This window comes from Bos grunniens, chromosome 28 (assembly GCF_055505025.1).
Source record: "Bos grunniens cultivar Pamir isolate PY7600 chromosome 28, Bosgru_T2T1.0, whole genome shotgun sequence".
Lineage (NCBI taxonomy): Eukaryota > Metazoa > Chordata > Mammalia > Artiodactyla > Bovidae > Bos > Bos grunniens.
Genome location: NC_141192.1, coordinates 11,807,871 through 12,252,518, shown reverse-complemented (window position 1 = coordinate 12,252,518; position 444,648 = coordinate 11,807,871). Strand labels below are relative to the sequence as shown.

Sequence of the window (444,648 nt, the reverse complement as noted above, 5' to 3'; positions counted from 1 at the left end):
GGTTAGAATCCTGGTACTCTCGTGTTAGAGCTGTGTGACCCCAGGCAAGTCATGCAACCTCTCTGTGCTGCAGTGTCCTCGCCTGTAAGCTGAGGATAAGAATAGGACATCCTGTTCAGGGCCCGGTGAGAACTCTATGCAGTAACACAGGTAAAGTGTCCCCCAAGTGCTTTAAGGGTCATTTAGGGTCAGGCAGGGCAGCTGACTCTGCCTGTGGGGGAGTGGCCTGGCATTTAGGGGAGGCTTCACGGAGGAGGTGATATTTGAGTGTGGGGCCTTGCAGCTTGGAAGAAAAGAGGGAGCACACAGCCCGGGCACAGAAGACAACACGGGAAGAGGTTTGGAGGTATGGTGGGGCACGTATGTCCCTTGGATGCTGCACGTTTGGTGTGACTGGAGGGCAGCGTGAAGCTTGGGTGGGAGAATATTCTGGAAAGGTAGGTCCTGATGGTGACAGACTCTGTGTTTCATTCTCAAGGGGTGGGTTTCCCTGTAGAAGCTGACGCTGCAGCTGAGTCATGTTGTCAGAACAGATGAAGGCCGGGGACAAGCAGGATGCAGGTGGGCCTGCCAGGGTGGGCTTGAGGGTAGGGGCACCAGAGAGGAGGCTGTGACAGAGCTAACAATTCAGCCTCCCACCACACACACATGCACTTCCACACACTCACACGCAAACCCTCACTCATATATGGTCACACGTGAACACACCTGCTCACATGCTTAGTTACACACACACATACACAATCTTTTATTCGTCTCTCAAATCAAATCAAATCATGTTAGGTCCAATTCCAAATCTCTGCAGTGGCTCTTGACTCCTTAATTACCTGGCAGTGCACTGGCAGAGGTGTGACTACGGCAGAAACTGCCAAATAGACCTCCAAGGGCCCTGCTCTGTGATGTGTGCTCCTGTGTGGTCTGCAGGGGGCACCTTTGGGGCAGAGGGATGGGCTGGTCATGGCCCTGGGGGGTGGGGTCGGGTGACCTGGCATCTGGTTTGGCCTTAGTCTCTGCAGCTATAAAATGGGAGAGTTGAACATCTTCTCCAAGGACCCATCTGGTGATATTATCCTGGCATCTTCTTGAGGGTAAACCAACACTTTGGAGCACTAGAGAGGTGCACACGAGGAGCAGCAGACTCATTTCAAGAAAAAAAGAGGGAACATTTCTGAAGGAAAGCCTAGTGAGTGTTAAGCCCAATGCCAGGAGCCTTGGGGGATTTAAACCTGAGTCAGAGAGAAACAAGGGCTTCCCAGGTGGCCCTGGTGGTGAAGAACCTGCCGCCAGTGCTGGAGACTTAATAGACACGGGTTTGATTCCTGGGTTGGGAAGACCCTCTGGAGAAGGTAATGGTAACCCACTCTGGTATTCTTGCCTGGAGAATCCCATGGACAGAGGAGCCTGGCGGGCTACAGTCCATAGGGTCACACAGAATCAGACACGGCTAAGCCACAGAGCATGCACACACAGAGACAGACCAGGAAGCTGGCATCCTGCTTGCTCCTGACCCCGGCTCCCCTGGGAGAGTAGGGGGCCCTGGAGGACAGACATTGTCTCAGAAGAGATGCTGGCATCTCCAGGCACCGGGCAGGGAGGAGGCGGCCTTCTGTTTGGGGAGGTGGCAGTGAGGACTGGCCAGTCTTTTGGTGGGGAAGGGACATAGCCCGAACCCAAAGGGAGGCTTAGGATGGGCAGAGGGTGGGTCTCACAGTCACAGAGAAACAAAGGCCTTGGAGTGGATATTTGGAAGCCTCTATCTTGGTTTTCTTCCCACTCCAGTACTCTTGCCTGGAAAATCCCATGGACGGAGGAGCCTGGTAGGCTGCAGTCCATGGGGTCACTAAGAGTCGGACACGACTGAACGACTTCACTTTCACGCATTGGAGAAAGAAATGGCAACCCACTCCAGTGTTCTTGCCTGGATAGGGATAGGGGAGCCTGGTGGGCTGCCGTCTATGGGGTCGCACAGAGTCAGACACACGACTGAAGTGACTTAGCAGCAGCAGTAGCAGCAGCAGTATCTTGGTTTTCTTGAGCTTCTAGAAACAGAGACTCATCCCAAGTGGCCTCAGTGGAAGTAGGGAGGTCCAGGAAGTCTCACGGTTGTCTCCAGGGCCCAGGGAGGTACAGGCAGTGGGCCATCAGGAGCAGCTAGACCAACACTGGCCGCTCTCAAGCCAAGGCTCACCTCTGGATGGTTCTAGAGGAGTCCCATCTGTCACCTCTGGTTTTCTCTTCACAACTCTTTGCTCTCCTTCTTTCCCAATGCTGGAAGTGGTGCCCACCTCAACTTGCTACGTCCTAGACTGAGTGGGGCTCAGAAGAGGGGGTACCCTTGTTTCTCTCCAGCAGCCACCTCTCCCTCACTCTGGCCTTGAGGGCTGGCAGAAGGCAGCACTCCCATCGGGAGGCCACGGGGGCCAGGACAGGTGGAATCCATGGTGTTTTAGGAAGGCTGGTCTGCTCTAGAACCATAAGCAGGCTGGCCAGGAGTGGGAATGCAAGGAGGATTTCCCAGACCTGTGAGAAGGAGAACAGACCCTGTTCCCTGGGGCCTGATGTGGTCCCTGGGGAAGTCCTGTTGTGAAGAGCTCCTCACCTCTGAGGAGCAGCAGGGGTGCTTCCTGGCACTTGTGGGGCAGGTCTTGGCTCACAGAGACAGGTGGTGGCCAAAGATGGTGACTTTCCACGCCCGGAGGGTGGGAGCCTGGGACTGGAAGGCTGGGGGCTAGATTAGGAGGTGACCCTGTTGGCATGAGGAGGGGGCTGAGCAGGCATGTGGAAACCCATCATCTCTGTCTTCCTGCATGCCCAGGAACCAGGACTTGGTCTCGCTGGGGGTGTTTTGGAAGCATGAAGCCCAGAACTATAGGAGCCAGAGGGGAGAAGTGCCTGTCTAATGACAGAGGTGACTTGAATTCTGCTGGTTCTCAAACATCCCTAAGCAGCGGGTGCCTTCAGTCCAGTGAGCTGTAAGTGGAGCTTTGACATACAGAGCAGAAAGCCCTAGGGCTGCTCAGGATGGGGTCCTGGAGGCCTGCTCAGGGCCACTGCAGAGGCTGGGAAAGGCGCCCCCAGGAGTTGTGCAGGGCACAATTTTCATTGCCACGCATTCTGGCCCGGGTCCCACTGCTGGTCCCCCACCTTGTCACCAGGCCACCTCCTGGCAGTCACCTCATGGAAACTCCTCTCCAGGAGGAAGCCAAGAGAAGGACACCAGCTTGGCCATGGGCACCCCATATTAGTAGGCAAATAGAGGTTCCACACAAGACTGAGTTAGACTGAAGTGACTGACTGTGAAGTCCAGACAGAGACATGGGCTTTGCTTGTGTTGTACTGACGTATAGAGGAGGTACAGTGTGGCTCCGATGGGTCTGGGACAAAGCATCACAGCGAGGGGCTCCCCCAGCCCTCTCTGGACCCCTGGACATTCCCAGTGTGGACAGCGCCGCACCCCCCCCACCCCCGCCCCCTGCACAGGGTGCTGATCCTAGGGTTTAAGAGTCGTCAAAGCCCTGAGTCTCCTGGATGCTCTAGCCATCATCTTTCTCCTGCCCTAGCTAAGCCCCCTCCTTCTCAGGGCCCTGTGCAGGAGGGAGATGGGGCTCTCCATCCCTCACCCCCCGCCCCGCCCCGTAGTGAACCCTGCCAGGCCTGAGGGGGAGCACCGGCCCTGGATCCAATCTCAGCCAGGTCTGAGCGCCCGTCAGCCTCCCCTCCCTCCCTCTAGTCATTAGTCTCCCCCGCTGCAGGTAGAGTGACAGGCCAGCTTGGAGCTCCTGAAAAGGCCTTTGTTTTATCGCCTTCAGTTCAGATGCTTCAGAGCACTAGCAGGCCATATTTTAATCTCAGGTCTTTGCAAACAAAATCGTTAAAAGCAGATGGCTGTGAAGACTGCCATGAATATTAATAGATATTGAAAAAAAAGGCCCCTTAATCTTTCCATAAATCTTCTCAGAGGAGGTGGGGGAAGACACGGAAAAGATGAGGGCTGCAGCGTAGCTGTAGGTACCCTGGCCCTTCCTATAAAGCAGAAAGCCCCAGCTTGATCCTAATGGCTGAGCAATTAGCATCGGGGCTGGTGAGCCCAGCCCAGCACTAGGCACCAAGATGGGCCTGGAGCAGCCGCTCTGGGCTCCCCATCTCCTCTCTTCCCCATCCCTTCCCTGTGGGGCTGGGGGGTGAGGGCCAGCTCCATCCAGCACCCTGATTCCTGTGGAGGCCAACTGTGTCGGGCCCCACTCCTCTGATGCTGCATGTAAGGCTGCTAATCTTTGCAGATCTCCCACTATGTGCCAACTTCTCTGCATGCCAGTCTCATGTCACCTTTTTGAGGTGGATTATCATCCCCACTTCACAGATGAGGAAAGAGACTCTGAAAATGGAAACCACTGGCACCAGACCACTGAGTTAGTGGATGGAATGGAAGAGATTTGAACCCAGATCTGTTTGATCCTGATAGCTGGTATGTCAAGAGTCTTCTAGGACCACCTCTTCCCTCTGGCCCCAGTGCCAGTCTTTCCTGTACACATGCTTTTGTATGGGACGTTTTGCTACTCGCAATTCATTCATTTGGATTATGCATTTTCTTCTCTTTTTAATTCCCTTTTAAAATACAAACACCCTTGGGAAAGGCAACCTATTAAGCTTCTGAGAAACATTAAAAGCTGCTCAACCACATAACCCAGGACCTGAGTTGAAGTCTTCTTAGCTCAGCCATTTCCTGGCTCTGTGACCTTGAGCCAGCATTGAATTCCACGGAGACCATTCTCTCTGGAAAAAAAAAAGGGGGGGGGGGTAATAATGAAACTGCCTTGTGGACAGGACTGGCAAGAATTTGAGATCAAAGATAGGAAGACACTTTGAAAACCACATACCATGGTACACCTGCAGAAGAGTATTGTTTTCATTGCTGTCCAAACACCTTATTCATTTCCGGGACCACTTTCGTGAGAGGAGGGAATAAATAATCGTGGGGAGCAAGGCTGATGAGACCTGGAGCAAGGTGCCTGAGGCCTTCCAGGGAGGGGTGGTGGGTGGCAGGAAGAGAAACAGCGGCTCACACAGCCCATGGCATTGATCTCAACATGTCTTGTCTTTGGCCAGTGGCTTACTTTGCTTTATGCTTCTAATCTAATTCAATTAGTCTTTCTCCCTTCCTCCCTCCTTCCTTCCTTCCTCTTCTACTCTCTTCTTTTCTGCCCCCACCCCCCGGCTCCCTGCCCCTCACCAAGAAATATTTTCTGATAACTTGTTAACGTTCTAGGGGTGGGGAGTCAATGGTGAACTCAGCGGCATGGTCCCTGTTCTAAACAAATAAACAGATAAATAATATACTTACAAATTGGATAAGCACTCTGTGGAAACAGACATGAGACTAAGCTAAGGAATTATCAAGAGTACCCATTTAAAATAGGACGGGGCCTCTCTGGTCTCCTAAACTGGCTTCAACAAAGCTTAAGGAGGTATGCAGGCATACCCTTATGGCAGGCCTTATGACCAACGCCGCAAAGTTCTAGAGGAAGTACATGAGAGCCAGTCAGCTCTGACCTGAGGCCTTTGCCAAAACGGGCAATAGCCCAGACTCCACTCCACCAGACCACGCCCCTCTCATTGCCCCGCCCCTGGCCTGGCACTGCCTCTAGCTGGGTTCTGCCCTCAGATGCTCTGTTTTTATGGGATAATCTGGCTGGGTATCTGTTCCAAGGGAGGGGGTATTAAGCAAATTCTACAGGCTGAGGTGAGGACAGTGGGACTGTGGGGGCTCTGAAGGGCTCACTGCCTTCTCTGGCTCCAACTTTTCATGTACAAGTTTTTTTTTTTTTTTTTTTTTAGGGCGGAAGCCCAGAGTCTAGTATTGAGAAAAACCTCGGATATGGAAGAAGAGACCCATCACTCCAGTTCTGTGAAACTGTTGCTATTCCAAATGCAACGGATTCTTGGAGCCTGAGTACAAAGAGGCAGAAGCCTGTCAGGTTTCAACAAACATACTTTATTATACTGTATAATTTAAGGTATCATTTTATTCAAGTGACATTCAAACGTGTGAAAAAACGGTTGCATATGCCATAGCCGTTAATGAAATCATTACGTACAAATGGTTACGCTTTACCAAGTCATTCATTAAAAGTAAATTAATGAGGGGGACAGCATTAAAAATTTTTGCAATCATTACCAGGTCCAGCCTAACCCACTTTTATAAATATTCATCAACAAAAACGTGCCTCAAGAACTCACCCAGTAAATTAAATTCTCGGTCTTGAAGTGTTTTGCTTCTATTAATGGCATCGGCCGTGGTACTTTCTTTGATTTGTTTTCCGGAACTTTGGGATATATTGTAGGGAAATAATGACAAATTCTGAGTAATCGCTGATAATTAGGCCAAATCTATTATTCCCATGGTATTTACATTTTGATTACTATTTTCCCCCCAAAGGCAACATCTTGAATCTATTCTAATACAAGACAAAATAGTATCTGAGATTGTCAGGGCTGGAAGAAAATTCAGAAATTAAATAGTCCGGCTCTTACCTGATTTTGAATCTCCAGTCAGCATTTCTGCCAGATGGCCCTTTGGCTTCTGCTTAAATACCTCCAGTGCTGGGAAACTCATTACCACTTTAGTGTCCCATTCCATTCTTGGACATCTTTGCTTGTCATCTTTATTTCTAAACTGTATTGATCACTTTCTAATTTCCACATGTGTCCTAAGTCCTGCACTCTGGGGTGGAAATTAAAGACTTCACAAACACGGGAAGATTGTCTGGCAGATGTTATTACATTCTTGCCTACCCCCAAGTCTTCCCTCTTTAGGCTAAATATCTTCAAAGTACTTGAACCTTCTTCCAAGGAAGTGAACTCCGGACTCTTCACTTTCTTTCCATTTCCTGCAGAGAAGGACTTTTTTTCTCAGGTCCTGCTCAATCTTCCCCACCACCCACAATTTTCTCTGTACTTTAATATGGGTAACCCTGAACCATGTATGGTGTCCGTGTACAGACTGTTCACTAATTCTGAGCCTTTTCAGAGTCGTTTCCTCTGTCTGAAATGCTCTTCACCCCTTTAAATGCTTGACAAACTCCTATTCATCCTGCAGAACCCCTGCTCCGTGGTCATCTCCTCTGAGAAGCCATCCTTGATTGGTTCCCAATCCCTCTCCTTGAGAGAATTGATTACACCTTCTCCTTACATGGCTTCTATTCCTTGTAGTTACTTCATCATACCTTCCAAGGGAATGGGAGAGAAGGGGTAGGAGGATCTCAGGTTCATGAAGTGTCTACTGATTAGCCTCTTCCCCCACCCTTTAAAATAACACATTCATTGTCTGACAGTTCTGTAGAGCAGAAATCCATTCCTTCACTCATGGCCTCTTTCCTCCATCTTCAAAGCTAGCAAAATTGGGCTGATTCTTCTCAGATTAGACTTATAATGTTTTTCCTTAAAGTCATCAGACTAGTAGCCTCAAAGCAATACTCAAGGGAAAGTGGTCATTCAAAACTTACATCTTCTGCCCCATGACCAGCCCACATTGCTTGTACTGCACTATCAAATCACATTATTTTGTAAATAATGTGACTATTTTGAAAAGAGTCTAATTTGTATCAGATTGTACTTTGCGGGCTAAAAGTGTTAATTTGTGAAATGTAAACGTTTAAAACTATCCACAGTTTTGGTCACCCTGCTTTGACATTTTAAGAAATTGTATTCAGTTTCAGCTTTAGCATCAGTCCTTCCAATGAACACCCAGGACTGATCTCCTTTTGGATGGACTGGTTGGATCTTCTTGCAGTCCAAGGGACTCTCAAGTCTTCCCCAACACCACAGTTCAAAAGCATCAATTCTTCGGTGCTCAGCTTTCTTCACAGTCCAACTCTCACATCCATACATGACCACTGGAAAAACCATAGCCTTGACTAGATGGACCTTTGTTGGCAAAGTAATGTCTCTGCTTTTGAATATGCTATTTAGGTTGGTCATAACTTTCCTTCCAAGGAGTAAGCGTCTTTTAATTTCATGGCTGCAATCACCATCTGCAGTGATTTTGGAGCCCCCCAAAATAAAGTCTGACACTGTTTCCACTGTTTCCCCATCTATTTCCCATGAAGTGATGGGACCGGATGCCATGATCTTCGTCTTCTGAATGTTGAGCTTTAAGCCAACTTTTTCACTCTCCTCTTTCACTTTCATCAAGAGGCATTTTAGTTCCTCTTCACTTTCTGCCATAAGGGTGGTATCATCTGCATATCTGAGGTTATTGATATTTCTCCCAGCAATCTTGATTTCAGCTTGTGCTTCTTCCAGCCCAGCGTTTCTCATGATATACTCGGCATATAAGTTAAATAAGCAGGGTGACAATATACAGCCTTGACGTACTTCTTTTCCTATTTGGAACCAGTCTGTTGTTCCATGACCAGTTCTAACTGTTGCTTCCTGACCTGCATATAGGTTTCTCAAGAGGCAGGTCAGGTGGTCTGGTATTCCCATCTCTTTCAGAATTTCCCACAGTTTATTGTGATCCACACAGTCAAAGGCTTTGGCATAGTCAATAAAGCAGAAATAGATGTTTTTCTGGACCTCTCTTGCTTTTTCGATGATCCAGCGGATGTTGGCAATTTGATCTCTGGTTCCTCTGCCTTTTCTAAAACCAGCTTGAACATCTGGAAGTTCATGGTTCATGTATTGTTGAAGCCTGGCTTGGAGAATTTTGAGCATTACTTTACTAGCGTGTGAGATGAGTGCAATTGTGCGGTAGTTTAAGCATTCTTTGGCATTGTCTTTCTTTGGGATTAGAATGAAAACTGATGTTTTCCAGTCCTGTGGCCACTGCTGAGTTTTCCACATTTGCTGGCATATTGAGTGCAGCACTTTCACAGCATCATCTTTCAGGATTTGAAATAGCTCAACTGGAATTCCTTCACCTCCACTAGCTTTGTTCATAGTGATGCTTTCTAAGGCCCACTTGACTTCACATTCTAGGATGTCTGGCTCTAGGTGAGTGATCACACCATCGTGATTATCTGGGTCGTGAAGATCTTTTTTGTACAGTTCTCCTGTGTATTCTTGCCACTTCTTAATATCTTCTGCTTCTGTTAGGTCCATACCATTTCTGTCCTTTATAGTGTCCATCTTTGCATGAAATGTTCCCTTGGTATCTCTAATTTTCTTGAGGAGATCTCTAGTCTTTCCCATTCTGTTGTTTTCTTCTATTTCTTTGCATTGATTGCTGAGGAAGGCTTTCTTATCTCTCCTTGCTATTCTTTGGAACTCTGCATTCAGATGCTTATATCTTTCCTTTTCTCCTTTGCTTTTCGCTTCTCTTCTTTTCACAGCTATTTGTAAGCCCTCCCCAGACAGCCATTTTGCTTTTTTGCATTTCTTTTCCATGAGGATGGTCTTGATCCCTGTCTCCTGTACAATGTCACGAACCTCTGTCCATAGTTCATTGGGCACCCTGTCTATCAGATCTAGTCCCTTAAATTTATTAATTGTAGATTAATAATCAAGAAATTGTATTGCTGCTACTGCTAAGTCGCTTCAGTCGTGTCTGACTCTGTGAGACCCCATAGATGGCAGCCTACCAGGCTCCGCCATCCCTGGGATTCTCCAGGCAAGAACACTGGAGTGGGTTGCCATTTCCTTAGAACCAAAATGTGAGGATAGCTGGGTCCTTCCTTTATCCCCTGACAGGTGCATGCACCCCACTCAGTGAATTTCCTGGCTCACTTTTCCGTCGTACCTTCCAGTCTAAATACACTACGCAGTAGGCGAGAGCACAGACTTGGAACTAGGCTGCCTGGGTTCAAGTCCAGCTGGTTGACTGGGTGGCTCTGGGCCAGTTTCTTACCCTTGCTGTGCCTCCCTTTCCCCATCTGTAAAATAGGGGCTAATACAAGCACTCACTCATCAGAGGTGTGAGCACTAATTAAGTATCATGTCAAGTGCCTGGTACCAGGCTGTGCTCTAAAGTAGGGGTACCCAACCTCCAGAATCTAATGCCTGATAATCTGAGGTAGAGCTGATGCAATCACACTAGAAATAAAGTGCAAAACAAATGTAACATGCTTGAATTATCCCCAAACAATCCCTCCCTTCCCAGTCCATGGAAAAATTGTCTTTCACAAAACTAGTCCCTCCCTGGTACCAAAAAGATTGGGTGTTCTAAAGCTTTCCCTGCCATAGGTGGGGGCAGGGTGTCTGTCTGTGGCTTCAGTGCAGCCCCCGGTCCAGAGCATGGAGTCTGCAAAGGCTCGCTGCATCTCTGCTGACTGAGTAGCCCAGGCTCCCTCGTGCAGAAAGCCTGCCCACGCAGACCACGTGCATCACCGCCCACAGCCTCTTCAGTGGGGATGCCTGTAAACAAGCAGAGGTCTATTACCAACTGGCTTGTTCTCCTTCTGCAGACGCAAACCATCAGATAAGGCCGCTCCCATTTTGCTCCTGCCCTCGGAAAGGCATGGCATCGGGGTGATCAAATAAGATTTCCCCACTGTCAGTGTGCTATCTGTGGCTGCCTTTAGTCTTATTTTTCATGGAGCAGCAGCCTCTTAAAGAACAAGGCTCTTTCTCTCTTGTTTAGCAAAGAGCTAAAGACAGCCCGGCTCTTCTCCAGGTAAAGTGGTTGATCCCACTCCTGATACAGAGGGCGTGGCTGCTGTCCCAGTGCAGAGATTCCTCTTGGAGGCGGGGAGGAGATCGCACACTGGCAAATTTAGGTTTTCTTCCTTTCATGAGGAAGTCTTCCAAGGGTAATTCTTAATTATCCTCTACAGGAAAGGTCAGTTGGGAGGCAGCATGATGCTGTGTAGGGAACCTCTGGGGGGTATGACACAGAGAGGTTAAGTAACTCACCCGAGGTCACACAGCTGAGTTGTACAGGAGTAGCATCTGAGGGCTGGTTGCGAGCAGTAGGATTAGCATGTTGACTATGAGAAGTGTGGAGTGGGGAGACTTGCCTAGCAGAGTCAGGGTCTCCCAGGCATTTTGCTGGTACAAACCTTAGGGAAACAAGTCTGTCTAGGTGGGTGCCAGTAGGGGTTGGAGGGCCAGGTGGGCAGGTAAGGAAGTGACTTTTACAGTCTGATTGGTTCATTCCAAAGACAGCCCTTGACTTCAAGGCAGGTGCTTTGAGGCCCAGAGAGAGGCACCTCCCACTCCCCTGCCCCAGGTGGGTGACAGAGAGACTCACTCAGCCACACAAAGAAAGAGATAAACAGAGAGACAAGAAAGCATGAAAAAGAAAGCTGAGGTCAATCCAAGATGCAATGAGAGGCAGTATGGACAGCTGAGAGCAATGTTCTGCAACATCCACAGAGATGCAAGCCAGAGGCAGAGACAAACATCCTGAGACAGCCAGAGTCTCAGAGATCTGCCCAGACTTAGAGAGACAGGCCAGAGGCCAAGGAAGCACAGACCAGAAGGGACATTAACTCATGGATATGGAAGAGTGAAGACAGTGGTGTTGGGAACGAGAACCAGCTATACACACTTGAAAGTCTCTCCCTCGGTCCCAGGCAGTGGGCCAAAGAGTGGAGGAAGTTGGATGCAGACCTGGCAGGCTCTCAGACAGAGACCCCTGATGGGCAGCGGCCATATGGCTCAGAAATTAGGGCCAGTGTGTCTTGGCTACAGAGAGGGTGCTGTGGTGAGGACGTTCCTTCTCTCTGCATGCCTGGCAGGTGCTCAGAGCCCAGCCCAAGGTGGCAAGTACAGACCTGTACCCACCTGCCTAGACCTATTTAGTGGAGGTATAAGGGGAGATGGTGATGCTCACGAGCAAGGAGTTCCCGGCCACCTCCCCATCTGCTTGCTTGAGTTTGGCTTGCAGGGAACAGACAGCCTGGCTGGTTGTGCGAGCTCCTGGCTGTGCAGCCCGCGGTTGCTCTGGCCTGTCCATAAGTCTGCCCCTCTGAGGGAGAGGGGATGAGAGGGGAGCGGTATATTTAAGAGATGCCACCATAGATGTACCAGATAGACCAGGATGGGCAAAAGTCCTGCGGAGTGAACTGGGCACAGCTAATAGCTGCCAGATAAATGTTTGTCCGAAGGTATAACCTGTTTATAAATGAGCCTTCACAGACCTGGGCCTTAGTTTGCTCACCTGTTAGTGAGAGAGCGTGACCAGGTAAACCTGGCCCCTCAGTCACAGGTTCAAAATCGGTTTCAACTCTGATAAATGTCATGGTTCTAGAAATTCCTCTTGGACCAGGAGTTCCCACAGGGCACAGGCTGCATGATTTTATCCCCTACTATGTGCCCTCTGCCTGACACTGAGTGGGGACTGAGTACATACGGATGAATAAGTTCAAGCTTTTCTTTTCATATTTAGAAGTGACTTAGTTCTTGCTACAGGTCAGGCATTTGGGGCTATACACCACTATGGAGAAGGCAGTGGCAACCCACTCCAGTATCCTTGCCTGGAAAATCTCAAGGACAGAGGAGCCTGGCGGGCTATAGTCTATGGGGTCGCACAGACACGACTGAAGTGATTAACGTAACACACACACACTCACCGTTATATCCACACTTGGCAGTGGCTCTAGCTGGCAGGGACTCTTAAGATCCATTTTACAGTTAGTAAACTGAGACCTACGGGGCACAGTATTCCCCCAAGATGGTATAACTAGAAAGTGATGCAACAGGCATCTGTACCCAGGTTGCCTGGATCTAGATTTGGAGGTCTTGCTGTTTCATTGTGCAAATTTTCATAGAACATTAAACAAATATGCATTTTTGGTTGTGCTGGGTCTTCATTGCTGGGTGGGCTTTTCTTTAGCTGCAGCAAGCAGGGGCTGCTCTCTAGTTGCGGTGGAAGGATTTCTCACTGTGGTCGCTTCTCTTATCGTGGAGCATGGGCTTCGGGCACAGGCTCAGTAGTTGTGCACGGGCTCAGTTGCCCCGAGGCAGGTGGAATCTTCCCGGAACAGGGATTGAACTGGTGTTCCTGCATTGCAAGGTGGATTCTTAACCACTACACCACCAGGGAAGCCCCATAGAACATGTCTGTAAATGGCTCAAAAATTTTCATACTTAACCTATCTGCTTTGGAAAACTGTCAAATGCAAGCCACACCATCTCTCACTTGGCTATTAGCAGCCTCCTCTGTGGTTCCCCTGCCTCCACTCCTGCCCCTTCCAATTGACTCCCATGAAGCACCCAGGTAGAGCTTTCCAAAATGCAAGTCTCATTAGACTGCCCTGAAAAAGAGAACTGGGGCTTCCCATTGCTTGTGGGGTAAAGATACAGCCCCTGAACACAGCCCCCAAGGCCCTCTGCAGAACAGTGTCTCTTAACCTGTAGCCGTGGCCCATTAGGGAGCTGGGAAATCCATGCAGTGGTTGGTGACCTGCATTTTCTTAAGTCAAAGAAGTAGAATAGGAGAATAGAAATAGAACAGAAACTCTCAGAGTGGATCACATTTATTGTGGTAAAAGAAACTTTGTTTCACCAATTAAAAAAAAATGATGTATGCACATAACATACATGTGTGCACACGTGCGTGTTCTGTGGTCCCTCACAATGCAAAATGTTTTCCTAATGGCGTTGTCAACCTCTAGGGAAGCCCCTGGTTAGGAGCTCCTGGTCTACCCTCATCTTGTCCACAACACTCACCCTCTTCCTCTAGCCACAGCGGTCAGCTGTAAGTGCGTTCAGCTTTCAGTCAAAGACACAGGGCTTTTTCCTGGAATGTTCCTCCTACCTCTCCATTGAGATCACCCTACTTCATCCTTCATTTCTCAAGTGCTGCTTCCTCAGCGAGTGCCCCCTGTGCCCCTCTGCGCCGCACCCCCTCCCCACGCTTATCTGCCTCCAAGGCACCACAGACCTCCTCTTCCAGCATTTATCCTACTGTGGCAAGTTGACATTGGTTCATGTGATATTTGATCAACATCAGTTGCCCCCACTAGTCTATGTGCTCCACGGCGGGAGTCACCTGGAGGAAGTCTGCCTGCCTGGAGCACCCCACAAGGGCCGGAACAGGTTCATTTTGGCTTGTCCTCCTTCCTTACACCCAGCACGTGCCTGGGATATGGAGGTTTCCACAAGAACCTAGCGAATGAACAAATCGTGAAGGGCAGAGCTTTGCTGTGATCTGTACAGAAGAGGAAACTGAGGTTCAGAGTGGCTTTCCTGAGGCTTTGGTTGATGACTCACTAGGAGCCCCTCCACTCTGCACTCCCATCGTGGCCACTGTGGGTGCTGTGCGGTCCATGAGGTCTGGCTCGGGGTGTCTGTCCTGACCCTCCCCACTACCCCAACCTTCTCACCTTCCCATGTGCCAGCTCCCTTCCATGGGCCTCCTGGCTGTTTTCTCCGTGTTTCCTCTGCCTCTCCAGCTGGCTGAGCACGATGCATGGGGTGGCTGGAGGAGGCACAGCTCAGAAAGTGACAGCGACAATATTAGGAGTGAAAAAGATCAATTAAGCCCATCGAGCTGATTTGTGAAGCTGATTAAATTAGGAGCCTCCCTGGGGGCAGATTCTCGCTCAGGTTGACAGGCCAGCTGCCAGCAGTGCTGTGGGGGTACTTGCTAGCCCCCAGGGTGGAGTGGGGCAGCTTTGAAGGGCTCTGTGCATGGAGAGGGGGACAAGGAAACTTAGGAGAGCCCCTGGTCTCCTTTCCCTGTGGTTTCTCCAGGAATCACCCCAGCAAACCTGGGTCATCAGACAGGTTAGCCTGACTTTAGAATAAGACACTAGGCCTTAGCGAGGTTAGGTGAACTGGATGCGGTCACCCAGTTGGCAGGTGGAGGTAAGTGGTGGAGCTGGGGCTGGAACCTAGGACTGTTTATTCCTCTGCGTTTTGTTCTATCCTCTTGTTTATCTGCTCCTACTTCTGACTTCAGCATCCTGGTTGTCTCTTTCTCCAATTTTCTAGGCTCAAGGCTCTCCCCCCACCCCCATCCCCCTCCTCCCTTGACTAGATATAATCAGATTATCTCTCCAGTAACCTGACCCCTCTGCCTTGGCCTCAGGACTCTCTTTCATGGCCTGTCCCCAGGGCAGCTCTGGCCAGAATATCCTGTATTTCAGAATCCACCCCATTCTCCTGGTCCCTGGATGGGGGCTGGGGGGAGCACAGTTTGGACAAAGGCTCTTGTGTGTGCAGGGAAAATGGAGCCCGGGGAAGTTACCAAAATGAGGTCAGCATTTGCAGAGTGCAGGAGTAGAGAGGGCCTTGAATGCCAGCCTGAAGAATTTGGTCTTCCTCAAACACCACTTTTAATGGCAACAGTGAAGGGAGAACCCCCAAGGACCAAGTAACCATGGTCCGTGTTTCCAGGTGGAAAGGAGGGCCATGCAGGAGGCAACACTTGGAGCTGCAGAGGCCCAGGATAGAGACCTACACATAGGTGAAAGGGGTGGGATAGGAGGGCTTCTTAGCAGATGGGGCCTTTGTGCTGGGTCAGGAAAGGGTCAGAGAAGCCTGGAGGGAGAGAGTATTTCCCTTAGCTCCGGGCCAGAGATGGGGTGCAGAGATGGGGAGAGGGACTGACCTTCAGACAGTGCCTGGTATCTTATATTCAAGCCTGCTTCTTCCTTAGAGCAAATCTGTGCCAAATCTATAATCAATTTAAAAACACACACAAGCAAAACAGGCTCAGAGTCATGCAGCCACCAGTGGTATTTAGAATTCACACCCCAAGTCTGTGGGACTTCAGGGTCTGGGATCCTTTTATGGGCTAATTGCAAAAATGGGAGTTTTGGAAGTCTGGGGCAGAGTCAAAGAGACTTGCAAGCCTTGAATGACAGGATGCCAGGGTGATCAGGGGCCTAGTCAACTTAAAAAAACAGTCAAAACGTAAAGTCAAAATGTAAAAGTTGAGAGTTATGTTTTATTTGGTGGAAATTTTTAGGACTTAAGCCTGGGAGACAGCACCTCAACTAACCCTGACAGAAATGCTCAAAGGAGATGGAGAGGGGAGGAGCCAGGTTATATAGAAGTTTTGCAACGAAGGGCAGGTAGTCTGAATATCAAAAGATTATAGAAAACCAGATATCTTAAATTAAAGAATTTAGCGCTTGTCTATGTATGGGAAGATGCAAGTGTCTGGGCCCACAAATCAGTCCTTTCATAGTATCTCAGCTATCTGGGGACAGGATCCTGCATTTTTCATGAGCTGGGTTCCTCAGTGCTCACAGTGGGGAGTGGCTGCAGTCCTGATGGCTGCCAGATCTTCTCCTTCCTGAGTGCCCTTACGGCTCAGGAGTTCACTTTTGAAGGGCCAGAATTGCTGATGACTGTGAAACCCTTGTTTACTGATACAGCAGGGAATAAATACCCCATTTCTCACCTGGTTTGAAATCAGACTGGGTCCACTGTCCTGGCTCTGCAGCAGGCTTGCTCTTTGGCCTTGGCCAAAGTTGGTCTTGCAATCAGTGACTTGCAACCAGTTGGTCTCTTTGTGCTTTACCTCTATAAAATGGAGATAATAATAGTACCCACCTCTCAGGGTTGTTATGGGATTAAATGAATGGACACAGATAGAAAATTCAGAACAGTACCCATCGCTCAATAAGAGTTGGCCTCTGTTACTTGGGATGGAGGTAGGATGCAGGAGTCAGGCCAGGCTGGGGAAGGCCCAGTGATGTGTAGATCTCTAAGCTGGTGCTCTCAGCTCTCTCTGCACCTCTTCACCATCCAGCTCTGTGAGACTGAACTGGTGGGCCCAGCATCTCACAGGGAGGAGAAATGACTCATCCAGCTCCAGAGTTGAGTTCTGCAGCTTCTTTCTACTTAATTGACTGAGAAACTGAGGCTTAGACATGTTGTGGCAAGTCTGCCCTGTGACATGGGGTGAGTCGACCCTAGAGCCTTATCTAGGCCCAGATTCCTGAATTCTGGTCCAGGGTCTCCACTTGGCCCCTATAGTGAGTTTAATTTTTTCCAGGAAAACACCACCCTCATGACAGAAACACTTTCCCTGTAATCTTATTTGTAATTGCTAATGAGAAGCAGGGCTGTTCTCCATTGCTGAACCTCGTGTTCATCTCTAATTTGTTTCACCAGAGGCTGAGACTGAGGCTTCTGCCATCTCTGTGAAATATTAGCAATTATTTCTCAATTACTTCCTAACTGGAAAACAACTCTTGGAGATGGGGCTCTGGAAGCTGGAAGAAGCCATAAGCGTGATTTTTTTTTTTTGATCTGACATGAACCTTGAAAGGCACACATGCCCTGTCATCCCCACTCCAACCTGAGGGTTACAGTGGATGGTATATGACTCTCTTCTCTTCTCCTTTCACACGTGGCCTCCAGCCCAGCTCAGCTTCTGAGAACATTCTGAGCTCTCAGATACTGCAGAGGAGTGGAAAAGGGGCAGGAGAAGAAGCTTTGTTGTAACTGCAGTAAATGGCAACTCCATCCCTATAGTTTGGATGGCAGGCCTTAGGGTCACCCTTGGCTCTTTCTCCCACACTACAAAACCAATCCATTAACAAATTTTGGCTCTGCCTTCAGAACACAGTCAGAACACAATCTTGACATTTCCCACCATCTCCAGTGCATCCATCCTAGTCCAAGCCAACATTAGCTCTCTCTTGGATTATATCAGTCACATCCTAACTAGTCTTCCTGACCTCACCCTTCTTCCCTGCAGTCCACCCAGGAGGCAGAGTGATTGTTTCAAAATTCCATTTTAAAACAATCATTTGACCTTCTAGCTATAGTGCTTTGCATTTTTATTTTTAGTTATTAAAAGATTTGATGGAATGTCATTTAACTATTGCCATTTTATTTTAAACTGAAGTATAGTTGATTTACATGTTATGTAGTTTCTGGTGCACAGAAAAGTGATTCAAATACACACACACATACACACACGTTCAGTCACTAAGTCGTGTCTGACTCCTTGCGATCCCATGGACTGTAGCCCGTCAGGCTCCTCTGCTCATGGAATTTTCCAGGTAAGAATACTGGAGTGGGTTACCATTTCCTCCTCCAGGGTATCTTCCCAACCCAGGGATAGAACCTATGTCTCTTGTGTCTCCTGCATTGGCAGGCAGGTTCTTTACCACAGGCTATTCTTGTTCAGACTCATTTCCAGTATAGGTTATCACAAGGCATTGAATATCGTTCCCTGTGCTATACAATAGAACCTCGTTGGTTATCTGTCTTATGTATAGCAGTGTGCATCTGTTAATCCCAAACTCCTAATTTATCCCTCCCCTCGTTCCTCTTCGGTAACCATAAGTTTGTTTTATATGTTTGGGAGTCTGTTTCTGTTTTGTAAATAAGCTTATTGGTATCATCTTTTTAGACCCACATATGTGATATCATGTAATATTTGTCTTTCTCTGAGTTACCTTATTTAGTATGATTATCTCTAGATCCATCCAGGTTGTTGCAAATGGCATTATTTCATTCTTTGTATGGCTGGGAAATTTTCCATTATCGATATCAATATATATCTCACATATTCTTTATCTATTCATCTACTGATGGGCGTAGGTGACTTCCATGTCCTGGCTGTTGTAAATAGTGCTGCTATAAACACTGGGGTATGTGTATCTTTTCAAATTACAGTTTTCGTCTTTTCTGGATATATGCACAGGAGTGGGATTGCTGGATTGTATGGTACTTCCACTTTTAGTTTTATAAGGAGCCTCCGCGCTGATCTCCATAGTGTGGTTTCATCACTTTACATTCCTACCAACAGTGTAGGAGGGTTTCCTTTTCTCCACACCCTGTCCAGCGTTTAGTATTTGTAGACTTTTTGATGATCGTCATTCTGACCAATGCGAGGTAGTACCTCATTAGTTTTGCTTTGCATTTCTCTAATAATTAGTGATGTTGAGCATCTTTTTATGTGCCTGTTGGCCATCTGAATGTCTTTTTTAGAAAAATGTGTATTTAGATCTTTGAATTTCTTGATTGAATTGTTTGTTTGTTTTGATATTGAGCTATGTAAGCTGCATATATATTTGGAAAATTGAGCCATTGTCAGTCACATCACTTGCAAATATTTTCTCCCATTCCATAGGTTGTCTTTTCATTTTGTTTATGGTTTCCTTTGCTGGGCAAAAGCTTTTAAGTTTAATTAGGTCACAGTTGTTTATTTTTCCTTTTGTTTTCATTACTCTAAGAGATGGATCCAAAATGATCTTGCTGCGATTTATTTCAAAGACTGTTCTGCCTATGTTTTCCTCTAGGAATTTTATAGTATCTGGTCTTATATTTTAGGGTTTTAATCCATTCTGGGTTTATTTTTGCATATGGTGTTAGAGAGTATTCTAGTTTCGTTCTTTTATATAATGCTGTTCAGTTTTCCCAAAACCGCTTACTGAAGAGATTGTCTTTCTTCCACTGTATATTCTTGCCTCCTTTGTTATAGATTAATTGACCGTAAGCATGTGCCTTTACCTCTGGGCTACCTGTCTGGTTCCGTTGATTTCGTGTCTGTTTCTGTGCCAGTATCATACTATTTTGATTATTGTGGCTTTCTAGCATAGTCTGAATTCAGAGACTGTGATTCCTCCAGCTCTGTCCTCCTTTCTTAGGATTGTTTTGGCTATTTGGGGTCTTTTGTGTTTCCATATAAATTTTAATTTTTTTGTTTCCATTCTGAAATGAAAAATGCTATTGGTAATTTGATAGGGATTGCATTGAATTTGTAGATTGCCTTGGGTGGTATGATCATTTTAACAATACTGATTCTTCCCATCCAAGAACATGGTATATCTTTCCATCTATTTGCGTGGTCTTCAATTTCTTTTACCAGTGTCTTATAGTTTTCAGAGTACGTGTCCTTTGCCTCCTTACGTAGGTTTATTCCTAGGTATTTTATTCTTTCTAATGAGATGATAAATGAGATTGCTTCCTTAACGTCTCTTTTTGATATTTCATTGTTAGGGTATCTCCACAGATCATGGGTTGGCTTCTTCTTGCTAGTGGGCTGTGTATGTGTGTTCAAGCTTGCACACCAGTGCACACTAGGTGAATGCAGTAAGGGAGGGGAAGGGCAGCAGTTAGCAGGTGCCCATGTGACAGACACCATGCTAGAACCCATACCGTCCTCTAGTGTACCTGCCTGGTTGGTTCTAATGATATCCTCATTTAGCCCTAAGGCTTGGCCAGTCTAGGGATTCACTCAAGGAGCAAAAACTGGGATTCTAGTGTGCATTGCTCTGGCCGTGATCCTGACCCCAGTGTTCTGCCAGGTCACTCCACTCCCATGGCTACTGCAGGACAGCTGTGGTAAAGTATTGCAAACCAGGGCCAACTGCAGCCTGTGGCCTGCTTTGGTAGAGCCTTGGAACACAGAATGATTTTTACGATTCTAATATGTTGTAAAAATGAGCAATACGTGACAGAGAAAGAATGACTGGCAAAGTCTACCATGCTTACCTTCTGGCCTTTTACAGAAGAAGTCTGAGGATCCCTAGCTTAGGATCCTGAGGACCAAGGAGGATTCTTTGGGCCTGCATCCTCATCCTCCCGGCTTGGCTGTCCCAGTGTCTCCTGTGAGCAGGAGCTGTGTACCAAAATCCCTGGCTGTGGCAGTTGACAGACATTTAAAAACGATCCTCCCAAATCTGCCACTGCTGCAAAGGAGGCAGCCAGAATTAAGCACCACCACTTTAATTTGGGGGTATCTGTGCCCAGGAACAAGCTCAGGGATTCCCTGGTTGGTTTTCTAGGGCAAAGGGCTTTTTCTTCTGAGTGGGGTCTAGTGCACCATTGTGTGGAAGACAATGATTTTCAACATCTTGGATGATTCCCCTGCAAACTAGAAGGCACCAAATGTCACTCCAGCCACTCAGCCCCATGTGCCAGGCGCTGTGCCAGGCACGGTGGAAGAAAGGGTAGTCTGTGCTGACCTACAGAGCTAGTGTGGGAGGACAGGGCTGGCCGCAAGACAGGTATCCACGTTGGAGGTGGGGGAGACAGTGCTGTGAGAACTAGAGAGGGGCAGGCCAGGAAATGCTTCCTGGAGGAGGTGACACCTGTCCTGCCATCGTGAAAAACGAGGCGTAAAGCCGACAACGGGAGGGGAATGGAGAAGGTGGTGGCGGTAAGGCAAAGTGCCAAGCAGATCGCAGCGGCAGCATGGCGTCTCGGAGCGCAGAGGGGCCGGCCGAGGGTGGGCTCGGGACTGTAGGTGTCAGCAGAGGCGCGGCTTTGGGGTCGGGGCGGCCCGGCCCGCCCCGCGGTCTGCGAGGCCATTGTCTGCGCCCGGCGCCGCCTTGGCAGCAGAACGTGACATCTGGTGACTAATGGTCGCGGCCGCGCGCCGCGCTCCTCCCTCCTGCAGCGCCCCGGGCGCAGCTGCGGTGCTGCCCCTCCCTTCCGCTCGGCGGGCGGCGGCCCTAGGAAGCCCAGGACACATGCCGGGCTCTCCACCGGCCACGGCCGCCGCCCCACCGCGGGAGCGCGCCCGCGCGTCCCCGAGCGGTGTGCACGCAGCTCCCCTCTGGGGCAGTGGGCCATTTCTGCGTGCAAACATGGGCCGCCCTGGAGCCCACGTGCACATGCATTAACACACATGTGCGCACTCACACACGAGCTCATGGTCACACACGTGCTGTCACACATTTTAAGCCTGTCGCTCGTTCATGCGATTCACAGATGCGCATGTGAGAACTGAGCACACGGTGCTCACTCCCAGGCTTACCTACAGCACATCACTGCTTGGGCTCAAAGAGGGACAGGCATCACTGTGGATCTGCGGCCGTGCCCTGCTCACACGCTCATGTGTAGGAACATATATGAACACACACACGGTCGTGTCCGTGCACACTCAGAGGTAGAGCCAGGTGCCATCCTTGTCCTTACCAAAGGCTTAGGTGACATGAGACCTAATTCAAATCCTAGATAAGATCTAAACAAGATTAGCCACCCCAATGTTTACACTATTTATAAGTTAGCTGTCTGTGTTTAAAAACCTAGGGATTTCACATAAAGATTTGAATGTGTTTTTCTTGCGAAACCAGAAGATCTGGCAATTTGAGGTCTGTGGCCTGTTTCAGGCGACCATGGGGCTTCCCTGGTGACTCGGTTGGTAAAGAATCCTGCAATGCAGGAGACCCAGGTTCAATCCCTGGGTCAGGAAGATCCCCTGGAGAAGGGAATGGCAGCCCACCCCAGTATTCTTTCCTGGAGAATTCCATGGACAGAGGAGGCTGGCAGGCTGATGTTCATAGATAGGGGCGCAAAGAGTTCAGACACGACCGAGTGACTAACACATCTGGTGACCATAATGGTTTGGGGCTGAACCACAGGGGTCCTCTCAGGCTGTACTCCTCCGCCTCAGGTTTCCCTCCACCCCCAGTGGGTACTTAAGGTTGCCAGCCCAGGTGAGAGTCTGGGGAGCCCTGGGAGCCCTTGTCAGCTAATCAGCAGTTCCAACCTGGACACCCAGCCCTGCCTTTGGGGCCTGAGCTAGAAGCAGGCGGTCCTTGGTTCTCCTGACCAGCTTTGACCCTGATACCCACAGTGAAGGGCCCCTCCCCACTGTGGGGTATTGGGGGCACTGCCAGTGATGTGGAAAGTCCCTGCAGTATGTGTAGTGCCTTCTTTGTGGAAGGACTATTTGGTTCTACTGCGAGGAGGGGCTCAGTGCCTTTGTCTTACAGTTAAAAAGGTGACCTGAGGGTGGTACTGCTACCTGGTCCGAAAGGACAGAACGGGTGTGCTGTCCACAGAGCTCGAGTGGGGTGGGTGGGGGCGCCACTGTTGAGGAATCCCTGGGGTCGGGGGGAGGGCCTGTGAAGTAGGATGTCTGCTTTCTGAATCCTGAAGCCCATCTCCTGCCTGGCTCTGGTTTGTCTGTCTCCCTCCTTCAGTAAGGATCTCCCCTTTTCTCTAGCTTCTGCCCTGGGTCCCAGAAGAAGAGGCCAGTTCCTGTTTCATGGCTTATCTGCTTAATATTGAGCTCTAGTTAAACCAGCAAATGCAGCCCAAGGGGCACTGGGAAGCCATGTGATTGTGGAGCCCCACGCACTGCCACCAACCCTAGCAAACCCCATCCACCTCCTGCATCATCTCATCCATCCACCCAAGGGTGCTTGCAACCTCTGTGGGTTCATACCCCACCTGATGGCTCACCTGAGCCCCAGTCCCTCTCGTCCTTCTCCCACTGGAAGTCTGCATGCCCTTAACTCCCAGCATGTCAGCAGCCCATCCATCAAGTGGGGTGACAAAGTGGTGATGGCCCAAGCTTAGACCCCAGTTCATCTACTTCTTGCTGTGTGATTCAGGATGAGTTATTTAACTTCTCTGTGCCTGTTTCCTCCCTAGTAAACTGAAGACCATAATAGTTTCTTCTGAGAAGATTGCCAGATGTGGATTAATGGAGGAAATCGATTTTGGTGCCCAACACAGAATGAGTAAACACAGCACTTATGAACTCTGCTCCTATGCTGGCTCTTTCTCTTATCGCCCCCTGCCTTGGTAGGTTTTTACTTTCACGGGCACAAACCTGGTCTTCCCAGGTGGCTCAGTGGCAAAGAATCTGCCTGCCAATGCAGAAGATAGAGGAGGTGCAGGAGACAGAGGAGACTCAGCAGAGGTGGGTTCAATCCCTGGGTCAGGAAGATCCCCTGGAATAGGAAATGGCAACCTGCTCCAGTATTCTTGCCTGGAAAATTCCATAGACAGAGGAGCCTGGTGGGCTGCAGTCCATGGGGTCACAAAGAGTCAGACACGACTGAGCACACTCGCAGAACAAACCTGAGGTGCACAAACCTGCATCCTGAGGATTGTACCTGCTTCTTTCTTGGCATCATTCCCACATCCATCCCTACCGCTCGACCTCCAAACTTTTCTGGAATCTGTGCTCTCCCCTCCACCCAAGTTGCCTCTGCTCTAGTTTGGTTTAATGTCACCCCTGGCCTGCACAATTGTGATCCCTAATCAGGTTCTGCTGCTGAAGGCACCTCACATGTGATTCCAGCAAACTGTGCCTTTGAAATGCAGACTGCATTACTTGGCAGGGACTTAACAGCTCCTTGACTTAGCCTGGCAGTTGAGTAAGTGGTTACCCATGCCCCGGCACCCCCTTCCACCTCGCCCCTGGCCCCACCATGGGTGGTTGAAGGCATGAGATATGAGTCTAGGGTGGAGTGTTAGGAAGTGAAGCTGGAATGTGCTTTTTCTCTCAGAAGTCTGTGTTAGGACCTTGCCCTCAGCAGCCAGTGGTTCCCACATCCCCAGGACAGCAGACACACTTTTCCCACTCCATGCTTTTGCTCAAGCTATGACTTCTGCCTGAAAGACCCCTCTCCTCAACTCCAACTTGCTTTTCCATCCTGAGACCACCTCTCCAGCCCCTCCCTTGGTCCCTCCCTCCCTATTTAGTTAGTTATCTCTCCCCATGTTCTCAGAACACTCTCTGCATTGCTCTAAGGTTACACTTACCTCGTTTATTGTGTTTATTCTATTTCTCTGTTTACATGTCACCTGGGTCAGTGCTTCTCAACTTTTTGTGCACAAGAATCACACAGGATCTTGTCCAAATGCAGATTGCATTCAGTAGATCTAGGATGGAGTCCGAGTCTCTGTGTTTCTAACAAGCTCCCTGGTATGCTGATGATGCTGGTCCCAGACCATATTTGGAATGACAATAACTGAGAGAGTGAGTCCTCAGAGGGCAGTGACTTGTTCTCAGTTTATCTTGTTATCTGTGGTATGAAGCTGGCAAGTACAGAAACAAATACATGCTTGATGAAATGAGGAAGTGAGCGAGTGAATGAATGAAAGCATCTCACACAGTTGTGAGTGTCAGGAAGTTTTCAGGAGGCGCTGATGTCTGAATTGGATCCTTAGGGAGGGGTAGGCGGTATCCAGGTAAAGAGGGCCATGGTGGGTTGAGATCTTCCAGGATTGGGTCAGGGCCAGGGCACAGAGATGTGAAAGGCATGAGTGCCAGATAGAGTGGGAATGAAGACTTGAAGTTCAAGACGTTGGGAGGGGCCAGGTCACTAATGGCCAGGGGATACCAAGCTGGCAGGGAGGGATGGCGGTCTTTATATTATCCTGGAACCTCTGGGAGATGGTGTGGTTGAAACTGTGGGGCACTCCTGCGGCAGGATAGAAGTTGGTAACAGAGAGGAGCCCAGGTAGCTCAGTGGTAAAGAGGCCACCTGCCAGTGTAGGAGATGCAGGAGACTCTGGTCTGATCCCTGGGTTGGGAAGATCCCCTGGAGAAGGGAATGGCAACTCACTCCAGTATTCTTGCCTGGGGAATCCCATGGACGGAGGACACAGAAGGAGATGCAAGACCAAGCAGTCACTTAGAGGGCTCTCCATTCACTGGCCAAGAGCTCAGGTCGTGGCAGTGAGGATGAAGATAAGGGCACAGATTCAAGTGGAACTGAAGAGGAAGAACAGAAAAGACTGGGCTACCGATTGGAAAATAGGGTGAAGGAAAGCCTCCCCCCTTTGCTGGGAGGAACCTGGGTGAACGCTGGTGCCATTGACTGAGGCTGGAGTAAAGGAGGAGGAGGTGGTTTGGGGAGAAGGATGAGGAGTTTAATTTCACTGTTGGCTGGGTGTGAAGTACCCAGGGGCGTCCACAGCATATGTGTCAGGAGCTCCTGAGAGCGACCAGGGCTGGAGATGACAGGACGAGAGGCATTGGCTGACAGATGCTCACTGAAGTTTTGGGAGAGAATGAGACTATCGGGGGAAATCTTCTGGTAGGAAGAGAAGAAGTTCGAGAGGGACCCTGGAGGAAAACCATTCATTTAAAGAGCAGGAATTAATGACAACCTGTTAGAGATAAAATGAGAACTGAAAACATTTACAATAGCAGCAAAAAAAGGTTTAAAAATCCTAGGAATAAACGTAAGAAGAAATGTGCAAAATCTAAGTGGAGAAAGCATTAAAATGCTTCCAAGGGACAGAAAAGCCTTTGAATACAGGTTTTAGATAGGAAAATTCACATCATAAAATTGTCCATTCTCCCTCAGATAATTTAGAATTTAATAGGATTCTCCATAAAAACAAAGACTTTGTTGTTTTTTAGACTGATTCTCAAGTTCATATGGAAGAATAAACAAATGTTGAAAAGACAGTTCTCCATGGGCTTCTCATGTTTTGGGTGAGCAGAAGCAGTAACTACCTTTTCCCCAGACTCCCTTTAGGGATGTTCGTGTAGTGAACTCCCTTGGAAAATAGAGGTAATGACTCCCTCTGGAGAACTTTGTTTATTGGTCAGTATAATAAACATGAAGTCTTCTTCTGGAGCAAAACCCAGGCAGGCTTACTGTCCATTATAAAAATTTAGGTTCCCTAAACTCAAGATGGAATTCCAGCTGAGCTATTTAAAATCCCCAAATATGATGCTGTTAAAGTGCTGCACTCAATATGTTAGCAAATTTGGAAAACTCAGCAGTGGCCTCGGGACTGGAAAAAGTCAGTTTGCATCCCAATCCCAAAGAAGGGCAATGCTGGAGAATGTTCGAATTACTATACAATTGTGCTCATCTCACATGCTAGCAAAGTAATGCTCAAAATCCTTCAAGCTAGGCTTCAGCAATACATGAACTGAGACCTTCCAGGTGTACAAGCTGGATTTCAAAAAGGCAGAGGAACCAGAGATCAAATTGCCAACATTTGTTGTATCATGGAGAAAAAGTAAATTGCAGAAAAATATCTACTTCTGCTTCCTTGACTGTGCTAAAACCTTTGACTATGTGGATCACAACAAACTGTGGAAAATTCTTAAAGAGATGGGAATACCAGACCACCTTGCCTGTCTCCTAAGAGATCTGGATGTGGGTTAAGAAGCAATAGTTACAGTCTTATGGACTCTGTGGGAGAGGGTGGGAAGATTTGGGAGAATGTCATTGAAACATGTGAAATGTCATGTATGAAACGAGATGCCAGTCCAGGTTCAGTGCACGATGCTGGATGCTTGGGGCTGGTGTGCTGGGAAGGCCCAGGGGGATGGTATGGGGAGGTTGGGAGGGAGGAGGGTTCAGGATGGGGAGCATGTGATTTTTTTTTAAAAGTAATAAAGAGAATTAAAAAAAAAAAAATAAAATAAAATAAAATTGGAATGGTGAAAAAAAAAAAAAAAAAAAAGAAGCAATAGTTAGAACCAGATATGGAACAAAAGACTGGCTCAAAATTGGGAAAGAAGTACATCAAGGCCGTATATTGTCACCCTGCTTATTTAACTTATATGCAGAGTACATCATGCAAAATACCAGTCTGGATGAATCACAAGGAGGAATCAAGATTGTTGGGCAAAATATCAACAACCTCAGATATGCACATGATGCCACTCTAATGGCAGAAAGTGAAGAGGAACTAAAGAGCCTCTTGATGAAAGTGAAGGAGGAAAGTGAAAAAGCTGGCTTAAAACTCAATATTCAAAAAACTAAAATCATGGCATTCACTTCCATTCAGTTCAGTTGCTCAGTCATGTCCGACTCTTTGCTACCCCATGAATCACAGCACACCAGGCCTCCCTGTCCATCACCAACTCCTGGACTTCACTCAGACTCATGTCCGAAGAGTCAGTGATGCCATCCAGCCATCTCATCCTCTGTTGTCCCCTTCTCCTCCTGCCCCCAATCCCTTCCAGCATTAGGGTCTTTTCCAATGAGTCAACTCTTCCCATGAGGTGGCCAAAGTATTGGAGTTTCAGCTTCAGCATCAGTCCTTCCAAAGAAATCCCAGGGCTGATCTCCTTTAGAATGGACTGGTTAGATCTCCTTGCAGTCCAAAGGACTCTCAAGAGTCTTCTCCAGCACCACAGTTCAAAAGCATCAATTCTTCGGTGCTCAGCTTTCTTCACAGTCCATCTCTCACATCCATACAGGACCACTGGAAAAACCATACCTTGACTAGATGGACCTTTGTTGACAAAGTAATGTCTCTGCTTTTGAATATGCTATCTAGGTTGGTCATAACTTTTCTTCCAAGGAGTAAGCGTCTTTTAATTTCATGGCTTCAATCACCATCTGCAGTGATTTTGGAGCCCCCAAAAATAAAGTCTGACACTGTTTCCACTGTTTCCCCATCTATGTCCCATGAAGTGATGGGACCAGATGCCGTGATCTTAATTTTCTTAATGTTGAGCTTTAAGCCAACTTTTTTACTCTCCACTTTCACTTTCATCAAGAGGCTTTTGAGTTCCTCTTCACTTTCTGCCATAAGCGTGGTGTCATCTGCATATCTGAAGTTATTGATATTTCTCCCGGCAGTCTTGATTCCAGCTTGTGCTTCTTCCAGCCCAGCATTTCTCATGATGTACTCTGCATATAAGTTAAATAAGCAGGGTGACAATATACAGCCTTGACATACTCCTTTTCCTATTTGGAACCAGTCTGTTGTTCCATGTCCAGTTCTAATGTTGCTTCCTGACTTGCATATAGGTTTCTCAAGAGGCAGGTCAGGTGGTCTGGTATTCCCATGTCTTTCAGAATTTTCCAGTTTATTGTGATCCACACAGTCAAAGGCTTTGGCATAGTCAATAAAGCAGAAATAGATGTTTTTCTGGACCTCTCTTGCTTTTTCTATGATCCAGTGGATGTTGGCAACTTGATCTCTGGTTCCTCTGCCTTTTCTAAAACCAGCTTGAACATCAGGAAGTTCACAGTTCACATATTGCTGAAGCCTGGCTTGGAGAATTTTGAGCATTACTTTACTAGTGTGTGAGATGAGTGCCATTGTGCGGTAGTTTGAGCATTTTTGGCATTGCCTTTCTTTGGGATTGGAATGAAAACTGATGTTTTCCAGTCCTGTGGCCACTGCTGAGTTTTCCAAATGTGCTGGCATATTGAGTGCAGCACTTTCACAGTATCATCTTTCAGGATTGGAAATAGCTCAACAGGAATTCCATTACTTCCACTAGCTTTGTTCATAGTGATGCTTTCTAAGGCCCGCTTGACTTCACATTCCAGGATGTCTGGCTCTAGGTGAGTGATCACACCATCATGATTATCTGGGTTGTGAAGCTCTTTTTTGTACAGTTCTTCTGTGTATTCTTGCCACCTCTTCTTAATATCTTCTGCTTCTGTTAGGTCCATACCATTTCTGTCCTTTATTGAGCCCATCTTTGCATGAAATTATCCCTTGGTATCTCTAATTTTCTTGAAGAGATCTCTAGTCTTTCCCATTTCTGTTGTTTTCCTCTATTTCTTTGCATTGATCGCTGAGGAAGGCTTTCTTATCTCTCCTTGCTATTCTTTGGAACTCTGCATTCAGATGCTTATATCTTTCCTTTCCTCCTTTGCTTTTTGCTTCTCTTCTTTTCACAGCTATTTGTAAGGCCTCCTCAGACAGCCATTTTTCTTTTTTGCATTTCTTTTCCATGAGGATGGTCTTGATCCCTGTCTCCTGTGCAATGTCGCTAACCTCTGTCCATAGTTCATCAGGCACTCTGTCTATCAGATCTAGTCCCTTAAATCTATTTCTCACTTCCACTGTATAATCATAAGGGATTTGATTTAGGTCATACCTGAATGGTCTAGTGGCTTTCCCCACTTTCTTCAATTTAAATCTGAATTTGGCAATAAGGAGTTCATGATCTGAGCCACAGTCAGCTCCAGGTCTTGTTTTTGCTGATTGTATAGAGCTTCTCCATCTTTGGCTGCAAAAAATATAATCAGTCTGATTTCGGTGTTGACCATCTGGTGATGTCCATGTGTAGAGCCTTCTCTTGTGTTGTTGGAAGAGTGTTTGCTATGACCAGTGCATTCTCTTGGCAAAACTCTATCAGCCTTTGCCCTGCTTCATTCTGTACTCCAAGGCCAAAATTGCCTGTTACCCCAGGTGTTTCTTGACTTCCTACTTTCACTCCCATTACTTCATGGCAAATAGAAGGGGAAAAAGTGGAAGCAGTGACAGATTTTCTTTTCTTAAGCTCCAAAATCACCGTGGACAGTGACTGCAGACATAAATTAAAGATGCTTGCTCCTTTGAAGGAAAGCTATAACAAACCTAGACAGTGTATTAAAAAGCAAAGGCATCACTTTGCTGACAAAGGTCCGTATAGTCAAAGCTATGGTTTTTTCCAGTAGTCATGTACAGATGTGAGAGTTGGACCATAAAAAAGCTGAGCGCTTTTGAATTGTGGTACTGAAGAAGACTCTTGAGAGTCCCTTGGACAGAAAAGAGATCAAACCAGTCAATCCTAAAGGAAACCAACCATGAATATTCATTGGAAGATCTGATGCTGAAGCTCCAATACTTTGGCCACATGATGTAAAGAGCCAACTCACTGAAAAGACCCTGATGCTGGGAAGGACTGAGGGCAGATGGAGAAGTGGGTGACAGAGGATGAGATGGTTGGATGGCATCACCAACTCAATGGACATGAATTTGAGCAAGATCTGGGAACAGTTAAGGGCAGGGAAGCCTGATGTGCTGCAGTCCAAGGGATCACAAAGAGTTGGACACGACTGAGCAACTTTGGCCACCTCATTCAAAGAGTTGACTCATTGGAAAGGTCTCTGATGCTGGGAGGGATTGGGGGCAGGAGGAAAAGGGGACGACAGAGGATGAGATGGCTGGATGGCATCACCAACTCAATGGATGAGTCTGAGTGAACTCTGGGGGTTGATGATGGACAAGGAGGCATGGTGTGCTGCAATTCATGGGTTCACAAAGAGTCGGACACGACTGAGTGACTGAACTGAACTCAACTGAACTGAGCAACTGAAAATCTACAATGAGACTCAAGATGCTTCTCCTGTAACACAACCCACTGCATGTGCAGGCATCACCTGGACTTCGTCTTGTCACCCTGTGAGAACTGGGGCTCATGGGACTGTCACAGATGCTGATGTTCTGGCCATTGCTATTGTTGTGAGTAATAAAGTCCTTTGTCTTTAACCCAGAAGTCTCATGTCTTCTGCCAGCACCCAGGAAACAGGGCAGGCTAACTGATTGGCCTGCAAGCAGAGTAAAAGCTCCCTTAGATTGTTCATATTTCTTGATGGCGTTAGTTAGTTAGTTAGTTCACTTACTCAATCATGTCCGACTCTTTGCGACCCCAGGAATCGCAGCACGCCAGGCCTCCCTGTCCATCACCAACTCCCGGAGTTCACTCAGACTCACGTCCATCGAGTCGGTGATGCCATCCAGCCATCTCATCCTCTGTCATCCCCTTCTCCTCCTGCCCCCAATCCCTCCCAGCATCAGAGTCTTTTCCAATGAGTCAACTCTTCGCAGGAGGTGGCCAAAGTACTGGAGTTTCAGCTTTAGCATCATTCCTTCCAAAGAAATCCCAGGGCTGATCTCCTTCAGAATGGACTGGTTGGATCTCCTTGCATGACATTAATACAAAATATCTGGGAAAAAAAAATGGATATCTAGCCCCATCAGAAATTAAATCATATTATAAAGCTATATTGCATAAACCATACTAGACAACTCAGTGGGACAAAATGTAGTTCCAGAAATTGTACATGAGAATATTGTCTAAGGTAAATATGGCATTCCAAATTGGGTGGGAAAATGCGTTATTTAATAAACGAAGTTGAGGCAACTGGAGGACCATCTGGAAAAAAAATGTTGGATCCATACCTCATACTTTATAGTAGAATAAATTCCATATGAGACAAAGATGTAAATGTAACAAAATGAAACCTTAAATGTACCAGAAACATGAGAGCATTTAAAAACTTTCTAAGCGCAACACAACTCAGAAGCCATAAAAGAAAAGACTGGCAATTGACTGGCAATTTTAACTATTAACACGAAACTTCTGTACAGCAAAACCCAGCATACATAAAGTCAAAAGAAAAACTTGGGAAAGTATTTGTAGCTCTACTTACAGAGTTTACTTCCCTATTATATAAAGAATTTCCACACATCAATATAAAGCAGATCAACAACACAGAAGAAAGATGGACAAGGTGTACAGAGTTACCAACACCTAAGACAAGATGCCCCATTATTCATAATGGGAGAAATATAATTAAAGTTTCACTATTTCATCTCTCAGTTTGGCCAAGATCAAAACGTTTGATAACACGCTGTGTGGGGAAACAGACGCTCATGCATTGCTGATGCAAGTTGAAATGGTGCAACTCAAAGGAGGGAAATTGGCAATATCTTCTGGCATTAAAAATGCTTTTGACCTAACCACTTCTAAGAATTTAAAGGATGGAAAGATTCCCCCATCTGAAAAATGATGCATTGATGCATATGAGATTAGTTATTACAACATTGTTTGCCATAGCAAAAGATGGAAGCAACCCAAACAGACACAAGAGAGAGATGATGAGATAAATCAGGTACTCGCATACAAGAGTATACTATGTAGGTATAACGGACAGGATGAAGGCATTTGTGATGTTCTGATTTGGAAAGACCTCTAAGATACACTGTTGTGAAGACAGTAAGGTATATCTTATTGATATAGACTGCCAATCTTGTGGGAAAAAATGTATATGTGTGTGGAGAGGCAGAATCTATAGATATATGCCTGTTTATACCTATTATGTCTGTCGAGAAATGCATTAAAAAGTGGTAACATTGATGGCCTCTTGGGAAAAGAATCTTGTGGTTGAGAGAGAGGGGTGAGAAAGAAAAATTTCACTGTACACATTTTTACATCTTTTGAGTGTTCAAAACATATTACATTTATATACTCCCCCACACAAATAACAAAGAGAGTGGCAGAAAACAAGGAGATCATGATGGAGACAAGAACAAGCAGCCAGATTCTTAGAAAGCTAGAAGGAAATGGCACTAGAGGAGCCAAGCAAGGAGAACATTTCAAGAAAGAAAGAGTGGCTCACAGCATGGAATGCTACAAATAGATGAAGGGCTTAGATGAAGGCTTGGAGGTGTGCAGTTGGAGTTGGGTGGGACTGTGTGGGACCTCAGCCCTCTATGTGTAAGACAGCACCTTCACTCACATGCTGGCATCTCGGCTAGGGTGGCTGGAACAGCTGGGAATCTGGCCAGCATCATTCATTATCCGTGTGGCCTCTTCAAGTAGCTAACTTGGGCTGCCTAACAGCATGGTGGTCTCAGTGTAATAGAATTCTTATAAAGTAGCTCAGGGTTCCCAAGATCAAGTGTTCCAAGAGCTCAGGGCTGAGGTCACAAGGTTCTTATGACGCAGCCTTGGAAGTCATGCAGAGTTACTTTCTTTGCATTCTCCTAGTTCTATGCGGACAGGACAAATTTAGTGTGACAGAGGGTGCATGAGGGTCTGAATACCAAAAGGACTAGTTGACTGAGAGTGGGAGGCATTTTGAAGTCTGGCTCCTACAGGGATTATCAAGAAAGTGGGATTTTTTGGTGAAAGCCAACTAGGTTGGAATCCAGGGAGTTCATGGGAGAGGGAATAGTTTTGGGTAGGAAGGGACACCCTCTTATTGGAAGAAGAAAGAAAGTAAGGGTGAGTTTAGGTGGGGATGAAGAGGGCCTGAAAGGGAATGTCTGATGGTTCTGATTTAAAGAGTAAAAAGGCAACACACAGAATGGGAGAACATGTTTGCAAATCATATATCCAGTAAGGGATTAATATCCAGAATATATAGAGAACTCCTAAAACCCAATAGCAACCCCAAAGCCAAACAACCTTATTCACAAATGGGCCAAGGACTTGAATAGACATTTCTTCAAAGGAGATCTGCAAATGCATAATAAACAAATGAAATCATATGCAATATTATTAATCATTAGGGAAATGCAAATCAAAACCACAATAAGATACCACCCATATCCATATGATGACTATTATCTTAAAAAAAGAACCAAAAAAACCCCCAGAAAATAGCAAGTGTTACTGATAATATATTCACCATAAGTGTGTATGTGTGTATATATATATATATAATAACCACTGAGCTATATATTTAAAAATCATTAAGGTGATATATTTTATGTTATGTGTATTTTAGGACAAAAAACAGAAAGAATAATCTGGGCTGAATTTATGATTTCAGAGTAGTAGAAATAGGCCAGTTCGAGGTGATGACAAAGCCTAGAGTGTGGCAAAATGCGTGGGTGACTGGCTGGAGTGGAGAGAGGGAGAAGGTCTTCATGGAGGAGGTTAAGGGACTGAGCACCCAAGGTATTGGATGGGGCATTCATGTGGAAACTGAAGTCACCAGGGTAAGGTCTGAGTGGAGATGAGGGCTGCATCTTAATGCCAAAGTCGTCAATGATCTTGGGACAGGACTGGAAGGATGGTAGGTGACTCAGGATGTGTTGCGGGTGGTACTGTAGCCAGGTGGCATGAGCCTCAAGGAACAGGGGTCTTTCACATGTGGTGGTGAGTCATGGCATGGAGTAAGAGGCAAGAGGGACCCAATCCCAGCCTGCAATTTGGGGAGCATGAGAATGAGTGGTCTTTGCTGCCCAGGGCTCTGGGGAACAGCATCCTTGTCCGTGGGGTGACCAGGTCTGGCTCTATCTCCAAGCCACTCTCTTGTCCCCTAGCATGGCTGTGCAGTATGGCTCAGGCAGTGTGGATGGACTGCAGTGGAACCTAGTTCAATCCTGTCCACCCCTGCTGCCATTTTGGTGGCAACCAATCACTACGAACAAAGCTAGTGAGGTGATGGAATTCCAGTTGAGCTATTTCAAATCCAGAATATGATGGTGTGAAAGTGCTGCACTCAATATGCCAGCAAATTTGGAAAACTCAGCAGTGGCCACACGACTGGAAAAGGTCAGTTTTCATTCTAATCCCAAAGAAAGGCAATGCCAAAAATGCTCAAACTACCACACAATTGCACTCATCTCACACGCTAGTAAAGTAATGCTCAAAATTCTCCAAGCCAGGTTTCAGCAACATGTGAACCGTGAACTTCCTGATGTTCAAGCTGGTTTTAGAAAAGGCAGAGATCAAATTGCCAACATCCGCTGGATCATGGAAAAAGCAAGAGAATTCCAGAAAAACACCTATTTCTGCTTTATTGACTATGCCAAAGCCTTTGACTGTGTGGATCACAATAAACTGTGGACAATTCTGAAAGACATGGGAATACCAGACCACCTGACCTGCCTCTTGAGAAACCTATATGCAGGTCAGGAAGCAACAGTTAGAACTGGTCATGGAACAACAGACTGGTTCCAAATAGGAAAAGAAGTACATCAAGACTGTATATTGTCACCCTGCTTATTTAACTTCTATGCAGAGTACATCATGAGAAATGCTGGGCTGGAAGAAGCACAAGCTGGAATCAAGATTGCCGGGAGAAATATCAATAACCTCAGATATGCAGATGACACCACCCTTATGGCAGAAAGTGAAGAGGAACTCAAAAGCCTCTTGATGAAAGTGAAAGTGGAGAGTAAAAAAGTTGGCTTAAAGCTCAACATTCAGAAAACGAAGATCATGGCATCTGGTCCCATCACTTCATGGGGAATAGATGGGGAAACAGTGGAAACAGTGTCAGACTTTATTTTTTGGGGCTCCAAAATCACTGCAGATGGTGATTGAAGCCATGAAATTAAAAGACGCTTACTCCTTGGAAGGAAAATTATGACCAACCTAGATAGCATATTCAAAAGCAGAGACATTACTTTGTCAACAAATGTCTGTCTAGTCAAGGCTACAGTTTTTCCAGTAGTCATGTTATGGATGTGAGAGTTGGACTGTGAAGAAAGCTGAGTGCTGAAGAATTGATGCTTTTGAACTGTGGTGCTGGAGAAGACTCTTGAGAGTCCCTTGGACTGCAAGGAGATCTAACCAGTCCATTCTAAAGGAGATCAGTCCTGGGTGTTCTTTGGAAGGAATGATGCTAAAGCTGAAACTCCAGTACTTTGGCCACCTCATGTGAAGAGTTGACTCGTTGGAAGAGATTTTGATGCTGAGAGGGATTGGGGGCAGGAGAAGAAGGGGACGACAGAGGATGAGATGGATGGATGGCATCACCGACTCGATGGAGCTGAGTTTGAGTCAACTCTGGGAGTTGGTGATGGACAGAGAGGCCTGGCATGCTGCAATTCATGGGGTCACAAAGAGTGAGACATGACTGAGCGACTGAACTGAACTGAACCAACCTCCACTCATTTTAAACAGGCTCTGTCAGCTAAGAGAATAGAACTTCAGCTCGCCTAGGGTGTGGCCATGATAAGAAAGGGGATATTCTGCAAGTCAAGGCTTCTGTCTCTCCTAGAAACCAATATGGAGCATGTGCTCATCAAGAATGGGCATTACATCTACCCATAAACCCTTCCTCAACCCAGATTGTAGACTTGGGAGAAACTAAACAGAAGTAGGGTGTTTGTGTGTGTATGTGTCAGAGTTGGGATGAATGGAGATGGGAAGAGACTTGTGACCCCCTCCTTCAACATTCTGGAGGAAGGGAAACTTCTGTAACACCCAGAAACATGATAGAAATATCAAAAGGACATAAACTCAGCCACAGGAATCCAAAAGCATAAGCCACAGTTCTCTTTATCTAAACATGGTAAATTTCTCATCAGGAAGGGAAACTGAAAACAAAAAAGATCCAGGAGTCCTTTAGCATGCATTTCTGAGCATGACCCCTCAGTGGTGGGTATCAGTTGCAGCCTGCCATGACCACGTCTGACTGCTTGGGTCTCCCCAGATCCTTCTCTCATGTTCCACCTCTGGGTGTAAATCCCAGAAGTTGCCAAAGATATGGCCTTTCTGAGGGCAAGTGAGGGTGTGTCTCAGTCAAGATCTGTTGTTGCGACTGACGGAAACTGACCTGAGTTAACTCCAGCAGGGAAGAAAATTTAATGGAAAGAATCTGGTGTATCTCATGAAGACCAGGTGTAGCCAGGCCTCTGGAGGGATGTGCCCCAGGAATTAATATTTGCCAAACTGTGTTCCATGGGTCCCTAGTCCTGGCAGATGTCTGAGGAAATGAAGCGTACTGTGGTCTAACGAGTGCAGGAAATGCTACATATCTTTTGTTCAAAACAACACTGGCATATTAAAGGCTCTGATAATTGCTGCAGCAAGAAAGCTTATTTAATTATCTAAGCACTTTTGGATATTTGTGGAGTAAGGTATAAGATTGACCCTCCATATCCACATATTCCTCAGACTGTTATTTGGCCTGCCATTGGTTGAATTGGCAGATGTGAAACCCATGGATATGGAGGCTGACTGTACTTGTTAGCAATCTGACCAAGGAAGATGGGACTCCATGTCACCCCATCCCTCACCATACCACCCCATCCCTCATCATGTGGTGGTGGAGTTGACTGTATTATGAAGGGGAAACACTAGAGAGGCCATATGTCTAGTGGTCAAGTGTGTGGACCACCTGACTTCCAATCCTTTTCAGCCATTCCATCCTTCACTGCTGTGAGCAGGAGACTAGCCTGGAATGGGAGGGTGTTACATAGAATCAAGATAACACATCCAGGTCCTCTGTCCCTTCATTTTATTCTTAAGCCTGAAGTGCAGGCATGTAGGTGAAATCTTCTTATCTCTATAGGGATCACCCAGGGTTGGAGCCCACAGATGGGTGTAAATGAGGATTAAATAAGTTAGTAATGCCTGTGTGATCTCAAAGGGAGGACAAGTGTCTGATTTCACTGCACACTAGCTGAATGATTTGGGCAAGTTATTTAACCTCTTTAAATCTCATATTTATCTACAAATCAGGATAATAACAGTAATATCTCTTGAGGTTGCAAGGAGGATTAAGTGAGCTAATAATGCCTATAAACCTTCTGGTCCAAAGTAAGCATTAAAAATATTTAGCTATTACTGTTATTATATTATGATGGATTGAACACACTCTCTACCATGAACTTCACAGCATCTGGGGAAGCTCATGATTTGGTTTAACAGTCATTTACTGCTGTCCATTCCCAATGGGGACTGATATATAAAGAGGAACCTGGGGGCATGGCCTCAGCTTTCATGGAGCTTCCAAACTTGTAGGGTAGATAGAGTTTAAAGGTAATTACAGTGGTACCGTGACAGCCCACAGGAAGAGCACTGAGCTGGACAAGAGGGGCTCATGCGCGTGCTAAGTCAATTCAGTGGTGTCTGACTCTTTGCAACCCCTATGGACTGTAGCCCATCAGGCTCCCCTGTCCATGGGATTCTCCAGGCAAGAATACTGGAGTGCGTTGCCACTTCCTTCTGCAGGGGATCTTCCCGACCCAGGGATCGAACCTGTGTCTCTTGCGTCTCCTGCATTGGCAGGCAGGTTATTTACCACTAGTGTCAGCTGGGAAGCCCCCAGATGTAGGTAGATGGGTGCTGACTAAAGGCATAAGGGTTTTGACAGCTTTGGGCGTCCCAGGCAGTTCAGTGTGGCTGAGGGACAATGTGAAATTGGATAGTGTTGAAGATGTTGGCAGGAACCAGCAGAGAAGCCCTTGAATGCCAGACCGAGGAGTTGAGATGTTCTCCTATAGGTCACAGATTGATGATAAAGTGCTTCAATCTAGGAAGTGTCATGGCAGGTATGTGATTGGGGAGCTTCCTCTGGCAGCTCTGGGAATCATTGATTGGAGGCACAAGACTGGAGGCCAAGAAACCAGACAGGGAGCTGGTTATGGAAATAAACCTGGGAGATGGGGAAATTCTTGGCTTGGATGACCTGGTGACGCCACCAGGTGAACTGGTGGTGGTTGGTGCTGGTTTAGAGGGAAGGGCCTCCGCAGGGTGGGAGACCCTGTGGGCAATCCCAGTAGCAATATTAAACAGTTAGTTGTATGTATGGGCTTGGATACCTGCGAGCCATCAGTATTTCAATGGAAATTGAAACCATAGGAGTGAATGAGCTTGTTCCAAGAGGGTCAAGTCCAAGGCAACCTGGGGAGCTTGACCCGAGGGGAGACATGGAAGAGAATCCTTCTGCCAGAGCAGAGATTCTGCAGGCACTTAGAATTTCAAATTGTCATAAATTCAGATTCTCAGAGGAACTTGTTTCTCTGGAGAAAACCCTCAAATCTCTATCTGTCTCAAACATGGGCTATTATAATTAGATCCCAGCAGAACTTAACGATTTAGTGATAGAGAGAGAAGACTCAGGGTCCCAAGCTCCTTGCTCTTAGCTCATCATCTCTATGCTTTGTCAGTGCTCCCAGGCCAGTTTTCCCGTCTTGACAATGCAGAGAACTGGATTTTGCTACCTCCTTCCTTCCCAAACTTGATGTAGACACTAGAAGAATGGAGTCATCAGAGTGGTAGCTGGGGAAGTTGTATAGATCATCCTTACTTCTGGGGACTTGTCCCTATGAAATTTCAGGTACCTGAACATTCAGCCGTTGCTTGATTGCAGATCTTAAATGAGAATGAAATAAGCTAATGAGGCCCATGTGAATCCAAAAGGAGAACTAGTGCGAATGGGGAGCAGTGGAAACAAGTCCTTCCTGGTATTTTAAGTATCTTTAGAAGGTATGTGTGAGGCAGAGTAGACCCGGTGCCTTTGGCAGCCCAGCCTCACTTTTCTGCTTCTGTGCTCTCTCTTCTGTACCAGGGGCTGGAAGCCTGAGAACCACATTTCTGAGAACACTTGCCATCCAGGTTCCAGGTTGGATTCTTTCCTGGAGTGGTAACTACATGAGATTCAGAAGGAAAGTAGCCAAAGCCATCTCATTGTCTTCTAACTGGTAGGTAGACTGGTGGGCTTGGAAAGAAGCCAAAGCCATCTCATTGTTCTCTAACTGTGGTGGGTAGACTGGTGGGCAATGGCAGATGTGAGGTTTTAAAACAACCTCAGAATTTTCCTGTTTGAGTCAACAATGTTGGGAGCATCTGTGAGCCCTGTAGTACTTCCTGCAGATCCTGCAATTTCTTTATTTCTGAAAGTTTGCAGAGAAACTTCACTCTTTTTTTTGTTTGCTTTTAATATTTCATTTAAAAATTTTTATTTTACATTGGAGCATAGTCAATTAACACTATTGTGATAGTTTCAAGTGGACAGCAAAGGGACTCAGCTATACATATACATGTATGCATTCTCCCTCAAACTCCCTCCCATCCAGGCTGCCATATAACACTGAGCAGAGTTCCCTGTGCTTTACATACAGTAGGACCTTGTTGGTTATCCATTTTAAATATAGCAGTATGTAAATATCGATCCCAAACTCCCTAACTATCCTTCCCCTCCTTTTTACAAATGAATTTCTTTTAAAAAAATTATTTATTGGTTTGTTGATTGATTTGGCTGTGCTGGGTCTTAGTTTTGGCATGCAGGATCTAGTTCCCTGACCAGGGATTGAACCTGGGGCCCCTGCATTGGGAGCAGAGTCTTAGCCACTGTGCTACCAGGGAAGTCCCAAAACTTCACTCCTTAAATTTATACAGTAATCTTTAGTTTTTAGCTGTTCTAAAAGTTTTGTAGGTACTGTGTCAGTTATCTTTTGCTGAATAATAAGTAGCTCACAGTTACTCATTTAAAGCAAAAATGATATATTTAGCTCACAACATTGTGGATCAGGATTTAGGCTGGGCTCAGCTGGGCGGTCCTTCTGTTCTTATTTGGGATCACGCATGCATCTGAACTCAGGTGCAAGGTGGTCTGCAGGCTGATTGGTCCAGAGTGGCCTTGACTGGGATGAGTAGCCTGTACTCCACACGGTCTCTCCTTCTTGTATGCATGTTGACTGTGCAGGGTTCTAAGAAAGCACCTAGAACAATGCAAGGTGTCTTGAGGGTTAGGCTTGAAAGTGGAGCAGCATCACTTTGGTCATATTCTATGGACCAAACTAAGCTACAAGACCAGCCCAAATTCAAAGTCACATCACTTGGATATAGGGAGGAAAATAATCATGGCCAATTTTGCAAATAATCTATATCTACCATGACATCTATTTCTTGTTAAATTATTAAATCTTCTGTTTGAAAGATCTGGAGAGTTTCTATTTCCCCAAGTAAACCCTGACAGTTGTACCATCATTCTGCATTTCAGAAGGCAGTCAGAATGAAGAGGCAGGTGTTGAGATTTGGGTTAGTGTGGATGTGGAGTTAAGGATTTGACCTTAAGTCCTGGACAATATCATTTATTATAGTCGGTCTTGGGCCAGACTCTCCACCTTTCAGAGCTTTGAACCCCTTTCTTTCAAATGGAGATGGATAAATTTATGTACAGTGATCAAATAAAATACTGGTTGTAACAGAAGTTTGAATAAGTTAATGGTCATCGCTTGCATTTGAATAACACTAGAGTATTGATATAAAATCGTCCACTCTAGTGGCTGGTGGAGCAGCAGCATTCCTGCTGGGATAGAAGTCAGAAACATGTTGGTTGCTGCTTCTCTACTCTCTCAAGTGCCCTGGTACCTTTGGGGACTTAGAAGTTATGGATGACTGCAAGCCAGATCTTCCATCTGGGGCCTCTGTGTTGGAATTAAGCCAGAGTTTGGAAAAGCCCTACAATTGCTAGAGCCAGACCAAACCCCAGGGCTGGCACGAGCCATCTCCCATGCCCTGCTCCCATCTGCCCTCTTGGCTCTTGGTGCAGTGAGGCCCTACTTGTCCTGGCCCATCCCCTCCCCAAGCTTCATGGGCACAGCTGTTTGAAGGACCTCCCCTCAGCTCTGTGTTAAGCCCCAACTCAAGCTGGACATGATTCACAGGGATAATGAACTTGTAAATAAATTCCTGCTGCATCAGCTCATGGAGCTGAAGGTTGGGCTGCGGATATGGACAAGGGCAGGCAGAGGGAGCCTGGCAGAGGGAGATTTAAATGTCCCCTCTGCTCTCTCTAGGGGATGTGGGAGGAGCACAATGCAAACATAACAGATTGTGTGAGCCCCTCCTGGCATATCCTTCTCTCCTGCTGGGCTGATCATACTCTCAGTGCAGAGATCCTGGATCCCTAAGCCTATACCCTAACCCTGCTTTCAGCATCCAGCTCTGCTGGAGACAGATTTTGGGAGGCCAGTGTTCAGAGGCTGTGTGTTCAGCAGAGCATGAACATGGCAGAAAGTTCTGTGTGGGGCCTCTGAGGAATGGCAAGTGTGTTCAGACTTGCTGGGGTTTACCAGTAGAGAGAGGCTATAGGAAAATGAAAAAGCTCAGAGAAATCCCTCAGTAAAATGAGGAGTACTAGAAAGAAGTGCGTTTCCTGTCAATGAAAACATGCAAGAAGAGGCCAGGTAACTCCTTAAGAGCTTCCAAGTGGGACATATGTGACAGCAGCAGAGGGTTGGTTAGACGTCTTTTGAGACCCCACCCACACCACACACACCCCCACACCGACACACACGTGTCTCAAGCTCCTCATTCCTATAAGCTGTGGGAAAGGCATTCTGCTTCAGTGTTTGGCTATATCTGTTTCTGTCTAAAACCTTCTGGGGCCTTTTAATCACAGAATAAAATAAACCAAACCCTGTTATTAATAACTTCAGTGTTATTTCAGACCATTCTCCCCATCTTTTCTCCTCTTTTCAAGTATTCATCAGGCTTCATGCCACCTGCCTTTTAAAAAAATCTGATCCTGAAACTTTCTGTAATAGTTAGGATGGACCAGGCAGTGCTGCGGTGACAGATAAACCCTGCAGTCTCAGTGGCACAGATGCTATGTGCTGGTTTCTTCTTTATGCAATAACATTCAGAAAACGAAGATCATGGCATCCGGTCCCATCACTTCATGGGAAATAGATTGGAAACAGTGGAAACAGTGGCTGACTTTAGTTTTGGGGGCTCCATAATCACTGCAGATGGTGATTGCAGCTGTGAAATTAAAAGACGCTTATTCCTTGGAAGGAAAGTTATGACCAACCTAGATAGCATAATAAAAAGCAGAGACATTACTTTGCCAACAAAGGTCCATCTAGTCAAGGCTATGGTTTTTCTGGTGGTCATGTATGGATGTGAGAGTTGGACTGTGAAGAAAGCTGAGCGTCGAAGAATTGATGCTTTTGAACTGTGGTGTTGGAGAAGACTCTGGAGAGTCCCTTGGACTGCAAGGAGATCCAACCAGTCCATCCAAAAGGAGATTAGTCCTGGGATTTCTTTGGAAGGAATGATGCTAAAGCTGAAACTCCAGTACTTTGGCCACCTCATGCAAAGAGTTGACTCATTGGAAAAGACTCTGATGCTGGGAGGGATTGGGGGCAGGAGGAGAAGGGGACGACAGAGGATGAGATGGCTGGATGGCATCACCAACTCGATGGATGTGAGTTTGAGTGAACTCCGGGAGATGGTGATGGACAGGGAGGCCTGGCGTGCTGCGATTCATGGGATCGCAAAGAGTTGGACACGACTGAGCGACTGAACTGAACTGAACTGTCTCTGCCATACTTGCCTGTATTGGTCAGCGTTCTGGGTAGCATGCAGCAGAAAGTGACTTTCAGTGTTGTAAGCGGAAAAGCAATGTAATGAAACAATCTTGTGGAGCTCAGTGAATTTCCTGGAGGGCAAGAAAACTAAAATCAGAAGTTATGCAACTAGAAACCACACCCCAAATCATGCTTCAGAGCACCTCTTAGATGCTGCTCCTGGGTGCAGACACCATGGCCATCCAACCAAGTGGTAGCCCTCAATATGGACTCTGCTGCTAGATCCGCGGCCACGGCCACCTCCCTAGAGAGAGTATGACTACTGCACGGAGACACCCTTGCCCACCTGTGGTCTTCCCAGCCCTCACTTCTTTGTTTCTTTCCTTTTTTTAAAAATATTTATTTATTTGGCTGTGCTGGGTCTTAGTTGCAGCATGCAGGATCTTCGATCTTCACTGCAGCATGCAGGATCTTCAGTTGCCGCATGTGAACACTTAGCTGCCTCATGTGGGATCTAGTTCTCTGACCAGGGAGCAAACCCTTGTCCCCTGCATTGGGAGCAGGGAGTCTTAGCCACTGGATCACCAGGAAAGTTCCCAGCCTCCATTTTTTTGTGTCAGTCACATCTGACTCAAAATTTTGGGATCAGTACATCTGACTGAGAAGCCTATATGAGCCACGTGGTGGCTACAAGGGAGGCTGATGAGTGAACTTCTGATACTTTATGTCCTGCGGAAAGAAGTGGGCCCTGGCTTGTAAGGGGAGTCCCAGATAGAGTGAAGAGTATTCATCACATCATCTCAGGGCCTTTGCACCCTCCGTCTGCAGGTGTTTCTCCAGATATGCTCAAAGCTGGCTCCTTCTCTGCTCACAGGCCATCTCTGATGATCAAATTGAATGTTGCCCCTGCCGTGCAAGCACGTCCACCTGTCTTGTTTCCCTGCCAGAATTCATCCCTTCCTGGGAACTGCCTTGCCCATTCATGAGTCTGTTTCTTTGATTTCTGTCTACTCTGTAGGTGCTAAAGCACAAGATTTTGTCTGGGGGGATGCTGCCAGCGCTGTTCATGGTTTCATGCACCAGCCCCCTTCCCACTCTGGGCTGATGTGTTTTGGGGTGTAGGGATCTGTTTCTTTACTGAATGAGGTTATAAAGTAAACCCCCCTCTGGGGTATTCCTGATATAATGGGCTGGGAAGCCCTTGCTAACCTCTTTGTCTCTCCGGCTGCAGTTCTTTCCCTGAGAGAATGCGTGTGACATGTGGGACTAAGGCCGAGTGTGCAGGGAGACAGTTGAGTTATCAGGTGTGGGCGGACCTTGTGACTTAAGGCACGAAGGAAGGACAAGGCCTTGCAGCAGGAGGGCAGGCGTCTGGGTTCCGGGGCCACATTTTGGAGCAAGACGGTAACCCCCACTGCCTCCCTGGCTATGGTGCCACCGGGTCCCCACATCCACAGAGGAAGCCTGAAGGCCATGTGGAGGTGGCCACCGAAGACTTAGAAGGAGCTGTGTTTTCTTTGAAGATGTAGATCTTGTTAACATTTCTCGATGCCTAATGCTTCAATGTGAAAGCTTTAATGGGGGTTTAAAACAGGAGAGCAGGAGATTGGCACATGGGAGTGGAGGTTGTGGTAGGCCAAACTGGCCGATGCTCAGCATAACCCGGGGCTCGGCTTTAGGACTGGACTTTGTCTCCTGGGGCCCCAGCAGCGCAGCACATGGGCAGCTAGGCCTCTCGAAGGAGGAGCATTGAGACCTGAGGGTTCCTGGGGAGGAGGAGTCACTAAGCCAGCTTGGCTCACTGGGAGAGGCAGTGGCCCCATGCTCCAGGCCTGTCTGGGCATGTGAGCCCCTCCCCCAGGCTGGCACCTTCGGTCCTCTGGGATGCTCTGGGAGGAGGCAGGGTTGGATGAACCATACAACACCAGACCAGAGCAGGGTCAGCAGACTTTTTCTATAAAGAAAATGATTTTGGCTTTGTGGGCCATACTCTTTCTCTTGCAAGTCCTCGGTTTTGCTGTGGCAGCGAGGCAGGCGGCCGCATACGATAGGTAAATGAATGAGCGTGGCTGTGGGCCAATAAAGCTTTATTTATGGGCACCGGAATTTGAATTTCATAGAATTTTCATGTGTCATGAAACATTCCTCTTTTCCCTCAACCATTTAAAAATGTGAAAACCATATTTAGCTCCCAGTCTGTACAAAAACAGATGGAGGGCTAGATTTAGCTAGAGGACTATATTTTGCTGACCCTTGAATTAGATCATCTCTAAAGACTGTTCCAGCCCTAATTCTTCACCTTGGTGGAAGAAGAGACCAAAGGTCTGAGAGGTTAGATGGGATTCAGGTCAGCAAACATGCCTGGAAGGGAGTAGCGATAGACTTAACTCATTTCTTTTTTTAAAAAATTTCAAGTGTTTTTAAATTAAAAAAAATTTTTATTATTGGAATATAATTGCTTTACAATGTTGTGTTAGTTTCTGCTGTACAACAAAGTGAATCAGCCACACATATACATATATCTCCTCTCTCTTAAGTCTCCCTCCCCACGCCCCATCCCGTCCCTCTAGGTCATCACAGAGCACCGAGCAGAGCTCCCTGTGCTACACAGCCGCTTCCCACTAGTTATCTGTTTTACATATGGTAGAGAAGGCGATGGCACCCCACTCCAGTACTCTTGCCTCGAAAATCCCATGGGCGGAGGAGCCTGGTAGGCTGCAGTCCATGGGGTCGCTAGGAGTCGGGCATGACTGAGCAATTTCACTTTCGCTTTTCACTTTCATGCACTGGAGAAGGGAATGGCAACCCACTCCTGTGTTCTTGCCTGGAGAATCCCAGGGACAGGGGAGCCTGGTGGGCTGCCATCCATGGGGTCGCATAGAGTTGGACACGACTGAAGCAACTTAGCAGTAGCAGTAGCAGAGTATATGTGACCTCTTAGGTAGAGGCCCTAGAGCCTGGCACAGAGCAGATGCTCACAGAGCCTATGTTGAATGAGCAAATGAATGCATGCATGCATAAGTCGATGGCTGAATGATGACTCTAGGACTCAAATGACCCAAAGATGGCAGAGATTATGTACTTTGGTTCCTTGATGAGGTGTCAGAAAACCTGTCAGAACAGCAGAGTTTGACTGTGAGGGGCGACAGGAAACTCAGCACCCTGGGGTTGTTCAGTGTAGGGTGAACAGTAATTACCTGCCTTAAAGGACATTCCTGTCTTCATGAGAGACACAGAAAAGGGTGATAACATGGGAGCTCAGAAGGAGATGCAAGGATGTGGAGTATAGCAGATTTAAGATGAATTACCTATGTCCTGCATGCTGAAGCTTACTTCTCAAAGCACGATTTTTATTTTAAAATGTGGGTATCATTAACGTTGTGGGGCAATTCACACCCCTTCGGGCATTGTTCTCATAACTGAGGCTAGCTCCAAGAAGTATCCAATCTGATGGAGGTGGTGTGTGCCTTCCTCCTCGTGCTGTTTCCAGACAGGAAAAGAATGGCTGCTCCCAGTGTCTTGTACCCATCAGGTACTGAGTCAAAGTCTGACAAATGAATGGTTTCCTCCCTCCACCTAGTGTATCATCCTGAATGATTGTAGGGTATTCCAGGAACACATGACTCCCATTTGCCTCCTGGTTGCTGTGAAATTTTTTTTTGAGCATAACATTAAATGGTGAGAAGTGAAGCTTCAAGAGTGGGTCTAGGTGGTGGACATGGACTCCTGGTGGCTGGGTGCACAGTGTGTGTGTGTGTGTGTGTGTGTGTGTGTGTGTGTGTGTGTGACTATCGTGCTGTGGTTTTCAGAATTGAGCCGGGAAGACAGAGCAGGGCTGCGGGCCAGAGGGGAGCAGTGCTATGTCCCAAGAAGTGACTGCAGAGTGGAAAGCAAGTTTCTCTACTTTACAGTTTCTCACAAAGAACATCTCAGGGGTACTCGATTTGCTCCTCTAACCCCGAAAGGGCCAGTGGCAGAATCAACCTGATGTTCTAACAAACCTGTACTGGCCATGACTAATGCAGCCAGAAACCGAGGGCAGAAGTAGGTCATTGCGATGGACCAAGACTGTCCTCTCATGGAGGTCATTGGAGGGCTCTTGAGTGAAGACGTAACCCCTCCAGCAGCCTGATGGTGCAGAAGGCAGCCCATGTGCATGCTCTATTGACTTGGGGGGCTCCTTACTTCCTGCCGCTGCTGCCTGGACCCTGAAATGTGAGCCTAGTTGTGACCTGAGTAGGTCTGCTTTTAGGCAGCCGCCCTGCAACCAGCTGGTGGTGGAGGGAACCAGACCTGTTGAGATGGTCTTAGAGGTGGGGACAACTGTTAGAAGGTGGGAGCAAGTCAAGAGAAGTGATAAAGCCTGAATCTGGGCAGTGGTGGGAGATAGTGGGGGCAGGATGGGGTGGATGTGTGTGGTCGCAGTGGGAGGAGTCTCTGAATGTACCAGGCTCACAAGGAGAGGTGCCTGCTGCCTGATACCTGGGGTCCAGGGGAGAATTAATGGGTGCATGTGGGCGAGTTAATTGGGCCTCTAGCTAGGCTGACTCATGCAGGCATCTGATCCAGTTATTACTAATGCTGGAGAGAGAGAAAGAAAAAATTAAGCAACACTGAAGCAGTGGGAATTCTCTCTGATTGAGAAGTTCCAGGGCTGGTCTCCCATTGCAGACAGGCGGCACTGGGAAGAAGGGACCTGCCACGCGGGGGTGAGCGGGAGGGGCACAGCTGGTGGGAGGGGTGTTTCCATGACGCCTGCTGTGACTGGCTCACACTTGCCCTGTGGGGTGCAGCTGGGGAGGGCTGGGTCTTTTCCAAAACAGCCCGGGTTTTCCAGTGCCACCCATGGCACACTCAGGGCAAGCAAGCTGAGGTGGAGAGGCCGCCACCAGGGAGGAGGGAAGCAGGGCAGGCCAGGATGCAAGGTCTGGTTCTGTTTCTTTACACCAAAGTTTGGATCTCTTTGTTGTTTCCTTGGATCTTTAGAGTCTTAACATGCAGAGATCACCTTTGTTGGCTAGGAGAGAGACGCACGTGGGCCAGCCTTCAGAGCCTAGGAAAGTGGGGCTGTTGGGTTAGAGGAGATGGGGACACTTCCCAGAGGGGGCAGCACAGGTGTGACCAAGGTCTTACCCACTGCTCCACCTCCTCGCTGCTCTGGGATCACTGTGCCTTTTCCTGCAGGAGTGGTGGAATCCAGCAGTCCAGGGCTTCCAAGACCTGGTTCTCAGCCTGACTTGCTGGGAAACCTGGCCAAGAAGATTCCCCAGTTGGGGTGTCAGGAGTCTCAGGAGGGCTCCTCACTTACCTGCAGGGAGGTGGCTCCATCTGATGTTGCCGTCACTGTTTTCCAGCTCATAGTTCCTAGCCGGCATTTTCATGTCTTGAGTCTGGGCGATCACGCCCCTAGGTTCTTCTTGGTGACCAGAGTGCAGGCCTTACCCCCAGGAATGTAGATCTCAGCCCAGGCCAGGCCCTGCTGGTCTAATCTGGATCATAAAGGGCAGAGTCTGTTCTCAGAGATAGGTGCTTCCTTGCCCTTTGTCTTTCTCTTTGGGGTTCTAGCCGGCAGTTCCCATGAGCCCTTATGCTATATGGTGGCCAAATCAGCTGTATCAACAGGGTGTGACACTGGGTGTGGGGGAGGTGAGGCTGTCCGATGCTGGGTGTAGGCATCGTGGGTCCCATCGCGACGCAGCCCCTACAACTTGGCTGCATGGGCCAAGGGGACCTCTTACTTGTCTTTATGCTGAGGGCCAACCCTGTGGCTAACCTCATGTTTTGGGTCCAGGGCTTTTAGTCACAAATCTAATCTGTCAGTAATGGGAGGCCAACTTGAGATGAGGGCTGGGACAGCCAGGAGTGATGGCACAGATTAAGGCATCCCCTCATCCTTGATGGGCTGGAATGCTTCCCCTTGAGGTCTTGGACCTGGAGGTAGGACCTGAGAAGGGGCTTGGATGAGATGAGGCAGAGGAGAGAGAGTGCTGAGGCCTGAACCCTGATGTATGGGGCCATCCTGCTGTGGAAAGGAGACCCACGTGGAAGATGATGAGAACCATCATAGGAAGGAAAGGAGGAGATGGGCAGGCTTCATGTGATGCAGAGTGGTGTGGAGGCCACAGGGAGATGGAGCTTTCTAACAAGGGAGTGTCAGTGTTCTTCGGATGGAGGATTTATCTTGTCAAGAGGAGAAGCAGCCTCTCTCTCTCTTTTTTTTTTTTTTTTAAGTTTTTTCTTATTTAATTATTGGCTGCACTGGGTCTTCTTTGCTGCTTTCAGGCTTTCTCTGTGGCAGACCGAGGCTACTCTTCACTGCGGTGCACAGGCTTCTCACTGCAGTGGTTTCTCCTGTTGCAGAGCACAGGCTCTAGGTGCACGGGCTTCAGAAGTTGTGGCTCACAGGCTTAGATGTCTGGTGGCATATGGAATCTTCTCGGACCAGGGATTAAACCCGTGTCCTCTGCATTGGCAGGCAGAGTCTTAGCCAATGGACCATCAGGAAAGTCCAACTCTCTGTCTTTGATGTGAACTCTGTCCTTGCACAACTGGTGCAAGGGTGGTTCTGAAGAGGTAAACTCATCATCGATTGTCAACACTGTTTATTGAGTGCCTGCTATTTGTAACCATTGTGCCGAATTCTGGGGATGCAGAGGCAGATTAGACACATCTGCTCAGTGTCCGAGTGGGACTTGCAGCGGGAAGCAAGTCAGCACACAATAACCAAACAATGAAATAAGTATCTGTTGCTCTCAGTACTTTGGAGGGAAAGAGCAAGGCGCTGCATGAGAAAACTAGCACAGGGGGTCAGGAAGGCTTCAGGATGGGGGGCTGATGGTGAAACTGAGACCAAAGGGTGATTGATATTACCCAGGCAAGGGGTCGCAGAGACAGAGAGGATGAATGAGGGTGCAGAAGCAGACAGCCTTGGTACATTCAGGTATCGGTCACTGACTGAGGAAGGTTGAAGGTGGGTGGCAGGGAGCAAAAGAGCAGGTTAGGGAGCAGGCTGACAGGGCCAAGAAACAGCATTTTGTTCTGGGTGCAGCAGGAAGCAAGCGGCAGGTGGACATCCTTTGGAATGGGTTTCCTTCTTCAAAGTGCCAGGGCTCAGTGCTTGCTGAGTGACTAGGAAGGATGGTAGGTGTAGGGCAAATGGTATCAGGAAGAATCTTCTTTCCTTCCCCAGAAGTGGGCTTCTTCAGCCTCAAATGAGCAGCAGGGAAGTCCCCGGACCTCCCCTGGGCAGCCTCACCCAGCCCTGAGCAGCAGGTAGCAGCGCCATGGTCTTGAGCTGAATTGTGTCCCTGCCACCCTCACTCAGGGCCACCCAGAAACTGTGGATGTGACCTTACTTGCACATGCAGTCTTCACTGATGTGCTCAAGTTAAGATGAGTTCACACTGGAGTAGGGTGGATCCTAATCCAATAACCAGTATCCTTAAAAAAAAAGAGAAATCTGAATACAGGCACACACACACACACACACACACACACACACACACAGGGGAAGGCCATGTGAAGAGGGACACAGAGACCAAGATGTTGCTGCTACAAGTCAAGGAATGCCAAGGGTTGCCAGCAACCACCAGAGGATAAGGGAGAGGCTTGTAATAAATTTTTCTCTGTAGCCTTCAGTGAGAGTATGATCCTGACAATACCTCAGTTTTGGACTTCTAGCCTCTAAATCACAACAGAATAAATTTCCCTTGTTTAAAGGCATCCGGTTTGTGGTACTTTGTTATGGCACTCTTAGGAAACCAGTACCTTGGGCCAAGGAAGGGGAACCCAGTGTATTGAACCCATCCCCTGGGCCATCAGCAGTCATTACATCACTTAGACAGCAAGTTAGTGATGTTTCACTTACAATCTCCTTTTTACAGGAGAATTGGATGGTCAGAGAGTTCCACAGAGACACAGTGACCAGTCTTAGGGTTCAAACCCAGGTCGGACTCGCCCCTGCCCTGTCTCCTCTGCCTTTTAACAAAGAGCCCAGCCTTTTGGATTGTTCATGGTCCTTGATGAAGTATTGTTAAACTGGTCAAGTGATGATGAGGAATGAGGGCTCTACAGATGTTCATTCAACAATTTATTGATGAAATCCCATGCCTGGTATTTGTTTTAAAATTCTCCAAAGGAAAAAAATGTTGTAGAGATAGGGACAGATAAAAATAGCAGGATGTTGGTAATTGTTGAAACTGTATCACGGGTGATGGGGCTTCATTGTGTTACTTTCTTCATTTTTGTGTATCTTTGAAAATTTCCATAGTTAAAAATTAAAAAGTAAAGCCATGGAGATCCAAAATTAAAAAAAAAATAAATGAAAAAATAAATCATGAGAATTCTAGGATCAGAGAGTCCAGGGTTTGAATCTCAACTTTATTCTTTTTAGCTGTGTGACTTTGGAGAAGTTACTTAACCACACTGAGCCTTGGTTTCCTCTGCCCGATGGAGGTATCACTATGTCAAATCTCATAGGATGGCAGAAGGTTTACATGGGAGAATCAGAGTGCTTAGTCCAGGGCTGGGCACGTGGGAGGTGTCTGGAAATGTCTACATTCTTATGTTTATTGCACACGCACCATACACCAGCTTCAGAGTCAAGAATTCCTTCCTTATCATTGATACGCAGACGAGGCTAATGCTTGGAAGTGGAGGACTTTGCTCTGGGCCCCGTAACTGATGGTGACAGAGACCTGCCTGACCCAGAAATCTCTTCCCAAAGAGACTGTTTCTTTCACTCTCAGAGTTGCTCAGAGCCCTGGTCTCCTGGCAGTGTTTCTTGGCCTTTCTCACAAGGAGGCCTTGGTTGAGGGATCAGTCATGGAGGGGGAGGAAGATGAAGCCACCCTTGGCTGACCCTGGCCAGTTCTGGTCGCTCTATGTTTGCTCAGCTGCAGGGTGCAGGTGGAAGGGGTGGATTCTGCTGGCCTGGTGGTTTTCAAAGGTGACAGGCCTGTGGTAACTGATGGTCACTGGGGGCCACTGCTCCGTGAAGATTGCTGGTCTAAGGATGACAAAGATCCGACACACTTGCCACAGCAGAAACCGGAGCGAAACTAAGGAAGCCCAAACTGAGAAGGGCTGGGCCCCCAGCGGGGGCTTGCTCGTCTCTGAGTGTTCCCAGAAAGCTGACATGGGTCCTATTCAGCCTGCTACCGCTGGACAGGGATCCTAGCACCCTGGAGGAGCACCCAGGTCAGCCTGGGGGTGGAGCGGGGGAGCGCCCCACAGCCCCTCACCAGAGCAGGTGTGGGCCAGGGAAGGAGCCAGAAGGAACAGTGAGCAGGGGTTCATGGAGCTGAAGCTGCTGAGGGGCCTCCCCCGTCCCCAGCTGACATGCCTGGGTTGCAGGGTGCAGCTGAGGGGCCTCCAGACTGTCACATGCAGAAGTGGGGTGCAGGGAGGTGTCAGTAAGAAGGGGAGGCACAGGGGCTCTAAGAGGTGAGATGGGGTCAGAGGAGAGTCAGGGCCTGCCGTCAGAGGCCTCAGTGTGAATTCAGGACTCTGGGAAGAAACAGAATTCACCCCAGATGGTTCCAGGGATGAGACAACTGCCCTGGGGCAGTGTTAGGGGAACACAGTAGAGACAATGGTTTCAGAGGTAGTGACAGTGGGTGTCCTGACTGTTCCCAAGGCTGAAGGGACCAGGGGCTGTGGGACAGTGCCCCCAGATCCCCTGTGAGGGCTGGGATCCCAGAGGAGGGGGCCTTGGAGTCCCTGCCAGGAGGCGACCTGAACAAGAGGAAGTGCCCTAACCCTCCAGACTCCTGCCAGTGGGCAAGGGACAGTGGTGCAGTCAGTAGGGGCTGCCTCTCAGGCTGGAGCAGGGCAGCGGGGATGGCGAGTGGATGGGGCAGGCGGGGCAGACCATCCCGAGTGCACGTCTCTACTTGTCCTGCGGTAGGACAAGCACATGCTCGGAAGGAGGGTCATTGACGAGGAGCTCGAGAGTCCCAGCACAGGCTTTGACATGGGATAGGCTGACAGTAGCTTCAACTCTGAGTCACTCTCTCTCTCTCTATCTGTGTCTCGGTCTGTCTCTCTGTCTCTCTCTCAGACACAAATACACCCCGCATTTCTCAGTTCAATGAATGGCTGTCATAAGGAGACAGCTAGCAGGTTTTGAGAGGGCCGAGGGGAAGCCTGAGGACAAATTGTGTAGCTGTCAGAGTTCCGCAGATCCTGGAGTCGGCATGCTCTGGAGGCACTGAGTCCTGTCATGGGATACATTGGGCTCTTTTAACACACACCATCGTGCGCGACGGCCTGCTACATGCATCTCTGTGCTCCCCCTCCTCTAATCCTCCCCAGTGTTCCAGGGCGATTGGTGGTTACTTCCCAGTTTTGCAGGTGAGGATGCTGGCCTCAGAGCAGAGAGGCCACTTGTCCAGGGTTGCCTGGAGCCAAAATCTAGCCAGGATAGGCTAGGTTTTGCTGCTGTAACACCCCCAGTGGCTCCAGACAACAAAGGGTTAGCTCATGCTCATGTTACAAAGCCACCAGGGCTGACTGGGGCTCTGCTTCTCATCATCCTCGCTCTGGGACTCAGACTGTCAAAGCAGCCACCATCTGACACATCACTGGTTCCCATGGCAGAAGGGAGGGAGACCTTCCAAGGGGGCTCATGCAGGAGAAGAAGGGCTTGGTCTGGAAATTGCACATCTCATTTCTGCTCAAAACTCATTGGCTCGATTGGTCTCATGACCCCAGCCAAGCACAGGGTGTGTCTGGAAGGTGGAGAGCTGGAAGTGTTTGATGAACAGCATCTGGCTACTACGTGAACTATGGGTTTATTTCAGGTCTAGGAAACTCCAGATGTAGAGTTTTTCCCACTGCTCCTGGGCACCCTGTTCCTGCAGAGGCCAGAGGAGCATCAGGGCAGAGTGGGAGGAGCCTGGAGAAGCAGCTGTCTCCGATTTTTTGAAGGTCTTCAGAGACCTAAGCAGGATGCCAGGAAAGCCAGTGGTTCTCGAGAAATGCCCCTGGGTGGTGGGAGCCAGTTTAGAAAGTTGAGGCAGAGAGTGCTGAGGGCAGGAGAGAGGGGTTTGTGCCCCACTGGGCTTTAGAACCCTGGGTTTCTGTCCTTTACTTTCCCCGGTCCGCTTCCCACACATGGAAAACCCTCCACTGTTCAGAAGGAGGGATCTTTCCGAGGCTGTTTTCCCAGCTGTGAGGGCTCCTGGACAGACTGGGCAGCATGTGCTGAAGGGCCAGATGAGTCACTTACTCAGGTTGCTGGAAACTGGCAGCACGGCCCCTTTTCCTTCCATGACCTCTGATTGCATCCCAGTGGAGTTGCGGTCCCATCATCCCGACTCATTGGCACAATTTCAGGAAACAGCAGTGTGCTCTTGGGTGGGAACTCAGCCGAGGGAGAAAGCTGGTCCCTCTTCGTGGAGCTCAGTTCTGTGCCTGGCCCCCGGAGGTGCACAGCCCTTGCTGGTTGCTTCCACTTGCGTGATCTCCTGTTACCCACACCTGCCTGAGCTCCCCTCCTCAGACAGTTTGCGTCTTCTTCAGAGTTGTCTTCCCCTCCCACGGGCTCCACTTCCTCCCCAAGCCACCGGTGGCTTCCTCTTATGTGACCTTGCAGAAGCATCAACGCCCTGTTTCTAGAATGATCTTTCCCTGGGGCCTCCATGCTGCCGCCTTCTCCGCTGGCCTCTCTGAATCCTCCTTCTTGGAATCCTCTCCCTCTTCATCCAGCTGGCCCTTCTGTGCCTGTGATTTCCAGGGCTCTGAACACAGCTCACTTGTCTCTTTTCTTGGGCCGTATCATCCCTCACGTTTACAGCAACCAATCTTTGGATGAATCCCAAAGCTAGACTTTTCTTGAATTTCAGATACTTTCATCCATTAGGCTAGTTGGCGCATCCACTTGGATATTTCATGAGCTCCTACAACTGAAAATGGGCCCTTTCCTCAAATTTGCATTTCCTCCAGCAAGTCCTGTGCTGGGGTGAATAGCCTATTCACTAGGCTTCGAGGCCAGAAGCCTGGCGGTCATCTGAGCATCATCCCCGCTCTGCCTCCTCAACACAGTGGGTCCTGAAGTCCGACCTCTCTATCGCCACTGCTACTGTTTCCAACCTGGACTACTATACCAGGCTCTTTGGTGCCTGTTTCCTCCAATCCATCTTCCTGCTGTCACGGGGATTTCTAAAAACCTGGCTATATGAATTCCTTCATTCTTAAAACCATTAGGGCTCCCTTCACCCGAGTTTAAAATCTAAGCTCCTAAGCGCAGTACCTTTATGATCAGCCCCTGTCTCTTCTCCCCTGTCTCAGCACCCCGCGCTCACCTCTATTTTGTATGCACTTTTTCTTTGACCCGGAAGGGCTTTTGCTGTTTCCTTATCTGAATGGCTAATTCCTACTCATTTTTTATGACTCAGCTCAAGTATCATTTCTTTGGGGAAATCGTCTGTCTAGTCTTTAAAGTAGGTGTCCCTCCTCTGTGCTTGTATAGTACCCTGTGAATAAGGCCAGTGTAGTAAGGTACAGGTGAGTGATACTTACTTATACTTGTTTGCCTCTCATCTGGATGTTCATAGAGAACAGTGTCAGGACCACAGCCCAGAACAAGGCTTGGCATCCATCTCGCAGGCATCAGTTCTTGTGAAGAAATAGGAGAATTGCCATGTCCCTAAAGTCCCTTGACTGTGGTCTCAAATTGTAGAGGGACCTTAGAAATGATGTAGTTCGACCACTCATTACATAGATAAGGACTGTAAGGTTCAGGGAGTGAAAGCCCTCACTGGTCCACACAGAGTCATCAAAAGAGTGAAGATGGGGATACAAATGGGTGAACCTCCAAAGGTCAGTGTTTTTTACATCATACCGTGTCATATGGAGTTTATTGCTTTTATTGATTTTGTATAGAGGCACTGAATGTCCATCTAAAATAGTTTTCAAGCTATAGACAAGCAAATAGAAAAAGATGGAATTCATTAGCAATTATACCACCCACCCAGAGATAGCCATTGCCGATGATATGGCCTATCACCTTCCCACCTTTTCCCTGAGCAGATTATGTCCTTTTTAAGAAACATTATGATTATATTATAAATATATTTCATCCATGCTTTTTAAAGCTGCTTTTTAATGCCTATTCATATTTGTCAAAGACTGCATTTTTGTGATGTTCTTAGGTACACCATTCAGTTCAGTTCAGTCACTCAGTCGTGTCCAACTCTTCGCGACCCCATGAATCGCAGCACGCCAGGCCTCCCTGTCCATCACCAACTCCCGGAGTTCACTCAGACTCACGTCCATCGAGTCGGTGACGCCATCCAGCCATCTCATCCTCTGTCGTCCCCTTCTCTGTAATTCAATAATCATATATGAGTGTTGGACCTTAAGGTTGGTCCCTTTTCTTTTTTAGCAACAACATTTCCATTATAAAGAGTATTATGAAGAACACGATTATAGTTGAATTTTTGGCCAATTCTTTTTTCTTAAATTGATGTATAGTTGATTTATAATGTTGTGTTAGTTTCTAGTATACAGCAAAGTGGTTCAGTTATACATATATATATATTATTTTTCATATTTTTTCCATTATAGTTTATGACAAGATATTGAATAGAATTCCCTGTGCTATTCAGTAGGACCTTGTTGTTTGACCAACTCTTTTTTAAAAAAAATATTATTTGTTTATTTATTTCTGGTTGCACTGAGCCTTTGTCGCTATGTGTGGGGCTTCTCTAGTTCCGGTGAGCAGGGACTACTCCTTATACAGGTACACAGCTTCTCACTGTGGTGGCTTCTCTTGTTGCAGAGCACAGGCTCCAGCAGTTGCGGCACACACTCGTTAGCTGTGGCTCGAGGGCCCTAGAATGTGCAGGCTCCCGTAGCTGTGACTGAAGGCTCCAGAGCACTGACTCAGAAGTTGTGGCCCAGGGCATGCGGGGTCTTCCCGGACCAGGGATTGAACCCCTGTCCCCTGCGCTGGCAGTCAGATTCCTATCAGCTGTACCTCCGGGGAAGTCCTGACCAGTTCTTAATTATTTCTTTAGGATGAATTCTTACAAGTAGAACTGGTAGGTTGAAGGATTTACTCTTTTTCACATCTTGCCAAATTGCCCTCCCCAAAGCCTAACTAATATTCCCTATTTACATTTCACCATCTGGGAATCCCTGGTGACTCAGCAGTAAAGAATCTGCCTGCAATGCAGGAGATGCAGGAGACAGAGGTGTGATCCTTGGGCTGGGAAGATCTATTGGAGGAGGAAATGGCAAACCCACTCTAGTATTCTTGCCTGGGAAATCTCATGGACAGAGGAGCCTGGTGGGCCACGGTCCATGGGGTTTCAAAGAGTCAAACACGACTGAGCATACATGCACCAGAGCTGCTCATCATCCAGACAAGGTGAGAGCCACCTGTTTCCACTGTAATCGAAGGAGTTGGGTTTGGTGGCAGCTTTCCCTCAAGCCACCTGTCTCAGTCTGGAGGTGGCAATCTGGCAGCCCTTAGGTCACCTTCTTTTGAATCTATGATGTTTAAAAATATTTGAATTGGGAACCAACTTTATATAGCAGTATGTCTCACATAAAAACCTGAACTTGCAGCTTCTGTTTCTGGAGGACAGTTGTGGCTCTTCCCCAAGATGGGGTCTGGGTTCTCACAGTCTGCTGCACTCCCCACCTCTCCCTACTCCGCCTAGCTAGCCTCATTCACCTGCCTGCCAGGCCCCTGTAGGCACTAGGATTTGCAACCTTTATCTCAGTTCCTTTTCCCCATTAAAACAGGCCCACCCGCAAAGAACTCCATGCTTTTCATCCTGATTAACTACAGAATTAATTTTTTAAAAAACAAATCCTATTTGTAATAATAATATTCAGGTTAATCATTTAGGAAGCTGCTTTAGAGAAACCTTGAACGTCTTTAACCAATATAAAATACCATGAATCACTTTGGACTCCACAGTGCATTATGTATTTAAAAACAGAAAATTAGACACAGGAGAATTCATCTTAACTTCATTATATATGAAATATTAATTCTCTTCTGGCTTTCATATTATTTACATATTTAATAACATGTTAGCTACAGTCTTTGACTGAGAGCAATTAGAGGCCAGGAGTTGTCTCCTGCCTTAATCTTGAAGATGCCAAAATGTTTTGATGTTGTGGGGAGAAAGGATTGCTAAGGAGAGTTGGATGCTGTTGTTTCCATTCCCTTTCTCACATGTCATAATTTGTTAACTGTATTTCCCTCTTAAACAGGATATTGATGACTTTGGCTACCCCGGTGAGAATTCCATTCTTCCATTTCCACCCCTTTCCCTACACAAGTGGAGAAGAGGAGATTCTGATCACTTTGTTTTTCCAAAAAAAAATAGAGGCAGATTTTGATCCAAACCACAATCCCCTTTGCTTTTCATTAGGTCTTCTTAGGATCTCGGTCTTCTCATGAGTAAAATGTGAGTCATGGGACAGATGTTGTTGGATTGTGGTGAACGAAAAGGGGGCTCATGTTGATGATCACACAGACCTGAGTCTCCCTTGGGGAAGCTGCCTGATGGCAGTCTGGTGCCTCTTTGCCTTCCAGTGATGGGCAGCAATACCATCTTGGTGCATGCCCCAGCATATCATCCCTGCTGGCACATTTCTGGCAGTCCACACACATGCTTCAGAAGGCTTCAGTGATGAACTTGCTCCTGGAGGGCACACCTGCAAGGGCACAGCTATGCAGAACAGATGAAGGGAAGGACACTGTGGCCTTGGGAGGTCAGTGGGACAAGGTCTGCCTTGACCAGGGACTGGAGGGATGGGAGGATTTGGGGAAAGATACTAGAGAGAAGGGGTGTGGACAACGTGTGCAAAGCACAAAGTTGGTAGCAAGCACGGCACCGAGGGGTGCCATGAACAAGTCAGCCTGTGGCAAGGGAGTGAGGGAGGGAGAGGGAGGGAGGTGGGGGACTTTGGGAAAAGTCTAGAGTATGGGGTCAACAACTAGCTGGTGGTCCCAGGCCAGGTAATATACACTGCAGATATCTTGTTTGATCCATTGAGTGTTAATCATTATTATTTTGTTAATTGGCCACCTCATGAGAAGAACTGACTCATTTGAAAGGACCCCAATGCTGGGAAAGATTGAAGGCAGGAGGAGAAGGGGACGACAGAAAATGAGATGGTTGGATGGTATCACCGACTCAATGGACATGAGTTTGAGTAAACTCCGGCAGTTGGTGATGGACAGGGAGGCCTGGTGTGCTGTAGTCCATGGGGTTGCAAAGAGTTGGACACGACTGAACGACTGAACTGAACTGAATTTTCAAAATCTTGGATACAGCCTGCATTTTTCCAGTTTCCCCAGTCCTTTCTAATTCACTCATTAACATTGCTTATCTGGTCCTTGCTCTTAATCAAGCCTCTATTTCAATTTTAAGAATAAGGGAACTGAGGTCCCGAGAGTGGAAATCATTTGCTCCAACTGCACACGAGGTTAGAGAAGCAGCATGATTCCATCCTGAACTGCTGTCACCTGTCTGGGGCTCTTGGAGCGGTTTGGACAGGGCTGTGTGGATCATGGGGAGCCCCTGCAAACCCCAAAGCAAGGCAAGGAGGTCTTGGGGACCTAGGCATCATAGAGCAGGAAGTTGTGGGCCATGCAGCTGGCACTGTGGCTAAAGTGCCAGGTCACCAGAGCCCTGCAGCACAGTAGGCACAGGCTTCCCAGGCTGTGACTGGCTCACTGTAGCCAACGTCGGCCTCCTACCTGCATCTAAGTCTCCTAAGCCTTTCTCCTGCCCGCTGTCCCTAGTGGGACATTGAGACACTAGCATCTTTCCACTCACATCCCCACCCCCTGACAAAGAGTTCTGGGAGACTTTAGAACAGGGTATCTCAGGTAGTCTGGAAAGAGACTGAACAGCCTGAGATGTGCAGGGGAGCTGGGCATGCACGGTGCTGTCACCTCATACCCCAGACAAGTCCATAGGGATTAGTGTCACACTAATGAACACTAGAGGAATTAAGCGTGATTTGTCGCTGGTTGTAAAATGCTTCCGGTCATCATCAATTCATCACAGCCATTCACCAGAAGCAGCAACGTAGAGAGCCTGTGAGATGCTGCTGGAAAGAGCCAGGCTCCCTACTAGCTAGATCTAGGCTTTCATCCCAGGGGGCAGCAGAGTTGGGACAGAGGCCCAAGGCTGATGGGGGCCATCAGACTCTTCAGAGAAAAGAATGACATCCCAAAGCACGCTGCAGAGAGCAATGTTCCTCGTCCCCTGGAACTCCTGAATCTTTATACACACCCTCTCTGCTTTATGGAGAAGTAAATGGCAACCCACTCCAGTATTCTCACCTAGAGAATCCTATGAACAGAGGACCCTGGCGGGCAATAGCCCATAGCGTCTCAGAGAGTTAGACACGACAAAGCAACTTAATGTTGCATTTCTCCCCTTTAAGCAGTAGGGTTGGGGTTTGGGGAATAAGGGCTGAAGAGGAGCCATCAAGTTGAGAATGGAAAAATTGAGTCAGAGGCTCAATGCAGCCTCAACTCTGGCAGTTGGAGCACTGTTCTAGTTCTGGCTCTCTTACTTACGTGCTGTGTGACCTGGGTACGGTTAACACCCCTTTCTGGGCCAGAGTGTCTGCATTTGTAAAATGAGGGAGTTAGGATAGAGAATGTTTTTTCTTTCTTTCTTTTTTGTTTTACTTTGTTTAAAAAAGTTTCATTTTGCACTATACTTGATTTACAATGTTGGGTAAGTTTCAGGCGTATGGCAGAGCGATTCATTATACACATACATATATGTATACTTTTTCAAATTCTTTTCCTGTTTGGGTTATTACAGGTTATTGAGCAGAATTCCCTGTGGTATACAGTAGGTCCTTGTTGGTTATCTATTTTAAATACCATAGTGTGTACACGTCAATCCCAAACTCCCAGCTTATTTCTCCCCCCTTTCCCCTTTGGTAACCATAAGCTTGTTTTCTATGTCTGTGAGCCTGTTTCTGTTTTGTGAATAAGTTCATTTGCATCACTTTTTTTTTTTAGATTCCACATATAAGCACCATCATATGATATTTGTCTTTCTCTGTCTGGCTTATTTCACTGAGCATGATACTCTCCAGGTCCTAGAGGATATTCTTTCTAAAATTCTAACCAATCCAACGTTTAAGAGGACGTATAGGGTTTTTCTTAAGATTTTTTTTTAAAGATTTATTTTTATTTATTTGTGTTTATTTTTGGTTGTGCTGGGTCTTCATCGCTGGGCAGGCTTTTCTCTAGTTGTGGTGGGCAGGGGCTGCTCTCTGGTTGCAGTGCACAGGCTCTAGGGTGCCTGGGCGTCAGTAATCGCAGCTGCGTTGTGACGCTCTGCTTTGGTTGCTCCACAGCTTGTGGTATCTTCCTGGATCAGGGATGGAACCCACGTCTCCTGAATTGGCAGACAGATTCTTTACCACTGAGCCACCATGGAAGTCCTTGGTAAGATTTCCTAAAAACCTACTTTGAGATATAACTCACATACGAAAGAGTTTATCCATTTAGAGTGCAGACTTCAATGGTTTTGGTGTATTCAACCACATATGCTTATGCTTAGTTGCTCAGATGTGTCCGACTCTTTGTGACCCCATGGACTGCATCCTCCCAGGCTTGTTGGTCTGTGGGGATTCTCCAGGCAAGAATACTGTAATGGGTTGCTATGCCTTCCTCCAGGGAATCTTCCCAACCCAGGGATTGAACCCAGGTCTTCTGCATTGCAGGCGGATTTTTTACCAGTTGAACTACCAAGGAGCCCCATGTACAATCATCATGGTCAATTTTAGTAAATCTTCATCACATCCAAAAGAACCCCCCTACTCTTTAGCTATCATCCCGCTAGCCACCCACCCTTAACCTCCAGCCCTAAGAAACCACTCATCTACTTTCTCACTGTATAGATCTGCCTATTCTGGACTTGCATATGAATAAAATCATACAGGATGTGGTCTTCTGTGACTATCTTCTTTCACTTAGCATAATGATTCCAAGGTTCAACCATGTTACAGCTTGTGTCAGTACATCTTCATTCCATTTTATGGCTGAACAGCATTCCACTGTATATATATACCACATTTTGTTTAGTTATTGGGCTGTTGATGGACATTTGAATTGTTTCCACCTTTTGGCTATTATGAATAATGCTGTTTTATACATATCTATTCATGTTCTGTGTGCATTTATGTTTTCATTTCTCTTGCGTATATACCCAGAATTGGAACTTCTGGGTCATATAGTAACTCTATATGTAACTTTAAGCTTTTGAGGAAAGGCCAGTCTGTTTCCCAAAGTGGCTGTACCATTTTTTACTCCTACCAGCAGAGTACAAAGCCTTCTATTATGCTACATCCTTGTCAAATTTGTTATCTGACTTTGATCTTAGCCATCCTGGTGGGTATGAAGTTGTATCTCATTGTGGTTTTCATTTGCATTTCCCTGATGACTAATAATATTGTGCATCTTTTCACGTGCCAGCAGACCAATAGGCCATGTGTATATCTCTTTGGAGATATGTCTATTCAGATCCTTCACCCATTTTTCAACTGAGCTATTTGGTTTTTTAAAATTATTATTATTATTATTGTTGAGTTGCAAGACTTCTTTGAATGTTCCAGATAAAAACCATTGTCATATGTATGATTTGCAAATATTTCCTCCCATTGTATGGGATGTGCTTTCACTTTCTTAATGGTGCACTTTGAAGTAAAAGTTTTTAATTTTGATAAAGTCTAATTTTTCTATATTGCTTTTGTTGCTGTGTTTTTGATGTCATATCTAAGAATTCTTTGCTAAATCCAATGTTATGAAGATTTATCCTTAAGTTTTCTTCTAAGAGTTTTCTAGTTTTTGCTCTTACATTTAGGTATTTGGTTAATTTTGAGTTAGTTTTTGTATATTATTTGAGGTAGGGGTACAACTGCATTCTTTGGCATATAGTTAACCACTTGTCTGCACATAATTTTTGAAAAAGACTATTCTTTTTCCCATTGGATGGTTTTGGCATCTTTGTTTAAAATCAGTGACCATAGACATATGAGTTTCTTTCTGGATTCTCCATTTCATTGATCTATCAGTTCAGTTCAGTCACTCAGTCATGTCCAACTCTTTGTGACCTCATGGATTGCAGCACGCCAGGCCTCCCTGTCCATCACCAACTGCCAGAGTCTACCCAAACCCATGTCCATTGAGTCGGTGATGCCATCCAACCATCTCATCCTCTGTCATCCCCTTCTCCTCCTGCCTTCAATCTTTCCCAGGATCAGGGTCTTTTCCCAGGAGTCAGTTCTTTGCATCAGGTGGCCAAAGTACTGGAGCTTCAGCTTCAACATCAGTCCTTCCAATGAACACCCAGGACTGATCTCCTTTAGGATGGACTGGTTGGATCTCCTTGCAGTCCAAGGGACTCTCAAGAGTCTTCTCCAACACCACAGTTTAAAAGCATCAATTCTTTGGTGCTCAGCTTTCTTCACAGTCCAACTCTCACATCCATACGTGACTACTGGAAAAACCATAGCCTTGACTAGACAGACCTTTGTTGACAAAGTAATGTCTCTGCTTTTGAATATGCTATCTAGGTTGGTCATAACTTTCCTTCCAGGGAGTAAGTGTCTTTTAATTTCATGGCTGCAGTCACCATCTGCAGTGATTTTGGAGCCCCCCAAAATAAAGTCTGACACTGTTTCCACTGTTTCCCCATCTATTTCCCATGAAGTGATGGGACCGGATGCCATGAGCTTCGTTTTCTGAATGTTGAGCTTTAAGCCAACTTTTTCACTCTCCTCTTTCACTTTCATCAAGAGGCTTTTTAGTTCCTCTTCACTTTCTGCCATAAGGGTGGTGTCATCTGCGTATCTGAGGTTATTAATATTTCTCTGGGCAATCTTGATTCCAGCTTGTGCTTCTTCCAGCCCAGCGTTTCTCATGATGTACTCTGCATAGAAGTTAAATACGCAGGGTGACGATATACAGCCTTGACATACTCCTTTTCCTATTTTATCGCTGTCCTTGTGTCAATACCATACTACCTTGATTACTTTCCATTTGTAGTAAGCTTTGAAATTGAGAAATATGAGTCCTCCAGCTTAGTTTTTCTTTTTCAAGATTATTCTAACTGTTCTCTGTGTGTGTGTGCTCACTTGTATACAACTGTTTGTGACTTCATGGACTGTAGCCCACCAGGCTCTCCTGTCCATAGGATTTCCTCAGGCAAGAATACTGGAGTGGGTTGCCATTTCCTACTCTATGGGATCTTCCCTACTGAGACTGCATCTACATCTCCTGCATTGCAGGTGAATTCTTTACCACTCCACAACATGGGAAGCTGAAAAATCTCCTGCAATTCTACTACATGAATTTGGAATTGTCAACCTCTACAAAGAAGCCATCTGCAACTCTGCTTGGGATTACACAGTATCTGTAGATCAGTTTGAAGGAAATTGCCATCTTAACAAAATTAAGAACATAGAATTTTCCCACCATTTATCTTAATTTCTTTCAACAATATTTTATAGCTTTTATAGTGTAAGTTTTGTTCTTCTTCTGTTAAATTTATTTCAAAGTATTTTATGCTTTTTGATACTACTGCAAGTGGAATTATTTTCTTAATTTCGTTTTTGGATTGTTCATTGTTAAGGATAGGCAGAATTGACTTTTGTATATTGATCTGGTATCCTGCAACCTTGCAGAACTTGTTTATTAGTTTTAATAGCTTTTTAGTAAATTCTTTAGGGTTTTTTAAGACACAAGACTATTTCATCTGCAAATATAAATAGTTTTACTCTTTTCTTTCCAATCCAGATGGTGAGAGTGGAAATCTTGTCTTATTCCTGAGATTATGCAGAAGGCATCCAGTCTTTCACTATTAAGAATGACGTTAGCTGTAGGCTTTTCATGGGTTGAGCCCTTTATCAGGTTGAGGAAGTTTCCTTTTATTTCTAGTTTGTTGACTGTTTTAATCATGAAAAGCTGCTGGATTTTATCAAATGCTTTCTCTGCATCTACTGAGATAATCATGTGATTTTCGTTTTTATTTTATTGATATGATGATCAATTGATTTTGAATGTTAACCAACCTTGCCTCTCTGGGATAAAACTTACTTGGTCAAAACTTACTTTTTATATGTCTCAGGATATATGTTTTTATATGCTTCTGGATTCACTTTGCTAGTATTTTGTTGAGGATTATTGTGTCTATATTCATAAGAGATGTTAACCTGTAATTTTCTTTTCTTGTAATACATTTGCCTGGTATCAGGGTAATACCAGCTTTAAAAAATGAGTTGTGAAGTATTCTCTTTTCTTTTATATTTTGGGAAGAATTTACGAAGAGTTGGTATTAATTATTTGAATGTTTGCTAGAATACAGCAGTGAAAGTATCAGAGCCTGAGGTTTTCTTTGTAAAATAGCCTCAGATTACTGATTCAAACTCTTCATGTGTTATAGATCTATTCAGATTGTTCATAGAGGGAATATAGTTTTGGGTGTGGGCCCTTCTGCAGCTAAAGACATCTCAGGGACTCACTTCTCCATGGGTCATTGTAGTAACTGATGAGTCCCCAGTGCCATAGCAGGGGACTTCTGGTTGGATATACACGTGGTTAGGCTAAGGGCAACCTGTGATGGGAGCAGGTCAGTCCACCAGAGGCTGGAGAAGACAGCAGGTGGGTCTCCATGGTGAGCATAACCGGCAAGGTTAGAAGAAGTTCAGGGCTTTTAGGGAACCTAAGTGAGAGAGATGAGCATATATAACAATTCTGTGCATAAGGATGGTTACTAAATAGCCAGGTTGATACCTTTCTGGCCCTTCTTCTATCCATCCTCTCTCCCAAATAGTGCCTGTATTCCTAGGGCTCTGGGTTTTCCATAAGAGAAAGAAATCCCTCTGTCTTATTATCATTGATCCTCAGTGCTCTGTAGAGCATGGATATTTATGGCCAGGTCTGAGGTGGCCTGGAAGTTCTCAGGATTATTTGTTGAATGGATGAATGGTCAGAGCTGCCTCTTGGTTCTTGTCTTTCCGCAACCCACATGCAGACCTGGTCTAAAGCCAGAGAACTAAATGGGCCAAACTGTTTTATTTGAAAGCCCACTTTTCTACGTCAATGTACATCAGGTGTCTTAACCAATTTCTATTGCACTCTGCACCATATGCAAGGCATTGTGGAGGACAGTGGAACCAAAGGCACTTGTTCCTGCCCTTGAAACACTAACAATGTAGTCAGTGGGAAAAACCCAGCAGATTCAGTTGAATGAGTCCTCAAATGTCCTTTCATGCCTCAGCCCCATGATGATGACCATTATTGTCCTTATATTCTTGGTCCAGTAAAAATGCCCAGCAAGCTGATGCCAGTTGGTACAGGGACTGTGTATGAAAGCCCCTTAGCCTTCTAGACTTCCCTTGTTCTCCACTTTTCTTGGTGTGTGGTCCAATTTCCAAAATGTGCCCACTTTATTCTACCTGTATATCTGCAGATGTCTGTCTTAGCCAAGTCATAGTTTTCCCGCACCCACCTCCTGCTAAGACTCAAGGGCCATTGTCCTGGCTGTCTCACCAGCCTCTGGTCTCAATCCTCTAAGGTAGGTGGGACACAAACACACACAATCACAATTCTCCCACTAATGACAGGTCTCCAGGTCATGTCCTTGCCACCCACCGTGGCACAGGCATATGAGAAGCCTGTTCAGGAGGTTTTACTTTTTTTTTTGTCTCAGAAGGATGCCATTGGGGAAAAAGGCCAAGAAATTTGGCCTGGTTTAACTGAGCTCATCCAGGAACTGGGATGTATCTCCAGCACTGTTGCATAAACAGGCTCCATGGAGAGGTCACAAGGGATAATTCATTCTTTATTTAGGAGCTGGAACCCAGTTTCTGTTAGGCCCATTGGTGCTGAGCAGTTGGGGCAGGAAGTGACATCTGTAACATCCCAGGCCCGGGGTGGGAGGATGTCAAAGACGGCTCTTCCCTGCAGGGAGAAAGCAGCAAGCCCGGAGTGTACAGCCTATCCTGTTGCAGTGCTGCCCACTGATCCTGCAGGTCGGGGACTGGAGTCCTGTCCTCACACTCTTCACGCATTCCAGCCCTGACCCTGGAGCCAGGGCCCCACGGATGGCAGTCCCCTGGGCAAGCCAGAGGTAGCTGTAAGGCTGAGAAAGGCCAGCTAGTCAGACAACAGTACTAGTTAGTGCTGACTCTGTGCTGAGCATCCTTCTAGGCCCGTGGTTCTCAACTGGCGGCTCCTTTGCCACCCAGGGGGCATTTTGATTGTCACAACTTGGACGTCAGGCCTGCTATTGGCATCTAGTGTGTAGAGGCCAGAGATGCTGCTACCTATTCTACAGGGCACAGGATGGCCCCTGCAACAAAGAACTGTCTGCCCCCAGCGGCAGTAGTGCTGAGGTCGAGAAATCTCGCTCTGGACTCTGGGCTCCCAGTGGTGTGCAAACCAGACCAAGTCCCTACCCTCCAGGAGGTTGGATCCCAGTGGGGTAGACAGACAGTCAGTGAGGCAGGTCCCATCCTCCAAGTTGTGTCTAAAAGACTGCCCATTTGTTAGCTGATTTATTCAGTTGATTCATTCACTCATTCAGCATTCACGTGTTGAGATTTTACTGTATACATATACACATACACGGGCTTCCCTTGTGGCTCAGCTGGCAAAGAATCCGTCTGCAATGTGGGAGACCCGGGTTCGGTCCCTGGGTTGGGAAGATCCCTTGGAGAAGGGAACAGCTACCCACTCCAGTATTCTGGCCTGGAGAATTCCATGGACTGTATAGTCCATGGGGTTGCAAAGAGTCAGACACGACTGAGTGAATTTAACTTTCAGTATACACATACACACAAACATATACACACCAACACAGACTCAACATATACACACACACAAACACTTGCATATGTTGACACATACACACGTGTAGAAACATACCACACACACACACACACACGCACACATACAGCACAATCCTGGTACCAAACCGTAAGTGCTGAGATAGAGGGATTATATGGGATGATAGATAGAAGTGGTTTATAGCTTAGTCACAAGGGAGCTCGGGGTTTTCCTGGTAGCTCAGACAGGAAAGAATCTGCCTGCAATGCAGGAGACCCAGGTTTGATCCCTGGGTTGGGAAGATCTCCTGGAGAAGGAAGTGGCAACACACTCCAGTATTCTTGCCTGGAGAAGCCCATGGACAGAGGAGCCAGGCTGGTTATGTCTACGGGGTTTCAGAGTTGGACATGACCGAGTGACTAACACGCATAAGGGAGGTCAAGAAGGCTTCCTGGGGGAGGTGAACTGAGTCTTACAGGGCAAGGAAACTTAGATGGGGAAAAGCTGGTCTTCTAAGAAGGAACTCTGTCTAGAAACCAATAGAGAGTGCTCACATTCCCCCGGGCCCCTGGGTCCCCACGCTTGGCTGTGGAAGCCTGCCAGCAGCCCTCAACAGCTCTCCACACAAACCCCTCCCTCCTCCTGCAGCCATGAAGTGTCCTCTTCTCTCTTCCCCGTGTCCCCTCCCCCATCGCATCTTCAACTCCTCCGTGAAACTGCATTTCTAACCTCAGCTGCCTCCAGCCCTTCCATCACTGCCAGGAGAGGCCATCGATTCCCTGACCCAGCCTCAGCCCCTCAGCTGGGAGTCAGATGGTGGCCTCGATTATTTCCCTAACAATCAGAGGAGTTTGGTGGAGAGATAGAGAGGGGAGAGAAGGGCACTGTGGCCCCAGGGCTTTCAATTTGACTGGGTGTCCTTTCCTACCTTCTGACCGCCTGTGTCTTGTCTCTCTCTCATATGCAAACAGCGTTAAAAATAATGAAAGGCCAGGTCCTGGAAGGCCTTGCCATAGAGTCCACGGGGGGAGAGAATCAAAAGATGTTCACAGCTGGCTGCCCTGAGAAGTGTCTAGTGGAAGATGCCAGGGGTCTGGGGTCAGCAAAAAATGGATCCTTCTTATGGCTATTTCATTATCTTGCTGGGTGACCTCAGGTAAATTGTTTCACCTTTCTGGGCCATGTGAGCCTCATCTGTGAAATTCAGAGAAAGCCCCATCCTTAGGAAATCTCATCATGTAGTAATAACATCTGGCGACATCATTGGCCTTTAATTGATAGGAACAAAGCAGGAAATTTGAAAGGAAATATGTCTGTGTTTCCTCCCTCTCCCCACCACCCAATTCCCCCAGAGGTATTAGTGGCCATGCTGATAGTTGATGAGACCGTCTAAGGTCAATGAGAAATATCAGCATCCTCCAAACGAGCGAGGTGCATTCATGATCCTGTGCCCTTACCTTCTGCCATTTCTGTTACCTGGAATGACCTTCCCATCTTCTCCTCACCCTTGCTCCAAGCGGAAGTGAAGTGAAGTCTCTCAGTCGTGTCCAACTCTTTGCGACCCTGTGGACTGCAGCTTACCAGGCTCCTCTGTCCATGGGATTTTCCAGGCAAGAGTACTGGAGTGGATTGCCATTTCCTTTTCCAGGGGCTCTTCCCAACCCAGGGATCGAACCCAGGTATCCTGCATTGCAGGCAGACGCTTTACCATCTGAGCCACGAGGGAAGAGGACATCCCATCAGATTCCAGCCCCGAGGCATCCCCTCTGGGAAGCCACCTTGACTCCCCTACCTGGGCACCTCTTCTGGCCCCCAGTGAACTCTGCTTGCCCCTCTGTTCCACCTTCAGCATTGTTTGCCTTCGCATCCCTGGCCTGTGACAAAAATTCAGTAGCACACAGTATGTCTACCATCACGCAACAGGTAGCATCTCACCATCAGGGGAATTTTTGTTCGCTTTTTTTTAAGTAGGAGTTCCTTTTTTTTTTTTTTTTTTTCAGAAATGTGGCCCATTCTTAAAGTCTTTATTGAATTCACTACAATATCGCTTCTGTTTTATGTTTTTTTGGCCATGAGACATGTGCGACCTTAGCTCCCCAACCAGGATTGAACCCACACTCCTTGCCTTGAAGGTGAACTCTTCAGCACTGGATCACCAGAGAAGTCCCCTTAGGGAGGTTTGACTGGAGTTAGTTGTTACTGTCAAAACAGCATTGCAGCAGAGGACTTTCGGACTGGGTCTGGACATAGGCCTGGAGGACAGGGCTATCCGCTGGAGGGTTGATGCTCCTGTGCATCTGGGCAGAAGACAGGATGAAAGTTGTGCCTTGACCAGGGCTGGCTGGGGAGATGGTCACTGATCGATGCCATCAGATGGGCCCACTGAATTGCCAAGAAGAGAGGACTGCTTGAGCAACTCTTGAAAAGGGTGTATTGAAGGATCCAGGCTTTTATGGGGCTCCAGAAGCAGGATGTGTGCCCCAGTGGGGCCTCATGGGAACTGAGCCCAGAGGGTAATTGTATCTAATATGGTGCCACAGACAGCAGCGTCTTTCTGTGAAGATGTTTCTCTTTCTCCCCGGACAGTGGCTCTGCCCTTCTCTTTCTTTCTTTCCTGATACTGTCTTTCATCCATATCCTCACCTCTTCCTTTTACTAAATCTTAGGTACTAAAATGATGTAATCAAACCATATGTTTCCCCTTGAATGTTTACTTATGGTCATGAAATCTCTAAGACACGACTTCCAGATGTGGCCGCATGACTTCTCTCCTTCGGAGCTGGGTGCATATTGCAGCTCAGTGGAGCCTGGTGGAGGACGGGGCTGCTCCTGGGGTGTGTGCCCAAGTGACAGATTGGAGTCTGAATATCTGGTTCTACACTGACCGCTCAGGACCCAGAGTCCCGGGCTTCACCTCTGCTGGCTTCTATTTGCTCTGACACAGGATGGTAATTGTGTCCTGCTGACTCCACTGAACAGGCGCTGTGCTTGAATCATTCCATTTAGCCTCAAAAATCATCTAATCCCAAATTGGTTAATTCTAAGCTCTTTCCTTCTTCAGCCTCTGGGGCCCACAGTTCCCTCCTCGGTAAGAGAGGTTTCTTTCTGCTCATTGGGTCTGTGGGCTCTGGGAACTGGGGTTGGGTGTGGATTACCTGGGCTTTTCTTCCAATAAGTGCCTTTACAAAGTTATCTCGGTCTCTCAGTGGCACCGTCTTGGCCGTGACCTCTGGATAAGAAACATTTAACTTATCCAGATGTGCTGTTCTGGTGCCAAACACCTGGAGGTTTGGGAACATCTTTGTGAGAGCTTGCCCAAACTGCAGTCACCATCACCCCACCCTCAAACCAGAGATTTCTGTTCATCTACCAAGATCTAATGAAATCGTCACCCAATGACTAGTTCACTATCAGCCAGGGTCAGCCTAAGGTTTTCAGAGGAACATTTGGCAGTAATTTTGGAAACATCCACTCCTTTCTCTTTGCTTTGCAAGTGGTAAAACCAGAGGGGAGAAGCCTGAGAACCATCCTTCCCACATGGCTATGATGGTAAAGCAGGACCCCATCAACCCCAGCTTTCTCCTGGCAGAATTTTATAGTCTGCCGCTTGCAAATGAGTGGAGGGAATACAGAAATGTGGGTAATAATGGGGGAGAACATTTCTTGCACTGACTTGGGTTTCCCTGCTCCAGAAAACCAAAGATTGGGTAATTGAAGCTCATGCTCTGAACAACTATAGCAGAAGTAATCTCCATGATGGTATTTGAAATATCCCCATTGTGATGTTACACTCCAGGGGTTCAGAAGCCAGACACAGATGAAGGTCAGAACCAGGGACTCCTTGACTTGAACTCATACAAGGCCCTTTGGTCTCAAGGAACTCAGAACTAAGTCAGGGCTTTCCCCCAAGGGGTCCTTTCCCACATAGCAGAGTACTGGCTGGGTGGGTAGGAGTTGGGTGCAAGCAAGTCTGAAAACTCCTTGAGAGTAGTGGCCCTGTCTTTTCACCACCATATCCTTAGCTCCAAGTATGGGCCCTCATGCTTAGGAGATACTTAAAACTTTCTGGTCTATGACTGAATGCACACATGCAGGAATGAATGGGAGTGAATACATGAATGGTTCTGGAGTAAGTGTCGTGACAGCTCCACTCTATTACACTCCTATTCACCTAATGGCTTGTGCCTTGGTTTGCTCAAAAGACAGCTACCAGAATAGTGAGATCATGTACAATTCTGTCATGTAAGAAAGAGTAGAAAGAATGAGTGGTCTCTAGCTGTGAGTGTAAAATACCCTTTCAGGTTTCCGAAAGTAGGAAAGGGAAAAGGCTGTTCTCCCTGGCTCTGGAGGGTTAGAAGGAGAGTGATATATTAAGACCCTTATTATATCCAGGAAGACCTTTAATCCAAATAAGGTTACATTCACATTTCCTGGGTGGACATACCATTTGAGGGGCATTATGGACCAAATGGCCTAGTGGTCAAGAACCTGGCTGCCGATGTAGGAGACATAAGAGACTCGGGTTCAATCCCTGGGTCGGGAAGACCCCGTGGAGGAGGGCATGGCAACCCACTCCAGTATTCTTGCCTGGAGAATCCCATGGACAGAGGAGCCTGGTGGGCTACAGTCCCTGGGGTTGTAAAGAGTCAGACATGACCTTATTGACTTAGCATGCACACACTTGTGGACCCCGATATTTGTGTTTCCCCAAATCCCGATGCTAAAGTCTTAACCCCTAAAGTGATGATATTTGGAGATGGAGCCTTTGGAGGGGGATTAGGGCCAAATGAGGTCTGAGAGTGGGGTTCTCATAATGGAATTTGTGCCCTTATAAGAAGACACACCAGCATTTCCTCCCTCTCTTACCTAGACAAAGAAGAGGTCATGTGCACAGACAGTGAGACAGTTGATATCTACAGGCCATAGGATGAAACCTATCAGAATGAAACCTATCTTCTTGGCACCTTGATCCTGGACTTCCCAGCCTCCTATCTGTGAGGGATCAACTTCTGTTGTTTAAGTCACCTAGTCTGTGTTATTTTGTGACTGCAGCCTGAGCTGATTGATACAGGAGCCACCATTCAACCCATTACTAGGAGGATTTGCGATTGTAGAGGTCACTGGAAGCTTCTGCTTTTTGCCATTTCCCTAGGAGAGCCTTTGAAAGGCTTTGTCACTATTAGCATGGAAGGTACTTCCCTCAGAGGTAGTGAGTTCTTCCTGCAAAGGTTGAACTGGCTCTGTTGATCTCAGGTAACATCCTTTGAGTCCTGAGGTTTCCCTGATGGTGCCTGCACTGTGCTCCTTGCCATCTGTCCACTGGCAGTGATCTCAGGAGTATCAGGCAAAGTCACCACTGTGATTGGAACTTAAAATGTTTGTCCAATATTTACAGAGGACAGTACCATCAACAGGAGCCTATCTCATGACCTTCGGGGATGGGCAGATATTTCCACCTGGAGAAAGGGCCAGTCTGCCATGCACTCAGGTTATATCCTTCCAGAATTAGAGGGTCAAGACAGAGGTGGTTATAATCACCCACTGGCTAACTCACACCTAGGATAGGCTGCTGAGGAGTCACAGGGAATTCCAGATAGATCTCTCTGGATCTTTTGCAAGACTGAGCCCTGGGGAAGATCTATTTCATGCTGGGGGTGGGTGGTGAGGCTTCATAAAGCCTCAGGCCTAGCCAAAAGTGAAATCAGCAGCCCCCTTCCACCTTCCCTGCATGCAGCCTCCCCATCACCCTACCCCACCTCCCCCAACATCTGTAATTCCGTTTGTTGTGCTCGCAAACACCGTGTTGGAAGATTTCATGCTAATGAAAGGGTTTCTTGATTAGGTTACGCTGTTACTGTAAATGTTCCCTCATTATCTATGTTATGGTAGGAATTTGAAAAAGTATAAATTGAGCGTCTTGCATAATTTATAAAACCTGAATGTTTCCTAATTAGTTCGGTTAGGTTAATGATGGTGCCGCGTCCCTTCTTCCTGGTCCCTGCTAATGACCTTTCCCCTCTTGCTTTTGAGCACTTTCTGTTATTTACAAAAAATCTCCACCAAATCCAACTACCAGCTTCTAGAGGGGCCCCTGTAGCCCCAGATAGGAGGACGAAGGGCTTCTTGCAAAATGTGAATAGCTCCTTTTTCCTAAACGTGTCCCTCACCCTCCTTGGAGGCCAAGAAGCAGTCTGCTTCAGGTTGGCCAGCACCAAATTTGGCTCTGATGGATCCCCTGAAGAATGCCGGTGAAGTGCATTCCTCCGGCGTTTGCAGAGAGACTGGTCCTGACCTCCATTAGCAGCCAGAGAAGTGAAAATTCTGGAGAAGGTGGGGGAGGGAGAAAAGCCCTCTCAAAAGGATTCTAAAATAACATTTTGCATCCTCAAGTAATTCCCAGTTCTCCCTGGCAACCATTCATTTCTTCCGAACAGCAGAAATTTGCAATATGAAAGTGGATTGGCTTCTCCCTCCCTCGGGGCCCCTGTATCTCTTCATCCAGCGCCTTGGGTAAAAAGCAATGCATACGTTTACAATATAAATGTGATTTAATCGACCTCCCTGTCAGGGAGAAATGGCAAGCATATCAAACAAGACCAAGATGTTAGAAAGAAAAATCATAAATTATTCCAGTGACGAGTTTCCGAGCCGCCTCCCAGACTACTAGATGATGCTATATAAGGCTGTTCCTTGAAACAATAATTAAGATAATTCTGTATGACAAGGAGAAAAATGTCCAGCTTTGTATGAAATGTGCTTCATGTTAGCAAGCTGAATGCTTGGTATTGATTACACTCCCCTTCGACCCCCCCTCCCATCCCCACCCAGCCACTGCAATTCAAGGCTGAAATTAATTGAATGATGCAACATTTCTTTTCTTGAATCCTTATTTACTGTACATGCCTCCTAGAAGCCATGCAAAATGAGCTGGCCTCTAATTCTCTAAATTGATCTCTTCCTTTGACAGTGTCTGGGAGAATGCTCACATATACACACACACACACCCGCAGCTGGGTGTCCATTGTTCTCTGCTCTGGAAGGCATGATGTCTCCCCCAGGGGCAGACTTGATGGACATATCAGCACAGCAGAGCCCTAACTTTTCCATTACGAGGCCACCATGGGGCTCTCCTACAGAAGTACGGCCAGTGTCATGGGGAAAATACAGTCCCCATGCAGGCGGGACTACGCCCCCCCACCCGCCCCAGTAGAACAGCACCTGGCCTCTGTCTAGCAGAACGTCCTTTTTCCCTTTCGGGCTAGGCCTCCAACCTCCCAGGGTGCCTGCTGTGTGGACCTAGAAATGACCCCTCACCCTCCCCTCTTCCACTCTAGCTGCCATATCCAGAGATCATTGTCTCCCCTCCTTTGAGAGGCACCGGGCTGTTCCTGGCAGAGAGAGATGGTTTATGGCTGCGGCTCTGCTGGCTTTTCTGTGGCTCTATTTCATCCTGACTGCAGCTGCCGCAGTGGTAGAGAGCGAGGCATAGCCTCAGGTAGTTAATCCACCTAGAGGTCCCTGGGGGGGGGGGGGAAGGTTTCAGGGCTGATGCCTTTCCCTGCCTGGAGGAGCTGGGAGCAGCAGCAGAGGCAGCTTGTGGCAGGCAGGGTGCCCAGGACCCTGGACCTGGAGCGAGGAAGCTGGATTCCAGCATGTCCCAACTTGCTGGGCGCCCTGAACAGGTCCTTCCCTTATCTGAGCCCGGTTTCCTTCCCGTAGAGGGTAGCAGTGGGGGATCTGAGGCAGAAGTGAGGGGTTGGCATGTTGCACACAATTGATGATGAAAAAAAAAAAAAAAAAAACAGAGGCACTTAGGAGATTGTGGGAAGAATAAATGGCTCTCGGTTTGACAATCCTGTTTGTGACAACCCAGATCCTTGCCCCCAGGGGGCCATTCTTTCCAGAAAGATGACAAAGAAGGGCTCTTCTCTTCTGTGCTGAACTCCAGAGAGACGTTGTGATGCCACTGAGCCCCTCAGAACTGTCTTTTGGGGACTAGCATCACAGGCGCCTATGGGCCCCCAGCTTCAGTTGTTCCCAGGAGATGTGGGAACATCAGTCGGCCGTAGCTATAGCTCATGAAGCCAGAAGGTGACAGCCAAATGCAGAAAAGATGGGAGAAAAGGCATCTCTGGCACCCAGAGTAGAGAACTGTGGGCAGAGGGCCCCTTGGGTGGGCTCACAGGGAGGATAGGTCAGAAGCCTACACAGGGAGGTGTCAGAGAGACCCTGTCGCTGGGGCAGGGCAGGAATGAGAGTCAGGATGGGTTCTCTGGCTACAACTAGAGGATAGAGTCTACCTGGTCAAGGACCATGTGCATCATATCCAGTCTTCCCACGCAGAGCATGCACCCAGCACACAATACATTCTCAGAATCCCTGCCTATGGGAGTGGTGCCCAGGCTTCAGTCTGGAGCACTCCCAGGGCTTGCTGTCTTGAGATCAGGTAGTGGAAAAGCAGCAAGGGGAGGCTGTTTGCAGCCGGGTGTCTCCCCCTGCTCTTCCTCTCCAGGGAGCTGGTGGAGCTCGCGGATGACTCGCCTCTCCCTTTTGTTGGAGCCCGAACATCTGGCGTGAGGCCCAGCCCAGGCAGCTGTCCTCCTCTGACCCCGGATGATCCATCAAATCCTCAGCCGTCTCTGGTCTCTGAATCCCCTGCACGGCCTGGTACCCCGCAGGAGCTCGACAAGGACTCGCTGAGTGGTTGGCTGCTTGACGAAGAAGCAGTCCTTCTCCGTTGATGAAAGAGCAATTAAGACTTTTGGAGTCTGCCGTCTAGACAGGGAGCTGTCAAGTCTCACATAAGTGGGTCTGGGAGCTGGTAATAGGAGATTAGGGGGCTTCTAGAGAGGAGAAGGGCTTGAGACAGGGCAGGAGGGAGCTGGGGGCGGCCCAGATGGGGAGGGCTGGGCCTGTTTACTGCTGGCGGGAGAGAGCCTGTGGAAAGAGCCAGCCCCTCAGTCTGCCTGTGCTCCATGACTTACAGGCTTGTTTTTACACTGTTTTCTTTAATGACTTTTCACCACAGTCAAAACAGCTCTCCTGTCAACTTATTACCTTAAAAATAGTTGGAAAGATGACATTTGGGAAGAAAGTGCTTAGAAAGATCAGCTGCTTTTCCTGCCCGCTTCTCTGGCTCTGCTGTTGGAGGAAATGGCAACCCACTCCAGTATTCTTCCCTAGAGAATTCCACGCACAGAGGAGCCTGCTACAGTCCATAGGGTTGCAAAGAGTCGGACACAACTGAATGACCATCACATTCTCTGCATCTGGGAAGAGCCTTGTGTTTGCAAACCTGGGCTTTAATAGTTTTACTGTGTGACCTTGACCGAGTCATAGCACCTCTCTGAGCCCCAGATTCCTCATCTGTAAAATAGAGTTCAGGCTCACTGGTCACGGGAACAGATTATTTCCAATGTGTAGCTCCACACCTGCGTGCTCGACCCATCTCCTCACACAGAAACCTGGGAAGGCTTCTTGGAGGGGACGGTACAGAAGGGGATTGCTTGATAAAAGATGAAGCTGGGACTTCAACCGCTACAGCCAGAGCTTCTGTGTGACTCCCAGCAGCAGCAGCAAGGCGGGATGAAGCCGGATGACGTAGGGGAAGGTTTGAGGGGTGTGGGTGAGTCCATTCCCAGCCTTGGTTCCCTGGGTTCTCTTGTCACTGCCCTCTTCCCACCTCCCAGGCTGCACCCTTCCCTGTACACTTCCCTCTGCTCTGCGTCCTGGGTCCTTCGCACAAAGCCCCTGCCACCTGCACCTTCCTCCTGCAGCCCGTCTAGCTGGGGAGGGACATAGCCTCAGTTCCTGTAACTGGGGAGACTTTTAACCACTCTCTTTTGTCCACGGGCGATTAGAGTGACTCCAGCTTGGAGACAATTAGTAAATTATGATTATTAGTTTCCATTTGCATGACACTGCCCTTTGAGGAGTCCAGCTGATTTAATCAGGGCTGGTTAATGGGAGCACAAACAGCTCCCCTCACTCCCCACATGCCTGGGGAACCAAGAGTGAGTGAATAGATTGTGCTCTGGGGAGCACAGCATTTTGTGCTATAGTGAGTCCTTCGGGGGTGCACAGTGCCTCGTGGGAGCTGAAGGCCTGGGAGGAGGGCCATGGCCTAGAGGGGATGTCAGGGTCCTGGGTGCTGGCTGGAGAGGGTCTTACTGCTTCCATCCCCGTGTTCTTCTTGCCCCTTAGCCCCTCCACCACCTCCTCCTCCCTCCCCGCCTCTCTCTCCACATATACTCTACTACAGTGGATCTCAACATTGACCTGCTCAGAATCACTTGGAGTGCTTGTCAGCACATCACTGGGTCCTCTTTCTGGGGTGTTTGATTCCATGGGAAAGGGGCAGGGCCTGAAAATCTGCATTCCTATCAATTTCCAGATGATGCTACTAAAGGTCCAAAGATCACTTTTTGAGAACTGCCTTGTTCACTGGTTCCCATTCCTGGCTGCACATGAAAATCACCTGGGGAGCTTTAAAAACCATCAGTTTTCAGTCCACTCCCCAAGCCAGGGGTGGCTGGTCTGGAGAGGGTTTCAGGGGTAGATATTTTAAACATACTCTCCTGATGATTCTCATGTGGAGCTAGTGGGTGAGGACACCAGCCTGGCCCTTTCCTGGCACATAAGGACCCCCTTTCTAGGGATCAGAGGAGCCCTTGTCCAGTCTCTGAGAAGTTTAGCTTCAGCAGGGATAAGAAGGCTGGCAGGATGGAGATGCCCAGATACCAGCTTCCTGGTCTTGGCTTCCAATGTCAAATCCGCCTTTCCTTCTTCCCTTCTGTTTCTGTGATTCCCCTCTCCCCTCCCTCCCTTTCTGCCTCCTACAACCAGTTCAGTGAAGGACCCCGGCTCTCTGGAGTGGAGTCATTCCATGGCTTTCTTTTTCTCCCACCCCCTCCTCTGCTATATCTCTCTTTCTGTGCCTTATGGTGTCATGGGGAGTAACGCGACCTCTGGCCACTTCCAGGTGTTAGAACCTCCTCTGGCCTGGTCTGAAACATCAGTCTCAGAGCTGTGTCAAAGCTCTCTCCTTGAGTGGAAGGGAGGAACGATCTTTTCATCTGCAACCCTTCCTGCTCCCGTGTTTCCCATCTCTTGGGAGGGAGGTCTGAGACCTCCCTGCTTCGTTCATCTCCTATCAGTGAGATGGACAGGTTTGCTTCAGATCCATAAACTCCGCATCCTTGCTGTATGTCAGCACCTCCCATGGTGGTCTCCTGTTCCAGAGGTGGTCTCAGTGTAGGTGGTCTGAATTCCTCAGGAGCCGTGTCCAGATTACCCTAGCCCCCTCCATCCCTGATATGCTCCCAGGAAAGGCCAGCAGAGCCTCCTTCTCCAGCCACAAGAGGTCCACTCTTCTATCTCCTTGCCTGGGCAGGTGTGGCCTCATCTGGGTGGCAGCCATCCAGGCAGCCCATGACCCTGTCTTTAAACCTCTGTGCTCATGTGTGTGGTGCCCTGAGGCCCTCTACTGTACTCTTCAGTATTTGGGAAACCCAGGATGGGGTCAGCAATCTCCCATCTTCCTCCTAGTCTTCTAAGCCCTGGTCCCTTGGCAAGCACAGGCATCTGCTGTCAATGCCGGAAAAATAAGTCATCACTTTCCATGTTCATGCTGGCCTTGGATTCCACAGGGCATATTTGAAGCCCTTTAAGGACTGCCCCCAATCCCATGATTCTTACTTCTGCATTCTGCCAGCATCTAGCAGAGGGTAGGATGGCAGTCTCCTCTTCTGGCAGGCATTCCTGTCCCCAAGAATGAAATCCTGGAGGTCTTTCTCCCCCTGGGTTTGGAGGAGAAGTTTCTGTTCCTTCACATATAAGGGCCTCAGCAGTTCCCACCCCCCTCTCTGAGGCTCCTGGATGTAGGACAGGGTGGGAAGAAGGGGAGGCTGACTGGTGGTGGTCCTGTGGGGAGCTGGCTAGCTCTGCCTGTCAGTAGCTTTCTCTGTGTGGTGTTGTTGGTGCTCCTTTATTGTCTTTTGGGCCCAAGCAGTCAACCCCAGACCCATGGGCAAGTCCCAGTCAGCATCCTATTATTAACTTGCCCATTATCCTTCCTTACTTTATGTCCTCTCTCCCTTCCTGCCCTGGACATTCAGGGAGCCTGACTCTCCCAGTCTCAATCCTGGATACTGGGAGGTATGGATCTGTCTTTAAGGACCTGGGGCTGGAGAGCTTCCTGTGCCCACTGAGAGGCGGCAGAACTGTCTAACTGCCACCAACACCATTCCACGCCCTCCAGGTGCTCCTGCCCTGACAAGTGACCAGGCTGTGACCATGAGATGCAGGCAAGCAGGAGAGTGAGGGGACACAGGACAGGGCCACCTCTCCAACTTTGAGGCTTATGGGAAGCTTCCTGGCTTGGAAGAGATGATGCCTGAATGGGATCTTAGAAGATGAACAGGAGAAGAACCCTTTCTGCTGAGGGAATAAACACGAAAAGGAAGCTGATTGTTTGGGACCTTGTCCAGATGTCTGGTGACTGGAGCACCAAGGAGATGACAGGAAGCAGGGAGGGACAGGCAGGGACCAGGTCACGAAGGGCCGTGTGTGTTGACCATGCTGGGGGCCAGGACCACTTCTAAGAAGCATCTTCAGGGGATCTGGTTACGCAACCCAAGGCTTCTGTTTTGAAGGATCTGATTGGCCACTTTCTTCACACAGTGGCAGCTCTAAAGCCCCAATCCTGAGAGCTTGGGCCACCTTGAATGGCCACCATTCCCGAGAGGAGGAGTCTTCTGTCTTGACTGCAGCAGGGCCGAGGGATGGTCATCAGTGGAGACCAGGCAGGGCTGAGGAAGAAGGAGCCTTCTTTCCGTCCTAATTCACATGGGCTCACGCGGGAGGGCGCATGAGCGTCAGGACGGCCCCTGGCTCAGTTTGGGGAGTCTTTGGCTGAAATCTGAGCGGCAGAAAACTTGACTGGGAGGTGAGGAATTCATAAGACTCAAACGATTTACCTAAAAGAAAAAGCAGAACAGCAATTATTTTTTTCGGAGGTGGGACTTAGGCGTGACATTTTAAAAATGCGTTTCCATTTCTCATGTGTTCTATGAGCATATGCTGCTTTTCAGTGGGGGAGAAAGCCACATTCATTCCACAGCTACTTATTCAGTGCCAGGTCTTTCAAGATGCAGCGGATCCAGTGGTACATGCGACAAATCGGCCTTTACCCCCCAGAGGGTGATACTGTCTCCCCGTTAGTGGGCATGTTTGTTGTCTGGCTGCACTTTGCACACAGTCTCATTAGTCTTGACAATGACTCTTGGAGACGGGCACAATGAACACCAATTTATGGATGAAGAACTGGAGGCTCAGAGCAGTTAAGTCACTCAGCTAAGGTCACGCAGTTAAGAAAGCAGTCACACTGGATTCGAGCCCATGTGTGTTTGGCTCCAAAGACTGGATCATCCGATGCTGATTCTTTGAGTCTGTTGGGCAGCTCTGCTAATGATGTGCCAAGCCTGAACCCTTCCTCCTTGGGTGACCCTGGAGAAGTCACACTGTTTGTCAGAGCCTCGGTATCCCTGTCTGTAAAAAGGGGGTAATTACATATCCCTTGCGGGCTTATAGTGAGGAGTGGAGAGGATGAACATAGATTACTCAGGCCTGGCACTAGTGGGTACTTGACCAGTAAGAGCTTCTGATCGTAGTAGGTGGTGATGTGAGTTGGTGCTAGGTTTCTGCTTCCTGTACATACAAAGAATCCATCTCTCTTACCTGCTTCTAATGACTAGCTTTAGAAGGTATGGGTCGTGGCTTATGCTTTGGTACTCAGACCCAGGGATGGAATCCATGTGGGAAACACAGCACCAGCCTGGTCCTCACTTCCCTGCCTCGTCCCCCAGCTCCCCATGGCCTTTCCCCCTGGGGTTCAGCTCAGCTCAATCCTGGGCTGACCCAGACACGGGCTCGCAGCAGAGCAGAGCCTCCACCCCGTTCATGGTGGTCTTAGTTCTGGGTGAGCCATGGGCAGCCAGGCTTGTGGATACCTCTGCTGTTAATAACAGTCACTGTTCTGACCCCCTCTTATGAGTCAGGTGCTTTGTACGGGTGATTCACACTCTGCTTGGGGATGTCAGAGGGTGGGGCTCCATCCTTCACTGGCACACAGGATATTCGCATATTGTCGCCTCTCAGAGATGACAGTTATCAACCATCTGCAGTCTGGAGAAGATGCTGTTTCTGAAGGGTTGTGGAGGGTTGTGCTGTCCACTCATCCCCAGGGGTGTCTGCGTTCCACCTGTGTTGCAGCCTGTTCCCTACCCTGCTGCCCATTTCGTCCCCAGTAGAACGGCCTGGTTGAGTTCCACCTTGGTGTTCAGCCATTGGCTTATACTGATGGCAGGGTGTTAAGAGAATCATCCCTAAGAAGCTAGTTATTGTGCTTCATTGGGAGGCATTTCTCTCACTCTTAGAACCTGGAAAAGGAGTTTCTTTTTATCTAGTGGAATTAACCCTGGACTTTAGTGTTTCTTCCTCCTTTCTTTGTCTGCAGGGAAGCAGAGCCATGCAGCCCTCTCTAGGAGGTGACCAGGACTACAGCATCAACCCTGGTTGTGTCGACCTCACCCTTACCCAGGGCTTGACTTGAGCGTGCTAGTTCCTTCAGGTGACTCTTTGGGGGCCTGCCGCTGCATCTGGCTTCATTCTCCCCATCCCCACCAAGCAAGCTTGGGAGCAGGTCTTCCTTGGGCCCCGGCTGCCTCTCCTCCCTGCAGACCTGTGCCTTCCTGGTGTCCCAACAGACGTAGCTGACATTTCATGTATCCATGGGAACAGAGTCTGACTGTAGCCAGACAACTAACTGGAGAGGTTGGAGTGAGAGTGAGTGTGTGTAAGTGTGAGTGTGTGATGCTCAAAAGCCCAGGGTTCCTATGCAGGTTCCTGCTGTCTCACACTAGTGGTGGCAGCCTCCTCTCAGAGGAATTGTGCCCCATTTGCAGTGCCTACATCTCCACCGCTGGCGTAATATTGCAGCAGGGTCCATCTATCTGCATAATCATCTTAACCTGCTCCCACAAGAGAGTTTAAAAGGGCCGGGCTGTTGGAAAATGACCATAAAGCCTGCATGCAGATACCTTTAGCAGCAACACCAACATCTATCACAGGGTAATTACAAGCAAGGGGTGAGAGCACCCGCCTGCATCTGGGAACTGTTTGGGGCTGCTCCTGGGGTCTATCAACTGCCTGGACCAACAGGGGAGCCTGACTGCAGCCTCTCCACTGCTGACCTCTTGCTCTTGGCACTTGAATACTCTTGGCCATTTGTCTTTCTCTGATACTGCTGCTGTCTCCATGCCTTCCTCTGGAGTGGAGTTGGGACTCAGGCTCTCATGATAAGATGCACCATCTCTTCCACCAAACTGCTGGGCAAGGGAGCCAGCTCTGAGGATGAGGCAGAGTCCCACCTAATCTTGTTGGCCACCTGGCTGCCACAGGCCTGAAGTGACAGAGAGGAAGAAACTCAGCTCCTATTCTCAGAGAGTGTCCAGAAACTTCCATGAGCCAGATACTACTGCACAATGATGAGCGAAATAAACAAAGTGTCTTCACAGGTAGTTGGGGGAGAAGATAAAAATTAACCAACATATATTTACCAGGTAGTGAAACAGGCTCAGAAGAAAAATTCAGCAGGGTAAGGAGACTGAGAGTGAGCTGGCACGCTCACCAAACTAGGCCCTCTCTGAGGACACCATGGTTTGGATCTTTGCCCACCCCCTGGCTGGCTTAGCGGATAATCTGTCCCTGTGCCCTACAGCTCACAGCTGCCTCCATGGCTCATCCTGTGGGCCTGGCAGAAACACTTCACCTTGGCTCTTCCAGATTTTCTTCTGCCTCTCATGTGTGGGCACAGTCCAGAGTGCCCAGACATCAGGCGGAAGACCCTCTGGTGATCACCCCCCAGCCCCCCAGGAACTTCCCTGTCTACGTGGTCCCTTCAAACTGCTTTCTGCCACCTTCCAACAGAAGTCATGTCAAGGCTTTTTTTCTGGGGCTGCCAATGGTCCTGAGCCCCATGGAGCCAGTGCTCTGGGCTCTTTCTGGTTCCCTGGGGGCAGCACCAGGAAGCAACAGACAGGGCCCCTCTGCTGGAGCAGCAATTCTCATCGCCCTCCTCCCTCCAAGAGATTGGGGAAATCCTTGGGTTTGGGAAGAAATCCTTTCCCAGTCATGAATCTTCTGAGATCTCTTGCTTCTTGCTGAGAATGTGGTTCTTCCTCTTTCTCTGCAAACTCCCCACATTCTTCTCATGGATTTATGCTTTGGGAAGCAAAGGCCTGGATGTCCCAGAGGCAGCTTCTGCTTTCTGCTGTGCAGCAATCCTCTTGTGAAGCAAGGATGTACAGAGACCAGGGACAGGGAAGGGAAAGCAGAAAATTCAGGAAGGAAAGGACTCCATGAGCTGGTGTTTTAAAATAGCAGCCAGCCACACCATTTGGTGGAAACATATGTGAACATGAGTGCCTGTGACTGGGCTTGTGACTAAGGTCCCCGTGAAACAAGAGGAGCTCAGACATGGGCTGGATTCTGCTGCACTGGCCCAGACCCTGGAGTGGGGACAGGACAGCACAGGTCCTTGCTTGCAAACTGGGAGCCGTATATGACAGCAAAGCAACGTGAAGCCACACTCGAACCAAGTGGAATGTCCACCACAAGCCTCAGTCTCAAGATGCCCTGCAGAGAGGGGGCAGCAAAGTCCTGGGCAGTAGCCTGAGATTCAGAGAAGGGAGGAGGTGGGGCTTGGGAAGTGGTCCCATGGTGGGACGTGGCTTTGCAGTACAGATGGAGGAGTTCACACCTGGTCTGAGGTCATAAGGAGCCATGAAAGGTTTCTGAGCAGAGGAGTGAGTGCTGAGAGAACTGGAAAGATCCTGAGTCCTCTTGAATAATAGAGAGGAATAGATAATCACTGAGCTGGAAGGTTATCTAGAAAGCTTCTTGAAGGACTCATTCATTCATTCATTCACTCAACAAATACCTATCTCAAACCTTTCATGAGCCAGACGCTACTGCACAATGATGAACAAAATAAACAACGTGTCTTCACAGGTGTTGGGGGAGAGTATAAAAATTAACCAACATATAAGCATATCTACCAGGCTCACCAACGGGCTCAGAAGAAAAATTGAGCAGAGTAAGGAGACTGAGAGCGAGAGATGCTCTTTCTGTTTGGGGGTCTAGCGTTAAAGAAACATTTATTCACGATACCAGTTAAAGAAGGTGACTTTATTCAGAGATGTGGCTGCTAAAAGGGATTTTGTAGTAGGGGAGAGAGATCGGGCTCAATGCCAAATGAAACAAGGAAAAGTGGGGATTTATGAGGAGGGTGAGGGTCAGTGGATGGAAAATGGCTGAGAGGAAATGTCAGGGGTGAGGGGGATCTGGCTAAACTAACCTACTGGGGGATTCTTGCTGCAGGCAGGCCAGGGTGGTCAGACATCACTGTGGGGTGGGGTGGGGGATGATGGAAGATGAGGAATCCGATCAGAAAAGAAGGGTGATCAGATATCGAGCATGGGGGGTTCTGGTTAAACTGCCTTTGTGGGATTCTGGCTAAAACTGGATAATGCGGAGATGAATACGGAAATCCAGAAGTTGAGGTCTAATGGGGAGGATAATGCAGAAAAGCCTGAGTAGAATCTGGTTAAAGAGAGAATCTTGGTCTGTTCCCCCTCTTGCTCAAGTATGGCTGGTCCTGGAGTAAAGAATGAAGAGAATGTGGGGTTGTGTTATGTGGAAGAAAGCATGGGCTTCGGACAGCTAAAATGGATAAGGGGCTCATTCCAGGCTGGAGAAATGGCTTGAGCCAAGCTTCTGGGGCGGAGGTGGGGGGTGGGGGTTCACAAGAGCTGCAATCTGCCAGTCTGGCTGACACTGTGGGTCTGTGGGGGTGAGTTTTGAGTACTGAGGCTGGGAGGGAGGTGGTGTCATTTGGGACAAGATAGTTAAAGGCCAGGCTGGGGGCTTCAGTTTTGCATTCTGAGCCACAGAGGTTACTGAGCAAGAGGAAAGGGATGGAATGAAAGGTCCTTGGGTCCCTGCAGAATGCTATCTTTCAAAACTATGGTGGGAGTGGTCAGGGCGGGAGCCTGGAGCCCACTGATCACACTCAGAGGCCCCCTCCTCTGCAATTACAAGCCCAGTCTCAGGGCAGGGCCAGATCAGAAGAGGATCTTCTCCATATCAAAGGGGAGATTAGCCCAGAGCCCTAACAATGTTACACGTGCTGCCCTTGCTCAGTGGTGACGCCTCTGAGACTGTCAGCTTTATATCTGCTTCTTTTTATCAATACGGGCAAATAATTCTCTAGACATTTATCATTTTAAACTGTCACAGTCCAGTGCCTTTCCCGAGGACCGAAATCAATACTGATCTTGGTTTGAATACTTTTCTGACAAGGCTCCTATTTGTAGATTCACAAGTAGAACTAATGTGTGTTAAAGCTATTCAGTTTGGCATTTTGCAGCTCCATTGACACATTAAATATAGGCGTTCACCACGACGATTAACCTTACAACTATTAAGTAATAAAAATCCTGCATACATATTTATTAGCTGAACATCCTACTCCCTGTGTGATGCCTTCCCCAATGAGAGGGAAACCAGAGGAGGTGGAGGCAGTTGCCAAGAGGTGAGATTCCGCTTTGGGAAGGCTGTCAGGAGGGACTCCGGGATCTCCAGGCTTTGGTGAAAGAAGAGGAGCTGCTTTGCCAATGAAGGCTGGATGGATCTGGATCGGACAAGGAGCTGGGATTGGCAGGAGCGGAGTTGAGGTGCTCTGGGAGAGTGGATCCAGTGGTGGCCCTGGGATAAGAACGCAGACTTCCTAATTTCTGATGCCTCTGAGGAAATGCCATTTCTCTTCCTGGGCCTTAGTTTTCTCATCTGTATACTGGGGTTGGACTAGAATTGATGCCTCCTGATCTTCTGGTAATTAATGTCATTGTGCACATAGAGAAGAACAAACTTTGTACAGCATACTAGCGTCAATAGGCAAGGCTGTTTACAGCCAGGAAAGGTCAGTGTGGGGGCTAAGGATGCCCCAGGGGTGCTCTGGCCATCAAGAGGGTAAGGAGGTAGGCGTTCTAAGCCAGCTGGTAACCTGCTCACCCTTGGAACCAGCAGGGACTGTCAAGCAGATAAGCCAGGTGTTCCTGTTAGTGTGATGCCTGGTTACTCTGCCTCTCAGCTCATGGATGGGCATGCCAGCTTCCCGGATGCTGTCTCCTGAGCCGGCATTAAGAAAGGTCCTCAGTACCTGCCTGCAACCTGACACATTAGTGCGTGGACCCCAGCATCCTGGATTTGGGTTCAGGTACAGGGAGGGTGGATATCTATGATATCTATTGCCGTGCTGGCTGTTGGTACTTTCGTTCTTCCTGGTACTAGGAATTTGCTTATCCCCCTGAGCAAGGGGCTTCACTCCTGGGGCAGGCAGGAGTTCCAGAATTGGCGCTTACAAATTCAAATACCCTTGCTAGCTCCTGGGTCACTTATGTGTCCTCACCATTCAGCAATATTCACAAGTTTTGGCCCAGGGGGAAGGGGCAGAGATCCAAGGAGGCTGCCTTAAAGAAGGGACCTCTGCTGTGAGACTCACTTGGCAAGCTGAGATTGGTCAGCCCATGAGGAAAGGCCAGCAGAAAGAGCATCTCTTTCTGACCTCCACAGCTGTGTCTGTGGCTGAGTAGAGCAGGAACGCCCCAGGAGGCAACCTTCTCAGCTAGCGTGGTGCCCTCCTTCTAGTCTTGGCTCACAGTCAAACCTTCTCAGTGATCTGAGGTCTGGCTCAGCTTTCCTGGCTCCTTCTGCATTTTTCTCTCACGAGGAGAGGGTCTCCCTGATAAATCCCCGGGCATGTTGAACCCCACCGCCCACTGCCGTTCGCGTTCCATTCTGCAAGATCCGGGTGAATACAAGCAGGAAGTAAGCCGGAAATGGTTCGGTAATGGAGGGTTCTTTTCGGTTTCAGGGAAAAGTGTGAGCGTGGAGCTGCCATCTCCATTTTACAGAAGAGGGACAAATGCTCAGTGAAGTTCTTTTCCAACTGCAAGTTGGAGTGTGGACACGGAGCACGTTGGCTGCTGTTGAAGGGGTCAGGCGGGGAGCAAGCCCTTGCTGGGAACCCGAGCGCGCATCGGTTTCCTCGAAAACCCTCTGCGTGGATCCAAGGATAAGTGCTCTCCTCTCCGTGAACGTTCCAGGAGATCCGGCTGGGAGATAAGTGTTTCGGCCGAAGGCACTGAGGCTCAGGGCCCGAGATTCGAACCCAGGTGTCTCTGACCACAAAGGGTATCAGAGTTTCCTCTGAGCTATGTCTACCGAGTCCACGTGCTGATGGACCACCAACCTCTCTCACCTCCTGCGGTCTCTGGGGAGGATGCTTCCACCCAGACTCTGGTTGCAATCCCAGTAGACGCCGGCGTGGGATGTGAAGGTTTTTAGAAGAGAGGATCCCAAAGACTCCGCATTAGGACGCAGCTAGGAGGCTGAGGGACCTGCGGGCATTTCATAGCACCATGGTTTCCCTCTAGACCCTTCCTCACTGTCCTCCCTGCTCTCGGGGGTCCACTGGCTTTCTCTGGACCCCCAAAGGGAAAAGTACGGAGGCCTCAGTTCGTGGCGTGCTTTTACCACTGCCGGCAGCCAGGCTGATGTGTGACCCGGACACTGTCTGGGAGTCTCCGAATCTGAGAGACCTGTCATTGGAGGAAGGCCCCTAGCTGGAGGTGGGGCCACGGAGAAGGGCGGGCAGGACCGCAGGAGGAACCGGTTCTACTTTCTCAGAAGGAGGGGACGGGGAACAGAAAGAAGGCTGTGTGGCTTTTCCCAGGGGAGGGGGCTGGGGGAGCTGGGATTACTCCTTTCTGCGCTTGAGGGTCTCTGGCCACGAAGGATGGGTCGTACTTGCTGCTGTCAGTTGGTGTATGCTAAAGTGTTCTTGGTTTTTCTCTGTTTCTATTTTCTATCTTGACAGAAAAATTGTGATTTTCACACTGTCATGAAACCAATAGGTCCCTGACATATGTTTTTGTAATCTGTGTAGCTGATTTCCCCGTGCTTCTGACAGTTCTATTACATCTCTGACAGTTTTATAAAATTTTTCCTCTGGGAAGTTGAAGGGGGTTTGTGCCTCCCCCCACCTTCAATTCCCCGATCCCCCATGCTAACTTGTATTTGGAGATGAAAGAACAGGAAGGAAGCTTTTCTTGTTCCTGCCCCACCATGTGAGCTGCCAGCTGGGTGGGAGGAGGGTGGTGTACACAATCTACAGACACAGTGAGGGAGCCCTGAATGCTGGAGAGTGGAGAGAACCACGGGGTTAGACCCTGGACACTCAGGAATCTGCTGGGGTCAAGGTGCTTCATCCATGGGCTCCAGATTGGGCTGCTTCCCTCTGAGCATCCATCTTCACCCTTTGTGAGCCTCAGAGAAGCATACTCAGGGAGGGACAAGGGCTACACTGCTTTATGTTGATACCTGTTGAAATACAGGCATGACAGTGATGGGCATGGGCAGCAGCACGTTTGCGTGTGTGTAAGTTCAAGGTTTCACACCCATGCACATCCACCCCTTCTAAGACACTGCACCAGGCCCCAGGGTGATGGAGCCACGGCCTCTGAGCTTAAGATCTTCCCAGGGTGTATTTGGGCACATATGACCTGCACTGTGGCCCCATCCCTGCGTTGGGTGAGCTCCCACTGGAAACTCATGTGCTGGGGCATGCAGGAGTGAAATGCTGGGGGCATGTTTTCATTGAACTCAGCTGGTGTCCAGGGGCACTGACTGTCTTCAGGACAATGGAGGAGAGTCCTGCTGAGCCATGGAATAAGGGGACACTGGTGGGAAGGAGAATGGGGGCCAGTGTCACCTTGCTGTGAGCATTGCTTGCCCAAGGAGGTTGTGGCCTGGTCATTCTGGCCCTGTCATCGTCTTGTCTGGTGGCCTTAGGCAAATTGTCTGTAATCTCAAGACCCAGACAAAAGAGGAGGCACTCAACATTGTCCTGGGGATTCTCCATGAAGCATATATAAGGTGGCCCTGAGACCTCCAAATAGCACCCCAAGCGCTGTGAAAGCCTTCACTACATCTCAGCCTGTTCTCAAGGCATTATTTGTGGCCTCTCAATCGACTTAGCCACTCTGATTTTCCTGTCTATGGGAAACGAGGTGTTGCCATGGCAACTGCCACATTACACGGTTCTGTACTGGCGATGCCTCTGAGATACAGAGCAGCTTCTCAAAGAGATACACTTTTCAACATGTCATGTAGAATTCTGTACTTGTTAGGGAAAATCGCATTTCCAGCAAAATGACATGCTTCTCCTGGGCTTGCAGACGTGCGGCTCACGCCTTTCTTAAACAAAGACTTTCATTCATTGCCTCTCTCCTGCCTCTCTGGCCTGCCACTGGCTACCCACCCCTCCCAAGTCCCAATCTCCTTTACATAAAATGTGAAGCTGGAGACCAGGAGCTGCGTGGAGAGGAGGGCTCAGCTGGCCAGGGTGGAAGTGCACAGAACTGGCTTTTCTGTACAGCAGAGGGGCTGGGAGGGAGGTCAGGGGTGGGTACCTTGGCCTCTGACTGAGGAGTCAGCCAGCTGGGAGGGTGGCTGGTCTGTCCTCTGATGTCCCTTGGCTTGTTGCCCAGTCACTGACCTGATTTCTCAGGGTGGAGTTAGAAGTAAGGATCATGGATGTTCCAGCCCTCCTCCTTGGTTAGTGCTACCAAAGGCCTCAGCGAGGGGTTGGTGTCCCCTTTGGGTCTGACATGCACCCCATGTGTTCAGCAGAACTGTTCCGGCTTCTTCCTGTATAGCACTGCTCTGGGCATTGCGGGGGAGCCAGTGCATGAAGACGGGCAGTTCGTTGCAGACCATACCTGGCCTCCGCCCTGGCATCCTTGGAGTCACCTTGGGTCCTACTTGTCACCTTGCGCTACCTGCCTCTCTTTGCGTCAGATTTGCCATCTGTCCCACTGAGCAGGTCAGGCTGGATTGTCTTGGAAGATCCTGCTCTGAAAGTCTGTCCCTTACACCCTGGTGGGATTTCCAGACACCACCTCTCCTTGGAATCACTCTTAGAGGTTCCAGAGCCCCTCTCCCAGATACCTTGACTTATACAATGGTTGCCTGGATATTGCAGGTAAGTCCGTGCTGACATGAGGATGAACCTCTACAAGGACCTGCTGTGGGTTGGCATTGGACCCCAGAGCAATTAAGAATTAGCAGGGTTTGCGTCTGACACAGAGAAACCAGTCTTTTCCCTGGTCGAGGAGAGCAACCTTACATGAGGAATCTAGGATCCTCTTGCCTTTAAACCAATGATGTTTGAAGTATGGTCTGGTTACAGAGATCCGCACTGCTCCGCACAGCGTTGATGGTTCACAGAGGAAGGAGCTTGCACCAGTATGTAAACAAACAAACACAACAGAAAGCACACGTGTATAAAATACTTGTGGCAGGACTTTCTCAACGAGGGAAGCAGTGCATTAACTTAGGTTCTAGTGCAAGGTGGGAATCTTGCTGCAGACAAGCCCTCTGAGTAGCACTGCCTGACAGCATCCCTCAGCTGCCTCCCAGCCTGAGATGGGACCTGCCCCTGTGCTGCTTCAAGCCAATATCACCTGATTCTTGGCCTCCAGGAGCCTCCCAGTGAGTCTCCTGCCTCCAGATTTACCCTCCTCCAACCCAGTGCATTCTCCACCCTGGAACTAGAAAGAGTTTTCCAAAATGCAATCTTGGTCATGTCACTTTCCTGTCAAATACTTCCCAGTAGGCCTCCATCATCCTTAGAGTCAAGCCCAAGTTCCTCCACATAGGAAAAGACTCCCATGCAGCTTGGTCCCTGGCTGCCTCTCCACCTTGCTTTTATCATTGAGTGATGGGATTGCTTTCAGCTCTCCAAATGTACCAAGGTTCTCTTGCTTCTTGGCCCTTGCCCCAGCTGTTGCTCCTGTCTGGAGCCTTCTTCTCCCTTCCTTTGGCCAAGTCCTCTTCCTTCTTCATCAGAGAAGGATCTCTGAGCTCCTTCTCATCCGTGTCAGCCAATCACCTGGATTAATTAGTTGGCATCAGCTGGATGGAAGGGACTGCTTATTGTTCTCAGATATCCTTCTTCTTCATCAGTGGAATCTCTCATTTAGGTTAGGCTGGTAGTAAGCAGAATAAACATGGTCCCCAACCTCAGATGCAAGCATGTTGCTAAATTCCAGCCCACGGGATATAAACAGCAGAGCTTCTGGAAAGTGTTTTTAAAGGATAGGTGCATCCTCCTTCCACCTCTCCTCTACTTTACTGCTAGCTGGAATGCAAATGTGATGCCCAGAGCTTGGGCAGCTATCTTTGATCCACATGAGTGGTAGTCACAGGCTAAGGATGTCAGGGGGAACAAGAGAAAAGATGCTTGGCTCTTTAATGACTTACATGCTTCCCTGTCACTCTGGACTGCTTACCTTCAGATTTCTTTTATATGAAAGAGAAGTAAGCTTCTGTCTTGTGTAAGTCACTGTTATTGTGGGGCTTTCTGTTACTCACAGTCAGAGCTCATTCTAAGTGATGCAGGTGCAAGTAACTGAATACCTGAAAGCAAGAAGACGTTTTAATTATCTCCTTTAACCAATCTGAAAAGAGAAGGTTCCGCAGGTTCCTCCATTGTTGATGGTTGCGTCTGCAGCCTGGATCACTGTCTCTGCGGTTCTCCCGGTCACAGGGTGGGCTCAGCAGCTCCAAACATGTCCTCACACAGCAGCAATATTCCAGGCAGAAGGATGAAGATGGGCTGATAGGCGATAGGAATGCTCCTCACACAGCTGTCCTGATACCTTGGGAAAAACCCTTCCCAGAAGCAGCCAAACTGATTTCCCTTGGTATCTCATTGGCTAGACCCTAGCTGTAAGGGATGCTGGGATGAGGAGCCTGGATTTCCCGCCTCTGTAGTGAGAGGCAGGTGAAGGTGAGTTGGAAATGGCTGGTGGCTGGACAACCCACGGTGTCTTTCGCATTGCCCCTCCAGGTACTGCTCTTCAGATACTGGGCTCCATCATCTGTTGGCTTCTCTCTGAAGCAGGAGCTTTGTGAAGACAGTGAGTGGTTCCGGGAGACAGAGCAGCAAGAGCTGTTAGGATGGCAGTGTCTGGAACCCAACCCCTGGGTTAAAATTTTGTCTCTTCTCTTCTGCTGTGGCTTAATTAGCATCTCTGCGCTCCATTGTTAGAGAGGGGATAAGAATTCTTACCTGCCTCAGAAGGTTGTTTGTGGATTGAATGAGTTCCTGTGCGGAATGCTAGAATGCTAGCTCTCAAACGTGGCTGTGCATGGGAATCATGCAGTCAGTTTAAAAAATTTAATGATTCCTGGGCACCTGTAGAGACTCAACTCTGACTGGTCTGGGGTTTGGCTTGGGCACTGGGATTTTAAAAAGCCCTCTAGTTGATTTGTAAAAATTATTTATTTAATATCTGGCTGTGCTGGGTCTTTGTTGCTGCTTGGGCTTTTCTCTAGTTGCGACAGGCAGGAGTTACTCTCCAGTTGCCATGCGTGGGCTTCTCGTTGCAGTGGCTTGTCCTGTTTCAGAGCACGGGCTGCAGGGTGCCGGAGCTTCAGTGGTGTTGGCCCCCTGGGTTCAGGAGCACAGGCTCAATAGTTGTGACACATGGGCTTAGTTGCTCTGAGGCATCTGGAATCTTCCCAAACTCTTCTGCACAGGGACTGAACCGTGCATTGGCAGGTGGGTTCTTTACCTCTGAGCCACCAGGGAAGCCCCCTCTAGTTGATTTTAATGTACAGCCAAGAACAGTGCCTGACACAGGGTGTCAAGTCACTTCAGTGCTAAGTCGCTTCAGTGGTGTCTGCCTCTTTGTGACTCCATGGACTGTAGCCCACCAGGCTCCTCTGTCCATGGGATTCTCCAGGCGAGAATACTGGAGTGGGTTGCCATGCCCTCCTCCAGGGGCTCTTCCTGACCCAGGGATTGAACCTGCATCTTATGTCTCCTGCACTGGCAGTCAGGTTTTTTACCACTAGCGCCATCTGGGAAGCCACTGACACAGGGTAACTTCTAATAAATATTACCTCTGCTTGCTTTGTTTATCATTGTGACTCTAGTCCCTAGTCTGAGGCCCGGCACATAGCAGGCCCTCACTAATTGTTTGTTAAATGAATGAATGAAAGTTTGGGGGCAAGAAGAGGTGGTTTAGGTCATTCGGTCCAGCCCTCTGGCACTGCGATGTTTACTCTTTCATTTGGCCTGGCCTCACTTGAAACATCTCCTGAGGGTCCAGGGTCCCTTTCCTCCTTCTCTTACTTAGGCCCCTAAGACTCCTCTCTCATCCACAGTCCATAAAGGAAGTTGCAGAGCCCATACAGCAGCTTTGTGCCTGGGATGCCTGGTCCTCCCACCCCTCATCTGGCCACCACCTTTGGTCACAGCTGTGGTGCCCCTGGGGAAGTGCCATGGGCCTTAACAGAGGAGCTGCCCTTTTCGGGGGTGCCATTCTGGCTGGGTGGGATGGATTTCTGCTGTAAACATAGCTCATCTGGGAGAAGCCCAGGTGCCATGTTTTGAACAGCTCTGAAACTTAAAGCTCAGAAGGCTTTGAAATGCAAATATTTTGAAGGAAACATAAGGTAAACATGAGTGCTTATTTCCCCCTGATGAAAACAATATGCTGTTTGCTCCGAAATGTAAATAGGGCCTCGATCGCTTTTAAAGAAAGCCATGTCTCCTATTTTTAGGCCCAAGGTAGTATCATTCCTAAAAATACATGCATCCGGCAGCCTTCCCAGCCCACCTGAATCCACACTTGCCTTTTGGTCATGGATGCCCTTCATTCCAGGCATCGCTGTCTTTTCCCATAACTCTTCTAAATCACCTCCCCTCCCCCGCATCTGGAATGCCACACTCCCCCTCCTCAACCCTCATCTAATTTTTCCAGTACTCTCTGAGTGCTTGGGAGTTCCTTTTGGATAGAATTCGGTGGGGTGGGGGTAGGGGCGGGTAGAAATCTGTAGCCAAAGGCATTTTACTGACTTGAAAGAGATTTTATGGTGCATTGAGTTCTAATCAACTTTAATAAGTATTTAATGCAGGAAGAAGACTTTGCCCCCAGCTCCGAGGCTGCTGTGCACGCTCACAGCCCCCTGTTGGCCACGAGAGAAAGGACCTTCACTGGGGCACCAGGGTTTGGGTGGGCGCGGCCAGTGACAGCTGCAGAGAAACGAATAATTAGCGATTTCAAGCCCTGATAATGAGCAGCTCCATGATCCTTCTTGGAGCCATTAGGAACATCTATCTTATTAATGATCCCTCCAGACAGCCGCAGGCCCGGGCACCCGGCTCCTCTCCAGTGGGGCTCTTGCATCTCATCTGTCTACTGAAGAGCAGAGATGGGAGGTGGCCGTTTTTCATCCCTCTTAGTAGGGGGATGGGGGCCTTCTGGGCTGGCAGCACCCCAGGGGCTGGTCTGGAGAACCCCCACCCGTGCTCTGGATCCATTCGTACCGAGCACTCCTGCTCCGCCCAGCAGAGGAGAACAGCGAGCACACCCTTTGTTGGGCGCCCTCCCTGTGCCGTGTGCCAGGAGTTGCCTTTACCTGCAGTGTTCTCTGTTCTTCCCTCCCTCCCACTCGCCTGGGAAGTGCTATCATCATCACGTTTGTGCAGACACCTGCTAAAGTTCCAGGATCTTATCCAAATTCATACAGCCAGTAAGGGCCAGTGCCAGGACTGGAATTTCTGTCTTTTTAATGGGTCTTTCTGCTGCCCCATACTGCCCTGAGAATGAATTCAAGGAAATAGCAACTCTTCCTGGCTGGCTTTTCTCAAAGACAATGCCCAAGCCAAGAGTTGCAGTCTTACTGTCCATTGGCCTCATGTGATTCACAGCTAGAAATCTGTTTTGACCCTTAATAATTATGAAATACCCATATAAATTTTCAGATTTACTGATAAATGGAAGAAACTGGACACAATAAGTTTGTCATCCTGGCTAGTTCTCAAGGACACCTGCTTTTCTTAGACGATTTGCCACAGGCCTTACCCCTCTGTATTGCCCCAGGATTTGCCTAATACGCTAACTTACATTATCTGTCTGTCACCATAAATGTTCGAGTTTGAGTGAGTCACTTAGATTTGTGGTTTTCAAACTTTATTTTATCAGCAGATTCTTTCTTTCCAACTATAAAGCAGGAAATAGGAAATCTCAGAGTTAAGGTTGGTGTGGACCTCAAATTCCACCCTCTTGGGCTCTACCTCCCATCCCAGTTGTCCCTTAAAATTTGTGGAAACCTCATAAATGGAGGTTTCCATGGAGAAATGGTTTGCAAATGGTTTTCATAAAGAACAAATTAGTGGCAACATCCTATGGATCCAAGAAATTCAACAGAAGATGCCCTGCCTGGAAGCCACACCTTGAAGGTCAAAATCAGCAGAGTTTGTGAAGGCTTTAGAGGCTACAGAGTAAGCCTAGAGGGGCCAACGGACTTTGAGCATGTGCGCATAGAAAACCAGTATCTGAGGCAGGGCTTAAGCCTGCGATTGGCATCTTCTCATCACTCCTACATTCTTTTTTTTTCCCAGAAGAACCCAAAATGTGAAGCTTCTGATCTGTGTCCACATCTCTAGCACCCTGAGCCCAGCCTTACTCCAACCTTCTATCTCCCATCCCGAAATCACACACTTTTTGGAAGTTGGAGACTGACTGACCAAGCAAACCGAGCCTGTTGCTGTGGGTGGTGCCTCCTAAGCTGTGGTTTGGCCCATGTTTGGAGCATCTTTAAAATGTGGAGCATCTTCTGTGCATGTTTATATGCCTGGGGGTAATTGAAAAATTACTTTCATGTGAAATGTGTACACATAGGCATATAAAACAGAAAATGTAGCATTAACCAGTCTTCACAATAAAAGATGAGGCTCGAACCCTTTTAATTTGGGGGTTATAATGTTGACTTGGATAACATCTCCTGGTGTTCTAGGTCAGGGGTCATCAAACTTTTTCTATAAAGAAAGAGGTAACTATTTTAGGCTCAGAAGACTGTATAGTCTTTGTTGTAAGTGCTTAACTCTGCTGTTGTAACTCAAAAGCATCTGTAGACAACGTGGAAGGGAATGGGCTTGGCTGTATTCCAATAAAACTTATGATTTCAGCTTGTACTAATTGCTGGAGGAGAAGGTAGGAGAGAAGGATCCAGTAGAAATTTGTTTATTTTCCTGGCCAGATTTTAAGTTTCAGGAGAGCAGGTATTCTGGTCACCATGTGCAGGAACTCAAAGTCAAGGCCTGTCAAGAGCATGTCCCAGTTTAGCCTTTCCTTATGTACAGGGTTCAGGAAGAAAGAAGGTGAGGAGTCAGAGGTCAGGGTGGACATGTGGTGAGCAGCTTCCTCAGGTGGGGAGGACCCATCAGGTGCCTGAGGGCTGGGAAGGATGGGCCAGGTGAGGGCAGAGGGGAGGGCATATCAGGAAGCAGTGTCGAGTGGAACATCAGCGGGTGATCCATGAGAGTCAGGAGGTGGGGCTGAGTGCTGAGTCTGGTACCTGATCCTGGAGCACGTGGGGATCTGGATAGAGCTGGTGGCAGTGGGAGCCATGGTTATCCCTGAGCAGGAGAGTGATGGGACATGGGGAAATTTAGTCAGCCAAGTTGAGCAGGGCAAAGAAGGCAGTGTTGCTGTTTGTGGCAGCTGTTTACTGCAGGAAAGGGAACCCTCTCTGGGTGCACACCCTGGCTGTGGCGGGTAGAGAAGCCAATCACTTACCTTCCCACTCCCACTTACCAAGCAGTCCTTCAAGGCCAGAGAAATGGCCTACTTGAAAAACCTTGCAGCATCTGCAGGAGTCTAGTGGTGGGAGCAAGGAGAACAGAGACTTCTAGAGGCTGGAGGATGCTTGGGAGAAGGAGGATGCTTGGGAGAAGGTGGATGGATGTCCCAGAGGCGGTGAGAAGAGGCTTTCTAGATTTCCTTGTTGGGACTCCCACATGTGACTCCATGGAGCTAAACTGCACTAGGAGCTTTGCAGTCCATGTGGCTGACCCAGGATTTATGTTCCACTTCGAGTCTTCTGGTTGCAGTTAATGAGGGAGGCAGCTGCTTGTAACATTCTTGCGTGTGACCCATGAGAACCTGTTCTTGTCTAACAGATGAGGACATCAGGGTGGAGAGAAGTTAAGTGACCTGCCCTAGCTAGTAAGTGGCAGAGTTCTGTTTGAAACTTAGTTCTTTGACTCCAGGTTCCACATATATTTTTTTTCCCTGTAATCAGCTAAAGCTGTTATCAGATACTGGGAGATGGCAAGGGAAGGGAATGGCTTTTACAAGTGACTCCCTAGAAATCTTTCCTCTGATTCAGCTTCTGGACTACAGTGGGCAACTACTGAGTCCTTCATCAGCATCTGCTCCCTTTATTAGGGACCCTTCTCTTCTTGTGAACATTCTCCATCTTCTGGAAGTTTCTATCCTCTTTGCTCCCACCACTAGGGTCCTGTAGATGCTCCTATGTTTGTAGAGGACTCACTTTCTCTGGTGTTGGCATTGCACCCCAGGGCCTGTTGGAGTCCCTGCCTGAAATTTTTTAGGATGGAACTGGAAAGAAGTCTCCAGGGCAGGCGCTTGGATGGTAATAGCCAGAAACACTCAGCCTTGGGGTTTCGAGTCATGTTTAGGAGAGAGAATGAAGCCTTGTGCAGAGAGAGGTCGAGGTGAGAGATGGAGAAAGAAGGTTCTGGTCCAGCTTGGGTTCCTGTTGTTCTGAGGTCCAGCTGGGTCAGTTGAGTCATCTGGCCTTCTTCTGAATTCTGTAAGAGTCAGTTCCAGTTCTGGCCTCAGCTGTCAGGTTGGTCTCTGTCTTCTTGCAGCATGAGTCCTGAGTGACAGACAGCTTATGAAGGAGTATTTGCTATCATACAGGCATGAAATATTTACAGGGCTCACCCTGCATGCCTGGCATTCCTCACGGCTGAAAGGGCATGGGGCCGGGGGCAGTGAAGTTCTGTTCAGAGGTTTGGGATGCAGGCATGAGCCTTCTAGAGAGGATCAGTTAGCGTGAACTTATCATAGACTCTCAGAGGTGTGAAGAGACCCCAGATGTCACCTAGCTCTATGTCTGGGGTTAGGCCCATGACCCTAAAAGCTGATTCTGATGCTAACATCTCTGTCTTTACCTTGGAGGGAGAAGATGAATATCTCCAGATCTCAGGGAAGGGACTTCCCGACCCCCTGAGCCAGAGCAGGGTCAACTGACTCAGTGTTCATGGATAATCCCAAGTGCTGAGCACAGTGCCTGACACACAGCAGACCCTGGCACGCGCGCTGGATGCGTGAACACGCGAGTCCTCTGAGCCTGCCCTTGGCTCAGCGGGGAGAACGCCGCTTCTCACAGGCCCTAGTGCTCTTGGCTGCAGCGCTTTGTGACTTCCAAAGCTTTCTCAGCTCCCTTTTACCAAAGCCCTCATCTGCACTTGCACACAGACGCACACACACAGACACACACTCAGGAGGAGACACTCAGGAGGAAGAGCAAGACCCCAGGTTCCAAGGGCAGCTTCTCCCCACTACTGAGCAAGTTTATGGTACAAGTGAAGTCTCTGTTGGTATCTTAATCCTGTCCTTTAGTTTGTCTGTCTGTTTCTGTCTCCAGCAGTGAATGTACTCCATCCATCTCCAAACCCTGCTGCCGCCACTGCTGCTGCTAAGTCGCTTCCGTCTTGTCTGTCTCTGTATGACCCCATAGACAGCAGCCCACCAGGCTCGCCTGTCCCTGGGATTCTCCAGGCAAGAACACTGGAGTGGGTTGCCATTTCCTTCTCCAATGCATGAAAGTGAAAAGTGAAAAGTGAAAGTGAAGTCGGTCAGTCGTGTCCGACTCTTAGCGACCCCATGGACCGCAGCATACCAGGATCCTCCGCCCATGGGATTTTCCAGGCACACACACGAAAAACCGATACTGTCTTCCAGGCTCTTGGCAAATGTTTGCTGAGTGAATGTGGAGTGAATGAGATTAAACGGATGCACTTATCTTGCTCTAGTCTCAGTGAGATGATTCGCTTTTAAAGAGCTCAGCAGCTCATAGGGGAGCCGGTAGCTCAGGAACCGGAATGAAGGACGGATCAAAGTGCTGAAATAGACGGAGAATTAGGGCACTGTGGGCGCTCCAGGGAGGGACTCTACTCAGAGGCGGGGAGAGATTTCCCAGAAGGAAAAGTACATTTGTCCTGGGCTTGCAGGGGAGGAATGCATCTGGTCCAGAAGTGGGTGTCTCTGTCAGGATGCTTTTAGAATTACAAGCGACAGACAAAGATTTATTATGTCTTTGTTCGGGCAGTTCGGGCTTCAGGGCTGGTTGTTTCAGCATCTCCGTGGTGTCACGGGGGACTCAGGTTATCTGTCTCTCTCCACTCAGTCATCCACTGTCTTGGTTTCAGTTCATAGTCCAGAGATGGTTGTAAGCAACATTGGAGGCTGTGTGTGTTCTTGTTCTGGCCTATGGGGGAGGGTGAAATCACTCTCCCGGGCATGGATTATAACTTAATTGGGGGCAGCTTCCGAGATAACACTGCCCTGGACCAGTGAGGTACCGTGGCAATCCGCTGTGCTGATTGGCTTAGACTACTAGGACCCACGCCTGGGGAGAATGAGCTCTGCCTCCCTTGAGCCACCGTAGTTTGTGGAAAGGACAGCATACCAGGACCGAATTGAGGCTAGGAGGAATGGGGGATGGGTAGGCAAAGAAGGAAGCCCAGAAGAGAGGTGGGGGAGGGGAATATCCTGGGTTGGGGGTTCTTTCTGGATGCCAAGTTGTGATCTTGAGAACAGGCATTGTGTGTCTGGGGTGGCAGGAGCCAGGTGGGCAGGGGCAGCTGGAGAGGGGGCTGAGTGGTAGCTGCTCGAAGATGGCAGAGTCTGACCTCCCTGGCCCCATGAACAGTGGGCTCTCTCCAGGAGGGTGGGCTTCTGTTAGCAGGAGAAGGAGAAATGGGAAGCATGCGGGGCAAGCCCACACCACCCCCGCCCCCATTCACTCCACGATGCTATTCCTGGAACCACCATCTGTGCGGGGTTGGGTTCTGCCAGCTTGGCCAGGGAGGGGACCTGCATTTCCCAGAATCCCCTTCTCTGTGGGGTTCTGAGTTAGGGTTGGCCAAAAGTAGAATCATGTGAGAAGTGGAAGATGGAAGCGAAGAAGAATTCATCCTTCTCAGCAGGTTGTGGTACAGACACAATGACAGACAGACCCAGTTGTGTCTAATAGGTGCCAGCTTTCAGTTCATCTGTCTGGCTCCCAGCCTGGCCGGTGGGACTAGGTGGCCCCAAGTCCTTACCAAGTGCTGGACAGAAGATCTCCCAGAGTGGGCAGCCTCTCTGTGAACTCCCCAATTGGTGGTGAGATGCGCTGGGCTTTCTCCCTGATACCCACTTGTGCCAGTGCTTTCGGCTACAGGAGCCTCCCTCGGTTCTTCTCCTGAATTTCTAGCTGTCCAGTCCCATCCATGACTGGGTAAGCTTTGTGAATGGGGCTAAAATAGGACTTGTGGCTGAATGTTAGAGGAGCAGATGTGTTAACAAGGCAGTGCAGTGAGGAGCACGCCCGGCACAGAGCGAGAGCCACAAATTGTGAGCGGTTGCTGGGAGCACCTACTTGCCCTGGTCCAGGCACCAGCCAGGTGTCTGCACAGGTGTTAATTCATTCCATCCCTCCATCAATCCTCTGAGAGTGGTACTGCAATTAACCCCACTTACAGAGTCACAAAGAGGCTATTAGGTTGGAACACATGAAATTGCTGCTTTTGTAGGTCAAACATTGTTCTGTATCAGCAAATGCATGTGGCTCCCAGCTAGTACGACTGCGGACCTCACAGCTGGGCAACTGCCTGAGCTGTGTGGCCTGCACGCTTACCGAGTGCCTACTGTGTTCTAGAAAGACTGAACCTCTGTTACAGCATTTTACAGCATCACGGTGGGGCTGTTCATGTTATACATGCCGTGTGCCATGGAAGAGGGAGCCATGGGCTATTTTTAACCTTTCCCCCCAAACCTTAGCTCACTCCTTTGGTGTCCAGCTTAGATACCTGCCTCCTCTATGAAGCCCTCCCTGACTTCCCCACCAGAGGAGTTCATCTGTGTAAGGGTGCAGAGGCAGGAAAGGGCCCTGCTTATCCAGAGACAGTGGGAGTTTTGCGTGGCTGGAGTATAGAATGCACTATGGGACAGGCTGGAGAGGGACCTGAGTGGTGGGAGATGGGCCTCAGAGGTGAGGCCGAGCGGTGAGGATGAGGTGCCGGGCCAGCTCAGCTTACCCCTGAAATAGCCCTGAATCTGCTGTCTTTATCCACATCTCCTCATGGGCTTGAGGGTATCCTGCTGCTTGCAGAGGGCACATCACAGGAGCCTGAAATGGCCCAGGAGATGGGAGAGTTTCTGAGCCTGGTTGGCATCATGGCAGGTACCTCCTGCCCATGTCCACAGGCCCTGGAAGAGTTACTGAGGCCCTAGGCCTCTGCTGTGGGAGTCTCAGGCAGCCAGACTCACTCTGCTTTCCTGACCCTGCACCTACAGCTTTGTCCCATCAGGTGCTATCTCAGCCCTGACCTGATTCAGTTGCCCTTTTTCCTGTGGCCCTTTCAGGACACCCTTGCTGCCCTTGGCATATCCTGCTCAGTCCTGTGTCTGTCCTATGCTCCTTGTCTGGGGTGGGGGAATCAGACAGTATGGATCAGAAGTGGGCTCTCCCTGGGGACTTGCCTACCACAGTCTGGGATTCCCCTTCCTCTGCTGTGTGCTTGAGAGCTCAGCCTCCAAGAGTAGGGTGCCTGGTAGGAATCCTGCTCTGCACCCCACCCCGACCACTTTCCCCTCTGTAAGGTGGGCTTACAGAGAGCACCTGCCTTAGAGGCAGTGTGTGTTTGTAAACGTTTAACAGCCGGCTCCCCAAACATAGTTCCAGTCAAACTTGGTGGGCACTTTTGTTTACAGCAATGAATAAGGTGAAAGTGAAACAGTGAAGTTCAGTCGCTCAGTCGTGTCCGACTCTTTGTGACCCCATGGACTGCAGCACACCAGGCCTCCCTGTCCATCACCAACTCCTGGGGTTTATCCAAACTCATGTCCATTGAGTCGGTGATGCCATCCAACCATCTCATCCTCTGAAATCCCCTTCTCCTCCCGCCTTCAGTCTTTCCCAGCATCAGGGTCTTTTCAGGGTCTTTTCAAATGAGTCAGTTCTTCACATCAGGTGGCCAAAGTATTGGAGTTTCAGCTTCAGCATCAGTCCTTCCAATGAATATTCAGGACTGATTTCCTTTAGGATGGACTGGTTGGATCTCCTTGCAGTCCAAGGGACTCTCAAAAGTCTTCTCCAACACCACACTTCAAAAGCATCAATTCTTTGGCACTCAGCTTTCTTTATAGTCCAACTTTCACATCCATACATGATTACTGGAAAAACCATAGCTTTGACTAGATGGACCTTTGTTGGCAAAGTAATGTCTCTGCTTTTTAATATGCTGTCTGGGTTGGTCATACGTTTTCTTCCAAGGAGCAACAAGCGTCTTTTAATTTCATGGCTGCAGTCACTATCCACAGTGATTTTGGAGCCCCCCAAAATCAAGTCTGTCACTGTTTCCATTATTTCCCCATCTATTTGCCATGAAATGATGGGACCAGATGCCATGATCTTAGTTTTCTGAATGTTGAGTTTTAAGCCAACTTTTTCACTCTCCTCTTTCACTTTCATCAAGAGGCTCTTTAGTTCTTCTTCACTTTCTGCCATAATGGTGGTGTCATCTGCATATCTGAGGATATTGATATTTCTCCCGGCAGTCTTATTTCCAGCTTGTGCTTCTTGCAGCCCAGCATTTCTCATGATGTACTCTGCATAGAAGTTAAATAAGCACGGTGACAATATAAAGCCTTGATGTATTCCTTTCCCAATTTGGAACCAGTCTGTTGTTCCATGTTCAGTTCTAACTGTTGCTTCCTGACCTGCACACAGATTTCTCAGGAGGCAGGTCAGGTAGTCTGGTATTCCCATCTCTTTCAGAATTTTCCACAGTTTGTTTTGATCCACTCAGTCAAGGCTTTAGAGTAGTCAATAGAGGAGAAATAGATGTTTTTCTGGAACTCTTTTGTTTTATCGATGATCCAACAGATGTTGGCAATTTGATCTCTGGTTCCTCTGCCTTTTCTAAAACCAGCTTGAACATCTGGAAGTTCACAGTTCAAATGGCACCCCACTCCAGTACTCTTGCCTGGAAAATCCCATGGACGGAGGAGCCTGATTAGTCCCTGGGGTCGCTAAGAGTCGGACACGACTGAGCGACTTCACTTTCACTTTTCACTTTCATGCATTGGAGAAGGAAATGGCAACCCACTCCAGTGTTCTTGCCTGGAGAATCCCAGGGATGGGGGAGCCTGGTGGGCTGCTGTCTATGGGGTCGCACAGAGTCAGACATGACTGAAGTGACTTAGCAGCAGCAAATAACAGGGAGGGAACACAGCCCCACCCATCAACAGAAAATTGGATTAAAGATTTACTGAGCATGCCCCAATGGCAACCCACTCCAGTACTCTTGCCTGGAAAATACCATGGACGAAGGAGCCTGGTGGGCTGCAGTCCATGGGGTTGCTGAGTCGGACACGACTTAGCAACTTCACTTTCAGTTTTCACTTTCATGCATTGGAGAAGGAAATGGCAACCCACTCCAGTGTTCTTGCCTGGAGAATCCCAGGGATGGGGGAGCCTCGTGGACTGACGTCTATGGGGTCACACAGAGTCGGACACGACTGAAGTGACTTAGCAGCAGCAGCAGCAGAGCATGCCCCACCCCACCCTATCAGAATGAGACCCAGTTTCCCCCTCAGTCAGTCTCTCCCATCAGGAAGCTTCCATAAGCCTCCATAAAAAGGCAGACAGACTGAAAGCCACAGTCACAGAAAACTAACCACACTGATTACATGGACCACAGCCTTGTCTAACTCAGTGAAACTATGAGCCATGCCATGTAGGGCCACCCAAGATGGACAGGTCATGGTGGAGAGATCTGACAGAATGTGGTCCACTGGAGAAGGGAATGGCAAACCACTTCAGTATTCTTGCCTTGAGAACCCCATGAACAGTATGAAAAGGCAAAAAGATAGGACACTGAAAGATGAACTCCCCAGGTTGGTAGGTGTCCAATATGCTACTGGAGATCAGTGGAGAAATAACACCAGAAAGAATGAAGAGATGGAGCCAAAGCAAAAACAACACCCAGTTGTGGATGTGACTGGTGATAGAAGCAAAGTTCAAATCTATAAAGAGCAATATTGCATAGGAATCTGGAATGTTAGGTCCATGAATCAAGGCAAATTGGAAATGGTCAAACAGGAGATGGCAAGAGTTGACATTCTAGCAATCAGCGAACTAAAATGGACTGGAATGGGTGAATTTAACTCAGATGACCATTATATCTACTACTGTGGGCAAGAATCCCTTAGAAGAAATGGAGTAGCCATCATAGTCAACGAAAGAGTCTGAAATGCAGTACTTGGATGCAATCTCAAAAATGACAGAATGATCTCTGTTTCCAAGGCAAACCATTCAATATCACAGTAATCTAAGTCTATGCCTCAACCAATAATGCTGAAGAAGCTGAAGTTGAACGATCCTATCTAGAACTAACACCCAAAAAAGATGTCCTTTTCATTATAGGGGACTGGAATGCAAAATTAGGAAGTCAAGAAATACCTGGAGTAACAGGCAAATTTGGCCTTGGAGTACAGAATGAAGCAGGGCAAAGGCTAATAGAGTATTGCCAAGAGAACACACTGGTCATAGCAAACGCCCTCTTCCAACAACACAAGAGAAGACTTTACACATGGACATCACCAGATGGTCGACACCAAAATCAGATTGATTATATTCTTTGCAGCCAAAGATGGAGAAGCTCAGCAAAAACAAGACTGGGAACTGACTGTGGCTCAGATCATGAACTCCTTATTGCAAATTCAGACTGAAATTGAAGAAAGTAGGGAAAACCACTAGACCATTCAGGTATGACCTAAATCAAATCCCTTATGATTATACAGTGGAAGTGAGAAATAGATTCAAGGGTTTGATAGACAGAGTGACAGATCTCATTGATAGATCTGATAGCCTGAAGAACTATGGACAGAGGTTCGTGACATTGTACAGGAGGCAGGGATCAAGACCATCCCCAAGAAAAAGAAATGCAAAAAGGCAAAATGGTTGTCTGAGGAGGCCTTACAAATAGCTGTGAAACTGTGAAAGATATATACAAGCTTCACTCATTCCTCAGATACCTGAGGGACCTCTTTGCTGAATCGGATGACCCTTTTTGAATACAGAAAAGTATTTTCTCTTTTTGTTGGGTGCTGCAACGGCTGCAGACTCAGGCACACCTCTTAAGTTTCATTTGCATGATTAATATTTTCTCTATCACTTTCTTAAGTCTAGGAAATAAACAAGAACAAAAAAACAATCAAGTCCTGATTTGCAGCCTTCGATGATTTCTGTGTTACATCATTAAAAGCAGAATTAGGAAGATGGACTTGATAGCTACCATCATATACTATCTCCAACCCACAGATGTAATAGATGTGAATAACCTCAAAGAGCATAGATAACAATAAAATTTAGTAAGATAATTGGGAAGTGATGGGTTTTGAATTTATATAACTTACTTTTAAAGTAATAGCTACACTTAATATTCTTCCTGTAGAATCCCTGGACATGTAACAGGTGGCTCTTAGGTTGAGTTAGCCCTGGTATGCCATCCTGGGGTTATTGTAGGAAATAAATAATAATATATTGAAAATGCTCAGAATACCCTGGGACACTCCTGTCCTTAGACCTGGACAGGCCTGGCTCCTGCCCAGGCCCCCTGCTCCACAGGGCCTTCCTTACAATTTTCAGAAAGTGTACAGTGACCTTGGTTCCAAGTGCTCTACTCGGGACTCTCTTCACATTTCAGGTGGGTCAGGTCAGCTGCAGGACTCAGGCCTATGAGGCTGACCAGGACCCAGTTCAGGGAGGGCCATCTGTCAAGTGGATTATCTACTTTGACCAGCATGGTAATTCTTTTCTATTTTAATTTTTAATAGCCATGTTATTAAAATGTAGTTCATATACCATACAGTCACCCATTTAAAATATTTAATTCAGTGGTTTTCAGTATGAATTTCAGAGTTGTTCAACCATCACTAGAATACATTTTGGGACATATTCATCATCCCAAATGAACTCCTGTACCCTCCAGCTATCACTCTCCAATCTCCCCTACCTCCCCCAGCCCTAAGCAACCACTCGCCTACATTCTGTGTCTATATGTTCCCGTGCTGGACATTTCATATGAATGAATCATATAACATGGGGTCTTTTGTAGCTGACTTACCACTTAGCTTAGGGTTTGCAAGGTTCATCCATGTGACAGCATGTATCAGTACTCTATTTTTTGATGACTAAATAATATTCCACTGGGGGGAAACGCCACAGTCTTTGTTTATCCATTCTTCCATAGATGGACCTTTGGACTGTTTTCACCTTTCTGTGAACATTGGTATACACGTTTTTGTACATATATTTTTATTTCTCTTGTGTATATACCTAAGAGTGGAATTGTTGGGTCATATGATAACTCTGTTTAATTGTTTGAGAAACTGTCAGACTCTTTTCCTAAGTGGCTATTTGGAAAATGTCACATTTTCCTTTCCTGCCTATAGTGTATTAGAGTTCTAATTTTCTTTTTTTTTAATTTATTTTTTTTATTGAAGGATAATTGCTTTACAGAATTTTGTTGTTTTCTGTCAAACCTCAACATGAATCAGCCATAGGTATACATATATCCCCTCCCTTAAGAACCTCCCTCCCGTCTCGCACCCCATCCCACCCCTCAAGATTGAAACAGAGTCCCTATTTGAGTTTCCTGAGCCAAACAGCAAATTCCCATTGGCTATCTATTTTACACATGGTCAGTCAGTCAGTCAGTTCAGTCACTCATTCGTGTCCGACTCTTTGCGACCCCATGAATCGCAGCACACCAGGCCTCCCTGTCCATCACCAACTCCCGGAGTTCACTCAAACTCACGTCCATTGAGTCGGTGATGCCATCCAGCCATCTCATCCTCTGTCGTCCCCTTCTCCTCCTGCCCCCAATCCCTCCCAGCATCAGAGTCTATTGTAGTGTAATTTTCTGCATACTCACCAACACTTGTTATTTTCTGACTTTTTTAATCCAGCCAGCCTGGTGGGTATGAAGATCTGTCTCCTTGTGGTTTTGATCTACATTTCTCTAATGGCTAATGTTATTGACTATCTCTTCATACGTTTGTTGGCCATTTTATGTTGTCTTTGGAGGAATGTCTTTTCAGATCCTTTACCCATTTTTAATTATTTTTCATTTATTATTGAGTTATAAGAGTTCTTTATGTTTTCTACATACAAGTCAGACATTATCAGATATGTAATTTGCAAATATTTTCTCCTATTGCATGGGTTGTCATTTCCATTTCTTAATGGTGTCATTTAAAGCAGAAAAGTTTTCTATTTTGTTGAAGTCTGATTTTTATTTTTCTCTATTGTTGCTTGTGCTTTTGGGGTCACATTGAAGAAACCATTGTCCAATCCAAGATCACAAAAATTTATCCCTATGTTTTCTTCTAAGAGTTTTATAGTATTAGCTCTTTCATGTGGGTTTTTGGTCCACTTTAGTTAATTTTTGTTTGTGGTGTGAGGTGGGGATCCAGTTTTATTCTTCTGTATGTTGTCCTCTCACCATGTGGTTGAAAAGACTGTTCTTTTGCCTGTGAGTTATTTTGGCATGCTTGTTAGAATAAGTTAACTATAAATGTGAGAGTTTATTTCTGGATTCTTAATTCTAATCAATTAATTTATGTAATTATCCTATACCAGTACCACACTGTCTTAATTGTTATAATTTTGAAGTAAGTTTTGAAATTGGGAAGAATGGTTCCTTCAACTTTCTTCTTTTTCAAGATTGTTTTGACTATGCTGGGTCCCTTGAATTTCCATATGAATTTGAGGATCAGCTTACCCTCATCCCTGGGTTGGGGAGATCCCCTGGAGAAAGGAAAGGCTACCCTCTCCTGTATTCTGGCCTGGAGAGTCAGACACAACTGGGGGGCAAAATGTTTGGGCTTCCCTGGTAGCTCAGAGAATAAAGCATCTATCTGTCTGCCTGCAATGCGGGAGACCTGGGTTCGATCTCTGGGTCGGGAAGATCCCCTGGAGAAGGAAATGGCAACCCACCCCAGTACTCTCTTGCCTGAAAAATGCCGCAGATGGAGGAGACTGCTAGGCTACAGTCCATGGGATCACCAAGAGTTGCACACAACTGACCAACTTCACTTCTTACCTTCATAGCTCAGTTGGTAAAGAATCTGCCTGCAATACAGGAGACCCTGGTTTGATTTCTGGGTTGGGAAGATCCCCTGGAGAAGGGATAGGCTACCCACTCCAGTATTCTGGCCTGGAGAATTCCATGGACTGTATTGTTCATGCAGTCGCAAAGAGTTGGACACAACTGAGTGACTTTCATTTATCCATTTCTGCAAGGAAACCAGTTTGGATTCTGATAGGTAGCTCATTGAATCTATGGATCAACTTGAGGAGTGTTTCCATGTTAACAGTATTAAGTGTTCTAATCTTTGAACATGTGATGCCTTTCCATTTTTTTAGAGCTTTAACTTCCTCCAACAATGTTTTGTAGTTTTGAGAGTATAAGTTTTGTCATTCTTTTGTTAAATGTATTCCTAAGTACTCATTTTGACACTATTGTAAAATGGAATTGTTTTCTTTTAAAGATTGTTCATTATATGCTATTTCTTTTGTGGGGTTACATGTGATCGGGTCATCAGCATGGTGCTGACATACGGGTTTTGAATGATTCCACTTATTTATGTGGACAAGGAACAAGATTTACCTTGGGCATACCAGGGGCATCCTAGCTCATTCTAATTCTGAATTGTAATTTTATTTCAACGGTTCATTTATTCATTCATTGATTTATTAGTTGAGAGCCCCATGGCCAAACATTGTGCTAGGAATATGAAGTAAAGCAGTGGATAAAGTGTCTGCCCTTAAGGAGCTTGCATTCTAATGGAGAAGACAGATAATAAACCAACTAGCTAACTAAATACTTAGTATAATCTCAGGCAATCATAAGCTCTTTGAAAGAAAATGAATGAGTCTTAGGATAGAGAGTTGAGGGGCACAAAAGCAGAGTGAATGGGTGGTGGAGAAGGCCTCTCTAAGGAGGCGGCTTGGGGACAGAATGAAGTGTGCATCAGCTGAGTACATTGGCCAGAGGAGGAGGACCACAGGTGTAAGGCCCTGGGTGGGAAGTGGCTCCATGGTTTGGGGAACTGCAGGGAGCCCAGTGTGTCTGGAGCAGGAGAAGGATGCAGAGAGGGTTGGGGAAGCTGCAGAGCTGGGAAGAGCCATGGGGTTTGGTGGCCATGGGCTCTTATTCTGAGCATGATGCAAGTCAATAAAAACAGTATTGAGAGCTGGGAGAGTCAGGGAAGATGTCTTGAAAGTCCAGGAGGAGAATCCTGCAGGGAGAGTCTGCATAAACAGAGGCTTCAGAGGAAAGCAAGCCAGGTGGGAGCAGCAGCAAGAAAAAAGGCATCAGTGTCTGGGGTGGCTCTGCAGAGCAAATGGGCGTGTTGTGGAGCAACACAGAGAGAAGAAGGAGAGGACTCCAGGGATGGGCTGGCTTCAGTTCAGTTCAGTCGCTCAGTTGTCTCCGACTCTTTGTGACCCCATGGACTGCAGCACGCCAGGCCTCCCTGTCCATCACCAACTCCTGCAGTTTACCCAAACTCATGTCCATTGAGTCTATGATGCCATCCAATCATCTCATCCTCTGTCGTCCCCTTCTCTTGCCTTAAATCTTTCCCAGCATTAGGGTCTTTTCAAATGATTCAGTTTTTCGCTTCAGGTGGCCAGAAAGTATTGGAGTTTCAGCTTCAACATCAGTCCTTCTAATGAACACCCAGGACTGATCTCCTTTAGGATGGACTGGTTGGATCTCCTTGCAGTCCAAGTGACTCTCAAAAGTCTTCTCCAACACCACAGTTCAAAAGCATCAATTCTTCAGCACTCAGCTTTCTTCACAGTCCAACTCTCACATCCATACATGACCACTGGAAAAACCATAGCCTTGACTAGATGGACCTTTGTTGGCAAAGTAATGTCTCTGCTTTTGAATATGCTGTCTAGGTTGGTCATAACTTTCCTTCCGGTTATATCACAGCCCATCTAAAAGGCAGCCTTGGTTTTAACCTAGAATGGAAATCAAGGCTTGAAACCCTGGATTAAGCGTTGATGTGCTGTGTGGTTTTGGGCATGTCACTTTCCTTGAGGCTCACTGTTGTCCTTGTACAATGGATATCTCAGCAAAAACAGCTCCACGTGTGTACACGGTGTGATGCGTATTGAAGTACCAAACCCTAAGAGAGGACCCTTGATGGACAAGAGGTACCCCTTTCTGGTAACCAGCTTGGTGTACAGCTACCCTGAACTGAGATGCTTCCTGTCCAGAAGTCTGGTACGGATGAACTAGAGTGTTGCTATATCTCTCCCTTCCACCCTGCCTTGCTTATTTCATTGCTTGTTGCTGTCCTGTCAGTGGCCCAGCTTGTAAGGGGCTAATTGGCTGGAATTAAGTGTGGCTGAGTTGACATGTAGGGATGAAGTGAGATGCAGAGGGGTTAAAAATGGCAGTGCCACACCCAGCTATGCCACGTTCTTCCAAAAAGAGCTAGAAGGGCCTCTGACCCTGAGTGGTCAACCTCCATTGGTTTGCAGAGGAGGTAGGCAGGGCCCAGAAGGGTGTGACTCCTGCCTTAGGTTACACAGTAAATGGGAGGCAGAATGGAAACAAGGCTCCTGGCTCCTACACCCATAGTCTTTCCACCATACCCCACTGCCTCTGATGAGTTGGGACCAATGAGGACCAGGAGAAAGAACATGAAGCGGAGAGGAGTTTGTCTGGATGTTGAGTAGGCTGCAGGAGAAACAAGATTTGAGTATGCTAGAGGCGTCACATTTCTACCTGATGAGGACCATCAGCACAGAGGTGCAGACCCATGGCAGGGCTGGGATCCAGCTCTGCCTGCCGGGGTCCAGCAACAGAGGATGCTGAACCATCCTGGGGCCATCTGAGCATGCCTGTCATGTCCTGCCTCTGTACCTGCCTTTTCCATGGCCTGTGCAATCCTCACAGTGTCCTTGTCTGCTAGAAACCTTTCTCTTGCTCCTTTGCAGGGCTGAAGACAGCCTCTCTCCTGGGCGCCTCTATTCAGAACCTGGGCAACCTTGTGGATGCTGAAATTGGGAAAATAAGTTATTTGGTCACCTCTTTGGGAATAGGATACTGGGGGCATTTGAGTGAGGAGGCAAATTGCACCCTATCATGGACTGGCCCAGCACCCAGAAGACGGTGGCTCCCTTCAGGCCAAGTGTGGCATCTGAACAGCACTTCCCACTTTTCAAAATATTTCCTCCTTCCTTACCCTCTTTAGCCTCCTTTTCTGAGTGGGGTATGATGGCTACTGCCTTTACTCTTACCCCTAAACCTGCCTTCTCCTGGTCACTGCCTGTCTACCCCTCCTAGGCTCTGTGGTGGCTGCACGCTCCAAGCTAACCAGCCAGAGCCCTTCCCCAGGATTTCTGCTATTTGAGATGGCCCAGAAAAGTGTTTCATCATTTTTTGGTACCAGTTTACTTAGATATAAGCCAGAGATCCCTGTGACCAGTGTTTGATCCTCCTGAAAACCTGAAAATGGGAGAATAAAGTGAATGCTCAGAGAAGCACAGATGGAGGATGGGGAGAGAGAGAGTATCCTGGGGCTTTGAATGCCTGGATCCCACTTTCCTGAGGCCAGACCTTTCCTCTTTCTGAGAAGGTTGGTTTGCTTGAGTTTTGGGGGCAGTTGAAGGGGTTCTGACTAAGCAATGGGACTTATCATCCTTGCTTGGCCTCCTCCTGGGTTGGGAGAATCCAGTGACCTGCTGTGGTCCACAGTCTGCCAGGGCTAAAACTTTGAAAAGGCTTCCCCCAACTCAGACTCCTGTCTGGTAGCTTTGCTATCCATCTTGTGGGAAAATAACAGAGAGAGGACAGGAAGGATAGGAACATGTAACCGGTGGGGCTTGATATACACCGTGACTCTGTTTTATGATAAAACAAAGAAATAAAACTCTGTTTTACAGATTAGAAAACCAAGGCCATACTCACTTGGTTCCTTCAGGTTTTTGTGAGGTGGGTAGGGCGGGTGGGTGGTAGTCAGGCAATGTCTAAGCCTGAGTGGCCAGCTGGATGAGATAGGTCTCATCTGGCCAGCTCCTGGACCAGCCTCCAGCACTTGAACCCCTTTCTTGGTCAGGGTCAAAATACCCCATCTTGATCTCTGGGCCGAACTGATGCCCTGAGGTCCAGCCAGTGGATTCTCTTTCTGGACATCTCTCAGGGGATTTAGAGTTGACCAGGGCTGAAAGATAAGAATCATTGAATGTTAGTGTCTCGAGGAATCTCTGAGACCCAGAGGAGTGGAGACGAGTGTGTGAGATGAAGACACCTGGCCGTGCTCTCACAGCCGTGCAGGTGCTGTGTCCTGGCCACAGCAAAACTCAAGAAATTCAGGCTCAGGGGCTTCCACTGCTGCTCTTAGTGATCACACTGCTGCTCTTAGTGATCACACTGCTGCTCTTAGTGATCACACTGCTGCTCTTAGTGATCACACTGCTTCCTGCTGGTCCATCAATGTCCCAGGAGCCAAATGGTGAGACCAATCTGGTGGGGGTATCCATAGGTCTGATGGATATGCTCCGTGGCATCTTATCCAAGTGTATTTAAAAATAAAAAAAGGTTGTATTTGGTGACATGCATCTTTTCAGGAGATTCTGTAACTTGTTTCTTGCATTTTTGAATATTTATACTCTGTGTCATGAGCTCAGCTATAAAAACTGAGGTCTGTCTTCTCTCCTAGACCTCCTTTTTTGTAGATACAGAACTTGCTTCAAGGAAAAATATATGAATGGTCCATGCAGTAAATTTCCCCCAGGGCTGATGGAATAAACCACTGGCTTCTTAATAGACTCTCTGCTGGGCTGTGCTTTGTGGGGTTCTGGTCACTGGTTCAGGTAACTGGTCAAGAATGAAAAGGTCCTCCCTCTCCCTCCCTCCATCACTCCTCCATGCTTTTGACCTCAGAACGAAAGGATGCTCTGACCTGCCCAGTCATTCACTGCTCACCAAGCCCTGTGTCTGTACTCCCGTCCCCTTTTAGGTCTTTCCCCACTGGCACGTCTTGCAAGAAGGAAGACAGGAGAGCTGGAGCCAGAGAGCTGGGCTCTTGCCGGAGCCCTGATGGACAGCACAGTTACTGAGGATTTCATGAGACAAGTCAGGCGCCTCTAATTCCTGGCTCCAGGGAGAGCCTGTCTCTGTACCTGGATGGCGCTAACTATTTATGAAGTGCATCTTGTCCCTCCTGAGCATCCGTTTTGCTTCTCTCGGCACCAGCCCCTCAGGAAATTCCCAGCAGACCCTCAGCGTGTGCTGCAGAGTGATGCCTCCTCAGCTCGACTGCAGACATCCTTCCAGCAGGGGACTCTTTCTAAGCCCTAAACGGGCTTCATTTCAGTGCTTTTGTTAGCACTCTCTGCAGGGGATGGGAGGGGACAGAGGTGGGTGCAGCGGTGGAGGAGGGGGCTGGGGCTCCCTGTGGAGGAGGTGCCACTTAATTCTGGGTCCCTGGAGTCCCCGGACACTGCGGCAGACAGTGCAAAACGAGCCTGCATCTGTCTGCCCAAGTCTCTGAGGGGTCTTGCCTGTCAGTCTGCGGGCCAGCTCCGCACCTTATTTCTCAATCAGCATCTCCAGTGCCTGGTGGGCTGGGCTGGTGGGGGATATGATGGTCAGGATGCCCTGTGAAAGAAGGCCTGTAATCCTTGCGATGTGGAGATTCAGCATGGGCTGTGGGGTTCCTTCCTTTTGCTCGTGCTCTGCCCACATGTGGTCACTGAGCACCTATTTCCTACCAGGCTCTGGGTCAGCCCTTGGGGACTCGGTGGTGGACAGGAAACACCTGCCCTGCCCCTCCCATTCCCTTGCTGAGGCACTGCCGTGTCTCTCAGCTGGATTATGGCAAAGCAGAGCAAGCCTGTGGCGAAACAGACAGACTATAGAGCCAGACACCCAGGTTGGCTCTCAGCTCTGCCTCGTCTCTGCCTGGTAACTTTGGGCAAATAACTTTCCCTCTCTGTGCCTCAGTGTTCTCATCTGTAAGATGGGGATAATCATATTACCTAGATTATACAGTTGTCATAAAGTTTAATAGATTGGTGATTGTAAAAGAGCCTGGAGCAGGGCCTGGAACCTGGTAATTAAATACAGTAATCGAATAATAAATAACATGATCCTGCTGCTTTTTGTGTCACTCTCTTCTAAGCCATTCTATGCATTCTATACCCATTTGAACTACCTAGAGGATAGGTTTGATCATGATAAAATCAGTCAAGGACTTCTCCTTTGTTTGAAGTCCAAACTTTTGCATGACCTTCAGATCCCTGCTTTTCTATCCTCCTGCCCATTGCATTTCCTCACTGTATCCCCACGCCCACTCCTCATCCCTGTCAGCCTTGCAGCCATCCACGTGGTCTGCCATGTGCTAAACCTGCTGTACTTTCTCATACCCTGCTTCACCTGGGGACCTTTCCTCTTCCCTCTTTACCTCCTTGGAGACCTGCATGGGTCCTTCAAGGAGAGGTTCAAGTAGAGGTTTGTGTTTGAAGGTAGAAGCCTTCCATCATTTCCCCCATGTGTTTGTTGGTAGAAGCCTTTCCCCAGTTTTCCTTCCCTAACCGAAGCCAACCCCCCTCTTGCCTGCGCCCCATCGACTGTCTACCTGGGTCTGCTGCGTTGGGCAGTGTTTTGTAGTCCTCTGAGCAAGCACCTGTCTTCCATCAAACCCTGGCCGTACTGACTTCCTCTCTGAGTGGTCTTAGCAAATGGTGGTTGAATGAATGAATAAACCAGGTGCTTGATGAACAGCTGTTAGACTAGAATGAAGAAGCAGGTGACCTCATTTCATCTTTACAACTACCCCTGATGCAAGAGGGGAAACACTCAGAGCTAGTTGGGAAAGACCTGCTGCTTGGCACTGTCGGTGACTACTGGCTGGCCCCTGGATGGGCTGCCAGTAAGGCCCAGATCTGTCTGACCCCTGGGACAGGGCTCATTCCCCCTATCCCTTTAGCACAAGTTCTTTGCCTGGGAAGAATAGATTGATGGGTGCAAAATGTTGTCTTTTCCAAAGATGCCTGCCATAGTATCTCCATGCAGTATGCTCTTCTGTGACTTTACCCACTTCCCATCTGGAGGTGGACTCCTATCCTGCTTGCTTTGGATCTGGGCTGAGCTTGGGCCTGCTTGACCAACAGAATGCAATGAAAGTGATGTACCAAGACTTCCAAGAGGAGGCCGTAAGAAGCCTTGCAGGTTCTGCCTGGCTTCCTTGGATGTGGTGTGCCCTCTAGGAAGCCAGTGGCCAGGCTATGAGATGGCCAGACCACTTGGAGAGGCCACGTGTGGGTGCTCTCATGGATGACAGCCCAGGCACGTGAGAGAGCCATCTGGGCTGTCCAAGCAGTCAGACCTTCAAATGACTTCAGCCCCAGAGGACATATGACTAAAGTCCCATCTGGGACCTGGAGTGGGTACTGCCCAGCTGGGCCCAGTGCATCCACAGGAACATGAGAGGTGATGATATACACAGGCTTGTTTTCAGTCACCAAGCTTTGGGGTGGCAGTTAGATTAACAAACCATTGGACTCAGTGCTAGCTGGAGGAGGATGAAGACATGATGCTGAGCCCTGTCTCCGGGGACAACTCTGGGGGGCCTCTGGCCTAGAGTTCTCAGGATGTGAAGGGACTATAGGTGGGACTCATTTGATCCTCAGAGCCACCTTAGACTCTGCAGACTGCCCTGAGGCAAAAGTAAAGGGAGGGTTGGCTGTAAGAAATCTTAGGCTGTAAGAAATAACCAGAGTATAATGCATTCTGCCCCAGCCCTTTCTCTGTCCACTCCTCCAGGAAAATGGCCTAGGTGCTTGGGATGTGGCAGGGGGAAGGAAAATGGTGACAAAGCACCCACTCTGCGCTAGGCGGTTGACCTCATTACGTCCTTGCCCTTCATCCATTTGGTAAAAGTGGGAGCATCACTCCCAGTGTACAGATGAGGAAACCAGGTCAGAAATGTTCAGCAGTGGGTCCACACAGCTAGCGAATGGTGAACCTGGCCAAGCCCAGGCCTGCGTCTGTCATGTTGACGATGTTGGAATGGTCTCAACCGTCCTGGGAGGGTTCCTGGGTCCTCTCTTCAGCCCCCATCTGCTGGCCAGCACCGGAAATCCCCTCATCATTGCTTTGCTGCTTTGGCTTAAATCCTGGATCCTGCTGATGCTAATTCATCTGGAAGGATGATGCATTAAGATCTTAGTAACCGCTCACCCTGGTTGCATTGAGGTCCCGTAGCTCCCCTGGGAGACTGTCTCAGTGGGAGGCAGTGTGGGGTGATGGGCTGTCTGCAGGTGGGGAAGAGACGAGGTGGTGCCAGAGGATTGCAACGTGGCTCCCTCTCCATTTTTTTCAGGTGGAGCCAGTGGTGAATTTGGAAACAGACAAAATACATCCTTAGCACTAGCACAAGACCAGCCCCATCCCCTGCCTTAGGTCAAGCTTCCCCTCACCCAATGGCAGCTCTTGAGAACTTCTAAATCACCAGGTGATGGCGTCCACCCCTGGCACAAATGTGAGGTGTTCTCTCTCCTCGTCAGCTTCCCCACGTTTGGCCAGCTTCCCTTCAGGGCCCCTCCAAAAGCTATGTTTAGTTCTGGGCTCTAAACTCAAGGAGCGGCATTAACCATCTGGCATGAGGCCAGAGCAGGCAGCCAGGGCAGGTGGGGAGGGGCGCTGATTTATGGCAGAGCAGTGGCCAAGGTCTGTGGAGCAAGGGGATCTGGGGACCTGGACAGCTGACTTCTACTGTGAGGGTGCTGGTCAGCTTAAGCATGTCACTGAATAACCCTCTTTGGGATTGTCCAAGTCCTGGGAGTCAGAGGATACTCAACATGGGTGGTGCTGATGGGTTGTGAGCTGTCCCTAGAGGTGTCTGAGTGAAGACTTGACTGCTCACGCGGGCTCTGCAGAGTGGCTTGTCACAGAGGGAGAAGGGACCAGGAAGCTGCAGGGCCCCTTATAATGCTCGTTTCACAGACTCTAGGAAAGAACAAGCCCAGCTTGGTGCCCAGCAGGCTTGCCACCTGGGTTAAAATGAGGGGAGTGAAATGTTCTGGCTGACCTGGCATTTGTGCCTACCTCCCGGATTCCCTCTTTCGTGTCTGACTTCCCTTGGGCAAAAGGCCTTGCTGCTCTTCCCTCCCTCCCTTTCCTCCTTCCTTTCATTCAGTTAACAAATGTTTATTGAGTGCCTACTGTGCTGGGCAATGTGCTAAGCGTTGGAGGACCCAGAAGTCAGCAGAGGAGATGCAGTGGGGAGCCCCTGTCACGTGGAAAAGGGGAGGGATGGATGGATTGTAGGGGGTGGAGAGAAAATGCAGGGAGACCAGTAGGGAAGCTGGGGCAGTGTCCAGGTAGGAGACGATGTGGGGTGGGCAGAGGAGATGGAAGTGGGGTCAAGAGAAGTGGGCAGATCCAGAGCACAGGGAGTAGGCAAGCTCAGCGGGGTTTGATGGAGGGCTGGCTGTGGCAGGTAGGCCACCTTTCCTCTCCCACAAAGGTGGACTCTAGGTGGCGGACTCTAGCACTAGGCAAGGGTACCTGTCACAGGGCACCTCACAGCAGGGCTGGCTCTGGGGATCCCTGGCTGGCACAGCTGCCCCCATACTTGAGCGAAGACTTCTGCACCCATGTTTCTTTCCGTGCAGACCTTTGGAACTGGGTGCAGCTGCTCTTCTGCTCCTCCTGACAGCTCCCTTTTTCCTGCATAGCCTCCCAGGTGTTGGCCCTCCTTCCTGTGGCTCCTCTTCACCTCCTAGCAGAGCAGTGGTGACTGGCATACCCACAGGCCATTGCACACCTTGCTCTACCTCCGGGCTTCCCAGGTGGCCCTAAGGGTAGAGAACCCTCCTGCCAATGCAGGAAACACAGGAGACGAGGGTTCGATCCCTGGGTCAGGAGAATCCCTTGGAAAAGGGTATGGCAACACACTCTAGTATTCTTACCTGGAGGATCCCATGGACAGAAGAGCCTGGCAGGCTATAGTCCATGGGGTCACCAAGAGTCAGACATGGGTAAAGCAACTGAGCACACACACAGCTCCACCTGCACCCTAGGGTCTCCGCATTCCTACCCAGTTCTCGGCGGCTACCCTTCCCCCAAGACCTCTCCTAGGATCAAAATACCAGAGCCGACCCGGGGCAATAGCAGGCCTGATCTCCACCTCGGGAACAGAGGGAAGTCTCGGGCCCAGCTGGGTCTTCTCACTGCATCCTGCAGCCCTGGATCCACCCCACCTGGCCACCGGATGCCTTGAGGAAGCAGAGGAGTTTCAGGCTTCCGGGCCAAGGCCTGCAGCCTATAAACACTCCTGCCCTATTTAAAGGGTTGCCAGATGGGCTTGAGCCACAGGCGGTGGGGGGAGGGGGCTTCAGTTGGGCCTGCCTGTGCCACGTGGAGGATTTGGTGGTTCTTGGTCTCCAACTTAGCTCTTTGTGAAGCTGCTCTGAAAAGTTCCTCTGCTCTGTAACCAGTCTGCGTGAAGCCAGTGCACTCTGGGGTCCCCTTTCTGGTGTGCATGGGGCCAGCGCACCCCATTTCTCCCTCCCTGTCTGTCTGGAGTCAGTGCACCCCTGGGTCTACTCTCAGCTTAGACATGGGAATCCTAGTCTCACTTAGTCATCCCTCAAAGTTTGGGCCTCAGTCTTCAGTTTTGCAAACAGAAAACTGAAAGTGGTCGGGTTTATCTCCCTGCCTCACGGGGTGGGAGTGGGGTGGCCTTGGCCTAGGACAACCTTTTATGTATTAAACTCAGTGTCAAAAGATGTTTGTTATTTTCACAGCCTGAAGAAGTCAGGTGGGGCTACTTGGCTGTCTCCAATCAGATCAGATCAGATCAGTTGCTCAGTCGTGTCCAACTCTTTGCGACCCCATGAATTGCAGCACGCCAGGCCTCCCTGTCCCTCACCAACTCCCGGAGTTCACTCAGACTCATGTCCATCGAGTCAGTGATGCCATCCAGCCATCTCATCCTCTGTCGTCCCCTTCTCCTCCTGCCCCCAATCCTTCCCAGCATCAGAGTCTTTTCCAATGAGTCAACTCTTCGCATGAGGTGGCCAAAGTACTGGAGTTTCAGCTTTAGCATCATTCCTTCCAAAGAAATCCCAGGGCTGATCTCCAATAGGGTAATATTTATGCTAATAGTTACCCTTCTTGAGGGTGTTTTATACTTGCTCTTTAATCATAACAGCAACCTTCTGAGTGTTATTGTATCTGTTTACAAAACTGATACCCAGAAAGGTGAGTGGCTGGGCTCATGATCTCCTGCTGAGAAAATGAAGAGCTTGTCTTTGTTCTCATGGCTTCGGCCCCAGCTGGCTTAGGCTGGACCCAGGTCCTGCCTCTGTTTAGCCTCACAAAGCATGAGAGTGACTGTGGCCAGCACTGTGCTATGCCTGAGCTCCTTCACTGTCTACCATGGCCTTGTCTGTGTGATGGATCCCAGGTATCAATCTCCTATATTGGATGAAGAGACAGATCGGAGAGGGAAGTAAACTTGCCCGGGGTCATGCAGCAGCTGGGCGGTAGGACCGGATCGGAAGCCAGGTTGTCTGTCCGTTTCAGGCGCTCATCCCGCCCTGTGCCGCTTAGAGCTAATTGCATGAAGCTCTCAGTGTGGCCTTACTACCCGGCCTGGAGAGCTAGTGTGGACAGACTGAGAGAGAAGGCAGGCAGTGAGGCAGGAGGGCGGGCTGTGAGTCCTGGCCTGTTGCTGTGATCTCGGACAGTTCGCCTCCACTTGCTTGGAGGTCAGTTGGGGACAGGGGCCTGTGACCAGCTCTCCTTGAGGACAAAGGCATGGTGTGGGACCAGCTCTGCAAGTGGACAGGGGCAGCTTTTCTTTCCTGCTGTGAAATCCCTGTGCCTGGGTCAGCCTTGGCTGACGCCCCAGGCCAGAGCCCTGCCTGGCTGCCAGCTCTTGGGACTTGGGGGTTGGGCAGGGAGCCGGGAAGCAGAAGTGCTTAGCTCTTGGGGACTTTGGGATGGCCTTTCTCAGACCTGGATGTGCCACTCACAGTGCCCTGTCTCCCTGCCCACATGCTCCTCCCAGGCCTGCAGCTTGGGGGAGAGCAGTCTGGTCCTCGCTGCCGAAGACCCCGGGCTCCAGTTTCTGGGAATTGGCTGCTCTCTGCAGCTTTTTTTCCCAGGAGCTGGTGCCAAGCAGGCTCCGCCTCCACCTCTGGCGGGCCTCCAGGCGATCTGTGTAGGGCCCTTCTCAGCAGCAGCAGGAAGGCGGACTTCATGCGGGCTGGAAGACACCCAGCAACTGGCCTATGTCTCCTTCACTCCGGCTGTAAACAAGGGCATGGTGGTTGCTTCCAGACCCACACATAGGACTAGCTGCTCCATGTCCTGTGGGAGGGCTGGAACTCCTCTCCACCAATGCCCAGCTAGCTGCCCCATGGACCCTTTAACTTTATCTCTGTTCATGCTATGCAGAGATGGGAGGGAACACCCAGGAGCCTACAAGCCTTGAGGAGGAATCCTCAAGTGACTGGGGATTCCTGGCACTGCGGCAGATCCGTGGCTGGAGCACTGTCTAACCTGCCTCCCTCCCGTCCTATCACAGAGGCTGGGACGAGCCCTGGGCAGCTCCCAGGTGGGCAGAAGCATCTGCTCTCTGGTGGCTGGTTCCAATGAATTCCTCCCTAGGTTACCGCTCAACTGTGCCCGTTTAGGAAGGCATGCCCTTCTCCTTTGCCCTGTATCATGGGGTGGTGACATTTTAAAATCCTGTTGATAGGTGATATTTATCCAGTGGCATATGCAGGCAGTGTGCTGCACACTTAGGCGAATTATCTAATCTTGTCTGCACAGCAGCTCTGTGAGAGGCATGGTAGTCACCCTCCCTGTCTTACCAGGGGAAATCTCATTCGTCTCCCTCCCCAGGGGCTGGATTTGCCTGTGCAGGCAGGGACCATGCCTGGTTCTGCTCGGTACCATGGCGCCTGGCATGCCCCTGGTGGATGCTCCATGCTGGCCAGCCAAACAAGGGGAGGATAAAGGCATCTCTGGGACTCTGATCCTTCCCAATGGCCTAATTTGAGAACAATTGTTCCAGTGCTATAATCTTAAAGTGAAAAAGTAGGACTCAAAATGTGTCTGTGCTTATGCAGAGGAGTCATGGACACGTGACATGTTGGTCATGAGTGTGAGCTCAGGGTCCTGCTATTTTAGCGGGGAATCTTAGTTTTGCATTTTTCCAGCTGTGTGGTTTGGGATGAGATGCCTAAATTCCTGAGGGCTCAGTTTCCTTTTCTATAACAGCAGGGATGATAACAATAATCTGTCTGACAGGGTGGTTGTGGGGATGCAATGAGTTATTATGCATAAAGTTACTTAGTACAGTGCCTGCCCTAGTGAGCACTAGGTTGGCATTTGTTGTTTTAATTAGTAAACAGGGACAGGGTGAGCTGGGTACATGGACAGGCATGATGTTAATGGCACATGGCAAACTGGCCTTGTAAAGCAGGAAGCAGTTCACTTCCTTCTTTCTGGGCGCCTTGGCTCCTTGGCCTCTCCCACAGGCTGCTGTGCCCTGTGGGAGCCGCCCTTCAACCCATGGGCAGCTAAATTTCCCTGCTCCTTTGAGCAAGGTGTGTGTTTGTTGAGAGACACAGGAGGCGGCAGCACCATGAAGGGACCTCATGAATGGGCTGAGGGACCAAGTGGCCTGGGTCAGCGGGGACACGTGGATGGTCTCGTGGGTGTCCACAGCCGAGCATGTCCATGGAGTTCTCCGGGCAAGGATACTGGGTAGATTGCCATGCCCTCCTGCAGGAGATCCTCCTGGCCCAGTGCAGGACAGCTGACCAGGTGCCTTCTCTGGACTCCTATTCGTAGCTCCTGTCCCAGCCTCATGGGCATCCTAGACCAGCCTTTCAGGAACAGTGAGGTAGAGAGAGAAAAGTTCTCAGCCGATTGCGTTGAAATCTCCATCTACTGAGGAGAAAGCTTGAAGTGACTGAGTTTACTTGGGACTTCTGCCATCAGGGAGAATGGCACTCAAGAAAGAAATGAACTCCACATATAGAAAAATAATGAAAGTGATATTTTTTGCAAAGATACCAATGTGACTTATGAAATTCTTACCACAGCAGGCATCTATATGTTTTCCTTCCTGTCTATAATATCAAAATATGTGTACTTGTGTTTATATATATATGAGAAAAATGTATGTAAGACAACAATTTATATTTATATAAAGAAAGAAAAATCAGGTTATTGGTTATCTTTGAGTGAAGGGAGTATAAGTTGTTTTAAAATTTGTCCTTAATTTTTCGTAATACACTTTACTGTATCTTTCTAATTTTCTCAAGTAAAGATGACCCAAAAGATAAAATAATTTATATATATGTATTCTTAGCTATGAGCATTGTTCTTCGTATCAGGCAAATTGAGCTAAGTAGGGTGATGTGTGGAGAAGGCAATGGCATCCCGCTCCAGTACTCTTGCCTGGGAAATCCCGTGGACGGAGGAGCCTGGTGGGCTACAGTCCATGGGGTCACAAAGAGTCGGAAATGACTGAGCGACTTCACTTTCACTTTCATGCACTGGAGAAGAAGATGGCAACCCACTCCAGTACTGTTGCCTGGAGAGTCCCAGGGATGGGAGCCTGGTGGGCTGCCGTCTATGGGGTCACACAGAGTCAGACACGACTGAAGTGACTTAGCAGCAGCAGCAGCAGGGTGATGTGTGAGGATGACAGCAAGGCTTTAGGCCAGGGTATCTGTCCCCAGATCCCACCCTCCCTCCCCCGAGCATGCTTGATTGGGGTCATCTCATTGCCACATAAGTTCCCTTGAAGCATTTGTGTCAAATGTGAAAGTCACCCCAGGGGAGCAGAGAGTCCTAACACCTGGCTCACGATGCCAGCCATGCAGGATCCTTCCGTCCACTTTACAGGTTAGAAACCAGACCCTTGGGGAGCCTGGGCACTTATGCAGGGCCGCACAGTCAGGAGCAGCAGAACCTGGGCTCCACCTTGGGTGTGCCTCATGCAACACAGCAGCTGGTGGTCAGCAGAAGGGGCTCTGGCCCCAGCCCCTCAGTACCTGATGGGGCTTTATGGCTCAGAGAGAATAAAAGCTTCGAGGCTTTTGTGATTTGCTCAAGGTCACCCAGCAAGGGGCAGGGTTGGAAGGAGAATTCTGGTGCTCCACGCCAGTGTATAGAAAGATGCTCAGAAAAGAGCTGCAATGAGGGAGAAAGGGCGAAAGAAAGCAAAGCAATCACAAGAAAAGAAAGAGACTACAAGTGATTCCCGGAACAAAGAACACAGTCCTGTGTGTGTGTGTGTGTGTGTGTGCACGCGCGCGCGTCTGCGTGCACTAGGGGTGAATGGCAATGGCACTGTCAAGCCTGGAGAGGCAGGAGGTGAGAATGAGAGGTAAGGAGTGGGCAGAGGGAAGGAAAGAAAGAGACAGATGGGAAACAGTCCATGAGAGCCAAAAACCTCCAGTCTGACAAATGTTTATTTTATTTCGTGTTGATAACAGGGGAAAAAAATTGCTGACGGAAACTCACAGCTAGCAAAGGCTAGCGCCAGCTCTCCAGACCCCAGTGAAGAGTGCCTTTCCCCAGAAGGCCGGGCCCCACCTTGGGTGCAGACCCCAGCAGAGCATAAGGCTTACCAGGAGAGCCTACCTGAGGAGCCTATTGCAGCAGAAAGTGCCCTGAAATACAGCCCAGGGCTAAAGTCCATAGTAAGTCAGGGCTGGCAGGCTGATCCGCTTCTCAGAGCCCTGGAGTCCTGGACTGTGAAATGTACATGGTCCTTCTTGCACTGTCCACTTGTGGAAGCTGTTGGGAGGACTTCGCTTCTGGCCACTTGGAATAACAGGCACTGGATCTAGCCTCCTGTCTGAACAAAAAATAGAACGTACGAAACCGTAATTTTCAAGACATTGGGCATCAGTAAGTGAAGTGCTGTGATCCCCGAGGGAAGGGAAACAAGTAAGGTGAGCTCTATGGTGGCACCTGGTTACCTGCCTGGAGCAGACCCGGGCTGCCTCACAGGGAGGGGAGGCCTAAGGAGCTGGTGGACTCCCTGATTGGAGGGGATGGAGCCGAGGGTGCAGGGAAACTTCAGTTGATGGAGTGCCGGATGGGGAGGGACAGAGGGGACCCCAGAAAGCTGCACAGAGTTCCCCTCCAGCACTGACGGGGTTCTCATCAGCGTCTGCATGTGAGGAGGCTGCCTGAGGCCTGGGTAAAACCACTGAAAGGACTTTCAGGGATAGAGCATGGAGCTTACTTGGGAATGACTATAGTTTCTGTTCCCACCAGCCAGCCTGGGAAACTCACAACTCAGAGGGCATTGTGTTTACTGCTCTAATGCCCCCAACCTGCATTCAAATATTTCTGCTCGTTCAGAAAAATGTCCTTATTTCCAGGCACTTTGTTTGACTTTGGTCCAAACTCGATCCTCTCTTTGTATTTGGTTTTCATGGCTCTTAACAGAACAGCTTCTCTGCCCTCTTCTCCCCCTCATGTTGCCTGCCTTTGGCTCAATGAAGACTAGAATGTCCCGCATTCAGGATTTGCTTGCTTTCTTTCTGGTGGTGGTGTTGAAGTAGTTCATCTCTCCTTGATGTCTCTCTTACGCTAAAGGATTGATCTAAAGGCTTCTCCAAATTCAGGTTCATTTCTTTTGCTGAGAACACAGGTGGTGCTTGCCTTCTTTTTTTCGAGGCCATAATGCTCTGTGTTGATTCCCAGTCAGCTCATATCAGGAATTGGTTGTTCACTTCAGCTGGCTGATAAACCAGTGTTCTGGCATGCTAACTACCCACAGCTTTGTTTCTTTTCATCCCACGTGAGAAAGCATGTTAAGATAACATGTAGTTTAGAATGGTGCTGTAACCCTGAATCCACTCACTGAAAAAATCCTTCCAAACTTCGATCCTTTTTTCAGCCTTAGCAATCATAGCAAATGTGGCGACACATGGCATGCCACCACCTACACCGATGAGCAGACTTGTCAAGTAACTGGGATCGTGAACAAGCCCCTAAGTACTTCAGAATAGCCAGGGCATCCAACAGGTCATTCCTGTTTGACCCCTTTTTATAACAGCTGAGAAGTTGGTATTTGGGCTTCCCAGTGTTGGAGACTGCAATCTTTTCCTTGAGGTGGCCCATTTCGTTGGTCAGTTTGTTAGAAAGTTGAGCCTCCTTGTAAATCCAATGAGTCCAATTGTCTGTTGGAATTTTACCCTGAGGAGCCAAGCAGATGATATTGATCACTAAAACCTGACCACCTACCCTCCAAGCAACACCCCCCGCCCCCCACCCAGGTCTTTGCTGGTCATGACTTCACACCCTCTCACCCTTCTTTCCTACCTGTGACCTCGGGACACAGTCCGGGTGCTGGACTGTGTCAGTGGCTCTTGAACAGAAGATGGGCTTGAGGTGTGAGAGATTCCTCTGTAGAGGGGATGGGCTTGCTCCCTGTTGCCTTCTAGAATCCAGGTTCTTAGGCGTGTCCCCTCCCTGACTCTGAGCCCCAGGGCAATCTGACCCCCATGCAGGAGAGAAATGTACCATCCAAAGGGAGACCTCATGTGTCCTCACATCCTTTCAAGTGGCTGGTAGGGGAAGGGAGTGCCCAGCTCCATCCATTAAGGATGAGCCAGCTATTCTAACCCACTTGAGAGGTTTTAAAAGTAGAGCCAAGAATTTAACTTCAATATGTACTTTACCTCCCCAAATCAAATCATCTCATTTTCAGCACAGTTGTTGAGCAGACATTCTTGTGGGGTTAATGCTGCCGTTTTTCCAGAAGCTCTTGTGTGGGATGGAGGTCAGGATTTTGCAGGCTCAGAGCTATTTCCATCACCAGCTGGTTGATTGTCCTGGGGACTCGCCGGCTCCATTTAAGATGTCTCTCCTGTCTGGTCCCTGCCCAGTGCCATCTTCTCTGTCTTCATCTCCTCTCTCCAGGATTCCCAGAAGAGCCTTTTAAATGTCCTTTAATCTTCCCTAGGGAGCCTCTGCTTCCCCTAAATGTCAATTTTATACTAATTGCCCACCCCTTCCCAACCTAGTTCCCTAGACTGTCTTTCAAGGGCTTCATTCTTTATCCCCATAGACCTGAGTCCCTTCTTGCATGGCTTCTACCCTCCTTCTTCTGAAACTTATCAAGCAGACCTTATCTGTTCCTACCTTGCTGTTGAATGAGTACCTCTTTCTAGGTCAACTTCTTACAGGAAGCCTTCCCTAATTATCCTTATCCTCTTCATGGACTTCTCCCTTCTCTGGCCTCCAGTGTCACACAAACCCATGGACCAGTTTATTCTCTCCCTGGCCAATTTGTAAGTCCCTGGAGGAGTGGGGCCAAAATGTCTGTGTCAGAGACAGTGAGTCTCTGAGAGTCCAGAGTCACATCCATGAGTTCAGAGTCACATGAGATGTCCAGAGACATCTCATAAGATGCCATGGTCATCCCTCACATATCCAGCCCTCCTGGCTGGAAAGTGGGGCCAGCTGACTAGTTCTAGACTGTGAGCAGCAGTGACATGTGTCACTACTTGGTTGAGGCAATTAAGAGCTGGTAGGAGTCTTCCATCCCTTCTTTCCCCTCTGCAGCAACCACAGATGCTGTGTGATCCAAGTGGCACAGTTCCATGATGACAGATCCTCTGTCAGCCTTGTTCCCTGCATGACTGTGTGGATCAGAGCTTCCTACTGCCCTGCATTAGACATGTAATATGATCAAGAGACAGAACTTTATCCTGTTAAGTCTCTGGGACTTTTTCCCCTAATGCAGCAGCTAGCATTGTTTAACATTAATACTGCATCTTCTTTGTTGTCCCCCCGCCCCCACAACCATCTTCACTTCACTCTTCCTGGAAGCCCTGAGCACAGATGTCACTTAGTGTAAATAGATTCAGTCAATGAGGCTTTTTAGTCTAAATGATGGATATCATGGGATGGTAACTGAGACATGGAACTCATAAATAGAATGACTTAAGAGGACGTTCTCAGCAGCATCATGGCCAGTAGAAACCGCCCATGAACTTAGCCTCCTGCATAGGCCACTGTCCACTGGCCTCACTGACCAAACCCTGGAACTCTGTAGCAGGCTGACCTAGACGCACAACCAGAGCTGGGATTCCTCTAGCTCTGTGACTCTGGAGTAATCACATGTCCTCTCAGAGCCTTGAGTTCGTCATCCAAAAGTTGACCAAATGATGTCTGTTCTCAGAACCTGGAACACCCCAACTCTGCCCTTCTAGGAAGACCAGTGTGCTTCCCAGAAGATGAGGGCTTCTGGGGCCAACACTACTGTGGCTGTGTGGGTGTGACACTCAGCTTCCCCTCGGTCCTGGATATTTGATGTGAAGAAGGTAAAATTGTGATGTGGCAGGGGGAGGACATTATTGGGGTCACAAAGCTTTAGACTGTGGTCTGCCATATGTCTGGTCATGCTTTTTCTGGGGTGGAGAACGTGCTGGAAAGGCGGGGCAGGACTCCTGACGGGAGAGTGTACAGGCAGTCCCTACCCTCAGCACGATGTTAGTTAGAAATTCACCTATTGAATGCAAGCCCTTTGAAGGTGTGGCTGTGACTTTCTCACAACCTCATGCGAGTGTCCTGTTTGGAGCCTGGTCCAGAGAAAGTGCTAGAAGGGTATTTGGCTTCCCCTTGCGGTGGCGGGGGGCGGGGGGGGGGGCTGGTGCATTACAACAAGCGCTGGACTATCACATCCAGGGAGATCCAGACTGCCGTGCGCTTGCTGCTACCTGGGGAGCTGGCCAAGCACTCCACGTCCAAGGGCACTAAGGCTGTCACCAAGTATACCAGCTCCAAGTAAATGTAATATGCCTAGCCCCTGTTAACAGAGAAGGCAATGGCACCCCACTCCAGTACTCTTGCCTGGAAAATCCCATGGATGGAGGGCCTGGTGGGCTGTAGTCCACGGGGTCGCTAAAAGTCGGACACAACTGAGTGACTTCACTTTCACTGGGGTGGTGAGTGTCCTGTGGGTGGTTGTATATATAAGCTGAGGCTGGATGCTAACTGGGCAGAGATGCAGCAGAGGGTGTCCTGAACTCTGGGAAAGCAGATGAGATGACCAGGCAGATTCATCCCAGGCTGAGATTCGCCGTGGTGAGGCTGCGTGGGACACTGCGGCAACCAGCCCTCCAGGCTGCGGGCTCAGGGGAAGCCCTGAGGAGGTGCGGTTCCCTCTTGCTTCCACCTTGAGGTGGGCTGCCTGCAGCACATATTCTTAACATATGTTAACCTTGGCGCTCTGCTCCTGCCAAGAAGCTGTCACAGAGGTATTTAGCAGAGGAAGCAGTGTAGGAAGCATTCCCGTTGTTCTTTGGGGCACTGAGCAACTAATGGGGATGTGCAATGAGGGCTGCTGGGTGGGGGTGACCCTGCTGAAGCCTGTTTGGTCCAGCACCAGAGAAGTGGGCGTTAATGATGCCTGGCAGCCAAAGCCCAGGTCCCTCAGTGGTCAGAGGGAAGCACAGATGATCTGCCCGAGCACCTACGGTGTGCCAGGTGCTGGCCTTGGGCCTCACAGCAACCCCACCAGGTGGGCACCATCCATGCAGTTTGCAGGTGAGGAAGCTGCCTCTGGATCAGCCTGACTTTAAGGAAATCTGCCTCTCATGGAACTCTAAGGAAACTGCATCATGATTTCCTCGGTGCCCGGAATCCAGTGAACGCATCCGGGAAGGGGGAGCCTGCGTGTGACGCGTTAGCTGATGCGACTTGTCTGATCTGTGAGGTCATGTGGGAAGCAGAGTCAGCCAATGAGGATGATTTTATTTGACAGAGGTTTTGGGAAAAGCCATTGACATTTGTCATTGGGATCAGGCTATATGGTTTTCACCTTAAGAAGGGTGTGCCTCTTCTGGCCTTTTATTTTCCTCAATCCCAAACACAACATACAAAAACACCTACATGGATGTACATCTCCCTACTTGTACATCTGAATGCACAGTCATGATGCTGCTCACACAATGACACGCCCACATATACCTGCTGGTGTACTCACATGCATACACATGTACCCATATACTTTCACTTGATTTCACTCACACAGTTCACATCTAATTGCCTTCACACACACATGTCCCCCCTCGTGTGAACCTGCTCACCCACATACACACCAAGCAGAGACAGAAAACTCACATTTGCATATGCTTTTTCTCTGAGCGGAGGAATCCTATCTTTTAAAGGAGGGGGTGAGGAAAGTGACAGGGGTTCTCAGCTGCTTTCTGCTCTCCCCACAACTCTCAGAGACAATGAGTAGTTTTATGCAGGAGAACAAAAGAAAGAGGGCAGGTGGGAGGGTCCTGGGGTCCTGGTGGGACCTCTCCAGGGACGAGCTGGTCCTACCTTTACCTCCCTGGATTTCAGTTTCCATGTCACTCGAGCAGGAATGAAGCGCTTCCATCCCCCATCACTCCGCCCTCTAAGTGCAGGTGTGTGGAGGCCATTCAGAGAGGTTGAGTTCTTCTAATGGACCACAAAGCTTGTCCCCTGCTGGCCCAGGTGAAGGAATGAAGCAGCCACACCCTGAACGGGCAGTAACTAAAGGTCAGAGTGTCAGGGCTGCATAGGCCCTTAGCCATTTGGATTCCTCTTTATTTCACAGGTGGGGAAACTGAGGCCAGGAAGGGCCCGGCCCTTGGCACCATTGCTGGCATTTCCGGGTTGCTTAGTGGACACTTGACGAAGGACTGGCAGATGCTGCTGTTTTGCTGCTCTCAGATCAGCTCTTGAGGCATCTGAGAACTTGGAACTTGAAGGCCTGGAAGAGGCAATATTACATTTCATGCACATGGTTGTTGAAACTTGGATGCTGACTGCTCCTCTGACCCCAGGTGGTGACAGACCCTTGTATAGATGCCTAACCCAGGAAGCGAGAGTTCCTTTTGGCCCAGCTGGTCCGGATTCTCCTTGTGCGTGTGTGTGTCCCCACCCCAGGCACACATTCCCACATACTCTCTCTCACACCCCCATTCACACTCACACAGGGAACCCTCTCTGGTGGATGAGACCTGCAGGGAAAAGCAGAAACAGGAAGGGACAAGTTCTCCAGGCTGAGTGCCTCTGCGGTCCCGACCAACATGTCCAGTCTGACCAGTATAAACCGAACTTTGATTTCATGATTCTGGCCAAGCACTGGATTCCATCCATTCCAGCATGAGCCTGAGCTCCGTCTGGTGCCTCCTCTGCAGAAATAAATTCCACTGTGGGCTCGCCAAGTGGTCCCCGACCCTGAGGGCCACAGCTTGAGGAGGGTTAGGACAGTCCTATGGTTGCTCCGAGGATGGAACCATAGACTCCCTCGGGGCTCTGGGAAGAGAAAGGGACAGCAAAGGACATCTAAAATTTTGCCAGATAAAGGAGCAGTGGGCTGGAGCCTTGTGCGCCAGACTGAGGTGCAAAATATGCAGCATATTCAGGTGGGCAAGTGGTCCCATGCCACCAGAGGGGGACAGGAGGGGCCAGAGAGGCAGCATGGGGACTGATGGGAAGGAGATTCAGTGTTTGCTGGGATTGGTGCTATTCTGTGGGTGGGGGAGTGGGTCCCATATTGGGTTTCTAGATAGAAGGGATGAGAAGGGTCACCTTGGTGGCCATGAGGAGCCCGACTAAGTCAGGAAAGTAACATCTAACTAAAGGCACCAGAGTCTCAAGTGAGAGATGGCGGGGAGGGTGGGGGGTGGTCCCTGCCTTCTGGACCTTCCAGGCCAGACAGGAGGTTAAGGCAATAGGTGGGGCAGGTATGTTGGGAAGAGGCCGTGCCAGCAGAGGCTATGGGAAATGAGAGGCTTGGCAAAGGGTTTCTAAGTCAGACCCCAGAAGGGGTCATGGAGTGCAAGGTATCAAGAACAAAAGCGCGGGTTTGGCTGGGGAGGGAGGTGGTCCTGCCATTCCAGAGGTGGGGCAGACAGCAATGTAACATCCCTCCCCAGGCTGCCTCGGGCAGGAACCAGACATTGTTTGCCAGCCTGTGCTGTCCTGGGAGCTGCAGCCCAGAATATTAAAATCTCTCCCAGGTTTATCTCCTCCCCATCTCGCTCGTTTGAAATCCTGGCAATTCGGGGGAGAAAGTTACTTTAATCCTCTGGTTCCTATCATCCTAATTATAGTTTCAATAGACAACGGGCAGGGCTCTAAATGAGATCGGAGGACACGGGAACACATTATGTTGGCGCTAATAATGATCTGTCTTTGTTTTATCATTTCATGTTGTTGCTTCTCATTTTGGCTGCCTGAATTCTTAATGCCTTCGAGTGTCTCCCGGAGATTGCTTCCTCTTGCTGCCAGGCCGGGACACAGTTGCAGACTTGCATATGAAAATACCCAGCCTGGTGCCTTCAGCTAACAAGCCAGCCGCCATTTAAATTTCAATCAGCCCTTCTGTTTGTGTGTGAGTTCCTTGGATGGATGAAATTAGCAATTTTGAAAAATTGATTAAAATTGCTGGTTTCACGAAGCCTCAAAACATCAAAATCAATCTGTTTTTTTTTTTTAAATACATCAAAATTTTTGTTAGACTCCCCATGTCTGCAGTATGAGAAATTGCCAAGCCTGCTGGTGGGGTAGTGGGGAACGAGGAGCTGGGTGGGCTGGGGCTTGTCTTGGCTCTAGACCCACGTCTGTGTGACTTTCTCAAGTGTTTGAACCTCTCTGTTTCTTTCTTTCTTTTTTTTTTTTCCCATCTGTGGAATCCAAAGCTTTGACTAGATGAGGGATCTCTAGAAGGTGCTTCCACCCCTGACACTATATAATTATGTGCTCAAAGTCAGGTGAAAAAGCACATGGATCTTTGCAGGTAGAATCTGCATTTAGATGAAATGAGAATATTAACAACAGGTAGCATAACAGCCAAAATTTTTGGCTAAATCTGGGCACTTTATATGGAGAAGGCAATGGCACCCCACTCCAGTACTTTTGCCTGGAAAATCCCATGGACAGAGGAGCCTGGTGGGCTGCAGTCCATGGGGTCGCAAAGAGTTGGACACGACTGAGCGACTTGACTTTCACTTTTCACTTTCATGCACTGGAGAAGGAAATGGCAACCCACTCCAGCGTTCTTGCCTGGAGAATCCCAGGGACGGGGGAGCCTGGTGGGCTGCCGTCTATGGCGTCGCAGAGTCGGACACGACTGAAGCGACTTAGCAGCAGCAGCAGCAGGCACTTTATATGCATTACTTACATCTTGTGATGAATCATCACAAGAAGACTGTGAAACAATACAACTGTCATCCCCATTTTCAGATGTAGAAATGGAAGCTTATACGCTCCCATGATTCCAGTGCCATATTCCCAGTCCAAGACCTCCTCCCACGTCCAGGTGAATAGCTCCGGATAAAGCCTGTCCTGATCTGCACCTGGGCTCTCCCGGAGAGTCACACGCATGCACATGGCTCCCTGGACCGACAGGGGGACCAGGACACTGGATATTGGCAGCAGACATTTGAGGCATTCCTGGGCTCTCTCTTCTCTGAGTTTTGAGCTGAAGGCTCTGTCCATCAACTTTGCAGCAGAGATGATGCCGAGAGAAGTGAAATAGAAGATGCAAATAAATATCTTATTTTCCCAAATAGTGAGAGCTGCTCAACAGCCCCATACCCACAGTCTTGGTAGAATGAAAACTCTCTAAAGTCATCACTTGGTTCAAGGGGGGAAAAAAAGCCAACTCTGTTTGCTGCCATGGGCAGAGTAAAATTCTTTCATTTCTTGTCCCTCCCTCACTTGCTCCCACTCCCCCCCACCTTGTTCAGTAACTAGGCGTTGCTGTTCCCTCTACTTCAATCTGAGTAAGAGTAGTCACAGGCGCTTTCTTTCGCAGCTCCCCATGGCACAGCTGTCAACAGTGCTTAATCACAAGAATCGCCTAGGACCCTTGTTAAAAAAAAAAAAAGCAGGGGTGCTCAGTACCTGCTCCAGACTTACTGAAAAGAAGCCCAGCCAGTTCAGGAAGCCCTTTTTCTCTAAACATGTTCTCTGTATGTGGACAGCATCTGTGTGGCCCCATCACTAGAGGGTCAGTGTGCAGACAATTGGATTTCTGTTCACAGCCCTATTGCATACTTACTGAAACTCTACTAAAGTTCGTGGGAGAAGATAGAGGCATTCGGGGAAATGCATGTTTTCTAGACCTAGAATTGACTCCCGTACCAGCTCCATCACAAGTGTTCTGTGCCCTTGGGGGGTCACTCACCTCTCTGGTCTGGTGTTCTCTTAGTTAACCCATAAGGACAGTGGTCCTTCTCTCCAGATGGTTTTCAGGAGACACACACGGTGTGTGCGGAACACTTGGCAATGTCTGGCACAGAAGGAGGTGCTCAACCAGCAGTTGCTTATTCCTGCCAGAGGACACCCACGGTGGCCCTAAGGGGGCCTGTGGCTTCTGTGAGTCCCCAAGCGACCGGCCATTCCCAGAGCGTGTAATTTCCCTTTCAAGAGAGGTGGCTGGTAGGCGGTAGGCTAGGCTCACTCCCCAGGGAAGTGACTTGCTCCTTTCACCAGCTATTATTGTATTTAAAATAAATTTGGGACGCAGCCTGGTATAAGCTACTGTGTATTATGGGTCTTCGGGGAATTCTCGTAAAGCAGTGATGGGCACACGGGCTACTTTTATAGGCAGTGCAGACAACAGGCTGGAAGGAGGCAAGGGATGATGATGGAGGGAATTTGACCTGGTTTTCTGGTGAGTTCTGGTCCATTCAAGACACTTTTCTTGACCACCTTGAACATCTGGTGTACGACACAGCTGCCACCACTGAGGTGGGAAATCAGGGGTTCCCAGAGAACAAGGAATTCTGACTCCGTAGCAGTCAGCCCTCACTTTTTTGTTGGGAGGGAGAAAACTTCAGCTCTGCCGGGCTTAAGTGGAAAGGGAGGTGATTGACTCACCTCCAGGAGTCAGGCATGACTGGACCCAGGTTCTGTATGGATCTGTTAGTTCCATCTCTCAGTCTTTGTTTCTTTGTGTTGACTTCGGCCTCAGGCTGGCTGTCCCCACAGGTGGCAGAAATGGCCCCAGCAGCTCCAGGCTCACATCCTGCCTGATAGATACTAAACCTCTCTCCCCAGTGGTTTCAACCAGATCCTGGCACCCACTCTCCTTGGCTCACCAGGGCCATTGCCCCTCCCTGAACAAATGCCTGTGGCCTGAGGAAGGGGGACCCTGACTGTCCAGGCCTGGCTCACCTGCCCATCTCAGGGCCAGGAGCGGAGAGTCAGGAAGGAGCAGTTTCTGTAGGACGGGAGCTCAGAAGCTGAGTGGGCAAAACCAAGAGCTGTCCAGTCCCTGTGGTCAAGCAGCCCAGGCCCAATGACAGAACTGAGGATGTCTTCTTACTGTCCCCGACTGCCCACCCCACCTCTTCCACAACCACCCCCCCCCCATTGTATAGGCTCTTGGTTTTGACCTATTGAAAACACATGATGATCAAGACAGTTGGAAAAATTTGAACATTGTCTTAATTTGGAGTCCCCCCAAGTGGATGCTGAGACTGGAATCAGGGTGTGAGAAGCACCGTGAGGGCTGCAGAGTGACACAGCCAGGGAGGAATATCAGTGCTGGCTGAGCTAGGCGTCAGGCTCCTGCTGTGGGCCGTGAGAGTTCAGCTGCATTGGGCCCCGCTTAGTGACTGCACACAGCACACTCAGCAGGGTCCCTTCAAGGGGCAAGGAGGCTTGGGTGCCTAGTGACCAAGTCCTGTCCCTCAGTGGCTGAGGGTTGCTCCTGGGGTTTAACTGCCTGGCACCTTGAGCTCGCCGCCTTACGGGGAAACAGTCTCACAGCAGTAGCCTGCCCTCAAATGGACATGCAGGTGCTTGAGCTGGAAGTGTGCGTGTGTAAAGGTGTGCCCCACTGCAGCTGCAACTGACTCCCAGGGAGGAGGGCCAGGAGAGATGGGACGGATGCCGGCAGCATCTGCTACAAATTGAGACTGGGCATTATTAAGAAATTTTTAAAAATTTTGCTAGGCATCTTAATGACATTGTAATGGACATAGGAATATGTTCTTATTTTCAAAAGAAATGTGAAGAATTTAAGTGTGAAAGATAGTGATATTTGTAATTTAAAATATTTTGGCAAAAAAAAAAAAAAAGAAGCAAATAGTACAAAATGTTAGCAGTTGTTTAGTCTAGATGACAGTTATATATCTGTGGGTATTAATGACACCATCTCTACCTTTTGGTAAGTTTGTAAATGTTCGTAATCAAAAATAAGACCCAAGGTGACACTAGGAAGTCTGTGTTTGGTGATTGGGTGGTGGCTGCTTCTCCCTGTCCCTGGCTAGAGTTCTTGCCTTTCCTCTAAATTGTGTGCAGTGGCACAGATTGTAAAGAATCTGCCTGCAATGCAGGGGACCTGGGTTCAGTCCCTAGGTTGGGAAGATCCCCTGGAGAAGGGAACGGCTATCCACCCCAGTCTTCTTGCCTGGAGAATTCCATGGACAGAGGAGCCTGGCAGGCTACAGTCCATTGGGTTGCAAAGAGTCAGACATGACTAAGTGACTAACACTTCCACTTTTTCACTTGCAGAACTGTCAGGGCCTCAGTTTCTCTGTATGTAAGTGAAGGACAGGTTTGTTCCAGATTCCTGCCATGCTCGGAGGATCTATGGATCAGTGAACAGTTTCTGAAGTGCAGTGAAAATTCTAGAGTATCAACAGAAAGAGCTTTAGAACTCCTAGTCTAGTCACCCCTACCACCCTCCCCGCTGAACCTTGGGTTGGGGGATGCTGGGCCACTTCTGAGTTACTCAAAGACTCAGCCTTTGACTTGGAAAATGAATCCACTTTCAGCTATCCCCTCTTTTTTCCCCAGGCCTGACGCTGGGCTTCTGGGCTTCGGCATGATTGAAGCCTGGTGAGAAGGGCCAGTACAGGGAGGAAAGCAAGGTCCTGGACCTCATGCAACGAAAAGTGTCCCAGAAGTACGTGCATATATTCCTGCTATATGGTAAGTTTTTACCATAAATGATGTTGAATTGTGTCAATTGAGTTAATGTTTTTTGAGATAATCATATGATTTAACAGATGTTGGAATATCAAACTAACTTTTTATTCCTAGATAAATCCCTGAGTCATAGTGTATTGTTCTTTTTGTATGTCATTGAATGTAGTTTGCTCATATTTTAAAAGTGTTTTTGCCCCATGAAGAGTATTGATCTGTAGGTTTCTATTTTAATATTTTTTCCTGGTTTTGGCTTCAAGATAAGTTGGCTTCATGAGTTGTGAAGGGTTTTCTCTTTCTGTTTTCTGAAGGAGTTTGATAGATTTGGTTTTTTTTTATAACTTAAAAATTTCTAATTTTTAAAAATAGAATTTACCAGGAAAACTTTTGGAACAGATACTTTCTTTGTAGGAAAATTATGACTATAAATTCAGTTTGCTTAGGAGATACAGGATCATTCAGTCTTTCCATTTCTTCTTGAATGAGTTTTGGTAGCTTATACCCTTCAAGGAATTTGTGAATTTTCTCTAAGCCCTTGAATTTATGGTGTGAAATTGTTTATACTGTTTATTTTTACCATACGCTTTTGTCTTTAAGTAAAATTCCTTTTTATGAAATCTACTTTACTTGATATCAATGTAGTTAATAGAACTTTCTTTTCCAAAATTAAACAATGATTTTGTTACTTTTTATTGAGCTTTATTGACAATAGAACATTTTTTTACTGCTACCTTTAAAAAATTTAAATATAATCTATATAATCTACCTATGTTAGTTCCAGGTGTACAACATAGTAACCTGGTACTTATATACATTCCGATATATAATGATCATCACAATAAACCCAGTTACCACCTGTCATCATACAAAGTTATTGCAGTATCATTGACTTTATAGCCATGCTGAATAGAACCTTCTTGAAATTGGTGTTTGGGTGGTATATTTTATTCTATCCTTTATTTTTAAACTGTCTATATCTGTGTATTTAAATGTGTATCTTACAGACAGTGTGTATTTTGGTCTTGCTTTTTTTAATCTAGTCTGTCAATCTTGGGCCTTTGAATTGGAATGGTCATTGGTAGATTGGGTTCAAATATATCATCTTGCTATTTGTTTTCTATTTTTTCCATTTTTCCTTGTTTCACTTTTTTCCCTGTTTTGTTTTGTAGTCACTGCTATACTTTTTAGAATTCCATTCTACCTTCTCTGTAAGCTTATTTGCTATACCTCTGTTTTACATTTTTAGTGATTGCTTTAGAATTCATAATATACATGTTTAACTTATCAAAGTCTGCTGCTGCTGCTGCTGCTGCTGCTGCTAAGTCGCTTCAGTCGTGTCCGACTCTGTGCGACCCCATAGATGGCAGCCCACCAGGCTTCCCCGTCCCTGGGATTCTCCAGGCAAGAACACTGGAGTGGGTTGCCATTTCCTTCTCCAATGCATGAAAGTGAAAAGTGAAAGTGAAGTCGCTCAGTTGTATCAAAGTCTACTTTCTAATAATATAATACCACTTTATGTATAATGTAAAAACCTTCCAACAATGTAATTCCTTTTCCCTTCCTGTCCCTTGTGCTAGTGTTGTTATATATTCTATTTACACATATCTTATAAACTCCACAGTATACTGTTATTTTTATATTAGGTAGTCAGCTACATTTAAAAATAGTAAATGAGAAAATGTACATTTTAATCTACCCACATAAGAGCATTCCCAATACTCTTCATTTGCTTGTATAGACCTGATTTCTATCTGATATTTTAGCTGGAAGAACTTTAGTTAATAATTCTTATAATTCATGTCTGCTAGTGATAATCATTTCTCTAAGTTTTTATTTATCTGAAAATTCTTTATTTTGTCTTTACTTTTGAAGGATATTATCACTTGATATAGAATTCTGGGCTGATAGTCATTTCCCCTTCCTCTTTATCCATCAGACATTGTTCCATTGTCTTCTGGCTTGCATAGTTTCTCTTGAGTAGTCTTTGTGATTTTTAGTCAAGTTTCCCTATAAGCAATATAGGGAAACTTTTTTCTCTGACTAAAGATTTTCTCTTTAACATTGGTTTTCATTAACTTGATTGTGATGTGCTTTGAAGTGATTTTCTTTGTATTTATCCTGCCTTGGGGTTTGTTGAATTTTTTGGATATGTCAATTTATATTTTTAATAAAATTAAAAAAAAAACTTTCAGCTGTTACTCCTTCAAATAATTTTTGTGTTCTGTTTCTTTGGGGACTCTAAATTATACACTCGGTACATCACTTAATACTAGAGTGATACCCACTCCAAATATTCTGACTTAAATGGTCAGAGTAGAGGCGTTAGTATTTAAAAAGGTTTTCCTAGTTAGTGCTCATGTGCACCTATGGTTGAAAGCTATGGACCTCATCCAACCTTCCCAAGTTAGAGCAGAGGCCACTGAAGCAAAGAATGGTTAGAAGTAAATGTAGGTGAGGCCTTCCCTGGTGGCTCAGTGGTATAGAATCCATCAGCCAATGCAGGAGACACAGGTTGAATCCCTGGTCTGGGAACATCCCACATGCTGAGGGGCAGCTAAGCTCGTGTGCCGCAACTACTGAGCCTATGCTCTAGAGACTTTGAACCACAGCTATTCAGCCCGTGTGCAGCAACTACTGAAACCCATGCCCTAGAGCCTGTGCTGCACAACAGGAAGAGCCACGGCAGTGAGAAGCCCACGTACGGCAACTCTAGTGCAGCCCCTGCTCTCTGCAACTAGATGAAGCCTGTGCAGCAGGGAAGACCCAGCATAACCATAAATAAATCAATAGATAAAATGCAAAAAAAAGTTACCATTTATTAAGGAAAAAAAGAAGTCAATGTAGGTGGGATCACAGTTTGTTGCAAAGCCCACCTAAAACAAAATATAGGATATGTACCTTAAATTCTCTCATAGACTGTCTCTCAGCATCAAAGTATTTGCAGTTGTAGCTGGAGGTCTGCCAGTGCATTTGAATGCAAGATATGCATCCTCAAAACGCAGCATCTAAGGCCAACCTATTAGCTTTGCAAAACTATGGATTTCTGCAGTCCTAAAATCATTTAAATCAGCCTATTACTACAATAGTGCAAACATATAGACATGATGTGAGTCATTGATGGGTTTGACCAAGTTGATGAGACTTCTGCTGTTTAACAGACTTCAACACTCTGGAGAACCCCAGGGCTTATTCTGTCGATGCGCCTATAATTCTGTCTCTAGGTTTACATCAGCGAGGGTGATTTCAGCTTGGTTTCAGTCATTCTACGCATTAAAAAAATAGTGCTTTCACTGAACCAGCAGGAGGCAAATGTTACCTAGATTTTGATATTGAGTAGCATTCTTAGATTTATTGATTCATGTTCCAAATTTCAGAGATTCTAGGATTCCTTGGTGAGATTCTTAGGTGAGAACTTTTTCCCCTTCTTCTATATCCTTCCTCTCCCTTCCCCTCCCCCTCCTTTTTTTCTCTTTCTCTCTCTCCCTCTCCTTCCCTCTTTTTATTCTCTCGCTTTTAAAAATTAACCCTAGGTTGGTCACACCTGCATTGGTAGGACACCTCTTCCTGGAAACTACATTGCAAGATAACAGGGAATTGGATTACCCCGGGGATCTTTTCCTGCTTTGACTTTTTTCTAATTCCATAACATCCCTAGATGACTCTTGGCCAATACCCAGGTTCAGATTTTAGGCTGATAACGACAGCCAGATGATTCCCTTCTCTGCTCCACTCTCCATAGTGCACTGTTAGCTTTTGCTTGGACCTTGACTTTCTGTTTAACTTAGATGAACCGACTCATCAAGCTGGCATTTTGCAGGTGTTTGAAGACAGATGCAGAAAGTGAAAATAAAAAATGATGGTTAACATTTATGAAGTGTGTATAACTGTTTTAAGTGCTTGATGCTCAGAGCCAAACTATAGACAGGCACTAAACACTACCCTCATTTTATATAGGAGGAGACTTCAGCTCAGAGGGACTAAGTAACTTTGGAAAGAATACAATAGATAAGTAACAGACCTGGAATTTGTATGGATATAGTTCTTAAACTTACAGGCTTGTTCTTAACCACTAGCTGGCTGTCACAGGACAGCCCTGTGTTTGGATTAGGTAGGTGGCATCTAAATGCCATGCTTTGAAGGACCACATGGGATTGCCCTTGGTGCTCACTCATATGCCCACAACCTCCTCTGTGAGCTCCTGCATTTGGGTAAAGGCATCACTTACAGTTTCTGCATTCAGATGGACTCAGACTGAATGCATTCAGGTTGAATCTTGGTGCTTCTACTTTCCAGTTTGTGGCCTTGGACCTCAGCTTTGTTATCTGTAAAGTGGGGCTACTAATACCTCCTTCAGAGAGTCGTTACGAAGATTCAGTGAAATTGTAATTGTGAAACACCTGGCCCAGAGGACCTACCACTTTTTAAGGGATGGATTCATAGGAGGAAACATCGTGATCTACTGACTGGCATCAGTGAAAAGCTCCAGAGAATGGAATATAAGCAGGTATTTTAACTTTTTACTTGAAATACAAATTTTTGCATATGGTATAGAGAGTTTCTGTGTACCCTCCTAGCTTTTCCTAATGCTAGGAGAAGGCAATGGCACCCCACTCCAGTACTCTTGCCTGGAAAATCCCATGGACAGAGGAGCCTGGTAGGCTGCAGTCCATGGGATTGCTAAGAGTCGGACATGACTGAGCAACTTCACTTTCACTTTCACTTTCATGCATTGGAGAAGGATATGGCAACCCACTCCAGTGTTCTTGCCTGGAAAATCCCAGGGACGGGAGAGCCTGGTGGGCTGCCGTCTGTGGGGTCGCATAGAGTTGGAAATGACTGAAGCGACTTAGCAGCAGCAGCAGCAGCAGCAGCAGCAGCATCTTATATAATTTATAATGACTAAAAGCAATAAATTAATATTGGGAAATCCTAGTACTAGACCACAGACTTCTCTCAGATGTCACCAGTTCTTTCATTCATGTCCTTCCTCTGTTCCAGGATTCCATCCAGGATCTCATGTCGTGTTCATTGTCACATCTCCTTGGTCCCTTCCAATCTGTGACTGTGCCTTAGTTTGCCTAGCTGTTCATGATCTTGACCTTTCAGAAGGGTACTGAGCAGTTATTTTGTAGGATGGGCCTCAATTTGCATTTGTCTGATTTTCCCCCTCAAGATTAGGTTGAGGTTATACATTTTCTGGGCAAGAATACCACATATGTGATGCACCTTTCTTAGTGCATCGTATCAGGGACCACCTGATGTCAATATGTCCCTTTATTAGTGATGGTGACCTTGATCACACGGTGATGGTGGGCTTGGCTGGGTTTCCCCACTGCAGATTACTGCGTGTGTTCTGCCCTTTGTATTGATAAACATCTTGGAGGGGGTACTTTGAGGCAATTCAAATGTTCTATTTCTCCTCAAATGTTTACCTGTGAATTTTAGCATCTTGTCTATAATAATTACTACTGTGGTGTTGTAAAGGTGAAAATTTAAATTTCCCTCATCCATTCTACATTTATTAATTGGCATTCTTCCATCAGAAAGAGCTGCCTCTATGTCCTTATTTATTTAGTGATTTATTTATAACCTTGTGGATATTTGCTTGATAAGTGAGTTTTAATTTAATATTCTCATTTTTTACTTTGATTGTTCACAGTGTCCCAGCCTTGGCCCTTGCAAGTTGTTTTCTCTGTCCTTTGGATCTGTGGGCAGGGTTTATGAAACCCCAGAGCTCCCCTTGAGGCAGCCAAGGCCAGGCTCTGGTAAGGAGCACCTTGAAGGGGAGTAGAAGTGAGGGGGGAGATGGTGGTGCTTGACACCCCTTCCCCACACAGAATCTGCTTTCCTAAGACCCATTCAATTCTGGAAATTCAGTGGGCAGTGCTATTTCCCTGCTTCATTCTAGAGCTGAGCAAATGAAGGCTTCGGAGGGGAAGGGGCTGTTGAGTGGCGTGCAAGCTGGGTGGGTAGGGTGGGAGGGGAGACCTGAGGCCCATGTCCCTGGCATCCCAGCCTGGCCCTCAGGCCCGCATGCAGTGCCGGTTACAGGGCAGCCTGTTTCAGGAACTGGGCAACCAGGGGCTGGCGTGGGGGGAAGTGGGCTTCATCAGCAGAAGCTCAGGAAACAGGAGGCTTCTGGTGCACAGCCTCTCCAGGAAGCCCTGGGGCCGTTGGCTCTGCTCCCTCTCCTTTCTGCCCAGCTGAAAGGGAGGGGTTTTGGTGCCAAATCCCCAGCTCCGGGCTCAGTGGGGGCCTCTAATCCCCTCCTGGCTCAGGAACATGGTTCAGCCAGGCCTGCTCACTCGCTGGAGGTGCCCTCATAGAGGATTCATGCAGGCCTGGGAACAGGGCACCTTGCGGCCCCAGGCCCACCCAGGGCAGGGCTGGAGGGCTGGCCACAGAGTGTGGGAAACAGGCATAGGGCTGGAGCTGACAGTACATTCTGTGAGTCAAGGGCTACATTAACAGAGGTCCAGTGGGCAGAGGAGGGAGGTGACAGGCCCGTGTGACACACAAGACCAGCCTCTAGCAACTTTGCTGTCTGAGCTCTTCTGGCCCTTAGTATCTGCACAAGCGCCAGACCCTGGGCTGTATGGAGACAAAGCACATCCAACAAAAACAGAAAAGCCTCCTTTCAGTCCTGGAAGCACATACAGAAAGCAGAGGTTGTGGGTTCTGCTGGTCCTTTCTAGTCTACAAGGAGTTTCTTTTTTAACGAGGTGAGCAGAAAAGGGGTTGGGGGTCTCCATTATACAGATGCTGCAACTGAGGCCTGAGAAGAGGGTTGTGGTTTTTCTGGGGAGCTCAGATGATTCCAGGAGGAATCAGGCTTTCCCATTCTCAGGCTATCCCATGGTACCATCCTGTCTTTGAGGCCTGTTCTCCCATATCTGACTGTCTCCATCCATGGTGAGCAGTGCCTAAGGCTCAGTAGATGCTTAGGAAAGTCTTCTGAGCATTTGCTGTGCTTCTGCAGATGGACTGTGATCTTGGGTGGGTTGGAAAGAGCAGCCACCCTTCCCCCTCAAGGCCCATCAGTTATCAACCAGGGAGATGACTGAGTGGAGCGTGTGCACACGTGCGTGTGCATGTCTGCTGGGCGAGGAAGTAGCATGTGCTTGGGGGAGCCTGCAGAGCGGCACTTGGCTGGATCCCCACCTCGCCTGGCTCTGCTTTCATACTTCCTTCCCCTGCAGGCCTAGGGAGGCCACGCTGCACAGATGGCCATCTGGCTGGCACTTTAGGACACGGCCCAGTGCTCACTCCCAACCGTCTCCTCCCTTCCTTCTCTGCTTCACTGCCTCCATGGACTCTGAAAGGAGAGCTGGACGAGGATGGAGAGGCAGAGGGGGTGACGAGCAGAGGGCTTACATACAGGATTGATCCATGGCAGAGCTCTCCACCCTCACCATGATTAGACTGTCTTTGAAGAGAACCCGTGTCTGTGCTGTCCCAGTCCTGAGGCCTGGGAGGCAGCAGGGTCACAGGATGGGGATATGCTGTGATGCTGGGAAAACTTACTCATGTGAGCATCCTGCATGGTTCCATAAATACTACTGCCAAGAGCCAGTCAGGGGGACTGCAATTCAGCCCATCTATCCATCCATTACCTCATTCATTCCATAAACCTTTCCTGATGCTTACAGCATGCTAGAACCTGTTCTAGTCTCTGGCAGGACCCCTATCACTAATTCAAGATGAATAAAGAGCCATTGGATTTGTTTAGAACCCACGTATGGTTCCAGAGTTTTAAGAACTAACTACTGGGGAGGATGGGGACGCTTACTCTCAGGCATCATTATAGCGACCTGCAGAGCTTTGGGGTCAGAGGATACAGGAAGGGAGGGGGTAAGAAGTGCTAGGAAAGAGGTAAGAGCTGGGGGTGGGGCCTGAGTTCTGGGCCTGGGTCTGGTGCCTTATACACTGTGTCCTGGTATGGTTGTCAGATTTAATAAAAAGAAAAATGGAAAACAAAAACAGGACTCCCAAGTAAATGTATCTGTCAGACAAGCAGCACAGGTTATTTAGGATGAGTTTGCTCCTTACAATATTTGGGGCAGACATATACTAAATTACTATTTGTTCCTTGTCTGAAGTTAAGACTTAACTGGGCACCCCGTGTTTTGTCTGGCAATCCTGTGGTCTGGGCAAGGGAGTGGTAGATCCTCTCTAGGTGTATGTTGCTTCTTCAGCACCATGAAGGTAAAAGGGTGGAGCAGTGAGAGCTGAGGACCCCCCCACCTCCAAGGAGGGCAGACTCTGCCCCGAGTCCAATGCTGCCTAATGGGCAGGATGGATGTCTTCAGAGTCTATGGACAGAAGTCTATGTGTCTGATGAGTCAGACATGCTCTAGCAGAAATCCTGTTTTCATCTCACCCTGATGCAATAGGTGAGCTGAGCAAACCACGGGCTGTCATTACATGAGACAGCCCACATAGTGACAGTCCCTGATCCTCAGAGGTCCTGCTACAAAGAGGCCCTCGACTGTTTGCCTCTCTCAGCATTTTTCCTGATTCTAGTTCAACCCCACACTTAACTGCTGCAGAAGGAGAGGGAAAGAGGATTGTGGCCACACGGCATGCAGTGGGGAGCCAGGGGAAGCCCTGCAGCCACCTGACTCACTGCCCTACGCAGCCTGGGAGAACACGCTCCTGGCCTGGCACAGCCTGAGCATGTTATCTTTGTGCTGCAGGGGTTCTGCCCAAGAAGGCCTAACAGGGTCTGGGGGGCTCTGCCCAAAAGGTGAGTGACACATTTGTCTGAAGCCCGTCTGGCCTGGGGCGTTGCTAACCGCTTTGAGCATGAACAATTCCATATGTCCAACGGCTGATTAGCTGCACAGAGATGAGGAGGTGGAAAGATCATGAATAAAGAATCCACATTAACCAAAGATCCAGCGATAGAGGCCCAGCTGAAAGAAATTAAAAAGACTGTTTTCAAACACTGCCCTCCGATTGGGGAATTTTTCTAGCTGCTAGTGAGTGTGTTACAAATTTCAAACGCTCACGTATTGACAAAAATAAACAAATAAACAAAAGTTGAAATACAGGAAGCCTCCTGGGTCTGATGGAAATCTCCGTGATGTTTGCCCCACCCCAGGCCCCTGCTTTGGCTTTTTATTTATTTTTTTTTAAATGTGACCAACAATAATATCTGACAGCAAATCCTTCCCCGGTCTGGATGGCTTTCACCCACTGCTCCTTTGGAAAAACGTCTCTTCAAGCGTCTGCGTGTTGGTGATCGTTAGGCAGAAGGAGCCTAGCAGAGTTTCCTTTATTTATTTATGTCCCTTTTGCTGAATTCTGATGGAGCACAGGCAGGCAGGCAGCAGATATCTGACTTCTCAGGAAGATGGGGGGCCCTGGCTCCAGATTGGGGAGCGTGTGCAGGCTGTCAGAGCAGATGCAGACTTCCTCTTTACAGCAAGCTAGGCCTGCAGTGGGATCCCCCAGCTCCCCCTGAGATGGTGTCCCTAGTCTTGCTTGGAGTACCCCTGCCCTGTGAGTAGAATGGGGTGGGAGGGGGTTAAGTATGAGAGCCTCACTGACATTGGGGTGCCAGGTGGAGGAGGGAGCATGTGATAGTAAGTCCAAAAGAAGGTGTTCAGGCTGGTGTAGGTCCTAGAACCACATGCTCTGAAGGTGGATGGTGGGATCCAAAGGCATTTAGATCAAGGCAATGGTGGGGGAGTGGCTACAGGGGGAGCCAAGCCCCATCTCATCTTGGCACCTGAACAGGGTCATCTTGGGGCAAAGGGGAAACACTGTCCTTAAGGAGTGCATGTCGTGCCAAAGATGGTAAAGAGGGGCCTCTTTCCATGCTCAGACGATGTCGCTGTCACCAGAATCAGGTGAAAAGTTGGAAGGGCAGCCCTGTAGGTGGAGTGAGACCCTGTCCCTGGACAGGTGACTGGGAGCGTGTGAGAGTCCGCTCATCGTGCGTGTGGCACGTGCTGGGTTCTGGGCGGATCCGTGGTATGGCTGGACCCTCCCCAAGGCCTCTAGTTTATCCAGGTGGGTTTTTGCGCTTTTGTATCTTGAATGGGAGGCTGAGGTGGAGGTCAGGCTGGGTAAACCTTGAATGCCTGGCAGAGCCAGGAGGCAAATCCTTGCTTTCTGTGGGACAAGCTGGTTCCCAGGAAGAGCCTGCTCCATGGAGACGGGGTGTGTATATGTGTGTGGGTGCGTTGAACGTGTATGAGATGGGGCAAGGAATCCCTTTCCAGCCCCAGAGGGGAGACTCAGAGGACCCCTGTAGAGAAAGTCTGGGGGTTACCTGTCCCCAGGCGATGGGCGAAGCGTATGTCCATCTACTCCCTCTCCTCTCCTTGTTCAGCCCACAGTCAGTGGGGCTTTGTCCCTGACACGAGGCGGCCTGGCCAGTGGAAGGCTCTGGAATCTGACAGCCTGGGGCTTGGAGGTGGCTTCTCTATGTATCAGCTGGGGACGTGGAGCGAGGAGACTGTTAGCCTCAGTGCCTACCCCTGCCACACAGCATCAAAGGGTACACTAGGCTGTGTGTGGGCACTGCTGACTCCGACTTCACCTACTTTGCTTCTTTGCCCCTGTGGGATGGAGTCCCCGCCCCACCTGTGACTATCCATGCCCCAAAGCCAGGGAAGCTTCTCTGGACAGGCATAGGGTCCCTCTCACTCCTGACAAAGCCAGGAATCTAGGACCCAAGTGGCAGCACAGACTGGAGTTGCTGAATATCTTCTGAGGCTCTGGGTGGGGCATGTGGCCCGGCAAGGGCTCCTGAGTGGTGGGGGTGGGGGTGTTTAGTTCCAAGCATCTGCGGCTCGCTTGCCTGGACCTGAGTGCTCACTTAGCAGCTGGGGGAGGAGGTGCAGCCCTGTCAGCCCGGACCAGGCACACATGAACCCTCTGGTCTCAGGGAGAAACTTCAGGGTGACTTGTTCTGCTCTGCAGTGTCCTACGGCGGCGTCAGCCTCGACCACAGGACTCTCTGCCACGGCAGCTGCCACGTGTTGGACGATTTGCTGTGAACCTTGTATGTGCTAGCAGGTCCAGCTGCTGCCTGCACACATGAGGGGTGGGGTGGTGTGGGGGCACAAACCCCGAGTTCACTCCACCAGCTCCTCACTGTGCAGGCGGAGAAGGTCTGCCTTCCGTCGAGCAGAGCATCTGTCTCCTTTTAGCTTCGGCACTTTTATCTTGCCTTTGTCCCATGGGCCCCTCTGCTTGGGGACAGGCCACTAGGGGTTTGAAATCAGGCCCAGCGTTCTTCCTGCCCCGGTCCTGCCGCCCTGCTCCCTGATGGCCCTTTTGAAGGGTCCATACATGCCTCTCCCCATCCCCTTACGTGTCTCTAGCTTCTCTTCCAGGACTTGGCACATGACGAAGGGCCCCATTCCTTGGTGGCAGACCCGTGCTGAAGTCCAGCCATGCCCCAGGATTGCCCAATCCAGGAGGAAACTCACAGTCAGTGTCATTTCCCTGAACCCCACTTCCCCATTCCCAGACTACTGTGGAGTGACTCTATTTTTTAGAGTAGGAAGGCACATTTATTTCCTTTCCAGGAAAACCAGGAAGTGATCTTGGAGACACAGAGAGTTCAAGTAACTTGTCGCACAGCACTTGGTAATCAAGCCAGCCTTGGAAACCCAGACTCTGACCTCTGACCCTGGATTTCCTTCCCCAGGAACCTCAGTGGTGACCAGCTGGCTCATCAGGCCAGGAAAGGGCCCATGGCGGACATGATTGATGATTTAGTGCTGTGTCCATTGTGGGCTGTCCTGGTTGAAAACACAGAAGTCGCCCCTTGACCACTGGGCCTTCTCTGGGCCACAGACACACTGGTCCTTTGTCCACCTGGCCGGGGCCTAAAGTGAATATGGAAATCAGCTTACGGCAGCCCCCGAAGGCCCTGCAGCCCAGCAGAGCTTGTCTGAGAAGGAGAGAAAAAGCAGACACAGCTCCGCAATCCCCCCGCCCACAGAGGAAACCTGGATCACTCAGTGCAGCAGATGTGGGAACCGTCTGAATTGTCAGAAATGTTTCCAAAGTTGTATCAATCTGGCCTGGTGGCCTGGGGACTGGCAGAGGCACCTGCGGGAGGGGCCGGCGGTCTTCCCTGGGTTCAAGTGAGGCACGTGGCCCTGTGGGCTCCACGTCTTCTTTCATCATCGCAGCCCCTCGTGGAAGTATTATTTTTTTCTTTCTTTCTTTTTTTTTTTTTAAGGAAACCCTTCAGAGCTCTGCCTTTGCGAGAAGCTCTAGAAATAACTTGCTGGGAAACATTTCCGTCTGATACTTACCACTACAGAGAAAATGGTCCATCCGTCAAGCAGTTTGGCATCCGGAGGAGCTCAGAGGGCAGTGTGGTGTATAGGATGTAGGGTGCCTAGGGCTTGATAGCAGACACAGGCGGCAGTTAGAGCTCCTGGGTGCTGACCACCTACTGCCGAGTGACCTTAGGAGAGCTTGGGCCCCCCTGGGCTTTGAGGTCCTTGCTGGTAAATGAGGCTGGTCACATATGAATTTGTCCTCAAGGAGGTCTAGTTGAGTGGGTAGGGACATAGCATGGCTGGTTCTTGGATCCCAGGCAGAGTGAAGGATCAGCCCTGGGGGGCTTCTGGGAGCAGATTCCTCTTATTTCCTCCTGTTGCCAATCCACGTGTTCTCTTGAACTTGGGGATCTGGTATTAGGAGGGAAAGCCAGTGATGAGCTAAGTCAAGCTAACACCCTTATTGCTAAGCTGGGAAAACCAAGGCCCTCGGTGTTGGAGAGGGGTGGTATGTGTCTATGCCCAAGGCTACAGAAAGGGAAGTGGCCGAGTCGGGCCTGACCAGTGGATTTCCTGGACTCTGCCTGTGAGAGTGCTAGGCCTGGGGATGGCCATAGGAGTCCAGAATGTTTTGCCTCCTTGGTCTGCCCTCTGCATTTCCCTATAAAACTGACCAGAGCACTGGGGTCAGCTGGACATTGGAGAGGGGGCTCCCAGGGGTCTCCTGGACACCTAGGAGAGGAGGAAGGAACCCAGCTCTATCTAGGTTGTGGCATGGCTCAGGTGTCATTACTTCCTGGGCTTTACCTGCCTCATCTGTGAAATGGGGGCATGGCTTTGACCTCCTAGGTCTGTTGTGTTGATCAATCATTCATTGAACAGGTTGGAGAGGTGTCGTCTAGTGCCAGGTGCTGCTCCAGAGAGGGGAGTGGGTGTGATCTGCTTCCTCTGTCCTCAGGAAGCCCCCTCCCTCATGGAGTAGGCAGCAAAAAGACAAGCAAAAAAGGAATAAACAGGACCTGCTCACGTTGAGATCATGGTACAACAGAGCGGTGTCAACACCAGTGGATTGCATGGGGTGGGGTAGGAGCCCTTTGGGGATGTGGGAAGCAGGGGTGTACATCCTTGGAATCTGCAGGCACCAAGGTCCTGAGGCAGGAGTGAGGCCAGCAGCTGGTGTCCTGTGGGAGGAGAGAGGGATGGGGTGTAGAAGTAGTGGAGTGTGAGGGCTGGGCTGGCCCGGCCAGCAGTGTGTGCTCAAAGGTGCTCAGGCCAGATCTGACAGCAAGGACACTAAGGGGGGGCCTTCACATGTGACCCGCACCTGGCAAGCCCAGGTAGGAGTCTGACAGCACAGGCTGGCATGTGGCCTCTCTCAGAGCACAGAGGTCCAGTCTAGGCCTTGAGGGAAGATGGGAGCTGCTGGTTGAGCATGTCTGGGGGCCTGCAAGGTCTCAGTCTGCTTCTGGTGGATGAAGGGAAGGATTAGGGAGGACAGAGCAGAGCTGGTGGGGCTGAAGGATAGGGGAGGAGAATTGTTGCAGTCAGCTTTTCTTGGAGCTCCTTGGACACAACAGGCATTCTGGGGGTAGGGGGACCACCAAGTCCCAGGAGGTGACATTGCAAAGGGAAGAGAGAAACCTACAGAACAGAGCTGCTTGTTTAAATCAGCAGTTCTGAAAGTCTGCTCTGCTGAGCACCCATTCCCTACATGGGGCAAGAGCCATGACCTGGCTGAGCAACCATTGAGATTGCCTTCCTAACACATCCCCCTCCCTCTTTCTTTATCAGGGTTTGCTGCTGCTGCTGGGTAGTCCCTAGGTTGTGTCCAACTTTTTGTAACCCCATGGATTGTAGTCTGCAGGTTCCTCTGTCTGTGGGATTTCCCAGGCAAGAATACAGGAGCAGATTGCCATTTCCTTCCCTAGGGGATCTTCCCAACCCATGGATTGAACCTGTATCTCCTGCTTGGCAGGTGGATTCTTTACCACTGACACACTTGGGAAGGCCTTATCAGGGTTTGCACAAATATAAACCTTTTATGGGTTTCAGATGGGGCAGGTTCAAGCCCCAGCCTCTGTCACAAGGAGTAAGCCATAATACGTCTAAGCTACAAGTTCCCAAACTTTGTTCACATGCCCTCTGTCTCGGTGATTTTCTTTTTCACAGTGTCCCTGCTTAGCTTGGCTCAAACAACTTAATATTATATTTATGCTGGAACAGATTAGCCAAATGCACAGACAATCTGTGTGTGCTTAGTCGCTCAGTTGTGTCCGACTCTTTGCGACCCCATGGACTATAGCCCACCAGGCTCCTCTGTCCATGGGATTTCCCAGGCAAGAATATTGGAGTGGGTTGCCATTTCCTTCTCCAGGAGATCTTCCCAATCCAGAGAGCAAACCCACGTCTCCTGAATTGGCAGGTGGAATTTTTTTTTTTAACCAATTCACCATCTGGGAGACACCAAAACCAATATACATGCATGAAAAGAAAAATTAATCATGTAAATTTATTTTAAAATGACCACAGTTCGTTGCTGAGGGGATAGATGCACCTGTTGGGCACTGCACAACGTCTCAAACTTTGAATCTGGCTTGGATATCACCACCCTCCTTTTCCATGCCACGTCGTTTTTCATTCAGGGCTTGAATGTTATCATAGCAACCACCAAAAACTGCTTCTCAAGGCTGCATCTTCACCAGTGGAATGCAGAGTGTGTTATGTGGAAACTATGAAGTAGTGTGAACTGGTAGCTCATGCGGTGGCCAGTATAACTGTGTTTGCCTTAAAAATTTAAAACATCCTGCAGCACCCCTGCATTTTTTTTTTAAAGGTGTTCTGCGGTGCCCCAGCCCGCAGTTTGGGAACAGTGGCTTCAGAGCAACCAGCCATTGGTTTGGGCAGGAGCACGTGTCACGACTCTGGCCAATGAAAGGAGAAGGACGGTCTTGGCAGGTTTGTGGGAAAGGCTTACCTTGCTCACAAACACACTTGGGAAGGAAACGTCTCCCTCCGCTGCTGGCGGGTATAGTGTCTGCCGCCTGGGAGTTCTGGACTTGCACCTGTCCTCTTGGTCACATGAGGGGAGCTACCCCAAGAAGAACACTCTGAGGATGGTGGAGGGGGAAGATGGAGGGGCTCTGGCTTCGGGACATTGCTTGGCGCCCACTTCTGCGTAGCCTAGCGCATGAGCAATTACCTTCCCAGAGAGTTTAACCTGTTTACAACTGGATTTCCTATCACCTGCAGCCACAAAGCTTCCTTCCTGGTACCCCAGTGGAAGATGCTTGGAAAACACTGTCCTTTCTTCCCTCTGCTTGGGGTCACTTATCCAAGTGTCTGATAAATCCCACGATTCTCTGCTTACTTTTGTTCAGCACAGAGTTTGCCAACTTTACTTGACCAAGGACACTTTCCCCGCGTATAGCTAATGTCCGTCTCGTAGGACACTTGTGTGCCAAGAAACACACTTTTCAAAGGACTGCCTTAGACCCCTCCTCATAGCCTCACAGCCCCGCCCATCCCGGAAGGCCTTACACACAGACTCCCACCTGAGAGGCAGCCAGGACCCACATGTGTTTTCTGTTCAGTGAGGGAGACTAAATGAAGCCAGATGTACCTGGGCAGCCCACAGGCCGAAGAAGCAGTGATTTCACATCCCAGCTATGTGGGGATTAGTTTGCCAGGAAGCTCCCAAGGAGGGGTGGGGACTCGCAGCCAGTCTGCTAATGTATTCAGCAGAAATGCCCCCGTGGGCTGTGCGTGACTGCTGTGTGTATGAGTGCCGTGTCCATGACCGCCATTCGCCGGACCACTGTGCCCCTCACCTCTGTAGGCGTGCCGTCTGTGTCTGTGACTGCTGTGTGCACGAAGACGGTGCCTGTGACCACGGTGTGTGTGACCACTGGGTCCATGATTGCTGTCCCATGACCCCTGTACCCTTGACCATACTGACCATGATCACAGTGGCTGTGACTGCTCTATGTCCTCTGTGCCCATGATTGCTGTGTACAGAGTCAGATCCTCTGCCCCCCCCACCCCCCCCAACAAGGTCCCACTCTCGCTCTCATTCCCCCTGCTCAGCCCTCTGGGGCCCCAGCCCTATTAACTCACCCTGGCCGCCTGTTCCCACTTCTGCTGCAGCCCTAGAGCCCCTGGCCCAGCAGTAGGAGGACTCTGCGGACCACTAGGCATGGGGCTCAGGCCATTCCCTCCCTACTCTGGGGCCCAGAGAAGATCCAGTGCAGTGGTTTTTAAAAAGCATCCCCTGGGACCTTTGGGGTTCTGAGGGAGCCCCCTAGGGAGTGTGCCCCTGATTTAAGCAGAACAGCTCTTTATTTAGCCTTTTGGTCCACTGGGTTCCCATGTAGGAGTTCATTGGGAGAAATGCTTTGTGGCAGGGAAAAAAAAAAAAAGTCTAAAAGTGCTGATGTTTTCCAGCCCTGCATTCTGCAGAGGAGGGGACGGGGGCCTCTCCTCCCAGCGCTGCCCTGGGATCCCTGGAGGGAGAACCAGACCAGAGCGGAAGGGGCTGAGTCACGGCAGGGGAGTGCGGGACAGCCTGCCCAGGGGCTGTGGTTCATTCTCCCTGTTGGCTTTGCCTGCTGTGACCCAGGAGAAAACGTCCTGGAAATAGTCAGCAACGCGGCCAGGAGCCATACAAAGCATGCTTCTCCACCTCTGGGTTGGATCGTTGTTGAGGAACCAGGAGGCAGGCAGCCCGCCTGGAAGGGGCAGTGTGTTCTGTTTGCTCTGCGAAGTGCAGGGCCGCTTCAGCCACCCACCCTGGGCAAGGCACCTTTGCACAAGAGCTCGGCTCTCGCTCCTCCTAGCTGCCCGAGCTGGGTCTCAGCCTGGCTGTTGGTATGGGTTTAGCACTGGGCACTTCAGAGAGGGCTGTGCAGGACCACTGCTCCAACAGGTGTGGTGGGCACAGTGCCTGGGACCCACGGTACTCTCATGCACTCACAAAAATGCTCAAATGTCTTTTAAAATCAGAAGAAAAGAAAAACTTTTAGGTTGAAGAAAATCTTTCAGTATGTCATGTTAATATATGATATCTTTGTATCAATGCATTGTAAAATAATATAATATCAACATCTATTATTAATGTGTTAATACTAATTACATACAAGTATATGTAATTAATGGGCTTCCCTTGTGGCTCAGTGGTAAAGAATCTGCCTGCCATTGCAGGCGACACGGTTTCAATCCCTGGGCTGGTAAGATCCCCTGGAGAAGGGAACAGCTCCATGGGTTTGCCAAAGAGTCAGACATGACTTAGCAACTAAACAACAATAACAACAAATATAATTAAGATTAATACATCTATTATATATATAAATATATAGATATATATTTCCATAGGAAGGGGCCTACAAAGAGAAACAAGTTATCGTGAAATCATGGTATGTCCCTGGATGAGTGAGAGTGGCCTTCAGATCCTTCGCTGGTTGCTAGAATGGCCACAACACGTAGGGCAGATACCGCTGAATGGGTGGCTTAAGTGACGGGGATCTCTTTCCTCCTGCTCTGGGAGGCCAGGAGTCTGAGCTCAGGGTGTCCGCACAGTGGGCTCCTTGCAAAGCCTCTCCCCTTGGCTTGCAGACGGCTGCCTTCTCCTCCCTGCGTCCTCACGTGGCCTTCCCTGTGGCCTCTCTGTCCTAGTCACCTCTTCCTATAAGGACATCAGTTATACTGGTTAGGACTGGGGCCCACCCTGATGACCACATTTTAGCTAATTTACCTCTTTAAAGATCCATCTACAAACCTGGTCCCTTATGAAGTACTGGGGATTAGGATCTCAACTGTAAATGTAGTATATATGTGCTCAGTCGCTCAGTTTTGACCGACTCTTTGTGACCCCAAGGACTGTGGCCCTCCAGGCTCCTCTGTCCATGGGGCTTCTCCAGGCAAGAAAACTAAATGTAAGGGGGAACACAATTCAGTCCTTAACAGTCTTCTCACTTGAGTTCATGCTCTTTTCCTAGCTACTGTCTTCCTTCCTTCCCTGCTGCCTCCCTCCCTCTGTCCCTCCTTTCCTCGCTCTTACTCTCTTTCACAAAGAGAAGGGCTCTCAGAATTTAGAAGGAAACATACAAACCACCCACATGTGACCAAGGGGGTGGTTTCCTTTAATGTGAGTGTGGTGTTGGCTTACATACTGTTTTGTCCTTACATATCGGATTACCTTTAACATTTTCATTATATTTTATTTTTATACATTTGATCTGTGTGATTTATAATTTAAATAAATATATATTTGGTCTTTGTCAAAAAAGAGAAGGGCTCTCAGTGAAACACTCCCTGCCTTTGAGACATCTACTCTCACGTGGAGCCCTTTCTTGTCCCCTGTTCTCTCTGCAGGCTGTGGGTCCCGGTGCTCTCCAGTGCTGGACTCTGGGCAGGTTGAAGCTGCTTGAAGGGGTACAAAGGGCACATAGGTACCATAGGGCGGACTCTGGTGCTTCCTCTACCTTTGGATGCCAGGCTTTGGTCCGGCTACACTCATGGTGTGCAGTGTTAGAATGCTGGACTACTGGGAGATGGTCATAAATGCTTAGTGTCCACTTGTGTGGGCTTTCTCTCCCTCAACAAGACCCTGATATTAGAGAACCCCTCCCCAACAGCTCCAGTGCTCTCCACCCCATCCTAGCCATTGGGGTAGATGGTTGGAGGGGTCTTGATATTAACATGGCTGTTTCCTTAGGGTTGGGAAAGTAAGAGGATCCAAACAAGTCTTAGTCCCCTGAATGCTGGGAATCCTTGATGCTTTAACTAGGATTTTTATCATGAAAGGGGAATTGGAAACACAGGGCCAGGACCCCTAGCCACGCCTGTTTCAAGGTCATGAGAGAGAGCTGCTCTGCTGCCCTTGAAAATTTAGTGTTACTTTCAAGGGCTTCCCTGGTGGCTCAGATGGTAAAGAATCTGCCTATAATACGGAAGACCTGGGTTCTGTTCCTAGGTTGGGAAGATCCCCTGGAAGAGGGAGTAGCAACTCACTCCAGTGTTCTTGCCTGGAGAATTCCATGGACAGTGGAGCCTGGTGGGCTACAGTCCAGGGAATCACAAAGAATCAGACACCGCTGAGTGACTAACACTTTCAAGTGTGGGTGTTTATGTGAACTTTGTGAAACTGGTCTTTATTTTAAAATGGGTCTTCCTGATGTTAATCTAAGAATGAGGAAGAAGAGAAAGAGAAGGAGGAGGAGGAGGAGGGGAAGGGGAGGGAGCAGCGGAGGCAGGACCAGGCAGTGCTGGGTCTCTGAACTGGATTCTTTTGTTCTGCCCTGGGATGTGGTGGCTTTGTCTCCCTTGGAATCTTCAATCCTGATAGGACCCCCAGCATGTCTCAGTGGTTTTGCCCTCCTGGATGTGCTCCAACACGTTGGTGGGTCTTATGGTCTAATGTCAGATTCAGGACATGGGCTGCAGTCATTCTAGAGCCAGTACCAATCTGGGCCAGGACCCAACCGGAGAGCAGGTGGTGTAGGAGGAGAGGAGCTGGTGGGCTTCCATCAGTCACCCCGCTCTGCCTGGTCTCTGTCAGTGGGCGAAGAGCCTGGCTGGGGGAATTAAGGTCTAGGGTTCAGCTCCTCCACAGAGAATCACTTCATGTGGGGCTTTGGGCAGATCTCTTCCCTCGATGGATCTCAGACTCCCCGTCTTCTAAACGAGGGAGCCAGGTCTGACGTGGCCATCGGTGCCCTCTAGGTACTAGCCACTGGGGGAGGTGCTGAGCAGACACAAAGACAGAAGATGAGCCCACGGTCTTCCTGCAGGCAGGTAACCTGCTGCAAACCAGGCACGTTCACTTACTCATTTTCCCTCCCGAAATATATTTCTTTTATATTTTTCTCATTATGAAAGCAGTTCATGCTTATTATTTAAAAGATATATACCGAAACCTCAGCTAAGGAAAACAAAGGCAGAAATGATCCCCATAAATCTCACCTGCCCAGAGACAACCGATGTTCGTGCTGTGGTATATGTTCTTCCAGACCATTTCCTGTGACTGTGGACATGCATACTTAAATGCGGACCAAAACAGGACTCTCTATACTGTTTATCTTGCTCACAACCACTCTGTGAGTTGGTTAGTGTCTTTATTTTCACCTTAGAGATGGAGAAATAGAGACTCAAAGAAGTGGGGTCACTTTCTCAAGGTCATAGGACTGTGATGCAGCAGCTGGCCAGGTTGATAGTGAGTCCACAGCTCTTTCTCAAACATCGATGTCTAGGAGGGAGCCAGGCAGGGAACCACACTCTGGAAAGGGGACAGCTGTATCTGAACATGGTAATGCCCGTCCTAGGATATGAAGAAGAGGGATGGAAAGAAGAGATGGGTCAGTGGCATGATTGAAGGAAGTGACGGGAGAATGAGGAGAGAGGCAATCAAGGAGTGTAAGGAGAAATGAAGGAGTGCGTGAGCCAGTGACTGACTGACTGAATGAATAATACATGAGTGTGGCCTGAAGGATGGAGCCTAAAGTGGGTGAGAGGTGAGTGGATGGGCAGAAGGGAGAATGGAGAAGCAGAGGAGGGAGGGCATTGGGTCTTATTTGCTTTGGAAGGGCAGCAAGCAAAGTTTCTCCCCTTTTCTTCCCCTTAACCACTTCCAGTCCAGCTGCATTTATCCCGAGAATCTCACTGACTGGCCCCTCGGGTGGCTGCTGCAAAAGCATCCTTTGCAGGGCTGGAGCACGGGGCAGAGAGGGATTGCCCTTCCTTCTCTCTGACGGCAGCACATAGTGTCGAACCACCTTGCAAATCGTAGTCTGAGGCTGATGACGTCTGTGCCTGCCCCCTGCAGAGGGGGATGAAGGCTGCTTCCCTGCCGTGGGCCCCCTTGGGTGCCCCAGAAATGCCATTTCCCCACCACTATCTCCGGGATGCTCAGAATCCACCGGGGAGAATTGCCATGTGGCTTAAGCCTTGTCCTCTAAGAAGTCTTCTTTTAAAAGAAGGAAGCCTGTAAATAGTCCTGCTCCCAGCCACTGAAGGGCAATCATGTGGGGGGCATGTGGGGACCTCTGGGGAAAGACCCAGTCTGAGCCCTTGAGGAGGAACCTGGGCATGGCTGCAGGGGAGTTACAGGATGACCTTGGGCAAGCTCCTTCCTCCTTCTTTGGACCTCAGTTTCCCCACCAGTAAAAGGGAAGGAATTTGGACAAGTCGTATTTTATTCAAGAGTGGACATGAGTCGGTGGTGGTGGTGGTATTTAGTCACTCAGTCACATCCAACTCTTTGTGACCCCGTGGACTGTAGCTCAACAGTCTTTCTGAGACTGAGCCACCTCTGAGCCACCTGGGCACAAGATACTGGGAGATTAATATGGTTAATTGGTTTGATGGCTAGAGGGGAGCTGTTTGGAATGACTTTTGTCCTCCTATGCAGGAAGTAGTTCTGCCTTGGAGATTTTGAGGTTGGTCTTTTGGTGGATTAAGCCCAACTGCCGGGTCTGTACAAAAGGATTGGTGAGAATCACTTGGATCCAGTCTGTGGATGCTCTCACCTGGGTTTGCTGCTGAACGGCAGGTAAGCAGTGCCGAGGCTGGACCCAGAGCAGGATTCAGGGGTGAGCATGGGTCCCTGTGCATCCTCACTTTGGAAGTGTGCCCGAAGCACACAACTCAGCATGTCCTGGGGGAATCTGCCAGGCCTGAAGAGCCCAGAGCTGCAGGCTCAGTGCCTTTTCTATAGACTCACTACTCAAGTACAAGGTACTTCCAGAAACGGTCATGAATAGCCAGTGTCGATGGGATCTCAGAGTGAATGCATCCGTGTAACTAGTTCTGAAATCCAGAAACAGAATGCGACCAGCATCCCAGGACCTCGGTGCTCCTTCGTTTCTGGCTTCTGTCTCAGTATGAAACTGGGAGATGTAACTCAGTTGTTGAGTCTGGTTGTACTCGACTCCTTCCCACAGTTGTTGGTGCCCCTTGGGTGTCACTGTCCTTTAGGTCTTAGCCTGATGTCAGTGGTCCACGGTCTGCCTATCACCTGTAAGGCAGTGCCTTGCTGGTCTGCAGATGTATTCTGCATCCTACCTTTGACTGCATCCTCAAGCTCACAGGAGGCCTGAGCATGATCTATCACGGGCAGCAAAACTGTTAGAGGGAGGAGACAAAGGCCGGAACCATGAGCCTGATACACTAAACCAGACTAGTAACACCTGTGACGGGTGGAGAGTGGAGCAGAAGGTTGTAGGAGAACATGGCTGCCCTTAGGTCTGGAATAAGCTGGTCTGGGCTCCAGCACCGCCACAAAGGTGGGTGGCTAGGGGTCCGTGATCGTGCAGGGGAAGACATCACCTGGATGTCAGACTTCCGGCCACCTGGTAAAGACAGGTGTGTGCAGGACAGGATGAGTAGGTGGAGGATGAGATGGGCTCTCACCCACGGGCGCAAGGTACTGTGGCCCGGAGTGTAGATGGCTGCAGGACACTGAGGCAGTCAGATGGTTAGAACCTGTGCCTGGACAGATGGGAAAGCAAAGAGAAGAACTGGAAATGGGGTGGCCGAGGTGCATCAGCTCCAGAAACGGGGGCTCCTGGTGGGGGTCATGCAAGCAGGCCCCCCTCTCCTTACTTTTTAGCCCTTCCATGCCTGGCAGGCTCGTGGGCAGTGTCCATGAAAACAGATGACATCCCTCCAAGGGGAAATTTCATGACCTGCAGACCAGGAGGGGACTGTGTCCCTCCCACCTGCCCACCTGGTGGGGCCTCCTGGGGCCACCAGGTCCTACTGGCTGCCAGGCAGCTGCAGGGTCTGGGCTGTAGCTCTGCAGGGTGTGCAGAAGGAGGCAGCATCGAGCCCATTAGCTCTGTGCTGATCTCTGGAGAGCAGGCAGGGGGATTATCTGGCTGCTTTGCTGCCTCCTGACTTCCCAAGACCACCCCTTTGGGACTGGATCCAAGGAAGTGAGCGATACCATCATTAGACGTGAGGTGTCGGCAGTCCTTCCCACCCCTCCTCCGTGAGCCTGGGTGAGAGGCGGGGGACTGGGCTGGCAGCTCTGGCTTCTAGCCTGGCCTCTGCTTTTGCTCCCAGTGTGGCCAGGGACACGCCCTGCCTTCATATCGGTAGAATTAGTGTGAGTGCCCATCCATCCAGGGTCCTTCTAGGTCCCAACCCTTCAACAGGTAACACTGAGGGACCAGAGGCAGCTGGTTCTGCCCCAAAATGGGCCAACTGGGGCTCACTCCCATGTCCACTCAGGTCCCCTCTCCCTCCTTGCTGTGGATGGTGGCTTTGGTGGCTGTGACTTGTCCTCAGTAGAAAATATCAGCCAGGAGAGGAATGTTAGCAATCACCTGCCAAGCACAAGTTGAACTGACTAGCGGTGGCCCATTCTGGGATGGTGGGGTGAGGTGGGGAGGGGAGCAAAATGCCCAGGAGAGGGAGAGGCACAGGGGCACTTTCTGTGACTGTAAGGACAGTAGGCACCACTCGCCAAGGGTCGCTTTACCTGCACCAGGCACAGCACCAAGGACTTAGCATCACACTGCATCTCGCTTCATCCACAGCACATGGGACCCAACGGGGACAAAGGCCCAGGCTCAGGGAGTTGGGAGGTGGAGTGAGATTGCAGTGCCCTGAAGACACCAGGTGCTGCTCTCGTCTAGGTCCCCAGGAGGTAGACGGTGATGGAGGGAGTGCTCCGGGTTCCCAGCTCATCCCCAGCATGTGCCCTTCTGGATCTGCATGTCTCTGACAGTCGTGGGGGGATGGTTCTGAAACTGGAGTGAGGTTCAGTGGGCTGGGAACCTCAGTCAGATGCTCAGTTGTGCCAGAAATGGAATTTCCCGTAACAAGTGAGTTTCTATTTCTGATTCTCATTCCACCAAGGGGATACACAAAGGGCCCCGAGGAAGGGTCCTTCCCTTCCTCGGATATTTGAGTTGTTACACAGGGGATGGGCTGGGTGGGACATCTGGCTTCCTGGATGTGTCCTTCAGGCCACAGGGCCTCAGGTGTGTTCCCCGTGGGTGGCACTGAGATGTGGCAGGACGGTCTGTAAGCTGCCTGCAGCCTGGCAGTGTCCTCAGCCACCTCCCCACCAGGCTCGGGCACTCACACTACCAATGTGCTGCTTCTGATATCCACTGGGGCGTGAAAACCTGTGAAGCTGCTTGAGGCCCCATCTGCCTAGACATATCTTACAGCCACATTTTCCAGACCTTTCCTCCTCCCCAGTTCTTCCTGGGCCCTGGAGCCCAGGCTTTCATCTTCTTGATCCCATGAATGTCTGTGGGAATTTTGCTGCCCTCCTGGTGGGGGATGCGAGTGTGCCGGGCTCATCTATCTGGGACCCAGTGATGACTCTGTTGATGTCACTCTACAGCCCCTTCCCCTCTGTGTCCAGGGAGACCCAGACAGAGGAGCTAGAAACTCACTGTGTATCCTCCTCCACAGCCTTTATCAGAGACCATCAGCCCTTCTGGCTTCCCAGTGGGATGGCTCTCTGGGTTCCACACTAGAAAGAGCTGTCCGGTCTGTTTCCTCCAGCTCCCTACTCTCCTAGAGGCAGTTAGACAGACCTCCAGGACTTAGGCAAAAAACTTCTAGCTGGAGACCACTGTGTATATAGACAGAGGCAGAGGTTTGAGAAAGGAACCATGCCAGGCCCATGGAGACAGAGCTGCAGAACCAACATCTCCAGATCTCCATCCTAGAACCGTGTCCTGCTCAGCCAGTGCTCCATGTGCTCCCATGGCAACTCTGATCCGTTCCTTTCTAGCAGGCCTGGCAAATAGAAGGAGTACCACAGAAAGTCACCAGGCCCTGCTACAAAGTCACCAAATCTGTTACTGATTTGAGTGAGACTCTAAGGGGAGTGTTGAAGAGCCCCATGTACACCATGGGTGTCAGCAAACGGAAATCTGGCAGCAGACAGGATCCAGAGTCCCAGCATGTTGTGAGCCCCACCCCCAACCTGTGTCAGAGCTGGGGCGTGTGCCCACCTCAGAGTGTCTTGGTAGACCTCACGCCAACCTCGTGCAGCTGGTGTCACAGTGGTTCTTTCACAGATCAGGAAACTGAGGCCCAGAGGGCTGAAGTAATCTGCCCAAGTACAAAGAGCAGGACCTGGTCTGTTTGACCCCAGTGCCCATGTTTTCCCACTGTTGTGGCTCAGTCACTAAGTTGTGTCTGACTCTGCGACCCCGTGGGCTCCAGCTCTGCAGGCTTCTCTGTCCTTCACCATCTCCCAGACTTTGCTCAAACTCATATCCATTGGTCAGTGATGCCATCCAAGCATCTCATCCTCTGTCACCCCCTTCTCCTCCTGCTTTCAATCTTTCCCAGAATCAGGGTCTTTCCCAATGAGATGGTGGCCAAAGTATTGGTGTTTCAGCTCCAGCATCAGTCCTTCCAGTGAACATTTAGGGTTCGTTTCCTTTAGGACTGACTGGTTTGATCTCCTTGCTGTCCAAGGGACTCTCAAGAGTCTTATCCAGCACGACAGTTCGAAGGCATCAATTCTTCGGCGCTTAGCCTTTTTTATTGTCCAGCTCACACAACCATACATGACTAATGGAAAAACCATGGCTTTGACCATTCTACTGGACCTTCGTTGGCAAAGTGATGTCTCTACTTTTTAATATGCTGTCTAGGTTTGTCATAGCTTTTCTTCCAAGGAGCAAGCATCTTTTAATTTCATGGCTGTGGTCACCATCTGCAGCCTCATCATCCGGGAAGTTTTGTGTGGTTACTAAAACTGACCACCTTCTGGCGAAGTTCAGTGTCCTTCTGATTGTGGAGAAGGGATGGGGACATGTGATGAGGTACTGGGGAGTGGGCTTAGAAGGCAGAGGGGGAGCCCAGGCCTGCTTTCCACCTTGCCCCCAAGCTAACATCTCCCTGCATCTGCCTGCCTCATGGGTGCAGGGCACAGTGTCAGGGGAGAGGCCAGTCAAACACAGGTGTGATTCACCCCCGTCCCCTCCTCACAGTCCTGCTAAGGAAGGGTGGGCTATGCTGCCCCACAGACCCTCATGGGTCTGTTCCAAAAGTTGAGTCTCTGACATACCACATGCCATGCCTGGGGGCCGTTAGTAGATGTTATGGGAACAGAGGTTTCCATGGTCAAAGAGCCTGGGGAATACTGACTCAATGGGGTTAAGTGTGTTTCCTATGCAAGGACCTTCAGAGTCTTCAATATGCTTTGTGTTTGGTTACTCTTCCAAGGGGGCTATAGAATCTGGGCTCTCCACATAATTTCCTCCTGACCACCTCCTCCCCTCTGCAGTGCAAAGGGCATTTCGGGTCTGCAGCAGTACCCCTTTTGAGAAACGAGGCTCTGATGACTGATAGAAAAGAACCCCTCCAAAGGACAACAGATAAAGATGCTGGGTTTGAGTGGAAGATGGGGTCTTGGATCCAGGGAGGCAGCTCCTTGGCTGTGTGAATCCTGGGCTTGGGGGAGGCTTATTCTTGGAAGTGGGGACCTGAGTGGGAGAAGGTCTTGCAAAAAGCCTATACCAACTGTGGAGGGCGGGGCCTTCAGGGGCAGTGGGTGTGAACAAGACACAGCCCATCTGGCTGAAGCTGCCTAGCAGACCTAAAATGGAGAACAGATGCACTGGGTTGGAAAAGGGGCTAGATCAGTTCTTCCAGCTTGGGTCTGATCACAGCAGAATTCGGGGACTTAAGTGTGGGGGCATCCATTTAGAGACACCTTGCTACTGATTTCCTGTGACCCACTGGGTTCAGATATGAAGGTTAGCGCCTGGCCAAGAACCTCTCTGCAAAACCTCAGGCTCTGGACCTCCGCTTTGTAGGGCGGCTGCCTCTAAATACTCCTTCTATTCTCTCTGACATTCTCAGACTCCAAAGAGCCTCTGCTTTTGCTCGAAAGCCAGGAGACAAGAGGAAGCAGAAGCACATCTTTTCGATCCGAAAAAACCTGGATGCAGCTGAGAAAGCAAAACTGTTAATTAAAACCAATCTGGGCTCTTGCCAAGTGGGAGAATGAGACTCGGGGCCGGGAGCCTCGGCAATAGGAAGGAATGGGGTGGTAGTGGGTTATTTATAATCCACTTCTGGCACTGTCTGCGCCCTCTTTCAGCTCAAGGAAATGCTCCCATCCTCGAGACAGACATCTGATCATTATAATTTTGTGTTTGAAGACAGTTTTAGCCTCCTGCAGACGCATAAAATCTGCATCCGCCACCCAGTATGGGGGACATAAAAGTTCTTTAAGAGGGCCGTGGACCTCCTGGGATGTCCAGACCATCTCCATCTCTGGCACAGGGGCTGGCTCCTGGGCCTCTGCTCACGCAGGTCCTGCCCTCACCTGTCTCTCTGTCCCATCATTGAAGGACCATCCAGACCTGTCTCTTGCAGAGACCCACACTGAGGCTTTCCTCCATATCTTAGTACTTTCGGTGCATTTTTTTTTAAATCCACACTTGATTTAATTCACTCGATGTGATATTGTGCCGCCTTGGTCCCCAGTTGCCTCTTGTATATATAACCATATATTGAATGGGCTGAACTTGATGGGGTACGAACAGGAAATGGCTTTATTTTTCTCCCTTCAGTGCTTTCCAGCATGCCAGGCTGGATCTCTTTTGCATCCCCTTGACAATATGGCAGGCATATGCGAGAGAATCCCAATCGTTTCAGGCACAGAACACATTTTACTCTCACATATTTAAAAAGGTCCAGCCCAGCCCGTGCACAGCCTCGTTCTCAACCCAGCTCACAGTGTCTTGCTCCCTGCAGCTCAGGCATGACCACATGGACAGACAGAGCCCTGCAGTGGCCCGGGGATGAGTTTTGGGTTCTTTCTCTCCTCTTCCTCGTTTACTGTGGCCTCCTTCCCAGCCCCCCCTCCCCCAGCCAAAGGATAAGTTGAAGCCCTAACACCCACTTCCTCAGAGTGTGACCTTATACGAAGATGGAGTCTTTACAGAGATAATCAAGTTCAAATGAGGTCATTAGGATGGGCCTTAATCCAGTGTGACTGGTTTCCTTATAAAACGGGACAATTTGGACACAGAAACATACACAAAGAGGGAAGACGACCTGAGGGTACACAGGGAGAATACGACTGTGTGACTGGAGGGATGTATTTACAAGACAAGAAATGCCAAGGACTGCAAGTCACCACCAGAAGCTGAAAGAGGGAAGGAAGGAGCCCCCCGCCCCCGCCCCCATACTCTGAGCCATCAGAGGGAGCATAGCCTTGCCTTGATCTTGGCCTTCTAGCCTCCAGAGCTGTGAGACAATAGATTTCTGGCTTTTTGAGCCACCAAGTTTGTGGTATTTTGTTATAGCAGCTCTGAGAAACTAATACTCCTATCTTTCTGCTTCTGGTGTCTCCAGAGCCCAGGGAAAATGAACAGAGAATGAAGAAGATGGGGTTCTAGCTTTTCAGATGGCCTGGGCTGCCTGATTTCTCTCTTAGCTTTCAAGATGTCTATCTAGGGCACCCCAATGCTGGGTATTTTGCGGGGTGCAGGTGGTCCTCTGCTGCATCTAGGGTGGCCCCTCACAGTGCTAGAGCCTGATTGCCTTGTGGCTTCCTCTTGGCTCTGGAGAAACTCACATTTTCTTTCCATAAACCAAGGGGGGCCTGCAGGCTGTAGAGTTGCCCTTGACCTTATTCTCCTCCAAACAAGCTCTTGTCCTGAGCACTGTCTGCAAGAGAGGTTCAGTTCCTACTCAGAGGGCTGCCCTCAATCTCCACCTGGGGGGCTGTGATAAATTCTCCTGGAAGTATCTGTGCCTGCAGGTGGGCTCGAGGTATCCTCAAAGCCATGGGCCTCCAAACTGAGGAATTCACTCATGTTGCCTCATCTCTACAAGAGGTCCTCCAAAGCCCCTGCTAAATGCTATAGAGGTGGGGGGAGCAGTCATGTCATGGTACCATACATGACATAGAATCACACTCACATATGCTCCCTTTCTTTGCTTAAACAGGCCGTATCTGGGCTGAGGATTGTTCCTGTTGTTTAGTTGCTCAATTGTGCATGACTTTTGAGACCCCATGGACTACGGCCCACCAGGCTCCTCTGTCCATGGCATTTTCCAGTCAAGAATACTGGAGTGGGTTGCCATTTCCTTCTTCAGAGGATCTTCCTGACCCAGGGATGGAACTCAGGTCTCTTGCATAGGCAGGCAGATTCTTTACTACTGAGCCACCAGGCAAGCAGTGGGGAGTAGACACTTGTCAACAAACCTGGAGGAGGGATTATATAATTTGGGGGTATTTGCCACCCCCTGTCCTGCCCCTGGCTTTGAGGTTTCAGTTGAAGGACTGCTATTTCCACCCTTTACATAGATGAGCAAGTCCTGTATGTGTGTGACATTAGCTCCTTCCTGAGCACAGGGGCTGCAATCTCTGCTTTCTTCTACTATAACCTACTTTCACCTACAGCCCCTGGGGGAGAGGGAGGTAGTAGAGCCAAGGGGCCAAGAGCCCAGGCTCTGGAGTCATCGAGACACAAGTTCAAGTCCCCATTCACACTTCCTCAGCTGTTGTTGTTCAGTCGCTAAGTCACGTCTGAGTCTTTGTGACCCCATGAGCTGCAGCATGTCAGGCTTCCCTGTCCTTCACTGTCTCCTAGAGTTTGCTCAAATTCATTTCCATTGAGTCAGTGATGCCATCCAACCATCTCATCCTCTGTCGCCCACTTCTCCTCCTGCACTCAATCTTTTCTAGCATCAGGCTCTTTTCCAATGAGTCAGCTCTTCGCTGACTCAGGTGGCCAAAGTATTGGAGTTTCAGCATCAGTTCTTCCAGTGAACATTCAGGGTTGATTTTCTTTAGAATTGACTGAGTTGATCTCCTTGCAGTCCAAGGGACTCTCAAGAATCTTCTCTAGCACCACAATTCAAAAATATCAATTCTTCAGCACTCAGTCTTCTTTATGGTCCAACTCTCACATCTGTACTGGAAAAACCATGGCTTTGACTGTACTCAGTTGTACTATACTCAACCAACCAGGTGTCTGGTCAGCGACCCAGCATTTCCAAACCTCTGTTTCTTCAGCGTTCATGGGGGGATGGAGGATAAAGAAGAAAGCCAGATATGGGGGCACCCAGCCACTGCGCTCTGTGTTTGGGTTGGTCACCATCCCCCAAGGAGGCTGAAGGTGTGGGCCTGACACTGGTGAGTGCTGTGGACCTTCTCCTCCAGCAAAGTGCATGTATGCAAAGTCTGTCATATACGATTCAGGTTATGAATTTCTGGGCACTCTATAGCCTGTCACCAAATTGCGTGGACTTGATCCAAACTGCTTAAGAAAGGAACGGCGATAAAAGACCAAAACGATTTCAGTAGTCTATTATGATCCTTGAGCCATCTGAGATGAGGACTAACTGCCTAGCACTTTGAAAAACTCAAGTCTAAATTCCGGAGGAATCTTTGCCTCACACCCTGTCCCACAATGCATGGGGCCATATCCAACCTCACTCAGGACTTTTTAAATAAAAGCACTCTAGTGCAGGGCTTCCCTGGTGGCTCAGATGGCAAAGAATCTAACTGCAGTGCAATGCAGGAGACCCAGGTTCAATTCCTGGGTTGGGAAGATCCCCTGAAGAAGGGAATGGCAACCCACTACAATATTCTTGCCTGGAGAATTCCATGGGCAGAGGAGCCTGGCTGGCCACAGACCATGGGGTCACAAAGAGTTGGACATGACTGAGTGACTAACACACACACACACACATACACACACAGTGCATTTAGTAGTGTGTGATGGTGCAGGCTCAGTGATTCTTAAAAAAGACTAATAGATGCATTTTAAAGAGAAAAAAAAAATGATCACAGACCCTCTGTTGACTAAAATTATTTTGATCATATTGTTACTTAAATATATACAAACATAAAAGTAAGTATAAATTCCTTATGCTTTTAGCTCTTACCCAGCTATAAAACTGAAACACAATCACAAATTTAATGCAAACAGAACCACAAAACTATTAAAATTCAAATTAATGGCATTAATTTAATGTGACAGATGATGTTTTGCTGAAAGTAAAATAACCAATGTTGGGTTTAATAATAGAAGGATGTGTTCTCATTTTAAGTTCTGCTTGTTATCAACTAGATTGTTTTGATGTTTGAACATGCTGGGCCATCATTAGAGTGGTTGTCAGTATTATTAGTATTTTAATATAGAAATTGTATCAGTCTTATTATTTCTCATACGTTACAAAGCACAGAATTTAATCGCAGACCTAGGATTTTTTGTGGGCCCATTAATGTAATAGAGCACCTAAAAATATAACCACTTAAAAATGTAAACTGTATCCCATTTAGCAAGACAGTTTCAGTTGTGTACCCTTACAGCTAGGGCTGTCTTGCAAGTTGTTAGAAAGCAAGGTGGTGTTCGCTCCAGCACCTACTTGCAGAGCGGTGCCTGCGATCCTGCCCCTTCTGCACGGAGCTGACTGCTCGGGGCCGGCCGGTGTCCCCTCTACTGTTTGCTCACTCAGTCTTCCCTCCACTCGTCTCTGTTTGAACAATCGCTAAACCTTTGTTTGCATAGTGGCCCATGAAGTTATTTGGCCTTCATTTTATAAAAACGTGATCGTAAACCCAAATGTAAACTCGAGCTCTGAATTCCTGAGGCTTTATTTGGTTACATGATTATCCACAGCAACCCCAGTAGGGTCTTACTAATATGGTTCCATTTTCAAAATGAAAATATCAGATTAAAAAGAAAAATTCTCATACCACTGAGGAACCTCTGATGATATATTCATTCCACTTTGAAATCCCTGGTACATTAAAATCCCTGGTCAGAGAATCCAAGGGTAGATTTCAGTTGTAGGTCCTACGTTAACCAACTAATGACAACATCTTCCTCTAGCCTCCATCGGGTCATCACCACTAATTGTCTTGCACTTTGGTTGTTGTCACTAATTTCACCTGATCTTACCCCAAGAGGTCAGTATAACTATTCTCAATGGACAGATGGGGAAACTGAGATCCAGGTACACAGCTAGTGAGTGAGGAGATGGGGTTAGAAGGCAGGTGCCACATGGCAGTGATTCTCAGGACTGAGACTTTTCCTGGAGCTCTTCAGTTCCCTGATGGACGCAGGTCTTGGGATCCACCCCTCCTCTCCCCACCTTCTCCCACATACATACCTGGCAACAGAGTACAGTCCTGGGGAAAGTAGAGCAGCCTTGATTCATCCCCACCATGCCCCTGTGACCCACATCAGCCCTCTGCTCAGCTCTGGACAACACCTCCCCGCAAAATGACAAGCAATATTTTCCCAAGTAAAAATTGAACAAGGATCCTGACAACTGAAGTTCCCCAGTGGGTTAATTCATGTTTACTTATTTGGTGAAAAGACAGATATAAATCTATAACTCGAATCATATTTAATACACACACATGCATATAGGGGCTTCCCTGGTGGCTCAGATGGTTAAGAATCCGCCTCCAATGAGGGCGATCTGGGTTCGATCCCTAGGTTGGGAAGATCCCCTGGAGGAGGGCATGGCAACCCACTCCAGTATCCTTGCCTGGAGAATCCCCATGGATAGAGGAGCCTGGCGGGTTACAGTCCATGGGGGTCGTAAAGGGTCGGACACGACTGAGTGACTAAGCACAGCATGTGATTATATGTCTATATATACAAGTATATGTATATATGCATATTGTATGTATATAGACTTCTCTTGGTGAAAGCGGACGATACACGTGTGTATATATATATATTCAAGTATATACACAGATGTATATACACATGTGTGCATATATGTATACTATATGTATACACGCATGTGTGTGCATCATATATACTTTCATTGAGGAAAGATAATGAAATTTCCTAGAATTGGAACTGTGTTAATGACACAGCATTTGTGGTTGTATTTTTTGTAACTGAAGCACAGATCTTTAGGGAAGGGTCTTCAGAGAGCAGCTGTCTCCCTGGGCCCTTGACTGTTGACCTCTCCAGTTCTTGGTGCCAGGGAGACTGGAGCTGGGCTTCCTCCCTTTAGAAGCCTCCTCATCTTATCTCAGAAGCCCCTGCAGACACCATCACTCTTGAGATCCTCCCTCCCTCTTCCAGGCTTGATATGTGTCTGTTTATGCAGCCTGAGTAAATAGACTGATGTCCAGGGCTCTCTGGGGTTTGGGCTTCAGTTCAGACTTAGGGAACTCTGCCCTTAGATTTGTTCTATTCAAGTGCAAGGAAGCAATCTTTAGGGAGGGCCCCCTTTAATAACCCTCCCTCCTACTCATGGATCTTAAGTTTTTGAAAGATTATTTCTTCGAGAGAGAGTTTAAGTAATAATGAACTCATTCTTTCACTTTTATGAAACAAAGACATTTATACTTGACCATCAGTGATGCTAATTGGCATGTGGCTCATGCTTATGAGACCTGCAGAGTTAATAGAATAGCAGCTAAAACAAAGATATGTGACATTTTAGTTATTCACAGCCTTGCTCAGGGCACATGTATGATGATCATTAAGCTGTTTGAAATAGTGATGTTTCAGCATTTGCACATAGAATATATGAGTACCCGCCACTTCAACATTGTGTCCCAGGAGAACCAACAAGTGAACACAAGTTCAGCTATGCTTGTTCAGCTGCAAGAAAACCCTGCTAGTTGCTGGTCCTTCAAAGGAGGAGACGCTTCTTTGCTCTTGAGGGCTTTCTGGCCCATGAATCAAGTCAATTATTGGATCCTGAAGTCTGCTAGATGCTTTCACTTTTAAATGACTTACTGTGTGTAGAGGATGGATGAGAGGAAAAGACTGAACAGAGGTCCCTAAGGATGCCGCTGTGCTCCTGGGGACTCCATGTCACTCCTCATTTGATATCCAGAGCCCAGAGGGTTTGGCCTGTTTGGGGATACCCAGGGCTTGTGTTCAGTTATCCCTGGTCCTGAGTGACAGGGACCTCATATCGCTGGGCACAGGGCCCCCAGGGACCTGGGCTCTCAGGGACAGCAGCCTGCCTCCCAGCATTGTGACCTACCCCCAGGTCTCTTGCTCTTTGTGTTTTCTAGATTGTGCTCTGGGGACCGGCCTTGGTTTCTGGAACCCCAGCCTCCTGTTTGCTTTTGGCCAAGCTCCCTTGATCTTTGCTGCTTCTAGCACCTTCCCCATGAGTAGCTGTTGGCCCGGGGTAGATGACCAGTGAATACTTGCGAGTTGACTCACCACGGCCTCCCTGGCCAGCTGCCCGTTGCCCCTAGACTGTGGCCCTTTGGTCTTGGTGGAAGTCTTTTCTGTGGACTGCTGGTCTGCTGAAAGTTGCCCTTTGTCCTGTCCAGAAAGAGCCCTAACTTCTGTCTTTAGTTCTTTCTTCAGCACAGACTTATGCTGTCTCCTGAGAAAATCTAGAAGACTGGACAGACTCCCAGACGCAATTACTCACTCAGATTGGTCTTAGCAGACCCTTTTACTGGCAATCCCAGGGTAAGCCTCTCCACCAGCAGTAGAGGAGCACTTATTAGAAATGTAAATTCATCACACAGTCCAGGTCCTGTTTGGCCATGAGGCAGTCTGACCTCCTGCAGTCCTGTGGGTCGGGTGATACCCTTTGTCAAGGCAGATGGCAGCAGCAGCAGTCTATGCTAGGGGAAGGGGGGTCTGCCCTGGGCTTGGGCCAGTTGTTCTTGGGGCAGAGTGACAGGGGAGCTCTTATCTCTGGGCCCTCTGTATCCTTGGCTTTGGGCATCACGGTCCCTGAATTTTAGATAATGACAAAGCCAAGGTGGTAGGTGTTGAGAGTCATTACTGGTAATTGATTCCAAGGCCTTCAGCCCGTGTGGGCCTTTGGTAAGAGGAAGGGGTCAGAGCTGGGAGTCAGCTGTGTGGGTGGCAGGGCCTGGCTGGCCTGTGTGCTAGGGCCAGAAAGAAAGGCCCGATGCCCCTTAGCTTTTTCCAGAAGTGTGTCAGATCAGGTGGAGTTGGGGGTGGGAAATGTAGGCTGAGCTCCCCAAGAAGCCGTCTCTGAGAAAGGGTGTTTACTGTGCAGAATGCATTTCAGAAGATGCTTGTGATCAGCATCCATGGGAGAGAGCAAGGGAAGGGGTCCAGGGTAGGGAGAGGTCGAGCTGTGATGCAGGCTTGGTGACAGTCCTGATTGCGCCATGGAGCATGAACCTCAGGTGTGATGCAGGCTTGGTGATAGTCCTGACTGCACCATGGAGCATGAACCCCAGGTGCCCACCAGAGTCATCTGCAATGGCTCAGCCAGCCAGCCCCATACCTCTTATCAGTCAATGCTACAAGGCATCCAGGGAAAGTTGTGGCCCTGGGCAGGTCAGCTCTCTGAAGCTCAGGAAGCCCCTGAGGAGGCTGACAACTGAGTTCTGCACCCCCAGCAGCCAGGACAGAGCCCTTCCTTGCAGGGGGATGTAGGTGGCACACCTTTTTGTGTGATGCATGACATTGTGAGACTGGAAACTAAGTCCCAATTCTGAAATGAAACTGAGAGGGGCGGGACTTGCCTTAAGTTCAAACAAGATTCCAAACAGCAACTAGAGGGCGGAGGAGGACGTCCGCTCCCCAGGGTAGGGCTAGGCGTAGCAAGGACTAAGTGGGGTTCCGGGCAAGCCAGGTAGGACTGTGGGGAGAGCTGGGGAAGAGCAGGAGAACTAATGCTTATTGTTCCCTCTGTGTGGCTGGTCCAAGGGCTGCAAACCAGGAGCAGGACAAAGACTGGGCAGAAGGCTGAGTGTTCAGGGGCCCACGATGACTCCAGACCCCTCTCTCTGGGGGAGGATGGGACTGGGGAGTGGTTCGGATTCTCATGGCTACTGGCCTAGATCATGATGGAGATTTGTTGTAAGGACTCAGTTAAGTTCAAGCATGGAAAGTACTTAGCCCTCAGTTAGCATGTCAGTGCTGGCAGTTACAATTATCACCATTACACCACATGGTGGAGGGCAGAGATCGACACCTTAAGGGGAGTGGTCATCAGTTATCTTTCTGAAGATGTTGATTGAACTTTCGAGACCTTTGAGGGGAGGGTGCATCCTACAGGTAGAGCAGAGGTAACTGTGATCTTATTTCTAGTGGTAAAAAGGCCTCTGAATCATTCTTTCCTCTTCCTTTGCTATTCCAAGCATTCGCATCTTTATTTATTCAACAAACTTTATCAAGCACATTGTATGTGCTAATGACTTTTTTGGTGTGAGAGAAAATGCCAGTGACAAATCAGACTTGCCTCCACTGGGCTCATGTCTCATTTACTTATTTATTATTATTATTTTGGCAATCATGTTTAATCAGTCGATAATGGGGCCTGTGTCCCAGAAGTTTGAGGAAATCGTGCAGCTGGAAGTTGGCCAACATTTGGGGAAGGGTGAGGCTTAGCAAAGATAAACCAATATCCTCTGATTTTTATTTTCATATCACCCACGCATCAGTCTTTTTTTTAATGGTTAGATTTTTTAAAAGAATTTTATTATTGATGTATAATTGCTTTACAGTGTTGATTTCTGCCGTACAACTACATGAATCAGCTATATGCATACATGTATCCCTTTCCTCTTGAGTCTCCCTCTCACCACCTCCCCCAGTCCCACCCTTCTCGGTCATCACAGAACACAGAGCTCGGCTTGCTGTGTGATACAGCAGCTCCCTACCAGCTGTCTATTTTGCACAAGGTATGGTATATGTCAATTCTACTCTCCCAGTTCATCCCACCCTCCCTTCTTCACTGTGTCCACACGTCCATTCCCTACATCTGTGTCTCTATTCCTGCACTGGGCCTGTGTTTTAAAAGGGATGAGACAACCAACCAGCCTCCAGTATATAAGCTTGTGCTAAATGCCATGAAGGAAAAGAAAGCAGAGAAGGGGAGTAGGGAGTACTGTGTGGGGCTGGGTTTTCAATTTCTATAGTGTCGACAGGGAAGGAAACTGGGAGAAAATGGTATTTGAGCAACGACGTGATGGCGGGGAAGGGAGGAAGCCCTGTGGATGTCTGGAAGGAAAGCATTACAGGCAGATAAAAGGACAGGCGCGATGACCTTGGTTGGGAGTGAGTCTGGCCCATTTAGGTCCAAAGCATGGGGAGGGGCAGGGAAGGGAGTCAGGTAAGGCTTTGATTCTTGGTCTGAGAAGGCTAAGGAGTCACTGGGGGTCTGGGAGGAAGAAGCACAGCATCTGACTTCAGTTTTCAAGTGATTCTCTGGCTCAGGGTGGAGGATGGACCACAGGAGGAGGGAGAAGCTGGCCATGAGGCTGGAGGCTGTCGCAGTAACCCTGAGGATGATGACGGGAGTGAGGACAAAGGAGAGAAGACATCACAGCTTGGATTCTAGGGCTGTTTTTAAGGTGGAGCCCACTGGATTTGGGTGGAAGGTGGGCTTTGAGAGAACCAGAAGAGTTGGGGCAGTTCTGAAGTCTTTTGAAGTGTTCTTTGAGGATCCTTTGTGTTTGAAATGTCATTGAGGCACCCAAGTGAATCCAAGAATCTGGAGTTTGAGGGAGAGGACCAGACTGGTGAAAAGAATCCCTGAGTCCTGGTGGTACTGATGGTGTTTATGCTACAAGGATGGAGCAGACTCCCTAAGGCTACACTGTCCAGTGTGGTGGCTACGAGCCGCATATGGCTGTTGAGCCCATGAAACATAGCTCCTCCTAAAAGAGATGTGCCAAAAAGGTTACATACACACCTGATTGGGAAGACTTAGAACAAAAAATGTGAACCATCCCATTGATAGTTTTAATGCTTACATGTTGAACCAACAGTTTGGCTGTGTTGGATTAGATGAAATCTGTTATTGCGATTAATCTCACGGGTTCTTTGTTACTCCTTTAGGGTAGCTAGTGGGCAGCTTAAAATCGCATCTGTGTCTTGCATTGTATTTCCACTGGCCACTGACCCAGTGAAGTCACAGCTCTGAGCCCTTGTGGCATCTGATATTTAGATGTTTGAGGAGGAGAATGACTCCCTGTGCCAGGTAACTGCTGCAGGTCTGAACGGAGGGGACTCGAATGTGAACTTGGGCTGGGCAAAGGTAAAGATTGCTGGGACGTGAGGAGAACTACTCTTGAGCCGGGTGGGGATGGGAAGCCTGATCAGAGTGGTCTCAAGAGAGAATGAGGGGAGGGCAGCAGAAGCTGTGTAAGCAGCTGCCTCTTTATAAGAGTTTTGCTTCAGAATGGATGGTAGGGAAGTTGGGGTGCTAGCCCGAGGGGGAGGTTGGATAAAGAGTGGTTTTATTTTTGACATAACATGGGCGGTAAGCATTTATGGAATACTTTCTATGGATGAGCATTGCTCTAAGAACCTTGTACATATTAACTCACTTAAGCCAGTGCCAACGCTGCAGTATTTACTATTATTATTTTTTTTTTCCCTCTCATCAATTTGGCTGATGAGGAAGCCAAGATACAGGGAGGTTAAATAACTCGCCTAAGGTCACACGACAGTTCAGTGGCACAGCCAGGATTTGAACCTTGGCGATACAGCTCCAAGGCTGTACTTTAACCACCTTGCTCTGTTCATCTTTCCACTTGAGAGGAATTCAAGGAGAGAGAGGAAAATTGATGACACGGGCTAACGAGGGGAGACTCGCTGGCGTGCTGTCCTTGAGAAACGCAAGGTGGATGGGGCTGGTAGGCAAGTGGAGGAGCCGGGAGCACCAGCCGGCAGGCATAGCGCGGCTGCTCTAGGCTGGTGCGCAAGCTCCCCGCCGTCAGCAGGGCCCTCCCCTGAGTGAGGAGGGGCAGGGAGAGCTGGCGGTTTGCAGGGGAGATGCTCTGTGAGCCAGGAGGGAAGCACTGGGGCACTGCAGGCAGCGCAGAGCCTACTTAAGACTTGAGGCCGTGACTTCAAGTCTAGATTGTTTTTCTCTTGCTTCTCCTTAGTGTCTCCAGGTCTATCCACTGCCCCAGGGCTCACTCATGCTGGCCACGGAGGGCGCCCAGCAGGCTGGATGCTGCCGAGGCAGGGGTGCATCATGGACCACGGGAGTCCATGACGCAGGATGGTCTGCGGTCAGCTGAGGATGCTTGGCTGGGCAAGAGCCCGGGGGCCTGGCCTCCTGACAGACTGAGGGCTGCTGGGGCTGGGCAGTCCGCAGAGGGAGGTGGGGCGGGAGCCAACATCAATGAGGGGGCCTCCCTGGGCTTTGAAGGGGTCCACGGTGGGCCTTTGAATCGCTCCATCTGGGGTCGGTCTCTGAGTGGCTGGGCCCAGTGCTCGCCAATAAACTGGGGGACGGCCTACAATTATAGAAGCGTAGCCAACCAAATCAGCTTTCAGATAAATTATTTATGCCAGGCCTGTGAGGGAGGGAGCCTGGCTGCAGGAACAACGTGTTCATTTTAATAAAATGCCTGCAAAGTTGCAGCGTGCTGGGAGAGGGGAGTATTGGGTGGGAAGCGGGGAGAGGAGAAAGATGATTAGATTAGAGGAGGCCTGCTGTAAACAACACACAGGAAAGGCATTTTGCTTCTTTTTAGACTGTCTTTTGTATCATGTTTTATACAAGGGATGAAAGCACAATACAACATCTGTGAAATGTTAATGAGGGTTATTCACTCTTTACCTAGGTTGGGGGTTTGCAGAAAGGGCGGGTCTGGGAAGGAGGGGGGTGTGGAAGATTGGATTCCATATGCAAATGCAGGTATCAGGGAGTCTGGAAGGCTCTGGAACAAGAGCTAGGCTGGAGGCATGTCCTGTTGTTATGGAGGGGAAAGGAGAGCAGCAGATTTGAGGAGCTGGGATGGGTGTTCTCTGTCTTGCCCTGAAACAATCTGGTAAGCCTGGATGGGAGGGAAGGGTCCCAGGGGGAATGCAGGTTGGGTGACTGGGGGAGTCCCTCCACCCTGAAATATGAGGGAGAATGACAAGCCAGATGTGACATCTCTGTCTCCCCCACCCTACCCATCACAGGTCACCCGGCCTCCCCCAACCATGTGAAAAACAGGCAGAAATGAGAAGAATGCAGCCTGGTGCCCCGGGAACTTGGTCCTCTCTGGGTTGTGAGTTACCAGCACTGTAGCCCAAATCCATGAGTACTGGGGTCTCGGGGTACAGGAGACAGGCCTTCACTGCAGAGGCATAGATGAGAGCACAGCTGTCCTTCCCTAACTCAGGCAGCGCTCTGGGGTATCAGGAGGCACACTGCCAATCACCCCATGAGGGCACTCAGAACTTGTTCCTCCTACCTCCTCTCCCCTGTGAGAAAGCACTAAGAAAAATAGGCTGCGGTAGCTGGGCCCAGATCTCAGGTTCCCAGGCCCTTTCTTCATGGTTGATGTACCTTTCCTCCCCTCCGTTTACCTTAGCTACCACTTTGTGATCAGTGAGGCAATCAGGCAAGGCTTCTTTGAGGAGGTGGTGGTTACGTTGGGCTTTGAAGGGTGGGAAGGATTTCCATAGGCAGTTGTTCAGTTGCCAAGTTGTGTTCCGACTCTTCATGACCCCATGGACTGCAGCACACTAGGTCTCCCTGTCCCTCACCGTCTCCTGGAATGTGCCCAAGTTCATATCCATTGAATCCGCGATGCCTTCCAACCATCTCATCCTCTGTCGCCCCCTTCTCCTGCCTTCACTCTTTCCCAGTATTAGGGTCTTTTTCATTGAGTCAGCTGTTCACATCAGGTGGCCAAAATATTGGAGCTTCAGCTTCAGCATCAGTCCTTCCAAACAGTATTCAGGGTTGATTTCCTTTAAGATTGACTGGTTTGATCTCCTTGCTTTCCAGGGGACTCTCAAGAGTCTTCTCCAGCACCACAGTTCAAAAGCATGATTTCTTCAGCACTCTGCCTTCTTTATTGTCCAACTCTCACATCTGTACATGACTACTGGAAAGACCATAGCCTCAACTATACGGACTTTTGTGGGCAAAGTGATGTCTTTGCTTTTTAACACACCGTCTAGGTTTATCATAGGAGAGAAGGATGACTGTTGTCATTCAGAGAGTGGCAAGGACCATGCGTGTGAGTGAGACATGGACCCTTTTGGGCTGTGGGCTGATTTTTATTTCTTATATCCCCAAGACCCCAGGTTGCAGCACTGTGTCACCCGAGGGTGGTGTCATGTAAGAGGGAGTTGCTCAAGGAAGTGTGTAGTGCATACCCTGAAGGGCTGTACATGGCAACCATACCTGTAGAGGTCACTGTGTGGGATCTGTGCCTGAATGACTAAACGAACAATGCTTGTGAAAAATAATTTGTTCAATAGCAAAAGAATCTGTACAGGTTTAATTCCGTGAATAGCAAGTGACAGAAAGTGAAAATGTTAGTTTCTCAGCTGTGTCGACTCTTTGTGACCCTATGGACTGTGGTCCACCAGGTGGGGGCCCACCAGGCTTTTCTGTTCGTGGGATTTCCCAGGCAAGAATACTGGTGAATGTAGACATTTCCTACTCAGGGATTGAACCCAGATCTCCTGCATTGGCAGGCAGATTCTTTACCATCTGAGCCACGAGGGGATTGGCTTCAGACACAAGATAAATTTTTGTATTGCTAGTAATTAAAAAGTCTATCCCCAGAGCTATAGGCAACTTCAGGTGTGACTGGAGCAGGGACTCATGGGAGCAGGGACTCATAGGATGCTGACTGAAATCTGTCTTACTCCATCTCTAGGCTCTTTTTGCCATTTTCAGACGAGCTCTTCCTATGAGGTGGCAGAGATAGCCTCCAGCAGCTCCTGCTTTAGGAACCAGGCCATTAAGTGAACCTCTTTCCTAAGAATCCTAGCAGAAGTCCTGGCTTGAGTCTCATTGGACCACCGAGTCATCTGCCTACCTGTAAGCCAATCACAGAGGTGAGTGTCGGATGGTGTTAGAGATGTAATCCGTTGACTGGCAGGGCCAGAAGCTTAGGGCTTGGAATGCCCCTGAACCACCTGGGCTGGGAGCAGAAGGGGATGTGTTCCCCAAAGAAAATGGAAGTCCTGTTACCAGAAGCAGGGAGAATGGATGTTGGGCAGAAAAAACAGCAGATGTCCCCTTTTGCTGCAAAACCCTTTGGTCAAATAAAATCTTGGGAAGCCAGACATACAAACCAGATAAAAAATGGGGCTGCTCTGGGAACGCCAGCTTGTAGGAGGATATGTTCGGGGGAATCCTTACTCCCAGAACACGGCCTGTGCATTTTTAATGCCATGTTTTTGCAAACACCGAACCCTCATCTGGTAATATATGACCTCCTCTTAGTCACCTGTCCCAGCATCATCAATTAAGCACAGATTTAAAGGCCGCCTTCCCACATAACTAGTCCTGCTTACTACCTCCTCAGAGGACCACCAACAGCATGGTGTTTTCTAAAGGGAATTCCACATTGTTATTTTGAAATCTTCTGAAAAACTATACATTGAGCAAACATTGCACATTATCCTTATCTGGGAGAAATGTGAGGCATGTTAGTATTTTAAAGGCTCTGAAAAGTCCTGCAATCACCTGTTTAGCTTTATTTATCTCAGGGTTTCCCTAAACCAATTGTCTACTGAATCTGTTATTTCTCTTTATCTAAGGATGAATGACTGGATATTTCCACAGCACACATGCTTGGTGGGGGACATCACACCTGATTTGCTGTCCCATGCTCACTGGTTCAGTGGCTCTTTGACATGCAGGCAGGGCTCTCCTCTGGGCATCCAGACCTTTACTGGGCCCTGGTGAACAGGCTTTCATTTGGGTGTATGATCTTCGAGCATGGTAGCTGACACTGTGCCCCTCAGAGATGAAGGGAGGGCTTCTGATGGGGGTTCATGCCTCTTCTACCCCCACTGGTGTCTTTCCCTGCCTGGCCAGGAGTATTTTCCCGGTTGATAGAAGAGTCAGTTCGTAGGTGACTCTGAGGTCAGGCTCTTTTCCAGACGGCAGCAGGTTGTTACGAAGCCCGGGACATTCTCACCAGAGTAAGGCACAGCAGTTCTGGGGCAGTACCCGATGTCCGGCTCACAGGTGGCTGTCTGTTCCTCCAGTGGGCTATGGGGCTGACCCCAGGGCTTGTGGTGGGAACACCCATCTCTCTTTGGGAAGTCCTACTTCGAAAGGGCAACTCGTATTCCACAGGCTCCTGGGTGGTGGCTGCTGTCAAGGGTAACTGTAGGGTGAGGCAGAAGAAATGAGTTGGCACAGTTCTTCCTGAGAAGGAAGTTGAGAGAGGGCTGTATGATCCAGGGAGGACCCCTAAAGAGGTGGGCAGGGCAACGAATTGAAAGGGGAGGAAGATGTGAATGGGTCTGGAGAAGCCTGGCTTCACTTGTTACTTCCCAGCTGTGCACGTGACTTAACCTCTCTGATCACAGCAGCCTCGTCTGTGAAATGGGGTTATTGCTTCTCCTGTCACCTGGTTCTTTGAGCATTAAATGAGAATGTGTGTGCAAGTGGTTTGGATGTGGGAAAAGTTACCCAGACAGGAGCTAGTTACAGAGTTCTGAGCTCTGTTTTTTGAGAGGCGAGGATGAAGAAGGGGGCAGAGGTGGGGACCCACTTAGAGACTGTCTGCCCCTCAGAAATCGTCTGCCTCTAGGAAGAGGAAGCCTTGGCAAACAGTGCCTGTGGGAGAAGATTCCCCAGGAATGGGCTTGACTGGCCGCCATCTTGGTTCTGCATGGACTGGAGGTACATTTACTGATGCTGCTGTGGGCAGGAGAGGTTGGTGATGCATTGGGGCACACTGTTCAGCCTGTCAGGGCCTCAGTTTTGACTGCCGGCTGCAAAAGTTGTTGTCACCCACTGGGCTTCCCTGGTGGCTCAGACGCTAAAGAATCTGCCGGCAATGCAGGAGACCCGGGTTCGATCCTTGGGTGGGGAAGATCCCCTGGAGAAGGAAATGGCAATCCACTCCAGTATTCTTGCCTGGAGAATTCTGTGGATAGAGGAGCCTGGTGGGCTGCAGTCCATGGGGTCACAAAGAGTCAGACACGACTGAGCGACTAACACTCACTTTCACTCCTCATCTGTGCGATGGTTGGAGACCATTATCAGAGTAAGGAAAGCTCATGGGATTCTTCATGGCAGTATGACCTGTGATGCTCAGATAAAGGAGGCCAATGTCTCCCTTACAAAATGTGGGGATTTCTGTCCAGTGGGCAGAGTGTGGGTTTGCAGTCAGGAAGCCTGGGTTTATATTCTTCCTTATCCAGTAACCAGCTGTGAAGCTGCCAGCAGCTTACTGACCCACTCTGAATTGTATTGGTTCTCATCTTTAAAACTAGGATAATAATGTGTTCCTCCCAGAGTTTTTGTCAGAGTTGAAGGCGAGCCAGTGAGTAACACGTCTAATGGATCCCTGGTCACATGCCAGGCACGGATAGGTATAATCATTGGATTGCATGCCTATTTACTGCTGTTTTCCCACCAGCCTGTCTGCCTTGAGTAAGCCCAGCCCACCTTGGGAAACTGTAATTGGCCACAGGTTCAGTCCAGCTCAGATGCTTCGATAACACACTCAGATGTGAAGCCACCCACGGGCAAAGAGCCTTCCGAGTGAGAACCGCGGCGGCCAGCTTCTAGCCGCATCCTCGGTAAAACGGCTGCAGCCAAACACGGGCACTTCCTTAGTCCGCTGCAGGAAGCCTTGAGATCCCACTCTACAGGACTGCAGAAGGGTGGGCAGGCCATCATGGGGGCCTGGACATGGCTCTCTCCCTGTCTGCAAACCAAGGCACTGGACGTGACGACCTACTGCTTCCCTTTCTCTTCTAGAATCTGACGTTGCTCCTGTGGTTCTAGGAGAGGCTGGGGAGGAGCAGCTTGATGGACACTGGCCATCTGAAGGCCTGAGGCTCTGGCCCTAGCTCTGTGACCTTGGATACACAGTCATTAATTCACTGCTGTGCTAGTTAGTACTGGGGATATGGAGGAGGACAAAGCAGGATCCATAGCTCTGGCATCTCCTAATCCAGGAAGGGGACCAGATGTGCAGATGCCCATCCTGCAGTGGGAAGGCAATGTCAGAAGGCGTGGAAGGGCCACACAGGCACACAAGGCTGAGCCTGGGAGTCAGGGAAGACTTTGTAGAGGGGACCTCACGTGAGCTGAATCCTGGAGGAAGAGACAGAGGGGTGGGAGCCAGAGGAGGGTGCTCCAAGCAGAGGGCCCAACTGTATGGAGTCCCATTGGTGTGAAAGAGCCCAGCATGTATGGTTACTCTTTCTCATAGGACCCTGGGAGCTCCTTCTGGGTCTTTCGTCCTATGGCTGAAATACCAGGGATGAGAATTGGGCAGAGGCAAGAAGCTGCTCCCCAGCCCTGGGCTGGCAGTGGGTGTGGTGCCCTGGTGCAGATGGGGATTCTGGGACCAGGGTGCCTGGGCACAGGCTGGATCCCAGCCCTGTAAGCTACCAGCTGCTAGACCCTGAGCACAGCACTTCACCTTGCTGTGCCTTCGTTTCCTCCCCTGTCTGATAGGGATGACTGGTATCCAGTTTATGAATTTAAATGAGCTGGTACATACAGAGTGTATAGGGCAGCTCTGACTCAGTAAACACCAGTTCCCATTTTAAAGATGAAAAAAAAACCTCAGAGGGAGTAGGTGAGCTGTCTCAAGTCATATATATAGTCCATAAAACTGAAAGTTCAGCCTGTTCCTCCCTTTTCCCCCTCTTTACTCTTTTTCTCCCCCTTCTCTCCCTCCCCTCTGTCTCCCTTTCCTCCTCCTTTCTTCCTGCCCTCCTTTCTTCCCTGTCTCCCAGGGAAGAACTGACTCTGAGACGCCCTCCTTGTTCTGGGCCTGAGTGCGATCTTGTTGCTCTGATCAGACCCAGGACATCGCTGGGGGCCTGGCACCTTGAGTAAACCCGCTGGACTCCAAGCCTCTGGGCCTCTGCTGAGGTCTGCGGCTGAGCCTGTGTCTCCCATTTGTCCCTCTCTCCTTCCATCCCCTTCTCCTTTCCCTCCACACTCAGAGCCACCTCTGGCTCATTCAGGAGGGAAAGCAGAGTCTGGGATCTGTCTTCTCAGACAAGTAACTTCCAGGCCGGCATACAGGGCAGACTGAGGGCTGTCCCCTCCCACTGATGTCTGTCACCAAAACAAATGGCTCTTGAAGAGCCAAGGCTCACCCTAGGACCCCAGCGACCATGACCATGAGCACCCCATTTGCCCATGCATCAGAGGCAACTCAAGGCCAGTTTCTGGGCTTGGTAATGACCAGCTTCCTCTCCCTCCTGCACAGAGAGCAGAGAACAGTAGTTTACTCTGAACCTTGGAGCCAGACTCGGAGGCCTGCGCTAATGAGTGAGCAGGTTTCGAAGCCCTTGGAAACCAGGCACTGGCTTCTGGGCTCACAGCAACAGTGGGATGATTGAAAACCAAGCAGGGCGCCCAGCCCTCCCCCCAGTCCTCATTCCTGTTTTTTGGGGGGCGATGTCTGCATCACTGCCCAGACCAATCTATCTCTTCACGCTGCGTTTTTCTAAAGCCAAACTGGGGAAAATTGAAAGTCACCTGCATGCTATTCCCCCTGGGCTCCAAGTCAGCCTCACAATTAGGGGAACAAAATATGCTATTTTAATTTATAATAATAAGAATAATAAATTTTTTTTTATTAGCCACAACAATACCAATACGAATAATCTTGCACACGGGAGGCTGTTTTCCAGTGGGTGCACAGTGTTTTTCCAGCTGTGATTTTACTTGAGCCCTTGTCTGTAATCTGAGGAGGTCAAAGGCCTGGAGACTCCCAGCTGGGGTTGGGGGGCCAGCCCGGGACCCCCAGGTTCTACTTTTCCCATGTCCCCGAGAAGGGATCACATTAGCAACACATTTTTTCAGCAGATGTGTGGCCAGACACCCGCTGGGGGATGGCTCTGGGCATGTCAGAGGAAGAAGAGGGGCTCCTTCCAGCTCTCCAGTCAGATGGTGGAGACAGACCCTGAGCCAGGTCATCTCAATCCCAGGCAGTGAGGGCTGGTCATGGCCTCTGGGAGGCCCTCAGCTGGAAGGTCCAGGTCAGTTTGGGGAAGGTCTCTACTGCCATTTTGATGTGTATGGATTTCATTGCAAATACCACAGTCCTTTCAACTGCATGTTGAAGTGTGTTGCATATAGCATAAGAATACAGCTCGATGAATTTTCTCAAACTGAACACAGCCACGGAACCAGCCCCCAGATTAAGAAATAAAAGCTACCCTGTACCCACTTCCAGTTACTCCGTCTCTTTAGGGTGACTGCTACCTTGACTTCTAACGACATGGCTTAGTGCTGTCTCTTTTTGTGTTTTATGGAAATGGAATCATACTCACTTTTGTGTTTGGCTCCTTTCACTCAGTGTTATGCATGATATTTATCAAATCGTGCATGCAATTGCTGTTGGTTTTCACAGCGCATGATATTTCATTGCGTGGAGATACTGCAGTGTGTGTATCCATTCATCACAGATGAGCATTTGGGCAGTTTCAAACTGTGGGGTAGCATGAATAAAGCTGCTATGGGTATCTTGTACATGTTGTTTTTTGTGCCCATGTACACATTTCTGATGGCTAGGAACCTCAGAGTGGAAACATCGCATCTGTGTATGCCCTGCTTTAGGAGACAGTTCTCTGAAGTGGTTGCACTAATTTGTATCACTCATTTGGGGGAGACTCCGATCTCTGTAGGAATGCCTTCAATTCCATGAATCTACATGAATCTAAAGTGGCTCTGGGTTTTTCGATATTATTGATCTTTGATAATCTGATAATCTGGAATCTGAAGAATTGTCCCCCAGAAATAAACTCACAATTTTGCATCCGATTATTGTAACTTCATGTATGCGTGTGTGCACACAGTCATGTCCAGCTCTTAGCAGCCCCATGGACTGTAGCCCACCAGGCTCCTCTGTCCATGGGATTCTCCAGGCAAGAATTCTAGAGTGGGTTGCCATTTCCTCCTTCAGGGGATCTTCCCAACCCAGGGACCAAACCCATGTCTCTTGTGTCGCCTGCATTGGCAAGTAGATTCTTTACCACTGAGCCACCTGACAATCCCTCAGTAACTTCAAGACCCTGTGAACCTCACCCAGGCCCAGGAATCCTAACAAGTACTCCTCTTCTGAGTTCTAAATTCTAAGGTATATTGTACATATTTTGATTCTATGTTTTAAACTCTTTGACTGAATAGAAGACTTAGAACTTAACAGGGCCCCCACAAAGCAGGGGCACCCGAACTGAAACACACAAATTTAGAAAAGTATAAAGCTATTTGGAGAAGAATTTGGTGTTTGTTAATTTCAGAAAAAGCATTGAAGTCATCTTTAAATGAAAAATCATAACACTGTCGGGCATCCTTGCATGTACTTCGCAGACCAGAACTAACTTCATGGCACATTATGTGTGGAAGAAGCATAATCTTTTCAGGGCGTGAAAGAAAAAGTGAAAGTGTTAGTTGCTCAGTTGGGTCTGACTCCTTATGACCGCATGGACTGTAGCCTGCCAGGCTCCTCTGTCCATGGGATTCCAGACAAGAATACTGGAGTGGGTTGGCATTCCCTCCTCCAGGCGATCTTCCTGACCCAGGTATAGAACCCAGGTCTCCCGCATTGCAGGTGGATTCTTTAGCATCTGAGCCACCAGGGAAGTTCAGCATCTAGGGCTTTTAAAAGCCTTCAACCTGCCCTATTGGGATCAGTGATACAGCTGTGCCTACCCATCCCTCCCTCTACGTGAGCTGAGCAGTTCTACACTGCACGGGGGCATGCATTTGATCAGGGTTCCCTGGTTGTGAAGATCTTGTGGACTTGTTTATTGGATCCTCACAGACCCCCCACTAGGTGTCCTGGCTGTGTACCATCACTGTCTATTGTGGATGACTGGTCAAGGAAAGTGGTAGATGAGTGTGTCAGTCACCCTGCAAGTGAGGAGTCAGCTCCACCTGTCCTAGAATGGTGACCGCAGAAACTGGGCTCTGGTCTGTGAGCAGATGTATGGTGTGGGTAGAAGCAGGGAGCTGCCTCCACAGTTCTGCAGTGTCACTCTGGTGTAGAAGTAGTGCTGAGATGGATAAAGATGGGTCTCTGTTTGACATAAGAAAGAATGTCCAAGTTACAACTGTGTCATGAAGGAAGCCAGGTGCTTGAGAGGTAGTGAGCTCCTTGTCTCTGGAGGCATGTAAACTGATGCTGGATGACAGCTTGACAGGGATGTCGGTGGACTAAATGATCTAGGTTTCTTTCAACCCTGAGGTTGCTGGCCTCTGAGTCTTGGTCCCCTGACCCCTGCTGAGTGCTCTTGCATCTCACTGGTGACCTGCTCACACTGCACTGACCCGGCTTGTCCAATGAGCTGGATCCTGCATAAAAAAACCTGAGTTGTAGTAGAACTGACAGAGAATCAGAGCAGAAAGTGTCCAAGATCTCCTGGCAGCTGTGATTCATACGAGCAGCTCTCTGTGAAGTCAGGCAAACATTTTCCATTTTGTAATATGGTTTTTCCAGTAGTCATGTATGGATGTGAGAGTTGGACCGTAAAGAAGGCTGAGCACCAAAGAATCAATGCTTCCAAGCTGTGGTGCTGGAGAAGACTCTTGAGAGTCCCTTGGACAGCAAGGAGATTGAACCAGTCAATCCTAAAGGGAACCCATTAGGATATCCTGAATATCCATTGGAAGGACTGATGCTGAAGCTGAAGCTCCAATATGAGGAGCTGACTCACTGGAAAAGACCCTGATGCTGGGAAAGATTGAAGACAGGAGAAGAAGGGGGTGACAGAGGATGAGATGGTTGGATGGTATGACTGACTCCATGGACATGAGTTTGAGCAAACTCCTGGAGATAGTGAAGGACAGGGAAGCACGATGTGCTGCAGTCCATGGGGTCTCAAAGAGTCAGACCTGATTGAGTGACTGAACAAACAACGTGTGGCATGGTATCACCTCTTTTCCTTGAAAAGCCAGCGTGGGGGAGAAGTGTTACCTAGAGAGTCCCAATCTCTGAGCACTGGCAGTTGTAAACGGACAATTTCCGAGCACTGTGCATGGGCCTCCCGCCCTGCTAGGCCCCACTCTTGGAGAGAGCTGGGAAAGCCTTGGTGGCTGGGTGAGGAGCGCAGGAGGCCCTGGGACACCCGAAGAGGGAGCTTCTCAGTGCAGTGTAGGACCTCAACCGGGGTCCCTGGGGCTGAAGAAGTACCCTGTCCAGCTCCTCGGGCAGTCCTTCCCTTACATTCCCATCTTAGTTTGTGTCTTACTGCATCGCCTCTGTGGCTGCCTGCCTCCATCCCCTCCCTCTCCCCTTGTCCTTAGCAAAGGCACTCACCCTTGCTCACCTGGCCTAGTGCAGCAGATACCCTCCCAGCTCGTCTCCTCCAGTCTTTCGTCACTCTGAACCTAGAATGCTCCGTATCAGGCATGGGTCCCACTGCGCCCCCTTTCTAGCCACGACAGCCCTCACCCTCCAATTTGTTCAGTTCATCTCAGGATTCTGCTCAGACAGCCTCTTGTAAATGGAAAGTCCACCCGAGTGGGCAATGACAGGGAAACTGATTTGCCAGTGCACCTCTGCTTCCCACATGGCCCCCTCCCAAAGGTTAGAAAACAGCTCACCTCCCCACCTCCACACCTCCTACTCCACACACGCACACACACACATACACACACACACGTAACTTTGCATGTTTCTCCCAGTGCTTCACAGTGAAGGCCAAACTTGATTGCCCGATGCTCAAAACCTGCCTGAATTTGATCTAGTTTTGAAATTTCCTCTTCCACACAGCCTCACGTGCTTACTCCATTTTCATCTGGGAAGCATGAAGAAAAGTAACACCTGTGTCCCCTGACCCTGTCCAGCTGGTCTACCCCTCAGGTCCCAGGGCATCCTGTGTGTCCCATCTCTCAGTGACTGCCCAGGTGGTCCCCGTGGTCTGAAATATCCCTCCCACATGTTTCAGGGTCCAGGGAGGTCTGGGGTTAGCATAGTGGTGGGAAGATACACAGAATTACTGGGCTTGGAAGGGTCTTAGTGAACCCTGAATGGAGCCCCTTGGTGGCCGCTCAGACCCATCACTCATGGCCTGGGATGGCCTCTCCACTCAGTGAAACTTTGTTTCCCTTGGGCTCCTCACACTATCTTAGTGGCAACTGGTCACCAGGGGGAAGAAACACTGGGCTTGGCATCAGAGGAATCCTGGTTCAAATTGCATATATACACAGACACTTACTGGTTGTAAGACCTTGAACAAAGCGCCAAGCTTTGAATTCTGTCCTCTGTACAATGGGGCTGACACAAGAGGCTCAGTGTGACAATGTGATACCATCAGGCATGTCCCAGAGATCTGACCCAGGCTAGAATCTGGATCTGGACATTTGCATGAGACCTTCCCTGCTACTGGACTGTGACCCCCAAAGGGAGTGGTGGGCTCCCATGAACCTTCATCTAGCTCCTCTCCAGTTCTTGGCTTTTGTGTTTATCTAGCAGTTATTCAATAAATGATTGTTGAGGAAATCAACAGGAATGGATGGAGAGTCTCCTCTCTGGGGGATGGGGCTTTTTGGAGTTTCAGGGATTTGATGATGACACGGGGCTCACACGTTACTGGGGGCAGGCAGCCAACCACGAAGGAGAGGACTAGATATCCACAGTGATTGGGTTCTATATAGACAGAAAAACAGGTAGAGTGGGAGCCAAAGAAGGTCACTGAGCTTGTGGCGGTTGACCTTGGAATTAAATGACTTCTGGGGCCAGATGTTCAAGCGTCCCCAGGGGAGAGTGTTCCGGGGGAGAGGGCAGCCAGGGTGCAGTGGGTGCACAGCTCTCTGCAGGCATGCCCACTGCACCCAGGACCCCTCCCCCGGGCGAGCTTTTGGGTGGAGGTGATGGGCTCCCTGTACCCTTTCCAGCTCTCCACCTTGTTTGCTGCGTGAGCCTTGCTGGTCTTGAAGTAGACATGTGAGCTTCAGGGTTTACAAGGAGTGTCCAGTTCCTGGGCTCTGAAGTCCAGGAGCCCAGGCAGCCTCTTAGAGCACACCCACTCTCTGCCAATCAAAGCTCAGTAGCCAAGCCCTGATACCACTAAGCCCTTACCTGGGATGCCCAGATGATCTGCGTGCACATCACATTGAGAAACACCAGGCTGAACCGCACTTTGCAACGTGCACTATTGCATTCAGTGCCAGCTCTTCCAGAAGAGTCTTCTAAGCCCTACAAAATCCCTGTGTTGCAGTTATCCAGTTAGCCATGAGGCTCTGCACAGAGGCATCTTCTGCAGAGACAGTGCACAGACCAGTTTTTATTTCTTCCAGGTTGTACATATCTAAGGTCAAAGCTAGCAGGATCCTTAGAGCTAATCTGGTCCTATCTGCTTATCTTGTAGATGAAGGACCTGAAGCCCAGAGGAGGAAAGCAGATTATCGAGGATCATACAGAGGAGTCAGAGATAAACCAACATGACGTGGCAGAGTGTTTCAGCCTGTACATCTGCTACTTGGCGTTGAGAAAAGCACAGAGCTAGTGTGGGCGGACCTGGGGCTGATGTCCCACCTTTGCCAAACATGATGAGTCTCTATGATTATCCCAGCCCTGTCTGAGGAACTGATACAGGTCGCCATGGTTACCATTTATTTGGTACTCACTGTGTACCAGGCACTTTTCTAAGTGTTTGATGTGTTATTTCACTGGGTCTTTACAGCAATTCTATGATGTAGGCACTGATGCTACGTCCTCTAAAAAATGACACACTGTGTCCAGTGATGCTAAGGAGCTTGCCCAACATGATGTTGGCACAGTTGGCACAGATGGTAGGTGATGGAGCCAGGACTCAGGCATGGGTTATCTGGCTCCATGCCTTTCCCTTCTCCTGCACACTCTCTATGTAGAGAATCTGCACGTAACGGGATTCTCTGGACATTTGAGGCTGCACAGGCAAGAAGAAAGTGATTGTGGACACTCAGTTACTTGTAAATCAGTTCATATGATGGTTACCTGTGTGTACCGCCACCCCAGACATCTCACCTGGAATGGAAGAAGGAACTGCAGAGTTATTCATTTTAGAGCATACAGGATGATAGTTAATAATGCTGTATCGCGTGTTTAAAAGCTGCTAGGAGAGTAGATCTTAAAAGTCCGCATCACAAGAAAAAAAACTTTGTAACTATGTCTGGTGTCAGACGTTAACTGGACTTCTTGTGTTGATCATTTTGTAATATATGTAAATATCAGATAATTATGTTATAGACCCGAGACTAATATAATGTTGTATGTTAATTATATTTCAATTTAAAAATTAGTGGAAAAAAAGAGCACACAATACCTAAAGTAGCATGTAGACTCATTGACTTTAGAACTGAAGAGGAAGTATGATAGGGTGAGAATGGCTATCATTTTAACAGCTCATGCAGGAATTCATCTCATGAAGACAGCTCTCTTGGTTTAATAAAAAGTAGTAACTTGCTTATAAAGAAGGTAAAACTCTAAGAGTATGAGTTGGAAAGAGAGGAAGAAACAAAGAGAAGCTAAACCACTGCAGGGTGAAAGAGGTTATTAGGAGTTCTGGCTGAGGGGAGAGAGGAAAAGCGAGAGAAAATAAAGGGGAGAGGAGGCCAGCTGACCGATCAGTTCAGTTCAGTCGCTCAGTTGTGTACGACTCTTTGTGACCCCACGAACTGCAGCACACCAGGCCTCCCTGTCCATCACCAACTCCCAGAGTTTACCCAAACTCATGTCCATCAAGTTGGTGATGCCATCCAGCCATCTCATTCTCTGTCATCCCCTTCTCCTCCTGCCCCCAATCTTTCCCAGCATCAGGGTCTTTTCAAATGAGTCAGCTCCCCGCATCAGGTGGCCAAAGTATTGGAGTTTCAGCTTTAACATCAGTCCCTCCAATGAACACCCAGGACTGATCTCCTTTAGGATGGACTGGTTGGATCTCCTTGCAGTCCAAGGGACTCTCAAGAGTCTTCTCCAACACCACAGTTCAAAAGCATCTATTCTTTGGCACTCAGCTTTCTTTATAGTCCAACTCTCACATCCATACACGACCACTGGAAAAACCATAGCCTTGACTAGACGGATCTTTGTTGGCAAAGTAATGTCTCTGTTTTTTAATATGCTATCTAGGTTGGTCATAACTTTCCTTCCAAGGAGCAGGTGTCTTTTAATTTCATGGCTGCAATCATCATCCGCAATGATTTTGGAGGCCAGAAATATAAAATCAGCCACTGTTTCCACTGTTTCCCCATCTATTTGTCATGAAGTGATGGGACCAGATGCCATGATCTTAGTTTTCTGAATGTTGAGCTTTAAGCCAACTTTTTCACTCTCTTCTTTCACTTTCATCAAGAGGCTTTTTAGTTCTTCTCCTCTTTCTGCCATAAGGGTGGTGTCATCTGCATATCTGAGGTTATTGATATTTCTCCCGGCAACCTTGATTCCAGCTTGTGCTTCCTCCAGCCCAGTGTTTCTCATGATGTACTCTGCGTAGAAGTTAAATAAGCAGGGTGACAATATACAGCTGACCGATACATTGCCAGAAATGACCACAAACTCCTTTAAAAAGGAAATCTAATATTAACTTAATTTTTTCCTGTGTTACTGTGATATGTCGTCCCAAACCTTTCTTTCTTAATTTCAGGCTTGTTTGCCTTGTGAATGTGTGGGGTGTGTGTGTGTGTGTGTGTGCGTGTGTGTACATGTATGTGTACCAAGGGGAGGAGATGACTTTCTCTCTAGGTGAAGTTATAAGCATATCCCTACATACAACCTAATTCAAGGAAAGCAAAATCTTCCAGACAGATGTGACTAGCAAAATTTTCAGCCACTCATGGAGGGCATTGATTGTTTTTCCTGCCTCTTCATTGAATCGTTCTTCTAAGAAATAGTGAGCAACTGCTATATAGAAGGTAACAGACGAGGCCAGGGCAGCAACAGAGGTGAGTGTCCCTACATCATTTATTGTGCCTTTTATTAAGACTTTGTTCTGAGTGAATGAAATGAGGAACCACTGCAGGGTTTTGAAAAGAGGAAGAAGCTGCAGTTCTGGATCCATCTGGACACTAGCCTGATGAGAGATTTGAGGCATATAAGGGTGGAAGCCGATAGACCATTTAGAAAGCTGTTGCTTCCTACAACCTGGCTAGGCTACTTGGTAGATGGGTAACATGACCCAGGATTATAGATTATTATTAAGGAATATGAAGGAGGTAGTGGATATGGAAGTCTGGAATTCAGGAGAAGATTCCAGGCTGCAGATATGAATTGGGGAATCATTGACTTATAAACGGAATTTAAAACCCTAAGATGAGGTCTCTGAGATTTCCAACATAGTGAGAATAGACTGAAAACATTAGAGAACCAGAGACAGAACCCGGGGGATTTCTTTTAGCCTTTCGAACCACTTTGTCAAGGTCACCAATGCCCTTGCTAAATCCAAAGGTCTTGTCCTAAGCCTTATAGTGTTTGACCTTTGTTTGAGTTATGTTTCTTTCACATGCAATCCAAAGAGTCATGATTAATACAGCCTTGCTCTGAAATTCTTAGAGATATCAAGAAGAATGTAGGAAACTGTATATGTGAAAAGGAGTTTCAGTCAAATTCATTTGCATCTCAAAGGGTGCAAGACAGCTTTATCTGATTTCTGGGATTACCCCCCCTCAAAAAAAAAATCAAAGATGTAAAATATAGTGTTGGGATATTTAGATTATAGCATTATGGAATATTAAAACTAAAAGATGCAAAGAGACTTTTGAACACTTTGTGTTTTTAAAATTTTAAATCCCAGTCACTCCATACTGGTATACAGTATGGTGTACCAGTATACTGTATACCAGTATACATACTGGTGAACAGGACAGCAGTTCACTTTGTTCACTGACCTCGAGTCCTGTGACTTTGCTTTGTCACTTATTTTTTTTTTTTCCAGAAGTTTTTGGTATATTTGTTGGGGTTTAGACAATCATGTCATCTGTGAATAAAGATAACTTCATTTCTTTCTTTTCATTACATACACTTTCTTTTTTCTTGTCTTATTGAACCAGCAAGAACTCCCAGTACAATGTTGAAAAGAAGGGCTGAGAAAGGACATTCTCTCCTTCTTCCAAATTTAAGGGAGAAAATATCATACCATAAAGTGTGATGTTTGTTATAGATTTTTTTGTAGATGTTCTTTTTTATGGTGTCAATGTTGCTAAGTTTTCTGAGTGGTTTTTTTTTTTTTTAAATCATGAATGGGTATTGAATTTTGCAAAATGTTTTGGCACCAACTGATATGATATGAATCTTTTTCTTTCTTGATGTATGGATTACATGATTATTTTTCAAATGTTGACTCAGCCTAGCACATCTTGAATAAGTCCCACTGGGTAGCGGCGTGTACTTCTTTTTTACATTGTTGGAATCAGTTCGTTAATATTTTGTTGAGGATTTTCCATCTATATTCATACAGTATATTGTAGCTTTCTTGTAATGTTTTAAATCTGGCTTTGATATTAAGGTAATGCTGGTCTATATAATGAATTAGGAAGTGTTCAATTGCTTTTATTTTTGGAAAATGTTGTGGAGAATTAATATTATATTGTCTTTAATGGTTTGGAATTATGCATCAGTGAAACCCTTTGGAGCTGTATTTTTTAGAAATACTGAATTTTTAAAATAGATACAGGATTATTCAGGTAATCTGTTTCTCTTTGTGTGAGTTTTGGTAATTTGTGTCTTTCAAGGAATTGGCTCATTTTATTTGAGTTATCAAATGTTATCAATATCTGAGTTATCGTCAGTAGCATCATTTGCAAATATTTTCCCCTATTGTGTGGGTTATTTTTTCATTTCATTGATAATTTCCTTTGCTGTGCAAAAGGAAAGTTTGATTAGGATTTTTAAGTTTGATTAGGAGAAGGCAATGGCACCCCACTCCAGTACTCCTGCTTGGAAAATCCCAAGTACGGAGGAGCCTGGTAGGCTGCAGTCCATGGGGTCGCTAAGAGTTGGACACGACTGAATGACTTCACTTTCACTTTTCACTTTCATGCATTGGAGAAGGAAATAGCAACCCACTCCAGTGTTCTTGCCTGGAGAATCCCAGGGATGGGGGAGCCTGGTGGGCTGCCGTCTCTGGGGTCGCACAGAGTCGGACACCACTGAAGCGACTTAGCAGCAGCAGCGGGTCCTATTTGTTTATTTTTGCTTTTATATCTTTTGCTTTGGGAGACTGATCAAGAAAATATTTCTACAATTTATGTTTGAGAATGTTTTGCTATGTTCTCCTTTAGAAGTTTTATGGTGTCGTGTATGTCCAGTCCTTTTTAAAAATCATCAAGAGTACTGACATTCCATTAATCATTTCCAAAGAATCAATGACCCATGAGCGCTTTATAACCTCATCTCAATTCATGCTCTCATCCCTCATACCATATACATCACTCAGCACATATGAACTGGAATTCTAGATTCCCCAGTGTGAAACTCTAACAGGTGAGATGGATCAGCAATTCTTAAGTGCGTGTATGGTATAAATTTTATTTAAAAAACCTTATTTCCAACGTGAAGACAATTAGAGAAGAAAAATATGCAAGTAACTCTGGTGGCTGCAAAGATGCAAAAGGTTTGAGAGTAATTCTTGTTTGCATACATTTGCTCATTTGTTTTACCAGATGCAGAAATAGTTGGGAAAAAATGAACTAAGGAGCAGAAGGGGTCACTCAAATTAGAATAAGATGCAGGCTTTTTGAATTCAAGCAAAGGACAGGCAGTAGAGAGTGCTGTGTCTTCATGTAGCTGGTGATGCGTTCTGTACCAAGGGGGAAACTTACGGGGTGTGCAGACTTTTACTCACTCAGGATCTCTTCTCCTTCCCCTCTCAATATAGATATAGATACATCACATGTATATAGAGAAAGAGATAGATACAGTACACATACATTAATTATGCTTACATTTATACACTAATATATTAATAACATATATTCTAAATCTCTCATTGAAAAAGTAATTCAAATTGTCCCAAAGTATATACAGTTAAAAGTAGGTCTCCTGATTCTCAAATCTTCTTCCCCACAGGCGACAATCCTAATAAACTTCTTGGATATACTTTCAGACATAGTCTATACATGTGCTTATGAAAATAAATAGGACAACTAACTCTAATAAATAACATTCTCCTACAGTCACCAGGGGCTTCCCAGATGGAGCAGTGCTAAAGAGTCCACTTACTAGTGCAGCAGACATGGGTTCCAGCCTTGTGTCAGGAAGATCTCCTGGAGAAGGAAATGACAACCTACTCCAGTATTCTTGCCTGGAAAATTTCATGGATAGAGGAGCCTGGCAGGCTACAGTCCATGGGGTGGCAAAGAGTCAGATGTGACTGAACATATACACACACACACACACAATCACCAGATATAAAATATTTTAATTTTCACAGTAGCAACAAAAACTATAAAATATTTAGAATTTGGCTTAAAAATATTTTACAAAGGCTTAATGGGGAAAAATGTAAATTCTACTTGAGGGTGTAAATGAAAGCATGCACAATTATGCATGTGAGCCCCATCCATAGACTGGACAGCTTTATAACTATGTCAGTGTTCTTCAGATAAGTCTGTACGTTCACTGAAATTCCACATACAAAATACTCATCACAAATTTTGAGGAATTGATAACTTTCTTTAAAAATTTATATGTAAGAGTATAGGTGTACTGTGTGGATCACAATAAACTGTGGGAAATTCTGAAAGAGACGGGAATACCAGACCACCTGATCTGCCTCTTGAGAAATTTGTATGCAGGTCAGGAAGCAACAGTTAGAACTAAACATGGAACAACAGACTGGTTCAAAATAGGAAAAGGAATACATCAAGGCTATATATTGTCACCCTGCTTATTTAATTTATATGCAGAGTACATCATGAGAAACGCTGGACTGGAAGAAACACAAGCTGGAATCAAGATTGCCGGGAGAAATCTCAATAACCTCAGAGATGCAGATGACACCACCCTTATGGCAGAAAGTGAAGAGGAACTAAAAAGCCTCTTGATGAAAGTGAAAGTGGAGAGTGAAAAAGTTGGCTTAAAGCTCAACATTCAGAAAACGAAGGTCATAGCATCCAGTCCCATCACTTCATGGGAAATAGATGGGGAAACAGTGGAAATAGTGTCAGACTTTATTTTTCTGGGATCCAAAATCACTGCAGATGGTGGCTGCAGCCATGAAATTAAAAGACGCTTACTCCTTGGAAGGAAAGTTATGACCAACCTAGATAGCATATTCAAAAGCAGAGACATTACTTTGCCAACAAAGGTCCATCTAGTCAAGGCTATGGTTTTTCCTGTGGTCATGTATGGATGTGAGAGTTGGACTGTGAAGAAGGCTGAGCGCTGAAGAATTGATGCTTTTGAACTGTGGTGTTGGAGAAGACTCTTGAGAGTCCCTTGTACAGCAAGGAGATCCAACCAGTCCATTCTGAAGGAGATCAGCCCTGGGATTTCTTTGGAAGGAATGATGCTAAAGCTGAAACTCCAGTACTTTGGCCACCTCCTGCGAAGAGTTGACTCATTGGAAAAGACTCTGATGCTGGGAGGGATTGGGGGCAAGAGGAGAAGGGGACGACAGAGGATGAGATGGCTGGATGGCATCACTGACTCGATGGACATGAGTCTGAGTGAACTCCGGGAGTTGGTGATGGACAGGGAGTCCTGGCGTGCTGTGATTCATGGGGTCGCAAAGAGTTGGACACGACTGAGCGACTGATCTGATCTGATAGGTATACAATGAACTTAGTCAGTTCTGAACACTAAAATCAAAGAGGAGGGATTTACCCTGTCATGGATTAGGCATTTCACAATGCTCTAGTAACAAGTGGGAAGAAGGTATATTAGTGACAATAATAACAAAGCCATGGAAGCAAACCCAGAGCTGAGAAGCAGACCCATGTATGTGGAAATGGTATGATACAGGCGTCTACAAATTAGGGGGAGCTTTCTGTTTATTAGGGGATTGTGGGGAAAATTAGTTATTATGTGGAGAAAAATAAAATTGAATTTCTATCTCACAACATATAAGGGAATTCACAATAAAGACCTTAATGTGAGAGATAAAATATGAATAAACATATAGGCAAATATCTTTATATACTTAGAGATGGGGAAGGATGTCTTCAACAAGACCAGAAATTTACAACCACAAGGGAGAAAAATGCACAGGTATGACAGGATCAAAATTAAGGATTTCTTTTCAATAAAGGTCACCATAGACAAAATTAACAACACTTGACAAGTAATCGATATCAAGGCTATACAAGAAAATACTTATGTATCATGAAGAAAAAGATAGGAAATCCAAGAGGAAAAAATTGGCACAGACTGTGAGAAGGCAAGTCACAGAAGGAGAAATCTAAGAGACAAAGAAGGGTGTATCACTCCTAATGCACATTTGAATGTGATGTGACTTGATCCACATGAGCTCACCAGGAAGTCAAAAGTTGACCATTATCGAGTTTGACGGAAGACTCAGGAGACTGGGACCACTAATCCACTGTTCTGGGAAATGTGACTGGAGAGAGCAGTCCGGGAATAGGGAACTACCTTACTTTACGGTCTAGAATTCTCTGCAGTGCTCCCACTGGCCTGGACGTTGCTCGTTGCTTCATGTTTGTGGGAGTGGGGCAGTGGAGGCTGTTTAAGAATCCACCACCAGGGAAAGGAACAGATCTCACAGGAAAGGCTGTGCAGTTATTAGAACCAATGAACTAAATGTACACAATGACGAAAAATGAAAGAGGAGTGAGGTGTCTAGCTTGAGAACTTCTATGTGCAGTTAAAACACATACAGTCACAAAATTCACTACCGAACAGAGAGTGATACATCAAACATGTTAGAAACACTTTTAAAGAGGAAAAGATGATCGGAAAGAAACCATAGATAGAAAACGAAACAAGAGAAGCTCAGCAGTCAGGCAGACAGGGAAGAGTCTGCCCTGAGCCTGAGTGTGATAAATTCAAACCTCTGCCCCTGAGGAGCAAGGAATCAATCCATAGATAAATAATTCACTTTATTCTTTGATTTAAACATCATTGCATTTATATACAAGCCAAGTTACCCTTGATTTGTGTATTGCCATGTTTCATAAGCAACTGAACCTTTAATTTTGAGTTTTCTTTTCACATTTAAAAAACTCCCCCGCCCCCTGCCCCAGATCTCAGACCTTCTCTTATGCCTTTGGAAGATTTCCATCATTGGATAGCATCACCATGTATACCTCAGTATATATAGTAGCCAGATTTTGGTGTGTATATGGATTGTTCACCATGTTCTCTTTGCTTATAAATAGCAGTGCAGTGGATACTCTTGTATATTCGTCTTTGTACAACATCTATCAGTAGGTTAAATTCCTAGAAGTAGCATTGCTGAAGTGATATGTATTTGTTTAAACAGAAGTTGTCAAATTACTCTTGCATCAGTATATGCTCTCATTCTTGCCAGCATTGTGTATTATTAAAATTAACATTTTTTTCTATGCTGGCAAATGGAAAGTTTTATTCCTGATTTAAATTTTTATTTATTTAATTATGAGTGGTTTAGCCTACTTTTTCTGTGTGATTTTAAACCATTCATATTATTCTCTGTGGTTGGCCTTTTTCTTATTAATTTACAAATGCACTTTATTTATTAAGAATGTTAGTTCTTTTTCCTGTGTTCTATAAGTCTAAAGCTAGCCAGATAGACCTGTATCTCTATCTGTAAAAAGGCTAAACTTTAAGCTTCTTCTTTCTGATTTTTACATCTTATTTTTCTCTAATAAAATTTTAATTCATAGTTACCTCTGGAAGAATCATAGATAATATCATGATCCTGGGGATATTTACATTTTTCACAACTTTATACATTTAGTGCAGTGTTGACTTTTGGCTTATTATATAAAGGAAGTGTTAAATTATTCCTATTTTTTTTGAGTTGTTTTCATGCTTGGATGCTGCCTTTGTAATATCACTATTATTTCACCTGTAATGGATAAATATTTTTTTTCTTCTCTCTTATTATTATGATAAATTTGAACTGTCTTTGCATTTCTGCCATGATTCTTGTTTCACCATGTTGTATTATACTTTTAATGTGCTGTTAAATTTTATTTGAAAATATTACTATTAGTTTCACATCAAAATTCAAAAATAAGTTTGATCTGGTATTTGTTTTCTGTGACTTTAATTATGTATTATTCTAATGGGTGAAGAGGGCTTCCCTGATAGCTCAGTGGTAAAGAATCCACCTGCAGTGCAGGAGCTGCAAGAGATGTGGGTTTGATCCCTGGGTCAGAAAGATCTTCTGGCAAAGGACACGGCAACCCACTCCAGTATTCTTGCCTGGAGAACCCAGAGACAGAGTAGCCTGCTGGGCTACAGTTAAGAGGGTCACAAAGAGTCGGAAATAACTGAAGAGGTTGAGCACAGTGGGTGAAGAATTTTGGAGCAGTTGAAATAGCAATGGGATTATCTTCTAGGAGGGATGAAATAATTTGTGGCAAACCACAGTCTCACCAAGAACATCAATCATGGCTGAAAAATACAGACATAATTTCTTTGAAGGTGTCAGAGGACACTGAGGCAACAAAAACAGAGGAGCTGAAGCTCTGGAAAGGGATGATTTTGGAAAAGTGAGCTAACTCTTTTCATCCTTTTTATAGCAGGGCATTTGCTAATTCTGGGTATGGACAGGAGGGTGGTAATCTAGGTACAGGGAAGCTGCTGAAAGCAAGGACACTTTGGCAGACTTTGGAGGAAGTTCAGGCTAGTAAATACTAGATTTAGAACCTAGGTCAAAAGTCCATACAAAGCAGCAGAGCTTTGTCAGTCTGGCAACACAAAGATGAGAGCCTGAGATTCATCAGGCAGCTCTTAGTTGGGAACCATGGTGTGATGTGATTAAAACACACACACACACACACACACACACACACACACACACACACACACACACATATATATTTGGTTTTTGTCCCCAGTTCCTGGTGCAGAACTACTTATACCCTTAGAACTTCCTGAATGATAATAGTGTCTTTTATATCATAAAGTGATGGCTGGTGGCTGGGAACCCCTAAAAAGCTTCAGAATGGGGACTGGTCCAAAAAGATCAGCAATGGCCACAGGACTGGAAAAGGTCAGTTTTCATTCCAATCCCAAAGAAGAATAATGGCAAAGAATGTTCAATCTACTGCACAATTACACTCTTCACATGCTAGCAAAGTAATGCTTAAAATTCTCCAAGTCAGACTTCAATAGTATGTGAACCGAGACCTTCCATATGTTAAAGCTGGATTTAGAAAAGGCAGAGGAACCAGAGATCAAATTGCCAACATCTGATGGATCCTATACAGTGGACGTGACAAATAGATTCAAGGGATTAGATCCGACAGACAGAGTGCCTGAAGAACTATGGATGGAGGTTCATGACATTGTACAGGAGGCAGGGATCAAGACCATCCCCAAAACAAAGAAATGCAAAAAGGCTATTTCTATTCACAAATAACTGTGAATAGAAGAGAAGCGAAAGGCAAAACAGAAAAGGAAAGATAAACCCATTTGAATGCGAAATTCCAAAGAATAGCAAGGAGAGATAAGAATTCCTTCCTCAGTGATCAATGCAAAGAAATAGAGGAAAACAATAGAATGGGAAAGTCTAGAGATCTCTTCAAGAAAATTAGAGATACAAAGGGAACATTTAATGCAAAGATGGACACTATAAAGGACAGAAACAGTATGGACCTAACAGAAGCAGAAGGTATTAAGAAGAGGTGGCAAGAATACACAGAAGAACTATACAAAAAAGATCTTCATGACCCAGATAATCACAATGGTGTGATCACCAACCTAGAGCCAGACATTCTGGAATGTGAAGTCAAGTGGGCTTAGAAAGCATCACTACAAACAAAGCTAGTGGAGGTGATGGAATTCCAGTGGAGCTATTCTAAATCCTGAAAGATGGATGGTGAAAGTGCTGCACTCAATATGCCAGCAAATTTGGAAAACTCAGCAGTGGCCACAGGACTGGGAAAAAAAGTTTGCATTCCAATCCCTAAGAAGGCATTGCCAAAGAATGCTCAAACTGCCACACAATTGCACTCATCTCACATGCTAGTAAAGTAATGCTCAAAATTCTCCAAGCCAGGCTTCAACAGTATGTGAACCATGAACATCCAGATGTTCAAGCTGGATTTAGAAAAGGCAGAGGAACCAAAGATCAAATTGCCAAATTCTGCTGGATCATCGACCCACTCCATTGTTCTTGCCTGGAGAATCCTGGGGACGGCGGAGTCTGGTGGGCTGCCGTCTATGGGGTCGCACAGAGTTGGACACAACAGAAGCTACTTAGCAGCAGCAGCAGCAGCAGCAGAAGTTGGATCATTGAAAAAGCAAGAGAGTTCCAGAAAAATATCTACTGCTTTACTGACTATGCCAAAGCCTTTGACTGTGTGGACCATAACAAACTGTGGAAAATTCTTAAAGAGATGGGAATACCAGACCACCTGACCTGCCTCCTGAGAAATCTATATGCAGGTCAGGAAGCAACAGTTAGAACTAAACATGGAACAACAGATTGGTTCCAAACAGAGAAAGGAGTACATCAAGGCTGTATATTGTCACCCTGCTTATTTAACTTATATGAAGAGTACATCATGAGAAACACTGGGCTGGATGAAGCACAGGCTGAAATCAACATTGCCAGGAGAAATATCAATAACCTCAGATATGCAGATGACACCACCCTTATGGCAGAAAGTGAAGAGGAACTAAAGAGCCTCTTGATGAAAGTGAAAGAGGAGAGTGAAAAAGTTGGCTTAAAACTCAACATTCAGAAAACTAAGATCATGGCATCTAGTCCCATTACTTCATGGCAAATAGATGGGGAAACACTGGAGACTGTGGCTGAGTTTATTTTTTTAGGCTCCAAAATCACTGCAGATGGTGACTGCAGCCACGAAGTTAAAAGACGCTTACTCTTTGGAAGAAAAGTTATAACCAACCTAGACAGCATATTAAAAAGCAGAGACATTACTTTGTCAACAAAGGTCTGTCTAGTCAAGGCTATGGTTTTTACAGTGGTCGTGTATGGATGTGAGTGTTGGACTATAAAGAAAGCTGAGTGCTGAAGAATAGATGCTTTTGAACTGTGGTGTTGAAGACTTTTGAGAGTCCCTTGTACAGCAAGGAGATCCAACCAATCCATCCTAAAGGAAATCAGTCCTGAATATTAATTGGAAGGACTGATGCTGAAGCTGAAACTCCAATATTTTGGCCACCTGATGTGAAGAGCTGACTCATTTGAAAAGACCCTAATTCTGGGAAAGATTGAGGGCAGGAGGAGAAGGGGACGACAGAGGATTATTAGATGGCTGAATGGCATCACCGACTCGATGGACATGAGTTTGGGTGAACTCCGGGAGTTGGTGATGGGCAGGGAGGCCTGCCTTGCTGCCATCCATGGGGTTGCAAAGAGTCGGACACGAGTGAGTGACTGAACTGAACTAACGGATCCTAGAAAAAGCAAGAGAATTCCAGAAAAACACCTACTTCTCCTTCATTGACTATCATATAGCCTTTGACTGTGTGGATCACAACAAACTGTGGAACATTCTTAAGGAGATGGGAATACCAGACCACCTTACCTGCCTCTGAGAAATCTGAATACAGGTCAAGAAGCAACAGTTAGAAATGGACATGGAGTAATGAACTGGTTCCAAATTGGGAAAGGAGTACCTCAAGGCTGTATATTGTCACCCTGCTTATTTAACTTATATGCAGAGTACACCATGTGAAATGCTGGTCTCGATGAAGTACAAGTTGGAATCAAGATTTCCAGGAGAAATATCAATAACCTCAGATATGCAGATGACACCACCCTTATGGCAGAAAGTGAAGAAGAACTAAAGAGTCTCTTGATGAAGGTGAAAGAGGAGGGTGAAAAAGCTGGCTTAAAGCTCAGCATTCATAAAACAAAGATCATGGCATCCAGCCCCATTACTTCATGGCAAATAGATGGGGAAACAATGAACTTTATTTTCTTGGGCTCCAAAATCACTGCAGAGCAAGGATGCCTGCTCTTTGGAAGAAAATCTATGACAAACCTAGACAGCATATTAAAAAACAGAGACATCACTTTGCCAATAAAGGTCTGTATAGTCAAAACTATGGTTTTTCCACTAGTCATGTATGAATGTGAGAGTTGGACCATAAAGAAGGCTGAATGCTAAAGGATTGATGCTTTTGAGCTGTGGTGTTGGAGAAGACTGCTGAGATTCCCTTCGACTGCAAGGAGATCCAACCAGTCAATCCTAAAGGAAATCTATCCTGAATACTCACTAGAAGGAGTGATGTTGAAGCTGAAGCTCCAATGCTTTGGCCACCTGATACAAAGAGCTGACTCACTGGAAAAGACCGTGATGCTGGGAAAGATTGAAGGCAGGAGGAGAAGGGGACAACAGAGGATGAGATGGTTGACGCAATGGATATGAGTTTGAGCAAGCTCTGGGAGATGGTGAAGGACAGGGTAGCCGGCCATGCTGCGGTCCATGGGATCGCAAGGAGTCAGACGTGACTGAGCTACTGAACAACAACAACAAAATAGATCAAGCCATGATCAGAAGGTGGAAACTTTCAGCTCCACCAACACCCAGACCTCTCTCTGGGCAGTGGCACCCATTGAAGAGCTGAGATGGTGGCATGCCTAGGGGGGGCATGGAAGATCCACCAGTGCCTTTGCTCCCATCCTGTGCCCTAGATATCACTTTCATGAGCCTGTTCCTGAGATGTATCTTTTATAATAAGCAGCAAAATGTAAGTAAAGCCTTTTCATGAATTCAGTGAATCGTTCAAGTGAATACCGAAACTGAGGAGTAGGTTGTGGGATTCCCCAGGTTTATAGGCATTTGGTCAGAGTTCCTGGGACTTGCTACTGGCGTCTGAAGTGAAGGCAGTTTGTGCAAATGAGTCCTTGACCTGGGATCTGCGCTAACTCCCGATAGCTTCAGAATTGAGTCGATTCACTGGATACCCAGTTGGTGTTGGAGAATCAGAGAACTGATGTTGGAAAAGACAGCATGTCTTTGATGTCAGGGAGGAAAGCCTGTTGCACAGACAGCTAACTATTCCCAAGGAGCAAGGGCAGCCTAGAGACAGACTGAGCCACACCAGAGCTGAAATCCAGCCTTCATGATGGACTAAAATAATTAAATAGTAGTGACTCTATTGCTCATTAGAAGAAAGGGAAAAACTAATCTGTTGTGTGAGAAGTTAGCTTTGGGAACAGTTGTGATGAATAGGGGCAGAAAATGAACTCCCGAGGGTACAATCATGCTCTGAGTTTTGAACTGGATGCTGGCTACACAGACGTGTTCAGTGTGTGAAACACCACTAAGCTGGGAGTTATGATTTGTGCTTTCTTTCCACAAGTAGATTATTATTTAAAACAAAGTCCATGATTCAAAAAAAATTCCTGAGTTCCAGTTCTGCCAAAGTAGAGTAGTTCCATTCCTTCCAGGTTCTCCCTCTAAAATATTTTGTCCAACGTAGCCAAGGAGCATAGAAAACATCGGGACGGTGAAAGGAAGATGGGTCCTTGGCATTTGAGGAACAACATGGCAAAGGTTCCTTGGATTTCCTTGTTACCTTCCATATTTCACTGTTAGTGTATCATGGAAGCCTCCAGCCCTGAACCACCATAGACCAAAAAAAAAAAAAAAAAAATCAAGACAAACTGTTACCCCTAGTCAAAGGACTAGGAAAGGGATGACCTAACAACAGAAAACCCTTTTGGCAATACTTGTCTTTTTCCAGCTAAATGCCAATGGAAAAAACCTTTTCTACCCACAAGTGTGGTTTTTGCAGGGCTGAGCCAGGAACTGAGCTTCCGCACATCCCCATGCACCTCCTCCACTGCACTGAAGCAGACAGCACTCAGATCCCTCCTCCTGGTGGTGCCAAGTAGACAGATAATCTTTCATTCCTCCCCAGTAGAACCAGGTGGGGCTCCAACGCTCCTGCTGGGATAGTTGGCCCAGAGGATCATGGGACTGGTCTTCCATTCCCTGCCTGGTGGAAGCAGGGATCCCCTACCAGGGAGTGTCAGTGGGGTGCAGCGAGGAGCTGAGCCTCCACCACCAGCATCATTAGGGAGACTGAGATAGTGGTAGGCAGGACTACCTGGCACTTCCATTGTCTCCCTGCCCCATGGCCCCACGTCATGATGTCAGCAAGACCCAGTGGGTGGCGATAACTAAGCCCCCTCCCCCACCTGCAGCAACCACACCGTATGAGTCCGTCCTCCACTTTCCCACTCCTTGGTGACTTTGGGGCCCAGAAAGAAGCTGAACTAGACACCCACCCATCCCTAGGCTATACCTTAACAGAGGGATTGCCTGCCCAACAATGAAGATTAGTAAGATGGAGAGGCACATAACATAATGTTGAAAATATTCAGGGTACAATAAAAGATCATTCATATTCCAAGAAACAGAAAAACCACACTCTGAATGAGAATAGACAATCAACACCGAGATGATCAGGTGCTGGAATTACCTGATGAGGATTTTGAGGCAGCTGTCATAAAAATGCTTCAACAAGCAATCAAGAATTAAAGCAAATGAAAAAATAGAAAATTGCAGCAAAGAAATAGAATGTGTAAGAATGAATTAAATGGAAATTATAGAAGTGAAAAATACAATAGCAAGTAAAAACTCAGTGGATGGGCTCAGTAGTAAAGCGGAGATGACACAGGATAGAATCAGAGAACTTGAGAACAGATCAGTTGAGTTGACCCAATCTAATCAATGGAGAGAAAATAGACTGGAGAAAAAAGAGTAGCAGTCTCAGGGACTTGGGTGACAATAACAAAAGAACTAATATTTGTTTCATTGGAGTTCCAGAAAAGAGAGAGATAAGACCTAAAAAAAAAAAAAATCAAGAAGTAAAGGGCAAAAACTTCGTAAATTTGGTGAAAAACATAAATGTTTAGCCTCAAGAAGCCAGGGGGATTCCAAGTAGCAGTTGAAAGAAATCTGTAATAAGATATATGATAATTAAACTTCTGAAAACAAAAGACGACAAAGAAAAAAAAACAAAACTCAAAAATATCCAGAAAGAAACAATGTGTAAGAAAATGCCAATTTGAACAACAGAGTTTCTCATCGAATCATGGAGTCCGGAAGGGCACAGCATTTTTCAAGTACTGAAAGAAAAGAATTGTCATCAATAACTTATATCTACAGAAAGTCTCCTTTAGGAATGAAGGGAAATGAAGAGTCTTAGGTGGGAGAAAACTAAGAGAAGCTTTGCTAGCAAGCCTACCCATAAAGAAGGACTAGAGGAATTTTTCTAAACTGAGAAGTGAAAGCAGAAATGTTGGAACTTCAGAAAAGAAGCAAGAACATTAGACAGGTGAAAATAGGCTATCCTACTTTTCATGAATTTCTTAAGTCACATTTGATATTTGAAGCAAAAATTCTGATACCATCTGATGTGGTGATAGATGTCTGAGGAAATACAAAAATATATGTAAAAGTGAGAGGGGTGAATAGACCTAATCGTAAGTAAGTTATCTAAGCTTCATTCCAAGTAGTATGTGATAAGCTATGTGTGTCTTTTGTAACACTTAGAGAAACTACTAAAGTAAATACACAATTATAAATAAATCAAAATGGAATTTTAAAAATGTTTAAATAATTGACAAGAAGGTGATGAATGTAAAGCAGAGGAATAAGAACTAGGGAGCAAACAGAAAACAAATTAATAAAATAGTAGACTTGGACTCTATATTAGAGGTTTTAAGTATATTTATATTTAATAGTTAAATATTAAATATATTAGTAAGTGCTTTAAATGTAAATGGTCTACATATACCAATTAAAGACAGATACTGGCAAGTGGATTAAAATACATGACCTAAAAGAAACGGACAGCAAGTACAAAAACATTGATAGGCTGAAAATAAAGAACGGAAAAGTTATGCCATACAAACATTAATTTTTAAAAAAGCAAAAAAAAAAGAAAAAGGCAGGACAAGCTATATTAGTATCAGATAAAGGAGGCTCTATAGCATTGGAAATTATTACCAACAAAGAGGGACCAGCATTGACTTATGAATCTCTATGGTTTGTTTACTTTTCTTAGTACCTATGATTATGTCTCCATTTTTATTTCTAATTTTGTGTATTTGTGATTTCACTCCTTTTCATTCTTTATTAGTCCGGCTAGCTTTTCTTTCGGAGAAGGCAATGGCACCCCACTCCAGTACTCTTGCCTGGAGAATCCTATGGACAGATGAGCCTGGTGGGCTGCAGTCCATGGGGTTGCGAAGAGTCGGACACGACTGAGCGACTTCACTTTCACTTTTCACTTTCCTGCATTGGAGAAGGAAATGGCAACCCACTCCAGTGTTCTTGCCTGGAGAATCCCAGGGACGGGGGAGCCTGGTAGGTTGCCGTCTATGGGGTCGCACAGAGTTGGACACGACTGAAGTGACTTAGCAGCAGCAGCTTTTCTTTTTTAAAAAACTAGATTTTGCTTTTTTTAAGGGCCTGCTTTTGTACTATTTACTCTGTCTCTTATTTTATAGTTGATTAATTGTGCTTTTATCCTTACTAGTTCCTTCCTTCAGGTTTCCTAATGCCCAATATTTTGTTCTTTGTGTAACTTTTCATTGGTTTATTTTCATTTGTTCTTATTTAGTAAAATAATTAAGGCTCTAAGTTTCTTGTGGGTACTGTTTGAGCTGTACCCATGGGTAATTGTTGGCCATTCATTCGTTATTGCTATTTCCTAGATATCCATTTTAATTTCTTGCTTGGACCACAAGTGTTCAGAAGTGGATCAGTCACATCCTTGGTTTATGACGCACTCCATTACTGGTCCATGCGTAGCTCTCTTCTGTTTTGTATTTATTTGTTGGATATTTGTTTGTTTTCTTTTAGTAATAAAGATCTGTGAATCTACTACAAAATAAAAACTAGAACTTTTATAACTTGTATCCACTTTTGTGGTCCTGTTCATAGACATCCTCCTGCTTCTTTTCACCTCAGTTATGCATCATTATGAATGTTTATGCCTCACTATGAATCCCTTGGACTGCAAGGAGATCAAACCAGTCAATCCTAAAGAAAATCAACCCTGAATATTCATTGGAAGGAATGATGCTGAAGCTGAAGCTCCAATATTTTGGCCACCTGATGCGAAGAGCTGACTCACTGGAAAAGACCCTGATGCTGGGAAAGATTGAGGAAAAGAGAAGGGAGCAACAGGTGATGAGATGGTTGGATGGCATCAGTGACTCAATGGACATGAGTTTGAGCAAGCTCTGGGAGATAGTGAAGGACAGGGAAGCCTGGCATGCTGCAGTTCAAGGGGTCACAAAGAGTCAGACACAATATAGTGACTGAACAACAAGCACCACAAATGAATCTTGGGCTGATGTTTTCTTGCTTCTCTACCTGTTTTTTTGTTTTGTTTTCTTTTAACTTCAGGTATAACTCACGTACCATCAGTCAGTCAGTTAGTTCAGTCACTCAGTCGTGTCCAACTCTTTGCAACCCCATGAATCACAGCACGCCGGGCCTCTCTGTCCATCACCAACTCCTGGAGTCCACCCAAACCCAGGCCCATCGAATTGATGATTCCATCCAACCATCTCAGCCTCTGTCATCCCCTTCTCCTGCCCTCAACCTTTCCCAGCATCAGGGTCTTTTCCAATGAGTCAGCTCTTCATATCAGGTGGCCAAAGCACTGGAGTTTCAGCTTCAACATCAGTCCTTCCAATGAACACCCAGGACTGATCTCCCTTAGGATGGACTGGTTGGGTCTCTTTGAAGTCCAAGGGACTCTCAAGAGTCTTCTCCAACACCACAGTTTAAAAGCATCAATTCTTTGGCACTCAGCTTTCTTTATAGTCCAACTCTCACATCCATACATGACCACTGGAAAAACCATAGCCTTGACTAGAAGGACCTTTGTTGGCAGAGTAATGTCTCTGCTTTTTAATATGCTGTCTAGGTTGGTCATAACTTTCCTTCTAAGGAATAAGTGTCGTTTAATTTATTTACCAATTGAAAATGTACAGACTGATACATTTGTATATTCAGAATTGTGGGACCATACTCAAATCTGATTTTAAATATTTTTGCCAGCCCAGAAAGAACACCTGTGCCCATTATCAGTCACTCCCAGTTTGCTCCTGCTTTCACTAGTTGGCAGCAACTAGTCAACTTTCTGTCTCTAAGGATTTGCCTATTTTGAACATTTCATGTAATTGGAATCACACAAAAAGTGCCCTTTTATAATTGGCTCCTTTCACTTAGCGTAATGCTTTGAAGGTTCAGCCATGTTGTAGCAGGTATCAGAACTTCATTTCTTCTTACGGACGGATAATTCTCCACTGTGTGGATATATAATATTTTATTCATTCATGAGTTGATGGACCCTTGACTTGCTTTAGATAAGGCAGAGGAACCAGAGATCAAATTGCCAACATCTGCTGGATCATGGAAAAAACAAGAGAGTTCCAGAAAAAAACATCTCTTCTGCTTTATTGACTATGCCAAAGCCTTTGACTGTGTGGATTACAATAAACTGTGGAAAATTCTGAAAGAGATGGGAATACCAGACCACCAGATCTGCCTCTTGAGAAATTTGTATGCAGGTCAGGAAGCAACAGTTAGAACTAAACATGGAACAACAGACTGGTTCCAAATAGGAAAAGGAGTACGTCAAGGCTGTGTATTGTCACCCTGCTTATTTAACTTATATGCAGAGTACATTATGAGAAACGCTGGACTCGAGAAAACAGAAGCTGGAATCAAGATTGCCGGGAGAAATATCAATAACCTCAGATATGTAGATGACACCACCCTTATGGCAGAAAGTGAAGAGGAACTAAAAAGCCTCTTGATGAAAGTGAAAGTGGAGAGTGAAAAAGTTGGCTTAAAGCTCAACATTCAGAAAACGAAGATCATGGCATCCGGTCCCACCACTTCATGGGAAATAGATGGGGAAACAGTGGGAACAGTGTCAGACCTTATTTTTTTGGACTCCAAAATCACTGCAGATGGTGACCGCAGCCATGAAATTAAAAGACGCTTCCTCCTTGGAAGGAAAGTTATGGCCAACCTAGATAGCATATTCAAAAGCAGAGACGTTACTTTGCCAACAAAGGTACGTCTAGTCAAGGCTATGGTTTTTCCTGTGGTCATGTATGGATGTGAGAGTTGGACTGTGAAGAAGGCTGAGCGCTGAAGAATTGATGCTTTTGAACCTGGTGTTGGAGAAGACTCTTGAGAGTCCCTTGGACTGCAAGGAGATCCAACCAGTCCATTCTGAAGGAGATCAGCCCTAGGTGTTCTTTGGAAGGAATGATGCTAAAGCTGAAACTCCAGTACTTTGGCCACCTCATGCGAAGAGTTGACTCATTGGAAAAGACTCTGATGCTGGGAGGGATTGGGGGCAGGAGGAGAAGGGGACGACAGAGGATGAGATGGCTGGATGGCATCACTGACTCGATGGACATGAGTCTGGGTGAACTCCAGGAGCTGGTGATGGACAGGGAGGCCTGGCGTGCTGTGATTCATGGGGTCACAAAGAGTCGGACACGACTGAGTGACTGAACTGAACTGACTTGCTTTAGTTTTTGCTTCTTTGAATAATGCTGTCATGGACATTCATATATAAATTTTTGTGGAGAAATGCATTTTCATTTTGCTTGAGTATCCATTAAGAGTGGAATTCCTTGGTCATGTAGTGTTCAACACACCAAACTGTGTCCTCAAGTGGCAGTGCTGTTTCACATTTTCTCTAGCAATGCATAAGCGTCCGTTTGTCCTTGACAACACTTGCCATTTTCTAGCTTTTATATTTTAGCTGACTTAGTGGTTATATTTTAGCTGACTTAATGGTTATATTTTATTGTCCTTTGATTTGCATTTCCCTAATGACTAATGATATTGACTCTCTTTTGATGTGCCTATTTCCTGTGCTTTTCATGTGCTTATTTATGTCTTTTTAGAGAAATGTCTATTAAAAAACCCTTTGCCCAATTTTAACTATGTTCTTCTTATTATTTTTATTGTTAAGTTGTAAGAATTCTTTGTTTTCTGGATACAAGTTGTTTATCAAGTATATGATTCGAAAATATTTTTTCCTAGTCCATGCGTTGTCTTTTTATAATACTTTCTTGATGTTACCAGTGGCATCACAGAAGCTTTCAATTTTCATGAAGTTCTGTTCATCTATTTTTTATTTTGTTGCTTGTACTTTTAGTATTATGTCTAAGAAACTATCGCCTATCCCAACAATATAAAGCTTTACTCCTATGTTTTTAACTCCTATGTTTAGGTTTGTGATCCATTTTGAGTTAATGTTTGTGTATGATGCGAACAAGGGGCTTAATTTCATTCTTCTGCATATGCGTATCCATTTGTCCAGGTACCATTTGTTGAAAAGACAATTTTTCCCACTTTATTGTCTTGGTAACCTCAATGAGAATTAATTGAAAAGTTGAACCTAAAATTCATATGGAAACCCAAGAGACTGAAAATATTCAAAGCAGTCTTGATCAATGGAATAGAATTGAGAGTCCAGAAATAAATGGTTGATCAAGGTTGCTTAGACTATTCTTAGTCCCTTCCCAAAGAAAATAAATAAAGCTAAGATTTTTACAAGGATTGTAATAATTCTGTAAATCAATTTGGAGAATATTGCCATCTTATTTATATTAAATCATACAATCCATTAACATAAAATGCTTCTCCATTTATTTAGATCTTTTTGAAGTTGAAGTGTGTCTTACAATCTTCTGTTTAATTTATTCTTAAGTATTTTGTTCTTTTTGATGGTCTTGCAGATGGAACTATTTTCCTAATTCATTTTTGTATTTTTGTTGCTAGTTTATAGAAATATAATAGGTTTTTATATTGATCATATGTCCTGCAACATTGCCTAACTCATTTATTAATTCTAATAGGGTTTAAGTGAATTCCTTAAGACTTTCTAAATACAAGATCTTGTCATAGGCAAATAGAAATTATTTTAATTTTCTCCTTTCTAATGTGGTCTCTTTTATTTCTTTTTCTTGTTTAATTTCTCTGGCTGGAACCTCCAGTACAACATTGAAATGCTGAAAGGCGAATCCTTGTCGTGTTCCCGATCTTAAGGAAAAGCATACATTTGGTCTTTCACTATTAAGTGTAACTTCAGCTGCCTAGATCTATTTCAGTGTAGTTTTGTTGCATCTATATTCTTCTAAAACTTATATTAGTTATTAGTATTTGCTTTTAATAACTTTATTAAAAGGATCTCAGGCAATGTATCACCTATGATACCTACATTTCTTAATATGATATTTTGTAAGTATGGCTATATTGTTGCAAGTGACTGTGGCTCATTCATGTTGGCTTCTATATATTATTTCATTGTGTAAATATGACACAATTTAGCTATTATCCCATCTTTGGATAATTTGATTATTTCCATGGTTTTGCTATTATGAAGAGTGTTGCCATGATTATACTTATCAATATCTTTTAGGGTAAATTTGCCAGAATTTCTGTGGGAATACACCTAGGCATGGACTTGCTGTGGGAATATTCAATTTTATAAGATAATGCCAGTTGTTTTGTACTGTGATTCTACATATTTACATATCCATTAGTAACATATAAAAGGCTTTGTTGCTCTATATTCTCTCCATCCCTTTGCACTGATGAACTGTGATTTTGGCCCTAAAATGAGTATAAAATGATACCATATCTTGGGGCCTAATTTTCATTTTCCTCATAGCTTAATGGGGCTGAACACCTTTTCACAGATGGGCTTCATTTAACATTGGGTGGGTGTTTCCCTGAAGGTGTTGATTTTCCTGCACTTTCAAGCTTCACTTATGAACCCAGAGAGCCCCCACTTACACTGGAGGACCTGGGGACAGAGGAAAAATAGCCACATGTCTGCTGCATCCAGATCCTGCCAGCTTGAAGTCAGCCCAAGCCCCATGGAATTGTCTACCCTGACATGGCTAAAATCAGGGCAGAGGCTGAGAACATTTGATTTGGCGAACCAGAGGTATCTTAAACAAGCTTATATTTGTCATTTCCATCTTTGATTCAAAAATTAGAGTTTTAAAAATAAATAATAGGTGAGTTTGTCCCATTATATTTAACGATATTATAGGGTACATTTGGTCTCAGTTCTGTCATATTATTTTATATTACGCTTTCTGATTTTAATGCATCCTTTAAAAGTCTTTTCCTTCATGGTCTGTGTTTCCATGGTTTGCTTTGTGTATTACTTTTCTCTCTAATAATTTGGAAGGTTTATGGATAATTTTTATTTCCTTCAGTGGTTGCTTTGTAACTGTGCACAATATTCTTTTATGTCTTATTTCTTGAATTATAACTTAAGAGGTTTTCCCACCATAAAAAAAAAAAAAAACAGATAGCTTTGTTTCTTTCCTCTATGTTACTTTCTCCCATGTCATCTTTCAGTATATATATTATTAGTTCTTTTATACTTTACATAATATCCTTCTAGATCAATTGCTTGATTTATCAGCTTCAGCTGTGTTGATCCTTTTCTTCAAAGGTGAGTATGTGTTTATATATATCCTGCTTTGATCTTACTCTCTATTTTTGATGTAAGAACTTACATCTTCAGTTCTGGAAGGCCATCAGCTGATACCTCTTCAAATACTGTCTCTCTTCATCCTCCTTGGGCTTCCTTGGTGGCTCAGATGGTAAAGAATCTGCCTGCAGTACCAGAGATGTGGGCTCGATCCCTGGGTCAGGAAGATTCCCTAGAGAAGGGAATAGCAACCCACTCCAGTATTCTTGCCTGGAGAATTCCATGAACAGAGGAGCCTGGCGGGCTACAGTCCATGAGTTCACAAAGAGTCAGACATGACTGAGCGACTTTTACTTCCTTCATCCTCTTTACGTCTCCTCCCTTTACTCCTGTTAGATAGGTGGGAGATACTGGGCTCGGGCTCCACTTGCCTCACCTGCTTTCCTGTGTTTTACTCAGAGCTTATCTCCAGAAAGTGCTGCTTCCCATCTGGGAGGTTCTGGTTTCATGGTCACCTCCACCCCAGCCCTAGGGATTTCCCTCGACTCAGGTAGGCTCTGTTGTAAATGTTTTCCTTGGGGTCTCATACCTGGTGAGTGGTGCAGCTTTGGGGCTCTACACTGCAATTGGAGCAGACTTAGAGTTCTGACTTGCCCCCTGGTGTCTCCCTTCTCACTGATGGCCCGGGGATGGGCGCCCACTTTTGGGAAGGTGTAGGTGGTGGTTTTCTTTTCATTTTACTGAAGGGACAGCTCTCCTAAGCTCCTGGCTCTAAGCAGAAAGATCATTCCTCGGCTCTTTTGTGTACAGGGCCTTGTGCCTCGGCTCTTCATCCCTCATGGGTATTGAAACATGAGCAATTTCATTCAATTCTTATACCCCTGTGGGCCATTTCCTGTTAACTCCTGCTCACTGTTCTGGCTTTGAATTTTGTTTTATTTCTGGCATGAGAGGATTTTCCCTTCTTGCTTTGAGTTCATGGAAGTGGTTGTAAATTGACTTGTGTTCTCTTGTAGCCAGCATGTCTTCATGTGTGTAGTGGGTGTGACACTTTTGTTGAGGGTGGGGAGAATGCTTTCCCCACCAACTTGGTGTTCTGTAGAGAGCAGGAAGTGATGGTGATTTGGGCCGTAGAGGTAGTTAGGAAGAGTCCTTCTGCCTGGTAGTTAGGAAGAGTCCTAAAAGCAGAAGTTCCGGAGGAGCCTGAGAAGGGAAACCTGGGAGGAGACTCCAAGGGACAGAGAAGAGCGGCACAGTGCGCGTGAGAACTTCTGCAGGTGGGTCCATGTGAGTGGTTAACACACAAAGATCCCCTGAAGGAGGGTATAGCAATCCACTCCAGCATTCTTGCCTGGAGAATCCCCGTGGACTCCTCTTGTCAGAGAAGCCTGGCAGGCTACAATCCATGGGGTTTCGAAGAGTCGGACACAACTGAGCAATTAAGCACAGCACACAACACACAAACCCAAGTCATCTGTGAAACTGGCCTGTGGTTACCATGAACCTCTAGGAACAGTGCTGGTGGGCTCGACTGCCTTCTTTGAGTGGTATTTTGAGGAAATTAAGGAAAAGGGTCCATCTTTCACATTAGGACCACTTGAAGTGCAAAGACAAAAGGAGCAACATCAGTATTTTTAAAGAAAACTGGAGCAGGAAACTGAATGTCTTCTCCCAAGAGTTTTCCGAAATCTGGGGGAGGACACTGAACCTCCCACAGGATGAGGTTAGGTTCAAGCTAACTGTATTTACTACTGCAGGGTGAGACAACCTCTAGTTCACATGTAGCTAGACTGAAGCGACTTAGCAGCAGCAGCAGTAATATTTCTTGCCTTGTTTAGTCTACCTGACAGACTCTGAACAAACAAAACTAGCCTCATTTTCTATGTGTGTACATGCTCAGTTGCTCAGTTGTGTCTGATTCTCTGCAACTCCATAGACTACAGTCCTCTAGGCTCCTCTGTCCATGGGATTTTCCCGGCAAGAATATTGGAGTGGATTCCCATTTCCTCTTCCAGGGGACCTTCCTGACCCAAGGATTGAACTTGAGTCTCTGGCGTCTCCTGTACTGCAGATAGATTCTTTTTACTGCTGAGTCACTGGGGAGTCTCTGGAGCAATGGTTTTCAGCCAGGGGTGGTTTGGACCCCCAGGGGTGTTATCTAATGTATGCAGGCATTTGTGATTGTCATGGCGTGGGTGGAGGAAGATGTTACTGGTGTCTCATGTGTAGAGGCCGAGGATGCTGCTAAACATGCTATGATGCTCAGAGCAGGCCCCACAACAAAGGATTTTTCAGCCACAAATGTTAATAGTGCCAAGATTGAGGACCCCTGATACAGAGTAGGTAGCTGAGGCTTAGAGACTTCAAATCATCTGTATTACATCGCAGAGTTGGACAGTTAGGAACGACAATGATAATTCGTATTGCTTAATAGCTGTATTAGACTCTGCTTGAGCTGCCATAACAAAATACCACAGGCTGGGTGGTTTAAACAATGAAAAATTATTTTCTTATCATCTGCAGGCTAGAAGTCCAAGATCAAGTCTAACGTGGTCAGTTTCTAGTGAGGACTCTTCCTGGCTTGCAGACAGCCACCGCGCTATGTCCTCACATAGCCTTTTGTCCGTGTGTGCTTGTTGCAGGGAGGAGGGAGAGCTGGCGAGCATGAGCGTGAATGTGAGAGCTCTGATATCTACTCCTATAAGGACACTCATCCTATTGGATCAGGGTCCCACCCTTATGACTTCATTTTACCTTAATTACCTCCTCAAGGCTCCATCTCCAAATACAGTCATACTTGGGGTTAGGGCTTCAAGATGTGAATTTTGGGGAGACAAAAATCCATGCATATCAACTGCTCTCTCAGTGCCTGGCATTGCTCTTAGGACTCTATGGGTATTGTTATTATCACCCTATGACAGACATGGAAATTGAGATGCAAGGAAAAGCCAGTGACTTACCTGGGGTGACAGGGGTGTGGGGCACTGCCAGGATGTACACCAGGCAAAAGTCTCCAGAGCCTGTGCCCTCCACCCCTGGGCTGCACTTCTCTGAGGGGCTCTGGCATAAATCTAGGTTTCCAGCTATGTCCTAAGTTCTGTCCTAAGCTCTGCCCTGCACCTCATCTCTTTTTACAAGTATATGGCCCAAGATACAGCCTGAGAATAAATAAGAGCTCAACACCATAGCTTGAACATGCATAGATCAAAGAGATTTGTTGAATGTAGCAAAAGGGATGAGCCTCTAGAGGAAGCCACCATGAGCTCCTGGGAGAGATGTCCCAGATGGGCTCATGTATTTTCCTCTATCCCAGGCCCCCCAGGCTTGGGCTCTAAGGCAGTGCAGTTATGGAGCAGGCATCCGGGCTAGTGGCCTGTGGTGATCACCAGCTCATAGCAGAGATAGTGTGGCTGATTGAGACAGCAGTTGTGGCCCCCAGCTTTCTGATTATGGAGTAAAGAGAAGCTCCTCTGTCACGCTGCTTCAGCAGTGGCATCCTGGGACTCACTCCTGGGAGCTGAGCCTGCAGCTACTCCTCTGGGCCTTCTAGGATGTTGTAAGCACCAATTCCCTGTATTAAATCCCTCTCTGCTTAATCCAGTTAGAGTAGTGTCTGATCTACTGCTGCATGCTGATTGATACTGCCTGGCAAGGAAAGGGAAGGAGGGGGTGCTGGGGGAAGAATCTGGGGGAGGCTCCTTCCCAGTCCATAGGCACCTTGTGATCAGGGATCTGGGGTCCTGGGGTGGCCGGGGGTAGAGAGACAGCTGCTAGTATTTCTCTTGAGAGTCACTGCTGCCGCTGCTGCTGCTGCTAAGTCACTTCAGTCGTGTTTGACTCTGTGCGACCCCATAGACGGCAGCCCACCAGGCTCAGTCGTCCCTGGGATTCTCCAGGCAAGAACATGGAGTGGGTTGCCATTTCCTTCTCCAATGCATGAAAGTGAAAAGTGAAAGTGAAGTCGCTCAGTCATGTCCGACTCTCCGAGACCCCATGGACTGCAGCCCACCAGGCTCCTCCGTCCATGGAATTTTCCAGGCAAGAGTACTGAAGTGGGTTGCCATTGCCTTCTCCTTGAGAGTCACAATAGGATACATAAAAGATACCGAGCTGGGAGGTGTTAGAGCTGAGTCCCTAGTCTCCTCTCTCCTCCTTGCTCCATGTGTGAACTTCGGTGAGTCTGTTGCCCTTTCCTGGACTCAGGTGTTTCCATCAGTCTCAGTCTCAAGCCTGACATTCTGTGGCATCGGGTCTGAAATAACCAAGGGAGCTTGTAGGGGGTGGGATGCAGGCTGGGATTTTCAGCAGAGCCCTCTTTAAATGTCACGGTGTGAGGCTTTCCCATTTAAAGAGAGATTGACAGCCACAAGCAACCTAACAAGATTGCCGCTCTGCTCCTTCTCTTAGCAGACAGAGCATCTCACAAGCTGGAAATCAAGAGGTGCCTCAGGGAAGGGAGCGGGGAGCAAACGGCACCATTTACCAACTAGTCACAGGTCTGGGCTCTGACAAGAAGCAATTATTCAAGACAAGGCACCTGAAGAAAGGGGCAACTGGGCTCAGGGCCCCAGTGGAACTTTCTTCTGGGCCCCCCACAAGAAGAGGGGAGGATGTGTATGGTGTCCCTTGCAGGCTGCCTCCACTTAGCTCTGGACAGTGAGGCTCCTAGAAAGCAACCTGAGAAGACAGTGGCTGCTGGAAGCGGTGGGAAGTTCTCTGCTCTGTTGCTAGCTTGCTGTGTGACTCTGGATAGTCTATTCAACTCTGTGGGCCTCTGTTGCCCTTGTAAAGTAAGAAAATGGGTTTCATTCTAAGGGCAGGGACTGCCTGCTCTGTTTAGCCCTTAATCCCAGCACTGGAACAGTGCCTGGCATGTAGCAGGTTTTGATCAAAGTTATTAGGTGAAAGCATGAAATGGATCCTATGGCAAGACCTGGAATGGTTTCAAGCACAAAAGGTAAGGTTTTAGTAGTGCTTTAGATGAACCACCTGGCTGCCCTGTGGAGGGTGAGGAAGAGGGCACAGGAGCCTGCTGCAACAAAATGATGGATGTAAAATGAAAGACCAGTGAACTGAAGACTGTGAGAAGTGGCATCCTAGAACTTTACATTTGGTAAATATTTTAGTGCACAGGTGCATTATCTGATGTCATCTCTACAAAGGCCTGGGGATGGGACAGAGCTAGGATTGGTACTTGCTCTTCCAGACTCAGAAATATGATTTAGAGAGAAGAAGGAAGTGCCTTATGCAAGAGTGGAGCTGGTAAATGGCAGATTCAGGACTCAAGTGAGGATGTGAGAAGACACTTAACCTCACTAGTTGTCAGGGAAATACAAATTAAATCTGCTATAAAATACACCCAATAGAATGGCTAGAACTAAAAAGACTGTTCATAACAAGTGTTGGCAAGAATGTGGAGGAATGGGAACTCCCCTATCCTGCTGGTGGAGGTATAATATGGCACAGTCTCTTGGAAAACAGCATGGCATTTACCGAACCCACTCCTAAGTATTTACTTGAGAGGAATAAATATGTGGTTGCACAGCGTTTTGTTCTTGAGTTTTCATAGCCACTTGATTAAAAAAAAAGCCAAATAAGCAACCCAAGTGTTCCTCAACATGGGAATATATGCAAATTGTGGCTTGACCACACAATGGAATACTACTTAGCAATGAAAAGGAGTGAGTGACTGATACAGGCATAAGGGTGGATATCAAAAGCAGAATCCTGAGCATAAGAAACCAGACACAAAAGGATAGAAACTATAGTATATGATTCCATTTATATGAAACTCTAGAAAAGTCTAATCTGTATTGACGGAAAGTGGGGTGTGGTTGCCTGGAGCTGGAGCTAGAGAGAGATTGAATGTGGAGGAGGCAAAGGAAGCTTTAGTGGGTGATGGAAATGCTCCGAATCCTGATTGTGGTATTGGTTGCATTTATCCAAGCTCGTCACAGGATACTTTTGAGTGCGTGTGATTTATTATACTAAACTTATATCTCCATCAGATTGATGTAAGAGATCAATTGATGCTTCTTCCAGGGCTCCTGTAGCTCATTCTGGTTCCCTGTGGCCCCCCAGAACCAGGTAGATGATTGAGGCGTGTGGCCATCCACCTAAGGAAGCCCTGACCCATCCCTGACCCTGCTCCTGGCCTCTAGGACTTTACTTGTATGTGAGGTTCACAGAGCCAGGGAAGCACCAAAGCCATATCTGTGGCTGCCTTCCCAGCCTTGTTCCCATTTGTATTTCTGTATCCGTGTATCCACCTGGTGAGGAGACCTTGCAGAAAGGAACAGCTTTTACTGTCACTTGCTTTGAGACAACACTCTGGCTCTAGCTTCAGAGGTGGCCGCCCATCCCCTGAATAATTTGGGGGTCTTAAACATGGCTGGTCTTTGTTCCAAAAGGCCTTGCTAAAACAGAGGCAGGCACAACCTTCCATCAACCTTGGCTCCTGGAGATTTGAGGCCAAAGTCATCACCTCAGGGTCTGTTCCCCTGCAGGGCTGACTTTGATCCCCTGGAAGCAGTAGCCTTTGTGGAATCTGAGTATCCTTCCCTCTCTCCTGCAGCCAGCAACTGGCCCTGCAAGGAAGGTTGCAGTGACCAGCATTCACACTGAGTGACGTTTGCTGTCTAGAGAAAATGTTCCACACTCAATGAGAAGGAAAATCCCAGAAAGAGAGAGGAGGGGGCAGGGGACCCATCAGCGGGGGGTAAGATCACTGAGGGGTGGAGACGTCTCAGGCGGGGGCTGGCAGGATGGTCTAAAGGGAGGACAGGGTCTCTTGCTTGTTAGGCTGTCTGGATCCTACACTGCCTCCTCTTACAACCCTGCTTTGCCTCCTCTGACTTGGCCTGAAGGACAAAGATATCCCCTGATCTAGGATCCAAGGTCAGTTAGGGTCTGGCCCCAGCTGCCCTTCCAGCCACTCTTTTTTTTTTTTTTTTTTAAACTTTACAATATTGTATTCGTTCTGCCATATATCGAAATGAATCCGCCACAGGCATACATGTGTTCCCCATCCTGAACCCTCCTCCCTCCTCCCTCCCCATACCATCTATGTATAATATCATATATGAAACGAGTTGCCAGTCCAGGTTCGATGCACGATACTGGATGCTTAGGGCTGGTGCACTGGGATGACCCAGCCACTCTTGTTTGCATTGCCTTCGCTCATGCTGTCCCCACCTCCTAGAGGGCCCTCCCTCACTTTTCGATGTGATATGTTCTCATTTGCATTCTAGTCTCAACTTTAGAGTCTTCTTGAAAGCCTTCCTTGACCCTCCCAGCAGAAGTAATTGTTCCCTTCTCTGAGCTCAGAGAAAACTTGGCTTGCTCTGCTGTTTATTTCTGAGTTTGTTTTCATGACCAGCTCCCTTCCAAGTCAGGATGTTCACAGGGCAGAGCTTGCATCTTTCTAAGCTCCCAACCTGGGCTTGTGTGCCTGCTGCAGACTGGGAACCCAGGAAATGCTGTTTGAGGGAGTGAGTGCCCTTGGTCTGCACTTGGGCACAGCGGCTCTGTGGATGCTGGCATGCTGCACAGGCAGGTCCTGTCTGTGTACGGGCAGCTGAACCCTGGCATCTGGAGTAGGACACTGGGGCTTGGTCCCATAAGCCAGGCTGGGCAGCCAAAAAGAGGACAGACTTGGAAGCCGGAACCAGCCTGCTAAGCCTGTGATATTTACCAGGCTGACAGTTTCCCAGCCAAAGCAGCCCGGAGACAGGGGATGGCTGGAGAAAGTGGGTCATCTTGACTCTTATTCAAGACACCAGGGAGGGCCCTGGGGTTTAGCCGTGGCAGTGATGGAGACTGATCCTGTCATTTGCTTGGATCCAAATGAAAGGGATTAGTGACTGCAGAAATATATTAATTTTCCATGCAGCACAGGGCAAGGAGAGGCAGTAGAGGATTTAAAAGAAGAAGAAGAAAAAAACCTGTGTATGCACTTGTGTGCATGTGCCTGTGTGTGCATATACATGTGTGTGTACACTACACACACATACACATCTCCACGCCCACATCATGTGCCAGCGTTCGACTGTAAGTATCTTCAGAAGTCTGACAGGCTGGAGAAGTGGCCTCAGCTTTAGAGCTCGAAGACTCTGGTTTGGGCCTCAGCATTCAATCAGGATGCTGCCCTCTGTGAACTTAGGTTTCTCATCTGGGATGCAGACATGTTGACTGTCCTCACAGACCAAAGTGGGAGTCAGACTGACGGCAGTGGCGGTCTGCTGTGGACACGAGAGATGGCCTTCAGAAGCTACTCTGCTCCTGCGGTTGGATTTCCCAGCTCCTCCTGTGTATGGACGGAGAAGGCAGTGGCACCCCACTCCAGTACTCTTGCCTGGAAAATCCCATGGACGGAGGAGCCTGGTGGGCTGCAGTCCATGGGGTCGAGGAGAGTCGGACACGACTAAGTGACGTCACTTTCACTTTTCACTTTCATGCATTGGAGAAGGAAATGGCAACCCACTCCATGTTCTTGCCTGGAGAATCCCAGGGACGGGGGAGCCTGGTGGGCTGCCGTCTATGGGGTCGCACAGAGTCGGACACGACTGAAGCGACTTAGCAGCCTGTGTATGGATGACGTTCAGGTCACCAGGTCACGCTCAGGATCCACCTGCAGGCCACACACCTCCAACCTCCAGGGAAGCTAGGGATGGTGCCACCTCTGGAATGGACAGGTGTCCATGGACATGGCAGAGCTGGGAGCCCCGACCCATTTCCAGCAGATGCTGTGACCTGTGGCAAGCTCCATCCCCTTCTTACTTTGTTTTCCCCACTTGCACAATGTCAGCCTCAGTTATCCTCTGTTTCAGAACACTTTGGGAGCAGGGAGGGTGTATGACTGGGCCAGGAAATGCATGGCGGAGTGACCTAATGACCCCAAAGTGAGAGTCAAGGCCGACTGTTAAAGGTACCTCTTTATTTCATCCTTCACTAGTACTCTGTCCCCTGGCCTCACAGCTGCCACCGCCTCTGCTCTCTTACATAAGAAATTACATTCAATTAGGTTCTGCTCTTCCCTGAGAAGCCCAGCCCCTGTGTGTGGCCCACCATGCCTCCCTTAGGAGTGCAACTGGCTCATCATGACGCCCTTTCCCGGTAGTGAGGACCAGACAGACGCCTTCCCCCTTCTGCTCAGCAGACAGACAGCACTGTCCACACGGCCTCTTCCTTCAGTCCGCCTTCTCCACAGAAAGCAAGGAAAAGGGAGGGGTCATTTTCCTAGTTTCACAGAAAGTCAGGGCTTCCAGCCTTGGAAGGGCCACCCCTGCCTCTTGTTCAGGAAACTCTTCATGCAGGACAGACTTTAAGCCCCTTCCCCTCCCGCCCCCTCTCCTCTCCTGTGCTTAGGCTGGCTCAGGCCCTCAGCTCCCAGACACTCTCTGGAATATCCTCCCCTCCTCCTGAGCCCAGGAAACTCTTAAGTTGTTCGAGGCTCAGCTCCGGCTTTGCCTCTCCAGTGAGCAGACTTGCCGGACGCATGGTCCTGGCCCTCCCCTCCAGGTGCCCCTTGCCTACAGGCTGCATAGATTCTGTAGTAGCTTATACACACCTTTACCTGCATGCATGGAGCTCCATCAGTGTCTCTTTGCCTTAGTCGTCCTTGTTCTCAATCCCAACCCAGAGTCTGGGTCTAAGGAAAGGCCCCCAAAACATTTGAGATGTGAGGGTTGGACTTCCCCGGGAGATGGTGCAGGGCCCTGGCCTCATTCTGTGAGCATGGCTAACAGACCCATACTCCATATGCCTCCCAATTCAAATTCAGCCTGCTCCCAGGACCGCAACCCTGGCCTCCTGCCTGAGTCTTGAATGAGCAGGAATGAGATCCCCAATTTTGTCTGGGGTTCCTCCCAAGCCCCGCCTATCTCCTCTCCCCAGTCCTGATCCTTTATTCCAGAGACAGAGAGATACAGAGACAGAGAGAGGCCAGAAGACATGAGAAAAATGCAAAAAAGAGATTTAAGTTGAAACAGAGACAAATACACATGGAGAGACAAAGAAAGAGAAAAGGAACAGAATGAAAGAGAGTGAGAAGATGCAGGCAGAGAGGCAAAGCAGGAGACGATCAGAGGAGGGGAGGGAAAGCAAGCTGGAGATGGCAGGCGGGGTCCAGGCAGCCTCGCAGCTGCGGAAGGGAGCCTGCCAGCCTGGCGGCGAGGGGCTGGCCCGGCATAGGGCCCCAGCATGGGGCGGTGGCAGCTGGGCTGGGCATTTGGCTGCCTCTGCTGAGCCCAGGCCCCTGCGCCTGACCCAAGCCCAGCTGCTCCTGCCCTCTTCTTTTGCTGCCTGCAGCCTCCAGGCAACCTTCATGCTCTGGGACCAGGAGCTGGGGGAGCAAGTGGCAAAGCCAGGCCTCTGAGGTCACCTCTGCCAGACAGGGAGGCAGGTCCGCATATTCCACCAGTGGGACCCAGGCAGAAGCCTATTCCGTTTGGCTTGGGGAGGAGACATGTGGTTTTCATGACAGTGGACCTCCTTTCTAATTAGAGACTCACTGAGACGTGTGTCAAAATCGGCAGCATTTTTTTGAGCTCCACAAATAAGAACAGCACTTCACTCCAGGGCAGTGTTTCCTGGATCTGAGGCACCTCCCTGAAGATGCTGTTTCTCTGACATACTTTTCATAGCATGCCCGCTCACTGGGTGTCAACCCATCAGGAAGCCGGGGCCTTGAAGGTAAGACGGGGTCCAGGCACAGTCAACCGCTAAGTGTCAGCACCAGGACCTGAATCCCATTAGCAGGGGCCACCGAGCTCCCAGCTGGCCAGCTGGGGTCCAATCATGGCTGACTGGCTTGGGGGACAAACTGTGGTTGGGCTGCAGAGCGAGGCTGGGTACCAGGTCAGAAGTCCTTTTTCTTCTATTTTGTGGCAACATGTGGTCATACATTTAGGGATGCAGGGTGAGTAAGCCAACATAATTTTTCAAGCAATGAAGGTGTTTTGTTTTCCCTTGAAGCCCTACTCATTTTTTGTGCTCTGCTGCACTTCCCTGGGATCAGAGCCCAGCTGCTTGCTGGGCGGCTGGGGAAAGAGATCTGGGACCTAAAATTGAGTCAGAAGTGATTGACATGCAATGAGATAGGGCATATTCTCCTATATTCCTCTTGAGGCAAAAGCTTAGATCCCTTTGGGTCCCCTGGATGTAGAAGGACCCAACACAAGGTACAGGGCAGGGCTGTGTGGAAGGGGACAGGAAACAGGGAAGAAAGAAGGGAGCAGGTGGGGGGTCAGTCATCAGGGTGTTGTGTGGACTGTGAGGTTTGTGATGTGGGCTGCCCGCCCCCCCCCCTTCCCCTGATGGCTTCATCAAAGTCACTAACTTATTACTTGTTAGTTGCCTGTATGTGGGCACCGGGTTGGTTCACAGATGTCTGCATGGAGTTGCTGAGAGAGGGAAAAAGCCAAGGGCAAGGATTTGTGTGCTCACAGACCTTGGAGTTGGGGTTTCCAGCCAAGCGTGCCTCAGTATTCAGGGCTCAGAGGCCCTAGCTGACATCTGGGTTATGGATACGCATAAAATAGGGCCCAGGATGCCGAGTTGGAGGTGGTGGGGAAGGTATTGGCTATCAAATCAGGATCCAAGAGATCCTGCCAGGCTGAAGTGAGACTGAGTCTGGGAGGCTGAAGTTTATTCACACAGGAGATTTCTAGTCAAGATGGCTGATTAGGCTGATGCGAGATCATCTTCCTTTTCCAGATGCTTGATGGAGTAGGAGGAAGAGCAGAAGGAGGGGAAGGAGGAGACACAGTGGAAGCTGCAGAGCATGGGGTACCAGAACAGATTTGTGTTTTAGGAGCTGGATGCAAACTGGGGCTGAGAAGGTCTTGGGCCCTGGATCTGGGCTCTCTGGGGAGAGTCAGTAGCCAGGAAGGAATTAGGTCATCTGCATTTGGAAGCCAGAATCCTGTGGGAGGTGGTATGATTGGCCCCAATTATGCACCCCTCTCTGCAGCCAGACTCCTGCCATCGCCTCATTGTGGGAAGAGTATTTGTTCATGCTTCTTAACTTTGGGCTCAGCTGTAAAACTTGTTTTGGCCAATGTACCAGATGCCTGAATAAAGATTCAGAAAGATGGCGACACCCGGGAGTAAGGCTGAATCTAATAGGAGGGAGTTTAATTGGAACTGGGGACTTCCGTCCAACATGGCGGACAAAGCTGACACATGATGGAAAGTGCCAGCGTGCCAGTCTGGGCCTGAGTCTCCCTTGCTTCTGCTGGCTGGCTGAGTCTCTGCCAGAGTCTTGAAAGGTACATGCCCTGGTTATTCTGTTGGTCTAAGGAAGATAAGAGAATGGAGAGCAGGGCTACCCAAGCTGACCACAGATAAGGTGTCCAACCATCCCAGTTTTCCCAGGACTGTGAGGTGTACTGGGATGTGGGACTTGGAACACCCAAATTGAGAAAGTCCTGGGAAAACCAGAAAGAGTCAGTCATCCTACCCACACACTTGGCGAGAGAAGCATGGCCAACCCAGCTGCAGTCTGAAGAGGGCCACCTTGCCACTACAGCCTTGATCAGGCAATGCAGAGATAGGCAGAGAGTGCTGTCAGCTGATCCACAGACACATCATCCACATGAGTCGTTCTTACTGTATCCTCTCTGACTTTGTGATTATTTGTTCCGCAGCAATATTGTGGCAGTAGCTAACAGAGATATTGCCATGAACTCAGATATTGTCACTGTGAGGAGTGAGCTGCCCACACCAATGGACCCTAGAGCCGCAAGGTGACTGAAAAATCCACTTCTTGGTCAGTGTGTTAAATCAGTGGCTCTCTATCCTGATCGCATATTAGAAAACTAGGGAGCATAACAAAGCCGAACATCCAGAACGCTTTCCAGAGAGTCTGTTCAACTCTTCTGCCACGCGGTCCTGGCTTCATCATTTTTTAAAATCCCCACCTGATGTGAAGGCAGGTTTGGGAATTGGTGGATTAAGTAGTAGACCAGACACAGCTGAAAAAACAATGCTGAAGTTGGCTCATTGGAAGTTGCTGTACCTGAATTGGCACACAGCAGCTCCTTCTCACCCTGGAAGGGGAGAGGCAGCTTGGAAGAAGTTTCTGTGATGGAGACTCAGCGGTCTGAGTCGACCCAGGATCCTTTGTGTTCTCAGGGTCCTGGAGATGTAAAGAAGCGTGGGGAAGAGCGAGGTGGGAGTCCTGTCCTACACACCCGAGTTCTGTCCTCTCCTCTAAGAGGCAGGTGCACGGTGTGAGCTATGTCTAGGCCGAGCTTCCCAAACTTTAAGTGCCCAGGAAGTGGCTGTGGATCTTGTTAAAAACATATAGGTTCCAACTCACGTGGAACTCAGGTCTGGGGCGGAACTGATTCTCTGTACTTCTCAGGTGATTCCCATGGGCTGGAGCACATATTGAATAGGAAGGGGGTGGGAAAAGAGGGGAGAGGACGCCAGGTTCCATGATCCCCCTGGACTGTTTATACCAGAGAGAAGAGGGTTCATGAAGGTGGCAGGTGTTCCCATTCTAGAAGGGCTGCCGTGGGATCTGGGGGTTCAGCACGGCCCCATAGGGCAGATCTGGGGCACAGAGAGGCGTCTCATTGAGTACGGAGACAAAGTTCAGGATGAAATGACTGCTGTGGGAGGTGGGTTGCTGCCCATTCCAGCAATGCAGTGGGGCTGTCACCGGGAGCAGGACGACCCTGCAGGGGGAGGGCCCAGGTGTGGTCATCCACCCGGAGCCTTCAGGGCCTCTTCCTGCCCCAGACTCTTGGATCCTTGAGGTCTTTCGTTTCTGTATTTGGCTCAAGAACAGAGCCTGGGTGGAGACTGATGAGAGGCCGTGGGTAGCTGCGGGGAGGCCTCCCTTCTCTGCGCACATGGAAATCTCACCACCTGCTGGTTACCCAGCCAGGTCTGGACACGCGGGCAGCCTCTCTGGGTCCTCTCTCTGTCTAAGAGGAGACTTTGGCCTCTGGGAAATGGACACCCCTGATTGGTGGAGGCTGCCTCCTTGGCCAGACTGCTTAGCTGGGGCCAGGGGACATCAGATTCCAGAGGAATCAAATCTGATGACATTTGTGCTCAGCGTCTAAGCTGAGAGCAGGATTCTGTTTCACAGCTGTCATGGCCTGCTGTACTGCTGGGCAAGGCCAGCCCTCATTTCCTGCTCTGTACAGTGAAGTTGGTGTGAATGGTCCTTCCACCTCTGACTTTCTACAACCATATGGAAATTTTGGCCTGTTTTGGCTTCCAAATTCCAGAAGAGTGAGAATCTGGCCAATTCAGAGGAAACATGATGTTAGGGTAACCATTCTCTGCATCTCCTTGGAAAAGAGTTTAGGACCATGGAACTAGAGGAGACAGCAGGGGGACTGCAGCTGCAACAAGCCTGTGTAGGGCACCTCTGCCACCCTGGGCTTTGAGTCAAAGCAGATGTCTTGGTCCCCAAGACATTTAGAGCTCCAGAGAGCTCTCTCCCTCCCTGGCTTCTCCTACTACCCCCACCCTGGTCTGGGCCATAGCCCTCAGCACTGTGAGCCAGAGGGATGGGTAGCAGTGGAGATGGGGGAATTATCATTATTATACCCATTTTCCAGATAGGCAAACCAAGGGACACAGAGGTAAATTGATTTTCTGATGTCACATGGCCAGGATGTGCCAGAGATGAATTTGAACACCTTTCTGCCTTGCTCTACTCGGTTTAAGCCTGTGTTCTTGAACACCAGATTCCCAGGCAGATGAGAGACATCGGTTTCCTGACCATTTGGGACAGTCCCTGAGCCTGCAAGAGTGAATGCCAGAGACACAGCCACTCCTTCAGGTTGGGTTCAAGGTGAGACCTCACCTCCCAGCCCAGAGATGGAGAATTCAGGGTGGGCAAAGTGCGGGACAAACCCCACTGCTCCAGGGCAGGGCTGACCCAGCATAGAAAGTCAGACTCAAAAGTTCCAGCTTATTTCTCCCAGGCTCTCAGGTTGGAGGCCAAGGCCCCCTGGAGCAGAGCCAGGATACCTTTCCTGCTCTGGTCATGGCTGGCCCAGGGAAGGGGGCCTGGTGGGAATTCTGACTGGGAGGGGCTGGCAACAAGCAGGAAGCTGGCAGTTCAGTATGGCAGGAAAGCATCAGACAGAGGGTGAAGGACCCTGCATCCTATGGGAGAGGTTTCCATGAATCCCCTCTTGGCACTTTACAGTCTGAGCACTGCAGCCACTCCAGAGGCCTCCTGGGCTCTGCTCCCAGCCTCTTCTGGAGTTTCTTTTGGAGTTCCACAGCTGAGCCTGATGCAGAAGCAAGGGAAGGCCAGTGTCTGTGTTTTGGAACTTTCCTATCAAAATAAAAGGAGCTGGGGAAAAGCGAATACTGTTGAAGCCCAGGCAAAGATGGAGAAAACTGTGCCTTTTATGGCCAAAGCTATTAAAAGTCTACTTAGGAACACGGTGGCTGGCCGAGGTTTGCCTTCCTGCCAGGATTCCTCCCAGCCTTCCCTCCGCTGTTGGCCCTTCCTGACTTCACCTCGGCGCTTGTGAAGGGTTTTCAGGGGCTCCCGACAACTTTACACTCGCAGCTTGGCGAACACCCATCTGCGTGGATCTCAGAGCGCATCAGGATTCATTTCCAAGGACCAGTCGTATTTCACGGTCTGTGCGGACTTTGCCATATTGGAAACTGCTGGCTGTGGAGGGACCGTTAAAAACAAATGTTCTGTGTTTTCAGCCTCTCTCACCTGCCAAGAGGTTTCCTTGATGGCGCTGGCCCAAAAAACCATGGCAGATGAAGATTAGATTAGAATAAATTGATTTAGAAGTGACACGAGGCTCCTCGGGAGAGGCTTAAATATTTCATACTTGAGTATAACATAGATCTCAGCTGGGCGCTGCAGGAAGCGGGAGGGGAATGGGACTCCTTTAGCCAGATTCAGCGCAGCCTTGGAATGTGACGCATGGAGGCAGGATGGGCTGATCTTCCGTGCTGCTGTATAAGCCTCTCTGCCTCAGCTTCCTGACCTGTGGTTGTTGCTATGCTCAGTTGTGTCCGACTCTGTGACCCCATGGACTGCAGCATGCCAGGCTTCCCTGCCCTCCATTATCTCCTGGAGCTTGCTCAAACTCATGTCCATTGAGTCAATGATGCCATCCAACCATCTCATCCTCTGTCGTCCCCTTCTCCTCCTGCCTTCAATCTTTCCCAGCACCAGGGTCTTTTCCAATGAGTCAGTTCTTTGCTTCAGGCGGCCCGAGTATTGGAGCTTCAGCTTCAGCATCAGTCCTTCCAATGAATATTAGTTGTAAAATGTGATAAAAGGGTGTTTATGACTAGTCTCTTAGAAGTTTTTGGAAGTCTCCCCAAATCAGCCTGGATTGGGGCCCTCTTCCTAGAGTCCCAGGAACTCTGGGCAGTGTCTGGAGGTTGAAGGCAGGGTTGGAGATTTCCTCGTGAGACTGGGATTCATAAACTAAAATCTCTGAGGCTGACACTCGTCAAGTCATAATCCCACCTGGGTGAGGAGGTGCCCTCTCCCACCCCACCACCTTTACACCCTCACTGGAGTTCCATCTGGCACTTTCTCTGCCTCCAGTTGCTCTGGCTTTTCTCTGAGTGATAGGATTCCTGGAGCACAGACGGAGGGACATTTTTCCAGGGCCTGCACACCCCTACCCTATCCCTACCCCAGCGGCCTTCCATTGAAGTTACCCATCTGGAGGGAACAGAGTGATTTGCATATTGAGCTTGGAAACCATACCATTCCCCCGGGGCTATTCCTTGACCTTTATTTACCTTGGTGACCCGAATAGAAGGTGATGAAAGGGGGAATTAGGGATCATTGCCAGTATCTGGCATGCTATAGTTCATCGGGTCACAAAGAGTCGGACATGACTTAGTGACTGAACAATAACAATGCCAGTGTCTAGAGTAACTGGGAGGAGAAGGCAATGGCACCCTACTCCAGTACTCTTGCCTGGAAAATCCCATGGACGGAGGAGCCTGGTGAGCTGCAGTCCGTGGGGTCGCTAAGAGTCCGGCACGACTGAGTGATTTCACTTTCACTTTACACTTTCATGCATTAGAGAAGGAAATGGCAACCCACTCCAGTGTTCTTGCCTGGAGAATCCCAGGGACAGAGGAGCCTGATGGGCTGCTGTCTATGGGGTCGCACAGAATCGGACATGACTGAAGTGACTTAGCAGCAGCAGCAGCAGAGTAACTGGATAGGGGCTCTTCTGAAAGCGGTGGGGGCTTCTACCCTGCATGCCAATAAGTGTCTTTCTGGCGCCAGTGAGACCTTTCTGCGGCCCAGGCAGTGAAGAGTAGAGTGGAGTTCCTGTGGGCTGGGGAGACAGCAAGCCTTCTTGAAAGAAAGCAAATGTGAAGGCATGAGCTCTGACCTCGGTTGGATCCGTGGGTCCAGTTCATAGGGAGGACGCAGCCAGAGAAAAGAAAAGCCTGGTTTCTTATTGCCTAGGAGAAAATTCATCTCCAGGAACATTTCTCTTAGAGTGTGTGAGGTCTTCTGGGGAGGCTTTGCTTCTCCAGGGCAAAGAATTTTAATGTGGTATTTGAATGTCTGGCCAATGAAGTAATCTGAAGGGATGGAGAATAACTCTTGGGAGACAATTTGTGGGGCCGCAGGGCTCTCTAGACCTTTCAGCAATGACCCTGATTCTGCGACCATTGTCTTGGGCAGGTTCTCATCACCCCTTCAGTCTTTTTCCCTCCCAGCCCTTCCTTTTCACCTCCCAGGAGGTAGATGGGATCTTGGCAGCTGTCTACCCCCTCACCGCTGTGCACGCAGGGTAGGTGAGCCCCATGCTGAGAGCCACAGGGGGCTAGTTGGATGATGGCATTTGTTCACTGTTTGAAAATGGGCGTGGGGAGTTAGGACCCTGGCGAAAGTACCAGTGGCTAAAAGGGCGTTGGAGGTGAGCCAGGCTTTCATTTTTCCAATACATTTTGAGGATTTGCAATGTGCCAGGCAGTCCTGGGCACTGAAGATACAGCAGGGAACAAGGTGGGGCTTTTACTTTAGGGATGGAGAAGGGGAGAGATAAAAACAAGCAAGTAAACACGTGAAGGTTATTTCCGGCGTCCTAAGTGCTGTAAGGGAAGTGACGTAGGATGGCAAGATGGAGGATGAGTGGGTGAGGGCCGCTTTTAATCAGTGGTCAAAGGCACACTTTGAGGGAGTCAGTGGAACAGAGGAGGGATGAGAGAAGATGCAGACAACATCATCTTCCTGACAACAGCCAGGAAGGTGTTGTCACTGTCCAGTGTCTTGGGCCAGGAAGGTGACAGTGGAGGTGGGGGAAGCAGACCGATACGGGACATATTTTAGAGGCATCACTGAGGACGTTTGTTGACAGACTGGATGCTGTGGGTATAGGGGAGAGAGACGTCAAAGGTGAACTCAGAAAAAGTTTTGCTGAGTATATGTGTTTACTCTATGCTGTTGCAGCCAGTGATTTGTGACCTCTTATGGAAGAACACGAAGAGTACAATCAAGTAGTTTACTTCAAGAACCAGAACCAAAGGGGGGGGAAAAAGACATGCAAAATAGCCCCAGCCTAGGGCCAACAGAGTTATCACAGTTGAGTTTCAAATTGGACTCGGAGTTTCTTAGCAGGTAAGGAAAAAGAGAAATAATACACAGCTAAGATAATATTAATGATTTTTAGAGTAAAAAAAAAAATACCATTTTCTCAAAGGAAAGCTGAAATTCTCTTAGCACTAGAGTCTAAACAAATTTTTTTCGCAGGATGCTTTTTTTTTTTTTTTTAACCAAGATCTCTGCTTGCAGTGCGGAGTGGGATCTTAGGCATGCCTGTGGCACCTGCACCAAGAAATTGTACCTGACTTTCCTAAGAGTTGTTGCCCAAAGACCCAGGGCGTCCCATTAAAATGCAGCTGAGTGGGGGAAAGCATGACGGTAGCCTTCTAATGGTTCATGGAAGATGGAATGTTAAACTGTCCTTAGAAACCAGAGTGGAGAATCATAACAAAATAAAGAAGGGCTAAAAAGTGTCGAGACTCGGGAATGAAAATTGCGATCCTTGTATGAGTCAAAAAGTCGTGCATTTTTCTTACATTTGCTTTTAATGTTCTACATGCAGAGTTCATTTTTTTTGGATTAAAAAATTGGTATCGCCACATCAGAGACAAACTTGAAAAATACTAAAAAGAGTAGATAAAATAAAAATTAAAATCTGCCCTCATGGATAACCAGTGGTAATGTTTAATGCACTTCTTGGTCTTGTACAGATGTGCACATGCGAACACACATACACAAACCAGATATTTGTGTGATAAATCTATGTCACACTTCCTTTCTTCTTAGATGCACATTTTTCATCTTTAATATTTCCAAGTGTGCTTCTTTAACGTTTCCTTATATTGAAATATTTTTTAAGTCTGAGGTGCATCTTAAAATCACTGCTTTTGTACAGGAAATACTGTATAAAGCTAGAATATTAGGTTTTTTGTGCATATATAAATTGATCTCCTACAACTTTCATTTAACATTACATTATGAATATTGCCACATGCCCTGAAGATAAGAGTTTTCCTGGCTACATAATATTCTATCCTAAGAATGTCCCCTTATGGACTCTTTTTCTTCTCTTACTGGAGAACATAGTTTTTCAACCACACACAAGTACGAGAAGTGACTCCCATAACCTAAGGTGAAACCACATAGCAGATGAACCCTGAAACAGAGTTTCTGTGTGTCCTGGTGGCATTTGGTACAGCAGTGGCCCAGTGCCCCAGAGGCCTAGGTCCTCTCACTGCCATGGGTCCAGCTGTGACCCGAGTGTGCTGTCACTGCCTTTGGGTGCCAGCTGGCCCCTCTTTAAGACAAGAAAGCTTGCTGAGGTTCTTTCCCTTTGAAGGATGCTGATAACTAAACCTGGCTAGGGGATCTTCCCAACCCAGGTTTCCAATCCATGTCTCCTGCATTAGCAGGCAGACTCTTTACACTGAGCCACCTGGAAAGCCCTGTTTATATGCATATGTATGTGTATATATATATATTTATATGTGTGTATATAAATAATTTATGTGTATACGTATGTGTGTGTATGTCTATATGTATGTGTGTGTGTGTGTGTGTGTGTGTGTGTATAAATTTAGCATTTTTAGTGGCTTCTAATTTCCAATCCCAGAACCTCCTTCTGGCTTCTTCAAATGAGTGCTGTTGGAGGAGGTGACAGGGAGGGAAGTTTGGAGCGCTGTCAGAGGATCCAGTCTCACCGTCCTCTTACCGGAGGAGTGACCTCTGACATGACGGCTTCCTTCTTAGGGCTCAGGTTTCTCCTCTATAGGGGCTGGAGGCTAGGCTGGTTTTTCAAGGGTCCACATTTGAGAATTCCAGACTGGGGCCTGGTCATTTCCTGGGTATCTGGCCACTTTAGATTAGAAAATCCCCAGAAAACCTCAGGCAACTGCACCAGGATTGGATCCCATTGCCCCTCACATGTCCTAGAACATTCTAGAGAAGCTTTGCCCTTTCCCTGCAGCAAATTGGACAAATACAACTTATTAGTTGTGCTAGTGGTACACTGACACATTAGCATCTTCAGTTTACAAGGCAACTTGCCGTCCGGCCTCTCGTTGAGCTTTACAAACACCCTCGGGGATGGGGGGGCACTGAGCGCATTGCATCCATTTTACAGGTCAGGGATATCAGGATAAAAGGTGAAGTGACATGTCCAAGGTTGTACAGGTAGGGTAGTAACACGTGAGATGACTAAGGGCTTCCCTGGTGGCTCAGGTGGTAAAGAATCAGCCTGCAATGCGGGAGACCCAGGTTCGATCTCTGTGTTGGGAAGATCCCCTGGAGGCAACCGACTTCAGTATTGTTGCCTGGAGAATCCCATGGACAGAAGGGCCTCGTCCATGGGGTCACAAATAGCTGGGCACATCTGAGCGACTAACACTTTCACTTCAAGTTGTGAAATGAGGTCTCTCATCCCTGAGTTTGAACAACCGTTCCAGACACACTTCTGCTCACCTAGCCAGGATAAGCTATTACAGTGAAGCCAGAGGGAGCTGGGAGTGAGGCTGGAGGGGAGGCCAGGAGGTGCTGGCTGGAGAGAAAGGAAGCGGAGCTTCTGAATAGGTGGGGACCCAGACAAAACAGTCCTACAGAGCCAGGAAGAGCTGAGGGTTTTCTCTCAGGAAGTACTGTCCCCTCCTGCCCTTTGCAGTTGTCCTTCTGCAAGACATGTGGCATGACCTTTCATGATTACACATGTGGAATGTGTCCACATCCCAGTTGAACAAAGTAGATTTGTAACAGGTTGAACAACTCCAGCTACTGGTAATGGATCAGAAACGACGTGGAAGGAGGCGTTTGTGGACTGCCACTGGGCTCCATCCTCAGCCACATCCTGCCCCACCAACTCCTGGGAATGTGGACACTGGGCAGGAGGCAGGCTGCCACTGGGCAGGAGGCAGGCTGGCTGTCATTTGCCGATGACATTCAGCTGGGAAAAGCTGAGGCTGTTTTGAATGATGGGCATGAATCCAGTGATTTGAGTGATGGGCTGACTCAACCAAGAATAAATGGCGAGTTCTATTCAGGGATCTTGCAAACATATACCTGTATAGAAAGGTGGCTGTGACTTTGTAGCATCATTTTTAGAGGGAAAAAAGGAGGCATTCAAGTTTTAATTTGTAGGTCAGAATGAATGACATGTGAAACTGTCAGGAAACATCATTAGCAGTGTGGATTCTGCTAATAGAGGTAGATGTTCCATCAGAGGGAAGCAATGATGTTAGTTTATTCCGCATGTTCACAGAAGTGGGATTGCTGAGTTAAAGATTATGAATGTGTTTATAATTCTCCGTATGTATTACCAGATTGACTTCCAGCTGGTGTGTCCCCGACCCGGTTACATGCCCACCAGCAATATGCAAAGAGTGTTCCTTTCACTGCACTCACACCAGCATTAAGTATTATCCTTTTAAAGGATAAAGTAAAAACGTGTCACATTGCAATTTGCATTTGTTTATTACCAGTAAAGGTAAATTTCATTTTTACTTTAGTGGCCATTGGTGGTTCTTTTATGAATTATGGGTTCGTGTCATTTTCTGATTTCTCTTGGGGTTTTCACCTTCTTCTTACATGATTCGCCTGAGTTTTATACCTTACAGAAACCAGCTCTTCTCTCTCACATTTGTTGTAAATATTTCAGAGGAAAATATTTTCTGCAGTTTCTCTTTTCCTCTCTCTGGATCCAGGTTCCTGAATGCCTCAGTCTCAACTTGCATGAAATGTCCCGTGAAATTCCTGGAGAGCCTTCCAGGCCATATGCTCGCAGCTCTGGTGCTCACATGTCAGAAACGATGGAGCTCATTCTCCCTGCCTTTGCCACCATATGCGCGCACCCCTAATCTGATGGGCAGATCGGCAGCTGGCGGGGAGGATGTGCCCGTGGCTGGCAGAGGGCTGCCTGGCAAATCTTGACATCCCGGAAGGAAGGAGATGGGCAACGGAGATTCCCTTTCTAAAAATGAATCCCTTTGTTCAGAAAGAAAGTCATAGATGTTGTTTTTTTATTTTTTTTTGAGATTGGGGCATTTACATGCACCTCTCAATTAAGCTAAGATTCTGTCTCTTTCCCACATGGGAGTGAGGAGCAAGATGAAAGTGTCCCTGTGCTACACCTTTGGTGACATGCAGTAGAGAGCTCAGATTCAAGTGCCAGAGTTCTGGTTCAAGTGTCACTGACCCCCGCCCGTCATGTCACTGTGGATAGGCCATCTCACCTGCCTTTCTTTCATTTCTTTGATGACTGTCCCTGGATGCCAGTGTGGTAGGTTGTGTCACTGGGCTTCAATCCTGCTTTCCCAGAGGAGGTGGAATGGCATTATCAACCCCCCGCTGCCACCCCCCTGCCTACTGCTGAGATGCCCAGAAGGGCAGGCTCAGTGGATCACTGCACGACAACCAGCTTTTTGAGCAGATTTGCCTGGTCTCCTTGTCAGGAAAATGGTAATGCTGGTCATCTTGACAATTCTGAAGTCCATGGTGACCTGGCAGAAATGGCCTCGCCCCAGCCTCCCACACACCTCTACCCAGCTTTCTAGATCAGGGTCAGCAAACAATGGCCAGTGAGCCAAATCTGGCCACCATGGGTTTTGTAAATAAAATTGCATTGGCACACAGCCATGCTTATTCATTGATGTGCTGTCTGTGGCTGCTTCATGCTCTGACAGTACAGTTGAGTAGCTGCAACAGAGAACATAATGGCCCACAAACCCCAAAGTCTTTCCTGTCGGTCCTTTATCAAAAATGGTTCTGACTCCTGCTCTAGGATGATGCTTATAAAGTCTGGTACAGGGAAAAGTGTACGTGGGTCCAGGGCAAAGCAAGAAAATCAAGGGCCAGAAGGTGAGCTTCAAAAATAGCTCAATTTATTCAATATAGAGACTGCCCTTTATACCAAGATTCTATCTGTCCTTTTTTTTCTGTTAAAATGTCTTGACTTTTACAAAATAATGATGATGGTAGACTTAGTTATTTTTTCAAATGTCCTTACTTGACCAAATAAAAAGTTGGCCATTCTGTGCAGATTCCCAAAATACTTTGAAAATTTTATCCACCTGTGAAATACTCAGATCAAGAACCACTAGCTCTCCTACCCCAGTTGACCCTTCCACATCAACCCAACTCTTTCCTTTACACTACTCATAACCATATATATATTTTTTCCGGCAGTATTCTCATCCATTCATTCAGTTGGTACACTCATTCATTTATTTACTTATTAAGACATATGTTAGATAGACTTGAGGATCTCAAACTTTTGGATGATCCATTTTCATTCCTAAAAAGTACCAAGGAACCCAAAGAGCTTTTGCTTTTGTAGGTTATATCTATTGACATGGAAAATCAGTATTGAGAAATGTTAGTAATACTTACTAAGAATGCATTTAACAATAGCAACAAAAAAAACTATTGCATGTTAACATAAATATTTTTTATTAAAAACAATCATTTTCCAAAATAGAAAAAATATAACAAGAAGAATGGTATTGATGCCTTTGCAAATCTCTTTGTTAGTTGTCTTAGTAGAAGACAGCTACATTCCTATATCAGCTTACCTGGGAGATACTGTGGATTTGGTTCCAGACTACTGCAATAAAGCAAATTTTGTGATGTAGCAAGTCATACATATTTTTTGGTTTCCCATAGCATATAAAAGTTGTGTTATATTCTATTAAGTATGGAATAGCACTATGTCCGAAAAACCAATTTATATATCTTAATTAAAAATATAAATTATTGCTGAAAATTGCTAGCCATTATCTGACAGCAAAAGGTTGCCACAGACTTTCAGTTTATAAAAACACTATATCTACTTTTGCATTCAGCCTGTTGCAATACGTTGTTTTGGTTGAAGTATGTAGAGAAGATTGTGCTTCACTCAGATTTGTAGTTGAAAAAGAGAAGAGCCTTTTCAGAAAATTGTGGATAGTTTTCTTTGATACTACACCAAAACTCAACAAGTGCAAGTTTCTTAAAGTTCAGTTGTGATGTGGAATCTGAAACCATATTAGAACTTTTGGTACCTGGTTACATTAAAATTCATTCATCTATCTTGAACTTTAAATGGAACTTTTACCTACATGTGATTTTGGAGTATGATGTATTAGTAATCCATTAAGTATTCAGAAACACTCAAGCTCACAATGGTGGAGAAGCACTGTCCAAAATCCTAAGTTTCATTCGACAGGTTGGAATTTAGCTTTGCCAACCACATGGTCAGTTGTTGAGCCTGTCCTTAAAGTGACAGGCTTGCTTCACTCATTTTTGAAGCGATGTCTACCAGATACCCCTATCTGAATAACTTTTGTTTGTCTTTCAGTTGTGCTTTCAAATAAAAATGATGTTCCATGAAAAATAAGGCAGCTATTTTTGGTTGACACTCACACCATCACACAAGTGATCCTTGAGGTGGCCGTAATATGTCCACCTCACATATACGTAATATGTATTTAGCAGACATGGTTTTAAAGACTTCTGTCACACACAGTGTTAAAAAGATGTGCGGTCAAGGACTGAGCTTTAGTTAAATTAATAATTTGTGCTGCTTCATTAAGGACATTCTTAAATACAATTTCTCTTTTGCTTGTGAGTCCATCAGAATAGCATGACTGCTGGTCCAGTTTGGTGCCATAGCTTTGGTGTGTGAAAACACCAGAAATTTTACCCACCGTTACTTTTCCAGCATCAATGCAAGCTGTAATACCATCATAACAAACAGTACCTCTGGCTTAGTACCGTTATGAAAAGAGTTTGAATTGTGCATATACTGAAAGGGTCTTGGAGATCCCCCGTGGTCCATAGATTGCATTTTGAGAACCACTGTATTAAGTGCAGTGAGGGATTCATAGCTAAGTCAAATCTAATTCTTGACATCAAGATGCATGCATGTTTGTGTGTATGCTCAGTCTCTCAGTCACGGCTGACTCTTTGCCACCCCATAGACTGTAGCCCACCAGACTCCTCTGTCCACAGGATTTCTAAGGCAAGAAAATTGGAGTGGGTTGCCATTTCCTCCTGCAGGGGATCTTCCCAACCCAGGGACTGAACCTATGGCTACTGCATTGGCAAGCAGATTCTTTTACCACTGAACCACTTGGGAATCCCTGACATCAAATTACTTGTCATCTAATGGTGGAGTTTGGCATCCTAGCAACTGAAATCCAAGCCTGAATGGGACATATATTAAAAGATGTCAATTTATTTTATTGTGGGAGAATGTGCATAACATAAAATTTAGTTTTAACCATTTTAATTGTACAGTTTAGTGGGCTAAGTACATTCACAGTGTTGTGCAACCATCACCACCATTTAGCCACAGAAAACTTTCATTTTCCCAAGCTGAAACTCTGTCCCCACTAAACAATGACTCATTCCTCCCACTCCCAGCCCCTAGTAGCCACCATTCTACTTTCTGTCTCTCTGAACTTGGTGATTCTAAGAACTGCAAGGAGATCAAACCAGTCCTTCCTAAAGAAAATCAACCCTGAATATGCATTGGAAGGACTCATGCTGAAGCTGAAGCTTCAGTACTTTGGCTACCTGATGGGAAGAGCTGACTCATTGGAAAAGATCCTGATGCTGGGAAAGATTGAAGACAAAAGGAGAAGGGGGCGGCAGAGGATGAGATGGTTATATAACATCAGTGACTCAATGGAAATGAATTTGAGCAAACTCTGGGAGACAGTGGAAGAGGAGCCTGGCGTACCATAGCCCACGGGGTCGCAAAGAATCAGACTCGACTTAGAGACTGAACAGCAACAAAAACAGCAACAACAAATACCTCATATAAGTAGAATAAATGGCCTTTTGTGACTGGCTTATTTCGTTTAGCACTGTTTCTAAGGGTCATCTGTGTTGTAGCATGAGTCAGAATTTCCTTCCTTTTTAGGGCTGAATAATATTCCAGGATGGCTATACAACCTCTTCTTTATTTCCGTTTATCCATCCACGGACACCTTGCTTGCATCCACCTTTCAGCTGTTGTGAATTAAGATTTTTTCATTTCTAATCTTTGTTTAAAAAAATTGTTTTAATTGAAGTATAGTTGATTTACAATGCTGTTATAGCAAAGTGATTCAGTTATCTCTCTCTCTCTATATATATATATATATAGATAGATATAGATATATTCTTTTTTAGACTCTTTTCCATTATAGGTTATTACAAGATATTGAATATAGTTCCTGTGCTATACAGTAGGTCCTTATTGTTTATCTGCTTTATATGTAGTAGTGTGTATCTGTTAATCCCAAACTCCTAATTTATCCCTCCCCTCCCCTTTCCACTTTGGCAACCATAAATTTGCTTTCTATGTCTATGAGTCTATTTCTGTTTTGTGAAGAAGCTCAGCAGTATCATTTTTTTTTAAGAGTCCATATATGAGATATCATATGATGTAAATTAAGACGTTAATTTCTGCACAGCCTGGTCTTGCTCTGTTGGCAGCTCCTGATCGTCTTTCTTTCCTTGTTAATAAGACACCAGGTGCCTCCAAGTAAGGCTTTCTTCTAGTGCTGCTTGCCCCACTCAGTCGAGGAGGCCCACACATCTTGACCAGGTGGTCAAGAACACCAGTTATCGTTCTAAAACGTGCTGCTCAGGCCTCTCCCACCCATCCCCATCCCCAACCCCACCATCTCTTCCTCCTCCAGTTTGCATCCTCTCTCTACCCCAGACTAGATGTTCAGCAACAGCTGGTCTCCTTCGTTTCATCTCGACAAGTCTTTATTGATGACGCATTATTTGCTCGTCAAATAGATCTGCCTTTTCAAACACTTACAGTCCTGGGCTTGGCTGCACGTTTGCCTGGTAAATCTGTATTTGCACACGCTGGAGTTGTCAGCTCAGCTCAATAGAGACAAAAAGCTCTGTGCGTTGGATGTAGGCGTCTGGGGGAGAGTTTCTGAAGCACAGGGATTTTGTTCGACTAGCCGTGTGCCGCCTTACCTACCCAAGCCTCCCTAAACCGTATTTATAAATCATTTAGATATTTTATTACTAGATTTACCATCTCACCCAGCATTTTGGCTGTTGTGCTGCAGTATCCGATAAATCACGCGCTAAATGAGAAATGGGTAAATGGAGATTCACTGAGGAGAGACGTATGTTATGTGAAACACACAGGAAAAGAAGTCACATTGCCTTCTGTCCTCCTTGTATTCTCCCCAAAGCACCAGGAAAGATGCTTACAAGGGGCACTCACCTTTTATCTCTGAGATGACCCAAACTCCATGTCACTTGTCATTTTCTGCTCCATGTGCTTGAACTTCTGGTTGGAAAAGCCACTCCTATTTTCACAATAGAAAACAAGCTCTTGAAACCCCCTGATCATGGTGAAAATGATGTGTCTGCCTCATGTTTCACTGTATATAAAGCCTTTCTAAGTACATTATTTCTCTCTGTCTTCACAACACACCTGGTGTTCATGATAGACTCTGTGTGAAGTGCTCGTGTGGTGCCTGGCATCCAGGAGGGACTCTCTGAGTGGATGGTGGTCAGGGAGGTGTTATCCTTATCCTTGTTTACAGATGGGAGCTCAAAGAGGTAATGCTAACTCACTAAAGCCGAACAGTCTATAAAGAGTAGCTGCCTGCAATGTAAAGTCATCTTTGGCCAGGGGGCAGGGCCACTTTGGGGTTCTTTTTTCTGTAAACAACTGTTACAGAGTCATACCTTCCTCTCGACCTGCCCAGATGCCAAAATAATCTGATGAAATGCTTTTCTGCTGTTTTAAGAGGAACTTAATACCAATAAGGGGTCAAGAGAGGAAGAAGGAGAGGATTGGAAAGTAGAAGTGAATCAAGCATTTTCTAGGTGTCATGTAATATGTAGTTTAATGCTTCAAATGAACTACTGGGGAATATTATCTCACGGTTTCATAAATAAAGAAAATAGGCACAGAAAGTTTAGAAAACTTGCTTAGTATTACAGAGCTGATGAGAGAAGAATCTGGGATTTCAAACCAAATGTGTTAAGAATTCACGTCTGTTTTAGCATGAAACTAACCATGGGCTTGGGCTACTGCAAAGGAGGGTCAGGAAAGGGCTAGCTTCTTAAAGGTCATCTGGTCCGGTGGCCTCACCTTGAACTCAATGGCTGTGGAAAAGACTTCAGAACCTTGATAGTGAGTGGCTTAGTTGTGTCCGACTCTTTGCAACCCCATGGACAATAGCCCACCAGGCTCCTCTGTCCATGGGATTTCCCAGGCAAGAATACTAGACTGGGTTACCATTCCCTTCTTTAGGGGATCTTCCCAACCCAGGAACTGAACACAGGTCTCCTGCATTGCATGCAGATTCTTTACTGTCTGAGCCACCAGGGAAGCCTCCATGCATTTTATGAAGTGACATTGTCCGTGGAGGTGTGGCCAAGGGCCTATTCTTGGGGGGTGGGTTCAATAACCTCAGATATGCAGATGACACCACCCTTATGGCAGAAAGTGAAGAACTAAAGAGCCTCTTGATAGAAGTGAAAGAGGAGAGTGAAAATGTTGGCTTAAAGCTCAACATTCAGAAAACTAAGATCATGGCATCCGGTCCCATCACTTCATGGCAAATAGATGGGGAAACAGTGGCTGACTTTATTTTTCTGGGCTCCAAAATCACTGCAGATTGTGATTGCAGCCATGAAATTAAAAGACGCTCACTCCTTGGAAGGAAAGTTATGACCAACCTAGACAGCATTTGGCAAAACTAATACAATTATGTAAAGTTTAAAAATAAAATTAAAAAAAAAATAATAAAAAATAATAAAAAGCAGAGACATTACTTTGTCAACAAAAGTCTGTCTGGTCAAGGCTATGGTTTTTCCAGTAGTCATGTATGGATGTGAGAGTTGGACTATAAAGAAAGCTGAGTGCCAAAGAATTGATGCTTTTGAACTGTGGTGTTGGAGACTCTTGAGAGTCCCTTGGACTGCAAGGAGATCCAACCAGTCCATCCTAAAGGAGATCAGTCCTGGGTGTTCATTTGGAGGGACTGATTTTGAAGTTGAAACTCCAATACTTTGGCCACCTGATGCGAAGAGCTGACTCATTTGAAAAGACCCTGATGCTGTGAAAGATTGAGGGCAGGAGGAGAAGGGGATGACAAAGAATGAGATGGTTGGATGGCATCACTGACTCGATGAACATGGGTTTGGGTGAACTCTGGGAGTTGGTGATGGACAGGGTGGGCTGGCATGCTGTGGGGTCACGAAGAGTCGGACACGACTGAGAGAATGCACTGAACTGAACTGGGTTCATATTAACCAAGAGAAACTGAAATAAGTTTATGACTGACTGATCTATTTCAACACCCATTTGTAAGTGGGGAAACTGATACCAAGGAAGGAAAGATGTGTTCCCAAGCTTTGTGACTGGTGGAGTTGGAACCTGTCTCTAGTTTCCAGACTCCGGGTTCACACTGAGTCCCATCCCCCGACTGTAGCCTGAGCTGTTTCCCCAGTGTTGGTAAAGCACTGAGCTTAGAGATTGGCACATTCCATGCCGTCTGTTTGAATCTGGACCATCCAGGTTATCCTGGGCAGACCTGTGCCCAGGTGGTCTCAGAAAGCACGGGGGTGAGCCGACCTTGCCCGAGGACAGAGGAACAAAGTGGCAGTCGATGTCCTATCAAAGCTCAAAGAGGTTTCAATGTGAGGCGTGAGAAAGAGTCGGAGCTTGGTTTTGTCTGAAAGGGCAGCTTCGGAGCCTTCATATCTCTCAGGTTTATAATTTCACCTTGTTTCGCCTCCCATCCCGGCCATGCTAGTCATTTTGGCAAAAAAAGCCCTGGATGGAAGAAAGACAGGTCTGTCCCTGCAAGAACAATTTCTCTGTTGTCTGTGCAATGCCACCCAATATGATAAGTGAAATGTCGATACTTCAGACGCCACGGGTCAGGATATTTATTCACTTTCTTTAGTTATCGCCAAGTTCAGCCAGCTGGCCAAGGAGCAGCTTTTAACTTCTTTGACAAGTAAAGACCCGCTGTGAGGTGGTAACATATCTTCCAGCATCATCTTTTTGCAGCTCTTTGGATTTCTCTAAGTCTTTGCTTACTGGTGCTGGGCCATGGACCTGGGACAACAGGGCAAGGCACTGCAAGCCCAGAGAGCTCGGGTCCAGGTGAATTTCTCGGTCAGGGCCAGAGAAACCCCAGACCCCCTGGCTTCTGACTCGGTGCTTCACTGAGCTGGTTCTCAACCACTGAATCAGTTTACAGCAGTGGTTTTACCTCCCAGGCCCCATTTTGCTGTGTTTGGAGACACCTGTCACAACCAGGGAGCTGCAGTTGGCATCTGGTGGGTAGAGGCCAGGGGTGCTGATAAACATCCTACGGTGCCCAGGGCAGTGCCCACAAGGAGCTCTCCAGTCTGAAATATCAGCAGTGCTGAGGTGGAAAGATCCAGTGTAGAGGCTCAGGCTGTGTCAGATGACCAGCGTGACCATCAGGCACTGGATATCTATCGCACTGGCTCCTAACGAGATGCCTAAGGCAAAGAACTATCCAGTCCCAAGTGTTCTTTGTGTTGAGGCTGAGAAAGCCTGATTCAGGGTCCTGGGGTTCTAAGCAACAGAAACCAGCCCAGCCAACCTAAATCTGGAAGGGAACTTATTAGAAGGGGCTTCTCAGGTGGCTCAGTGGTAAAAGAATCTGCCTGCCAATGCAGGAGACCTGGGTTCAATCTCTGGGTTGAGAAGATCCACTGGAGAAGGAAATGGCTACCCACTCTACTATTCATGCCTGGGAAATCCCAGGGACAGAGGGGCCTGGTGCCCTACAGTCCATAGGATCACAGAGTCGGACATGACTAAGTGACTGGGCAAGCATGCATGCAAGTATTGTAAGGGGAGGGGTTAGCAGACAGAAACAGAGGAACGACCATGTACCAGGCCCTGCAAAGATCAGGGATGAGGCCACTCCAGCGTGGAGCAGGGACTTTAGCCAAGTCTCCTCCAAGTGCTCTGCAGGCTCAGCAGGTCCTGCCCTTTCATCAGCAGCAAGGGGGTGTAAATGCCTTGAGAGAGAGTCTGATTGGCTGCTCTGGGGCTGGGCCCACAGTGGCCAGAGGTCAGGTGCCTCCAGAACTGCATGTGAAGGGCAGGGGGCCAGCCTCAGAGAGAGGAGAACTGAGGTGCTCTGAGCAGAAGAGGCTATGCACTGATTGGGCAGAGCAACAGGTGTTACCCTAGAGCCGTCATGTGCTGTTAACAGAAATGCCATGTGCTCTCTCTTACAGGACTCCTCTCCGAAGACCCAGGCTGGCAGACATTGTCACCAACCACGTGGGGAATTGAAGCAAAGGCCTCTGAAACTGCAAAACCCACTGAAATGGATTTTGAGAAGAATACCCAGGTGTCTGGTGAGGCGGCCTTTCATTTCTTATTTTGCAATGACACTGCGTTTTTCACTTCATGTACTGATCTGACTAAATGTGCTGGGTCGCTACTGTGTCTAGGCGCTATGCTAGGCTCCCGCGCATAAACAGGTATGGACCTCAGCTAGGAAGAGCTTGCAGTCTACTGCGGGTGAGAGAGAGATAGGATCAGGGAGAAAGAAGGGGGTGGGGAAGAAACGGGACAGAGATAAAAAGATATCAAAAGTTGGGACTTAACTGGCAGTCCAGTGGTTAAGACTCTGCACTTCCAGTGCAGGGGACCCATGTGGGATCCCTGGCCAAGGAACTAGATCCTACATGCTGCACTGTGAAGCGAAAATAAAAGAAAACAGATTATCAAAGAAAGGTGGTTTGAAGGGAAAGGGGAATTAGCCATGGAATATCAGAATCCCACTTGGGCCATAGATTCTTCTGTGAACCTGCTCCCCCATCAGCAAAGGAAGAAGACAGGCCAGGAAGGAAGTGTTGCCACTGGCCAAAGGCGCATTGGTGCCCCCAGAGCAGTGTTCAGTGAGGGGGTAGTGCTGCTCTGCTGTTCCCCACGTGTGTTCATTACTGTGGGAACCATGCTCCCCCAGGGACCCTCCTCTGGCCTGCACAAGGCCACTGCAGTGTTGGCACGGGAGACCCTGCATCTGTTCCTTTTATTTGTTCTGTTAAAGAAAAAGGCCCATTGAGGGTGCACTGGGGGATCCAAACCACTGGTCACAGGGCAATTATTTATTACGAGCCTTGAATACCTTCCTGATTGTATAAGGTTTTATTGTGTTTTTACATGGAGGGCAGACTTGCAGAGTCAATTTGGCAGCCGAGACAGGGAGGAAAAAAGAGCTTTCAGGGATCATTCTGGGAGTTAAAAGTTCACCTCGAGGCAGAAGTTCAGAGATTTGGTGTGATCCTGGGGAGTCCACCAGGAACCTCTTGAATCCCCATTAGTGCTTAACCTTCCATGGGAAGTCATAAAGAAAGATATTTCCCCCTTTCTTTTAACAATAATGTGACTTCCCCTCTAAATAGCCCAACTGTTGGACTCTAGGACACCTGAGGAATCCATTTCCAAAATGCTGAGCTGTTTCTCCAGCATCGAGACTGCCTGCAGCCCTGCCATGGCTTGTGAGCCCTGGGAGGATCGGGAGGAAGGGGACCTCGGGCTGGCCAGGGCTGATGGTGCCACTTGGAGCGGAGTCTTACATCCTGTGAAAAGCAGGGGTCTGACGAGACTCGCACTGAGAGCTCGGCCAGCTTGGAAACAGTGTGACTCCTTGGTCTCATGGACCAACTGCCATGACCTTCCCGGAAACATTGCTGAAAGTGACAGAATGGCTCAATTTTGGGTTGTGCTTCAGCAACCTCAGGGACTCAGCTCTGAGAAGTGCTTCTCTTTCCTGATGCACAGGCTTAACGTGTATGCAACAAACTGGCACTCTATCCACGTCTGCTCCTGCCCGCGAAGCCTCTAATCACCACTAGCTCCTCCTCAGTGGTTATCACTGTTTATTGAGTACATACGGTGTGGCAGGCAGTAGCCAAAGTACCTTAAAGACATTATTTCAATGAATCCACACAAAAAATATTATTATCACCTGTACTTTATGGAGATAAGTTCTAGGGCTCAGAGAGGTTTTGTAACTCATCCAGGGTCTTACCCTTAGCAGGTAATGGAAGGAAGCCTCAAACTCAGGTTCCTGTCATGCAAATAGCTTCTTGTAACTTCCAGCTGCCTGCCCTGTGCTGGCTCACCTTCCCTACCATTCCTTAGGACGTTCCTCACGCTGGGTGCTGCTGGTGGCCATGTTGTTTGGGCCAGTGGCTTGGCCTGGTGGGAAGAGCATGAAAATCCCTGCATTTTCCTCTAGCTCTGGGGTTACTTTGCTGCTGTTTAGTTGCTCAGTCCTGTCTGACTCTTTGCAACCCCAAGGACTGTAGCCCACCAGGGGTACTAATAATTTGCAAAACTTTTCCCTCTGGTGTGTCATTTGTTTTTAACTTTTCTTATGGTGCACCTCATTTTAAAGACAAAAGCAAGGAGGAGCCAGGTCGCAAGACAGAGGAATTTGGGGGAGTCCACGTGAACTGGAAGGGGCTTCCCCAGTAGCTCAGATGGTAAAGCATTTGCCTGCAGTGCAGGATACTGGGTTTGATCCCTAGCTTGAGAAGATCCCCTGAAGAAGGAAATGGCATCCCACTCCAGTATTCTTGCCTGGAGAGTTCCATGGACAGAGGAGCCTGGTGGGCTACAGTCCATGGGATGCAAAGAGTTGGACACGACTGAGTGACTACCGCACAAACACACATACACACACACACACACACACACACACACACACGAGCTGGAAAGATGCTTCCTTCCTTGTGGATCCCCAAGAGTGTATGTTTTTGTGCCACGAAATATAGATGCAGGATCAACAAGGTGGAAACTTAAAAATATACACACACACACACTACTACTGCTAAGTCACTTCAGTCGTGTCCAACTCTGCGCAACCCCATAGATGGCAGCCCACCAGGTTCCCCCGTCACTGGGATTCTCCAGGCAAGAACACTGGAGAGGGTTGCCATTTCTTTCTCCAGTGCATGAAAGTGAAAAGTGAAAGTGAAATCGCTCAGTCGTGTCCGACTCTTAGCAACCCCATGGACTGCAGCCTATGAGGCTCCTCCATCCATGGGATTTTCCAGGCAAGAGTACTGGAGTGGGGTGCCATTGCCTTCTCCCACACATACATACATACATATAACCTACACCATTACTTTATAGTAAAACAAACATAGATGTGAAATGGCACAGACTTCAGCATCTGTATAAACTTTTAAAGTAAAGCATTGGAAAGTCAAAGAAATGTCACATCCATATTTGGCTGCTTTGGGCTCTGCCTCCATGGGGAGCTTCTCAGTGGGAAGGCTTGAGAAGCCCTGCTCCCATGGGAGCTAGCAAACCCCAGTCCTTGTGTTAGGTCTGCCCCTGGTTAACTGTGTGATCCAGCTACATCCCAGTGCTTGTCATTAACTTCACATTCGCAGAGCAGGAGATCTAATTGGGCAGGGTTACTGTTTGCTGATGAATCGTCGGTGCCTAGAACAAATGTCTAGTACATAGTAGGGGCTCCTGAAGGGGTGTTGCCCATAATAGAACAGCATGCTCAAAATACACTCTATCCATCACTCTCCCAAAGATACAGTTGTAGCTGTGTTCATCAGCCTACTGTGTGTGGGACTCTGGGATACAAAGATGCCTGAAGGAGTCCCCTTCCCTCCCCCCGTTCAGCAGGCCCAGAAGCATGTGCTCTGATGAGCTGATGCTGAGGATAGTTCTGGCTCTCACTTGGTTCTTGTCTGGGTATTGTGGAACATCAAGGTCAAGAATGAACACTTTGTCATGTGTCCTTAGAGGTCACCTTATCCACTCCTCTGCTACCTCAGAGCACCACCCCCACTTGGAGGGGGGCCCCTCGGGTGGTCAGGTCCCATAAGACTATCAGCAAAGGTGGTCCTTCCACGTCATGGTGGTCCCAGACCCCTCTCACACAGCTTGCTCTAAAGAAACATGATCCGGACTGTTTATGGGGTGTAGACTCTGATATGTGGGTGGCAGGCTGCTGAGCCATCGGCAGGCAGTAAAGTCTTAAATGTAGGCCTGTTTTCCAGCTACAGCTGCCACATCAAAAGAGCACACTCCCTACAAACTTCGCCCTAATTAAAAAGTTACAGTAATCCTCAGGATGGAGGCAGGTCAGACACCCCTGGAGACAAAAGTTCTCTCTGTGGCCACAGACCAGGCCTTTCCTCCCACCCCAGGCACTATTAAAAGTGGGGCGATTTTGTCAGCATCCCAGACTGGGGTGAAATAGGAACAGAAATGTGGCCTCCCTTCTTACTCGTATTTTGCTTCAGAGGGATCTAGGGCCAAACATTGGAAAAGGGGCCCTGGCTTCCTGGACAGATCTCTCTGTTTCACACATTTCCGTATTCTTTGGGGTCTTTCCCAACTGTGGTTTCAAATGCCTCAGACCCCTGGGGGCACATGTTAGGGAACCATGGAGGGTGGTTCTCTCCTCCATCTGTAGCCAGGGTGGTTAATTAATAACTTTGATTGCTGATTGGAAAACTGAGTTCTGGCAAAGGGAAGAGGGGTTGCCTGCAGGACTCAGGCCAGCACCAGGGCCTGAGGACAGCACCCTAAGATCCCGACTAGATCAGCCCACAGTTATGAAAGCCAGAGAGGTAGCAATGCTCCCCAGATGGGCCATCTGCTCCCCCACATTTCCTGGACTCCTTATAAGTGGGCAGAGTCATGTGACTGACCAAGGAAAAGCCCACTGGAGGGAAAGATGCCTCTTGCTGGCTGCAGCAGGGAAAGGCCCATACAGGATTCCCCAGGCTTCCCCCCATGGCCATGACTGGGAACAGTGGCCCACAGAGGAAAGACTCCCTACGTGCAGATCTTGCATAGGTACCCCCCCTTCCCACCACACACACATACATCACAGACTCACACTGTGGGAGAGAAATGTTTGTTTTATTATCTTTTATTGGAATATAATTGCTTTACAATGTTGTGTTAGTCTCTGCTATACAATGAAGTGAGTCAGCCATATGCATACATATATCCCCTCCCTCTTGATCCTCCCTTCCTCCCCCCTACCCCCATCCCACCCCTCTAGGTCATCACAGGGCACCAAGCTGAGCTCCCCGTGCTCTACAGCAGCTTCCCGCTAGCTATCTATTTTACACATGGTAGCGAAAAATATATTTTTGCTGTGCTTAGCCCCAAAGACTTTTTTTCTGCAGCGTAACGCGCCCTAGCTTTTAATCTAACCAATACACTAAATTAGCCCAATGAGCCCACAATATTTACTGATACGTTTATCCTTTAGTGCTCCAAAGACCACCATGGAGAAAAGTTACATGAAAACAGATTTCAGCTCAAACATAAGAAAATACTTTTTACCCTCCAGGGGTACTCAGTTCTGACCCTCAGAGAGCAAGTCCCTGCTCCCTGGCCAAGCAGTTTCTTGCGTCTCAGCACCAAATGGAGCTAGCTCTGTTTTTTTGTTTGTTTGTTTGTTTTTGGTAGTAGAATATTTTTGAGATGAAAAAATATTATTTTAAGTTGTGGTAAAATACGCATAATTTAAAATTTACCAACTTAACCATTTCTAAATGTTGTGCAACTATTACCACCATCCATCTTCAGAGCTCTTTTTATCTTGCAAAATTGGAACTCTAATACTTTTTAACAGAGACATCTAAAGATGAGCTGGGCTGCCTAAGGGCATGATGCAAAGTCTGCTTTTGCACAGCTTTGTAGCCAAGGTTGGACAATTTTTGGCAGGAGAGTGGTGGAGCAGGAACCACTGGAGTGGGGTGGAGAGTCGCCTCCTGTACTCAGGGACCTCTATCCGTGCATTGCTCTTTTGTGTAAATTACAAAGAGGCTTTCTCTTTCCTTTTGAGGGTGAATCATCTGGGTGGATAATTTTTTTTTAAGAACCCAGTGTGAGTGACCAGCAAGTTTAAATTGAACGTAAGGCAGGATATCAGCCTCACAGGCCCTTGGCTGGGCGTCTCTGGGCAAGGCGGAAGCCATGCGTCTATATGTAGCAGCCCCAAGCACTGAGCCCCATCTCAGACCTTTCCCTGTGCCCCAGCGCTTTCTTTTACTCACTGCAATAATCCAGTGGGCTGGATGTTATTATTCTGACTTGAAAAAATGAGAAGACTAAGGCTCAGAAAATTTCAGTCAATTGCCTAAAATCACAGTCAGGAAACAGCAGAGTGTGGTTCAAATCCAGTCTGTCCACTTCTTCTGTTTACTTCTGCCTGCAGCTGTCCCCACTTGCCCTAGGGGTCTGTGCCGGAGGTCACACCGTGTACGGAGCTGGGGCTCAGACCAAGGGTACTGGACAGGTGGAGTTGAGGTGTCTTGCTTTCACAGGCCCACGAGAAAAGTGGAATTTCCACACGCGTGATAAAAAGAGACTATTGATAATGCTCTAAATCTTACTTGAATGGAAGTATTTAGAGTCACAACAAAACATATTGTTTCATCTACAAAGACATAGGGGCTGAAGGATGCCATGAAATACCTGCCTCTGTAGCCAACCAACATTGTCCCATTTCAGTCCCCAGCTCTGTCTGAGGACCTGGGCCCTGGATATCAAGTACAACATAATTAATTTTCCAAAATACTACAAGTTTGGGGGAAAAAAAGCACGAGAAAACAGAAGGATTTCCTTTCTCATCTCCTCTGCAGGTGATTGGATTGCAGGATTGGGTGAAGGCTGAGACATTTTGTTTCTTGGATAATGGGATTAAGTGAGTGCCTCTCGATTTATTCCTAAAAACACAGAGTTGGCATTTATGTTCCCGAAACATGAAATCAGTAGAAACACAACTGGGCAAAGAAAGGGAAATTAGAGAGAAAATCACCAATCATTTGATTAGACGACGGCTTGCGAACATTCACGTACTTGATTGTCCTTTGCGAATCTGTAGGAAGGATGATTTAAAAAAAAAAAAAATTGCTGGCTTCAGCTTGTTTTTGTGAGAATGGGCAGCTGGAAAGGATAGCGTTCTGAAACAAACGCAGGCCCACATGTCAGAGTTCACAAAGCACTTTCATCTGTGTTATTTTTTGTCCTGTGTTCTGGCTGGTCCAGGCTCTCAGGCTCCCTGTCACCCTCCCGCTCCTGCTTCACGTGCTTGGGACACAGCACTGAGGTTGTCTGTCCACTGGCTCTGCCCCGCGTGCTTGTAGGCAGATGCTTCCTTGCAAATCCACTTTCCTGTTCTTCTGCCCTGTGCCCGTACCACCTCCCACGGCTGCCTCCTCATCCTTTCAGACTGCCCTCAGCCCCAATGCCACCGCTCCCTGACACTTCCCTGGGTGCTCCTTCCTTACTGGCTGTCCGTTTTCCCTGTTCTGTGGTTTCCTCTGTACCTCTAGTCAATGCCACTGCTGCCGTTTCCTTGTAGAGAGTCTGATTACAGACCTTCTCCTCTCTAGGCTGAGAGGCCCTTTCCCAGAGCTCAGGGGAGTGTTCCCCAACCCCAGGCACAGACCTCATGTGGAGCGGGGCTCAGAATCTGCACCCAAGAAATCCTGGGTGAACAACTTCCAAGAGGATGAAGTCATTGTCCCTAGCACACAGACAAAGAAATGGAGGGTGATGGAGGCCTGGCACTGTGTCCTGTGAGTTAGAGATGATGTCTGGGCCAAAGGCCAAGGTGGGCGTTCTGGCATTCTGCTTGCTGTGGAGCCTGGGGTGTGCTTGAGGCCGCGCCGCTTGGAGCTCTGGCCTTCTCACCGAGAAGCAGAGTTGTCTTGGGGTGAAGAAGCTGCGTGTCCTGGCGCCATCAACGGGCGGTGTTCTCGGCATCCAGGCAAGTGTGGGGGAGGTGGCACAGCAATTTGGGAGGAAGAGTCTCCACCTTGGATTGACTTCAGATGAGGGGGTTAACCTGGGCCAGGTTGGGACCCCAAATTGGAGTAAAACTGTGTCAACTGCTTTAATGAATGTGCGCCTTTACGGTCTCAATTATATGGGCACTCACTGTTTCCGTTTAAAAGATAAGGTTGAAAGGGGAGCTGAAATTATGAAAAGAAATAAAATAAAAGCAAGTAGAAGATATTATCCAAAAAGGAGCTGGATGAAATAGCAAGAGCGGTCTGTGGTGGTGAAAGGAGCGCATGAGAGTGAAAAACATCCCCTAATTATAGCTGCCAGAGGCTGCAAGCGAGTATGTGCGTCAGCAGCCAAGTCACCCTCCTTCCCGCCTGGGTGTCCTTACCTAAGGCCAAGAGAGTCATTCATTTAATGCGTTTCTCCCAAAGGCCTACTATGTGCGAGTCCCTGTGGATATAAATGCTCTTGCAGCTCCAGAAAAATGACAATAAAATATTATTTAAAAAAAGCAACACCAGGACAATCTTCAGTGCGTGGTAGGAGCCCAGAAAAGGGAGTGATCATCTACCTGAAAGAACTGGGAATGAAGCAAAGGAGACACCTGAGTCAGCTTGGATGGATGAAGGTGGCAGGTAGAGGGATGGAGGAACAGGGTCTCCAGCAGAAGCAGCTGCACAGAGAGTCTGGAAGGAGGGGCTGAAAAAGTAGTGTGAATGTTCAGTCTTGGTTATTCTGTGCTTTATGTGTACCAGCGCGCGCGTGTGCGCTAAGTCCCTTCAGTCGCGTCCAACTCTTTGTGACCCTATGGACTGTAGCCTGCTAGGCTCCTCCATCCATGGGGATTCTCCAGGTAAGAATACTGGAGTGGGTTGCCATGTCCTCCTCCAGGGAATCTTCCTGACCCAGGGATTGAACCCTCATCTCTTATGTCTCCTGAATTGGCAGGCGGGTATTTACCAGTAGCAACATCTGGGAAGCCCAGTATGTGCAAGACTCTGCCCTAATTGCACTACTTCTGTTAAATGATCTGTTCATCACAGCATTTTGAGATAGGCACTGTTATTACTTACATTTTAGAGATGGAAATACTGAGTCACTGAGTTAAGTAAGTAAGTTGACCAAGTAAGTTGACCAAGATCACAAGGTTGGTGTGGACTCAGATCCAGGTCTCTCTCTTGCCAAGCCCATGTTCTAGAGATTAAAGTGTCTTCTGAGGTGTATTAGTTACCTGTTGCTGGATAACAAGTTACAACCTCCCCCGCCAAATTTCTCAGGGTCAGGCCCCAGGGGAGCAGTGTGGCAGGGAGACTCTAGGCTAGGCTGTCTCATGAAATCACAGTCACAGTGTCAGCTGAGGCTGCAGTCCTTTAAAAACTGGATTGGGCTCCCTCAGGTGGCTCTTGGCAGCAGGCTTGTGTTCCTCCTGTTTGGGGCTCTCCATAGGACTGCTTGTGATGTGGCAGCTTGCTTCCCCCAGGACAGGTGATCAGATACAGAGAGAGGATGGTGAGATGCCAACTGTTTTTTATAACGTACCTTGGAAGTGACATGCCTTCACTTCCATTGGATGCAATTGGTCACGTAGACCAAGCCTGGTACAATGTGGAGGGGACCACACATAGATGTGAACACACGAAACGGGAATCTGAGAGGCCGTCTCATGGGCTGACTACTCTGCATGGCATCCTATAATATTGGGAAGTTTTGTTCCAGCAAGAAATGAGTAAGGGGGTTGGGGACCTGATGGGTGGGTTCTTCTAGTGGGAACTCAAGGGCAGAATTTATTACAAATGCACGTAGAGAAGCCCAGTCTGACCCCCACTAAGAGGCTGAGCTGGTCACCCTGCAGGCAGGCACTGCAGAATGGCCCTCCCGTCCTCCAGTGCTCCCCTGCTCCACAGCCATATGCCCAAAGGTCTCTGCACACAGTAGGCCTCTCTGCTGTCCTGGCGGAGTTGAATTGGCTGCAGCTGCAGCTTGGGGCACCTTGAGCTGTGCAGTTGTGTTCAGAGCCCCTTCAACCCTGTGTGCTCACTTCCTCAGGCCAGCTCATATTTCATCCCCTCTGAAGTTGTCACCCACACTTTCCAATCAGGGATTTCCTGCAGACCTGCACTAATCCAGGCAGGCATGAGGAGGGGCTCTAAAAGTCTTGGCTTCTCTTTCTGAGGATTTTATTTGCACGTGAAAATAAACGGAGCTCAAGGGGTCCTTGATGTTTTAGGATTGCATTTTGATTACTGCTTCTTTCCGAGAAGACCGGCTAGCCCCACTTCCTGGTTGATATCCACACCCATATCAGCATAGCTGGACCTGGGATCTTGGGGGCCTCGAGCATCTCAAAGTGTGACTAGATCACTTTACAATTAGCACTTCATAAGAGAGACATCCTTTGTCCACAGAATCAAGATTGACTCTCAGGGACCAACATCTGCCACTGGCTCCCAGAATGTTCTTTCTAGAACCTGCTTCTGAGCACACCACTCTTTGTTCAAAACTCTCCTTATATCTCCCTGCCTTGGGAATCCAGATCCTCAGCGTGGCTCATAAGGACTGCCACAATCAGCCTCTGCCTGCTGCCTGGCCTCACCCACCCGCTGCCCCTCCCCTCTCCTCCAGCCCTGCTTCCTTCAATTTCTCCCGCAGTCAGATCCAACTGTTTGTCATTGGTGAATGATCGATGCTGTCTTTCACCTCATCTCTATCTCGGATGCCCTTCCCGTCCTGAATAACATCCATGCCTGCTTCAGAATTAATCTCCATCCTCCCATCATCTGGGAAGCCTTCCATTAACCACCCTCAAGTTGAATTACATTCTCCTTCCCTTCCTCCCACAGCAGCGAGACAGCAGTGTTGCTTCTTCATTCCTGGCGGCTTCCTGGATAACCTCGGCAGTGTCCCCACCTTGGATGACACCCCCTTGCCGGTATTTAGGAGAGCTGGCTTGTGAAGCTAGTCATGTGGAATGTCATGCATGGGGGGCCCTGCATGGCTCTCGGTGGCTCAGGCAAATGCACTGTGCCCCTGCATCCCCCTGGTCCCTAGGGTTCTGGGAGCATGTGGCAATAGCTCCCAAAATCCTTGCTAAAAAGCAGAGGTGGTCTGGCCAGGCCACCCATGATCCCTTGATACCCGGGATGTCTTGATGTCCTGTGCCCTTGTGTCAGCACAGGGCTCCTGTGTTTAGTTGATGCCTGGCTTCACTGGTTAAGGCTCTTTGCTGCCCACACCTCACAGTCTATATTCCTGACTTTGGACAGCTTGACGAGAATGTTGCAAGGAATAACAGGGACTTTGAGTACATGTGGTGTCATCTTCCAATGTCACGGCAAGCACTGTGGTCTTGAGCCAGTGACATAAACTCAAGGGGCATCAGTGTCCTAATTGGCTAAGCAGAGGCAACATCCCCCATGGGCTGGCATGAGAGTCACATGAGATAACATAAATGAAAGACAGCGCAGCCTTAATAATGCCCAGTCTCCCTCTCTTCCTGTTTGCAAAATGTACCAAATGCCGGCTGTATGTTGGGCTCTGTGAAGGAGGAAACAGGAAGACACAGGCTGCCCTCAAGAGCTCCCAGTCTAGTATAAGAAGTGACACGTGGACACGCAAACTGAGGACCCAAAGTGGCAAATGACGAGTCCTGCGGAGAGGCACCACAAGGATTTTAGAAGAGTTTTCTAGGGGCGGGCTGCTGGAAGGCTTCTCATCCGGGGGTTGTGAATATGGAAGGCACGGTGTGGGCTTGCAGCAGCATGAATCCTGCAGACTCTCAGGATCCCACCCCCTCGCCATGACCCGGAACCCTGCTCATGGGAGATAAAACTTTTTGCTGCCAGGACTGCAAGGTGGGGCCGGGACTGCAGGAACAGCCAGCCGCTCCTGGGGACCAGTGCCTTCTCTGAGCCCTTTCTGCCAGGATCTGAGGAGGCCTGTTTACATGGGTCCCCCCTGCGGTCTCTGCTGCTTAATATGCCTTTTGAAAATGATGCTCAGTGGGACGTGTGCACATTTGTAATTACAAAGACTGGGCTGGTTTTTCACAATCTGTGCCTGCTAATTTCTCAGGCGCAGGAAGGGAAATAGCAAAAAGTCCAAAATGCTCCTTGTTGAGTGGGTTCCCTGGTCGCACTCTGTAGTGCTTCCTGTTTACAAAGCCCTTTTATTCCTCCCCACGAGGAAAGGCGACCTGATACTCTTAGCCCAGAGGCAGGACCGAGACTCACAGAGGAGAAGTGACTTGTCCAGGGTTGCATGGCAAGTCGGAAGGGCAGGCAGGGTTGCTCTGCAGTCCCTCTGATGGCACGTCTGGTGCCCTTTCCTATTGATCTCTGGCACAGAAAGAATGAGGGATGAGGCAAGAAATTCCCAGAACTGAGTCTGCTTCCCCTACGAGGTGGGCATCCTGCCATGAGAAATGGCTCATCAGGAGCTGCTGGGTGGAAACCTACATTCAGGGAAAGTCTTCCCAGTAACTGAGATCCAGCTCGAGGCTTCCAGGAGCAAGCCTCATGCGGAATGAGGGCGGGCTAAAATTTCAGCCAACGCTTTGAAACCGAGCCTGCGGTTGAAGTCAGGTCAACACATTCACAGGCGTTTCGGGCCCTATCGACGTCTGGGGTGGGAAACCCACCCGAAAGCTGTTGAAATGCAGGGGCCAGCACTGGTTTTGCAGAACAGTGGCTCTTTGAGTGGAAGGTGTTCGAGAATTAAGTTTCCCCAGTGTTCCCAGGGCTCAGACTTAAAGCCAAGGCTGGGGCCGGGGCCTCCCGTGCCTGATGGAGCCACTGATAGGTCCCTGCTGGCTAAAAGTGATGACATTGGCAAGAAACTGATCTTTCTGGGGAGCAGAAACTCAAGAGCACTCAAGTGCAGAACACAAGGCAAGTTGTGTTACCTGCCACAAAGCTTCAGCTATCACGCCTAAGGGCGGGGGTAAGAGGGACCGCTGGTATTGGATATCAGGGGTCCCAGACCCGGCTCCGAAGCAAGAAACTATGGGAGGCGGACATCTTATCTTGTCTTGTACATCCTTCTCCATATAGAATTGGGACATGCTCTGGCCAGGGTAACCCACTGGGTAATACACTTGCTCCCTCTTTCATAGACAGGAAAATTAAGACCTGTAGTGTTAGGAGACTTGCCTCTGGGCATCAGAGTGTCAGATGTGAGGCTTGGACCCAGGTACCCAGATTCTCAGTTCACTGCTCATGAGGACTGAGAACAGAGACAAAGGTCAAGACCCCCAGCTCTTTGTTATCAGGTCTCAGGCCACAGCCACAGCCCACCTGCCTCTGGCTTCCTTCACAGTCCTCGTAAGCCTGCTGAGTGCCGTTTCTTGCTGTAAGCTGATGCTCGCACACATGTCTGGCCAAAGCAGTTTTCAGTTGCTGGGTGATATTTGTTAAAAAGCAAAGTCAGTTTGTGTGAAGCAACCCCTCCAGCCTGACTGTCTTAGCTGCAGTCATCCACATGTTCCCCTGCTAGTCAATGCTTGGTTGAGTGGTGAAGACCAAGGATATCCAATGTGAGTGTCACGTGTGCACAGCCTCAGTTAATCCTGGGGAGACAGGTGTTGACTGGGCTCTAGCCTCTGCATCTAAAGGTCAAGTCCAACATGGCTGGCTAAGATACAAAAAGTGGCCCTCCTGAAGTATGGTGGTCCATGGGTAGCTTCTTGAGTTGGCTTAGGGTGCGGATAAAGCTGCTGAAATTGAAGGGAACATCTTACTCATATTTATGCATGGGCATTATCTATTGGGGCTTCCCAGGTGGCGCTAGAGGTAAAGAACCTGCCCCAATGCAGGTGAGATGGGGGTCTGATCCCTGGGTTGGGAAGATCCCGTGGAGGAGAAAATGGCAGCCCTCTCCAGTATTCTCCCTTGGAGAATCCCATGGATAGAGGAACCTGGCAGGCTACAGTCCACAGGGTCACAAAGTCAGACACGACTGAAGCAACTTGGTATTTATCTGTTCATAGGAAGGAAGTCCTTAGTTTTCTTTAGATTTTCAGGTCTGAATAGTTGGACGTTTAAGAAGCCATAATGTAGCTATCTGAAGGCATCATCTTGGCCCTGTCTGCATCCTCCTCAGGTATCTTACAGTATCTTGGTTCCATACAGCCCAGTCTGAGCTGGAGCATCTCTCTGACTTCAAAAACTGAAGTGTTGAAAGCCTTCGTCATGGCTGAGTGACCTTGGCTGCTGAAAATTCTGTGTCTTTCTTTCTTTTTTTTTTTTTCTCTAGTAACTGTGTTCTTTCTGTAGGACAGTCACTCTCCTTTGTGCTGGAGATGAGGGTCTGCACTGGAAATATGAAGGCAGAGAGCTGCAGAAAGGAGGTTTAAACCCTCTGTGGTACAAAGAAGCCTTTCTTCTTAAGTGTAATCCGTAAAACAATCCGCCAATGGGGAGTTCCATGACGCTTCCTGTGTAACCTATACAGACATCCCCTGGTTACCATGGCCTGTGGGAACCCAGTAGGGCACGAGCCATAGATGTGCATAAAGGTGGTGGAAGTAGCAATATGTGTCTTGTCTTCAAGCTTTTTTTTAATTAATAAAGGACTTAACAATTTTAAAGTAAAATAGTAATTACAGTGGAATCCCCATGGACTGTAGCCTACCAGGCTCCTCTGTCCATGGGATTTTCCAGGCAATAGTACTGGAGTGGATTGCCATTTCCTTCTCCAGGGGATCTTCCCGACCCAGGGATTGAACCCGGGTCTCCCGCATTGTAGACAGACATTGTAGACAGATATTGTAGACAGATTTACCATCTGAGCCACCAGGGAAGTCACAGTGGAATCATCGAAGACCAAATCTAAGAAGAACTTTAATTTTCTCAGCTGTGAAATGAGACTTGGGTGAGAATGGCCTCAGTGGCCTAGAAAGGGGACAGAACTTACCCACAGAGGTAATGTCCAAGCCCTTGAACCTTATAACCTGAGAACTGAGCCTTGAGTACTGTATCTCATCATATTCTTGAGGGGGCAGTCACCATTTGGGAATGGTGTCCTGGCATCAGTCACATAAATGAAATATGAAAACATCCCACTGTCTTCAGTACGTGTCATCATGACTTCACCAGTTGGAGAGAACAGTATACAATGCAATTCCTTTGAGTGAATGTCCTCCCAGCAATCAGGATTAAGGCTTTTCTTTAAAGTACTTGGTTGCAAAGAACCTGTGCGTGCATGCTCAGTCACTTCAGTCATGTCTTACTCTTTGTGACCCTATGGACTATAGCCCGCCAGGCTCCTCTGTCCATGGAATTCTCCAGTCAAGAACTGCTATTCCCTCCTCCAGGGATTCTCCTGACTGGGGACTGAAGCCACGTCTCCTGCAGGCAGATTCATTTAATACTGCGCCACCTGGGAACCTTAAAGTCACAGAGAATGAATATTTGGCAGGACCCTGAAGACCACCTAGTTATGTCTCGCCACTTTGTTGCAGGTGTTTCCCAAAGAAGAAAAGAGATTCAAACAGATGAACTGTGCCCATCAGATTCTGTCTTTCAGAAAGGAAAGGAGTAGAGAGGACAGTTTCCAACTATGATGGGCACTGGGGTTTGAAGGTCACACGGCTTTGAGAGTTTTGTTTGTTGGTTTTTGCTGAGATGAGTAAGCTGATGAGTACATAAATCTTTAGAGAGCTGGGTTTGGGGCAGGTGAGCAGAGATTCCTTTTCCTGCTCCAGCTTCCCTCAAACTCTGCTTTAGTGAAATTAACTGCTTGGTTTGTTGACATATAGAACGAGGGGACTCAGGTGTACATGGGAGCTGGACTATAAGACCTCTGAGACTCCTTTAACCAGAGGTATTCTGATTTCAGGAGTTTCCTGTTTCAGGACCTATTGGAGTGAGTGAATGAGTAACTCATGCTGGTTTCACTGAAAATGCAAGTGGTCTCTGGGAAAGGGTTTGGGGCAGTTTGATGCTCATAATACTGCCCATCAGCCAGCAGCATCAGCATCTAGGGGCTTGTTGGAGGTGTAGAACCTCGGCCATACCCAGACCTTCTGAATCAGAATCTGCATTTTCACAAGTTCCCCAGCAGTTCCTATATCCGTTAGGTTTGAGAAGCAGTGATTTAGGAAATAACCTTTAAAAAGCAATAGAGCAAGGACATAATGGAGAAAAGGCCGTGAGCAGAAACATGAGGATCTGGTGGTAATCCTATCTTCAGAACAAACTCGCGGTGCGGCCTTGGGAAAACCACAGCCATGCTCAGAATGGCTGTTCTCTCATCTGAAAATGAGGGGGTTGGACTGGGTGATCTTTATTCTCTGGGCTCACAGGCATCTCTGATATGAGATGGGAGGAGGGAGCCCCACTCAGCTGAAGATCAGAGAGCTTCTTGCTGTGTAAAACACTCCCTAATCAGCCTTATGTCAAGTCCCCCGCCCCCTGACTAACCGCAGTGACAAGTCCCAGGAGTGCACCTTGTCAGGCTGTGAATAAAGTTCAGGCAGCTTGGTTAATTACCCTGACACCAACTAGACTTAGCTACCCAGCAGCTCAGAAACTCATCTTAGTGATTAGAGGAATGCACATGCCACAGCTTCCGTCAACACCACCACCTTTGCGGCCTGCAGCTTCATTTCAGGGCCTCACATTCAGGCAGAGGATCCCCAAGGGCACCTGGAGTCCAGGTACATGTCAGGAGGATCCCCCTTGCCAGTTTCACATGGGCATGAGGCGTCATTAGTGAAGCCTTGTAACCATCATAACAAAGAACTTATTTCTTCCTCTTGTCTCTCTGTGTGAAACCCACTCCGGGCTCTCCACTGCTGTCAAGAAAAAGCTGTGTGGGATGCACACCTCCTCATTTTGCAGCCACAGATCCATTAATTTCTGCCTCAAACCCTCGGCCCTGACCGCAGAGGGCTACACTCTGTTCCCTGTGTGAACTGTGCTATTTCTTCTATTTGTTCACATTTCTTCTGCCCCAAACACTTTTCTCTGCTCTTGACCACAGCCCTTACTCAGTCTTCAGATCTCGTATCTGTCATTACTCCTAGGAAGACACCATGTCTATATCACGTCCCCTTTGTCCACGTTGAATGCCTATGTTTCTATAGAGTCCTGTGCTACATCAATTACAGTAGACATCAGTGTATTTTAAGAGTTTCTCTAGAAAAGAGTGAGCTCTGGGTTGTCAGAAACCATGCCTGACTTACTTAAGCTCTGTGAGGATAGGAAATGTTTTCCATGTCCTTGACATCTGTATTCAGAATGCCTTGTACAGTGCCTGCCCTATAGAAGATGCTCAATAAATATCTTTTGAGTGAATGAATGAATGAAGAAATGAAATCCACATGCTAAACACAGTTGGGTGCATGATAAACAGTTAATGTTGTTTCAAATGGATGAGAGGACGAAGGGAGATTTTTCTATTTTGGCATCAAGTCTGGACAGGAAAAGCTCATTAGGGTGGATTGCTTGACAGATTGAAGCACAAAGGTGTCCACAACCCAGCTGGCTCTAAAGAGGTCTGTCCTGATACTGGACAGGGAGATGAGACTTGTTTCCTGACTGTGGGGCTTAGGGTGTGAGATCCAGGGAAGGTATTTCTGTTACAGGATTTCTTTGAATGAATGACCATAGGAAAGTGTGAGGTTCTAGTCCTTCAGCCCAGAGCACACATCCCCTCTCTCCTGCAGGCTGTCTGAGGGCCTGGAGGGCTTGTCTCAGGCTCAACCTTTCATGTGGACCAAGAGGCAGAGGCAAAGAAGGGATTTCTCTAGGTGGGCCCTTTAAAGAGGAGAAAACATTCCTAGAGCCGACATTACTGATACTGGAAGCCACATCTTTAGGTGGGGGCTTTAAGCCCAGGGCTTTCCTAACCATTATGTTTTGATAAAGGCTTGGGACTTTTATTTTTCTATAAAGCAAAGCTTGTTTTAAAATATCTATTTCTTTACATGTGATGGCAGCTGTGGGATAAAAGTCCAATGTCCACAAGACTTTGGGGAAAAGAATTGGAGCCTTTATGGAAGACTCTCCTCTTTTCTATGTTGGTTCAGGTTGCTCAGATTTTCCCTTGAGGAATGGAGCTGGAGAAGAAAGAGTGTATTTTATTTATTTTGTAAAAGGAAATTTCTCTCTCCCTCTTCCCTTCTTTTTTCCCTAGCAATCCCTCAGCCTAACCAAGTAGCTTACCAGGGACCTTTGTCGGTAGATTTCTTCTGCCGTGACCAGGGGCACAGAACACAGGAGGCAGGATACGATAATGATTAAGAATCCAGGTTTGAAAGTCAAATGCATCTGGGCTTAACCCCAGTCTTGCCATTTATGAGCTGTTTGACCTCCATTCAAATGGCTTAGTATCTCTGAGTCTCCATTTTCTCATATATACAATGGAGATACTACTAGTGTTAATCATTTGGCAGTTTTATGAAATAGTGAGATCAGTACAAGCAAGTATATAATATGAGAGCACAAACTCTGTCCACAGTGCAAAAATTAGGAAGTTCTGAGAACTAAGAGTATTTTTCATAACTCATTTGGCACTAAAATTTGATCTCACTTGAACTCACTTGGCAATAGAAATCTGACTTGAACTGATGTAAAACTATTTAGAGTTGTTATTGTGTGACTATTGGTGTGTTTTGCTGCAGAAATATTGATGGGTTTGAAGACAGGGTAATACCTCAGTATCCACTGGGTATGTTAGGTAAAATAAGCTACATGCTATAGGTACCCTATTACCTTTCTAAAATCTATAATGATTTGATTTCCAAAATACATATGGCTCTAAAGATTTCACACAAAGGATTGTGGACTTGTAGAGGATCTGGCTGTGTTGACTGCTCAGTACTTGAGAGCCATCATCAGTGTTCTGCTTCAAGGATTTGCCCAAGGACATACAGAGACTTGTTTGCATATGACACTGTCCTTAGGCATTATTTATTCCATAACTATAACCTTGACCGAAAAAAATCTCTTTGACTATTCAACTTGAACTTCCTCAAAAGAAATCTGTTTCTTTAGATATTTCAAGCTCTTTGGTCCTTGAGAGACCACTTGTAAAGATGAAAATTGAAAATGGGTTGATTGAATGTTGAGAGTGAGAGGTACTCATAAACCAGAACCAGAGAAGGAAGGGGCCAGACAGGGAATCGTGGAGATGAAAATGTGGGCCGCTGAGCAACAGGACTGGTTCTGTGCTCAGGGCCAGCCCAGGAAATTAAATATTAATGGAACTTTGACACATGGGAGGTTTGAAATATATGGAAAAGGACGAGGAAGCAGTAAAATTCCCAACATCTTCCTATTTCTTTATTAAAAGATTGTGGGGGAGGTTGATAATAAAAGACACAAATCTAATCTAATTAACGTAAGGTTAAAATATCAAATGTTATATACATGAAGCAAGAGGTAGGGATAAGTTATGGGAGATTGCTACAGTTAAGTCAGAAATCTAGCTCTGAACTTCCTGGCAGCCAAGGGAAAAAGGAAAACATGATGGTTACTTATTCTCTTAAGCATGTGTTTTGGGTTGTTGCATTACAAGCTGCCTCAAAGCTTAGTGGCCTAAAACCATCCTTTTACTTTGCTTAAGATTTTAGGGATTAGAAGTTTGGAGAGCGTCTAGCTGGACAGTTTGTCTCTGAGACACACAGCATCAGGTGCTGTGGACTGTGGGATTGACTTCCAAGAATGAGTTCTTTAGTCCTGTGCTGGTGCATCATTGCTCCTTGGCCTTTCTCTCCAGGCATCTCACCCTCCAGGGCCTCTTGCTGTGGAGTCTGGGCTTCTCCTTGCATGATGGTCTGAGAGTAGTTACACTTTTAACACGGGAACTGGTTTCCTAACATAGGAAGAGGAAGCTGCAAGACCAGGTAAGGGCTATGCCCAGAACTGGTACCCCATCACTTTCACCAGATTCTCTTGGTCAGAGCAGTCAGAGGACCTGCCCAGATCCAAGAAGTAGACTCTACTTCCTGACTGAGTTGGAGGACCAGGACATGTTGCCGAAGAGCATGTGGCGTAGGAGATATTTTTGTGAGCATCTTTGGAAAAATAATCTGCCACAGCAGGATAAAAGGAAGCATATACATTTGTCAGGAGGAATGACATTTTTCTAGCACTGAACTTGCAAGATGATTTATGTGGCATCTCTTCTAAGAGAACAGTCATTGCACACTGACTGAAACAGACAATGTCATCAAGAGCCAGTTTGAAGAAGACGCACAAACAGCTCAGGACTTTATATACTTAGAAAGCTGAAAACCTGGTTTCCAGGGGCTCTGATCCCTGTAATTAGTGACAGTCCTTGGGACAAAATGTTACCTTTCAACTGACTGATGACCATATAATGCATGTGCTGTGAGAACCACGTGGCCATGTGCCTGGTCCTTGTCTCCCTGGCATCCATCTCTCAGGAAAGGCAGCATGTATTACAAAGTGTAGGTGTGGACCTGATCTTTTCAGATGTGGGCACAGAGAGCTGCCTGCATCAGACTTGTGTGAAACATGAGGTGTCTAGACACCTAGACACAGGTGTTTGTTAAAAACCCAGATGCTTGGCGCTGTTGTTCCCTGCAGAGACCCAAGGAGCTCTGCTTTGAAATACTGTCCAGGTGATTCTGAGCATACTGATGCTTAGCGCTCCAAGCAGGGCCAGAGCAATGCCACTCCGTGCCAACACCAGCAGCAGCCGGCAGTAATGGAGGACTTCCTCGCACTCAGGGACTATTCTGGGTGTTTACACATTACATCAGCACATCTCCACAACAGCAATTTTCCTCCATTTTTCAGATAAGGAAACTGGAGACTTAGATTCCAGAATCTGTCCAGGGTCACACGGTTTCTGAGTGTCTGATGCCAGGACTCACCCCAAGGGTCTGGTCCATAGCCCTTGTGGATGTGAGTCCAGGCGACCAGAGAGGACTTCAAAGACCCTCTGTGCAGTGCCAGGATGCTACCAACCCCCTGGGGTATAAGAAGAGCACCTTGTCCTAGCTGCATGTCCCAGTAAGTCTAAGGCAAATTCAGAAAAAACTCAACACGGTGAGTTTTGTTAACGTGCTACCTTTGGAATATAGCACGTAAGAGAAAAGACACTGGTCTCATTTTGGTGCTGATATCTGCTAGGCACGTGACCCACCAGGCCAGATTTTCCACTTCACATAGCCACAGTTGCCTGGTCTATGAAAGGGAGGCTGCCTCGGGCCAACTCTAGATCTCCTTCCAGCTCAAAATTTGTCCCAAGTCCCGGATAATGTGATATGACAGCACTGTGCCTCACATGCTGCTTGTGGATTCACTGATTCAATGATTGTTTCATTCATTCAGTTCATCCAGCAAATAGCTTCTCTGTGTCAGCTGTTGCACTCCATTCTCAGAGAAGTAAATGTTTATAAAGTACCCACTTAATAACTTGAAAGCTGATTTGACCAAATTCATTTCACTGAACAGCCTCCCAAAAGATTCCCGAGTTAGCACACACCCCCACTGGCACCAATGCATGTGCCCACAGAACCACCTCATTGTTCGAAAGGTAAACCCAGAAGTCAATCACCCCAGCACTTTCTAATTCAAATCGGCTAACAGTCAATGGCTTTCTGCCCTGGGGCAAACCCTCCACCTTCAGACCTGCTTTGATCCTTTAGCCCAGGCTGCTTTCATTTCACAGGTGAAGTAACAGGGGTTAAAACAGGTGACAATCCTTTCTAGAGAGTGGGGTCCTTTGCCCCCAGATGCACTGTGGTGAGACACAGAGGAGGCTTGTCGGAGAAGGGCAAGGTGAAGCTCTGGAGACTGAGAACCGTGCAGTCTAACAGTAGTGGCAGATTTTCTCCAACAAAGTGCAGAAGCCCAGTACTCACACTGCACGGCAGGGCCACGCCTTCACTGTGGGGCTGGGACCCATGATGCTCCAGTCCCATCATCCTACAGGTGAGGACCAACTGGAGAAGGGAATTGCACCCCATTCCAGTATTCTTGCCTAGAGAATCCCATGGACAGACTACAGCCTATGAGGTCACAGAGTCAGACATGACTGAGCCACTGGGCACACATACACACAGGTGGGCACACTGAAGGACCAAGAAAGGGAGCTGTTTTTCACTGCAAGCACATGGGCTGCAGGGCACATGAGTGATGAGGCACAGCAAAGGTAAAGCAAAATAGAATTCAGTAAAATGAAACATTGTGCTGCATTCACAGAGGAGCAGTTCTTTGAAGGACCCCTGGGACCTAAGAAGCCTGCTCCACCTGGCCTGTTCATTGCCCCTGAGCTCATTCCTCCAGGCAAGGGTCTGCCCACTGGGCCACCCTCCCTCGACCACCCAACTCCCCAACTTCTGCAGCAACTTCTCTCTTTTCCCAAATTGCCAAATAGAGAAGCCCACCTTCACCCAGCCCTCTGTCAGTGGACTGACTGTCCAGGAGCTGCAGACATGCTCCTGGGGGTCCCTATGTGGATGGCTTTGAGTTTTTACCAGCAGAAGAGAAGGCAGCTGAGCCCAGATGGGAGATCACTCGCCCTTCTGCAAGCCCTGTGCCCTGCCCTGTGCCCTGGCAGCTTCCTCCTCGGAATCAGGTCTTCTGGGGAGTGCTTAGCAAATGACTCAGCTTCCGGCCCAAAGCCTGCCTTGCTTGGCCCCGGGAGATGTTTTCAGCATAGAATGCTCAATGCAGACATCTGTGAGTGAGGGTGGGTGAGGGCAGACCTCTCTACTCATCAGAATTCAGATGTGGCCCCCTCCTCTGTCCCCTGAGTGACTTTACATGTTCTCAAATAGCTTTCCAAATGCCTCCTTCCTTGCACTTGGGGGTAGGAGGGAGCTGTGTGGAGACTATATGTAGAATTTGTTGGGATCAGGCAGAACGAGGCAAGACACCCTCTTCTGATTCAAGACATGTGAGAACGTTCTTTTGACAGGAGCAGCTCCCAGTAATAGTAACAGCTCCCGGGCCTTCGACAGGTCCCAGCTCAGAACCTTCAGCACCCTGCCAAGCTCAGCAGCATCCCTAGGCAGGAGGGGGCAGAGAGTGGGGAGGCAGAGGGGATGGGGGCTAAAGACAGACATGGAGAGGAGGGAGTCAGAAGGTGCAGAGAGCAGAGACAGGGGCATGAGACAGACATGGATAGTGAGACGGAGGGAACACAGGAAGTCAGATGGGGTGGTGGACGGAGAGAGATGGAGATGGACATGCCAAACGATTTGTCCCCTGTTGCTCTCACCCTCCGCTAGGCCCTTCCGATGTCCTGCATACAGCTTTCCTGCTTGGAAGCCTAGCCACTGGCCTAGCTGGGGTGAAGAGAGGGAGGTGCCTCATGGCAGGCCACCAGCCACAATAAATTCCTGTACCTCTGGAACCTACAGGGGTTTTGGGCCCAGGATCCCTCAGTCTGTTGCTCTGGGAAGTTGCCTCCTTCCTGATGTCAAGATCTGGGGGCTCTGGGTTGTGCTATTTATTTCAAAAGTAATATCTCTTTAAAAATAAGATATTGCTTTCCTCTTTTAAAAATAATCTTTTCCCACCCCCATTGCTTCATTATAAAAGAAAACAATGCAAGCTTATCATATATTGCTGAGAAACTATGAAAAGATACAAGAAAAAATAAAACATGCATTGAAATCCCATCACCTAATGATAATCCCCACCAGTGGCTGAATGGCTTTCCTCTGAGTCTTGTCAATATATAGACGTATATAACTGGCAACAATATTCCACAATATTTAATTCCTTATTAAATATTATTTGACATCACCATTTTTTAGGGTATGTGTTCTAATATATGGATAAAGTTTTGCTTCTTGAGATAATCTATAGATGAAGATTTAGGTTCCATCTAACTACTACTATATATAACACTTTAAGAAACATCTTTCCACCTACATATTTGCCTGAGTTTCTGATTATTTTCTTTCAGTTCAGTTCAGTTCAGTCACCCAATCATGTCGTACTCTTTGTGACCCCATGGACTGCAGCACGCCAGGCCTCCCAGTTCATTACCAACTCCTGGAGTTTACCCAAACTCATGACCATTGAGTTGGTGATGCCATCCAACCATCTCATCCTCTGTCTTCCCCTTCTCCTCCTGCCTTCAATCTTTCCCAGCATCAGGGTCTTTTCAAATGAGTCAGCTCTTCGCATCAGGTGGCCAAAGTGTTGGAGTTTCAGCTTCAACATCAGTCCCTCCAATGAACACCCAGGACTGATCTCCTTTAGAATGGACTGGTTGAATCTCCTTGCAGTCCAAGGGACTCTCAAGAGTCTTCTCCAACATCACAGTTCAAAAGCACCAATTCTTTGGCACTTAGCTTTCTTTATAGTCCAACTCTCACATCCATACGTAACTACTGGAAAAACCATAGCCTTGACTAGATGGACCTTTGTTGGCAAAGTAACATCTCTGCTTTTGAGTATGCTGTCTAGGTTGGTCATAACTTTCCTTCCAAGGAGTAAGCGTCTTTTAATTTCATGGCTGGGGTCACCATCTGCAGTGATTTTGGAGCCCCCCAAAATAAAGTCAGCCACTGTTTCCAATGTTTCCACATCTATTTGCCATGAAGTGATGGGACTGGATGCCATGATCTTCGTTTTCTGAATGTTGAGTTTTAAGCCAACTTTTTCACTCTCCTCTTTCACTTTCATCAAGAGGCACTTTAGTTCTTCTTCACTTTCTGCCATAAGGGTGGTGTCATCTGCATATCTGAGGTGATTGATTTTTCTCCCGGCAATCTTGATTCCAGTTTGTGCTTCAGTCAGCCCAGTGTTTCTCATGATGTACTCTGCATATAAGTTAAATACGCAGGGTGACAATACACAGCCTTGACGTACTCCTTTTCCTATTTGGAACCAGTCTGTTGTTCCATGTCCAGTTCTAACTGTTTCTTCCTGACCTGCATATAGGTTTCTCAAGAGGCAGATCAGGTGGTCTGGTATTCCCACCTCTTTCAAAATTTTCCACAGTTTATTGTGATCCACACAGTCACAGGCTTTGGCATAGTCAATAAAGCAGAAATAGATGTTTTTCTGGCACTCTGTTGCTTTTTTGATGATCCAGTGGATGTTGGCAATTTGATCTCTGCCTTTTCTAAAACGAGCTTGAACATTTGGAAGTTCATCATTCATGTATTGCTGAAGCCTGGCTTGGAGAATTTTGAGCATTACTTTATTAGCGTGTGCTGCTGCTGCTGCTAAGTCACTTCAGTTGTGTCCGACTCTGTGCGACCCCATAGACAGCAGCCCACCAGGCTGCCCCGTCCCTGGGATTCTCTAGGCAAGAACACTGGAGTGGGTTGCCATTTCCTTCTCCAATGCATGAAAGTGAAGACTGAAAGTGAAGTCGCTCAGTCATGTCCAACTCTTAGCAACCCCATGGACTTCAGCCTACCAGGCTCCTGCATCCATGGGCTTTTCCAGGCAAGGGTACTGGAGTGGGGTGCCATTGGCTTTGCATGAGATGAATACAATTGTGCGGTAGTTTGAGCATTCTTTGGCATTGACTTTCTTTGGGATTGGAATGAAAACTGACCTTTTCCAGTCCTGTGACCACTGCTGAGTTTTCCAAATTTGCTGGCATATTGAGTGCAGCACTTTCACACCACCATCTTTCAGGATTTGAAAGAGCTCCACTGGAATTCCATCACCTCCACAAGCTTTATTCATAGTGATGCTTCCTAAGGCCCACTTGACTTTGCATTCCAGGATGTCTGGCTCTAGGTGAGTGATCACACCATTGTGATTATGTGGGTCATGGAGATCTTTTTTGTACAGTTCTTCTGCATATTCTTGCTGCCTCTTCTTAATATCTTCTGCTTCTGTTAGGTCCATACCATTTCTGTCCTTTATTGAGGTCATGGTTGCATGAAATGTTCCCTTGGTATCTCTAATTTTCTTGAAGAGATCTCTAGTCTTTCCCATTCTATTGTTTTCCTCTATTTCTCTGCATTGATTACTGAGGAAGGCTTTCTTATCTCTCCTTGCTATTCTTTGGAACTCTACATTCAAATGGGCATATTGTTCCTTTTCTCCTTTGCTTTTTGCTTCTTTTCACAGCTATTTGTAAGGCCTCCTCAGACAGCCATTTTGCTTTTTTGCATTTCTTTTTCTTGGGGATGGTCTTGATCCCTGTCTCCTGTACAATGTCACGAACCTCCATCCATAGTTCATCAGGCACTTTATCAGATCTAGCCTCTGAAATCTATTTCTCACTTCCACTGTATAATTGTTAAGGGATTTGATTTAGGTCATGCGTGAATAGTCTAGTGGTTTTCCCTGCCTTTCTTCAATTTAAATCTGAATTTGGTAATCTTTAGGTATATTTAAATAAGAAGACTGACTGAGTCAAAGGCCTTGAATGCATATATAGGAGACAATATACAGTAAAGAAGTAAATACATAGATGAATAAATATATTTGTCTGTCTATCTCCAAATTGCCCCCAAGAAGACTGCACAATCGACTTCTGGTGTAGTGTAGACTCAGCTGCTGATCACGAGGCATCATCTGACAGCTGGTAGTCTTTGTGGTTTGTAAGTTCCCATAAGTGGAAGACAAGTCTAATTATCTCCTTTTTCTCAGGAAGAAACAGGCTCAAAGAGGTTGAGTGACTTGCCCAAGACCTTAAACTGAATCTAACTTCACTCCTGGCTCCCCATACTAATCATAGCATCAACACCCAGGATCTAGCTTGGATCCCCCCGGAACCTCCTGTCCAGTGTGGCAGCCACTAGCTATATATATGGATATTTACATTTTCTAAAATAAAGCAATCAGCACCTCAGTCACTTCATTTCAAGTGCTTCAGATCTGTGGGTATTTATCATATTGGACATCAGGGCCTGGAGCATTTCTACCACAACAGAAAGTTCTACTGGACAATGTTGCTCAAGAGTGCCGGTATCCCCACCTCTGGGGTGGACCTCTCCACTCCCCATTCCCACAGCTCTTGCTCATCCTGTACACAGAGGTTGAATCAAATCTCCTGGAGACTCAAATTTATCACATTAGTCTAAAACCTTTCCTGATTCTCTCTTACCTATTATCTGCCACATAAAGAATAAGCAGAAATCTAAAACCATGTTTTCTCTTTATCTGCCTCCAATTTCTCCTCAATTATTACATGACATCTCTGTCTGGCTTGAGGCCCTATAGATACGGAGGTGAGCAAACTTTACCCTTAATGAGTCTATGGTTTGATGGGTTAAATAATACACAGTCCCTGCCCACCTGTCCTGCTTTTATTTTCTTTATGGTACTGACCACGACCAGTATTTCATTGTTATAAACAGTTACCTTTACTAGAATGTAAGCCTCACAAGAGCAGTGGCTTTCTTTGTCTTGTTGACTTCTGTATCCACAAAAGACTGCCATCCCTTAGCAGTTGAATAACAAATATTTATGGTTGAATGTAGTTATTTAACTCTATTCTGTGATATTGTACTTCCAGTTCTTTCTGATGAGCTAGAAAAATTAAAAATGAAGCAATCCTTAACCACAGCTAGGGTTGAAAGAAATGAAATAAGCAATTTTCTGCAACTCTTCTGTGGTATTGATTTTTGGAAAGTTTTTAATAACCGTGAGCCTTCTGTTTAAGTTGTCAGAGTTCTTTCCTGGTTCCTTGTTCACTTTTGACACTGGTAGCAGCAGTAGGGCGAGGAACTAGTGAAGAAACAGTACTGGCACAGTTAGCGATGGGTTTTTAGGTCCCTGAATGTGCCATGGAAAATCCCCTCACCTTTGTCCTGTTTTTCTTCATTTTTACCTTTATCCAAAATCTTCCCGGCATATAGAAAGCTTTTTCATTTCTTGTTTAAAAAAACAACTGGAGGTCCCTATCTTTTAACAGAAAGATTTTGTCCATTCACGCTTAGTACAGCAACATTCTTACATAATTTTATTCCTTCAGTTGGCTTTTATATTTACTACTTATTTTGTTTCTTCTTTTTCTTAAGTTTTTTTTTCAGTTTCCATTATTCTTCATTCTTCTTATCCCTTTGCAATTTTCGCTCAATTTTTATGTCCTACTAATGGTTTCCTTTTGTTTCCTCACACTCATAATTAAATACTCACTTCTCTATTCTGTGAAAACAAAATGACAAATATTTCCCCTGCTGCTTTTCTCTTCACTCCAATACTTTATGGCCTTTAAAACTCTGTTAATTCCCTACTCTTCCTACAGATGAGAGCTTCAGAACCCTTTTCCTTGTACCTTCTTTTCCTTTGCCTCCCTCAGGTCCTAGTTTTTCCCAAGATAGTTTCATTATAATTGGTTCCAGATCATTATTAGGTTTTCCTCTAATATTGTGTCATTTGTGTTTCAAGGTCTCTATTTAGCACGTTCATTACACATTCCACAAAACTCTATAATTATCCATTTAAATTTAACTATGTATAGGTTAATTACTCACTGCTGTTTCTCTCTCTCTCTCTCTCTTGCAGTCTTCCACAATCTCTGTTTTGATTCATTTTTACGGTCTGACTCGTTCCCTAATTGTTGCCCTTAGATGATGTGGTAGTTTTAAAATAAATCCATGAGGCGGAGCTTCGTTGCCTCCCTTTGTGTAGGGCTGGACTTCCTTCTAATGAGAAGAATGTAAGAAGCGACACTGTGTGGCTTCTGAGACTAGGTCATGAAAAGCACTGTGGCTTCCTTCTTGTTGTCTCTTTTGGATTACTAGCTTGGAAGAACCCAGATGCCATATTTTGAGGACTCTCAAGCAGTCCTATGGAGACACTGCATGGTGAGAAATGGAGTTGTCTTGCCATAAGCCATGGGAGTGAGTCATATTGGAAGCATGCCCCCCATCAGCCCAGTAAAGTCTTCAGATGACTGCAGCTGCCAAGTTGCAGACTGCATGTAGAGGCACCCAGGGGAATTGTCTTCATTTTCTCATTATCTCCTTAGCCACAGAAATGGTGAGGTCCCAGCCCACCTGTTCAGCCCACCTATTCAGGTGGCCGGGAAGACCAGCAGATATTCTCAGAAACACTAGAGCTAGCTTAAGACATTCTGACATCTCCAAAGCTTGGGGTTTCCCCAGGACCTTCTATTGCTCTGATCTCCTCCTCAGTGCTCTTAGCTGCTGAGACCCAAACTGTTGCCTGGACCAGAGAGGAAATGAAATTCTACGCTCATTGTTAGACCTTGGGAATGTGCTCCCAGTGTGCAGATCCTGCTGCTTCCTGACTCCAGCAGTCACTACCTCTGGAGAAGGAGTTGTGGTTGGATTAGGTGGGAAGGGAAGCCACTTCCTTCTCAGAATACCATCTGCCTTTTGACTTAGCTCCTTGATCCCTGGTGAGAGATGACTCCCTACCCTCCAAATGCTCTTTGTCTCTGGCTGCAGCCTACCTTGGCATGGATTATCTGGGCCTTGGGAAGCCTCCTGCACCACATTGTATTCTCCACAGTGCCAAGAATAGCATAAATCTTCCTTGGAGACTTGAGAAATAGAGCTCATCCTTTCTTACTGGTGTTTTGAGTAAAACAGGCCTTCCTCTTTCACAGAGAATGTATTTGTGTGCTAAACTTGGATCCTGAAGGATCCTTTGCACTTGGAGTAAACGGAAGTTGAGATGGAGTTGTACCTAAACATCTCTACTCTCTTGCCTGGATTCCCCTCAAGTTAGAGTATTTGTTTCAGAGATTTGCAGAAGGTATAAGTGTGATCCGCTGGGCTGGAGAAGAGGGGTAGAGTCTTTGTCTTGTGTAATCCACGTTGATTCTGATCCACTTCTAGGAGTCTGGAGACCATCTCAGTAGGCCCCAAACAGTCTGCTTGGACTCTAGGCCTCCCACAGAAGGCCTCCAAGGCCTCCCCTGTTGGAGCTGGTGAGCAACAGTCTGGGTCAGCGTTTTCCCAATGCTGTTCTGGTGAGCACTGTTACCACGAACTACTTGGTGCAAAGAAAACACCAAAGCTCAAATATGTTTAGACAACTTGCCCAACTCTGTCAGTGTTCATTCAGATGCTGCATAAAAAAACACAAAGCAGAAAGCCAGCAAAGAAACCTTTTTAAATCTATTGAACCTAAATTTCTCAGACATACTTGACTATGGGTCTCATGCCCGCTTTTACCATATAATATTGATCGGCAACCTGTGGGAGGACTTCCTGTGAATAACACTTCAGAAAGGACTAGGATCCCGGAGCTGCCAGTGACCTTGGGGCTCTCATGGAATTCAGTTTCCCTTGGATTCTAAAGCAGCACAGCCTAAAGCAGTAGCTCTCAGAGTGTGGCCCCCAGACTAGCATCATCTGGGAATTTTTTGGAATCACAAGTTCTCAGTTCCTACATAGCCCTGTGAGGTTGGCATTCAACACTGTATTTCAACAACCCCCTTCCCCAGGTGATTCTAATGCACAAGTGTGTTTGAGAACCACTGACCTGTTGGGTAAGAAACAAACTCAAGCCATAGTCCCTGGATTTAAATTCCACCTCTGCTACTTGACACCTTGGTGGCCTTGATATATTTCATACTCTGTCTGTGAAATAGTACCTATTTCACAAGGCTGTCATAAGCGTTAAGTGAATTTTTTTAAATTTATTTTTTAATTGGAGGAAAATCACTTTACAGTGTTATGTTGGTTTCTGCCATACAACTAGGTGAATCAGTCATAATTATATATATATTCCCTCCATCTTGAGCCTCCCTCCCTTCCCCCATCCCATCTCTCTAGGTCATCACGGAGTGCCACGCTGGGCTCCCTGTGTTATATAATGACTTCCCACTGTCTGTCTGCTTTACACATGATAGTGTGTATATGTTAATGCTACTTTCTCAATTCATCCCACCCTCTCCTTCCCCCCACATTAAGTGAATTTGAATATATAAAGCTCTTGGAACAGTAACACAATGTGTTAGTTGTCAGTGAGAGTTTGCTATTATTACCATTGCTGAGTAGTTTCTCTGAATTTCCACTGAAAGGGCAAAGTAGGATCACACAGTTGGCAGGGGTGGGTATGAGTTGGTGTCACAAAATTTTGCCATCTGATCATGACCTTATAGAACACAAGACGTTCCCGTGGGAGGAGATGTTTTGCACTGTGTCATTCCCGGAAACATCATTTCATTACTGTTCATAGTGATTAATTAAGAACCACCAGTCTTGTGAAGTGAGCAGCTCAGAGGAAGTAGAATCATTCCAGCTGGATTTTTCTGCATTGACTTTAGGTAGTGGATGAAATCTCAGCTTCATCCTCAGCAAATGCCCTCTAATTCTACAGACCGGGCCCTCCTCTGACCCTGGCAGCAATAATCTCGTTCTGTTTGTGTCACAACAATGACATAGGAGCCTCAGCAAGTTGCCAAGTTGCCCTGTGGCAGACTTGGGATTCGAACCCAAAGGCTAGTCCTCCTAGCACATCATTAGCATGTGTTCCATTTGGAGGGCCTTTAGAGAGCATCAAGCCCAACCCCCTCAATTTACAGAAAGGGAGACTGCCGTCCTGGGGCCCTGTGGCTGACTCAAGATTGCCCAGCATTGGCGTGACTGAGCTATAGCTGGAGGCTGGGTCTCCTCTAAGTTCAGTGCTCCTTCCTTCAAGATGAGGCTGGCCTCCAGCCTGTCTCTTTCTGGTGCTAGATGTAGCACCGGGGTCAGATCTCAAGGGTCTTTCTCTGTTCTTTCCTGAGCATAATGCCGCCATGAGCCAGGCAGACCCATCGTCCGTGGTGTGGTGGGTGGCTCTGCTGCCAGACATGTCCCGTCCTACCCAGAGGTCCCATCTGAGGCTCTGGGAAAGCCAAACAAAGGTAACTAGAATGTGTCGCAGGGGGCCCATTAGCTTCCTGGAGCCTCCCGGAGCATTCCCAGAAGGAATCTTTGCTGGGAGTGTGTGATCAGCGGCAGACACCGTCACAGGCAGCTGCTGGCATATTAATATTCCAGACAAATGGCTTTTGGCTCAGGCAAAAGATCCTGCTTGGGAGCAGGTTTCTCTTTGAAGCTCCTAAGAGGGGCAGCTTGCAGAAAAAGACAGTTTTGCAGCATGATTCCATTGGAAACCCTCTGCTCCAATCCGTCTTGGTTTATTTTGTTGTGCTATCTCTTCCACTTCATAGCAGGCTCAGCTGTTCTTGTCCTCAGGGAGAAACTATCCGTGATTAGCTGGGACACCAAAGCAGCCATGCTGGCTCAAGGCAGGAGGAGCAGCCCATCACTGCTCTGGGTGCGAATCTTAGCTCTGCCACTTCCCAGCTGTGTCACCTTGGATAGATCACTTCACCTTGCTGAGCCTCAGTTTTCTGGGCTATAAAATGGGAGTATACTACCTTTCCCACATGGTGGTTGAGGATTAAATACAACCACGTGTATAAAGTGCTTAACACCCTGCCTGAGGACAGTTGAAGACAGATGCCACTAGTATTGAGTGGGAGGCTCAGAACAAGCAGAGACGCTGAAGAGTCCTGAGCAGTGCCGGCAACATTAATGTCTCCCAGCAACCCCTCCTTTTCAGGCTAGGGGAATGGGGAATATGTCCAGATATTTCCACCTTAAAGAAACTCTAGCCTATGGCCCTTCAAAACCAAATTTTATAGGTGGGAAAACTGAGGCTCAGAGAGGGGAAGGAACTTGCTGAACTTTACACAGCAGATTAGATGCTGGAGTGGAGCAAAGCCTTCTTTTCTCCCCCATCTTCCTGAGCACCTAAGATGCATTCCCATGAGCCACACCACTCAGGGCCTTGCTATCTTTGCCTCAAGTCCTTTGCTTCAGAAGGAGCATGTCTGGCATTGCATGTCCACCCCCAGTGGACCAAGCCAGGTTCGACTGGCAGAGGGGCTGTGTGGTGTTACCTGCTGGGTAGGTCTACATGGGGGTCTAGGCATTTGAGTGGCTCCCAGGCTCCCCTGTATGTTCTATAAGTGGACAGGCTGGAGGCCTTCTGACCTAGGGGACTGCACCCCTGGAAGGAGCATTGATTGTTGACCCCTGGGTGACCTTCTCTGAGTCTCAGTTTTCTCATCTGCGTAATGGAGAACAACTCTCCTCTTTTCAGGGATTAGGGTTAGGATACTAGGGGCCAAGCTGAAAATACAGCAGTATGCCTACCCCATCCCTCACTGTAAGGACTGCTCGGAAGTCTCAGTGCAACCCCCAGACCAGTGTGGCTGGGTACAGGCTCACCCAGGGAAGGACACCGCCGCATCACCCGTGGAGACCAGACACCAGCCTGACGTGCACATCCAGGCTGTGGTTGGGAGCCGCGGGCAGGCAGTGGCCTGAGGGCCACACCCACCATCATGCTGCGGTGCAACAACCAGTCCCAGTCACTCTGCGGGCTCCCACCTGCAGTGGAGGAGGGACGGGCTGCCTGGCTGATTGAGAGGATGCCTCCCAATGCGGAGGCTGGCTTCTGGGCCACGGGCTCACTCAAGGCTTGGTGCCAGTCCAGGGTTTGAGTCAGTAAGTCTCACACCCTCCCAGCCATAACTGTCTTCTTGACCAGGAGAGGATTATGTTCACAAGTCCTTCAGGAGGATGTGAACTTGTCAGGCCTTGGGAAATGCCAAAGCCATTTTCAGTGGTAAGAAAGATCATGATGGTGATACAGGAAGAGAGGAGGAGAGAGCCACATTGCCCCAAGTTCAAGAAAATGAGCATTGTAAAACCCCAACCCTGAACTCTTCTACAAGCGCGACCAGTCCATTCCCTAATACCTCTCCTCCCCTCTCTTCCCCACTTACCCTCAAACACATGCATGGTCCAGCCACTGTCCTTCAGTCTGGGGCCAGTCCAGTGCCCCATGCATTGTGGCACCACCGCTCCCTGGCCATCAGGGGCCACGATGTAGCCGAAGGACCTCTCCCTGTTTTCTGGGTGCAGCTCAAATGGCATGTCCTGGCTCCTGGGTGCAGAAGGTTGATGCCTTGTTTCTGTGAGGCCTGCAGGAAATATTAAGGGGCTGGAGTATTAACCACAGTCTAAGCCTCCTGGAATTGTCAGGGAGGATGGAGCCTCCAAAGGACCAAAGTGAGGTCAGGCGAGAGCAAGTGCTATGCCATCTTTCGTGGTTCCATTCATGAGGTCATATTCCTCTGCTGCTGAGTTTGCTAAACCTCCTTCAATTCTGAGAGTGTGTGATCCTCAGGCATTCTGCCTCCACATCTATCCCATGCTCACCATCATCTGGAGCATCCTTGGGAAGCAGACATGAGCCCTATTTGCGCACATTTTATGAGGGAAGACCACTATCTCTCATGTCCGCTATCCCCTCTCCCCACGGCTCTGACCTTGTTAGAAAGTGTTTCTCATGTGAACTACAAACTCTGCCTTCCTGGGGTTGCACCCACTCTCCTCGCCTCATAGACCCATTTAAAGGACCCCTTGGAGGTGAAGGGTTCCTTGCTGTCCGAGTCCTTGTGAGAAACACGAGGACAGCAGACTTGAGATATGCTATCTTCCTCACACATCCCTGGGGTCCATAAAGCAAGCTGCTGTTTACTCTTTTCCATGGGAATTTCCCATCTCTTGGGGAAGGAAGGAAGGTCTGGTGCTATTGATTAAAAGTACAGAGTGGAGAACTGACTGTCAAAAACCCACATGAGTGACTAGTTGAGGAGGCTGAGCTGAGATGTGAGTGATCACCCTCTGGTCCAAGGCTCTCTGATGCTGTGTAGGGCTCAAGGGTCAGATGTAGGGGGTTCTGGGATGATCCACGTCCCAACATGGAACTTGGCCCCATCCCACCTTTTCCAAACAGCACTCAGCCTCCACCCCATGTGACCTTTGGATGAGGGGACATTTTATTTCTCAGAATAGGGCCAGACAGGCTGCTGGCTTTCCTCCAGCAAGTCTTGGGGCTGCTTCAAGAAGAAACGTCTGGAAATGTGTGGAGTTCGTGAGCAAATGGCTTCATGGAAGCGCCTATTAAAATTTCCTCTGCTGAGGCTGAAGTAGACAGCATGAAAACCAGCGGGCCTCCCACCTCCCCCACACCCCTCCTGGGTCTCATTCTCCCGCCACTCCCACCCAGCCCTGGAAAACACATACCCTTGTCTAAACACCAGCACCAAGCAGACCCATGCCGAGGCCATATGTGTTAGATTATATTATTGTTTAAAATATTCACTGGTCTTTTCCATGGAAGATTATCCCTCCTTACCCCATTAGGCTTGGCCATTCGATTTGATTTAGCTGATGGAATGTGAACAGAAGTGGATTGTGCCACTTCTGAACAGAAGTGTATTGAGTTCTACTCTGTACTCCCCTAGACCTGAGGTTAACAATACCCTGGGCACGGGCTGCTCTCTTAGCCTGGTACTAGAAGGAAAATGGCATAGACCTTAGCTGCAACTGATCTTAAAGGACATATAATGTGAGTGAGAAGCAAACCTTTGTTGCTGTAGGCCACTGAGAGCTGGGGGATATTTGTTGTTGCAGCGTAACTTAGCCTACGCTGACTAATACACCAGGCATGGCAGGAGATGGTATGTTGCTTTGAGATCAAATATCCCAGGATATATGGGAAAAGAGAGAAAGTACCTGCAGGTAAATCCAGAGATGGGGCGCTTTATTCCCCCGTCTTCCCTCTGAAGTCTTAACTGACTTAAAGAGGGAAGGTAAAGTCAGAATTTGCCTCAAATTCTCCATATCTCCCCCAGCCATAAGTTTAGAGTCTCTTATAGGGATGGTATAAGGTCTAATTTTTACTCAAATGTGGATTTTCAGCCTCAGGAGAAAATAATTTGTGCTGTTTAAATAGGAAAGGGAAACAGCTTTGGAAATGATTGCTTTGTGATTTAATCACCTTTTGTTCAGACTCTTCAAAGCTAACTCAAGGAGTATCTATGTATTGGCTCATATACTAAATTTCCAGCAATATCTGAAGACAGAAGAGACATAGCTTTATTGCCACTCCCCCATCCCATCTTTGGAGAAGCATGAGACAGAGCTGCTTCTGAACCACAACACCTTCCACATGACCCCAGACAATAGAGTGGGAAGATCACTGATGCCAACCCATGCCTATGAATATGTGAGGAAAACTGATGCTCAGAAAAAGCACATACCAAAAATATCTTGAAGTGCTGGAGCACTTTATGTTTTATAAAGCATGCTCATATCTTTTATTTTAATGAATTTCCTCACCCACATAAAGAAAACAGTCGTCATCCGGCTGGAGGTCAGGAGAGTGGCGTCTGAGTACTCCTGCCACCATCAAATTGTAGAGATGTCTTGTACAAGCCATGTCGTGTCTTGGAGTCTCAGCTTTGCTGTCAGAAGGCCAGTTTCAACTACTCATTCTTTCTTTCATTCAGTAACAGCTTATTAAATACCTACCACACAGTAGCCACAGTATGTAGATGAACAATGCTAATGAAAGGAAAATAAAGTATGCTACTGCTGCTAAGTCATTTCAGTCTGACTCTGTGCGACCCCAGAGATGGCAGCCCACCAGGCTCTCCTGTTCCTGGGATTCTCCAGGCAAGAACACTGGAGTGGCTTGCCATTTCCTTCTCCAATGCATGAAAGTGAAAAGTGAAAGTGAAGTTGCTCAGTCATGCCTGACTCTTCACGACCCCATGGACTGCAGCACACCAGGCTCCTCCGTCCATGGGATTTTCCAGGCAAGAGTACTGGAATGGGGTGCCATTGTCTTCTCCAAAAATAAAGTATAGGAGACTGGAAAAATGACCACAGATTCTTTCCATCTCTGAGTAGATTTCCTTTACATCAAGAGGTCCAGTGTTTCTATGTTTGGTCATGTGACTTTGGCCAATGGGATAGTAATAACTATGACATAAGCATTGACTTGTAGAGCACTTGCACATTGGGACTTTTACTGTCTTTCTATGATTGGATCCCTGACACCAGCATGTGTATAAGCTCAGCATATCATGCTGCAGGGTGAGATTCATGTGGCCCAGTTACCCCTCCAATCCACACTGACAGCCTGTCAATCACCAATATGTGTGGACCATCCAGCCATCAACCAAGCCATCAACTGACCAGAGTCACATGATAAAGCCCAGAGGAGATGAGCTGTGTCAAACCAGAAAAAGTACCCAGCGGACCCATCTAATCATGAGCTAGATAAAATAATTGTTATAGTAAGCCATTACTTTGGGGGATGATTTGTTACACCGCAAAAGCTAACTAATGCAGAAAAGAAGACATTCATTGAGCCTCTATGAAAGGTATGACACAAGACCTTCTGTGTAGATTTCCTTATTACATTATTACTCCATTATTACATGACTCCATGAGGTCGATGATATGCTTCCCCACTTTACTGTGGAGGAAACTGAGGCTCGGAGTAGTTCATCCACTGGCACTTCGGAGAAGTAGTGGAGTCAGGAATCGAATCTGAAGCTAAGATGGATCTAACCTGCTAAGAGGGTGTAAAAGTCGCTCAGTCATGTCTGACTCTTTGCAACCCCATGGACTATACAGTCCATGGAATTATCCAGGCCAGAATACAGGAGTGGGTAGCCTTTCTCTTCTCTAGGGGGTCTCCCCAACCCAGGGATCAAACCCAGGTCTCCCGCATTGTGGGCAGATTCTTTACCAACTGAGCCACCAGGAAAACCAAGAATTCTGGAGTGGGTAGCCTATCCTTTCTCCAGTGGATCTTCCTGACCCAGGAATTTAACCAGGGTCTTGTGCATTGCAGATGGATTCTTTACCAGCTGAGCTACCAGGGAAGCCCTAAGCTAAGAGGGTACCTGCCAAGAAAAGGGTTGGTAGAGCATGAGTGAATTCTGTCCTTTGAAGGCTCAATATTTTTGGTCTGTAGGCTGCACAACCCACCTCGATGCTTCGCTTCTGGGAGCCCTAGTGAACTGTGTACCACATGGGGAAAGGAGTGTGCTGAGTCCAGAAAGCCTTAAAGAAGATGGGGTCATGATGAAAGGTATGAGAAGAAGGGGTCAAGGCAGTGCTTTCCAACTGAAACGCCTCAGAAGACCAGCTTCTGGGAGCCCGCTTCTAAATGATCAATTCCAATCTCATTATGACCGCAGCTGCCATTAACTCAGGAGCTAATTGCTATTAGCTTATAGAAACTCAAGAGGGTTTAGCTTCAAAAATTCCACGACACGGGGCCATCTCACTGCTTAAATGGCCACATTGCTGTTATTAATTCCTTTTGACTATTAGCTTATTACTGTTAAGTTATTATAACTTTGTATGAAGTCCTTGAACCAGATGCATGTCCTCCACACACATTTCATCACAGGGAGCAGAGTGCACCCAGAGGTTCAATATTTTAATTTCCATTTTTCTTTAAGGTATAGGCTTATTAAGAGGCATCAGGAAGCTCCTTGATTTTGAAGACAGGTTCCGTAAGCAAAGGCTGTAACAAAAACCAGACTGTTCCACATTTTTATGCAGTTAAGGTCTTGGCAAATGTAGAGCGAATCTGGGTAACAGCAAAGCTTCGCCCTGGAAGGGCCTTGGAGACTTGAGTTCATTCTCATGTTACGTTGGGGGAAACTGAGGATAGGAGATGGGTTCAGGACTCAGGTAAGGTAAAATGCCAGGTCTGCACTGGCCAGATGACAGCATCTGAAATAGCCAGGTCTTTGTTTCAGAGAAGTTAAAAGTCTGCTGAGGATGCCAAATTTGCAAGATTACCAATGCTAGACAATTACAGCAGGGTCCCTCATATTCCCTGCGAAAGATACCTACGTGCTAAGAAATGGGCCAAGACGCAATCCTTTACTCCTTTTTAGCAGAGAGCCAGCTGGCTGGAGAGCTACATGACAGTGTGTGAAATTAGACATATTTAACGGGTGACGACAAGGTTCTTTCTGTCTATGTTCAGAAGCCTCCCTTAACGAGATCCAGTCGGTCTGTTAAGAAAATAAGAGTGTGTGCAATTACCAAGTTCATCGTTTGTTTTTGTTTAACTTTGTAGCTTCTTCCCAGGATGCCTTGAGGCATGTCTGGAAAAATGTCAGCACTTGTTGCTAAGCAGATTCTGGTCCTGGGAGATGTTCTCTTTAATGCTCTCTGGGGTCCCTCTGTGGCCAGGTCCAGGGGGGAGGTTGATGGGCGTGGTGCTTGGGGAGCCAGGGTTCTGACGCTAGCTCTGTCTCTAACTGCCTACGTGACTTGGAGTGTCGTGGTCTCTCTCGGAGCCTCAGTTTTCTCCTCAATACAGCTGAGGAAGAGAAGGTGGGACGCCGTTGCTCCTCCAGATGTCAATTCTAAATCTCTTTTATTGGATTTTTTGCTCTTAAAGGCGTGGAAGAGGGAGGTGATAAGATGGAGCACTCTGCAGATTGAGTGCAGGGTTTTCTCCGAGGTCAGGGTTTCTGAAAGGATCCTAATTAAAGCCAAGTGAGCTCTTTTGAGTGAGAATCTCCGCAGAGTTGCTTGTTGACCTTGGGAGGACTGCTGAATGAGAGAGAAGTGAAAAAAAGAGACGAGAGAGAAAAGAGGAGAAAGAAGAGTCAGAAAAGGGTGCAAAAGCCACAAAGAAAAAGGGAGAGGAAGGAAAGGAGATGGAGTGGGGGCGGTGAGGAGGAGGAGACAGGCAGACCCAGGACAAGAAGAGAGATTTCAAGCAAAGAAGACAAATTGGTAGAAATTAGAAGGGAGGAAGGGTGAGCAAGAGAGAATAAAAGTAAGGAGCGACATCAAAGAAGATGGGATAATGGATGTGCATGCATCTATTGGTTAATTTCTAGAGCATACAAAGTAGAAATTAGCTTCCCTTGCAGCATGGATGGGAGAGTGAAATGTTAAAGCAGAAAAAATATGTACAAGCAGGAAGCGCTTTATTTTTTTGATGTCGACACCTGGACAAGGTTCTGATACACCGCACATGCAGTAGCAGGCAATTTTTGTCTGGGCATTGTGACATTGTGAACCCTGGCGTGGGATCTCCCGCTCACAGTGGTCGGTGGTCAGCACTTCCTCAAACTTGTGATCATTCAACCGTTGTGCCTGTTTCCACCCTCAGATTGTAACTGACATCATAAGTCACTAGCTTTATGGAATCCCTGTAAATCCCTTCCCTCTTCCTGCCACCCTGAAGAGACACAGTCGTGTTTTACCTCGAAACAAAGCAGCCGTGCCCCCAGGGTAGGCTTGTGAGGAGAGAGCTGGGAGATAATCTCTCTCTGAGCCCTTTTGCTGGTGACCCACCTCCCAGCTGGAGCACAGCCTGCAGCTCTCGGTGGCTTAACTGGCACAGGGTTCCCCTCTGTCTCCGATGCAGGAGGACCGGAGCTCTGGGAGGCTGGGGGAGGCAATTTGACACTGCAGCTTTATCCCTTCCAGTTCTCTTGCTTCTGGGTCAGGTAATTTGGCCCCAAACACCACACAAAGATGAAACATGTTGTTCTCTCACTGCTCAGTGGCTCATCCCCCAGGCTCCAGAGGTCTCTAAGCTATGAAAACAAAGCAAAACAGAGCCCATCTCCGGGCTTTCAACCTCTTAGTTTGCCTTGATTTTGTCAGTTCCACCCAGAGGACAGCAACCAGAGGTGATTGTCCAAGTTGGAAAGGCTCGACGTAGTCTGTTTCTGAAGAAAAAGGCTGGGAGCTGAGATGAAAGCCAGAGTTGGTGAAGTTCTGGAGGGATTTGAACGGAGAACCCCAGCTTGTCAGTAAGTCCTGTGTGTTCTGCAGTGCATCCATCTTTCATCCCCAGCACCTGGGAGATACGGATAAATAGGGACCCCGAGGAAGAAAGCTCTGCATGTGTTGTTCACCAGCTTCCACGGTGTAAATCCTCCCACTGTGGCCTTTTCGGGGTGTCAGTGGTAATGTCCCCGGAGGAGCTGGTGAGAGATGTTCAGCTCTGTCAGCTCTGATAGGAAAGGGCTGCAGACACCACTGAGGAACGTTTCCTTGGACCTCTCTTCCCTTGCTCTTAACCCTTCTCTGTTCCTGAGAGTTCTTCTGAAATACAGGAATAACTATAGTGCTTTCCTGGTTATAAACCATCAGCGGCTCCCCACTGTTTATAAAATTCAAAGTCTGTGGTGCAGCATTCAAGGCCTTTTAAATTTGGCCTCACTCTATTTGTTTCAATCAGATGCATGACCCATAGAATATAATTCATACCTCCACCTGACCATCCCTCTCTGTTGGTCTCCCCTCACTGGGCTGCAAGTTCCTTATAGAGGGCGAGTCTGTGCCCCTTGTCTTTGCACCACCATACATGCTATTCACATATGGAAGGAAGAAGGAGTGGACCGATACTGGACCTTCTGCCTTTCCCAACAGGTCATCTCACCACTTCTTCCGTGGTTTCTTGCTCTTGCCCTCCTAACACTTTCTCCACCTGTCAAACTTCAGACCCATTTCTCCTTGATGCAGAGTCGGCTGTGTGTGGGATCTCTTCACATTTCCACCCAACAGCAGACGTTAGCTGAGCTCCTACTATCTCCATATACTGTTCCGTGTGCTGAGGATACAGCTTTGGAAAAGACAGGCAGCATCCCATTCCTCCTGCATCTGATGTCTGGTGGAAAGCAATCATCAAATGAATATAAGTGCAAATGCTATAGAGCAAAAAGTGGGAAAAACTAAAGCACAGAGGTGGTGATAGCGGTTAAGTGTTAGTCACTCAGTCATGTCTGACTCCTTGAGATCCCATGAACTGTAGCCTGTTAAGCTCCTCTGTCCATGGGATTCTCCAGGCCAGAATACTAGAGTTGCTATTTCTTACTCTAGGGGATCTTCCCTACCCAGGGATCAAGTCTGCATCTCTTATGTCTTCTGCATTGGCAGGCGGGGTTTTTACCACTCATGCCACCTGGGAAGCCTTGGTGATAGACTTTCCAGCTTGATAAGTATGGCCAGGCAGGCATATCCAGGGAGGTGCTCTGAGAGGGGGAGGTACCCATTTTTTTTTCCTCCTGTGGAGTCTGGCCTCTCCTATCTCCTCCACACTTTGTCTTGTTGATTATCTGTCTGTCCTACATATAATCAACCTGTCCCTTATGTGGGCTTCTTCCTGTTAACCCAATGGACATGCCAATCAACAACCCTGTTCTGAGAAAAACAGCCCCTCCTTGACTTCATGCCCCTCTTCAGGTACTCTCTTTTCAGCCTCCCCACAATGGTGAGGAAGCACTTGCAATGTGGCTCTCTACTTACCTGCCTTCTGTATCTGCTGTCTTCCCTGCTCTGACACCTGCTCCCAACCTCCAGTAAATCTATTTTTGGCCTCAATCCAGGGACTCTGTGGTGCCGAGTCCAGGGGACACGTCCTGGTCCTTACCTTGCAGGATCTCTGCAGAATCAGCCTGCTGCCGTCCTCTCCTCATCTCTCTCCTCCAGTCTAGCCCTCTTCCTGGGTTCTTTTTTTACATACTTCCTCTTAAAAGCTCACCTTCCTCAGGGTCTTCCCTTTCCTCTGGCTCCTCTTGTTGTTCAGCAACACACCCAAGACCACAGCCTCTGTCTACAAGCTAGTGAACCCACAGTCCACACCTACAACCAACTCCTGTCCCCAGAACCAGTGCCCCCAGACATCTCCAACCTTGGGCGGCTCCAGACCTCCAGGGTCAGTGAGTCTGAAACTCACCACCTTATTGTCCAGATCAGCAGTTCTCCTTGGGTCCCAGCTCACAAATGTTCTACCAGGACCCCCAGCAAGGAAGCTGGACACCATCCTGGAGTTGTCTCCCTCCCTGACTTTCCTTCCTTAATCCAGCAGTTCCTGCTCACCTTCACCTCCTCACTAACTTCCAAGCTCACTCCTCATTTCCATCACTGCACCCAGATTCCCCTCCTCTATCAGGTCTCCCAGATCCAGGATGGTCTCTGATCCACACAGAACTGCCAGAATAATCCCTTGAAGATGCAACTTGGACCACATCGCTCTCTACTTTAAACCTTTGTTTCATCCCTTTTTGCCTGCAGCACATAGTGGACACCCTCAGACTGTGCTACAGCCCCTCCATCACCAGCGCCCGCCTGCATCTCCATCCACTCCACCCTCCGTCTCTGCCTGGCACTCAGTATTCAAGGCATACCTAGCTCCTTGTCATTCTGTGCACTCAGCAGGCTGTTTAATGGCTCAGTTCCTTTGCTTACTCAGGGCCCTCTGCCTGGAATATCCTAACTTTGTCTGCCAAGCCTATCACCCAGCTCATCTCTCCTGGTTCTTCTTCTCTCAAATCAGGATTAGCAGCTCCAGGCACCTCCTCCCACTGCTGCATGCGACCCACTAATGTGGAGACAGCGCTCCCTCTTCTGTGCTCACCCCCTCATGCCCACCCTTCCCCCCATATATCCTACACAGGATTGTAATATCCATTCGTGCCTATCCCCTTCTCTGTCAGGGGAATATGCAGCCATGTCATGTTCATTTTCGCATCCTCTGTACTTGACCCAGACTGTGAACGTGAAAAATGGTTTATGCTCAAAAGGACAGTGCTAGGCACCTGGTTAAGAGGAAAGCAAGAAATGTATATTGAGAAGGGAGGCAAGATAGCATTATGGTTCCTTCCTTGCTACTTAAGGGCTGCACACGCTCGGACAAGTCCTGGACCTCTCTGTGCCTCTGTTTCATCGCCTGTAAAATGGGGTGTTAGCAAAGCACCTCGTCAGAGGGTCACTGGAGGATTAACTGGGATAGTGTGTGCAGAGTGCTTCCAGGGTCAGCTGGTTTGTAACTCGCGCACACAGTAGGACCTGTCCATTTACATACATTATTCCATTTACTTGGCATAACACTCTTGAGAAGTGGCTGTTATTTTCCTGCTGTTCCCTGTTAAGGACACTGTTGGAAGAAGCTGAGAGGTCTCCCCAGGGGCACCCAGACAGTCAGAGACGGAGCCATGCTGCTCAGGGCGTGTCTCTGCCGCTCCTCGACTGACCTGACTCCAGGGAGCTCACTCGCTTCCTAGAGAGCAAGGGAGGACCTTCATGGAGTCTGAAAGAGACAGCTTCTAGCAAACCAGAGAAAACCCTGTGGAGGGAGCAGGCTGGGGAAGGACCAGCACTCACTGTCCCATGGGCAAATTTTCTTGTGTTTGCAGAGCAGATGGGGGACTTTGCTGGGTCATAATGGGTCAGAAAGGAAAGCTGTAGTGGATGTATATGGGGGATCTTTTCTCCCTGTGGGGGTGATGTCTGAGCTGTGACCTAGCCAGTGCCTCTGGAGCAGACCCGCTTCTTCCCATCAGAAGGTCTCCTGGGTGGGCAGGGGGTGGGAAGAGGGTGGGCTTGTCTGAGTGGGTTCACCTAGGGTTCTAACCTGCTTCTGTCTTATCCTTGCCTGCATTTCTGCTCCCTAGGCTTCTTGTCTGTGAAATGCTCACTATTTGCCGAGCTCGTGTGCAGTGAAGAAAGTCCTTCTCTTTGAGATTTAGAGGCACGTAGTGGAGATTCAACTCCTGTGAGGAGTTGTGAGGAGCTCCTATCCTTCCAGGAGCTTTTCCCATTGGAAACTCTGGCCTCCACAATACTGGCCTCCTAGCTTGCTAGTCTAGGCACAGCCTGAACCCTAGAACCTATTCCTAGACTCTGGATCTGGGGAACCCGAAGACTTTCAGGAAATCCACCAACTGGGGAAACACTCCTTCACAAACAGTCAAGGACCAATGAGCATGTGTTTCTGATTTGGGAGGAGTGAGCACATGAAGTGGGGGAGGGGGGAGATCAAAGGGTCAGGGACATGGGAGGAAGCCTTTTGACAGGAGGCGGAGATGAAGATCTTTTTCATTCCCTAAGCAATGGGGACAAGATATTTTCTAAGGGTGGCTCTGCTCCCAGCTGGGGCACAGTAGTTGGTGCCAAGGAAAGAGTTCCGGACCAAGGTCCTGGTAACATATTTCCAGCTCTGCCGTCATTCATTCCATGGCCTTAGGCCCATATTATTCCTTGCCATGAAGCTCTGTTCCTCTCATCAGTATAGTGGGGAGACAATACCCAATTCATCCATTCGTTGTTTATGTGTGTCCTTGGGTCAAGCCAGGAGCCAGGTGCTGGAGATGCAGAAAGGAAGGTCTCTGCCTGCAGGACAGCTCACAGCTGCCTGGGAACTAAGCCACAAACACATACCAAGTGAGGTGAAAGCCTGGTAGGAGTCTTGCTCAGGTATGAGGGGAGTGCAGAGGAAGGGACCTATAATGGGTTGAACGTGCCCTTGCTCAGCTGCTGAGTCATGTCTGACTCTTTGAGACCCCATGGACTGTAGTCTGCCAGGCTCCTCTGTCCATGGGATTTCCCAAGCAAGATTACTGGAGTTGATTGCCATTTCCTTCTCCAGGGGATCTTCCTGACCCAGGGATCGAACTTATGTTTTCTGCATTGGCAGGCAGATTCTTTACCACTGAACCACCAGGGAAGCCCAGTGAGTTGAATAGGGGCCCCCAAAAGACATGAGCAGATCCTAACCCCTGTACTATAAATGTGATCTTATTTGAAAAGAGGGTGTTTGCAAATGTAATTAACTTAGAAGCCTTGAGATTAGAGCACCCTGGATTATCTGGGTACACCCTAAATCTCATGACACATGTCACGAAGGAAGACACAGGCACAGAGAAGGAGGCCATGTGATGACAGAGGCAGAGACTGGAGTGATGAGCCTACAAGTCGAGGAATGCCACGGATTGCTGGCAGCCACTAGAAGAGACTAGAAGAGAGGCAAGGGACAGATGCTTCTTCAGAGCCTCCAGCAGGATCCAATCCTGTCCATACTTTGATACTGAGCTTCTGGCCTCCTGGAGTGTGAAAGAAGACATTTCTGTTGTGTTAAGCCACCTGGTTTGTGGCACTTTGTTACAGCAGCCCCAGGAAACTAACACAGGCACGTGACCATCTGCAGGAAGGTTATCTGAGAAGACTTCCAAAGGGGGTGGTTTGGAAATGAGTCCTGAAGTCTGAGTAGAAGGTGGCTAGCTGGGGAGGAGGAGAGAAGAGAGACATTAAGGATGAAGGCCTAACACAGCACAGGCACAGAGGTGAGAAGAGGTGAGGCAGGGTCAGAGATCCCAAATGATCCAGAAGGCCAGGAGCTGAAGAACCAGCAAGAGCCCTTGCCAGAGGTGGGTCTGCTCATCAGAAGTTTGCTTGGACTCACCTCAAGAGCTTGGACGTTGTCCTGTGGGTCACAAGGGTTCATCTAAGGATTTTAGCAGGGGAGTGACCTGGTCAGTACTTTGAAAAGACCACCTAGGGACCCAAAAGGAAGGGCCAACCAGGAGCTGAGCATCCAAGCCAGGGGGCCTGTGTGGCAGCAATGCCAGCCTGGCGTGGTGGGAGCTGGACCAGGGCAGAGGCAGGGCAGGTGTGGGGCCCAGAAATGGGAAGACCCATTGGGAGGAGGCATCATCTCCAAAGCCTGGGCTGCCTAGGTAGGAGGACACCCTGTTAGGGGTCTTGGTGATGCTGTCATTCTGAGAGATGGAGTAAGACTGGCCTCCGGAGGCTGTGATGTTTGGATTGGAGACATGTTGCAACCCTGCAGGGTTGCTCAGAGGATCGATTGAGTGTAACACATGTAGAGCACCCAGTGCAGTGCCTGGCTGGGAGAAGACTGGAGACAGGGCCCCCAGGGAAGGAAACTGAGGCCATTTTCCTTACATCCCTGGCATCATGTGCTGAGCTGGGCACAGTAGGTGTTCAGTGAGTGCTCGTCGAGAAGAACTGTGGGCTGGACCCCAGTCACTGGGTTCGCGGCCATCGCAAACGCAACACGCTTCACAGCACGGGGTTCATCCTGCAGACCTCATCAACCATGCAGTCATGGGGAGATCAATTGGTCCGGCTCCAGCTGTTGAAACTAGCAGCAGAGAGGAACCATGGACAAATAGTCCTCAGCTCAGCACTTTCTCCATCTGGGAAGAAAACCAGGTGTGGGGGGAGAGCACCAGGCCATCAGGAGGTTATGAGGCCATAAATAAGAGATTTGTGGTAAATAAGCTGGCGAACATATCCGCTCGCTGCTCTTTTTTATCACTCACCTAGAGAGCAAAATTCCCCCGCATCTTTTCTGCAGGCCAATAAATATCTTTCAAGGAGCCGGTATTTACATAGAGAGTAAGGGGGGCTCCACGGCTCCCCAGGCCCCGTGTCAAGAAGGAACAATGTATAGCCCTAAAGAGAATGGCTGTGCAGAGAATCGATGCAAATGCAGTTTCTTTTCCCAGGATGATGCTCCCGAGCAGGGTTCAGCCCGAGTTCAAGGATTGTGCTCTGGCGGTGGTGCGGGCCCTTCTCTAAGCCACGGGGGATGACTCTTTCCCCTAGGCTGGGGGTCACATGGCCCTTCCTGCTCTAGGGCCCTGTGCATGAAACTCTCTCTCCCAAATGAAGCAGACCCTAAGGAGATAATAAGGGACCTCTAGATCAACCACTTTCCCTGGTGGCTCAGTGGTAAAGAATCTACCTGCAATGCAGATGATACGGCCTCGATCATCTGTAGTATAGGGAGGATCCCCTGGAGGAGGAAATGACATCCCACTCCAGTATTCTTGCCTGGAGAATCCCATAGACAGAGGAGCCTGGCAGCTACAGTCCATGGGGTTGCAAAGAGCTGGACATGACTTACCAACTAAACAGCAGTAACAGATCAACCACCAGGTGTCATTCCATGAAAGGTTGCATGAGGACCAGTGGGTATGTGCCAGGCATGATGGGGACGTGGAGGCAGGCAGGACAGACGCTGCTCCTCTCCCACTGGTGTGCAAACTCTGGAGTCAGCTGCTCTCCAAGTAGAGGAGAAGGCCTGATATATAAGCTGCCAGAAGAGGAATGGCCAGCACGAAGAGCCCAAAATGCAGGCACAGAGAAGCATGGCACCAGAAGAGGCCCTCATGGGACACTGGTGAGCAAAACCCTGGCTCAAGGCAGAAGTGAGAGAGGAAGCAGGTGGCTTCCTGGAACTGGTTCCTGTCTCCATCTCTAGTCCTTGGGCAGTGGGAAGCCACTTCAGGATCTTAGACAGAAGAATGACATTCCCAGAGAGACTTTATTTCTGGAAAAAGAAACAAGTAACTTTTCTCATGACCATGATTCTTGGATGATGTCCCCTTCATCTTAGAATAATGCCCACTGAAAATAAGTGCTTGATAAGTGCTTGTTGAACCACTGAAGCAAGGTATGGAATCTCCCACTGATGAGTAGACCTTTGGAATATGATGTCCTTGGAATGACCTGGAAAGCCAGTACTGTGGACAGACAGCATTTTGCTTTTTACTTTGGAAATGAAGGAGAATCTAATGGTGGCCAGTACTTGTCCAGGGTCACCCAGCTGCTTGATGGCTGAGCTGAGACTGAAATCTTTGTTGAAAGATTACTTGAACATTTCATTACTTGAAATCAAGTAATCTTTGTTGAAAGATTTCATGTAATGCAGCTTGGGAAGACAGGCAGAGACAATATGGAGACCAAGATGGGAAAGGGAGGGGGGGAGAAGAAGAGAGAAAGGAGAAAAAGCGAAGTGCTGGGTGGGGAGTGCAAGTCCTCTTCCACCCTTTACTGCTTTGGACTTTGTTAATGGTCCTGAGTGTAATCGTATAGGACGTAACATCTTTTCCACTTTTATGGAACCAACAGCATAAGCTTTTAAACACACACAAATTCACCTCTGACCACAGTATATAGTTTTACTTTATAAAGAACGAGGAAAACTTCTTTCTGAACATCTGGCTGTTATTTCTCCAAACCCAGATGTGATAAACAAGAAGGACAAGTCAATAGGCTGTACCTGCCAGCAACAATTGACCAGAACTTTCTAACCTTCGTGCTCCATATTCCTTTGGACTCGGCTAATGATACTAGCTCCTGCCCCAGGAAGCCTTAGGTTCTCTCGATAACTGGTAGGTTCTGTCCATGTTTAATTGTATGTACTCTGGTGTCTCAGCTGTTGGAGAGGGGAACTTCTGCATTCACTTTCTCCTTCAAGAGTCTCACGGGTGGTGAGGGAGGCGGAATGATGATGGATGGGAGGGTTGTTCTGACCATTGGCTATAGTCCGCAACTGGCACTGGGTTGTTTCCTAATGGGAAGGGTCATGTGTATTAGCAGTTTGCGCCTTGTGGGGAATGCCATCTTTTCCTCTCTTGCCCCACAGAGTAGCTACTTTGCTCACTGACACGGTGTCAGCACAGAGCAGTCCCAGTACCTAGCCTTATTCTCTGTTCTTGCTTTCCAGCCCATGGCTGGATGCCAGGAGGTCAGATGGGATGATGAGCTGCAGATGTATCCATCTTTGGTTCGGGGGGAAGGAGGTGGGATGCCTCACGCTGGCCCTCTGGTCTAAGCAGCATAGTCCAGCCAAGTTGTTAGAGAAAAGTAGCAAGGAAGGTGGCTAGCGGAGTGGGGCAGGCTTGCCTGGCCACATAAAGACTTCCCCCCAGGCCTGCTGCTGTCCCTCCTATATCCTACATATGTAGCCTGTCGGAGCCCCTAGGAAGGGGAGTGGGAGGAAGGATGGTAAGATAAGGCATATATCATATCAGAAAGCAGGAAGCCTCATTACCAGCTTCGGTCCTCTCTCCTGGTGATCACAGGTAGTTAGTTACATTCAAAAGTAAACGCTTGCTGGATAAAGGGGCGGGCAGGAAGGCAACTGGCCAAATCCAAATGTGACCAGCAGGGGATTCCAGGGAAGACCTGGCTATTTGGCTATTTGCACCCTGACTATCTGTGACTTGCCCCAGTGGGAATTAGAATCCCTACACTGCTGCCTTCCCAAGGTAATTGTGCAGCTCCATAAAGATCACACAGGTAATATTTGAAACACTAGGAAGCACACTGTACTTGTGTATGAAAGATAACTGGGGTGATATTAGACAGTTGGCAGACTCTGACTTGTGCAAGAAGTCTGCAAACCTTTTCTGTCAGAGATAGACCTCCCAAAGGGGGCAGCATCAGTCAGCACCCGCCCCTCTCCCCACCAAGCCCAACCCAGGCTCTAGGTGGGGCAGGGAGTCTGAGCAAGGCAAGACGGCACTGGACCACTCGCTGGTGCTAGGAGATGTGAGGGGCGCTCATCTCCGGTGGTCCTCAGCACTTCCAGGACCTGGAAGGCAGGGTCAGGCTGGACACAATCACCCTCATCCCTCCACACATCCCCTGGAACTGTCCTGTTGCAGTTTGACTCTCAACGTCATTTATCACTGGAGAGACTTCCAGTAGAAAGACAATTTGCAAAAGAAGTCCTGGATGTTCAAGTTCTATTATTTCTTCCAGTTACTATGTGACTTTCAACATGTCATTTCTCTTTCTGCACTGCTGTTTTCTCATCCTGTTGGTATTAAAACCCATGCTCTGATTAACACATAGGTTGCCTTCAGAATCAAAAGAGAGCATGGATAGGAAAATGGCTTGTAGGCTTGAAATCTCCTAACACATATAAGGGATGGTAATATAATGTTTAGCCCTAACCCATCAGAGTTCTTTAAATACGGATCTGGGCCAAAACATTAGAGGTGGTTTAACTTGGTTCCCAGACCCAACACATGCCTTGTTAAATATCAGCCAAGGTGGTATGTAATAAAAAATTTCACGCTGAACCCAATATAGGTTGATAGATAAACATTGACCCTCCAACCCAAAGCTGAGTTCCCGTTCCTCCAGACGCTGATGCCAAAATCAATCTGCTCAGGTTCGTAAAGAAACCAACAGCCTCTCAGCAGGGCAGAGACCTCTGTAGGTGGCCATACAAGTTTGCTCTGGCTTTTCCAAATTGAGGTTGGGATTTTTTAATAGGCACAGAGGTCTGAGTAGTCCTCCATCCGCTGGCCCATTCATTCTGTAAGACAAGTGCGTCCCAGCCTGCTCCATGGTTTCTCTTCTCTGGAGGATATTCCCAGGTTCTTTCAGTGGGCTATACTGAAGCGGTCTTCAGCCGCTCATGGTGAAAAGGGATGTCTCCTGTGAGGGGAGTCGTGTCATAACACTGTCACTGGGTGGTTGGCCCAATAACACCTCCCTGGTAGGGCTGATCATCGTATATGCATTTGAGATTTGCTGCAGCAGCGCTGTTTGTGAGGAGAAAGGGTGTTAATGAGGCTGTCACAAAATCTCCCTCTGGTAACATGCAGGCAGTTGGAAAACGCAAACTATCCCCCTTGGGAACCTGCGTCTCCTTTCGTAGTCCTTCTTCAGGGTCCTGGGTTCCGGGTCCAGGGCTTGGTGCTCTAGGGTAACAGAGCACATGGGGGGCTGTGTGAGCAGCGGGCTGAGGGCTTTGGTCCTACTGTTGCTTCTCCCCGTGGCCTTGGACAAGTTGCTTCCATTTAGGTGACCCAGCTTCAGTATCACACAGATGTCATTCTCACAAACTGAGATGACGATGAACAAAGTTAAAGGATGGGAAAGTCCTGTGAGACTCTGCATCAGCAGGGGTCCTGATGAACGCTGCTGCTGGAGTCTGTGCAGGACGTGGCCCTGAGCACTAGCCTGTGCTGATGAGTGCCATCCTTAGGAGAGCTCCTCAAGGGGGTCGTCCTGTGTCCCTGTGTCCTAGATGAAGAACCGACTCTAACAGAACAGCATGGTCCTCCTCGGTCAGCAATGCAGGGTGTGCCATGGGACTCTGTGCCGGGATACCCCCTTAGATCTAATGTGAGGGGGTTGCAACGGATGAGAAAGACGCTATCTGTCTGAGAAAGGGGAGGGCGCATGGTGGAAGCAGCATCACATTCAAAGGCACAGAGTGGCAGGGTGGGTGAGTGCAAAGTTGGAGCCCAGGAGGGGTGGGTGTGTGTCCACGTTGGGGAGGAGGGCAGTAGGGAGGCCAGAAGGGCATTCTGCACCTGCATATGGGCACTTTGTTTTGGGAGCCAGTATCCTTAGTGTTCTACAAAGGATCCAAAGCAGTTTTCTTGTACTGTCTCATGTTGGTTGGAAAGAGTGGCAGGAAATGTACACCACATCCAGGCTGCTCTTCACTTTTGGTTGCTCGGAGCCCTACATCCACATGAGAGGTAGCAGTTTTCTCATCAGGAAAATCCACCCAGGACCTGGAGGCAGCTTCATCCCTTTCTCTGGTGAGGATATCAGGAATCACTGCTGAGTAATATTCCACGGTGTAAATATACATACATATACACATACACACACATATATATACACATACGCACACTGTATATGAATATACACTCATATATGTGTGTATATGTGTGTATGTGTGTGTGTGTGTCTATACACACACATATATATGGCTTCCCTGGTGGCTCAGACAGTAAAGAATCCACCTACAATTCAGGAGACTTGGATTCCACCACTGGGTTAGGAAGATTCCCTGGAGAAAGGAATGGAAACCCACTCCAGTATTCTTGCCTGAAGAATTCCATGGACAAAGAAGCCTGGTGGACTACAGTCCATGGAGTTGAAAGAGCTGGACATGACTTAGCAACTGAACAACAACAACAATATATGTACCACATACAGTGGAATATAACTCAGCGACATAAAAGAACAAAATAATGCCATTTGCAGCAACACAGATGGCCATAGAGATTGTCACACTGCTTGAAGTAAGTCAGACAGAGAAGGACAAATATTATATGGTGTCACTTATATGTAGAAAGTAAAAAATGATACAAATGAACTTATTTACAAAACAGAAATAGAGTCACAGATGTATAAAACAGTCTTATGGTTACCAGGGGGGAAGAGGGGTGAGGAAAAACTGGAAGATTGGGAATTACATATACACACTACTGTATATAAAATAGATGACTAATAAGGACCTACTGTATCCACAGGGAACTCTACTCAACACTCCGTAATGACCTGTATGGGAAAACAATCTAGAAAAGAGTGGATATATGTATGTGTATAACTGATTCCTTTTGTTACACAGCAGAAAGTAACATAACATTATAAATCAACTATAATCCAAACAAATTTAAAAAGAGGAAAAAGAAGTCACTGCTGCTAGAAAGGCCCTGGTGACCCTAGGGCGTGGCTCTCGGGGCCGAGGCCCTTGACCATGAGGTATAGTCTTGCTCCGAAAGAGGCTTTGCCTTGCTTCCTGGTGCCAGCAGCTGGTGAGAACCGCCCATCACTGCTTCCTGAGAACGCAGGTGCATCATGTGCCTGACCTGACTCCCTGAGAAGTGGTAGAAGAAGGCGTCTAAACTACTTCCCTATTTAGACCTAAACTATTTGGATTGTCCTTCAATCAACAATAGAAGCTATCCACACTCCAGCCTCTTGCCAAGATCAGCCAGGAGCCAACTCCTGGCTCTGAGCCCAGCTGAAACAATGGAGAACAATAGCCTGCACTTCTAATTGCTGTGGGGCTGAAAGGCCGTTTTCACACATGGTATCTCCAGGGCAGTCTCTCCACCCACTCTTCTAAGTGATTCTTGTCTCTACTTCATAGATGCCTAGAGGGTTAATAGAGAGATCTAGCAGATCTGTGAACCAGCCCACAGCTGGGTACAGGTACTTTTTGCTAGTGAGAGAGCCTTAGTTGTGTGTGTGTGTGTTTTTTTTTAATCATATTCTTTAAGAGGTATAAGAGTCTAAGAATGCTTAATTTTGATTCTTGTGTGAAGATGGCCAAAGAAGCTGCCTCTCCCAACCTTACTTATTTAGGTCTTGTTCCAACATATACTTTAATATTGTGGTTCAGCTGTCAGCCAAGGTCAGATAAAGGACATTTCTGTATCCTTTGGTCAACTGTGATGGAAGTCTTGATCTATTAGAGTGCTTGGCAGCCCTTAACCCAAGACCTATTCAATACATCCTCTTTAAAAATCGGTGCTAGGAAAGAGCTAATATTCACTGAAGATGAGTTGTGGGTCTCTCCTCTTCTCAGTAAGTGGGAATTATGTGACTCAGGATGTTTCCCTCCTTGCTCTGGCTGCCAGGAAGTTCTGAGTCACATGTGATGTTCATGTATTCCTTGGTTTTTATTCAGCACCTGTATTTTAACCATGCTGGGGATAGAGACTGAGCCAGACAGATGTGGTTCCTGCTATAACAAAACGGCTTTATGACCCCCAGGTGTGCCTGTGTGTTAATTTTTTTTTATTATTATTCTACTGCAGATTTCAAGCACTGATGATAGCAAACACATATACATGGGTGATAAGTCATTTCAATCATGTCTGACTCTTTGCAACCCTATGAACCGTAGCCTGCCAGGCCCCTCTGTCCATGGGATTCTCCAGGCAAGAATACTGAGGTGGGTTGCCATGCCCTCCTCCAGGGGATCTTCCTGACCCAAGGATTGAACCCACATCTCTTGCATCTCCTGCATCGGCAGGTGGATTCTTTACCACTAGCGCCACCTGGGAAGCCCCAAACACTTACATAGAGCTTGCCATGTCTAGGCATCATCTACCTGGCTTAGGTATTTCACTGATTTAATGGCCCTCATAAACTTAAGAGCTGGTACTATTATTATCTCAGTCTATATATGAAAAAAATGAGTGAAATAACTGGCTCAAGGTCAAAGTGCCAACAAGGGACAGAGTTAACAGCCAAAGCTCAGCCCTCTGACTCCAGGTGCCGTGCTGAAACCTGGACCCACACTGCTCGCCTCTGGGTGGAACAATACCTTATGTTTATATGGCATGTTCTACTCTATGGAGTACTTTACACCCATTGCTGCCATCACCTTGGTTAGTAAATACTCTTATTCCCATTACTGAGATGACAACACTGATCCTCAGAAAGGCGATGGGATTCTGTGCATCAGCAGCCAAGCTGGTGCCCAACTCAAGTCATCTGAGCCCAAATCTTAAAGGGCATCTTCCCTTATGACCTGACTCCTTCCTTCCCTCTTAGCACATGTTTGCCTGTCATTGTGAATGGCTCCAGGCCTGAGAGGGGAGTGGACAGAATCAGTACTTGGTATCTTTCATTTGATGACTAACTGGCCAAATGTCCAATTGACCTTTTTTGGATATGTGAGTGGAGATCCTCTAGGGCTGGTTAAATATAAGATCAGACCTTGTTAATGCTGGGAAGAACCTTGAAGATTGTTGATCCAGGAATTTCTGACAGTTTGAGGGGAGGCATCAGAATCTCTTCCGAGAATATGATGTGTGTTATGGACACTGTCTTCCAAACCCAGGTCACTCTGATCCCCAGCCTTGTTCTTATCTGACCACCAAGCCATTTTTATGATAATTTCTCATTGTTTCCAGAAGGGGCTCTCAAAAAGAGGCTCATTGCTTGCTTTCTGCAGATCTAAATACCTTTCTCCTAGTTGTTGAATTGAGGGACATTTTTTATTTTCATATATATTTTTTTCTGCAACGGAGAAGAAAGGGAAGTGTTATTTTCAACTCTGAGCATAACATGCCTTTGATTAATGTATATTGTAGTCATCACAGAATCCATGGCTGACTATTAGTGATGGAACCAAATGAGTTGAATAGATTATCAAAGACCAGCAGCCCCAGTCCCACTCTGAGATACACGCTTGTCTTTAGAACATTAATCTCGTTACAGGTTAGAGTATGATTCCAATTTCCCTGATGGTAGGTGGGAGGGGAGGAAGACTCATCAAATCCGCCAGGGGCGAGGACCGCTCAGATCTCAACGGGACTAAAGAAAGCAGTGTGGTTTTCTTAAAATGATTATTCTGAAGGGATGGGGAAGGCAGAAAAGGCGTGCGAGGTATTTTGAGAGGGAGAAGCAGGTTCCCAGGGTGAGCAGGCAAGGGAACTGGAAAGCGGTTTCCAGGCTAAGCAGAGGGGCTGTCTGTCTGCAGGAGTGAGGTTCTCTGTGGGAGCTGCTGACAGGAGATGTCAGGCTGATAGGAAGTGGGTGAAGGATGTGGGGGAATGTAGCAAAGTAACCAGAGCCTGACCTTTGAGGCTCATTGAGCCCCCAAAGGCGCTGACCTGCAGGGGGGAATGGAGCTCTGAACTTGAATTAGTGGTGACTCAATCCCACCCCAAGAGAACCCTCAGGCCCTGCCTTGTAGCTGGCCCAGGCCTCTGGCGATCTCAGACCTGGGGGAAATTCTTACCCTAATCCCCTTGAGAGTGAGCCTGAGGACTTTGGACTCTTGGTCCCATTGAGCGAATTTTCACCCAAGCCACGCCGGCAGAAGAACCCCCTGGACTCCTCTGTGCAGCCCACTGCTCCCTTTCCACACAGTACCCCACCTAGTTCTTCAGACAGTCAGACTCTCTTTACTGCCCCAGCAACCTCCCCACCGTGTGCTCAGATACCCCCACGTATACACAGCCACTGCCGAGTGTAAATTTTAAAGGAGGACATCGCACAGTCCTTTATCTAATTCATCAGCTCCTCCTTCATCTATCTTCACCTCCTCCCCTAAACAGCCCATCTTTCAGTGAAGCCTGCCTCCTCTCTGTTCCTCCAGGTCGACACAAAGCTTTCATGTCCACACCCTTTTGCGTGTGTTGGTCCCTACCTGCGACTGTTTCTCCTTATCTGAAAACCTCCCCCTTAAAGTTCAACCTCCAGCTCAGCAGTCATTCGGCGGGGGAATGGCCTCAATCAAGCCTTCTTATGACAATTCACCCCCTTTTCCAGCAGGACCCCACCCTCTCCCTCTCTGCCGGCTACGTACACATCTTGAAGCCCCCATTACGTAGGGTGGGAGCGACGTTCTGCCCACCTGCCTGCCCTTCTTGTGGACCCCTTGGAGGATGAAGACTCTGGCTTCCTAATATTTGGCCCACCAAGGCCGGTCACAGCTCCTGGCTCCTGTCAAAGGTCATATGTCAAAGGTCATATGCCACAGTAAAACCTTTCTAAGTCCCCCTCTCACACAGGGCGAGTTCACTCACTTGTCCTCCCTGGGAAGGGAAGATAAGTTTATATGCCATTTAACAGAGAGAGAGCCAAGCTCAGAAGGATAATCATTCTGTCCAAACCCCAGAGTTCCAGCAGAGTTTTGAGCTTGGTCTTCCTGAACCCAGACTCTCCCACAGTCCTGCAGCTCTTAGGAGTGAGTCCAAGTTCATGGACTAGAGGGTAGAAATTTCGAGCTTTGTCTTAGACAACAGACCCGGGACTAGAGGGAGGTGGGAGAGGCTCAAAATTTAATCAGGCACTTATTCTCAGGTACTGCACTGATCCCCAAAGATGAGAGACTCCCTAAGTTTTGTGCCCTCGGCAGGCACCTTGCTCACCTCCCCCTGCTCTCTGCCCTGCCCGGGACTCCCGTCAGCTGTATCAGATTTCAGGATTGGCTGTGGGTTTGCTGATTTGTGCAATGAGGCTCTCTGAGCGCCAGCTCTGTGCCAGGCACTGGAGGCAGAGGTGGGGAGGGAGCTGCAGAGAAACGGACATGAAGTCTGCTCCTGATGGGGAGGTCGGTCGGGAGGAGGGAGGGGGCTCCTGACACAGGAACTAGCTTCCTAGATGGGAAGGCACAACAGCCAGACTGCAAGGGCTGTTCTGGGAGCCCGGTTCTGGTGAGATGGCTGGAAACAGATCAGAAGGTAGCCTGGCACCTGCAGTGTGGCCAGGCCCACGCATCGGCATTGCATCCAGAGGACACAGTTGGTACCTCTGAAGCCACGAGGCTGGATGTCCCGGATGGAGGGCTCTGGCTAAGGGCAGACGGTGCCAGCAAGTCACGTCTCAAGCACCAGCTATTTTCAAAACCGTCACCCTCACCTCAGTCGGGCTCCGTCCTTCAGAGTGAGAAGCGGCCTTGGAGGGCCTGTGCTCATCCCCTCTAGTTTTTTAAACAAGTTCAGTCAGCCATGCACCTTGTTCTCCTGCTGAGATTCCGTGGAACATGCCAGGAGGTGGCAGAGGTTCCTGCCCAGCACTACTGCTTGTACTGGAGCAGGGCACGATCGGGCTTTGTAAGGCCACGGCTGGAAAAACCATCACGATGGGGTCGGGGGGGACAGGTTTGGCTGAGATTTCCCCCTTCACATACTTCTGCTCCATCCTCTGCTGTGACCCATAAATTCATCGAGATGAAGTCATTCCCCAGTCGTGGCTGTAAAAAGTCAGCCTCATAGCTAGAGAGTTTGCAGCCGAGTTAGATTATAAAATAAAACCAGGGATTCTGGAGGAGGAGGGTCAAACCCACAGGGCCCTGGGGGAAGGGAGAATGCTGTTCTGTTCTTTTTAACAAGGACCAGCAGGTTTTCAACTTTGAAAGATTCCTCGCCCCACTGCCCCATGTGCCCCCAACTCCGTTTTGTACGGGGTCATTCCTGCAACCGTCACGGTGCTTCCAAATGAAACCTAAATAAAGAATTTAAAAACCAGCCTGAAAGTTCTCTCTGGCCTGCTGCATTTGAGACAGGCCTCGTTGCTCTCAAGTCGTCTGAAATGTGACCAGAATCTGAGGTCTAAGAGATGCCCCAGACCCAGCCATCAGCTAGGGAGAGTCAGAGCAGAATTTGAACCCAGATCTATGTTAATCCAAAGACAGGTTTCTCACTTGCATCCAAGTTCTGAAATTTCTGTAGCACTGTGGAATATAGAGGTAGAAGGAACTTAGAGAGACCTCGTTGCCTGCAGCCCATGTCCCAAGCTGTCTTCATCAAGTTGGAAAGATTATTTTGAGTTCCCTTGGAATTCTTAGAACGATAAGCTCAAAGGGTTGACTTCAGTGGTGTGCTGGTATATGTTTAACATTGCTTTCAAAAGAAAAAAAGAAAAAAACAGCAGTCAAACAAACAATCCCTCCCGCCCCACCAGCAATATCTTGATTTGTAGCATTTGCTGATTTCTGTCGGAGAAGGCAATGGTGTCATCCTCTAACCATAGCTGATTTCAGGTTATTGTGAAAGCAGAGTTAGACAGTCTTTCTACTGTACAGAATCAACAGATGTTATAGCGTTATATAGCATTTCTGCCCTATAGATAAAATAGGTGCTGAACAATCATGTTTTCCCACCATATAGATACAGTAAATGTTGTAGAGTTACACAGTATTTCTGCCTTACAGACATAAGGGTGAAGACATACCCTTGCCTTTCAGGCGCCCTGCCTTTGCACACAGTGGGAGCTCTGTGGGCGCTTCCTTACTGATCGGCCACAGTTCTCACGGGGTGTCCACAGATGTCTTAGAAATAAGCTCAGTTTTAGACTTGCTTCAGACAGCCTTTGTGTCAGAGCTGTAAGGAGCTTGCATTTAGGTACCCACTGCTGTGTCATAAATTATCCCAAATTGAGTGGCTTAAAACAATAAACTAGGCTGTCCCACAGCTTCTGTGGATTTAGAATCCAGACATGGCTTCACCGTGTCCTCTACTCAGGGCTCCTCACCGGAGGCTAGGGTCTCCACCATCTCAAGGCTTGATTGAGGAGGCCCCACTGGAAACACTCCAGTGGTTGTTGGCAAGGTCCATCTCCTTGGGGATTGTTGGGTGGGAGGGCTCAGTATCTTCACTGGCCCTGGGCTCAAGGCTGCCCTCAACGTCTTGCTGCATGGGCTTCGCCACAGAGAGGCCCTTCAGAGGGAGTGAGTGAGAGAGCAAGAAAAGATGTGCGAGATGGAAAATGTAGTCTTTATAACCTTGTCTTGGGTGTGACATCCCTTTACTTCTGCTGTCTTCTCTCCATTAAGAAAAATTTGTGAAATCCAGCCCATACTCAAGGGGCTAGCATTACATAAGGGTGTGAACACCAAGAGGTGAGAATCACTGGGGTCCATTTTAGAGGCTCCCTACCACAGAAGCTAAGTGAGAATAAATACAACTACTATGGGATTTCCCTGGTGGCCCAGTGCTTAGGACTTTGTGCAGGGGCGCTGGTTTAATCCCTGGTTGGGGAACTAAGATCCCTGCAAGCCACTTGGCATGGCCAAAAAAGTAAATGCTAAAAATAATAATAACTACTAATATTTTTTGAGCTTTTATTGTGCTCTGGGGACTGTCTTGCATCCTTTCCATAAAAGTCTTATTTGATCTACAGACAACTCAGGAGGTTTGTTCTATGCACCCCATCTTACAGATGAAAAAACTGAGCCCTAATTCCCCCAAACCACCCAGCTAGGAGCCGGGAGACCTATGGACCTGGCAGTCTGCCTCCCTGAAGCTCACACTTGGTGATCTGGACCATCTTTCCCAAAAGACTTTTCAGGGATCCGGGCACACTTCCCTTTTTGTAGATGAAAAGCCTGAGATCCAAAGAGTTTTAATGACCCACTAAGGTCCCTCAGCAAATTAGGAGCAGGGTTAAAATTCAAGTCTTGCTGTCTCTTGAGTGTCCTGGTTGCTGAAGAAAGACAAGATGTGGGCGAAGGTAATGTTAAACAGTCTTCTCTCCCTTCTGGATCCCTAGAAGGTGCCTGACACAGGCTCGACTGAGTATCAGCTGGCAGTCAAGCTCCCCTGCACCCCAGGTTCTGACATGAAGGTGATGGCCCTCACTTGTAGCTATGGTTAATCGGTGTCCCTTTTCTCGCTTTGGCTGGGGAAAAATACCAACCAGACCCATCCCAGACGTCAGAGTAATGGACTGGTTTTAAGTTCTCCTGGAGGCTTAATAAAAGGTGGTGGTTTGGGTAGCGTTTCTGTGATTGGCCCTTCTGTTAATACTTATCTAGCTAATGTATCTTCCAAATGGCCCCAGCATAGCGTTCAGGGCATTACAGAGCTTTCGTGATGTTGTTCTACATGTGGTATTTCTGCACCGGATTTTTTTTTCCCCTTTCTACTTGCATAAATTATTTTACGATGAAGGTGGTGATGCTGAGGGAATAGAGGTGGGAGGAAAGGTTAAGATTTCACAGGACCCAGCCTGAGGCATTTTTGAAGCCCAGAGGGAGCCAGGCCTCACATTCTTGAGCATGGAGTGGGGAGGAGGGGAGAGGGGAGGGTTGAAGTTGAGTGAGACCAAGAGGCCTGTGGCTGACAAACACCAGCTGTGCTGAGTACATATCACATCCTGGCAGACGTCTTCTCCTTCAAAACGACACAGGCCATTAGCAGACTTGCCCCCAGAAGGATACACCCGGAGTGGCACGTGAAGTTCCTGCCGATATCCAGGAATCCCCGGATTGAAGCAGTCCTCCCCACCCTTATCAGAAGAGCCGAGATAACTGTACTCAGGGTGGAATCTGAACACCAGGATGGAGTTCTGCCTTACAAATACCAGGAACCAGATCCAGGCCCTGTGTTTTATGAATTTCCTCATTCCGCCCAGCTGAATGCTTACTCTGTGCCAGGAATAGTGCTAGGTGCTGTAGACACAGGGTGAATAAAATACAGTTGGTACTGTTGAGGGAACTCCCAGCCTAATGGAAGATGCAGATGGCACCTGTGTCTGACTCTTTTCAACCCCAGGACTATAGCTTGCCAGGTTCCTCTGTCCATGGAATTCTCCAGGCAAGAATACTGGAGTGGGTTGCCATTCTTTTTTCCAGGGGATCTTCCCAACCCAGGGATCAAACCCAGGTCTCCCAGTGGGAAATTCTTTGCCATCTGAGCCACCAGGGAAGCCCACATTGCAAATATACAGTGTGGTGAGCATGTAGACAGAAAGCAGCCAAGAGTGGGGTGGAATCATGGGGGAAGGGAGCAGGAGCCATCATGGTAGTGGAGAAAGCTTTAAGGGGATCAGGCTTGAGCTGCATCTTACGATCAGTGAGAGGAAGGCAAGCAGGGAGGGGTGACATGTGACGTTGCAGGACATGTTTCTTTGTGGACATGTATGTGGCTTTCTCTGAGATCTATACCCAGGAGCAGGATCACAGGATCACAGGGTGTAAATACCTGAATTTTGCTCAGTATATCTATATTACTCTCCAAACAGCAGAATTCCTACAGCTGTGCACAAGGGTATCCGTTCCTCTACATTTGCACAGAACTTTCTCATGTTTTCCAACTTTCTCGTGTTTGCCAGGTATAAAGTGGTACCTCACTCCAGTGGACATTTCTGTGCTTTCTTGGCATTTTCAGCATCTCTCCATAAATTCATTAGCCTTTTGGGTTTCTCTGGTGAATCCCCTATTCATAGCCTTTGCTCATTTTCTAGTTTATTTTCCTTTCTTTTTCTGGCTAATTTACAGGAATTACTTGAACAATCTACTTATTAATCATTTGCTGGTTTTAGATTTTGCCAAAGTCTTTCGCCCCAAATTGTTATGCATCTGCTAAGGATCCTAATGGTACACTTTGATGAACACAATCCTGATATAAATCCATTTGTTTCTCCCCTTATGGTTTGGGCTTCTGGGGTCTTACTTAAGAAATAATTTATGATGCCAAAGTAAAACAAAAATGAAAACAAAAACCTACCTTTCTTTCTATTAGTTTTTAGCCTGAATTTTCACACTTAGGTCTTTAAACCACTGGAATTTATTTTTACAGAAAGATGAAGTAAGAACTCTATTTTTTTTTTTCTGCACAGGAAGTTACTATTCCTAACATAATTTGCTAAATAATTTGTCCTGTTCTCCAATAATTTGTAATCCTGACTACCATAAACTGTTGGTAGATAGTTCTTCATGTGGCTCTTGTGGTTCTTCATATCTTGTTATCAGAGGCTATGATGATTTTATTTGCAATTATCTTTTTGAGGATATCTGAATAGCATTCATCAGAAATCAAGATGGTAACTCAATGCAGAGCAAAGAATAGATTTGTTTTATACACACACACATGTGTGTGTGTGTGTGTGTGTGTGTGTGTGTGTGTTTGCTTAGTCACTCAGTCATGTCTGACTCTTTTCTACCCCATGGACTGCAGCCCACCAGGCTCCTCTCTGCATGGGGATTCTCCAGGCAAGAATACTAGAGTGGGTTGCCATGCCTTCCTCTAGGGGATCTTCCCAACCCGGGGATCGAACCCAAGTCTCCCACATTGCAGGCAGATTCTTTACCATCTGAGCCACCAGGGAAGCCCATATATATATATATACTACCCAGTATAATAAAGACATCTCCCTCTGGGGCAAAGGACAGTAGGCTTATTGACCATTATGAAGATCTGGGTTTCTTAAGCTAGGAGTTCCTCTCTTGTCACTTAACTCACTGTGTGTGCGCAGGCATAACCCAGATTTCTACATGTCAGCCTATAGGAATTGGGACCCAGGAAACCAGCACAGATGCAGATTATCTGGCTATTGCTATCAGTATGAGCAATAAAGTGTCCTTTATCTTTGACCTAGGGATCTCAAGTTCTGCCAGCAACTCTGCAGTTGTGGAAGGCTAACTGTGAACTTGCAAGTAGCCTAAAACCTCAGACTTTTTTAACAGTTCTCAACAATACCAGGTTCTCATGCATTTGGAACTCTGTACTTATAAAACTAGTGTATTTGTCTTTTTTTTCTTTTTATATCAGTAGCAACTATTTTAACTACTGTGACTTTGTAGTGAGTCTTGATGTCTGGTAAGCCAAGCCATTTACTTAATCATAATGTATTTTTTAATCCATATACCATTACATTCAGTTTCCTAAAAATATATTTAGGAGTTTTGCATCCATTTGGACCACTGTGCAGGTTTTGGTGTTTACTCTGAGTGAGATGAAGAATCACCATAGGTTTTTCAGTGGAGGAATGACAAGATCTGATTAATGTTTTTAGAAGGGTCATTCTGTCTGCAGTTTTGAAACTTAAGGATAGCGAACAAGGATGGAAGCAGGGAGAAAGTTAACTAGCCTATTGTTTTTTCAAATCTGAATACAAAATGATGGTTTGGAGACGGTGGCAACACCTCAGGAGTCCAGGGGGTTGGGTGCTGGGTCTGTTTTAGAGGTCAGACCTTTACACAGGATGTTCTGCTAGACTGAGCGTTACATCTGAGAGGAGTAAAAGGAGTCAGGTTGCTGACCTGAACAACTCAAAGGACAGAGTCGCCATTAAATGAGGTGGAGAACAAGGCACGCAGAAGGTGGGGTGAAGAGGAGCGGGGGGTGGTGTGCTGTGTGCTCTGTGGCTCAGTCATGTCTGACTTTTGTAGCCCACCAGACTCCTCTGTCCATGGGGATTCTCCAGGCAAGAATACTATAGTGTCTTGCCATTCTCTTTTCCAGGGCATCTTCCCAACCCAGGGATCGAACTCAGGTCTCCCGCATTGCAGGCGGATTCTTTACCATCTGAGCCACCAGGGAAGCCCAAGAATACTGCAGTGGGTAGCCTCTCCTTTCTCCAGGTAGCCTATCTCTTAGCATACTGGGGAGCTAATGGACTTATTGTAAGGACTTGAGGACCTGTCTCGAGAGGTTAAGCTTCTATAAACACTGTCTGAAACCTGACTCTAGAAATGGTCTGATGAGGGAGGGACCTGCCATGCCACTGCTGCCGCATCATCACTATATCCTAGCTATGACAGGATTTCCTATTTGCTACTTGCTATTTGCTGTTTCCTATCACAGTTGCTATCAGCTCCATGCCACTTCCTTATCCAAGTGCAACTGTGTAGTCAGTGCTGCTGAGACCTCTTAGCCTCCACCCTCACCAGCAAACACAGATTCTGTGCTGAGTTCCTTTCCTCCAGTTGCTCACCTCTAAATCCAACTCTCCAGCAGGTGTCTCTGATTGGAGGGGTCAGACAGTTGTACTAGCTGCTAAAGAGGCTGGGTAAACAAGTATTCAGGGGTTTCCCCTGTGGCTCAGCGGTAAAGAATCCGCCTACAATGCAGGGGACACAGGTTCAATTCCTGGGTTGGGAAGATCCCCTAGAGGAGGGCATGGCCACCCACTCCAATATTCTTGCCTGGAGAATCCCATGGACAGAGGAGCCTGGCAGGCTATAGTCCAGAGGATTGCATAGAGTACCACACAACTAAAGCAGCCTAGCACACACACACAAGCGAGTATTCTGACTTCTCCCTTGAGAAGACAGAACTCATAACGCAGTATACTTATGAGACATAGCAAGGGTATTCAGAAGCTTCTGAGCGGCTAGAAAACACAACAAGTAGCTGTCAGAACTTTTCAGTAACCTTTATTTCTCAGTTTTGCTGCTTTCATCTCTTCCTTTTGGTTTCATTTACTCAAATGATGGGTTTCTTAAATTCATCCATATTTTGTATGTATCTGTGGATTAATTTTTATTGGTGAGCATAATTTCATTATATGAATATACCATAATTGTTTTGGGGTTTGTTTGGGGGTTTTTGTTTGTTTTTTCTAGGCTGATGGGCCCTGGGTTTTTCCAGTTTGAGGACAATGATGAATAAAACTGCTTTGAACATCCTTGTACAAAGATTTGTACAAACATGTTTTTATTTCTCTTAGGTAAACGTCTAAGAGTGGAAATACTGGGTTATGGGACAGGGGTGTGTTTGGTTTTATAAGAAACTGCCAGATCTTTTTTCCGAGCTGGCTGGACCGTTTTATATGAGAGTCCCAGTTGCACTGCCTCTCACAAACACTTGATATTCCCAGGATTCAAACCCGAGTCTGTTCCATTCCAGAACACATCTGCCTGGAGCTCTTCCCTGCCCTTTGGCAGCAGGTCTGTGTGCCCTTTACCGTCAGAACACCTGTTTCTTTCCAAATGAGAGGAAGTTTACCGTAATACTTATTCTTGGACTGACCTCGGTCAAGTCCCTTCCCTTCCCTGGACTTCAGTTTCCTTTTAATGACTAGAAGCTTTGGAGAAGGTGATTGTTTATCTTCCTTCCAGTGGTGACATTTTCCTGTGAACGTTTCCAATGTCTGTTCTTTCTTGGTTTCCTTTTCCATCTGTCACTTGACACCGTACGATTGATTACATTTCTTTAACTGCCTTTGAAAACAGCTTGTTTTTTTTTTTTAAAGGCTTTAAATAAAATAAAGCTTCATTTTGCTAACAAATTTGAGAAGAAAAGTGGAAGGAAATGTGACAGTTTGTGAACACCTACCCTGAATCACACCCTTATGGAGCCAGTCACTCGTGTAGCTGTTGAGAACATCCTGGCGTGCAGCTCTTCTGAATGACGTTCTGACCTGAGCCCTGCGTTCCCATCCGCCTGGACCATTCTTAGCTCAGCCAGCCCTGTGGCTGTCTCCCTTGCCTCAGTCCTGTCTTACTTTGTCACTACCTTCCCAGGGATGCCCAGCCCAGCCTATTTAAAGCAGAAACTCCTCCTCCTCCCCCCACTCATGGTTCTCTTTGGCATCCTCTCCTGCCTCGCTTTTTCCCCATATTATCACCATCTAAATACCATCAATGTTTCTAAGACGTTTTTCCATCCCTCCCCCACTCCCAACTGGAGTTTAAGCTCCATGTGATCAGGAATTTTTGTCTCTTTTGGTCACTGCTGTAGCTCCTCTCTTAGACACATAGTAAGTAATCAATCCATATCGAGTGCATGAATGAATGAATGAATGAGAAGAAGAAAACAGAACTTCTGAGAGGGATTACCTTGTCCAAGGTGACCTTGGTGGTTAAGCCACAGGCCTGGGGACACAAGGGTGAATAAGGCCTGATCACTGGCCGCCTAAGCTGACAGAACAAGGCGAGGGCAAGGCGATGCCCAGCTGTGAAGACATCTGAAGGCTTCTGGTCTCTCTGTCTGACTCAAGCCATGCCAGCACCTGGATTACTTCAGTATCCAGGGGAATTCACACGCACACAATTTCTGTTGAAAGTACGAGTCACAGCATGCTACCCTTAAGATGTTTTGAGGGGTGCAGTGTAGTGAGGTGCCATTGCTGGACTCAGAGACCCCAGTGACCAGCCCTTCCCCCAATGACCAGCCTGACTCACTCTCCCAGGCACTCGCAGTGCAGCCCCAGGGGGCAGGATGAGCCTCAACACTACGTTGGAGACTCAGCTGAAGGGCTCAGAAAGGGCCACCTGACCCAGCCACTAAGCCCACAGCCCCATTCACTGCCCCGCTGCATCCCCCTTCAGTCCCTGCTATGTGACGAGCAAGAAGATGCTTTTTGGGCCTGGAAAAGCCTTTTCTCTGACCTCCTCCTGCCCCTAGCAGCTTCTTCCCATCTCTGGACCTCAGTTTTCCCATCTGTAGAATTAAGGACTGCACTGTTTCTTTGATTCCCTAAAGGATTTGTGCTTTAGGAGAGAGACCCGTGATTTCTGAGCCCTATACGGTTGTTCTTGAATTTTCTTTCTTTCTCTCTGGCTATAGCATCATGGGTAAGTTATTTTCATTTTCTCTCGGTTTCACGTTGCCCATTCATAAAATCAGAGGTGAATGCCAAGTAATCCTACCTCAGCACCTAGGTGGGCTGCCCTGGGAACACAGGGTGACGTACGTGAAGGACACAGAGGTGAGAGCAGCCTGCAGACCTGAGGTGTTTGTTGCGGGCAAGGCTCAGTCCACAGGAACTCCATCTGCTGGGCAGCTGCACAGAGCCCAGTCTGCAACATCTGCCTGGGGTGTGTACTGGCCCTGTGATTCTAGAAGCAGAGCTGCTTGTGTGGGTCTGGGGTCTGCGGCAGGGTCCCCACGGCTGGCCTCCCTAAACCTAAAGACTGCACTCCACTGCTCCACTCCTCTCTCTAGCTGCCAGGGTCCATCGTGGTCACTGCAGGACCAGAGACTGATGGCATGGCCAGGACGGCAGAGAGGAGGGGGAGAAGATCCCAGAGACGCGAGCTTACTGTCAATTAAGGCACGTCCCTGCCACAGGGACCAGCCCACCCAAGAGGGACGTGCCTTGTGTTCCTGGTACGGGAAGTGAGCCGCCCGGGGCCATCTGGGATGTGTTTTCAAGGAAATCTTGAAAACAGCAGCTCCAGCCAGAGGTAAACAGGATTTCATTAAATCACGCCTGGCCCGAGGGACGGGGAGCGGGTGTCTGATTTCGCAAAAGCAGCCGTGTCCCTGTGCGATGCTCCTGGCAGCCATTTTGGTCAAAGACGTGCCTCCTCGGAGAAAATAAACAGACACAGCCCGTGTGCCTCCCACCTCCGGACGCCCACCATTTGTCCAGGTGGCATTTCCCAAAGCCTTCTGGCCAGTTGCACTTTCACCAGCTGGTTGGGAGTTAATCTCAGGATGTCTCTTGGATGGATATTAACACACCCTTGTTTGTTCTTTTGAAAATCAGGAAACCCAAACTGTGGGCGATTCAGCGTGTTGCCTAGTGTGGTGCAGCTGGGAGGCGGCCAGGCTGAGGTGCGCACCCAGGTCTTGTCACCTGCTGTCTAGTCCCTGAGTCAGCCCCTTAGGACCTGAATCTTCTGGTTGTTCCCCCAATTCTCTCATTCTGCCCGTTTGAAATGAAGGTTCATGACATGACGGCTTGGCTCTCATGATGGCCCTGGGAGATCCCCAGAACCGGGATCGCACCCATCTCAGATGGAGAAACAGGGGTCAGCAAAGCTGGTTACTAGCCCGGGTCACTTTGCCAGTTTGGGATCCATCTGGTTGCTGATCTGAGAACTTTTTCTGGTCCTGGACAGTGTCAGGCAAAGAGAGCCACACATTTGCCAGGGAAAAGCTCCAACTAATTTTCTAGACACTGGTTCCTGGGTAAAGCTTTCATGAACAGATTTGTTGGCAAACCCTTGGAACGAGTTTTCTCTTTCAGCCCTTCCTTTTGTAGCTGGGCCTGTGTGCCCTCTAGGTGGGGTTCAGATAAGTTTCCTGTGGCTCCTCTGGTCCATGGAGCTATGAACTTGGATCAGAGCACCTGAACTGTGAGCATTGTTATTCCTCACTAGCCACCCGATAGTAAGTGATTCTCCGTACTGCCTGAGGGCAGCGCCCGCACCAGGCATTTCTGCAGGGTTCTGCCTGCTTGCAGCGTTGCTACCTGGGTGAAGCACGCCCAGGCTAGCCGCAAAGCCCACAGAAACCCAAAGCCTGTAGAATGGGCAACGCTCCCTATCCAGAAAGGGAAGCACCCTCTGTGTGGTCCTTTGGGCTTGGCACATCATGTGACATGCACTGCCTTGCTCACCCTCAAATAACCACAGGACAAAGATGCTAGTTTCGCTATTTCAGAGACAGAAGCTGTACTTAAGTGACTTGGTCAGGGTCAGGTGACTTGGAAGGGGCACAGATGGATGTTGAACTCAGGGCATGGTATCAGTATCCACCAGTGCTCCCCTGCTCCGGTGGCCATTGGAGAGAAGTGATCCGGCTTTCTATTCTGTAAACACAGAGCCAGGGGAGGGGCCCAGGAGCCATGTCTTCAGCCCTAGGAACTCAGTGCTGGGAGGCTTGGGTGTGGTTGTTGAGTTCCAATGTCTTCTCTAGGGGATGGGAGAACTGAAGCCAAGTACTGGGGAAGGACTGTTCGATATCACAGCCAAGTTGGCTCTCTAAGGGCCCACACGCCCTCTATAAGCACTTTGGAAGTTGAGTCCTCTCCAAGGCACAGCTGGGGCAGTCTGTGGACAGCAGGAAGCCTGTGCCCTGCCCTCCAGGGCCCCAAAGAAGCTGATCCACAGGAGAACAGGGGTGGGTCTGTGCCTGGGGCCATTCGCTCCCATGCCTGTGCAGTTCCCCCGCCCGACCTTGCCTGTGGGTCCTCATCTTGCAGCTGTGTGTCAAAGCTCCCTGAACCATTCCTCCCTGTCTTTCCAGTGATATATGGTCGATCCTCACTCTCTCTTCTTTACATGCCATAAAGAGAGAAGTGGTTTAAGAAGTCCCAGGGGAGACAAGTTAGCTGATGATTGAAAGAGGCATCTCACTAAAACACTGAGAGCTCGGCCTCAGCTCTGCCACTTAAGTGCTGGTGGGTCTTTCCCAGCCAACCCATCCCCACTCCAGGCCCCTTCCTTGTCCACCCCAGTCCTCATTCAGGGACTCAGTTCAAATAGGAACATTGACCTCCAGAAAGAGCTTCATGTGCTTGCATGTCTGAGCATTAGGGGAGTCTTCAAAGCATAGAATTCTCCTGCTAAATACCAGCAAGACTCCTCTAGCACTAGGATAAAGCACTGGGACCCCCCAAGCACATTTCCAGTCTCTTTCTCCACTGATTTCTTCCCACCACCTTGGGCAGCTCAGAGACTCACCCTGGGCATCATGTGAGTCTATGATGAAAAGGTCAATCAGAAGCATTGTGAGCAATGGCTGCTTCTAAGGGATGTGTGTGTGTATGAGCCTGAGTACAAATGTGATATCTTGAAACTAGTTGGGGATAATAACCAGAGGTATTTTGGTAGTTACCCAGGAGCACTGGTAGCATACAGGAAAAGCTGCCTTCTCTGGCAGGGAGTGGGGAAGGGAGTCATTCATTCATTCAGTAACATCTTCACTGACTTCCTGCCATGTTCCAGTCTGTGCTAGGGGCTGGAATAAATGATGAGCAAAGGAGAAACATCCTTGCTCTCTCAACTCTTAAAGCCTGATTAGTAGGCAGACATCTACATACGTGACTATATAAGAATAAGATGAGAAAATACTAGAAAGGACAATACAGGCTGATGTGAGACAAATGTGAAGAAACAAAACTGAACTAACCTGGAGAAGAGGACGCCATGAGAAAGTGAACTCTGAACCAAGCCCTAGAGGATGAGAGATAAATAGGAGAAGAGGAGACAGAGGAAGAAATGCCTTTGGCAGAGGATGTGGCTTGTCCAAAGGCGCTGTGGCAGGGAGAAGCATAGCACAGTGGGCAGGCCGAAGAAGACCCAGGTCACTGAAGCTCAGAGTGGGGGGACGAGCGCTCAGAGCATGGAGGGGATGGGGGACACGGTAGGGTGGGCTAGGGCTGGTTCTTCCTCGTAAAAGGAATGCAAAGCCACCAGATAGTGTGAAGCTGAGCGCGCTCCGCAGACCTGTATTTAGGAAGGTCCTTCGGACAGCTTTGGTGGATGAGGGGTAGGGAACAGGGACAGGCAGATAAGAAAAAACAACTGTTTAAGAGGAGTTCCGGTTATCCATACAGATGGGATACAGATTAATATTATCATGTTAAGAGAAGTATGTATGGATACTTCACCACTGAAGAGCCTCCTGGTTGTCTCAGCAAGCCCCGAACTCACAGCACCCTGGGAGTCCCCAACATTGGGTCCCAGAAAACCCCATTCCCTGAGCCCCACCGCTCCGTGGTCCACATGGACCTCATTCCCAGCCCAAGATCCACACAGACTGGAGCCCTGGGCATGCGTGATCCCCGCTTGGAGCGTTGGTTTGGTCCTAGCACCTCCTCTCTCTAAACTTTAGTTCCCAGACTAGAGACATCATGACTTTTGCCTAGAGAAATAGCAAAGGTCCTCTCCAGCTCTAAAATTCTGTGCTTCTATTGGGAAAATGAACAGAAAAATAGCACAGGACATCTCATTCCAAATAAATCAAGGACGCTATGGACGCTCTCTAACTCCTAACCATACCTTTTCAACAAATTCCTTGTTCCCTCGGAACAATAGTTCAATGAAAATGTCCCGGGGATGGAAACTTTCATCTGTTTGGGTTCCTCCTCTATCTGCAGTGCCCCGGCCACTGCCTGACACGTCGTTCAATAAATTTACTGGCCAACTGGATTCAGTAGTTTATTAAGGATGCTTAATAACAAAGGACAACAAACTAGCTGGCTTTGAAATCATAAGAAGTCACTCTGACAGTTCTGGAGGGGAGACATCTGAAATCCAGATGCCGACAGGACCGTGCTCCTTCTGACACCTGCAGGGGAGAATCCTTCCTTGCTTCTTGCTAACTTCCAGGGATGGTGGCCGTCAATCCTTGGAGTTCCTTGGATCATAGATGCATCACTTCAGTTTCCACCTCTGCCCTCAAGTGGTCATCTCCCTCCTGTGTCTCTGTCTTTCCTTTCTTATAAGGACACCAACCACACTGGACTTGGGCCCACCCCAATAACCTTAACTTGATTCCCTCTGCAAAGACCCTTTTTCCAAATAAGATCACATTGACAGACTCTAGGAGTTGGTTCTCCATTACATCTTTTGGGGGACGTGATTCTGCTGTAACACTGAATAGATACTCAAACACGTCCTGGGATGTTCCATTCCTGACTTCTGTTTCTGAAGGGCTCCTGCTGGAGTGGGCTCCTTGCCACTTCCCGGCGGAGCCAGTGTTTCCTTTTCAGGATCCAACACAGCCTGGTGGTGGTGATGGTGGGGGTTGGGGCATCTTCTATTTCTAGATCCCTAAGGCTGGAAGGAATTTGGGGCCCATCTGGGCTTCCCCGTCATGTTCCAGCAGAGGAAAACTGAACCAAGGAAGGGACACAGGGCTGGCTCTGGGTCCCAGAGGAGGTAGGTTAAGCCTGCCCCATTTCTCCTTGGTCACTGTTTACAATCTGCCTGCATTCTAGAAGGGACTTACAGGAGGCTAATAGGGAGCTTGTATGGTTGCCTCAATTTGAAGCCCTGAACCATCTGGGGTGGGCTTGTGAAGGAGGAGTTAGAATGCATTTGCTCAAATTAAATAATTCTTGGGCTCTGTGAGGGTTCCTTTATGGCTGATTATGGGACGCATCTGCCAGCTCCTGCTGCCCCTGCCCTTTTGCCGGGGACAAGGCTGCTGAACCAGGAGATGAAACATACAGAAGAGACAGCAGACATTCCAGAGGGGCCCCAGGTTGACTCCAGAGTGGGGGTTCAGTCATGTCTGGGTGTGTTGGAAGGGCCCGCTGGGAGTTTATTTGCATGATGACTGCAGCTGTTTTCTATCGCTGTCATAAAAACAATTGCAAGCTTAGGGGCTCAAAAACAACTTGAGTTTATCAGTTCATAGTTCTGTGTGTCAGAAGTCTGGGTGAGCTGGGCAGGTTTCTCCAGTCCAGGTCTCACAAAGCCAAGGTCAGTGGGTGGGCCAGGACTCTTCTCTGGAGGTGCTGGGGGAGACTCTGGTCCCAGCCTCACCCAGTTCTGTCCTTTGTGATTTCCCCACTGAGCTCCTGTTCCCTCCTGGGTGTTGTGGGAGATCTCCGTCAGCCTGGTAAGACCCCCTACTTTCCTCACCCCATTGCCTGCTCTGTCTTCAAAGCCAGCAATGACACAGCAAATTCTTTTCATGATCCGATCTCTTCGGTTTCTTCTGCCTCAGTTCTTCTGTCTCCACTTGAGAAAGTTCTCTGCTTTTTAAGCTCACACGATTAGAGCAGGCCCACCCAACTAATTCAGATACTCTCCATGTTTTAAGCCCATAACCTTAATTATGCCTGCTAAGTCACAAAGAGTCAGACACAACTGAGCGACTGAACTGAACTGAAGTCATTTTTGCCATGTAACATAACCCATTCTAAGGTTCCAGTGATTAGGGTATGCATGCCTTTGGGAGATCCTCTGTTTCCTGGGACCCCAGTGATCCTAAAGGAAGAGGAAGCCTCAGGGGTTGGAGGGAGATCTGAGCCTGAGTTACAATTTGGCATCTTCCACTCATCTCAGCCCAGCGTCTTGGAGCAGAGAATGAAAAAAACGGGGGTAAGGGCTCAGCTGTTCCTGGAAGTAAAAATGAATGAGCTGTTTCTACAAAAATGTTCATAAGTTGGGAGCACTTTGCAACGTCTTTGTGAAGGTGTGATGCAGCAAATGGGACAGATCTCTTTTTCCCTTTAGTGCAAAGTATAGTTTCTCCTGCTGCCCAGGGGCTTAGAAGGGGCATCTCCCAGTGCAGCACCTCAGCACTGGCAGACTTGCCTGATGGCTGGGTGCTTGGCGGTGCTGGTGGCAGTGCTGAGGGCCGGAGGTAGTGCCAGACTCTGGGCCAGCCTAGGAAGACCACCTCCTGGGAAGCTTTGCTAGGTGGGCCTTGGGAGCAGTGGCTGTGCTGAGAGGTCTTCATGGAACCTTTGGAACAAGGAGTCCACTGGAAGCAGCCCTTCTTGGGAGGGCTGGATAAAAATGGAGCTAACGTGACCATCACAGGCTGGTGGGGAATACTGCTGGGATTGTATGTGTGTGTGTGAATATAGTTATACGAGTATAGATTTATGTAATCACCATCACAATTAAGATAGAGAGCAGTTCCATCACTCATCCCCCCACAGAATTCCTTGTGCTGCTGCTTTTGTCACCCCCATACCTGTATCCCATGCAACCACTGATCTATTCTCCTTCTCCATAGTTTGCCTTTTCCAGAATGTCATAGAAGTGCAATCAGACCACATGTAAACTTATGAGGTAGCTTTTTGCTCGGCCTAATGCCTTTGAGATGAGCTCATGTTGCGACGTGCATTAAAACCCCTTCTTTGTTATTGCTGAGTACTTAGTATTCCAGTGTTTAAATGGATCACAGTGTGTTTATCCATTCACCCACGGAAGGACATTTAGGCTGTTTCCATTTGGGGCAATTATAAATGGAGTGCTATTTGCATGAACACATTTTTATTTCTCTTGAGTAAATGCCCAGTAATGAATCACTAGGTCATGTGGTATGTGTATGTTTAACTTTAAAAGAAACTACTGAACTGTTTTCCAGAATGGCTGTTCGTTTTTGCATTCTCTCCAGCAATATATAGCGTTCCAGTTGCTCCATATACTCACCAGCATTTGTGGGATTTTGTTTGTTTTTTGTTTTTGCCATTCTGATAGATTCTGATGGTATCTTGGATGTTTATTTTATTTTGAATTTCATGAACTTATTGGCCATCTGTGTGTCTTCTTTGGGGAAATGTCTCAATTGCTTGCCCAATTTTTTTATTGGGTCGTTTATGTTCCTTCTGTTGAACTTTGAGAGTTATTTGTGTATTCTGGATACAAGTCCTTTGTCAGGTATGTGGTTTACAAATATTGTCTCTCAGTCTGTAGTTCATCTTTTCATTTTCTTAACAGTGTCTTTCATGGGAAAAAAGCTTTAATGAAGGCCCATTCATCAACTCATTTCTTTAATGAATGATGCTTTTAATGTCACTTCTAAGAACTCTGCCTGACTCAAGGTCATGAAGATGTTCCCTGATGTTTTCTTCTAAAGGTTTAATCATTTTAATTTAGATCTATAATCCGTTTTGTGTAAAGAATGTGTGAACTTGTTTTTTTTTTGTTTCATTTTGTATTTTGCAATGGGTATTGAATTGTTCCATTGCTACTTCTTACAGAGATAATCTCATCTCTATTGAATTTATCAAAAATCAGTTGGTCATATTTGTATCTATTTCTGGGTTATTTATTATGTTTTATCAATTTACTTGTTACGAAGGCCCAGCAGTCTTGATTTTGTTGTTGTTCAGTCTCTAAGTCGTGTTCGACTCTCTGTGACCCCTTGGACACCAGACTTCCCTGTGCTTCACTATGTCCCAGAGTTTGCTCAAACTCATGTCCATTGAGTCAGCGATGCTATCTAACCATCTCATCCTGTCACCTGCTTCCCTTCCTGCCCTCAATCTTTCCCAGCATCAGGGTCTTTTCCAGTGAGTCAGGTCTTTGCATCCGGTGGCCATGGTATTGAGCTTCATCTTCGGCATCAGTCCCTCCAATGAATATTCAAGGTTAATTTCCTTTAGGATTAACTGCTTTAATCTCCCTGAAGTCCAGGGGACTTTAAAGAGTCTTCACTTGATTACTGGAGCTTTAAAATGGGGTAGTGTCACTTCTCTAAATCTTTTTTTTTTTTTCAAATTTGTTATGGCTATTCTAGTTCCTTTTTCTATAAATTTTAGAATCAGCTTGTCCATATCTACAAAACATTCTGCTGGGATTTTGATTGGGAGTGCCTTAAATCTATAGAACAATTTGAGGGAAAACTGACTTCTTAACCATATTGAGTCTTTCAATCCAGAAACACAGTATGTCTCTCCACTTATTTAGATGTTATTCCTTTAATAAGCATTTTGTAGTGTTTATCATGCAAGTCCTGAAGATGTTTTCTTAGATTTATTTAATTTGGGGGAACTTTGTACATAAGTAATTAAATGTTGTACATGGTATTGATTTTTAAAATTCTGGCTTCCAATTGCTTATTACCAGCATATAAAAATATGATAGATTTTTTCATGTTGACCTTATATCGTGCAACCTTGCTAAACTCAATAATAAGTATTTTTGTTTTGTTTTTTTGTAGATTCTTTGTGATTTTTTTTTCCTTTGGTCATGTTGCCTGTGAATAGGGATAGTTTTAGTTCTTCCTTTAAAATCTGTATGCCTTTTATCTGTTTTTCTTGCCTTATTGCGCTAGGGCTTCCAGTATGATACTGCGTAGCAGCTGCGAGAATGAACAACTTTGCCTTGTTCTCTGTTTTGGGAAGGCAAGCATTCAATCCTTCATTATTGAATTTTATGTTAGCCATGAAATTTTTGTAGATACTCTAAATCAAGTTAAGGAAGTTCTCCTCTAATCATTGTTTGCTGAAACTTTTGTCACAAATGTATGTTGAATTTTGTTAAATTTTTTCTGCACCGATTGATATGATTGTGTGGCTTTTATTATTTAACCTATTAATATTATAGCTTGTGTTCATTAGTTTTAAAACATTTAACTAATCTCCATTCCTGAAATAAATCCAATTCTGTGGTCATGTATTATTTTTTAATATATTTTGCTAATATTTCCTTGAATATATTTGCATGTTCATGTGGGGTACTGGTGTATAGCTTTTTCTTCTAGTGCTGTTTTTGTATGATTTTGACTTTGGGGTAGTGACGGCCTTATCAAATGAGTCAAGAGGTTATTCCTTCTATTTTTTGGAAATTATTATATACAGTCAGTATAATTTTTCTTTAAATATCTGGCAGAATATGGCAATAAAATTATCTTGGCCTGGAGTTTGAATGACAAACTCTTTTTATTTAATAAATATAGGACTATTCTCATTATCTATTTCTTCCTAGTGACTTTTAGTCATTTATTGCTTTCAAGTAATAAGTCCATTTCTTTTAAGTTATTGAATTTATGTGCATAAATTCATTTATAGTGTTCTCTTTTTACCCTTTCAGTATCTATGGGATCTATGACTTTGGAAGTTTGAGGGGACTTAAAAATAACACCCCCTGTCTTCCCCCATTGCTCAGGAAGGGATCAGGCAGTAGCCGTTGATCCTGATAAAGCCAACTTGGTGAACATTAATTTGCTTTAGATGGGAGGCTCGCTAACACACCTGGTATGGTACTCAACCATCTAATCATAGTAGTTTTGAAAAACACAGGCTCTGTTACACTAGCCAGCCTCTGCAAAACCTGTGGCTTGTAGGGATGTGCTCTCTGCAGATGATAGATTTCAAAGTAGCAAGAAGAAAAGAAGTCCCTGTTGCTAGAGACTGAATGTTTGTGTCTCCCCGAAATGCACTTGTTGAAACCTAATTCCCAATGTGATGTTGTTCGGAAGTGAGGCCTTTGAGAGGTGATTGGGTCATGAGGATGGAGTCATCATGAATGGGGATTAATGCCCTTGTAAAGGAGACCCCTTTCTACCATGTGAGGACACAGTAAGAAGATGGCCTTCTGTGAACTGGAAAGCAGGTTCTCACCAGGCTCTGAATCTGCTGGTAGCTTGATCTTGGGCTTTCCAGGCTTCAGAACTGTGATAAATAATGTTTGATGTTAAGCCAGCCAGTTTCAGGTGTCTTTGTTATAGCAGCCTGAATGGACTAAGATGCCCTGCATGTCCATTTCCTTCTCAAACACTCGCCAGACAAGGTGGGTGTAGAGTGTTAGGCTAGTAGAGGTTGCTCAGCACTGAAGCAAGAGCTAGGGGGAAGGAGATTCCCCTTCAATAACTCACAATAACTGTACTCTAATCACAGTGGAAATAACTGGAGAAGTTGGGGAGGGGAGGTGACCTCATGTCCCACAATAACTGGTGAGAACAAGAGCCAAATAAATCTCCCTGGTTAGACTAATGTCATATGCAGGTTCATGTCTAACACAGGTTACAAAAATCACAATGGGATACACTAAATTTTGGATCAGACCTTTGTGACAGTGTTGTGACAATATGGAGGAAGTGATGACCAAGTGTAGAGTCCAGAATGAGAGTAGAGTCAGGCCAGACTTCATGGAAGGAGTGTGACTTACATAAGTAATGGACGGGAAGGGGCTAGAACTCAGGGGGATGGTGAATGGGGAGGAGTGAGGGGGATAACGTGGGAGAAGTGGGTTGGAATGGGATGGAAAAGGGTTTGAAATGTCATGCTAAGAGTCAGGGGTACTCTTTTAGGGAGAGGAGCTAGGGAGGTGTTCATTAAGAACAGTGCTAGGGGAGACACATCTTGGAAAGTAGTGAAATATCTCCAAAGCATTAGCAAAAGTCATTGCTCAAGGCCCCAGGTTAGTGCCCATCTTCCCTCACTCTTCCTCCAACTCCACCTCTCTGATGCCCTCCCCTGGGGCCCTTGGACCCCATCACAAGCCAGCAAGCGGAAATTAATGCCTGGCTCTGCAGGCCACTGCTTTGGTCTGTGGCTGAGGTCTATCCCGATGTTCTTGGGGGTTGGTGCCCATGTATCCTGGCTCTTAGGTGATTTTTAAAAAAAAAAAAAACTATTTGCCATCAACCCATTTCCATTTTGAGAGTTTGAGGAAGAACAGTTTAAGACCACTCAGTGGTTGTTCCTACCCATTCGGTGGTCTGAGCAGTTTTCAGCAGCAGGCTGAGCACTCCAGTCTTCACAGGGGAGTTGAATAGTCTCAGAGGGCACCTGCATGCCTTCAGACCCCCAGCTCAGGTTGCGGAGCTGGAGCAGTGAAAATTCCTCCTTGGTCACAGTCTTGTCAGTTGCTGCCTGCTCTTCCTTTGCAGTCTTTTCAGAATCTCTGCAGAAGCAGAGATGAGGCATGACCTTCCATGGGGATTCACTGGAGATGCCATGCATATGCAGAACTTCCTGGGCAAACAGCCACCACATCAGATCCACTGAGTGAGCTCTCTCATCTTTGCATGGGATGGCGGCAGCCACAGAGCACAGAGGAGTGTTTGTATTATACAGAGCAGTGGTTGGCAGGTTAGTGTAAGGGGCTTCTGTGAGACTCTGGTGGTCAGCCCAGGGATCAGTAACCACCAGAAGGCTGCCCTGATCAGGTTAGTGAAAGTTCCAGGAGTGAAGCGGCCAGCAGCAGGAGGGGCTCGAGGGGCAGCAGATTTGTTGGCCAGTATTCCCAGAGGATATGACACTGGGTCATCAGTTGAGTTTTCAGTGGCATCTTGATAACTCAACTCCCAGTTGAGTTATCAGTGGCATAAGCCATGTGCATAAGCTTCGGCCAGGTCTCCTTCAGATTTATGATGGAGGCACCATCCTTCTTCCTTCTGTAGATGTACTACTCCACCTGGAAGTCAAGGTTGGTGCTACCTCACTGGGTTCCTGATGCAAGGAGTTTGAGGAACTCCTTCTCCTTCATTTGCAGGACACTGAGGGCTCTGGATATTGTGAAAGTTTCCTTTTAAGTTCCAGCAAGAATCCAGAACTATGTCATATGGACCATTTTCTGGGTAGTGCAGAAAGGTGATTCTTTGGTATTTTGTCTCTCCACCTTCAGCAGCCATGAGGACGTGATGGGGAAGCAAGAATTCATGCTGCCCAGGGATCTTGCCCTTCCACTCTGAGCTCTCAAGTCCTTCATCTGAACGTGGCAGGCACAAGACCGCAGATCTTGGAGAACTCCTCATGTTTGGATTTAAAAACAAAACCATAGCATTTCATAGAATTATTTTCCCTCAATAGAATAAAAGTTCCAGGAGAGAAAAGTAGTTCCTTTGGACCCTGCTCTCCCTTTAAGTCAAGTAAACATCTGTCAAGGAGGAACAAGACAGAATTCCTTGTGATCAGATGCTCCTGGTTCTACAGCAATTTATCAAAGCCCTTCTCATCAATTAGAGAAATATTTGAAAAATCATCACAGCTCTTGCAAGCGCCTCATGTATAATTCAAAGCGGTGGCTCCGGATGGAGTGAGGAAGCTACAGAAGTGAGCACTGCCTTTTGAAGGTAAACCTGCCTATTGTTCCTTTCATCCCAAACCTAGGAACAAACTCCGGGGCCCTTGAAAATTGTATTTCTACTGAAGTGTAGACATCTTAAGCCTGACGTGTAGACACTTTACCTCCCAGTGAGCCCCCTATAGGGACACCGTTCCTCAGTTCTTGGAAACTAGGTGTCCCTATGAGATTACGACAATGAGAAGGGACCCCTCTCATGTGGGCAGTATTCTGCTTTTTAATCCCAGGCTCCAATACCAAGTGATTCAAAGAAGGCAACCAATAAAGAAAAAACAGACAAGTGGTCAAATGATAACCATGTAAACGCACCCTCACTTTTCTGTTTTCACTTGCTAGTCCCACAAGTCAGGTATTATCTTGATTTTATAGATGGGCAGACTAAAACAGAGAGTTGAAATGACTTGCTCAGGGTTGCACAGCAGATTTACAGCGAATAGTGTTTGTACTTCGACCACCAGACACTTTCTCTGTGGGTACAAACCCAAATTTTAATTTTGGTTCTGTTGCTCGACTTGAACAATAGGGAAACCCAAGAGTGAGAAATTGATCTTTTTTTGTTTTTTCATTGAAATTTGGTTTGGAATAAAAAGGTTTATATAAAAAATATCAAATACTTTTTGCTAAGTACAGTGGCTATATTGCTTATGCTATTTAAACCTCCGTGTACCTGAATTACATTTAACAGTTTCAATTAATTTTACTTTTGAATTGCACTAATGGGCGACTCAGTGGTGAAGAATCCACCAGCTAAGGCAGGAGACACAGGAGACTCGGGTTTGATCCCTGGGTGGAGAAGATCTCCTGGGGGAGGAAATGGCAACCCACTCCACCATCCTTGCCTGGAAAATCCCATGGACAGAGGAGCCTGCTGGGCTACAGTCCATGGGGTCACAAAGAGCTGGTTAAGACTGAGCGACTGAACACACATGCACGCAATAGCATGTAGGGGCCACAAGATTTAAGACCCCAGCACCACCAGCTCAGGGCACAGAGCTGACACAGGGAGGCATAGGAAACATGTATCTGTACAGTGGAGGAACTGCTTCCTTTGGATTCGATCTAGAAGTCACTCTTCTTGTGTTCACACATGGTCTCCTCCTGCCCTTGCAATATAAGCAACAGAGGTAGCTCTGAGTGGGACAGGGTGGGCTCTCTAGGATTCCTTGTGCAGGGGTGAGCAGGCCAGACCCTCTGCAGGGTATGTGCAGTGGCAGGCAGACAGCCCTCAGCTCTGTGCTCGAGGAGGTAGGGGACACCGGAAATCTGGTAGGTGAAGACCAGACTCTAAGTAGTTCTGAGGGCAGAAAATGAGCATCCTCTTCCATGAGTGAGGAGGCTTTTTGAAGGTAAATGAGAGAGTCCATCGCAGATCAAATAGGCCAGCAGGCAAACCGTGGGTGTAGGGAAGAGGGCCCAGAAGCTATACAGCACAAGCAGAAATATCCACTGGGACTGGGTGATGAAGGCTGGCCCCCTAGGAGGAGAGGTGCACATGGGAAGGGTCTGGCCTGGCCTCACTACTCTGGGCCCAGCCCCCAGCACAGTGTCTAGAACTCAGCAGATGCTCAGCAAAGTGAAAGAAGGTGCTCCGGCTTCACTTCCTGCAGAAGCTGACTAAGATGCTCCAGAATGCCAACAAGGACCTACTGTGGAGCACATTTAACTCTGCTCAATCTGATGCGCCAGCCTGGAGGGGAGCGGCGCCTCGGGGGAGAACGGATAATGTGTATGGATGGCCGAGTCCCTTCTCTGTTCACCTGAAACAACCACAACATTGTTGATCGGCTGTAACCCAATACAAAATTAAAAATTTGAAGTTTGAAAAAAATATGTATATACTAAAGATGCCCCAGTGTGAGCTAGGGCCCCCTCTTCTGAGCTCCCATGATACCCCAGGCTTGCACATCACCAAAATACAGTCACATTGCCTTATAATGATCTGATGTCCAGTCTGCTTCCTTCCTAGAACCCTGTCTGCATTCCCAGCATCTCCTCTAGCATATGGTACATATTAAGCCCTAAAGGAAGGAGGGACAGATGGGAGGGAAGAAGGGTTTCATCAGCTACTTGGGGCTAAGGATTTCACCAATAACTGAAAGAAGAGAAGAAATTGGGAGTTAATAGGAGGCCTCACTGTACATCGTCTCAAGGATGCTGGATATAATTATGCTGCTGTAAACGCCATAAGGAATCATACATAGTTCTCCTCCTATAGTGGAAGCTTGGTCATGCTGTTATTCTGCCAGAGTGTGAGTCTCAAGATATCACAGTCTTTCTTGGTTATTATTGTTTCACTCAGTTCAGTTCAGTCACTCGGTTGTCTGACTCTTTGTAACCCCATGGACTGCAGCATGCTAGGCTTCCCTGTCCATCACCAACTCCTGGAGCTTGCTCAGGCTCATCTTCATTGAATTGGTGATGCCATCCAACCATCTCATCCTCTGTCATGCCCTTCTCCTCCTGCTTTCAATCTTTCCCAGAATCAGGGTCTTTTCTAATGAGTCAGCTCTTCGCATCAGGTAGCCAAAGTATTGGAGCTTCAGCTTCAGCATCAGTCCTTCCAATGAACACTCAGGACTGACATCCTTTCAGATTGACTGAATCTCCTTGCAGTCCAAGGGATTCTCAAGAGTCTTTTCCAATACCACAGTTTAAAAGCATCAATTCTTCAGTATTCAGCTTTTTTTATGGTCCAACTCTCACATCCATACATGACTCCTGGAAAAACCATAGACTTGACTAGACAGACCTTTGTTGGCAAAGTAATGTCTCTGCTTTTTAATATGCTGTCTAGGTTGGGCATAGCTATTCTTCCAAGGAGTAAGCATCTCTTAATTTCATGGCTACAGTCACCATCTGCAGTAATTTTGGAGCCCCCCAAAATAAAGTCTGTCACTGTTTCCATTGTTTCCCCATTATTTGCTATGAAGTGATGAGACTGGATGTCATGATCTTAGTTTTCTAAATGTTGAGTTTTAAGTCAACTTTTTCACTTTCCTCTTTTACTTTCATCAAAAGAAGAAGCTCTGTAATTCTTCACTTCCTGCAATAAGGGTGGTGTCATCTGCATATCTGAGGTTATTGATATTTCTCCCGACAATCTTGATTCCAGCTTGTGCTTCATCCAGTCTGGCATTTTGCATGATGTACTCTGCATATAAGTTAAATAAGCAGGGTGATAATATACAGCTTTGATGTACTCCTTTCCCAATTTGGAACCAGTCTGTTGTTCCATATCTGGTTCTAACTGTTGCTTCTTGACCTGCATACAGATTTCTCAGGAGGCAGGTAAAGTGATCTGGTGTTCCCATCTCTTTCAGAATTTTCCACAGTGATCCACACAGCCAAAGGCTTTGGCATAGTCAATAAAGCAGAAGTAGATGTTTTTCTGGAATTCTCTTGCTTTTTTGATGATCCAACAGATGTTGGCAGTTTGACCTCTGGTTCCTCTGCCTTTTCTAAATCCAGCTTGAACATCTGGAGGTTCTCAGTTCATGTACTGTTGAAGCCTGGCTTGGAGAATTTTGAGCATTACTTTGATAGCATGTGAGATGAACGTAATTGTGTGGTAGTTGAGCATTCTTTGGCCTTGCCTTTCTTTGGGATTGGAATGAAAACTGACCTTTTCCAGTCCTGTGTACACTGCTGAGTTTTCCAAATTTTCTGGCATATTGAGTGCAGCACTTTCACAGCATCATCTTTTAGGATTTCAAATAGCTCAACTGGAATTCCATCACCTCCACTAGCTTTGTTCATAGTTATGCTTCCTAAGGCCCACTTGACTTCGTACTCCAGGATGTCTGGTTTTAGGTGAGTGATCACAGCATCGTGGTTATCTGGGTCGTGAAGATCTTTTTTGTACAGTTCTTCTGTGTATTCTTGCCACTTCTTAGTATCTTCTGCTTCTGTTAGGCCCATACCATTTCTGTCCTTTATTGAGCTCATCTTTGCATGAAATGTTCCTTTGGTGTCTCTAATTTTCTTGAAGAGATCTCTAGTCTTTCTCATTCTATTGTTTTCCTCTATTTCTTTGCATTGATCACTGAGGAAGGCTTTCTTATCTCTCCTTGCTGTTCTTTGGAATTCTGCATTCAGATGGGCATATCTTTCTTTTTCTCCTTTACCTTTCACTTTTCTTCTTTTCTCAGGCAACCATTTTGCCTTTTTACATTTATTTTTCTTGGGGATAGTCTTAATCACTGCCTCCTGTACAATGTCACGAACTCTGTCCTCTGTCCATAGTTCTTCAGGCACTCTATCAAATCTAATCCCTTGAATCTATTTGTCACTTCCACTGTATAATCGTAAGGGATTTAATTTCTTCATTAGTACCTGGTATATAACAACTTAATACAAATTGGTTGAAAGCATGAATGAACAGTGAATGAACTGGGCCTTTTATGTTCTTTATAAAGTCCTGGTTTACTGAGCCTATCTGTGTGTGGTTCTCATGGTTCTCAGGGTCAGCTGTACCCATGATGATGAGAGCTCATAGCCTGAGGCCCACAGGAGATGCTCAAGCCAGCGGCTCGTTGCTGCACACAGGCTCCTCCCTCAAAATGTTCAACCTCACAGTTAAACCATGTGGGGCCTCCAGGTGGAGGAGGGACCTCTGCTGAATCCAGTGGCCCTACCTTTAGAACAGGTGTGAATGTGAGAATGGTCCTTCCCTTTACTGGGCTCATCTTCCCCTCTATGAAATGAGAAGGCTGCCCAAGATGATCCCAAAGCTTTCCCAGCATTTCAGGCAGCGATGAGGAGGGAGGCGGAAATGGCAGTGGCATCCTAGTATTTTCTCTTGGCAGTTCCACCCCAAGTTCCCAGGATTCTTGGGATCAGGGTGGTTGTGTGGGATGAGCTTCGAGGAGATGTGAGTAAGCATAAGTTAGCACCCCTGCTCGGGGCATAGGAAAACATGTCAGAGACATGGAGGGGGACCTGCCTTCTCTATGGAGACAGCAGACTTCCAGACTAAAGATGGGGCCTGCCTCCCAGTGGGAAAGGGGCTGCAGGGGCTCCCTGCCTCCAGGTGGAGGGATGGAAACAAGCTGAACTCAGCAATGAGTGCCTGCTGTTAGTTTGTTTTTCTTAAAACATTTTGGGGCAAGAAGATACAAACTATCTAGAAATCCAACAAATGCTGTGGATGTCCTCTCTTCAGAAAAATGCACAGACATCTGACTTTCTGCATCTGGTGCAAGAAAGGGGGATGGACTCCTTAAAGTACACGTCTGAGCTCTGGGACCCCAATAACAAAGCCATCCATGGCAGAAAGAAAGGGCAGGAGGAGTCCTGGGTCCTACCTCTCATCCAGGCTCTGCTCCGTCTTGCTGTACCTTTGCTGCCTTGGATGGCCTCAGTCTTGCCATCTGTAAAATGGATGACATGGAAGAGGAATCCTTCGTGGATTCTATCCTAGGATTTGGTTATCACAAGCACACCCTCTAAGAGCAGCTGTGGGGTGTTGAGGCTGCTCTCCTACTGGCTGAGCTGAGAAGCAAGTAGTGTGGAAGCTGGGGTGGGGTGGGGGCAACTCATAGGCCTTCGGAACCACTTTTTCTCTAGCATTAAATCCAGATTCTTTCTAACAGAAGACTCACTAGTTGGGTGGAGACTGAAACGGCTCTCCTACCTGGAGACAAGAAGTATTCAGACCCCCTCTGTCTCTTCCCCCAGCTCTGTCTAAACCGGCTGGATAATGAGAGCTGGGGTTTCCCTTGGCCATGGAGGCCCCGCTACTGGCTTCCTTTCCAGCCCCTTTTTTAGGTGGACTTGACAGAAAGCTGGGAGAGGGTCACAACCAAATTTTCAAGAGGAGGAACTGAAGCCTAGACAAGCTCTGACCTGGCTCAGTCCCACTTGGCCAGGCCTGGGGCAGATGCCCTGTACCTGGTCTGGAGAGCTTGGGGCACCCGCTGCTACATCTGAGCAAGAACAAGGAGGTTTCACCCCCAAGTCTGGGGTTCCTTCCCCCTCTACCCCACCCTCTGCCCCCGTCTTCTTCTCCTAGTAACTTCTAGGCTAAGGGAAAGGGGTCTTTGCCCAGGGGGCTGGTGTGCCTGAGTGGGCTGCCCAAGACAGGATGGCCATCTAGTCCATGTATCATCCTGTGGTCAGCCCACCCAGGGCCTCACCTTTCCCCCACTCTCTCAGCTCCACTCAGAGCTCCCAACCTTGGTGCTTCATGGCTAGAAACCTTCTGGTAGCTTCCACTGGGGTTTGCTTCTTGAGTCAGATGATACGAATCTGGCCTCTTTAGATAGAAGCAATTACTCTCACTCCAAATTGCGATGATTCTGGAGGATGATCAGCAAAACCCTGGAGCAACTGGCTGTCACATTGCCCATCCCTGCTGCCTGGCGTTTCTTTCTGGGGCCCCATTCGCCCTCCCTTCCTCCTGCCTCTGTTCCCTCAGCCTTCTCCACCTCTCAAAGCCCCTCTTACCCATAAAGACAGCTCCCCACTGCCTCCTCTATGAAGCTTTTCCAAACCACTCTGACCAGAGTGAGGGTTCCCTCCCTCCGTAAGCCCAGCTGTGTGTTGGGAAGGGGGAGACTACAGTGCTGAGACCTGTGCAACTGCTTCAACAGGACAGGACCTGTCAGTCCCCACAGCAAGGCTTTGGAATAAATATTAGCATCCCCATGCAACAGATCAGGAACTGTGTGGATATGGGCAGGGTGGGTGGGTTCACTGACGTGCCCAAGATCTCTGCTGGGAAATTAAAGGGTCTGCACTCAGAGCCTGTGTTCCATCTCACTGGCCTGGTCAGCCTCCTGCCTTGCACTCAGCCTTTCTTTCTTCCTGACTTTCTGTCCCAGCTTGTTTCTGTGACTCTCCCCGTGCTCTGAGTCCCCCTGCGAACAGAGGCTGCTGTGTTCTTCCCTGCTCCCGCCTAGCGCCATGCAGAGGGCCTACTCCATCAACATGTGAAGGACTGGACGAAACCTCTCCGTGAGTGCTTGGCATTCTCCCTGCACCTGGAGCTGTGGTCATGAAATTTCCGTCATGTGCTGTAAAGGATTGGAGTGTCAAAAACATCACAACCCGAAGGAGACCAGAGTACTTGAAATTTACAAGTAAAACCATGGCTTCTGTTTATGGAGCATCTGCTCTGGGACCCCTTGCGAGCATTTCTCTCTGACTGTTGATAGTCAGTTCAGGCGACTGCAGGGTAACAGTGTTGGTATTCATGACTGGCCCCAGGTCTGATTGATTAGTGCCCCTGTGTACTCCTTGTTAGATATTATAATACCACACTGGCCATAAGTCTTGTGCTGTTACAGATGCCCATTTTACAGATGAGGAAACCGAGGCTCAAAGGGGAGAAATAAATTACCCAAAGCCACAGAAATAGGCCTCGGCAGAGCTGGGCATTGAAGCCTGGAGTGTTTGTGGCACACACAGCCCAACCAGTACACTGTTCAGCTTCAAAGCCCAGCTCCCTCCCTTTCCTAGGTCAAGGCGTCTCCACTCTCGACAGGCCTGGGGTCTGTGTCTGCAGGGGGTGGGGGTGAGGCCAATTCACCTGCAGTGCTGACCTCCAGGCAGCTCAGCCCATCTATTCAAGAGAAAAACGCTCCTCCTGGACCATGGCACTTGGAGAACAGATACCTGCATCAGCGCGGGTGGGCAGGAGGGTGCAGGGCCTCCCCGAATGCCACATCAGTGCTCCCTCCTTTCACACAGAAGAGGAGTGAAGGAGAGACCAACCACTTGTTTGCAAATGCTAATCTTTAGTCAGTGGTATTCTGTTAAATCCACAGGGACAAACCATGGATTTGGGGCCAAAAGGCCCTGCTCCCCATCACTGCGTGATACTGGCCAGGGTGCTTGCTCTGCCCAACCTGACCTCCCCAGCTGTCAGGTCGCCTGGGCTGGGTGCAGCCTAAGGCCCCTCCAGCTCCTCCTTGGCAAGGATTGGAAGTGGGCCCTGGGGCCTGATTGCCTGTGTTCAGATAGCAGCTATGGGATGGGGGTAGGGAGTAAAAATGGTCCACCTAACTTTTCTGTGCCTTGGTTTTCACATCTGTCAAATGGGGATAAAAATAGCTGTACTGCCTCAACTGGACATTATGCATAAAGTGCTTAGAATATTCCAAGTCACACAGTGCTTGCTCAGTAACCCTTCTAAGGCTAAAGAGGTCATTTTGGCTCTGAGCCTTACTTATCCAGTAAGTATTATCTCTCTGATGCAAACGAGAAATGGAAACTCAGAGATTTTAAGTAACTTGCTGAAGGTCACACAGCTAAAAGAAAGACTGGGGCGGTTCTCAGTCTCCCCCTTGTTGCTGAGCTGCACTTCCCTCCTCCGGTACCCCAACCTGTCCTGGGAAGGGGACTGCAGGCAGTTCAGATAGCAAGTGAGAGCAGTGTCTGTCCAAAGTGGAAGAAGGATCTGCCTCTGTTTTTCTCCATCAGTCCATCTAACCATCCAGCACTGGCAGCTCTGAAGGAGTGGGAAGAATCTGGAGCTTGTGTTCAGTGGTCTCAGTCATTGGCCCTGCTTCCTTTGCTTGCAAGCTGTGTGACTTTGGGAAGGGTGGGCAACCTCTCTGGGCCTTGATATCTTCATCAGAAAGATATCAAGTGAAAGATATCACTTCCAATCTTTGCCCCAATGGCAAAGGCCTACCTAGAGCTTGGTGTCCACCAGGGTCCCTGTAGGAGACAGGTGGCTCACTCTGACGGGCGACTGAGAAGGAGTTGATAAGGGGCTGTTGACAAGAGTGGGGCCGGAATGGAGGAGAAGCGTGGACACAGCTCAGCACACAGCACAGCGCACCGCAGCTCGCAGGACCAGGAGTGCTCTAAGCACGCCAGCTCTGAGCACCAGGAGGAGGGAGCAGTTAGGGTAATCAGGAGGCTGCGAGAGCCCGGACAGGAGTCCCTCAGACCCCAAAGGGAGGAAACCAGATGTCCAGCACTCCAACTTGTCTTTTTTCCCTCCCTGGGGTCTCCTGCTGGGTGTAGCTGCCCACTGGCTGAACTCACTGGGGAGCCAGAGAACACGTGGTCCCTCCAGGCAGCCTCAGTGCAGAGGGGAGGGCCAAACGGGAGATGTGTGGGGCCTCTCTGAGGTTGGTCCGCTCCTCCTCGACTCTGCCTCCACATCCCGAGAGCTGACTAGACTATAACGGGATCCACAATGGAGACAGCGCCATATTCACCTGTCGGGGGTTTATTGTCAAAGGAGATTTAGTCTCTCTCTCTTTTTTTTTTTTTTGGTGAGTAAAACAATGAAACCTCCATAATTGTTCCAGGAGAAATAAACATGCCAAAATATTTAAGTACTAATAAAACTTAAGAATTATCCCAGCGTATTTAAATATAGATGTATTTTTACGGCAGGCAGTGAAGGCAATTGCCAGCAGAATGCATTTCATCCAGGCCATTTAATACTAAACTGCCTGCCCCTCCTTTGAGGCTTGGTTGGGGAGGGGGCACCGAGTAAGGGGGCGGTGGAGCCTTCCCAGTGATGGGAAGAGGGTCTCCTTTCCCATGGGCAAGCCCCGCCAGGCTCTGTGCTCCACCCTTTCCACTACTTACTGCTCCCTGGTCCTCACTGCAATCCCAGGCGATGCTAGTGTTGTCTGTTAGCCAGAAGAAGAATCTAAGGCAGAGAAAGGTGAAATAAGTGCCCCAGGCTGCACAGCTGGTGGTTACTGGAGCCGGGATAAGGCAGCCCGACTCAGGAACCCACCCTCCCATCTGGACCATCTCTCAAGGCTGCCTGGTCCTGTGCTGGGAACCTGGGATGCAGGCTCACAGCAGGCTGAGCCCTCAACCAGCTGAGCTCTTGCCAAGACTATTCCACAAGGGTTCCAGACTCTATTCCTGTATGGCCGCCCATCACTACCCCATCCTCAGTGCTGGAGTTGGCGTCTTCTCCCAGTCTGAGCATGTGCAAGAGTGCGGGTGCAAACCTGACCCTGGATCGCCTGGCTTTTTTTAACCTTTCCACAGCTCCCTAACACCCACAGGAGACAGCCAAGCCCTTGGGCCATACCCAAGGCTCTGCCTGTTTCTTCATCTCTATTTTCTGTCCCTCCTTGAGCTCCAAGCTTTAGATGGACCAGTTATTTTCTATTTCTCTAAACATGGCATGCTGTTCCACCCTTCCATGTGGTTGCTCATGCGTGGACCTCTGTCTGGAATGCCTTTCTACCCTTCCTCCCCTGGCCAACTCTCAGGCACACTTCACAGCCTAGCTCGTATACAAGTCTTCCAGAAATCCCTCCTCTAACCTCCAAATTCAGGTACACACCCCTTGCTCTGGGCACCCGAATGCTCAGCACTCACCGAAGTACACTGGCATTATTTACTGATCAGACTCACTCCCCCTAATGCAGGACCGTATCTTCTTCATCTGCGCATGCAGCACCCAGCATCCATTACTGGCCTGAAGCCGTCTTGAGGAAGAGCATGTGACTCAGTGACTCTGAAGGAGGCCAACCTGCCTTAGCATCTTGGTTCCATGGTTCTGTACCTCTGTGACCTGAGCTCATTTCTTAACCCCTCCAAGGTTTACCTGGATAACAGGGCCAGCCATGCGCCCTCTTACCACGCTGGGTGAGAAGTAAGCAGAATATCCCTTATAAACATATTTGCCAGGTAGCCAGGCATGTGTTCCATAAATGCTAGTTGAATGTGAATTTTTAATTGTGCTCATGACACCGTCCAACTTTGGACCCTTCCTTCCTTCGGTAAGTGGGGCGGCACCCCTCACATTCACAGGCTTAGTCGCTCACACAGCCCTTTCCATCCACTCCCAGTCTTCGAGAACGACCTCCTGAGAGGTACAAGTGCAGAGAGAAGCTGGTGGCCCAGAGAAGTTAATGCTCTATCCCAGGTCACACAGAAAGATATAGATGGAGATAAGACTGGAACCCAGGTCTGGGGCGCCCAGGCCACTGCTATTTCCCAGATTCCCTGGTTCACTTAGGAACAATCCTCTGTAAAGAACTGATGACTCCCTTGAGGGAAACTGCACCCCCTCCACACCCCTCCTTGGCTCATGTCTGGTAGAGGACTGGGCTGGCAGAGGTCAAGTGTTTCTGGTTGGAGCTCCTCCAGTCTACTAGAAGCCGCCTGACTTCAGGCCTCATGCAGAGCCTGCACAATCCCTCCATAAAGGAGATTGCCTTGAGTGGACAAGACTCTTCCTGCTCCCCTGCTCTGCCCAGATCAGATCAGATCAGATCAGTTGCTCAGTCGTATCCGACTCTTTGCGACCCCATGAATCGCAGCACACCAGGCCTCCCTGTCCATCACCAACTCCCGGAGTTCACTCAGACTCACGTGATTCGAGTCAGTGATGCCATCCAGCCATCTCATCCTTATGTCGTCCCCTTCTCCTCTTACCCCAATCCCTCCCAGCATCAGAGTCTTTTCCAATAAGTCAACTCTTCGCACGAGGTGGCCAAAGTACTGGAGTTTCAGCTTTAGCATCATTCCCTCCAAAGAAATCCCAGGGCTGATCTCCTTCAGAATGGACTGGTTGGATCTCCTTGCAGTCCAAGGGACTCTCAAGAGTCTTCTCCAACACCACAGTTCAAAAGCATCAATTCTTCATGCTCAGCCTTCTTCACAGTCCAACTCTCACATCCATACATGACCACAGGAAAAACCATAGCCTTGACCAGACGGACCTTTGTTGGCAAAGTAATGTCTCTGCTTTTCAATATGCTATCTAGGTTGGTCATAACTTTCCTTCCAAGGAGTAAGCGTCTTTTAATTTCATGGCTGCAGTCACCATCTGCAGTGATTTGGGAGCCCCCCAAAAAATAAAGTCTGACACTGTTTCCACTGTTTCCCCATCTATCTCCAATGAAGTGATGGGACCGGATGGCATGATCTTCGTTTTCTGAATGTTGAGGTTTAAGCCAACTTTTTCACTCTCCACTTTCACTTTCATCAAGAGGCTTTTTAGTTCCTCTTCACTTTCTGCCATAAGGGTGGTGTCATCTGCATATCTGAGGTGATTGATATTTCTCCTGGCAATCTTGATTCCAGCTTGTGTTTCTTCCAGTCCAGCGTTTCTCATGATGTACTCTGCATATAAGTTAAATAAACAGGGTGACAATATACAGCCTTGATGAACTCCTTTTCCTATTTGGAATCAGTCTGTGTTTCATGTCCAGTTCTAACTGTTGCTTCCTGACCTGTATACAAATTTCTCAAGAGGCAGATCAGGTGGTCTGGTATTCCCATCTCTTTCAGAATTTGCCACAGTTTATTGTGATCCACACAGTCAAAGGCTTTGGCATAGTCAATAAAGCAGACATAGATGCTTTTCTGGAACTCTCTTGCTTTTTCGATGATCCAGCGGATGTTGGCAATTTGATCTCTGGTTCCTCTGCCTTTTCTAAAACCAGCTTGAACACCAGGAAGTTCACGGTTCACATATTGCTGAAGCCTGGCTTGGAGAATTTTGAGCATTACTTTACTAGCATGTGAGATGAGTGCAATTGTGCGTTAGTTTGGGCATTCTTTGGCATTGCCTTTCTTTGGGATTGGAATGGAAACTGACCTTTTCCAGTCCTGTGGCCACTGCTGAGTTTTCAAATTTGCTGGCATATTGAGTGCAGCACTTTCACAGCATCATCTTTCAGGATTTGGAATAGCTCAACTGGAATTCTATCACCTCCACTAGCTTTGTTCATAGTGATGCCTTCTAAGGCCCACTTGACTTCACATTCCAGGATGTCTGGCTCTAGGTCAGTGATCACACCATCGTGATTATCTGGGTCGTGAAGATCTTTTTTGTACAGTTCTTCTGTGTATTCTTGCCATCTCTTCTTAATATCTTCTGCTTCTGTTAGGTCCATACCATTTCTGTCCTTTATCGAGCCCATCTTTGCATGAAATGTTTCTTTGGTATCTCTGATTTTCTTGAAGAGATCCCTAGTCTTTCCCATTCTGTTGTTTTCCTCTATTTCTTTGCATAGATCGCTGAAGAAGGCTTTCTTATCTCTTCTTGCTATTCTTTGGAACTCTGCATTCAGATGTTTATATCTTTCCTTTTCTCCTTTGCTTTTCACTACTCTTCTTTTCACAGCTATTTGTAAGGCCTCCCCAGGCAGCCATTTTGCTTTTTTGCGTTTCTTTTCCATGGGGATGGTCTTGATCCCTGTCTCCTGTACAATGTCATGAACCTCATTCCATAGTTCATCAGGCACTCTACCTACCAGATCTAGGCCCTTAAATGTATTTCTCACTTCCACTGTATAATCATAAGGGATTTGATTTAGGTCATACCTGAATGGTCTAGTGGTTTTCCCTACTTTCTTCAATTTAAATCTGGATTTGGCAATAAGGAGTTCATGGTCTGAGCCACAGTCAGCTCCTGGTCTTGTTTTTGCTGACTGTATAGAGCTTCTCCATCTTTGGCTGCAAAGAATATAATCAATCTGATTTTGGTGTTGACCATCTGGTGATGTCCATGTATAGAGTCTTCTCTTGTGTTGTTGGAAGAGGGTGTTTGTTATGACCAGTGCATTTTCTTGGCAAAACTCTATTAGTCTTTGCCCTGCTTCATTTCGTATTCCAAGGCCAAATTTGCCTGTTACTCCAGGTGTTTCTTGACTTCCTACTTGCGACGGGCGCGCTAAAGTGCTGGCGGCTGCGACGGGCATGCTAAGCGCGGCCGAGAGGAGCCACCCCACGTCCGAGGTCAGGGGCAGAAGCTGGGAGGACCTCATGCCCAAAGGGAGGCGGCCAAGAGGTGTTACCCCACGTCCGAGGTCGGGGCAGCGGCTGAGAGTACTAGACTGGGACGGCGCAGGAACGGCAGAGAGGAGCTACCACATCAGAGGCCAGGGGTGGTGGCTGAGAGGACCAAGCCCACATCCAAGGAGCCCTGGCTGCGCGGGCGCAGGAGGCCTAGAGGAGCTATCCCACGTAGAAGGTCAGGAAGGGCGGGGGTGAGGAGATACCCCTCCTCCAAGGTAAGGAGCAATGGCTGCGCTTTGCTGGAGCAGCTGTGAAGAGATACCCCACGGCCAAGGTAAGAGAAACCCAAGTAAGACGGTAGGTGTTGCAAGAGGGCATCAGAGGGCAAACACACTGAAACCATACTCACAGAAAACTAGTCAATCTAATCACACTAGGACCACAGCCTTGTCTAACTCAATGAAACTAAGCCATGCCCGTGGGGCAACCCAAGATGGGCGGGTCATGGTGGAGAGATCTGACAGAATGTGGTCCACTGGAGAAGGGAATGGCAAACCACTTCAGTATTCTTGCCTTGAGAACCCCATGAACAGTATGAAAAGGCAAAATGATAGGATACTGAAAGAGAAACTCCCCAGGTCAATAGGTGCCCAATATGCTACTGGAGATCAGTGGAGAAATAACTCCAGAAAGAATGAAGGGATGGAGCCAAAGCAAAAAGAATACCCAGCTGTGGATGGTGATAGAAACAAGATCTGATGCTGTAAAGAGCAATATTGCATAGAAACCTGGAATGTCAGGTCCATGAATCAAGGCAAATTGGAAGTGGTCAAACAAGAGATGGCAAGAGTGAATGTAGACATTCTAGGAATCAGTGAACTGAAATGGGCTGGAATGGGTGAATTTAACTCAAATGACCATTATATCTACTACTGCGGGCAGGAATCCCTCAGAAGAAATGAAGTAGCCATCATGGTGAACAAAAGAGTCTGAAATGCAGTACTTGGATGCAATCTCAAAAACGACAGAATGATCTCTGTTCATTTCCAAGGCAAACCATTCAGTATCACAGTAATCCAAGTCTATGCCTCAACCAGTAATGCTGAAGAAGCTGAAGTTGAACGGTTCTATGAAGACCTACAAGACCTTTTAGAACTAACACCCAAAAAAGATGTCCTTTTCATTATAGGGGACTGGAATGCTCTGCCCATGTACATGGCTATTAGCCTGCATCCCTCCAGCGGGGCTCATGGTTCTGGCTCTGCCAAGCCACCAGCTGGGTGACCCTGAGGTCCTAATTCTGGAGTGAGCCCTTTCCAAGGCTTGAGTTCCTGATCCATTAAAAATAAGGGTGTTTCCATTGTGAGCAAGAAATGAGGTTGGATCTAATGGTTCAAAAAAAAACTAAAAATTGTTATGGTTAATATCATCACCATTCATCACAGATAATGAAGATAATTCAGAGAATGTTGGAGTCTCATTGGAAATTAAAACCCCCGAGGAAGTTAATTTCTGTGCTAGAAATAACATCATAACCCATGTCCTATTTGTTTTAAAACTTTTCTATCATGGTAGAATATTTCTAACCTAAAACTTAGCATTTTAATGATTTTTAAGAGTGCAGTTCAGTTCCGGCATTAAGCACATTCATACTGTCATGCACCCATCACTACCATCCACTTTCCGAACTTTTTCATCTTCCCAAACTGAAACTCTGTCCCCATTAAACACTAATGCTGTATTTCTCCCTTCCCCTGACCTCTGACAATCGCTACTGTACTTTCCAGCTTTATGAAGTTGACTTCTCTGAGTACTTCCTATAAGCGGGATCATGCAGCATCCTTTTCTTACCGGTTTGTTTCACTGAACACAATGTCTTTAGGTTGTATCCCTGTGCTGGCATGTCTCAGGATTTTCTTTTTTATAAAACCTGAATGATATGCCAGTATATGTGTGTACTGCCTTTGTTTTAATCCATTCATCTGTCAATGAACACTTGGATTACTTCTACCTTTTAGCTATTTTTCATAATGCTGCTTTGAACATAGGTGTATGAATAGCAATTAGAATCTCTGCTTTTACTTATTTTGGGTGTATAGGTCTGCATAGTCAAAGCTGCGGTTTTTCCAGTGATCATGTATGGATTTGAAAGTTGGACCATAAAGAAGGCTAAGTTCAAAGAACTGGTGCTTTTGAACTGTGGTACTGGAGAAGATTATTGAGAGGCCCATCGACAGCAAAGAGACCAAACCTGGCAATTCTAAAGAAAATCAACCCAGAATATTCATTGGAAGGACGAGTCCTGAAACTGTAACTCCAATACTTTGGCTAACCGATGTGAAGAACCAGCTCATTGGAAAAGCCCCTGATCCTGAGAAAGATTGAAGGTGAAAGGAGAAGGGGGTGGCAGAGGATGAGATGTATCACTGATTCAATGGACATGAATCTGAGCAAACTCCCAGAGATAGTGAAGGATGGGGAGGCCATTCATGGGGTTGCAAATAGTTGGACATGACTTGGCGACAGAGCAACAACAATACCCATAAATGGACTTGCTGGATCATAGGGTAATTCTGTTAATTTTTTTTTTTTTTGAAGAACCAACATATTCAAAGCAGCTGCACCATATTACATTCCCATAAGCAGTCCATTAGGGTTCCCATCTCTTCACATCCTCACCCACACTTATTATTTCTATTCTGTTTGGTTTTTCATTATCACCATCCTAATGGGTATGAAGTGGTATCTCACTGTGCTTTTGATTTGCATTTCCCTAAAGAGTAGTGATGGCAAGTGTTTGGTTTTTTAATATACTTATTGTCCATTTGTATGTACATCTTCTTTGGAGAAATGTCTATTCAATTCCTTTGCCTATCATGTAATGGGTTTGTTTAGAACTCAACTCTGTTGTTGAGTTCTAATTTATGTTCTATTTCAACATCAAATGAACTGCTGAATTGTCTTTCCATTGGAAGCAGAAATTTGTGTGAGTGAATGTGAGTATCAGTGGACAGAACACCAACATTTATGAAAACACTTCTTTTGCTTAGCCCTCACAGTAATAGTGTGAAGTAGACGATATGCCCTTTAGGTATGAGGAGACTAAGGTTTCAGAGAGGTTAGGGGATGCAGCTGGTACATGACAGATAGATAGGGATTGAGGGTTTAGAGCTCATCTTGGCACTCATGCCAGTCTATCTCCAAAGGGATGCCCATTCTGCCTCCCGGCAAGGCTGAGGCTCCTAAAACAGCAAGAGGACGACCACAGTGAAGAACAATCCATGATTGTTATCTGCACCGAAGAGACAGCCCCAGGTGAATGATGTAACCAGAAGGTTCAGAGCAAGGCCCGCCATTAATCTTGTGGTTACAACAATATACGCAGATTATGTTGGCCTCCAGCCCAGTTAAGTGGACATTTGGATATTTTCCAAAACAAACGTGGATACTGCAAATACAGGTCAGATGGTTTGCAGGAAATCAACATCCAGATAAAGCCGCATCTAGAGAGATTTTTCCAAAAGTCCTACTGCAGAGAACCCGGGGGTGGCCCATTTAGAGCACATCTCCCATTTGTAAAATGTTTTTCGTTCACTCAGGACCACCTTGCTGAGGCACTCTGGGTGCCCAGCTGCCTACTGGGCTTGGCCTTGTGTGTGAGATGTTGGAGGTGGAAAGGGTCAGCGAATTATGACTCCGGCAACCATCTGCCTTCTAGTCTCCATAACAGACTGGACTCGATGACCAGAGATGGGTGGAGACTGGCCCATGGTCACACAGTAGGGTCTTAAGTAGTAAAACTGGATAAACATGTCCTCAGTCACCATTAAGTCACTCAACTTTCCTAAATACCCCAAATTTTGGCATTTAGACTACTGAATTTTTCAGATTGTTTCCCAGCAAGGAAATTCCCAGAAGGGGTGCAATAATCATTTGCCAGAACTTGTGCCCTAATTTTGGTTTCAAAACAAAGTGAGTATAGATAAGTCTCTATATCTTTCCCCTGGCAGCAGGTATGTAGAGGCTAAAACTTCTTCCTAAGAAAAGTTTGAGAACGACACGAGAAGGAAAGGCAAGTGAGTATCAGGGCACTGGGTGATTCAGTGCCATAGGAATGGAACAGACAGTGAGTCCTTTTAATCTACTGCTTATCCAGGGTGTGTGTGAGCACAGACGGTTTTCCTTCGTTAACCGAACATCCTGATGGACTGAGGCTTCACACCAGGCACTTTCCAGGAGATGGATCCAATAGCCATGGTGTGGTTCCCCAAGTTTTCTCTTCTGTTTGGGGTGGGGTGATGTTGCTACACTAGGCTGGCCCTAAGGCTACATGCATGCTAAGTCGCTTCAGTCGTGTCCAACTCTATGGATTGTAACCCGCCAGGCTCCTGTGTCCATGGAATTCTCCAGGCAAGAATACTGGATTGGGATGCTGCTCTCCAAATTAAGCTCTGTCTGGTGATGGAGTCCGTGTCTACGTGCTGGGTTCCCTTAGCAGAGTTGAGACAGGATCCATTTGTTTGAACATCAAGGGGGAGGACACACGCAGGGGCAAATATAAACTGAGTGGGATGTGTGAACTCAGCCTGAGGCTCCGACCCACCGCTGTTGGGTCACCCCCAAGGCTCTGTCCAAATCTCATGCTGGAATAGCCAGCTGCTGGCAGGACCAAGGGCTCCTTGAGTGGGCTTTGGGTCATCTCTTGGTAGGGGTCCCATGTTGTCACTATGAGCATATAAGTTCCTTGGTCCTTCAGCATAGAAACTGAATCTTAAGTATGTGTTAAGTATAACTGGGACATTTTTTGTGGAAGGAAGGAAGGAGTGAAGGATAAATAAAAATTGTTCCTTTTAACAAAAATCCATGAGATGCATCTGGTCAAACTACATTTGTTGGGAGAGGCAGATGTTTTTGTCAGCACAGTCTGGAAAATCGATAGACAAAATAAATGATCACTTAATATTTGTCAAGTAAATGAATGATTGAATAAATGAATATTGTGGAAATTTGTGATTTGCTTACTGAAAGGGAGATTTCCTTGTGAAACGGTGTTGGCCACTATTAGTAAGACTGAGGGGGATATGTAGACCAAGGCTTTGGTTTTAAGTCACAGGAAATATACAAGCCCATGATGACATTTCCACAATAGGAGGCTGGTTTGAATTACATGTAGTGAAGTTATTCACGATGCATGATTTCTAAGTCCCAGCCTGCCCAACATCATCTCTCCCAGACAAGCCTTTAAATTTCCAGTGAAAGGGCTCTTGTCTGAACACAGTCCATGAGTCCCCTCAATTCTCAAGCCAGGAGCACTGAGGGTCTCGTTCCTGTAAGTGGCAGATCCACCACTTCCTGCAAAGTGCCCCTTCCAGAAAATATAGCCCCTCCACCTGCCCTTCACCTCCCAGTTCCTGATTCTGAAAAGGAAGCTTGAACAAGATGCCTACAAACTGGAGTGAGTAGCTCTGCCAGGTGAGTCCCAACATCTCGCCACATTAACCCTGTGAACTTGGGCCAGGAACCGAAGCTGGAGCCATTAATGCCTAATGATGTTGCATTGTCTTCCAATAACAAACCACCTCACCAGTTGGTTTTATAGGGGACCAGCTGTTGTTAATTGGGCAAGATGAGCGTGAAATGGCAGCTTTCACACCTGACCAAGAGAGAGCTGCCACGTCCTAGGGCAAAATGGGAACCACCTGCTACAAGCAGGAGGGTCCCTGAGCTCTGCCCTGGAGAAGGAGAGGCCCTGGGATGGCCCCGGGCACCCATTCCTCTCACATCCTTAGCAAACAAAAACATAGAAAAGAGCATTGGGTTCGTTGAACATCCCACGCCTCCCCCTGCAGCCCAACAGCGTCAGCTTGCAGTGCTGTGTCACCTGCATTTGCTCAGCCTGTGTCTCTAAAGCAAGGTGGGGAGGCCCAGGGCTGCACAGTCAAGCATCTGGCATATTCCAGGCTCTGCAGAGGGGGCATGGCCAGGTCCTCTGCCACCGATCCTAGCTGTTGCTCTCTGGCCACAGGACCAGGCTGCCAGCAGCTAGTGACGCAAGTGCTCAATCGCATTTCTCCCTTGGCATTTCATCAGAGAGACCCAGAAAGTGCTTGTCATCCAGTAGTGGGTACAAAGCAAAGGGAAAGGGAGAAGAGCTGCGACATAGAGACTTAAGGCAACTGTTTGGTTCAGGAGCAAACCAACACAGGGAGGGAGCTGATGCACGGGGATGGGAGACTGGTGCTGGAACGCACGGGGAAATCTTCTGTATGTAATACCTCCCGTGTGAATTTTAATTTAACCATCAAAAACTTCTGATGGTTCTTCCAGGGCACCTGGAGACATGTTGCATTATCCCCATTTCAGAGATGGGAAACTGATGCTTCCTGATGTCAGGCAACCTGCTGATCTTTAGTGATCAGGAGCGGGGGCTTGAATCCAGTCCAAGTTGAGCGCCTCGCAGTGCCCGGCCGCTGTTGGCACTTGAGCACCACCGCAGGTTCTCCGTGGGCAAGCAGAGACAGAGAGCTCCGTCTCAGGGTGCTCAGTCTGGCTGCCTCGACTCCCGCAGACTGCGAAAAGCACAGACCTCTCTCTCTGCCTATATTTGCCTTTATTTGCAGTGTCGCTGCAAAAGACGGGAATGTGGAGCACTAAAACATGTACTGTAAATAAACCAAATTAAAGTAAAATTGACTCATTTAGCAACCAGCCTCCGATCTTGCATTAGAGGCAATTGAAGAGATTTCACAGATTTTAGTAACCAGATAAGATTATTATATAAACAGACTTCTGCATTGAATGATGAGCCATATCTTGAAGAGAATATTTGAAATCAATAGCAATACGGGCTGAGAATTAAGTAATGTGGTTAAGCACCTTTGAATGATGCCATTTTTAAGAGCTGATTAGGAATAAATATGCCAATTGCCGCAGAGCTGATAGCTGAAATAAAGTGATGATTAATCAATTTGGGCCTGAGAGCTGCGGAGGCCATCTTGGTGTTGAGAAAGCTCGGGAGCCTGATGGTGGCCCTGAAAAGAGAAAAGAAAGGATGTATGAGAGTCCTCAAGCAGAAGCACAGCTCTGCCCACCCAGGGGCTGACTGTGGTGGTGCGGTGAGGAAGGGCCGGGCCAACAGAGGATTAGCTGTAAGCTGCTTAAGCTACTCACGCAGGGCAAGCCAGCCTCGCGGGGCGGAAATTATGGTGGGGGACACTGACACCCCTGGGATTGTGTTTGGAATGCCCAATTACCATTCAGCTGGGAACTGATGGGTCTTTTGGCTGCTCTGTAATGATCTCTCACCTGGACAACCGCACTGGCTTCCGGATGGGTCCTCATGTGAGCCAGGGGATGTGTCCCCTGAAGTCAGTCACTGGCGTGATCTTTCCAAAGCACTGGTTCTATGCTGGCCCTCACCTCGGAGAAACCACCGCTGCCTCCCTTTCACCTCAGGGCCAAGTCCAGGTCCCTTCACTTAGGGTTCAAGGTCCTTCAAGGTCCAGCTGTCCATATTTGCCCCAGTTCTTCCGACTCCCCATTCCTGCCCTATGATGGCTCCATGAGAAGGTTTAATGGGACTAGATATAGCCTGTTCTTTGCAGTACTCTACAGAGATGTTCCTGCTGGCCCCTCCCCACGTCCCCTGTCTGCTGAAGCGCCATCCTTTCTCTGGCCTCATGCCAAGCCCACCTTGATTGTTCCTTCCCCCAACACAAGCAGAACTGGATTCTCTCTGTTACCATCATACCCTGAACAGACCTTTTCCTGTTTCATATCAGTGTCATCCGCCCTTTCTTTTCTATTCCATAAATGCTTATTGACCCCTTGCAGTGCTTCTCACTGTGATTGGCCCCAGAGATCCAGGGAGAGAACACATAGTTGTCCCGCCCTCCTGGAACTCAGCGTTTTATACCAAGCATTTAATGCTCTCTGCAGCTGTCCCCTGTTCTGGTGGGCAAGTCATACTTGTTTAATTCACCTGGCATAAGACAAGTGATCAGGAAGTGTTTGAATGAATGGATGAGAGATCAAACAAATGAATGAGTGGCAAAGGTGGATCAATGGGAGGAGGTTACAGTGAAACAGATTTTTTCCGGGTAGAAGAAATGCAGGGCTGAGCTCCCAGGAACTAGAGGCATCCATGCAGAGGAAGACCATCTGTCAAGGAGGTTCCAGAAAAGACTCAGAAATGGCTGTGAGATTGAACTTTCAGGGATAGGGTTCCAAGGCCAGCCCCACCACTGACTCACTATGCGACCTCAGGTAGAGCACCATCTCTCTTTGAGCCTCAGTGTCTCCAACTGTAAAATGAGGCTGTTGGACAATGGTGAGCCTTTGCTAACATGGGGAAAACAGGATTCTTCTTAAATGTTGGTGGCTTTCAACCAACCCCATTGATAGTGGACTATAATTAGTGTTGGGTTATAGCCCATGTGAGGTGCAGAGAAAATCAGAACAAGTGTAAGATGATGAGAGAAAAATTAAGTGCAAGATTTGGTAACAGGAGTATGATGAGTGTCAGGGACACTCCTGTGAGTTAGTGTAGACAAGGAAAGCTTCCTGGAGGAGGTGCAACATTGACCTAAAGGATGAATAGGACTTAAATATTGAGGAATCAGATCAGATCAGATCAGTCGCTCAGTCACGTCCGACTCTTTGCGACCCCATGAATCTCAGCACGCCAGGCCTCCCTGTCCATCACCAAAAGGAGTGGTAAATTCAAGCTGATATGAGAATAGCTCCGAGTCAGCAAGGCAGCATCCTAAAGACCCCCTGTGGGTGCATTCCCATATCACACCCTCCTCCCTAACTAGAAAGAGGCTGGGAAGGAGACCCTATTTAGAAAGCTGAGCTTCTTGGTCAAAGGGTGAATGATTCTTTGCTGTGTTTTAATACTGTTGTCTGCCTTCAGCAGGCCTTCATCCTCCAAACTCTTGAGGTACTGGGCAGCGACCCTGCCACGGGCAGGCTGAATGAGGGGCTGAAGCTGGGCTCTACAGGAATGCCCCTGACTCTGGCTCTCATGACTCTGCAGGCCATGGGGCACTGCTGCTCAGGAGAAAGGGGCTCTAAATGCTCTAGAAGAGGGGCTGCTATAACCAGGTTAGCCAGGAACAGGCTCAGAACCCCACTCCCCAGGTCATCAAGCAGGACCTGAGTTTCCCTGGAGGGAGCTGGGGGCTGGGGGCTGACAACCATCAACTTGAGCTGCTCATCTCGGGAGGTCATCTGTTTGCCAGCCTGCTCCTCACCCTTCTGCCTGACCGTTCATCCCCAGTGTTCACAGCTCTGCAAGCCTGGGGCTCTGTGGTGGCTCTGGTGATGGGACCCCTGCAGGGGCCTTCCAGTCATCTGCCAGCCTGGATCAAAGGTTAGAGAAGGAGGCAAGGTGTGCTGGTGTGGGGCTCTCAGCTTCTCACAACTCGCTTCCCTGCTCTGCTTCCTTCCTTCCTCCAGAAGGCCTCCTAAAGATTCCTAAGAGCATATCATAGATGGGGAAACTGAGGCTCAGAAAAGACAGGAGACTTACCAAAGATCCCAGGGCAAATAGCCCTAACAGCCCATCTTGTTTTCTGTCCAGCATGGCACGGTGCCCTGGCCTTTCTCCCTGGGGCATGGTGAAGTCTCAGGGCAGGGTCCGCATGCCCCATGGTGTCACGCCTTTCTCTTCCTGCCCGTTCCCCCTCCGCCCTCCATGTGCCACGTGTCCTGGGCCCTCTGAAGTACTCCTGTCCAGTCTGGCCCAACTCTCCCTGTCCATCTCATTCAGCATCTGCAGTCCTGAAGCTCTGGGCTCTTGGCCAAGGGTTGTGTTGTCACCAAGTCATAAACTTGGATACGTACTTCTCTCTGGTTCTCTTCTGGTGGAGCCAAGACACAACCCACGCCCAAGTGTCCGAGGGAAACACCCGTGCTTCCCTGTTCCCTCCCACCACCCCTTGGCACAGAGGGTGCAGGGAGGAGGCCAGGGCATGCCTGATCGCACCCACCCCGCCAGGCCTGCAGAGGCAGCAGGGGGCAGGCCTGCCCTTGGCTGGAAGTACCCGGCAGCTGCTTCTGGTCCACGGAGAGCACAGTCTCTACAGCAGAGCCGGCAGGCTTCCTATGTGCCCAGGAGAGGAGACAGGAGGGTCTTCTTTTTCTGAGCTAACCAGGCTGAAAGTAGCTGCAGTGTCTATCAGCCACAGCCAAATATACCCGGTGGCTTCTCTCTCACTTCTTCCCAAAGAATCATCCTTAATCAACTTCAAGCCAAGAACGCTGTTACCGTAACACAAAGTTATTTGAGTAATAGACCTAGAAAGTTCTACAAATAATCCTGATAGTAAGTGGGCATCAGAAGGGATTCCTGATTCCTTGGTGACACACAAGCTTGCAATCCCTGACCGGATCAGGTGAGCCCCAGGCACTTCCCCCACTGACCACCATCCAAAGGTCAACTCCTGCACCAGGGCTTGGCTCTGATGTACTATTAAAAATGGTGTTTGAACATTCCTTGCAGAGCAGTGTACTAGGAAGGTATAATACTTGGTGTCTCCTTTTTGTTGGTGGTGATTACAGTCTTGCTAGGGAGTCTTCTTTTCTCTGTTCTCATCTAGGCGGAAACAGCAGCAGGGTGTTCCTCAAAGTCTGGCATCCTTTGTCCTTAGGGGATTCTTTTTCTTCTTCTTTTTTTTTTTTTTTGATGTTTTAGAGCATGATGGTGGAATTTTCCAGTCCCTGGAGGAGGCTTTTTTGAGTTTGAAGAGGGAGGGCTATAAGAATATGTAGTCTGGTGATCTGAGAGGAGATGAAATGTGGAGCCTTTGTAGTTCAAGAGAGGGGACCGTGGTCCTGGGCCTGGGAGGAGCCACTGATAGGGCAACTGGAGGGGCATTGCCCCAGTAGTACCAGCATCTGAGGTTGACACACCCCATGCTCTGCAGACACTGCTACACACACACGCACGCCTTGTGAGAGAGCATGTTTACTTAGAGGTCAAAGGAATGTCAGTATTTCTGATCTGGATTGACACTGATGGCACAGGAATGGTAACCATGGGATGGGGTGGACAGCGGGGGACTGAACTCAGCAGAAGCAGGGAGCAAGCTGCAGGTCCCTGGGCACCATGGCTCTGGCCCCTGGTTGCCCTGCTGATGTCCACACAAAGCTGGGTGAGCTGCCCTGCAGGTTGAACATTCTATTCAGGGCTCTCTGGCTCTTTGACTTTTTTTTTTTTTTTAATTCAACAAACTGTTACTGACCATAGACTCTGTTTCAGGCCCTGTGCTTGGCACCCGAGGTAAAGATGTGAATCAGATGTGGACCTAATTACAGGCCCTAAAAGCTGGTGTCCTAGGAGAAGTATTCCAAAAACTAAAGTAAGATACAAGGATGATAATGCCCACCAAGTGAGCCCAGGACCTTGTGGGAACAGGCCCCTCTGAGGTGATGGAAAGGGTTTCAGAAAAGGCGTCCCACCAAATGATGGGTGTCTCTCACCAGCCCAGCGAGGTCGGTAATAGACACATCCCGCATTCCCCGTACTTGGTTTAATGGAGTTTCCCGTCTACTTTCCCAAGACAGTCTCTCAACAGTTGTGGTTTCTGATCTTCCTTTCTGACGCTCTCATCTTCCCCAGCTGTATAAACATTCAGGTGGAGTGACTGCGTGTGAGTAGTTATTCTGGGAACCTAGCAGGCCCACAGAGGGGCATGTGTCCCTTTGAGCGACGTCTCCCACCTCTAGGGAGAATGGCCCCAACCAGTAGCTTGGGAAAGCGCTGCAGTCCTCTGGGTGCAATGGCTCAGTAACAGCATCCACCGAGCAAGTAAACAGAAGCCCCCTACGTGACTCCTCCAGACCCCCCATCTCAATGCAGTGGCACCATAAATAACCACGCCCAGGCTGGGGGGGACAGGGTGGGGGCGGATTAGCAGGAAAGAAGGCTGTTCCGAAGAGAGATGGCAGGAGGAGAAGGAGACGATAGAGGATGAGATGATGCTTGGATTCCTTCCTTCCTTCCTTTGGGAAGCAGCTTTCACCTCCTGTTGGTCCCCCTGAGGTCTCTGGTCCAGGACTGCAGGGAGTGGGCTGGGGGTGGGGTGGGGGCGGCAGCCAGGACTGAGATGGCAGACTGAGAGCTCCTGGGGGCTGGTTCAAACCCCCTAGACCCTGTGCCTCCTTTCGGGACCTCAGGCATGGGCTGTTGATGGTCTCTTGTTACTGGAAAGTGGGAATGGGGACCTTAGTGAAGGGAAACTGTTCCTGGAGCGCGTATGTCAGGCCTGTTTGTCAGTGCACTGGAGCTGGATTTATTACTGTCCATCTGTAGAAGAGGAAGCTGAAGCTCAGGGAGGAGAGGCCCCTGATGCCACCAGCTGGGAGGAACCAGAGTTGGAAATTGAGCCTGGGTGTGTTTGAACCTTCAGCTAGGCTTCCTTCCATGGATATACATGTCCTGATGTCACTCATGAGTTTGGTCAGAGGTGAGGCAGGGGTGGTGGCCTGAGGGTGCAGACCTGAAGGAGACCCTCCCCCAGGGGGTCATGCAAGCATGGGTTGTTGTTCGGTTGCTCAGTTGTGTCCCCCATAGACTGCAGCAATCCAGGCCTCCCTGTCCTTCACTATCTCTTTGCTCAAACTCATGTCCATTGAGACGGTGGTGCCATCCAAGCATCGTCTCATCCTCTATCATCTCCTTCTCCTCCTGCCATCTTTCCCAGCATCAGGGTCTTTTCCAGTGAGTCAGCTCTTCGCATCAGGTGGCCAAAGTATGAGAGCTTCAGCTTTAGCATCAGTCCTTCCAATGAATATTCAGGATTGATTTCCTCTAGGATTGACTGGTTGGATCTCCTGGCAGTCCAAGGGATTCTCGAGTCTTCTCCAGCAGGGGCATCCCTCAGAGTGGGGGTTGTGTCATGGGGTGCCCTCAGGCTCCACTGCCTCGGCCTGGGGATCAGCTCCAGGCCTCCCTCTGCTCACGCTTTACCTTCTCAGGTTTTCTGGACCCTTTCCCTGGGATGTGAAAAGGGATTATGGGCGTGGCCATGACACTGAGGACACAGGACAGTGTGTCTGTTTTTTTTCTCCATCACATGAATCCAGGTGGAGTCTGCACTCCCTCACGGGGCCGTTGAGAAGTCTGGTGTCTTCTATGCGGTAGAGGCCTTTCCCCAGTATGCTGATTCCTGTTAGATCCTCACACCCATGCAAATAAAAATAGACAGGCACAGTTTCAGCTCCTGGGCCATGTGAGTTTATTGTTATCTCTGTGATGGATGCTACCACACCCACATAGTCCTCTCAGAAAGGCTAGACCTGGTGGCAGCCCCCTCCCCACACACCCTCCGTTTCCTGACTTCCTAGGTGAAACAGATATCCTAGGGCCTTCCCTTCCATCTCTGATTCTGTATTCCTAGGCCAGGTCCCTGAAACTGGGCCCCTGGTTAGCAAGGAAGAATACAGCCTATGGTTTTCATGAAGGTGACATGATTCCCTCCTTGGTCACTGAAGACATCACATCACTGATGATGGCCCAGGATAATGACTTCCCCCAACTCAGTGCACACTAGCTGCTGACCCTGCGTGGACACTATTCCTCCTACAGAGGCAGTGCCAGAGCTCAGGACTGGCAAGGGAGTCCACAGTGGACAGCCTCCTCCCTCTAAGCACCCACCCACCTGCACTGCTTGAATGATGGTCCTCGGTTCTTCACAATTCCAGAAGACAGCTGTGGCTGACTCTTACCAAGTTCCCTATTCCACCAGTGAGTGAGAAAAGCAAGTAGCAAGGAGTACACAAATTAGAATGTGATATTAAATACACATGCAATCACACTACATTTTTTCTGGTTCCATATGGGAAGACATAAGGAAAAGCCTAGAAGGACACACCCCACCAATAATAACTTCCCTGATGGTCCAGTGATTAAGAATCTGCCTTCCAATGCAGGGGATGTGGGTTAGATCCCTGGTCGGGGAAGTAAGATCTCACATGAGGGGGTGGGGCTGGGATGGGGGGTGCAAATAAACTTGCACAACACAGCAAAAATCCTACAACTAAGGCCTGAGGCAGCCAGAAAGAAAGGAGGGAAAAAAGGAGGAAACTCAGTGACCTCTCATTGCATAGGAGGGGTGATGTCAAGTGCTATTTTAATCTTCTCTATCATATTTTTAATTTCCTACAAGGAGCAAGGAGTCTGATATCATTTACATAATGAAAATTAATTTTAAAATGAAGGAGCTACAAAAAATAAAATGGGTTCTGTGGCAATATGAGGGACAGCAAGTCTGCAAGTAAAACCTCTCCTTGCTGGCTTGTGAGCAGCCTTTCTTACCGCTGAGGCACGGGGAAATTAAGTGGTAGTTTTGGTAGTAATTTCTCTGGAAGGCTGAGGTTCCCTGGCATGAGAACTAGATGACTTTTTGAAAGTATGTATTTGTTTTCTACTGACAAAAGGAACATCTATTCACCAGTGTTCTTGCCTAGAGAATCCCAGGGACAGCAGAGCCTGGTGGGCTGCTGTCTATGGGGTCGCACAGAGTCGGACACGACGGAAGTGACTTAGCAGCATTCACCATGGACAATTTGCAAACTATAGAAAAGTATAAAAAGAAAAATGGAAATCCCTCGTAATCTGCCCACAGAGTCATAATCATGGTTAACATTTCAACACGGGAGCTGGTGTGGATTTAGACATGCCTGGCGTCACGCCCCGACTCTGCCACTCTCTTCCTCAGTCTGTGTGGAACTTACTTCTTGAGCTGTGGAAAGGGGAAGATAATACCTACATCACAGGATGAGGCCTGATGAACCGAGAGGGCTCTGTTGCCCAAGCCAGGGAGTGCTCAGTAAGTACAGATATTCACTTCTTGGTAGTTGGCAGCATAATGCCTGTATATATATGTATATATATGTATATATATATAGGTCCACCAAATTGGGATCATACCATATATACAGTGTTGTATTTTTTTTCCTTTATAATTGACACACTTTAAGATATGCACTTTTCACACAAGCATTCTTGCATCCCCGGGGACTTGCTACAGGAACTCTTGCGATGCCAGGTAGATTTGCAGAGCTGGTGGTAAGAGCAAGCCCTGCCCCTGCTCTAAAGCTGCCTATGGCTCCCTGCTGCCACCAGAGTAAATCTCATCCCCTATCTGATGTCTGGGTCCTATCCTGCCTTTTCCTGTCAATCTTGTCCACTCTGCCTCTGCGGGGTTCCCAAGCCATCCTACCCAGAATACCTGTCTTTCTCCTGCAGTCATCCATCCACTCTCTCCACAGGGGCCCTTGTCCTCACTGTCTGGTCACGGTGACTCGCACCCCCTCCCTCACGCTCTCATTTCCCAGAGGACTGTGTACATCAAATACCCGAGACCTTCATTTACTGTTCTATGTTAAATTTTGTCTACATTGCATGTCTCTAATGCCTGGATCACACAATCTACCTCTTTTTGCTGTAAAAGTTTCCTAGCATGGTGCTGAGCCCACAGCCACCCACATGTATGCTGGTGTTTTTCTACCCGCTAGTGAGTTACGGGATTGTTTTTGTTTTGTTTTGTTTTTGCTGATTGGTTTTCCTAGCCTCAGGAATGTGTCCTGGCTGGGTCAGTTGTCAACTATAAACACAGAGACCTTGATCTATGGCATGATGCATACCTATTGCTTTTGTCTTTCCAGCATCCATTTCCCCTCTTTTCATAACCTTTCCCATTAATTTGCCATGTACTTAGAAGTGGGGGTCAACCTGGTTTAGGACTGGGGCCCCATCCCCGGTCACAGTGATTGAGTCAAGGATGGACCCAGGACCTGAGCCAGCTAATGAAATACAATCCTAGAACTTCTGCTAGAAGGAAGAAAGGGGAAACAGCTGTGTTTCTGTGCTGATCTTTTGTTTCTAAGGGATGAGGGATTCTGAATGGACAACAGCTACCACATGGAGGAATCCCGCCTGAAGTGGAGCCATTATAGGAAACAACAGGCTTAAGACATTCAGGGAGTGTTGGATGTGTTAGTATTAGATGGTGGTGCAAGAACCTTGAACCCAACCAAGCCTACAATCAAATCCTACCCCTGTGCTTTTAGTTATTTGAGCAAAATGCCTTTTTCCCGTAAGCTAGCTTGGCTTAGGTTTTTTTGGTCACTTATTATTCAAAGACTCTAGACTCAAACCTTCTAGTCTCCTAAAACTTCTCCCTTTTCTATAGAAACTGAGTATCTACCTACCTATCTATCTATAGAGGCTGTAAGGGGTCCTGGAGTCCAAGTGCACCCTCCTGGCTCTTACCTCTGTTGCACAATTGCAATCTAGAGATGAGCATCCTGAGACTTTGAGGCCTGACAATTCTCACGAGACCACACAGGGAGCTGTGGATGGAGCTGGGTCTTGGTGTCTCCCATGACAGGGCTGTGCATGCCTCCCATGCCCTTGTGTGTGTGTATGTGTGTGTGTGTGTGTGTGTGTATGTATGCTAAGTCACTTCAGTCACATCCGACTCTGCAATCCCACACCTGCCAGGCTCCTCTGTCTATGGTTTTCCAGGCAAGGATACTGGAGTGGGTTGCCATGCCCTCCCGCAGGGAACTTCCCAACCCATGGATTGAATCCATGTCTCTCATGTCTCCTGCATTGGCAGGAGGGTTCTTTACCACTAGTGCCACCTGGGAAGCCCATGCACCCACGTTACATCACGGTAACAGGGCTCAGGAAGGCACAGCAGTCAATGGTAGCAGGGGGGCTCCGTGGGCAGCCACAGGAGACCAGATGTGAGCCTTGTACACAGCCTGTTTCCTCCATGTCTTCAAGAAGCTCAAGGAAGCACATTCTTTTTGCTTCAAAGTATCAGAGGATCTGCTCCTGGGCAGCAGACACACTGGTGCAGCCTGGCAGAAAGCTCTTAGTGCCAGGAACATCCAACAGCTTCTGCTCTGATTCCACAGGCCTACCTGTCAAACAGGCAGCCCATAAGCATCTTTGTTACATACCACTGTATACACCTCTCCTGGGTTGGAGCAGGTACCTCAGCAGTGGCAAATCATTAAGTCATCACTTCCTAACTTCCATGGTGTCAACCATGGAACGCTTTCTTGCTAAACTTGGGTACAATCTAAGTTTCTTTCTCAAAGAAGCTCTAGGCAGCCCCTACCAATGCCTTGAGCATTTGAAGTGAGACCAAACTTTGTGACCTGCTGTTGGAAAGGAATTCTGATTGGGAATATTACACTACCTAGCATGTATGCTTGATACACTCTAGACTCTGATATTAGAACTGGACACAGAGTTAAACCAAGAGATGTTTGTGTGACCACCACATTTTATAGGTTTTGAAATGAAGAGAGGGGACATCATCAGTCAAAGGTCACTCGGAGAATTAGTGGCGGATGTGGGTCTACCCAGAGCTTCCCAGGTGGCTCTAGTGCTAAACACCCCGCCTCCAATGCAGGAGACACAAGACAAGTTCTGTCCCTGGGTCGGGAAGACCCCCTGGAGGAGGGCATGGCAACCCACTCCAGTATTCTTGCCTGGAGAATCCCCATGAACAGAGGAGCCTGGCGGGCTACAGTCCATAGGGTTGCAAAGAGTCGGACATTACTGAAGCAACTTAGCATGCATGCATGGGTATACACTCCTTCTTTGCCCGCTGATTCAGAGGCATGAGGAACCCAAAATGGCTGGGATCTCGCCATCTTCGCTCCCAGTTCAATGTAATCATTGCTGTGTCTCTTTCTTTTATTTTTAAAGATTTATTATTATTTATTTGGGGCTGTGCTGAGTCTTTGTTGCTGAGCATGGGCTTTCTCTAGTGTGAGTAGAGGCTACTCTTCATTGCAGTCTATGGGCTTCTCATTGCAGTGGCTTCTCTGGTTGCAAAGCACAGGTTCCAGGGCACTCAGGCTTCACTAGTTGTGGCACTCGGGGTTAGTTTCTTCAAGACATGTGGGATCTCCCAGACAAGGGATAGAACCCACGTGACCTGCATTGACAGGCAGATTCTTATCCTCTGGACCACCAGGGAAGCCCTATTATTTTTGTCTTTTGATGGAAGTATTCTTCCTTTTGGAAATAAGACCTCTAAGTCAATGGAGATAATACCACGGCATCAGGAAGCAAAATTTTTGCTAGAAAATCACTAGCTGTGGTGGTGAGTGGTCCCCTTCCCATTCCTTGCCTCAACTGCTGGACTAGAATCCCAGCAGTGAGATAAACAGCACTGCCTATTGGATGCTGATTTAGAACAGAGACAGCACCCAGAGGGCACTGCCCCACCCTGCAAGATATTGTTTCCAAACTATTCTGCAGCTCTTTCAAGGCAGCAGCTTTCAGGTAGATGAGGAATACCACGAGACCAGTGAATTCCGAGAGCACAGGCCCTCTGCTGCACTTCACTTGGCCTGGAGGTGAGTTTCTTGCTGGAAACAACCCTGTAGAATGCCATGATGGAGGACAAGGCCTTCTGTAAGTCGTTGAAGGGGAATTTTGGCAGAAGCAATGTAGGCAGGGGAGGCAAATCCTATTCAGAGTAACTGACTATCATAGATTCTAATCCAATCCATCCTTCAGGGCCCAGTTCCCATTCATCTCCACCAATAAGACTTTAATAACCTCTCAGACTAATCTGACACTCATTCATTCCATCAGCACTTATTTTGCACCATCTGGATGCCAGACAGTCTTCTAGGTACTAGAGAAAGACAGGGTCCCTGCTAGGACAGAACTTAGGAAACAGGGAGATGGAATCAATGGGCCCATTTTCTGTGTCTTCACAGCCCAGTGGGCATTGGTTTGACTTCATTGCTGGCAGTTTTCTCTCTGTCACTCGGCATCTCTACCTCTCTATCCCCATGGCAGCTTGTGTAATTCTAAGGACATGAGATGTGCTGGGGAACCACTGGAAAAGCTTGGGAAACATGAAGTGAGCAAGCAAGTGGTTTTGCAGCAGCCACTTCTCCAGATGTGGCCCCTGGGGGTTTAGCTTCTCTAGGGAGGGAGCAGCGGTGAGCAGGGCCATGGAGAGGGCCTTCCTTGCCAGCAGGTCTCTCTGTCAAGCAACCTAGCAACACTCAGCTGGCAGTCCTTGCACCTGGAAAGGATCTGCCTCCTTTTCTCCAGCACCATGTTGTTCTGGCCAGTGCATCCAACTTGGGCGAGTCTGAAAGAGGTCAGAAGAAACTGCGTGTCCTCCTGGCTACCACCAGCCCACATCTCAGCTCCTGGAAAAAGCCTTTCTAACTTCAGTCTCCCTGGCAAGCCTCCCCTCCTGCCTCCGAATGCCTAAGGCACATTATTGATTAATATTACCATCTGATTGAATTCTCTGAGCAGTTGTAGTGGTGGGTCCGCACTGGATTTGTGCTCACATTTGGGCCCTGCAGCTCCTCTTCAGAGCACAGCAAGTTCACCCGAGCCCTGGCAAAGCAGGGGAAGAGGAGGAAAGCTACACCCAGAGCTGGCTCTGAGTGGGACGAGTTAGGCAAGTCACTTCCCCTTTCTGGCTCTGGGATTTCCGGTCTGAGAAGTAAGATGTTTGGGCTAGGTGATTCCTGGGTCTCCTTCCATTGCAGGTCATAGATTTTTAAGTGCAGCATCAAAGCCAAAGGCCTGACTCTCTGCCCACAAGGCTTTGCATGACCAAGAAGTTTTGCATTCTGCCTAGAGCACCGATTTCCTTGTGAATCTGCTTTTGGAACAACTCTTCAAGCTAGGAAGCCTCTCACTGATTTACTTAATATCTGCACACCTACTTTGTCTCCACCCAAACCAACACAATGCCCTCTGCAGTAGGCTGCACTATGGGCCCCAATTCTTCTCTGCTCCCCGTTTCCACAGACAGGATATACTCATACTCATCATCTTCATTGACTTGCTTTGGGCGGCAGAGTGATGGCAGCTGGACCTGGGCTTCCAGAGGCCTTGCATTCTTCTGCTTGCATTTTGGTCCCTCTGCCATCTCAGTGAGACAGATAAGCCCAAGTGGCCCACTGGCCCCAGGAGATGATGAGGATCCCGTGACAATAAGCTCCTCCCAACCAACCCCTCCTGGATCACCTGCTTCCAGCTACTCTGCAGACACAGGAGCTGAATCAGAATTTTGTTATCAGCTGCTGAGACCCTCTGACTGTGTGTTACTCTGCATTTATTGTGGCCACAGTTAACTGAAGCAGACTCTCAGAAAGAAACAGACCTCATCTCTGGATGGGTTGGTGGTGATCTTGCCAATACTTCACCCACCATCCCCAATCCAACATGTGACCTCTCATCTCTTGCATTTTACACACTAGTGAGGACGGGGGACTCGGTCTATCCTGTGGCAGCCCGTGTCACACTTAGAAATATGCTGAATGTCTCTATCATGAGTCAGAGTCCCTCTTTTAACTTCCACCTGTTGACGCTCAGGACCACACAGGATAGATCCATCTTCTTTCTTCCCAACAGCTGCTCAGAGGTGTGAACTGTACTCTCACGTCCTCCTCAGTCTGCTTCTTCTTGTTTAACTTCCTAGCCCCACTGCCTCCTGCTGCTTCTTGCCCCCGTTCAACATTCCAGCCAGCCTTCTGTCATTCCTGCAGCTTCACTGACCTGGGGCAGCTCTGTCTTCCTCCCTTGCTCCATGTGCTCAGAGCAACACACACACTGGCAGCTCTGATCAAAGTAGAGAAGCCGAGGGCCATCACCGCCCTCCTCCTGACATTGCTGATGTTCCTGAAGTGAGAGAAGTGGCAGCCACAGACACGGATGTGGCCCCAGCCCCACCCAGCCACGGACAAGCCCAAGCCATTTTCACATGTACAGGGCCACGCCAGGCCCCTGCCCTCCTGAAACCGTGGATTTTCAAGTGTTTCAAGGCATTTGAAAGAAAGGTATCAATGCTCTTTTTACTGTGCTTGCTGCCTGAGTTTCCAGAAGCAGGGAAGTCTTGTAAGCTGGGCCTGCAGCGGGCAGTGAAAACTGAGCCCCCCATTCTTAGGAGCCCCTCGTTCCTGAGAAATGGGAGGCAGACCAGGCTCTCTCAGGTCAGTAACACCCAGTTCATCTCAGAGTCTCTCCACCCCTGGACTGGTGGATAAGCACCCTCTTAGGACCCGCTGGGGCCAGGGAGGTAGGCTGAGATGAGCTGGAACCAATTTCACAAAGATTTTTCAGTGCAATCTCTGACACCCACGACTTCATCATCAAGTACTCGGGCACTTGGCTGGAGTCTGGCAGCACTGTGAGCACGTGCAGACCCTGGGCACCTGGAGGTTGGTGCGTTGCAGAGCACAGACCATTGGGACCACAATTGGAGCACAGCCTTGTTTACAGAAAATGATTTTCAGTGTCCTGGGCGCGTCCAAGGCCCTGTTCCAGGGGTCTGGTAAAGCAAGGAACCTGAGTGACTGCCCTGGCTGAAGCAGGCCTGCCTGCCCTAGAAACACATCTTGACTTCATGCCTCTTTTGTGGTGGCTGTTTTGTTATCCACTATCCAGCTTAGGGGGTGATACTGGGGCAGTGGCCTCTTTTCATGCCTGGGCTGAGTCTTGTTAGATGTTACAAAATTCAGGGCTGGAAAGGATGTGAAAGATCATTCCATACAATATAGGCTGAATATTTTGTCTACAGCCTATCTCTCTTACAGTCCTCCAATCAAAGGAAGTTCATTACCTGCCCCAAACAGCTTACAACGATTTGATATTGCCTCCCTGCGGCCTCCACCCACTGATCCCCACTCTGGCTCCTACAATCACATAAATCAAGTCCTGCTTCCATAACGAGCTCATCGGTGAAGACACAAACCACAGCCCTCCTGTACTCTCTTCTTCAAGGCAAATGGCCCCAGTCCCCCTCTGTACTGTCTGCACAGTCCTTGTACAGCCAGCTTTCTGGCCTGTCACACCCTGGGTTCCCTTCTACAGATGTTTCAAGAGGAAATAACCTCTGGTGTCCAAGAGACTTGGTCCAATAACCAAGAATGGTGTGGCAGCTAGAGCCTTAGACAAAGAAGTGGACCAGCTAGATTGATGCTTACGCTATCTCTTATAACATCTGTTCTCTTAGACCTGTCCACTCTCCTGGAACATGGGATGATCCGGGTGCTGTAAGAGGCATAAATGTGTAAATCCAGTGAGATTACTGACATGGGGGTGAGTGTAGACCCTCACTGTGACCCTCAATGCTAGTGCATTGATACCAGTGTTCCATCACTGCTGTTGACAAAGAAGGGCCATCCTTGGGCTGGGAGGAATCAGTCTTGATATCTGCTCCTTCTAAGGGTTAGCTGTGATTCATCCTGTAGATAGATACAATTGAGTGAGCCAAGATCCACAGGAAGGGCCTTTGCCAAGTGTCATAGTCAGGGTTCTCCAGAGAAACAGAACCAATAGGAGACAGATGTATATAAAAACAGATATAGATAGAGAGAAGATTAGATAGACAAGTAGATAGATAAAGATTTTTGTTTAGTTGCTAAGTTATGTATGACTCTTTTGTGACTCCATGGACTGTAGCCCTCCAGAACTCTCTGTCCATGGGATTTTCTAGGCAAGAGTGCTGGAGTGGGTTAACATTTCCTCCTCCAGAGGATCTTCCCAACCCAGAGATTGGACCTTGGTCTCTTATATTAGCAGGCAGAGTTTTTATCACTGAGCCACCAGGGAAACTTAGATAGAAGATAAGTAGATAGATAGATATGTAGATAGATGTTAATAAAGATAGATTTATTATAAGGAGTTGGCCCATATGATTGTAGGGAATTGGCAAGTCCAAAATCTGATGGGGGAGGCTTGCCGACATAGGAGAGAGTTGTAGTTTGGATCCAAAGGCAGTCTTTTGAAGAACTAGGAAGAGCTAGTATTGCAGATGAAGTCCAAAGGCAGCCCACCGGAGAATTCCTTCTTACATAGAGGAGATGGATTTTTAGTTCTATTGAGGCCTTCCCCTGATTGGACAAGGCCCATCCACATGATGAGGGGAATCTACTGTACTCAATGTCTGCCTTTTTCAATGTACATCTCACCCAAAAACACCCTCAACCGAAACATCCAGAATAATGTTTGGCCACATAACTGGGTACCCTGGCCCAGACAAGTTGACACATAAAACTAACCATCCCATCCAGCTAGCCTCCCATCCAAGGACAGGGCACATAGAATGCAAGAGGGACTTGGGATGCAGTCCTACTTGGCTGGGATTTTTTTTTTTAAAGGAAAAAAATTGTTCCTCAAACCTCAGGGGGTTTCTCACATTTATATGAACTAAAAACAATGCCTGACTCACAGCAGGACTGAAAAATGAAAATGGTTACAAAATGTAGCACAGCCATCCAGCCATCAAAACTGATGTCCTGTATATGAATACTTCGTTGGGAAGATGTTCATAATATACACATTTTTCAAAAGTTATAATGTAGTTTGTATAATTTAATAATGATTTATAGTAAAGATATAGGTTGTATTCGGTAAGGTCCAGATATGCAAATGATACCACCCTTATGGTGAAACTGAAGATGAACTAAAGGGCCTCTTGATTAAAGTGAAAGACAAGAGTGAAAAAGCTGGCTTAAAACTCAACATTCAAAAAACTAAGATCATGGCATCCGGTCCCATCACTTCATGGCGACTAGATGGGGCAGTGGAAAGAGTGAGAGACTGTGTTATTGGGCTCCAAAATCACTGCAGAGAGTGACTGCAGCCATGAAATTAAAAGATGCTTGCTCCTTGGAAGAAAAGCTATGACAAACCTAGACAGCATATTGAAAAGCAGAGACATTACTTTGCCAACAAAGGTCTGTAATATCAAAGCTATAGTTTTTCCAGTAGTCATGTATGGATGTGAGAGTTGAACCAGAAAGAAAGCTGAGTGCTGAAGAATTGATGCTTTTGAACTGTGGTGTTGGAAAAGACTCTTGAGAGTCCCTTGGACTGCAAGGAGATCCAACTAGTCCCTCCTAAGGAAATCAGTCCTGAATATTCATTGGAAGGACTGATCCTGAAGCTGAAGCTCCAGTTACTTTGGCCATCTGATGTGAAGAACTGACTCACTGGAAAAGACCCTGATGCTGGGAAAGATTGAAGGCAGGAGGAGAAGGGGATGACAGAGGATGAGATGGTTGGATGGCATCACCGATTTGATGGACATGAGTTTGAGCAAGCTCCGGGAGTTGATGATGGACAGGGAAGCCTGGTATGCTGCAGTCCATGGGGTCGCCAAGAGTTGGACACGATTTAGTGACTGAAATGAACTGAACTAAAGGGTTAACAGCATACTAGATATTGGAATTACATGTTGTTTGCCTTCCTTTTACTGGCACAGACTATATAATATTGCCATTAAGATCTGATGCCAATGAAAATCTTGTACCAAAGATTATATGCTAAAAAAGCAATAAACGAATAAAAGATCTTCAGGTAAACACAATTTTTATATAGTCATTTCTATCACCTAAAGACTCAGAAACCTCCAAAATATATTTGGCACCAACTCCTTTGTCTGAGTTATGTTCCAGCTAAATTTAACTAAACTTTTACCTGCCAGAGCCTGTGGGTCTTGTTGGTGTTGCTATTTTGGTTTAAAAGTGTTTCTGATAAGATTTTAAGCACTTCATAAAAACTAGTAAGTACTGTACACATATTAGTTATTTCTAGAAGATATTCTATTCTTAGACACTGGCCACAATTAATTCCTTCTCAGTCCTGTTTACAAACAGCCTTTTTTTTTTTTTTCTCTCAGCTGTCACTTCAGCTAAATCCTCAGGGCTCTTATCTTTTGTTATTTCACAATAATTATGTGTCTGAGGCTCCCTGAAGGAAGAAGCATCTCTTTTCTTCTCTGAGGTCACACAAATGGGCTTTATCACAGCTGTTTCTCACCTTCTGGTAAATGGAGCCTCATTGTATGTCAGGGTTTCTCAGCCTTAGTACTGCTGCCATTCAGGGCTGGAGAATTTCTTGTTGTGGGCACTGCTCTGTGCATGGTATGATGTTTAGCATCATCTCTGGCCTCTACCCACTAGATCCCCGTAGTTAACTCCAAATCATGACAGCCCAAAACATCTCCAGACGTTTATCCCAAATACCCCTCCTGGTTGGAAACTATTGCCATATGTCATTAACTTTCCACATACTCCAGAAAAATAGGGATGAGAGAGGATGATCAGATAAGCATGTGGAGGGACAGAAAAAGGCCTTGGCTCATGTGGTCCCTCCTATGCCTCCTCCCCATGCCAGTCTGATTGGCTCTGATTGACCATATGTCTCTGGGACCCAGCTAAGTGCTTGCCTGCACAGATCCACACTGCCATGGGCATGACACGTAGCTCCTGGGAGCATCATTCTGAGACAGGCAGCATCAGCACAGAGGCCATGTAGAAGTCTGCAAGAAAGAGGAAGCTACAAGAGAGTGAGGAAAATGTCTATACATTTGCAAGTCATTCAAAGAGCCAGAGGAAAATAAAACCAAACAGGTGATGAGGGAAGGAGGATGCCTCCTGTTGGGCTCAGGCCTTAGCTGGGCTGGGTCTGGCCCCCTCACGGTTATCCCCTTGGACACTCTTATTACCTTTTTTCACACCCATTCCCTGAGAGCTGGGCCTGCTGTCAGGGAGGTCGTTTTAGCAATAGAAGGACTGGGGAAAAAGGAAAGGAAAATGCACTCCTTGAAATAGATGGGGAAACAGTGGAAACAGTGTCAGACTTTATTTTTGGGGGCTCCCAAATCACTGCAGATGGTGACTTCAGCCATGAAATTAAAAGACACTTACTCCTTGGAAGAAAAGTTATGACCAACCTAGATAGCATATTGAAAAGCAGAGACATTACTTTGCCAACAAGGGTCCGTCTAGTCAAGGCTATGGTTTTTCCTGTGGTCATGTATGGATGTGAGAGTTGGACTGTGAAAAAAGCTGAGCGCCGAAAAATTGATGCTTTTGAACTGTGGTGTTGGAGAAGACTCTTGAGAGTCCCTTGGACTGCAAGGAGATCCAACCAGTCCATTCTGAAGGAGATCAGCCCTGGGATTTCTTTGGAAGGACTGATGCTAAAGCTGAAACTCCAATACTTTGGCCACCTCATGCAAAGAGTTGACTCATTGGGAAAGACTCTGATGCTGGGAAGGATTAGGGGCAGGAAGAGAAGGGGACGACAGAAGATGAGATGCTTAGATGGCATCACCAACCTAATGGACATTAGTCTGAGTGAACTCCGGGAGATGGTGATGGACAGGGAGGCCTGGTGTGCTGTGATTCATGGGGTTGCAAACTGTTGGACACGGCTGAGCGACTGAACTCAACTGAACTGAAGGCTTCCCTGGCGGTTCAGTGGTAAAGACTCTGCCTGCCGGGGTTCAATCCCTGAGTCAGGAAGATCCCCTGGAGAAGGAAATGGCAACCCATTCCAGTCTTCTTTTCTGGTAAATCCCATGTACAGAGGAGACTGGCAGCCTACAGTCCATGGGATCACAGAGAGTCAGACACAATTTAGTGATTAAACAACAACAAGGCTTACAAAGATGAGCACCTTGCCATGTGCTTATTTTCCATCCATATATCTCCTTTCATAAAGCATCTATTCAGATATTTTGCCCACTTTTTATTGAGTTGTTTTCTTATTACTGATTTCTGAAATTCTTTAAATATCCAGCTACACGAGCTTTACATACTCTCAGTCTGTGGCTTACTTTTCATTCTATTGACAGTGCTTTTCGAAAAGCAGACATTTTTAATTTTGATGAGATCTGGCTTATCAACTTGTTTCATAATCATAAAATTATTCATTTAAAACAAGGAAAATTGGGACTTTTCTGGCAGTTCAATGGTCAAGAATCCATCCTTCCAATTCAGGGAGTGAGGGTTCGATCCCTGGTCAGGGAATTAAGATCTCACATTCTGCATGGTGAGGCCCAAAATAAACAAACAAGGACAGCTGAGTGGTTTACAAGATCCAATCATTTATGTGGCACCTACTATGTGCCAAGAAGTGTTTGGCCCCATGGGTAAGGGTGAAAAACATGATCCCTAGTTTCTGAGTGCTCAGAGCTTAGGAGGGGAGTGGAAATGAGTGCTTGTAATATTAGGTAAGCGTTATCAGTGCTGCAGAGAGGAACAAAGAAGATAATGGAATTCATAGGAAACAAGATACAAGAAGGTGGAGTGGGCATTTTGAACTAGGTCATGCCCTGAACTATAATACACAGAGAAAACATTTCTTGCTTTTGTTTCTGAAAAGGCCATCTTGGCCATTTGTCTTTCCTCTGAGCAGAGGATGAAATATTGGGCAACAGACAACTTAAAACAGGAAAGGTTTGTGTCAAATGTGGAGAAGAGCTTGACCAGAGAGGATATCAAGAGGAGGGAAACAAGACAGAGAAAAAGGAGGAAAAAAAAAAAGGTTAGTAGCAAAGAAATATCAAGGGAAGTCTCTACTCATAAAATAGAAATTAATGGATTACAGAGCAAGGACATTAAGAAAGATCTTTAAGAGGTTACAGGAAATGGGAGAATTAGGGCAAAGCTGAGCTGTCATGTGGAACATTTTACATAACAAACTACTGGTTAAAGCTAATATAAGCTTTATATTATAAAGGGTAAGGGACAGCGTGTGCTCAAGAGAGATGAAATGAGAGAAGATATAACACTTGGGATCCAAGCCATGACTCAGATCAGCTCACTTTGCTGAGTTCCCTGTGCTGCTCTAGGCCAGGCATCCTCTGGAGCTTACACGTGAACTTGGCGTGGAAGCTTCCAGTCCATCCTGATTTGGGTGATGGGGAATGTGCTTTTTCTCCTTTTTTTTTATTGCAACACCTTAGGGAGACCTTTTCATGTCATTATTTACTCTGGAAGTTGCTTCGTTTAAAACATTAGAAATCAGGGGTTTCCAAAATCTTTTCTTCTGCTGTGATGTAGCTCAGAGCCGTGATAGAGTGGGAATGGTGAGAATGGCAAAGCAGATTGGTGCTCAGAGAAAGAAGTCATGCCTTGGATGCTCAGTGGAACTTGCCCCAGCATCTGATGGCCAGCATGCTGACGGGAGGGATGAGGACAGGCAGAGTGAGAGGTGCCAAGCTGGTGGAGAATTTCCACCTCAAGTGTAAACCGTATATGATCACCAATGAAGACGTCCTCTGCATTTGGAATCAAAGCCTGGCCACGACCACTCCAATATGGAGCAACAGGGACTCCAGGACAGCGAGGGGTAGAGAGAAGAGAAAACAATGTCAAAGCAAGATGAGAAGCAGACAATGCCATGGCTGCATGAGGTCTTTTGTCTTCTGTCTCCGTAGAGTGAGCACCAAAGCTGAGCGGTGTCTCTGTGCTTCGTCTGTGTCATTGAGCGTTAATATATACTTCATCTCAAGCAACAACCTCATTCATGGCAACTATCTTATTTAGGATTAAAACTGCAACTGAAAAAAAAAAAAAAAGTAAAGCATAACAGTGACTTACACAAGATAGAAGCTTATTTATTTTTTATATGAAAGTAGGCCATGCCAATATAGCACCCCACTGTGTCAGAGACCCAAGAATCTTCTAGATCTCCACCTTGCCATCCTTGCAGTGTGGCCCTTGCCCTGATAGTCCAAGGTGGCATTTATGTTCCAGGACAGAGAAAATGATGGAGAAGAAGGGATGAAGTATGCACACTGGCTCTCCTCCTTAGCAAAGATCCTGGAAGTTATCACACAACATTGCTGCTGCTGTCCCATTGGTCAGGACTTGGCCACATGGCTGTGCAACGGAGGCTGGGAGGTGTCCTCCTGGTTCAGGGCAGCCATGCAAGCCACCCTCTTAAACACTCATTCATATGGGAGAAGGGGACATGGATATGGGGTGACAATATCTGCCACTTGGGGCCTCCCTGGTGGCTCAGATGGTAAAGAATCTGCCTGCAACGCAGGAGACCCGGGTTCAATCCCTGGTCCAGTAGATCTCCTGGAGAATGGAATGGCAACCCACTCCAGGATTCTTGCCTAGAGAATCCCATGGACAGAGGAGCCCAGTGGGCTACAGTCCATGGAGTTGAAAAGAGTCAGACATGACTGAGTGACTAACACGTTCACTTCATCTGCCACATTGGCCAACCCTTTACAAAGCCATAAATTAGGGGGAAAGTAGAGACATTGCAATGGGTAGTTGTGGCTTCTGGTCTCCAGGGAGGGCACACTTTTCTAGGTGGACATAATTCTCCAGTAGAAACATTCCAGGAACGCAAACAGGGAAGTTGTAGGATTTCAGAGAGAGTCATAGGATGATGTTAGAAAGGGAAAGCAAGTGAAAACTCATGTTCGGGGCACATGTTCTCTCCTGGAGCTCAGGACCTTAATGAGGAAACAGGCAGCCATTTGAGAGTCTGCACTGACAGAAAAAGGAAATAAGAGCAAGGGATGACTGGAGTTGGGGATGGCATTTGAGGAGCCAAAGATCAAATCAAGTTGGGATGTTTTGTCTTTCAGTGGTGGGAAAAGAGCTGCACACGGAACAAGCTTTTCCTGAACACGTGCTGTGTGCAGGTCTCCTCCCGGGACCTTGGGATGAAGGAAGAGAAAGAAAATAGAGCCCCTGCCCTCAGAGAGCCTCCAGTCTGGGAACGTAAACTCGCACATCCGTGATGCCTGATAACTCTCTTGAACTCACTGCTGCAAAAATGGCTTCTCGGCGTGTAAACAAGGTATCTGAACTCTTTACCAAGCAAGTGTTGAATGTGTTTGGTAGCTCAAGTACTGGCATCAGAGAGTGGCTTTCAACCCTATGTCTGTCACTTACAGGCTGATCCACTCATCCTGGTTTGCCTGGGACCTCCCCAGTTTAGCACTGAAAAGCCCCCATCCTGGGCACCCCAGCTTCTTATAGATTTTGTGTCCTTGGGCAAATCACTTGATCTCTTTGAACCTCAGTTTCTTTAACTGTAAAATGCAAATAGTAATTCTGATCTATTATGACTGTTGTGATAGTTAAATGGGGATGCATTAAGAGAGTCTAGCAGAGCACGTGGTTCTGCAAGTGTTAATATTATCATTTATTATTACTGCTGTTATAACAGTCATGGATTTGATGGATTCACATTCATTTTACCTCCCTTTTCCTGGACAGCAACTGCATGCTGTCCTGGAAAACGTGAAACTGACTGTGATGGTTCATAATATGTTTCTATGAATGGCAAAGAGCTACTGTTGTTGAGGAATTTTCTTCTCAAATGTAATATAGATTTCTAACTTCCCCTTTTTACTTTCTCTGTATACTAATCTTTTTTTCCTTTTTGTTGTCATGGGATCTGAAATGACACTACCCGTGAACAGTCATGTAAAACAATTGTCTGAAACATTATAATAAATTTGTTTTTAAAAGGCAAATTCAGAAAGGAATGATAGGGAATTTTTTCTTAATGTTCCTGTTTTTATGCATTCCTTCTTTCAACAGATATTTAATTGTGCAATTATTAGTAGTCAAGCAACATGCTAGATGCTGGATACACAGACTGAAGAGCCCTAGTCCCAGCCCATAAGGATTTCACCAAGGGAGACGGGCATATAAGAAATGTTCATGTGTACATGCTCAGTCGCTCAGTCCTGTCAGACTCTTTGTGACCCCATGGGCTCTAGCCTGCCAGCCTCTTCTATCTATGGAATCTTCCAGGCAAGAATACTGGAGTGGGTTGCCACTTCCTACTCCAGGGCATCTTCCCAACACAGGGATTGAACCTGTGTCTCCTGCATTGGCGGGTGGATTCTTTGCCGCTGAGCCACCTGGGAAGCCCCAGGAAATGTCCATCACTGCGCAATAGAGGCAGAGATGGAAGGACTCCTCCTGGGAAGCCCCAGGAAATGTCCATCACTGCGCAATAGAGACAGAGATGGAAGGACTCCTCTGGTCAATGAGAAACCTTCCCTGTACTTGATGGAGTCAGGTAGAGTTTCTAAAAGAAGTGATGGATGAGCTAGCCCCTGCATCCCAGGTGGAAGGAAATGGGGGCAGATCTAGGTAGAGGGCAACATGTGGACAAAGGCACTGAAATAAAAAGCCCCAGAGTCACCCAGGTTCTGTTGGGTTCTGACTTGAAAAGTGATGGAGACCTTATTTGCAAATCCATCCACCAAATATTTGCTAAGCGCCTAATACATGGATGGCATCATTAAATACCATTTATACACAAGACACGGACTGTCCTTGGAAAGCTCAGAGTAGGGCTTAGGAAGGGAAATAAGATACGCACACAAATAACCAAGACGAGTTACCTCTGATGGACTGAAAGTTCGTGTCCTCTCAAAATTCGTAAATTGCAGTGTTAACCCCAGCATGGCTGTATCTAGAGATGGGGCCTCTAACAAAGTCACTTAGAAGGAGGTCATGACAGGGGCTCTGATCCTCCTGGACTTGTGTCCTTATAAGAAGGGAGGCACAGAGCTCTCGTCCTCACTGTCTCTTAACGCACGCCACAAGGAAAGGCCACACGAGGACAGATGAGAACGCAGCAGCTGTAAAGCAGAAGGCAGGCCCTCCTGAGAAACCACGCTGGCCAGAACCTTGATCTTGGGCTTCTAGCCACTCAAACTGGGAGAAAATACATTTCTGTTGTTTAAGTCACCGAAGTCTGTGATATGTTATTATGACAACCCGAACAGACTAAGACCTGTGGTGTGCCATAAGGGGGAGGAAAAAGTGGCCCAGAGCTGGGGAGGAGGGAAGATAAGTACTGGCTGGGGGAGCAGGATTTGCTGGGTGAAGTGACCTTGAACTGAGCCTTAAACACTTGGAAGCACTTAGATTTAGGTGAAATTGATAGTGGAAGGACATTCCTGCTAAAGGAAATGTTACAGGCTAGGCTAGCAAGAGGAAAACACACTCCTTCCATTTACCTGGAGAGTCTGCTGTGTGTGATATGAAGAGTGTGGGACATGCTGGGTCACGTTGTAAAGGGGCTCTGAAAGCCAGGTGAAGACCGTGGGCTTCCTTAAGGAAGCCCTGAGGACGCACTGCTGATTTAGGCAAGTGAAGTTCTGTCTTGTACTGTGTCTTCAGCAGAGTGATCTCAAGATCTCAGACCTAGTTAATGAGGGTTCAGCCCAGGGCAGCAGCCTTGGGAGGGAGAGCCAGGAGGTGGCAACAACCACATCTTGCATCTGTTGGATGCGGACGAGAGGAGAGTGAGAAAGAAATAGTCATTATCACAGAAAGTCGAAAACATGTTCATAAAATCATCTTGCTGACTTGTCAGTTTCCAGATTGCTTGCTCCTAGAACATCTTGAGGATGAAAAGACTTAAATGGAATGGTTAACATCAGGACTCAGGACACTGGCTCTTCCTGCCACCACCCAGTTTCAAGCCTGAGTGATGAGGCCACTAAAAGTGACCGCGTGACCAAGACTAGAATGAACTTTGGGGCGGTGTAATTCTTTCCTTCTAGCCACAGGGCCTGAGGTGCACAAGCCACTGGGAAGGCACTACCACAACCTCTCTGAGAAGCGGAAGCTGAGAGAGTGGATTCAGAGGAACATCCTTGTAGGGAGGCAGCAGAAGACATAGCCCTGGGGTCAGCCCACATTTCAAAGGTTAGGGAAGGAAGGAGAAACCCAAGAAAAGGCTTTAGGACAATCAGGAAGCAAACCAGTATGATGTCAGATCAGCAGCCATCTTTCATCATTTCATGAAAGAACTTGATCAATAGCTGTCAATTCTAGAAAACGTGAACTTTAAAGTACACATTTATGGGACTTGCCTGGTGCTCCGGTGGTTAAGAATCCATCTTCCAATGCAGGAGACACAGGTTTTATCCCTGGTTGGAGAACTAAGATCTCCTATGCTAAGGAGCAACTAAGCCACAACCACCAAGCCTGCACACCTCAACTACAGAGCCTGCAGGCCACAACGAAGATCTCATGAGCCGCAACTAAGACCCAACCCAGCTGTGTGTGTGTTGTCACTTCAGGCTTGTCTGACTCTTTGCAACGCTATGAACTGTAGCCCACCAGGCTCCTCCCTCCATGGGATTCTCCAGGCAAGAATACTGGAGCAGATTGTCATGCCCTCCTCCAGGGAATCTTCCTGATCCAAGGATCTAACCCATGTCCCTTATGTCACCTGTGTTGGCAGGTGTGTTCTTTACCACTAGCTCCACCTGAGAAACCTATATATATATATATATATATATATATATTTCAAATCCTGAAAAATGATGCTGTGAAAGTGCTGCACTCAATATGCCAGCAAATTTGTAAAGCTCAGCAGTGGCCACAGGACTGGAAAAGGTCAGTTTCATTCCAATCCCAAAGAAAGGCAATGCCGAAGAATGCTCAAACTACCGCACAATTGCACTCATCTCACACGCTAGTAAAGTAATGCTCAAAATTTTCCAAGCCAGGCTTCAGCAATATGTGAACCGTGAACTTCCTGATGTTCAAGCTGGTTTTAGAAAAGGCAGAAGAACCAGAGATCAAATTGCCAACATCCGCTGGATCATCAAAAAAGCAAGAGGGTTCCAGAAAAACATCTATTTCTGCTTTATTGACTATGCCAAAGCCTTTGACTGTGTGGATCACAATAAACTGAGGACAATTCTGAAAGAGATGGGAATACCAGACCACCTGACCTGCCTCTTGAGAAATCTGTATGCAGGTCAGGAAGCAACAGTTAGAACTGGACATGGAACAACAGACTGGTTCCAAATAGGAAAAGGAGTATGTCAAGGCTGTATATTATCACCCTGCTTATTTAATTTATATGCAGAGTACATCATGAGAAACGCTGGACTGGAAGAAACACAAGCTGGAATCAAGATTGCCAGGAGAAATATCAATCACCTCAGATATGCAGATGACACCACCCTTACGGCAGACAGTGAAGAGGAACTAAAAAGCCTCTTGATGAAAGTGAAAGACGAGAGTGAAAAAGTTGGCTTCAAGCTCAACATTCAGAAAATTAAGATCATGGCATCCGATCCCATCACTTCATGGGAAATAGATGGGGAAACAGTGGAAAGAGTGTCAGACTTTATTTTTGGGGGGCTCCAAAATCACTGCAGATGGTGACTGCAGCCATGAAATTAAAAGACGCTTACTCCTTGGAAGGAAAGTTATGACCAACCTAGATAGCATATTCAAAAGCAGAGACATTACTTTGCCAACAAAGGTTCGTCTAGTCAAGGCTATGGTTTTCCTGTGGTCATGTATGGATGTGAGAGTTGGACTGTGAAGAAGGCTGAGCACCGAAAAATTGATGCTTTTGAACTGTGGTGTTGGAGAAGACTCTTGAGAGTCCCTTGGACTGCAAGGAGATCCAACCAGTCCATTCTGAAGGAGATCAGCCCTGGGATTTCTTTGGAGGGAATGATGATAAAGCTGAAACTCCAATACTTTGGCCACCTCATGCAAAGAGTTGACTCATTGGAAAAGACTCTGACGCTGGGAGGGATTGGGGGCAGGAGGAGAAGGGGACGACAGAGGATGAGATGGCTGGATGGCATCACTGACTCGATGGACGTGAGTCTGAGTGAACTCCGGGAGTTGGTGATGGACAGGGAGGCCTGGCGTGCTGTGATTCATGGGGTCACAAAGAGTCGGACACGACTGAGCAAATGAACTGAACTGAACTGATATATAAACTATATATGTGTATGTGTATATATATAACCTATATATATACATACGTACATACATACGATGAGATCAAGCCACTCTGCCACTCCATTCCCTTGGGAGGAGAATAGACAGCCAGCTCCCTGGATAGCTTAACTGTTCCCTGCCTGAGGGCGGGCTTTGGACCAGATGCACACAGAGCCCTGAGAATGAGCCCACACACCTCGGTCTCCTGTACTTCTCATAGACCATTCTGCTACGGGGTGAACAAGAGGTGAGGACAATTTGTGCTTGGGGAAGGTGCTGGAGAATGTCCTGGTTACGGAAAGTCAGACAGCCAATTTCAGAGATGTCGAAGACCTTATACGTTGGTTCCTAAACTTAATGTACTAATGGATCATGGGTTTATAACGCAGGAGATCTGGGGTAAGGCCTGAAACTACGCTCATTTCCAAGAGCTTCCAAGTAATGCTGATGTGCCTAGTTTGTCGTTACTGTCGCTGTTCAACTGCTAAGCCGTATCCAACTCTTTGTGACCCCCAACATTAATGTGCCTGGTTACTTGACAACATTTGTAGCTGCAGAGGTCTAGAGCAGAAGGTGGTGGCCCTGGAACCACACATTATATGCCCATGTGTCTTCCTTGATGAGCATAAAGTTCTAGAAAGTTAGAATTAATTGACAACAGTGAAAACTCTCAAGGTTTCCTTTTTAAAAAGCCAGGTTCTGTCTTCTCATATAACCCTCAGGAGCGCTGGCAATACGGGGCCTGCGTTCCCACATGGCAACTAATGTCTTCATCCTCTAGTCTCCTGAGATCTCACCACCAGGCCTGTTTCACACCTTCGTGGTTTTCCATTCCTGATCCAGAGCAAGCCCCTCATTTGACAGCAGGGAAACCCAGACCAGGAAAGGGCAAGAGGTGACCGGAGTTCTCCCAGGAATCAGCAGCATCTTGTTTCTGCACCTTTGAAAATGTGAACACTGAAAGGGACTTGGTTCCTGTTGAAGAATGACCAAACATACTTGCCCAACATCATGCTGGGGTCTGAGAGCAGAGGCTGGAATCCCCCGCCATGCTCCTTGCCCAGGATCTCCAGCAGTGTGCTGCCCTTCATTAGCAAACAGTCCAGGAGAGACAGCATGGGCAGAAATCACTCATCTCTTTGTGCCCTTCTCCAGATCTGTCCTTTTTGTTTCTTGGGGAGAGGCTGGGACGAGTCAACTCACAAAAATGTGCTTCAACCGAACTGAGATCCTGGAGTTTATCTAATAAGCAGGTTGGGAAAAATGAAAACGCTAATTACTTGAGGGAAAGCTTGGAAAATGAGTCAGCTGATTGGGCCACCAGGCAGCCAGTAGGAGCTGATTTTTTTTTTTTTTTAGAGGATAATGACTTATTCTAGGGGATTTCAGCCATGCACACACACTGCACACATGACAAAAATAATTCCAAGTGTCTGCTAGCAAAATCCCATGCTGCCGAAGAACACATCTGAAAATTAATGTGACGAGCTGGAGGCCCAATTTGCCCCAAGATCAGGAGACAGTGAGAGCTTCCTCCCCAGGAAGTTTCTCGGGGTAGAACCAGAAAGCCCCACTGGAGAGTCCAGGGGGACAGCCACCCTACCCAGCGACAATGACCAGAAATCTCACCACCCTCTTTTTTTCTGGGCAAAAGGGCCCAGCTTCTGAAGTTACTGTTGGAGGCTGGTGGGGCTGCGCGGTAATTGCCTTGTTCTTCCCACCATTAAAATGATAGGTCTGGCTGCTGGGAGTGGTGCTGCTTGGCTGTGAATCCCGTGAACCTCCTGGACTGAGACTTCCCAACTGGGCCCCAAACATGGCTCTTTCTAAAGAGCCCAACGATGGTGTGGGGTTCACGTGAGTATATTCGACTCCAGACTCCAGGAGCTGGGGACCCCAGGGCACTTGTTCCCACTCCCTGGCCAGCGATGGAATTAATGAAGCCCGACAGCCCTGTATGCACGGCACACTCTGGTCCTTTACAGCTCTTTGTCTGCAGCCGGGTTCTTGTCTTTCATTGCCGGCTGCCGCCCTGTCTCTGGGGCTGATGCAGTGCCAGATAATGAACAGTATATCAGCGCCGGCGGAGTGGGGAGGGGGTGCGGGGGAGGGGGTGAGCGCCCGAGCTGAGCCGGCCTGACTTATTATTTCTTCACTCTCAAACAAAACAAAATCATTGGCCTGCCAGGGTCATTAAGGACCCCAGGGTTGTCATAGAAACGACCTTTGGGGCCCGGTGGTTGTTAATGCATGAGTGACTGCCTGCATTGTGTGCTCAGGGAGAGGTCAGAGTTTTGTTGGTGGCTTAAGAAAAGAAAGAAAGAGAGTAAAGAAGAAAGAGAGGCAGCGCAAAGCCCAGGATTGGGCGGCTGACATTCAGAAAGAAGGGCGTACCCGCCCAGAGTGCTGATTAGACGTCTGGGATCCTGAGCGTTCTGTGCCTAGCACATAGTAGGCCCTCAATAAATGTCTGCAAAGGTAAATGGACGTGTTTGTTGGGTTAAAAATCTCCTCCCATTTCCTCTACCAGTTCCATATCCCTGCCCCCTAGGGGCCTCTTGGCCGGTACACTCTGAGAAGTACTGACACAAGTCATCGCTCCAGCCAGGATTAGCCAACTTGTGTGCGAGTTTCAAGGGGAACTCACACGTCCTCATCTCGCATAGGGTTGTTTCCATGGCTCCAAGGGACTCAGGAGTACCAGGTTGGGAGAGGGTGGGCAGGGGCCGTGACGGGGCAGAAGCAGGAGGGCAGGACCTACGCAGGAAGCCCTGGGCTTTACACATGAGCTTCCAATCCACTTCCTAACCAGGTGATGTGTATCTGCTACCAGGGCGTGTTCTCAGTACCACCCGCATGGTGTAGCTCACCCTCCCGGCTGACAGAGCTCAGCCCCAGGGCTCAGCCCCACCCCCACGCCCCGTTTGCTCCCGGGGTCAAGAAGGAGGGTTTCAGAACCAGCCCTGCCCCTAACTCACTGTGTGTCCCCTGGCAAGCCCTCCCTGCCTCAGTTTCCTGATCTGTCACATTAGAGATGGGCCAGGTGACGTCCATCGCCCACCCCAAGCGTGTTCTGTTGCCTTGGCAAGAGTCTCCCTGGACTGAGGTTTCTATTTTCCAAGTGGGAAGAAAACTTTCTAAGAGTGTTCTTCCCGTGACTGGGATTATGTGATATCTGAGAGGAAACTAAGCCTGGTTGTCTTCTCTGGTCCCTTCCAGTTCTGTTTCCAACAAGAACTAGGGCCCTTCCAAGATCCTCTGATCGGCTGGGGTCCATATAGAACAAACGTGTTGGGATTACTCTGATTTCCCATCTTCTGAGGGCTTGATCCCCCTCACTGGGCACCCTCCTGCCCTGTTCCAAGTTAACTAGGACACTGTGCCTGCTGCCTGGGCCCCATGTTGCACTTGGAGATTGGACCCACAACCTATGAACAGGGAGATACACCCACTGAGCATTAACTGCACAAGAGCCTCGTTTTTAAAATTAATTTCAAGGATCTGTCTGCTCTGCTTCCTATTAATATTTCCAAGGCAGATTCTCAGATTTTGCCCAGACAGACCAGACTGTCACTCACAGAATCCCTTCATCAGCTCATGGGTTCAAAAACACAATGATTGCAAAAGCTAGGTCTCTAACATGCACCAGGAATAAGCAAACGCAGCATCTTGGTGAATCACTAAGGTCTGCCTTACACTTCCTTGCTGTTTTGTGGGCACACCATGGGGATTCTTTATGAGAGTGTTTGTCACAGAATCTGGGGTGAAAGTGCCCCAGAAGAGGGGTACCCTGGAGGGCAAAAGACAATCTTCGTCCTTCTACAGCACCGAGTGTGATGCCTGCCCTGAAGTAGGCAGTAAGGCATGGGAGTAGATGTTTGATTTCAGTCTTTCACTTCATTCTTATAAAAAGGCAAATAGCTACCATCCCCAGAGGTCAGATGAGGGATCAGAAAGGAAGGGGGCGTGCTTCGTCCAAGGTCAGCAGGCAGTGAGTGAAAGGAGCAGAGTTAGAACCCAGACCCACAAGGTCCATGTCGGCATCACCGCCCGAGGCATCAGCTAGGTAAGGACGAGAGCAGGAATCGGTACTTTTGTTACTTACACTGGCATTGCATAGAAATTACGTTCTGGGATATTCAGTTTACCTTTGTTTTAGTTTTTAAAGTCTGCACAACTGATTTGCCTAACTGTTGGGGCTGCAGCCTGGCACCTGCTCCACTGCATGTACATCAGAAAAGAGGCTTTCCCTTGGAACAGTTTTTTCCAGTTAATTGAAGAAAGAATAGTCTGTGTCCAGCTTGGACGCTAGCTGAAACCCTGCTTAAACCTGCTGAATCCTCTGTTCAGCCCCAAACACTGAACTCTGATGGTGGAAGCTTTTCTCTTTTCAAACTGCATCTTCCCACCTCAGCAAGGAAACAAAAATCCCTCAGTTTCCTGGGTTTACAGAGGTAAAGAGCAATTAGCTCACCTTAAGTTCCGAGAAAATAAATGAGGAGTTGCTGGTTTGGAGTAAAGGCCCCAGGCTAGACAGTACTAGCTCACTGGAGCTAAGATTGCTCCAAAAGCATGCAGTGACCTCGGGCCAGTCACTTCCCTTTTTGGAGTCTATTTCCACTTTACTAAACTGTAAGAGAGTTCAGTTTTTGAAATGCTCTAATTCTGAAGCATAAATTCTGATAACAGTTGATAAACGCCAATGTGTTTGTCTTAAATGAAGTTTCAGTTCAGTTCAGTTCAGTCGCTCAGTCGTGTCCAACTCTTTGCGACCCCATGAATCGCAGCATGCCAGGCCTCTCTGAAGTTTAGCACCAGGTTATAAAGTAGAAACACTTTGGGGAAGAAAGAGGCAGTGTCTAAACCAACAGAACTGAACAGCATATTTTACTTTGCGTTAATGTGCTTCTACTTTGGGACCTGGATAAAGCACATTTTTTTTTTAAGCCTTGAATATTTGCATACAGTGTTTATGTCAGCATGATGCTTATTTCTCATGGCGGGAGGCGGGGAGAGCTTATTAAGTACCTCCCTGTGCCAGATACTCTACATACAACATTGCCTTTGCAACAACTCAAGGTTGCATCGTATTCACTGAACACTTACACAAACTGAGGTCCAGAGCGGTTGCTCAAAGTTCCAAGGTAACATGCAGAGATTTCCTCATCCCTTTATAGCACTTTACCCTCCTGAAAGTTAATAGAACGGGCATCCATAGTACAGAAGAAATGCATACAATAATGTCAAAGAAGTGGATTTATCTTTTTATTGGGATATAGTTGCTCCATAATTGTGTGTTCGTTTCTGCTGTACAGTGAAGTGTATCAGCTATATGTATAAAAGAAGTAGATTTAGAACAGTCGTTTTTACTCAGAGTCCTCTGTAAAGCAGGAGGTTCGGACAAGGATGTAAGACCCATTTCACTTTTAAAGCCCAAATTTGAGTTACTTATTTAAATAGCATTTACCAAAATGCATTCTGAATCACAACACCCCTCAAGAAACAGTCCCCAAAAGCACATTTCATGGTCAAATAAGTTTGGAAAATATTACTAATTGTATCCTTAGTTAAAGATTTACAATGTACATTATAAAGGCTCTGATAAGTCCTGCAACAAAAGCCAGAATATTTGTTTAATTTATTTTCCAGACATATTCAATTCTAGGTCCTTTTTACTCCCCATGTTAACATTTGGTGAATCTACTCGGCTATTTAACACACTTTGGCAACACTTGAATACCTGTAAAGTTCATAGATCCTTACTCCCTCCATGTCCTGCCTTCCATCCTTCTCTCCATGGGCCTCAAGAAGGGTCATGGGCAGGGAGTGGGAGTGGAAGGAGAGAGTTCATTTAAGGCTAACTGGGGACCCATGTTCAGCTTCTCCATGGGCGAGTAACTCACTCACAGCTCTTTAAGTGCCCAGAGAGTTCACTCATGAAAAGCAAGAACATGAACTCTAAGCTCTCCCACAAGAAACAGATATTGCTACAGCAATTTCTGAAGCTTTGACACAGAAACACTTTGACACTCTATATATATGTATATATAAACCCATTTACAGATGAAGATGATGTGATTGCCAATCTGTTTTGATCAGCCCTTCTCAGGAATCTCCCTCTTGTCACACTCTTTAATGTCCATATAAAATGGCATCTCCAAAGCGCCTGTCATTTATGGAAATTGTTCCCTCAACTTCTCCTAGCTAGTTCTTTCATACCACAGTTTAAATGTCACTTCCTCCAGAATGGCTTCCCTGACTGTAGACTTCTCTGGTCTGCTTTTTCTGCCTCTGTGACAACCTGGCTACACTGAGAGCAGTTCTCAGGGCTGATAATTATATATTTAAGTAATTCTTTTCTTAATGACTGCTTCTCCCACTGGACTGTAAACCTCTTGAGGACAGAGGTCTTGTCTTGCTCTTACGGCACACTCAACATCCAATACAGACTAGCAAGGAGTACGAGCTACAGAAATATTTGTTGGGTGGGTGAGTGAATGAACGGACTTCTATGCTAAAAAGTAGGCCTCATCTGTCTGGGCTCTACATCAATCCCTTGAGCTCCTTTGCTATCAACTTTGATGTCGTTTTTCTATTTAAACTCCATCTCCCCCTTCAAGTTTGATGCATGCTCTGGCGTCTCTCATCTCCTGACCTCAGCTCCCTGCTGCCACTCTTGACCACCGACAGACCACTAGGTAACGCCCACCCATCACAGCGACCATGACCCATCCTCCATCCACCCCGTTGGGCCTGACCCCAATCATATTTCCCATGGAGGGGAAGACCACCAGAGGGGTTTATGATTTGTTACCTATAAATAAAATCATTGACTTTTAAACATCAAAGCTACCTTTAAGGCCATTTGTTCATCTTTTGTCCTGTGAAGAAAGTAGCAATCAGACAAGATAGGTGAATTGTCCTTGGGCAGAGAGCAGGATGAAAAGATGTCTCTGGGTATGCCTCCAGGAATCCATTCTGTGTCAGCATTAATTTCAAAGCTGTGTCTGCTTTTTTTTTTAACTGAAAATTCTGATACAGGCCTGACATTTGAAAAGTAAAGATGGATTCTAAAGTGCTACTTAGAGTTGTTATAACACTTCAAGTGTGTAGTAATACTTACCCCCATTTTACAGATAAAGAAACTGAGCATTGTAATGATTGTGCAATTAGTAAGTGGTGCTGCTGGGTCTGTCTGCCTCCAAGTCCTTTGTTCTTCCCTCTTTTGAGCCCCAGACTACAGGGAGCAGTTTCAGACTATGCCTTCTCTGTCTTCCACTCAATGGCGAGCTACTTAGAAACAGAGGTCACGTCTTATTTATCTTTGGCAACATCAGTTCCCAGCTCAATATGTTGGCATATAATAGATCCTAAATAAATGTTTAAAAAATGAATAAATGTTTGAGAAAATGAGTGAATAATTAAAAGCTTGAAACAGCAGTTACTTCAATATTATCTCCACGAAAGATGGATAGGGTAGAGAAAAGAAGGCTATTAACGTTTATCTTAAAAAAAAAAAAATGGATAGAAGCTGAAGATAGACATTTACCTCCTTACGCTGAATGAACTTCTAGAGTATAATTTATTTTATTGCAACTGATTTGGATATAAAATCTTGACATATCTTATTGAAGCAACCTGAATATGGGTATAATTGCAGTGATATGTTGTTCTCCAAGTTAGAACCTAGAGATGGTGGTAGAATAAAGGTAGGAACCACTGAGGGGGATATGTCCTCTTCTTACTATCAAATGTGACATAACAAACATGCCCACATACATATGTGTGCATACACACATGAACACACATATATATGTATGTGTGTATAACACACATAAATAGTATTAGCTCAATGATTTGAGGTAATTGTATGAAAGCATAGACTGTTGAGAATCCACATGCATGAGTTTGAATATATGGGAAGAAGTGTGATTTTAAAGCTTTTAAATATACACAATAACTCTCTCTTAGTGGTTCTCAAGAAGTAGTTTCAATAAATGTAATTTGACTAGTAATTAATGCATTGAGTGCTTCTGAAGAGCTCTCTTTGTCCTTTTTTTAATGGCTTTAAGCCATCCTTTGTCATGACATTTGTTACTTGCATGAACAAGCCCTTTCTTCCATTTATATCGCAAAGGTGAACCTCACCCAAGCCCCAGCCTGGGAAACCCAGAAAGTCCAGAAGGAGAGGGTATTCCAAGCTAAGGTGTGTAATGTATAAAATGGTAGTCCCAGCCTCCCAGGCTTGTGAGGAATAGAGATGTTGAAGCTTGGTATATGTTAGCACATTGCTTGGCACACAGAACCTGCTCAAAACCCAGCAACTGTTCATTAAAGCCGAGTGGAGTGGGGGCGAGTCTGGACTGCACGTGGGGAAGGCAGGGCAGAACGGCCTGTGGACCAGATAATGCTCATTTTCTCCAGGTCTCCTGGGACTGTTTTGGTAATTACTCCAGCTTCTTCAACAGCTTGTGATTTGTCCAGTGCCAGGGAACCTGGATTTGCATTGCATGATGCATAATTCATATGGCATGGACAGCAATTATGAGCTAATTGAGGGGTGTAATGTTTAAAGAAAGGATCCATTATGAGGAACATAAGGGATGTTGGGAGGGAAGAAGCTCTTGAGTCCGTGGAGGCTCGTTCTGTCTAATTCCGCTTCCTTTAAGATGACTTTAATTGTCTCTTGAAGGGCACGGAAGTTCCCCTCTCCTACAAGAGGTCCTTGGAACTGGACGGCTGGAACTGATTTTTCTGGAGGAAGAGGTTTCAAGATGGGCAGGGGTGGATTCCTCTTTCTCGTGCTTTTGTGTGGTTAGCCTTCGAGGTGCATCTTACACACTGACATAGTCATCTGAGTTAATATGATTAGAGGGGTGTGATGTTAACATAACCATGATTTCTAAGTCAAAGTCAGGATCACTTCCTGGCAGGGGAGAGACAGTCTGGGAAATAGAGTTGGGTGCAGAATTCTTAGAATTGCCAGTATGAAATCATATTTGAGGGCGAAATTATAGGACATCCCCTGTTTAAATGGGAACTTTCCTAAAAAGCCTCTTTAAAGGGGAACTTCCTGGCCAACTCTGTGAGCTGACCTATGGGCTTCCCTGGTGGCTCAGATGATAAAGAATCTGCCTGCAGTATAGGAAACCAGGGTTCAATCCCTGGGTTGGGGAGATCCCCTGGAGAAGGAGATGGCTACCCACTCCAGTATTCTTGCTTGGAGAATCCCCTGGACAGAGGAACCTGGCAGCCTACAGTCCGTGGTGCCACAAAGAGTCAGACACAACTGAGCAACTATCATTTCCACTTTCTCACTAAAAAAGTCCAGGAGCTGGGCTATCGAATTATAAGGAGCCCTGGGCTGGGTAGCGATAAGCCAGGACCTGTCCTTGACTAGATTGGCCTCTTCCTGAAAGGACCTTGGGACATCACCACCCCTCTTTGAACCTCATTTTCTCCATCTGTACTAAGAGGAAATTGGAAAAGATGACCTTCTGGGATCCTTCCAACTTGGGTGTGCTGTGTTTCTGTGCACTCCCCATCCTTCTGACCTGAGGCTTTAGCTGTCTTGACAGATCCACCTTTGGTCTCTGGGGACCAACTGTATGCGCTTAACTCAAAGGATTCTCAGAGTGGGACCGTCACATGCAGTAGAAAACTTTTGGATTGGCTCTGAGGAGATAATGAAATAGATCACTTTTCCATCGGCTTACATTACAAAGTATGTACGCTTTTCCATTGGCTTACATTACAAAATACTGCATCAAGGATGCTTTGCAAAGGAAGAGTTGTGTCCCTCGGGTGTGCAGGAGATCGTGGTGGTTGAATGCCGTTTGTCTTGCACTCCACAAATGGGAGACTCCTTAGCCTAGCTCTCATTTGAGGATCGTTCCATAATCTCCATTTGAACCTATATTCTTCTCAACCAAGAATTTCCACATAAACATTTGATACAGGAAGCACTCCTTAAATATGCGGGCTACCTGTTACAAGGCAATGGCACCCCACTCCAGTACTCTTACCTGGAAAACCCCATGGACGGAGGAGCCTGGTAGGCTGCAGTCCATGGGGTTGCGAAGAGTCGGACACGACTGAAGCGACTTAGCAGCAGCAGCAGCAGCAGCATGCCTACTTGAGCTGAGCTGCAATATCACACCTCACCAGTAGAGGCCACTTTCTGCTGCATGGTAGACACACAACCTGAAGATAACCAAAATAATCATGGCATCCTAAAAGTAGAAGAGGTCTTAGAGGTCATTTTGTCCAAACAGCCATCATACATCGTTCCCTCCTCTATCATATCTGGAGATTAGATGTTCAGTAGGACTAATCTGCTTAAACTGAAGAGTGTCTGTGGTTGACTCGTGTGCAGCTGGCATACATGCTGCCTCTTCATTTAAACAGAGCACCTGGCCGGTTCGCATGCCTTTTGAATAATGAGGACATTTAGCATATCCAAGGTGGAGATTGTGTTATTCTCTGCCTGGGGTGCTAATGCAGCTATTTATACCAGAAGCCAAAGCAGATCTTTCACCCGAAAGTTGGACTGTCATGTCTGTTTAAGCATTCAGACCAGCTCTGCAGCTTATTTGAGAAGATTTTCAAATGGATTTTGCCCAGAGTAATTGATCACCTGTGGGCCAAGGGTTTCTTTCTTTTCTCTTTTTTCCCTTCAAATAGCTTTTCCAACAATTTAAGAAATCCTTCTCCAAACCTCAAGAGAATGAGAGAGACGACCTTAAGAAAGGATGTGTCTATTTGCAAAATCTTGTTTCAGGAGAGTCAGTCACCATCAGGATACATGAGACAAAGGAAGCTCTTACTTGCCTTGAAGAACCGGCAGCAAAAAGTACACAGTTGATTTTGATTTTTTTTTTCTCATTTTTTTTTCCATTTTTCATTTTTTCAACTATAACCATCAACAAAGACTCCAGAAGGCAAACCCGTTCCCTTAATGCATCTAATTCTCCACGTTGGATGTGGCAGGAGCAGAAATGTTCTGCTAGCCCCCATTGCTCCTCTGAGCTTAAGGATTAATGACCTCTGCGACTTATATCCTGGTAAGAATAACCACTCACAGACACTCCATATTTAATCTTTATTTTCGAGTCTTCCTAAGTGAGAAGTCACAGCAAAACAAAACTGTCATGTTGCTCCAAGGGTTAATTAGACATGGCCCAGAAAACGCGATTTCCTTCTTCTGCCTTGAATTTGGGGCTTTTCATTCTGAGTGACTGTTGGCTTCTGCCAAATGGAATAAGATAAATGCGAGCTCCTAATTTGAACTCCCCTCATTCTGCTCCCAGCTGCTATTTTTCAGTCTTCCAAAAAAGAGGACGCTCTTTGGATTTGCTGCTATTGACAAACCCAAAACTTGATTCTCTTCCTTCTGGTTCGGGGTCCAGGTATCTTTGCAAGGAGATGATCCAGGCTTCTCTCTCAATGGGTTTCTCTTGCAGATATTAAAATAATTCTCATTTCCACCCCCTCTCTCCCCTCCCTAGTCAGACTGAACATCTTACTTGTGAAGTCTTCCATTACGTTCTGGCTTCTTCACTGAGTCCAAAGCGACACCAAGATCTTTTCCTTTTTTTCTCAAAGGTCACAACTAATTCCAAGTCCATCAGCCGTGCGAACACTCTAAACTGTTCCCTTAAATGAAATTCATGCGCTGTCATATTACTCAATTACTTGGTGTTCCAAGATCCTTCCTGGTTTCCTTATAAAATACCCTCCTCTTTGCTATCTTACAGATGTTGAGGCATCAGCACATTTTTGAACTCTGTGCTATTCAGAGATATCGTTAAGACCTCTTATTTGTTTCATTCATTCATTCAGTTGGCACTGAGCATCAGTTATACATAGGGCAGATAATGAAGAGGAGCTAATTCTAATGGTTTCCTTGACTATAAATGCCAGGATGTTGAACAGGTCCCATTCTATGGACCACCCACCAGCAACCGTCTTTGGGATTCAGATAATTTTGCCAGCTTTGCAAACATAAGAGACTTCTCAACAAACTCCCAAAAGGCTCCCCTTAGGAAAACCACCCTGAACGTGGACAGAATAGATGGGTTAGTGTGGCCTTCATAAACTGCCTCGCAGTTGTGCCCCAAAACTTTGAAATATGGTTTAATTTACAAAATAAGACATTCCGTGCTTTACGATTTAAAAAGTGCCTCCCTGTACATTTGAGAAGAAACTGAGTCTTCTCACCACTAACAAAGCCTGACTTCTGGGCAGCCCCTGAGCACATTTTACAAGTTGCTTTCTCTTTTCTTTTTAAACAGCTCCTTTGCCTTTGTCCCTCCACTTTGCACCTGGCAGCCACCTTCCTTCTGTCTCTGTGAATCTGACTACTCTCGGTAGCTCATGTAAGTGTAATCACACCGTATTTGTTACTTTGTGACTGGCTTATTTCAGGAGCACAGGGTCCCCGAGGTTTGTCCAGGTTGTAGTGTGTGTCAGAATAGCATTCCTTTTTAAGGCTGAATTCCATGGTATGTACAGACCACTTTTTGTTTATCCATTTGTCTGTGAATGGACACTGGATTACTTATACATTTTGGCTGCTGTGAACATGGGTAAACATATATCTCTTCAAGATTCTGCTTTTAACTCTTTGGGTATATATCCAGATGTGCATTTTCTAGATCATATGATAATTCTATACTTAATTATTTAATGAACCATAGCATTGGGACCATTTTACATTCCTAAAAACAGTGCATGTGCATCCCAATTCTTATTCCAATTATTCTTATTCCAATTTTTATTTTCTACTTCAAAAACAATAGTATCCATCCTAATGGGTGTGCAGTGGGATCTTTTGAGGTTTTGATTTACATTTCCCTAACAAGATTAGTGATGTTGAGCGTCCAAGTCCTTCTCTGAGATGGACATCATTTCCATAAACTGGGATTCCGAGAGGGGAGTGCTTTACCTGAGCAGGTGGAACAGGAGTGGAGGAAGGATATGAGGCCTGCTTTTGGACCCCCAAGTCCAGGGCGCCAGGTCCATTGCATGGACACTTCTCAATCAGGTTCTCAGATGCATTCTCTGGGACTCATAAGTTCTTAGTGCAAATGCTTTCATTCCATGATAATCCAGAACAAGTGAACATTAAGCTTACTCAGATCAAAGCTGTTGCTTCTTAAAATACAGTCCCCTGACCAGAAGCATCAGGATCACCTGGGAACAGGTCAGAAATTCTAGTTACTCTGCCCCACCCAACAAATACTGAATTAGAAACTCTAGAGATGGGACCAAGCAACTGGGAGTTTTGCAAGTTTTCCATGTGCAAGTTCACACTCAAGTTTGAGAGCCTGATCTGGATTGTTGGTTCCCAACGTGGCTGCTTATTGGGGTTGCCCAGGGAAGGCAATGGCACCCCACTCCAGTACTCTTGCCTGGAAAATCCCATGGATGAAGGAGCCTGGTGGGCTGCAGTCCATGGGGTCACTAAGAGTCGGACACGACTGAGCGACTTCACTTTCACTTCTCACTTTCACGCATTAGAGAAGGAAATGGCAACCCACTCCAGTGTTCTTGCCTGGAGAATCCCAGGGATGGGGGAGCCTTGTGGACTGACGTCTATGGGGTCACACAGAGTCGGACACGACTGAAGTGACTTAGCAGCAGCAGGGAAATATAAAAAGGTTCCAGTTGGTTTGAGATTCAGCCTGGGCATTACCATGTCTACAATCTCCCCAGGCAACTCCAATGTGCAGCCAAGGTTGAGAACCTCCAATCTAGAAGACCACCTTACACCAAAGTGCCCCTTAGATTTTCAGACATCCTAAATGTGCTACAGTTGAGATGGCACTGTATTAATCGTTGCGGACTAATGAGGAAAGGTCGAAGGCAACCCCAGGGTACATCTTTCACCCGATGAGGGCCAAGTAGCACCTTGGCCACAGTGTGAGTTACCACTGTACAGAAGTTCCAGTGAAGAAAAGGGACAGGGACTTGCCTCATCTCATGTTGCCCAGCAACAGGGCCGTGGAAATCTCACAGGCTTTGGCCCTGCTGGTTCGGTGTCATCAGATAGAGGTCTCAGATGTGAATTCAGGCATAGGGGAGGCAACATGACCTTCCACATTAAATTGACAGTGTTAATTCACTTTCGCCGGTTTTATATCTTGCTTTCATCTGTAATGATGTTTTTGTTTACCATCATATATAAACCACAAGCAAAGAAAATTATATCCTAGATTTGGTTTGTACAGATTTAAGTAACTTTCAAATATAATAATCTAATTCAATACTGGGGAGTCAGTGGGAATCTTTCCTGCTTTTCGTAGGGGTCCTAGGATGTTCTAAGTTTGGGGAATGATAGCTTTCTGCTTTCTGTAGAGGACCCAGACTTGGGCCCACAGAACTCCTCCAGGTACAGAGAGGTTTGAGGGTCCCTGTTGAGGGTTCCTGGAAGGCCCAAGGCTAGGCAGTCTTTCTTGGGGGTATTTGGCTGACTCTAGCCTGTTCTCTCACCCTAGGATTGAAGTAGAAGTTATCTTTGAAGATTTCCAGACAATAATTAACCATAATTTCAGGAGAAGGAAATTTGGTGACTTTCTATGCAGAGCAAATTGGCCTCCCCTATCTGTCGTGGAGGGAGCTCTGTATTGGACTTGGTTATCGGGCTCCTTCCTGGAAACATTGTTTCCCATTTCAATATAATTGCTTCAAAATAATGTGAAGAGATCAATTGCCACTTGTCAGCTATAATTTTCTGCCACTGAAAAAAGTAATGTGGGGAGGAGAGCAAATATGGGATGGCTTATTAGCCAGGATGCAGGGCGGGGGCAAAGCCAGCTGCCTCTGCCGGGAAGGGGGTTTATTTGGGAGGAGGGAGCCTTGTTCATCCCCATCTGTATGCCCCGTACCTTCTCATCCTCATCAAATCCTCCTCATCCTTCCAGCACCAGCTCTAATCTCAGGCCTGGATGATTGTAGGAGCCTCTTCTTCACCTAAAATTATTGGTTTACCCAATCCTGAATACATTTATCCAACAGATATTGACTGGCCAGCTAAGTACATGTAGGAAGGTTTTGTGCTGCAAGGAACCCAAGACCTCACTTTCAGGGGTTTAAACAAGTTGATGTTAATTTTCCTTGTTTAATAACAAAGTACCTCTGGATCAGTTCACATCACCCTCTTAGGAACTCTCTTGGCCTCCCCAGCGTATTGCTCACTCCTGGATATTGGACGGCCAACCTGAGGATCAGGCATCCAATCAGCATTTGAAGCAGGAGGAGGTGAGAGTAGAGGCTTCATCCATGACGATCCTTCTGATTAGGAGCGTCAGTCTTTCTCAGAACCCCAGTGGAGTTTTATTTGTTTGGTTTTTTTATAAAGCAAGATCTTTATTTCGTTAACTCAGCTCTAACACAAATTTAAAAAGAAGAATTATATCTTTTTGACAATAGTTGGTTCTATTTCATATCTTTTTAAGTTATTTTTTTTTAACTTTTTGTATTGGAGTATAGCCAATTAATAATGTTGTGATAGTTTCAAATGAACAGGTAAGGGAATCAGCTATGCCTATACATGTATCCGTTCTTCCCCAAACTCCCCTGCCATCCAAACTGCCACATCACACTGAACAGATTTCCACGTGCTATACAGTAGGTCCTTGTTCGTTATCAATTCTAAATATAGCAGTGTGTACATGTCCATCCCAAACTCCCTAACTATCCCTTGGCCCCATCCTCCCCCAACCCATCCCCAGCAACCATAAGCTCATTCTTGAAGTCTGTGAGTCCATTTCTGTTTTGTAAGTTCATTTGTATAATTTTTTTTTAGATTCCACATATAAGGGATGTCATACGGCATTTCCCCTTCTCTGTCTGACTTACTTTACTCAGTATGACACTTTCTAGGTCCATCTATGTCCAGCAGGGTTTTTTAAAACAGCTTTATTGAGGTATGACTAACATACAGCAAGCTCCACATATGTAAAGTATATGCTTTGATCTTTTTTTTTTAATGAGATATAATTGACTGTAATATTGTATTAAGTTTTAGGTGTGCAACATAATGATTTGATATATGCATCCATCACCACCCATAGTTACCGTCTTTTTTCTTAATGAGAACTTTCAGGTCAATTTTCTCAGCAATTTTCAAACATACAATACATGTGTGTTAACCATGTATTAACCATGATCGGTTATGATACATGTGTATACATGAAACCATCACCACCATTAAGATGGGGAATGTATCTTTCTACCTCACAAAAGCTTTTCTGGAAGCCTACTCTCCACTCTGAAGAGTTTTAAATTTCTTATTTCTGTGTCGTTGGCCACTCCTAACTCTGAGGGCAAATGGGAAAGTCCCTACTTTTATTTCCAGCAGACCAGGGAGAAGGGGATTGAGTGTCGACGTCAGACCAGCTAAAGAACAGTGTTTGCCTAGCCCACTGCTCAGGATCTGGGGAAAGAGGGTGAGCAGAATCCCCAGTCCCTCTCATCTTGCAGCTGGTGGTTGGCACTCTTGGCCACACAGTTGGCATGCCCTGGTTATGGCAGTGTTCCAGTGCTATCAGTATATAGGTTGGCTGCTCTCTTATTCTCTCCCTGAAGTTGAACTTAGAAGAACTGACTTCCTCCTCTGCCACAGCTGCCTAGATGCTTAGATAAATAAAGGGAACTAAATTCGCATCAATTGTGCATCTCCCCAGTGCTAAGTGCTGGCAGCAACCTTGTGTACACAGTATAGGAAGTGTTCTTTCTTTCTCCTTTTTCTGAATGTGGACACTGGGACCTGGAGGAATGGCAAGTCTTGCCCATGGCGCAGCTTGGAAATCAGCAATCCAGGATCTAATGCCAGCCTGGCGCCATTCCTTGTATTCTTTCTTTTAAAAGAAATGTCTACACCAGGCTTGGAGTCGTGGGTAAGATGAGGATTCATGCTCTGACTCCTGCAGAGGTGAAGTGACCTGCCCGAGGATGGGTAAATCTTGTCTGCCAATCATTGTTTGTTCATTGCATGCAGGCCAGGTTGCACTTGGTGTGTGATGGGGGAGAATAGAGAGAAAAGGCAGGAAGAAGTAGAAAATCCTGGGGAAAGAGGACCCCAGGGAAGGATTCTGAGTGACTTGGAGCTATGGACTGGCTGCCAGACCCTGGGGACCCTTCAGCACTCTGACCGCGCAAAGCCGCCCTCAATCTCTGACTCAGGGATCCCTCAGCACCTTTCCAGGGCCCATTGGTGCTGAAATGATTCCTGACACTTCTGCAGTGCAACAGTACGAGATTAGGAATGGGAGTGGATTTCCTGAATTGGGATCCTGACTAGCTGTGTGCCTTTGAGCAAGGCACACAGCCTCTCTGTGCCCACTTTCTCTCTCCGTGAGATGGGGACAGTTTTCCTCCTGCCTCCCAAATCTGCGTCTCACTGAATATAGTAGTGTGTTTGTTCCTGGTGTGCCCCTCACAGTCAGCATAGATGAGCCACTGCAGTGAACACGGAGAGGGGGGATTCTAGAGGTGAGCTGAGGAGCAGTTTATTCATGGCTGGGCCTTGTTAGAGGGATAAGCTACTGCTCGACTCCACCAAAAGCTAGGTCCAGACTCCCAGGCACTCTCATGGGACCCTCCCAGGGCTCTCCCCATCTTGCAGCTGCAAAACCCAGTGTTTAGCACCTGCCCAGGAAGTCCCACCTCACCTAGGTCTTTTGGTCACCATCAGCCAGCACTGGTGCCCACTCACTTTGGCCTCATTCTGCACAGTGGCACAGCCCCCGGGCCCCCAGGCCTTGGAGCGTTATAATCAGAAGAATGGCAGCATCCCAGGAGCTTGGGAAAGGGGTTTACAGCTGGCGAATATACTCAGCCATGCACTGGGCTGAGTCTTTTTCATAGAATCCAGGATTCTTGAAGAAGTCGGGGGCCTGTAGGGGAGGCAGTAAGACTCCCAAAACCCTTTAAACAGTCTGTCAAGGGGAGAAATTGTCCACACTGAGCCCAGTCAGGAGACCCCACATGGGGGACATCTTCCAAACTGGTCAATCCTGCATGTCTCACAAATGTACACAGAATGTTAGTTCCTTGGAACGAGAGCAGGTATTGAGAGCGAGAGATTCAAAGTCAAAACCGGTTTGAACAGGTGCGTGCTTCCTCGGAACATGAGCCGTGCTCACTCGCCGTGACTCTCTAACGCCGTGGAAGTAGGGTGACATTAAGTGGGAGCAGCCCCCTCAGGGGGACCATCTGAACTAGAGCCTGGGGGATGCTGATCTCATCAGCTGCGGGTCATCAGCTAGCTGGTTGCTGGGCGAGACTAATCAAGGCGTGTTCGTCCTCTGCCTTCCTGTTCCCCTCTGGATAATGGGGGTGGTCTTCATGGTGGCCAAATTGAGCCCAGGAGCCTGGAGCAGAGCCCTTAATGAGGGCTGCTTGGTGATGAAAGGCCCCGTTAAGCTTCAGCCACCATTATTGCATGATGGAATAAATGCGGCCAGCCTAGGAGACGCGCACGAATAAATTTGAATAGCAAGACACAAATGCAGCCCTTAACTCCGACGAGCAAATAGAGTTTAATAAAGAGGTAAACTGAGACCGCTTTTATTTATTGCTGTGTAAATGTATTTAAAAAGGTATTGGCTTTCTGCAGCTGCAGAGGCCAGTTCCTCCGCAGCCTGGTGCTTTAATGCCTGCCGCTGTTATTAGAGCCGTAATGAATGAGCCGCTGTGAGTGCGCTCTTCAGAAGGACTGCAGAGGTGCAAGATTAATGAGATGAGAGCATTGAAAGGTACAGACGGCCCCTGTTTCCCAGCCGCGTGCAGTGTCTGCAGCGGCACCTCTGGCTTTGTTTGCTCCTCAGTGGCTGAGAAGCTGCGGCAGGGAAATGTCCCCAGGAGCTGGGCTGCAAAAGCATGCACCTCCCACCAGCTCGCTTCCTTGCGCCCTGAGCTGCGTCCCAGCCACCCCCCCCAACCCCACCCCCAGGCCACCTGTCCCTGAGGCTGCCTCTCTGTCCTTCCCACCCTGGCATTGGTTGGGCTCTGGGCACCCCTCCTTTTTGGATTTTATCCCACACCACCTGCACACCTCTCTTTTGAGGATGCTGGTGGAATCCTCCCTGGGCATTCTGGCATACAGAGCTGCTTCAAGGGTGGAGAGTGGTGCTGTAAGGCAGCTTCTAGGAAAAGGCATGGTACTCTGTTTTCCTTCTAAGCCCCATGGGTCTGCAGGACAGGGTGGCTGCCCCCAAAAAGCAAAAGTGATCTGGGGCGATGACACATGGGTCAATTGCTGAGTGGACTTCCCTGAGTCAGGAATTCTCAAGTCACTCACAGAAAGATTACTTGGAGGCTGGAACAAGTCTAAACTTTACTAAGGCCCTTCTAAATACATCAACTGTGCCTTTTCATGACTCCCCGTAGGCAGGTATATACCCACTTAATGCCTAAGGTCGTATGGCCAGGAAGTGCCAGGTAAGAGACCCTCAAAAGGAATCCACTTTTCAGTGGGAACAAATTCTCTCCTTGGGTCTCAGGTGCAATGAAGCTCTCTTGGCTGAAAAACAGGGCCTTCTTGCTGTGGTTCACCCTTCAGACAAGGTCTAGATCGACTATGGAGTGTTGTGCTGTGGGCTTAGTTGCTCGGTTGTGTCCAACTCATTCTGACCCTATGGACTGTAGCCTTCCAGGCTCATCTGTCCGTGGAAATCTCCAGGCAGGATTACTGGAGTGGGTTGCCTTGCCCTCCTTCAAGGGATCTTCCCAACCCAGGGATCGAACCCTCCATTGCAGGTGGATTCTTTACCATCTGAGCCACCAGGGAAGCCAATGAATACTGACGTGGGTAGCCTTTCATTTCACCAAGGGATCTTCCCAACCCAGGAATCGAACTGGGGTCTCCTGCATTGCAGGGAGATTCTTTACCAGCCAAGCTACCAGGGAAGCCTCAATTATGGAGATCTAACCACTAACTAGAAACAGAGCTCACTGCCCATCATGGAGAGAGGTGTAAATAGTCCTGGCGATAGAGTCTAGAAGAAGGAGCACAGGAAGGTAGAAGCTGTGTGACCTGGGCCAGTCACTTTACCTCTCTGAGCCTCAGTTTGCTCATCTGTTAAATGGTATAATAAAACCACATCTGTCATTTGCAGTTTGTGAATAGTAAATCAGGTAATACATGTAAAATACTTTTATAAAACTGACCAACTCACTATATTTTCAATAGGAAAAGTATGGGTCTGTGATCTGGGTCAATGCACAGCAAGAACCCTGAATACAGATTGGGAGCAGAAAGAGAAGTGCAGCACGTTTTGCCAACTTCACATGAACCCCAAATGGGCCATCTTGAAGACGGGCTGGGAAGGCTAGGTGGGCACTGGTGATGGAGTGGGTTTCATCATTATTTTTCTTTTTTCAACAGACCACTGTGGATCAACTAATTACCTGCTCCTGTACTGGGTGCAAAGATACGGCAGTAACCTAAACAGTCAGATTGTGTGGCTTTCAAATGCTCGCTTTCCAGTAACAAGCAGTGTGTCAGGTGGCAAGGGCTGCAGGCGATGGCACGAGTAGAGAAGAGGGTATGGAGGAGCAGAGTGGGTGGAGGTCGCCACTTCAAACAGGGTAACCAGCTGATGTTCCAGGGATGACCTAGCAGGTGAAGCATGAACGGTGTGTGTGCCTGGGTGGACACATTTCAGCAAAAAGAGCTGTGCAAAGGCCTGCAGTAGGGGTGTGCCCCAGCATTTGAGGGCGGCCAGCGTGCTGGGACTGAGTAGACAAAAGGGAACGCAACCGGGGGAGCCTGGCTGCTGCAGGGACCAGGCGTTCTTGGCTCTGCAGATCCCTACTTTGCTAGTTGACCTCTTCTTTCACTGTGGTGACAGCTAACAGAGGGAGTGAATCTGGTTGACTGCAAGAGTTGCTCAAGTTGCGGGACCAGGGCAAGTTCAGGGAACCACAGCAATGCTGTCCGGTCACCTAAGGGGCAGGAGTGGAGAACCAGTAGAAAAGGAGCCTAGGCAAGGTGGCTGATCCCAGAGAAGCAGCCTTAAAAGGCTGAGAAAATTGGGCCGAATTCCATAGGCCCTAAGTTGTCCTAAGGGCTTCTGCCCATGGCAGGCTTGGGAGTGACCAAAGGCCGGTGGGCAGTTTGAACTCAACACAGATTCTCAAGAGGGCCTGGATAGGGCCAGGAGAGAGCACGTGAGGGTGGCACTGGGCCAGTCCAGCAGGAGAGGGGGAGTGGGGAAGGGGGAGCCAAGGTTACCAGAGGCAGAAGTGGAAACCGACCCGGGGCGGAGCCCACCCCCAGCCCTCCTGGCCCAGCATTAGTGTTCATTAGCACATCCCCTAATGTACCAAGAAATTCAATTTCCTACAAAATAACCAGCCAAGTCCCAAGGGAGCCAGAAGCCCTATTCATCATCGCGGGACTTTCTGGGGACCACACTGTTGCGCGAGTGGATTTTCTTCTGTGGGATGCTGGCCCGCTGTGCAAAGCACAACTTACTGGCACCTCTATAGGTTGGGGTGTTTTTTCCACCGGATCTGCAATTTCTGGGTAAACAGGCATCAAATCAGCAGTTGGCATAAGCCGAAGGAAAGTTTGCAAACCCGCCAGGCGGCTCAAATTAAGTGAGCGGTGCTGTCACTAAAGCACGTGCACCAAAAAAAAAAATATTCCGAATGTTGGGGTGGAAGATGTTTTTTTGTGGCCTTTCAGGGAAGGCAGATGTCCATTGCTTTTAAATTCTAAATAAGAATCTCACTGCAATAGTTTGGATTTCCACTTCACAGTGGTCAGCAGTGGTGTGCGTACTTGTGTGTGTGCAAATCCATATGAGGGTGTGTGTATGTGAGTAAGAGAATGGAAGATGTACATGGACCCATGTATGGCCATGGGTAAGACTGTGAATTCGTGAAAATGTATATGCCCATTAACATGAGTTTGTGGGCATTTGAGTGTGTGTGATCATGCATGTGAGCCCGTGGGCATTGTGTGCGCACGTGTGCATGTATTGTGTATGACTGTGTGTGTGCGCCTGTCTGGAGGTGTGGATGAGTGAGTGTGTGTACGCCCATGTGTTTGTGTGTGTAGGAATAGGGGTGAATATGGGTATGCATGTGTACATATAATGTTTGTGAGTGTGTGTATGCATATAGGTGTATTGTGTGTGGATGGGTGAAGACTTGTGCACACAATTGTGTGTATGTGTGCCATGCACAGGCTGTGGACACCGTCTCCTAGCAGCCTGCCTGTCAGCTCCCTCCTGCATTCTTCATCAGCGGCCCCAAGGCTGCACCAAAAAAGCAATGAGGCTCCCATTTGTATCTTGCCTGTCGTGTGCGGGCCCCATGGGCAGGCGGGGTGAAGGAGTCCCAGCCCTGGTCCTCCATGCCAAAGCCGCCCCTAAAATAGAGGAGGGCTTGGCTGTCTCCGGGTGGGGGCAGCCCTGGGCTTCCACTGTGCTCCCAATTACTGGCACCTCCCGAGCGGCTCATGGAAAAGGCATTGGTTGCCATGAGGAAGATATTCCACCGGAGCATTCCCGTTCCCCACAAAAAGAACCTTCTGCATATTATACACATTTTTCAATGTAATTATCCCCAGCCCACACACACAGCTTGGAGGATTAAAACATAAAATACAGTCTGCTCCCCACACACGAGACCGACACTGCAACTGGCATCATAATAAATAAACGAAGTGGCCTCTCCTCTCCTTGCTCCCTCTCTTCCCCTCCCTCCCTCCTTCTTCCCCCTCCCTTCCCTCCTCCCCTTTGTCTCTCCCTCCTCCCCTTTGTCTCTCCCTCCTCCTGCACCCCAATTCCTCCTCTTCTAATCCCTTCAACCCCTTCTTCCCCCTCCTTGCCCCGTCTCCCTCCCCCTCTGTCTGGAGCTGAGCTTGTTTTGCTCCTGTCTCTGAATCTCATCCATCTCCTCCCACCAGCCCCCCAACCCCCAGCACAGCCCACAGTGGGCAGCATCACCGCCAGGGGGGTCACCCCCATGCTGCTGCCACTCTGGAATGAGGGCTTTGTTCAACAAGCTACCCAGGGCTCCTGTTCACTGCATCTGCCGCAGAGAGTTCACTGCACTAAAAGCCAGTGGAAGGGCGGGGTAGGGGCGGGAGGAGGAGGGAGGGAGATTTTATAAGCAAATGGCTTCGTGGATCATTGAAGGGACATTAGGAAGCTTTCTGGAGCACCAAACACCAAACGCCTCGGTGCAAATGGATGGAAGGGTGTCAGCCATGGAACTGTAGGCTGCGAGTGGCTTGGGTTGCTAGGGAACACCAGGAACGTTTTGTCTTCCGGCTGCAGATCCTGGATCCACCTGGGAGTTCCAGTTCTAGAGCCGCTGCCCGCCGGTGTCAGTGCCAGCACCTCCAACGGGAGATGGGAGGGGCAGGGCTATGCAGCCCAGGTGTGAAGGCCAAGGCTGGCCCTCTGTGAGACCGACTGTGCCTTGAGGGGTATGTGTGGAGAGTGGCCAGTGCTAGTGATCTGTTTCACAAGAATGCTAGTGCCTGGTTTGGCACACGAGGCTGGGACCATGGGGATTTCAACGTGCTGGTGGCAAGGTTCCAGTTTACAACTGGGAGCTGTTTGGTTCTGAGCTCGGCCCTGCCTGCCCAGACCCCACTTTCCTCCTTCTTTGAGCCCCCATCTTTCTCCTGCACGTGCATACTCCTTGGGAAGCAGGGACCGTGTATTTCTCCTCTAAGCCCAGAACAGCACCTTTAATTATACTTAGAAAGTGGAACTGTTAGTTGCTCAGTCGTGTCTGTCTTTGCGACCCTATGCACGGTAGCCCACCAGACTCCTCTGTCCATGGAATTCTCTAGGCAAGAATACTGGAGTGGGTTGCCATTCTCTTCTCTAAGGGATCTTCCTGACCCAGGGATTGAACCCGGGTCTCCTACAATGGCAGGCAGATTCTTTACCATCTGAGTCACCAGGGAAACCCTTTAATTACACTTAGGCTCCAGTTAAATCATAAAGAATGTGGGGTGGTCCTAGTCTGCATATATGAATTAGGTGTTTAAAGTCAGTGACAAGGGAACTGGTTCTCTTCCCCTTAAGTTTTACTATATATGGCTTGTTCTAGATTTTGGCTCAGGGTCCAGTTTCTCTTAAGATGGTAATGAAATATTCCCCAGTGGTCCAGGTAAATCTTGAGTAGCACAAAGAGTCTCTTTGACTTGCATTCTCATAACATCTCTGTCATTTAAGGTGATGTCACACAAGCCATTAACTTCAGCTCATCCTCAGTTTCCTTATCTGTAAAATGGGCTCATTGAGGATTGGCTAAAATAATATGTAGAAAGTGCTAATCACAGTGCATGTTCTCACTGCTCAAAGACTGAGCCCTAGGGCTGGTTAGAAACCCTACGCATTGGGCTGAATTTTCTCTGACCTGCATCCTTGTTCCCCTACCTTCTGCTCCCCCAGGCCCCGCCCTTAAGCCCTCAAGGCCTGGAGCCCGCTTGAAATTTCCATTCTGAACCTGGGCCAGACCTTAACCTGCTGGTGAAGTGCTGGCTGAGGGTTGGCTTTCAAGGAATCCGCAGCTGTTTTTCCTGCCTTTATTGCTGCCCAGTATCTGGCCCACAGGCCTGCTCACCCATGGCCATTACCATACAGGCTGAGAGCAGAGGCCCAGGTCACCCAAGGGAAGCCCCATTTGCCTAGCAACACAGGCCCTGTGACCCCCAGACCCAGAAACTTTGCCCTGTACACTTGTCCTCAGGGCAGCGGCACCAAAGCTATGCCCTGCACCATGTCCTTCCAGCACAGCCCGGAAGAGGAGAAGATAGGGCCATTGTACCAGTTCCTCCCTGCAGCGTCTGCAGTGCATCTGGACAAAGGGAAAGGATGGTCAGTTAGGCACCTGCTGTGCTTCTGACTAGGGGCCTGGCACATGCAGCGGCCCCCAAGTATCTGCTGAATAAGAGTAGATGGCTTTGACTATAATCTTGTTAAAGACTCTTGGTAAGATTAAGAGATAGATTAGCAATCCCATTTTGAAGACGGGGAAATGAAAGCTCAGGGAGCCTTGAGTATGGTAGGAACTCCCTTTCCAATGAGTGTTTGGGTTCCTACTGGTGCCCATCGTTCACAGGGCCAGTTTCTGCATCACTTCCTCCTGGCCTGTTCACACCACCAGAGACTATAGACATTGATGCTATGGTCCTAATTCCTCCTGGTCACTAGCCTGTTAGCGTCATTAGGTTTAACAGAGGGAAGGTTGTATTTATGGCTTGGCATGAAGGAAGAACATGCAGATCTCTGTTGCCAGGCTACAAATGACTCCTTTTCCCCCCTAGAAGAGAGTAATAATGATTAAAAAATACTCAGTTGCTTGGCAAGCTTCTGGGTAGCTACACTGTGAATATTTCAGGAACTTTCACAGACCCTGCTGCCTCTCCAGGCTCCCTTGGTTTTGGATCTTAACTTCATCCATCTTCTGAAAAAAGAGAAGGTGATGACCTGTAATCAATGGGGGAAAAAAAAAAAAGCATCCTTTTTTTCCAGGGAGACGCACACCCTTGATTATCTGATTCCTCTCCTTGAATGGAGTGAGCAGAGTTCCCAAAAGAACCAGAGACAGCAGTATTCTAAGGGGCAGGTCTATGAAGGAGTAGAGGGAAGGAAGGGTAAAGTCAAGGTGAGAAAGCAGAGGGTCATCAATGGCTGAGAACAGCCATTGGTCGGGAAGGGAGAGGGGCCAGGCAGCAGGAAGGAAGACACTGCAAACGGCAGACTTTTGCCACCTCCACCATGGGCTCAGGCGTAGTTGTCTTGTACGGAAGCCTGGGGTCTGACTACACACCCCTGGAGACTGTCGGCTGGCTCACTTAACATTTGCAAACACAGACCTAAGAGCTGTGACCTCATGCTGGAAGAGTACCAGTCCTTATGGGGAGGGCAGCCCTCTACATCCCGAGTTTCTGAATTTTGCGGGTGATTCTATTATTTTTGGTAAAAATAACGTGTTCAATGTGATTTAATTTGTATACCTCTCTTTAAGACTTTTTCCTGCAAATGTATTTATAAAAAAAATCGTCAGACTACGTATTACCTTTTGTTCCTGCTATTTTGGTTTGTATGATGTGGAAAGACCCTAGCATTCACTGAAAACCCACCAAGAGATGTAAACTTCTTTCTGTGGTGTGTCAGTCTACAAAACCCTGGGAATTGGGGTAGTTGTTGTTTTCCTCTTTAACAGGTTGCTGCTGCTGCTGCTAAGTCGCTTCAGTCGTGTCTGACTCCGTGCGACCCCATAGACGGCAGCCCCCCAGGCTACCCCACCCCTGGGATTCTCCAGGCAAGAAAACTCTTTAACAGCTTACACAGCTAATAAGTGGTAAAAGATGGTGTCAAACCTGGGTCTAAAAGACCCCAATGATTATACACCTGCCCTACATAAAATTGCCTTGAATGGAAAAATACAGTGTCCTTTCTATGGCTACCCCAGTTCCTGAGAAATGGAAGTGTTAATCCCTCAGCCTTTCTTTTTCATCTTTTTTGTGAGCCATTTTCTCACAAAGTTCGTGTCCCAGTGCCAAGAAGCCTGGCTTCCTGAGAGCTGCCTCCACTTTTTGAAGTGCTTTACTTGCATTGGCGTCAGAGTTCAGAATAATTCTATTCAAGGCAGATTTCTCTCCCTGAGAAATTCTGACTCACAGATTGGAACAGCCTGATTAATCAGGAGGCATTCTGTGGCAAATGCTATCAGATGCCCCGTCATCCCCTTGCAGTAGGAGAGGAGCCCTGCTCTGACTGGCATCACCCAGCAATCACGACTATCTGTGAGGATACAAAGGTGAGGCGAGTAATCAGCCTCATCACTTCCTCCCATACAAAAGCTCCCCCATTGGGTTTCAGATCTGCCAGCCCCGTCCACACAAATCTGAGTCAAAACGAATGCAGCACGTTCATGTGCGTTACTCAGAACACCATGCAGATTTCTCTCGTTACCACCTATGAGTTGATGAAAGTGGCCGTTGTTTGGTTAATTTGCTCTCAGCCTTGGAGAACTCATGTAAATTGATGGTCTTAGCTGTTATTTAAAAACGTGGGTTATTTCATTCTCATGACACCAGGTCTTATGAAAGGATGGTTCAGCCAGACAGGTAGAAGAATTGCTGGGCATGGTGGATTCTTTGTCGGAATGCATTTTCAAAGAGATAAGTTGACTTTGATATTAAAGTTGAGTTTCCCTTGAGTCAAGGGTTTATTCACTCATCCTTTGAATAAATATTTAACGGGTTCCATGTAGTCTGTGAGAGCACTGCTAGACATTGGGGATGCAGCAATGAAGATGTAGCCGCCGCTGCTGTGGAACTGACATTTGAGCTCCATGCTAGGGTAGAAAGAGCCTGTTTACTTCACCCTCAGGAGGAAATCCCCTGCTTAAGAGTTGGTTGACCTTCCCTGTAGAAGAACAGCTCCTGGAATGCATGGCTTGAGCTCATTTCATCTCAGTATTCAGCCCAGGGTGAGTTATTGGAATACTTGGGAGGCCTAGGAAGGGGCAGGTACTGCAAACATGAGGTGAGGTTCAGGCAGTTCAAATCCCCGCTTCCTGGTTTCACCTTCTGAACCTAAGTTTTCTCAGCTTTGGGATGATGCTGTTTTTAGGGTTGTCATGAGAAATCAAAGAGACGCCTTGTCAAAATCACTTGGTGTTTAACAAGGCCTCTGTACGTGCTCCTCTTTTATTTTCTCATTTTAAAGTCTGTCCATGGATGAGCAGTTTCACTTATATTTCCCAGGAAGACAGCTCACATGTCTCCAACCTTCTTCCTGAAGAGCCTGAAAGACTCTGAAGGGGAGCGTCTTCCTTTAGCCTGAGTCACAATATACATTTACCTCCAGTCTGAGTCACTTTGGAGAGTGAAAGGAGGTACTATTAATAATAACCCCCAAAAGACAGAAATGAACCAGTACTGTCTAAGCCAATGGGAATATATGGTCACCCTTCCATTACAGACTTTTTTTCAGCTATGCTTGGTATAGGACAAACAGCGAAGTGGCTTCTTTATGGACTTCTATCCTCATAGTACAGCCAGACAAGACTGCTTATTAACCCTCTGGTGGGCAGAATTATAAGATGCTCATCCTCCCACCCTCAGTGCACAGATCCTATATAATCTCCTTATTTTGCATCTGGGTGGGACCTGTGAGTATGATGCCATCTCACTCTCATGATTAGGCTACATTTGGCAAAGATGACAGCACTTTGCAGATATGACTGAAGCCCCGTGCCCATCAACTTTGGGCTATCCAAAAGGGAGATTTCCTTGGTGAGTCTGACTTGAAAGCACTTAACTCCTTCCAGAAAAGGAAGTGAGCAAGACGTAAGGAAAGAGTCAGCTATGTTATGAAAGGGGCATGTGACTAGACCCTAATGGCAGCTTCAAGGAGCTGAGAGAGACCCCCAGCCAATGGCCAGCAAGAAAATGGCAACAACTTTTCCAGAATTGCAAAGAAAATTCTTCCAACTACCTTCGGGAGTAAATCCTTCCCCATTGTAGCTTTCAGATGAGAACACAGCTTAGGGCACACCTTGGTTTCAGCCTTGTGAGACCCTGAGCAGAGAACTCAGAAAAGTGGTGTGTGAGCTCCTGACCTACAGACAGTGTGAGATAACAAACGGGTGCTGTCTTAACCCACTAAGGTTCTGTTAGCTTGTGTCACAGCAATAGAAAGCTAATGCAAACCCCAACCTCACAGGACTGCTTTCACCTTCCACCCATATCCCAAGAGGCCTCTCCTCCTGCTTTTCCAAAGCCCCACCCCAGATCCCTCTTCTCTCGGGCATTCTGCTCCCCTCTGCTCTAGATTCCTGATACTTCCTTGAATACACACCAAGTGTTTTGCCAACGCCCATGTCCCCGCCTATATTTCTCTGTTTAACCCGCCTTTACTGGATGTCTCTGTGTGTCCTGCACCCTGTAAAGGCTTTTCTCTACACCTGTAAGGAAAATGCTCATGGCTGCCTTTTATAATTGAGGACGTGAAGGCTGAGAGCAGAGTGCATTACCAAGGATCAGTCAGTTGCTGAGTGGTGGAACCAGAATTTGAACTAGAACCTTCTAACTCCAAGGCCTGTTTTCCTTGTACCATACCTGTTGCATTCACCTGTTGGGGTGGCCCAGATCACAAAGGACCTCATTGCTCTGTTAACTCTTGGCACTTCTAAGCATGTGTTTGTATAGTTCATCTCAGGTAATCTATATAAAGTATTTTTACCCACAATTTACAGATGAGAAAGAACACTGAGACACCAAGAACACCCGCCCATTCATTTACTCGTTCCACACCATTTGTGGAATGTGTTGTGCATTTGAGAGGCACTGTAAGAGTCCAGGGTCCTCGGATACAGGACAACTCTGCAGCCCAGAGTGGGGAGCAGATGTGTAGGTAGAGCCTGGGCCAATTCAGGGTGGAATTTATCATGCTGACGTCAGTGCAGCTCAGAGACAGGAGTTCAGTCCAGGTGTGGAATGGGAGGAGTCAGAATCAGAAGGCCTCCAGGAGGAAGTAGAGGGCAGAGCAGGTTGAGTAGGAGGTACCCTTGTTGCCATCAGGAGTCAGCGAACAGGAAGTCTTGCCTGAGATGTCCAGGTTGCTCAGGGCAGACCCAGGCTTCAGTTTGGGTGGACACTCCCTCACTCTCCACTGTTTCTCAAGTAGAATGACGGGACATCTGCACATGGGTCTCTACATCTCCCGAAACTTTAACACCTCAGGACGTCTCAGGGACCTGCACCGAACATCCAATGGAAACAGAAACAAACACGGATATCCACAGAAACACATCAGATAAATGTACTCACACACACACTTGTGCCCTAACCATGATACATCCACACATACACATACCCATCCATTCACACACACAGACAGGTACATAAGTCCCCTGCACACAGACACACACACACAAATATATTCATACACATAAATGCACACACGCTTTCATACATACAGACCTGCACACAGCCACATACATATATTCTGCCTACATACTCACATACATATACATTCATACACAAAGTCATATGTGTGTACACACATGTGTGCACACACATACACACACACCCCTTTTCAGGAAATGAAACAACACGGAACCAATGAGATGCTCCAAAAATTGGTTTTTATTATGCAGAACAGAAAGGCAGGTGACGCACCGTCAAACGCAGTCTTGTCCCCAGTCGCCTGTTGAGAACCAAGCAGACAGCACTGTGGTTTCCAGGCAAATTCCAGCTGCTTCCCCGGTGCCCTGGGTACATAAACCCGAGAAGCCAAATGATGATTTTCCCCTTCAGAAGAATAACATTGCCATGCCCTCCCTCCCTAGGCTGGAAACGTTTCTGCAGCACGCAGTCCCCGTATAGGCCAGGCAATCCCGTCAGGATGAGGTGCTGGCTAAGGAGCCGGGCAGCTCCATCAATTTCTCCTGGAAAGCCCAGAAGAAATTTGGTCGTAGAAAATCCCTTCCCTCTTTGCTAATAAAACTTATCAGTGCAGGGCAGGAGTCTGGGAGGAGAGGGACCGCAGATACTCACCTTGCTAAATTACTTGGAGAAATGGCCCTGATCAACCATCCAAAGGGAGAAAGGCAGGAAGTAATATAACATTTATTGAGCCCAATTTTTTTCTTCACCTATATTCTCCCCCTCGGCTCTCTCAGCAGCCCTGTGATACGGCATCAGCTCCATCCCATAGATGAGAAAACTGAGATCCAGCAATGCATCAGAAAGAGCATTTTTTGGAGAAAATCCAGTATGGGTCTGAGCCCCAACCCTGTTCCCTAGCTTGCTCCTTGGCTCAGGCTGGTGACTTCACCTCTTACCTTGCAGTCTGGATCAAGAACAAATAGATAATTCGGGCAAAGCAATGACAGAGACCCTGAGTTTACAAAGCTGGTTCCGAGTCTTTCTCCTTCCCAGCTTCTCTCTCTGCCCCTAGAGCCTCCAAAGCCCCTCCATTCTCCTCCAGAGTGATGAGTGAGGCCCACCATGGCCCTGGGGCCCAGTTCTCCTGAGCTTACCAAGCAGGCACTCAACACCCTGCCCTTTTTGCAAGGAAAATAGAGCCCTGGCTTCTATGCCACAAGTGAAGGAGCCCAGAAAAGTGAGCCATCCTTCCCAAGGCTGTAACAAGGTCTCCCCCAGGTCTTGATGAGGAGGACCTTGGTTCCTTAGTGTCCTTGAATGGGCCGCATTTGCTCTGAGCTTTACAAGACAAGGGGGCTTGGTGTCGATCTTCACCTCAAGAGGGACCTCCTTCCTGAGCCCTTGTCTGTAAAATTTACCGAGTAACAGGGAAGGAGTTATGTGCTCTGAGGCTATGAAACGTGGGAATCCCATGTAGGCGAATCCGTCTGCAATGGCATGATCCTGAGGAAGCAGCAGATGAAAACGAGAAAGGAAATGTGGGCTAAGTAACAGGAGAAATTCCCCGCAGGAAGATCTATTAGACTGTGAAATAGTATTCCACAGGAAATAGGGGAGGGGTGCCCGGAGGTATTTAAAGCCTTTCTGGCCTAAGTAATAGAAGCCGCATGGTGTATGGAGTGGCCGAGGACTGGCCTCCGGGGAGCAGCCGCCTTGCCCTAATAGGCTGTCTTGTGTAGATGTAATTTCCCAGCCAGCCTTCATTCCCTGAAGCTGCACCAGTCTTGGCAGGGAAAGATGCATTCACTCTCAGCTTGGGGGGATAAGCCATAGGATTTGAAGTGGGCACAGCCGTCATTTTGTCAATGGAGAGACAACCCCTGTGAACAGATCTGCAGATTCAACGCGATCCCTGTTAAAATCCCCATTGCCTTTTCTGGGGAAATTGACAAGGCAATTCTAAAGTTCATGTGGGGTTGCCAGGGTCTCAAAATAGCCAAAAAGACCTTTCAAAAGAAGAACAAAGTTGGAGAGCTCTTTTTTTTTCCCCCACTGAGTTGAAACCCATCCTCTCTTAGAATTTTTTAATGTTTTTTTTTTATTGTAGTGAAAGTCACATAATATAAAACATGCTATGTTAACCATATTTAACTTTACAGTTTAGTGGCCTTAAGTACATTCACATGGTTGTACAACTCTCACCATCATCCATCCCATTTGGGAAATGGACAACTCTAGCTTCCCAGTTTCAAAGCTTCAATTAAGAAACTGTAATAATCAAGACAGCATGGTCCTAGCATAAGCATAGACATGTAGGTAAATGGGATGGAATTGAAAGTCCAGAAATAAAATTCCTACATCTATAGGTAATTGATTTTTGTGTCAAGACAGTTCAATAGAGAAAGAAGAGCTGTTTCAAGAAAAGGTTTAGGACAACTGATGTCCACATGCAAAAGAATAATTCTTACCTCACGACATATACAAACAGACTATAACTCTAAATGCAAGATCTAAAACTGTTAAACTCTTAGAAGAAAACCTACAAGTAAATCTTCATGACCTTGGCTTAGGCACAAATGACGAAAGAAATAATAAAGAATCTGGACTTCCTTAAAATTCAAAAATTTTGTGTTGTCAACAATATTATCAAGAAAATGGGAAGACAACTTATAGAATGGGGGAAAGTGTTTGCAAATCATATACTTATAAGGGACTATGATTCAGAATATATGCTTACAACTCAAAAACAAAATAACAAAGAACTCAACTTAAAAATTGGCCAAGAGTTTCAATAGACATTTCTTGAAAGAAGGTATGAACACATTAAAAAATGACCAACATTGTTAGTCATTAGGAAATGTAAATCAAAGCCAAAATTATATACTTCTTTACACCTATTGTATGGTTAAAATTAAAAAGACAGACAACAAGCATTTGCAGTGATGTGGAAAAGTTGGAGACTTCAGTGATTGCTAGTGGGAATATAGAATGGTGCAACCATGTTGAAAAACAGTTTGGCAGTTCCTCAAAATGTTAAAAATGGAGTTACCAGCAATTCTACTTCCCAGTACAATCCCAAGAGAATTGAAAGCATGTTGTATATTGCTATTTATATCACCAAAAGTCGTGATAGCCAAAACATGGAAACAATCCAAATATCTATCAAGTTACAAATCAACAAAATGTGATATATGCATATAATGAAATATTATTCAGCCTTGAAAAGGAATTAAGTACCAGTAAAGGCTACAACATGAATGAACCTTGAAAACATTATGCTAAGAGAATTGTTAGTTACAAATGATCACATGTGTATGATTCCATTTATAAAAAGTATCCAGAATTGGCAAATACGTAGAGACAGAAAATGTTCTCTTGTTCAGCAGGGGCTTGGGAAGGTGAGAGTAATGAGAGAGTACAGTTAATGAGTATGGTATGAAATTTTTCTAAAATTAGACAATGGTAATGGTCTGTCTAGTCAAGGCTACGGTTTTTCCAGTAGTCATGTATGGATGTGAGAGTTGGACTGTGAAGAAGGCTGAGTGCCAAAGAACTGATGCTTTTGAACTGTGGTGTTGGAGAAGACTCTTGAGAGTCCCTTGGACTGCAAGGAGATCCAACCAGTCCATTCTGAAGGAGATCAGCCTTGGGATTTCTTTGGAAGGAATGATGCTAAAGCTGAAACTCCAGTACTTTGGCCACCTCAAACGAAAAGTTGACTCATTGGAAAAGACTCTGATGGCTGGGAGGGATTGGGGGCAGGAGGAGAAGGGGACAACAGAGGATGAGATGGCTGGATGGCATCACCGACTTGATGGACGTGAGTCTGAGTGAACTCCGGGAGTTGGTGATGGACAGGGAGGCCTGGCGTGCTGTGATTCATGGGGTCGCAAAGAGTCAGACATGACTGAGGGACTGAACTGAACTGAATGGTTGTACTCTGAGAATAAACTAATACCCATAGTGAAAGTGAAAGTCACTCAGTCATGTCCAACTCTTTGCGACCCCATGGACTATACAGTCCATGGAATTCTCCAGGCCAGAATACTGGAGTGGGTAGCCATTCCCTTCCTTCTCCAGGGGATCTTCCCAACCCAGGAATCGAACCCAGGTCTCCTGCATTGCAGGCAGATTCTTTACCAGCTGAGCCACCAGGGAAGTCCAATACCCATAAATATTACACATATAAAAAGGTGAATTTTTTGGTACATGAATTATATCTCAATTAAGCTGTTATTTAATAAATAAAGTCACCTCTTAAATTACTAAACAGAATTTTGGCTTATATTTCTCCATAAATATTATTTTGCCTAAATGAATTCTTACTCTACATAACATTTTGCTTCACTCTTCATTAGGTTTTAAGGCCTTTCCTATTTTATTAAAAATTCTTCATTGAAAATTTTATTTTTCATGGTTGCCTAGTATACTACCATATAGCTATAACCACAACTTTCTTCTCTATTACTGTGTTTTGGGTACTTATGTTCTTTCTCCAGGTTTTACTATCATAAAGAACATCTTTGTTTGTTATATTTGTGCATTAACTCTTATCTGCAGTTTTTGGATTGTCTTTTTTTTTTAAGATAAATTACTGAAATTGAAATTACTGGGTGATAGTCATCAGTTTTAAGATCCTGCATCTGTGAACTCCCCTCTTTTGCACTAAATATTTTGAGATATTTCATGCAGATACACTCAGTTCGCTGATCTAAAGAGTCACTCCATCAGAATAACTTCCTGGTGTGAGGGAGAGAGGGCTTCCCGGGTGGTAAAGAATCCGCTTGCCAATGCAGGAGCTGCAGGAGACATGGATCTGATCCCTGGGTTGGGAAAAGCCTTGTCATTGAGATCAAACTTACCTGGAGTCACACTCCAGCTCTGTCACTTAACACTGAGTGATCCTATCTAACCTTGACTGGCCCTCCACTGAGTCTCAGTTATCTCTCCTATGAGATGGGCATGATAATAAGGGAGTAGACGTCGAGTGTGCAGTGCCTGCCCTCCCCCGCTGAAATAAGACACTTGTTTTATTTCCTTTTCTACATTCTTCTCCTCAGAGCCGGTAATTCTGCCATGAAAATATGTCTTTGGATCCTGAGTGCTGTCCATGTCTGAGCCCTGGGAGATGGCATCACTCATCCAGTAGTGCGACTAGGAATGCCCTGGTGGCTCACAGGGATGAGCCTGAAGCCTGAAGTTTAGGATTCGGGCCTGGGTCCACTGCTCATTAGCCTGTGATTTTAGACAGGTCCTCATCATTGTTTGAATCTGGCTTGTTATTAAAAGTGGAGGCAAGGAGACTACTGCACATCAGCCTCACCATGGGGTCAGGTAAGAGGCTGGATGTGACAATGTTTTCTGTGTCTCCACAGTCTCTATAAACAGCCATTAAGTCTATCATCACAACTCTCTCTAAATATGCCGGGGCTTGCTTGGGTGAACCAAGCTCAATTCATTTTCTGCCACTAGATTATAGGCCCACAGACTGACTGGGTAAGCACTGCACTGCTACATACTATGGTAATTACTAATTACATGTTTCTGCATTCTGTAGCTTATTAGTAAATTGCATGTAGAGGGATCTAAAAGTAATTGCCCTTCTCCTGCAACTTCAGCAGCCAGCAGAAATCACAAAGAATTACCTTATTTACTTCCTAAGTGATTCCCAGTGGCCATTTGTCAATACAAGAAAGAAAAAAAATCGTACAGTAACCAAATATTCTTCTGCTTGCAAATGATATGTGAGGGTCGCGAGAAATCTTGAGTGGAAAAGGCTGTTAAACAGCTGCCGACTAACTGTATGTAAATATCCCCCTGTGGGTGATAGCTTAATTTTGATCATTGTTCAAAAGAGCAGGCATTTTAAATTATTAATAGGTGTCAGCTACAAAAGAATGTTTAACTGGAAACTTACAAGAAGAGAGCCTGATCTGTACAAATGACACCGTGTCTTTAACCACCCTGGTGTGTGAGAAAGAAAGGAGGGAGGAAAGGAGCGAATAAAAGACACAATGGGCAAAGAGTCAGCCTCATTTTTCCCTCGGACTGGGGTTTTGTGGCTTGTGGGTGGTGTTACTTTACCACCATGGAAGCTGGCCTGAGCTTCATTCATTCCTTACTAACCTTGGTATACGTAGGTTTCTTTTGTTTTTAAAGAAAGTCGATTCCAACCAAGCTGAAAGCTCAAGGCTTTAGGAAGCGCCAGGCTCTAATGCAAGCTTTCTACCTTTGCTGTGATGAAAACTTGTCCACTTCCAAATGCAGGGCCTGGACACCTTTCATTTTGAGCAGCCCTGACATGGTTCTGCTCAAGTAAACTGAAGATCCCGTTTCAAGTGATTCATTTGATAGAAACATCAGGATCGCTGATGCATGCATTGGCCTCTATGATCCCTCTTCCAAAAACACAGACAGCAGATCAGGAGATTGTTGAGTTAACAAGAAAGAAGAAATAGCCAGTTTTTCAGTTTCCTTTCCTTGGTTTTTCTGGCACTGCTAGCTTCTGGCATTTTTGATAACCCATGAGGTTCCCTGGTGGCTCAGATGGTAAAAGAATCTGCCTGCAATGCAGGAGACCTGGGTTTGATCCCTGGGTCAAGAAGATTCCCTGGAGAAGGAAATGGCAACCCACTCCAGTATTCTTGCCAGGGAAATCCCATGGACAGAGGAGCCTGGTGTTCTACAGTCCATGGGATTTCAAAGAGTCAGACAAAATTGAGCGGCTAACACTTTCGCTTCCTTTGAGTATTAGAGATTGAAATAAGGCAAAAGATAGGATACAAAGGATTATGGAAAAGCTCAGGTGAGTATACTGCTATGATCTGCCAGGAGAAGAACCTCAGTTCTAGTATTTCTGCCTTCTATGTCCCTTCTTCCCTCTCCATATCTGTAGGATGAAGAGTCAATATGCCCAGTAACTAACTGCTACCAAGTGATGAAGGACAAAATCACAAGGAAACTGATAACCAAATATGGCAAAACCTCTGCCCTAGGCTACTCACCTCGTGGACAGCAGAGCCAGGACTTGAAGCCAGTAAACAAATTCCCATGGCGATTTTAACTAGGACTTGGACCCCACCCTCCATCAGTGGAGTCACAGGCTCAGCTGCCCTGAATACCCAGGGGCTGGGACAGAGCCTGGGAGAGCCTCACCAGATGCAGAGGGCTGAGGCCCTCAATGTCCCTGGGGTCGGTCCCCTCCCTCCTACTCCAGGGCTGTCCTCTCTCCCTGACTGTCCTCCCATCCCCTCCTTCTCTATAAATCCATTCATCCTGTGGCTATTTGACTCCTCTGACCACCCAGGCCTCCTCCGTCTTTCACTGAGCATGATGACAGGATTGATGGGCCTTGGGGCCCAGGCTGTCGTCAGCACCACACCACTTAAAGCTCACTGGGTCATCTTGTGGTTCAGTGGAGTCTCCCTCAAAGAGACACAGAGCTCCCCAGAGAAGGAGGGAGACCACCCGCTTTGCCCCCACTTTGTGCCAGACCCTGGACTAGGCTCAAGGCACTCCCACACTTGGCTGAGGACACATACACCAGTGACTAAGCATCACACAGTGGGAACGAGGCCAGAGTAGGTGTAAGAACTAGGACAGGCATGACATCGAGGCTGGGTGACCACTCCAGGCATAAGGACAAAGAACACTGTCACCCTCTCCTCCCAGCACACGTGGAGATTGCCCAGCACAAGTTTGGATGCACATAACTTCTTGTTGAATTTGGGTCCAACTGGCTGTGTCAGGCAACTTTAAGAGCTGTAGGTCAAGTTCTATGAGTACCTTACATTCTATGCTGGATTTTCTCCTAGAAACAAGATCACTGAAGCAAACATTAATCAGTCTGGTGTATCTGGTCATGATATTTGAATGATTGTCATAAACTAATAGAGAGCTGGCATTTACGTAGTTTGAGACTAATTAGTCTAGATCAGTCAGGGATTGTCTCAAACATTATCTTCCCTTAAGGATGGATTCCTTAGCCAGATCAAGTTTGACTCACAAGGGAGAAAGGGAGAATGGTTGCTATGTAGACAACTACAAGGATCAGCTTACCATTGGTAAGGACATCAGAAAAAGATGAACATGCAAGACTATAGTGGATGCCACAGTTTTTAAAGTCATTTTTTAAAATGTACTGTGCAGGTACTCTGTGCCAAGTACCTTATGAACATGGAAGAACTCTTCTAGGCATTCTTTAAAAAATAATAATAATTCAACATTTATTCCCCTTTCTGTCAACGACAGTACCCAAACTTTCCTCTGCGGACCTGCCTAGACCCAGTTCAAGCAGCAGATGGAACTGTCTCTAACCCCAGCTCCACAGTGGACCTGTGACCAATCAGAGCACAGCATCATCTTACCATGGCGATTGGTCAGGGTAGGCATGTGACTCAAGCCAAGGTCCAATCACTGTGCATCCAGTGCTTTTAACTACAGTATGAGAAGTACTTTTCTTTTTCTGCTCTGCGGCAGTGAAGATAAAACCTAGAGCTTCTGGGAGGCCAAACATGTCCTTTGAGAATGAAGCCAAGGAGAACTGAGCGACAGAGAGAGTGATTGGCTGATGATGTTGTCTGCAGCCCTGAACAGGACCCTTCCTGAAACATGGCTCATCCTCAGACTTTTCAATTATGTGAGCTGATGTATCACTTGTTTCGCTTTAGCTGGTTTGCATTTGGTTTGTGATCACTGCAAATAAAATAGTCCTAATACACTAGTGTCAGAAGGGCCACAGCCCAGAGGAGACTGAGATCTTGGGGAAATGAGCATTTAAGTTTATACTCAGAGCAAGAAGGATGAGGAAGAAATTAACCTGCTGCTCAGGCCCAATAAGATAACACAGCTGTGATGATGGAAATGCACCATGCCTTTCCAGCTCAGAAAAGATAATGTCCTTTGGACTGAAAGGGAGAGCTGAGGGTTCTGGAGAGAGAAGAACCTACCTGATAGTTTTTAATTCAAGAACCCCTGGCCATTGGGCAAAAGAGAACTTGAACATGAGGTCACTCATCCTTGGCTGGAGATATAGAAGGAGTCGAGGAATAAGGAAGAAGTGAAGATGCTGATTGTCTCGATGCAGGCCCATGAATTTCCCATACTCTGACCCCGGGACCTAGCTCAGTGCCGGATAGAGAGCAGGCCCTTGACAAAGTTCGAAAGATGAATGAAGATGGGCAAGGCTATTTCAGTTTTCAAAAATAAGATGAGGGCAACATTCAAAGGCCCAGACCAGATGTTGTTTCTGCCCAGTCATCTAGCAGCAACAGGGATGGTTTTCAAGAAAAGATAGTCTGGGAACTAACATTGATTTGATTCCTAAAATCAGGGTAATCATTTAATAATGAATCCTTTTGAAGCACTCTGCTTTTCTTTTCTCCCTCCCTCCCTTCCTTCCTTTTTTTTTCTGAGGGTGTTTGTAATTATTAGATGGTTAGATCAGGGAAATGCAATCTGCACAGTGTATTTGAATTTCCACATGGTGTGTAATAAAGTTTTTATGATATCCTTTTAAGTAACATGAAAAACTCTAGCTAATGTAATAATACGGTTAGAAAGGTGGACTTGTAACCACTTCAAGAACCGTGCCTAGGGCTTGCTGATTAATTCATTCCTGTTCAGCTTGTCACTTCAGGAGCTCTCCAGGGCCCTGAGATAAGGTTTTTGTCCTTGACTCTCTCCTGCTAAAACAAATTTGTGAATACTTGAATGAAGGCATAGGAAGCTCCTTATCAAATCTGTAGATGCCACTGAACTGGGAGGGGATGACAAACGAGTTAGATGGGAGAATTCCTATCCAAAGAGCTCTCAGTGGGTTATGGTGGTGCAGTGCAACTTACAAGGCAAAAAACATATGGGCCAAGTAAGCTTCCCCCAAGAAGCTCTACTGTGTCAGCACAGGGTGAGAGAGCTCTGTCTTGAAAGCAGCCTGAGTGAGCTTCAGCCACTCCCTAGGGATCCCTATTGTGCTCTAGCTCTCACTGGAGAGAGCAATTTAGGGTTGCATTAATAGGAGTAGAGTGTGTAGAACAAAGAAGGTCAAAATCTCAAATTCCAGGCTTTTCTAGTCAGGCCTCACCTGAGTCTTATATTCAGTTCTCAGCACCGAGATTGAGGATGAAAACAGATAAACTTGATCATGTTCAAGCCTCATCATGAGTATGTTGTGTTGTGCTTAGTCGCTCAGCCGTGTCCAACTCTTTGTGACCCCATGGACCCCACAAGGCTTCTCTGTTCGTGGGGCTTCTTTAGGCAAGAATACTTGGGTGGTTTGCCATGCCCTCCTCCAGGGGATCTTCCCAACCCAGGGATTGAACCCAGGTCTCCCGCATTGCAGATGGATTCTTTACCATCTGAGCTACCAGGGAAGCATAAGAGTATAAGGGAGTATAAATATTCAGCCTGAAAAAAATTCAGAGGGTGAATATTCCCCATGTTCAACTCCTTAAGGGGTTGCCAACTGAAAGAGACTAGACATGATGTCTGCTGTTTAAAGGCTGGAATTAGCAGCAATAAGCAGAGACCCTCTGTATATTAAGTCCTTCCCTACATTGAATGAGGGAAAAACAGCACAGCTGCCCAAAGTTGAAAATACGGTATTGTTAGGAAGGGAGTTCCCCAGCATAAGAGACACCTCAGCAGATGCTGTACGTCAGCTTAGAGGAGTTTGGGGAAGAAGGCTTTGGAATTGACTGAGCCATGGGAAATAATGACTCTACCAAGATCTCCACCTCTACACACCTGAATCTCCATAATGATAGGAGGACCCAGACTGGAAGGGGACAACCATCCTGTGGAGGAGGAAGCAAAGTGGAGAAGAAGCAGAAGAGGGCGTCTTGGTGGTCACTGGTGACCTTTGAGAGAGCAGCAGGTCGCCTTCCTTTCCTGCTTCTCCAATTATCTCTTGTCTGCACAATGATATGGAAAAGCACTTCCAAAATTAAACCTCCATTGAGAGCACACATTAATAACACACCAAAGGACACATAAATTACACCTGCGAGTCATATCCCACTGCAGACGAGTACACTGATTAATGTCACATTCCAACAATATCAAGAGCACACCATAATTAAGCTACCACTAGCAGCTTGAAAAGCTGTCCTAGATCACCATGGACACACATAGCAATCAAGATGACTAAAACCTGAAAAATCTCCCAATTTGGAGTCATATCCTTGTATTGGAGGGTTTAAAGTGTGCGTTCTGGAGTCAAGCTGCTCTGGATTTTAATTCCGGTCCTACCATACACCAGCTATGAAACCTTGAGCAAGTTGCCTAACCACACTGAGCCTCAGTTTCTTGATCAGTAGAAGGGGAAATTTATGGGAGGGGGGGTTGGCAATGTTAATTCAAAGAATCCTTGCAAAATGCTTTGCACAGACCATGCACCCAGAGCACGGCTCTCAGGGACGTTGAGTTCCTGTGTCTGAACATGGGTTCATGTCAAAAATCATCTACTTGTCCCACCCGTTAGCCTCATGCTTGTCATGTAGTTCTTAGTTCAAGTGGGCATTTCCAGTTATTTTTAAACTGCAATGTGGTTGCTGTTTTGACATCATGATTACAGTACTCGTTCGTGGCTGACCGGGCGAAACTCTCCCACCTAAAGTGAGAGGATTGTCATCTGTTTTGATTCACACTCTTAGTCTGAGAGAATGACTAAGAATCGGAGTCCCACGTTCAACAAGTCAATCACCGGAATATGTCTGGTTCATGATGACTTGGTGAGGCGGATGTGGGATGAAGGAAAAACACTGGCCTGGGTGTTGGCAGACTGTCAGAACTTGGAGCTCCTCTTGAGATGGAGCTTCAGGCAGTTCCCTCATCTTGACACGTAATAGCATCTTCTGACTCCCAGGACAGCCCTCTAGACAGCATCAGCACCCTGTTGAGGAGAGTCACATTTTATTGAAAATGTTTCCATCCATTGCTCTGTGCATATATGCAGGCAGATATCCTAGCAGACAAGCTCTGTAGTTTATGGACACCTTCATTCACTTTTCTCCCTTTGACTTACCGTTTTCTTTCCCATTCCTCTCTTTCTCTCCTCTTCCTAACTTCACCTTTCACTCCATCTCTCCCAACCTCAGGCAGCCAGTGTTAATTATCTGAAGTGTGTCCCCTCGTCCTCCTCAATGTTCATATGAAAATGCAAGTGTTAGTAGCCCAGTTTTGTCCCACTCTTTATCACTCCCTGAACTCCTCTGCCCATGGGATTCTCCAGGCAAGAATACTGAAGTGGGTTGCCATTCCCTTCTCCAGGGGATCTTCCCAACTCAGGGATGGAACCCGGGTTTCCTGCATTGGCAGGTGGGTCCTTTACCGTCTGAGCCACCAGGGGAACCAGCTCACATAATTATATATAAATATTCATTCTGTTACTCTTGACTTTACAACTGGGGTCATATTCCACATGCTTCTCTACATTTGAAGTCCCTTCCAGTAGACTGGTACATGATTTTTTAAAATATGTTATTTATTTTTTTATGGCTGCCCTGGGTCCCTGCTGCTGCCCGGGCTTTCCTTTTTTCTGGTCGGGGTGCACGGGCTTCTCATCGCAGTGCCTTCTCTTGTTGTGGAGCACGGGCTCGAGGGCACAGGCTCAGAGTTGTAGCATGCAGGCTTAGTTGCCCGGTGGCATGTGGGATCTTAGTTCCCAGACCAGGGATCGTACCTGTGTGCCCTGCATCGGCAAGCAGATCCTTAACCGCCCGTACATGGTTTTATCACTGGTACATGCTTTCTGGAAAGGCTGCCTCACATTCCGCCCTGGGGGGCAGAGATGCAGCTGAACTTCCAGCCACTCCTCTCCTGCTGGCCACTCACCTTGCCCTCTCAGGTCCAGATCCACTAGAGACCACAGTGCCGTTAGCATGCCTGAAAGCACACAAACCCTTCATTTCTTGTGCTTTGATTTCAAAAGGCTGTATTTCTACATCTCTTGATTCAGAGAATAAAACCAAGATACATGGATGGAGAGGTTTTGTCTGGAATCACATGGCTAGTAAGTGTCTGAAACATTTCAAAGCAAGCCCACTGGACACGATAGTGCATACTCTTTATTCTACCAGACACTCGACCCTTCTTCTAACTTCTTACTGCCAGAAATAAGGTTTTGGCCATCAAATGTAGTCAAGACTTGCCCTGAATCACCCCACCACCCCCTGAGACAGAGATGGTCAAGTGCCTGGCTGTCACAGAGTATCCTGGTGACCCTGGGTGGAAGGAATTCAAGGAAGATGAAGGATGTAATGACAACATATAGAAAACACTTGGGGGAGTTTTGCTAAAAATACTCCGTCTGCTCAATAAACAGGTATTGAATCTCGACAGTACTTCAGACTGGCAGGTGGGAGACTTTGCTCAGCCCTCTCTAAAGGTAGCATAAACAGCCTTGGGCCCCATTCATTTCTATCTTGGAGGATTTGACAGCCAGGCCCAGAGTCCCTGAGCATGTTGTCAAGGAGCTTCAAGGCCCTTGCAACTGGTTGGGCCAGATTGACCAGAAAATTCTGTGGCCCTGCTTCTTGCTTGAGTCATACTGTCCTCATCCGTGGACCTGCAAGAGGAGAGGCTTGAAGAACTGGGCCTGAGGGATCTTGGACTTCAAACCTGCTTCTCACCAGTGAGGAGAGTAAGACATGCTTAGTCACTCAGTCGAGTCTGACTCTTTGTGACCCCGTGGACTGTAGCCCGCCAGGCTCCTCTGTCCATGGGATTCTCCAGGCAAGAATACTGAAGTGGGTTGCCATGCCCTCCTTCAGGGGATCTTTCCAATCCAGGGATTGAATCCAGGTCTCCTACATTTGCAGGAAGATTCTTTACTATCCGAGCCACCAGGGAAGCCCAAGGAGAACAAAGTACAGAGCATCAAAGGGATGTTTCCAAAGTGCCCCTGGGAGCTGCTGATGGCACTAGGGGGCCAGTCCAGGGCTCCTGGCCTCGCTGTTCTTTGTTCTCTGCTGCGGTCATTGGAACCCTGTGCCTGTGTGTGCCTGCTTTCTTTTCCCCAGTACAAACCTGGATTGGCATGCACGCACAGAAATGAAAATTGGATATTAGGTCCCTGCAGGCTTGGCCCTCCCACCCATTCAGTGACTTTGGGAGAATTATTTAACCTCTGTGGGTCAATAGCAATAACGAGTCCACTGGTGCTCTGGGGATTCCGCAAGACAATGGCTTGAGAAAGCCTGACAGGAAACTGACCACATAGTACGCACTCAGTAAGTGTGGGTTGTGTCTTTGGGTTCCCACTTGCTTCTTTGAATTCTTGCAAAACCTCCCTGAAATTCCCAAAGTCTCCAATACAGCTTAGTTTCCCCCAAACAATAGCTCTCTTGACGTATGTGGAGATGTGGGCCCCTCTGTGAAGCGCTTCCAAACCCTCTTTCGCAGCCCTTCATCCGCTGAACCCCTGAGGGATTGCTGGCCTGCGCTTAACTTCTCCAGAAGCAAGACTCTGCTGATCGCTTTCTGGTGAACAGCAATGAACTTGTCAAGAAACCAGCCAGGAGGGAGGTGGTGAAGGGCCGGGAGCGAGGCCGGCAGGTGTGCAGCAGGCAAAGAGGGCTGGCGCCATCCATCTTAATTCCTTGCTCCGTGTCCAAGTGTAAAGGGATTTGTGTCTACAAGGCTGTCTTCGCCAACCTCAGGGAAGAGCAAAAGTCATTTAATTTGAAATTTTTACGTCTGCCACAGGGGAAGATTCTGGGGCAATTAGGGATATTGTAATTTCTTATTAAGGTCAAAAAGAAATTACAGGTAGAGCCCACGAGTCACCTGCCAACACAGTAAAAAATGGAATTTCTGGGTGACTTGGTGTGGGTGAGTCTCTGTGCCCCCCCACCCCCGCCCACAATGATTTAGGTTGGGGGGAGGGCGAGCGGTATAGGCCACCTCCCTCCTGCCTCTGAAATACTCACCTTTTTGGAAACCCAATAAAATTAATTCCAAGCTCAGGTTATTAATTCATCGTGGCGTGTGAATAATTCATTGTGGCAGGAGCTGTGTCACATTTTCACATTTTGGAGTGCACGCCCTCTCCTGCTCTTGCCGTGGGAGAAATGGCTCCCCCTCTTAACCTGCCCAAGTGCAGAAAGGACCGAGCGCTCACTGGTCTACTCTCCAAGGACATCAGAGCCATGGTTGCAGCCCAATGCCTACTGCAAATCCAGCAGCCAGAGTGTAGGCAGCTGCAGTGACCCAAGGCGACCTACTGAAGTCAGGATGCTTCTTAAGGACCAGGGGGACTTGCTCGCCATGTTTATGATGGCACCAGGATGTGAAAGGAGTTCCTGTCATGACCAAGTGCCACTGCTGATTACAATTTGGTCTTCTGAGAAGTTCCCTGATGGACTGCCCATCAATTATGCATTTCCCCAACACACCTTGCAGGCTGGCTTCTCATGTTATGGACATTTCCTATCTGGTCGCCTCTGAGCAGGCATCCCCCCACCACTCCTGGGAAAGACAGAAAAGATGAGGCACTGCTGGTCTATAGTCTCTAGGGAGCCTGGCGCCGAGGCTAAGTGGGATGAGGGAGGGGTAAGCTGGTTTAGGAACTTCTCTCTAGAACATGAATGGGGGTCACGGACCATCCTCTGTTGATCCAGTGTGTCTCTGGGGCTCAACAGTGCTTTCCACACATGTTCTCACTGAACTGTGCACTTACAAAGGATCCTGGGGTGCAGATGGGCAAACGGAGCTGCTCTTGTGATAGATGAGGAGTCTATAGATGAGGCTCAGGGAAAGGGTAGGTTTTCCTGGCTGGTTCTGGCTGCGCTTGAAATAGTCCCTACTCTGGTGGGCAAATAATTCCTGTATCTATTATTTCATCAAGGAAGATGTTCACCCCAACTCTGCTCATTTGTTAATCGTGGTCTGATTCAGAGCCAGACCCAGTGCTGAGGATAAGGATCCTGGAGATGACTCAGATCCAGTTCTTGTGCTAAAGGAGCTTCTGCTCTTGAGTTGGAGGAAGACACCCAATAAGGTCTCTGTGGTGACAGGGTTGTGACAAGGGATGAATAAGACCTGTGGGGAGCATGGTCCTCTGTTCATCAGTTCATCCCTGTCTCTTTCACTGAGCTTCAACCACAGTGACAGCTGGGTGCCTGTCTCCTGGACAGTCTGCCCTGTGTCCTCTCCTATAGCTGTGCACATGTCTGGCTCTTTTCATCCTCTGATCCTCTCATCTAAACAAGCTCCTATTTGACTTCTGTCCTTCAGAGCACCCATCACAATTTGTAAGATTCTTATTCATGCTCTGTCTCTATCACCAGGCTGCAAGTTCCCTGAGGAACTCACAGCACATCTGATTCATGTATCATGGTGGCCTACCACGTCTGTCGATGAAAACAATCCATAAACAGTCCATACTAAGAATAGAAAGTAGCTTTACTTGCACAAAACTGAGGACTATAGCCTGGAAAATAACTCTGAAGAACTGCTCCAGAGAAGCAGGGTTTTCAGGACAGTTTTATGTCCTGTCAGAACAAAGAACATCAAACAAGTCAAGGATGCATTCCTTCAAGGCTTCAATAAAAACAGATGAGCACTTCCCCAGCAAGTCAGTGTGGCCTGGGCACCTGGGAAGGGAGTCTCATCATCAGAGGAGGACCAGAACTGGTGTCTCAGGAAGGGAAGCATTTAATCTTTATTTTCAACATGGACATTCTTTACTTCTGGTCACTGTACCTGTTTTTAAAACTGTTAAAGCAGATGTTCAATGTATGTTTGATAGGCCACAAAGAGGCTGTTTTAGTTAGTATAAAATTCACATTAGCGCATATATAAGCCAGAATGACGTTCTCATACCTCAATATGTGAAGATGTCTTTGATCACGTGGCACAGTTGCATCTCAATAAATACTGAATGAGAGAATAACTGAACATGAGGCGGGTGCCAAGAAGAGCCAACAGAAGGTAAAATCAAGCAGCCCCAGGAGGTCTGAGGAGAGAGTACTATGTCCACCTGGGGGATCTGGGATGGCTTCATGGAGGAGAGGGCATTGGAGCTTTGGGATTCTCAGGCTGTAGCAGAGAGTTTTTTGTTTTGTTTTGTTTTAATTTGAAAAATAGGCTTTTTAAACAAGCAGTATTGTATGACATCCTATATGGCATAATTGATTACAGCCAAGTTCATGAATACAAATAAATAGGATTTTCCCTCATTCTCTCTTCCATTTTCTGTTCAGAGAAATCAGGAGATGGGAACATTATGCTCAGAAACCAAGGAAATCCTCCATAGGCTCCAGCTGAGTCCAGGCTCCTAACGCATTCGCCTCTTAACACGTATACGGTCTCATGTGCAAAGACCTTTATGAAAAAAATATTCAGAGCAGTCTTTCTGTAGGAAATCACAGAAGCATTGCAAGGTATCCTCCTGCCTCATTTAGAAGTTTGAGTACTACTTATTAATTCACAACTGGGGAAAGAGTCCTGCAACCAGGCTGCTTGTATATTAGCTGAGTGTCAAAAAACTTGAGAAACATTGTAGTGATTAGTAGATTTCCAGTTGTGCCTGGAGTCTTGGTGTGAGTTGTTGGGAGAAGGCTTGGGAAAGAGGGGTAGATGGCCACAGGCTATGGCAGGCCTTCGTACCACACCCCTCTCTCCTCCTTTGAAAGAACATCTTTCCAAATAGTGTAATACTGGATCTTGCCAAATATTTGGTCAGCCTCTTTTCTCTGGGCAGTGCTGATGGGGAACAACATATGCTTGGCCTTCTGCCTTGCTCTCATATACACACCCCAGCACACATCCATATCACACCCATTCATCTCTTTGACAGCAAGGGAAGAGACTCGGACTGACGCTTCTGGGGCTCAACATGCAAACGTGTAGCTAGCGGACTTAGCAGCTCTGGCCCTGCAGCCTCACAGGGAGGGGATGGAATGGTCACAGAGACCACGCGTGGGGAGGGCGAGGGCATTGCCCTGTGCACCCTACTGGTGGCAGTTTACTGATGGCCTGTGTGTCTGTCGGAAGAGGTTGGCTGTCTCACCCCTTAGCACTTGTCAGGAATGAGACGTGATCTCGGGAAGAAGGACTGGCTTTGTATCCAATCCCAGCTCTATTATATACCTTGTGAATTCTCTGAACCTCAGTATCTTCACCTATAGAAGGACAACTCCTTAAAAGGATGGCTGTGACTTCCAGAAATTGGTGTAAAAAAAAATCTATCAACTGCCCCATCTCAGAAATCAAATGAGATTGGTCAAAATCCGAGGAGGGGTCAAGGGGCATGGAAAACATGGAAACCAACAACATAGGGAAACAACTAGTCAGTCTAGTTAAGAAAAGTCATGGAAAACATGGAAACCAACAACATAGGAAAACAACTAGTCAGTCTAGTTAAGAAAAGTCATGGAAAACATGGAAACCAACAACATAGGGAAACAACTAGTCAGTCTAGTTAAGAAAAGTCATGGAAAACATGGAAACCAACAACATAGGGAAACAACTAGTCAGTCTAGTTAAGAAAAGTCATGGAAAACATGGAAACCAACAACATAGGGAAACAACTCTTCAGTCTAGTTAAGAAAAGTCACGGAAAACATGGAAACCAACAACATAGGGAAACAACTAGTCAGTCTAGTTAAGAAAAGTCACGGAAAACATGGAAACCAACAACATAGGGAAACAACTAGTCAGTCTAGTTAAGAAAAGTCACGGAAAACATGGAAACCAACAACATAGGGAAACAACTAGTCAGTCTAGTTAAGAAAAGTCACGGAAAACATGGAAACCAACAACATAGGGAAACAACTAGTCAGTCTAGTTAAGAAAAGTCATGGAAAACATGGAAACCAACAACATAGGGAAACAACTAGTCAGTCTAGTTAAGAAAAGTCACGGAAAACATGGAAACCAACAACATAGGGAAACAACTAGTCAGTCTAGTTAAGAAAAGTCATGGAAAACATGGAAACCAACAACATAGGGAAACAACTAGTCAGTCTAGTTAAGAAAAGTAAAAGAGACAAAATAATACTCATAATTAGGATTGGGGAAAGCAATGGGACCCTTGGTATTGCATGGACAGCACTATAAAACAAATATGAGGACATATTTACCAAGTGTGTGAAATATGTTGAAGTCACAATCAAATGCATGCTTTTCTGTGAAAATATAAAATTAACTTTAAAAATGAAAATTTCCTCAGAGCAAAACCCTTGGAAAAAGTGAACAGAAGTCAATGAATTATATTTCTAACCAGTTTGCAACTACATAATAAAAGTAACAGACTAAATTCACAGGCTGTTTTTTTTTTTCTCAAAAATTCAAGGAATAAGTCATTACCAAGATATATAAAGTGTTTTAGAATGCTAAAAATAAAGATAAAGCAATACTCAGTTCATCTTACAAGCTAGAATACTCCTAATAACCTTGTTTGACAAAGATAATATACAAAAAAAATCCCAAATCTACAAAATACTATTACCAGTGAATTTACATGTGTATATCAAATTTCAGAAATATATTAAAAGGATAATGCACCATGATTATGTAGATATAATCTGGGTATGGTAACTTTAAAAATCAATCAACACAGTTTATCAAGTTAAAAATAATAAAACATAATTGCACCTTTACTATCTTGTTAAAATACACTTATATAAAAATTCTGAAAATAAAAATTACTAAATTGAATTTCATCAAAACAAACCAAAAAAGAGAAATAAAAACCTATTTAGAAAACAGCATTGAGATAATGAAAAGATGAACTACAGATGGATTGCAAGTCCTGCATCTGATAGGGATGTATATACAGTATGAATATATATAGTGAAAGTTGTTCAATCATGTCCGACTCTTTGTGACCCCATGGACTATATTTTCCATGGAATTCTCCAAGCCAGGATACTGGGGTGGGTAGCCTTTCCCTTCTCCAGGATATATCTATATATCTATATTTCTTTTTTTTAACTCTTACAGCTCAATAAGAAGCTAAACAACACTGTTTAAAAAAAAAAAAGGTAAAATACTTGAGCAGACCTCTCACCAAAGAAGATACACAAATATCCAATAAGTACATGAAAAAACAGGCTCACCCACCACCATTAGTATTAAGGAAATGCATCTTAAAATCAAAGTGAGATATCATATTTTGGAGAAGGAAATGGCAACCCACTCCAGTATGCTTGCCTGGAAAATCCCAGGGACAGAGGAGACTGGCAGGCTACAGTCCATGGGGCCACAAAGAGTTGGACACAACTTAGTAACTGAGCACACACCCATGCCTGAGATATCACTCCACATCTACTAGAATGACTCTAATCAAAAAGACTGGCAATGCCAAATGTTGAAAAGAACATAGAGAAACTGGAAGCGTCTTAGATTGTCAGAATATAAAATGGTACAGTTTGATGGTTTCCTAATCAAGTCAGATACCTACCACACAGACCAACAATTCTACTCCTGAATATCTTCCTAAATGAAATGGAAACATATGTCCAAACAAAGACTTGTACAAGACTGTTCACAGCAATGTGACTTACAATGGCTCAAAACCGGAAACAACTTAAAAGCCCATCAACCAGCCAAGGGATAAACACTAACACATTCAGACAGAGAATACTGTAAACAATAAAAAAAGAATGAGTGCCCGACACACGTTGACGACACAGGGGGCCTCAGAAGTGTTATGCTAAGTGAAAGACATCAGATACCACATACTATAGACTATACGTCACAGGATGCCATGTATATGAAATTTCTAGAAAAGAGACTGAAGGCAGATCAGCATTTGCCTGGGGCTGGGGGTGAGAGCAGAGGCTGACAGCAAATGGACGATAGATTCTGGGGGGTGATGGAAGTGTTCTTGAGTGTAGTAATACATTCCCAGTTGTAAAAAATTCCTGAAGCTCATCAAACCATACACTTATAATGAATGGCTTCTGTTTCACGTAAATTATATTCCAACATTTCTGTTTCTAAAAGTTTCTGAAAGGACAGAAAGCAAACTGGTGAGTCGTTGTCTCTGAGTGACATCATCAAAGACAATGCGTTTGTTTTGTTCTTGGGTGACTTCTACTTTCTCCTCTAATTAAGCACATGTGAAAGTGAAATTCGCTCACTGGTGTTTGACTCTCTGAGACCCCATGGACTTGCAGCCTGCCAGACTCCTCTCTCCATGGAATTCTTCAGGCAAGAACACTGGAGTGAGTGGCCATTCTCTTCTCTAGGAGATCATCCCAACCTAGGGATCAAACTTGGGTCTCCTGCATTGCAAGTAGATTCTTTACCATCTGAGCTACCAGGAAAGCCCAATCATATATTATATTCATAATGTCAAAAACTTCTCCACCAATCGTTCTTTGAACAGCTATGGAATGGGTGCTTGATAAGTAAAATGTTTCCTCTATGTTCAAAAATCCCTCTTCTTAGGGCTATGCACCATCTAGCCCTCGCTCTGACCCTTTCTACATATTCCAGGGCAGTGCCAGAACCTCACGTCCACTTGGCTGAGACCTGAATCAACACCCATCTGAGGGCAGCTCCCCCTCACCATCTAGTCTGCAGGAGGCTTTATCACCGCTCTTAACAGGCTCACCTGCCACCCGGCTTTCTTCCCTAGTGACCCCTGGGTTCCCACTGCTCCTTCCCTAGCCGGAGTCATAACAGTGCTGCTGTGAGAGCAGAATTGTTTGTTCCGAAATAGCTGCAATGTCACAACAAATAGAAGCTTATGGATTCGGCAGGTGGAGTGCTGTCTGTGCAGCTGCAAACCAAGAGAAGACATTGCCAGCGTCTTCGGTTGGGACAGAGGACTGGAATGAAGGGCGTTTAGGTGCTGCTGGCAAATCCCAAAGTGTGGGCTCTGGAGTTGGGCAGCACTGCTGCTTGTGTGACCAGGCCCTGCACGTCTCTGAGCCACTGTGTCTTGTTGGCCTTGCCAGGATTTTGCAAAGATAATTTTAGAAAAAGGAAAGTGCTTTGTCTGTTGCAACATGCCACCCCAATTGTGAGTGACTGCTGCTGTAACCATTCCTGGCACTGCAGGAAGTGCTGGGAATCAGATTTTAGCTCAGGTTGGGCATAACCCACCTTAAATGGGACTTGTCCAGGAAAAGAGACCTCCTGTGATATAGCATATTTGAAGTTGCTGGGGAGCAGGCTGGAACAGTCCCATAGGAAGGTTCTCTAGCCAGAGGGAATATCATCAAAATCTTAAAATTGAGACAGGATGAAATATTATGGATCGGACGTACCTTCCTGCTCTGCACAAGTAGAAAAATGGAGCAAATACATGAAACATTTCTTCCCAAACGTGGGGCAACAGGCAGCACAGGACTGTGATCTCTGAGAGAATATATCAGGGGAGTCCTACAGTCTTCTCAGCTTTCTACCTGTGGCCACCTCAGCTTTCTGCCTAGAGGCAAGTTCTGGCCACAACACAGGGAGGCGAGGTCCAACAGGACTCACAGTCTTGCTGAATTCCAGGGGTGGAGAAGGAAGGTTGGGAAGGTTGGCATGGCTGGAAGTTGCAGGACATATTTCTGAAACAGAGTAAAAGAGCTCCAGAAATCCAAATAAGAGTCCCCATGGGCCTTAGTAAGTATGGGGCCTTAGTGCACAGCGTGAAATTCCACAAAATCGTGTAAACAGTGAATAGGGGATTGGAAGCTGTATAACTCCCAGTATTTACACAGGGCGGGGTGATGTTTGAACACTGACAACAAGAATGATGAGTCCTCAGCAGTCACATAGACTTTCAGTGGGATCTCAGAAGGGTCACATCTGACTATTCAGGCTGAACTATCCCTACAGTGAAGGCTACTCTAGATCTGCCCTAGCAAATCTCAGAAATAGACTGAACGTGATCAAACAATCTGTAAGTAGCTTAGCCGCTCTCCAGGACCAAAACCAACTCCCGTTAAAGGAAGATGACAAGATCCAGACACTCAACAACATAAAATTCACCATGTCCATCGTTCACTAAAACTCACCAGATGCCAAGAAGCAGGAAGAGAAAGCCTATGAAAAAGGAAAAGCCTGTCAATAAAAGGGGTGAGAAATAGAGGTGGTGAAACTTGCAGACAAGGATGTTGAAATGATTCTCATGTTCAAACATTTAAAGGGAAACAGGAACAGAACAAGGAGAGAAGTAGAAGTTATAAAGAAGGAGCAAATGGAACTTCTAGAGGTTAAGAAAATACAATATCTGAAATGCATATTCCACCAGAAGAGATTGACAACAGATTAGATGCTGTAGGGAGAGAGATCAGTGAACCTGAAGACTTAGCAAATGAATTTATCCATGGTGAAGCACAGATATTCAAAAATAGCAGAACCTTGGTGTGCTGTGAGATATCAGAGTGCCAAACATAACCATAGAAGGATGGGAGGCAAAACTATATTTGGCAAAAAAACTGGCCGAACATTTCCAAATTTGAGGAAGTTTATAAACCCACAGACCCCGAAAAAAGCTCAGCAAACCCTAGGCAAGGAAAATACAAACAAAACCAAACAACAATACATTACAATCAAATTGCTGACAAAAATAAAGGAAACACTGCAAAGCAGCTGGGGGTGGTGGGGCGGAGGGCATGTTGTACACAGAAGAACAACAATTTGCCATCATTTTGGAGGAGTAGGCAGAGAGAATCCCACGGACAGAAGAGCCTGGTGGCCTGCAGCCCATAGCGTCGTGGAGTCGGATTCTACTGAGCACGTAGGTTCACAGGAAGAGCGAGGCTGGAGACATGCGCAAGAGCAGCTCATACCAGTTCGGAGAGCCTCGAACCTTGTTCAGTAAACAGTGGGAAGCCAGAGAGGGCTTACCATGGGGGATGACATCTTCAAATTTGGGCTCAGGGAAGAGCACTCTGGCATCGTGAGAACTGTCAGCAAGCCTAGATTAGGTGTTTGAGGAATGGGGAGTGACAATGAGGAAAGACACAGGACATCAGTACAAGAGGAGTCTAGAGCGTGAGGTCTCCTGGGCTTGGGTGTGGTCCTGGGCCGTGGGAGGTGGAGCCTTGGAAATGAGAACACAGAGGAGGAGCAGGTTTGGGGGAGGATTCGAGTTCAATGTTGGACAGAACCTGTTGGAGGTGCCATGATGACATCTCTGGGAGGGTGTGAAGACAAATTCCAGATGTGGGCTTTGCTGAGCTGGCAGAGATTGGGGTTTCTCCAATTAAAGTGCATTTGCCTCTCTCTGTCACCGGGAGACCTTGTTAAAATACAGATTCTGACTTAGAAGGTGTCTTGGTGTCTTGTAGGAACTGGTGTTTCTAAAGAGTGTCCTTGATGGTGATGGTTTGGAGACGGCACTTGGAGAAGCAAGAATGTAGAACACAGCCACATATGAGAAATTTTTTAGTTAATTTTTTTCTTGTTCTCACCCCAAGTCTGTATTTGCAGAAGCAGTGATGCTCCCTCTAAAGAAAGCAAATAGAAAAAAAAAGAAAAACCTCCATCCTCTCTATTGGCCACCGCCATCCCCTGGAAGACACAGATCAGGGAACTGGCTGCCTTCCAAATTTCCCTGCCTGCTCACTCGCTCTTAAAATACCCTCAGTCACAGATGCTTCTAGAATGTGAGCTGACCTGGAACACTCTTCGTCAAGGGCAGCAAAGCTTTCAAGTGGTTTCCTGGAACAAGAAAAAGAAAACGAGAGAGAGAAAAGAAGGTTTCTGAAAATGAGACTTAGCAGCTCACACAAGTGGCACCAAACAGAGGCTGGATTCCTTGGAAAGAACGCTGACTACCTGCCTCAGGCACCTCTCTGAACCTTTGTCTTTTCACCTATAAAGTGGGGGCTGTAGCAGCCTCCTTTCAGAGTCTTCTGAGGAGGAAGGGGTCCCACAGGTAAACTGGCGGGCCGGGGCGTGTATACAAAGAGCGCGCAGTAGATACAGCCCCTTCTGTGTTCTAGAGCCTGAGCTGCTTCAGAATTGCCTGGTCGGAGGTCAGCTGCACCCAAGCTTCACTCTGGTCCCTTCGCCTAGTACAGATTACTCCCCACAGATCACCTATTGCAGAGGATTCTCAAACACCTTTCTTAACCTCTCTGGACCATTTATGGAATGAAGATAATGCCAGTCACCTCACTGGCATGTGACAAGGATTAAACGAGTTTATGTTTGCAAAGCACCTAGAACAGCCTGCACACATAACAGGCGTGCAGTTTGCCTCGGCCGCTTTCTCCAGCTTCCTCTGCTGGACACACTGGGTTGAGAATTCACAACGAGCCCTGTATAGTCCTCCAGTTATTTTTAACAGAACATAAGTGGCTTGCCATTCTCTCTTCTTACATCGCTCCCATTCACCCTTTGACAGGCCTCCTGCAAGCCTACCTACACAGGGGCTGTGAAATTCCAAACGGTAAACAACCCTCTGTGGAGATTAGCAGATGACAACACAAAGCGGAGGCATTTTCTCACCAGGAGCGCCCAGGTCATCACTGCTGTGTTTGGCTGCCGCCCACCCATCTCCCTTCTCTGTGTCTGTGCACATCCACCCCTGCCCGGCTGCCTAATAAACTATCCAGTTTCCAGAGTCCACCTGTTGGGACCCTCCAAGCCCAAGGCAAAGGAAGTGCCCACTCTGTGAAAGAGGAAATAAAGGTGTGTTTACCAGACACTGGGAGGCACCAGAGCTGACTCCCAGACTCTGGGCGCACGGCCAGATGAATCCCCAGCTCTGCAGACAGGAAGGTCAAGCTCTAAAAGACATCAAGGGCACAAGTCTCGAGCTGGGAGCTACCTGCCTCGGTGGCAACGTCACTGCCAAATAAGTTCTTGTTTCCCCACATAGGCCCCCATCCACATAGAAGTCTTTCCTGTGCACAGCTGGCCTGGTTGACTCAGATCAATCAAGGAGGGCAGGAGGAGAAAGCCAACCCCAGAGACACCTGGGGAGTCCATGCCAGAACCTTGGCTGCTGCCCCACCCTCAGGGAGGATGAGGGGAGGGCTGATGAGCCCTGCCATGGGCCATCCCATGCATGGCAAAGCGCCCGCTAACTCCCTATCTGGAATAAGTCATCTGAATTTGGATGCCCACAGGGGCAGCTTTAAGAGAAGACATTGAGTTGCTCTGGGCCTTGGGTATTTCTTTGAACAAACTGACCAACCACCATCCTTAACAGTACTGAACTAAAATGTAAAACAACAGAGGTCCCTGGGGCGGGGTGTGGTAACTGGGGAGCCTTTGTGAGGCTGCTGCACTTGAAAGCCACCAAGGACCCAAACAAGCTGTCAGCTCACACTCGTCATCCTTCCTGGACCTGTTGACCAAGACATCCAATTCCTCCCCGTAGGCCAACATGGCACTGGTCCCCCGAAGTTGGCCCCTGCCCAGCACTGCAACCTACACATGAGGACCAGACGGGTTAATGACTCATGATCAAGACATTCAGCCCCTTTGTCCAGGGAGAGAGTTGTGACTTCCTCCTGGATTTTGGCGCCTTGTGACCTCAATCCGTAAGAGGTAGAAGGAGGGCTTTATTGAAGAGCTGGGCCTTGGGGTCTTCTCCCACGCCCAACACATTAGATACACTTATTTATAAATACCTAGAAATGTGTGCATCATATAAATGGCCCCAGGGAAAGCGAAATGCCATTTGTGGTCTTTTGGCATCTAGCGATCCGTCCCATCCTGATTTCCTTTTATTTCAGTGTAAAAAACCATGCCGAAAAGTGAGCAGAGCTGTGAATGAGCACAAGTGTCATACTCACACAAGAGACCCGGACTCCATTCATTATTAAACAGCTTGATTGAGGTACAATTCACCAGCCAGATAATTTACCCACTTCAAGTGTACAACTCAATGATTTCTGGCATATTTAGAGGCCTGTAACAGAAGGCAGTGGCACCCCACTCCAGTACTCTTGCCTGGAAAATCCCATCGACGGAGGAGCCTGGAAGGCTGCAGTCCATGGGGTCGCTGAGGGTTGGACACGACTGAGTGACTTCACTTCCACTTTTCACTTTCCTGCATTGGAGAAGGAAATGGCAACCCACTCCAGTGTTCTTGCCTGGAGAATCCCAGGGACGGGGGAGCCTGGTAGGTTGCTGTCTATGGGGTCGCACAGAGTCGGACACGACTGAAGCGACTGAGCAGCAGCAGCAACATCACTATAATCCATTTAAGAAACTTTTCATCACCCCAAAAGGAAACACTGAATCCTTTAGCTGTGACCCCTTCATTCCCACCATTCCTTCTAGCCCTTGGAAACTACTAATCTACTTTCTCTGTATAGATTTGCCTACTCTGAACTTTCACAGGAACGGAATCATACAGCCTGTGGTATTTGGTGTTTGGCTTCCTTCTTTTAGCGTATTCTCAAGGTTTGGCCGTATTGTCACATGTATCAGTACTTCATTCCTTTTTATGGCCAAATAGTATTCCTTGGCCTGGATATATCCCATTTTATTTTTCCGCTTATCAGCTTCTCATTTGGGTTGTTTTCACATTTTGGCTATTTTGAATTATGCTGCTATGGCTGTGATCAGTTGTACAAGCTTCTTTGTGAGTATATACCTACATTTCTCTTGGTTGTATACCTAGGAGAGGAGTTGCTGAGTCATATGGTTTAATTTTGCCAGTTTCTTTTTGAGGAATTAGTTCTCTTTTACTATCTAGAGTCTCATGGGCCAGTAACTAAGGCTCTACTGATGCATTCATTGGGCAGGTATTGACCCAAACAAAGCCCACCTTTCTTAGTTCTGACCCATTTCCAGCTTTCCTGGTGATTCCAAATCCTCGAAATCCCTCCAGCAAATCTGCTGTTGGCTGGGTTAGCCTGAGTTGTTTTTCACTGCTTGTATCCAAAGCTCTCAGTCTGTTGGCCCCTCTCAGACTCAGAGCATGCAGGCAGCTTTGATTAGAGAGTGGCATGACACAGCAGACAGGCCCCCAACATCATACAATGCCAGAGTGTTCGTGACACCAGATAGCCAAAGTCTGGGTGAGGAACCCGGAACAATCTACCAGGTCAAACTAGAGAGATCCTAGTAAAAAGTCTTGCATGGACCGTGAAGCTCATATCTGATCCCAGGCACACAATAGACACTTCAGGGGCCTGCATCACATCCCTACCTCTGACTCATTCATTCGTTCATTCACCCATTCACTTAGTCAACTAGCTTTTATTGAAAGACCTAGTTTCTTGTAACTACTCTCTGAGCTCTGGGTATACAGTAAAGTAGAATCGATTCTGCTCGCAGGAGTCACCATCTCCTAAGGACTGAGGCAGACAAATGGAGTACCATAGCACGTGATGGTGAGTGGAGGGCTGATTTAAGACGATAGGGGAGGGGTGGGGAGCGGGGGAAACAGAGAGGCACATACGTCATGTGTTTGCAGGCCTGTCTCACACCTTGGCTCACTGACTGTTTTGGCCACTACTGCAACACTCAGAGGCTTCCCTGACAACTCCAAATTTCAGCTGCTCCACGGACCCCTGTATCCAGAGCTTTTCCCAGAGCCTCTGCCACTGACTTGTGAGCTGCTCAGCCACACTGGCCCGCATACAAGAGGGGTCACACTCCCCCTGGGGCAACCCCACCAATGGGGCACATAAGGTACTGGAGACACACTCCTATGTTCTATCAGGGCACAAAATTCTCAGGCACTTTTCAGAAGGCTGCTCAGAGCCGTTACCAGCTCAGTGACACATTCATGGCTTCTCCTTTCCTGTTCCACTCTTTCCAGTTCCTCCCCACCACCCCAAACTGAGATCATTCCCCCCAGTAAAAACATGCCTGCAAGCCCTTGACCTAGGAGCTAGTTGAGGGAATGAGGGAGTAGGGGTACAAGCTAAGAGAGGCAATTAACCCTGTCTTGGGAGGGCAGGAGGAGGTCCTGGAGGAAGTGACTCCTGAAACCAGAGTAGGGGGAGGCTGGGTGAGGAAGGAGATGAAAGGGGCTCCACAATCCTGGCCGAGGGGGGAACCCCAAGGGCAAGGCTGCAGCTGCAAGAGAGAACTTAGTGCTTGCTTCCTTGAGCTGTGAGTGGTTCACCTGGGGGATGAAGGCTGGTGAGAGGGGATGTGGTAGGGGCGGAGCGACAAGGACTAAATTGTGAAGGTGGGGACCCTGATCTGCAGGCACAACTATAAGATCACAAGGCACAGCCTCCCTAGGAGGAGGCACAGTGCCACCAAGCACCACCCACTGGCACAGAGCTCACTGGGGCTGCTACCAGGGTTTTCCCATCTCTCGATGAAGAAACTGAGGCACAGAGAAAAGAAGTCATTTTATGCACACACAGTGATGGACACACACAGCTAGTACATGGTGGAGACAGGTTGTAAACAAGGGCAAAGGGCTCCAGAGACCATGCTCTTCACCACCAGCATGCGCTGACTCCTTCAGCAGAAGAGAAGAGGCGAGGTTTGGGCTGGCCGCGCCTCCTCTTCCTCTGTTGTCTTTCCCTTAATCAGGGGCTCTTAACCCCAGGCAGCATTGCTTCCAAGGGATGTTTGGCAAAGTCTGGAGACGTTTTGATTACAACTAGGGGAGGAGGGTGCTTCAGGCCTCTAGTGGTCAGAGACTGAGGGTGCTGCTAACCGGCTCCCACAACACACAGGACAGCACCCCGTGCCCAACAACCAAGAGTCATCCAGGCCAAAATGTCTGTCTTGTGGAAGAGGACTGTGCCCAGCTCCTCTCTCTGCCTCCTCTCCTCCCAACAGGGTGACAGCTCAGTGATGGTGGGAGGTCGGGACCACAGGAAGAGGAGAGGGGGACAGGAAGGAGCCCGCCATCCAGGGCACACTGCACTACTTGATGCTTTCTTACCCCTAATGCTGGTTGGAGGGGGAGGGCTCCCTGTTATTGAGTTTACCACTCTGATGATTCCATAAGAGAGACACGCTGATGGATAAAAGCATCCTCTGTGGATCCTGTATGTCTCCGGCAGGTGGGAGAGTGCTTCAGTCCTCCCAGAACTGTGTGGAATGGGCTTTCTGAATTAGGGGATCAAAACTACCCTGGAAATTCCACTGTGGGGTCATCAGAGCAGTAAAACCCAGATCTGGAGGGTTAGATGCTGGTGCCGGCTTCCCGCTCTAGAGGTCGAAAAGACCTCCAATTGAAACCAATTGACTTTTTCATGAAACTGACATTTTTGACATTTACAGCAAAGTAAAGAAAAACAGAGCCTGGAGTGGGAGTTGCAGAGTGTTAGACCAGACAGAGCAAACAGGAGCTTGGGGATGGGGGTCAGGCCCTCTGTGAGAAGGAGCTGCGGGATCCCCACCATCTCTCCTACAAGAAGCATTCCCTCTGGTAGCAGGAGGATACCCACCCAGCGGCTCAGCCTTTCACTTTCATGGAGTGGCAGTATCAGGGCACATGGTGTGACAAATGCAAGCGAGCCTGACCTTCCTAGAAAACCCATCCTCGGGGCCAAGTCCCTGCTCTGTGACTGCACCTGGGAATGTCTGGACTCTGCAGGGAGACCGGCCACACCCACCACACCACCCATCTGCACAGCCACAGCCCAGCAGCCACACCAGCACTCCCCGGGTATACACAGCCATAGTCCCAGAGTCCCAGGTCTAACAGACAAACCCATGATCCTCTAGTCTCTGGCACTACCAAAGATAAACAGAGCCAGATACTAGTGACTCTGGTCAGGATGGATTTTAATCAGTAATAACTATTGCAAGAGGGAGTAAAGTCCAGGGTGAACAAGCTCGTTTCTATACAGAGGTGTCTGGGTGTTCTAAAGGGAGAACCAGGGAATGAAGCAGGGGGCGGGAGGAGAGGGGTGCGGAGCAGTGAGCAGGAGGCTCAGGAGAGTCAGGGAAGCGAAGCATTACAAAACACAGGAAGGAGACATTGGTCCACGTGAAACCCCCAGGGTTGGCTAACTGGCGTTATGGAGGTGAGGCTCCTCGCCTCCCTCAGAGGCTGGGAGGCGTCCCATCTCCTCAGATGATGGCTAGGACAGCCAATTCTTTCAGCAGCCTTGAGTTTTCCCATGTCGGCACTTTGAGAGGGGTCTACCATCATCCTAAGGATGTGGCCCTGAGCTGTTAGAAACTATGTTAGTGTCTCTTGAGGTTTTTACAGGCCAAGGGTAAGGCCTATTGCACAAGAGGGCTCAGAGGAGGCTGGCTGAGGTTTGGTGGAGGAGAGTATCCTTATCGGTGCCCATAAGCTACCAAAATAGCTAAGCATCCTACCACGGCAGCATGACTTCTCAGATTTGCGTGGACTCCGTGTACTTCCACATGTTCACCATGATAAAGGATCTTCAACTCCGCCCGGCCACTCATGCCTCTTGTGCAGGCTGTGGTCCCTTGAGACCAGCCACCCCTTCATCCCAGGCACCCCATGCCCTGTGTCCTCAGGGTGGGCATGAATTGGCATGTCTCTCCTCCCTGGTAGCTGCATAGGTTTGCATATTAAGCATGGCTGTTGTTATATACAATAATAGCCCTCTTCATAAGATAGATGTTTATTTCTCTTCTGAGCCATGATAGGAATGAGGGAAATCCAGAGTTCCCACCACAGGATTCTTTTCATCAAGGCTCCTCCTGTCCTGTTGTCTAACCATGTGTGGTCTCCACTTCTAAGACCACGTCAAGGTCCCAGAAGGCTGGTAGAGCACCAGCCAACACGCCCAGATGCCAGCTCACACTAAGGGAGGAGAGAGAAGGCCATGTCAACAAGGCAGCGAAGGGCCTTCCAGAAGCACGCCATCTTTCCAGGAAGGCCCTGGAAATGACACACCACACCTCCACTTATATCTCCTTGATGAGATATTTGTTGAGCATCAAGGAAGGCTGGGGAGTTTGGCCCTTCATTTGGTGGCCAAGTGCCCAGATATAAGTCAGAACTCATATTACCAAGAAAAGGAGAAAGGGTATTAGGAGATTAACTATAGCTTTTGCCCTGGTGAGTGGCTTGAGCCAGGGTCTCCCCCTACCAAGCCTGCCAACGTTTTCTCTCCCTGGGCACAGTGGAGCAAATGTTGGTACCAAAATTTGGTTGCCAGGGTGACAGGAAGAGGAAGCCCCACTCAGACCTCCACATCTCAGCCGCATGCTCCCAGCCTCTCTGGAGAGGCCAGTGCTGGTGGCAAGCGCTTTCTTACCAGGAGTCTCTAACGCAGCTCTCCGAGCCCTGTGTTCCTCTGGCCCTGGGCTGTGGCTCTCCTGAGCACTCCAGGAGCCCAACTCTGATACCAGTCCACCCTCTGGGCCCTCTTCCTGGAATTCCTCCCCAGTATCTTTCCAGCACAACAATCTTGTCCTCTTGAGCCCTCCCTGGCCCTGTCTACATTTCTTCATCCTCATCAACATCTTGTCTTCTCCCTCTCCTGGTCTCCCCCTGCTGTCATGCGGCTCATCTGATTCATTTTCCACCTCCCCACTCTGTAACATAAACTCTAGCATATGGAGATTCTGGCTCATTGGTAAAGAATCCACCTGTGAAGTAGGAGATGCGGGTTTGATCCCTGGGTGAGGAAGATCCTCTGGAGAAGGAAATGGCAACCCACTCCAGTAGTCTTGCCCAGGGAAAGAATCCCATGGACAGAGAGGAGCCTGGCAGGCTATAGGCAATGGGGTCACTAAAGAGTTGAACTTGACTTAGCAACTAAACAACAACAATATGGAGATCCTGCCTGTTTTGTTCCCCGTGGCATCTAGAACAGTGCCTAATGCCTAAGAGGTGGTCATAAATGTGTTTGAATGGCTGGGTGGTGGGTGGGTAAGTGAATGAGTGAATGGAACTATTCAAACCCTTATCCTTATGCCCACCAGCACATGTTCTGTTTTCCTTGCTGCAGCCCTGCCTGCCACCCCATCAGTTCTACTACCAAGACCCTCTCCCACCCAGCTGGCTCTCAAGTAAGTCTCCCTGGCTGTCTGTGTAGTGCCATAGGCAGTCAGGGGAACCTGAAGGAGGGGGACTCTTGGCTCCCCCAAATCTGAGGTTTCAGGCTCTGGTCTGCCAAGCACCAGCTGGTTGGTAGGGAGGAAGTGACTTTTGACTCCTAGCCCCTATTTTCATGCCTACATCAGAGGCATGTTTTCCACTGGTCATTGGGAGGGGCTCAGAGATCATGCAGGTCCAACCCCAGGACACGTGGCGTGTTCATGATGGTCCCCTCCTCCTCTTCAGTGGCCGTGAAACCAACCTTCAGCCTCTTGCTGATGTTTCATGATTGTTTATCCAAGAGGAAGGACCAGGGCATGTCCTAGTCCTATGAGTTAGAGTCTCAAGAAGGGACATTGGGACTTTTAGGCTTGATTTCTGTGGAAAGTACCCAGCACTTGGAATCAGTGCAGCAAGACACAGACCATCCCATTCACTGTAAGACTTTGTACAGGTAAAATGAAAGTGTTAGTCACTCTTTGTGTCTGACTCTTTGTGACCCCATGGACTGTAGCCCACTAGACTCCTCTGTCCATGGGGATTCTCCAGGCAAGCATGCTGGAGTGGGTTGCCATGCCTTCCTCCAGGGGAATCTTCCCAACCCAGGGATCAAACTTGGGTGTCCTGCATTGCAAGCAGATTCTTTACCATCGGAGACTCCAGGGAAGCCCTTGTACAGGTAAATGCCCACCTAAAGATTCCCACTCACCCTGGAGACCCCCACTCACCCATTGACATTCAGCGCCAATGTCCGCCCCGTCCTGTCTTCCTTACCTAAATGAGTTAGAATTCCCTCTTCCTCTCATGTCACTTTGTACATTCATTTGACTGTGGATAGCTCTTTAGTGCATTTATCCACTCATCCATTTATACATCCATCCATTCATCCATCTATCCATCCATCCATCCATTTGTCTGTCTGTCCATCCATCTAGTCAGCAAGCATTTTCTAAGTACCAGTTACTACTGGAGAGAAAGAAACAAACAAGGGCCTGGACTTGGCTCCTGAGGACCTCAGCCCATAAAAAGCAATATCCATGAAGCGGGGCACCTGGGAGTAAGCAAGCACAGACTGGACAAGGGAGACCCTGACCTCAACCTCCTGTGAGCCTTAGGAAGCTCCTCCGGGGCAGGTGGGCTCAGGGTTCTGAGAGCCTAGACACCAGGGAAGGATGGGAGATGGACCTCTGGCGAAAGAGTGAGAGGAGTGGACATTGGGGAGAATATAGTAGTGACGCAAAGTGGTTGCTTCAAAAACAGTCAAAGTGGCAGGGTGAAGTAAGCGAAGAGTGATTAAAACATTGTATGCATTACAGGTATCCCCCACTTCTCGAAAGTCCACTTTATGCCACTTCAATCTGCAAAAGACTTACACTAGTACCTATTTTCACAAAAGAAATCCAAAGAGGATTTTCACTTTTACGAGAAAAGGTAAAAAGCGCAAACAGTGTTCAGTGATTGTATTGCAGCGAGCTGAGCCATTACAGAGGCGGCAGGCATCCTGGGCAGTGAGAGGGCACCGCCAAGCTCCTTCTCAAAAACTGCGCCCAGTGTCTCAGCATCAAGCCGCCACAGCTTTGAACTGTGTCTGCGAGCATCTGTGCTTCATCTCTGTCTATTCTGTGCATCCATTAGCAAGGGGTGTCCTAAAGTAACTGTTTCTTCATTTCATGCCATTTCGACTTATGAAAGGTTTTGTAGGCTGAAGGAACGCTCTACTTTTGGACAGTGGGAGTCACCTGTATAGAGAACTGTGTTACATGCCATACATATGCTATTTCAACGAATTCTCTAGTCTTGTGTGAGGGTGATGAGGAAACAGGTGAGCCATTTCCAGGAATGTATCAGGGCCGCACAGCTAGCATAGGGCAGCCTCTGATCTCATCCCAGGAACAGCTGACTCCACGGTCCTTGCTCTCACCCCTAGGCTGTACCACCAGCCACCAAGTGGTCCATCATGGAGCAGGGAGGAGGGGCAGGGAGCTCTGCAGGGCATGGTGCCCAAGGCAAAGGGGAGAGAGCCACTGACTCTCCTCTACTGAGGAGAAGAGAGTCGCTTCTGTACTGGGGGCTCTCAGAAAGCATAAAGTAGGATTTCATTCATCTCTAGGCTTCCATCACCCAACACATTGCCTAGTACAGAGAATGTTTGCTGAGTGACTAAAAATACCTCAGGGAATTAGTGAATGAATAAAGCAATGTGGTGTTGTTAGACTTTGAAGTCAAACTATACTTATTAGAATTAGATTTAGCAATACGTGAAAGAAAGCCCCATAGTGCTTTAAGCAAAATGGTAATTTATTAGATTTTCTATAAAGAAGCCCATAGGCAGACAGTCTGGAATTGGTATAGCTTCCAAAAAGTGAAGAACTAAATCTTCAATATTGCTGACCCATGATTCAAGAATGAGGCTCCTAGTGTGTAGTTTTACCTGGATACTCAGAAAAGGTGCCAGAGCTCCAACCATTGCATCCCCATTCCAGGCAGCTAGAAGCAGAACAAGAAGGAGTAGAATCCACACTATCCCTTTTACGAGACTTCCTAAAGTTACCATACAACTTCTGCTTATACCTCACTGGCTAGAACCTAATTACATAGTCCACTTCAGCCCCAGGGAAAGCCAAAAATAGTCCTTTAGCTGGAGCCTTGGCTGCTTTGAGTACAAGCTGTTATCAAGGAGAACGGGGAGAATGGATGTTGTGGAAAGCAACCAGCAACCTCTGTCACTAGAAGTGAGTGGCTTTGTGCAAACCTGCATGCATATGGCATCTCTTCCCAGGGAAGGAAAGGCCCCTTCACCTCCTGGGGAAGCAGTTATCCTAGGGAACTCCAGGAAGAGAAGGACTTGGCAGGTATTTGAGGAGATTACATCTGCCTGATAAATGGAAGCCACTGAACTCCAGCAGATGCCGCGAGGACAGAAGATTGGAGCTCTTGGCCGGTTCCGGGTGTTGTCCCCGGTGGGGAGGCCTCCTTATCACCGCTGGATCAGGGCCTGCTCAACAAGGCCCATTAAAGGGACTGGACTTGGATTCCATCGGTGCCCCAGGGCCAGGTGTTTAGAACCATCTGCTTTCTGACAGAAAAGATAAAAAGGCCTGGGCCAGAGGATTCTTTCCTGGGCCGCCTGAGCTAAGAAGTTTGCACTGAAGGTGAGTCCCAAGACTCCCGGTCACCTGCAGAACTCCCAACTTGGCACACGCAGGCTGGTCAAGTTCAAAGGCACCTTCCTCAAGGGGATAAAGACACTAGGCAGAGGCCATCATGCGGAGGTAGAGCCTTGCCCACTCCCTGAGCCCAAAGCTGACGGGGCCCGTAGAGCAGAGCCAGGAAGCCCAGGGGGACAGCGAGCTGTGCCTGGAGCAGGAGCTGCACACAGGGAACACGCACTCTTGGCAGTGATGCTCTCAAAACGATGGAGGTGCAGGACCAGGGTGTGCACCTGGCTCCCTGGCACTGCCAATTCTGGGTCTCTCTTGGGTAAAGCCAAGACTACCATCCATGGGCCAGGAGTAGAGGGGGAGTGTTTACTTCTTCTCCCTAGGTCTTTGGGTCCCCTACTGTTTCAGTCAAAGGCCATCTCCTGTCTGTTCTATGGTTAAATCTCAGTATAAACAGAGTTTTGAATTGTCCTTTGTTTGTTTCCTCAGGGGAGACAAAGTAGGCCATATTATTGTGCCCACTTTGCAGATAAGCAAATTGGGGTACAAAGAGGGTTCAGACATCCGTCCAAGCTCTCTGTCAGAGTCTAAGGGGATAAAGCTGAAACTGGGATCTGTCTGTCTAACATCCAAGGAGGAGGCTGTCACTAAGACAATGGAACTTCTGGGAGCAGAGTTCCTTTCCTAGCGGTGCCCACACCATTTGCCTCTGTCCCAAGAAGTCCAGATTTAGTTGAGATGATTAATGAGATGTGGTCAGCACCCGCCAGGACTCTCCCTGGGTAGACCACAGCTTCCTGGTTTAGGCACCCATGCCAGCCTGCCAGCCGAGGGCCAGTGTGGTGACGCCCAGGGATGGACTCCCATGGAATCCCAGTGCTGGACCAACTTTGTGCTCAGCTGTTGTGAACCAGCACCAGCCTCCGCTCCTGGTCTTTCTACCGGTGTCCAAGGGAATGACCACCTGTCATCCCTCCCTGTCCTGGCCCAGCAGACATGGAGGAGAGGCAATTGGCAATAAAGGCCAGTTCTAGTCCCGATGTGCCTGTAACAGAATTGAGGAAGGTGAGACCTCCCCAGGACCCTGCAGCCCCCTAACCAGCAATGGCACAGACATAGCAGCCAAAGCTCCACCTCTGTTCCCTTGGGTTCTTGAGATCTTCCTTTTCAAAGGCAAACATTTCTGTAAAGAGTGCTGAAGGCCTCCATTTCCCCAGCTATAAAATGAAAATCCCTCCCACTCAGGAAAAAGAGACTCTGGGAAGGTGTAGGAGAAATTGCTGACATATTGGCTGGGGCAGCAGATGTTCAGGATTCGTGAACCCGAGAGATAAACACGGTGGCCTTATGGGTCCAGCAACAGAAGGGCACCTGCGATGGGAGAGCTGCCTGTCTCCCCTGCAGGGCCGTCCTGCCCCACCTGTGGCTACCTCCAGTGGCCACCCAGCCTGCTCATCCATCCTGGGAGGGTTCTGGAGCAAGGGCCTCATTTAGGGGGCTGTCATCAGGGTGAAGTGGGGAGGAGCTGGCCTGAGAGCTGGGACTGGACTTGGGGAGGAAGAAGGAGGATGCCCTGCAGTGGACCCAGGAAATGATCCCCAGGTGGCCTGCCCTCTCCAAGCACCAGCCTTTGCCACAATCCCTGTTCATTCATTCTTTGAACAATGTGCCTTACATTTTATAAAGCAATTGCATATTGCATGTATCCTTGCTCTCATCTGATTTACTCTGCATGATAACCTGTTTTACAGATGAGAAAAGTGAGGTTTGGAGGAGACTTCATAGTTTGTGAGGCAAGAACAGAATCCAAGTCCCCCTTTGCCTTGTGTTCTCTACGTGGAAATGACAAAATCTGGCCCCAGGGAACCACAGACAAATGGCATTTGTCCCATCTGTCAAGGAACTGTAAAGAAAAGAGAGTTCACCAAAGGAGCCGAGCATTGTGTGTGTGTGTGTGTGTGTGTGTGTGTGTGTGTTATGTAGAACAAGTGATTAAATCCAGCTAGAGATTTTGTTTATTTTGTGCTTCTGAGTGTTTTTCACATTTCTTACAGTGTTACTTTTGTAATTAGATATAGAAAAAAGAAACAATAAGAGCTATTAAAATCATTTTAAATAATGAGAGAGGGTAATTGGGTTATAAGGAAACAAACATGGATTTGGAGTCCAGAAGCTTGGCTCCTAGTCCTGAATCTTTCCTTTCCCTGCTGTGTGACCTTGGCCATGCAGGATCCCCCTCTGGGCTTCAGTTCCCTCATTAAGAACCCAAGCACTGGTCTAGAAGCTCCTGCAGAACCTTTCCCCACTGGTCTCTCTGGGTCATGAATAGTCACTTCTAAGGACAAAGCAGATCAGGGATTCCCAGCCCGAAGCCCCAGACTCCAGACTTCCAAACCCACCCCTTTGCTTTTGGGAATCTGGACTCAGGACGTGGCCACGTCCACTCCCTGCCGTGGGGAAAGAATGAGAGGAGGCAATTCCCCGTGAATCTGACAAGTTGTTTCCAGCTGCTGCTAACATGTTATTAGCAGGATTTTCCTAAACCTCTCATCTACTTTCCAAAGTCACACCAGGCACAGTGGCCTTCTTGTCCTCCTTAGCCTTCCAGGACTCAGAGCTTGAAGAAGAAAGAATGCACCCCCAAGTTACTGATCGGAGCTATGCTTGCCTCTCTAGCTGGTTCCTCACAGGTTAGGGTTTAGAAGCCTCACCGAGACGTCTGGACGCCCTGATCCCTGCTTTCGCTCTGGGGCTGTGTCTCTACTACTTCCAGATGTTTACACAGCTGGCTGGATTACTTAACTGCCTTGACATCATACACCTTGATATTTCCTCTACACAAAAACAGTTCAGATGGGAAAGAAACTGGCTATTGAGAAGCTGTGCTCTGCGGAACTAACCAAAATAACATTCCAACTCACCAAGGAGAAGCTGAATGCCTTGGCTTGCGTGCACTGGCCCCACACGAATGCACAGACCTTGGTTCCCCATCTGCTAATCGAACGGATGGGTTTGGACAGCACTCAAAGCTCCTTTGGATGCACAGAATTGAAGTTGCCTCATTGGACAGATTTTGATCCCAAGTCCTGGGGTGGGGAATTGATTTGATTCAACTGATAACTACTTGTAGAGAACCAAGTACCAGGGTAAGACTAGACGGACACAGAAGATAGAAGTCCTATCAGGCTAGTGAGTGGCCCCAGGGATGCCTGTGTGTCAGGCTCTATGCTGAGCCCTTCGTGGCTAGTGTCTCTTTCCTAACCTCATTAACAGGAGATCTGTGTGTTTTGCTTGGCTTTATAGATAAAGGGACTGATGCTTAGAGATGTTAACGAATTTACTTCAGGTCACAAAATCTGGGGCATCTACACCACTAAACATCACTGCATGCTGCTCCTCAAATATTTCCTACCCACACACACCCTCTAGTCCAAAAGAGAGACACAAGTCAAGTAAAGAATAAACATTTTCACTACCAGAAGTTGGCAAGTGCCACAATCAAGACATGTGTCAAGCACTAGGAGAGCTCTGGCTGCTTGGGAAAGGCTGCCTAGGAAAAGGGCCCTTTGGACTAGGCTTTGAAGGCTGACTAAGAGTCTACCCGGGAGAGGCAGCTAGAGGAGGAGGCTGTCACTAGCTGATGGTGATGCCAGGCCCTGACACGGTTCAGTGCTTCCAGAACACTGCTGTTTTCACAGCCTGCTCATTTTAGGAATGGCCCAGAGGGTTTTGGGTCTAGATGTCACTTTGTGACCAACAGCAGCTTCTTGGCACCGCCTCTCCCTGACTGTCAGCCCTGTAAGGCCAGGGTCAGGGGCTGTCTGGGGTTGTGCCCTGGCACCTGGCACCAAGCAGAGCACAGTCTGTTTTTACTGGGCAAATAAACGTTTCACTTTGCAGGACTCATTCCCCAAGCAGCAGCAGCAGGAGCGTAAACAACTAAATTTGTTGAGGGTGGTTTGCCAGGCACCGTGCTAAGTCCTTTTCATGCATCATCTTATTTAATCCACCCAAAGCCACGCTCTGAGTAAAGAACGATGATTTTCCCTACTTGACACGTGAGGTTAAATAACTCATCCAAGGTCACACAATGAGCAAGTGGTGGAGCCAGGATCGTGCCCAGCCTGTGAGGCTTCAAAACCCATGGCTTAACCCCTCTGCCTCCGGTTTCTCTTTGCCGTGGCCTTGCCGCCCTCTTAGCTCTCCAGGGAGAAGGAGCTGTTGCAGGCAGGCCTGATGTGCCACAAACCTCCCAGCACATCCTGCCCCTTTGTCCTCAGACATCTGTTTATCATCTCCCTGATCTGGAGCCGGCCGGGCCCTGCCTCCTGCCTTGCCGTGATTCAGATGTTGGGGAGGATGGAAGCCAGAGCCCAGCTTCTGAGCATCTGAACTGGCAGAGCACAGGACAGCCTGGTGCACACTTGCGTTTGTGTTGTCAGCCCACAGCATGGCATTCGTCAGAGACAGGGACTTGTGGATACCACCCGAGCCTCCCCAGGCTTCTTGCTGTGGCCAGCCAGCCAGCACAGCACCGCTGCCCACAGCTCTGGGGAAGGTGATAGACAGAGTACCCTGCTTCCTGAGTCCCTGCCCACCGCCTTCTACTCCACTCTCTGATACACTGCCTCCCCCACACCCAATTCTGCCAGAAGCCTCCACCAGGATGGAATTCCTCTTCCCACTTTGAGCAAGAACAGGAGCAGCCCTGGACATTTCTGAAAGCAATGCTCTTTTCAAAGCATGTTCTCTAAAATCTTAGCCTTGAGAGATGTCCTGCCAAAAAAAAAAAAAAAAGAAGAAATTTCAGAAGATGCTGTGGACTGTGTCCTGCTCTTGCTGTTCCCAGGGCATACTGGAGTGATGCAGGCACTGAGAAGGTCTGCAGAATTTCCCAAATTACCCTTGATTCTAGGCGCGCTTGCTCTGAATGGGGGAACACCTTCCATGACTTGGAAGGGCAACCAAGTGCAGGCAGAAGACGCCTCCCTCCGGTAGGTCACATGCTCACCCACCAGCGGGAGACCCCTCCTCTCTGGACATGTGCAACCTGGAACCCCTCCCCCTACTTCTTGCTCTGGGCATCTCCTACCCTGCCAGGAAGTCCCCAATTCACACAGCATCCCCAGAACGGACTTTCCTGTAGGTCCTCAGAGTGAGAACAAGACCAGTGTTTGGCTATAAGGAGGCAGGGACAGACTCTTCATCAGCACGCTGCACTTATGCAGAGATGCTCAGGACTGGGGAAGCTCCTGTCACTGAAGGTGCCCGTGCAAGGCTGGGTGGCCTGACGACCGGGGAGTCTCGTCTCAGAGGGAGGCTAGCCCCTTCCTACCTTTCGGTTCTAGGGCGCTGGGAATACCCTCAGAGGAACTTGAGCTGCCCTGGATAGACCCTCCAGGAGCAAAGCCCTGGGACGGCACCCACCGCACTTTACACTAAGAATGTGCTTACCTATCAGTTCCCCAGACAGATAGGAACCCGTGCGAGGTGTTCCATCCATGGATCTGCCCCCCGGGGCCTGTATATGTCTGTCCCACAACAGGACTGGATGCAGGTTTATTGACTACGTGCTAGATTTAGGTCAGTGACTGTTACACGTCATGTTCCTTAAGAAGCAGACTCTGAGCCAGAGATTAGTGTGGGATGTGCTTAGGATCCCGTCTACAGGAGCAGGGCAGAAAGCAAACGTGAGCTGAGGGAGAATCAGGCTGTCAGGTAGTCACGGCGAGGCCTCAACTGGCCCCATGGAAGAGCACTGAAGCGGTGGCCTTTCGCAGGACTGGACCTCTGAACCTCGATGTGGTCTGTCAGTAAGTGTGGGCTGCCCAGGGGAGGAGGTGTACCCTTGACATTGCAGCTCTCTTTAGCCAGCCAGCTCCTAAAATCCTCCT

General features: G+C 47.5%; 1 protein-coding gene and 1 pseudogene across 7 annotated transcripts; one reads left to right on the top strand and one right to left on the bottom strand.

Annotated features, from left to right (window-relative positions):
- The first annotated feature begins 86,654 nt into the window (after positions 1-86,654).
- LOC147342852 (uncharacterized) lies at positions 86,655-326,562 on the top strand. Of its 7 annotated transcripts, XM_086381801.1 has the most exons (6): positions 86,655-92,882; positions 124,742-125,203; positions 137,061-137,195; positions 245,581-245,703; positions 282,850-282,966; positions 324,169-326,562. In XM_086381801.1, the coding sequence occupies exons 3-6, from the start codon at positions 137,147-137,149 to the stop codon at positions 324,183-324,185; spliced, it is 306 nt and encodes a 101-aa protein (XP_086237927.1). In that variant the 5' UTR covers positions 86,655-92,882; positions 124,742-125,203; positions 137,061-137,146; the 3' UTR covers positions 324,186-326,562. The 7 variants fall into 7 exon arrangements, 1 of the variants encoding a protein (XP_086237927.1); XR_015156751.1 differs by lacking the exons at positions 86,655-92,882; positions 124,742-125,203; positions 137,061-137,195 and adding an exon at positions 231,919-232,431 and having other exon boundaries at positions 324,169-324,616; positions 326,235-326,562; XR_015156754.1 differs by lacking the exons at positions 245,581-245,703; positions 282,850-282,966; positions 324,169-326,562 and adding an exon at positions 138,436-139,321.
- On the bottom strand, positions 323,222-324,051 carry LOC147342853 (small ribosomal subunit protein uS2-like; annotated as a pseudogene).
- Positions 326,563-444,648: the final 118,086 nt, after the last annotated feature.

Bases quoted from the DNA above. Each gene is read 5' to 3' on its own strand.
- LOC147342852 (XM_086381801.1), top strand. From the start codon at position 137,147: ATGCAACGAAAAGTGTCCCAGAAGTACGTGCATATATTCCTGCTATAT. The intron at 137,196-245,580 runs GTAAGTTTTTAC...TCTCTCTTACAG, and splicing joins GCATATATTCCTGCTATATG to GACTCCTCTCCGAAGACCCA. The intron at 245,704-282,849 runs GTGAGGCGGCCT...TTTGGTCTGTAG, and splicing joins GAAGAATACCCAGGTGTCTG to GCTGCACAACCCACCTCGAT.